Below are 450,165 nucleotides of genomic sequence, written 5' to 3' on the forward strand. Positions count from 1 at the left end.
GAGTTCCCCTGTGAAATCTTTGCCACCTGGCTCTATTTCTGGCTATTTCTGTCATCTCTCTAAAGCTTGATAATTGCGACCTTTCCTTCCCAAGTTCTTTTTGATCTGCCTCTTAATTGTCTTCCTTTGATGATTCCATCTAAGATTATATTTAGTAAGCTCTGATTCCTTTGATGATTCCATCCAAGATTATATTTAGTAAGCTCTGAGAGGACATTCTCTGGAGGTATCCAAATCATCTTAATTGCTCTTTAAGAATTACAGCTCTGATATCTTCTTTATAGTTTAATTCGTGCTTGATTTGCTCATTTGCTTTGTGTTCTGACTAGTCTTTTTATTTTTTTAAAACATTTCGTTATTTGAAACGAGATTTTCTATATTTTTTCTTATCTCTCTTCATGTCTCGGCTCCACACGTTGCCGTAAATATGATATAATAATGATTTCATAGAGTTTTAGTTTGAGGCTTTTTAAAATGCTATTATATGTCCATATTTTCTTTAATTGATTAACATTAGTTTTTGAGGTTGTGAGTAATGAGATTGCCAAGATATTTAAATTGTATTACTTGTTCAAGTATACGATTTTCTAAGTTTATTGAAAATGTTCCTACATCCCTTCCTATTTTGATTTAGCACACATTCAATATTTAGAATGCATTTAATTGGAGAAATGTGATCTTTAAATATATCCACCACCACCATCACCATGTTGAATACAAAGCACAGCGCGATTTTTAAGTGCCCAAAATACACTTTCTGCAGTTGAGTTAGAAAGCACTGATCATATTAGTTATCCTAGCGGGATGACCATTTAGAAAGTGGCACTTTATGGCGTAAGCTTGAGTTTTAATATATCTTCACAGGAGAAAATCTAGTCGGGACAAGTCTAGCTAGCGAAGTGGCTAAAGTGTCGGTGCACCTCTTCCGATCCACCTATCGAGAAAAAATCTCATTTACAAATCCTGGAATAGTGCAGGGGAAGTAGAAAGGTTCTTAACTTCCCTCTCCCATCTTGATAACAGACTGCACTAAATTTTGCACTGCGTCATTCATAACAGTTCCTTAAAAAAAAAAAATATATATATATATATATATATATATATATGGAATCTTCTTCTTGAGCATACCAGATGTTCACTTTAAGAGAATCTCTTTCATGTTCTCAAAGTTCTTGTGGTTCACTGTCATCTAAATACGATAATTATGGCAACTAATATAGTTGCTGATTTGAAATGTTGTTTCATCATTAAACAATAAATTGTCAATAAATGAGACACCATTTTCATGACTAAAATGATAGCAGAAATCTAATCTTGCTGGTACTCCTCTTCCAATAATTTAGTCGACTTGAATCATTAGTACACGCACTGATTGTGATTTTGTTTCGAAAATTTTGTGAACAGGCTGCTGGGAACACTTCGTTTCGATGAAGCTCGTCTTACGGATTTTCGGTGCCTATTTATAGAAGCATGCTCTAGAGTCTACCATCATTTACAATCAGTTTTCTTTTTTTTTTTAATTCGTGGATTATCATTAAAGGAACTGGTCTCTTTAATTTTTTTTCATACAGTTTGTAATTGAATTTCTGTAGAATCTTCAAAGGAAGATCCATTCAATAGAATGCAATGTTATTACCTAAAGGGAGAAATTATAACAAATGAACTGTTAACAATTGCATTTAAATTTTGAATAATATTTAAATATATCCTGTATATCTACGAGTAAATGCAAAAGAATACCCACTCTTTTAACTGCCAGTCGGATTAGGATCTGAAAACCTGAATCTGAAGATTCAAAAACATGATAAAGCCATTATAGTTTATTGAACTCATGTGTATTTTGCAAAACTAGACTGATTTTTTTTTTTTACATAACATATTTTCAATCTCCCTCTCTCATAGACTATCACAAAACCACTATTGCACAGACAACCGAAAAATTAGAGTCCCTCGCCAATAGTATTTGGACCAGTCTAGATATATAGAATCATGTTGGGAAGTATAGTTGCTGTGTAGGGGGGATGAGTGGCTGAGGTGTCTGTCGGTTAACTGTTCATCACCACCTCACCAACCCCTTTCCGATTAGTGAGGTAGTGAAGCCATTAATGGGGACTGTATAGGTCTAAAATTCTAGACGTTATCTAACATTAACAGAATAGCATTCACCTACTACTATTTCATAAGAATAGGGCCTACAAGAACCTTGTTTATTAAAATCAGTTACAATTACCTGTGTAAGAGGAACTACAATCAACATCACAGAACTCGCGTTGAACGTAAATTATAGTTATTTTTGAAGATCGTATTTTTGTATACTTATTAATTAATAAATTATTTTTTAAAGTGTTCAATAATTGATTTGTTCAGTGATACTAAATTACATGTCTAATTCCACTTCGTTTGCACTGGGAGGGTTCGAATGCATTGTTACTCGGGGGGGGGGGGGAAGGAGACCAATCTCCTGGTTTGTTACTCTTCTTACAGTTTATAAATTGATGGCTTCAATAAACGTCCTCCTACCATTCTAAATTATTGGAATTTGATTTTTTTTTAAAAAAAAAAAAGAAAGTAGAAGAATGTTGTCAAACTTTAGATCAATATGTCTCCTTCCGGATGACCTTTTTCAGATTGTTGGGAAGGTTTGTGCTCCAGAGTTGACTGTTGGTCTATGTAACTTTTTAAAAATTCTTTCCTGTTCATCTCTCTCTCTCTCTCTCTCCTCCAACTTGCAAATTAGCCAATATTCAATCTATTCATAAGCAATGAAAAAAGCTTTATCATCAGATCATGGTCCAATTTATCTCACTCCTGTTCTTTGTAAAGTAATGGAGAAGACCATTTTCTGCTTTCTAAGCTTTCTGGAAACCTCTCAATAATTAACAATCGCGAGTATAGATTCCACCACTATCGGTCAACAGAAACCCCTCTTCGTTATGTCATCCACCTTTGCATAAATGCCATGAAAGCGTTTGGAGAATCTCCAGTGGTTGCTCTCAATATCTCAAAGGCATCTGATAGCATTTGGCACAGAAAGATGTCATCATATGATCTACCTCCTGATTCTTAAATTAGGCTGACATCATAATCTTTAGCTGCACACCACATAATGGATAAATTTTTATCCATAAACTTTGCAACTGATCTTTTTCCAGTTATTTCATATCCGATCTACAGTTTTCACTTGACAAACTTTGCACAACAGAAATCAATAAAACATCCACAATATCAACTTTGACAACCTTAAATTCTTATTCTAAAAAATAAAAAAAAACTTCTCCCTATCTTACTTTTTAAACCACTCAAAATACAAATTTTGGATTACTTTTATTTCAACTCTTTCTTGGTATTAATATAGTACAAATATTGCTTCCTTAGCATTCAAGAAATTAGGCTTTTTTCTCTTTCTCTAGACATTACTTTACCTCTGAACAGTATTAAACTATGCAAATCGTAAACGTCCATCTATTGCATACTTTTCTCACATTTGAAGTGCTGCCTTATATGCTGATCCACAAAATCAACCTAAATATCTATTTCTATATTGGGGGTTAACCCGATGCAGAAAAGATAATTTAGGTTGATTAATGACCCATCTGCCTAATATACTCCCCTCTCTCTTTCATAGAGCCGTTCTGTTGCTGCTGCATGCTTTCTATAAATATTTCCATAGTCACTGTTCATCAAACAGGGCATCGATAATTCCGTCGCTCTCCTTTAAATCGGTTAAAATACTTACAACAGATAATATACACTCCTCGACAATTAAGCTCCAAACTCACAGAACAAAATGTTCTTCTTTTTCATTCATTTAGTCTTTCTAATTACTGTCTTACTAAAAGAGCAGTCTTCCCTCGTGTATTTCCGACTACAATCTACAGGTCTTCAAATCTAAGATCAGCAAGTTTCTTCTTTCTCTTCATTATTTCATCCTTCATAGTATTGAGGATAATCCAGGTGTTAACACAACCTCTCGTGCATGAAATTAGCATTAAAGAAAAGAAAAGAAAATTGGAAAATAGTTACTGATAAAATAAAATAAAACTTTATCTACGCTCATATCATTTAGAAATTAGGTGCATCCAGAAATTATAATTATTAAGAAAAAAAAAGTTTAATGTTTTAGATTCAGTGCATTTGCCAATCGGTCTTACATGCTATATTACATTAAAATTGGAGTGCATGAAGTTCAGGATTTGGAACTGATCTCGAACCTTGGTTTATAAGGTAATGCTACATATAGTAATGAAAGCTACACACACACAAATTAAAAATGAAAGATCAGAATGGAATGCAAAGCAAATTGACTGTCGATTCAGAAAATAGGAACGCACGCCCGCACGCACACACACACACACACACACACACACACACACACACACACACACACAGAAAGTTGCGTCATATTTAAGAAAGAAAAAATCGAGAATGGGATGGTTGGAAAAGATCTATTATAAGAGAGGAAAAGCAAGAAACGAAGAAGCAAGAGAGACAGATAGAGAGAAGGAGAGAGAGAGAGAGAGAGAGAGAGATCCTATTAAAGCTATGACCGCCAATATCTCGGACCTCTAAAGGGATGGTAGCAGCAAATCCTGTTTGGGAACAGAAGCATTTCCATCATCAGCAGCGCCTGCTTTTCCACGGGACATGACAGCAGGCTATGTTAGCACCAGCCGCGCATACCTTCTTCTATGCGACTTCACCTTTACCTCAACCCTTCTTCGTCAAGGTGACACGGCAACTCCACCCCCTTGGCCCCACGTGACTGGAGCCTCCCATCATCGGCCCGACGGCGAGGGGCCCGATGCCGGTTGTGTCACTACTATAAATCATGGCACGGACGACCACTCCGAAGTGCTAATTATTGGGTGGGGGGATATCTAAACAGTCCCGCAATCACGTGCACAGCCGTTTCTCTCCCCCTACTTGACCCCTATCCGCATTACTATCCGGTCTGGCCGTGGTTAACACAAGACAAATAGTGCTCCAGAGCTGGCTACACACTTAACTCCATCCGTTAATAAAAGGCTACCCTTTGTTGGGTGGGCGAAGACGGTCAGGTATAGATCATATAAACACACATGACTTTAGTGAGGGGTTATCAGTACCCCCCCTTCCCAGAGGCAGGCAGCGAAACGAGCCACATTATACAAGACGCATCCCCCTTGTTAACCAGGAACAAAAGAGGCCTCGTTATTTCGAGAACGCTCCCTGTCGGCGCTGCGCGAAGTCGGCTAGGTCGTCAACGGCAGAGAAGAGGGAGATGAAAGCATTCATACTCCCTTTCACTTACATAATTTCGACAGCGGTGCGGCCTTCACCTGAAGGGGCAGGCGGAAAATCGAGATAATCTTCCATTCTCTCCCCCCTCTCCAAGACTCCCTTCCTTCGTCCGTGTCTCTGTGCAGCCGAAACCAACCCACATCTCAACTGTCTTGTTAAAACAAAGGACTACAAGAGCCGCCAATTTCACGGAGGTCACCAATAATTCATCGGGAAAAATAAAACGCCATCTCTACCACGACCATGAAATTTCTAGTTAGTCATGTTGAACTCTAAATGCAGGACGAACACCCGGAAAGAGCGCATGCATAATAGCCACTACCCACCCATTGGAAATTATTTGGTTTAAAATAATTAGGCTCGTGTTCTAAATTTTGCTTTCGACATGCTGCTCGGGACTTCAAATACCTCACTCTCATCTGAGTCATCAAGGTCAAGCAGCTTGGGTAACTGCCCCTCCAGGGAAGCCAAAAGTTTACTCGATAATATATTGTACTACACGAAATAGGTGATACAGTACCAATGTAATTTCCAAAATATATATATTGTCCCTTTTCAATATAAATTAGCATTGTCAAATGAGTAGAATTTCCCTTAAAAGTCATTTGAGCATGCATTCCAAAAGAAAGAAGCTGAAAAAAATAAATACTGATATGACTGGCTTAGTACAGTTGCCATCAACAGTCAAAGAGGTAACCAGTTTCTGTTTCAAGCCCACTTATTAAACGGTCCAGGGAACGGAAACATTCACACGAAACCCAATAGACAAATGAAAAACGGGCTGAATTAAAATACCATCCATTCTCATAAAGGATAATGCAACTCATCCATTCCAAGGGGAATCATCGTCTTCCCTAATTCTTCACTAAAGAAATTTGTAGTCTCCATGCGAACTCACTCCTAAAAACCAGTACAAATACGAATTTCGCCTAAAAATTAAAGCTATATTTAATATGGTATGAGATTAGTGCATGCCATATTAAACATAACTTAATTTTGTGGTTCCGATTTTTGTTCTATTCTAAATTAAGGCTTAATTCTATTACATTCTATTATGGACTGTGCTATTTTCCGAAATTTTCACTGAAATAACATCAATAAGATTATTTTCGTTCCTATTTTATAATTTTCAGCCATTATATTATTAGTTATCACTGAGGAATAGGGGGCTCAGTTTTAAAATTGCTTGTTGAGCATATGCGATCTATGAAACTCTTAATGAATGACTTCCTGTGTTGTTCATGTAAAATCATCAGATTACGCAGTTGATTTCACGGAATGATTGCATGGTTTAAAGCTTAAAAGAATAATAGTTTTATTTGTGATTATTTTCAGTGAAAAAAATCATCAAAAAAATCATCCAAAAAAAATCACTGATTTTTTTTTTTTTTCATAATTCTGTGAATTCCTTTTCCAGTTATGAAGATAAAGACAACTCATCTAATGATTGTTTTTTACTTGGGAAGATGTCCAGGAGACAATATGTAGAGCAAGCGAATGCGAATCAACATCTAGAAATCTAGTTCTAGTTCGATTCGATCGTTATACTTGACATTAGTACTCAACCTAGTAAAAGATCAGCATCCCCCTCAGCTAACATAGCTCTAATGTTGCCACAAGAAGTCAAGAAATGTTTGATGACTGCACCAACGTAAAAGTGGGCGATGGACTTTCTTTTGAAACAATGATGGCACGTGTGTCCTGAACTCACCACTAATATATGTTTACTGAGGACCACATTTACGATGTTACTCTACACACAGAAATATTCTGATGCCGAGAGAGAGAGAGAGAGAGAGAGAGAGAGAGAGAGAGAGAGATAATTTTGTGTACGAAACAATGTTAAGCGAGATGCTTTTAGAACCTTGAATTTTGCTATATGGAGATAAAACTCTACTTTGCAATATCACAGTGATATTGCAAAGTTAAACAGCAGCGAAAGTAATATTTAAAGAATCGTATGAGTAGTTTGGCCCTACACGATTGAACGACATTGACGATACGGAATAAAGATTTCGAAATATTTTAATAATTCAGCCAAATGATCAATATCTTTCGCTTTGCTGTTATCTATTTGTAAAACTAGCTAAAGGAGAGGAAAAAAATGAATAGGCCTATTGTTCGCTGAATCTTTATTCTTTTAAATTTACATTTCAACGCACTGAAGGACACCAAAGATTTTTCTGCATTATCTATGCATTAAATAGTAGCTCATCATTATAACATTAACAAAATGTTGCACCTCATTTGGGCCCCCTAAGGTTTGAATCCTTTAAAGCCAGATTGTTATAAATGTTCGTTACACAGATCTATATCTTTTCTCTGTATATCACGAATAATCATCGTAAATGATTTTGAAGTTCCATTATCGTGTTGAGTGAGGGAGTGAATATAAATTTATTGCAAATAAATTTGACACAATGCTGAAATTGTATTTCAGCATTGTGTCAAGATCGCTACCAAGAACATATACAGTGGTACACAGGAAGCAGATTAGAATTCTGCTTCCTGTGTAGCGGATTGTCCAACACCTCTTTTTAATCCGGACAAAATTACGAGTGCACACTTGGAATTCCAGCGACTATCAAGCAATGCCATTTGTGGCCTTCTAGCTCACTGGATCACCATTGATGGAGTTGCTTGCGAACATGCCAGCTTAATTATTTAAATTTACGCTTGATGGTGATTCTAAGTGATTCTTAACTTATTTTCCTTATATTTAACCTTAACTAGCGTTTCTAAGCAATGGTCAGTTAACAGCGGTGGCGGTATTGTCAAACATAAGTACAAGTCCATATCCACTTGCACTGTATCATTTATACTAAAGTATTTCATTTAATAACTCAATTCACATTTATTATTTAACTTCCTAGCAGTCCATAGTGCTTTAGACATGTGAGAGCTTTAATTGTATTATTCCTTATATATATAATTTTGGAATGGTCGTTGATGGGTGCAACGTGTTTTGAAACAACTTGAGTCTTATTATTTTTATTTTTTATTTTATTTTATTTTTTGATTCATGATTCTTAATCTCTTGACTGACCTGTATGCTTTTTTATTATTGAATATAATATTTTTTCTTCCCACCCAACAATCTTTTTCAAGGTAATAAATAATTCTGATTAGTTTATTCTACACTATACCATAAGCTTGTGGCATTATATATATTGTATGCAGTGGCGACGTGTGTGAAGCGATGGGGGAGGAAGGAGGGAGAATTCAAGCCATTACAATTGAGCTCGGCTATAATGCATACGTTTTTGTCTTTCTCGGTAGCTGAGGATGATTTAAAAATTTATTTCCGTGGTCCGGATCTGGAGAGATACAAAGGCAGAAAAGTAGCGTATATTGAAACGTAATAAATTTATATTGATAATAAAATCTGAGATCCGTTTTTTTGATTGTACATATTCCTTTGCGTTAATTGATTAATTTTCATTTATTTATTTTACAATTGAGGCACTAAACTCAATAACTAGCTTAGTTATCAAAATTATAAACGAATGCATAAGCAATATAACGGACGGACACTTCGCACCGGAATGTCCGCGTGAAATGGGAACAGGAAAAGAAACCACAATGAAAGTTTTGAAGAGCCAAAATAAAGCGTTCATTCATGGGCTTATTTGCTCATTAGAAAGTAGTAAAGGTTTGTTATTGCACATACGCTTTGTGAATGCCATAAATGAATTTTTTTTTTTTTTTTGCTTTCGAAAGCAGGGTTTATGAATTTGCTTCATTCAATTATAGGCAAAACGAAAGACTGAAATCAAAGTGGATGTGAGTTTATTTTCAGTTGGACACTATTCTTCAAGACGCGATTTTTATAAATTTAAATATAATTTGCAACTTCAATGGAAATGCGTACTTATTGTTTCCATTAGTAAATTTGGCAACTTCTCCAGATTCGCACTTTTCAGAGTTTTTAATGTTATGGTCCAGCGAAACTACATAGAAATAATTTCACCAATATACTTATATGTTAAATACGTATCAAGCTAAATATTTTTGCCATGCATATCATTTCCTGTAAAATAAGAAAAAAGAGAAAAATTATAAACCGAGAAGTTCAACCATATTTCTATGTATTATATTTAGTCATTTTACTCCCACAAAATCGCCTCAGGTGCCATCTCAGAAGGTTGAAACTGATTTAAAAAATATTCTTCTTCCTTCATAATCAAATATATTTCCAATGGATAGCTCGCAGAACACTGGGCAAATGGCTTCCAAATGGCTTTCGAAGATGATATGAAAACGTGTCTTATAGGTATTGAATCCTAGTGAGCGCTCATACAACACCAGCCTAAATCATATCGTTATGATTTTAGGGTATGGTGCTGAAAAAGTGACTCATGTATTGCTTTTCAAGATGAGTTTAGAACTTAGTGATCTGACCCCCCCCCCCACCACACACAAAGAAAGAGAGAGAGAGAGAGAGAGAGAGAGAGAGAGAGAGAAATCACCTGCACCAGCAGTTGCTCACCTTCATTTTTTCTCCGAAAAGGAACCAGCAAACTAAATTTTGCGATACGCTATAAATGGAGAATAGAAGGTAGAAGCAAAACTGCCCAGGGGAAAAATCCACTTTAATAATGCCACGCCCTTGAATGTAATTAACTAAAAATGAAATAAAAAAAAAAGGTATTAAAATATTTACCGGATATTTCGGCAATTATTTTTATAACCTTCCTGCGGCTGTCGTTAGTGCAGATACTTGCCAGTGATACATGCGCTTACACAGTCCAAGTAGCAGTTTCAAGCAATTTTTTTCCTTATATAAAAACAGTAATAAATCTATTTCATTACGGTATGCAGTGGGACTAAAGTAGGTGTTGAAAATCTATCGCGTTCACTTTCATTTTTATATTGAAAAGTAAAGCAGAAAATATGTGATATCTTCAATCATCAAACAAGAATACTGCTCTTTGCAGTTTGAATAAAGAAAATTACAATTATAAAATTTATTCATTACCTTGATTACCTTGATGGACCTGTGATTTCAGTCAGGATTTCTCCATGACTGCAGGTCGTAAAGAGTCCAGCTATTCCTGTCTTGAGCCTTTCTTCTCCATTTTCTTCCGACTTTCTTAATCATTGGATCTTCCCACCTTAAAGCTGGTCTTCCAGGTTTTCTTTTGGTATCTCTCGGATACCAGTTTGTAACTCTGACTCTCCATCTGTTGTCTTTCATTCTGGCGAGATGTCCTGCCCATCTTCTTTTGCTGTTGTAGATTGCTTTTTTTATGTCCGTGAGTCCAGACTTCTTCCTGATTTCTGTGTGTCTTACGTTTAAAATTTATTCATAATTATTATTAGTAGTAGTAGTAGTATTAGTAGTAGTAGTAGTAGTAGTAGTAATAATAATAATGAAATAAAAATAAATATACCATCTAAACGCGTTTTCACTTCCCCAAAACTCGGTGGGGGAGGGGGCATGAATAGGTGGCATTCTTCTTTCCCTATTTTTTTTTCTTTTTTTTTTTGGAATTCCACACTATACATGATAAGATGTTATAATTCCTAATTCTAACTAGTATTTATTTGTATGAACGCATGTATGTCATGTACACACACACACACACACACACACACACATACACACACACACACACACACACACACATGCGTGTGTCAAATTGATTTGGTTGAGTTAAGTGATTAATTAATTCCAAGATTTCTTCCTTCAGAAAAAAAAAATCTAATAACTTTAAAATCGCCTATAAAAAGACATAAGAATATAACAGGGTTCATCCCAGAAATTAAGAAAGGTCACACTCGGTTAACAAACATAATACATTGACCTTACATTCGGCCATGCTACGGACAACAACAACAACAACAACAACAACAACACACACACACACACACACACACACACACACACACATATGAAACTTGCCTTTAGCCCGAAAACGGACTAGAACTGGACCTATGATAAGCTTCCAACTTCAACCCTAACGTTGTAGATATCACGAGTTACGCAAGCCTATTATTACTAGATAAAGCATTGAAAATATTGTCAGGCTATTTTCAAATTATTATTTCGTCAGGTCGATGCATCACATATACAAGCAAGCTACCCGGAAAATAAAGTTTGGAACCAGCAGGGATTCACCTCCATGACTAAACGACGATATATTACTTAAAATATACGAAAATGGCAATTTATTGTATCGACTCAAAAGAAACTCATGTAATCAGAGCTTAAAAAGCAAATATAGAGACTTACAGAAACAAACTGCAATCAGAAATACGCCGAAATAAACGTAACTATTTGAAAAGTAAAAATTAAATTAAATTAAGGAAAAATTAACGGAACATAGACAATAATCATAAATAATAAAATACAATAAACGAGCACTCAATAAAACACAACCTCATCGTGCCTCAACGGTTATCATCCAAACCTTTGTCAAACACGGATGAAGTAACAAGCAACTAGTGGACAGATTTAACGATACACTCTCAAGGAGCAAATTACAAACTTAAAGCGAACTATACCCAATCTTGGAAAGTCAAATACCAACATCATCCACTATCTCAACTTTAAAACATTCCCCGCATTACGTTCAAGGGATATCAAAATGCACTACTGTTTCGTATCGCCATTAAAACTCAAATTGCTAAATTTCTATTAATTTTATACAAATCTGAAATACCACCAGATCGAAAAACAGCAGTGCTAAACTCCATTACATAAAAAAGGAAAATTCAATGAATTAACAATCACAGGTCAATATCCTGGGTGTAAGTAATAGAACAAATCATGAAAAGAATAGTTAATGAAAATGAAGTCACATATCTAGGGAAATTCAATATAATATCCAACTCTCAATACGGATTTCGTAAAATATAAAGAAGGAACAAGTAACTTGGATGATTTCAGTGGCATAATTAACTCATCTCTGGACAGAAACTACCTTGTGTTTGCACAAGCTCTTCACTTTTCTAAAGCTTTTGATATCATAAAGCACACAATTCTTTTTCTTTCTTTTTTTTTTAAAAGACTCGAAGTGGTTGAAATAAGAGGAAAATTCTACAATGGTTCGAAGTCTTTCTGAGAAACAGAACCAGCGTTATAAAAATAAATCTCGTCTACAGCAACAAAACTGAGATTAACTATGGTATTTCGCAAAGGCCAACTCTATCGGCATGCTTTCTCAATATCTTTCACTATTTTTGTAAACGATCTAACCAATTTAGAGTTATACAGTCACATATAGCAGTACGTAGATGACTCAGTGCTCATACCCATACACAACGATCCATCAATAGCCTTATAACACTTACACATAGACTTCAACATAATCACTGATTGGCTCATGCGTAATTCCATCATAATAAACAGCAATACGATTAGATCTAAGCTCATCATATTTAGAAACCCTAGGACGAGCACAGATCACTCATACATATCACTGAAGTGTCATTCCTCATATTGTCCAAAGAGGACAAAATCCTGCATTGCCCAACAATCGAGAAAGTTACATATTTGTAACTTCCTCGCATTTGTATTTGTATTACTGTATTGTAACTCGTATTTGTGTTACATTATTTAACACCTCAAATATTTAGTCTTGGACTTTGACTACAACATGCGATGAAACACACACACATTAAATATATACACAAAATTTTGCGCATATTACTATTTGAAATGCGCTGCTTACAAGATATATTACCGCCAAATACTACGAAAATCACATACATATCCCTCGGTGAGTCTATACCGATATATGGTATATCTTACTATGGATCTGCACCACAATACTTATTTGAAAAAAAAAACTCATTACAAAACAGGCTGATGGCAACAACAGCTCTGGAGTGACAAAACAGCACTCTTTTTTTTTCATCCATCAATATATGCCGACAATCGACTTCTTGCTATACCAAATATTAAATCTTACATTACATTGTCGGCTTGGTTGGTCGAGTGGTTAATGTATCCGCTTTCCAGCCAAAAGGCTGCTGGTTCGAATCCCGCCGTGGGCACGAATGTTTGTGATTGTCTGTGAAAATACTAGTGGTTAGCAGTAGATGGCGTTGGTGTAGATAATGATTGTAGTTAGTGAAGTGAGTGGTTGAGACAAAGCTGTAGAATAGGTGCCTTCGCTCGATGAGTCCGTGGACTCCCTGGAGATATTATGTAATAATAATCATGCTGACATAATTTTTCTAGAAAATACCGAACAGCGATAACAATCCCATATCAAATCAGAACCCAACATATAATATACATTACGAGTAACTATAATAATACATATGCATATGGAAAAGAAACTCATCGATTCTATGTACTAGACCTATTAAATAAACTTCCATAAAATATTTAAAACTCAACTTCATGTGCTGTCCTAAAGAGAGTTTCATGATCCCTATACTCAACACCTTGCAATAACTGTGTCTGATTTTGAAATAGACACATTCCAAAAAAAAAGAAAAAAAGTCATTTTATTGGACTGGTGAAATTACCCCTGGTGAAATTATCCGTTTCTACTTAAAATGCCACACATACACACACTTTTCTTATACATACAGTGTGTCTACTATAGAAACTATTATTAGTCTAATTATAATATACTTTAATGACAATGTAAGCATCTTCATATAAGCCAAATATTGGCTTCGAAAGATGTGAACAAAATAATAAATATAAAGCTAAGGTGAACACGTGCTGTTCTCTAGGGGCCCAGCCGATGAACAGTCTACAATAGACCAAATTAGAAACGCCTCTGATCATGAGAATGAAAGATAACTGGAATCTACAAAAGTTATGCTCAACCCTCCATGTGAATGTAAATCTTAGTCGTAACCTCTTAGACCGTTACGCATCTATGATTAAATTACTATGTAAGCGTGGCCACGTGCTTATTCGAACTCAGTAATGTCATCCATGGATAAATCAGTTTTGAGCCAACTTAATTTAGCTCTGAGAGTTGGGATTGTGTCTTTAGGGAAAACAGTATGACCTAGTTTGGAGCTGGACTGTGTATACCTGTTGACCAACAGTTGACCGTGTTCATTCATGAACACAAAAAAATGAAGAATAGTGGTGACTAGTGGAGCAGGCACAGAAACGCCTATAGAAAAACATCAGAGTATCTGTGAAAAAAGCGATTGAAGGAAGGAAATCAATGAGAGAAGCACATCTAATAAGCCAATAGCTCTCTTCTGAATACTGCACAGTCAATCATTCTGAGGAAGTTTTTGATGCCATATCATGGATGTGAAAGATGAGCAGGAGAAACGAAATGCTCAGAACTAAAAAGAATACCAAACATTTTGGAAGGTGAAGCAGCGATGGACATGATGCGTTTCTGCCAGGATAGGCTAGATGGGAAAGTCATCTCAAGAAGATCGCTGTAAGAGAGAAGTATTTTGGTTGCTGTGCAAAATGTTATCCAAAGTGAGAGAGAGTAAGGCATGGTGTTTCTTACGGAAAAAACAAACAGACTTTGTTTTAGTAATATTAAAATTCGCCAAATTATCTTCATCCCACTTGAGAGTGGCTTGAGGATAGATGTAAATTTAATGCGCTGGCCATCGAAGATCTTATAGTTTCAGTCATCTCAGCAATACAAGGGTTTTATAAATTACAAATAGGAAGAGAGTATACTGTCATCAGTAAAACTTCATTAAACGTTAGTGAGAGAAGAACATTAATGCATGGCAGAAAGATAGGTAAAAGCACAAAGTATTCCGGCATTTGGGGTACCTGGTATTGAAGTAAAAATCTAAAAAGAGAGGAAATATCCACCATGACACGCATTGAACAACTAGAGAAGGAAGCTAGCAATCCACTGACAAAAGGTAGGAGCATGATCATAAGATGTCATCTTGGTAAGAAGGCCCGACACCAGATTCGATCAAATGCCTTGGAAATATCAATAGCGACCAAATGAGTTTGTCCAAATCTTTTAATCTAAAGATGTGTAAAGTTATCGAGGAGGTCAACTGTAAAATGTCAATGGTGGAATCCACATTGGTAATCGCTAATTAACTGATTGGTCTCATTAACTGACAGGTAGCGAAGATTCTTTTTGTTGATTATCATTTCCACTACTTTTCAGATTATTGAGATGAGGGACAAATGGGACTTTAAAACTTGAAAAGTTATCTTTCTTTCTTTTTTTTTTTCCCTGCTGACTTTTATCTTCCTTTTTAGGAATAATGCCAGATAAGTATGACAGTTTGTAAAGGCGATAAAAGATGGGTGCTATTAGTTCTGGAGCACAATACTTTAGTACAACTGGAGGGATAATATCTGGGTAGGACTTACTAGTATCAAGAGTGGTGAGTATTTTTCTAATGTCCTTCTGAAGAAAGACAAAAGATGTATGCCTTGGGAGGGGTTTGTTGTTGAACAGTAGCAGGAGATTTTTCTTTGTCGTAAAAACAAGTATTGGAAAAGGAAACAAAGCTTTATTTAGGAGATCGACCAAACGAGACAGTAGTGGAAATACAGTAGGACAGAAGTTCGAACACACAGTCTTCGCGAGGAACCAGAAGTCTCGAATGTTATTTGAGAAGGAGACGAGCTTAGTGCATTTGGCCCTTACTGAATTAGATTTGTAGAATTTTTTTAAATGTTTAGTAAAGTCTGTTGGTCGTAGTGTAAGCTGAGTGAAAAACTTTAGTTTTTAACTTGTGCTACTTTACCATAACTGTCAGAGATTTCGAGTGGAGTGGGGAATAAAGGCATTCATCTCAGCAAGAATAATTTCAGCAATTAAATAAAAACAAGTTATTTAATATTTTAAATGTCTGTAGTTATTCTTTATATATGTGACTCCATTGGGAAAGCGGAATTTTTGTAATTCGCCATATCATAAGTCTGTTCAGTTTGATGTGTCTACTGATGCTAATAAGATTAGAACTAAGATTACGAAGTACTCGACAGGACAGGCTTGGTTCGTCGAGTGTTTTATACCACTCTCCAATTGACAGTCTAGGGCTTCGAATCCATTCTTGGACATGGATATTCATGATTATCGTTAGGTGGGAAAGACAATCATGAGCATCTATGTCCATGCCTTGAAAGGAGCCTTGAAAAGCTCCTCTGTTCTGATCTCTAGAACAGGGTTCCTGAATTATGTTAAAAATATTTTTTTTTTTTTACATTCTGAGGCGTATAATTTTAAAATTATTGAATATTACATTAAAATACATATAAAATACATTAAAATACAAATAGTGATTTGGAGCTGATTTCAACCAGTGAGGTATTTAAGAAATAAAGCGTACAGTGACATAATGTGTGCTACCTAAGGATTTCATTCAACAGGAGACTGTCAATTTGGGGCCCTGGATTCATGTTCTTGCAAACTTCAGCTACTTATCTCTTAATTGCTGTTGGATTCATTTGGTCTTATATAACAATATGGTGCATTCGTCAATTGGTAGATCTTCCTCAGGAAATCTCGATCATAGACTGTCTTTTGCTGTGACTGCACTTTAGTTATAATATGCACTGGATAATAATGCTTCAATAATTAATAGATTACTTTACACTTTTTTTTTTCTTTTATTGTGTGATTCTGGTTTTTTTTTTTTTTTTTGAGGGAGGGGGTAAGAATATTCACATTAAAAGTAACTCTGTATTTCAATAAAGCTATCGAATATGTAATGTCAAAAGAATACATTTTAAACGTCACATTTCAAAAAGCAATTTTCCTTATTATAAGTATGGAAACGATCACAGATGTAGGAACTATTTAGCATTGGGTAATTTGCCAAGGGCGCCAGTGGCAGGATATTTATTTTATCAAATATTGCATTATATTGTCACAATATAAAAGGCGCTTAGCTACGAATTTTCCAAGGATTCTAAAGCCTACTTACATTGATGATTAGAAATAATCAGAACTTAAAAAAGCATAAACTTGTAAAAGTGATGTCATTCGCTATCACAACAACTGAACGTAGATGTCGACACTATTTATTTATTGTCATTGACAACATAATTTTTATCGTTGCGAATCGCCTTTCCGATTTTTTTTTTTTTTGGTCTAATTGAAATCAAATCATAATGACCACAAATTTCAGCATACATCCTAAATAGTAAATTTCGTTAAATTTACAACCAGCCAGAGTGAGTGAATCATTATCATTTCAACTTTTTTTTTTTTGTTGTTGTTGTTGTTGTTGTTGTCAAATTTTGCTGTTAAAATGGTCCGATTCAAATTGCATGGAGATGACTGGACAGATTTTATTGATTACAGATTTTACTAGTTTGTATGCGTGCGCGAAGAAAATACAACAGTTGATATGCCTTTTTTTTCCTTTCGCAAACCTACCTTTAAAAAATAAATAAAATAAAATTCATTGAATATTTGAATGATACTATCAGATAACGTATGTGAAACAAAATACATCCTGTCTTGCCAACAGGAACTTTAAAAAAAACGACAGTCTCATGCTGAGAGAAAAAGAGAGAGAGAGATTTATTGACTGTTCTAGTCAGATTTTAGTCATGATGTTAACATGAAAAGTGACGTCACATCAAAAGCGTCATTTATTATTAAGAATGAGTACAACGAGAAACAGTAAATCATTAAACACAAAAACGAAAAGATTTAATGCCATTATCGCAATGGTCTTATACATTGTGTCCCAGTCGACCACATACATATGCATAGTCCGTATAATTTGGTACAGTACCAAATCCGCATGGATTGGTTCGATCAATAATGCAAGAGAACTTATAAGAGAAAAATATTTATTGTATCTTAAATTACATACTACACTCGATCAAAAATTCCACTTTAGACGCAAAGTCAAATGATATTAGCCCTGCAATTCCAAGTTAATCTGCAACCATGTTTAATCCACTTTATATTTACATTTAAAATATAAACGTATTCATAGAATATATTCAAAGATATATTCATTAGAAGATTATCATATGGTCTCAAGTCAAATTTCACTAATGTCCTTCTGACGAAAGCGAACTATACTCGGTCTTGGAAAGTCAAATACCAACATCATCCACTATCTCAACTTTAAAACATTCCCTGGATTACGTCCAAGGGATATCAAAATGCACTACTGTTCCGTATCGAATGTATTGTTCTGTTTATTCCAGTATGAAGACTTCTCCAAAGCATAAGATGCATTTGGCTAAGATATTTGGTGGTGGTGCTAGAATCTGTATGATATGATGGAAGAGTATTTGATTAAGCTCGACACCTCCAGCTCATAAATGCTTCCAAGATACTTTAACAAGCAAGTTTTCTAGGCATTTTCAAGCTACACTGAATTGGATGCTAAAATATGAAAAAAGAAGAAAAAAATGACAGTTTTTTACTTTAAAAGAAACATAAGATGCATGCTAGCGAACAGGTTAAAACAACAGAAAACTATTCTACGAAGAAATCATTAGTCAAAAAAGTTACAACTCCTACCAGTCTTGTGTGCACTCAGTGAAACGCATGATGGATGGAAGATCATGGAAGGTTAAGAGTCCCAGCAATTTCTTATTATTCAACACTGATCACCCATAATCATATCATGAATTTTTATCATACAGTAGTTTGTGGTCTCGTCATGTGAGAGAGACCGGTTTGCCAATCGATATTCATCTTCAAATGACCTCCTTCTGCTTTTAAAATCACTGCATCGTTTATTTATTGATCATTAAAGAAATTTTCAATGATCACACTTGATCATAAAAAGTTCTATCTCTTCCAATTTTGAGGAAGTGCAGGTGTATCTTTTCAACTTATGCGGGAAAAATGTTATTTCGAATTGATTTCATAATATAAAAGATTAAAAGTTGTTCAAAACATCGACAAGACGGGAATTGTTTTACTTCTTGTTTTTATTCTCAAGTTTTATATCTTTAAGATTTTATTAGTTTGAATTCCATAAGATAAGCTGATAAATTAATTACGCTCGGATTAATTTCGAATTTTTTGAAATCCGAATTACCTGGCAAGTTCGGCAAGTTTCCGATTTTCCAAAATTTTTAAGGTTTGAAAATATGTCAAGTTTCTACATCTCTAATCCGTAAAACACACACAATAATAAAAAAAAAAAAATGCTAAAACGACGCCAGCTTCATTGTGTTGTGATGTAATGTTGTAATAAATATACTGCCTCAAATATCCACTTATTCGGCATGAATCCAATTGGAATATATTTAAAATCACTCAACAACAAATCTACCCTATAGATATAAATTGATAAGCCTTTTTATGTAACGTTTTTGTGTCACGTTTTTTGTCAAGTTATTTGAAATGTTTTGAAACTCAGGGGCTACCCTGAGTGTCGAGTCTTCAAAATTCGAATCATCAGAATTCAAGGGGAACCGGCTTACCGGCCTACCAGTCCGGAACTCCGGGGTTGGGCGCCGTAGGCGCCAGCGGACGGAGCCCCCCCCCCCCCTTTTTTTTGAAGACTCGACACTCAGGGGCTACTCTGAGTGTCGAGTCTTCGAAATTCGAGTCATCAGAATTCAAGGAGAACTGGTCTACCAGTCCGGAACGGGGGGGGGGAGCGGAGCCCCCTAATAAATAAATAAAATCGCTACCTTGGAGTTAATGTTTCCATTACGAATTACAAGAGGTTCTGTTTTGCTACTTTCAAACGTTCTGCTTTAATATCTACTTTACATCACAAAGTTTTTTTATTAAAATTGAAAGAAATATGTGATATTTTTCGCGTGCTTTGAGCGCTAAGAGATGGTTACTATATACAGTAAATGCCAAAGTTAATGCAATGATGCTTAGCAAGAAACTTCTAAGAGCTTCACAACAGCTTGCGCGTGCAACGTTGAATGCTAGCAGAATAAAAGTGAAAAATCAAATCATAAAAAGATTTTTTTTTTTTTTTTTCATTTTGCTTTTGCTTTTGGGTGAACATATAAATTTAAAGGTAAAGACGCAATTGAACATTTGTAAGGGCTTTTCACTCAAATTTAGCTAGGTAAGCCGGTTGTATGCTCGTAATCGGTGTTGGCCCTAATATATAAAAGAAAGACTGAATAAGAATGTAATTAATGCGATCAGATGGTAATGTATTTATTTCATCTACATACTACAAATTGTTGATGTTTCTTATATTTGAAATGAATCATAATTTTGAATTTTAAATTCGCGCAAATGGCACTTTTTAATGTTTTAAAAATCGAAATTGTTGAAGACTACAACAGCCCGACGACAAGCACTATTACTACTACTATAGCAGAGATGCATAAAAAAGTGGAAAGATTCTGAAAATAGCAAATGATGAATTCTCTATTTGAAAAAAAAAAAAAAAAATAGGCAACCTTCCAACAAAAGGATTAGTCTGTAGTTTAAAAAGGGGATAAAGTAGCTGCAAAACTAAAGCAAAGAAATTAAGAACACCTTCAGGCAATGAAGAGAAACAAAGAAAAAAAGAGATGGAAGAGCCAAGGACAAGAAGAGAGAAAGAGAGAGAGAGAGAGAGAGAGAGAAAACGTTTTTTGTGGATTTTTTTTTTCTATCACATTTATTTTCAGTGCATGCTTTTTTATTTCGCGGGTTTCACTTACTGCTGGTTTCTTACTCCCACTTTTCAATTTTTTTTTCTTATTTGTTGTATTATTATTACTAAGGAGAGTTAAAATGACCATCCATCCATCTTTATTATGACAAAAGTGTGATGTGGTGTACTGCACAATGTTTCTTCCAGTATATTTCTGCAGTTTCACCAACGACACGAGAAAACCACCGGCCTCCAAAAATGTTCGACCACACAACATCAAGTTTCACATCGTAGGAGTATCATTAATGCGTCTACTATCAGTAATTCCATCTCAGAAAGGGGAAAAAAATAAAGAAGAAATCTCATTTTAACAAGCGTTTGCTGTTTATACTCCACAAAGTGGGGGGCGTCGTGTAATGGTGGGTAGAAAGCCGGCTAGGTTCAGTGACAGTTTACAACGTAATGAGTCCTGTATTAGATGCCGGTCACGAACTGATACTAAGCCAGATACTGACTTGATTGCTGTCAGTGAGGCAGTAAACCTCCAGCAGAGGGAGCCTCGGGACGTGTTGGTCCAGAAATTGTATATCGGATAACAGGAGAGACTGTTTAATGCACAATTATGAGGAAATATAACTGCAGCGAAGTTTTTATTATTTCCTTTAAGTCAAGGACAAGGTTGAAACAATACACATCACGACAGCTCAGATTGGTGTGTGTGTGGGGGGGGAGATCCATGAGTATAAATGAGCGAAATAGTGTTGCAAATATACCACAAACAGTCTTTTGAAACAAGACAGAGCCTAACCCCCTACCGAATGATATATTGGAGTTTGCATCACGTCATTAAAACATGAATGCATAGATGGCAGGATGTGTACAGGTGAATAGGATAGATAGAAAGGATGAGAAATTTTAGTTCTCTTAACGTATTTCTTCTTTTTGTGCTACTCTGTGGGTAACAATTGTTATCAAAAGTGTTTGCATCTTTCATAATTGTAATGAAAAGCTAGTTTCGGATCAGACTGCTGGGACACGAAACCTTCATCCTGTATTTAATGAAATCTGGTGTACAAGATGCCCTTGAACTGCGAATAGATTAACACTAGCATTACTTTACACAATGGGTATTAAAACGACGTATAATTTTAAACAAATCGTTACAGACTCCTATTTAAAAAAAAAAAATTATCTTGTAGCTAACAATATTTCAGACAATGTTAATTTGTTTATATAAAATTAACATAAGAGACTTCATCGCATGATTTTACATATACTGAAGCGCGCAAAGGATACTTTCATATTTTAGATGTGGGTATGGTGGATTAACTATCAGGTTACAAAAAAAAGGATGACATTCTCTCAGGATATCGTAGCTTATAATGGTATACAATAGATTACAAAGCCACTTATTATGAATGAAATATTTATACATCAAAAAATAAAATCACACACGTTACATGCTAAATATTGCTTATTTTATTCTTAACAGCGTGCGTTGAAGCATTTTATCAGCGAGTTGTGGAAGATCGGGTATTTCGTTCTTCATAACGCAAACCTATCCTGATAAGCGTAAGTAGAACCTATTGTTGCCATGTAAACACTCAAGCATAATCACACCCATTTTAATCAATCAACCAAATGAAACTATTTTATTATATAGAGAAACTTATTACAGATGAAAACCTATTTGTTTACTTTTTTTTGCGGCATTAGTATCTGTATCAATATAAGCTATGAATGAGCCATGTATAATCGTACATAAGTTTTTGCCCTTTCCTTTCCCTAATTCTAAGTGGAAACTTTTACTACCTTCCCTCTACCCTTTCCCGCAAAAAATTATCACTTTTTGTGAAAGATTTCGAAACTCTTTTAATGAAAAATATATAAAAAAAAAAGCAATAGGCATGTTTATCCCTCTTGGGAATTGCGTCTTTTGGTGATAGCCTTTAGTGCCTTAATCAGCTTGTACTGAAGTTTAATTTTTGAGCCATTTACATTACAAATACTCTCATATATCTTAACTTATGCATCATCATCATCATCATCATAAAAAAAACTTTGTAATCTTAACTAGATAGTGAATACGAATCTTGTATTACTTTTAACTATTTATAGAAATTCCAAGCTAGGAGGTATCATACTTTCAAAATATTCTGTTTTTAGAACATTTTTACATTCTTCATTCTTATTTGAAAAATATGTATCATGCATGCCAATTCATCTTCTTCCCTTCAATTAGGCCTAGTGGCCTGTTACGGGGCTAAACTCAGTCCTTCCAAGCCGCACCCGTCCCGAGGGTGTGACTTGAAGGGTGGCCAGCCCTATACCTCCTGGTGTGTCCTATGTCTGTAGATGCGTGTGGTCACGGGACAGTTTGTCTGCTTGCGGGAGGAAAAACCCCAGATAAACTGTAGAGAAAAACCCTGCAGTCCACTCTCAAGACCGGCTAACTTGACTATGTCTGAGAAAGATCCTTAAGCTTCTCATGTTGGCGACGGGAATCGAGCCCGGGACACTCCTTTCCCAGACATATGGTTGCGAAGCGCATAGCCACTAGGCTAACAGCGCGGACTTCATGTATATAACTGTATATATATTAATCATATATTTTCCTTGTTCACACTGCTGAATTAAACCATATTTTCTTATAACAATGATTCGAAACACCTGTTACCGTTAATAAATAAAAAGGAGGAGGAGAATTCCCACCTTAAACTCCCCCCTTTTACCTGACAGTTTAACGTTCTATAGAGTTTCACTGCTTTCTCTCACTTGACTCATTAGCTGTTATCTATGCTGCTTTGGACTCTTATATCACGTAGCCGTTACCCAGTGCTTAAGATTTACGGCAGGCAGTAAAAATGGTGTTGTAAACTCATCTGACCTAAGAGGTCATTCCAGTGTGTCGTGTGGAATCGTCTGAATGTTCAATAAAGACCACCGGTTTGTAAATTTTAATGACACTTAGAACTCTTGGAAATATCTTGGGTGGTTTCGCAGTTTTTGAGCACCTCTGACATTGCGTCGTATGTGTCGCAGCACGAAGGCAATAAGCAGTTGTCCCAAAAAGGTCAAATGGCTGCAGTAATGATGGCATTCCAAAAAGAATATTTATTGATAACTTATTACAATTATTTTGGGTATATATTTAACTGTTATCTTAATGAGAAAGGTTGCTTTTCCACTAAGATACAATTTCTGTATTTCTAGGAAATTCTGTATTGCTTATTGAAGTCTAAGATTTATGCGAATAAAAAGATAATATCCATTTATAGGTTCAGCGACACAAAAATGTCTGCATCTGGAAATAAAGACAGACCTTTTGACCTTTTGGAAAGACTCGGATTCACGATAATTCATCCACTTGACTGTGATATGGCGATTCGAATCTTGTACCTTGCAGTACACCTTAATAGTGAAAAGGTGGATGACAGATTATCAAACATTAACGTAATCAATGACGAACATGCGACATAATTTGAATCCTGTAGAGGAAGTAAGAACTTTTTAGGGTTTCTCATTTCCTCTAACACAGAAATTGTCTTGAACAATACAGCTGAGGACACAACGCAAGGAGATTTTACCATCTTCTTTTCCTTTCCATTCATTCAACTAACCGCACAAAAATCGCCTACTGAAGCGGCAGCATGTTTTGTTACGTTAGCTGATGAATCTCAATGTGGCTAGTGTTTTCATTTTCACCACAGCGAGGACTGTTTAAGCTATTTGATATCACTAGCTGCAGCGAATGAGTTTTGGTCCCATTCCCTAATGTATTTTGCGAAATGGTTAAACATTTATAAGATTATTATTGTCTGTCCTTATTGTCTGTCATAGAATATATCTGCTTTGACTGAATAAAATTTTGTTTTGGGGGATATTTACTGAAATTTGTAAATTTTAGACTAAATCAGGCCATTTGTAGAGGAAAAATCAGCTAAAACGATTTGAATTCAGTAGGCGATATATGTTACAAATGACAAAAAAATAAACCACAGTAGATAACCAGTGTAGAAAGCAACTGTTTTGATAACGAATGGCTTCGCTTACAAGAATTTAATTGCTTATACGCTACTTTGGTCTCTGGTCATTTAAATACTTTGCATATTTGACGATTCTCACTCACATCACACATGTTCACGTCTTATCCCACATTTCAATACTTTATGTTTGTTTCTGCCACTTAAAATTTAAAGTTCGTAGATTAAATTATTTCGTACCATAATTCACTTTCCTTTCCGTAGATTTAAGATGTTTTCTTCCTAACAAAGTTCTCGGTTTAATTATATTTTTGCACTGTTAACATCTCCTCACTCGTGCAGAAATTGAACACGTTATTGATAATACGAATATTACAAAGTAGTTTTTGGGAGTCTGGAATTTGTACAAGCTCGGCAGTCACAATTTTGGTAGGCGTTTTAGTAACACTGCATCCCAAGAATGCAGTGTTACCAAATATATTATACAAGAATGAAAGATGAGTTTAAGACTCACAAGAAACTGACGTTAGCCATATTTGAATATCTGTGTGAAATAATTTTAGGAAAGTTCTGAGACAAAATAGAGGCCCAAGCAACTTGTCAAATTTCATCTGTATATTGGATTTAAAATTTGAGCAGAATCAGTAGTGTAAAACTATACTGCAAAGAAAAGAAAACAAATTATCATCTTGATAAGTTATTCTCTTTCTTTCAGTAAAGACTAATAATCTGTCTAGCCGATAATAAAGATAATAAATAGATAATATAAATAATAAATATATCTAGCTGAGCTATATTTATGCTTAAAAAGTTTTAGAGAGGGAGAGAGAGAGACTGATTCAACATTTTCTGAGCTATTTGAGAACAGAGAACCATTCTCCATCATCGCGTGCAGTAAATGGCCACTATAAACCCAATTAACTCTGGCCAAGTTTATAAAATGTAGAAAATACAAAAGGCATGCACAAAGTCTATTAACATATATTTGAAAGTTCGAGCTAAGTTGAATTTCTCCGAAGTTGTTTGTCTTCTGTCATCCCCAGCTAGATGACAAATTCCAACGGATCGATAGTTAATAAATTCGCACTGACCACAGTTAATTAACCTGGAGTTATTATGGATAATTAATGGGTTAATAGTAGTTAATTGATTAATGAGTTTATTCATTGCTATACTTTCGTTGAAAGCGGTTGTAAAATAGTGATTTAATTTTCTATAAATGTATTTTACTATAACAAACAAATCATCACGAAACATGAAAGACAAGACAGCCTTGTTTATATTTTCATTTTATGATTTCACATAAAATGAAACACATTTCCATTGAGAGGTAGCGCCATCTATTAGCAATGAACATAAACAGTGAGGAGATTTCGAAATTTAAATTGCTTGAATTCTTAGTAAGTACAAAGAACTTGCGTTCAGACAGAACGGGGGCGTTGGCAACGCTGAGATATTATGATCTACGCTAAGAAATATGCGATGCAATTAAATGACGATGTGATGTTTGCTGTGATATACATGTACATGAAATAAAATAATCCCCCCCCCCTCAAATAATTCGAAGTTTTTTTAGAAAAAAATTTATCTTCTTTCTTTATAAAAAAAAAAGTAAGATAAATCGCTTTTACTAAAATGAAAATAGGCGATGGGATGGGGAGGGGTTGAGGGAAATAGACTTTTCAATATTATATCCCGTTGTCGCCTGAGCGGCGCAGTTTCCACATACCACCTTGTCCCGCTATAGGACAAGCAACAAAGAGCGGGAAAGCAATTTTCCCCTAACGAAAAGCTTAACACATATTGTGAAGCATTTGGGAGACTCTCAGTTAACTACCAGAGTTTTCCCCTCTTATTTTTGCCCTGATAATGCCTCTATCTGCACTTCTAATCTTTGCCTTCTACTCTCCAGCATCCAAAAGTGAGCCTGATTGTCTGGCGAAGTAGATCTTATCACCTGATGAGAACGCAGAGGCTTCCTGTAACGGAAGAGCTGGGAATACGATGCTGGATGCTCGCAAGATGTTGGGATTTACTGTGGGAAAGGGCCTGGTAGCAAAACGGTGTGGGCGGACAGCCCTTGCGTTAGTTTGGTTTAACGTAAATATTTCCAAAGATGGCTCGCGGTGATACTGCAAGAATCAGAGATATCCATCTCGAAAATGTTTAATACACTGAGTTCCTTCTTGGCTCCCTGGTGTCGTTATAACATGACTCCTGTAATGAGGAGATCAGGGTGAATGGAAAAGTAAAATAATAATAATAAAAAAAAATACTCACGTACTCACTCAAACAGTCTTCACGTGCAGTCTAAAAAATATACATATGGAAAATGCCAGGTTAAATTAATGGGCTATTGACCCAACCTCACTCATCACACGTCTTAAGAAATGTAAATAAATATGCAGATTCATTTCTAAATTTAACAGTATTACCATATATAGCACCATCCATTGCAATTAGAAAAGTTGATAATATTACATTTAATTATAGACCATCGTTGGTTGTCCTTTACAATATTGTAATATACTCGCTTTTTTTTTCTTTTTTTTTTTTTATGCTGGGCCCATATACGAGAAGTTGGCTGGTCAACCTATAGGTTGTTCCACATTTCGGCAGTAGTAGGTCTACTGCCGAACTGTAGGTCGAACTGTTCCACAGTTCGGCAGTATCAGGGATGAAGAAGGAGGAAAAGAAACTTGTTCTGTGGATTTCAAGGTGTACTGTGAAGCAGTGGCGGCCGCTGAAAATTTTAAGTGGGGGCGCTGCATATACAAAAAAAAAAAAATCTTTTTTCCTAATCAGTAACGAATTTATTAATAAATAAATTTACATATTAAAAATTGCTTTATTAAAAATATTTCATCCTCACCACGAACAAACACCAATAATAAAAATTTCGTATCAATAGCAATGACAGGCGCAAACGAATATCGGCGTTAGATCGCAGTGCTTTTGTTTCGTGTAACGATAATTGAAAAAAAATAATTATTTTCATATTTTCAACAGTGACACTCGTCATAATTCAGCCTTGTATCTATAATAAATATATAATTATATGTTATTTTAACAAAATAAAATAATATTGACAACAAATAGTTCACCACCCACACGCACCAATAATAAACGTTTCATATCTCACAGAAATAACGTGCGTAAGGATACTAAAAATACACTCCCGTTTGGGCAATGTGGGAATGACGTAACGTGCAATGACAAGCTTAAACGAATATCGGCGTTAGATCGCAGTGCATTTGTTTCGTAATCTAAAGCGTTAATCGAACAATTCCAATTATTAACTATTCAATCAATGTCAAAACATAAACTGTAACTTTTAACATGTTGTATTGCATTTATATAATGTAGTAAGCATTATTATTATTTATAAACACAAAGAAAATTTAATTTTTTTTCATTTTTTGCTTGGGAGTGCTGCAGTGTCGCAGTGCTTGTGTACTGGCTGCCACTGCTGTGAAGGGATGTTAAGGGATCGCTGTACGCGTTCCAATGGGTTTAGTACAGAGTGAGGGAATTACTGATGCTGTTTCGGATGAGCATTTTCCATGAAAATATTTATAGAATATACAAATTGCAGAGACTAAACGTCTATGTGAAAGACAGTATCAACGTAGTAACGTAGCTTCAATCGGACGAAGTGAGGTAAAGTGTAGGTAAAGATAAACATAGAAGCTCAGTCGAAGAGCGAAACTGAGACCGTTCTTAAATATCGGGGCCAAGAAGTATTCAGAATACTTGTGGAATCCGATACTTCTAGTTAGGGTTAAAGATGCTCTGTCTACTCGGGACTATGGTGAACAAAAAGCGTTAGAGAATTTTTATTTCTTCATTCTCGAAGTTAGATGACTTATTTATTAGAATACGGTGTATCCAGCCTTTGCCAATGGATTGAAAGAAGTCTTATTAGTAAGTCTCATATGGAAAGTTTTTTCTTTTCTGAAATTCATGTTTTTCTTTCACCCATTCGACACCTTTCTATACACGTCTATAGACGTGACACATCCGCGTTTAAATAATACTCGGGAAGAATCCAAACAGGCTGCATTAAAAGAGCGTGGAAACCCTTAACCAAGAGTTTCAATCCATCCTTGGATAGAAAAGATAAAAAGATTGAACTTCATAAGTTCAGTTACAAACTAACTGTAGAATGATAATAAAACAAGAAAATTTGAAATCATTGATCTTTGCAAAATAAGGTAGCGCACGAAATTAAAATGTTAATTTTAAATGTTAAAATTGAGATTTCTGATCGCTGCTTTAAAATAAGCCAAAAAAAAAAAAAAAACTTGAAACCGTATTCACATCAGTGGTTCTAACAGGCACTTAAAGGCCCCCACGACCTTTCCAAGTATCCTTGGACTTCGTAACTAATTCGAGGACAATGAGGTTAGCCCTATGCCTATAAGTATTCCTTTGTAAAATTCGCGTATTCTACTGGCCGATTTCCTGGTTGCAGAACGAAAAACCCGAGATTCCTGGAGGAAAATCCTCCCACCTTCGTATGAGAGCGCCTTCAGTTGAAAAGCCGTGATAAAGATTTTTCGCGTCCTAGACTGGATTCGAAACCAGATCCTTCCAATCAAAGGGCTTATACTGACTGGGCTACGGAGACTCTTGAGACCATATGTTTCTAATCTATAATTATAAACAATGTGACTGATGAAGCCAACACATTTCAGAATAGTTTTGAAAAGAAAATATTTTTCAAAGTTAAGCAGTTTTGAAATCTAATGTGCAATAACTTACTATCATTTAAAACATAATCTATGAAGGTATTGGTATTCTGAATGAAGTCAAATACTTGCGAATTAGCACTATTGATACAAAGGTATGCAACCTGTATTATGATGCTGAAATGAGGCCGATATATTGTTACATTTTAATAAAATGATTAGAAAGGAACTTAAATCAATGCTCTCTAAAATGTGAGATCCCCGGTTAACTTGTAAGGTACTATAATGCGCTACAGCTGTAACTTCTCACGTGACTTTAAAAAAAAATCAGTTTCGTCAAAAATATGGCTTTGATTCTTAAATATCTGCAAAACAGCATAATATAAGTTAGTATTAATATAAAATCCAGTACAAGAAACAAAACTTATACAGTCTTGATCAGCGCACAGAATTGTCAAGAGGGAAATGCCTTTCGTTGTTGTATTCAAAGAGTTTGAATACAACCATCAAAGTAATGTACCCAAGTAAAAATCAGAGAAGTGATACCGGTTATTCTAACTAAACAAATTTCTCCTTCTTATCTAAGGCCTCCGAATTTTTTTAACCATTTTATCACCACAATATTTACCGGAAATCTGTTTTGTTATTATTTAATATCAGTTTCGCATACAAAAGAACCTGTCAGAAATGAGATTTGTGTGTGGGTAGACGCAAAGAAAAAAGGAATTCGTTAGTGTTCTTTTTGGACAGCTGAAGCTTATAATTCTTGGAGAATCTTTCATAGGGAAGGAAAGCGAAGGTTTTCGAGAGAACTGAAGTACATGGAATGAAAGAGGAGTGAGAGAAGCAAATTAACAGTTAAACTACAAATGGCTATTGAACATCTAGTCCTCGTGTTATTCAAGATTTTGCATAAATGCAAAATCCTCATGATGGATGCCAGTCGTATGAAACATAGCTCATGGAAACAGCTGTGGAGAAGACACAATGCAGAAACAGATCTTTTGTGAGACAATGACAGGAGGGCGTGAGAAAGGAACATAGGATTATTGAATGCTTTTTTTTTTTTTTTGGACTGCATTAAGAATTTTCGGAAGATTTTTGGCATGCCAAACTAAATATGAGCGCAAATCTGCGCAATCTTCTAAGGGTGGGAAACATTTGGGAAGGAAACAGTTAGTAGCTAGACATCGTTGTGGCACTTCGACTGGAAAATGAGGGAAATTTTTTGGACAGTGAGGAAGCGACAGATGTGATGCATTTGTGCCAGCAATGCCTGAAACAAACATCGGTTCAAGAACTATCTGGTCTTCGCTGATGCGCTTAGATTTATTTAGCATTCGGGTGAAAGACTTTTCTTCGTGTGGCTTTTCGAAGTCAGATTCAGATCTGTTAGTGGCTGTTTTACGAAATGTTAGGGGCTGTAGTGTAGGCTGAGAATAAAGCTGGCATTTTTGTTTTAAGCAACTTGCGAGATGCTGAATTTTATTATTATTATTTTTTTCTTGGATGTCATGGCACTCTTAGAAAACCAGAGCTTGTCGGGACTAATCAGTATGTACGAGAATGAAGGCCTTCCTCCAACATAGATAATTTCTTTAACTAGGTGAACTAAGGTAAACTAAGATCTCATTTTGTGAGGATGGGAGAACACAGGACTATGTTTTGGTAACACTGGAAGTGATTAAGTTGTCATCAATTCCATTGAAGAATGGCATGGAGATTAATGTTCAGAGCACTGCTTGTAGACGATAGGGAGTCAGGGAATGTTTTAGCGCCACAAGTTTTTTTGGTATAAAAGCTGTTTTAAATTCATCAAATGCAACAAACAACACAGCATCTTTATTCAGCCATTATTAATCTCTGTTTAGTAACGTCCTCTTAATTTCCGTTAGAATAATTAAATTAAAGTCAATTTACGCTTGGGCTTCATCCCGCATATGGAATAGCAACATTGCTAATCCGTTTTCTTTTAAATAACAAAAACATACATTTTAACAAAAATGCATCATTTGGGAAAATAGATGTTTCACATTTTTTATGATATTCTAATGATAATTAGTAATATTTCTGTATCGATGATTATACCAACTGAATTAATACATGCATTATACCAAATAGGAAATAGAAATGCCAAGAAACGCCCCGCTTCTTTCATGGGATTTCAACTGAAGTCTTTTTAAACGAAAGTCATCGGAATATTCTCATGAACATTTTTTTGAGAATTCTATTCAAAAAACGGTCATAAACCTGAACAATCTTAATACTATAGACGAGCTAAAGATTTGATAATCTGGAAACTGTGGTTTACAAACCAATCATACTGCACTTTTTCAAACTACTTCAGACCTTCACTCAGCAGAGGCGTTGTGATCTCAAACTGGAAGATGAAATTAATTTCCCACCAAACGATATTCACAAATATTCATGAATAAATTATACCGAAGTCATAGAAAACACGATTAAAACGTGGTTTGGTTCTTATTTATTTTAACTGGTTTTCTAATATTTTAAACAGCCTCAATTTTAAATATTACAAGTTGATTTGCTCTTCGGATCTCTGACTAATGCAGTTTTGCGCGAATCTTAATGGGAGCATTCCACAGACCACTCACCATCTTGGTCACTCGCCTCTGGATCCTCTACACCAGATGAGGAAGCAATGGAAAACTCAGGTGACCAGACCTGAGCGCAGTAATCTAGAAGTGGTTGTATCAAGGCTTTATAAGGAGGAATGATAACTTCCTTATCTCTGCTTGTTAGTGTGTTCGTCAATAATCAAATAATCATGTGAGCTACCCTGGCTACTTTAGCAATATTCCCTCTAAACTTAAACTCTGTATCTTCTACTCTCCCGAAATCTCAGTCTTCATTATCAATATCCTGGAGTAGAGTTCCCACTGTGGAACAACTTGCAATCTTCTTATCCCAAAATGCATAAATTTACATTTTTCCATATTAAATTCATATCGATTATGTTTTGCCTGTGACCAGCCTGTTTAAATTATCCTGTAAGAGTTGCTTTCTACACCACCTTGATTAAACAATTACGCTACCTAATTTTGCATCATTTAGATAATAACTGAATATCTCCATTCAAATTATTTCCTTTTATCATTTATATCTACAAAATGCCACTAATCACCTGCTTTCTTCTTCTCCTGCATATACTATTTTTTTGGTATCTGTACATAACCATCCTTTGATCCATATCACTAGTTGTATATCCATCCCCATTTGATGCAGTTTGATTAACAGTGTTCCATGTGGTATCCTGTCAAACGCCCTTGCGAAATTCTGTAGTATTATCGTGTAGCCATTCCTTTATTCCTTTTATCCAACTCAGCTGTAACCCCTATTATAAAAAGTTAGTAGATTCCAAAAGCATGACCTACCCTTCACAAAGCTGTGCTGCCTCTCATAGTGTATCATATTCTTATCCATCCATTTCTGAATTCTCTTTTTGACCAACTTTTCCAATACTTTTACCACCATGCCTGAGATACTGATTGGTCTATAATTTGCTACCACAAACTTAGATCATCCTCCTTTATGCACAAGAATTATTTTGCCCTCCTTCCACTCTCTTGGGGCTTTGCCAGAGTTCAGACTTAAATTAAACAGCCTAGTCGATGGTGTCGCCAGTTCCTTGCACATTCTCACAAACCGCGAGCCGATATCCCATCAAACCCCACAGCTGTATTTGCATTCAGATTCTGCAATATACTAAGTACCTCCAATTCTTCAACCTCTCTTCTCACATTAGTCGCTGTCACCCTCCCCATTTATTACAGCATCTTCACTTGGATGACATACCCTTGAAAAATGATCACTCAGTAGTTTAACTCGTCTGCCTCCGTTACCTCTCTACCATCCACACTCGTTAAGGTTATCCTACTCTTCCTAATCATCCTCCTATATGCCACATAACGAAAAATCTCTTTCGAATTTCCTTTCGCCTGACGGGCTCATTTCTTTTCATAATCTGATTTTGCCCACCTTACCATGCTGGTCACCTTTCTCCTTATATACCCTCCACAACAATTTCTTTTTTTGCAGGTCATGCTTAATGATACTATTCATCTAACTCCGTCACATTCTGCTACTCGATTTACTCCCCTAACTTTGAGTATACAATGTGATATTGCTTCTTCTAGATATCCCTGGAATATCCCCAATGCACTGTGAACATTCTTCCCATGCATAACTTTATGCCATGGTACTGATTCAAGCTGTCTCCAAAGTGTATCGTAATCACCTGCCTTATATTTCTTCATATACCCTTGCTTAACTGGAATTTGTTTTGCTACCTCCCAAGCAAGACTACATCACTTTTCCCCAATTGGAGGCAATGTGACCACCTTAGTTATTGACAGGCCTTCTGACTCTATAACAAGATGCAGCACTCTCTCATATAACCCGAGTCCCCCTCCGTCACATTCTGCTACAAATAATTCTCTCTCAGTAAGTGTATAAATTCCAGTTCCTTCATGTCATGTGATCTTTCCTCCTTCCAAACTATATATCCGAATTTGAAGTTCCCATAATAATTACTCGACTTGCTACCCCCTGTCCTATAGCAGCAGCCAATCTTGTATTTTGTCCTACTGGCCTTAATCTCACATCAGATATGCCATATACCCGAGTGGCTCCTAAACTTGTAGGCTGCAATTCAGATGCTATCATCAGCACTATTCCCCACCTCCCTCTTGTGTACATTATCCTCCCTGAAATTACTAAATTCATTACATTCATCACTATCCCTGTAACTACGTCATCTGGTGTTAGCCAAGTCTCACCAATGCGTATAACTTTTGGCGAGGCTGCATTAACCCATGCCCAAAACTCTTCCCTCTTGTTCCTGATGTTTCTAGCAATAGCGTATAGAAACTGCAACATCCCTTAGGCCCCTCCAACCAGCTTTACATCCTGAATTGATTAACTCATTCGAAATTGTTGCTTAAGAGACCAGATTCAGCATTTTTTGTTCATTCACACACACTCATTCGCTTCATAGGCCTTCACGTACGCACGCACGAATACACACACACACACACACACACACACACACACACACACACACACACACACACACACACACACACACACACACACACACACACACACACACACACACACTTGCCTGCATCTGCCAATTAATTAATCTGTAAGTGCAAGAAATTACACTTACTGATTAATTTCAGTAAGTGTAATGTAATTTTTAGTTTTCCTGACTTTGTGCTTTCACACTCTCGGTGAACTAAGCTCTCTATAGGCAATTAATCCCGAATCCATTTAAAACGGAATATGAGTTAATAGCTATTTTAATGTAGTTATTGTAGATGTAACGCACGCACACATGTATTCTCTAATGCCTCTCCATTCCTCAAATAGGTATGTAGGAATGATTGAAATCACAGCCAAAGCGGCTAAACAAAGCAGATGAAACGTACAAGTTTCCGGGAAGAGAAAAAAATCCTCTTCCGTTCATATGAGACGTTGTAACTCACCTTCAGTTGAAAACACCTCCGGCTCTTCGTGGGTAAACTGGATTGGAAATCGTTTGGCAATCGAAACTACTTTCGATCCCCGGCCAATTTCCAAAAATAGGCATGGACAGACAGGTGATACGAGAATACATCAGATAAGTGGCGCCATCTTGTGTTCCTAATATTAACTATTATATTATTTGTGATGTTTAATAGTGGTGTTATATACTGTAGATTTTTTTCTAAGTTGATTATTTCAAAATAAAATTTCTTCGAGAAAATAAACCCTATTACATACGCCAGAAAATTATATGCCAGAAAATTATATATATATATATATATATATATATATATATATATATATATATATATATATATATATATATATATATATATATATATATATATATATATATATATATATATTAGGATATATTAGGATAACCAAGTAATTTTATAAACTTGGTTATTTTAACTCCTAATCCCAAGTATGCAAACAATTAAGTTTGCGCCTGAAACAAAGTTCAAGTCTAAAGATGGTACAACACCAGGGCAACTCATTATAAAGGTGGGTAAAGCTCTGATCACTATTCTTAGTATTTTCCCATAATATAAAGCACATCTCACTAGAGGATGTATACTGCAATGTATTATGGGTGAGGTCACTACCCAGACCGGTTTCAACCTTTTTTGAGGTCTCCTCAGTGAGTAGCTAGACCTTAAATACCAAGGTTTTAGTAATACGGAGCCTTATCACCTTTACCTATAGAAGTTGCAACAAGGTGCTTTTATTTTTAATAAAAATCTCTAGAGGAGATATAGACGTAATAAATTTTTTAAGTTGGCGATATTGTATATTAGGATAACTAAGTAATTTTATAAACTTGGTTATTTTAACTCCTAATCCCAAGTATGCAAACAATTAATATTATAATGAGTTGCCCTGGTGTTGTACCATCTTTAGACTTGAACTTTGTTTCAGACGCAAACTTAATTGTTTGCATACTTGGGATTAGGAGTTAAAATAACCAAGTTTATAAAATTACTTGGTTATCCTAATATACAATATTCCCAAGTTAAAAAATTTATCACACACACACACACACATATATATATATATATGACAGAATGATCATTGACTCGGTTAACATACATAGTTTTATGAAAAAAAAAAAAAAAAATATATATATATATATATATAAAAGTAAGTACTCAACGAATAACCGAAAACCTTACTTTGCAAGTCTCAAAACAAGTGTTTGGAGGGCGCAACGTAAAATATGTTTAGACCTATATTTTTTATATTTATATAAAATATATTTTATATTTTATATAATAGACCTATATTTGCAAAGGGAAGCATCTTGACGGGAAAGGGAATGTATATATTCTCATTGCAAATACTGAAACTTATTACTAACAGTAATATTAAGTAAATATTGGGGACCAATTAATCGAATGTTAATGAGCATTTCATTGGGCAAAAACATATTTTATTATATTTTATTTATTTATTTATTATAAAATTAGCTGCCTCTCCTTTGATAGAATGTTCCTTTAATAATGCGATGGTGTATGTATTTCACTTATGAAAACTACTTTTTTCCCCCCGATTATTCGAATTATCACCCTCCAGGTTAGACTGGTTAAGGGGCTTCTTATCTTTGGCTTTGACACTCGTTCAGAATACTGCGTCTGTGGTTACACTGCAGACTTCATTCTAGAAGACTAATCTATGATGAAGGGAATAATGCAAGCATTATTATGACAACCGGAAATGTGCTCATACAGTATATATACAAGCAGAAGAAAGACATTTTGAAACTATTATAAGAGCTTTACTAATATCATCAGCATAACCATAACTTTCTAATGTATATCCTCAAGGGATGTGCCAGTCCTACACAATTCATATTTCATGAATAATTTCCGATCAATATAACATATTCTTTTCAATGTAATAATTATATATGTCGGACTTCGTTTAATATATCTGTTTTTTTATCTAATCACGAACATTATTTCTTAATTTTATGAAAGATTAACTACAGGATTTCTTTCCAAATGATGAACAAATTAGTTTCCGAATATAAAAAAATAAAATAAATAAATAGCCATTTCTTAAGTACAAAAGACAACTTCAGTATAGCAACTGCCATCTATTGGTGAACTATCATACTTCTTTCCCCAAATGTTAATTTAAGGTAGCGATAAATCGTCCGTTTCTTAACAGCAGTGCAAATTACATGCGCAGTGAGTTCTGTATAGCTTAGCTGCTAGGTTACTAAGTTTCTTATATGAGCATGTAATTCAGGGGCGCGCCAGTAGTGTCCGGCGCCTGTGTGCAAAACTTTAGTTGGCGCCCCTATTTTAAGTGTTTCCTCCTCTTTGGCGCCTTTACTATCCTGGCGCCAAAAAAGCCTGGCTTGGGTTTACTAATCAGCTAATCGGTTACAGTGTGTGTGTGTGTGTGTGTGTGTGTGTGTGTGTGTGTGTGTGTGTGTGTGTGTGTGTGTGTGTGTGTGTGTGTGTGTGTGTGTGTGTGTGTGTGTGTGTGTGTGTGTGTGTGTGTGTGTGTGTGTGTGTTTTAACATGCTCCCAACCAATGCTAATTCATTAAAATCTAGCGCTTAAAACAAATTTAATTTTTATTTTTGTTTAAAAATAACACCCATAATAACCTATTTTATTAAACTGAATAAATAAAATAAATCTACTAACGCCTATTTTAACCCAACAAAGAAAGTTGGGTTCTGTAACGCTTAAATCGGTGGGCAGCCGGTCTCCAACCTTCGCCATCACAGATAGCTAAGCTCATCGTGACTGATATTGAAGGTATAATAATAAGTGCAAGACAGTACGGCAAGTAATTGCCATGATTAGTGACCCTCAATAGTTTTCCTGAAACTATCGATATTTCGGAGTTACGAGAATAAAAACCGGTGCTTCTGGGACAAAAATGTTATCTGTCTGTGTCAACGATGGAATAACTCAGAAAGAGATGAAAAGGCCTGAAGGTTATTCTAATTGGGCGACCAGAAATTACCCTATAATGTGTTTCTTCTGACAGTCGCTAGCATTGTGGAAGTTAAAGTGTTGCCACAGGTTTACACGGTCATTCCTAATTTCTTTTCTTCAAATAATCCTTGAAACGTGGTGTAAACTCATGTATAACATGATTTTTATAAATAAATGTGAAGGTTCTGGAAGGGGTAACCGAATGTATAGGACTTGAGTGGCATGATGGATGAGAATTTAAGTTCAGGAATCACACTGCTAAGCCAACAAGTAAAACACAGCAAATTGTTGGTGTAATGAAAAGAAAGCTCACCTGCAGGAAGAAAGAAATATTGATATCTTTCTACAAGTCTCTTCTGGGGTCAAGTCATTCTTCGATTATGACTCTCACCTTTAGCTACTCAGATGTTGAATGGACGCTAAAAGAATTGAAGGCATATTAGAAGACTTTTTTCACTCAGTATGCTGCAGGATTAAATCAGAAAAGTTATGAGACTCGGTTGGAAAACTGTGCAACTGAAGTAACAGAAAGACAAAAATAGAGTTGAAGTTTATAAATTATAACAATATAATGTAGATATCCAATTATTATTGCAAATGGCCGTATCAGGACCAATTCAAAGGCATCATTAAAGGGGTTAGGATCGAAATTTTATCAATGATATTGCCCTAAATAGTGTAGATAACTAGCAGTACGAATCGCTCTAAGTGCAAAATAGATAATGGTTATGGATGGAAAGATATTTTAAAAAAATAAAAATATAAAAAAATTTAAAAATAATATAATAATAAAAGGAATGTGTATGTGCTGTGTATTAGTCTGTATAGGACGACTGGTTTACACAATAGTTCAACACAATGTTGAATAGTTCAAAACACATCAACTTATCAGCAATAATTAGTTAAATATTGTATTTTGAAGGTTAGGTAGATCAATTAATCATTAATTAATAAACTGTTATTACTGATAAATTTTGAATGACTTTTGTTATAAGTAATTAATATGAACATTAAAAAAAAAAGAGGATATAATGAAAGTCTGCGTGTTAGTTGATTCAAACAACTTGTATATACTGTATAATTAGAATTAACATTATAATTATTTGGGAATAAGGAGTATTATTATTGTATAACTGTGTCCTGGTGCTATTGTTATTTGTTAAGAGTTTATTGTGTTTTTAACATCAGAAAATTGATTAGCCAATTAGCGGTTGACTCATAAGGAACGTGCTATGAATATTAATTGATATCATTACTGATAAATTTTGTGTGGTTCGTATATGCATTAAAGAAAATACAACGAAAGACCCTTGAAGAACCCAGGTCTCCTGATAGAAGACTAAAATAATAATAATAATAATAATAATAATAATAATAATAATAATAATAATAATAATAATAATAATAATAATAATAATAATAAACAATTTAATGACTTAATTCTGTATGTTAGTCAAGTAAATATTAGTTTAATATCCAACGTTTCACTGACTGATATCTGTCAGCATTTTCAAAGGAATGCACTGGTAAGCAATAGAAAGTAACAAAAACTAGAAAACTAACCGACAATTCTAAAAATTATATAAAGTTATCACTGTGCGTGATACAATGATATAATACGCGTGTCGCAAACGTTTTATTTGTTGAGATATTTAATGTAATTTTCATGAAAGTTCATTTCTTTTTGGTTAAATGATCTGATTACAGTTTTCCATATATCTGGTAAGATTAGGCCTTGATTCTTATTTAAGTTACCTTTTGAAAGGGCGACTGTAGCAGCTTCTTTAAATGTTCTGGAATGGTAGTTGGCTTCTATGTAGGGCATATGACTCATATCCCATTCAATATTATGGTTGGTAGAGGCAAAGTGTGAAGAAAGGCCTGATATATCGTGTCTGTTATTCCTTACATAGCCTATGTGTTCTTTCTTTCTTGTATCAAAACTTCTAGATGTCTGTCCGATGTAATTAATACCTCAAGAATAAGGTATGCCATAAACTCCACTGTATTTGAAGAAAGGATGGCTATCTTTCGGTGATCTTATAAACTTTTGAATGGTATCAATGTGTTTGAAGGTTACTCTGATATTATATGGTTTTATAAGAAGAGCTAATTTTCTGAATATGGCACTAACAAATGGAATTGTTATAGAGCTGATGTATTGGGTTTCATCTCGTTGTCTTTGCGGTATGTCACTAAAGAGAATCTTGTTGATGATTCTTGTAGGGTAGCCATTTAGGGATAGATCTTTGGATATTTTCATTAATTGTTCTTGTTGGTCGCCAGGGTCTGTGGTACACTGTATAGCTCTTTTTTTGAGCATATGGATAATGCTCAAAAATCGTCTTACATCGAAATCTCCATTTTGATTCGTCTTACCACATATCCCAGATATGTGGTAAGACGAGTCGAAATGGAGGTAGCGTCCAGTGTTAGTAGATTTTCTATATACTGACAGGTTGATGCTATTGTCAGTTTATTTCTTAATAAGGACGTCTAGGAATGGAAGTTTATTATCTTTTTCTAGTTATAATGTGAACTTCATGGTGTTGTGAAAGCAATTAATTTTGTTTAGATAATCTATTAATTCTTTTTTGTGATTCCAAATGATGAAGATGTCGTCAACATACTTAAACCATGTGGTTGGTTTGGGGGTAATGTGGGATAAAATTTGAGTTTCTAGATTTTCTAAGAATAGGTCGGCACAAGAAGGAGAGAGAGGGCTACCCATGGCTAATCCAGTGAGTTGTTTGTAGTAGGTTTTTTGCCATGTAAATAATTTGAAGTTAAGAAATGCTTGAACAACTTGGTGATGTTTGGTGAGAACAAGTTTTCTAAGATGTCGATGACTTCTGAAACTGGGATATTTGTGAACAGAGATGTGACATCCAGGCTAGCCATAATATTATCTTCAGAGAAACTGATGTTTTTTAATTTCTCCAAGAAGTGTTGTGAGTTCTTGATATAAGAATCCGCGTTGTGAATGTGTTCTTGTAACATTTTGACTAGATATTTTGATAGTCTGTAAGTAGGGGAATAAATACCATCTACTATTGGACGTAATGGTGTGCCTTCTCTATGGATTTTTGGAACACCATATAGTCTTGGAGTTAACGGACGCATAGATTTTAGTTTTTCGATTAGGTTCACAGGCCAGTTGGTCATATCACGTAATAGTTCATTGGTATCAAGATGGTTTTTGTGAGTAGGATCTGTGTTAAGAACAACATAGACAGATGTGTCCGATAATAGATTATTGATCTTTCTTCATATTCCGTAGTGTTTAAGATGACAGTGTTGTTGCCTTTGTCTGCTCTCGGTATAATGATTTCTTTGTAGTTCCTTAATTTCAGTAGTACTTTTCTTTCATTGTGTTATATTTGATAATAATCAAAATTATCAAATTTGATAATTTGATATTAACTCCAAGATTATATGGTGTTCCAAAAATCCATAAAGAAGGCACACCATTACGTCCAATAGTAGATGGTATCCATTCCCCTACTTAGAGACTATCAAAATATCTAGCCAAAATGTTACAAGAACACATTCTCAACACTGATTCTTATATCAAGAACTGCCAACACTTCATGGAGAAATTAAAAAACATCAGTTTCTCTGAAGATAATATTATGGCTAGCCTGGATGTCACATCTCTGTTCACAAATATCCCAGTTTCAGAAGTCATCGACATCTTAGAAAACTTGTTCTCACCAAACATCACCAAGTTGTTCAAGCATTGCTTAACTTCAAATTATTTACATGGCTAAAAAACCTACTACAAACAACTCACTGGATTAGCATGGGTAGCCCTCTCTCTCCATCTTGTGCCGACCTATTCTTAGAAAATCTAGAAACTCAAATTTTATCCCACACTACCTCAAAACCAACCACATGGTATAAGTAGTTGACGACATCTTCATCATTTGGAATCACAAAAAAGAAGAATTAATAGATTATCTAAACAAAATTAATTGCTTCCACAACACCATCAAGTTCACATGGAACTAGAAAAAGATAATAAACTTCCATTCCTAGACGTCCTTATTAAGAAATAAACTGACAATAGCATCAACCTGTCAGTATATAGAAAATCTACTAACACTGGACGCTACCTCCATTTCGACTCGTCTCACCACATATCCCCGAAACTCAGCATTATCCATATGCTCAAAAAAAGAGCTATACAGTGTACCACAGACCCTGGCGACCAACAAGAAGAATTAATGAAAATATCCAAAGATCTGTCCCTAAATGGCTACCCTACAAGAATCATCAACAAGATTCTCTTTAGTGACATACCGCAAAGACAACGAGATGAAACCCAATACATCAGCTCTATAACAATTCCATTTGTTAGTGCCATATCCAGAAAATTAGCTCTTCTTATAAATCCATATAATATCAGAGTAACCTTCAAACCTATTAAGACCATTCAAAAGTTTATAAGATCACCGAAAGATAGCCATCCTTTCTACAAATACAGTGGAGTTTATGGCATACCTTGTTCTTGAGGTATTAATTACATCGGACAGACATCTAGAAGTTTTGATACAAGAAAGAAGGAACACATAAGCTATGTAAGGAATAACAGACACGATATATCAGGCCTTTCTTCACACTTTGCCTCTACCAACCATAATATTGAATGGGATATGAGTCATATGCCCTACATAGAAGACAACTACCATTCCAGAACATTTAAAGAAGCTGCTACAGTCGCCCTTTCAACAGGTAATTTAAATAAGAATCAAGGCCTAATCTTACCAAATATATGGAAAACTCTAATCAGATCATTTAACCAAAAAGAAACGAACTTTCATGAAAATTACATTAAATATCTCAACAAATAAAACGTTTGCGACACGCGTATTATATCATTGTATCACGCACACTGATAACTTTATGTAATTTTTAGAATTGTCGGTTGGTTTCGTAGTTTTTATTACTTTCTATTGCTTACCAGTGCATTCCTTTGAAAATGCTGACAGATATCAGTCAGTGAAACGTTGGATATTAAACTAATATTTACTTGACTAACATATAGAATTAAGTCTTTAATTTATTTAGTAGTTAAGAAACAGGTGATAATAATAATAACACTTTTGAAAGGAAAACAGATTTTAAAACTGAGGCGACATTGATACGCCAATATCGCTTATTCAGGTTTTTCATTTTCGGAACTCACTGGTGACTCAAATGGAAAATTTATTACCTAAATCGATAAATAATATGAATCAGCGCTTCGTTCATGGGAGTATGCTCACTAATCAATCGAGAGAAAAAAAAGAAGAAAAAAAAACTGCCCATCAGTTCTTGTGTCGTTTATGGTTGCATTCCACAAAATATTTTAGATTCGTCATATGACGACTTCCTTCTCGATGGGCGATTATTGAACTTTAGTATTTCGATTCTTGATTAACATTTGACGCAACATCTCTCATTTTTAGTTTACATCGAAAAATGTTTGGTGAAAAACGTTTGGCACACATTGCGTAATAATCTATAAAAATATAATCCTACTCCAGATAAATGAAATTTAATGTAAACTTACTTATGATTTTTATTAAAAATTGTCGTCTCTTCAATTTTGGTTTAAATCTGACCCATTTATATAGCAAAATTATTTGAAATAAACAAACATTATATGTTAAATATGAGAATAAATAAACAGAATATACGCTACCCCCTCCCCCAAAAAAATAGAAAAAATCCATAGCATCCACGATACTAATATATTATAGGTTTATAACTTTTGTAGGTGAGAGTCAAATAAAAATAAGCAAGATAACGAGCGTTACACTGTAATAAAATGGTGTATCTAGTAAAACATTCTTGTATAGAGACACAATGATATCAAACCAATTACACTGCAGAAATCATTTAGTTTTGTCTAATTTTCCATTAAAATATTCTGAATTAATCGAAAAGAAATTTTTAATGACTCCAAATTTTAATAGATACCCCAAATACAAAATTTGATTAAATTTGATCCATCCAGAGATAAATTATTATTATTGTTATACCAGTTAGCAGAGTTTACAGTCAATGAGTTAAAAAATAATAAAAATAAATAGATAAAAACATGAAAGCGCATAATGAAATCTTTGACTAGCAAACGACTCCGATTCAAACCTTATCCAAAGGCCCTGGAATCTACCGAATATTGTCTTAAATGTAAAATGCTTCTAGAAATGCTATTTTCTTGGAGTTGAGATCGTGTTATATTTGATAAGCTCAGCTTTTCCAGATGTATCATAAATACTCTTGATGTTGCTCTTAGAACTCCTATGACAATTGGAACTGTTTTGCTTTCTTGTTCAAAAGTCGTTGAATTTTATTCTCCAGATCCCTATACTTGGTCAGTTTTTCATGCATGTTTTCTTTTACTCTGCTATTCCCTGGTCTTACTACATCAATAAACCGCATGTTGTGGTTCGACTACAGTGATGTGTTCCAGATGTCTATTTGTCTGAATTTTAATGTCACATAATATCTGATTATGTGAATTGAAAAATTCAATAACTTTTTCAACTATGTTATGTGGTCCAAGCAGATTTGTACACTGAGAAACGATATTTTTACAAGCGCACGCAGTGTACATAGTGCTATACAGCTTTTGCTACCCAATCATGCTTTTATTTATAGTCTTTATGAGAAATCTTGCTGTAAGAACTAATTAGATGGTCCACTGTCTCTTATTTATCTCCACACAGTCGACATTTGCTATCTTTACGGATTTTTTCTATCTTTGTCTTTCCTACATTCGTTTGCCGTGCTGTCCTTGTTCTTGAGCAGCAAGTATCTGACTTTCTGTCTCTTTCTTAATTTCCCGGCTGAAGCCATTGCCAAATTAAGCGACTGTCAACCTTCAATATCCTTCAAATATTGGGCGTTGAGCGCTTTATTTTTCCAACTTCTGTTCTTTTTGCTATTTCATTCTCCTTGGACTGTTTTTCTGAATCTGCTACAAATACCACATTTTCCTTGTAAGCTTCAACTAGCATCTTTTCTCTGCTTACCATAGTATAATCATTCAACGCCCCCCCCCTTTTCTTCTACTGTTTTCATGAATTGTAAAAGGCCACTTTCTTCACCCCCCCCCCGGCTATGTATAACTGACATGACTGCCTGAATACAAAAATGATTCATTGTCATTAATTTTCATCTTTCATTGTGATCAACTATCCTTGCAGTGTATCTAATTATAAGGATGACCCAAGTTGACTGCTGTTACAGTGTTGTCTCGTTGTCTTCATTTAGTTCAGAGTTTACAACTTTTCTAACTCTTTTCAGATACTTTTCTTTTTGACTTCCGAACACAAAATGTCGTATAGCTCAAGAATTCCTTGGTTTTTGGAGGATTCATTCTGGAACAAGATTTTAATTTTCCTTCTATCTACAAATATAATTTTTTTGCTATCTGTTATTTTTCCACTATCCATGAAGAGTGTCGGGCATTTTTCAAGTCCAAATTCTACACAAATTTCTTTACTGAAGATTCGGACTGTATTAAACATTGACTCAATTTCGCTAGATGAGTTTCCGTATAATATAAGTTCATCCATATGATATTTTTCCTGTTTTCTTTGATGTTTGATATCGGAAGGATTTTTAATGTTAGAGGAATCAGTGCTACAATGAACAATGTAGGTAACAGCGAGTCACCTTGGAAAATTTCTCTCTCGATATCAATTGTGCCTAGATTGTCTTCATTGATTATTAGTTGCATTTTCCATTTTCATGAGAGCTACAAGGAATTGTCTGATGTTTTTACTGAAGCAAAAATTTCTGCACATTTTCTAATTCAAGAATACGGCAAGAAGTCGAATGCTTTCTGGTAATAATATAACAATGCTATATATAAGTTCGCTTTTCGTCTTTTCGAATTTTTCAATATCATTTCGTCAGTTAATTAACAACTGGTCTTTGGAACTTCTGCAACAACCATTTCATCCAATAGGCAGAAGTTAGTTTCGTGATAAATATTGACTTATGAAAGTTGCTAGAAGTCCAGCGAATAACTGATAGCAAAGTTATTGGGTGGTCATTACTTGGAACAGCTTTTTTTGTCTTTCAAAAGAAGAAATGTCCTTTGGGTTTGTCATCCGCTAGTTAATTTAGCATGTTCGCAAGATTATGATAGAAGAAATTGGCCAAGCTTTGTATCTTGGAATTTTAGTAGATAGGGTAAGTTGCAGTTCAGTAGCCATATAAGAAAAAATGGATACAGTTGAGAGAATAATTGCAACGTTGAAACGTATACTGACGTGTGAGAATTGAGAAGTCATTTTTGCCTCTTTGTACAGCTTTGATACATCTGGATAATTGCACGCAGATTTGGTTCCCTTTTTTTTTTCGAGTCGGTATAGATACAATGGCAAGGGTGGAAAGGGAGTGCTAACGATGATAGTGGGATTGTGCTATGTTGATTATAAGGTGAGATTGAAAATTTGTGCACTGCAGATCTCAGCAGATGGGAGAAAGTGGGGATGATATGATACGAGACATACAAACTTTTGAAATGATCATTCAGTATACTAGCAGATGGAATTTTTCATTTTATGGATGGTGAGGAAAGGTGATGATTATTTGTGTTTTTAATGGTGCAAGGACAGTAAAGGTCATAATAAGCCATATCAAAGGTTATAGCAGTACAGAAGGTAAGACAATCACAAACATCCATGCCCGCAGTGCGATTCGAACCCGCGAAATTGGTTGGAGAGCGGGTGCGCAACCAGACCGGCAGGTGGGGAAAGGTCGAGAAGACATCCATGAAAGTTGAGAATGAATGTAGCCAAGCAAGCGAATTTGATTTGCTCTGTATAAAGCAGTCAACAGGTGAAATTTATCGGCAAGTGGTATCTCTTCAAAATCTTATACGCATTTCTTTTGTGAAAATATCCTTTTCGTCTTTTCTTCCATTCCCTGATATCAAATGATCTTTGTGCATCAACAGGTGAGAGATATATTTTTCCTCTCATTGAGCATAATTAGATGGCTTGCTTTTTGTGAGTACAGATAATGTGAATGAATTCAAGAGAATGTACGATATGTGCTGTTGAGTGACGTGTGGCCTCCCTTGATGTGTCCCTGACTCCCTGAAGGTCTCCTGTAATAACAACAACAATAATAATATATCAAGCAAAATACTACATTTAAAGGGAAGAAATTATTAATATTATTAGTGTATTTAGTTCAAAGTAAGGGAAACTATAACTAGAAACTGAAGAATTTTATGAAAATCTGCAAAAATATAATAAACAAAATAAATAAACAAAAAATATGTAACAATAATTGGCAACGTGGCTATTCGAGATATACGCCAAAGATAAAGAAAATTTTCATGAAAATGGACTAAATTTGCTACAATTTTGTATGACTAATGAATAATACAACATAAATTAAATGGAAGAACACAAGAGGGCAAAAATCTGTAACTGACTGCATTATCACTAATATAGAAATCATAATAAAAAATATTGATATAAGAATTGCAATATGTAGGAAGCTTCCATAAGATAGTACTTGGAAAGGTAAAGCTGGCAAAGACTTCAAAGAATAAAATAAAACAAATTTATAGAGAAAAACAAAATATAAGATAGAAGTACTACAACAAGAAGAAATATAACAGAAAAAATTGTTAGATTAACTGAAAAAAATAAAAGAGAAAAAAAGGTTGTTCAAAAGAATTAAACAACCTTTAAAGACATTCCACCTAAAGCAGAAAAGGAAGCAAGGAGAAAAAGCAAATCGTACAACACTCATATAATAGTAACATAAATAAATAAATAAACTAACAGCTTTCCCTTACAGGTACAGGAGAGGCCATATTAGTCCTATCTAACTTTTGGAGAGTGAGAGTGGCCAGTTCAGTCTCCAATGGTAGCATTCAGAGATAGCTGACCTAAGACTATCACCTAATTTCAAGAGGCATCCAGTGAGTAAACGGCAAACAAGTGCTGCTATCTCGTGGTCTCAAACCCTAAAAAATGTGTTATTTTCTGAAATAGTGCTGATTCTATTCGAATTCCTGGAGTTTACTGGACAAAACATCCCTTGAGTTTACTGGAAGAAAAAACTCGCTGACCTTTCCAGCGGTCGACTAACTCGAGAACCAGTCGAAGAAAGGCTTAGAAAGGTTCTTCCAACGTGGCTAGAATTGAACTTAAGTTTTTCTTTGGGAGGCTTAGTGCTATGGATGCAAACTTCACTTGCACTGAGATACATGGGCCTCTTACCATGATATATATATATATATATATATATATATATAAAAGAGGTAAAACCTAAGCGGGGAAAAACCTGCATTTCAGTGATATCTGAAATGCAAAACAAATACGAGTACACTGCTTGGAAAGCATTCTGAAAGAAAAACTGTCATTTGCCAGTGAGAGAGAGAGAGAGAAATTGATTAACTCGGAAACCGTTCGGAGAAAGGATGAGAAAGAAAAATTTTGGTATTCTACAAATAGAATCGAACTTATAACAGTTATTCATTGGGCGACCTAAAACTATGCATGAAGATGACATTGTCACATTGTTAACTATTTACACGATGGAATATTTGGAGCTTTTGTTGGATGTGAAAATAAAATGCTACATAATCAGTGGCATAGCTAGAGCTTTTGCTGCCCGGGGCGATCCCTAAGTTTACCGCCCCTCTCAATACACACCAAAAATACTAGAAAAATTCAAAACGACGTATAGGAAAATAAATAAAAACACTGTGTTTATTTTTGAAGTAAACCTTTAATTTCAATATTCTAAAATGTATTTCTCTTTATTTTCTGTTAGCAAAATCGTCGATGACATTGGCGAAGTCTACTTCATAGTAATGTAGGTAATTCTTAATGAACTATATTTATAAAACTCCTCTCACAACTAGTAACACTTATAGCAGTGAGGAAAATTCGCAGCCGTATTACAATATTTGGAACTGAGTTCTTGAGACTGTATTATAGAATTAACTGCAAAAGTTCAAAAAGGTTCAAAGTGCCTCCCGGGGAGGACCTCCCCCTCCGCCTCGCCCCCCTAGTTACGCCACTTTACATAAGAATATTTTTTTTTTTAAATTACATTACATACATTTGTTACAGTTATTGCATACATTACATACATTTGATTACATATGATACAACATTACTTACATTTGTTTACATATGATACATACTTTTATATATATATACACCAAAACATGCAAGCCTCGAGGAGTGTTTCCTGGCCGAAAGAAAGTCATAAGCAGATGACGTCATTCCTCCCATTAAGCATTAAGAGTGGGTATATTCCAAGCTCCAATTGTTCTGGTGTATTTAAAAATTACAACAGAACTTTGCGTTTAGATAACGCACTTGGTCATTCAAATTCTCTTAATGATCTGTGTGATGTGAAAATTTTATTTTTTCTACCAAATACATCATTGCTACAACCCATGGATATGGGCTTCATTGCAATTTTCAAAGCTTATTTTCTTAAAAAGACATTCTCAAAGGCAGTAGAAACAATTGGAGAAAATGCGATTACGCTACAAGAATTTTCGAAATATTTTAACATTAAACATGCAATTGAAACATTCATGACTCGTGTGAGCAAGTATATTTTAACTGCATGAGAGCTGTTTGGAAAAACCTTTTGCCAGAATGTGCTAATGACTTAGGTGGTTTTCAAAATCCTGTGAACAAAGCGGTTGAAGAAATCGTTGCAATTGTTGAAGACTTTGGTTTTGATGGTGTCGATGCAGTTGATCAAACTCAAAAGATTTCAGTGACAATGATCTTCTTGAAATTGAACAATTCGCATATGAAGACAATGAACAAATGGAATGTGAAGATCAAGTTCCAAAGGAGATAACAATCAAAGAACCGGATGGTTTTCGCAGTTTAGAATCGCTTAAGCAGCAAGTAATGGATATGGATCCAGATGTTAATCGAAGAATGCTTGCTTGCCTAGGTCTAGAGAGTAATTTTGCTTGTTAACGCAGAATTTATGCCGATAAGAAAAACTAAAACTGTTCAAACGACTCTTGATAAACTTTTTTGGATAAAAAATTGCAATAACTAATGTAGGTACAAGCGTTTATTAAACATTTACTTTGCATTCATTTTTTATCTTTCTTAAAGGAGTACCACATAAAACGAATTATTAATACAGTAATCGATCATAGATGAATTGTAATTTTTACCATTGATTATTAGATTTGATTAACGCGATTTTGATATACGCGGTAATATCGAGGGATTAATTAATCACGTTAATCAACGGATACCTGTATATATATTTTATCTTCGATGAGATGCAATTTCCCAGCTTTCATCCTCGAAGCTTATTTATTTGTGAGCTTCGAGGAAGCCTAATCTGAGGATAACACCAGTTGGTTATTATTTATTGGTTTGTTTGCTGTGTTGGGAAGCTACGAAATCTATGATTGAGAAACACACACACACACACACACACACACACACACACACACACACACACACACACACACACACACACACACACACACACACACACACACACACACACACACACACACACACACACACACACACACACACGCACGCACACACACACACATACGAGAGATAGAGAGATAACTTGGAATGTATTGATGCATCCCTGAACTGGAAGCCTGAACGAATATATTGTGTTTCATCAAGTTTGTATGGTGTTTTGGGTGAGTGCACTGTCGGTGTCAGGTTATTTTGCGCCCTAGGCAAGTTTACAAGTGCACCCCTTATTTCACAAGTTGGATATTTTTTAAAATCAAATTTTAAATATAAAAAATAAAAATTATTTTGGCATGCTTTATTAATAATATACAAAGTAATATACAATATGTATAATATATGAAAATCAAATTTCAATTTTTCTTGCCTTCAATTTTGCAAAATTTTGAAAGTTTTGCGCCCGTTCATGGCTTATGCAATAGGCTGTTGCGTAGTTTGCCTAAATGGTAACTCCGGCGGTGCATGTTTCTTAGAGCTTTTTTCAGGCTATTGTAGTTTGTAAGGTTTCTCTATTCAAAAGGTAATTTGTTTATCATGTCTGGGATGTAGAAGTTTCGTGTGGCCTTTCCGTAGTGATTATTATATATTTATATTTGATATTAGTTGTCTGAGGTCTTGTTATACGGTATGTATTTCTGACTGTCCTGTAGTTGGCATCGAAATAATGTTTTAGCAAAGCTGCATAGTGATATAAATGTTTTGCTATCAGTATTTTGTGTTCTGACATTGCAGTGTATATAAAGTCGTTATTGTCTCTTTGTTCCCAAAAGATCAGTTTTTATCATTTTGTATTGTAATGACATTAATCTATTTAGTTTGTAGGGTGCACAGAAAGCATACGTTGTTATAGCGTATATTAGTATATTTTGGCATAATAATAATTGTTTATTATCTCTCAAATAATTACATGAATATACTAAAATTTAGGCAACAATGCAACTTTTTCTTGCAAATGGTTGAGTGAAAATTGTAATTACTTATTATCATTTGCAGAATTTCTCATTGACATGAGTAAAAAGCGTGTATTATTAACATTAATAATAATCATCGTAATACTTTACACTTAATAACTCACGATTACAGAAGTTAAACAATATTACTAATGTTGCAGTTTACATAATAATTTTTTTTTTTAAATTTAAATATATAAATTAAATATGTAATAAGAAAATTTTTGGTGTCGCAATTTCAAAGAAGTTATAGTGGTTCTCCGTTCTGAAAGCAACCTAAACAGAAATCAAGGACTGATCCTGCCTGACATATGGAAAACCCTAATAAGATCGCTAAGCTTGCCAGAATTTAATATCACTGCAAACTACAGAGCGTGCACACACAACAATTACTAATGAAACCCTCGCCTACTCCCTATTAGGGAATAAAAGGCATTAGTTGATTTTTTTGATTTGATATGTAATTTTAAATTTAAATATATAACTGAAGTATTACTATCACGTTTTCTGTTTACTACAAGTATTCATTATAGAATGTTAAGTAAATAATGTCAGATAAATACTACTACTGGGATATAATGTCTCAACTGCATCCTCGAAGCTTTGTAATTAGCTTATCTGAGGATGACAATGGTTATATATATATATATATATATATATATATAAGCTTTTTTCTTTCACTTTAGCAGTCTTTCTATGTCTTCTGAGCTTTTAATTTGTATCAGCTTTGAAGTTTGTGACTTCCTTATGAATATCTTGGCATCTCTGGTCCACAAAAATTGGTAATTTGTTTCTATTTTTGCTTTACTTGCTTGGTACAAAAGATTATGGTTGAATGGTCTTAAATATTCTGATAAAAAAATTGGTGTATTTTCTTCCTGTGCATTGAAGTCCTTGGCAACTGTTTTTTTTCTGCCTGCTGGCTTTTATGATATTGTCTCTTGTGGACTTGCTCATAAGACGAATTAGGGCTGGTGCAGGTCGTGGCAAGGCTTTTTTGCACTTCCTAGGAATCCGATTTATGGTCTGAATGTCGTTAAACTGTAGGGGGGGTATCAATTGCATGGCCTAATTTTAAAACCACGTCTCTGAGGTTTTCTGTAGGTGCAGTTTCAGGAAGACCATTTATGACAAGATCTTCTTCTTTATGTTGTTGCTGATTTAAACGTTCGTATTGTAGTTTTAGAGAATGAAGTTCTTGACGGAGTTCGGAGGTCTCTTTCATCAAATTGTGTTGCCTGTCATTTAGTACGTGAATGCTCATTTTAATATCTTTTACTGTTTGCAACACTTCTATCACTGCTAAATTATTGTATTTTACCAAATCTTCGTATTCGCTAGATTTTTTTTGTTATTTATTCGTTCTGTTTACACAAGGTCTACTAAGCCTGGCTTTTATGGTGTCTAGACCGTTTCCTATTAGTAAATTTACAGAGTTGAAATTATAGGACTCACCTGCATTTTTTTGTCTGTTCAGTTCATCGTCTGATTTTTCCTCCGGTATAATCGGCTGCATCGTAGATGGCTGCTTTAGGTGCATTTCTTTGTTCTTCCTACAGAGCACGCACTTCCATTCCTCGCGTGTTACATCGGATTTATATTTATGTTGCCCGGTTGTTTCTCAAAAGCTGGCACATTTTAAGTGTAGACTCCTACTGCATTTCGTACAAGTTATGTTATTTCCGTCGGACGATAAATCTTCCAGGCATTTCATACACTTCATGACTCACCTTTCTTCCCTTAGGCAGTTATGGCAAGATTGTAAAGACGGCGACGTCCTTTGTCCTTCGCTTGTTGTTGACCACGGTCCTCTCTGTTCACTTTTCAACACTTCAAAATTTGTTTTCTTCTTAGCAGATCTCGTTGAATTTTATATCACTGTCTTCGGCGTGGTTAATATTGATAAGCAGGGTTGATAAGCAGGGTTAATAATAATAATAATAATAAAAGCTTTACCTGTTAGATGTTGTTTTCTAGGACGTTTTTCCTGAGATATTTCTTTGTGTAGTCTATTGCTGGACAGTAAATCATAACAGACTTGAAATATTATTGATCCTTTCTCTCATCCATTTTGGGCTTCTTGCGGTAGATTTAAAAACTTACCTGCTCAATATGGTTTTGGGGCGTTATGTTTTGCAAGGAAATTCTTACTGTGGCTAACAGGTTGGTGGATGAACGGGTTAGGGGGGGGGGAGGTTTTGCTAAGAACTATGCACAGAGGCTTGTTAGTGAAGTTACCCGTTTCTTATGAACCATGGTTCATAATGCTATTCGTAAATGTTTGACTCAGTGGTGTGATTCCAGGCGGTTAACACTGATCCACACCTTGTATATTAATTATATTCTGTGTTAGTCGGTTAAGTAACGGGTATAGTTTTTCTACGGCTCTTTTTGTTTTTTGTGCAGAGACATAACTGACATAAGTGTGTGTGTGTGGGGGGGGGGAAATGCTTTATCTAGTTGCACCAAGAAATATTTGGCTACTGGTAGCCATGAAACGGGGTGCCAAACATGACCACTTCTTCATCCGAGGACTCTCGTCTTCTTCTAAATTGCAATTTAGTCCTCTTGTCTGCGTTCACATCAGTTCTCCATTTTTTGAACCATTGTTCTAGTTCCGAGAGTGCGGTTTGTTTGTTTTTTTTTCCTGCTAATCTAGTTCGGAGAGGGCATACCATTATTACAATGTCATTGTTGTAGAATACCAGCCAGATAGATGACAAAAAGCAGAAGTGATAACAGGGAACTGTGGGGGGAAAAACCTGTTGTTAACTGGGCCGAAATTATGCATGGCCGCATGAGGCTCTAGCGCAAGAAGTCCAAAATGGGCGAGCGAAAGGCTCAATAATTTATAAAAAAAATATTTTTTTTTTTATAAATAAATTTATAAATAAAAGTAATAAATTTTAATTAATTTGTTAAATAATTAAAATTTAACATAAAATTATAATTGCTTCCCATTAAATTTTCTATATCACTATGATATATATGCTCTATGTGCTCCATGACCTGTTTGCTGTCATGCCGCAAATAAGTAACGTTCATTTTCTGTTCTTAAAATAGTGAAAAATTATTGCAAAACTCTTTGCATCAGGATAAAATGTCTAATTTATCACTATTATTTATTGAAAATTATGTTATAAATAATTTGAATTATAATGACATTATTGATATATTTGCGAAAGAGAAGGGTAGGAAAAACAAATTGTAGTGTCTTTACTATGGCCAGCAAAGGTTGGTTGATTGGTAGAATCTCCGCTAATAATGGCTCATGAAAGTTAAGCAGGTCTGAGCGCGGTGCTGTTGGTACTCTGTTGAAGACTAGTCATTCTCACAGGGTTAACTTCAGCCTGTAAACTGACGTATGTCAGACCTCTGTACCTCAAGTCACGTGGGGGATATGACAGTGGATTTATTTAGCACTACTTGAACATTTGTGGTTGATATGTATTGTCTTTATTTAGCATAAGTTTTTTATTACATTTATTATTGTATATATTGGTTGTTTTTATTTGTCTTTATTCATTTTGAAAAGGGTCCCCGGAACATTCTAGCGCCTCGTCCCCCTAACCGCCTAGGGAAAAGTGCAAGTATGGTCCTGGCTGTTAATTTGTGTTCAGACGATCTAATTCCTTGTAGCTTCAATCGGAGTATGCGATCATTGAGATGAGATTTGTTAATTATGACAACTCCCTGCAGGGATTTAACCTGCAAGAGTTTGAAAAGAAACCCATTATGCAATATTTGTTGAGGACTTTGGCAATGTTGAGGAAGATCTACTCAGTATTTTGCTTTCATCTGTATCCTACACTGAATGCTTTCAACAACTCAGAACTTGTTTAGTGGAGAAGTTCTCCCGGAATCCAAACTGCTCACGGGAGGAAAAATCAGCTAACGCCTTTTATTCCCGTATAGGGAATAAAAGGCGTTAGCTGATTTAGCCGTTAGGTGAGGCCGAATTAGGCTTATCTAACTTTTGGAGACTGAGTGGGCAGTTCAATATCCAGGGTAGCCAATCAAAGATAGCTGGCCCAAAGGTATCATTAATTTAAGCAGCTTGCAGTGAAGAGATGGCTCAAAAAGTACTACCATCTCGTGGGCCCTAGCCCTAACACAATATTTAATGTCTGAAAAAAGTGTGGGTTCTTCGGTCGATTTTCTTGAGTTTACCGGGCGATAAACCCGCTTTCCCGTGTCAGAGATCGACGTTCCTCTAGTGGACGACAGACTTGAACTTAAGTCTGTTTTCGGATGGTTTAGCACTGAGGATTGCAAACACCACTTCCACTGAACTACATATGCTCGATGGGGATGAGTTCTATTTTATCTTATTTATTTATTTATTTTCGTGAATTTTTACAGTCTCTTGTTAGTATTACCCTCTCAACTAGTTTTCCTGGGCAGTGGTACATCCCGTGATTGCAGCTGCTAATGCAGTTGTTATCTGCTTTTCCACGCTCAAAACTGATTGGTCGATTTTTAGTTGGAGTTAATGGGTGGAACTGGGACAATAGATTCGTGTAGAGTGGTCGTTAGTTTTGTCTAGTTGACGGTTGGAAGCCGACTTAGGATATTTTCATGTTGTAAGACTAGTTAGAGTAAAACAAGGTTGTGATCAGAGCTGAGGTCGTCCATCGCACTTATTGGTATGCCATATTTTGTAGTATTGCTATATTAAGGACATTAAATAAATCCTGTCACATTATACATAGCGAACAAATTAATCCAAATATTCACATTTTAAAGAGAAATTTTGATTTCGCAAAAAAATTAAAAAAATTAAACTCGAACTTTACCTAATAATTTATGTGTTCCTGTGCTCCATTGTTCCTAATAAGTTCATTAATTCGTTTAGGAATAGATTAAACCAATGTAGAACACGTTTTTCTTATTTCTTCACCGGTTGAAAAGTCTTAGAAAACGTTCCTCTAGTCGACGAATAGACTTAAGCCTGTTTTCGGGTGGTTTAGCGCTAAGGATTTAATTTAATTTGCGAAGTCTCTTTTTTACTATGATCCACAAATTCTCTATTGGATTTATGTCAGGAGAGTTATCTGACCACTGAAGCAATCGGATATTGTGATTTTTGAGGAACTCTTTCACTTTTTGAAGTGTAGCATGAACGAGATCCTGTTGGAAGATGAGTTCTTTATCTTTCTGATCTGTGGGAGACCACTCTTTTCTCCAATGTCTTTATGTATTTGGTTTCAGTAAACTGACAGCAAAACGAACATTATTGTGAACTGAAACCAAAAACCGAACAAAAACCAAAACTTGTGAAAATTCGGCTTGTTCGGATTAATTTGTTCGCCACTTAGTTCGTTGATTCTGGAGGTCCTCCTAGAATTGCAACGTTTCTGGTGACAGCAAAGTCTTTGAGGGTTATACTACTTTGATTTGTTATTCTACAGTTCCAGGCTGTGTTTATTTAGCGTTTAGTTCTCCTGTTACAACCATTACTTGATTTGTGTCTAGAATTTCAGTTAATCCTGCTTCTCGTAACTGTTTGTTTGAAGCGTTATATCTTCTTCATAAGTAGATTCTCCAATTTGGAGATTAGAAATCATAGTGCACAACATTGTCCATTCTTCTGCGGTCATTTGATCTCTTAATAGGCTCTTGTTACCCATCCATTTCTTTATATTATCAACCCAGGAAGTTCTTGGTCTACCAGTAGATCTTCTTCCCTCTGATTTTCCCTTCATTTTTTCCAGAGACGTTTCCCTGCTGGTCATCTTAATGTGTGTCAATCTTACTCATTCTCTTTATAAGGCTTTCCATGAGTGCTCTTCTGGTTCACATTAAATTCAATACCTCTTAATTAGTTTTTTTTTTCTCGTCCCAAGAAATTTTCGGTGCTCTCCTATAGCACCACATCTTAAAAGACTGGAATTTCCTAATAATGGTGGTTCGTAAATGCCTATCTCCCATCCATAATTCAATATGGACAACACAAAGGATTTAATTATTCAAGTTTTAGTTTGTTTATATAATCGAGAGGTGATCAGTAATTATATATGAGAGATATACGTACGGAATATACACTCCTTGGAAAGAAGTTAACAGACACCCCTATGGGCAAGGTGCATCGCGCATGTAATGAGTCACGTGGTTATAGCTGGTAAAAATTAGAGGAACATGCTGCTCCCAAGTCACTGAAACTGTCCGAGTGAAATGGCTGCGAGAAGCGAACTGACGGAGTTTGAAAGATGCGTTGTGATAAGATACCATTTGCAGGTCTATCTGTTCTGTAAATTGTTGACAAATCAGGCCATCCCAAGTCAACAGTTAATGATACCATACTGAGATGGAAACGCAGGGAGTCAACTCTAAGTGCTACCCGCAGCTGACGACCCACTAGACTAACCGATCATGACCGTAAGCTGCTACGAAGGATAATATGCAAAAATTCCCATTCGTCGTCAGACACATTGAATGCGGACTGCATTGGTTGGAGCAATCTACACAAAAATCTACACAAAAACATTTAAAATCGAGGTTCACAACGTGAGTTCCATTGTATGACCACAATTTTCAAACCTCCACATTACCTAGTGAAGTTTTTTATCAGACTGCTGTCCCAACTATGCATTTCGGAGACCTGAGGGCGTGGTCCAATTTTTTCTGGTATGGCCTAGGACCTCTGTCTACGGTGCCACGAACATTGATTCCGAGAGGTATCTGAACATTCTGCACAGTGCAATGCTTCCTACTTTCTAGCGTTTCTATGGAAGTGATCATTGTCTCTTTTAGCAAGACAATGCACCATGTCATAATGCTGTTGCTGCTGTAACTGAGTGGTTTGTGGACATGAACATCACCACACTTGACTGACCTCTGCAGGGCCCTGATCTCAACCCTATTGAACATCTGTGGGATGAACTGGAGCATCAGGCAAGGTCAAGGGACCTTGAACTGATCTGAGAACAGAAGTGGATCAATTGACGATTCTAAGGATATTGCAGAATTTCAATGAAAATACACTGGTCGAATTGATCAGCTCTCGCTTTAAGACAATGAGCATGGAAACTGGCAATGTCTCTGATTAGGCTGTTTAATTTAATTCTGCTCTGGCAAGATCCCAAGAAAGTGGAAAGAGGGCAAATAATTCCTTTGTATAAAGTCATTCCAAAATTGCAGTAGCAAATTATGGACAAACCAGTATCTCATGGTTAATCAGTATCATAGTAGGGCCGAAGGATGTTTCATCCCACAAACAGATAAATTGAGCAAAAGATCACATGCAGTTTGTGGGCATAACACAAGGGCCTCATAGCTTTAGTCAATTCTACCGAATCCAAAACAACCTGACAGTCTCTGGAGTGGTGGTAAAAATACTGAAAAAATTGGTCAAAGAGAGAATGCCAGATTGGGTGGAGTAAGAATATGATACTCTGTGCAGGATACCATGGGGTCTGTGAATGGCCTGTTATGCGTTGGTAATTTACTAACTTTTTATAATAGAGTAACAGTTGAACTGGATAAAGGGAAGGGCTAAACGATGATGCTACATTTTGCAAAAGTGTTTGACAGAATACTACATGGAACTCTGTTACACAATTAAAACTAATGGGTATAGATATGAAACTGAAGATGCCGAGGGTGGCTGAGGGATAGATACCAAAAAAAGTAATATATGGAGAAGCAGAATCCAGGAGGAAGCAGGTGACTAATAGTGTGCAGCAAGGCTCTTGGTTTTGATCACTGCTGTTTATTTTATACATAAATGATATAGGAAATATCTAGTTATTTGCTGATGATTAAAAATTGGGTAGCGTAATAGTAAATAAAGGAGATATTAAGAGCTTGCAGGATGATTTAAATAGACTGACAATATGAGCAAAAGATAATGGATATCAGTTCATCATTGTGGAAAAATGCAAAGTTATGTATTTTGGGATACATAGATTACAAGCTCTGTACCATATTGATTTAACTGTCCTCCAGGAATTAGATTAGGCTAGGGATTTGGTGGGCATAGTAGATAGAGAAATTTAGTAGATTGAAGTTTAGAGAGTATATTTCTAAGGTTGTCAGGAATGTTGATAGGATTAGTTGTTTTTATCAAGAACTACAAACAAGCAGAGATAAGGAAGTTATCATTTTATGAGGCCTTGATACATCCACATCTTGTTTGCTGTGCCGAGGTATGGTCACCTGGGTGTTGTGGGTATGAGGGCAATGGCAGATTAAGGATAGTTGGGCTTCCTAGGCAAATTATATTTGCCCCCCCCCAAAAAAAAAATAATAAAAAAGAATTTAAAAAAATAAAAATAAATAAATGAAACTTTGTACTTTTGAATTTTTTGAACTTCTGCATTTTTCTGCCTGGGGATGATAATAGGTTAAAGGATGATAAATAATAAAACTTTTTATTTTTTAATTTTATTTTTTTATCAGTTTTTTTAAAATTTACAAAGTTTTTTTTTTACTTGCAATACATTCAAATAATGAAAACACGAAAAGGCACACTAAAAAGTTATTTTTGAAACAAACACCTCACTCTTATACGATTCAATAACAAATGAAGTTAAGGAGCAACCAGGCGAAACTTCCTATCTCGGCAATGCAATCAGTTTTCGTGACCTCGAAGCTGTCAAGAGCGCCGTGCGCCGACATTGGTAATGCGGTTTGATTTAAAGCGTAGATAGCGTGCGCTGTTCAAAATACAAAATACGAAGCTTGTCAACTAGCGGCGACATTGGTATTGCGGCATTATTTCAAGCGTAGATAGTGCGTACTGTTCAAAATACGTATTAAAACGTAATAATTGTTTTGAAAAAATTTTCGCTTAAAAGAATCAAGATTTTTATGATGTTTACTGAAAACATTAATCTATTTTAAAACACTATAGGAAAATGTCTTCGCTTGGGCCCCCCCAACGCTTGAGGCCCCTAGGCACATGCCTCATTGCCTTAATGGGTAATCGACCACTGTATGAGGGTATAAGATGTTACTCAGGTTTTATAGGATTGATGCAGATGAAATATATCATCACTTGGCTAGCAGGGAAAGAACAAGTGATCATCCCTGGAAGTTGAATAAATGTGTGGTTGGGCAGGGAGTGAGGACTAGATTTATTGATTCGAGAGGGTGAGTGAATGGGAGTGAATGGAATGTGTTGCCAGAGTCAGTTGTGAGTGCTTTGAAGTACAGTAGATACTGTGTGGCTAATTTGAGTCTCCTGTGATGTCTTTAGACTCTGTGGAGGTGACCATAATAAAACATTTTAAAGATGACTGGGTAGCCATTCTTCACATCCTTCGAACCACAACCGATAGTGAGCTAAGCTTTCCATGAATCATTTCTTCAGGAGAGAGAGAGAGAGAGAGAGAGAGAGAGAGAGAGAGAGAGAGAGAGAGAGAGAGAGAATGGCAGAAACTTCTCCTATCCTAAACCCAAACATTCGCCTGCAGTAGTGTGAGTTCTACATGTTTTTTGTGATTTGGGATTAAAAATCCAAATTTCCTGAAAAAAACAAACAAGTAAAGTTCCTGTGATTGCCGATTATAATTCAATCCATAATAGTCTTTCTTCAGACAGACTAGCACTCTAAGTTTAAACTGTTTCCACTGGACTACACAGGCATCTTGATATTAATCATAATTATTAATTATTATAATTATTACATGACACCTCTAAGAAGTAGAATGACTCATCATGGAGGAAGGATGAGAAGCTCACTTAGGTCCATTGTAGCACATAAGCAACTAAGGCAATCCCTTACAACTGCAAATTTGGAGAGCAGCTAAAACAGACAAAACTGTATCTCAGCCATAAAAAAACATTGCTTTAAAAAAAAAAGAGAAAGTTTTACATATTTTCTGACTTTAGGCGTGGCAAAATAGTTCTTGCCTAGGAGCATCATATACCCCAACTACAGACCTCACACCACTCCATACAATCCACCGTCCTCACTATTTAATCCTCCATATACACACAATGACACTATAACCATTCACGCACAACGCCATCTACCGCTCACTAATAGTATTTTTATCTGTAAATGTTTCTTTGTTTGCTTCATCCCTGGACGAAGAACCCAAGCTTCTGGAAAAAGAAACCTTGCTACCTCGACATGAGTTGGCTAACTCACCTTCAAACGAAAACAGCCTATATGAAGATTCCTCTCGTCACGACGAGAAGCAAATCCAGGTCTTTTTCCGAGCGAAGGGTTCAATATCGTGTCGTTTTTTTTAGTTGCTCTACGATGCGCTTAATAAAAAACAAAATCATCAGAAAATTAAAATAATAAGAATATAAAATACAATGCAGTTTAAATCTTATTTTATTGACTAACACACATTTTGATAAAAGTAATTTAAATTACGTTCATTAAAAATTTGTAGCAAAAATAGTTCCCTCTATAAGTCTGGGACCTTCGTTTGCTTCCAATGTTTCCGTAGGATAATATGCCTCAGTACACAAGCAGCTGATGCCATTAAAAGAGTGTTGTCTGTAAACTATGTGTCCCCCCTGACCGGTCTTCATGTTAAGATGGATGAAAAACTTCTCTCTCTGTGTGTGTCTTTTCTTTCAAAAAGAACAAATAGAAAAACAGATTGCCAAAGTTTTGAATTACAGTTAAGCTCGCATCGGTTTCTCTCTCTTTTAAAGCAAGACTCCGCAATCCTTGCTTAATTATTATAATTCTTTTCTCTTTAAAGGCAGGATAGAAATCAGCAATTTCGAAGCGAAACTTTTCTATGTTGCTTTATTATTATTTATTTAAAGCAGAGTAAAAATCATTAGTTTCGAAGTGACACTTTATTATTATAATATTCCTTGATTAACGTCTATGTAACAAAACACTGATATTAAAATTTACCACCTTGTTTTGATTTTAATGCAACTGGCGTTGAATTTCACTATTCATCTTAAAGACCGCAATTCAATGTGAATTCTGAAATAATAATAATACATGGACTGGAATTGTGTGCAGCTGATAAAGATTACAATGTGAGGTGCAGACGAAAATGCTGATTATGAAGACAGCTGTTCTTTTGTCTCTTTTCAATCCCAAAGCAGTAGTCACGTGCCCTCTGAGATATTTAGGTAAGCAAGATGGCGATAGTGCCAGAGCCCTTGTACAATGGATCTGTACCGAATCTTAGTTTAGAATCCCCAGATAAAATTTTTGAAGGTGATAAAGCAGGGATGCTGTTAGAAGAGGTAAGAGGCTTACATTTGAAATTGCGAAAAAGGTGACACTTCATAGTCATTTCACATTTACTTCAATCTTTTCAAATAAAATGTGTTTAAATTACAGCTGTTAAGCCTATTGCTTCAATGGAAAGGATGTTTACTCTTGTATGATGTTCAGAAAAGGAACAACAGTGCATCCTAATAAATTGGACTAAAATACAAGTGCACTTCTTCGGTTCAAAAACACACGCGTAAACACCGTGAATCATTTAATATCACTTACTCTGTGGTGGAGATTTCGTAGGCCCAGTTATTTTTATTTGTGTTTTATTCTGTTATTATAATTATTATTTTGCACTCTGCCGTTTGATCACCCAAAAATCTTGTGGTATTTGTTATATATCCGTTTATCCATGATATACGATTTTTGCGTAAATATTTATATCAAGGCCTCATCAATACGTGTACGCAGATCGTAGTAGAATGATGTTAGACAGTAATTAAAGGGGAAAACTTTTCAAATAGTAAAGATAGGGATTAATTCTTCAGGTGAAAAAGAGTAAAAAACCTATTCACCATAATTACTAAAGTATTTCACGAATGCATGTCACTGTACCTATTAATCCTAACATTCTTGGAGAGTTTTTAGCATTTAGTACTTACAACTTAGGCTATAAGAGACAGCGAGAATTCGGAACTCGTATTCCCTCCCCAAATTTTAACAGTAAAACCACAACCTTTTGTAGTCTCTGTTTTGAAGTATACTTACAATTCGTAGTGCACATGATTTATTGATTACAAATTAAGTACATTTATTAAGTTTTATTAAGTACAACCAAAAATTTTTATTACAAATTTTGGGTTGTACTTAGAACAATACTATACAAATTCATTTGGATTATTCATACATGAATAATTTTGTGTATGAAATAGTTAAATAATGATGTAAATAAATATAGCTTAAACTGATTATGTTTCCAGCTAAGAGATCCACTTTTTAGTTCACATAGAAATAAAGAATATATAAATTGACCAAAACACTTATTTTTTCCTTTTGGTAAATTTTATATTATATATCGATTGTAAACATACCCCCCACCCTTTTCAAATTTGAATTAATTGTTTTAATGTGTAAATATCCAGCACACTGCAAAAAACAAAATACACGATTTTCTAAAACATATGACATTTATTCTTACTTAAGTTACTGATTTATTAAAAACAGAAGTATACGTGTATAATAACATCAGAGCTATAGGGTCTATTTTTATTGTTGGAATTTTTAATAACTTAAAGTAGCATTGTTTATTTGATATTGAAAAATTTCATTTATTACATTTATGCTGGTGTAATGATGCAGTATATCTAAACACGTATATCACATCGTGAAAATTAGATTTTACTGCCATATTAATTTGGGGATTTCCCTTAAAAAAGGCATTCATAAAATTGCAGATTATGGTGTAAGATTGTCAAAAACAGATCTAATTAAGAAATCAAAACTAGAAAAGAGAGAGAGAAAACATGGGGGGGGGGTAACTAACTGTAGCTATATATGGACAGATGTGCAAGAAATCACTGTAAACAGAAATGAGTCTTTATTTAATGTAATATGCTGTATTGCTAGAGTTGAGTCAGAACAGAATTATCAAGTAATATATTTTTTAAGAATGTTCTTTATTTTAATCCAGTAATCTAGTGCTCCTTAAAACGCGAATTCGCAAGTTAATGAAGTTCCTGTTTAGCACTCTCAGTAGGATGAAGCAACATTCACCTTTTAATTGGAAGGATATGGATTTGAATCCTATCTAGGATAGTAATATTTGTAAGGAGTAGCACACAATTGAAAACTAAGATCTATCATCCTTCAAAACAAACAAATCAGCCAGAGAACACCTGAAATTAACAAACATAATATGCTGGCCCTTTAGTTCCTTTAGTTGCATTCCAACCAACCATGAGTTTAGCACACAAGAAATTGAACTTCAGAAAGAAAATTTCAGTTATCTCCTCCCTAAATATAATTATGAATTAAAAGCAGTGACCTCTAATTTATAATTGTCACATGTGACTGCCCTCCTGCATGATTATAAAAAAAGTTTGAATTGTTCAATTTCACACTTTCATAATGCATAAATCAGCAACATTAGGCATTAATTCTGAAAAAAATCATTGTGGGAGAGATTCCAAAATACTATAGTAAATTACATGGTATCCTGTCATCTATTATCAACTTGGCATTTGATTTTTAAAATAAACTGTTGTCTCTGAGAATGATGAGTCAGCATTTATAATTTAATAATATTAAATTACATTATAATCCTAAATATGAAGGGTTGTTAATTAACTGCAGATACAGAAAGTCTAAGAAGACTGTGCTGATGTAAGAGAAATTAACTATGTAGTTTTTGACCAGTAAGCTTTTAAAGATCCATCCAGAAAAAAAATCCCTATGATAACTTAAGGTTGCTGCTGCTAAAATCGGAATTTGTGATCCTCATGATTCATAGAATATTCATGATGAAGTGTTGATTGACAAAATTTTATCAAACAGCATTTATCACATAATTGTATCAAATCATTTGACATGCTAACCCAATTCATAATTGAGTTGGATAAGGGAAGTGGTTATGCTCTGTTATTATCAGAGTTTGCAAAGGCATTTGACAAAATCCTGCCTTATAGGGTATTACATAAAACTAAATTTACGATCCTCATGATTCATGGAATATTGATGATGAAATGTTGGTTGGCATTTTATCAAAATGTCATTTATCACATAATTGTATATCATTATTTCACATGCTAACACAATTCATATTTGAGTTGGATAAGGGAAGTGGTTATGCTCTGTTATTATCAGAGTTTGCAAAGGCATTTGACAAAATCCCGCCTTATAGGATATTGCATAAATTAGGTTGGTTGGAATAGATGGATAAGAGGGTGACTGCCTGTAGTATCAAAGATTAATGCATGAAACAAATTTGAAGAGAACAAAGGCAACAAGCAGCATACTACAAGATACTGTCCTTGGGCCATGTTATTTATATTAACAGTATTGAGAATGATTTAAAGGGAGATATACAGTTTTATTTCTTGCTGATGAAGCAAAGTTGCAAAAAGCTAAATAATGCTTTCCTTCAAGATAACTTGAATAGATCAGTACCATGAGAATACATGCAAGTGTAAAGTTTCTAAATGTAAAGGGGATGCTCTCTTTTTGCTCTCCTTTAGTTGTTTACATAGTTTGACTGCATAGCTAGAATGGAGTCAAAAAAACCAAACAAACACACTGGGGGGGGGAGGGATTAGATTATCTGGGAACCCTGATCTGGAGGCTAAATATGTTTTAAAAAAAAAATGCCACTTCAGGCCTCACACTAGTGAATGAAAAAAAGTACCAACTAAGGATGCTCATAAACATTTATGTCACAGTGGAATTCAAGCTCTCAGCCAACCAGGCCAAAAAAAAAAAAATTCCTACAAAAACTTGAGAATTTTACTTCATTTGTTAGGTATTTTAGATAATTTACTGTTGTTGAACATTATCATAACATTATTATTATTATTATAAAGTATCTCCATAGAGTCTGGAGATCAACACTGGCATTTATACACACAAAACCTATCATGTCTCTCCTTAAACTCATTCACTGTCAGTGCACTTGCAACTAATTTCGTCTATCCATTCCACTCATTTACCATTCTCAATGCAAAAAATGTAGTCTGCACAGTTTTACACAACTTCCACAGATGACCCCTAGTTCTCTATTTGTCATATATTGAAAAATTTCCTTTGCATCAATTTATAAAACTCATAATATCTTATAAGTTTCTATCATACCTCTCTTTTCTGCCTATCAACTAAACTTTGTAACCCTGTACTCCTTCAACCTATCCTCAAAGAGGAGTTTTCCACAGACCTGTCACTAGCTTGGTCACTCATCTCTGAATCCTCTCTACCACTTCCTCATTCCCTAAGAAACTCAGGTCACCTAATATGTGCACAGTGGTCAAGATGCATCTGAATCATTGCCTTATCAAGAAGGATAATAACTTCCTTATCTTTACTTGTTAACATGTTTTTTCAATATCCAAATAATCCTCTGAGCTATTTTAACTGATATTCAATACCCATTTGCCTGTCTTTTTTGTGCTGCTGCAGACTTGCATACAAAAACCTGTGATGGTAAGTGCTCTTGATTCTAAACGCCTACAACCACATACTTAATAAGCACATGATGGCATTCATCTTAACCACAGTGGATAAAAATGGAGAAATACTGATACGTAATCTTTAAATTATTATCAATAACAGACCTCCATGGAGTCAAGAGACTCATCACTTGAGGCCCCACTCTCACTCTCATCATACCTTGACTTAAATGCATTCACTGTCCTTGCACTCACCACACTCTCAGGCAATGCATTTCAATCACCCACTACTCCATACAAAAAATCCACTCCTCACCCACACATCCACCTTATACAGCTTGCAGCAGAATGGCCTCTTGTCCCCCCCCCCCCTTTCTAGATGTTTTGGGAAAAATCTCATCCATTAATCTGGTGATTATTCCTTATCAACTTATATCTTGATCATGCTGCCCCTCTTCCTTCTATCCACTAGGCTTTGTAATTTGCATTCTCTCAATCTGTCCTCATATTTCACATTCCAGAGATCAGAAACCAACTTAGTCAATCATCTCTGATTCCCTTCCTCTCCAATTCTCTCTCTCTCTGATATCTCATCATTCTTTTGAAAACCAGGTGACCAACTCTGTGCACAGTAATCCATATGCAGCCTGATCAAAGCTACCTTGTACAGTGGAATCAAAACATCCTTCATCTGCTGTGTTGTTCTCAGTTTTAGCAAAATGTCCATGCAAAATGTCCATGCAAAATTCAAGTTCCTATCCACCATCTTCCCCAGATCTTTCATCTTCTCCACCTTTTCTAAAATATCCCCACCAATCCAATACTCTGCATCCCATCTTTGCTTCCCAAATTTTAAAACCTTAAGCTTTGCTACATTAACTGTTTTTCTGTTGATGTTGCTGTCCACTCATGTTACTCATGACAAATCTTGCAGTGCCCAAACATCTCAACCATGAAGATTGTCTGCAACAAGTGCCATAAATACTAATCTCCACACCATCCTTCAGTGAGGTGATAACAACCTAGTCATCTTTAGTGCTTTCAGCTCACAGTTTTATCTTTTTTTCTTACAAAAAAGAAAATACCTTAGTTCTTTTCCCCTTACCCTTAACAATGTTTAAGTTCCTTCAAGACCAGATCTCTCTTTACTGATCACTTTTACTCCTAGTCTTTTGTGGCATAATGACATCACTCCTATAGCATTCTCAGCTTTAAAAAAAAAAAAAAAAAAAAAAAAAATTAGCATCCTTTTGCTCAAGATTATTATTATTATTATTATTATTATTATTATTATTATTATTATTATTACGGGTATCTCCATGGAGTCAGTAGACTCATCGCGGGAGACCCAAACTAGCAAAACAATATCTGTCATATCTCTTCTTGAATTCATTTACAGATGAAGAGCTCACAACAAAGTCAGGCAATGAATTCCACTCATTCACCACCCTCCAGGCAAAAAACCTTGTTCTGACACCTTTGTTAACCACACTCTTCTTTAATTTCCAGAGATGACCTCTTGTTCTTCCATCACTATCACACAGCTGAAACATTTCCCCTGCATCAATCCTATAAAAACCTTTTAGATGTTACATTACTTTTCATTTGTCCAGTTACTTACTCTACAAATCCCAAATCTACTCAGCCTTGGAATACTGTCCTCACATTTGGGGTGATGCACTTAAAATGTCTAAATTATTCATGCTGTTCAGTTGATAACTTTTTCCATCACTTCTGAGCATACTTAGTTGAGAGTAACAACATGATAGTTTCATGGCTGACTTTTATCTACCTTTTTTTTAAAATGGTAAAGAATGGATAAAGGCTTGATTCCATATCATTGGGTAGACCAGGTGAATATGACAGCTTATGTAGGTTATACAGTTTTGATTTTGAGCACAGCTGGAGTGATACCATCTGTCTCAGGAGGCCTATTAGTATCAAGAATAATGGATTTTTTTTAATGTCCTTGGTGAAAGATGATTAAGCATACTGTGAATAGTTTGAGATATCATACAAGAGTAGTAGTAAGACTTATACGTTGGTTAGACATAACTGGTAATTAATTTACGGAATTCACAACGCATATGAAGTATATTAATTAAAGATACTTTAATGAATCACTTCTATATTTCTGATTTCCTAACCTCAACAAATTTGGGTGCATGAAACTGCCCCAAATTTGGGAGACTTTCATTATGAGAACTTCAGCCCAACGGCCAAGACTACCAAACTAGCCCGCAAGAGGGCACCATTAGGACTTTAGGAACAGAATTAGTTTATTACTTTCTTCCTCATTTGCTTTGTTAGTTCCTTAGTGCACATACCATATCTTTATGTTCCCGAAGATGGCAATGTGACATTGCCGAAATATAGAAGTGATTCATTAAAGTATCTTTAATTAATATACTTCATATTCGTTGTGAATTCCGTAAATTAATTACCAGTCATACAAGAGTAGTTGTGACTGCTGCTAAGTAGCCTGTTTTATCTTTGGTTATATAACTATAGTACCATCAGGAGGTGCGAGAGGCAAAAATAAGGAAGGGCAGAAGTTATGCCCAAGGAACCAGAAGGTTTCCTTGGGCATAGCTTCTGCTCATAGCATGGGAAGCTTCCAGAAGTCTTAGCAAGGAACCAGAAGGTTCAGCTGCCAGTGGAATAGAGGCAAGCCTTTTTGCATTATGGCCTTACAAAGTTTGTTGATACTTTTTTTACACTTGTTTTGGGCTATAGTTTCAGCTGAATGAGAAGCTCGAGTTTTTTACTTGCCATTGAAGCTGAACACATTTTTATCACAGACTGCAGACACATTTTTTGGAGAATCAGGTCTTGGATACAGGTTGGAGGTTTTCATTGTACTGGAGAATGAAGGCCTCATTCCAGTAAGGATTATTTCAGTTCCTAGATTACTGTTTTTTATCAGAAGAGTGAAAACAGTAATCTGACCATGGAAAAGAGCCATAGAAAACCTGGAGGTTATCCCACTTGGCACTGTTGTAGTGCCATCATAGGGTATAAGCTAAGAATTACTGGGTGATTGAATTTTAGAAAAGAAGATGAGAATAAGATTATGATCAGAGGTGAAAAGAGGCAAGTAGACATCTAGAGTGTATTTAGAGGAATAGCTGATTAAGATAAGATAGTGTTGGAAGAATGATGTGTATTATCTGGTATTCCAGTTGATAAGTTAGCTATTTGTGTTAGATATTAGATTGCATATGATTCAGCTTTCCTTCTGGCTTGATCTGTAAAGTTAGAGAAAGGGAGCCAGTTTGTGTTATGAATGCTATGAAGGATTACCCAAAACATATCCTATGAAGATATGGTTTGGGTAATTTAGACTGTGGTTTGGAGGTTCTATTAGGAATAGCAGATAAGGTTTTGTACTGATGCGATTGGATGTTGGTGAAATAAATGTGGAAGTGATTGTTATTGGCTGAAATTTTAGTTATTTTGACTTTTCTGGAATGTATGTTTTTGTTATTTTTTTGCAATTTTGTTGTATATTTTTTTAATGTTTTTTTTTTAATATCTGACATGATTAGGGATATGCAGCTTAGGTGAGACTTGTTCATACAACTTCTGTAGAGGGAGTGCAGACTTCATACTGTGGCCTCAACAGTTTCTCCCTGCATGCTGCTATACTCAGACTCCCTTCAGGCACAACCAGGTAGAGTTGTCCAGTTGCCAACCTACAGAAACTGCTGTACTAATATGACCTCAAATGGAAGTGGTGCTAGCTCTAATTCATTGATAATAGCATTGAGCATGTGCAGCAAGGCGGCCATCACCCACACTTACATATGAGAAGAAAGGTTGTACAGATGGTGATGAAAGACATCTGCCACCTAGAGGCCTGGTTGGCATCCTCTAGCTAAGGAAGATAAGCAGTATAAGGTGGCAGTACTCATTTCATCACAGTCCAGTTTGTGGAAAGGTGAAGTTGAGTGGGAGAGGCTATGTGTTGTGCTTCACCATCTCATTAATGATATATGGAAATACATTAGTGTTGCTGACAAAATTTAGTGCTGGTATTTCCCCAATTGAGCAACATCTATGACTAACATCTGTTCCCCATTAGTGTTGCTGACAAAATTTAGTGCTGGTATTTCCCCAATTGAGCAACATCTATGACTAACATCTGTTCCCCATGTAGTTAGTAAATAGTGATAATTAATCTTGCTCTGAAGAGAAACCTAAATGCATCTCCACCATCTAACCTACCGTGCATGCCAAAGGGGGGGGGACGGATATAAAAGAGATACAAACGATAAACTGAACAGAACATCTCATATCAGTATGCAAAGAGGAAGTTAGCCACTTTGACAATTGCTGTGGAATTCTCTTATGCTGTAAAGTTGGCAATTAGGAAAATATCAAAAGCAACAAAAATGTCTGTCTGGTTATTTCTCTTTGGATTGCATTATTTGTCCAAGTGTTACAGTTTAACTCATGAAACAATTCGTAAAATGATTCCACTAAAGGATAACCCTCTTGCGAAAAAGATCATGGTGAGAGCAACTCATAAAGGAAAACCCCCAGAAACTTTCACAGGAAAAAAAAAAAGGGATACTTGTAACAACTGAATCTAAAGGCAACATAAGAACCAACTGTGATGTAATTGGCTATACTTCCCAAAAATACTTCTGAAAAACAGAAGTTAAACATGGTAAACCTCTCTGCTTCCTGGGAATTGGATGTCTGCAAAGCCAAAAAAAAAAAAAAAAAAAAAAGGAATAGGGGAAATCTTTACAGAACTGCCATGTATTTTACCAATGTATCAATATCAAGAATTTTATGTAGAAACATAAACCTGTCTGCAGGAAACATTTAAAGCTAAATGAGACCCTTCTGTAAAACATTTTGTTGTTATTTGTGAAAGCAGAACTGGGGATGAACCTGCTCATGGAGGAGTTACCATCTTTATGGGTAACAGCAAACCCCTTTTCAGCACATCCAACAAAACACTACTCTGGAAGCTGTAGTCATCTGCCTTTGAGATTTCTTTTGATAGTATTTTTCATTTATTTACTGCATTGTTCTGAGTTATAACTGCATTTTTTAAGGAAATTACAATGCAAACTAATATATTAACTAAAATAAGTTTAATTAATACTATTTCAGCAAAATCAAATTGCCATCATCAGGGAACAAAATATAAGAAATGTTCATGCAGGCACTACACTACATAATGAAGCTGAAGCATGTCAACTGAGAGTAGGCCTAAATAGTACCCCCCCTCCTCCCTTAGTGGGCTAAATTGGGCATCCTTGGCTGTTAGGCTGAAGTACAGAGTATGAGAGCTTCCCAGATATGGCATTTTTGTACAACCAAATTTGTTGAGGTTAGGATAGTTTCTTAAGGCTGAAGCAGATTCAAGGAAAAGTCTGTATTTATTGTGACGGAGTAGAGTAACCTTCTTCCAGTATATTCTGTGGTGGGTGTTTGTTTTGAGTTAACACAGACTGACCTTGATAATCTTACATTGCAATTGCTTTCATCCTTTCTTCCTTATGGGTGACTTGAATGGACACAATGCTCTTTGAGCTAGTGCCAACACAAATGGCCAAGACCAGATTGTTCAGCATATGATTAATGATAATGACCTCTCACTCTTAATAATGGACATGATACCTTCTTTCATATGCTGACCCACTAATATTCAGTAGATCTGCATGCCTGCCATTATGCATCTGCTGTTTATGTGAGATGGCTAAGCGAATATATATGGATACTATCGCACTCCTGTGCTTTCCATCATACTCTTACAGGAACCATGCTCTCCTTCACAGACAACCAAGTGGGAAATCAAACAGTCTAACATGAATTTCACATCTTGCAAAATTTAATCCTGGGATCCTTGATTTTCACTCTATCCAAAACTATGGTGGTCTTCTGAGCATGGGGCATATTTTTGGGATACCCTGCCATATCAAATTTTATAAATTTGATATGGCAGGGTATCTCTATATTTAAATCTCTTTTAAATGTGCTCTTTTCAAAGCACATTACATAAAATGCCAGAGTCAAAAAAAGTCATGGATCCAGTTGACACCCTCTGTCAATCATGCAACCACTGCAAAATGGAATATAATCTGAAAAATAAAGGGTAGATATTTAGACACCATTCATCAACTATGGATAATGAATGTTTAGTTGCTGAATTCAAAGCAATTGCAGATGCTCTCTAGGAGAAAGTTTTGCTAGAATCTCACATCCTCTTGAATTTTTGATTTTCAAGGAACTACAAGAGAAACAGGGGTTAAACTTCTCTTCACATATGAAGAAAAGTTTAATCTCTTTAGAGAGATACAAACAACTGTTTTTTAAGGAAGAACTAAGAACACTTATGCCGTCCTACTAGCACACTATGGCCTGATGACATCTATTATGAAATGATAGAACATGTCTCATCTTCTGTAGATCTCCTTCTAATGGCATAAAGTAAAGCAATTGGTATTTCCTTGTGTTCAAAAACTAAGGAAGGATTTAGCAATAGTAAAGACCATTTCCTTATCACTCTTGATGAGTTGTCTTTGTAAGATCCTAAAGAAAATGGTTAAAGCCTGAATCTATGATATTTAAAAATATCCATCCATCTTCAAGGCCCACTTTTCCTAATTGGGTTGTGGGGGCAGCAGCTGCAAGAGGAACTTCCAATAGTCACGATCCTCCACCACCAAGCTCAGGTGTTTTGGTGGGACTCCCAGACTTGTTCACCCAAGGTTCTGGGTATAATCTATCCAGCGAGTCCTTGATCTCCCTCCCTCTGGCTTGGAAAAGAGGGCCTGCTGGGGGGGGGGGGCTCTCTTGTGGCATTCTGACCAGGTGCCCGTACCATTATAACTGTGATCTCTCAACACGGAGAAGCAGCAGTTGGGTATTGAGGATTTCCCGAATTGCAGAGCTTCTGACTCTGGCGAGTCTTGTCAGCCCCAAAACCCCTCGCAGGAACCTCATTTCAGCCACTTAGCATCATGTCCACATTCTTTTGGTCATTACCCAGCTCTCATGACCATAGGTGAGGATGGAACATAGACTGTATTGAAGACAGCCAGCTTTGCCTTTTGGCTTAACTCCTGCTTCAATACTACTGAACAGCCAAGCTCCCGCAATATTGCACTTGATGAGCCAATTCGAGTATCTAGCTCTATGTCCCACTTTCCATCACTTGTGAATATGGACCCAAGGTATTTAAACTTCTTCACCTGCCTCAGTGGGACTCCACTCACATGTAGAGTGCACTGAGATGGTTGTCTTGAGACCACAAATGTTTCTGTTTTGGCCACACTGATCTTCATTACAGCTTCTGCACACACAGCTACAAACCTATCCAGGGTCTACTGGAGGTCATATGTGGAAGAACTAAGCAGAACTAGGTCATCTGCAACTGCAAAAAGCAGCCATCCAATGCTACACCTTCCAATTCTGACACACTCACTGCCTCTGCTGTGCCTATCAATCCAGTCCATAAATATTATGAAAAGGAGGGGTGACAGAACACACCCTTGGTGGAGGCCAACGGAGACTGTGAAAGATTCAGACTTTGTGCTGTTTACCCTGACACAAAACTCTGGGCATTCATACAGGGACTTGATGGTGGCTAATAGTTGGCCATCCATTCCATACTCCTGTACTACTACTTGCCAAAGCTTATCCTGAGGAACCCGATCATATGCCTTCTCCAAGTCCACAAAACATGTGTAGACATTCTTGGCATGTTCCCAAGATTTCTCAAAGACTTGCCTTAAAGTGAAGATTTGGTCAGTTGTGCTTCTACCAGGATGAAAGCCACATTGTTCTTCCTGAAGCTTTGACTCAACTATGCTCCTGCACCTTCTTTCTAAGCACCTAGCATATACTTTCCCAGGCAGGCTGAGTAGAGAGATGCCATGATAGTTGCTACAATTTCTATGGTCTTCCTTCTTGAAGATTGGTATTATTATATCTAAGCATCCTGACACACTTGAGTCAGCCAGAGAACACCATCTTGATTTAAGGCTTTTAGCATTTCGGGCCAAATTTCATTATCATGAGCAGTCCTGCCCGATTTTAGCAATTTTATTGCTAAATGGACCTCTTCTGCTGTGAGACTATTCATCACCCCAATCTGCACTTCTTGGATGTCCACAACTGCTGGGCCACCTGGATTAAGAAGGCTAAGTATTCCCTCCATCTGTGGAGGACATCCTTCTCGGTTGTTAAACGTGCACCATCAGAGGCCTTAATTGCCCTTGCTGTGCATGATTTCCTCCCTCGAAGGTGACGGATGGTCTGTCAGAATACTTTATTTGCATTTGCATAGGATGAGTCTAATCTTTCTCCAAAGGATTCCCAAGCCTTCTGCTTTACTGCCTCAGCAGTAGCTTTTTGTGCCTCAGTGTACTGGAAATGCATCTCAGGTGACCTGACCCTAAGCCATGTTAGGTAGGCCTCCTTTTTTGTCCAGACAGCTTTTTAGACTTCTTGGTTCCACCAAGGTGTCCTTTTCTCACTGCCCATCGCCATGCCAAGCCGCTTTCTGCCACAGCATGAGAGGGCAGAGGCAGTGACAGCTGTTCTGAACAGCTCCCACTCCTCCTCAACATCTGCAGTATGTTTGGAAATATCTTTGAACCTGGAGGAGATGTTATCTGCAAAATTCTTCCTCACAGCCTCATTTTCCAATGCCTCCCATTTCACGCAGTATAGGTGCTTAGGTCTACCAGTGTTGATGGTAGCATTTGGTTTCTGTAGCTGTAGAGTGCAGACAACAAGGTCTGCACTCTACATCCAGGTGTCAGTTGGCCTCCTCTCCTCACACAGACATCCAGCAGTGAGGAAAATAGGTCTGCTGAGACTATAAGAAGTCAATCAGAGACTTTTGTCCAAGTGTATCCCTGTACCAGGTAGTATACTTATGGACTTCTCGGTGCTGGAAGAAGGTGTTCATTATGGATAAGCTGTTAGTACAGCAGAAGTCCAATAATTTCAACCCATTCGCATTAAGGTCAGGGTCTCCATTCCTCCCAACCACACCCCTTCCATGTCTGGTCATCTGTTCCAACATGTGCATTAAAATCATCCATTAGGAGAACTGATTTCATGTCTGTCACCCTGTCAAAAGTAGCATCCACTTCCTCTAGGAAGGTGGCGTATTCTGACTCCAGATTAGGTGCATAGGCTTGCACCACAGCCATGTCATGGTTTTTCATCTGGAGCCTTAACACACATACCCATTTCCCCCCCCCCCCCCTCCCTCTCAATGGGATCCACTCAGCAACACAGTCTGACAGCTGGGGGCTTGTGATTATCCCCACACCTTCCACCCCTCATCCAGGTCGACAGTTTGAGCGCCTCTTTTCTTGGTCAAAGAAAGCCAGACTAAATCTTGTTGGTAGCGCTTGGCTTCCTTGACCAGTTCCTTCTCCTTCCCTGTCAGAGAAAAGATGCTCCAGTTGCCTAAAGCCATAGTCTGGTGCCGTTGTTGTTGCCATTTCTGTCCTTTTGCAGAACCATTTCTTTGTGCTGCCCCTAAACACCTCCCCAAACAGGTAGCGGGCCCATTGATGGAGTTTTCTCTAGCAGAGTGCTGAGGAATGGTGTGAAAGGGATGATATTTAAAATGATCCTCTTTTTAATTATCATCTGATCCTCTCTCCAGCACACAGTGGGACTTTTGTAGACACTCATTAGCATTTTATCAATTGGTCCATATAGAGGCATCCATCAGAGATGCATTCCTGAGATGTGAATGTCTGAATTCACTTTTCTTCTCATCCTCCCAGCTTGCATTGCTAGACTCAGTGACCTGTAATGGCCAAGTACTTTGGCTTTTTATAAAGCCTGCTTGCCACTTATGGTAGAGCAGTTAATCCTATCTACATTGTTTGCTATGTCAGTAAGTTGTCGTTCTTCTATCTTGTTTGTTTTGTGGAATGAAAAACCTGAGTTTTCAGAAGGGGAAAAACTATGCTGCCTTCTTATGAGACTGGCTTACCTACCTTCAGTCAAAAAGCCCCAATAAGTTCTTCATCCTAGACAGAATTCAGACCTAGGTCTTTCCATATGATGGGCATCTTCCATACTTACTGAGCCACAGAAGTTCTTTTTAGTTTTCTTTGACATGGAAAACTGGTGATATGGTATATTAAAAAAACATTATAATCTAGTTGTCAGGGGTCCTCTCCCTCTTTTTATTAACTGATTGGATTTCTCACTTGGACTTCCAAGTCCAAGTGAGAAATCACCTTATCCCAATCATACTTCTGGGAGAGAGAGAGAGAGAGAGAGAGCCTTCCCAAGGCTCTGTCTTAAGTTAATGCTATCTTAATCTCTTTGCTATCAAAGTAAACTCATTCACTGAACAACTTCCTTCTATAGTGGGCAAAGTGCTTTATTATTTTCTGTCGTTCTTGTAATTGTAACATGATGGTAATTGAAAGCCAACTTTGGGTTCAGGTTTTTAGCAGGAAAAAAAAAAGGGGGGGGTGTGCATGCACATGCTTTTTGGCAAAAAATGCAATCTCCACCCACATCCTAGTTAAGAATAGTACAAACTGTTATCCCAGTAGGCACAGAGACCAAGTTCTTAAGACTCATTTTTTTGGCAAAAAAATTTCATCCTTTTATATATTTATCACCTAAGAGAAGAAAAACAAAAGTGCAAGAGAGCATGGAATATTCTTTGCACCCTACAGAATGGACCCAATGTTTCTTTCTTTGCTTTTAGTGCACATTTACTTGCCAGAAGTTTAATTATGGGTTGCAGGTCTATGCTTTTGCAAGAGAGAGAGAGAAAGAGAACCCTTTGGATAATTGAAAAAATTGGCAGTCCAATTACAAAGTGAAGGAGAAAGGCTATACCACAGTAACTTGTTCAGGAAGATCATGTCGATGGCAGACATGATCAAATGCCTTTGAAATATTGAGAGCAGCAACACGGGTTTCTCCAGCTCTTTCTATGGTGTGTGTCTACAGGTGGGTGAGATTAGCAAGTAGGTCAGCTGTAGAACGAGAATAGTGGATTCTGTATTGGTGATCACTAGTTAATTGATGAGTCCACTATTCTCGTTTACCAACTGAATATAATGGCTTATATAGGTTCATAGTGTATGGGTGTTAATTCTGGGTCACAAGTTTTGAGCACAACTGGAGGAATACCATATGGACAGGGAACCTTATTAGTATTGAGATTAATCAGGATTTTTCTGATGTCCTTCTAGCAGAAGTTCAGAGCAGGCATGAATTGGGGAGTTTGTGGTAGTGCAGGAAGTGATTTGCTTGGTTGCCCAAGCAAAGGTTGGAGGAAAAGACTGATATCATGAAGTCCAGCCTTTTCTTTTACCATGATACCATCAATATACAAGAGAGGTGGGAACAAGGAAGGGCAGAAGTTATGCCCAACTGACTCAGTGAGGGACTAGAAGGCTTGACTGCAAAGGTTGGTCAGTTGGTAGAGCCTCTGCTACTAATGGCTCGCAAAAAGTTAAGCAAGTTTGAGCGCAGTTAGTAGTTGGAAGGGGATCCAATCGTTCGATGCTGTTGGCACACTCTCCCTCGATGAGTCTTCAGACTCCCTGGAGGTGTCACATAATAATAATAATAATTATATAAATCTTGCTATATTCTGGATTTTTGACTTGGAAAGTTCCCCATAACATTTTAGGAATTCTGTATTATAACAGGTAAACATGTGAATTTCAAAAATAGTGTTATATAATTCTCATAGACCTAATGATTTTTTGCTTGCCATAAATTCTTACACCAGTCCCATTATGTGAATGTTATAAAAGCAAACCTCCTCTTGCACAATAAACAAACCTTAAAAAAAACTCTGTCCCATAATATTGCCATACATTCTTTAATTCATGTGTTATTAATGTTTTAGGTAGTAATGATTACACTTAATGTGACCTAGCTTTATTAGATGCTGAAATGATATAAAAAAAAATATTTGGCCTCTTCAGCAGAGTTTTGAATTTATCTAATGTAGCTTAGTTCAAACCAGTCACGGTGCTAAATGGCTGTGGTTCCAACCTTTTGTAGGTAGTTTCTCATTAAAAAAAAAAAAAAAATCTTTATGGTGTTTTGCACCTATTATAAGGTATGTATATAGATACGTACAAAATAAACTGTCTGTTCCAAACAGGCAATTATAGTATTAAAAAAAAGCATCATTTGTTTACTGCATGCACACCAGAAATACTAATTAATACACACAAAATTAAAAAGGATTAAAATGAAAAAATAGTAAAGGTTTTGAATGTTGATAATTGAACATGAGTTTTTATTTTGAAAAATTATATTTAAATAGTGTAATTTGCATTTCTTCATTTTCTCTGCATGCAGCTTTTTAACATCGAATAACATTTTGCAGTGCTCGCTTACGTTTAATGCTTCACTCAATGTTAGGATCGGCATCCATAAGAAAATAAGAAGCATTGTCTATTTTTCCAATAAAAGTCAGTTAATGAGAATTCTTCTGTAAGCACTTCAGCAACTGTTTCATCTAATTTATATTCCTTTTCTTCATATAAACGTTGTTGAGCTATCTCCACAAGAGTTTCATCATCTAGGTCATTTTGAACATAATTATTTTCCTAAAACAACAAAAAAAAAATTGTGTGTGATCTAGCTTAATTAGATTTGTTTATGTGTCTCTGTGTGTGAGGCAGTGCATTTGTGTACATTGTTAGAATCCAAAATATCAAATCTGAGATCTTTCCCAGTCTTCACAATATCTTCAGAAACAGTTTAATTTGTGATTGAAATCTACTGAAATCATTCCCACAATGTGATAAAATATATTGCCACATGGCTCTCATATCGCTAGCAGCTGTTTCAAGAACTATAATTCATCAATGTTTTCAACGGTATTTTTGACATTAAGACATTTCCAAAATCTGTCCAAGTTATGTCCCCAATCTCTCATTGTTGCTTTTGTCTTGAGAAAAAGTTTGTCTCAAATAATAGGCCTTATTACTAATTGTAAAAAACAGAGGAAAACTGTCTTAAAAAAGTTATTTATTGTAAAATTTTTCATAGACATCTTCAGTACAGGATTATAGAACAGCAATTAAACAATAACAGACAATTCTGAAAGGCACCACCTTAGTAGCTAATGTAAGATAACTAAAAAAGTCAATATTTTCCTAACAAAAAAAAAAAAGTGTGTGTGACTAGCTTTATTAGATTTATGTTTGTGTGTTGAACACGAATTTTTGTGTGTGTACACAGACACACACACACATAAATAAAAGTACTTTATGAATCTACTAATCAAATTTCAGTCTCCCACAAAGGGGATAGATGTAGACTATCAGATCTGTTTAAGTTGGGACTATGAAGTAATATTTCATATCACGAGGAAATTACTTTTATGAAAGGAGAGTAAATTGTGTTTATTGGAACAGATTAGCATGCTCAGCAAGTCCCAACTGTTCAGGCTCATGAAATTTAATATGAGACTTGTGTTCTTCTAAATGAATAAAAACAGATTTTGCAATTTTTCGAAAATAAGATAAACTGCTAGAGCAAGGAATCTGGTAGATACCTGGAAAACTAAGGTGATAGTTTGTCCTTAGGAGAATTTTCTGATGGAGGGGGGGGGTGAAAGGCAACAAAAGTATTCAGTGATTTTAGAACTTTTGCTGTGTGTTCAGTGTCTTGCATATAAGGGATAGGAATGCTAGTTATTTATTTTGTATTGGAAAAGACAGAGATACCATAATTGTTAAAAGCTTTTTTGATGAAAATTCCTTAAAACTTTAATAAATTTAATATTAAAGTTTTAATGGATTTAATATGTGTAATTCTTTCTGTAAAAGATCGTTTGAAGAACATAAAGCATGAGCATGTTGTAATAAGGTCGTAATAGTTCATCTTCTGACTAAGATGTTGGTGAGATTCAGTATAGATAGAAAGGTGTGTATGTCTTCTTCTTCTGAAAATTGTTAACTTGCATCTGGTTGATGAAGAATTAGAAGATGTAAAAAAAGGCTATTTGATTATATATTTCTTTTTCTAAGGTGAATTGGATCCTGGGATGAAATGTATTTAATTTGGTAAGAAGCTGCTGCAACTCAGAGGAAGAGTTGCAGCAGTTTCAAATTGCAAAAACTCTATGTACTCATCCATCAACACTGAAACCACTCATAGCACCATGTTCGGCTCATACAATCCTACCCATATGCTTGGTTAAGCAATTGAAATGGCTCTGTAAAATTTTTACCAAGTTTGCAACAAAATTTCACACATCCATTGTTCTTCAAGCTCTTTCATTGTCACTTTGTTACTAATCCGACGAATTGACAATTAATAGCTTGTTCACATGCTCACTTCAATGGATGTAACTTGACAACTAATGCTCATAGCAGAATGGGGCAAATGGCAGTGTGTTGTCAAAACCTGGCGCTGTGGTGCATCGATACAGCTATTACTACACTATGCTAAATCCCTATAGTACTGTTTTGGTAGAGTTGAAATGTCAGTAATGCAGTACAGTACCATACTACTGTTAAAAAAATTTTAAATTGTTAAAAATTATAAACCATGCTATATATAGTGAAACCGATGCTGTTCAAAACCTTGATATATATGTACGTAGAGGAAACCTCACATTAATCAGTTAACGTGATTTTTTTATGCAAAATTTTTTTCCACTCACTGCAAATTGACAATTTGCAGTGAGTGGAAAAGCTGGAAGTCATTAAGAGACATGAAAGTGTCGCTAGTAATACAATTGTGTGAGACCTGGAATACAGCGAGTCTACAGTTTGGACTACATTAAATAAGAGCAATGAATACAAAGAACAAGGAAAAGTTGCTACTGCTTCTTTAAGCATGCAGATCACCTGAAATACAAGTTGTTTAATGATCGAGATGGAGTGCCTTCTATCACTCTGGATTGAAGATTATAACCAAAAAAGAATACCTCTTAGTACTGGGAGTATTCAGGCAAAAGCTCTCAATATTTTTACCTCATTGAAAGAGACCAAATTTCAAATGTCGGCCTGGCTGGCCAAGTGGTTAGCATATCCGCTCTCCAGCCAAAAGGCTGCGGGTTCGAATCCTGCCTTGGGCATGGATGTTTGTGAAAAATATTAGTGGTGGTGGTCGGCGGTAGATGGCGTTGGTGTAGATGATGAACGTGGTTGAGTGGTGGTGACGGAGAGTTGTGGAGTATGTGCCCTCCCTCGATGAGTCCTTGAACTCCCTGGAGGTGCTAGGTAATAATAATAATAACTCAAGGAGGGTGATTACGATGATCGGCAAATATTCAACGTTAACGAAATTGGTCTCTTTTGGAAGCGTGCCAACAAAAACTTTCCTTGCTAAAACTGAAACATCTCAACCAGGATACAAAGTATCTAAAGATTGTCTTATGCTTTTATTAGGAGGGTGCAAAAGGCGACTAAACTCAAGTCTATGTTAGTTTATTGTGTGCACAAAATCCAAGATCAAACATTACTGACGAAATCGGCACAATTGGAAAAGAACTCAGATTTAATGAACTGGATAATGAAGATATGAGAAACTTACTCGATTCCCATTCAGAACAGTTAAGCGAGAATGATCTCCTTCAACTAGAAGAAAACAGTGTGCATATGAAGAAGAGAATGTTATGACTAAGAAGCTAACTGCAAAAGAACTTGAGCTAGTTTTCAATCACATTGAGTATGCTAATGAAATGTTGTTTGATGCTGATCCTGATATCGAACGAAGCTTCGAAGTCTGCCGAATTCTTGATAAAGTGATCACCAGCTATCGCAAATTGCATGACAAGATGAAAAAGTCGAGCACGATTCAAACATCTTTACTTAATTTTTTATGTAAAAAAGTAGCGCAATCAAATGTTTAGACATTAAATAAAAATTTAAGCAATTGATTTTTATTAACTTCGATCATTTTATCCTTTAATATAGCTTACACTGTATTTTTTTCCCCAAAAATTTATGCTAACTGATGGATGAATTATAATTATTCCTATTGTTTATTGTATTCGCTTATATCGATTTTCTTTAGTGTGCATTAATTGATGGATTAATTAATCGCATTAAGCGAGGTTTTCCTGTATATGCACGCACGCACGCACACACACACACACACAGAGTAATACCCTCACTTATTGCTGCTCTGTTTAGTATGTTTCATTATAGTGCTTATGCATGGAAAGGCTTATGTGTTGGCAGTACATGTTAATTTATTTTCGCAGTATTGATGACAACACAGAATGATAAGAAAATAATTAATATTTATTAATTTATTTGCTGATATTTCACTGGTATTATATCCAGCATCTTCAGAGCACAAAAACAGTTTGTTACAGTACACAAAACAACAATTTGGTATAACAGTGGGGCTAGTTTAAAAAATTGTAACAGATAACAACTGTGGTTATGAATTTAGCTGAATACGAAAGCAGAATAAAAATACTTTTACAAGACCAGTCTACATACCAAATTATAGATCGTGATCCTGCTAACTCTCATAAGAATAAAGTTTGCAAATTATTGGGGAAAAAAGTCACTTCCTGGCCAAAGAAACAGTTAACAAACTTAAGCTTTTCATGTTAAAATACCCAGGATATATGGAGCACCTAAAATTCACAAACAAGGTACACCCTATTGTGGATTGTATAAACAATCCCACATACAAATTTGCTAAATATTTGGCTAAATCACTAGCAACCCTCACAAATAATTCTCCCTCCTTTGTTAAAAATTCTATTCACATAAAAAGTATTTTAGAAAACCATATCTTAAAAAGTTCAGATGTAATGATTAGTTTTGTAATTACTTCACTATTCACAAACATACTGTAACCCTTGAAAAACAAACATATTGAAACCCTTGATTTGCTAAAGTCACATCCCCCCCCCCCCCCAAGATATATTTGAACTATTTAAATTTACAGTACATGCAAGTTATTTTGCATGGAAAGGGAAGATATACAAACAACTAGATGGGACAGCAATGGGCTTCCCCCTTTAGCCAATTTTCACATAGGACACTTGGAAAAGGTAGTAGCTGTGGATACAGCCATTCTCAAACCAGTGGTTTGGCTACACTATGTTGATGATGTGTTTGCTATTTGGTCACATGGTCCAAACACATTGGATACATTTTTTTAGTGCATTTAAATAGCCAACACCCTAAAATCCACTTCACAGTGGAACAAGAAGCTAATGACTGTGATCTTCTTGGATACACTAATCACATGGCTCCCAGATGGTTTCTTATCTTTCTCCATTTATTAAAAACCCACACATACATTGAGATATTTGCACAGTCACATCTTCATCGAGCTCAACAGTGTGCTATCCTAAACACTAATTCACAGAGCTAGAACTATCTGTTATCTCTTACTGCTGAACTCACTCACTCACTTATCACACCTTAGCCAACAGCTATAATCCCTATATGATAGAAAAAATATTAAATGCTCCCCAGAAATCCCCTCCTTTGTCTACCATACATGACCACTGCAAAAACTGTTTACCATCCCATACATTTAAGGTACATCTGAAAATCTAGAATGCTTAATCAATATCAGCTATGCACTGTATTTAAACCTTGTTGAATTGGTAACTCATCTATTCACCTAGGGACAAACTCTCTTCTTTTATCACATTCAGGAGTTTATGAAGTGCCCTGTTCTTGTGATCCAGCTTACTATGGACTGACAGGAAGAACTGTTGACATCCATCTTGGTGAACATAAAAAATAGATCCAGCACTATCGTCATGGCAAGTCGGGTCTAGCAAACCATGCCTTGGATATCTCTTCATGTAGGTTCAAATGGAAGAAAACAAAAGTGCTACACAGAAGTCATTGGAATCAATGACTTCTGTGTAGCACTTTTGAAGTTTTTGGAATCAACAACAGCTTTAAAATATACTACAAACCTCAACAAGTATGGTTGTATAAATTTACCAAAAATCTGGGAGAGAGTCATTTTAAGATTTAATTAATACTTATTTTTTCTCTTTTTCCAACATAGATGGTGCCTAATTAGGACTTTAGTTGCTTGTGTTGTCCGTTACAATTTTTTAAGCTAGTCCCACTTATACCAAATTGTTGTTGTTTCGTGTACTGTGACAAACTGTTTTTGTGTTCTGAAGATGCTGGATATATATAGTGAAATACCAGTGAAATATCACCAAATCAGTTGATAAATATTATTTTTGTAACATTCTGTGTTGTCAACAAAATCCTTGAAAATAAATTAACATATAGTGCTTATGCTTTGTAATTCCTAAATGCAGTCATTACCTCAACATTACTAACATTCCTTTAGTCATTTGGTACATTTTGTTCTATATACAGGATCAACTTTTGTGCATTGTTTGAAAATGCAGATTTTTCTACTGTATTTATAGTTTATTATACACATGTATTCAGAAGAATAAATAATTTTTATTACTACAGATATTTTGCCCAGAAACTAACTGGTCAAAATATTTGCAGTAATAAAAATTATTTATTCTTGTGAATAGATAACTATAATAAACTTGATTAGATACAAGTGCCATTAAAAACTACTGTATTTATATTTTCACATGTCATATATGTTAACACATTACTGTCACTGATGTGTTAACATGTCATATATGTTAACACATCAGTGACAGTAACATAATAAGTATGTTATAATAAGTCAGTATAGCATTAGCACTTCATATTCTAGATTCTAGAAACATATCCTGATTGCTGACTGTGGTATTATTGTGTGTATGTATGTGCATGCACACACAGTTGAAAGAACTGTGTAGCTGACAGAGTGCCAAGAATAGTCAATTTATTGAAGGGGAGAAAAGAATAACGGATGTACAAATTCGTAACCAACATGCAAAATCTCATCCTTTATACATAACATTTTCCGACTGTTCTACAAAACAAAATAGTTACTTTAAAAATTAGAATGTTCATAAAAGAAAAGCTAATTTTCCAACATGTAATAATAAACACTCATCCCAAGAAAGGAATTGATTACCCTGTTATCGGAAATTCATTTGCTGCCTTCAACCATGTGCAGAAGTGTCAAGGGTTCTCTCGTCTGTGGTCATATTATATATCTTTCTTAATGTAAATCTCATATGGGTACAGAGATGTAGCTAGTGGGGGGGGGGGCGGTCCTCCCTCGGCAGCACTTTGAACCTTTTTGAACTTTTGCAGTTAATTCTAAAATACAGTCTCGAGAACTCATTTCCAAATATTGTAATACTACTGCGAATTTTCATCACAATTGCTAGTTAGTAGAGTTTTTCTAAATAAAATTGATTAAGAATTACCTACATTACTATGAAATAGACTTCACCAATGTTATCGATGATTTTGCTAACAGAAATGCAAGAAAAATAACATTTTAGAATGTTGAAATTAAAGTTTTACTTCAAAAATAAATATAGTGTTTTAATTTATTTCCTTATACATCATTTTGACTTTTTGTAGTATTTTTGGTGTGTATTGAGAGGGGTGGCAAAAGCTCTAGCTCCACCACTGTATGGGTGGTCACAAAACCTATAACACATAGTGCTGTTTGAGTATGGGCATGTAGTTAAGAATAAATGCCCTTCTCTGACTGATCTCAAACCCCTATCCATAGGTTTGCTGATGATAGCGCACCTATTCATTTGACAAGCCTTGCAGTGCCCAAACATCTGAAGCTTCAGGATTTTCCACAGCTAGTGTTGTAAAGACTGATCTGTGGCCACACCATTTCTTTATTGGAGTGATGATAATGTAGTCGCCTTCAATACTACTAAGACTTATTTTTAACAAAAAAAAAGATCTTAGTTCACTTTCTCTTACCTCTAATAACATCTCACTATATTTCTCTTCTTCAGCTTGATATTAGCCTTTCTGGCCCAGACACATTATATCTGGCTTCATTGTTCTCCACAAAACTTCCCTTCTTTTCTCAGGACTTGACTTTTCACTTGTTCAGCTACTAACTGTACAAATCTTAACTCTGCCCAATCTTAGAATACTGCTCTCCCATTTTGGATAATGCACCAAAAAATTCTCGATGTTGCTCAAAGAGGGCAGTTTGGCTTATTGATAATCCCTCCCTTATAGAGACTGACTCCAGTCACTGTCTCAGATGGTCTAAACCTGCTTTGTCTTTTTTTTTTTTTTACAGGTACTTCACTGGATATTAGTTCAAAGTATTATCGAAAGAATACAATGTCCTGCAGTTTTAAACATATATTACTTATAATTTTCATATAACAGTAATATTATTGGATGCTACCTTGTAATTGTGAAATGTTTTGGCAGTAAATAATGTTCATCATTCACACTGCGATTGCCACACCCTCATTGTTGGATGGCTCTAAGTGGCTTAAAAAAGTTCCATAATTTGTCTCTATAGCACAGTTCTTCCCAGATTATTATCTAGCTTCTAATCTACTAGAGTACCAAATGTGCAATTTTTCGAAGTTTTGTGGTGGGATTGACATAAAAATGCTCAAGGAAATAAAATATTATTTATAAGACAGTGTTTAATTGAGACTTGAAGTGACATAATAATAAAAGTCAATTCCTTATTGTAATTTTTTTTTATTCATAGATTTTTCACTCAGCATGTTATGAGCATTTTCTGCATGATTTCAGAGGTGGAGCAGTAGAACATATATGACAGAAGGATTAACAGTGCAGAAATTGATTGAGTCAGTCTCAGTTAAATAAATATAAATAAATATATATATAAACACTGATGAGTAGTGTTTAGCCAACACTTTTGTCACATATAAAATACAGGTAACCCTCGTATAACGTGGATGTTAGTTTCCATAGAAATGCCACGTTATATGAGATTTAGGTCACATAGAAAAAGTAGGGTTAGGTTCCGAAATCTTTTTTTTTTTTTAAATTATATAAACAACAATGACGTATCCAACAAACACAATATTTTTATTTAATTCAGGTAATTCATTTAAGTTAAGAAAACATAAACTGAGACAAATACGTAGTATAAAATTATAAATTGTATATAAATTTCCTTGCACATAATGCATAAATGTTTTAGACACAATAAAATAAAGCGCATATTTTAATCGTCATCACCGTCTTCAGAAATAACATTTCGTAGATGTTCTTTAAGTGGCCGGAGGTCGTCACCGCTTGAAATCTCTTGGACATCATTTGTGTAATTCTCATTGGTTTAGTCATCAAGAAGTCAGTAATAAGACCTTGCTTACCACCAGGCTGCAATTTTTTATTAAGTTCATAATATGGCACTAAACAAATATCCAATTGTCCTGAGTGAATTGTCCCGGTGAATTGTCCCGAGCACTCCATTGAGGGATTATTATCCGTAAAATAACTTCCTAACTTTCTTGCCAAGTCCAATCCTTCTGCTAATTTCTTTAAACTGAATTCTTTAACGGATTCATCACAATCAGAATCTTTGGCAGAACTTTCCCTGCCATTTGGTTCAATGCCATCTATTAATTGTACCAGTTCCTCCTCATTTAAATCTGTTTCTCCATCAATTAATTCACTAATTTCGCTTTCAACCATATTGCAAAAGCCCTCTCCACCAAAAATATGTGCGATGTTTATTATACGACATAGCTCGGCATAGCATTCACTGGAGGTACGAAATTTTGTTCCAGAATGGCTTCAGGCCATATATTTTTCCAGCAATCATTCAGCGTAGAAGGTTGTAATTCCTTAATGGACAGAGAAATAATTTTTACACAATTCAATATTGAAAACTCTTTCCACGCTTCAGGCAGTGTCATGTTTGGATTAGATTCAGTTTTTTCCAAAATTAATTAAAATGTTCGCCGAATATAATATGACTTTAATGTTGATATTATTCTTTGGTCGAGTGGTTAAATAAGTGAAGTAGTATTAGACAGCAAAAAAGTTATTTTAATATTCGGATGGCTTAAATTTGTTCGCACGACCCAAAGACAAAAGCAACCAACAAGTGTTGAGTTGAAACACTAATTCTCTTCAATCGAATTCCATAACATCTGAAACTGTCATAACAACATTCATTATTAGTTTTAACACATTCACAACATGGTGTCATTTATCGTTCTGATGAAACTTCTCATTACTGACTGGCTCAACTCACACAAACGTTTCAGCCCTTGGTTGGAATTTTATGGCTTTTTGGCAGGCGAACTCACACGTTATATGGCATGTTTCAATTCTTGGTAGTCTTTTTTTTTAACTTAGCGTTTGTGATCTGTCATAATGACATCGAGAATTTCAAATGCAATAAAACAAACACTTATTTCATAATTGAAAAATTGGACAATAGTTTTTAGTTAGATACTGTGTTTCGGTGCAACATATGGTTTTGCTTAAGTCTATACAGCATAGTTTCTGTGAGAGGGGACGTGATTTATTAATTAGCGCCGTTTTTATTCCATCTGTCTCTAATTGCACTATTTGTTGAGAATGACACAGACTTCAAAAGCCTCTGTACAGTACCTTATTCAGTGATACAATAAAACTGAATTCGATACTTATAACTACTTGCGCGATACGTGCAGACACAAATTTAACAGATAAAATTTGATTTTTAAGTCCTGCGGTGCAAAATATGAAAAAAATAAAAAATAAAAGGTTACTAGAAATTGTAGACGCGTTATATCGAAACCACATTGAACAAGGGATACTACAATTTGTAGATCGCATTATATTGAAACAGTGTTGTATAAGTACTGTGTTATACGAGGGTTACCTGTATAATAAAACAGATCTGCTCAGATAAGGTTGGTAATGCTTCACAGTTTTTCTTATACATCTTTCTGTGTGTGGGGGGGGGGCTGTTATGTAGGATACTCCACCCTTCCTTCAGTAAACTGCATGTGTATAGCTGATAGTATGCTGTGCAAGCCAGAATTATCCTGGGTCATGGTACTTGATACGTTTATGTTCTTTATGGAAAAAGGCAGCTATCCCAGATCTTCCCCCTCCCCTCCATACGATAAACTACAGGTGCAGCAGATCTTAAACATTAAGGAATGCCAGTGGTTCTATGAAGAATAAACTTCCTCCACTGGCATTCTCTGGTGCGTCTGTGTGTGTGTGTGTATATCAGATCCTTTGCATCAGGTTTACCTTATTTTGGTCAGTTTGGGGATCTGCAGCTGTTATTATCATGTTGATTATTATCATGATGAAAATAAATATGGCAGTGTTCACACCAGTTTTAACTTATGGATCTGAAAGTTATTAGAAATGAAACATTTGATTAAGACAGATATAAAATTTGAAAATAGAAAGGGTGGAATAGGATAGAATAGGTGAATAGATAGAAGAATCACAGGTATTATTTCTGGAAAGATTCCCATATTACTTTTCTAAGTAAATATTATTTTTATGGCTATTTAGCCTATTTTTGTTTAGGAGTACCCTTTTCATAAAGGGGTACGCTTAAACAAAAATAGGCTAAATAGCTATAAAAATAATAGTAGAATCATATTTAAAATGAATATATTGGGGGGGGGGGACTTGCCATTATTAGCATTGTTAATAACATGTATTAGCAGCGCTATGGTTTGGTTACTAAATGAGAGAGCAAAGATGAGGGGGGGGGGGAATTGGAAGACCAAAATCTTAATGGGTTGATGCATTTAGTAGTGCCTTAGGAGACAAAATGTAAAATATGATGATGTTGAAGACCTGACAAATAACAGATTAATTTGAAAGATTGCTTATTTATAGGAAGCTTGCAATAATGTGCATTTAAATTGTGTGCTACAGTGGGTTTCTACATAACTTGATACTGCAATGTTTGTATTAATGTGCATTTGAGTTTTCTTTTGGATTGTATTAAAAAACCATAGACTGATTTTCCAGGAACATACAACCTGCCCCCCCCCCCCCCAAGTCTTACTAGTGAAATTTGTTATTACCTATTAGTAACAAATGTGTGTACTTGGGAATAGAGTACTGAATCCACAGGATGTATAAAAATTAGATATTAAATAAAATGTGCATCAGTATATTTTTTCAGTCTCACTAAATCTTGATCCACTGTTCTGAATATTTATGTATTATTAAAATTTGATTTTGTTTCTGTTTATTCAGGGAGAAAGAACAAATCTTCGGTTTTTCATAATTTTTCATCATTTTATGCCACATAGCAAGATACATCATTCAGGTAGTGCCATAGCAGAAAAAGATGCAAGAAAATATTATGTGGTCATTCTGCAAGAAGTTGCATTCACAAATATATAATATGATAAATTTCTTGAGTTTGTGAGAGACATCTATCTTAAGCAGTATGAAAAGAAGGGTACATGAGGATTGAGAGTTTAGATCTGATCATTTTGTCAGAGGATGTAATTGTGAGTGGTGTTTCACACTTCCCCTGCAGTTGATGAGTGATCATGAAGTGATCACCTGGGTTGTGGCTAACCATATGAAGACTTCTGTAAAGAAAGGATATATGTGGAATTACAAGGCCGGTGATTATAACAAGCTTAGGAGACAGCTTGGAATTGTAGCATGGAATGAGGAGTTGCGTGTGGAAAATAAATAAATGGCTGCTTGGGAACTGTTAAAGAAATACTTAACAGCATCACTGTGTGAATGTATTCAGAAGATCAGGCTGAATAAGTTAGGTGTCAAATGGATGAATGGGGGAGATTAAGCACAAAATATTCTGGAAGAAGGCATTTTGGAGGCAGCACAGAATGAATGATGGTAATAATCAGTTGCATGCAGGGCCATTTCTACATTTTGCAGGGCCCTGTGTGAAATGGAAAAGCGGGGTCCCTGAAAGTTAGTAACTTTTATGGAAATTTTAAATGGATATCTTGTTATTTAATTAATTAAATCAAATATGAAAAATATTTATGCACATAAATATTTTTCATATTTATGTGCATAAATATGAAATTTATGCACATAAATATTTACCGTTCCCGTTTTTTTAAAGTTCATACATTAAACTAACGTTTAATGTTGGATTTAATATCCACTTAATTTATATAATTTTGTATTGCCGTTCCCGTTCCCGTTTTTTTAAAGTTCATACATTAAACTAACGTTTAATGTTGGATTTAATATCCACTTAATTTATATAATTTTGTATTGCCGATGTGAAGCCTTTTAGCTAATTATTATTTTATTTTAGTAAATAAGTTTTAATAATTAATTATGGAATAATCATAAAGAGTATTAGTACACTTATGTATACGGTGTAGCTTGTTGAGAAATATAAAAGTACGCATTTAAATTAGTTATCAATCACAGGGCTAATGCTACAATATTGTAGTTTCCTAATGGCCAGTATCATTAAATTAACTTGTAAGTTTCATTGACATATCCCATTCTGATCGCCAAACATTTATAATATTATTCAGTATAAAATTGATTATTGTATTATTAAATTGATTTTAATGATGTTGGTTTGGAAAAAAAAAACGGTAGTGAGAAAAATATTTATGCATTGTAACTCACCATAGAAGTCATTGGAGCAGGGGAAGCAGCAGAAGGATGTCGACTTGTCGGCGAACGCTTACCGTCGAATATAACTGGCACCCCTGATTTCACTTTACGAAAAAAGACATTAAAACGTTTTGCATATATATCTCCCGCACAAAAACAACATGCCTTCCCCAACAGCCATTATATACTGTAGATGCAAGAAAAAAAAAATTAGTTTTATTGTATTTTTGCAGTCTGTGTATTTCTGTATTTCTCAACAAATAGTGCAATTAGAGACAGCTGGAATAAGAAGGTGCTAACTAATGAATCACATGTACCCCTCTCACAGAAACTAGGCTGTATAGATGCAAGCAAAACCATATATTGCACTGGAAACACAGTATCTAATAAAACTCTTGTTTAATTTTTCAATTACATGAAATAAGTGTTTGTTTGATTGCATTTGAAATTCTCAATGTCATTATGACAGATCACAAAGGCTTACTTCAAATAAAATTCTACCATGAATTGAAACATGCCATATAATGCTTGTGTGAGTTCCCCTTCCAGCTCAAATGCAAACAAAGCAATAAAAATCAACCAAGGGTTGAAACTTTGTGTGAGTAGAGCCTGCCAGTAATGAGGAGTTCTGTCGGAACGATAAACGACACCCCGTCGTGAATTCTTAAAACTTAGAAATATATAGTGAATGTTGTTATGACAGATGCTATGGAATTCAGTTGAAGAGAATTAGCATTTCAACTCCAAAATTGTCGGTTCCATTTGTCTTTAAAGGGTTGTGTGATCTTTTGTTAATACCACACCAATAGAATTCATGTCTTCATAGCTGCTCTCTCTCATGTAAAACAAAATTTAACTTGTACGTATTGTAACAATTAAAAAAAAAGTTGAATAATTTATAAGCGTATAAAAGGATACCATATGTAAATTGTTGACGTGCCAGCAAAATTCTTGGGCGTGCCATAGGTTCGCCACCCATGTTGTACGATATTGTTATATATTTTAGAGTAGTTTCAAATACTACCGCTACAATCTTATTTCGCTTACTATAATAACAATAGTTGGTTGTAAAATTATATACATATATTTTTCTATATAATAATTATAATATTAATTTATATAATAATTTAAAAAAATTAATTTTCTTTTTTCAATTTTTTGAGCTTTGCGGGGTCCCTGTACCACCGCACGGTTCGCACACCCATGAATATGTCCCTGGTTGGATGAAGCGTATAAAGAGATTTGTGGGAGAGTGACTCATTTAGTAAGGACAGCAAAACTTTTGTTATGAGCAGAAATTTGCAAATCAGTCCAAGAAAAATCCTTGGGAGTTTTTTGATATGTGGTAAGTATAAAGAAGATTATGGGATTAAGAATAATAAGAATGATTATTTCAAGATGATGTTAATGGATGAAAGCAAGAGATTAGTAACTGCTGCAGAGAAAACATAGTCAACATATTCAGTGAACAATTCATCAGGATGTTTCATCCTCAGTGTGAAGTAAGCTCAAGTGTAGAGAATGAAATGAGAGAAGGCTTAATGGTGAGCAAGCAAGAGACATATGAGGAGTTAGTTAGCTAGATGTCAATGAGGCAATAGGACTTCATTATATAACCATATGTCTTAAGTGAATGTTCCAGGGAGTTAACATCTGCCTTGGCCTACTCATTTAACAAGAATCTTACAGCAGCTCAAGTTCCAAAGGAGTGGAAGGAAGGTAAAATTGTTCCACTTCGCAAAGGTAGTGAAGGTTAAATCTTCAAATTATAGGTTGATCTTTGATTGTAGTTAAGGTATTAGAGAAGTTGGTGAAAGCTAGGATGCAAAAGTCGGTTGATAACAGTGGTATTCTTCATGCTTGTGAGCATGGGTCTGTTAAAGGGAGGTTGCATTTTATCATGCATGTTATTGTACATATATTATAACATGTATGGTACATGTTATTGTTGATAGTAATATGTTCACACTGGTTCAAGATATAACAGTATACAGAGGAATTGAAATTTTAAGTAATCATCACTTCGTTTTAAGTCGGATAAAAATGAATATCATATTAAAATAAACAGTAGATAAGAAAGTTTTAAAAAAAATTAAAGTTCAGCAAATTTTGCAGGTAAACTATAGATTCAACTATACAAACATTATTTAAGAAAAAGTAAAACAGTTTGAAAAAAAGAACTAAACATTGGAGTCTCGGGCAAACCGAAGGGAAGACACTGATTCTAGGGAGGCATGTAGTGAAGTTGTCTGCAAGGATAGAAAAATAAAACCACCATGGTGGACACAAAAAGTTAAAGAAGCAGTCCTAGAAAAGAAGGCATACCAAAAGTTCCTAGCAAATAAGTTAACAGATTCCCTAAAATAATATAGAGAAAAATGTAAGAGAGCTAAGCTACATGTAAAGATAGCTAAACGAAAAGTTGGACGAGTTCGGTAAGAATCATTGTCTTCTTCATCTGCCTAAGGTGGGTCGAGGCTGCCATGAGCAATAACTTTCCAGTCCATTCTGTTAGCAGCTAAGTTATTTAAATTTCTGCTTGATACGAATTACAGGGTGTTCGGGATAAATTTGACAGTTTCGTAAGGAAAAAGAAAATCTTCTTTGTATCTATTAAATTTAATGAATTGACAAAAAAACATTACAGGCAGAGTTAATTACAATACTATCAACAAGATTTACTCAAAATAACCACCATTAGCATCGATCACAGCTTCAATTCTGCTTCGGAACCTCGAACAAGCTGATGCTACAGTCTCCCTGGGAAGGGCCGCAAAAACTGTTTTAATTTTATCCATTAACTGGGCTTTTGTATTACTGGAAGTGCGATTGGTGTCTTTTTCAACTGCGCCCCATACAAAATAATCCATGGGGTTAAGGTCTGGGGAGTTTGGAGGCCAAACATTTGGACTGGTGAAGTCGTAGAAATTTTCAGACAACCATTTTTGACTTTTCCCAGAGGTGTGGCAAGGGGCCGAATCCTGCTGCCATACATACGGCCTACCATTGGCTACCCTTGTTATCCAGGGCTTGACTACAGTTAGCAACTCCACGAACAAAGCCCGAATTCCAATGCCAGAGTTCTTCAACACCTGTTCCTACAGATTTGCGAGGAACTCTGCTGTACGAACGCAATCAGATCGTCTGCTAGGGATCTTTCTTCTTGCTACATCCTCGTAGTCACCATTGCAAGTCTCTAGTTCATGCCTGATTGTTTTTACTGTATTCAGGGAGCATTGGGCAGCAGTCGTAATATCCTTATTTTGATGGCGGGCACGAATCATCATGATACAAGTTATTCTCTTCCATGATTCAGGTGGGTTCCAGCTATCCATCCTTTCTGACATCTTGTATATGAATGAAGAAGGGTCCAAACTTTTAAATGAAGAGAAGTGTGTGTTAATACATGTAACTTACGGAAAAATATAATTAATTATAAATATGTCAAATTTATCCCGAACACCCTGTATAAGTTTGATGTTTTCTATACATTTCCTTCTACTCTTCCATTTTGGAGAATTTCAGGAAACCTTTTAGTCGACGTTCCATACATATGTCCATATCAGTATAACTGTTTTTCCTCTAATTCTTGTTATTATGGAAAAGTAGTGTATTTTTTCTCTGATGTCTTGATTAGTTTTCATTTCAGACCATGATGTTTTATTTATTTTCCTCAAACGCTTGTTTTCCAAGCCTGTCAATCTTTTCTTCCTTCCATTTGATAACCCAAGTCTCTGCACCATAAAGAACTCTGGGAAGTACCATTGATCTATATATTTTGATTTTACGTTCTTTGGTGAGATGTGTATTTTTCAATATATTTGTAAGTGTGGTCATAGTAGACAACTCAGAGGTGTTATATTATTCATAATTTAGCCTGTCTGATGAATGGGCCAAGTAACTGAATTTTTTAAATTGTTCCACTTTATTTCCTTCTACTTAACTGTATGCTGAAGTTCATCTCCATTTCTCCTTATTATCATTGTTTTGGTTTTATTAAAACATCTTGTTAGAGGTTTAATGGAATAATTATCAGCACTGAGAAAGGAGTAAAAATAATTTTAATACTTCCAATATTTGATCTCTGTCACAGAGACATCTTCAGGGATTACAAAAAACTTTTTGTAACAACACACACACAAAAGTAATACAGTAGTGAGTGATACTAAAGTCCTATCTAGGTGGTGTGCCCTCTGTGGGCATTTGCAGGTGGCCTAGGATGTAAAGAGGGATCTCCAATAATTAATGTTTAATTAATTATTAGAATTTTGGGAAGTTTAATGCAACTGTATTTGTTTAAATTAGGTTGATTCCTGAGTGCCGATGCAGATTCAAAAAACAGTCTTTCTCTTTTGAATTTACTATGGTGGAGCATCGTCGTTTTTTTTTCAGGAGATCCTGTGGGTAGTATCCAAAACATGGTCTGCAAGACCAGATTGACCATAATCGTGATTGCAGATGTAAGATCTGTTTTCTTCTAACCGAATGGATGCTGACCTGCCTGTCTGTCTGTCCGAAGTAAGCCAGTTTACAGGCATAAGGTACTCTATATACTCCAGGCACTGAGAGAGGAGGGAGTTTGTCTTTCGTGGAACGGATAAGGGTAGCAAGTTTACGGTAGGGCTTAAAAGATGTATGGCGGTTATACTTTTTTAATGATCTGGCTAATTTTTCTGATGTACCATGGATGTAAGGTATGGTGATGGCATTTCTGTAGTCCTTCTGAAGAAGTGGTCGGGGAATAGATTATTTTTTTAATCCTGTGGTCATTGTAGCCATTGGAAAGTGTTGTGTATGTGTGTTCAGTGAAAGGGCAGTTCACTGGAACAAAGATTGTGGGCTCTATTGGTTAGAGTTTTAATAATGGCATATTGCTGAGAGGGGTGGTGGTGGTGGGAGAGTTTGTGAATCTATCTGCCTGTATGGGTAGGTTTTCTATATACCGAGGAAGAAAGGTTACCATTAGGAAGGTGTGTTACTAAGGTGTCCAGGAAGGGTAAACTATTGTTATTTTCGTTTTCCATCATAAACTGGATTCTTGGAATCGGAAAATGGGTATTATTCTCCGTGATCGTGCTACCTACATGTACGTGAACACGATCCCACAAAAACTCAAGTTGAAAAATTAAAAAAAACTTCTTAAAAAAGTGTCCTCCTGACATTACAAAAAAAAACTCAAACCATTCGGTTCTCATCCCCCCCGTATATACGGTTTGCCTAAAATCCATAAACCTAATTCTCCCCTATGACCTATAATAAATGCCACCACTTCAACTTGCTTCAAATTGTCAAAGCAGCTAGCTAACCCTTTGACCCCCCCCCCCTCACTGGTCTTACCACATCTTATGTAAAAAACTCTACCCACTTTAAAAACTTAATTGAAAATCTTACTTTAAATAGTACAGACATATTGGTCAGCTTTGACATCATCTCATTGTTTACCAATATTCCCCTAACTGACACCTTAACACTCTTAAAAAACGTTTTTCCTTCTGATATCTTAGATCTCTTTTCCTTTTCTGTCAACTCTGCTTATTTTTCTTGGAAGAACAAAATCTACAAACAGATAGAGGGAACTGCCATGGGTCCCCCCCCCCCCCCTTGCCAATTTTTACATGAAAAATTTTGAAAAATAGGCCATAAACTCTTCCCCTCTAAAACCTTATATCTGGCTAAGATATGCAGATGATATGTTCTCTATTTGGCCTCATGGCCCAGACACATTTGAATCCTTCCTCAGTCACCTCAATAGTCTACATCCAAGAATCCAGTTTACGATGGAAAAGGAAAATAACAATAGTTTACCTTTCCTGGACACCTTAGTAACACCCCTTCCTAATGGTAATCTTTCTTTCTCGGTATATAGAAAACCTACTCATACAGGCAGATACATTCACGAACTCTCCCACCACCACCACCACCCCTCTCAGCAATATGGCATTATTAAAACTCTAACCAATAGAGCCCACAATCTTTGTTCAGTGAAACTGCTCTTTCTACTGAACTCACACATATACACAACACCTTCCTTTCCGATGGCTACAATGACCACAGGATTAAAAAAATAATCAAATCCTTCCCCCATTCCCTGACCATCTCTTCAGAAGGACTACAGAAATGCCATCACCATACCTTACGTCCGTGGTATATCAGAAAAAATAGCCAGATCATTAAAAAATTACAACCTCCATACAGCTTTTAAGCCCTACCGTAAACTTGCTACCCTTATCTGTTCCACCAAAGACCAACTCCCTCCTCTCTCAGTGCCTGGAGTATATAGAGTATAACAAATACTGTTGCATTAAACTTCCCAAAATTCTAATAATAAATTAAACATTAATTATTAGAGGTCACTCTTTACATCCTAGGCCACCTACTAATGCCCATAGAGGGCACACCACCTAGATAGGACTTTAGTTTCACTCACTACTGTATTGTTTTTTATAAGTTTCAATAAGGAAATACCGTGAGTAGACATATTAACTATTATAATAATGGAATTAACTCACGTAAATTATTCTTTATTCGTAGAATTTTCACCTTAGTATCACAGGCATCATCAGTACAGGTACAAGGCTAATTAAACGATAACTGTTATATTCACAAAGCACCACCCAAGTAGCTAAGGTTAAATTTCCTTAGATAATAATTATTTAATTATTCAATTATAATAATTTTTTTAAAATTAAAAATTTTTTTTTTATAAATATATATGTATGCAATTATATGTTAGGAAAGATTTGCTGCTTTATAAAGTACTATCTCCCACAAGGGGGAAAGATGTAGACCATCGGATCTGTTTAGGTTAGGGGAGTGAAGTAATGTTTCATGTTTCTTTGTATAGCCGTTCCATTAGGAACCGTCTTTTGTGAATGACTTGTCTTGTTCCACTGAACTCTATGTCTGGTGTTGATGGCATGTTCTGCAATTCCAGACTGTTCGGGTTCAAGGTACTGGATGTACGACTGGTGTTCTTCTAACTGGACCTGAGCAGATCTTCCTGTTTGTCCAAAATATGATAATCCACATGAGCAGGGAATCTGGTAGACACCTGGATAGCTGAGATATGGGAGCTTGTCCTTTGGAGACATTAGGAATATGGAGATTTTTCTGATGGGTCGAAAAGCCACACAGATATTTAGTAGTTTTAGCACCTTAGCTATGCATTCACTAACCCCATGTACATGGGGGATAGGTATACATGTAGGTTCTTCTGTACTTGAAGAGGATGCTGGAGCATGACTACTTAAAGCTCTTTTTATGAAGGACTTATAGCCATTGGATATGAAGGAGGAATTAATATACTGTAATTCTTTTTGTAAAAGTTCTTCTGAAGAACAAAAGGAGTTTGCTCTATGAACTGGTGTTTTTATAGTACCTGCTTTTTGACTGGGATGGTGATGTGATTCAGCGTGGATGTACTGGCCTGTATAAGTCTTTCCTATAGACTGTGAATTGTAGATAACCATCTGGTTGGCGAAGAATCAAGAGGTCTAGAAAGGCTAACTGCTTATTTACTTCTACTTCTAGGGTGAACTGGATCCTTGGATGAAGTGCATTAATTTTTGAGAGAAACTGTTGTAGTTCTTCTGAGGTGCCCTTCCATATGGCAAAAATGTCGTCCACATATCTGAACCAAATGTGAGGTCTGGGTGTAATGTTGTCAAAGATACACTGTTCGAAATGCTCCATGAAGTAGTTGGCAATAGCAGGAGATATTGGATTACTCATTGCTGTCCCTTTGATTTGTTGGTATAACTGGTTTTTGAAGGAAATATAACCGGACTCTGTCAAATTATTTGAATTTGTAATAATGTCTGGAGGAAATTCTTAGTGTAGTAATTCTATACTGTCTGCCAACGGAACATTCGTAAATAACGAAACAACATCTAGATTAATCATAATCTCCGAATTGTCTAGATGCAGATCGGAAATTTTATTTCTGAAGTCCACAGAATTTTTTTATATATGTAGCAGTTCTTCTAGTTGAAGAAGTGAGTAAATTTGACAGAAATTTTGATATTTTGTAAGTGGGACAACCTATAGAGTCTACAACCGGTCTTAATGGAATTCCTGGCTTATGTACTTTTTTTTTTGGAAGACCATATAATCTCGGTGGGCGCCCGAAGGAGGTCTTTAGTGTTTTCTTTTTATCTTCATCCCATATCGATATTTTTTCTATAAGGGCATTAAGCTTTTTTATTTGACTACTGGTCTATAAGTCGAATAGTCGCAGAGTAACAGTGATATTTTTCTCTTGTATTCTCTTCTGTCTTGGATGACTACAGCCTTCCCCTTGTCAGCTTTCGTAATAATTAGGTTCTTGTTATTTGTTTAGCAATTTCAGTGCTTTTTGTCCAGCATACGATAGGTTCGGCCGCAGAGGCTTGACGTTAAAAAGAATTTTTTCACACTCGAGTCTTGTTCTGTTAGTTGTTTTTTGGGGTAAGGATCGAATACCTCTGTCTATACTATGGAAAAAGTCTATTATGGGTCTGTACTGATGATGCCTGTGATACTCGGGTGAAAATTCTACGAATAAAGAATAATTTACGTGAGTTAATTCCGTTATTATAATAGTTAGTACTACTGTATTGCTTTTGTGTGTGTTGTTATAAAAAGTTTTTTGTAATCCCTGAAGATGTCTCTGTGACAGACGAAATATTAGAAGTATTAAAATTATTTTTAATTCTTTCTCAGTGCTGATAATTATTCCATTAAACCTCCAACATGATCTCTGCAGAGCACTTAAGTCTCAACATACGGTTTATTAAAACTTATCTGCAAATACTTTATAAGTTTTATTTATATCATGACTCCTGGTATCAGGGATCTTGAAAAACTAATAACTGGTATGAGACCTAACACAGACAGTGAGGGGAAAAATACACTACATTCAGTAGAGTAACTCTACTCTACTGAATGTTCTCATTCGTCTCCATTTTGCTAAAAGCTATCAGCCTAGTGTATACAACATTGAGCTCACTGCTACCTCTTCACTGGATGAAGAAACTCAGGTGTATGAGGAGGAGGTATTAGAGCTGTTACACAAACTGGATAAGAATTCGGTAATAGGGACTGATGGAATATCAGCATGGGTTCTAAACAAGTGTTCAGCTGAACTTGGTTATTCTTTATATAGCCTGGTTAAAGGCTATACAGTTGACCAGGCTATATAATTTGAGTTTCAGAACAAGGAAGATTCCGTAGGGGTGGAAAGAATGTATGGGATTACACATTTACCAATGTGTAATCCCATTGCACATGTGTGGTGCAAAGACTGATGGATCTAACTATTGACCAATCAGTATCTCAAGAGTGGTAGTGAAGATTTTGGAAAAATTAGTTGGAGCTCGCATTCAGAAATGGGTTGACAGAGAATCTCTACTTCCAAATTAACAGTATGGGTTTACTAAGGGAAGGTTATGTTTTAGCAACTGGCTCACATTCCATAATAATGTTATCATTGAGCTAGACTGGGGGAATGGATACAGCATAATACTTGGGGATTTTCCTAAGACTTTTGACAGAATAGCATGGAAGACTGTTGCAGAAATTGGAGAAATGGGTTTTGATTATAAAATATTAACATGCATGAAAGGATGGTTGACTGACATATCAAAAAGTGGTATATGGGGGAGGTGAGCACAAAATTTAAGGTAACCAGTGGTGTACCACAAGGATCAATCCTTGGTCCGTTGTTATTCAATTTGTACATTAATGACATTGGGAAGGATTTGATACAGTGTTCCTGCCTACTTTCATAGTCTTTTTATTGCTGATTTTCATAATACATTTGCTATACAGTTATTCAATTTAGTTTAGCATTCCTCAGGCATGTACTGGATTTCCTTAGGACTATATCATAATCTTATAAATTAAAAACTGAGATTTTAACATCTCCAGCTTTCATATCATATTTAATACTAATTTCCTTTATAGCGTAAGTCATACACATAATGACTAACAGTGGAGATAGTGTGCACCTTTGTCTTACACCTGATTTTTCATGAGACCATTTTTCTATACCTCCAATTCTGAATGCTGACTTATGACTGAAATTTAAACTGTGTTCTATAAATATCCAATTTACACTGTATATTTGTGATGTTTTGAGCAGCTCTTCTCTTGGCACCTTTTTACAAAACTTGAATACTTATCCTTATTACATTCTCACGATTCTCAACTGTTTGTCAAAGTACCCATCCTAAGTTCTGACAATCTATATTTAGCTTGAAACCAGATTGGTCTTCTCCAAATTTTCTTTTGTGGTCTAAGAAAAACTGTGATCTTCTCTACAATATTTCTTAGCATCTTAAGTACACATGCATAAATCTTACTTTGAATACTGTAGTAAAATTCCAAATTCCTCTGTAATTCCCACACCGTTTTATTTATTTTTTTATTTGTCCATGCTTTCAGGATGCACAGACATTGTCAAGCTCTTATACCTCCATATTTGAGAATTTCTGGTCAACATCATCTACTTCAGCTTCCTTTCCACATTTTGGAGTTTTTTTATGACTTTTCTACCTCAAGTATTGATATGTGATTGCATTCCACTTGAATATTTTCTACCATCATTGTGCCACTTTCTGTTTCTACTTTTTGTTTTATTTAACAGTCGTTCAAAGTATTTAATTCAAACATCTTTTTCTTCAGTTTTCATATCACCTTTATCATCTCTGATTCCTTTGGCAGTATTCATTCATCCAATTTAATGCTTTTTCAATAGTCATTCATGCACTTTATGGGAATGATCAATTTCTCTTCCAACGAGATGGTGCACCACCAAACTACGATGAGAGCTTACCTCGATGAGTTTGCAGGGACAATGGATAGGATAAAGAGCAGTTGAGTTATCCTGATTTAACACCCTTGGACCTACCCATGGGCACTCTAAAGGATGTAGTGTATCATAGAAAACAAGCTACACTGGTGGTCTTTTGGAAAGAAATCGAAATGGCATGCACAGCAATCCCACTGGACACTTTGGCCAATGTTGCCCAAGCAATAGTTCGCCGTAATAATAAGTGTTTGGATGCTAATGGTAACCACTTTGAGCACCTCATGTAATTGTAGAAGTCAAAGGTAACCTGCATTCATCCCTTGATGTCTGTATAAATTTAGTATTATAATTTTTACGCAGGTTTTTCTTTTGCTGAAGTGTATATACATTTTTTTTATGGACTCTGTATGTATATATATAGTATCTGATCCACACACATAAGGCTACAAGACCTATAGCAAATTCGTGCCGTGTGTGAGCAAAAGAGGAATAGAAGAAAGGAGGAATCTGTTCACATTTTGCTTGAACATCTTAGGTTTGTAATCTTTGGGGAAGGCAGAGTGGGAGAGACCGTTCCAGAAAGATAGAAGTAAATGAGATGAAGGAGGAGGCAGTGAAGTTGGTTCACTGAGTTTCAAGATAGACTGTAAAGGGATGATGGTTAGCAGTGGCTCTTGTTTTAATGATTTTAGAGGTGAGTGGAAGAATAATAGTGGACAATTCGGCAGAGCACTGTCCATGAAAGTATCTGTAGAAGAGGCTTAAGGCAGAAACCAAACACGTGTGTGTGTGAGAGAGAGAGAGGAGGGGGGGGGAATCATTAATTAGCTAGATTGTCCTCTTCTGGATAGAATCAAGCAATCTTAGAGAGGTATTTAGTACTCCATCCCAAATATGGGAGCAATATTTCATGGTTGGATAGATTTGGACTTTGTATAGAGTTAGCAGCTGTGAAGGTGTGTAGTAGTGTCTTGTGCAAAAAATTACACCAAAGTTTTTGGCAGCTGCAGAAGCTATAGTGGAAATGTGGTTGTGCCAGGAAAGATCGGAGGTGTAGGTCAGTCTGAGTAGAGAAATCTGATCTTCTTTGGATATCTCATTATTACTTAAAGTTAAGGAGGAAGGAATGCAAGCTCTTTTTTTGCGAGAGATCAGGCAGGACTGAGTTTTGGTGGCACTGAAGTTTACAAGGTTGTCCTTACCCCATTGGGATATAGTTAGGAGATTGAGTTCAGGTCACTGGTCATGGTCGATCTTGAGGATTCTAATACTTGAACATTACAAGGTTTGTCAAATGAAAAGGAGAAATAAAGTGTACCATCATCAGCAAAGCTGTGGATTGGATTGGAAGTCTGAGAGCAGGTCATTTATATATAAGAGGAAGAGAGTGGGTGAAAGAACAGAACCCTGGGGCACTCTTGTGGTGGTGGTGGTGGTGGGAAATCTGAGGAGAGTAAACCATCCACCATGACATGTAATGAGCAACCAGTGAGAAAGTTGGCAATCCAGTTGCAGAGTGAGGGCAACCATGTGAGTTTCTCCAAATTTCTCTGTGGCTTGAGTTTAGAGGTGGGTGGTGAAAGCAAGAAGATTAGCTGTAGATCTCAAGTGGCAGAATACATACTGCTGGTCACTGATTAGTTGGTATGATTCTAAGTGGTTCAAGATGGTTCTTCAACATCTTTTAGAGAGAACAGAAGTGAGAGCAATTGGACAGTAATTCGTTAGTTGACTTTTATCACCATTCTTTGGAATGGGCTGGATGTGGACTTGCTTCTATGTTGTAAGATAGATTGAAGAGGTGATGTAGGATAGCTGTTAGGTTCTGGGACACAATTTTTTAACACAATAAATGGGATACCATCAGGATCAGATGTCTTGTTTGGTTCAGGTTATTGAGGATTCTTCAAAAGTCCACTCTTCCCCTACTCTAGCCAACTTTTATTTAGAGCATCTAGAAGACATCCTCTTTTCATCCATATATCCTCAACCTTCATTTTCAGTTCAACATGTTGATGACATTTTTGCTGTATGACTTCGCAATAAAGAAACTTAACCAGTGTTTTTAACTTCTTTAAATGCTTTACATCCTCATATCAAATTCACTATGGAAATTGAAAAAAGACAACAAATTATATTTTCTAGACTTTCTTCTCATCCATACACCATCAGGTGATTTAACCACATCTGTTTTTCGAAAGCCCACTTTCATTGGATGCTACATTCTTCAACAATCTGCACAACATCCTTCTCAAAAGACAGGAATCATAAAGTCTGTAATTCAATGAGCTAAGACTAATTGCTTGACTTCTCATTGATTACAGAAGAACCCTCAAATATCAAACAATATACAAAATTAAATGGTTTCTCAGAAAGGACTACACAACATCTGTTTGACTCCTACAAACCTAACTTAAATAGCAAAGAAACAGTATATCAAGTTCCAATCCCATACATTTCTGTCTTTTCAGAAGTGATTTTCAGAATTCTGCAGAAATATGATTTGGTAGCTACTTTTATACCCATCAATAAACTCAATTTATTTCCCCTCATCAAAAGATAAATGCTCTCTGTCTCTCCCAGGTGTATACCAAGTTCCTTGTGACTGTCATCTATACTACTTTGGACAAACTGGATGCTCATTAGAAAAGAGAATCATCAATTATATATATACCACAGGAAATCCGATAAATCTGGATTGGCTCAACATGAAGTAGACACAGACCACAACATTCTTTGGTCTGAAACATGCCTACTACATCACTGTCAATACAAATTTGAGCATTTATTTAAGGAGAGTGCTGAAGCCTTGCTTCACTTCCTGAACTTGAATCGGAATGACTTCCTATCGTTAACAAAAATATGGGAAAGTCTGATTAGAATAATGCATCATTATATTTTTATTTTATTTTATTTATTTATTTTTCATACTGTTATGATTAACCTTTTCCTTAGTTAGAACATAACGTTACTGGAAATATAACATCATGCGACTTATTCTATTTCAAATAAATCCATTGTTTGCATTCTGCCTTGTATCAGTTGTTTTTTTTTGCCACTGAAGATGGGCTGTAATTTTCAGACTAAAATATATGGCCTTATAATAAATTATTACCTTTACCTTGTGTTTATGTGTAAATATTTCATAAAACTATGAATTTTCTCTAACTATGAAGATTCTCTAAAAGAAAGGATTTCTTTTTGTTGGTAGACTATGGGTTAACATGAAGGGAGCCATTTTTGGTAGTGTGGAGGAATTTTGCACAGGTCATCAATGCAGGAATTTGAAGAGAAGAGTGAAGCCAGTAAATTGGCCTTGTCTTTGGATGAGGTAACTACAGTACCATCTGGATGTTAGAGTGGTGAAACCTGGGTAGGCAGAAAGTTGTGCCCAATGGCCTTGGCAGTGGAACTGCCAAGGCCATTGGGCATAGGTGCAACTGCCATTTGAGCAGGAGGTGAGTTTAGAGTTTGCAGCATTTGGCCCTTTCAAAGTCTGACTTGGATTTAATGATTCTTTTACAATGGTTGCAAGCTGCAGTGTAGGTAGAGTGTGCAGCTGGTGTTTTGGTCTTGAGCCATTTATGGTAAGCAGAGGTTTTTTCTTTTACAGCATTGGCACACTTTTTTGAGAACCAAGGCTTGGATGGTGGCTGAGAATTTGGAGTGGAATGAGGGATGAAAGCCTTCATTCCTGTGACAATGATTTCTGTTATTCAATCTGAGCAGGTGTTTCGATCAGAAGAACTTAAGCAATAGTTGGACCATGGGCAAGAGGAATAGAAGTCACCGAGGTCCTCCTGGTTGGCAGCCTTGTAGTGCCAAAGGACACAAGACTGAACTGGTGGGTGAAGATTGTTCTGTGGCAAAAGAGACTTGTATGAGGTTGTAGTTCGAGTTACCAAGATGAGAACCGACAACCACAGTATACCTGGAAGAGGAACTTGTTAGGAAGAGGTTAAGTGTGTTGGCAAATTGGAGGTGGCTGTCAGGTGGAAAGTTTTGAAAAAAATGACCAGATACCTTTAGGAGAATACAATCTGTGACATCGTTGCATTAGCTTACACTGCTTTTTATAAGCATGGACAGTTTTTAAGTAGTGCAATCTAAGGCATCTCTGTTGCCAAGGATTGTATTCTTTCTCTCTCACACACACATTGAAAGAAACATGGATCTTTAATTAAGTTAAGGGATACTATATTATATCCCATATTGTTTCTTAGCCGAATAAGAAACTCAAAGAGTTTCATGCCGAATATAGAAACTATATAAAGTTCGGTGATTCCAAGCGTAAGCAAATACATGGATAGTGCAGCACCTGACCCTTGAAGGTAGTGCAAGCTGAGGCAACTCATATAAAGAGTGGAGCAAGCTCCAGTCACTATTCTTGATATTTACCCATAATGTGAACTTAACTCCTAGGAGCTGTATTTTGTTCAACATTATGAGAGAAGGTCACTACCCAGACCAGTGTCGACCTTTTTTGAGGTCTCATCACTGTGAGTAGGTAGACCTAGTTAATACCAAGTTTGTAGCGAACAGAACTTACATCCCTTCTATGAGAATTGCCAAGAGGTGTCCTATTAAATTATTAATTATAATGACGAGCCAAAGGCTTCATTTCGGCGACATGAACTTATTTAAGTTAAGGGATATTATATTATATCCCATATTGTTTCTTAGAAAATAAGAAACTTAAAGAGTTTCATGCTGAATATAGAAACTATATAAAGCTCCTAGGAGTTAAGTTCACATTATGGGTAAATATCAAGAATAGTGATCAAAGCTTGCTCCACCCTTTATATGAGTTGCCTCAGCTTGCACTACCTTCAAGGGTCAGGTGCTGCACTATCCAGGTATTTGCTTACGCTTGGAATCACCGAACTTTATATAGTTTCTATATTCGGCATGAAACTCTTTGAGTTTCTTATTCGGCTAAGAAACAATATGGGATATAATATAATATCCCTTAACTTAAATAAGTTCATGTTGCTGAATTGAAGCCTTTGGCTCTTCATTATAATTAATAATGGATCTTTAATATTCCCTATTTCTGTTTATTAAGAATTATTGTACATTGAAACAAAGATTTTTAGTTTCTTCTTTGATAAAAGGTGAAAAGAAAAATTTTTGCTTTATGTAAATATACTACCAAATATTAAAAGAAGTAAATCTGAGAGCTTCAGTTTGCTATAAGAGGATATTATGGATCCTCCCATATTTTATATCCAAATGTGAAAAAATTTACCAAAATTTATCAGTTGTTATGAAAACAACTTTCTCATAACTTTCTGGGAAATTTTTGAGACTTAAGTTTTTCCACATTTGGCTATAAAATGCAAATAGATATATATTATTATTATTCATGACACCTCCAAGGAGTCCGAAGACTCATCGCGGGAGGACACCTACAAAATATGATCTGTTTGTATATCTTATTTATTCAAAATAAATTCTCTTTTCTTTATACAATATTTGATTATGCATCCACTCAGAGTTCATTTATTGTGAATTTAGTTTTTTGACAATAGGATTGTTATGATATATTTAACAGAGAATGGTTTTGTATGGTCTGTGATCAGAATGAATAGTTTGTAACACCCATCAGTCCAGTGAAACCTAATCATTGCACTAATAAAAGGCAGGTATATATGCTCCTGCACAGAGTTCATGTCCTTTAAATAAGCGTTTTTCAAACTTTTCTGATTGCAATCCACAATTATCCTCCAAAAGCAATAGATGTAGTACAATATCTGGCAACTTGTGGTAAAGGTGGAGAAAGATCCAAGTACTTTTCTGCTTTCCAAAAAAAAAAAAAGTTCATCTTTAGCCCCAATGGGGCCTATATCAGACATTAACTAATAAGAACAGATACTAGAATTTGCTTTTAGTCAATAGACCAAGATATGCAAAGTGTAGTACCCATTCAAGAAATAATGCAAGCTCTAACTATTTATAATAAAATAAAATTAAAAAGGTAACAAAGTTGATATCAAACATGATTTTATTAACATTTAAATACAATATTGATTAAAAAAAAAAAAACTTCCAACAATATAAAAGCAGAAATTAGGAAAGTTTTTATTTACAGGAATAAACAGATCTTTGCTCGCTACACCTATTCTTTCAAAAGCCTGGAATGAAAGTATCCCTGTTTATTATTATTATGTTACAGCTCCAGGGAGTCCAAAGACTCATCGAGGGAGAGTGTGCCAACAGCATAGAACGATCAGTACCCTTCCAAGTACTAACCATGCTCAAACTTGCTTAACTTTTTGCGAGCCATTAGTAGCAGAGGCTCTACCAATCGACCAAAACATCCCTCCCCAATAGGCACCATACTGCAAATGCAAGAAAAAACATCCCTTTATTGTATCACTGAATGCAGTAGAGACAGTCATCTATATATAGATGACTGTCTATATATAGACAGTCATCTATATATAGACATATATAGGTGGCCCATAAGTCATGGAACATGCCATAGAAAGGGCCCACCTTTGTGAAGCAACTGCAGAATTTTTTTAATATCACCAGTTTTTTTTTATTAGTTATCAAAAAAATATCACAAAGTTATATCCTTTACGGAATATAATAAATTTAGTTTAATCCTTTATCCAAGTGTGAGCAAACAAAGTTTGCGCCTGAAAGTATCTTCAGGACTGGGTTAAGGTGGTACAACACCAGGGCAACTCGTTGCAAAGGTGGAGCAAGCTACCAACACTCCTAAGGAGATGTTTTTTGCATTATAGGAGATATCGAGATAGGAGTGTTGGTAGCTTGCTCCACCTTTGCAACGAGTTGCCCTGGTGTTGTACCACCTTAACCCAGTCCTGAAGATAATACTTTCAGGCGCAAACTTTGTTTGCTCACACTTGGATAAAGGATTAAACTAAATTTATTATACTCTAACCAAGTGAAAAATAAACTTTTAACACCTTTACGGAATGTTCTGTGACTTATGGGCCATACTGAACTAAATGTAGTGGAAATTGTAGACAACTGAAAAGATGTTGGAAGGTTTTTTAAGAAATTAGAATTAGGTACTGAGACAAGGAGTGATGAGAGCTTGGTCCACCTTTACCATGAGTTGCCTCAGTCCTGAAGATACTTCAGGCGCAAGCTTTGTTTGCTTACACTTGGATAAAGGATTAAACTAAATTTATTATAGTCTAACCAAGTGGGAAAAACTTCCAACATCTTTCTCTAAATCCAGAGTAATTTAATAATAACGTGGTACACCTTTTTTCAGCTCGTATAGGTAAATATGACTTCTCCATTGCTTCTGCCTTAGTATCACCACTTCTGGGTCTGGCTCCCACTGGCGAGACCTCAATAAAGGTCGAAACCGGTTGGAAGCTTGGATGATGTATAGCAATGCTGTAGCCCATGAAGTTTTAACTGAGGCTCAGCTGTTGCTGTCACCCAGCTCCTGGGTGTGTGTTGTGGATAACAAATGGCAATGCTGTAGCCCATGAAGTTAACTGAAGCACAGTTCCTCAGATGACATATGAGTGGCTTTGCTCGGTGGTGGAGTGAGCCTGCCACGGGGTAAAGCCAACTCTGAGAGTTCTTCTCAGTGGCACGGTTAACCTGTTATTGAGGGGAACAACGCTGAGTTTTTGGAGTTTGACCTGTACTTGAACATTCAATAAAGGTCGAAACCAGTCTGGGTAGTGTCCCTTCCCTTAATGCATAGCATTATACATGTCTGCTAGGAGATGTTTTTTGTATTATTGGAGATACTGAGACAAGGAGTGATGAGAGCTTGGTCCACCTTTACCACGAGTTGCCTCAGTCCTGAAGATACTTCAGGCACAAACTTTGTTTGCTTACACTTGGATAAAGGATTAAACTAAATTTATTACAACTGAAAATAAAATGATCCTACATAATGTAAAGCAACTTCCCCCAATCCCACAGGCATTATATCACTTTGTGGTATAATTCCTATTGTACCACAAAGCTCTATTGTAGCATTATATAAAGTAGTATATTGTAACATAAAATAAAGCTCTATTGTAGCATCAAACACTAAATACATAATCCTAACAACCTATTTCAAAACCTCAGTTGCACGCAATTCATGATGACACTTTGTTCATAATGCAGTCATTTGATGCAGAGACCAAATAATTCATGAAAAGCAAATATATATATATATATATATATATAACTTGAAATTATAATTGCATTTGAGATTCTGTGTATCATTAAGACAATTCACCAGTACTAATTATATGAATTAAATTTAATCAAAAATATTCAAACTAGCATGCAGTATATATTTAAAACTTTGTAAAAAAATGTTGGAAGTTTTTCCACTTGGTTATGCTATAAATTAAATTAGCCAAGAAATTATATTCTTGGTTTAATCCTTCATCCAAGTATAAGCAAACAAAGTTTGCACCTGAAGTAATTTCAGGACTGTTCAACTTGTATATAGAAGCTAATGACTTCTCATCACTTGCCATAGTATCCCATAATGCAAAGCACATATCCTTATGGACAATGTATAATGCTTTGCATTATGGTAAGTCACCACCCAGACCAGTTTCAACTTTAACATATTGGGGTATGTTTAAGTGCAGGAACACCTCTCCAAAAACTCGTGATCCCGCAGATTACCCAACAGTGTGTGACCCGAATGATCATTTAAATCAGTGGTAGTTTAACTCAGTGACAGGCTCACCACCCCAACACTGAGCAGAGCCACTCATATTTCATTGTTGATGATTACACTAGTAGCTGGTGCCGAAAAAAATTTCTCAGAAAAAGTAACCACTCCAACCCAAAAGCACATCACTGGGAGCAGATCCAGAAGTGACACCAAAGTTGAAGTAATGCAGAAGTCATATTTTCATATATGAATAGCCAAAAGGTGTCACACTTTATTATTAAAATACTCTGGATTAGAAATAGATGTTGGAAGTTTTTCCACTTCATTATACTATAAATTAAAGATGCCAAGAAATTATATTCTTGATTTAATCCTTTATTCAAATGTAAGCCAACACAGTGTGCACCTGTATCAAGAATATAATTTCTTGGCATCTTTAATTTATAGTGTAACCAAGTGGAAAAACTTCCAACATCTGTATCTAATCCAGAGTATTTTAATAATAAGGTTATCTCTTTTTGGCTAATTGTATATATGATAATATGACTTCTGCATTACTTCAACTTTGGTGTCACTTCTGGGTCTGGTTTCAATAAAAATCAAAATCAGTCTGGGTAGTGACCCTTCCCATAATGCATAGCATTATACATTGTCCATAAGGATATGTGCTTTGCATTAATAAAAAAAAAAAAAAATCAGCCAACGCCTTTTTATTCTCATATAGGGAGTAGGCGAGGCCGTTTTTAGCCCTATCCAACTTTTGGAGTGGACAGTTCAATCTCCACTGGTACCTAATCAGAGATAGCTGGCCCAAGGCTATCACTAATTAAGCAGCATGCAGTGAAGAGAATGGCTCAACAAGTGCTGCCATCTTGTGGTCCCTAACACAATATATTTAATGTCTGAAATAGTGTGGATTCTATGATCAATTTTCTTGAGTTTACAGGACAAAAAACCGAGTTTCCAGGAGAAAAAACCCACTTGCCTGTGCCAGAGATTGACTAACTCGAGAACCGGTCAAAAAAAGGCTTAGAAAAATTTCCTCTAGTCGCCGACTAGACTCGAAACCAAGTCTTCCTTTGTACGGTCAAGCCGCGTGGTGTGCAAACGCCACATCTACTGAGCTACAGGCTCTTGTGCTTTGCAAGTGATGTGAAGTCATTACTTTCTATATACGAGTTGTCCAGTCCTGAAGTTACTTCAGGTGCAAACTTTGTTTGCTTACACTTGGATAAAGGATTAAACTAAGAATATAATTTCTTGGCATCTTCAATTTATTTGTAAAAAATGTCCCCACTCAATGTGGAAGGGACATAATATACCATCAGGCAAGTTCCTGCTTGATGTGAAGCATGAATATGACACCTTCTGGTATGAACCTGTTAACGCTGAGCAATCTCTTGAAATACTCTAATATTTTTCATTCTGTTTCATTAAAAAAATTTTAGTCATAACCTGATAATTTGATTCACAAACCACTAACAGCTTGTAAAATACTACTTTGAATGGTACAAACCATAGTAAGTAACTCTATTGCTGAAGGTTATATTCTCATAATCTCTCTCTCTCTCTCTCTCTCTCTCTCTCTCTCTCTCTGGTCATTAAATTTTATAGGGAACATCCTTAAATAACAAAATAAATATATTAAAGATATTTATTTTAAATGGTGAAATATAGAAAATAATCAGAGACAAAACAAATTACAGATAAATTATGATGACGATGTTTTTGAGAGAAGTCTCTGTCTGGTTTCTTTGTACTATGGAATAAGTTAATGATTAGTGTTAATTCTCCCCCCACCCACCCACCCAACAGTTGAGTGTGGCCTTTTATCCAATGCAGTCATTTCATCCATAGTGTAAGTGCAAAGATTTTGTCATCTGTATGTTTATTTTTTTTTTTTTTGATCATTTGTTAACTTCAAATAACATTTGCTCTTTTGGTGGATTTACTTTAGATTCTGACTGCATACTTGTTCTTGCATTGTGGTTTGATATTTTGTTTTACAAATTCATTGCTATGCTTGAATTTTTAAATGATTAATCATTGATGTGTACTTCCTTTCTCCTGTGTTGTCACCTAGATATTTTGTTTGCATCTAATTTAGCTTTATTCCCACTCAAGTAGGGTTGGCACTTTGACATATGCTTTTTCCAGATCTACAAAACTTAAATACAGATCTTTTGTTATATTCCCATTTCTCAACTATTTGTCATAAAGTGAAGATCTGATCCTGACAACCTCTATTTGGCCTGAATCCAGCTTGTTCTTCACCAAGCTTTTCTTCCACAATTCTTCTCAACCGTTTCTCAAGTTTACTTGCATAAATCTTACCAGAAACACTCTGTAGGGAAATGCCTCTGTAATTCTCACATTCAGTCTTATTTCCCCTTTTTATATATGGGTACTATTAGAGGTCTACTCCAATCATTGGGAATTCGTCCCTCTGTCCAGGCCTTCTGAACTGTGCAGTACAGCCACCTGTAAGACTTTTATATCACCATACTTCAGCATTTCTAGTCGAATATCATCTACTCTTGCTTCCTTTCCACGTTTCAAGCCTTTTATAGTTTTTTCTACTTCAAATATGGATATATATTCCTGACTATGCCTGTTGAGTGTTTTTTACCACTGTACTATCACTGCTTCTTTCATTTAGCAATTTTTCGAAGTAATTACTCCATACTTCAAGGATATCTTTTTCTCCTGTTTTTCATGTCACCTTTATCATCTCTAACTCCTTTTACAGCACACTTTCCTCCATCCCTATGCTTCTTCAACAACCTCCAGAATATTTTGCCACCTTCTTGATATTTATTTTCTATGCTCTTGCCAAAATTCTCCCATGACTTTTGTTTGGCTAGTTTTACGCAATGTTTAGCTTTCTTACATGTGTCTCTGTATTCTCTAAGAGCACAAGCTGACTTATTTGCCAGGAACTTTTTATATGCTTTCTTCTTTTCCTTCACTGCCTCTTTAACTTCCTCTGTCCACCATGGAGTTCTGATTTTTCTATCCTTGCAGACAACTTGACCACATGCCTCTCTGGCTAAATCAATCAAGGTTTTCTTGAAGGCTTGCCACTAAATCTCTAAAGTTTGGTTCCTATTCTCCAACTCTTTCATTTTTTCTTCAATAATCTTTGTGTATTTTAGTCTGCAATACACATCTGAGAGATGTTCAACTTTTATTTGCTTTAAAACTTTCTTGCATGTTATTCTTTTCAATATGAAATTGAATTTTATCCTGCTCAAGACTAAATAGTGATCACTTCCAATTTCAAATCCTCTGTACACTCTAGTGTCCTGCACAAGGGAGAAAACATCACTATCAACAATAACATAGTCAATGAGACTTTTCTTATTCCTTGCCTCTTCTCTCTATGTGAATTTGTGCACATTTTTATGTTGGAACATGGTGTTAGTAATAACCAGTCCATGTCTTGAGCAGAAATCTAAGAAATATTTGCCATTATTATTAGCTTTACTGGCGAAAACAATTGGGGACTTGTTTAACCGTGTGGCACCCAGCCAGCATGAAATTTTGTCATGTTGTACCATCATTTTGTATTTTGGTTTAAGCCAATAAGAATACAATTTGGTCGGCTAAATCCCAAATTGGCAGACCATCCTCGTTCGTTCAGTATTCTGGTAGATACCCAACATGGTGCACCACGAGAAGGTGAGGATTGGACATTAGATCAGAAGCCCTGGTCGTTTCTCCACATTCCTTTAAAGGCTAATTGGAGGTCTTCTCTCAGTTATACCGCTTTGACCCTTAAGCACTCATATAATTTCTTGGTATCGTTAATTTATAGTATAACCAAGTGGAAAACTTTCAACAACTGTTAAACTAAATATTGCTTTTTTTTTATTATTTATGGCCAAAATTGTACTCTTTTTCAATATTTTAAGATAGATTTTAGTACTGAATAGTATAACTGAAATGAAAAAGCACCATTGGATGCTTGTAGCAAAATTTCATTGATTCTTAACAGTGTTCTCCCCAGAAATTTTTACTAGCCGGGTGGAATGAAGCATTAGCTGGACGTACAAAAATTTTGAATGAGTTAAAAAAAGACCTTTTTCATAACAAATTAAAATAGTAATTGTATTAGAAATTACTTCAAACAAGGATAATATTTTATATAGTAATTATAACAAACAAGACTAGGATTTTTCTTATTTTCTCATTAAGTAATGAAAAACCTTGTAATGCTCACAGCTTAAAATTCTATACATTAATTCTTTTCTTCTTCTTAGAAGCCGAGTTGTCAGCAGCCAATTAAAATCTGTTCGATCTGGTCCCGTCAGTGAAATCAGCATCAGATTATTTAGAGTGTTCTGACTGATGTGATTCCTCATACAGATTTTTATCCTTTTTAATGCAGAGAAACCCCCTTTCACATTCAGCTGTGCTCATAGGTATGGCCGGTCCAACAGCAGCTAGTTTTGCTAAATTTGGAAAAGACTCTTTGAGCTCAGATGTTGTTACTAATTTCAGCAGTATTTGTCTTGGATCTAGATTTTTTGTATGACTGTCCATTAATCATTTTTGATGCAACTATCCATTCTAGTTAGATACTTTCATAGTTTAAAACTGCAGGACTTCCATTTCCAGAATAATAATCAAAAAGAATCTCAGAAGCCTCACGTTGATCATAACTTTGTGCATTGAAAATTGAAAAGCAGGAAATGATTGGCATATCTGGAAATCTTGCATCTAGGTGTTCAATAATGCCTATGTATTTATTATATATTGTAGTCTTAAATGTAATAACATTAGAATCTGAATAATTAGTGTGAAGGTCAGACCATTCACCTGAAAGATGCTGATGAAGATTTTGAAAATGACTTCCAGGAGTGTCTTTCAATTCCATTATGGATGGTGTTCTGGTTTCTAAGACTGGCTCTATTTCAGTTAAGTCGACATCTTGTCTTTGCCATGATCTAGACAAGTTATATAAATGCAGTAACACATCTGAAAGCATCATTAGTGATGCTACGAAATTGTATGTTCTGATATATTTACTTAAACCTTCAGCTGTGATATCATTTTGTTCGATGGTTTTTCTCTCTTTCCAGTGCAGCTATAACATTCACCATGCATTCTCTTAGAGACTGTATTGCAGAATCATGAGACAGCCATCTAGTGTCACTAGCCATTTTAAGTTTAATCTGAGGACTGTTCAGTATATTTTGGATTTGGGTTAAACCGGCCATCCTGATTGAGGAATTTTGGAAGAAGAAAAACAATTGCCTTAAGATATTATTAAACATGACTAAATAAGGCACTTCAGCAGCTGCTTGGGCATTAGCAAGAGCCAGTTGGTGGTTTACATAATGACAGTTAACCATGAATCCATCTGTTTTATCTTTGAGCAGTTTTGCAACTCCTTTTTGCTTTCCAATCATGACAGCTTCTCTATTCAGATCCTAGACCCACCAGATTACACGTTCTTAAGCCTAGACTGTCAAGGGTTTCAATTACTTTGTTAGTTATAGTCTCGGCTTTGCCATCAATGATATTGCAAGTTGATATAAAACTAACCCTGACCTCTTTTCTAAGTTGACAAGCATATTTAATATACACAATCAGATATTTTAAAACTGAGATGTCTGTAATTTCATCACATAAAACTGAAATAATCTGCAGAATGTATATTTTTCAGTATTTCAAATCAAATTTCTGATGCTAAAATATAAAACAACTCTTGCATTATTCTTTCTGAGGTATAATGTGCATTTTTACCAACATTAAAATGTTCTAAGTAGGAACAGCCCATAGTAGTAGGCCCATCTAAGTTGGAACAACCTTGAACCTTGGAATGCTCAAGCAATTTTTCAAATAATGTTGTATGTGGTAACTCATTTTTTGCTAACCAATACATAGATCATAAAGCTCCTAGAAAAGCATCTCTCTGCAAATTATTCAAAATTGAAATTGATTTTTCAATTTTGAATAATTTGAACAAATTATATTTGAACAAGAACCAGTGTGTAACTTTCTTTGTTCGTGGTCAACCAAGCTTTTTTTTTCCGATGTCCTGTGCATGGCATAGTTACTCAAGACACTTCCTTGTTTGTGGGTCGTCTCTTTCTGAATTTCATACATGTGGAACTCGTCATTCCATTATCTTTCACCACTAACCACTCGCTGTTAATACCTGATAAGTGATGTTTAGACACACATTTTACATTTGAAAGAGACTCTGCAGAAATTGACGATTCTGTTGTTGGTTTGGTGTCTTCGCTATTATGCTTATCTGTTTCATCTTTCTTAAAATAACTTGAGCGTGGTTTTCTGACTTTACTTTTTACTCATTATGGGGTAATTTAATAAATGCAAAATATCATTGTTATTAAATTAATCAGAACAAAGCACTGAATTGTGCACTGACAGCAATACCTGGGGCACATAACATGCGTTATGTCGCAATTTTACTATTTTAAGTATTAATTACTAGAAATGGGAATTGGTATCACATCATAGTCCTCGAGAGTTTCGAGAATTCCCTGAGATCACAACTATATTTGATGCGCAGGCCTCTTTTCTTTTACAAAATAAAATATTAAATACTTCACTCACGATCTTCAGACAAAAATCATTATTAAGAAAAATAAATATCAATTTTTAACATCAATTTTTGCTTTCGATTCGAATTCGTTCAGTTTTCACAATTTATTTCTTTCAAACATCAAAATTATGTCTCTTTTGTAAAAGATCTTTGCAACTGATACTGTTGTATTCGAGATCCCGATTTTTGTCTTCTTCCGCTACGGATTGGTGTGCATCAAAGTGAATAATCTAAGTTCTCGAGATTGGCTTGCAATGCAAGAAACTGAGCTTATCTCATGAGTATCGAGACTCACTGGTTCGATTTCTCATCACTGTTAATTTAAAAATGTCTTAAATTATTTTTCCATTCTTGCTCATTATTTAGCCATGTCAGTTCACAACATTAATTAGCCGGGTGGTCAGTAAAACCAGCTGGGTGGTTTGCCCATTCAAAAGGTCCTGTGGAGAACATAGCTTAAAAAGAATCAATGAAATATAATTAAGAATTAATTAATTATTTTATCAGACAAATGCTGAGCTTCTTGTTATATTTTGATTACTTTTTGTCCATCCAGATTGACATCTGCAATTCTAACACTAACTTGCTAGAAAATATGACTATACTGAAGTAGTTTGTTTTTTACTATTGTGAAATTAATAATAATTTAATATAATTATGTACTTACACTTAAAATATATACTTTCATAGCTGAAAAATATTCAGAGTATGATAAGACTTACAAAAGGAAATTTAGAAGCTCTGAATGCACGATTTGCAGAATACCAGCATCCACCTTCAATGTATATTACAGTAAGTGCTTCAATTTTATATATCTTTTCATAATAATATACTAGTATAGCATTAAAATAAAAATGATATTGTATTAGTATATTTCAAATGATATGCTTTTATTCCATCAGAATAGTCACTAAGTTCATGGTATAGAATGATAATAGGAAGGCTGTTATAATGGTTTGTTGGTTATTATAGTTTTAGTAATTTGCTTCAAATGAAGAGAGTGGAGCATTTCATCAAGATTGGCATCATTAAATAATTTCAAATTAATAAATATGTAGTAATGTAATCATCCTGTTTTAGAGCAATTTAACTGCTTGTTACTGGGAGTATGTTTTATTTTGTGTCAGAATTTAATTATTGAGGTAATGTTAAATTTTATATGTGGGATGTCCCACCAAGGAATATCTGAAACTGCAGGACTTAATTTTTTGCTTAAACAAAAAAGGATATTGACATCAGTTAGATGTCGAACTGCTATGGAGATAAGGCAATTTTAAGAAACTCGGATGTAGTATACTATGTCAAACCTTTATTTAAATAACTAAAGTTACAAAATATATTAATATCATTGTAAAGCTTACTCTTAAGTTTGAAAATCAGTTATTTTAAGAATGACCATCAATAAAGTTCTTATGTCTGACTTCTACTTGGATATACTCCATTGGATGCACATCATATCATTGATCATTTATATCATGTAAAATTTAATGTAGCATGAAACATCCAAAATTTTCTCTGCCATAAAAGATCTAGCAAACCACTGCTGAGTTTTCATTCCACTTTTTGGGATAATAATGCTTCAGATAAATATTATTACACGGACACTTCCAAGGGGTCTGCACATTCATTTAGAGGGGTCCTAAGCATTTCACCAAACTAACCAACACCCACACAATAATTGTCATTTCTAAGCAAAACCAACAAAAGTTAAACAGAGTTCAATGCCTTATAACCTTACAAATAATTAAAGGATACAGGACAATATCTTTTGTGCCAGCTTGCATTATTGTTGGTCGAACTCCAATCTGCTTGAAAATGCAAGAATTCTCTCTTATATATGAAGTCACTTCTGGAAGATATAACAGAAATTCCAACATCAATCCAAATTGTTACGAACATCTGGTTCACTACAGTAAATTGCCTCATCCGGCAAAGAAAACATGTATTAAGGAGAAATAAAGCTCTTAAAGTGATGATTTCTATATTCACTGATGGAAGCAAAACCATAGGAAATGTCTGTTGTTCTTTCATGTTACAGACAGTCCATTATACAAGAATGCTTCTCTAGACTGGCAAAACACTGCTCTAGAACAACCAGGCAAAAACAACTTGCTATAGTTCATTCACTTACGTATTTCTGGGAATTATAACTCATCATCTCTCATCAAAAGACAGCAACAATTTGCAGTAATAGTCAAAGCACTATAGACAGCATAAAAATCCAGAACAACCATATAGCATTAATAGAACAGACAAGAAATCTGGTTTGGAATCTCACTCTAGAAGAATGGGAAATCAAGTTCTGCTGGGTGAAGGCACATACTGGGGTAGCAGAAAACAAGAGAGCAGATCATCTGACTAAAGAAGCAGCTGTAAACGAATAGTTAGAAACAAGTTACCAAAAGTACTCAAAATCTGCTATAAAAACAATTGCAGAAGAAATAAACCTCTGGAAGAAGAATAGAAAACATCTAAAAATGAATCTGCAACAATAGAATTCTTGCCAGGTATCAGAAACAGGCTCTGGCTGAAAAAACACACCATCTCTCCAAGTTTAACCACACTACTAACAGGACATGGAAAATCAAGACACTACCTACATAGATTCCATATTCTGGAATTGCCACCATGCATTTGTTGTCCACACCTTCAACAGACTGTCGATCACTTACTTTGACTGTCAGCTACTGGACTCCATCTGGAGGCCCCTAATACAACACATCATCACTTCTGGAGATGAATGGCCATGGGCAAAATAGAGACTTATCCAAAAGCATTACTCAGAATTATTTAATTTTGCCAATGAGATTAACTTCCAGTCATTGTAATGTAACATAAATTACTGATATTGTGTAAAGAATATGTACATAGATGTAAAAGTATAAATGTAAATATGAATATTGATTCAAAATTATAAATGTTAATCAGTACTTGTAATACTGGAAGCTATGTGTAATATATGCAATGGATGTAGGAAATAAATTACCTCCTGGTAGGGTTACTATTAGCCTCTGTAGCTAAGTCAGTATAGATGAAGCACTTTGGTTGGAAAGACCTGGGTTCGATTCCTGTCAGTGAAGTGAGGAACTTTATCTGGTCTCTTTTGGCTAAAGGTAGCCAGTCTCATACGGAGGTAGGGGTTTTTTTCACCCGGAAACTCAGGTTTTTTCATTCCCCCAGAACAGGCAAATCGGTCCTGTGAATACGGACACGGACACATGGATTACGATCATGAATACGTCCCAGCCATATGCTGGTCCTGAGCCCGGATAAAATTGGGGGTGGGTGGGGGCAAGCAATGGTGAACTACCCTGTAAAAATTTCACCAAGAATACTTTCCTACAAATGTCACCTACAGTTGGAAATGACTGAAAGGGAAAAAACCAATTAGTCATGTACTGAAATTTCTTTATATTTGATAGATTACCTCATGATAGGCTGGTGTACAAGCTGTAAAGGATGGGAAACGGATGGTATATTGGTTAGCTGGATTTAAGACTGGCTCTCTCAACAATACCAGCAAGTTGTGTATTGTGAAACAGTCATAAAAAAGGAGGGAAATCAGTGGTGTTCCCAAAGGGGTTCTGTTCTTGGGCCCCTGCTGTTTAATTTATTTGTCAATATGTCACATAGATTGACTGGGGATCTTCAATTGTTTGCTAAAGGAGTTCTGCTGGTGTTAATTCCCTTCAGGACTGTTTAAATAGACAGGGGAATAGGGTTGTAATTTTGATATTAATAAGTGCAAGGTGTTGCATTTTGGAGTGCAGAGATATAAGGCTGTGTGCTATATTGATGAAACTATGCTTCAGTTTGGGAAATGGATGAGATTTGAAATCTGTAGGTGATGGTTGACAGTAGACTGAAGTTTAGAAGACCATTGCAAGTGCTTTAAAATGCACTGCTGCTATTATAAAGAGTGCACTTATGTTGTGATAAGGAGATAGTTGGGCCACTGTATAAAGCATTGGTCAGACCACACTTGAACTATTGTGCTCAGATTTGGTTGCGTAATTTTCATTGTGATGTGAAACATTAGAGATGGTCCAGAGACAAATAACTAAGTCAATATCAGGATTCTGGAATGTTAATTCCTTTAACCTTTCTTGTTTAAAGTTTATTGGATAATAGGAAAAGTGGTCCTATGATAGACATTTAAGTTAATAGGGGAATTTTTCAGATTAATATATTTATGCTCTTCTATTCGTTGTTCAATAGATTTGTTAGTTTGACCAAAGTATGGGATATTGCAATCGCACCACAATTTATATACTCCAGGGTACTTAAGGTTGTGATGAGTAGGTTTTGGATGGCTGATTAGAGAACGGATTTTTGGAAGTGTGGTGAAGAAGGTCCTGATATTATATTTTTTAAGGACTTTAGCTATTTTATATAAGCTGTACTACCAGACTTCTAACTTAGTTGGACTCATGCAAAATTTCATTGGTCTAGGTCCTAACAAGGGATGCTTAAGGGTCAAAGCTGTATAACTGGGAGGAGACCTCCACATAGCCTTTTAAGGAATGCAGAGGACCGACCAGGGATTCTGAACTAATGTCCAATCTTCACCATCTTGTGATGCACCCTGTTAGGTATCTACCAAGATACTGAATGAACGAGGATGAGTTGCAATTTGGGATTTAGCTGACCAAATTGTATTCTTATTGGCTTAAACCACAATGTAAAATGATTGTACAACATGACAGAATTTTATGCCTGCTTGGGCATCACCTGGTTAAACAAGGCCTCTGATTTTTTGTCAGGGAACCAAGGTGAACAGTACAAAGTCAGCTACTGGAACAAATCCCAGAAATATCCCAACTCAACATCAGCATAATTCAAGCTTGGTAACATCAATGTAAGAAGCATCAGTGGAAAAGAGATGGAACTTGCAAAAGAATTGGATAAGGACCAGATTGACGTAATAGGTGTGAAACAAAAAAGACAAAAACAGGTAAGATCTTTCTAGGCGACAAATATAAAATTTTATATTCAGGCAATAACAATTGGGGAAAACAGGGAGTAGCTATAATATTCAATACTAAATATGAGAATAATCTTTTTGAATGGCTGGCAAATATCAGAATGGGGGACTGGACAATGAGCCTTATTTGTGCTTTGGTCCTATTGAAGGTTCTGCCAAGGAAGAATTAGAGGAACTTTTTAAGGCATTAGAGAAGGCAGCTAGCACAATGAAAAAGGAAAAGTTGGTCCTTGTTGGAGATCTAAACAGCAGAGTAGGAAATAATTACCAGTATATAACTGTTTGGGAAAAATTTGGAGAAAAAAGCAAAGTTAATAATAATGGTAAGTGCCTGCTGGATTTCTATTCAGGACATGGACCAGTTATTACTAATAGCATGTTCCAACATAAAAATGTGAAAATGTGCACAAATTCATATGGAGAGAAGATGCAAGAAATAAGAAAGTTTCATTCACTATGTTTTAGTTGATAGCAATGTTTTCTCACTTGTTCAGGACATGAGAGTATGCAGATGATTTGAAAAAGGAAGTGATCACTATTTAATTTTTAGCAGGATAAAATTGAATTCCATATTGAAAAGAAGAGTGTCTAAGAAAGTTTTAAAACAAATCAAAGTTGAGAAGCTTTTAGAGGTGAACTGTAGATTCAGATACACAAACATTATTGAAAAAAAAATGAAAGGATTTGAAAACCAAACCTTGAAGATTCATTGGTAAACCCTGAAGAAAACTTTGATGGATTCAGTCAGACAGACATGTAGTGAGGTTGTCTTTAAGGATAGAAAAATCAGAATTCCATGGTGGAATCATTAAGTTGAAGAGGCAGTCAAAGAAAAAGAAGAAAGCATATCAAAAGTTGTAAACAAGTAGCTTGTGCTCTTAGAGAAATACAGAGAAAAATGTAAGAAAGCAAAGCACTGTGTAAAACTAGCTAAACAAAAGTCATGGGAAAACTTTAGTAAGACCATAGAAAATAAATATCAAAAAGGTGGCAAAATATTCTGTAGGCTATTGTAAATTCTTGTAGACAGGCTTATATGTTGGTTATGCATTTCTCAATCACTTAGGGAATTGAAACAACATAGATCCGAATATAAATTAAATTATACTTTAATAAATATTTCCGATATTTCGGCAATGTCACATTGCCATTTTCAAAAGGAACTTACAAAAAGGCAGGTGCACACAGGCACTAACAATACAGTAACTGAGAATGAAGATATGAAGCTATCATTCTCCTAGAAGTCCTGATGGTGCCCTCTGGTGGGCTAAGTAGGCGTTCTTGGCCGTTGGGCTGAAGGTCTGCTGATGTATGCCTCCCAAATTTGGGGCAGTCGCATACAACCAAATTTGTTGAGGTTTGGAGAGTTTCTTAGGGCAGAGGCTGATTCCATAAATAATCTTTCGAATTTATATTTGCTCCGGTGTATTACTGTTGCTTTCTTCCACCGTATTCTGTGGCGAGTATCCAGAGCATGGTCTGCAAGACTGCAAGACAGGAGATACAATCGCACGGAAGGCTCGCCAATATGGTAAAATGAAGTTGAAGCTGTCTAGACAATTAAATCGTCTGACTTTCCTGAAACGCTGCCGGGATAACAAGGTAATCCCAAACTGTGTAAAATTGAAGCACCGTTTTGTTTTGCAAAAATCGCTCCGTATATACAACCGCGCTAGCTACGCGTTACTTCGCGAACAAATCACCGCCACGCGGTTAGGCTTAGCCGAAATTAACGAAGCTATTCGTACCCTCGAAGATGAACTTTCGTGCACTTTGAATCACGAACTGTGGTCAATTTTACATGACATCTCGTGTACCGCTGCAGACAAAGAGTTTGAAAAGATACGAGGCCGACAGATGAAAAAATTCGATAAATTAAAAAAGAATTCTACCATCAATCCAAAACTTGCTACCAACACCGTAATCAACCTTTCTTCAGTCACCCTGAAGCCTGAAGCTCTCAACATTCTTTCACGTGGCCACAACTTCGCCATTGCTCCCAGAAAAATACCAAGTGAGGATATTATGATCCAGATTGAAAGAGGAATCCGCCACCTTCCACATCAAATCGCCAACAGTGTAAGACTGGATGTAGCTTGTGTCCTTTCCATAGCAAAACCACCCAAAACCAATATATCCAACAAGGAATTTAAAGCCCTACAGGAATTGAGAAATAATAAAGAATTAGTTATCACCAAAGCGGATAAGGGAAATGCAACTGTAGTACTTAACCAAAAGGACTACAAAGGTAAGCTGAATGCTCTTCTATTAGATCGGGCTACGTACCTCCCAATCAATTACAATCCCACCAACTCACAAATTAGAAAACTTCACAGGCTCCTTAAGAAAGTCACTTCTTGGCCTGTAGAAGTTACCAACAGATTAAAACCGTTTAACTCTATACCCCCCCCCCCCCCCCCGTATTTACGGACTCCCAAAAATACATAAAGAAAATGTGCCATTACATCCCATAGTGGATGGCATTGATTCCCCCACATACAAATTAGCTAAACATTTGGCCAAAGAGCTCACACACTATACTGGCAACACACCATCACACATAAAATACTCAGCCCACTTCAAAGCCAGCATAGAAAACCTTACACTCCAACATACTGACATAATGGTCAGCTTCGACGTCTCCTCCTTATTCACAAATGTCCCACTCAAGGAAACTTTAGAACTAATCCAAGCTAAATTTTCTCCCGATATCTCAGCCCTATTTCAGTTCACAATGAACTCAGGCTATTTCGTTTGGCAGGGAAAATTCTACAAACAAATAGAGGGGACAGCCATGGGCTCACCACTCTCCCCACCCTTGGCCAATTTCTTTATGGAGACCTTTGAGGAAAAAGCCTTAGCCTCTGCCCCACAAAAACCAACCATATGGCTTCGCTACGTTGATGATGTGTTCGCTATTTGGCCACATGGCTCTGAAACACTCCTCTCCTTCCTTACACACTTAAACAACCAACATGCCAGAATCAAGTTCACTCTGGAAAAAGAGGAAAACAACTGCCTCCCTTTCCTAGACACACTAGTCATCCGCCAGCCTGATGGAACTTTGGTTTTCTCAGTTTACAGAAAACCCACCCATACAGGCAGATACATCCACCAACAATCCCACCACACCCCTCACAACAATATGGAGTGGTAAAAACACTATACAACAGGGCTAAACTAATCTGTTCTAATGACATAGCCCTTAACACTGAACTAAATCACATCCTCAACACTTTCTCAGCCAATGGCTACCCCCCCTCCAAAAAATCCAAAAAATATTAAAACCTACAAACCATAGCCCCCCCTCCTCCCCCTTCCACAAAAAAGATTACTCTAAATCCATCACCATTCCCTACATCCGAGGCACCTCAGAAAAAATTACCAAAATTCTAAAAAAACATGACCTCACCTCCTGTTACAGGCCTTACAGAAAATTGGCATCCCTTATCCGCTCTACCAAAGACCAACCACTACCCCTAGACCTACCTGGTGTATACCAGGTCCCTTGCAGTTGTAAACTGTCGTACTTTGGCCAAACAGGCAAGACAGCGAATATCAGAATTTCTGAACACAAGGACTACATCTGGTTTTACAAGTATAGCCATTCTGGTCTTGCAGACCATGCTCTGGATACTCGCCACAGAATACGGTGGAAGAAAGCAACAGTAATACACCGGAGCAAATATAAATTCGAAAGATTATTTATGGAATCAGCCTCTGCCCTAAGAAACTCTCCAAACCTCAACAAATTTGGTTGTATGCGACTGCCCCAAATTTGGGAGGCATACATCAGCAGACCTTCAGCCCAACGGCCAAGAACGCCTACTTAGCCCACCAGAGGGCACCATCAGGACTTCTAGGAGAACGATAGCTTCATATCTTCATTCTCAGTTACTGTATTGTTAGTGCCTGTGTGCACCTGCCTTTTTGTAAGTTCCTTTTGAAAATGGCAATGTGACATTGCCGAAATATCGGAAATATTTATTAAAGTATAATTTAATTTATATTCGGATCTACGTTGTTTCAATTCCCTAAGTGATTTAGAAAGGCTATTGTAAAAGCTTAGAAATGGAGGGAAAAGTACCGTAAAAGGATTGAGATGGTAAAGGTGACATGAAATCTAAAGATAAAGATATTCCAGATGTCTGGAGTTATTATTTTGATACTAAATGAAAAAAAAAAAAAAAAAAAAAAGGCACAGTGGTAGAAAACTTCCAACAGGAATGCAGTCAGAAATTCATATACATACGTGAAGTAAAGAACGACATCAAAAACCTGAAATGTGGAAAGACAGCTGAAGTAGATTAAATGGAACCAGAAATGCTCGAATATGGAGATATAAAAGTTTTAACATGGCTGCATTGCATAATTCAGAAGGCCTGGTCACAAAGTTGAATTCTGGATGATTGTAGCAGAGCTGTCATAGTTCTCATCTATAAAAAGGGAAGTAAAACTGAATGTGAGAATTACAAAAGTGTTTTCCTGCTGAGTGTTCCTGGTAAGCTTTTGCAAGTATACTTGAGAGCAGCTAAGAAAAATTGCAGAAGGGAAGCTTGTTGAAGAACAATTGAATTCAAACCAAATAGAGGTTGCCATAATCAGATACTAAATTTTAGATAAATAGTTGAGACATTTTTGGAATATAACAAGATTTGTATATATGTTTTCTTGATCTGGAAAAGCAAAGGTGCCAAGAGGAAAGTTCTTCACAATACTGCAGTTATGTGGTGAATGGGACATTATATCAATATGTAATCTCTATTCAAGCTGTAAGCAGCAGCAGTTAGATTTGAAGGAGGTACAAGATGATGGTTTGATGTTAAATCAGGTGTGCAACAAGGATGCATGTTATCTCCACTGTTATACATTATCTGATATGGATTATGTTATGAGGTGAAGTGGCATTAAATCTGATATCAAAATTGGCAATGTTAATCTTAGCTCCTCACTTTTTGCAGATGATGATATACTTCTGAATAAATCTAGTGCAGTCTGCAAGATTCCCCTAACTAAATTGAATGACTGTTGTAATAAATTTGGTATGAAAATCAGCAGTAAAAATACAAAGACAATGAAAATAGGCAGAAACATTGAAACTATTAATTATACCTTTAATGGTGAACCTGTACAACAAGTAAAACATTTAAGCTATTTGGGCATAATGTTTAGGGAAGATTATAAATTAAATATGGAAATAGACAACAGAGTTAGTAAAGCTAGTATAGCAGGTAGTTAGCTGAATAAATTTATATAGAGTAAGAAAGAAATTAGTCAAAAAACTAAATTAGCTGTATACAAGGGTGTTCAAACTAATTTTAACTTATGGATTTGAGAGCTTGGTTAGAAATAAAACTCTTGATCAAAGACTGGAGACCTCTGATATGAGAGTTCTGAGAAAGATTAATGGAGTGATCAATATCACATTAAAAATGTGGAAATTAGGAAAGAACTTGGTATTCTTAGCATTCAAGAATGTGTTAGTAGATCTAATCTCAGGTGGTATGGTCACTTAAACAGAATGGGAGAGGAAAGATTAGTGAAACAAGTGTTCTTTGCCAGGCAGCAGGAAAAAAAGACGCAGAGGAAGTTAAAGATGTAGGTGGAGTGATGCAGTAAAAAAGTGCCTTAAAAGACAGAAATATGAGATCTGATAATGTTGGACTCTTGACAGATAACAGATTAATTTGGAGGAAAATTGTTTGTCAGAAGTTAGTAATGGTATAACTTTTTCATGTAGTACTATCATAATTATCCTGTACCTCCCCAGAGGGCACATATAAAGAATTTGATGTTGAGGTCCTAAAAAGTTCATGATGTTTGAACTTGGAGTTCTAGTTTTGGCAACAGATAAGATACACTATGAGAACCTAGTAGAGAAAAAGTGCTTTGATACTGTTAATCTGTTGAATGTCAGTATGTATTATTAATAGAGCATGACCAGTCAGGAACAAAGCCATTGACATTACCAAGAGTGTAAAGAGTAGAGTTTTTACATGGAAAATTGTGAGTGAATGGAACACATTATCAAAACATTGTGAATGCAGGGAATGTTAAGGATTTTATTATTATTATTTTTTTATATGGTATCTTCATTGAGTCCAGAGACTCATCAACCCAAGCTAAATATTTTACACACAAGACCTATCATACCTTTTCTTAAACTCATTCATTGTCAGGGAACTCGCAACTATTTCTAGCAATCCATTTTCTCCCATCTCTCTCTCTCTCTCTATGCAAAAAAATCTAATCCATACACCCTTACACAACTTCCACAGGTGATTGCTAGTTTTCTGTTGTGTATTGAAAATTTTCCTTTGCATCAATTTTATAAAACCCCTTTAATATGTTATAAGCTGGCCCTTCTTTTCTAGCTATCAACCAAACCCACACACCTTCAACCTATCCTCATAGCGTACATTCCACTGACGTGTCACCAGCTTGGTCACTCATATCTGAATCCTCTCTACCATCTCCTGATCCCCAAGAAACCCAGGTCATCAAAACTGTTCACAGTAGTCAAGATGCATAGCCTTAGAAAGAGGGATAATAACATCCCTATATTTACTTGTTAGCCTGTTTTTCAACATCCCAGTAATCTTTTGAGCTATTTTACCAACTTTTGCAATGTGCCATGTGAAGTTTGACTTTTTGTCCACCATTATCCCCAGGTCCCTAGCCTCATCAATTTCCTGCAATCCAGTGTGGTATGGCCATCAATATTTCAACTCGAAATGCAAAACCTTACATTTTCCAACATTAAATTGACAATCTTAGTTCCCCCACAATGCCAACTTATTTAAATCATCCTGCAGGATATCTTCATCATAGACTGTTTCTTTCTTCAGTTTTGCATCATCAGCAAATAACTGAATATTTTCCATCATCATCATCAAATTCCTGCCATGTCCCTCAAGGGGTGTACAGGATATGATAGTACTACATGAAAAATTTACATCATTACTAACTTCCTATGTACAATTTTCCTCCAGATCAGTCTGTTACTTGTCAAGACTCCAATATTATCAGATCTTATATTTCTGTCGTCTAAGGCACTTTGTACCCTATCAAACCACCTATATCTTGGTCTTCCTCTGGGTCGTTTTCCTGCCAACCTGGCAGAGAACACTTGTTTTGCCAATCTTTCCTCGCCCATTCTGTTTAAATGACACCTGAGATTAGCTCTGCTAACGCATTCCTGGATGCTGACAATGTCAAGTTCTTTCCTAATATCCTCATTTTTAATATGATATTGCCATTGATGCCATCTGTTCACACCTCTAATCTTTCTCAGGACTCTCATATCTGCAGTCTCTAGTCTTTGATCAAGTGTTTTACTTCTAACCCAGCTCTCAGATCCATAAGTTAAAATTGGTTTGAACACTGTCTTGTATGCAGATAATTTAGTTTTCTTACTAATTTCTCTCTTATTCCATATGAATTTATTCAATTGACTTCCTACTATACCATCTTTATTGATTCTGTTGTCTATTTCCATATTTAATTTACCATCTTCACTAAAAATCGTGCCTAAGTAGGTGAAATGTTTTACTTGTTCCACAGGTTCTCCGTTCACAGTGCAGTTGACATTTTCAAAGATTTTGCCTATTTTCATTGTCTTTGTCTTTTTATTGCTGACCTTCATATCATATCTATTACAACAGTTATTCAATATAATCAGAGAATCTTGCAGACTCGTAGTGGATTTATTGATAAGTATAACATCGTCCGCATACAGCAAAGAGCTGACATTAACATCTCCAATTTTGATATCATGCTTAATATCACTTTCCTTCATAATGTGATCTATATAGATAATCAATAACAGAGGGGATAATGTACATCCTTGTCACACACCAGATTTAACATTAAACCATCTTCCTGTACTTCTTTCAATTCTAACTGCTGACTTACAACTCATTATAAAAACTAAGCATTGCTTGATATAATGCTCCATTGACACCATATAACTGTAGCATAGTGAATAGCTTCTCTCTTGGCATCTTATCATATGCCTTTTTCTAGATCTACAAAACTCAAATAGAGATCTTTGTTATATTCCCATGATTTCTGCACTATTTGTCATAAAGCAAAGATCTGATCCTGACAGCCTCTATTTGGCTGGAATCCAGCTTGTTCTTCACTAAGCTTTTCTTCTACAATTCTTTTCAACCGTTTCTCAAGTATACTGCATATATCTTACCAGGAACACTCAGCAGGGAAATACCTCTGTAATTCTCACATTCAGTTTTATTTCTCTTTTTATATATGGGTACTATGAGAGGTCTACTTTAATCATCAGGAATTCGTCCCTCTGTCCAAGCCTTCTGAACTATGCAGTGCAGCCACTCCAAGACTTTTATACCAACATACTTCAGCATTTCTGGTCGAATATCATCTACTCCTGCTGCCTTTCCACATTTTAAGCCTTTGAATGGCTTTTCTACTTCCAGTATGGATATGTATTCCTGACTGGCCTGTTCAGTGTTTTTTACCACTGTGCTATCACTGCTTGTTTCGTTTAGCAATTTCTCAAAGTAATTACTCCATACTTCAAGGATATCTTTGTCATGTCACCTGTATCATGTCTAACTCCTTTTACAGTACTCTTTCCTCCATTTCTAAGCTTCTTCAATAACCTCCAAAATATTTTCCACCTTGATATTTATTTTCTATGTTCTTGCCAAAGTCCTCACATAACTTTTGTTTAGCTACTTTTACACAGTGTTTAGCTTTCTTACATTTGTCTCTGTATTCTCTAAGAGCACAAGCTGACTTATTTGCCAGGAACTTTTGATATGCTTTCTTCTTTTCCTTCACTGCCTCTTTAACTTCCTCTGTCTACCATGGAGTTCTGATTTTTCTATCCTTGCAGACATCCTGACCACATGCCTCTCTGGCTGAATCAATCAAGGTTTTCTTGAAGGCTTGCCACTAAATCTCTAAAGTTTGGTTCCTGTTCTCCAACTCTTTCATTCTTTCTTCAATAATCTTTGTGTATTTTAGTCTGCAATACACATCTGAGAGATGTTCAACTTTTATTTGCTTTAAAGCTTCCTTGCATGTTATTCTTTTCAATATGAATTTGAATTTTATCCTGCTCAAGACTAAATAGTGATCACTTCCAATTTCAAATCCTCTGTACACTCTAGTGTCCTGCACAAGGAAGAAAACATCACTATTAACAATAACATAGTCAATGAGACTTTTCTTATTCCTTTCCTCTTCTCTCCATGTGAATTTGTGCACATTTTTATGTTGGAACATGGTGTTATTAATAACCAGTCCATGTCCTGAGCAGAAATCCAACAAATATTTGCCATTATTATTAGCTTTGCTCTTTTCTCCAAATTTTCCCAAATTATTTCTGTATGTCTGACATTTATTTCCTACTCTGCTATTTAGATCCCCAACAAGGACCAACTTTTCTTTTTTCATTGTGTCAGATGCTTTCTCTAAAGCATTAAAAAATTCCTCCACTTCTACCTTAGTAGATCCTTGTGTGGGACCATAGGCACAAATAAGTCTCATTGTCCAGTTCCCCATTCTCATATTTGCCCACATCATTCTACTTGAGACTGCCTGCCATTCAAGATGATTAGCCTCATATTTAGTGTTGAATACAATGGTTTCACCTTCTTTTCCTTGATTGTCATTGCCTGAATGTAACATTTTGTATTTATTGCTCAGAAAGATCTCACCAGTTTTTGTCTTTTTTGTTTCAGTCACCCCTATTATGTCGATCTGGTACTTATCTAATTCCTCAGCTAGCTCCATTTCTTTGCCATTCAGGGTTCTTATGTTGATAGTACTGATCTTTAACTCTGGTGATGTTGAGTTGGGATGTTTTTTCAGATTTGTTACAGTAGCTGACTTTTCGCTGTTCACCCTGGTGAAAACAATGGGGGGGCTTGTTTAACCGGGCGACGCCCCAGCCGGCATGAAATTTTGTCAAATGGGATGTTTTACCATCATTTTATAGTTTGGTTTAAGCCAATAAGAATACAATTTGGTCGGCTAAATCCCAAATTGACAGCCCATCCTCATTCGTTTCCTGGTAAATACCCAACAGGGTGCACCACGAAAAGGTGAGGATTGGACAATAGGTCAGAAGCCCTGGTCAGCTCTCTTCATTCCTTTAAAGGCTATGTGGAGGTCTCCTCTCAGTTATACAGCTTTGACCCTTAAGCAGCTATTTGTCGTAAAGTGAAAATCTGATCCTGATAGCCTCTATTTGACCGGAATCCAGCTTGTTGATTGCCAAGCTTTTCTTTCACAATCCTTCTGAACTGTTTCTCAAGTATACTTGCTTAAATCGTACCAGGAACACTCAGTAGAGAAATACTTCTTAATTCTCACATTGTTTTATTTCTCTTTTTATATATGGGTATTATAAGAGCCCCAATCACCTGGAATTTGTCTCTCTATCCAGAACTTCTGAATTATGCAGTGCAGCCACTGTAAAACTCTTATACTTCCATCCTTGAGCATTTCTGGTAGAATATCATCTATGCTGGCTTTTTTTACTTTAAGTATGCATGTGTATTCCTGATTGCATGCCTATTGAGTGTTTTTACCATCATTTTAGCAGTTTTTCGAAGTAAATTACCTCATACTTCACGGATATCTTTTTCTCCAGTTTTCATGTACCTTTATCATCTCTAATAAAGGTACATTTTCCTGCATTTCTGAGCTTCTACAACAACTTCCAGAATATCTTGCCACCTACTTGATATTTATTTTCTATGTTTGTTACCAAAGTCTTCCTATGACTTTTGTTTGAGCTAGTTTTACACAATGTTTAGCTTTCTTACATTTGTCTTTGTATTCTCTAAGAACATAAGCTGACCTATTTTCCAGGAACTTTTCATATGCTTTCTTCTTTTCCATTCACTGCCTCTTTAACATCCTGTGTCCACCATGGAGTTCTGATTTTTCTATCCTTGCACACAACCTCATCATATACCTTGCTGACTGAATCAATCAGTGTTTTCTTCAGGGCTTGCCAGTGAATCTCCAAGGTTTGGTTCCTGTTCTCAAAATCTTTCATTTTTTTCTTGAATAATGTTTGCCTATTTTAGTCTACAGTTCACATCTGAGACCTGCTCATCTTTTATTCACTTTAAAACTTTCCTATACATTCTTCTTCTTTTCAATATGAAACTCAATTTTATCTTACTGAAGACTAAATGGTGATCACTTCCAATTTCAAATCCTCTGTACACACTTGTGTCCTGCACCAGGGAAAAAACTCACTGTCAACAATAACATAGTCAGTGAGACTTTTCTTATTCCTTGCCTCTTTTCTCCATGTGAATTTGTGCACATTTTTATTGGAAATTGTGTTAGTAATAACCAGTCCGTGTCCTGAGCAGAAATCTAACAGGTATTTGCCATTATTGTTAGCTTTGCTCTTTTCTCCAAATTTTCCCAAAATATTTTTCTCTGTCCAGGGACAGTTGGAAATTCATATTCCATCTGTCCCTGCTCTTCTTACATGGAGTGTAACAGCCATATGCAATGCTAAATACACTGTAGGTATCTGCCCTCCCTAATTCAGGGTTGCACATTAAAGTGAACCTGGAGGCTAGCTGCTTGGATACATGAGATCAAACGAGATGGTAATGCATCAGGCCTCCTGACCAGTTAGTGAATAATCCAGGCAGCAGTTTACTCCGAGTCCAAGTATAGTGGTATTGCAGGGGACACTATTGAAACCATGCAGCGGATTGGAGACTGGTCACTCTCGGAAGATATACCTTTGAGTATTTTTATCCAACAGTGCATGTTCATGTGTTTTTTTTTTTTTTCATAATTTTTTCCATGTTCTTTTTCCCATCCGATGTAAATCATAATTTCATTAACACTGCGGACAAACCCTCTAACCAAATAAGTAAAGATAACAAAAAATAAAAATATAAAAAATCCCATTCCAAAAACAAATGACAACAACAAAAAAATTTCCACATTCACTTCATCATCATCCATAATCTTAACTATATGCACACCACTTACAGACATCTGAACTCATTTCTAATAAATGTTTGCCTCAGAAACTACTGCCAAACTACATTTGTGCATAATTCCTCCTAACACAAGGGTAGAACCTGCATATTTGTCATATCTGACATCCTGTATCAGAGAATGCCAAACCCCGAATCCTCTCTTTTCACTCTGCACTTCCAGTAAATGGGTGTGATTGGAGGAAGTTCCTTGTTCCAATTACTTGCATTCATTTGCTTTTTCTGTCACTCTCTAGATTCTGATAACCATTCTTTTTTTTTTTTTCCTATTTTTTTTCAATAATGAAATACCATGAGTTGGCATCATCAGAAGAATTCTAAAACTGGAGTAAAACTAATGTAAAACTTTATTACAAACTTTATATTACTATAACGTTTGTAGGTAATGGCTAAGTATCATAGGCATTGTCAGTACATGATCACAGAACAGCAATTAAACAATAGCAGACGATTCTAAAAAACCACTTGAGTAGCTAATGTAAGATAACTAAATATGTTCAATAATTTCCTATCTTATTAAAAAAAATTATATAAATGTCTACATCAACAAAATATAGTTAGGAAAAGTACTATCTCCTGCAAAGGATATAGGCATAGACCATCGGATCTGTTTAAGTTAGAACAGTGAAGTAAAGTTTCACATGTTTCTTTATAAAGATATTCTATGAGGAAAGGACTTGGCTTGTTCTAATAAACTCTTTGTTTAGTTGTCAGTAACATTCTCTGCAGTCCAGACTATTCAGGCTTGTGATATTTAATTTAAGACGTGTTCTTCTAGACCAGAGGTCAGCAATGCAGTGCCGGTGGGCGCCATGGTGCCCGCAGTGAATTTTTAGTGTGCCCTCAGAGAAATTATTGTAAACTGCTATGGAGCTCGCAATGGTAATTTTGTAGTGTAGATCGCAGTATATCTGAGAGATACATTCTTTACTAGTATGTGTTAAAATGCAAGAAAACATAAAGAAAAAACACTGCAAATATAATACATGAGAATGCAAATTAAGTGAATATTGAATCCAACATTATTTCATAGCTGAATATAGAAACTGCAAGAGTTTCATGCCGAATATATAGAAACTAAAAGTTTCGGCAGATGCAAGCATAAGTAGTGCCTTATGGACAACTCGTAGTAAAGGTGGAGCAAGCTCCAGACCTCTTTCCTTAGTATTTTCCATAAATGTAAAGCACATCTTGCAGAGATCAGCAACCTTTTTAATATGAAGACCACAATATAAAATTTTAAAATTACCGAGGGCTCATGACATCCATTATAAAGGGTTAGAAATATCTTTGTAAACCAAAGTATTTGCACTGATAGTAGGAGTGATTCAACAAACACACATACTAAAAAACAAAGGGTTTTAACAATGTTTAGAAATGGTGTGAAGGGTAGTGAGAGTGGTTGCATTGATAACTAAACGACGTCAACAACTCAAACTACTTATGATCAGAGGTATCTCATCCACTCGGGCGCTCGCATCTGATATGACAGATACATGCTAATGTGAATATTCTTTAACCGTTAGAGAATATTCATGTTAACAATTAGCATGTATCTGTCAGATCAGATGCGTCTGATCTGACAGATACATGCATATCAAACAAATACATTTGCCATTATGATTGATAAAGCAAAGCAAATGTATTTGTTTATTATTCAATAATAGTGTGGCTATTCTAAAAAAAGTAATATAGAAAGACATTTCAAACCATTCATGCCAACTGTAATTTTAAGTTTAATTATTTAAATCAGGAGGAGTCGTCTTGGCGCCTGCAGTATTGCGCCCTTCATATTAAAAAGGTTGCCGACCACTGTTCTAGACAAATGAAAGCAACTCTGCCAGTTTGTCCAAAATAAGATAACCCACAAGAGCAAGGAATCTGGATTACGGAGAGGTGGAAGCTTGTACTTAGGAGAAGTAAGAAAGGTGAAGATTTTTCCGAGGGTGTGAAAGGCCACAAAAATATTCAATGGTTTTAAAATGTTTCAATGCCATGCATATGAAAAATCATAAAGTTTTTACGTGAGAGTTCTTTGAAGTATGATTTTATGTTATCCAAATGCCCAAACAGCAAAGTTGTGTTTCCTGGTCATTTCAATGTCTCTATCCAGTTTGACTGTGTGTGTGTATGTGTGGTGTCAAATGGAATGGCTTCCATGATTTTAAGACAACTTTTTCTTTGCTTGTTTATTCTTTTCTTTCTTTCTTTTTTATCGAAACATTTGCTTCAGACAAATAACTGAATATTTCTTACTGGAATGAAGGCTTTCGTTTCCCAATTCATCTCATCACAAGTAAATCAAAACCAAAACCCCCATCTTCAATTCCATCCCACACTACAATATTCTGCAAAATACCATCAACAAATCCAAATAATATTTTTCAGGGGCCAAGTGCAGAAAACTTGACAGCTTAATGATGCTTTCTAGTCCCATAACTAGGCCATTGAGTGTGCAACTTCTGTCTACCCATGTTCTCTCTCTCTCTCTCTCTCTCACACACACACATACATATACATACAGAGAGAAGATGTTACTATGTAACATTACCCAAAGACACAATTAATCTATCATCATTCTTACAGTCAGTGGTTCTTAACCTGGGAAGTAGTGCCCCCGAGGGGTGCTGTGAATGCTGAAGGAGCGGTAGGCATTAGGGGGGGGGGGCAGTAAGCATTATAATACTACTAATATAATAAAAGCAATAATTTTGGTATTTAATCTGGCATCCCTATTTATATTATATGTTTGTCAGCACTGTTCAGAATATTGTATGTCTGGCAATACTGTTCAAATTTATTCACTACTTAACTTTCAGTGTAAAAATTCTAAACAATAAGTAATTGGGTTGTTTTTTGGTCTGAATTTTTTACACTGAAAATAACTAATTTGGGCTATTTTTAGCAGAATCCACTATTTTTATGAGCAATCTATTACTTTTCTTAACGCCTATCTTGACTACCCTGATTTCCACTTTACATCTAGCCCATGGTATTGTGCGGCACACTTCATTGATATTGTGTAGCACTGTAGCCCATTAAAATGAGTGAAAAAAGAAAGTGTTGTCAATATTCAAGTGAATAATTAAAATATGAAGTTATTCCATCTTATAAATAATGAGCAATTACTAGTGTGCTTAATATTTGAAAAACTTTCAAACAAGGAATAAAGCCTTCGAGATTGATTGAGCATTTAAGAACAAAGCATCCAAATAAAGCAAAAAAGGATGTCGAGTACTTTTGCAAATTAAAGATTAAATTTAAAAATCATCCTGGACTTAAAGGGTTGGTTGCAAAACAAAGTAACCAACAAGAGAAGGGATTTGACTTGTCAACTTCCAAAATTAATTCTAGTCTTACTGGCTATAAATGAAGTTTTAGATACGATGATTGACCCAGGCAAAAGTAATATGACATCATCAGGTCCTCTCAGCAATAGTTCAGTATTAACAAGGATTGATGAAAGGGAAAGGATATTGAACAAAAAAATAACTTTATGATGATTCAAAAACCATAGCCTATGTGCATTGTATAAATACTAATGAAGAAATGATCCTCCATAGCTCAGTCGGTATAGACGAAGCCCTTTGGTTGGAAAGGCCTGGTTTGATTACCATCAGAACAGGCAAACTGATCCCTTGGACACATGCATTTACAGACATAGAACACATATGGAGGCCATAGGACTAACCACCTTATCCTTGAGTTGCAGTAGCAGTTGCGAAGTCCAAGAATGCTTGGAAAGGTCGTGGGTGCTTTGTTAGTTAGGACCAGTTCTGTTAGGACTGGTCCTAACTGTTAAGTGTGTGTTAGGACCACTGATAGGATAGGATAATGAAGAAATTATTGAAGAGTTTCTATTTGTTAAACAACTGAAAATTGACACAAAAGGTTCTACAATTTTTAATGCTGAAAGCATTCCTCTTACAAACATTATTGTATGTACAACTGATGGAGCACTAGCTATGATTGGTCATCACTGTGAATTTATAGCACATTTAAAAGAAGCAGTTCCAAATATCTTTATAATTCACTGCATTCTTCATAGACAGAACTTGGTGTAAAACATCTTAGCAGTAGACTGCATAAGATTTTGGATGATGTTATTACAGCAGTAAATAAAATAAAAGTCCAGTCATTGAATACCTGTATTTTTGAGGAACTTTGCCATGAAAATGAAGAAGTTGAGCGTCTTTTGCTTCACACTGAAGCTAGATGGCTCTCAAATTGAAACTGTCTGCGACTCTTTAATGATTTCTATGATACTGTTTTGGAATTTCTTAATTCACATGATGAGAACATGTGTATTTTTCTAAAAAAGGAAAAGGTTGACATCACATATCTTTCCGATATTTTCACCAAATTAAATTAGGTTAACATCAAATTGCAGGTAAGCTACATGAATCTTATTAAAGAGAGAATTGTAAATGCTTTTATCAGCAAATTAATATTCTACAAGCAGAGCATTGCAAGACAAAATTTTCTACAGTTCCCAAGTCTACGAATAATAGATGATGATTTAATATTAGATGTAGAGATGTAGATTTGGATTTTTATTGCTTCCATCTTCTGATAGGAGACTCCAATCTTCTGACACTGAAAGAAGACATGATGATCAGATTCAAAGACTTTGATGAGCTTAAAATACCCGATTGGATCATAAATACATTTCTTTCTGATGCCACTTTTGTTCATTCAGATTTGTATGAAGAATTTATTGACTTAAAAAATGATTTTCAAGCTCAGGTACAATTGCTATGATGTGGGTATGAAAGATTCTGGCCAAACATGCAGTGCAAGAATCCTCTGCTTTGGCAAGAAATAAAATTACTGCTCATTGCTTTTCCTTCTTTATACTTGGTCGAGAAAGGATTCAGAATCGTGTTGCAATTTTTAGCTATGCATCAAAACAGATTGCAAATAAGTGAAAGAGGAGACCTGAGACTTCATTTATCAAACATTGAATCTGATATTGAAAAATTAGCAGGATCTCTTCAGGCTCAGGATAGCCATTAATGATTGGCTTATTAAATACAGTAAGTTAACATCTTTTTTGAGTAAAAAATTAATTTGTATTAAAGTCATTAATTTTTAATTAACTATCAGTTCAGATATGTTGATGGTAATTTAGGTTTGCCTAATAATATATTATAATTATATTATTCAGTCATTAACCCAGTGTAAAATTGAGCATGGGGCACAGGCCGTACAAATAGTTGAAAGGGGGTGCCAGGAAAAAAAAAGGTTAAGAACCGCTGCTTTAAGTCCTTTCTAGATGACCAAGGCAAAATACTCCTGCTTTAACACCAAGAACAACTGACTGAATTTATTTTTTGATTTTTCCTCTGAAAGACATTAGAAGAATCCTAAATAGCTCGAATGCTAAGAAGCCTTTTGGTTTTGACTCCCAAGCCAACTGTGCTTAAAATTTATGTTCCAAAATTAGCATCTTTATTGTCTTTATGATCTTTCATACTCATCCGTCTTTACAATCTTTTATAAAAATGTACGAGGGCTGTTCGGTAAGTAATAAGACTAATTTTACTGTCGCAAAACCACTCATCACAATATTAATTTCTGTGGAATAAAGAAATGTTGCTGTCTGTATTAACAAAAGAGGTTGATAGATGGCGTATACGGGCTGATGTGCCAGAGTGTCACGTGACTAAACGCAAGCTTGTTTCGGCGCGCCTACAAGTCGTCGAAATGGAAACGTCCTTGGAACAGCGTTATGCGATTAAATTTTGTGTGCGTTTACAAAAATCTGCATCAGACACTTTTAACATGATACGTGAAGCTTTCCACAATGAAGCAATGTCGAGGGCAAGTGTTTTTTACTGGCATAAAACTTTTAAGGAAGGAAGGCAAAATGTGGAAGATCTTGAACGTGAGGGAAGACCTTCAACGTCCATCACAGAGACATTGATCAACACAGCAGCGATTATCATCAAGGAGGATCGCAGAATTACAGTATGCCAGCTGCATGTTGTCCTGAATATTTCTGTGGGAAGTGTTCACTCAATCATGGCTGAACATTTGGGACTGAAACGTGTTTGCGCCTGATGGATTCCCAAACTCTTGACACCGGAGCAAATGCAGCATCGAGTGGATGTGTGCACAGAATGGAAAGAAAGACTGGAACAAGAAGGCGACAACTTCTTAAAACACATCATTACAGCAGATGAAGCTTGGTTGTATCACTATGACCCTACAATGGAACAACAAAGCAGTGAATGGAAGCATCCGTCTTCGCCTACCCCCAAGAAAGCGAAAACTGTAAAATCGGCTGGTAAAGTTATGACCATAATGTTTTTTGACTACGAAGGCATTGTTTACCAACATGCTGTAGAACCTGGGAATACTGTAAACGGATCATACTATGTGGATGTTTTACGGACAATGGTACAGCACGTCAAAAGGAAGCATCCATTGCTGAAGAATGGCTTCTTATTGCACCACGATAATGCAATGCAAGGCCACATGTTGCTGGTTGTGTAGTGGACATTTTGCATAGATATCCTACCACACCCTCTATATAGTCCTAATCTCGCACTGTGTGATTTCTGGCTGTTTCCTCAGCTCAAGAAACTACTAAGAGACCGCCATTTCGAAAGCAACAAAGCATGTGTAAAAGCTGCGGAGGCGGTTTGGAAAGAACTCTCAAAAAATGGACTTTCGCATCTGTTTAAGAAGTGGATGCAACGTTGGATAAATGCATCGCGTCTCATGGTAGTTACTTCGAAAAAGACCATGTAAATGATGACGATTAAAGGTAATCTGTTTTCTGTATAAATATAGTCTTATAACTTATTGAACATTTTACGTATATTAAAGCTAACCATCAAGTTCTCATTCCCTTGCCCTTAAGTTCTATCATACTAATGGAGAAAGTATGATAATCACAGAAATGAACATCCAACTTCTTTGTCACTTGGAAGCCTACTAGTTAATTTTAACCACTAATATGGATTTTGCCATTCTTACTACAAAAGATCTAGGCAACATCATCCATGTTTGGATACAAGATCTATTAAGAACTCATATTGTTGCTCTAGACCAGAATTTCCCGACTGGAGTTCCATGGAACCCTAGTGTTCCTCGAGGTCGATCATGATTGAAAAAAATTAGTTGGATAAATAATATGTGTATGCGTGCACCCCAGTCTTGTTGGCCAAAGTGGTTAGTGTATCCACTCTCCAGATAAGAGGCTGCAGGTTCAAATCCCACCAAGAGCATTGATGTTTGTGATCTTCCTACTAACTCTTTGTGGAAAAGGAATCTGTACCCTACCACTTCTTCTAGCAGAAGGCTTCACACCCAAAACCCAGTGAGGTATGGGAGTTACCATGTGGCATCAAAATAATGTCAAATGGGAATAACTAACTACAATATATAAATAAAGATATAATAATTTTTATGTAGGTGTTCCTTGCAACCTGAAAATTATTTCATGTGTTCCTCCAAGGTAAAAATATTGAGAAAAGCTACTCTAGACCCTTCATATAAATATAAAGACTTATTTAAGGCAAACCCTGTTGTGTACTCTTTGCAGTTGAATTTGCAATTCCTTCTGGTTATTCGCTACATATGGTGGTTCACTCTGTTTTGTTGGATTTCCTTACCAATCCCTAGGATACTCCATACCTGGAGCATCTTAGGGCTCTGTGCTTTCTCCTGTTCATGGTTTTGTTAGTGATAGTATGATCCATTCCTTTTTCTTTAGTTGACAAACTTTGACCTGCTCAAATATCCCAAGCTGTATGATCTTCCATAACTAGTGTTTTAAACACACTGGTTTCCTTGCCATATTTCATTGAGATAAAGCCAATCTTTTTAAAAATTGGCCATAAGGATATGTGCTTTGCATTATGGGATACTAAGGCAAGTGATGTGAAGTCATTAGCTTCTATATATGAGTTGCCCAGTCCTGAAATTACTACAGGTGCAGACTTTGTTTTCTTTCACTTGGATATAGGATTACACCAAGAATATAATTTCTTGACATCTTTAATTTAAAAAGTTTCATGTTTGGTCTCTAAAGCATTATTTTCTGAATCAGTGTAAACATTTATAAAAAATACAATAAAATTAATAAAAACAGAAAAAAAAATAGCCCACACATGGTACTAATGTACTATAGGTTTACAAGCTATCATGGATGGAAGTCACATGAAAAAATTTATAAGTTCATATATCAGTTTTGGCTAGTACAAGTCAGTAAATTCACAATAAACTACAGTTGTTCTTTTATTCAAGGTACAAAATTCAAATATCTGAATCACTTGTTTTTTTCGCAGTGAGTATCTAAATGAGCATCACCTCCTAGTAAATTATGTTTTTACTGCTAAAAATGAATATTGACCACTTGTAAACCTGAATGCTATTTCATGTGGAAATCTTTGGTTTCACATCACTCTTCTTTAGATATGTTGTGACTGCACTGTCACAATAGACTGACCACCTGGTGTTTTCAATATTCTGCTGTCAGTCCTACCCATAAAACTGTTTCATTTTAGTCCTTTATTTGAAGAAATGTGTAACTTGCTGATTATAAGGAAACTGTAACTATAGCATACCATGACGCTATCAGTGTGACAGAGAGAAAAATTGTGCAGACATGATCACATGTATTTTATACCATTCAGTGTGACCAGGATTTGTGCTGTTCTCCTTAGCTAGCATTGGTAGTGATATGTGCTGTATATCATCTGGAAACAGAAAGGCAAATGCCAAAAACTGTGTGTTCACTGTAAGGGATATTAATCAAGACATACTTGGAAAGCTGTGTACCACAATTACTACTACACCACACAAGTATATATAATGGACCTGTTAGATCAATTTCAAGAAACACATGCATTATCCAGAATTTATAGTCTACTAAGATGGGAGGAACTTAGATATGAATGCCATATACAAATTGTAGAGAGTTTTACTGCTGGGTTATGCTCGACAAGAAATTATATTCTTGTTTTGATCCTTTTTCCCAAGCATAAGCAAACAAAATTTGTGCGTGAAGTTTCTTCACAACTAGTCTACTTGTATATTGGAGCCAATGACTTCACATCGATTGCCTCGATATCCCATAATGCAATCACATTATGGGAAGACTGTCTAGACCAGATTAGACCTTTATAAAAGTCTCATACCGTTTTAGCAGTATGTTCCCATAATGCTACACTCCTGTAATGTTTTCCCAATAATACTTACTTGTACTTGGACACCAATGCGTCCTCTAATGTTTGCCAGCCCATGTGTGCAAGTTTCAGTCTCAGATTCAAAAGCTACAAACTCTTAATTTGATATGCCTAAAATTGTGACATCTTTGTCAAAAGATCTTGTATATATTACATGCTAAACATTTCTACACAGTGATGTTTTGAGTGTTTAATGCACTATAACTGCTGATGTAATATTACTCATATTAATGTTGCCCTTTTATTGTCTAGCAATAACCTGTAAAATTGCAAGCACTAAATTAATTTGCTTAAATCTGCATAGCTACAAAAAAATCCATCTTTGTATGCATGAGTATAAGGGGATGTACTGTCTAGTGAGTAGACACTCTAAACAGATATGCCTGTGCAACTTGCTTATGTCAGTGTCAGTTAGCTCACACAGTGCGGGTTAAATGCAAATAATTACAGTTTATTAAGTTGGAATTGATTAGAGCAATATTGGAGTGGAGACTTTGGACAAATTACTAAATAAAATAAGTGACAAGTATGATTTATCATATTTATTTATTTGTTTATTTTTACATTCAGTTATTGGCTATAAATTAGAAATTCTGAAAGCAAAAATTTTGTACGTGTGTTTTTGTTGGGCCCAAAGCAGTGACACGCAACAATTTTCCCCTGAGTCAAGTTTGCATCATTCAATGAGCTTGCAGATGTCATCATGTAGTATTACATCTGTTTTGGAATGAAAATTCAACACGTTCAATATTTTTTATTCTCTGCCTCCATAGTACCTTGGACTGACATGTTGATGAGACTGTGAATGTCATTTTCGGTAGGCATATCAGTGTCAAGACATTGATTGTGAATCACTTCTAGCTTTTTTCTAATGCATTGATTTTATGTGATAAAAGTATAATCAAGCATAATAAGGTGCTGCTCTAGGCTGTCCATGCACTTTCGGAGATCTAGAAACTGTTTAATGGAAGGGAAGTTCAGGGAACAAAGAATGGCTGGCTTGAGGTTGGTTAGGAGTTTTAGCTCTGATTCATCAATTTTTGTGTGATCTTTGCATCAACTGGCAGCAAAAATTGCACTGAAGACTCTTTTCTTGTTCATAATCTCCAATTTACAGCTTCCAAACTTCAGTTGGCTTATCAGAATTGGCAAGATTTGTAGGGCTCTGTCAATGCTTGACTTTGTTGCCAATATCTTTGCTTTGTGCTGCAGTCATATCTATACATAGTGCATAGGTGCTTGCTTGCTTGCTTGCTTTGGCCAGTATGAAGAAGGAAAAATATTTTTGTTGAAAAGCTCAGAGTACTTGCAGTCTTGTGTTTTTCAGTTCCTTTATTCCTTTATAAGTGTTATTGCATTGTTATTTAGGAGGAAAATTGGGTAAAATCACTTTAAATAGCAGTAAAATTAGCAAGCACAAAATGTAACCAACACTGTCCAGAGTGCCATGACTGTTTATCCTTAGAGTACTGTTTTCACATTTGGAGTGGCACACCAAAATCTTTCCAAAAAATGCTCAGTGCTATCCTGAAAAGTGCAGTACTATGAATGGATGACTCCTCTCACAAATTCTCTCTAGTTGCTTTCTCACAGACACTATTTCTTCTCCCTCTCCCTCCAATTACCTCTAGTAGATTGAATGAAAGAAGAGGCTGAGCAAAAATGATGGAAGTAGAGGATAGAAAGGAAGAAGAGAATGAAAGAGTATGGAAAGGCTGTTCCAAAGAACCCCATACTGGTTTCCCTGAATTACTGAATACAACCTCCAGTTCTTTTGTTCATGTTTTTTTAAGACTTAACTAATTTGAATTATTATTAGATGTGGACTGCAGTTCTTTCAACTTCTCACGTAATCTTGACTTGTAAGAGTTTACTGTATTTTCATTTTAGCTCAGATATTTTTCCACTTAAAACAATCTTGCAGTTTTTGATTTTGTATTGTTATTGATGACATTTGCACTTGATATGACATGAGGGTTTTGTGCATAGATATACTGTTTAACAGCTGTTGAAGAGTATATTAAAAAAAAAAAAGATTTTATTTTTGCATGATTTTCATAAAATCCAAGATTGTTTTTATTGAGGACTTATTTTTTCCCCCAGGAATATGAAGATTTAACAAGTAAGCTAAATGAATTCCAGATTCAAGAACAAAAACTCTTAGAACAAATAGGTAATGCCAATGATGGAAGAGAGTCCCCTGATTACTGTGATTCTGAATTCGAAGGACGCATATATACAGATACTTTTCTACCTCGTCCCCATTTGACATTAAATAATAGTCAAGCAAGTTTATCAAGTGGTATAGGTATGTTGCAGAATTCTTTAATGTTTAATGTTTTATACTTTAACAATGAAATTATTTTTAATTAAAAATGATTTCTTGAGTTAGCCATTTTCAAGTTGCAATATTTAAAACTCTACATGACAGTTTTTTTCATGGTGACATCTAATCTATGTTGTAAATAATATTATACTTGTTTATTTTAAATCTTTTGCTCTGGTAACTAATGATTTCATCTTATCTAGTTACAGAAGCTGGATTAAATCTACTTCAGCTAAATAAAACTGGGGAAAAAAGTTCATTTCTATGTTGCTTTTTGTTAAGTTAGAAAAAAATTCCCAAGAAAGAAATACCCCTCCCCCCCAAAAAAAAAAAAATTTAATTATCATACATAGATAAGTGTTATTAATGAGATTGATTTCCTTGATTGCTAATTATGACACACACTCTCAAAACTTGAAGTTTTTGTGTGACTTACTTAATTATATAGTTCATTAGTAGTAGTATCATGGTTAGGCCAAGAATTGTTTTCTGTCTTTATTAATTTTCATAATTTTTTAATGTAATTCAGAAACTGTTCTAGAGATCAAACATTTAATTTTTTTTCAAGCCACTTCAGGCTTTCAGTAAGTAAGCTAGTGGTCTCATGCTAGTAGATGAAATTAATCTCCTACCTGAAGACTGTCACAAACAATTATTCCCAAAGTGGGATTCGAACCCACAGCTTGTTGATTAGAGAATAGATAAGTTAATCACTTGTCCATCCAACCGTTTACTTAGTGTATTGTACATTGTACAAGTAATTATCTCCTATGTGTGTAGTACTTCTCTGGATGTTTTGTTTCCTGGAGAAGTGACGTTTGGATTTCATTGATTTTAAAAGGTCAGATTAGCATTTGAGACTATGGTCCAGAGGTGTTTGGTAGTGTGTATCGGTGTTTCTTGATACATGCAGCTATGGAATTGTTTTTTGTATCCTGAGAATATTACAAAATTTAAAAATGGTTATCCCACACTGAGGACATTCATTTTCTGACACTGACATATATTCATTCTGTGATCTGCTTGCCATGACTGCAAATTACCTTCTCATGGACATGTTACATTTTACATAACCTTGTACAGCAAAACACTGGTCTGAGAGTATGAATAATTCACTTTCGCTTAAATCATGGCTACTGTCTCATTAGAAAACTTCAAGTGAAAATATTTTTGATGCTGTTCTTTTTTTAGAGGAATTTATGGGTTTTTTTTTTTTTTCGTCCATCCACCATTCATTGGACATGCTGTATAGTGACTTACTTGTTCGGTGATTTGCCAGGTAGTCCTGTTGTATGCTTTTCTGGTGGCTTCAACTGTCTGAAGATCTTTTGCTCCACACACACCATCCATCCATCCATCTCATTAATGGTCTACCCCTTCCTCTTTTCCTAGGAACTTTACCTTCTATTACTGTTTTGGAAAGTCCTTCTTCCATCCTTTCATTGTGTCCAAATTATTTTAACTTTCTTCTGTCATTATCCTTAAGGAGCTTTAAAGTTCTACCAATCTTTTCTAGCATCCATCTGCTTGTCCGCCTTTCAATATATGTTATCCTCATCAGCCCTCTGTAACTCTACATCTCAAAAGCAGATATTCTTTTCCTATCAGACTTCTTAGGTTCCAAGTCTCACATCCATAAGGCCAGAATCCTCAACTTTGTTCCTATGGAGATAGATTCATCCTTCCAGATTTTAGACAAGTCTCTGACTTGTTTTAGCCATTCCTAATCTTTTTCTGGCATCTTCTGAACAGAAATTATTCACATTAATAATGGATCCCCAGGTACTCGAACATGCTGGCTTCGTCACTTCTTTCTCTATTAAAGTACACCTGTTTCTCAGGAACTTCTCTGTTCTTATTGGTCTCATTAAGTTTGTCAAGGATTTGTCTTAGTTCTTCTTTTTCATTACAAAGGAGTGCTGTATTATCAAAACACCTCAGATTACTGATCAATCTACCACCTATCCTTCCTGTTTGAACTCATCCAATGATACACACATGATGTCCTCAGCATAGCTACTAAACAGGTGAGGAGAAAGTATGCATCCATTTGTAACTCCCTTTCCAACCTGAAGCCAATCAGTTAATCCATCATCTGTCCTTACTGTTGCTTCTTGCTCACTGTACAAGTTATCAACTTGATAATGTGTTGAAAAAACCCATTATTTTTATTACTTCCAACAGTTTCACATACTGAATACAGTCAAAAGCTTTAGAGTAATCTATGAAACACATTACTGTCGGGAGTCTAAATTCTTTATACTTTTCAATGATCTGTCTTAGGCAGGGTCAGCAAAGGTTTTAGACCATTGACCCCTTCATAGAATCCTTGATCCCTTATCAACCCCCATCATGTTAAATAAATGAATAAATGTTATCGGTAATAAATTTCTCAATTTAAAAATAATAATTCCTTAATAGGCATAATAATAATAAAAATAATTCACATAATAGGCACATAGGCATTGTTTCATTGGTAAATGATGGTATAAATCCAAATATTAAATACTCTTGTGAATACTGTCGGCACTTCTTACTATCAGGGTAGAACTTTAAAACTCCTTAATGATAATGACAGATGAAAGTTAAAATAATTTGGACACGATGAAAGGATGGAAGAAGGACTTTCCAAAACAGTAATAGAAGGTAAAGTTCCTAGGAAAAGAGGAAGGGTAGACCATTAATGAGATGGATGGATGGTGTGTCTGGAGCAAAAGATCTTCAGATAGTTGAAGCCACCAGAAAAGCATACAACAGGACTACCTGGCAAATCACTGAACAAGTAAGTCACTATACAGCATGTCCAATGAATGGTGGATGGATGAAAAAAAAAAAAAACCCATAAATTCCTCTAAAAAAAGAACAGCATCAAAAATATTTTCACTTGAAGTTTTCTAATGAGACAGAAGCCATGACTTAAGCGAAAGTGAAATATAGCTCTCAGATTCATAAGTTAAAATTGGATTGAACACTGTCTTGTATACATCTAATTTAGTGTTTTGGCTAATTTTTCTCTTATTCCATATAAATGTATTCATTTGACTTCGTACCATACCAGCTTTGTTGATTCTGTTGTCTATTTTCATGTTTAATTTACCATCCTCACTAAAAATCGTGCCTAAGTAGCTGAAATGTTTTACTTGTTCTATAAGTTCTCCATTCACAATGCAGTTGATATTTTCAATGTTTCTGCCTATTATCATTGTCTTTTTAATGCTAACCTTCATACTATATCTATTACAACAGTTATTCAATTTAGTCAGGGAATCTTGCATACTTGTAGCAGATTTATTTAGAAGTATAACATCATCTGCATAAAGCAAATAGTTGACATTAACATCTCCAATTTTGATATCAAGTTTAATACCACTTTCCTTCATAATGCAATCCATATAGATAATGAATAACAGAGAGAATAATGTATATCCTTGTCTGACACTGTTAATGTTGATTTAACATTAAACCATCTTCCTGTACTTCCTTCAATTCAAATTGCTGACTTACAACTCAAATAAAGACTAAGTATTGCTTGATATAATGCCCCACTGACACCATATAACTGTAGCGTATTGAATAGCTTCTCTCTTGGCACCTTGTCATATGCCTTTTCCAAATCGACAAAACTTAATACAGATCTTTGTTATATTCCCATGCTTTCTCGATTATTTGTCGGAAAGTGAAGATCTATTCCTGACAACCTCTATTTGGCCTGAATCTAGCTTGTTCTTCACCAAGCTTCTCTTCCACAATCCTTCTCAACCGTTTCTCAAATATACTTGCATATATTTTACCAAGAACACTCAGTAATGAAATACCTCTGTAATTCTCATATTCAGTTTTATTTCCATTTTTTTATATGGTTACTCTGAGAGCTCTACTCCAATCATCTGGAATTCTTCCCTCTGTTCCAGGCCTTCTGAACTATGCAGTGAAGTCAGTGTAAGACTTTTATACCTCCATACTTGAGATTTCTAGTCAAATATGCTGCCTTTCCACATTTTGGACACTTTTGATGGCTTTTTCTACTTGGAGTATGGAAAATATTGTCAACATACCTGTGCAAGATTTTGGGTTTTAAAGTAAAGGAATCTAGAGCATGTTACTCAAAAGCTTAAATATAAAAATTAGCAATGGGAGAGCGAGATAATGGCTATCCCCTGAGTGTGTCGTTGGGACATTTGTGAAAAGGAAAAATATATCAAACTGACTAATAATCACTTAATAAATAATAATAAATAATAATAAAAATATCAGAGTGTGATATTTTTAATTTTTATTGGAGGAGGAGATAATGGATTACTAACTCGAGTGTTGATGCTAGTTTCTTCACTAGATAAAAGTATCGACTGTCTTTCCAGTTATCAGCTAAAGTGGTATGTTCTCCTTACAAATCTTGGATATACTTTAAATTCTCTGGAGCAAAGCATAATGCAGAAGTAGGATTTTTTTTTTTTAATTCTACTGTTTTCCTTTTAATCCAATTAGTTGGGTTATGTTTCACAAGTTTCATGGATATTGTTGTCAGAGAAAGATTGATTCATTTTTTTGAAGTTAATGGGTTCAATTTAAAATAACGGTAGCACTCCCTTTATCAGAATGCTACATCCTGTAGTAATTAATATATCCTGATTTGCTTTTAAAGATTAGATCTGCTAATTCAGTTTTGGTGAGGTTCTAGTTATTACTTGAGTATTATTTAAAGTAATACAAGTTTCTGTTTGTATTTCATCAGCTATGATGGGAGAAACTTTATACTTCTTTCTCAGTATAGTATATAAAAGAGTAAAAGGTTCTGGTTCAAGACTATTTCGTGTGAGGATATTCATAATTTGAAGATCCTCTAAAATAGGTGATTTTGGTTATTTATTGAGTACTTTTTTAGATTAGTCAGTATATATTTGCTATATTTGTTTTTTACTGTTTTTAGTACATTTGCTAATATATTTTAATACATATTGTTAAAATAAGATATCTTTTAAAAAATGCTGCCAAAAACTTAGCAGAACAAGTGAGCACCATCGAAGCTAGGGATAACGATAGTGTGGAATCCAGTAAAGAGAACCTTTATGTTGCAGACATAAATGAAGAAAAATTAGCATGTGAAATTTCAAGATTAAAAGGAATATGAAAATTGACCAGGGAATTGAGGAAAGCAGAAAAATGTGTACAAGAACAAAGACAGGACAAGAGAATTGAGTAGAGAAATAACAGGAAAGAAAGACAGAATAATAATGATAATAATTGTGGTAGTGATGGTAATGATAATAACAGTAACAAGTAGTCAATTAAAATGTAAGATAAAAGAAGTCATATGGTATGATGATTGGATAATTAAATTTGCACTTGACAAAGGAGTAACTACATTGAACTTTCTGGGACTAAAAATAAAAAATGTGACAAAGGAGTAGTAAAACAAAAAAGAAAAGTAAAAGAGATGATAGTGCTGGTTAGAACTAATAATTTAAGTAGTGACAAATATAGTATGAGAGAGGATGTAAAATGTTTGATGAAAGGAGCAAGAAAGAAAAGTGAGAAAGTAAAAATAGTTAATTACTGTGATGCACAGGCTATTTTGGAAAAAATGAGCTTGAGTTTTTGGATGTGCAGAGCGAGTTTGATTGTAGAAAAGATTTGTATTAGATGGGTTTGGCATCAGGTGCCTAGAGAAATTATTTATCGAGTGGGACCTATGTAGAGAGTCATAGAATCTAGATCATCTTGGAAGGAATGCTGAGGATGTGTATGTAGGTGCAGCTAAGATTTGCATAATAGTGATATGAAGGTGTCAGTGAGCACAGTTACAAATCTGCTGAATGGATGGACTACAATTTGGGTTTTTGAACATTTTGTGTGTGTGTGTAGAGCAAAAAAAAGAAAATTGTCCAACTGGGCCAAATAGACTGTAGATTTAAGTATAAGAAAAAGTGAGGAGATAACGCTTGTTATTTGAATATACAAATACCAAAAGCATTGGGAACGAGGGGATTGAGGTTTTTTTTTTAATATGTTGTTGTGGCCTAAGATTGTTGGCATTAGTGAAACCTGGTTCTCAGAGTCAGATGTCATAACTGGAATCGAGTGCAGAGGATATAGTATTTTTAGGAATGACAGATTGTAGAGGAGTGGGGGGGGGTTACTAATGATATCAGATAATTAGGATAGAAACACATGAAAGCAATAATAGTATAAATGTCCTGTGTTGATATTAGATGACTTGACTCCATTTAGGATAGAAATGCATGAAAGCAATAATAATACAATTTAATTCTTTAAAATTCTTTTATACTAATAATTCTTTTAAGTCACTCAATACTTATTATGGGTGACTTAAATTATCTGAATATTTATTGGATAGCAGACAAAACTCATGATATGAATGAAGAATTTATTGAGCTGTTTGACAACTTCTCAAGCAGCATGTGTCAGAAGGTGTCTCAGTTAAGGATATGACTGTTTTGCCACCAGTTGGTGATAGTGATGCTATACCAACCTGGGAAGCATCAAACTATATGGATGTTTCAATTAGGACTGGTTATATGCTGAACTACAAGTCTGAAAATTATGATAAACTCAGGAGAATACTATCTTTGGTGCTATGATAAATTTAGTTTAATCCTTTATCCAAGTGTGTGCAAACAAAGTTTGCGCCCAAGATTATCTTCAGGACTGGGGTAAAGTGGTACAACACCGGGCGACTCCTTGCAAAGGTGGAGCAAGCTACCAACACTCCTATCTCAGTATCTCCCATAATGCAAAACACATCTCCTTGCGGATATGCATAATGTTATGCATTACGAGAAGGGCCACTACCCAGACTAGTTTCGACCTTTATTGAGGTCTCTTCAGTGGGAGCCAGGCCCAAGTGGAGATACCAAGGCAGAAGCATTAGCAAGTCATCTCCTCCTATAGGAGCTGCCAAACGGTGTGCCACCTTTTTATTAAATTACTCTGGATTTAGAGAAAGATGTTGAAAGTTTATTTTTCACTTGGTCAGACTATACTAAATTTAGTTTAATCTTTTATCCAAGTGTGTGCAAACAAAGTTTGCGCTTGAGAGTATCTTCAGGACTGGGATAAAGTGGTACAACACCGGGTGACTCCTTGCAAAAGTGGCACAAGTTACCAACACTCCTATCTCAGTATCTCCCATAATGCAAAACACATCTCCTCTAAATCCAGAGTAATTTACTAAAAACGGGCACACCGTTTGGCAGCTCCTATAGGAGGAGATGACTTTGCTAATGCTTCTGCCTTGGTATCTCTTGGTATCTTCTGCCTTAAAAAAAGATTTAAAAGTTTTTATTCCCCTCATTTCCTCTCATGTGGTGTTCTTTTTTTTTTCCCATTAACATACCTTACATTTCAATTTTCATAAGAAATTAAAATTTTGAAATTAACTTCAATATTTCATCCTGTTTTATTTTCTCAAATTGCTAATAATTTTTTGAGGGGCAGCTTCCCAGCTGCCCCTCAAAATTTTATTATATATACTGATCAGTATATATTATTATATATACTGATCCCATACACGAAAAGTCAGTAGACCTATAAGCACATCACTGCTGTATGTGTGAGGAGTGTAAATGAGGACTGAGAAGTTTATTGATGCTTTATTTTTTGAAGAGTTCAGGTTATAGTTGTTAGGGAATACTTCATGAGGATAGAAATGGATGGACTAAAAGAGAAAGAAGAGATGCAGGTTTGATGTGTTTGCAGTTGCACAGTAAAGGGATGCTGGGAAGCTGCTGCTCCTATATTAACAGATGAGACAAAAAAAGTGAAAGAATGATAGTTGCCAATTCACTGGAGCAGTGCCCATGGAACTCTGTATTCTACAGAGTTCCATGGTCACTGCAGAAACATTGCATCTCTGAATTAGAGGGTGAAGTGAATTTGTAAGAGAGGGATCATCAATGAGCCTAATTGCTTGCCTCTGGACATCATCAGATTTTAAGGACCTTTTAGGTGCACCATCCAAAACGTGATCAAAAACTCTGAATTGGTGATCCTTCCTTTTGAACTGCCTAGAGGCAGTTCAAAAGGAGGGTCTTTTAATATCAGTAATTCCTTATTTTGTGTTCTTTATGCTTGGTTCCTGCCAGTCCTGTTCTGTCATCAATGTACAATTTCTTTCTATTTTGTTAATTCCCTTGATTTTCTTTGTTCCCACCATTTATTTTATTTCATGGAAATAGTGGGGGGAATCTTTTGCCTGACTTCACTTTGCAAACCTTGCACTATAACAGACTATTTATCTGAATCTTTTGGGGTTTGCTATATTCAACTTCTACTATATCTCAGTGAACTACTTCAGGGAATAAAGGATGATGATTTTCAATAACTTTCTTTATTGAAAGAAAATATATGCAAGTATGCTAGTCAGGTTAATCTTCAAATTTTGTACTGTGATCTAAGGAATTAAGCGATAAAATTAGAGAATTTTAGAGAAAGCAACTGGCACAATGAAAAAGGAAAAGTTGGCCCTTGTTGGGGATCTAAATAGCAGATCAGGAAATAATTGTCAGACATAGAAAAATAATTTATGAAAATTTGGAGAAAAGAGCAAAGCTAATAATAATGGTAAATATCTGTTGGATTTCTGCTCAGGACATGGACTGGTTATTACTAACATAATTTCCAACATAAAAATGTGCACAAATTCACATGGAGAGAAGAGGCAAGGAATAAGAAAAGTTTCATTGACTATGTTATTGTTAACAATGATGTTTTCTCCCTGGTGCAGGGAGAAATCCTCTGTACACCAGAGTGTACATAGGATTTGAAATTGGAAGTGATTGCCATTTAGTCTTGAGTAAGATAAAATTGAATTTCATATTGAAAAGAAGAAGAACGTATAGGAAAGTTTTAAACGAATGAAAGTTAAGCAGCTCTCAGATGTGAACTGCAGACTAAAACAAAAATATTATTCAAGAAAAAATGAAAGAGTTTGAGAACAGGAACCAAACCTTGGAGATTCAGTGGCAAGCGCTGAAGAAAACATTGATTGATTCAGCCAGAGAGGCATGTGGTGAGGTTGTATGCAAAGATACAAAAATCAGAACCCCATGGTGGTCACAGGAAGTTAAGAGGCAGTGAAGGAAAAGAAGAAAGCCTATCAAAAGTTCCTGGCAAATAAGTCAGCTTGTGCTCTTAGAGTAACGATGCACAGACTGTGGCCCTCCTTTGATTTGCTGTTGGCCCACCTCACCGTGTATTATTTTAACTTTAACAAGTTACACGATAGGTAATTTTTAAAAATGGTAACATGTGCAAAGCAAAGTAGCTGTGACGTCACAATTGCCTGTCTACTTATGATAATCATTTAGTAATAATGTTGACAAATTTTATAATTCGTCTATTTGTCATATGAGTATTTTGTTTTTTATCACCCCTAGGAAATGGTAAAAAATAAATTCTATAATGGATAAAGCAGGGCCAAGTAGGAAACACAAACTACAGGATAAAAAATGGCAGTTTCAGGATAGCTGGACCGAAAAATATGGTTTTGTGCAGTCATTTAATAATATCGTGAGCTTGATTTGCAAAAGTGCTGTAGCCATGCCAAAAGAATACAGTATAAGGAGACACTATGAAAGTCTGCATCCTATGTTTTCAAATCTACCTGAAGAACTACGTAAACAAAAAATTTCAGTTTTGAAACGAGAATTGACAGGTCAGCAAGTGATGTTTACAAAACCTATTCAAGATTTGGAAATCGCAACAGAAATAAGTTTTGAAATATTTCGCCTTATAGCAAAAAGGTGCCGACCATTTACAGACGGAGATTTCTTTAAAGATTGCCTTGAGATAGCTGCCAAAAAAATTTGTCCTGAATCAGCCAAAAATGTTGAGAAAATTCAGTTAAACAGGATGACTGTGCGAAGAATTACTGCAATGTCGGAAAATATAAAGTACCAATTAACATCTTATTCAAAGAAATTTGCCTATTTTTCATTAGCTGTTGATGAATCAACTGACATTACTTCCACAGCCCAGTTGTTAATAATTGCACGTGGAATGACGCAAGAGTTTGAGGTAAGTGAGGAGCTGATTGGAATGAGTTCATTGTCGGATCAAATGAAAGGTAATGACATGTTCACTGGGATTTTGGAACCGTGTTCCAAAATTGATTTAGATCTGACAAAATTATCAGGTATCATGACTGAGGGGACCTCCTTACATGATGGGAGCTAATTCTGGATTGGTAACATTATTGAAACAGCATTTGGTACGGCACGACGATGAGTTGATACAATTCCACCTGTATACTCCACCAGGAGAGCTTGTGCCCTAAGAAACTTGGATTTGAACATGTCATGAAAATTGTGGTTTCAACGATTAATTTTATAAAATCCCATGGCCTTAATCACCAACAATTTAAAAAGTTTCTTGAAGACATTGAAAGTGAATATGGTGACTTAATTTTTTACACAGAAGTGAGGTGGCTAAGTCGTGGACAAACATTGGAGTGGTTCCTAAATTTAATTGATGAAATTGAAATCTTCATGACTGAAAAAAACAAAAACGTCCCTGACATAAAAAATCCGGATTGGTTATGTGACTTAGCCTTTCTGGTTGATTAGTAATTTTCATTACTAATCATTTAAATATGTTAAATATGCGACTTCAGGGCAAAGATCAATTGGTTACTCAACTTTACGGCCATATTTTGCCTTTTCAGTGCAAATCAAATCTATTTCAAATCCAACTGAAGTCAGGGAATTACATCCATTTTCCTAATTATAAGAAAGTTTCTGAAAAGTTCAATGTCAACTTCAAAACTGTGTATGTTGAAAAGATTGATAACTTGATATCAGCCTTCAAGGATCAGTTTTCTGATTTTAAAAAAGTGAAACTGTTGCTAGATTTATTTAGCAATACTTTTGCCATTTTGCCCGAAAATGCATCTGAATCAGCACAGCTTGAACTTATTGACATTCAAAATGATGAGAGCCTGCGAAATAAATTTAACAAAGGCAATTTATTAAACTTCTATCATTGTGTCGATAAAAATAATTAGAAATGGTTGCTAGATAATGCATTAAAATGTGCAAGCCTCTTTGGCTCAACATATATTTGTGAACAAACTTTTTCAGTCATGAATATTAACAAATAGAAAAATAGGAACCGCTTGACTGATGAAAATTTAGAATCAATTCTGCAGTTGTCTACTACAAAACTCGAACCAAATATCAAAACAATTGTCAAAATCAATGCAATATCATGCATCATATTAAATTCACTTACTTTTTATTACCTTTTTTTTGTAACAATTATGATAGGTATAAATAAAATAAACAATATATGGTAAATAACTTTCAAGTTTTTTTTGGTGGCCCTCGGCCTTAAGAAGTTCGTGCATCTCTGTCTTAGAGGAATATAGAGACAAATGTAAGAAAGCTAAACACTGTGTAAAACTGGCTAAACAAAAGTCATGGGAGAACTTTGGAAAGAACATAGAAAATAAATATCAAGAAGGTGGCAAGATATTCTGGAGGTTGTTGAAGAAGCTCAGAAATGGAGAAAGCATGCTGTAAAAGGAATTAGAGATGATAAAGGTGACATGAAAACAGGAGAAAAAGATATCCTCGAAGTATGGAGTAATTCAAAAAATTGCTAAATGAAAGAAGCAGTGATAGCACAGTGAAAAAAGCACTCATCAGGCATGCAGTTAGGAATACATATCCATATTTGAAGTAGAAAAAGCCATCAAAATCCTGAAATGTGGAAACGCAGCTGGAGCAGATAATATTGAACCAGAAATGCTCAATTATGGAGGTATAAAAGTCTTACATTGGCTGCACTTCATAGTTCAGAAGGACGAATTCCTGATGATCAGAGTAGAGCTCTCATAGTAACCATATAAAAAGGGAAATAAAACTGAATGTGAGTATTACAGAGGTATTTCTCTGCTGAGTGTTCCTGGTAAGATTTACTCAAGTATACTTGAGAAATGGTTGAGAAGGATCATGGAAGAAAAGCTTTGTGAAGATCAATCTGGATTCAGGTGAAAAAGAGGCTGTCAGGATCAGATTTTCACTTTACAACAAATAGTTGAGAAATCATGGGAATATAACAAAGATCTGTATTTAAGTTTTGTAGAACTGGGAAAGACATATGACAGGGCACCAAGAAAGAGAGAAGCTATTCAATATGCTACAGTTATCTGATATCAATGTGGCATTATATCAAGCAATACTTAGTCTTTATTTGAGTTGTAAGTCAGCAGTTAAAGTTGAAGGAAGTACAGGAAGATCGTTTAATGTTAAGTCTAGTGTCAGACAAGGATGTACATTATCCCCCCCCCCTCTGTTATTCATTATCTATATGGATCACATTGTGAAGGAAAGTGGTATGATTATTATTAAGAGAGACTTATCGAGGTAGGCCACATACTACACATACGCCAGCTATCATACTTATTCTTGAATTCATTCACACTCCTTTCACTCACAACATCCAACGGCAATCCATTCCAAACAATCACCTCCCTATGAGAGAAAAATCTAGTCCTCATCCCCTTCTTAGCGGCCTTCGGTCTCAGCTTCCAAGGATGCCCTCTCGTTCTTTCCCCACCCTCCATAAATTGAAAAATTTCATCAGTTGAAATCCTTTGCCCCTTTCAGAAGTTTGAAAGTCTCAATCATATCTCCCCTCTTTCTCCTGTCTGCTAGTGTCTGCAGTCTACAAATTCTCAATCTGTCTTCATATTCAGTATTCCACAATCCTGATATCATTTTTAACACTCTCCTTTCTACTCTCTCCAATATATCAGAATCACAATGGAAACCAGGAGACCAGACCTGCACACAATAGTCCAAGTGAGATCTTATCAAAACCCTGTAAAGAGGTAAAATAACATCCTTATCTTTACATGTGAACGTTCGTTTCAGCATTGGAATTATCTTTTGAGTTTTATTTGTAATCTTTGCCACATGACCCCTGAACTTCAACTTCCTATCTATTAACACCTCAAGATCCCTACCCTCATCAGTTTCTTCTAACCTAATCCCACCAATATAATCCGACACTGGATATCTAATCATGCCGAAGTGAATGACTTTACATTTATTGACATTGAACCCATTTTCCCATGCCCACAATTCCAGCCTATTCAAATCATTCTGCAAGTACTGCATATCAGAAGCATTCTGATTACCCTACCTATCTTTGCATCATTAGCAAATAGCTGTATGTCGCTTATCAAATCCTTCCCAATATCATTAATGTACAGATTGAATAACAGTGGACCAAATCACTGATCCTTGTGGTACACCTTAAGGTAACTAGAGGTGTACCACTATAGGTGTATCACTGATCCTTGTTGTACACCTCTAGTTAACTTAAATCTTGCAGACTCGCATCCCCTGTATACCACTTTTTGATATCTGTCAGTCAGCCATTCTCTTATCAATGCTAATATTCTATAACCCAAACCCATTTTCTCCAATTTATGAAAGTCTATCATGCTGTATTCTGTCAAAAGCCTTAGCAAAATCCAAAAGTATCATGGTGTATCCATTCCCCCTTTTCTAGTTCAATGGTAACTTTGTTATAAAATGTGGGCAAGTTGCTAAAACATGACCTTCTCTTAGAAACCCATGTTGTTCATTGCAAAGTAGAGATTCATTGTCAACCCATTTCTGAATGCAAGCCCTAACCAGTTTTTCCAAAATCTTCACCACCACCACCACTTAAGAGATACTAATTAGTCGATAGTTGGATACTTCGGTTCTTTGCACCACCCTTGTGCAGTGGAATTACCATACATTCCTTCCATTCCTGCAGAATATTCCCTGTTCTAAGACTCATATTAAACAGCCTGGTCAAAGGAATAGCAAGTTCAGCTGAACACTCTTTAACCACACGTGGTGATATCTCATCGGTCCCTACTGCTGAATTCTTATTCAATTTGTGCAACAGCTCTAATACCTGATGCTCATACACCTGCATTTCTTCATCCAGTGAAGAGGTAGGAGTGAGCTCAATGTTGCGTACACCAGGTTGATAGCTTTTAACAAAATGGGCACTCATTTGCTGAACGACCTCTTCTGCATCTGTAACCCTCATGCCATCTGGATTTAGAAGAGTTATCCTTTCATATTCATTCTTTCTTTTACTTGCAGCATATCGATAGAATTCTTGTGGGTTGTCTTTAGCACGCAGAGCCAGATTTTCATACTCAGACTTTGTTTTCCTTACAACAGTTGTGACTATTCTAACCTGCTGCTTATAACGTTCATTACGGACATCATTCTTATGCAAATGGTATTTGTTCCACATCATCCTTTTCTTATGAATCTCTTGCTTAATAAGATTACACATCCATTTTACTCCTCTATTTATTCTTCGAACTCTCGGTGCACATTCTGATATCACATCATTCAAGCGTTGTTTAAATGCTTCAAATTCACTCTTGATATTCTTTTCATCCAGCAACCAATCCCATTCCACTGAACTCAGTTGGTCATCATTTCCTGCTTTGTAGTTAAGCATGTAACCTTTTCTGAATGGAACATTATAAACTTAGTCACTTCCCAAGTGAGTATCTCATGATCACTGTCACCAACCAGAGGCAAAATAGTTACATCTTTAACAGAAACACCGTCTGACACTATAATAAAATCTCACACTCTTTGCCCTCAAGTTCCTTCTCTCACATGCAGCTTGAGGAAGTTGTCCTGCAACAGCTCAATAAATGCATTTTCATTCTTCTCATCAGATTCCACTGCTTCCCAATCAATATTTGGATAATTAAAGTCTCCCATTATGATTACCTTTTTTTGCGCTCATCTTTTCTTTTTGGTGATGCATTTCTTCATCACTAGCAACCGATCCACCAATGATGGCTTCAAACTCACTGCCACATGAAATATTGTTAGTAGTATTACTGCCATCATAGGTCTCACCTCTGACTGGATTCAAGTCATCCGATGTCATTAGCAGCATGCCTCTCCTCTCCTATCCTCTCTATCATTCCTAAATATACTGTATACTTGACACTCGATATCAGTTAGTAGGTCTGATTCTGATAGCCATATCTCACTAATACCTACAATCTGAGGTCGCAACATACTGACTAAGGCAACAAACTCTATCCCTTTGTTTCTGATACTCCTAGCACTTGTGTATGGACATAATAATCTACCTGTTTGTTCTTTTCTTTTGTCTTGTCTGCAGTCTGTCTGACACAGTTGGACAACTTGTAGATCTCTATTATTCTCTAATGTCTTACACATGTAGACATCTGTGCACACATATGATGGGTCCAAACCAGATGAACACAAATCCGAAATCGTTCTCTTCTTATCAACATTTTCATGACAAAGCCCATTCCCGTCATTAACACAGTTATATAACATTGTCGCTCTTACACTCACATTCACTCCATTCCTCCCTTTATAATTTAGTTTCTCTAACTCTGTTTGTTAGGTCTCATACCAGTTATTAGTTTTTCTAGACACCTGATACCAAAAGGCATATGACAAGGTGCCAAGAGAAATCTATTCAATACGCTACAGTTATGTGGTGTCAATGGGGCATTATGTCAAGTAATACTTAGTCTTAATTTGAGTTGTAAGTCATCAGTTTGAGTTGAAGGAAGTACAGGAAGATGGTTTAATGTTAAATTTGGTGTCAGACAAGGATGTACATTAATCCCCTCTGTTATTCATTATCTATTAGATCACATTATGAAGGAAAGTGGTATGATTTCAAAATTGGAGATATTAATGTCAGCTCTTTGCTTTATGTGGACGATATTATACTTTTAAATAAATCCACTACACGTGTGCAAGATTCCCTGACTAAATTGGATAACTGTTGTAATAAATTTAATATGAAGGTCAGCAATAACAAGACAAAGACAATGAAAATATGCAGAATCATTGAAAATCAACTGCATTGTGAATTCTCCATTCACAATATAAAATTCGCATATAGAACTGGTAAAACATTTCAGCTACTTAGACATGATATTTAGTCAAGATGGTAATCTAAATATGGAAATAGACAACAGAATCAGCAAAGCTGGTATGGTAGGAAGTCAACCAAATAAATTTATATGGAATAAGACAGAAATTAGTTAAAACTCTAAATTAGCTATATAGAAGGCAGTGTTCAAACCAATTTTAACTTATGGATCTGAGAGCTGGGTCAGAAGTAAAACACTTGACCAAAGACTAGAGACTGCAAATATGAGAGTCCTGAGAAATATTAGGGGCATGAACAGATGGCATCAATGGCAATATCATATTAAAAACAAGGATATTAGGAACAAACGTGACATTGTCAGCATCCAGGAATGCATTAGCCGAGCTAATCTCTGGTAGTATGGACACTTAAAGAGAATGGGCGAGGAAAAATTAGCAAAACAGGTGTTCTCTGCAAGGTTGGCAGGAAAAAAAGACCAAGATATAGGTTGATTGATATGGTAAAAAGTGCCTTAGAAGATAGAAATATAAGATCTGATAATGTTGGAGTCTTGATAGGTAACAGACTGATTTGGAGGTAAATTGTAGATAGGAAGTTAGTAATGATGTAAATTTTTCATGCAGTGCTATCATATCCTGTACATCCCTTGAGGGTACATGGCAGGAATTTGATGATGAAGACAAACTAGTTGGGCCATCTTTTGCAGTGGTATGGTATGGCGGTTTCAAAAATATGTATTAAATGAATATATGAAGAATAAAGAACATTTTGCAAATAGCTCATGCTTAATTAATTTCAATACAGGCTGATTAAACTGAAGCGATAAGAAAAAAAATAGTTATGCAGCACGTTTCCCCTTGCAGAAAAGAAGTAGTCAGCAACTAATCCTTGACAAGTGGAGTTATTAAAGGCAGTCTTTGATTCCACAAATAAAATGTTCAGTACTTGTAGTTTTCATGAATCTGATTACTGTATATTTCTGAGTTAATCCATAAAGTACTGAGCAAACTGTTCTGGTTTAAATTATTATATGTATCGTTAGAACATTATTTATAGACAAAGAGAGTGAAGTTAAAATTTTAATTACTTTCTTGGTAAGGATGGTTGTGCTTTTTATTTTTCTCCTTTTAGGAAAATGAAAAAAAAAAAAATTAAAAACATTGCATGATGCATTTTAAATAATTAATTGCTACATATAAAATCGTTTGTATCCAAAAATTAATAATGATCTAGCTACATTAATAGTTTTATTTTTTTTCAGGTAGTTCAACAGCAGACACTAGTCCTCGAATATCTCCAAGATCTCCCCTTAAGTCTGTTGTTAGAGCATTTCTTCCAAATCAGCAACGTACAACAGTGAGTTTTTATTATTATTCTTATCATTTTAATCCTAAATATTATTAATCGCAGATACTTGCAATTACAGACTTTTAAAAGATTTCAGATTAATTTCTTTCTTAGATTTCTGCACCATTTCAGAATGTTTTCATTTTATATACACAATAGAAATCATAATGAGAGTTTGCATCATTTGAAACATTTGCAGAAAATGTCATTGTAACAAATTATACATGTGGAAAATTAAACATTTTCCCAAGAAGCAAACAGCATATTTTTCATATTGATGGAATGACGAGAACTGATATAAAAAAGTTAAGTAATATAAAAACTTCATTAAATCTAAAATACTTGATTAATTTTTTGTACCAACTGGATCACTTTTTCAGGAGTGTGCTTATTTTACATAAGAGTTAAATAACTAGATTGCTGGTGTAATGAATACATGATGAGAACTAACATAAAAAGCATCGTTAAACCTAAAATACTTGATTAGATTTGTATGTGACTTGCACTGCACAGATTGTTAGGAGTGTGCTTGATTCACATGAGTTAAATAGCATGCGATATAAAAGGTATCACAGTAAATGAGAAAAGAATACAGCAGACAAAAATTAAAATAAACAGTTTCATCAGCTGGCCAGATTCAGAAAAAGAACTGGAAGAATTCAATAATTATTGTAAGACCCTGCACCCTAGTATAAAGTTTACTATTGAACATGAAAATAGCAGGATGTTACCTTTTCTTGATATTCTCTTAGAAGTCTCTGAAGGAAGAATACTTATTCAGTATACATAAAATGCACAACATAATGGTAGATTTCGCCTTGTAGAATGTAAGAGTAATCTTTCCTCCATTTCTAAGCATTTTCAGAAACTTCCAATTTGCTGCTTTCATGATATTCATTTTCTGTATTTACATCATAATGTCCAAACCTCACCTTCTCGTGGTGCACCCCGTTGGGTATCTACCTGGATGCTGAATGAATGAGGATGGGCTGGCAATTTGGGATTTAGCTGACCAAACTGTATTCTTAATGGCTTAAACCAAAAAACAAAATGATGGTACAACATGATAAATTTCATGCTAGCTGGGTGCGTCGCCCGGTTAAACCAGGCCCACCCATTGTCTTCGCCAGGGAACCAGGGTAAACAGCGAAAAGTCGGCTACAGAACAAATCTGAAAACACACCCCAACTCAACATCACCAGAGCTAAAGATCAGTACTATCAACATAAGAAGTCTGAATGGCAAAGAAATAGAGCTAGCTGAGGAATTGGATAAGTATCAGATCGACATAATAGGAGTGACTGAAACAAAAAAGGCAAAAACTGGTGAGATCTTTCTGAGCAATAAATACAAAATGTATATTCAGGCAATGACAATCAAGGAAAAGAAGGAGTAGCCATAGTATTCAACACTAAATACGAGGCTAATCTTCTTGAATTGTAGGCAGTCTCAAGTGGAGTGATGTGGACAAATATCAGAATGGGGAACTGGACAGTGAGACTTATTTGTGCATATGGTAGCATATAACATTCTACTAAGGTAGAAATGGAGGAATTTTTTTAGCCTTTAACACAATAAAATGGAAAAGTTGGTCCTTGTTGGGGACCTAAATAGCAGAATAGGAAATGATTGTCAGACATACAAAAATATTTTGGGAAAATTTGGAGAAAAGAGCAAAACTAATAATAATGGCAAATACCTGTTGGATTTCTGCTCAGGACATGGACTGGTTATTACTAACACAATGTCCAACATAAAAATGTGCACAAATTCACATGGAGAGAAGAGCAAGGAATAAGAAAAGTCTCATTGACTATGTTATTGTTGATAGTGATGTTTTCTCCCTGGTGCAGCACACTAGAGCATACAGAGGATTTGAAATTGGAAGTGATCACTATTTAGTCTTGAGAAGGATAAAATTGAATTTCATATTGAAAGGAATAACATGGGGTGCTTAAGGGTCAAAGCTGTATAACTGAGAGGAGACCTCCACATAGCCTTTAAAGGAATGCGGAGAACCGACCAGGGCTTCGGACCTAATGTCCAATCCTCACCTTCTCGTGGTGCACCCTGTCTGGTATCTATTTGGATACTGAACGAATGAGGATGGGCTGGCAATTTGGGATTTAGCCGACCAAATTGTATTCTTATTCGTTAAACCAAAATAAAAAATGATTGGGTCAACATGACAAAATTTCATGCAGGCTGGGGTGTCGCCCGGTTAAACAAGGCCCCGCCTCCGTTGTTTTCGCCAGGGAACCAGGGTGAAAAGTCAGCTACTGGAACAATCTGAAAACAAACCCCAACTCTACATCACCAGAGTTAAAGATCGGTACTATCAACGTAAGAAGCCTGAATGGCAAAGAAAAGGAGCTAGCTGAGGAATTAGATAAGTACCAGATCGACATAATAGGGGTGACTGAAACAAAAAAGACAAAAACTGGTGAGATCCTTCCGAGCAATAAATACAAAATGTTATATTCAGGCAATGACAATCAAGGAAAATAAGGAGTAGCCATAGTATTCAACAAAAAATACGAGGCTAATCTTCTTGAATGGCAGTCAGTCTCAAGTAGAGTAATGTGGGCAAATATGAGAATGGGGAAGTGGATAATGAGACTTATTTGTGCCTATGGTCCCACAGAAGGTTCTACTAAGGTAGTAATGGAGGAATTTTTTGAGGCTTTAGAAAAAGCAACTGATACAATGAAAAAGGAAAAGTTGGTCCTTGTTGGGGATCTAAATTGCAGAGTAGGAAATGATTGTGAGACATACAAAAATAATTTATGAAAATTTGGAGAAAAGAGCAAAGCTAATAATAATGGCAAATATCTGTTGGATTTCTGCTCAGGACACGGACTGGTTATCACTAACACCATGTTCCAACATAAAAATGTGCACAAATTCACATGGAGAGAAGAGGCAAGGAATAAGAAAAGTCTCGTTGACTATGTTATTATTGATAGTGATGTTTTCTCCCTGGTGCAGGACACCAGAGTGTATAGAGGATTTGAAATTGGAAGTGATCACTATTTAGTCTTGAGCAGGATAAAATTGAATTTCATATTGAAAAGAATGATATGTAAGAAAGTTTTAAAGCGAATAAAAGTTGAGCAGCTCTCAGATGTGAACTGTAGACTTAAATACACAAAGATTATTGAAGAAAAAATGAAAGAGTTTGAGAACAGGAATCAAACCTTGGAGACTCAGTGGCAAACTCTTAAGAAAACATTGATTGATTCAGCCAGAGAGGCATGTGGGGAGGTTATCTGCAAGGATAAAAAAATCAGATCTCCCTGGTGGACACAGGAAGTTAAAGAGGCAGTGAAGGAAAAGAAGAAAGCATATCAAAAGTTCCTGTCAAATAAGTCAGCTTGTGCTCTTAGAGAATACAGAGACAAATGCAAGAATGCTAAACACTGTGTAAAACTAGCTAAACAAAAGTCATGGGAGGACTTTGACAAGAATATAGACAATAAATATCAAGAAGGTGGCAAAATATTCTGGAGGTTGTTGAAGAAGCTTAGGAATGGAGGAAAGAGTGCTGTAAAAGGAATTAGAGATGATAAAGGTGAAATGAAAACAGGAGAAAAAGATATCCTTGAAGTATGGAGTAATTACTTTGAAAAACTGCTAAATGAAACAAGCAGTGATGACAGCACAGTGGTAAAATACACTGACCAGGCATGCAGTCAGGAATACATACCCATACTTGAAGTAGAAAAAGCCATCAAAGGCTTGAAATGTGGAAAGGCAGCAGGGGTAGATGATATTTGACCAGAAATACTGAAGTATGGTGGTATAAGAGTCTTACAGCGGCTGCACTGCATAGTTCAGAAAGCCTGGACAGAGGGACGAATTCGCAATGATTGGAGTAGAGCTCTAATAGTACCCATATATATAAAAGGGGAAATAAAACTGAATGTGAGAATTACGTAGGTATTTCCCTACTGAGTGTTCCTGGGAAGATCTATGCAAGTATACTTGAGAAACGGTTGAGAAGAATTGGGGAAGAAAAGCTTGGTGAAGAACAAGCTGTATTCAGGCCAAATAGAGGCTGTCAGGAATAGATCTTCACTTTCCGACAAATAATCGAGAAAGCATGGGAATATAACAAAGATCTGTATTTAAGTTTTGTCGATTTGGAAAAGGCATATGACAAGGTGCCAAGAGAGAAGCTATTCAATACGCTACAGTTATATGGTGTCAGTGGGGCTTTATATCAAGCAATACTTAGTCTTTATTTGAGTTGTAAGTCAGCAGTTAGAATTGAAGGAAGTACAGGAAGACGGTTTAATGTTAAATCTGGTGTGAGACAAGGATGTACATTATCTCCTCTGTTTTTCATTATGTATATGGATCACATTATGAAGGAAAGTGGTATTAAAAATGATATCAAAATTGGAGATGTTAATGTCAGCTCTTTGCTTTATGCGAATGATGTTATACTTCTAAATAAATCTGCTACAAGCCTGCAAGATTCTCTGACTAAATTGAATAGCTGTTGTAATAGATATGGTATGGAGGTCAGCAATAAAAACACAAAGACAATGAAAATAGGAAGAATCATTGAAAATGTCAACCGCGTTGTTAATGGAGAACCTGTGGAACAAATAAAGCATTTCAGCTACTTAGGCACGATTTTTAGTGAAGATGGTAAATTAAATATGGAAATAGACAACAGAATCTACCACGGTGGTATGGTAGGAAGTCAATTGAATAAATTTATATGGAATAAGAGAGAAATTAGTCACGCTAAATTAGCTGTATACAAGACAGTGTTCAAACCAGTTTTAACTTATGGATCTGAGAGCTCAGTTAGAAATAAAACACTTGACCAAAGACTGGAGACCACAGATATGAGAGTCCTGAGAAAGATTAGAGGCGTGAACAGATGGTATCAATGGCAATATCATATTAAAAACGAGGATATTTAAGAAAGAACTTGTCAGCATCCAGAAATATGTTAGCAGAGCTAATCTCAGGTGGTATAGTCACTTAAACAGAATGGGAGAGGAAAGATTAGCAAAACAGGTGTTCTCTGCCAGGTTGGCAGATAAACGAACCAGAGGAAGACCGAGATATAGATGGATTGATATGGTACAAAGTGCCTTAGCGATAGAAATATAAGATCTTATAATGCTGGGGTCTTGACAAGTAACAGACTGATTTGGAGGAAAATTGTTGATAGGAAGTTAGGAATGATGTAAATTTTTCATGTAGTACTATCATATCCTGTACACCCGTTGAGGATACATGGCAGGAATTTGATGATGATGACATCATGAGTCTTACCTTGAATTTTTGTTAGTTGCTTTTACACATGACTTAATTTTTGTTACATTTTTTCTGTATTCTCTCAGGGTACATGCCAAATTATTTAGTAGCAACTTACAATACACTTTCTTCTTTTCTAAAACTGCCTGTGACTTAATCTGAAGCCAGAAAGGTATGGTTTTAATCTTGCAAACAGCTTCACACCATATCTTTCTGGCAACTGTCAGGTGAAAGTGTGCATACGGGTCTATTGTCTTGTTCAGTGTCTGATGCTACAGTTGATTCTCGCCTAACAGTCACAACCTTGGGTAGTGATGACAACAGTCCTTTCATCAATTCAGGTGAATGTGTGCATAACGGTGTGTTGTCGGTTTCTAATGCTGCAGTCAGTCTAAGGTTTGATTCTTATTTACAAACTAGAATCGTTTAGTGTGTAAATAAGAACCAAGCCCTAAGGCTTGGTTCTTATTTACAATGGCAACTGCTTGCCTTTGATTCTTTTTAAAACTTTTGTTCATATTTTTATTTTAAGTGCGATATTCATTTTTACCTGGCTCAGAATTAAATGGTGATTTCTTCCCGTTTCAAATCGCCTCTATATTCTTGTTGCAGGAAGATATCACTGTTAACATAGTGAATTTTCCTATTCTTGACTACCACTTTAAAAGTCACAAAACAGACAAAAATGTTTTTGTGACTTTTTCTGGGAGTTATTTTCTGATTCCAGTATTACTCTGTTTTTAATGGCATCTTTCATAGCTGGTGATGTCAGAAAGTTAATTGCAAAGTAAGGTAGACTATACATTATGAGGGCGAAAGACATGACTATATTTCCCAAACTGAAAAATACTCAAGTATTCAATCCAGTGCCTTGACAGTGTCTACTGCTTACCACACTTGGACTTCCCCAGGCATGATCTGGTAGAGTAAGTGGAAGGATGATTATTTGCCACTTGGTTGAGAATCCTGATGCATTACCAGTTATCCTGTATGCTATCTAGAAGTTAGCCTGTAGAATCACTTATTGCTGCTTCTTTGAATGGAAAAGGTATACTGACTTCGTAGTTTGTCAATTATAACGTGTCAGAATGGCAGTTGGAAACAGAAATCTCCACAAAATCTTGAGAATATAGGGATATCTATTACATTTAATTGATCTAAAAAAAAAAAGGATATTGTGAGGTGCCTAAGTGAAAACACTGTTCAGAACTCTAAATCTGTGTGTTGTCAGTGAAACTTTTATGTATTGTATTGTATTGTATTGTATTGTATTGGTCTGCACTGAAAATTGGCAGTTTAAACCATCTTCCTCTACATCCTTTGATTTTATGTTAAATTGCATGTAGTAGCATTGTACACTTGCATCACTGGTATTTATATGAACCACATCACTAAGGAGTGGTATTAAACCTGATCTTCAAATAGGAGATATTATACTTGTTTTCTTTACACTATGCAGATGATGATATTCTCTTAAATAAATCTTTGGAAGTCGACTTTCAGCAGATTTATTTAAGAGATTAAAGATTTGTTTGCTACATCTCTTGAGAGAGATGTAGCAAATTAAATGCTGCAACAAATTGGTATAAAAATCAGCAGTGAAAAGACTGAAAACTGTGATAATAGTTTTCAGTCTTTGATAATAGAAAAAGAAAAGATCAACTCCATTTTCTTTGTAGTAATTCTGCAGAAATGAACATATTTTAGCTATGATTTTTAATGTAGATGGCAAATTACCGTATTTGCTGGCGTATAAGACGCACCCCCTTTATTGTACACATTTTTTTTAGGAAAAAAACCTTATCACTGAATATTATAATGTATTTACAGAATTTCAAATATAAAGTAATAAGTAAGTCTACTTCCAACAAATACCTAATCTAACTAGGAAAGAGTACCCACCTTTTAATCGTCAAAACCCAGAAATTCATCTCCAGAGCTAAATGAAGAGACACTTGAAACTTCTTCTAAATCAGAATCTGAGTCCCCATACAACAAATTGTACTCTGTACCATCCAGTGCAGAGGACAATTCCACACTTCTTAAATGATTTAACCACTGTCTCAGTTTTCAAAGCATCCCATGAAGCTTTGACCTACTCACAAACTTGTGAAATGTTAGTCTTCTTCCTGATGGCGTAACCTCAAAATCTGAACACTTCATTCAGCTGTTGATCTAAATCTCTGTATTAATAAAACCATTAAATGGTTTATTAATATAGACATCCAAAGGTTGAAGCTGACTAGTTAGACCTCCTGGAATTACAACTAACTGAGTTTTCATTTCCTTGAGTTTATTTGTAACATCGTCTGTTCTGTGAGAACGAAACTGATCCCATACTAGCATGGCAGGCTTCTTCAACAGTCCACCAGGACGCCTAGAACAAATTTTATCTATCCATAACTTCATTCCTCCTCCATCCATCCAGCCTTTCGTGTGAACATGTACAAACACACTCCTTTAAGCAGTTTTTCTTTGGGAAGCATCTTCCTTTTAAAATCAAGAGTGGCGGCAATTTTGTCCCATCAGCACAGCATGATAAAACAACCATGCAGTGAGTTTTTTCGTGCCCCAAAGTTTTAATAGTAACACTTTTAGTGCCCTTGGAATCTACAGTTTTGTTTGAGGGCACATCCAAAGTCATCGGAACCTCGTCCACGTTTCCTATTTGCGCAAGATCAAAATTTTCTCGTTTCCTTGCGTTAATGACAAATCGATGAAATTCAATCATTTTTTCTTCATATTCAGCTGACATCTTTTGTGATATTTTTGTTTTAGGCCGAATACATGGCTGGTTTCTCTTCATGAATCTTGAACACCATGATGTTGATCCAGTAAAGTTGGCGATCCCTCTGTTAGTGGCTATTGCTTTCGCTTGATGAATAATCATTTTTGTAGACACTAAAAGTCCTGCTTTTCTGTGGTCTAAAATCCCAGTATTCTGTTCTGGCCATTTTGCAGTTCCACTTTGTAGGTTATGTTTACTGTGAGTTGCTTTTTTTAAATCCTCTTCCTGATTCCGCCAAATTCTTATCATTTTCTCAGTTGGGGTGGTCCGAAATGCCTCTCTGCAGCCCTGAAAAGAAATTTAGAGAAAATTTAACAGCAGAAATTTATCACCGTTCACAACTGCGACAACAACTGGAAAGTTTAAACGAACAGGACACAGCTGTGATCGTCGATGTCAGCGCATGTGCATCCACTGAACTCTACGTCAGTATTTCTCAAAGTGTGGTACGCATACCCCCGGGGATACGTGGCAATTATCGGCTATGCATCATTAACGCATAGAATAAAATTCAATGTATCCGTGAAGTTTGAGATCGTAAAACGTTCCTATTGTATCACTGAATAAGGTACAGAGACATTTGCAGGCTGTGCAATATGTTTCTCAACAAATAGTGCAATTAGAGACAACTAGGATAAAAACGGCACTAATTAATGAATCGCATATCTGCCATCCCCACCCACAGAAAATGCTGTATGACTCGAGCAAAACCATATGTTGCTGGTGTGCAACATATGGTTTTGTTTGAGTGAACCTGTTAAAACGAAGAAATATATAGTGAATGTGTTTCAGATATTATATAAGGAATTCAGTTGAAGAGAATTAGCATTTCAACTCAACTGTTGGCTTGTCTTTGTCATTTAGTAGCACAATCTTTTGCTAATACCGCACCAATCATATGAACGCGGATATCTGATGTTTGAGAAACACTGCTCTCACATACACCGCAAGGAAGCAATAAAGAAATCGCGCAACTCGGAACAGAGAAAATTTCCAGAAATGAAAATAATAAAAAACTGAGTATCTGCATATAAGATGCACCCTGTTTTTCAGACCTATTTTCGAAGAAAAAGAGTGCATCTTATACGTCGGTAAATATGGAATGGAAATATTTCATATAATAAGGCTGGCAGATTAGAATCTAGCTGAATAAAGTCACATGGAATTAGAGTTAAATAGAACTAGAATATTCACTCAAAAGACCAAGTTAGCAGTTTATAAGGCACTTTAAAACTACAAACTTCTGTGATTCAGTCAGTAAAGATAGATTTGTCAGAAGACATGGGTTTGAATCTTGTCTAAAGCATGAAACTTTGTTGGGCGTTTTCAACTATAACCTGGTTAGCCCATCTTGTAAACAGAGATGGTAGATATTTTTTCATCCCAAAGAGACAGACATACCAGCCAGAGCATGCACACAATTGGCAGACAGGATTAATTAGGTTTCCATTTGGAAGTAACTCAATATTTATCGAGTTACTTGGCTATGTCAGGCTTTTGACCCTGTTATACAGAGCTTGAAAAACTTATTAAGATATAAACTCATTCTCTGTAATAATTTAGATTAGCTATGCTTGCAGATTCTTAAATACTGATAATGTCAATTTGTTTCTAATTGGTGCCATCTGTTCATTTTCCTAATTAACACTAGACCTTCATATCTATGGGCATCATCATATTTTTGATATACATCCTAAAGGAGTGCACATGATGCTGTAATAGTACAAAATGAAAGGTTTGCTGGTAGTAACTTCATATTTAGCTTAAATTGAAATTAGTCTCTTCCCCATCTGGTATTGTCAGATATTCTATTTTGGTCTTCTAAGGCGCTTCTAACTGCACTAAACACCTGTTTTGTCAACCTTTCCTCTCCCATTGCTTGACTATAGTTCTGTTCACTTCAGATTAGCTTTGAATATCTTCATTTTTAATTATTCTGCCATTCATGCCATATGTTCATTCCCCTAATTTTTCTCAGAACTCTCATTTCTGTTGTCTCCGGTCTTTGATCAAGTGTGTTTTCTAACTCAGCTCTCAGATTCATAAGTTAAAATTGGTTTGAATACCGTCATATACACAGTGTCTATTTCCATATTTAATTTGTCAACTTCACTAAAAATTGTGTCCAAATAGCTGATATGTTTTACTTATTCTGTAGATTTTTCCTTTAGGACACAGCTGATGTTTTCAGTGTTCCTGCCTAATGTTTATAGTCTATTTTTTTGTTGATTTTCATACCAAATTTATTACAGCAGTTATTCAATTTAGTTAGGGAATTCTGTAGACCTGTACTGGATTTAATTAGTAGTATAACATCATCTGCGAGGTGCTTAAGGGTCAAAGCTGTATAACTGAGAGGAGACCTCCACATAGCCTTTAAAGGAATGCGGAGACCCGACCAGGGCTTCTGACCTAATGTCCAATCTTCACCTTCTCGTGGTGCACCCTGGGTATCTACCTGGATACTGAACGAATGAGGATGGGCTGGCAATTTGGGATTTAGCCAACCAAATTGTATTTTTATTGGCTTAAACCAATATACAAAATGATGGTACAACATGACAAAATTTCATGCCAGCTGGGGCGTCGCCCGGTTAAAAAAGGCTGCCCGTTGTTTTCGTCAAGGAACCAGGGCTAACAGCGAAAAGTCGGCTACTGGAACAAATCTGAAAGCACACCCCAACTCAACATCACCAGACTTAAAGATTGGTACTATCAACATAAGAAGCCTAAATGGCAAAGAAATGTAGCTAGCTGTGAAACTGGATAACTCCCAGATCGGGGTGACTGGTACTTATACCAGTCATCCCGATAGTGGTGACTATTTGGTTGATTGGTATAATAGGGGTGACTGAAACAAAAAAGACAAAAACTGGTGAGATCTTTTTGATCAATAAATACAAAATGTTATATTCAGGAAATGACAAAGAAAAGAGGGAGACGCCATAGTATTCAACACAAAATACGAGGCTAATCTTCTTGAATAGCAGGCATTCTCAAGTAGAGTGATGTTGGCTAATATCAGAATGGGGAATTAAAGCGAATATCCCACAGAAGAAGGTTCTACTAAGGTAGAAGTGGAGGAATTTTTTGATGCTTTAGGAAAAGCAACTGACACAATGAAAAAGGAAAAGTTGGTCCTTGTTGGGGATCTAAATAGCAGATTACGAAATAATTGTTCAGACATACAAAAATATTTTCGGAAAATTTGGAGAAAAGAGCAAAGCTAATAATAATGGCAAATACCTGTTGGATTTCTGCTCAGGACATGGACTGGTTATTACTAACACCATGTTCCAACATAAAAATGTGCACAAATTTATATGGAGAGAAGAAGCAAGGAATAAGAAAAGTCTCATTGACTATGTTATTGTTGATAGTGATGTTTAATCCCTGGTGCAGGACACCAGAGTGAACAGAGGATTTGAAATTGGAAGTGATCACTATTTAGTCTTGAGCAGGATAAAATTGAATTTCATATTGAAAAGAATTACATCTAAGAAAGTTTTAAAGCGAATAAAAGTTGAGCAGCTCTCAGATGTGAACTGTAGACTAAAATACACAAAGATTATTGAAGAAAAAATGAAAGAGTTTGAGAACAGGAACCAAACCTTGGAGATTCAGTGGCAAGCCTTGAAGAAAACCCTGATTGTTTCAGCCAGAGAGGCATGTGGTGAGGTAGTCTGCAAGGATTGAAAGATCAGAACTCCATGGTGGACACAGGAAGTTAAAGAGGCAGTGAAGGAAAAGAAGAAAGCATATCAAAAGTTCCTGGCAAATAAGTCAGCTTTTGCTCTTAAGAAACAAATGTAAGAAAGTGAAACACTGTGTAAAACTAGCTAAACAAAAGTCATGGGAAGATTTTGGCAAGAACATAGAAAATAAATATTAAGAAGGTGGTAGGATTATTCAGGAGATTGTTGAAGAAGCTTGGAAATGGAGGAAAGAGTGCTGTAAAAAGAGTTAGAGATGATAAAGGTGATATGAAAAACAGGAGAAAAAGATATCCTTGAAGTATGGAGTAATTACTTCGAAAAATTGCTAAATGAAACAAGCAGTGATAGCACAGTGGTTAAAAACACTCAGCAGGCATACAGTCAGGAATACATATCCATATTTGAAGTAGAAAAAGCCATCAAAGGCTTGAAATATGGAAAGGCAGCAGGAGTGGATGATACTCGACCAGAAATGCTGAAGTATGGCGGTATAAAAGTCTTACAGTGGCTGCACTGCATAGTTCAGAATGCCTGGACAGAGGGACGAATTCCCAATGATTGGAGTGGAGCTCTAATAGTACCCATCAAAGGGAAATAAAACAATGTGAGAATTACAGAGGTATTTCCCTACTGAGTGTTCCAGGCAAGATCTAAGCAAGCATACTTGAGAAACGGTTGAGAAGAATTGTGGAAGAAAAGCTTGGTGAAGAACAAGCTGGATTCAGGCCAAATAGAGGCTGTCAGGAATAGATCTTCACTTTCCGACAAATAATCGAGAAAGCATGGTAATATAACAAAGATCTGTATTTAAGTTTTGTCCATTTGGAAAAGGCATCTGACAAGGTGCCAAGAGAGAAGCTATTCAATACGCTACAGTTATATGGTGTCAGTGGGGCATTATATCAAGCAATACTTAGTCTTTATTTGAGTTGTAAGTCAGCAGTTAGAATTGAAGGAAGTACAGGAAGATGGTTTAATGTTAAATCTGGTGTGAGACAAGGTTCTACATTATCCCCTCTGTTATTCATTATCTATATGGATCACATTATGAAGGAAATTGGTATTAAACATGATATCAGAATTGGAGATGTTAATGTCAGCTCTTTGCTTTATACTTCTAAATAAATCTGCTATAGGTTTGCACGATTCCCTGACTAAATTGAATAATTGTTGTAATAGATACGTTATGAAGGTCAGCATCAAAAAGACAATGAAAATAGGTAGAATTGGTGAAAATGTCAACTGTGTTGTGAACGGCGAACCTGTGGAACATGTAAAATATTTCAGCTACTTAGGCACGATTTTTAGTGAAGATGGTAAATTAAATATGGAAATAGACAACAGAATCAAGAAAGCTGGTATGGTAGGAAGTCAATTGAATAAATTCATATGGAATAATAGAGAAATTAGGCGGAACATTAAATTAGCTGTATACAAGACGGTGTTCAAACCAATTTTAACTTATGGATCTGAGAGCTGGGTCAGAAGTAAAACACTTAACCAAAGACTGGAGACCACAGATATGAGAGTCCTGAGAAAGATTAGAGGCGTGAACAGATCGCATCAATGGCAATATCATATTAAAAACGATGATATTAGGAAAGAACGACATTGTCGGCATACAGGAATGCGTTCGCAGAGCTAATCTCAGGTGGTATGAACACTTAAACAGAATGGGCAAGAAAAGATTAGCAAAACAAGTGTTCTCTGCCAGGTTGGCAGGAAAACATCCCAAAGGAAGACCAAGATATAGATGGATTGATATGGTACAATGTGCCTTAGACGATAGAAATATAAGGTCTGGTGTTGGAGTCTTGAGAAGTAACAGACTGATTTGGAGGAAAATTGTAGATAGGAAGTTAGTAATGATGTAAATTTTTCATGTTGTACTATCATATCCTGTACACCTCTTGAGGGTACATGTCAGGAATTTTATGATGATGACATCATCTGTATAAAGTAAAGAGCTAAGATTAACATCTCCAATTTTGATATCAGTTTTAATTCCACTTTGTTTTATAACAGGGTTCATGTGGGTAATGAATAACAGTCGAAATCTCGTCTCACACCTGATTTTAAATGAAGCCATCTTTCTTCCTATTCCTCTTTCATTTCTATAATGACTAGCAACTGAAATATAACTTATGTATTGCTCTATGATGTTCCATTTACACCATATACTTTTATCATTTTGAACACTTTCTCTTGAACTGTTTCATTCTTTCTTCAGTAATGTTGCTATTGTTGAATCTACACTTTACCTGTAAGAGCTATTCAGCTTTAATTCTTTTTGAAACTTTTTACATACTGTTCTTTTCAATGTGATATTCAGATCCAGTTTACACTCTTGTATCTTGAACTAGCATGAAGATATCACTATGAACAATGATGTCGTTAATGATGCAAAAGTTCTGATGGTCAGGTCATCAGAACCACTGCTCTGCTGAAGCAGGACCAAAAGTAGTGTGGGAACAACAGATCCACCTTTCCAGATGTCTGGGTTACATTGCATGGCAAACACAGCTGCATTGGATCTCAATGATGATGGTCTCGAAGACAAGTGAGTGAAAAGACTCAGGAATAGTAGAGCAAAGAATACCAGAAGAAAGTACAGAAAAAAGACAAAGAATGAAAAGGGCCAGTGGCATTGCTAGGAGAGGATCTCCTAACAATGATGTCCTACAGATGCCTCCCATCTATGTGAGGCATTAGGAGCTGGTTAAAAAAAAGCTCCAGTGTGTTGGGAGAATGATAGAGACTACCTGATATTTTGGCATTGATGTAAAAAAATCAGAAAGGGAACCATCTACTGAGACATACAGTGAATGGAGAGGAACTTGCAATACACTCACAAAAGGTAGCTTCGACTCACGAAGAGTATGACGAAGACTATAAGATGGCTGCATGGAAAAAAAGGCTACAGTGCCAGACTAAATTCAGACTATATGCAGTGCCAGAATAAATGCCTTGAAAATATCAAGAGCAACCATATGAGTTTCTCCAAATCTTTTCATGACCTGTGTTGAAAGGTGGGTGAGGTTAGCAAGGTCTGCTGTAGAATGAAAATGACAGAATCCATACTTGTGATCACTAATTAACTGATAATTCCATATGCAGTGAAGAAGTTGGTTGTTGATAACCTTCTCCATAGCTTTCAAGAATACCAAGATAAGGACAATGGGATGACAGTTTTTTTGGCAAAAGCTACAAATCTCCAAATTAGAGAAGCTATGCAGAGAAACGATTTCGGATTTGTGTTCATGCGATTCGACCCATGAAATGTGTGCAAAGATGTCTACATGTTAAGGCATTAGAGAAGAATAGAGATCTGCAAGCTGTCCAACTGCATCAGGCAGACTGCAGACAAGAGTATACAAAAGAACAAACAGGTAGATTATTATGTCTATACACGAATGCTAGGAGTAGCAGAAACAAGGGGGGGGGGGTAGAGTGTTGCCTTAGTCAATATGTAACAACCTCAAATTGTAGGCATTAGCGAGACATGGCTATCAGAATCAGATATACTAACTGGTATTGAGTGTAAAGATACAGTATTTTTAGGAAGGATACAGAGGATAGTAGAGGAGTCATGCTGCTAATGATATAATACTTGAATCCAGTTTGAGTTCAGACCTATGATTGTAGTACTCGACTAACAATATTTCATGTGGCAGTGAGTCTGAAGCTATCTGGTGTGAGATGGAATCTAACAAGATCAATTACATAGTGGGAGTGTTTACAGACCTGGTGGATCAGTTGCTAGTGATGAAGAAATGGATCACCAAATAGAAAAGATGAGTGTGAAAAGAATAATCATAATGGGAGACTTTAATTATCCAAATATTGATTGGGTAGAATTAAATCTGATGAGAAGAATGAAAATGCATTTATTGAGCTGTTGTGGGACAACTTCCTCAAGCAGCGTTTGACAGAAGGAACTCGGGAGCAAAGAGTGTCAAAGGGCATTTCGGTTAAAGATGTAACTATTCTGCCTCCGGTTGGTGACTGATCATGTGGTACTCACTTGGGAAGTGACTAAGTTTATTAGTGTTCCATTCAGAAAAGGTTACATGCTTAACTACAAAGCAGGAAATTATGATCAACTGAGGAGTATGCTGAGTTCAGTGGAATGGGATCGTTGCTGGATGAAAAGAATATTGACAGTATGGGAAGCATTTAAACAATACTTAAATGATGCAATATCATTTAAGTATTGTTTGTGTCCCGAGAGTTCGAAGAATAAATAGGCAGGAGTCAAATTAATGTGTAATCTTATTAAGCAAGAGATTTGTAAGAAAGGGACAATGTGGAAGGAATACCGTGTGTATAAGGGTGACATCTGTTATAAATGTTGTATTCTAGCCTGCTAGAATACAATAGAATACTGTTGTATGGAAAACAAAGTCTGAGTATGAAACGAAACTGGCTCTGCAAGCTGAAGATAACCTCAAAGAATTCTGATATACTGCAAGTAAAAGAAAATGAATATGAAAGAGTAACTCTACTCAATGCAGATGGTGTGATGGTGACTGATGCATAAGAGGTTGTTCATTTAATGCGCTATCAACCTGGTGTATGAAGACAAGGTATTAGAGCTGTTGCACAAAGTGAATAAGAATTCTACAATAGGGAATGACTGGGATATCAGCACGTTTGCTTAAAAGATTGTTCACCTGAAATGGCTATTCCTTTGACCAGGCTGTTTAATATATCTCAGAACAGGGAAGATTCTGGGGATGGAAGGAATGTATGGTAATTCCATTGCACAGGGGTGGTGCAAGGACCGATGTATCCAACTATAGACCAATTAGTATCTCAGGAATAGTGAAGATTTAGGAAAAATTGGTTAGGGCTTGCATTCAGAATTGGGTTGACAGTGAATCTCTACTTTGCAATGAACAACATGGTTTACTAAGGGTAGGTCATGTTTTAGCAACTTGTTCACATTCTATAACAATGTTACTATTGAACTAGACAAGGGGAATGGATGCACCATGATATTTTTGGATTTTGCTTAGGGTTTTGACAGAATACAGCATGGTAGTCTGTTGCATAAATTGGAGAAAATGGGTTTGGATTATAGAATATTAGCGTGGATAAGAGGATGGCTGACCTGACAGATATCAAAAAGTGGTATATGGGGATGTGAGTCTGCAAGATTTAAGGTAACTAGTGGTGTACCACAAGGATCAGTGCTTGGTCCACTGTTATTTAATCTGGCCATTAATGATATTGAGAAGGATTTGACAAGCAACATACAGCTTTATGAATTCAAGAATAAGTATGATAACTGGTGTGTATTGTGTAGTATGTGGCCTCCCTCAATGAGTCTCTGACTCCCTGGAGGTCTCTCTCTTTCTTAATAATAATAATAATATGTCCACCCCAAACTGCAATTCAGCTCTCACAACATTGTACCATGATTAGCACTAAGTGATTCAGTAGTTCTTGAGGCAAACTGGCCCACTCTTCCCCAAAGCAAGGATAAGACCTTGTTTGTTTTATGGAGCTGGAATTTCAAGCAGCAGTACCATCTCCCTATTGCATCCCAAACGTGTTCTGTGGATTGAGATCTGGATTGCTTGGTGGTCATTCAATTCGATTAATATCCTCGGTCTTCAGGAATATCTCTACTGCTCGTGTACAATGTGATGTGGCATTGTCATCCATAAAAACGAATTCTTCGCCTACAATACCATGGAACAATCGAACATGATGTTGAAGAACTACATTGCAATATTGTTCACCAGTCATAGTCCCCTTTTCCAGCACTTGTAGTTTTGTGCATTTATTTAGCATAATGCATACCCACACTATGAACCCAGCACCTCCATATCTATCCCTTTCAAGAACATTCTCATGATGGTAAGCACTACCATTTTCATACCAGATCAAGTGCAGTCTAGAATTGGAGGAAAGACAAAAACAACTCTCATTTGTGAAGAGTACGTTAGCCCATTGGTGTCTTCTCTGATTTTTATGGATACAACATCACTGAAAATGTGCTCTATGATGCTCTGTGGATAAAGAAACACAGACTACAGGCCTTCAGGGATATAGACCTACTTGTCGCAGCCGACTTACCATAGTTTATCGAGATATCCATTAACCTATTCTTGAATAGGTTAATGGATATCTGATCAAATTTGCAAGCCAACCGGCCATGGTGCATCAGATACATTTTGCTGTTATAACCAAAAATCTGTTTTCATGCTCAGTGGTAGAGCAAGGGCAACCTCTTTGCAAATATCTGGAACACATTCCATTAGTTTGAAATGCTGCTCGGGGCCTTGATACAACCGCTGCGTGAGATTCCAAAGTCTCTGACAACATCAGTAATTCTGCAGCCTTTAAGCTTTCCAATAATTCTTCCCCATGTGAAATCATCTGGATGATGCTTTTGAGATGTTACAAGACATCTAAGTTTGCAACTTTATTCTTTCACATAAAGAGCTTCCTTCAAACACATTTTGCTTAGTGTAGCCCCTTTTACTTGTCGAATGCTACCATGCTATCGAAAATTTGAATGTGTACTCACTTTCTATTTGAAATTGTCAGTTAAAATAGTGTTCATCCATAGGTTTTGGACACCATCGTATGTGAGATGTGTTCCCCTAAATGGATATCAGATAACTGTAATAATTTCAACAGTTGTTTACGTAATTCACAATTGTTAAGTGTATAATGATGTTATTACATTGTCGTTTTCACCTATAATTCACCTCTATTGTTCTCCTTTGTGCCTACTGAGATATAACTTCTAAACGGACCTTCTGGGGCCATTTCCCATTTTGAGCTCTGACAAAATTTATTTGTTTATGCTGCGCCAGTCAGAGCTCTAGGATAGAAATCCTTATCCAGAGAAACCTTCCCAGAAATCAAGTAATACTTTATCTAGTTTAAGTAGGTAAGTAAATTTCAGCATTCTCAGTATACAGTCATGGCCTTGACAATCTTAAATTTCCCCTTTTCCCTCTAAGCAGTGGTAAAATTCAATCTCTTACCCAGACAAACTCAGGTATACATGGGAAAGCATGTTTATTAATTATCTAAGAACGTTACAATTTGAACAACACATATATTCAAAGCTAATCAAGATCAATACTAAATTACAAGTAAAGCAAGGCAATGGTAATCAAACAGGCAAGTTATTTATACACACTCATGATTCATCTAAATCACAAACATGGCTCTCGATATCAAACTAGATTACTGCTACTAACGGCCCATACACATTAACTTGGGTTTAGACAATTTATGAACGTAGACTACCAGTCCGATTCGATCGACATAACACAGGAAACTGTCTCTAAAATCTCACTATCTTCTTTTCTAATCTCTGTCCATTTTACACATTCGTCACTAATACATAAAATGAAGATTTATACGTTACCACCTTGTTAGACGATTTCTCGATCCTTCTGTCTGTTCTTTGTTATGGATTGTCCCTCTGTATGGTGATCTACTGCCACATGGAGTCACATGCTCGTCCTGAATTAGCCCCTTGTTTCTTCTGGGCTTATGAATTTTTCGCGTCGCTGCTTTTAACGCAATTTACCTTCAAAGGGAATCCTTTGCTGCTTTCTCATCGATTAGAACCAGACCGATGGCCAAAATGCGAAACACTGCCATCATCTTGTGCTTAACTTCTTCTATTCGCACCACTCAGCACCTGGAAACATGTTGCCACTATGCCATCTTCAGACGTCTTATCGGATATCAGCCATGCTGACCTGCTTCAGAACTACGAGCCAGAAACCCACGTGGAGGGCACACGCAACCGGGGAACACCACAGGAACCAAAACCAGAAACGTAAAAGGAGCCAAAAGAGAGAGAGAGAGAGTCAAGCCACATGAGTTCGTTTTTAAACTCTTCTATAGCGCCCTCTTCCGTACTCCAAGCTTTTCTACGATGCTTTCCTATTTGCTGTCACTGAACAATGTCACCTCCTCGCTGAACGAGGATCGAGCTGTTCGGAGAACGCAAATTTCGAGCACCTTCCACGAATGCCTACTCATCATTCGTTACGTCATCTTTGGTGGTCAAACTGCAACCTTTGAACTTTCGGTCGCACAACAATATGCGATTTTATACATGGCATAGCTTAATATTGATGTTTTTGAAAGTTTAAGATTTCCATCTATTTTAGACAATACTTTAAGCATAGTACAATCTAATACTTTTTCCTTCTTCGATTTCATTTTAATTTAGGATTCAATTTCTTCCTTTATATTTTAATTCCCTTCTTAAGCAAAGTTAACATCTGCATTTTCACATATTATGTCTGTTTTGCCAAGAGTACAAGTGTGCTTTTGCTTGATATTGTTGTTCTTGTTAAATCTTGAATGTTGCAGTTCTATTCTTGATAGAACCATCATTCAAGATCTAACAATGTCTGTCATTCATCATAAAGACATTCTCTTTTATGTGTTACCCAATGCCTGGATACTATGTGAGCTTCCAAAGACTCTGGCAATATTAGTATTTCTGCAGCCTTCTTCATGCTTTCCAATAATTTTTCCCCATGGAAAGTCATCTAGATGATTTCTTTGGGACATTATAAGACATCAAAGTTTGCAACTTATTCCTTCACAAAAAGAGCTTCTTTTAAACACTATTCACTTAGCACAGCATTTGCCTTTTATCCTGTTGAGTACTAACACGTGACCCCTTTGAGCATGATTTGAAAATTTTAATGTGTATTCATCTTCTACTTGAAATCGTCAGTTATACAAATTGCCACAAACATTGGTCTGAATTTGCAGTTGCAATCTTCAGAAATAGTGTTTGTCCTTAGGTTTTGGAGACTAGTTTATATCTTGTTTTCAGATGTTACCTTAATTTCTAACATTAAATTTGGATCCTCTCTCCTCATTAAATAATTGTTGGATATTGCAGGTAACATTATGTAATGTTATTGGGCTTTTACTTGTTTTTTATAACATTACTGAATTCAATATAATATTTATAACATAGTTTAAATTTATATATCTTTGATATTGCTGTTTTTTAGGTCCAAGTGAGACCTGGCCAGACAGTAAGAGAGGCTTTGTCGAAAGCTATGAAACGTCGTAAATTGACGCCAGAGATGTGTGTGGTTTACCGGTGCAATACCAAGTATGATGTCTTCCATGTTTAATGGGTATAATTTTGTATCCTTTATTAAATATTATTGTGATCACGTTAAAATCCCTTTTGGAACAGGTTCACTATTTTGGAAATTTATGAAGTTTTCCTATTAATAAATGATGGGAATAAACATCCTGCCAAACTTCTAATTTCTCCTTGGCTTTTGAACTAATTTTCTAAGTAATCAGTGAAGAAATTTTTACTTTTATCCATAAATGAATATTTCCATAAATATTGAAATGGTTAGAACATGTATAAAAGTAATAAAAATTTGATTTGATTACCTGCTTAATAAATATTATACATACAAAATTAAATCATTGAGAAGAAAAGTCTTTTTCCTCCTTGTAATTAATTGCACTATTAGTCAAACTTTAATTTTCACCAGCAGGGTTGTAATGTTTACAACTCTTAGAACAGAACTGAAGGGCTATAATAATGCTTTTGTGTTAAGTACATTCTTGTTTGATACAGGCAAACCTCTACTTATGAACTTTGAAGATAACAATTCATACTTACGAATATCACATGGACTACTAAATTGTGACCCCCAATTCATTTAACGAACACAAAAGCCCCCACACTTATGAACATTTTACAGTGCACAAAGTCCATTGATAAATTAATAAGATTAACAGTACATGAAAAAAAAAAGTATTCAGCTTATAAGCATTTACCTTATGAACGCATTTCAAGGAATGAATTTATGTTCATAAGTTGGGCAAATTGATCACCTGTATAGTTATTTCTTTTCTCTTGTCATAATACTTTATCTTCTGATACTTTCAAATTCAGAACAAATTGTCTGTACTCACTTTGTGTAACCAAAAATTGTGATGGCAAATATTTTGTTCTTCATTTGTAGATATAAGTAATAAAATACTTGTCTGCCTTCTTTATATGTTCATGATCAGTGCGAAAAAAAAATCAACTGTAAAAGTTTGCATAAGTGTAATAATTAGAAAAAAATATACTACTTAACTATTTTCTTTTAGTCTATGAAGCACTTTGAAGTTGTCAAAAGTTGTGTTTTGTTATGATTATTATTTATAGCTTATACATTATAAATATCAGTGTGCTCACCATTCAGCTCTGTGTTGCTTAGAGAAAGTAAATAGTCTGCCATGCTTGCCTTTCAGCTGTGCAGAAATGATGCCGCTACTGAGAATTCTGAAAGCTACAGTGATAAGAAATAATAATAAACAGAAGGTAAATGCATTTTGATAACAAAATGCATTTACCTTCTGTTTCCGAATTGGCCAAGGTGGTTCAGGACTGACCTTGAATTATGTGTTGCTACAGTATGAATTTAAAAAATATGATTTGTTTATGCACAAGTACTGTCATGGAAGGAATTTAAAGATGCACAGATTGTATTTTTTAAGAAATCCATAACAATGAAGTGTTCTAGAAGACAGCATTAGAAGGGATAAAAGAAAAATTGGTTCTGTGCATTTGTAGTTGAAGTGGGAAGGTATTGAATATCTCTTGCAAACACTAACAGATTTAAAAGGGAATGAGGAAATTATTGATGCCAATTCTCATTAATAGTATCCCTGGAAATATTTGCAGAAAGTGCAAATATCCGAAACCTAAATTTGTGAAATAGAGTGAACTAAATTAGTGAGAGATGGGTCATTAATCAACTTAATTTCTCTCCTGTTATTAGTGAAATATTTTTAGGGCATATAAGGGTGCCATCTCTTAATTGTAAGAACAGTATTCAGTGGTTGGTCTGATTAGTGATTTGTACAGAATTAATAGTTCTTCATAGGTAAATCAAAGCCAAATAACTGGGAGGAGACCTCCACTGGGAAGAGATGAGATCATCTTTAAGGATTGAGGATAACTGACTGGGAGTTCTGACTTAATGTCTAATCCTCACCTTCACGTGGCTCATCCCACTGTTAGGTATCCACTAGGGCACTTAATGAACAAGGATGGGTTGGCAATTTGGAACTTAGCTGACCAAATTGTACTCTCTATTGGCTTAAACTACAAATAATATGATGGTGCACAACATAATGAGATTTCATGCTTGCTGGGAAGTTTCCTGGTTGAACAGTCTTCACTGTTTTTGTCAGGGAACTAGGGTGAAAAGTGAAAAGTCAGCTGCTGGCACACACTCAAGCTCAACTTCTAGAAGAAGAATAAGCACCACATCAAAAGAACTGAAGATAGGAACTATCAATATAGCAGTATTAATGGAAAGAAAATTGAACTTACAGAAGAACTAGAAAAGTACCACGTGGACATAACTGGCATCACTGAAAAAAGAAGACAAAAACAATTAAGAACTTGCTAAATAATAAGTGTAGAATGTTATGTACAGGCAATAATGATCAAGGAAAGGAAGGTGTAGCAATAGCATTCAACACCAAACGTGAAGATAAACTTCTTGATTGGAAGGCGTAGCAATAGCATTCAACACCAAACGTGAAGATAAACTTCTTGATTGGAAGGCGGTTTCAAGTAGAGTTATATGGGCAAACTTCAAAATGGGAAAATGGACAATGAAACTTATTTGTGTCTATGGTTTCTCAGAGGAATATCTTGAGTGAATGCAGCAGGCAGCTGACATAAAGAAAATGGCAAAATTGGTCCTTGTTGAAGATCTGAACAGCAGAGTAGGAAATTAATCCCACCAGGTATATATATCCAAACGTTTTTGGAAAATTTGGAGAAATGGGCAAAGCTAATAATAATGGTAAGTATTTGCTGGGCTTTTGCTCAGACATGGACTCATCATTGCTAATACCATATTCCAGCATGAAGATGTGCACAAGCTCAAGTGAAGAGAAGATACAAGAAATATAAAAAGCCTTGGCTACATCATTGTTGATAGGTGATATCTTCATGCTGGTTCAGGATACAAGAGTGTATAGAGGACTTGAAATTAGAAATAACCATCGCTTTGTTTTATAGGATAAAACTGAATAGTATATAAAAAAAAGTTTTAAAAGGAAATAAAATTGAACAGCTTTTGCAGGTAAACTGTAGACTCAACTATACAAACATTGATGAAAGAATGAAACAGTTCGAAAACAAGAACCAAACCTTGGAGTCACAGTAGCAAATTCTGAAGAAAACATTGATTCAGCTAGGGAGGCATATTTGGTAGCTTTTTCTGTTCAAATTGTATGCAAGGATAGAAAAATAAGAATGCCATGGTATACACAGGAAGTTAAAGAAGAAGTCATGGAAAAGAAGAAAGTATACTGAAAGTTCCTAGAAAAGAAGTAGGCAGATATCGTAAAATAATACAGAGAAAAATAAAAGAAAGCTATGGGTGAAAGTAGCTAAACAAAAGTCATTGGAAGACTTCAATAAGAATATAGAAGGTAAATATCAGAAGGGTAGAAGAATATTCTTGACGCTATTGAAAAAGCTTAGAAATGGAGGAAATATAGAATGCTGTAAAAGGAATCAAAGATAATAAAGGTAACATTAACACAGAAGATAACGATATCCTAGATGTCTGGAGTAATTACTCTGAAAGACTGTTAAATGAAACAAGCAGTGATAGAACTCTAGTAGGAACTTTTCAAGAGGAATGCATACAGGAGTACATACTTGAGGTAGAATAAGCTGCAAAAAATTGAAATGTGGAAAGGAAGTTGGAGTAGATGATATATGGCAAAATACATAAATATGGAGGTGTATAAAAGTTTTGCAGTGGCTATACTGCATAATTCAGAGGGCTTTGTTATAAGATTAAATTACAGATGATTGGAGTAGTGCTCTTGTAGTACTCATCTCTAAAAAGGGAATAAAATGGAATATGAGAATTACAGAGGAATTTCCCTGCTACATGTTCCAGGTTAGATTTATGCAAGCATCCTTGAAAAGAAGCTGAGAAAAATTGTGGAAGAGAAACTAGGAGAACAACAAGCTGGATTCAGGCCAAATAGAGGTTATCAGGATCAGATTTTCTCTTTACAACAAATAGTTGAGAAATCATTGGAATATGATAAGGATCTGTACTTCAGTTTTGTAGATCTGGAAAAGACATATGACAAGGTGCCCAGGGAAAAGTTTTTCAAAATCACAGTTATATAGTGTAAATGGAACATCATACTGGATAATACGTAGTCTATATTTAAGTTGAAAGTTAGCAGTTAGAATTGATGGGGAACAGGAAGATGGTTTGATGTAAAATCAGGTATAAGACACATTACCTCTACTCTTATTCATCATCATTTGTATGGATCACAATGGGGGGGGGGACACATGGCATTAAACCTGGTATTAGAATGGGCAGTATTAAATTTTGCTGGTTTCTTTATGCAGATGATGATGTACTTCTAAACACATCCACTGCAAATATCCAGAATTCTCTGACTAAATTGAATAGTAATTGTAACAGATTTGGCATGAAAATCAGCAATAAAAAGACCAAAACTAAGAAAATAGGCAGAACATAGAAAGCTTCAGCTGCAGTCTGAATGCAGAGCCTATAAAACAAGTAAAATATTTCAGCTGTTTAGGCCCAGATTTTAATGAAGATGGCAAGTTAAATATGGAAATAGACAATGGAATAAGCAAAACTGGTATGGTGGAGAGCAAGTTGAATAAATTTGAAAGAAATTAGCTAAAACATTAAACTAGCAGTATACAAGACAGTATTCAAACCAGTTTTAGGTTATGGATTGGATTATGGATTTAGAAATAAAGCACTTGATCAAAGATTAGAGACCATAAATATGAGAGTTCTTAGAAAAATTATGGGCCTGAACAGATGGTATCGATGACTAAAAATGAATACATTAGGAAGGAACTTGACATTGTTTGCATTTAAGAATGTGTGAACAGGAATAATCTAATGTGGTATGGTCACTTAAATAGAATGAGAGAACAAGAGATTACCAAAACTGGTGTTTGATGTCAGTATGGCAGGAAAAAGATCTAGAAGATCAAGGTCTAGGTGGATTGATTCAGTCAAGAAGCACCTTTGAAGAATAAAATATTAGATATTACAATATTGGGATGTGCTGACAAGAAACAGACTAATTTGCATAAAAATTGTTGATAAGAGATTAAAAATAATGTAAAGTTAATCATGTGGTACTGTTTTAATAGCCTGACCACCTTTTGAGGATACATATCAGGAAATTGATGACTGAAGCTTTTCTGAGGCTTTACTGATTCGATATAATTTTTTTTTTGAATTGGTGAACCACTTATGATATGCCTACAAAAGAGGAAGAGTGATTCTGTTGAATCTAAAATTTTACAGATTTGAATATGAAACTTTGTATTATCATTAAATTGGCCAAAAAAAGGTGAATGTATGGCTGTTTTACTGGATGACACGGCAGTTTTTTTTAAAATGGTAATCCCATATTTATAGTATATTATTAGACTTATTATTACCAATATGAGACTTTCTTGCAGAGAGTCTTGCATTAGTTAAAGTGAAACTGATGTCGTAGGAATATTATTTGAAGTTTTCAAATAATATTTTTTCAAATTTTTATTTTTATGGTAATCCTATACATGGTTGTTCAACATATAGCACATACCTTGAGTGGATATAAAGCTTACAGGAGGAAGCATATACCGTGAGTGGATATAAAGTTTAAAGGAGGAAAGAGACTTGTCAATTGACTTTTGAAGACTTATCAGTTATATTCTTTACAAAATGCATATAAAGTTATTCTTTTTACTGCTATCCAAATAATAGCAGTAAAAAGAATGAAGAGGAAAAAAAATTGTTCTGTGAGTTTACAATTGAGTTGTAAGGAGTGTCGAATGTCTGCCATGTCTTTTAATAGATTTAGAGTAGAGTGGAAGAATAATTGATACCAATTCTGATGAATGTGACATTGGAAAGATTTATAGATAATGAAAGTAACAATGTCTGTGAGAGCGGAATGAATTGGCTGGAGATGAGTCGTTAATCATCTAAATTGCTCTCTTCATTACTGAGTCAAATATTTTTAAGGAGATCTTAGGTACAATACTCCAAATGTGATAACAGTGTCCACTGGTTGGAGGGTTTCACATTTGTATAGAATAGCCATTTAGAGGTAAAATAATGCCTTTATAGTACACCCGTAGATACGAGACACCTTCGACACTTCTGCATATGTCAAAAGGAGAATCCATTCCGATAATAGGGTAATCAATCGTATTGTAGGATGAGTGTTTATTATTACACATCGGAAAATTAACTTCTCTTTTATGATCATTGTAATTTTTAAAGTGGTAACTATTTTGCTTGTATAACAGTTGGAAAATTTTATGTATAAATGCACGTGATTTTACGTGTTGTGACCAATTCGTACATCGCCTTATTTCTTTCTCCCATTCAACATGAATTGACTCTTCTTGGCAGTCTGCCAACGACAGCTCTCGCTTATGTGGTCTGACAGTAGCAGTGAAGATGACAAGTTTTTGACTGCTGAGAAGGTGATATTTGTAATATGCTCGTGTCAAGTGATTTTCAAATAATCTTTCTTGGTATAAGTCCAAGAAGAGATCTAATTTTATCTAGAGAAGATTTTGCTATTCTTAAAAGAAGACTGAATGAAGTGTGTGTGTGTGTGTGTGTGTGTGTGTGTGTGTGTGTGTGTGTGTGTGTGTGTGTGTGTGTGTGTGTGTGTGTGTGTGTGTGTGTGTGTGTGTGTAAAATAAAAAAATATAAAATATTCCTATGGCATCAATTTCAGTTTAACTAAAACATAGTAATGTAATGCAAGACTTTTTGCAAGAAAGTCTCATATTGGTAATAATAAGTCTAATAATATACTATAAGTACGGGATTACCATTTAAAAAAACTGCTATGACATCCAGTAAAACAGCCATTTGTTCACCTTTTTTGGGCAGTTTAATGATACAAAGTTTTAGCTTTATTATTTATTTAAACCTTTACAAAAATGTAGGCTTTATTTCTTTTAAGTAGTATTTCTCTAGTAATGTTTGGTATAAGAGAAACCTTTGTACAGCTACAGTATGTTGTAAACTGTTTGATTACAATATTTATTGGTATCAGGCAACTAAAAGTGCTCACCTTGAATTTAGTTTTATTTCTTTTCTGTAATTTGAAAAATGTTACAGGTGAAAGAAATATTGAACTAAGTTTTCACACCATTAAGAAACTATATCCTTGTTTACAGCAAGTAATGCTTTTGCTTTACTGCCATGCTACATGCCAAACAGCAGTAGTCTGCTTGTGCAACTTTAGTACTTCCAAATAGGAAGTTTGATAGAGTGAAAAAAGAACTGCTGTTTGATTAGACCAGAATATGTCTGGAAGTGGGAAGGAAGTTTTGGGGTGAAATATAGTGTAAAGAAAGGATATTTTTTAAGTCAAAGATGGAAAAGATCATTAAGAGGGAAGCAAAAGTTTTCCCAAATTAACAAATGGAAATCACCTGCTAATTTCAGAGGAAGCCAAGTTAAATTTTGGCTAAATTTGCTAAAGGATTATATAATTTTCCCCAGAATAATGGGCAGTTCCTTTAAAATATGTTGAGTAGCAGACTTGTTCTGGTTAAATGCTTTAAACAGAGAAATGAATTTATGCTGAAGTATAAGTTGGAGGAGGGGAAAAAACTTTAAAATTATGTTTGTACTGCATTTCTGAGAAGACAGAAGAGAAACTAATATACGTTTAAATGAAACATTAAACAGAAACATAGTATTATTCAAGGTATGCTGTGCACAGTTAGTTATTTTATTTTTTATTTTTAAGAAAAAGATATGAGCTATCTAATTAGATTTCAGTTACCCACTGTCAAGATTGGAAGAAGCAGAGCTTATCAAGCTTAAAGAAGTTAATTGATTCTATATGTTGGTTTATTCTAATCAGATACTGTGATTTTGAAGAGAAAATTGGAAGTCATGTAACAGATGTTTGTTTTTATCTTTTGATGTAAAGTTTGTGGGCCTTTTCAGGTTAATGGGTTTTTTCTTGGTATAAGTCCAAGAAGAGATCTCATTTTATCTAGAGAAGATTTTGCTATTCTTAAAAGAAGACCGAAGTGTGTGTGTGTGTGTGTGTGTGTGTGTGTGTGTGTGTGTGTGTGTGTGTGTGTGTGTGTGTGTGTGTGTGTGTGTGTGTGTGTGTGTGTGAAATAAATTAAATGATGTACTGTTATCTTCAGGTCCGATAGTTAGCTGAGAATAAATTACACGATAACCACAGTAATTAACTTTAATGAAATGAAAGTACAGATATTTCATTAATTGGTAAACTACCGACTGCATGTACTTTGTAATCCAGTTGCTTTGATTGCTTGTTTCTACATGCTGATGATGTACTGTTATTTTCGGTATGAAATATCTGTACTTTCATTTCATTAAAGGTAATTACTGTGGTTATCATGTAATTTATTATTTATAATCATGCCACAGGTACTTTTAAAAGTTAGCAGACAAATTAAACTCTGATGTGTTTAGAGATCTAATGAGTGATTTCCAAATGTCATGCAGAATCATCCCTTGGGGATTTGCTGATGATATTGGTCTGGCATGAAATAAATCAGATCTTCAGGAAATCACCATAAAATGAGCTTATACTCATAAAAAATATAGCTTAACCATAAGTACCCCAAAATCAAAAACAATGACAAATATCTGTACTTGTAACCAAGAAGGAAAATGCCATAGCAGAAACTGAAAAAAAATCTTACTTGCGGATAAACCCATAGAAGAAGTTGATCAGTTTAAATACCTAGGCAATATCTTTAATAAAGGTGGCAGATCAAGAATGGATGTTAGAACAAAATTGCAAAAGCAACAACAATACTCCAAAAACTAAAACCACTATGGACAGATATCAAGTTTACATTTACCAACAGATTACACCTTATTGATATGCTAGTTAATTCAGTACTTTTATACAGAAATGAAACTTGGACCATCCTAAAAGAAGGTGAAAAAAGGGTTCTGGCATTTGAAATGAGATGTTATAGATGATTCCTAAAGATACTATACACTGATCACATCACAAATCTCGAAGTAAGACAAAGAATCAGTTCTTTTGCTGGTCCAAGAGATAATATCATAACTAAAATTCAAAGAAAACAACTTATCTGGCTTGGTCATATCAGCAGATCAAATGGGCTACCAATGCAAGTTCTTGAATGACTTATTCTAGGAACTCAAAAAAGAGGCAAACCTAGAATAAACTAGATAGACAGCATAAAAAGTTACTGTTGCTCCACTTACAAAGCTGAAAGCAAAGTGAATCACGGACTGAGTGGAACATTTCCTAATATCTACTCTACAGTATGGACTGGGATGAAGAAGAAAGAACAGAGCAATCTAGAATGCTAACATTACATTCTAAATTGCTGTGTGTGTGTGTGTGTGTGTGTGTGTGTGTGTGTGTGTGTGTGTGTGTGTGTGTGTGTGTGTGTCTAATTATGAAGAATCACTTCCATAGATCAGTCTAAAAAAATGTTTTGCAATCCCATCTAGTATGTAACAAACTTTTATGATGGCTTTTCAAGAGTGAATCAACATATGGAAGTGGTTATTTTTCTTCATAGGATATTTTGCCACATTTTTCTTTTAGTATGACCATGAGCCCATCAACCATTGTTGGATGTATTGAAGTTAACTTTATCCCAGAGATGTTACATTAGGTTTATATCAGGGTCCTATGCAAACTAGTTAAGTTTTTTTCACGTTTATTTCAAAAGCACTTGCTGTATGACATGGTGTATTCTTGTTGAAAGATGTATCAGTTCTGTAAAACTGCTACAGCTTAGAAACATTACATCATCCTGAGTTTTTTTTTATGTTTGTGTCCATACACAAGAGGTTGGTTGATCAACCTATAGTACATTAACACCATGTATGGGTTAAAAAATGGAGGCTCCAGCTCAATCCAAACAAAACAGAAGTATCAAGCTTTCACCTTAATAATCACATGGCAGATGTCACTTTACATATCTTCTTTGAAGGATGTTTACTACGACACAATAAGTTTCCAAAGTACTTGGGCGTTACCCTGGACCGCATGCTCTCTTACAAGCAACACCTAACAAACGTTTCTGCTAAGTTAAGAACCCGTAACAACATAATACAAAAACTAATAGGCACGGCATGGGGAGCAACAGCCGATAATCTGCGGATTACTGCTGGTCTAGTTTTCTCTGTTGCCGAATATTGCTCACCAGTGTGGCTAAATAGTACACATGTTAAACTTGTTGATAGTCAACTAAATAATACAATGAGACTGATTTCTGGCACAATTAAATCAATGCCTACACACTGGCTTCCAGCTCTTAGTAACATTGTTCCACCGAATCTGCACAGGACTAAGGCTCTCTTACAGGAGTATAAGAAAATCTTGGAGAACACAGCCCTACCAATACGTTTAGATCTCCCAGACTTAAGTGTACGACGATTGAGATCAAGACATCCACCACTACAATTAGCCCAACTACTACATTCTAACTTTGACTTGAAGCAAAAGTAGCAAGAACAGTGGGAGAGCCATTCAGATGACATCACAAAATTTTCTCTCAATGAATTACAAGAAAGTTTTGATGCTTGCTCACACCTCCCACGAAAATCCTGGACTCAGCTTAATAGAATACGAACTGGTCATGGTGTATTTTTAAATGGGGTAAACGACCATCCCCGCATTGTGATTGTGGAGCTCAGAGACATACTGTGAACCATATTGTGACTCAGTGTTATCCCAGAGCATATTCAGGAGACAAATTAGACTTTTTAAGTGCTACACCCGAAGCTATGAACTATCTGACCAATATGGATGTAACCTTTTGATTTTATTGGTTTTTAAAATGACTTTTGACTTTTAATTTTATATGTTATTAAAGTGTATTGTACTGCATGTTTTGATATTCATGCCATACGAATAAATAAATAAATAACCATGTATGTGTAACATCATCCTGAGTGTAGCATATCTGCTATCATTCATCCTTACAAGCAAACTAAAGGTTTTAATCCATACCAGGAGAAATATCTTCAGACCATTACACCTCTACCATCACACTTCATAGTTAGAAAGATGCATGCAAGAAATCATTGCAGGAGGCCCATACTATAATCATATTCACACAATACTCGTCATACTTTTCCAGGTATCTGCCACACTTACAGTGGTAACTACCTGGAGATGTTTTATATTAACACACACTGCAACAAGACAAGGGGGTGCTTAAGGGTCAAAGCTATATAACTGAGAGGACACCTCCACATAGCCTTCAAAGGAATGCGGAGAACCGACCAGGACTTCTGACCTAATGTCCAATCCTCACCTTCTCGTGGTGCACCCTGTTAGGTATCTACCTGGATACTGAACGGATGAGGAGAGGATGGGCTGGCAATTTGGGATTTAGTCGACCAAATTGTATTCTTATTTGCTTAAACCAAAATTTCAAATGATGGTACAGTATGACAGAATTTCATACCAGCTGGGGCATCACCTGGTTAAACAAGCATGTGTGTCCCCTCCCCCTGTTGTTTTCACCAGGGAACCAGGGCAAACAGCAGAAAGTCAGCTACTGAACAAATCTGAAAGCACACCCCAACTCAACATCACCAGAGTTAAAGATCAGTACTATCAACATAAGAACCCTGAATGGCAAAGAAATGGAGCTAGCTGAGGAATTAGATAAGTACCATATTGACATAATAGGGGTGACTGAAACAAAAAAGACAAAAACTGGTGAGATATTTCTGAGCAATAAATACAAAATGTTATATTCAGGCAATGACAATCAAGATAAAGAAGGAGTAGCATAGTATTCAACACAAAATACGAGGCTCATCTTCTTGAATAGCAGGCAGTGTCAAGTAGAATGATATGGGCAAATATCAGAATGGGGAACTGGACAATGAGACTGAAATGTGCTTATGATCCCACAGAAAGTTCTACTAAGGTTAGAAGTGGAGGAATTTTTTGATGCTTTAGAGAAAGCAACTGACACAATGAAAAAGGTCAAGTTGGTCCTTGATGGGGATCTAAATAGCAGAGTAGGAAATGATTGTCAGACATACAAAAACATTTTGGGAAAAGTTGGAGAAAAGAGCAAAGCTAATAATAATAGCAAATACCTGTTGGATTTCTGCTCAGGACATGGACTGGTTATTACTAACACAATGTCCAACATAAAAATGTGCACAAATTCACATGGAGAGAAGAGGCAAGGAATAAGAAAAGTCTCATTGACTATGTTATTGTTGATAGTGATGTTTTCTCCCTGGTGTAGGACACCAGAGTGTACAGAGGATTTGAAATTGGAAGTGATCACCATTTAGTCTTGAGCAGGATAAAATTGAATTTCATATTTAAAAGAAAAACATGTAATAAGTTTTAAAGAGAATGAAAGTTGAGCAGCTCTCAGATGAAAATACACAAATATTATTCAAGAAAAAATAAGAGTTTCAGATCAGGAACCAAACCTTAGAGATTCAGTTGCAAGCTATGAAGAAAACACTGATTAATTCAGCCAGAGAGGCATGTGGTGAGGTTGTCTGCAAGGATAGAAAAATCAGAACTCCAAGGTGGACACAGGAAATCAAAGAGGCAGTGAAGGAAAAGAAGAAAGCTTATCAAAAGATCCTGGCAAATAATTAGCTGGTGCTCTTAGAGAATACAGAAAGAAGTGTAAGAAAGTTAAACGCAGTGTAAAACTGGTTAAACAAAAGTCATGGGAGGACTTTGTCAAGAACATGGAAAATAAATATCAAGAAGGTGGCAAGATATTCTGGAGGTTGTTGAAGAAGCTCAGAAATTGAAGAAAGAGTGCTATTAAAGGAATTAGAGTTGATAAAGGTGACATGAAAACAGGAGAAAAAGATATGCTTGAAGTATCGAGTAATTACTTTGAAAAATTGTTAAATGAAACAAGCAGTGATAGCACAGTGGTAAAAAACACTCATCAGGCATGCAGTCAGGAATACATATCCATACTTGAAGTAGAAAAAGACATCAAAAGCCTCAAATGTGGAAAGGCCGGAGGATGATATTTGACCAGAAATAATCAATATGGAGGTATAGAAGTCTTACAGTGGCTGCACTGTATAGTTCAGAAAGCCTGGACAGAGGGACAGATTCCTGATGATTGGAGTAATGCTCTCATAGTACCCATATATAAAAAGGAAAATAAAACTGAATTTGATGGGGGTTTCCTCTACTGAGTGTTCCTGGTAAGATTTATGCAAGTATACTTGAGAAAATGTTGAGAAGGATTGTGGAAGAAAAACTTGGTGAAGAACAAGCTGGATTCAGGCCAGATAGAGGCTGTCGGGATCAGATTTTCACTTTACGACAATTAGCTGAGAAATCATAGGAATATAACAAAGATATGTATTTAAGTTTTGCAGATCTGGAAAAGGCATATGACAAGGTGCCAAGAGAGAAACTATTCGATACGCTATAGTTATATGGTGTCATTGGGGCATTATATCAAGCAATACTTAGTCTTTATTTGAGTTGTAAGTCAGCAGTTAGAATTGAAGGAAGTACAGGAAGATGGTTTAATGTTAAATCTGGTGTCAGACAAAGATATACATTATTCTCCCCCCTCCTTATTCATTAACTATGTGGATCATATTATGAAGAAAAGTGGTATTAAACCTGATTTCAAAATTGGAGATGTTCATCTCAGCTCTTTGCTTATGCGGATGATGTTATACTTCTAAATAAATCTGCTTCAAGTCTGCAAAATTCCCTTACTAAATTGAATAACTGTTGTAATAGATATGGTATGAAGGTCAGCATTAAAAAGATAATGATAGTAGGCAGAAACATTGAAAATATCAACTGCATTGTGAATGGAGAACTTATAGAACAAGTAAAACATTTCAGCTACTTAGGCACAATTTTTAGTGAAGATGGCAAGTTCAATATGGAAATAGACAACAAAATCAACAAAGCTGGTATGGTAGGAAGTCAACTGAATAAATTTATATGGAATAAGAGAGAAATTAGCTATATACAAGATAGTGTTCAAACCAATTTTAACTTATGGATCTGAGAGCTGGGTTAGAGGTAAAACACTTGACCAAAGATTAGAGACCGCAGATATGAGAGTCCTGAGAAAGATTATGTGCATGAACAGATGGCATCAATGGCAATATCATATTAAAAACGATGATATTAGGAAATAACTTGACATTGTCAGCATCCAGGAATGTATTAGCAGAGCTAATCTCAGGTGGTATGGTCACTTTTTGGTAATATTGGAGTCTTGACATTTAACAGACTGATTTGGAGGAAAATTGTAGATAGGAAGTTAGTAATGATGTAAATTTTTCATATAGTATAGCCATATCCTGTACACCCCTTGAGGATATATATCAGGAATTTTATGATGATGGTACAAGACAGTAATTTTTTTTCACCAGAATAAAGAACATTATTATGGCAATGTGATTACTCATTTCTAAGGTCTACAGTCATGGTTTCATAGAAACCATGTCTATGCACTATTCAGTGGTCTGCCTTTAACTTCTGTAGATCTATTGAACTGTTTGTATATCATTTCCATCAGACTACTGAGATTTCTTTACTGGCCTTCTGAATGTCCTTTAGTTCCTTGGTGTTTAGCCTCCTATATCTTCCTGTAATATTAATTATATTGTAAGATTAAAATTATATTTTAATCATAAGAGAAACAGATATATTTCTGAATTTGATTGTGCATCTGTATATTTGAAAAGGCACATAAGAGAACTTTGAAAGATGTGGCTGTTATTGGAAAACATATCAGTGCCTGCACACAAAATCATCTCCAGATAACATCAGCCAGCATACTCGTGTTTCCATTTCCTTCAATTGATTTTGGCAATTTTTTATCATTGTCATGAATGGATAGTTCACTTATGTCATCTTATGATAACATCCACCTTTTTCAAAGTTCCTAAGTTTGTTGTGTGCCTTAGCCAGTATGTACATACATAGTTGACCTTGGGGGGGGGTATATCTGTTTGCTTTATATAGTATTATGGTCTAGAGCAAGTGCAATAGGAACATTCATATGTTAAAATTATATTTTAATACTATAACTAAAATATTTTTTTATATAATTACTGACACAAAGCTAAGCCATTTAAATTGTACTATTCTGTAGTAAGTGTTGACCCATTGTTATTGTCTGCTCCTCGATGTGGCTACAATTTAAAACACAAGGTGGTTAATCAAAATTGATCTGCACAGAAAGAGAAGCTAGTCATTTGAACAATTCTGAATATAAAACGAGTTTAAGATGATATGCAATTTATCTGTTGATGCACTGTAATATTTGTTTTTCTGTAATGATGATCGGTCCATTTTATGTTTCATAGGAAGTAAGTTTTTTTATTTAAGAACTACTTTAATACATTAAAATTTGCTGATTTCATTTTATGAATGTTACAAGTCCTTGATTTATTATTACATTACTATTTTTATTTTTTGTTAGGATTCAAGTAGATTGGGATGATGATATCTCTACACTTGAAAGTGAAGAGATATCTGTGGAAAATCGGGAAAGAATTCCAATCACTACTAGCATATCTCACAATTTTGTAAGTATTAGCCATTTTACTTGTCTTTACTATTGCATGAAAACAGCAAAATTCCAAAAAAATATAAATATTATTAAAAAAAGCTTTATTTGGAACTGGCAAATAATATAGATTTTTATATTCAGAGTTGTTATGTATTCTTCAGTTTTGTTAATCTGTAAATGTTTTAGACTCTGTTTGGTAGTGATAGCATGGCACCAAAGTTCTTGCCTGGAGACTTTTGCTAATGCAACAGGTAAATTATAAATAAAACATCCCCCATTACACTTTCTCTTCTTTATTGATAAGTAATTTCAAAGTAAGTCAAACTATATATGGCCATTTCCTTTTTAATTATTAGCATTTAATCATATTCACTGGTGAATCCACAGTTACCCACCAGAAATAAGGATTTTAAGTTGCTAGCAAGACAACAATATTTTTCCTATACATAGTGTGAATTTTTATACAAAAGTTACTAATTTTTGATAATTAGGCAGAATACTTGTTCCCTTCTCATAGTTTACAAGTTGGCAACTTAAAATGGTAAAGGGATTTTTGTGAAAAACAGCACAAAATACAAATTTTTTTTGTGTGTTTTTATACAAGCAGAATGACCACTGCAAAAGCATCAGGCTATTTACTTATCCTTTTTGTGCCATGTGGTATATAAGATTTACCTCATCCTATTATCCTAATCTTTTGCAGCTAATTCTAATCTTTATCTGCTTTACTCCAGCATTCTTTCTTTGTTATTTTTCAAGTTAGATTTGGCCTTCCTCTTTTCCTTTGCCCTCTCTCTCTAAGGCTAATTTCTCCTTTTGTCCATTCTCAGTATGTACACTTCTATCTGTATCTTTTTTATTTCATTGGCAATGTCTGTTTTGTCCATTTATATAACACATCATTCATTATACATTGTGCCAAAAGACTTGAAATCGTTTAACTTCTTGCTTCTTTTCCATGCCTCTGATCCATATAGTAACATTGCTTTCACATTATTATTCAAGATCTTTATTTTGATTTTATATGATGTTATATGGCCAATTTGTGTATGCTATTCAGTCTTCTGAAGAAAGTTTTTGCTTTTGTCAATCTTTGTGTTATATCTTTGTCACCCACTACATTATCAAGATTCCTTCTCTGACGTATCATCATCATCAAATTCCTGACACCTGCCCTCAAGAGGTGTACAGGATATTATAATGATCATCATCAAATTCCTAACATGTACCCTCAAGGGGTGTACAGCATACGATAGTATTACATGAAAAATTTACATCATTACTAACCTCCTACCTACAATTTTCCTCAAAATCAATCTGTTACCCATCAAGACTCCAACATTGTCAGATCTTATATTTTTATCTTCTAAGGCACTTTTTACCATATCAATCCACTTATATCTGGTCTTCCTCTGGGTCTTTTCCACCCAACCAGGCAGAGAACACTTGTTTTGCTAATCTTTCCTTTCCTTTCCTTCCCTTTAAGTGTTCATACCACCTGAGATTAGCTCTGCTAACACATTGTTCTTTCCTAATTTCCTCATTTTTAATATGATATTGAAATTGATGCCATCTGTTCACACCCTAATCTTTCTCAGGACCCTCATATCTGTGGTCTCTAGTCTTTGGTCAAGTGTTTTACTTCTAACCCAGCTCTCAGATCCATAAGTTAAAATTGGTTTGAACACCATCTTCACTAAAAATCTTGCCTAAGTAGCTGAAATGTTTTACTTGTTCTATTAGGTTCTCCATTCATAATGCAGTTGGTATTTTCAATGCTTCTTATTTTCATTGTCTTTGTCTTGTTATTGCTGACCTTTATACCATATCTATTACAGAAGTTATTCAGTTTAGTCACAGAATCTTGCAGACTTATAGCAGATTTATTTAGAAGTATAACATTCTGCATAAAGTAAAGAGCTGACATTAACATCTCCAATTTTGATATCAGTTTTAATACCACTTTCCTTCATCATGTGATTCAATATATAATGAATAACAGAGGGGATTAATGTACATCCTTGTCTGACACCAGATTTAACATTAAACCATCTTCCTGTACTTTCTTCAATTCTTTCATTATATCAAGTATTGCTTGATATAATCAAGCAATACTTGATATTGCCCCACTGATACCATACAACTGCAGCATTTTGAATAGCTTCTCTCTAGGCACCTTATCATATGCTTTTTCCAGATCTACAAAACTTAAATACACATCTTTTTTATATTCTCATGACTTCAACTATTTGTCGTAAAGTGAAAATCTGATCCTGACTGCCTCTATTTGGCCTGAATCCAGATTGTTCTTCACCAAGCTCTTCTTCCACAATCCTTCTTAACCGTCTCTCAAGTATACTTGCGTAAATCTTACCAGGAACATTCAGTTGAGAAACATGTCTGTAGAGAAACTCCATCACATTCAGTGATGGAGTTTTCTTTATATATGGGTACTATGAGAGCTCTACTCCAATCATCAGGAATTTGTCCCTCTGTCCAGGCTTTCTGAACTATACAGTGCAGCTGTTGTAAGACTTCTATACCTCCATACTTGATCATTTCTGGTCGAATATCATCTATTCCTGCTGCCTTTCCACATTTCAGGCTGATGATGGCTTCTTCTACTTCAAGTATGGATATGTATTCCTGACTGCATGCATGATGAGTGTTTTTTTACTGCTATGCTGTCACTGATTGTTTCATTTAGCAATTTTTCGAAGTAATTTGCTAAATGAAATTTTTCGAAGTAATATCCTTGAAGTAATTACTCCATACTTCAAGGATATCTTTTTCTCCAGTTTTTATGTCACCTTTATCATCTCTAATTCCTTTTACAGCAGTCTTTCCTCTATTTCTGAGCTTCTTCAACAACCTCCAGAATATTTTGCCACCTTCTTGATATTTATTTTCTATGTTCTTACCAAAGTCTTCCCATGACTTTTGTTCAGCTAGTTTCACACAGTGCTTTGCTTTCTTCTCTAAGTCCTCTAACACATGTCCTGAACCAGTGAGGAAGCATTGCTATCAACAATATAATCAGTGAAACTTTTCTTCTGCTCAGAGGGTCAAATTTCAGATGAATGGCATAGAGCTTTCTTAATACCTATTATAAAAGAAGAAAAAATTAAATGTGAGAATTATTGAGGAATTTCCATGCTGAGTGTTCTCTTCCTAATAAGATTTAAGCAAGTATAATTGAGAAAAGGCTAAGAAAAATTGTAGAGGGAAGCTTGAAGAAGAAAAAAACTGGGCTCAGGCCAAGTAGAGATTGTCAAGATCAGATTTTCACTTTAAAAATAGTTAAGAAATCATAGGAATATAAGGATCTATACTTAAGTTCAGTAGATCAGGAAAAGCACATGACAAGGTGAGAGAAGAGCTATTCAAAATGCTACAGTTACTGATGTAAATGAGGCATTATATCGAGCAATACTTAGTCTACAAGGGTGGTTTGAAAAGTTCTCGGTCTCAACCATAGATGGCAACACTATCGGCAGGATTTTATTTTCAAGTTGGTGCATTTATCATAAGCATTATTGTTATAATGCCACTTTGGTATTATAACATGGATATTATTGGTGAGGCAAGGGGTATGCAAATTTTTTGAAAAACCCTGTTTTTTTTTTTTTTTTTTTATTATTATTATTAAGGGTGGGCAGAGAATACTTTTGGGGTGGGGGTGAAAATAGAAATTTTTGGGGAAGGGAAAGGATATGATGGGATAAGATGAAGAGTGTTAGCCATTTTGACTGTGCGTCATCTTCTGAGTTCATGGGGGAAGTGGAGGCTATTTCATACCGTCTTGGTGTTTCTCTCTTTGATGTATCTGTGTTATTTCTTATTGGTCAGAGTTGTGACCTAATTTTTATGTTATGGAGCTTCCAACTCTCAGAGACTATGTATGGCTGGTGGACGTTTGAGGTTTTGTCACATTTAATGGCTATCTTTCCATTATTCTAAGCATTGTTTTGTTTTCTTGTATATCTATTATTATGGCCTTGTCAATTTTCATCCCCCCCCCCTCTCCCAAAGTATTCAATTCAAAAAATTTACATACCTCTTGCCTCACCAATAATTATCCCACTTTTTCCAGTCCCCCCCCCCCCCCCTCCTTTCAAGCATACTTCCTTCCTTTAACAACAAATGAATGTATGTCGCCATACTCCGGGATGCTGCTGAATAAGAAGACAGCCAGCAACATCCTACAAAGTTATGTCCGAATTTTTCCTCCTATTTATTCTTCATATATTTGTCTATATAAAACATCCGTAATGCCCTGAAATTTTAGTAAAAAGCTAATGACATTATAAAAGGAGCACTTCTAAACAAAATAAGTTAAATAGCCAAAAAAATAATATTTACTTATGAGTAACATGGGAATTTTCTCTGAAATAATACCTATATCCGTAATCATTGCATCAAGTTTGGTATGGTTTGGTCTATTTAGATTTCTAGCTGAAGCAACTCAGGCTATGAGACCATTGTATTATGTATTATATGTTAATTGTGTGTTGTAATACATTTCATCAGGGAAGCATGATTTTTGTCATGCTTTCATCAAGTTCACCTTTTATTATGCAAGTGTTATACAAAAACTCTCTACTTACCTCCTTCTATTGCTCTCTCTCCCTCTCTTTTTTTTTTTTTTATGACTTCCATCCACAAAATGCTCTAAACTTATAGTAGATTAGTACACTAAAGGATTTCTTTATATGTTTTTATTAAGTATTGATGTTTTCACACTGGTTAAGGATATGAGTATATAAGGAATTTGAACCAAGTCTGCCTTGTTAGCTGAGTGGTTAGCGTATCCTCTCTCCACCCATCTGATTGCAGGTTCAATTCCTGCCATGGTCATTTTCTTTAGGTGGGAGATGAAATTTTTTGATTGGTATGAGACTCTCTTTCCGCTTATTGGAAGCCTGAAGTGGCTTGAAAAAGTTCCACATGTGGTCTCTAGTGCTCTAGAGACCAAATGTGGAACTTTTTTCAGATTATATAAAAAAAATACATAAAATTAATTAAAAAAAATATTAAAAAAGATTGTTAACCCACTCATACTAATGTATTATAGATTTATAGAAAAATCTTTAGTGGGTGGGAGCCACATAAAAAAAAAAGAAAGAAATTACTATTAATATTAAGTAAGATAAAAATGAATATGCAGAAGGAATTTGATGAAGATGATTATATTAATTAACTTATCTTTCAGTTGTTAGCTAATAATTTCTGGCATTTCACTGGAAAATTATTAATCTTAATATCTGTGGGCTGTAGTCTTTCTGAAAATATATTTTTCAAAGAACAAGAATACAAAAGCAAATAGATGGAGTTAATTGATAGATTTGAAGTTAAATTGGGAATTTATTTGAACTATGAATGATGATAATACCAGATTACAAGTTTCATTCTGCAATAGAAATTTCAGAAACTGAGAACAATGGGGGTTGGTGGGATGAATAACATAATGTTGTTTGCCCTCTTTTGTAGGTATACTATATAAATAGAAAAGAAGCAAACCACTTACTGAAGTATTGCTTTGGTAGTAACCCTTTTCATATTACTACATTGATTTTCACTGTGTAGTGTCAGTTAGATTATTAGTAGACATAGCAAAGGGAATATGATCAAACATTGGGAAATATATTTTATAAAGTTACAAACCTTTAAATGCCTCCTGTGAAGATAACCATTCTTTTTGCACAATTTTTTCCATTCCATCATTTCTTGCATATTAGGTTCATTGCCCTATCACAGCTAACTCATCTTCATTTGAAAAGTCTACATAAAAGTACTTTGATCCTTGATGGATTTAAACTCAGTTCTTTCTATCTAAAGGGTGTCACTGAATGGTAACTATAGAGGCTAGATAATACTTGAACTGCAAAATTAGGTATTTTGACTAAGTTCTCATAGGTATCTGTAATTTTGAATTTTCATAAAATAATGATATACACATGGAATGAAAACAAAGTCACTTTTTGTTGATAATTTAAAAGTCGTGCTGTTATATTAAACAATGTAATTGAATCTCATTATATCTAACAAACTCATCTACAATAACAAGCTATTGAATCTTCCCAACCACTCAGTGTGCATAATGCTATTGTAAAGAAAATTCATTATAAAAAAAAAAATTATTTCTGTGTCCCCTATGAGTATATTGTAGTGAGAATCAGCTCTACTGAACTGAATTAAACTTATGAACACTGTTTCTTGTGAAATAAAAAAATAAAAATAAAACTATTAGCTTCTATTAACTGCCATGTTGCTTCTGTTACCTTTGCATTGTTAGTAATCTTATCTACAGAACTGTATGAGATATTGTGTCATTTTCACTGGATTCTCCATTGAGCTGCATTGAGTTTCTAATATGGCAGTTAATAGAAGCTAATAGTTTTTTTTTTTTTTTTTTTTTTCCAAAATTCAATTGCTGATAAATTTAATTAGTTTTTCTCTACATTAGATAAGACAATTGCTAACATTTCTAGTCACCATTTTACCAAAGATGAAGTCTATTTTAGATAATATAATATATGATTGTTATCATTGCATTGATAACATGAATGCTTTCATTTTAATACATTTTGAATCTACTTTTAATATACAGGGTGTTCGGGATAAATTTGACATATTTATAATTAATTATATTTTTCCGTAAGTTACATGTATTAACACACACTTCTCTTCATTTAAAAGTTTGGACCCTTCTTCATTCACATACAAGATGTCAGAAAGGATGGATAGCTGGAACCCACCTGAATCATGGAAGAGAATAACTTGTATCATGATGATTCGTGCCCGCCATCAAAATAAGGATATTACGACTGCTGCCCAATGCTCCCTGAATACAGTAAAAACAATCAGGCATGAACTAGAGACTTGCAATGGTGACTACGAGGATGTAGCAAGAAGAAAGATCCCTAGCAGATGATCTGATTGCGTTCGTACAGCAGAATTCCTCGCAAATCTGCAGGAACAGGTGTTGAAGAACCCTGGCATTGGAATTCGGGCTTTGTTCGTGGAGTTGCTAACTGTAGTCAAGCCCTGGATAACAAGGGTAGCCAATGGTAGGCCGTATGTATGGCAGCAGGATTCGGCCCCTTGCCACACCTCTCGGAAAAGTCAAAAATGGTTGTCTGAAAATTTCTACGACTTCACCAGTCCAAATGTTTGGCCTCCAAACTCCCCAGACCTTAACCCCATGGATTATTTTGTATGGGGCGCAGTTGAAAAAGACACCAATCGCACTTCCAGTAATACAAAAGCCCAGTTAATGGATAAAATTAAAACAGTTTTTGCGGCCCTTCCCAGGGAGACTGTAGCATCAGCTTGTTCGAGGTTCCGAAGCAGAATTGAAGCTGTGATCGATGCTAATGGTGGTTATTTTGAGTAAATCTTGTTGATAGTATTGTAATTAACTCTGCCTGTAATGTTTTTTTGTCAATTCATTAAATTTAATAGATACAAAGAAGATTTTCTTTTTCCTTATGAAACTGTCAAATTTATCCCGAACACCCTGTATTTATAGTAGTTTATATTGGAATTTAATTTTAACTTGAGTATTTATTGTATTATTTAGTTCTAAATGTTTCTTGTTTAATTTTCTGAAGTATTGGATTGATGTTATTATTTTTACCAATTTGACATTTGGTTCATATGTTATATTCATCAGATGTGAATCAGAGTTACTTCAAAATACCTTGTACTTGATTGATAGACAGTTGTGATCAGTTAAACTTATTTTCACTGAAGTAAGTGCAGTTCAAAGTTCTTAAAAAGATTTAAATTTTTAAATCTTTGTTCAGTAGTGAACATTTCACTGGATACAGCTGTTACTTTTGGTTTCCTTGCTATTGCCAGCTGTCACTTTTCTTCTCTCCTTGTGCAACTGAGGTTACTTATGCACGTCCATCATTTATGCCTTCTCTTTCCTCTGTTAGTGAAGGCAGCCTATTACAAAGTTGACTGACTGTCGAAGTTTTCAGGTTATTTTGGATTTTAATTTACAGTCCACACATAAGTTCATTATTAAGATTTTGGGTAACTCGTCATCATCATCATCAAATTCCTGACATGTACCCTCAAGGGGTGTACAGGATATGATAGTACTTCATGAAAAATTTACCTCATTTACTGACTTCCTCTCTATAGTTTTCCTCCAAATCACTCTGTTACTTGTCAAGATTCCAACATCATTATCAGATCTTATATTTTTATCATCTAAGGCACTTTGTACTGTATCAATCCACCTATATCTTGGTCTTCCTCTGGGACGTTTTCCTGTCAACCTGGTAGTTCTTGTGTAGAGGCTTAAGTGCTGTGAGGACATTATGTTGGAGGTTTAATGGATTTTTTACAACACTCAAAAAGAATTAAAATAGAATTTAATACTTCCTATATTTCGTCCTAGTCACTAGGACATCTACGTGGATTACAAAAACAATTAATGTAACATGCACACAAAAACTTACAATACTAAGTCTAACCACATGGGTGACACTTAAGTCCTATCTAGGTGGAGCGCCCTCTAAGGGCGGTAGTAGGTGGCCTGGAATGTAAGGACAGACAGGCAGATCAGCATCCATCCGCCTGGAGGAACACAAGTCGTACATCGTTAAACACAACTATGGCCATTCAGGCTTGGCTGACCATGTTTTGGACACCACCCACAGAGTATCATGGAAGAAAACCACCATGCTCCACCACAGCAAATTCAAGAAAGAGAGACTTTTCTTAGAAGCAGCAGCAGCTCTCAGAAACAACCAAATTTTAATAAATACGGTTGCATTAAGCTTCCGAAGATTTGGGAAACACTCATCACCAGAGGTCCCACCTTACATTCCAGGCCACCTACTACCGCCCTTAGAGGGCGATCCACCTAGATAGGACTTTAGTGTCACCCATGTGGTTGGGCTTAGTATTGTAAGTTTTTTGTGTGCATGTTACATTAATTGTTTTTGTAATCCCCGTAGATGTCCTAGTGACTAGGACGAAATATAGGAAGTATTAAATTCTATTTTAATTCATTTTGAGTGTTGTAAAAAATCCATTAAACCTCCAGCATAATCAACCTGGCAGAGAACACTTGTTTTGCTAATTGTTCCTCGCCCATTCTGTTCAAGTGACCATACCACCTGAGATTAGCTCTGCCGATGCATTCCTGAATGCTGACAATGTCAAGTTCTTTCCTAATATCGTCGTTTTTAATATGATATTCCCATTGATGCCATCTGTTCAGACCTATAATCTTTCTCAGGACTCTCATATCTGCGGTCTCTAGTCTTTGGGCAAGTGTTTTACTTCTGACCCAGCTTTCAGATCCATAAGTTAAAATTGGTTTGAACACTATCTTGTATACAGCTAATTTAGTGTTCTGACTAGTTTCTCTCTTACTCCATATGAATTTATTCAATTGACTTCCTACCATACCGGCTTTCTTGATTCTGTTGTCTATTTCCGTATTTAATTTACCATCTTCACTAAAAATCGTGCCTAAGTAGCTGAAATGTTATACTTGTTCCACAGGTTCCCCATTCAAAACACAGTTGACATTTTCAACGATTCTACCTATTTTCATTGTCTTTGTCTTTTTTATTGCTGACCTTCATGCCATATCTATTACAACAGTTATTCAATTTAGTCAGGGAATCTTGCAAACTTGTAGCGGATTTATTTAGAAGTATAACATCGTCAGCATAAAGCAAAGAGCTGACATTAACATCTCCAATTCTGATATCATGTTTAATACCACTTTCCTTCATAATGTGATCCATATACATAATGAATAACAGAGGGGATAATGTACATCCTTGTCTCACACCAGATTTAATATTAAACCGTCTTCCTGTACTTCCTTCAATTCTAACTGCTGACTTGCCACTCAAATAAAGACTAAGTATTGCTTGATATAATGCCCTGTTGACACCATATAACTGTAGCGTATTGAATAGCTTCTCTCTTGACACCTTGTCGTATGCCTTTTCCAGATTGACAGAACTTAAATACAGATTTTTGTTATATTCCTATGCTTTCTCAATACTACTAACTATTATAATAACTGAATTAACTTAAAGAACTTTTATTATTAAAAGATCAGAAGATAAATGATAAAATATACAAAGAGCCAACAAGTTTCACTAGCCACTGTGTAGCATTTTCAAGGCTGAACTGGTGGGAAAACAAATGCATTAAGTTACATTTAAAACATACACTTTAGTAACTGTTAGGCCGTTACATTTGATCATTTGTGTTTGATGGCGTGCATGTGTTCGAATCCTTCAGTCAGAATCCGGTACATGACCACGTGTTGTGTAGTTTTTTGCATATTGTAGTTCTGTTGAGCTGAGAGAGATGATGAGATTTTTCCATATGTCTTTAAGAATAATACCTTGATTTCTATTTAAATTATTGCCTGTGCGTAGTACCACAGCTGCTTCTTTTAAAGTTCTGTGTCTGTAGTCATTCTCGATGTAAGGCATAGAACTGTTTTTTCCAATCTATAACGTGATTTGATGTTGAGAAATGATGAGCTAAACCAGATGTGATGATTCTATTATGATTGACATCCCCCACATGTTCCTTATCGGCTGAATTATTGATTCAGTTTCCACAAAATTGGCGAGAATGTTAAAAGCTCATAACATCAGAGTGGATTTTAAACCAACTACCATGATCAGACAAATCTTAAGATCACCCAAAGATGAGGTACCTTTCTTCAAATGTCCTGGAGTAACTGTTAGGCCGTTACATTTGATCATTTGTGTTTGATGGCGTGCATGTGTTCGAATCCTTCAGTCAGAATCCGGTACATGACCACGTGTTGTGTAGTTTTTTGCATATTGTAGTTCTGTTGAGCTGAGAGAGATGATGAGATTTTTCCATATGTCTTTAAGAATAATACCTTGATTTCTATTTAAATTATTGCCTGTGCGTAGTACCACAGCTGCTTCTTTTAAAGTTCTGTGTCTGTAGTCATTCTCGATGTAAGGCATAGAACTGTTTTTTCCAATCTATAACGTGATTTGATGTTGAGAAATGATGAGCTAAACCAGATGTGATGATTCTATTATGATTGACATCCCCCACATGTTCCTTCTGTCTTATTTCAAAACTTCTAGAAGTCTGACCAATGTATGAAAGGCCACACGTGTATGGAATTTCATATACTCCAGGACATTTGAAGAAAGGTACCTCATCTTTGGGTGATCTTAAGATTTGTCTGATCATGGTAGTTGGTTTAAAATCCACTCTGATGTTATGAGCTTTTAACATTCTCGCCAATTTTGTGGAAACTGAATCAATAATTCAAAAAATTAAATGTCATTCCATATATCTTCTTATAGCCATTGGATATGAAGGAGGAATTAATATACTGTAATTCTTTTTGTAAAAGTTCTGAAGAACAAAAGGAGTTGGCTCTGTGAACTAGTGTTTTTATAATACCTGCCTTTTGGCTGGGATGGTGATGTGATTCAGCAGGGATGTACTGGCCTGTATGAGTCTCTTTCCTATAGACTGTGAATTGTAGATAACCATCTAGTTGGCGAAGAATGAAGAGGTCTAGAAAGGCTAACTGCTTATGATGTACTGTACTGATGATGCCTGTGATACTCAGGCATCATCAGTACAGTACATCATAGGCAGTTTGCCTTTCTAGACCTTATTTCACGGTCTTTCACGGTATTTCCTTACTGAAACTTTCTCAACTAATTGTTGTAAAGTGAAGATCTGATCCTGACAGCCTCTATTTGGCCTGAATCCAGCTTGTTCTTCACCAAGCTTTTCTTCCACAATTCTTCTCAACCATTTCTCAAGTATACTGACATAAATCTTGCCCGGAACACTCAGTAGGGAAATACTTCTGTAATTCTCACATTCAGTTTTATTTATTTTTTTATATATGGGTACTATTGGAGCTCTACTCCAATCACCAGGAATTTGTCCCTCTGTCAAGATCTTCTGAACTATGCAGTGCAGCCACTGTAAGACTTTTATACCACTGTTACATCCTGAATGAAGAACTTTTAAAAGGAAACAATTTATTCAGGATTTAACAAGTCAGAAAAATCAGCTGAGAGAAAAAACGTGTACTCGAGCAGAAGGAATAAAGTATAATTGTAAATAGAAATAGAATTACTTCCTTTTAGTAGAATTGTAATATCATGTAAAGAACTTTGTGTATAAATTAGTATTATATGAATGCATCATGTATACAGTGAATGGGTAAATTAGATGTAAACAATAGTCCAAAGGTCATGGGCGGGCCTGAGGCATTGGCAATCTTGGAAAGCGACGCACATTCATTTCCCATGGGGGATTGAAAGAAAAAGATAATATGTTGTCATAGAGGTTACGACTGCAAACTAGAATTTACTTAGCCACAGTAAAGCGTTTAATTTATGAGTTTAAGCACTAGATTTATTCACCTATGTACACCAAAAATCTCAAAGTCTCCCTGAATAATCCCCTCTATTCTAAGATATTGGCTGGCGCAGCATTAAAAAATAAATTTGTCAATATCCGAAAAGGAGACAGCCCGAGAAAGAAATTAAAGGATTCGTTCTTAATTAAGGAATAACCTTTAATAGATAGGGTAAACACGTGAGTAAAATAGGAGTCGGCTAGACATATAGAATTTGCTTTCCTTATAGAATGAACACGTAAGAAGTGATACAGATATTAGAATCAGAGAAATTTTGTAAGAATCTTGTAGTTATTGTAGAGAGGTAAATTCATAAGGAAAGTAAATTATTATAGGAAAAGTGACAACATAACACCACCATACTTCAGCATTTCTGGTCGAATATCACTACTCTTGCTGCCTTCCCACATTTCAAGTCTTTGATGGCTTTTTCTACTTCAAGTATGGTTATGTTTTCCTTCCTGTATGCCTGTTGAGTGTTTTTTACCACTATGCTATCACTGCTTGTTTCATTTAGCAATTTTTCGAAGTAATTACTCCATACGTCAAGGATATCTTTTTCTCCCATTTTCGTGTCAGCTTTATCATCTCTAACTCCTTTTACAGCACTCTTTCCTCCATTTCTAAGCTTCTTCAACAACCTCCAGAATATCTTACCTCCTTCTTGATATTTATTTTCCATGTTCTTGCCAAAGTCCTCCCATGACTTTTGTTTAGCTTTCTTACATTTGTCTCTGTATTCTCTAAGAGCACAAGCTGACTTCTTTGTCAGGAACTTTTGATATGCTTTCTTCTTTTCCTTCACTGCTTGTTTAACTTCCTGTGTCCACCATGGAGTTCTAATTTTTTCTATACTTGCAGACAACCTCACCACATGCCTCTCTGGCTGAATCAATCAGGGTTTTCTTCAAGGTTTGCCACTGAATCTCCAAGGTTTGGTTCTTGTTCTCCAACTCTCATTTTTTCGTCAATAATCTTTGTGTATTTTAGTCTACAGTTCACATCTCAGAGCTGCTCAACTTTTATTCGCTTTTAAAACTTTCTTACATGTCATTGTTTTCAATATGAAATTCAATTTTATCCTGCTCAAGACTAAATAGTGGTTGCTTCCAATTTCAAATCCTCTGTACACTCTGGTGTGCTACACCAGGGAGAAAACATCATATCAACAATAATATAGTCAATGAGACTTTTCTTATTCCTTGCCTCTTCTCTCCATGTGAATTTTTGTTCACAACACCATCTTCCAACATTTTTATGTTGGAACATGGTGTTAGTTATAACCAGTTCATGTTCTGAGCAGAAATCCAACAGGTATTTGCCATTATTATTAGCTTTGCTCTTTTCTCCAAATTTTCCCAAAACATTTTTGCATGTCTCACAATCACTTCCTACTCTGCTATTTAGATCCTGAACAAGGATCAACTTTTCCTTTTTCATTGTGTCAGTATCTTTCTCTATAGCCTCCAAAAATTCCTTCACTTCTACCTTAGTAGAGCGTTCTGTGGGACCATAGGCACAAATAAGTCTCATTGTCCAGTTCCCCATTCTCATATTTGCCCACATTACTCTACTTGAGACTGACTGCCATTCAAGAAGATTAACCTCATATTTTGTGTTGAATACTATGGCTACTCCTTCTTTTCCTCAATTGTCATTGCCTGAATATAATATTTTGTATTTATTACTCAGAAAGATCTCATCAGTTTTTGTCTTTTTTGTTTCAGTCACCCCTATTATGTCGATCTGGTACTTATCTAATTCCTCAGCTAGCTTCGTTTCTTTGCCATTCAGGCTTCTTATGTTGATAGTACCGATCTTTAACTCTGGTGATGTTGAGTTGGGTTGTGCTTTCAGATTTGTTTCAGTAGCTGACTTTTTGCTGTTCACCCTGGTTCCCTGGCGAAAACAACGGGGGCCTTGTTTAACCGGGTGACGGCCCAGCCGGCATGAAATTTTGTCATGTTGTACCATCATTTTGTATATTGGTTTTAGCCAATAAGAATACAATTTAGTCGGCTAAATCCCAAATTGCCAGCCCATCCTCGTTCGTTCATTATCCAGGTAGATACCCCACAGGGTGCACCACGTGAAGGTGAGGATAGGACATTAGGTCAGAAGCCCTGGTCGGTTTTCTGCATTCCTTTAAAGGCTATGTGGAGGTTTCCTCTCAGTTATACAGCTTTGACTCTTAAGCACCCCTTCAGGTAACTCTAACATTTCAATACTTAAATCTTAATTCTTATTTTTATGACCACTTTCAGTCCAACAGTTCTCAGTCTGTAGCATTCCATTGCTGGACAAAGACCTCTCCAGACTTTCTTAGCTCTCCTCTCTCATGGCCCATACTTATCCAGTTGTTTTCCAATTCCTATGATCTAACTTCTCTGTGATCATATGAATCTCTTGCCATCTGGCAGTGGTAGCCCTGCAAGAGGACTTAAATAAGCTAAATAGATTGGCAAATGAATGGGGGTGTCAGTTTAATGCAGCAAAATGTAAGGTCTTGAGGTTTGGGAAACATCGATGAGATGCTGCATACTCTATGGGAGGAGTTATACTGGAGGAAGTAGGGGAGACAAGAGATCTGGGGTTGGTGATTGATAGAAACCTGAAGTTTAGGAGACATATTGCAAAGGTGGTAAAGGTAACACAGAGGATTGCTGCAATTATGAGAAGGACACTGACCTGCAAAGATAAGAGGGTTATCATTCCGTTGTATAAGTCTCTGATCAGACCACACTTAGACTATTGTTCTCAAATTTGGTCCCCAGGATTTGAAGGGGATAAATTAACTGTGGAAAGGATACAAAGACAGATGACAAAGATGGTTTCAGGACTGTACAAGGATAGTTATGAGGATCGGCTGAGGGAATGTGGACTGCAGAGTTTGGTGGATAGAAGAAGGAGAGGTGATATGATTGAGACTTTTAAACTGTTCAGAGGTGGTTACAGGGTTGACACTGGGGAGTTCTTTTGCTTGGTTGAACAGCAGGAAGGAGTGATGACAAGAGACCATCCCTAGAAGTTACGAAAGGAAACTGTGAGCTAGAGGGTAAGGAGTGGTTTCTTTGCATGGAGGGTGGTTGAACCACCCTCCATGTAAAGGGTGGGAGGGAGCGAGAACGGTCAATGAGTTTAAAGAGTGGTATGATAGACTTTGTATTTCTTAGGGGGGGACCCCCCTCGATGAGTCTTGACAGACTTTATGTTCTTAGGAAGGACCTCCCATGATGAGTCTTTTGACTCCATGAGGCCTGAATAATAATAATAATAATAATAATAATAATCTCTCTCTGAGACTCCAAACTGTAGTAAGGGCTGTTCAACTGTCATCTGGTTAATGACCAGTCTGTTTTAATTTCCCAAATGTTTTTCATTGCTCTTTGATGGCACCATCTAATTTTTCTGCTTTTTCTCACGTACCACATTTGAACACAATATGTCAATGGGGACAACATATGGAATTCATCAGCATTTTTAGAAGAGATGAGCAAGCCATCCTTCATCCACAGACTCATTCTCCAGTAATTTTTCCATGCTTTGACTATTCTGGACTGTATTTCTATGGATGGATATACTCATGAACATATTCAATGTTAATACCATTTAGCAAAATGGGGATTTTTGAGCTGAGTCATGATATATATATATATATATATATATATATATATATATAAAAATCAACTAACGCCTTTTTATTCCCGTATACGGGAGTAGGCGAGGCCATTTAGCCCTATCTAACTTTTGGAGACTGAGTGCGCAGTTCAATCTCCACTGGTACCAATCAGAGATAGATGGCCCAAGGCTATCACTAATTAAGCGGTTCACAGTGAAGAGAGACGACTCAAATGTGCTGCCATCTCGTGGTCCCTAACCCTAACACAATATATTTAATGTCTGAAATAATGTGGGTTCTACGGTCGATTTTCTTGAGTTTATGGGACGAAAAACCAGTTTCCGGGAGGAAAAACCCGCTTGCCCGTGCTAGAGATTGACTAACTCGGGAACCGGTCGAAAAAAGGCTTAGAAAAATTTCCTCTAGTCGCCGACTAGACTCGAAACCAAGTCTTCCTTCATGCGGTCAAGCGCCGTGGTGTGCAAACGCCATATCCACTGAGCTGCACAGGCTCATATATATATATATATATATATATATATATATATATATATATATATATATATATTTGTAAAATTCATTTAAAGTCCCATAAGTTTGTTGTATTGGGATCTTCAGAAAAGATAATGTCAACTGCAATTAAAGAGCTGTAGACTACTTTAAATTCTGCCATAGACATTCTCAATGACAGGATGTTCATTCTTGGTCCATTATACAGAAATTACACTCAGTTGACAAAACATTTGGGATATGGATGATGGGAAGTTGAACTTCCCATCATCCATATCCCATATCACTGAACGACATATTGTCGCCCAAGTGATAAGAATCCTAGAATTCTTGAGGACAACTGTATCAAAGGTGTATTGTGAGTATTCCATCAACAGATGTACCAGCGAGCAAGTGGTGGTTGACCACACACACCATTGATGACTGGGGTTGATGCAGACTGTCCAGGCTCGTACAGACTAACTGCAAGATAATGGTGGTTGGTCTGTACGAGACCAACACAACCACAAATCACATCCAGTTTCAATGTCATAGGTTCAAGCAGCATCAGCAAGCAAATGGTATGATATACCATGCATACCATACCATCCAGTGGTTCTGCTAAGGTCCCCCGGATTTAAATCCAATTGAATCTCTCTGGCATGCTGACATCTAAGGTACAATGACATCTAATGCCATGTGGACAATGCTGCAAAATGCATGGCTGGAATTACCTCCAGCAACTGGTGGAATCAATGCCTCAGAGAGTACAGGATGTTAATCGTGCTAGAGGATCGACATGCTGTTAGGTAGTATAATGTTTTGTCCATTGAGTATACTTGTTAATGCCTTGTGTTTGGAGTGACAGATCATGCATTTTTTTATTATTATTTATTTGTTTGTTTATTTTTTGGGCTGTTGATTGATCTAACAAGTATCAGTAGTGTAATAAATTATAATTTCATGTGATGTTTTGAGTCAAAAACTTGTTTATTAATTGAAGAATGGAAGATTGTAACAATAGAATTGATGTATTATGTTTGATAAAACCTTGTTGTATAAAATAACAATAGTTGGACAAACACTTTTATTTTAAAAAGAAAAGTTAATTTTTTGTAGCATTTTCTATGTGCATAATAAAATGCAGTCATCCAAAACAAAGGCAACCAAATGCAAGTAAACATCTGCTAATCTAAATTTAAATGAATCGAGGTACATTTCATAAGATTTTTCTGTTGCTCACTAGTTTTCTGTATATCATTGTACCAAATTTCACTTTCATACTCATATGATTCTGAGTTGTTGTTGTTTTTGATGAGGAATTTTCGAATTTAGGTACGCAAGACATTCTTCACTTTAGCATTTTGTGAGTGTTGTCGGAGACTCCTTTTCCATGGATTCCGGTGTCAAACATGTGGTTATCGATTTCACCAGCGTTGTGCAGCTGGTGTTCCAACTCTATGTCAGCCACTCAGAGTAGAGCATAATTATTACAGGCAGTAAGTAAAAGTTAAGTGATTAAATAATTATGTCAAAGCATACAGTTTTTTATATTAGTTGTTACAGCTACGTGCACACTGCGTACATGTGAAAGAAAGGGAGCAAGAGATAGCTTTCAACATGCTAACTTTGTGACAATTTGATAAATTTCCATGAAGATGTTAATATTTATTGTGCTTATTATGGCCTTTTATTTTAAAAAAATCTTTAAAAAATGCACAAGCCAAGATGTATACCATCTAAATAGTTGTTGTTCTGACCAATTGCTTATGCACAAACGAGCCACTCAGAAAGTTAAGTATAGTATATTGTTTTATGACCAGCAAACCTATGTAATCTCCACATGAATTTTCTGTAAATTGTAATAATTTACTTTATAGCGTTTACATTAAGAATTTGCTGTTACTTGCAGAAATATAAAGGAATCAGCGATTGATAACTAGGTATAAAAGTTTTATTTTCCTCAAGGCTTGTAATATGAGCAGTATATAAATGGTAAATATAGTACTTATGTAACCATGTGGCAGTGTTTCTGGTATCAGAAGAAAAACTGTTATAGGTTTGATTCTAGTCACTAACTAGAACTTTTGAGAGGATTCCTGACATTAAATCTCTAGCAAGGGGATATAGGGATTTTCTTCTGGTAAGGCAGGTTTTTTTCTCCACATCTCAAAAACATTGTCTGCAGAACTTGGCTATTTCAGACAGCATTACAAACATCAGTATTTAAGATAATGAGATAGCGGAAGCTGTCATGCTCTCCTGTTGATGCCTTGAAAATCATTGAGAGCTCAGCTGTTAGTGACAGCCAATTATGGAGACTAATAGCCTATTGATTTCCAAAAGTTAGACTTGCACCTATTCCCTTTAGAGGTGTGGGTTTTATCGCACCGGTACATGAAAGGTTGCAAAATATATTATCAGTGCTATGTATGGACAAAGGTTAAGGAGGGGGGGGGGAACAAAAGGAACGTGTTGACATTGCTTTAACAACTGGAGGTAGTCTTTGAAGAAGGCAGAGTGTGTGGGAGTCTGTTCAAAGAACAGATGTAGTATGCAAGAGGAAGAAAGTGGAGGAATGAAGATGGACAGTTCAGCAGAACGTTATCCATAAATATACCTAAGAGAGAGAGATTGATTTGGTTGAATTGTGACAAGGATTATCAGTTAATTGGACTGATCTCTTTTGGATAGCATTAGGCATTCTTAAAGAAGTTGTAAGTGCAGTATTACAGATGTGTGAACAGTATTCCAAGGTTGTACAGATCTGCAATTTATATAATGATAACAGTTTCACTGACGAGAGGTAGTTTTGAGCAGGAAAGTATGCTTACCATTTTGGAGAATGAAAAGGTTCTAACTGAGATGTGTTTGTACCAGGGACGACTAGAGGTATAAGTCAGCTGAAGAAGAGAAATCTCCTCATTTGGATATTATCTAAAGTAAGAGTAAGTAAAGGTACAGCTTTCTTGTGGGAAATAAGACAGAATTGTATAGCATTCAAGTAGAACAGCAAGGAGATCAGAGGTTAAGGCATTGGTTATGGAAGATCTTCAAGTTTCGAATTATTTTGTACTACAAGGTTTGTTAAAAGCATTGGAATGGAATATACCATCATCCTTAAAGCCATGGACAGGAATTGTGGTCAGTGAGAGATCACTTGCATGCAGAAGGTAAGCAAATGAAAGTACTCAGGCCTGGGCTAGTTCACTTTTCAAGGTCTCTTTGTCAAACCTGACTTAATGCTTTAGATATGTCGACGAGTAACTTAAGTTTCTCCAAACCCTTCTATGACTTATGTCCAAATGCAGCTGGTGATGGCTAAGAGATCAGCTGTAGATGGAGAGTTCATATGTGTGTGTGTGATTACCATCTGAAAAAAAATCAAAGTAAGTCTTGTTTAATAATTGTCACAGCCTTCTAATGTGAATTTTAGATCTCAATTTCAATCAACTATGAAAGCTATTTGTCCAACTATGTGTTGGACAAATAGCTATTAAGTTGCTAATTAGACATCAGGAAAGAATATCTCTTGTTTTGGCTGTTCACCTGTTATCTCAAAAATAGTGAAAGACAATCGGCTGTACATGTCTGTTATGGTAATTTCATGTGATTCATTTGTACTGTATTTGCATGATATTTGTTAAGGAATAGCATTCCCACTCTGACCAACAGGCTACGGGTTCAAATTCATGGGTAGGATATTTGGGAATACAAGGATAGTTTGAAAGGTTCTCGGCCTAACAATGAAAAAACAAATTTATAATTTCAAAATTATTTTTATTTTTCAACACAATCTCACTTAAGACTAATACATTTATTTCAGCGATGCTCCACCTCCATTATTCTGTCCCTGTAGTGGTTCTCAGTAAGATCTGCAAAATCCCCATCTACAGCTGCAAACACTTCTTGATTGGAAGAAAAATTCTGACCAGCGAGGAAGAGTTTTAGTTTTGGGAAGAGATAGAAGTCAGAGGGAGCAAATCTGGGGAATAGGGTGGATGTTCCAACAATTCATAGTGCAGATTCCTTAATTTTCCCATTGCCAAAATACCTTTGTGGGCAAGTGTGTTGTCCTGATGAAAGGTGATTTTTTTCTTCTGCAAACCAGGTCCTTTCTCATAAATTTTTTCTTTATTGTTTTTGTTTTACCCTTTTCAAGATAATTAATAAACAAAATGCCTTTAGCATCCCAAAACACCAATGCCCATGACCTTTCCTGCTGATGGAATCAACTTTGTCTTCTTTGGCTTCTGTCCACTGTTTTGACTGCTGCTGTTTGGATTTTGGTGTGTAATCGTGAGTCCAAGTCTTATCCATAGTAATAAATTGATGCACAAAATCAGTTTTATTCTTGTTAAAATGCTCCAAGCACTGTTCGGAGATTTTCATGCGAGTGTGTTTTTCATTTGCTGTGCATGAGAATGCCACCCTTTTTGCGCAAAGCTTTTTCATTTGCAGTTCTTCATGCAAAATATATCCTACATGTTCTTTTGAAATGCCTATAGTCTCAGCAATTTCATGCACTTTAACTCATCGGTTCCAATACCATATCATGCACTTGATCAATGATTTCTGGTATTGTTACACTTTTTGGACGTCTTTCACATGGATCATCTTCAAGGCTGGTACAGTAACATTTAAATTTGGCAGCCCGTTTCTTAATTGTTGAAAACGAAGGAGAAGAGTGTGTAAACTTTTCTGAACTTCGAATGAATTTCTTTTGGTGTTAAACCTTCTTTTACAAAGAATTTCATAACCGCATGATACTCATTATCCATTTTAAGGGATATAGACAATGCTTTTGCTTTAAACAGCTGTATAAAACAAACTGCTTGATTGAATGACTTACAATTTCATATGGCTGCTTATGACAGAAGTACCTACTTAGAAAAAAAAATCTTGTCGATAGTGTTGCCTTCTGTGTCAAGGCCAAGAACCTTTCAGACCACCCTCGTATCTGTAGGTGTTAAATGAATTTCAGTGCTCACTGTGAGAAATACTAACTTTGTTATTGGAGGCTTAAAGCAGATTAAAAAAGTGTCTCTATAACAAGTATTGCACCAGATCATGTAACCTTTAATGTGCTCATGGTACTAAGGTACTGTAAGTTTTCAACTTTTCATGGGAGGGGATTCACATAAATAAAAGCACAGTTGATATTTATTTTGGATATTATAAAAGAATATCCACTTAATGCTTCAATGTTTCCAGTGAGTTTACAAAGATGGGTACACACACAATTTCCTTATAAGTTCTCTCTGTGTGTGTGCGCATGCACGCACGTGCACGCTCACACTTACATATGGGGATTGACAAATTATGCAAAATCCCACTCACCCAAGACCCTCCCGTCATTTTTTAATGATAATAAAATCTCAATAAGTCAATAGGAGTCCGACAAATTGATCAGTGGCACTGGATCTCGACATGACTTTATTAATTTTTTTTAATTAAAAAAAATTCTATTTATCTATTCTTCAGCTACTTACAGTTGGCAAAATCAACTTGCCATGGGCAAGTGGGTGAGCATAATTTATCAAGCTATCGAGCCTTATGTATTGAGCTCTGTGTGTGCGCGCGTGCGCACACACACAGACATGTCAAAATATGTAATGATATTTACAGGTTCTCTATATGAGTATGTTTTTAATTGAAGATTTTGTGATATACATAAAAGGCTTCGTGCAGTTTAGTAATTTTTTAAATTTTATGAATTCAGGAGAATTGTCTAACATTTTCAGTAAACAAAAATGAAATATTATAGCAATGTGCAGTCTTATATAAAATTTACAAACCTACTCACAAAAGATTTCAAAACTGTAGCATATCAGTATTGCATGGGCATGAGGTTAAGAAGGTATCTGTTAATGTGGTTCCTGAGCATTTGAATGTGGGAGAATGCTCCAAATTAATTGAGGTGAATGGAGTGAATGAGAAGAAATCAATTTATTTGGTAGATTTAAGGCCCAAACACTCAGTGGTTATCGATTGGCAAATGCTTTCTTCCATTCTTCTTGTAATCACAAAAAAAGAATGGGAGAATTATGGTGGTCACTTCAGCAGAACATTGACATCAAAATACTTTTAGACAAGCATAAAACAGAAACCAAGCATCTTTGATAGAGTAATTGGAATGAAATTGTGAGAGGGAGAGTCATCAATTAATTGGCTTGTTTTCTAGATAACATCAAGCATTTTTAGGGAGCATTTTTCTGACAGCTGAGAGTAAGTTTAATAGTCTTTAGCAGAAAAGTATATCTAGTTTTTCAGAAGTTGAAGTAGCCATGGCTGAGTTGTGTTCGTGCTAGGAAAAGGCAGAAATATAAGTCAACCTGAGAAGAGACATCTAATCATATTTGGAAATTGGGTAATATCAGAAGTGCATGGAAAATGCAGTGAGTTCATTCTTTTGAGAAATAAGACCTGTGCTTTTGGTAGCATCAAAGTTCTTAGTCTCGCTGATTGATTATGCACTGCAAAGTTTCTCAAATGATGAAGAAGAAGAAGAAAATGTACTGTTGTCAGCAGTTATGAATAGGATTTGTAGAATTAGGATTTATTTATTGAGAAAATCATTTACATACAGTAGGAAAAGAGCAGGTGAAAATTCTTCACCTTAGTTTGCCAACTACATTGAGGAAATCTGAGGCAGGAGGCTGTCCATTGTGACTTGTAATGGATAATCAGAAAGGAAACTTAAGACTTATTTGCAAAAGATAGATGACAAACCATAAGATAGTAGTTCTTCATGTTCAGGAGAGACCCATAATGAAAGTCAATTTGTAAGCAAATTATGCGAAGTTTAAATTTAGATTTAATTTAATTTTAAGTTCTTTTAGAAATGTCATAGAAATAATTTTATGAATAGAATAATTGAAATCTTTTTCAAATTCAGGTCCTACCTTTTTATTGAAAAATGTGTATGGAATATTTTCATGCTACTTTTGAAAGCTTGCCTTGAAAGTAATTCATTGTTTAGTTATTTTTAAAAGATTTAAATTCATTCATTTTTCATTTAAAAAGAAGTGATGTTAGTGAATAAAATTTCAAAATTATTTATCAAAACTTGCAAGTCTATATCTTAGAATTTATTGTTAAATCATGCTTGTAGTTTTAGTTACATGTTACTGTTCTGCCATAGTGAGCAATAAATATGTTAATGTCATCTTCCTTTTCGAGTTTTGATACAGATTTTTAAAATGTGTGCCACAAAGATTTATTTTTGTATATCACAAATATGAAGTTTCCTGACTCATTGCTACCTACACTATCCACTCACCACAGACTCCGATGACTCATTCTACTTATTTGCCACTTTCCAAGTAAAAAATCTAGTCCTCACTTTGCTGTACCTGTAAAAACCCTTTTAATAGCTTAAACATTTCTGCTTACTGTTGAACCTCTGCAACTCTCAATCTGCCACTGTAGGGAGCATTCCACAGACCATCACCATCCTATCACTTATCTCTAGATGGTTCTTCTTCACTATTTCATTATCACCAAGTAATCTAGGTGCTGAACATGTGAACAGTAATCCTGATGTGCCACATCAAAGCCTTATAAAGAGGAATGGCAACATCCTAATCTCAGCTTGTAAGTGTGGTTTTCAATAACCAAGTACACTCGGGTCTCTTTTTATGCGGTAGATACGTTCCACAGAAAACCGCATATAAAAAATCGCACAATAAAGGCCTAACTTACGTTGAAAAATTAGGGATACGTTCCATAATTTTCTAAAACCACATAAAACCGAAGCAATGAATTAAAATAAACCTGTCCTGTCAGGTGTCTTCTCCCTCCAAGAGATTGACTACCATGTGTCTCCACCATGTCCTATTCTGCGCCTCTCTGCTGCATTCCTCATATGAGAGATAGGTCCAGTCTTCTATATTTTTCATCCACTCCAGTCGTTGTCTTCCTCCCCTTCTCTTTCCCTCGACAGTTCCTTCAAGAAGTGTCCTTTGTAGGCAGTTATATCTCAGAATATGTCCAAAATATCTGACTTTTCTCTTTTTAATTTCTTTCATCAGGCTCCTGTTTATGCCTGCCATCTCTAGTACCTCTTCATTTGACTTTTTGTCTTTCCTTGATATTCTCATAATTCTTTGTAGCATCCACATTTCAAAGGCTTCCAGTTTTATCACACTCAGATTGGAGAGTGTCCATGTCTCTACTTCATATAATAATGTAGACCATATGTAGCATTTGGAGATTCTTAGTCTTGTTTTCAGATTTTAAAAAAATCTGAAAAGTTTATGAAAATTCAGGAAAATAAGAATGCCTAAGTTTGTTTTTAAAGCTTTATTCATTTAATTTTATTGAAAAGTAACTTTTTTTGTTACATTTTGTCATTAGAATTATCATCGCTATTAGACAATATTCGGCAACGTTTTCGAACTGGTACAAAATCACTTTCATCACCAGAAGAGATAGTCAGTGCATCAGATCTGTATGGTAAAGGCAATGGTTCTTCACAAACAGAATAGCTTCACCCTCGTTCTGTGCGGATTTTTTTCTTCTGACAATGTAATCAGTGATTAAGCTTTGTGATGCTGATTTCACTAATATTTTATACAGCTCGCGATATCCAGACATACAGTTCTCCAGCTCACATTGGAATTTAAAGGCTCGTTCAGAATTTGTGTCATTAACAAGAAAATGATTTTCCAATTTATTGCACAGTTCAAGACCTTCACGAATTATATTTGCAGTGAGGGGGACAGGTTTTTCTTCCGCTTCACTATCGTTTTCTGGATCTTCGATATCTAAAGTTAATCAATATCCAATAATATCATCATCATCACTTAAGGCATTATCCACAAGCAATTAGTCTACATCATTCTGGCTAAATGTATCAAAACCTTCCCCACTAATTTCATGTGCCAAAGTAATGATTTCAGCTGGTAATGTAGATGTTTGCATAGTTGCACGTTTACAACACATCCAGGCCAAGCTGCTTTCTAGCAAGCATTTAAAGTTTGTGGTCTTATTTCGGCGATAGCAGATGCAACATGATTGAAGCAGTCCAAAATGGAAAATTTTTTCCAAATGTCAGTCACTGTTAATGATTCATTTTCTAGTTTATCCAATATAAATTGAAAAGTGTGATTTATTGTAATATTTTTTAAAAGTAGCAATTATGCCTTGATCTGATGGCTGAATAATGCTTGTTGTATTGGGTGGAAAAAACACTACCTGCACATTTGGATGTTCTAAATGCGGATGACTTGGTGCATTGTCAACAATTAATAAAACTTTAAAATCGAGAGCTTTTTGCTTCATATATGTTTCCACTTCTGTTACAAAGCAATTATTGAACCATTCAGTAAATATAGCAGTTGTTGCCCAGGCCTTTGTATTAGCCATCCAATGCCGGCAGCTGTTTTAGATCTTTGCCTTTTAGAGCACGTGGTCTTAGAAATCGATTTACTAGGAGGGGGTTTCAGCATTCGATCTCCTGATGCATTGCTACAAAGTAACAACATTAATCGATCTTTGCTTGCTTTAAACTTGCTTTTTTCTCCGACTTTGCGGAAAAAGTTCGACTAGGCAATTTCTTCCATAACAATCCTGTTTCGTCAGCGTTAAACACTTGATCGGGATAACATCCACAATCTTCAATAATTTTGGCTAACTTCTCTTGAAAATTTTTGGCTGCTGCTTCATCTGCTGCTGCAACCTTGTGTGTAATCTTCATATTATGAAGTGCATTCCTTTTTAAAAACCAGGTTAGCCAACCTTTGCTAGCCGAAACTTCTTTATCAGCCTGGAAAGCGGAAGTAGATGGCTCCAGTTGCTTTATCTGTTCATAAAACTGAAGAGCTTTTTGTTTAATTAAATAAGCACTTATAGGAATTCTTCTTTGAGTTAATTCTTCAATCCAAATTACGAGCGCTCGTTCCGTGTTTCTAATAAAACATCTCTTGAGTACGATGACAATTTGGCACTTAGTTTTGTGCCAGAAATGACAGATTTTCTTATTGCAGCTTCATTCTTTTTAATTGCTCTTATAGTAGATTCGCTTAAATTAAAATGTTTATCAATCACCGTAGATCCCTCTCCTTTTGCTAAGCAATCTAAAATTGCAATTTTCATTTCCAAAGAAATTTCTTTTCTTTGGTGCTTTTTTTTCTCCATTGGACCAAATTAAATCTTTAAAATAACAAATAACAAAATTTAGACTTTCGATAATAAAAAGTCAAACACTTACTCATATGCAAAGTTAAACTTCACGAACACTCACCACTTTCACGTTATGCAGAATGTGCTGCAACGTGCTGTTCATTATGTACAACAGCGATGAACAAATTGGTCAACAACATGCGAAATCACGTGCTTTATAGGTAAAATTTTCCAACTGTTATACAAGCAAAATAGTTACCACTTTATAAACTACTCTGATCATAAAAGAGAAGTTAATTTACAACCATTTAATAATAAACAACTCATTCCACAATATGGATTGATTACTCCACGGCTTCCCAAACTGTGTTCCACGAGAAGTTCTCTTGGAATTTGTCATTTTAGTTTTCCAAGCATTTTTCATGAATAAATATGTTACAGTGGAAATATTCTGAGGAGAATAACATTCATGAATATGTCGAAAAGCTCAGACCCAGAACGTCTAAATAACATCTGTGTAGCAAATCTTAGTGACCAAGCCATGTATTTTTAAACATGGAAGTATTCATGAATTATCGTTAATTTTTACACATTGAAACCTTTCAACATTCGGGAAAGAGAATACTGCTGTTTATGACCTGTCGTAAAAATTGCCTGCAAGCCGATTACAACAACATGCAGCATATCCTCTGTTCTCAAAACTGAACGAAATAACATCTGTGTTGCAAATGTTAGTGACCAATCAGCAAGGAAGTATGAAGAAAATTTTTCCACTGAAATTGAAGATGAAGGTAGTCTATATGCAGTTCTCAGATTTAGTAATATTGAATACTTTCTTCACAAGTTCGTATTGTAGGGTGAAAGCGCTTGTTTCGAAACCATAGTGCCATGCTTTTTTAAAAGTAATAGGCTAACAGATTTAAATTTTAATATGAATAAGAGACAAGGGACTTCTTTTAATTTTGTTGTTAAGCAATAAGTGATTATAAAGTGATCTCCAGGATGTACAAAAGGAGGGGAAAACTACCAGCACACAGGAGAAAAAGTCTGCATTCACTCATAAGTACTTATAATATTATAAATTTTTGGTGATCAGAATGGGATGTCAATAAAAATCAGCACAAATTAATTTAATAATGTTTGTTTATTTGATGTTTAATTAATGAATGATTAATTAATAATAATAAATCAGCTAAATTAACAATAATTATTAATTAATATATTACAAAATAACCAAGGTGTTCCATGAAAATTTCAGGATTTGTGAAGTGTTCCGTTGTACGAAAAGTTTGGGAAACGCTGGATTACCCTATTATCGGAATGCATTCTCCTTCTGTTGACATGCACAGAAGTATCGAAAAATCTCGTATCTATGGGCGTACTATACCGCATAACTTCAAATCCGCATAAAAAGAGACCTGAGTGTATATTCCTTATTGAGTTGTCTTGGCCACCTTTGATGTATGTCCTTAGAACTTCTACTCCCTATCCACCAGCACCCCTAAATTCCTAGCTTCATCACTTTCCTGAAGTATAGTTCCATCAGTATAGTACACAGCGTGTAATCTTTTCATCCCAAAATTATTATTATTATTATTATTATTATTATTATTATTATTGTTCCGGGAAACTCCAAGGAGTCGACAGACTCATCGAGGGAGGCCCTAACATCATGTCAAGAACAACTATTCAACATTCACACAGTATCTATCATACCTTGCCTTGAACTCATTCACGGTCGTAGCACCCACAACAGACTCTGGAAGCTTATTCCACTCATTCACCACTCTCCAAGTAAAGAACCTAGCTCTAACACCCTTGTCAACCACGCTCTTGCCTAGCTTCCATGCATGGCCCCTAGTCCTCCCACCACCAGTCATATTTTCAAAAATATCTTCTGGATCAATCTTATAAAAACCCTTCAGTAATTTGAATGTCTCAATCATATCACCCCTCCTTCGCCTATCGTCCAATTTCTGCAACCCACAAATCTTCAACCTATTCTCATAAGGTTCATTCCACAGACCTGCTATCATCTTGGTCACTCGTCTCTGGACCCTCTCCACTTCCTCCCCATCACGAAGAAACCCTGGTGCCCATAACTGGGCACAGAAGTCCAAATGGGGTCTTATCAAGGCTCGATACAGAGGAACAACAACTTGTTCGTCTCTGCATGTTAAAGTATTTTTCAGAAGCCAAGTGATTTGGTGAGCTGTTTTAGTTACTTTTGCAATGTGCCCCCTAAACTTTAACTCCCTATCCACCAACACTCCCAAATCCCTGGCCTCATCAATCTCCTGGAGTATGGTTCCACCAATGCGATATACTGCTGCTATTCTTTTCACCCCAAAGTGCATAACCTTACACTTTGCCACATTAAATTGACATCCATTTTTCCTAGCCCAGTCTTCCAAACTATCCAAATCATCCTGTAAAATTTTGACATCCTGTGCACTCACAATTGCTCTACCCAACTTTGCATCATCAGCAAACAAGTGAACACTTCCTCTCAGATCCTTTCCAATATCATTGATGAACAAATTGAAAGCAGTGGTCCAAGAACAGAGCCCTGTGGCACTCCACTAGTCACAAGACGTCTTTTAGACTCCACTCCTGAATAAACCACTCTTTGATATCTATCCTTCAACCACCCTCCTATCCATCTCACCAACCCTATATCTATACCCATCTGCTCCAGTTTACTGATTAGGGTTCCATGTGGTATCCTATCAAAGGCCTTGGCAAGGTCCAGTAGTATCACTGTAAACCCATTACCCCTATCCAGTTCAGCCGTCACTGTGTTATAAAACGTGAGCAAGTTACTGAGGCATGATCTACCCTTCACAAAACCATGTTGTCCCCCATACAATATCCCATTTTCATCTATCCAATCCTGTATTCTTTTCTTGACTAATTTCTCTAAGACCTTGACAATGATTCCTGATATGCTAATCGGTCGGTAATTTACAACAGCAGTCTTCTTTATGCAGTGGAACTATTTTCACCTCTTTCCACCCGCTCGGGACTAACCCAGACCCGAGACTCAAATTAAACAAAATGGTCAAGGGTACTGACAATTCTTTAGCTGCTTCTCGTACAATACGAGCTGGTATACCATCCAATCCCACAGATGTATTGACATTGAGGTTATGCAATAGACTACTCACCTCCACTTCATTAACCACAATTCCCGTATAATCTACTGGTTTATTCGTTTCTGCAATGTCACCACCTGGATGATATACTCTTGCAAAGTGCTCACTCAGTAACTCAACTATCTCAACTGATTCAGTTACCTCCCTACCATCGGCATTCTTTAAAATCAATCTGCCATGTACATTTTTCCTTTTACTTGCTACATATCTAAAAAACTGTTTAGGATTCTCTTTAGCCTGCATGGCCAATGTTCTTTCGTAATCCTTTTTTGCTTTTCTTACCACACTCGTCACCCTTCTGGCCTGCGCTTTATACCGTTCATGTGCCTGCCGGTCACCCTTCTCCTTAAATTCCCTCCATAGTTGTTTCTTTTTTTGCAGCTCAAGCTTAATGGTGTTGTTCATCCATTTAACCCCTACTTGATTTATTATTCGGACTCTAGGTATACAGTCAGCCATTGCTTCATGCAAGCATTTCTTAACTACCTCCCATGCACTATCAACTTCTAGTCCTTGCAGTTGTACATGCCATGGCACTGAACCAATCAAACTCCTAAGCTTGTCATACTTTCCAGCCCGATAATTCCACATGTACCCTGTCTTAATTGAAAATTCTACACCTTTAGCCACCTCCCAAGTTAAGACCCTATGATCACTCTCACCGATTGGTGGCAATGTGGTCATATTTGTTACAGCCAAATCCTCAGATGTAATTACTAGGTCAAGCACTCTCTGACCCCTAGTATTTTCCATTACATGCTGTCGCAGATAGTTATCCCTTAATAACCGCATAAAATCCAGTTCCTTCCTTCCGTGTGTCCTCTCCTCACTCCAATCAATGTGACCATAGTTGAAATCTCCCATAATAATCACCCTCCTTCCACCAATTTCTTCTATTTGCTTGTGCATACTGTCACCACCAATTGTATATTTAGTTCTGCTAGCCACAATCTCACACCAAATGGCCTCAAATGTGCTCTTTTCTCTATCCTGCAATTCAACTTCTATTCTCCTTGGCTGGAGCTCATCACCTATCATCAACAATACTCCTCCCCCCCATTTTATTCTCTCTGTCATTCCTGAACACACTATACCCATCACATTCAATCCCACTAGTTATATCATCTACAGTCAGCCATGTTTCACTAATACCTATAACCTGTGGTCTAGAAGTGCCAACCATGGCCAAAAACTCTTCCTTCTTGTTCCTAATACTCCTAGTATTAGTGTACATGAATTTAAGACCCCCATTAGCCCCAACCCTACCTTGATGCCTTATATTAACTATCCCACTCAGATTTGTTGTCCTTATTTGCTCTGGCATATTATATTCATTCTTACATTCAACTGCCTCCATAAGGACTGTATATCTACTCCCCCCCCCTTAACAAATCTAGTTTCCCTGAATTTGCACATCCACTACATTCAGCAACACTTTCTCAAGTCTTCTTACACCGTAACCATTCAAATGCAAGCCATCCATCTTATATAGATCCTTTCGCCCATCAAACTCACAATGCATAACTTGACACCTTTTTTTTTTTTTTTACATTAATCTGGCACCCATTATCTTATGCCCATACTCTTCAGCATAATTTAAATCATCTTGCAAGCTATCTACATCACTTTAAACTATTGTAATTTAAACTATTACAATATCTAATTTTGCTTCATCAGCAAACAATGGAATATTTCCCTTCAAATCATTCCCTGTATGTACAAGTGAAATACACTTGGCACCACTAGTCACCTACTTTGTACTGAATTCTGCTCTGTATACCACTCTTAAATATCTATTATCTATCCATAGCCACCTCGTATCAATATCACTATCTTCATTGCCATTCCTATTGTTCCAATTTGTGTAAAAGAGTTCCTTGTGATATTCTGTCAAATGCCTCCAACAGTATCATAATGTAGCCATTCCCTTTATCTAATTCAACTGTCTATTTTATAAAAAGTGAGTTAATTGTAAGGTATGATGTACCCTTCACAGAGTCATGCTGTCTCCTCCTCCCATAGAGTATCAATAGAGTATTATATCCTTATCCATCCATTCTTAAATTCTATCTTTTGTCTAACTTTTCCATTATCTTTACCACAACTTCCAAGATACTGATTGTCTTATAATTTGCTACCTCAGCCTTGAGGCTTTCTTTATACAGCAGAACTATTTTGCCCTTCATTCCCTTGAGACTTGACCAACACAGAGGCCTATTTTAAACAGCCTGATCAGAGGCAGTGCCAATTCTCATAATATCCTTATAATGCAAGCTAATATCCCATCTAATCCCATGGCTATATTTGCATTGAGATTCTGTAATAACCTAAGTACTTCCAATTCACCATCCTTTATTCCTGCATCAGTCACCATCACAGCAGTTTCTTCACTTCAGTGATATCCCTTTGCAAAGTGGTCACTCAGTTAACTTTGTCATTTTGTCTATTTCAGTCGGCACTCATTAAAGTTACCCTTTCATAGTTGTTTTCCTCTTTACATGCCACACAGCAAAATGACTGTTTGGGATCTCCTTTGGCCTGCTTAGCCAATTTCTTATTTCTTCTCATCTGATTTTGGCTTCTTTACCATACTGGTCACCTTTTTTTGCCTGTGCCTTGTACTGCTTACAAGCTTGCTAAGCACCTCTCTTTTTTATATACCTTTCACAGCATTTTCTTTTTTAGCAGCTCATGTTTAATGATACTATTCATCCATCTAACTTCTGATTTATCCTCCTCATCTTGGCTATACAATCTGATACATTCTTCAGACACTCCTTGACCATCTCCTGTGCACTGTTAACATCCTTTTCTCACAGATTTTTATGCCACTTTTGCTACTTCAAACTGCTTCCTAAGATTGTCATAATGACCTGCCTACCTGCCCTGTATTCCCTTTCTTAACTGAAAATTCTATTTTTGGCAACCCTATTAAGTCAAGACTTACATGTTCACTCTCCCTAGTGGGAGGCAGTGTTGCTGGCTTGGTCATGATCAGAGCCAGCAGTCTCAAATCTGAACTACATCGATCACCTGCTATTTTAAGTAATTACTGTATTTGCCGGCGTATAAGATGCACTTTTTCCCTTAGAAAATAGGTCTGAAAAACAGGGTGCGTCTTATATGCCGATATTCAGTTTTTTATTATTTTCATTTCTGGAAATTTTCTCTGTTCCGAGTTATTATGCAATTTCTTTATTGCTTCCTTACAGTGTGTGTGTGTGAGAGCAGTGTTTCTCAAACTTCAGACATCCGCATTCATATGTTGGTGCGGTATTAACAAAAGATCGTGCTACTAAATGACAAAGACAAGCTGACAGTTGAGTTGAAATGCTGATTCTCTTCAACCAAATTCCTTATATAATATCTGAAACACATTCACTATATATTTCTTCGTTTTAACAGGTTCACTCAAACAAAACCATGTGTTGCACCGGCAACGTATGGTTTTACTTGCGTTATACAGCATTTTCTGTGGGAGGGGGAACATGCAATTCATTAGTTAGTGCTATTTTTATCCCAGTTGTCTCTAATTGCACTGTTTGTTGAGAAACGTATTGCACAGCCTGCAGATGTCTCTGTACCTTATTCAGTGATACAATAGGAATGTTTTACGATCTCGAACTTCACGGATACATTAAATTTTATTCCATGCGTTAATGATGCATAGCCGAAAATTGCCACGGACCCCCTGAAGACCTTTCACGTACCCCCGGGGGTATGCGTACCACACTTTGAGAAACACTGACATAGAGTTCAGTGGATGTGCATGCGCTGACATCGATGATCACAGCTGTGTCCTGTACGTTTAAACTTTCCAATTGTTGTCGCAGTTGTGAACGTTGATAAATTTCTGCCATTAAATTTTCTATAAATTTCTTGGCAAATTATGGCTGAAACACGTCGGCATTGTTACAATATTGCATACAAGCTACGTGTGATTGTGTATGCTAAAGAACATGGAAACAGGGCTGCAGAGAGGCATTTCGGACCACCCACCCAACTGAGAAAATTATAAGAACTTGGCAGAATCAGGTAGAGGATTTAATAAATGCAACTCACAGTAAACATAACCTACAAAGTGGAACTGCAAAATGGCCAGAACAGAATATTTGGATTTTAGACCACAGAAAAGCGGGACTTTTAGTGTCTACAAAAATGATTATTCATCAAGCGAAAGCGATAGCCACTAACAGAGGGATCACCAACTTTACTGGATCAACATCATGGTGTTCAAGATTCATGAAGAGAAACCAGCTATGTATGCAGACTAAAACAAAAATATCACAAAAGATGTCAGCTGAACATGAAGAAAAAATGATTGAATTTCATCGATTCGTCATTAACACAAAGAAATGAGAAAATTTTGAACTGGCGCAAATAGGAAACATGGACGAGGTTCCGATGACTTTTGATGTGCCCTCAAACAAAACTGTAGATTCCAAGGCCACTAAAAGTGTTACTATTAAAACTTTGGGGCACGAAAAAACTCCCTTCACGGTTGTTTTATCCTTCTGTGCTGATGGAACAAAATTGTCGCCACTATTGATTTTTAAAAGGAAGACGCTACCCAAAGCAAAACTGCTTAAAGGAATGTTTGTACATGTTCACGCAAAAGGCTGGATGGATGGAGGAAGAATGAAGTTATGAACTGTTGAAGAAGCCTGCCATGCTAGTATGGGATCAGTTTCATTCTCACAGAACAGACAATGTTACAAATAAACTCAAAGAATTGAAAACTCAGTTAGCTGTAATTCCAGGAGGTCTAACTAGTCAGCTTCAACCTTTAGATGTCTGTATTAATAAACCATTTAAGGGACTTATGAAGGAGAAGTGGAACAGCTGGATGCAGTCTTCAGATTTTGAGGTTTTGCCATCAGAAAGAGTGAAGGGGCCTAGCATTTCCAAGTTTATGAGTGGGTCAAAGCTTCATGGGATGCTGTGAAAACTGAGACAGTGGTTAAATCATTTAAGAAGTGTGGAATTAATAATGCACTGGATGGTATAGAGGACAATTTGTTGTATGAGGACTCAGATTCTGATTTAGAAAAGGTTTCAAGTGTCTCTTCATTTAGCTCTGGAGATGAATTTCTGGGTTTTGACGATTAAAAGGTGGGTACTCTTTCCTAGTTAGATTAGGTATTTGTTGAAAGTAGACCTACTTATTACTTTATATTTGATATACTGTAAATTCATTATAATATTCAGTGATAAAGTTTTTTTCCTAAAAAATGTGTACAAAAAAGGGGGTACGTCCTATACGCTGACAAAGTGATACATGATGAGCTGATATTTAAGTTCCGGTATATCAGTTTAGATATCAAGTTTATGAATTTAAACAGTCATGCTATCCAGGTAGTCCTGGATAGCCCAGCTAGGATTATTTGGTTAGTGAGTGTGCCTTCAAGGATCAGTGGTGTCGCATAAGTCTTCTTACCTGTCTCCTGGAGACGTGGGTCAAAGCTTGCTGTGGTGCCAGTTTGGCATCCTAGGTAGCTCTGGTGTTTCAGTACAGTCATTGCTTGCTTGCTTACTGGAGAGTGGGCATCCATGTGTAGTTCCTGTGGTTGGTGAGGAGCTCAATCAGACTCCCTTTGAGTATGAATAATTTTCATCATCTAGTTTATCAGGAGCCCTCATCAAGTCCCAGCTATGTCCAGAAACCTTCTAGAAACAAACAAACAAACAAAAAAAAAAACAGAGACATTAATAAACAGTTCCAATCTTTTTTATATTGCACCCAGCAGGCAAACATCCACTTGCAAAAAAAAAAATGTCATCCTTCCACATCCAGAAGGAAGTAGTAGGATCAAGAAACCCCCGTTCGGGAAAAATTTGTATAGAAACAACAGAGGCACAATCAGTGCACCTCCTTTGTGCAATTTCTGTTGAGGAAATAAAATTACAGTTACTCCCCACAAAGGTCTGAACTGTTCTCAAAGAATAATATCAGAGTGGGACCTCTTCACTGTTCCAGATGAAGAGGTCTACTCCAGATTAAAAGACCAAGGAGTGATAGCCATGAGAAGACTCCTCACATGTAAGGATGATTACCTGGTTCCCACTAGGTATATCATCATTACATTCAATATACCTAAACCACCAACATTAAAAGCAGAATATCTCAGCTGTCTAATTAGGCATTACATCCCAAATCCTTTGCACTACTTTAAATGTCAGAGGTATGGTCATTCTCAGACTGTCTCTCGTGGCTCTTTCATCTATGCCAACTGTGCCAGTAAATATTAGAAAAACAAAGACTGTAACAGCAAAACACTGAAATACTCTGATTGTGAGAGGGATCACCCTGCCCATGCCCGAGCATGTCAGAAAATAAAAACAGAGAATAGGAGGCAGAGAAGCAGTATATCATAAAATGTAGTAATATCTAGTGGTATTTTTTTTTATATACATCACATGAAAGGTCACTAGACCTATAAGCAGACTAGTGCTGTGTTTATGGGTATGAGGATAAGAAGAAAGGAGGAATCTGTTTACATTTTGTTTTCGAACAGCTGAAGATTGTATTCTTTGGGAAAGGCAGAGTGGGGAGACTGTCCCAAAGGACAGAAATAGATAGAATGAAAGAGCAGGCAGTGAAGTTGGTTTGGTGATTTTTAAAGTGGACTGTAAAAGGGTGTTGGTTAGCATTGGCTCTTGTAATGATTTTTGAGGAAAGTAGAGAAATAATAGTGGCCAATTCAGTAGTGCACTATCCATGAAAGTATCTGTAAATGAATCACAAGGCAGAAACTGAACATCTGTGGGAGAGAGAGAGCGATTGAATTGGGTATCTGGGAGAGGGATCGTTAATTAGCCAGATTATCCTTTTCTGGATAGAATTGAGCAATCTTAGAATTTTGGACTGTCCCAAATATGGGAGCAATGGTTGGGCAGATTTGGGCTTTGTATAGAGTTAGCAGCTGTGAAGGTGTGAAGTAGAACCATCTTGTGCAAAAAAATTACACCAAGTTTTGTGGCAGCTGCAGTGGCTATAGTTGAAATATGTTTGTGCCATGAAAGATAAGAGGCGTAAGTCAGTCCAAGAAAGGAAATTTGATTGTGTTTGGACATCTGGGTATTGTTGAAAGTAAGGGGGAAAGATGGAAGCTCTTTCTTGTGAGAGATTTTACAAGACTGACTTTTGGTGGCATTGAAGTCTACAAGGTTGTCCTTGTCCCATTGGGATATAGCTAGGGGATCAGAGTTCAGCCCACTGGTCATGATAGAACTTGAAGATTTAATACTTGAGCATTACAAGCTTTGTCGAATGAAAAGGAGGAATGGAATATGCTGTCAGTGGCTAAGCTATGGATAGGACTGGAAGTCTGTGAGAGCAGGTCATTTATATGCAAGAGGAAGATATTGGGTGAAAGTATGGAACCCTGTGGTATTCTGCATTGATGGGAAAAATCAGGAGAGGAAACTGTCTATTGGGCTTTGTATAGTGTTAGCAGCTGTGAAGGTGTGAAGTAGATCTTGTGCAAAAAAATTACGCCAAGTTTTGTGGCAGCTGCAGTAGCTATAGTTCACTCACTGACACGCAGTGAGCGACCAGCAAGAAAGTTGGCGATTCAGTTGCAGAGTGTGAGAGAGACCATAGGATGCCAGTTTGCTAAGTGGGTCCCCTGTACCAAACCTGATCATATGTCTGAGATGTCAAGGGCAACCACATGAGTTTCTCCAAATTTTTCCATAGCTTGAGTCCAGATGGTGGGTGGTGAAAACTGTAAGATCAGGTGTATATCGTGAGTGGTGGAATTCATACTGATGGTCACTGATTAGTTGGTAGGTCAAGAATTAGATGTTGATGATCTTCTCTATAACAGAAGTGAAAGCAATTGGTTGGCAGTTCATTGGTTGACTTTCATCACCTTTCTTTGGAATGGGCTGGATGTGGAACCTGTTTCCATGATGTAGGGTAGATGGCAGTTGTGAATAGTATAAATTGCATAAGTGATACAGAACAGGTGTTAGTTCTGAGGTACAAGCTTTTAACACAATAGGTGGGATACCATGAAGACCAGATGCCTTGTTTGTGTTCAGTTTATTAAGGATTCTTTGGATTTCTTTCTGGTGGAAAACTATAAGAGACACAGAGAGAGCATTCCTTGGTCGAGTGAAGGGAACTTTGTCTTTAGGTGAGGTAACTACAGTACCATCTGGAAATGCTGTTGCAACATGTATGTTGGTCCTGCCTGCTCACAACTATCCTCAAACAATATGATATGCTTGCTATCTCTTTAGAATGTATCAAAAAGAAAAATTGAAATAGGCTTTCTTTAGATCACATGCCAAAATGGTTCCCATTATGTGAGAATCCACTAGCAAAAAAAAAAAAAAAAAAAAATGGAATGTATGCCTACAGACTTGTTGATAGATGGGACGGATGTCTCTGTTTCACCACAAAAAGATAAAATAATTGATATACTTAGTGTCCTAGAGGGAGTCCAGTTTGATATTTTTCTTATGAAAAAGAAATCAAATGCCAATGAAAATAAGACCTCACAACATCAACAGCCAGGTGATTCCTATCCTATCCTTCTCATCCATCCTATGATGGGTTGAGCCCCCCCCCCAGCGAGGGAGCTTACGGCGAATTAATGCAGCCGTTTCGTCACTCCTCTGCTGCATCCCCTAAGGGCAGTATTCATGACTGTAATTTGTGTGTGTTCACAGGGCCAGTTTGCCTTCTTGCAGGAGGGAAAACCCCAGATAACTGGGGAGAAAAAACCCAGGTGTCCAACCCCAAGACCAGCTAACTTGGCTATGACTGAGAAAGATTCTTAAGCTCCTCACATCAGCAATGGGAATCAAACCCAGGACACTTCCTTTCCCAGGCATATGGTTGCGAAGCGCATAGCCACTAGGCTAATCACACGGACCGGGTGACTCCACCAAAAATAAATAATGAAAATATTTCTACAATGGAATTGTCGTAGATTCTGTCAAAACATTGAAAACTGTAAAAGTATAAACCAATATATTTTTCCTGCAGGAAACATACCTAGAGCTCATTGATAATCCAGCATAACAAAATATAGCCATCATTTGTAAGGACAGGGAATGGACCCGATCATGGAAAAGTTGTCATCCTCGTGGGCAGTCATACCCCTTCCAGCAAAGTCCCACTTAATACAAACACAGAAGTATGCTATCTACCTACCTTCTGCTGTAGATATCTCTCAGGATGACCTTAATGACATCATGTTATGGTTACCATCCCCTTGAGTTATAATGGAAGATATATATATATATGGACATAATACTCTGGGATAGTGCCCAAACTAACATCAGAGGAGGAGGAGTTCAGTGTACTTTCAACAACAATAATCTATCTGTTTTCTAGAGGGATAGATTATTGTTGTTGAAAGTACACTGAACTCCTCCTCCTCTGATGTTAGTTTGGGCACTATCCCAGAGTATTATGTCCATATATATATATATATCTTCCATTATAACTTCCCTCCTAATATCCATTTGGAGATTTCGAATATTCAAAGACCCACACAACTTTGGTCTCTGAGGAAACCTATATTAATAAAGCAATATCTCTCGGTTGTATACCCAATAGAAGGGGGTCCCACAAGGTTCAGTTTTAAGTGTCACACTTTTTGAAATCAAGGTCAGCTTGATAATAGAACAACTGTCTCCCTCCACCAACTGTAAGTAATATCTTCTATGTGGATGACTTTACCATCTTCTGTCATTCATGTAATATGGAGATCATAGATGTTCAGATATGAAGGTCAAAATGGGTGCACAGTTTTGCTGCAAACGTGGTCTTCGTTCTGATCCAGAACTCAGACTGAGAAAAACTTTAAGCCCATTTGCACCAGAAGTCAAGTTCTTAAGACTCAACAGCACTTAAACTTAAGTTTTCTCCTTCACATATGCTAGTTATTAGATAAGTGCTGTAAAGCAGTGAACATCCATTACTGACAAATGTTCTTTTGCTCAGATTGTACTGTGCATTGATTAGATTGAAACTTGGCTGTAGATCCCAAGTCTGTACTTCTGCTAGAGAAAATACCTTATATTGGTTGTATTCTATTCACTATCAAGTCATAAAAATTGCAACTGGAGCATTTTGAACTTCACCAATCTCTTGGCTACATGACAAGGCATGCGAATCACACTTTTTTCTTTGACGCCTGTCTCTTCTATACACTACCAGAATAAAATCCCTGCCAGAGCATCCCACATTGCCAATATTTTTATCCACAGTGGGAGAATGTGTACCACACTCATCAGACTGCCATACGACCTCAATTTACAAACAAAGAAGGTGCAAGAACAGCGAAAGTTATACTGCACCATAGTAGAGGTTACAGCAATACAAAAATAGACATTAGGGTAGACAATGTTGCACAGGTACCATCAAATAATACACTACCATATGACATTCATATATACCACAATGCAGCTTTTCTTTGTTCAGGATACCCAATCATTTCATCCCTCCTGTTGTCTGCCAGCAGTTCTTTCAAGCATGCAAACTGGACTATTCTGATTTTGTACCTGTTCACATAGGTGGTTCAAAATCATCAGTAGCTCTAGCAGATATTCTGCTATCTTCCTAGACAGAATATCTGCTCAGATCCCACCAAAATGTAACAACTTGACTCCTGAGCTCAATGCTTAGGCTGCAGAAACATACAGGTCTCTCTCATATTTAACATCTCCTCTTTCAGTTATTGAAGCTACATTTGGGTGCATGCTTCTGTCAGATCCCAAGTCACCTTGGGATTAATGGAAACAAGGTTGCTGACACTGCAGCTAGGTTAGAGTATCCACTCTCTTTCCAAGAGATAGCAGGTTCAAATCACACCTTGGATATGGATTTTCTGATTGTCTTCAGGTGGAGATGAATTTCATTGCCTGGTGTGAGACCACCACCACTCTGCTTATTGGAGGCCTGTGAAATGGCTTGAAAAAGTTCCATGTTTGATATCTAGAGCAGAGTCACAGTGTATGAGGGGGATAATCAGGAGGTTAAATCAGGTAGAAGTTAGATGGATAAGTAATATCATTAAGCAAGAGCTGCAAAAAAAGAAAGTTTTTGTGGAGTATATAAGGAGAAAGGTGAACAGTACAAGGAACAGGTGACCAGCATGGTAAGGAAAGCAAAATCAGATTATGAGAAGAAGTTAGCCAAGCAGGTGAAGGGAAATCCATAAGAGTTTGTTATGTGCCAAGTAGGAGGAGGAATGGCTATGGAAGGTTAAATTTAATGAGTGCATATGGTAGATAACAGCGGTAGACAAAATTGTTAAGCTACTGGGTGACCATTTTGCAAGGGCATATCATCCAAGTGAATATATTGTTGTGGCAGAGGTGCTGGAGACTGATGTGAGAGCAGAGGTTGAAGAATTGGAGTACTAAGGATATTGCAGAATCTGAATGTAAATACAGCTTTGGGATTGGATGGGATATTGGCTTGCGTTTTACGAGAATGTGCAGGGGAGCTGGTGATGCCTTTGACTAGGCTGTTTAATTTAAGTCTCAGCTCTGGCAAAATCCCAAGAGATTGGAAGGAGGACAAAATAATTCCTTTGCATAAAGGAGGATCTAAGTCTGTTGCAGCAAATTATAGACCAGTCATTATCTCAGGAGGAATGGTAAAAAAGTACTGGAAAAGTTGGTCATAAAGAGAATTCAGGAATGGTGGATAAGAATATGATATTCTATCAGGCGGCAGCATTGCTTTGTGAAGGGTCAGTCATGCCTTAATAATCTACTAATATTTTATAGTAGAGTGACAGCTGAGTTAGATGAATGGCTACACAATGATACTGCTGGATTTGCAAAGGCGTTTGACAGGATACCACATGGAACTTTGTTATGCAAACTGTAACAAATGGGATGGATATGAAACTAGTGATATAGATAAAAGGGTGGCTGATGGGCAGATACCAAAAGGTAGTGTATGGAGGAGCAGAATCCAGGAGAAGGCAGGTGACTAGTGGTGTGCTGCAGGGCTTTGTTCTTGGACCACTTCTGTTTAATGTGTACATAAAGGATATAAAAAATAATTTGAAGGGAGATATTCAGTTGTTTGCTGATGATGCAAAGTTAGGGTAATAGTTAATCAAGGTGATGTAGAGAGCTTGCATGATGATTAAAATAGGTTGGCAGTATTGGTGAAACATACGTTTTCCACATTAAATTGACTGACGTCAATTTAATGTGGAAAACTGCAAATTTTGGGGTGCAATGATTATAAGCTCTGTACCACATGGAGGACACAATTTCCTGGAGAACTGCACTCCAGGAAATTGACAAAGCCAGGGATTTGGGGGTAGGAGAAGATAGAAAGTTGAAGTTTAAAGGGCGTATTGCTAAAGTAGCCAGGGATATCTGACAGGATTGCTTGGTTATTGAAGAGCACACTAATAAGCAGAGATAAGGGAGTTGGGAGTTATCATTCCTCTTTATAAAGCCTTGATATGACCACATCTGGATTACTGTGCTCAGGTCTGGTCATGGATTTCTTGGGAATGATGAGGATCCAGAGATGAATGACTAAGATGGTAAGTGGTCTGTGGAATGTTTTGTATGAGGATAGATTGAGGATGTGAAAGTTGGTTGATAGGCAAAAGGAGGGGGAGGGTATGGTAGAAACATTTAAGTTATTTAAAGAATTTTATAGGATTGATACAGGGTCATTGTTTCAACACTTGGCTAGAGGGACAGAACAAGAGGTCATCCCTGGAAGTTGGGTAAGAGTTAACAAGGACATGAGGACTAAATTTTGTTGTTTGGAGAATGGTGAATGATTGGAATGCTTTGCCTGAGTTGTGCAAATCCTTCTCTGTTAATGTCTTCAAAGAGAAGCGTGATAGATATTGTGTTGGTAGTTTGGATCTCTCACGATGTCTTAGGATTCCATGAGGTGCCCATGTAATAGTAATAATATATACATTTATGTTTTATATCTTCCTACATACTGAATAAGAAATTATGCATTTTTTGCTTTCAATAACACTGCCTAGAAACACATCTTTGAATGCAAGTTAATCCAGTTAATGTGAAAGATTATCACCTTGTAATGGAAGTAATTTGTGGGCTTGTACTTTAGAATCCACAATAATTCAATCCTGTCATACACTTCATACTCATGTTGTAGTCAGCATCTGTATATATGTGATTGCTAGGGAGGTTGAAAATGTTCATTGTGCTCATAATTTGAAAGTATTGCCAGCTGTAGCAGCAGGCAGAAAAATATACTAGAAATTTTGATAAGAAAAAAGTCATCTCAACCCCCTAAATATTTTCAGTTTAACATTGACAAGAAATCGCTTTAAAATATTTTCTTTTTCCATTACAGCATTGGAAAAAAAAAACTTACAAAATTGATAAAACCAAAATTCCTTTTTTCTTTCAATAGTTTATTGGCCATGAACAACACTTTACCCATCTTACAACAACCTGCAGCATTTTCAACACTACCCAACCAATATTTCTATCCTCAAGCAACTCATGCATCATCACCACCACAAAATGTTCCACGTCCTCATCCACCTCCTTTAGGACAGAGAGAACGTTCTACCTCTGCACCCAATGTGTGTTACAATCTAGTAAATCATTCTGATTTATCTCTTGAGGTGAGTATGTCATGTTTTAAAATTAATAAGGAGAAATTTAAAATTAATAAACATGATAATAGAAAAGTATTGCATGAAATATATAAAAAATGAAATTAGAAAAGTTTGAAGATATTAAAATTTTTTGAAATATTCATTAATGTCTTGAGTGAATTTGGTTTAATGGCATTTGTTGTGATGAAAGGGACTGTTTTGATTATATAGCTGGTAATTACAGTAGGTGATTAATAGCAAAAAATCTAGTTCCAGTGAGTTTACTATAATGGACTCACTGACTGTTAAAAGTCTGAAATTATGCTGAAAATCATTGAGAATTGAAGTTTTAACCACAAATAATGATGATAATTTGACTAATAAAATTGAGGTTTCAGATAAATTTCAGCATTTTTCACAAATCAATTATTGCAGTCACTTTCTCACAATTTTTCCCATTTCTATTTCTGATGAATGATCATATTAACATTTAGACAAAAGGAAACCATAACACTAATTGCACAGTTCTAGTAGTTAATAGTGCATTTTTCTAGGCTATCTGAGCTGCTGAATTTTGAGAAGTACCCTTTATGACTTTGAACCCTTAAATTAATTAAAGGTGAAGCACTGATTTATTTATTGATACTTCACTTTGTCATTGCTGATACCTGATTTCTCATATCACACTGTATCTCTAAGCACAAAGCAGCATAAGTTAATGGTATTGATTAGATTAAATTTTTTCTGCCCATTTAGTTGAGCAACCTGCATGCTGAATTATCACTTAGGAAACAAAGGTTTGGAAAAAAAAAGATTCTCTGAAGAGTGGGATGGTAGTTTTGATTTTTACTTGCATCAGCTGTTCCTTACATCACACCAAAAACTGATATAAGCACAAATTTAAAGGAGCCTGTGAAATTCTAATCAACCTCATAATCTAAATTAAGAGCATGGATGGCACATATTTGACCTATATAATTTTTTGTTCTAACAGATCATAATAATTATTAGGATGTTATTGTTGCTATTAATGATGCTATTGCTTCATTATTAAAAGTTGTTTTCTGGCCACGTAAACTAGAAATATAGCTTGAATGTAGTTTTTTTTTCCCCAACAAAGAAATCAAAATACAAATAAATAAATTCGGACAAGAATAACGGACAAAAACCTCGAAAAATTCTATGCGATTATCCTTAAGTAATATTAACGTCAATATTGATAGTCTCGTAGTTGAAGTACAAGGCCAATCTTCACATTAAATTGTTATCTCATTCATTATATTATGTCAGTTAACTGGAGGGCATATACACATTCCAGGTTTCTAGATCATTGTAGAAATCAAGTTTACAAAATTTTGGGATGAAATTTATCTAGAAAGAGATTGGGGGGGGGGGGGATCTTTCAAAAATCTTAACTTTTTTTTTTTAACCATGAAAACAGTAGTAAACAAAATGGAGATGTGATTACCACTTTCTTCCTTGAAATGCTTGTCAGGTTTTGATGAGGTTTAGTGCTAGAAATTATTTCTAAATCTTATTACCGAATTCATTTTTTGCCGGCCTGGTTGGCATATCCACTCTCCAGCCAAAAGACTGCGGTTTTGAATCCTGCTGTGGCTTGGATGTTTGTGATTGTCTGTGAAAATACTAGTGGTTGCAATGGGCAGTAGATGATGGCGTTGGTGTAGTTGTGGTTCATTGTAGTTGGTGGATTGTGGGTGGTGGAGATAGAGAATTGTAGAGTCGATGCCCTCCCTCATTGAGTCTTTAGACTCTCTGGAGGTGTGAAGTAATAATAATAATAATAATTTTGGTCCATGTTGGACAAGTTTGGACATTACATTCTCTATTATATGGGCCTACTTTCCCAGAGGACAGACATATAGATGAAATAAGAGGAAAAGCAGGTTTGATGCATTTAAAGCAGTTTTACTGGAAAACAAGATGTTGGGCAGCTGTTGCTCTTGTTTTAACAGACCCATCAGAAAGAGAATGAATGAAGGTTGCCAGTTCATTGGAGTGGTGTCCATAGGAAGTACCTTTAGAAAAGACACAGAGATGCATCTGTGAGATAGAAATTGAAATCAGTTAAGGAGGGACTAATCTAACAGTCATATCAGTCTTCTCTGCACAGTATCGTGAATGTTTGGAGTTTTAGGTGCACCATCCAAAACATGTGAACGGTATTCTATTTGATATAGATAAGATTTACTTAGAATGGCATATGCACTTAAGGAGTAAAGGTAATTGGGAAAAGGCTTACATGTGATCTTTTAAGGAATATGGAGAACTAATCAAAGACTCTGATGTGATGTCCATTATCACTCATGTTGGAGGCTTAATTGAGTAAAACAGCATTGGGAAAAGATTAAAAACATTAATTCTTCCAATATTTAGTCTTGATCACAGAGACATTTTCAGGGAGTACAATATAAATTTATAACACACAAAGACAGCATGAAACTAAGGAAAACTTGTGGGGTACCTGTGTGGATGCTTGCTAGAAGCCCTTGTTGCAATTTGGCAACTTGGAGGATTAATGTTACCATGTTTTGGGTATTTTTATATACATTTTTATTCAGATTAGGCAAGTTTTTGAGTTAGTAACAGATTCTAACAAAAGTCTTTCACTTTTATTCACATATCTTAACCATATAGAAGACTTGAGAGGGACTGAGTCAAAAGTATATGCAGCTAAAAAAAAAGAGAGAGCATTTATTATGAAAGTCTTAATTACAAATAGAATTTTTTTTATCTTTTTACATATTTGTTATAAAAATTTAAATGATATATTTTTTTCCTTATTTCGAAAAAAAAAGCAGGTGATGATAACAAGTAAATAAATGCAATCAGCTTTGAGGTAATGTTGAATTCAATATCCACTTAATTTGTATAATTTTACATCATCAAGTGAAGCCTTTTTTTGGCTCTTTATCTCTGCAAATAGCTATTTTTAACAGCCATCAAGCCCAAAGTAGTCACTATCATTTATGCTTGTTAGTAGTGTTTAGGTGTTAGATAACTACTCGATCTCCATGGAATCAAGAGTAGGATAAAGAAGTGATTACAGTATATGCTTAAAATTACCATCATGTTAAGTGTCAGTATCAGCTATTTTTATATGCAGAAATGAGATATTTTAAGGAACAGGTATAGGATATTAAATTTTTGTTCTTTCTCTTCTAGAAAAATATGAGTTCTTTCTTTCTTTATTAATTTTTCTTTGTTTACCTCATAGGAGTTTGCCTCAAGAATAAGAGCACAAGGATCTCATGGTATGTTTATTAGATCAAATACTATAACAACTATGCTTATTATTAATTATTCAGCTTTCCAGTTCCCAGCTTCTTTCTTCTAGTAATAGTAATATTTCTGCTAAGTTGATGGATGAGGATGGAATGCATGTTACTTTTAGTAAATAAAATACAAGAAACCATGGAAAATTAAGTCCAAAATCACCCTGATTTGACCAGATTAATTTATAACTCCTTTTAGACTATCTTATCTTCTTTTAAAATTAATTTTGTAATTCAGTCACTTCGAGTGACTGAAAATCTTAAATGTTTTGTTTGTAAAGAAAAAATTAAAATGTTCTTGTTTGTGATGAACTCGGAACAGAACAAGCTGGATTTATCAAGATCGAATTTTGCTTTAGACAAATAGTTGGGAAATCATGGGAATATGAAAAAAGAAAATATATTTAAGTTTTATTAGAGCTGGAAAAAACAATATAAGGTTCAAAAAGAAAACTTTCTAAAACACTACAATTACATGGAACGTCAAATGTTGAGGGATGTTACTGGTACATTGATGATTTGATGTAAAATCAGATGTAAGATTAAGGTGCATGCTATCAGAGAGATTACTTTCATTTCTGCACTTCATGCAGATGAGGTCATGCTTGTAAATAAACATTATGTAAGTTTTAGAATTCAGTAGCTGTAACAAATTGGAGACGAAAACATGAAAATCCACAATAAAAAGACAGCTGTGAAATAAGGAAAAAATGTAAACTCCATTCTCATCAGAGGAGAATCATCATCAAATTCCTAATAAATACCACGAAGAGAAGTACAGGATAGTGATTAAGTTCACATTATAATTCCTATCATTTGCCTTCTTACAGATTAATCTATTACAGTTGACTCTCACTATATAGTGAATTGCATAGAGATGATAGAAATAGTTTACTATAGTGGATTGTTTGTAATATGCCATTCTATCGTGAAATATGTTTTATTATTGTTGTTGTTATTATATGACAACTCTAAGGAGTCCAATAATTTATCGTTGGAGGACACTTACCCTACTCTGCTACAAATATCTCACTATCTCCCTTACTACTTAATTTTCTCATTATACACAACTACCACCAATGCTATCTATCACCCATCACCTCCAACAAACTTGTTTTTTGTCTGTAAATTGCATGTGTTCTGATAGCCAGTTTGCCTCTATGCAGAATGAAAAACCCGAGTTTCCGGAATGGGGGAAAACAACAAACAAAGATATAAAGATTCCGCTTGTCATGATGAGATTCGCAATCAGGCCTTTTCCAGTTGAAGAGCGCAATGTACTGTCATTCTTCCAATTGCACAACAAAGGAAATTACCTACCACCTTAGATTAACTCAGCTTACACAGACATAAGTTAAAATTAGTTTGAACACAATGTCTTGCATTTCACTAGTTTAGTGTTTCAGCTAACTCTTTTCATTTCCATATCAATTTATTCAGTTGAATCCCTAACATACCAGCTTTTTTTAAAATATATATATATTAAATTTATTTATTTTTGTTATTTTATTGGTTTCATGTATGAGAGGTTGAAGGACCTATACTGCCATGTGTGGGGGAGGACTGAAATAGAACTTTATTTATTTATTTTATTTTTTTAAAGAGTTGCAGGTTGTAATTGTTTTTGGGTATACTTCTTGAGGAAGGCTGTTCCAGAGGACAGAGGTGGATGAAATAATAGATGATGAATAGAAGCAGGTTTGGTGTGTTTGTAGTTGCACAGTAAAGGGATGCTGGGCAGCTGCAGTTCTTGTATTTAACAGGTGCAACATAAAGTGGAGGAGTTATTATTATTTATTTAGCATATGGCTATCTACATGCAGTTATAAAGGTACATAAGTCAAAATAAATATATAGAAAGTAAGTGACAAACAATTAGAATAAAACAAAGACACTTATACTTTCAACAAACAAAACACTTGTAGTGGAGGAGTAATGGTTGCCAATTCACTGGAGCAGTGACCACAGAAATACATGTAGAATAGACACAGTGCTCAAACTCTGTGCATGTGAGTTAAGGTTGAAGTGAGTCTAAAAGAGAGGGATCATCTACAAGCCTAAATTGCATGCCCTCTGGGTGGCATTCAAGGATTTTAAGGGAAGGTCTATGTATACTGCACCAAATATGCGAGCAGTATTCTAAACATCGATGGATTTGAGATTTGTATATAGTGAAGCGTTGATTGAGTGTAAAATATGCTCTTGAATGAAAGAGAATTCCAAGTTTCTTGAAATCCTGAGGAGGCTATTTCAATATGTGATGTGTTTTATGCCAGCAAAGACCGGAGATGATTGTTAGTCCAAGCAAAGAGATCTGATCTTGTCTAGTGGTTTATTATTGAGGGTAAGGATAGGTGAGCTGGGCTGGGATCTCTCTTTTGCTCAAGAAAAGGCAAGACTGTGTTTTGGTGGCATTAAGCATAACAAGGTTGTCCTCACCCCCCATTGGAGGATAGTATGCAGATCAATGTAAGCCAATAGTTGTAGATTACATCTGTTAGCTGTGGATAGGATTAGTAGTTATTGTGAGTAGGCATGCACAAAAGAAAGAGAGTCGAATATGACAGAGCCTTGAAGCATTCTCTCATTTGCGGTGAAACTCAAAGAAAGGTACCAATGACTTGCAGTGAATGACCAGAGAGCAAGCTGGCTACCCAATTACAGAGGGTGGCGGGGAGACCAAAGAATGGTAATTTGTTTAGTAGGCCTCGATGGTCGAAATGGCATGGTTGAAAGTTTTGGAAATGCCAAGGGTGACAGCACGTACATATATAGTTTATTCACAATATGATACAATGTGAAAAGGGAAAAGAGATTTATATTAAAAATTAAATATTGCAAATTATAGTCTTCCAAGTCTCTCTATCTTGAGCTAACTCCATCTGACATCTAACTAGATGTCAGATGGAGTTTTGCAGTTCAGCCTGCTGATGGTTTCACATATGTATTGCCAAAATTGTTTGCATGGTCTTCCTCTACTGCATTTGCCATCTTCTGGTTTGTACAGGATGAGGGATTCCAAAAAGGGCGAAACTTCAGGATGTCTGAGTTGATGCCCAAGCCATCTGAGTTGTAGTTTTTTGACTATACTGACAAGTGTGGACAGACTTATGTGTTCGTCGAACATGTTGTTTATTATTTTAACGGTATAATAGAACACAGAAAATAAGTAAATAATTAATTTATTAACTTGATGCTGATATTTCGCTGGTGTTATAACCAGCATCTTCAGAGCACAAAAACACTGTTTGTCACAATACGCGAGACTAAAACAACATGGTGTACTTAAACAAAATTGTAGCAGCAACACAAAGACTAGAGTCCTGATTTTTTTTTTTTTTTTTTTTCTCAGAAAGAGGGTGTCAAAATCAGGACTCTAGTCTTTGTGTTGCTGCTACAATTTTGTTTAAGTACACCATGTTGTTTTAGTCTCGCGTATTGTGACAAACAGTGTTTTTGTGCTCTGAAGATGCTGGTTATAACACCAGCGAAATATCAGCATCAAGTTAATAAATTAATTATTTACTTAGTTTCTGTGTTCTATTATACCGTTAAAATAATAAACAACAAATACTGACAAGTGGTTCTTGCTTAGCCAGATTTAGCACAGCAGAGTTAGTGATGCAGTCCATCCAGGTGTATCTAAGGATCGGTCTGAGACATGTAGTTCCAAAGGAGTTAATTAGATCTGTAGTTTTTTTGGTGCTTATGTCCAGGTTTGAGAACCATACAAGAAGATGGATCTACTGGTTGCATGGTATAGTCTTAATTTTGTCTTTAATGATACTAATGATGATTTCCAGATGGGACGGAGTTTGTTATGGAAGACTAGAGACAGCTGTTTACGTTTTCTGATATAATTTTCTGTATTACTGATGTATGATCCAAGGTATTGAAAGTCCTTGACTCTTTCTAAAGGTTTATTGTTGATATGAAGTATAAAGTTTTCACAACCTATTGAGAATACTTTGGACTTTTGGATGTTGATCTTCAGACCAGTAAGTTTAGTCTGTGCCTCTAGTAGACTGAGATATTTTTGTGCATTTGTTGGTTCTGTATCAATAAGTACAACATCGTCAGCAAAGCTAAGATCAGTTATTTGCATGGTGTGGGTGGGTGTTTTAATGTTAAAACCAAGCTCTTCTGTGTTGATAGTTCAGAAGACAGAACATAGAGAAGGTCAATATTAGGAAGGTGACAAATTGTTCTGAAGGCTATTGAAAAAGCTTAGAAATGGAAAGAGTATTGTAAAAGAAATCAAAAATGATAAAGATGACATGATAAAGCTTTTTCAATATTATATATCAATACTTGAGGTAGAAGCCATCTAAAACTTGAAATATGGAAAGGCAGCTGAATAGATGATATTTGACCAGAAATGCTCAAATATGGAGGTATAAAAGTTTTGTATTGGTTGCATTGCATAATTCAGAGGGCATTGTCAGAAGATCGAATTCCAGATGATTGGACTACATATAGCTCTCATAGTTCCCATCTATAAAAAAGGGAATAAAGCTGAATGTGAGAATTACAGAGGAATTTCTCTATTAAATGTTTCAGGTAAGATTTATGCCAAACATACTTAAAAAGAGATTGTGGAAGGGAAACTTGGAGAAGAACAAGCTGGTATCAGGTTGAACAGAAGTTGTCAAGACCAGATTTTCACTTTACGACAAATATTTGAGAAATGATGGGTATATGACAAGGATCTGTACTTAAGTGTTACTGATCTGGAAAAGGCACAGACAAGGTTTCCAGGGAAAACTTTTGAAAACACTGCAATTATATAGGGTAAATGGAACATTATACAGAGCAATATATAGTCTGTATTTAAGTTGTGAGCAGTTAGAATTAAAGAAACACAGAAAGATGGTTTGATATAAAATCAGGGATAAGATGATGATGCACATTATCTCCACTCTTATTCATCATCTATATGGATCACATTATGAAAGACAGTGGCATGAAGCCTGATATTAGAATTAGAGATGTCAAACTTAGCTCTTTGCTTTATGCAGATGATGTTGAATTCCTAAACACATCTAGTGCAATTCTTCAGGATGCTCTAACTAAACTGAATGACAGCTGTAACAAATTTGACATGAAAATCAGCAATAAAAACTATGAAAATAGGCAAGAACATAGAAAATTTCAACTCTCATTTTAAGTGGAGATCAGGTAAAATATTTTAGCTATTTAGGCACAGTTTTTAGTAAAGATGGCAAGTTTAATCTGGAAATAAACAACAGAATAAGCGAAGCTGGTATGGTTGAGAGCCAGTTAAATAAATTTATATGGAATAAGAGAGAAATTAGCCAAAGCACTAAACTAGCAGTATACAAGACTGTTCAAACCAGTTTTAACTTATGGATTGGAAAGTTTTGGGTTAGAAATAAAATTAGCCGACCAAATTGTATTCTTATTGGTTAAACCAAAATAAAAAATGATGGTACAACATGACAAAATTTCATGCCGGCTGGGGCGTCGCCCGGTTAAACAAGGCCCCCGTTGTTTTCGCCAGGGAACCAGGGCGAACAGCGAAAAGTCAGCTACTGGAACAAATCTGAAAACAAACCCCAACTCAACATCACCAGAGTTAAAGATCGGTACTATCAACGTAAGAAGCCTGAATGGCAAAGAAATGGAGCTAGCTGAGGAATTAGATAAGTACCAGATCGACATAATAGGGGTGACTGAAACAAAAAAGACCAAAACTGGTGAGATCTTTCTGAGCAATAAATACAAAATGTTATATTCAGGCAATAACAATCAAGGAAAAGAAGGAGTAGCCATAGTATTCAACACAAAATACGAGGCTAATCTTCTTGAATGGCAGTCAGTCTCAAGTAGAGTAATGTGGGCAAATATGAGAATGGGGAACTGGACAATGAGACTTATTTGTGCCTATGGTCCCACAGAAGGTTCTACTAAGGTAGAAGTGGAGGAATTTTTTGAGGCTTTAGAAAAAGCAACTGACACAATGAAAAAGGAAAAGTTGGTCCTTGTTGGGGATCTAAATAGTAGAGTAGGAAATGATTGTGAGACATACAAAAATATTTTGGGAAAATTTGGAGAAAAGAGCAAAGCTAATAATAATGGGAAATATATGTTGGATTTCTGCTCAGGACATGGACTGGTTATTACTAACACCATGTTCCAACATAAAAATGTGCACAAATTCACATGGAGAGAAGAGGCTAGGAATAAGAAAAGTCTCATTGACTATGTTATTGTTGATAGTGATGTTTTCTCCCTGGTGCAGGACACCAGAGTGTACAGAGGATTTGAAATTGGAAGTGATCACTATTTAGTCTTGAGCAGGATAAAATTGAATTTCATATAACATGTAAGAAAGTTTTAAAGCGAATAAAAGTTGAGCAGCTCTCAGATGTAAACTGTAGACTAAAATACAGAAATATTATTGAAAAGAAAATGAAAGAGTTTGAGAACAGGAATCAAACCTTGGAGATTCAGTGGCAAACTCTGAAGGAAACATTGATTGATTCTGCCAGAGAGGCATGTGGTGAGGTTGTGTGCAAAGATAAAAAAATCAGAACTCCCTGGTGGACACAGGAAGTTAAAGAGGCAGTGAAGGAAAAGAAGAAAGCATATCGAAAGTTCCTGGCAAATAAGTCAGCTTTTACTCTTACAGAATACAGAGACAAATGTAAGAAAGCTAAACAGTGTGTAAAACTAGCTAAACAAAAGTCATGGGAGGATTTTGGCAAGAATATAGAAAATAAATATCAAGAAGGTGGCAAAATATTCTGGAGGTTGTTGAAGAAGCTTAGGAATGGAGGAAAGAGTGCTGTAAAAGGAATTAGAGATGATAAAGGTGAAATGAAAACAGGAGAAAAAGATATCCTTGAAGTATGGAGTAATTACTTTGAAAAACTGCTAAATGAAACAAGCAGTGATGATAGCACAGTGGTAAAAAACACTGACCAGGCATGCAGTCAGGAATACATATCCATACTTGAAGTAGAAAAAGCCATCAAAGGCTTGAAATGTGGAAAGGCAGCAGGAGTAGATGATATTCGACCAGAAATGCTGAAGTATGGTGGTATAAGAGTCTTACAGTGGCTGCACTGCATAGTTCAGAAAGCCTGAACAGAGGGACGAATTCCCGATGATTGGAGTAGAGCTCTCATAGTACCCATATATAAAAAGGGAAATAAAACTGAATGTGAGAATTACAGAGGTATTTCCCTACTGAGTGTTCCTGGCAAGATCTATGCAAGTATACTTGAGAAACGGTTGAGAAGAATTGTGGAAGAAAAGCTTGGTGAAGAACAAGCTGGATTCAGGCCAAATAGAGGCTGTCAGGATCAGATCTTCACTTTACGACAAATAGTCGAGAAAGCATGGGAATATAACAAAGATCTGTATTTAAGTTTTGTCGATTTGGAAAAGGCATATGACAAGGTGCCAAGAGAGAAGCTATTCAATACGCTGCAGTTATATGGTGTCAATGGGGCATTATATCAAGCAATACTTAGTCTTTATTTGAGTTGTGAGTCAGCAGTTAGAATTGAAGGAAGTACAGGAAGATGGTTTAATGTTAAATCTGGTGTGAGACAAGGATGTACATTATCCCCTCTGTTATTCATTATCTATATGGATCACATTATGAAGGAATGTGGTATTAAACCTGATATCAAAATTGGAGATGTTAATGTCAGCTCTTTGCTTTATGCAGATGATGTTATACTTCTAAATAAATCCACTACAAGTCTGCAAGATTCTCTGACTAAATTGAATAGCTGTTGTAATAGATATGGTATGAAGGCCAGCAATAAAAAGACAAAGACAATGAAAATAGGCAGAATCATTGAAAATGTCAACTGTGTTGTGAATGGAGAACCTGTGGAACAAGTAAAACATTTCAGCTACTTAGGCACAATTTTTACTGAAGATGGTAAACTAAATATAGAAATAGACAACAGAATCAGCAAAGCTGGTATCGTGGGAAGTCAATTGAATAAATTCATATGGAATAAGAAAGAAATTAGTCGGAACACTAAATTAGCTGTATACAAGACTGTGTTCAAACCAATTTTAACTTATGGATCTGAGAGCTGGGTCGGAAGTAAAACACTTGACCAAAGACTAGAGACCGCAGATATGAGAGTCCTGAGAAAGATTAGAGGCGTGAACAGATGGCATCAATGGCAATATCATATTAAAAATGAGGATATTAGAAAAGAACTTGACATTGTCAGCATCCAGGAATGCGTTAGCAGAGCTAATCTCAGATGGTATGGTCACTTAAATAGAATGGGAGAGGAAAGATTAGCAAAACAAGTGTTCTCTGCCAGGTTGGCAGGGAAACGACCCAGAGGAAGACCAAGATATAGGTGGATTGATACGGTACAAAGTGCCTTAGGCGATAGAAATATAAGATCTGATAATGTTGGAGTCTTGACAAGTAACAGACTGATTTGGAGGAAAATTGTAGATAGGAAGTTAGTAATGATGTAATTTTTTCATGTAGTACTGTCATATCCTGTACACCCCTTGAGGGTACATGGCAGGAATTTGATGATGATGATGATGATGATAAATCATTTGATCAAATATTAGCAACTGCAGATATGAGAGTTCTTCAAAAAATTATGGGACTGAACAGATGGCATCACTGGCAATATTAGATTAAAAATGGAGATATTAGAAAGAAACTTGACATTGTTAACATTCAAGAATGTGTCAGCAGAGCTAATCTCAGGTGGTATGGCCAACTTAATTAGAATAGGTGAGGAAAGGTTAGCGAAACAAGTGTTCAATGCCAATGGCAGGAAAGAAACCCTGAGAAAGACTAAGGTCTGGGTGGGTTGATTCAGTCAGAGGTGCTTTAGAAGAACGAAATGTGAAATATGACAATATTGCAGTCCTAATAAATAATAGACTAATTTGGAGGAAAATGATAGAAGATTAATAATAATTCAAATTTAATCATGTACTACTGTCATAGTAGCATGAACACTCCTTGAGAGCATATATCAGGAAATAGATGATGATATTTCAAAGACAGTAAAATGGTCTGGAAGCTATTTTAAAAAAAAAAAAAAAAAAGAGAGAAAAAGCTTAGAAGAGATGAAAGAGTAAAAGGAATTGGAGATGATAAAGGTAACATGAAAACTGAAGACAAAAATATATTAGATTTCTGGAGTAATTACACTTGGTTGTCGACTTACAACCGACTTCTGTTCTGGCTGACAGGTCGTACATCGGCTGTATATTTATTAACAGTATTCTTTAACCTTTCTAATCTTTTTATCATCTTTATAATATATTTTTATAATCTTTTAAATTTATAATTATGTATATTGTACATAATGTGAAAAATAATACTGTACATACTGTACTGTAAACACAAAAATACAATCTAAAATTAATGTAAAAATTAATATAAATGAAATTTACAAAATCAATTTTTAATCTTTGCTTGTGCTGGATTGTGGATCATCATGGTCATGTTCTTGGGTTGAGGTAGGAGATGTTCTCTTGATGAGGAACATGCTGAGCTTTGTTTGAACAGTTTGTTTCTTTTTTCTTCATATATCTCATGATAACAATGCACAGCATCTTGAATGATACATTCAACCTTTGTGAATTGTTCGACATTAGGGTCCATTACTTGGAAACTGGCGAGAGCTTTATTCAGTTGCGAAAAAGAATCTGATAAACTCTTTGCAGTGAATTTCTTTTCTGGCTCCTCTTCTTCCTCTCTCGCTTTTTCTTCTGACACTCTCTGTGCTTCCAATTCAATCAACTCTTCATCCGAAAGTTCTTTTATTTCACAATCTAGCAACTCCTCTATGTCTTCTATTTCACATTCTAATTTAAGATTTTTTGCAAGTTTAACTATTTTTTCTGTAATCACTTTCAGTTCCTCTCCTTTTTCAAATCCTTCAAATGTATTCGCATAACATTTTAGACACTTTTTCCAAATTCCCGACGTACAATTTTTTGTTACACATTCCCATGCGGTCAAAATATTCTTGATACACTGAAGAATATCGTACTGCTTCCGAAAGTCTCGCAAAGATAAATCAGCATCAGAATCTATCGCTTCGATGGCTTGTGCGAATGTCGTTCTGAGGTAGTGAGCCTTGAATGCTGAAATAGCACCCTGATCCATGGGTTGAATGAGAGCGGTTGTGTTAGGTGGCATAAAAACCACTCTAACATCATGTTGACAGATGAGGAGGGTGGCCGGGGGCATTGTCCATAATCAATAAAATCTTGAAAGGGATACCTCTCTCCACACAATATTCATGAGCCTGGGGAATAAAGCAGTTCATGAACCAGTCTTCGAACAGTGCTTGAGTCATCGAAGCTTTAGGATTTGAACGGTAGTAAACGGGCAGTGTGCGTGTGTGTGTGCTTGTTGATGTGCTTAAATGCACGAGAGTTTTCTGAACGATAAATGAGAAAAGACGTCAGCTTAAAACCTGCGGCATTCCCACCAAGCAACAAAGTCAACCGATCTTTAAAAAGCTTTGAATCCTGACATTCTTTTTGCTTCTTGGTATATGTATGTACAATTAGGCATGTGTTTCCATTGCAAGCCGGTTTCATCTACGTTAAATATTTGTTCCGGTAGATAACCTTCTTCTTTGATTAAAGAGTCAAAACTATTAACGAATTTTTGGGCTTCATCTGCACTTCCTGCTTCTCCTGTGACACGTACATTATGCAAAGCAAATCTTTTTTTAAAACGCTTACGCTATCCAGTACTAGCCTGAAAATCTTTTGCATAATCGTCTCCGGCACGTGATTTTAAACTCTGAAACAGACTTCTAGCCTTCGCTTGCACTGTGCAAAGGCTCATGGGTGAATTTTTCTGTATTAAATCTTCCATCCACATATACAACAATTTCTCCATTTCATGGATGTGTCCCTGTCGTTGTTTGGTTAAAATTGTAGACTTCATAGGTGTGGAACCTTTCACAGCTTCCTGAATTCTTTCGTTGTCCTTAAGTATCGTCGATACCGTGGAATGTGATAACTTCAAGTCATATGCTATCATATTCACTTTCTTTCCACCTTCATACTTCTGGATAACTTTCATTTTACACTCTAAATCAATAGTTTCCCTTGACTTCTTAGCTGGCATATCTGTAGATGAAGGCATTTTCCTTTTACTAGACATTTTATGGGTAGTATTTCAGTAGAATTTTAATTAATACACCACACGCAACAGATGCTTGAAAGCGACTGAGTGTATGTGAGAGATAGTTATCGTATCCCATAGTTATTATGCACAGCTGCCTGATTTATTTTATTTATTTATTTTTTTTGTGGTCGTAAGTGCGGACGGTTGTAAGTCGCATAGGTAAATGAAGTGGATAATATTCAACCAGAAATCCTAAAATATGGGAGGGGATATAAAAAATTTTACAGTGGCTCCACTGCATAATTCAGAAGGTCTAATTCTGGAAGATTGATGTAGCACTGATAGTATTCATTTATAAAAATCTGCAATCTTTGGTGAAGTGTTTTACTTCTAACCCAGCTCTCAGATCCATAAGTTAAAACTGGTTTGAACACTGTCTTGTATACAGCCATTTAGTGTTTTGACTAATTTCTCTCTAAATTTAAATAAATTTATATTCCATATAAATTTATTCAGTTGACTTCCTACCATACCAGCTTTGCTGATTCTGTTTTCTACTTCTATATTTAATTTACCATCTTCACTAAAAATTGTGCCTAAATAGCTGAAATGTTTTATTTGTGTTATAGGTTCTCCATTCACAGTGCAGTTGATATTTTCAATGTTTCTGCTTATGTTTCTTTTATTATTATTACTATTATTATTACATGACACTTCCAGGGAGCCCAAAAACTCATCAACGGAGGATACCTACTCTACATTTTTCTGTCTCTACCAACTACAACAATGCCATCTACTGCCCGCCACCATCACTAGCATTTCCACTGACAATCGCGAACATTCATGCACATGGTGGGATTCGAACCTGCGGCCTTTTGGATGGAGAGCGGATACGCTAACCGCTCGGCCAACCAGGCCGGGCTATTTTTAAATAATTTTCTGTGAAAAATAAATGACATGAATACCTGATCCCTTGCTATGTGATTATTATTATTATTACATGACACCTCCAAAAATTAAATTTAATCATCATCAAATTCCTGCCATGTACCCTCAAGGGGGTGTACAGGAAATTTACATCATTACTAACTTATTATCTACAATTTTCCTCCAAATCAGTCTGTTACTTGTCAAGACTCCAACATTATCAGATCTTATATTTCTATCGTCTAAGGCACATTGTACCATATCAATCCACCTATATCTTAGTCTTCCCCTGGGTCGTTTTTCTGCCAACCTGGCAAAGAACACTTGTTTTGCTAATTTTTCCTCGCCCATTCTGTTTAAGTGACCATACAACCTGAGATTAGCTCTGCTAATGCATTCCTGGATGATTAAATTTAATTAAAAAAATAAATTACACAAAATTACATGCATTGAATTATTTGCACACAGTGTACCAATTGCACAGGTCTCATGAAGTTTTTTCAAGGAATAAAAATAAATATGGTTAATATCAATTTAAAAATTTAGCACTAAAATAGTTAATTTTCTTTTTGAATTAGAAGGGGAAAAAAAGTTTCTAAAATTATATAAATCTCTGCATTCAGTCCATGATTGTAATTTTCTCGTACTTTATCAGTAATTACAGTTTCTCTTTGATTTTTTAAGGATGCTCATCTTAACATATTCAGTTGAAGTACAATATGTTGAAAATTATGTTTGATATTAACCTTTGAAAAGTCTGAAATGTTTTAGAGGACAAAAGGGAAAGTTCCTTGTCCACCCTGATTGGTCAAATGGGTAGTGTACCCATTCTTTAACCAACAGGTTATGAATTTGAATCTTACTGTATATATTTGTGAATGTATAAGTTGGGTGGGGATGAATTTCATTGCCTGGTGTGAGACCATCACTCTGCTTGTGCCATGATTCAAGTTCTATGCAAGTAATGAATGGTCTCTCTAGCTCATGGTTTCTGAATTATGTAACCATTAGATAATCCACTCACTGCTCATAATATAAGTTCACAAGCCTTGAGAATACAATCCACATAGGAAAGTGCCTCCTCCTCCTCTCTCTGCTAGCTGTAATCTGAACTTTCAATTAATTAAAACTGAATGATCTGTTAGAATTTTAGAATGAATAATGTGTGGGACATAATTTAATTGGAAAATAAGATGTGTTTAAATTATGAAAGTTCAACTTAAAGAGGATTTGAAGAGTGCATTTATGAAGGTGGTCTGAAAAGTTCTCGGCCTAACAATGAAAAAACGAATTTATAATTTAAAAATTATTTTAATTTTTGAACATAATTTCCTTTAAGACTAATACATTTATTCCAGCAATGCTTCTGCTCCAGCACCATTATCCCGTCTCTGTAGTGGTTCTCAGTAAGATCTGCAAAATACCCCTCTACAGCTGCAATCATCTCTTGATTCGAAGAAAAACGCTGACCAGCAATTAAGATTTTTAGTTTTGGGAAGAGATAGAAGTCAGAAGGAGCTAAATCTGGGGAATAGGGCAGATGTTCCAACAATTCATAGTGCAGATCCTTTAATTTTCCCATTGCTGAAACACCTTTGTGGGCAGGTGCATTGTCCTGATGAAAGATGATTTTTTTCTTCTGCAAACCAGGTCTTTTCTCATGTATTTTTTCATCTACTCTAGTTAAAAGATCGGAATAATATTCCCCGGTTATTGTTTTACCCTTTTCAAGATAATTAATAAACAAAATGCCTTTAGCATCCCAAAACACTGATGCATGACCTTTCCTGCTGATGGAATCGATTTTGTCTTCTTTGGCACTGAACAACCAGCTTTGGTCCACTGTTTTGACTGCTGTTTGAATTCTGGTGTGTAATGGTGAATCCAAGTCTCATCCATAGTAATAAATCGATGCACAAAATAAGTTTTATTCTTGTTAAAATGCTCCAAGTCACTGTTCAGAGATTTTCATGCGAGGGCGTTTTTAATCTGCTGTGATCAAAAATGCATCTTGCACAAAGCTTTTCGTTTGCAATTCTTCATGCAAAATATATCCTACATGTTCTTTTGAAATGCCTATAGTCTCAACTGTTTCATGCACTTTGACTCGTCGGTCGTCATCCAATACCATATCGCGCACCTAATCAATGATATCTGGTGGTGTTACACTTTTTGGATGTCCTTCATGTGGATCATCTTCAAGTTGGTACAGCCACATTTAAACTCGGCAGCCCATTTCTTAATTGTCGAAAATGAAGGAGAAGAGTGCCCATTAACTTTTATGAACTTCAAATGAATTTCTTTAGGCGTTAAACTTTCTTTAACAAAGAATTTTATAACCGCACAATACTCAATTTTATCCATTTCAAGGGACACTGACAACACTTCAGACAGCTGTATAAAACAAACTACTTGATAGAATGTCTTGCAGTTTCACATGGATGCTTCTGACAAATGTACCAACTTAGAAGAAAAAAATCTTGCCAATAGTGTTGCCATCTATGGTCGAGGCTGAGAACTTTTCAGACCACCCTCGTATTATAGGTATTTTTATGAAAATTCATGATAACTCAGGAAGATTATTCTGGATAACCAAATATGATTGTCATAATATTCATGTTTTATAGAGGTTTTTTTTTTTCTATCTTCCAGGTGGAAGTGGTTTGGTTCCTCCTTATTTCCAAGCAGCTTCTACAGTCAGTTATAGTCCAAGCTCCAGTCCTACAAGAACTCAAAGTGCTCAGGGATCTCCAACAAACAGCCATAAACCCTGGAGACCTCGAGCTCGCTCTGCAGATGAAAGTACTAGGAAGATAGTAAGTATGTGGAATTAGTAGAAATCTTTCAGCCAGAAATATCTAAATATACCACAGTGTATGCTTCCCCTTCATCGAATGCACTCGTCACCTTGTTATAGTAAGTAAGTAGATTGCTAAAACATGACCTTCCTTTAGCAATCTCATGCTATCCATCAAAAAGAATGTTGCTGTCATCAACGCAATTCTTAATCCTGGTTTTCACTAGCCTCTCCAACACCTTGACCACAACTCCAGACCAATCTGCTAATTCGAAGTCTCAGTCTTATCACCACCTTTATGAAGCTGAACAATTTTGCCCTCTTTCCACTCCTTTGGAACTTGGGAAAATCTAAGACTCAAGTTAAAGAGGACTGCTCAATTAACATCTCTACTATATCCTCCTCAGTGGTTATCATTCTACCATTCTCTCCAGCTCGTATAATTCTTCCATAATCATTTCTTCTACTGGCCACATATCAAAAACACTCCTTAGGATTCCTTTTGGTCTCATTAGCTAACTGCTGCTCATACTGTACTTTTGCTATCCTTACCAAGTGATGAATTACCTCTCTTGCTTACTCTTTGTACTCCTCATGCAATCAGTTATTACCACCACTTATCTTACTCTGCCTCTATAATGCCTTCTTCAAAACTGCATGCCTCACCTCTTCATTCATCCATTTCACACTCACCTTATTTGACCTCTTAACCTTTTGGGGATGCATTCAGACTGTCTCTGCTAGACAGTTCATGAACGAGTACCAAGCCACTTTGATCTCCTTTCCTTCCAATTCTTCATTCCATGATTGCAAGCTGTCTCCTAAGCTTATCTTAATTACCAGCCTTATAATTCCATATATCTCACAGAAGTCCTCATACAACTGGCCACTATCCAAGTAATCATCTCATGGTCACTCTTCATCAACTGGATGGAGATTCACTACTTGATTTACAATAACATCCTCTGATGAAATAATCAAATCCAAGACGTTTGATCTACATGTACCCTCTGTTACATATTGCTTAAGGTAGTTGTCCCTCAAAATTAAAAAAATTCATCTCCCCCCCCCCCCCCCCCATGATGCTGTCTCTTCATTCTATTCTATATTATCATAATCAAAATTGCCCATAATGATCATCCATTTCTTTGCTAGTGTTCACTCCTTTTATCTTCACCTTAAAGATAACTCCTCTGCTACCATCAAATGCACTCCCTCCACCCCTTCTATCTTGCCTATCCTCATAAAAAATATCATATTCATCCAGCCCTATTCTTGTCAGAATGTTCTCCTCATCTTACCATGTCTCACTTATTCCAACAACTTTTGGTCAAATATACCCCATGGATGCTACCATTTTCATTTCCTTTATTTTGAATACTTCTGGCATTTTTAAACATATACTACTTTACTTCTGGTTCTGTAACAAGCCACTCCTCACGTGCAACTCCTGTATGCCCACCTCCTTGACTGTTCACATCTATCACCACTGATCTTATACCTCTCCTCAGACCTGTTTTTTCCTCCAACATTCCTGGTCATCTGAAACCTTTGTTATAGACATACATCCACTCTTCTCATACAGTATCACCTTGTCCACCCTGACCTCCCCTGTTTGTGTTGTGTTCCTTCTCTCTCATTCTCTTCACTCATGCCACTCACCTCTACATTCACAAGCTCTCCTCCCTACTTACCTGCTGTTCCATGTCACCTCTTACTTCCTCAGGTCTTCGATTCAGTTGAGTCATCACTTTCTCTTTCAGAAACAGTTTCTCCATCTGAACTCACACCAAATTTATTTAAATGTAGCCTATCTCTTTTATACAGCTCCATCCATTCCTTAAATTCTTCCCACACATTCACAAAATGAATTCCTTTCTCTTCATACATTTCAGCTAGCATCCAATTCATAATCATCACTTGCCATATCATTTCAACAGTAACTACCTTTCTTACCATACTGTTACCAAAAATTCTCCTCTGATCCATCCTTACATTCTCTTTGTTGCCATCATTTGTGTGCCTACTACAATACCAACTCCTTTTGATCGCTTCTTCCTCATACTAGTGCATCAATCAATCTGCTCAATCTATCCCCCCCCCCAGAAGGCACTTGATGCAGCTTCTCATTGACCACACCGCTAATAATTGAATCCCCATGCATGGTACTCTCAGATCATTGGACACTTTTTTTCACTGCTTCTTTTATTCCAGCCTTCCTCTCCCTTCCATACATACCTGTTAATCTCTTCATTTCACTCTGCAATTGCCTCATCTTCACCAACTCTGCTTTCATATTTTGAATTACTTTCATCCTTGCTACCTATCATGCTCGTTATCTTAGTTTGTTGGTTTAACTTTTGCATATGCTATCTTAATGCTACTTTCAATTACCTCGTTTATACTCTTTTTCACATTTCTTTCACCATCATTTAAACCCAGAACTCTGTTCACTCCATCACTTTCAGTTTCATGACTTTCAGTACTAACTTATGCTACTTCATTTTCTTGCTTCCAACAAGTTTCACATTTCTGGCTCATAAAATATCTGTGACACACTCCCCCTCCACTGTCACTCTCATCTCACAATTAATCATTTTAAACAAAAATAATCATTTTCTCTTGACAATGAATACATGCACTTCGCAACCATATGCCTGGGGAAGGAGTGTCCTAGGTTCGATTGTGAAGCACATGTATTCATTATCAAGAGAAAATTGATAGCCATGGACAGTAGGGTTTTTCCCCAGTTTATCCTGGGGTTTTTCATCCCGCAAAGCAGACGAACCAGCCTTGAGAACTTAACACTTTGGCCATAGGATACACTGGGGCATAGGGATGACCACCTTATCCTGTGAACGGTTTGATGTCCGGTGATTAATTAACCATCGACACCACAAGGTAAAAGAAGGTAAAAGGAAGATGAGATGAGATACATATATAAACACACACAATACATTTCCCCCTCCCCATCCTTCCCATGTCAAACTTCCTACACAATGATGTCTTGGCCACCATTGTACTCATTCATACTGCCACCATGAATAACACTATTTATCTATCATGCATGGTATAAATATATGAAAAAAATAAAATGCACACAGTCACACACAAGGATACTCCAACCAGTATTTATCAAAACATCATAAATTTAATGTTATAGTAGTGACTTATCTGCAAGCTCACAATCATGCAGTCAGCCCAATACGTGCCAACTGGTATTTTAAATGCATAAATTTCACTATAATGAAATATAAGATTAAGATGCACTTTGTTATACTCAGTTGTTTTAAAATTCAGACTCAAATTATTGAATGTCTACAATAAAATTGTACATATAGTTCTCATAAAATGAATATACGGTACAAAAAAATAAATAAATAAAATTAGTCATACATTCAGATTTGCCTAAAATAATGAACTTAAAAATTGTGATTTGCAGACTTTTTTTTTTTATAAAAGTAAACGGAAATTTTGTTTCTTCTAATCAGCAGTCCTCAAAAGTCCTGTTGATTTGGACTATATGAAGACTTAAAAGTGAAAAACAAAAACATAAATTTGAACACTTGTTTAAGTGTTTAAAGTTATTCAAACACTTAAACAAGTGTTCAGATTTGAAGGTAGCCCCAGGACAGCAGTTAGGTGCTTGACTAGAAGATTCTGTGGTCAGTGTCAATTCCATGTTGTACTAAAAAACTAGATTTCTTGTTTAAATTTTGGTATTTCATATTCTACTGTTCCCTCCAAAAAAAAGAATAAATTCAAATAAATCAAACTTTATTTTCAGTTTAATTTTAATAATATTCCTGAGTCTGTTTTGTAATTTATTTTATTAAAAAATTTTTTTTTTTATTTTCATACAGAGGCCACCTCGAGAATCAATAGAAGATTGGGAAATTCCAGTTGAAGAAATACAAACAGGACATCGGATTGGAGCAGGTTCTTTTGGGACAGTATATAAAGGACATTGGCATGGTAATTAATATGTAGCTCTTGGTGTATTCTGTCAGTGGTCATGATTTAAAACAAAAAAAATTATTTAAGTCATTTGTTATATAAACGGTGATATAAAAATGAATGTCTTATTAAGTTGAATACCACCATTCTGTTTAATTTCTTTATTTTATAACAAATATAGTGAGATATTGCATTTATAGAAAAATACCTTTCTTCCTGGTGCATAATCAAATCCCAGTCTCCCACATGTGACAGGCAGGGATATTAACCACTATACCACCGAGGAACTCAAAAGTAACTCAGAGTTGAACTACTGTATAAACAAATGTAGTGAGATATTGCATATTGTTGTGTTGTAGTTGATGGATTGTGGTGATGTGTGTAGATAGAAAATGTACTAGTGTAGAAAATGGGTTGTCTGGAATAGTGTGCTTTCCTAATCTGTCATTTATTAATAGTAAAATAAAATAATAGTCATAAACAGTTCATGTAAACTGTACATCGGTTGATTCACAGCAGCATCATGTCACTAAAACAAATTTTTACAACTTTTATTTATACAACTAAAACATTGTATAAATCGGCATTAGTCATAACTGAAAAGCATCATATGAGTGGATCATCATAAAATGAAGCATCGTAACGGGTGGAATATTACTGTACATCATAGTAATATAATGATAATTGAAGATTATACAATGTGACTTACTTTACACTAACTACTGATAATATTCTTGTCTCATTTCATATCACTGTATTTCTGGTGATTTTCCAAACACAAAACTGTGCAGAGTGTATTCAGTTTCTCCATCATCATCAATTGATATGTACCCTCAAATATGGGGACCCCAAGTGTAGGACTATAAGTACAAATAAGAGCCTCCATAGCTCAGTCGGTATAGATGAAGCCCTTTGGTCAGAAAGACCTGGGTTCAATTCCTGTCCACGACATGAGGAACCTTTATCTGGTCTTTTTTGACAAAAGGTGAGTTAGCCAGTCTCATACTGAGGTAAGGGTTTTTTCACCCAGAAACTCAGGTTTTTTGTCCTCCCAGAACAGGCAAACTGGGCGCGTGAACACACACAGATTACAGTCAGGAATACTTAAGATGGTCCCTCAGCCACAGGTCTGATTCATCAGCTATGCCGGTTTCAAGCCTGGGTGAAAATATGGGGAATTGAGATGGTGCCATACCTCCCCATGAAAGGGGCTCATTGCTGTTGTATCATCATACTGTTGTATCTTCGAACTTAATAATAAATAAGTGAATAAGTTTCATTGTCCATTTTCCCATTTTAAAGTTCACTCATATAACTCTACTTGTAACTGCCTTTCAATCAAGAAGTTTATCTTCTTGATTGGTGTAATGCTATTGTTACTCCTTCTTTTTCTTGATCATTATTGCCCAAATATAACATCCTATATTTACTATTTAGTAAGATCTCATCTGTTTTTGTCTTATTTGTTTCTGTGATACTAATTATGTCCACATGGTACTTTTCTAGTTTTTGTGCAAGCTCGATTTCCTTTCCATTAATACTCCTTATATGTTGATGGTTTTTATCTTCATTTCTTCTTACATTGGGTTTATTCTTCTTCTGGATGTTAAGCTTGAGTTTATTCCTGTAGCTGACATTTTGCTGCTTGCCCTGGTTCCCTGATTAAAACATGGGGGGGGCTTGTTTAACCCAGTGATGCCCCAGCCAGCATGAAATCTCGTCATGTTGCACATCACCTTATTTGTGGTTTAAGCCAATAGAGAATACAGTTTTGTTGACTAAGTCCCAAATTTCCAGCCCATGCTTGTTTGTTAAGTATCCATTGGATACCTAACAGGGTGCACCACATGATGGAGGATTGGACATTAGGTCAGAAGCCCCAGCCAGTTCTCTACATTCCTTAGAGGCAATGTGGAAATCTCCTCCTAGTTATTTGGTTTTGACCCTTAAGTGACCTGCAGGTGATGTTATACTCCTAAATAAATGTAGTTTAAGTCATCAAGAGTCCTTAACTAAATTTGTATGAAAATCTGCTGTAAAAAGATGAAAGTAGTCTCAGAAAATAGTTGCAGAATCATTGATAACATCAGCTTCATCTTGAATAGAGAACCTATAGAACAAGTAAACTATTTCAGCTATTTAGGACAATTTTTAGTCAAGATAGCAAATTAAATATGAAAATAGACAACAGAATTTAAATGGAGTAGGAGAGAAATTAGCTAGAGCACTAACTAGCTGTATACAAGACACTATTCAAACCAGTTTGAACTTATCGATCTTGAGAGCTAAGTAATAAATAAAACACATGATCAGGGACTGGAAATCACAGACATGAGAGTTTTGAGAAAGATTAGGGGAGATGAAGATGAATAGATGGTATCAATGGCAGATCACATTAAAATTAAGGATAATACGAAAAAACTTGGCATTATTAGTATGTGGGAGCAGAGCTAATATAAGTAGTATGATCACTTAAACAGAATGGTTAAGAAACCAAGTTTTTGAAGAACATTATTGATCACTCAAAAAAAAAAGAAAAAAAACATCCTGATTTCCTGACAAAAAAACACTTATTTCTTAGATTTTTTTACGTACTCATCTGAATTTTAGTGGATTCAGATGGGTACGTAATACAGTTGTTGAGGAGTGCCTTAGAAGACTGAAATATATCAGCTGCCAATATTGGAGTCCTGACAGAGAACAGATTAATTTGAAGGAAAATAGTCAATAGGAAGTTACCAATGATGTAAACTGTTGTGCTACTGTCATAACATCCTCTACACTCCCTGAAGATACACATCAGGAATTTGAAGATGATGTATTTTTTTCATACCTTGAAAAATAAAGAAATCAGTGAATTTTTGTTGGGGTGCTCAAGGGTCAAAGCTGTATAACTGAGAGGAGATCTCCACATAGCCTTTAAAGGAATGCGAAGAACCGACCAGGACTTCTGACCTAATGTCCAATCCTCACCTTCTTCTGGTGCACCCTGTTGGGTATCTACCTGGATACTGAACAAACGAGGATGGGCTGGCAATTTGGGATTTAGCCAACCAAATTGTATTCTTATTGGCTTAAACCAACATACAAAATGATGGTACAACATGACAAAATTTCATGCCGGCTGGGGCGTCTCCCAGTTACACAAGGTCTCCGTTGTTTTCGCAAAGGAACCAGGGCGAATAGTGAAAAGTCAGCTACTGGAACAAACCTGAAAGCACACCCCAACTCAACATCACCAGAGTTAAAGATCGGTACTGTCAACATAAGAAGCCTGAATGACAAAGAAATGGAGCTAGCTTAGGAATTAGATAAGTACCAGATCTACATAATTGGGGTGACTGAAACAAAAAAGACAAAAACTGATGAGATCTTTCTGAGCAATAAATACAAAATGTTATATTCAGGCAATGACAATCGAGGAAAAGGAGGAGTAGCCATAGTATTCGACACAAAATACGAGGCTAATCTTGAATGGTAGGCAGTCTCAAGTAGAGTGATGTGGGCAAATATCAGAATGGGGAATTAGACAATGAGACTTAGTTGTGCCTATGGTCCCACAGAAGGTTCTACTAAAGTAGAAGTGGAGGAAATTTTTGATGCTTTAGAAAAAGCAACTGACACAATGAAAAAGGAAGAGTTGGTCCTTGTTGGGGATCTGAATAGCAGTAGAAAATGATTGTCAGACATACAAAAATATTTTGGGAAAATTTGGAGAAAAGAGCAAAGCTAATAATGATGGCAAATACCTGTTGGATTTCTGCTTGGGACATGGATTGGTTATTACTAACACCATGTTCCAACATAAAAATGTGCACAAATTCACATGGAGAGAAGAGGCAAGGAGTAAGAAAAGTCTCATTGACTATGATATTGTTGATATGATGTGTTTCTCCCTGGTGCAGGACATCAGAGTGTACAGAGGATTTGAAATTGGAAGTGATCACTATTTAGTCTTGAGCAGGATAAAATTGAATTTCATATTGAAACGAATAACATTTAAGAAAGTTTTAAAGCGAATAAAAGTTGAGCAGTTCTCAGGTGTGAACTGTAGACTAAAATACACAAAGATTATTGAAAAAGAAATAAAATAGTTTGAGAACAGGAACCAAACCTTAGAGATTCGGTGACAAGCCTTGAAGAAAACCCTGATTGATTCAGCCAGAGAGGCATGTGGTGAGGTTGTCTGCAAGGATACAAAAATCAGAGCTCCATAGTGGACACAGGAAGTTAAAGAGGCAGTGAAGGAAAAGAAGAAAGCATATCAAAAGTTCCTGGCAAATAAGCCAGCTTGTGCTCTTAGAGAATATAGAGGCAAATGTAAGAAAGCTAAACACGTGTAAAACTGGCTAAACAAAAGTCATTAGAGGACTTTGGCAAGAACAAAAAATATCAAGAAGGAGGTAAGATATTCTGGAGATTGTTGAAAAAGCTTACAAACAGAGGAAAGAGTGCTGTAAAAGGAGTTAGAGATGATAAAGGTGACATGAAAACGGGAGAAAAAGATATCCTTGAAGTATGAAGTAATTACTTCGAAAAATTGCGAAATGAAACAAGCAGTGATAGCATAGTGGTAAAAAACACTCAACAGGGATACAGTCAGGAATACATATTCATACTTGAAGTAGAAAAAGCCATTAAAGGCTTGAAACATGGAAAGGCAGCAGGAGCAGATGATATTCGACCAGAAATGCTAAAGTATGGTGGTATAAAAAGTCTTACAGTGGCTGCACTGCATAGTTCAGAAGGCCTGTACAGAGGGGCAAATTCCCGATGATTGCAGTAGAGCTCTCATAATATCCATGTATAAAAAGGGAAATAAAACTGAATGTGAGAGTTACAGCGGTATTTCCCTACTGATGTGTTCCTGGTAAGATTTATGCAAGTATACTTGAGAAACGGTTGAGAAGAATTATGGAAGAAAAGCTTGGTGAAGAACAAGCTGGATTGAGGCCAAATAGAGGGTGTCAAGATCAGGTCTTCACTTTAAGGCAAATAGTTGAGAAAGCATGGGAATATAACAAAGATCTGTATTTAAGTTTTGTCGATCTGGAAAAGGCATATGACAAGGTGTCAAGAGAGAAGCTATTCAATACGCTACAGTTATATGGTGTCAATGGGAAATTATATCAAGCAATACTTAGTCTTTATTTGAGTTGTAAGTCACCAGTTAGAATTGAAGGAAGTACAGGAAGATGGTTTAATGTTAAATCTGGTGTGAGACAAGGATATACATTATCCCCTCTGTTATTCATTATCTATTTGGATCACATTATGAAGAAAAGTGGTATTAAACTTGATATCAGAATTGGAGATGTTAATATCAGCTCTTTGCTTTATGCAGATGATGTTATACTTCTAAATAAATTTGCTACAAGTCTGCAAGATTCTCTGACTAAATACAATAACTGTTGTAATAGATATGGTATGAAGGTCAGCATTAAAAAGAGAAAGACAATGAAAATAGGCAGAAACATTTGAAATATCAACTGCATTGTGAATGGAGAACTTACAAAACATGTAAAACATTTCAGCTGCTTAGGGGCACGATTTTTAGTGAAGATGATAAATTAAATATGGAAATAGACAACAGAATCAACAAAGCTGGTATGGTAGGAAGTCAATTGAATAAATTCATATGGAATAAGAGAGAAATTGGTCGGAACACTAAATTAGCTGTATACAAGACAGTGTTCAAACCAAACCAGTTTTAACTTATGGATCTGTGAGCTGGGTCAGAAGTAAAACACTTGACCAAAGACTAGAGACCACAGATATGAGAGTCCTGAGAAAGATTAGAGGCAAGAACAGATGGCATCAATGGCAATATCATATTAAAAATGAGGATATTAGGAAAGAACTTGACATTGTCAGCATCCAGGAATGCATTAGCAGAGCTAATCTCGGTGGTATGGTCACTTAAATAGAATGGACGAGGAAAGATTAGCAAAACAAGTGTTCTCTGCCAGGTAAATGACCCAGAAGAAGACCAAGGTATATGTGGATTGATATGGTACAAAGTGCCTTAGACTATAGAAATATAAGATCTGATGATGTTGGAGTCTCGACAAGTAACAGACTGATTTGAAGGAAAATTGTAGATAGGGAGATTGTAGATAGATCCAGACTTTTCAGTTTTATTGTGAAGAATGGAGTATTGATGTTCTTGAATTCTTTTTTTTTTCAAGAGAACGTCCAGTCTGTCCAAAATAGGAGAGATCACAGTTGCAAGGAATTTGATCAACTCCAAGAAGAGATAAAGTTGAGCGTTTGTCTTTAGGAGAAGGAAAATGAGAATCCAAGAACATCAAATCCTCCATTCTCCACAACAAACCTGAAAAGTCTGGATTGGCTCAACACGGGATTCAAACTGACCACAGCATCTTTTGGTCTAGGACTCGCCTCTTACATAGATCCCGTTATAGGTTCGAACGTTTGTTCAAGGTAAGCGTGGAGGCCTTGCTTCATCGTCCCAACCTGAATCGTAATGACTGTATATCTATATCAAAAATCTGGGAAAGTCTAATCAAGATTACTCATCAATTTTTTTTTTTTCCCAATCATGTCTCTACTTCAAAATGTTCCGTTTTATACTTAATACTTAGTGATATAACATCACGAGGCGTGTTCTATTTTTAATTGTCTATTGTTAGTATTCTAGGTTGTATTTTTTAAAACTGTTCTTGTAATACCACTGAAGATGGTCTGCTATTTCCAGACCGAAATATTTCGTTAATTAAATATCTTTCTTGTGTTTACGTGCATATATCATTAGAACTAGCAGAAGAATTTGATAAGTACCAGATCGACATAATAGAGGTGACTAAAACAAAAAAGACAAAAACTGGTGTGATCTTTCTTAGCAATAAATACAAAATGCAATGACAAGGAAAAGGAGTAGGCATAGTATTCAACACTAAATACGAGGCTAATGTTCTTGAATGGTAGGCAGTCTCAAGTAGAGTGATGTGGGCAAATATTAGAATGGGGAACTGAACAATGAGACTGAAATGTGCTTATGGTCCCACCGAAAGTTCTAAGGTTAGAAATGGAGGAATTTTTTGAGGCTTTAGAGAAAGCAACTGACACAATGAAAAAGGAAAAGTTGGTCCTTATTGGGGATCTAAATAGCAAAGTAGGAAATGATTGTCAGACATACAAAAATATTTTGGGAAAATTTGGAGAAAAGAGCAAAGCTAATAATAATGGCAAATACCTGTTGGATTTCTGCTCAGGAGATGGACTGGTTATTACTAACACCATGTTTCAACATAAAAATGTGCACAAATTCACATGGAGAGAAGAGGCAAGGAATAAGAAAAGTCTCATTGACCTTGTTATTGTTGATAGTAATATGTTCTCACTGGTCCAGGACACTAGAGTGTACAGAGGATTTGAAATTGGAAGTGATCACCATTTAGTCTTGCGCAGGATAAAATTTATTTCATATTGAAAAGGAGAACATATAAGAAAGTTTTAAAGCAAATAAAACAAAACTGATGAGATCTTTCTAAACAATAAATACAAATGTATTCGAGCAGTTCTCAGGTGTGAACTGTAGACTAAAATACACAAATGCTATTCAAGAAAAAATGAAAGATGCTTGAGAACAGGAACCAAATTTAGAGATTCAGTGGCAAGCCCTGAAGAAAACATTCATTGATTTAGCAAGGGAGACTGAGGTTGTCTGAGGTTGTCTGCAAGGATGAGAAAATCAGAAAACTCCATGATGGACACAGGAAGTTAAAGAGGCAGTGAAGGAAAAGAAGAAAGCATATCCTTGATGTAAGGAGTAATTACTTCGAAAAATTGCTAAGTGAAGTAGAAAAGACCATCAAAAACTTGAAATGTGGAAAGACAGCAGGAGTAGATATGCAACCAGAAATGCTCGTGTACTTCTGCACATGAGCATTTCTGGTTGCATATCTACTCCTGCTGTCTTTCAGTTGCTTCACTGCATAGTTCAGAAGGCCTGGGCAGAGGGAGGAATTCCAGATGATTGGAGTAGAGCTCTCATAGCACCCATATATAAAAAGAGAAATAAAACTGAATGCAAGAATTACAGAGGTATTTCATTTTGGAAATTATGGACTTTACAACCGTGTTATAAATAACTATTTTTAATTTCCCGATGTTTCGACCGATGTATATACGAGGACAAGCTGAGTTACATTTCACACAGTAAGCTAAAGAAACAATGATTTGATCACCAGTTATTCTACTAGCATGACCTCTAGTGAAAAAAAAAAAGATACAGATAAAATTAAAAATTAACGAAATATTTAGAAACTACATCAAAGCTAAATTCTGTTTAAGATGTCATGGGAGAAACATTTTAAATATAAATTATAAGAAAACAATAACGGGCAGCTTAACGAAACACGAATTAACAGCGGTGAATTCATTAAAATCAAATCTGAACATCGTAATAACTAGAACCAATAAAGGAAGTGCCACCGTTATTCTAAACCGAACCATTTATTTAGAAAAAATGAATCTGCTAGTCTCAGACAATAGTACATACAAACTTGTTAACTATGATCCAGCCAATAGAATAAAAAAGAAAACAGAGAAACTACTTAAATCATTTACTGCTTCTTCTTCTGCAGCTTTTCCCACTTAAGTGGGGTCACTGTTGATGATGAGTCTCCTCCACATCCTCCCGTCTGGGGCTGTCACCACAACCACGTTCTTCATCCTCAAGTCCTCTTCCACCAGCTCCCTCCATCTTTTCTTTGGCTGCCCACACTTCCTCCTTACTTGCAAATCCATCTGCATGACCCTTCTTCCCACATATTCGTCCTCCCTCATCACATGACCAAACCATCTCAACCTTGCCTCCTGTATCTTTGCTTCTAAGTTCGTAACTTTCACTGTTCCCCTTACATAGTCATTTCTCAGACGATGCTTGCTGATCACACCGCAACCCCACCTAAGCATTCTCATCTCTGCTACTTCTATCCTGCTGATGTTATTTTTCCTCAGGGACACAGTTTCTATCGGACAATAGTGAAGTCATAGCTGGCTTCACTATTGTCCTATTGATTTTGCCTTTCAGATTGATTGGCACCCTCTTATCGCATAACACTCCAGCCATCTCCCTCCAGTTCCTCCAACCCGCTTGTATCCTGCATCCCACTTCCTTCTCGGTTCCTCCATCTTCTTCCACTGTTGAACCTAAATATCTAAAGTCCCTCACCTTCCTGATCACATTTCCTTCCAGCTCCAGATCTGTCTCCTGGCTGCTGCCCACTGTGTAACACATATACTCTGTCTTACTTCTGCTCAGTCTCATACCTCTCTCTTCGAGTACTTTTCTCCATCTTTCCAGTTTGGTTCCTGCTTCTTCTCTTGAATCTACACACAGCAAGATGTCATCTGCATACAACATTGTCCAAGGCGCATTTTCTCTCACCTCCCCCGTCACCAGATGACCCTTGATGCAAGCCAACTGTTACTTGAAAACTTTGTCTGTCCCAGACAGGTCCGAACACTTGTCTTCACATTTCTGTACATCTCCCGCACCAACCTGACATATTTCTCCGGAACCTTCTTCTCCCTTAGACACCTCCAGACTTCTTGTTGGCACTCTATCATATGCTTTCTCCAGATCGATAAATGCCAGATGTAGCTCCCGTTGTTTCTCTCGAAACTTTTCCATCATCTGCCGTAACCCAAAGATAGCATCTGTTGTTGATCTACCCAGCATGAAGCCAAATTGTTCCTCTGCAATCTCCACCTCCTTCCTCAATCTTCCATCAAGAACCCTTTCTAGGATTTTCATTGTGTGGGACATCAGCTTTATTCCTCTGTAATTTTTACAGTCTTGTGCATCCCCTTTACCCTTGTAGATGGGGACAAGAGTACTCTCCCTCCATTCCTCTAGTATATTTTCCTGTTGGCAAACTTTCATGAACAGGTCCCACAGCAGGTCGATTCCCTCTTCCCCCCAGTGCCTTCCATGCCTCCACTGGAATTCTGTCGGGGCCCACCGATTTTCCATTCCTTATCCTCTTCATGACCTCTGTCACTTCCACTCTACTGATGTTCTCAACCATCCTCTCAGAAGGCTGCCCATCTTCTCTGTGAGTCCTTGCATTTTCGTCATTCAGAAGTCCCTCAAAGTATATTCTCCATCTATTTCTTATGTCCACATCCCTCCATAATACTCTTCCTTCGGCGTCTTTGATCTGCCTCACATGTAAGATGTCCTTTGCTGCTTTATTTCTACATTTCGCTAGTTGGTAAATTTTTCTCTGTCCTTCCTTTGTTTCTAATTGATCTTACAGATCTTGATATGCCATGGCCTTCGCCTATGCCACAACTCTCTTAGCTTCTTGCTTTCTCTCTCCTGTACACCTCTCTATCCTCTTCCACTCTTGACTCATCCCACTTCTGCTTTGCCTTCCTCTTAGCTGTCACTGCCACTTGTACATTATTATTCCACCACCAACCCTCCTTCTGCTCTCTAATCTTTCCAGATGTCTCACCAAGCACCTCGATTGCACAGCTCAGGATTACTTTTGAATTATGTTTCCACCAATCTTGTACACTTTCCAGTCCATCTGAAATCCTCTTTAACGCCCTCTCCCTAAAACAATTCCTCACACTCTCTTCTTTTAAGCAAAACCACTTAATTGTCTTCATCCCATGGCTTCCAGAGGTTCTTATCTTTGATCTTATTTTAAAGTGCACACAGCAGTCGGTGTTGCTGTGCCACTTGATCTGTTGGAATTACTTTACAATTTGTCACAGCCTTAAGATGTTTTCTTCTAGTCAAAATGTAGTCAATTTGTGAACTGTTGTTACTACTCCTAAATGTTCTTTCCTCTTGTAGAAAAACGAGTTCAGTTGCCAGATCAAACGCTACTGCAAAGTCCACAACCCTCTCTCCTTCCTGGTTCATCATTCCCACTCTGTGGCCACCATGCACCCTTTCACAGTCTCTATTCTGTCTCCCTATGTGTCCGTTCAAGTCTCCTCCGACAATCCTCATCTCGTTTTCTTCCAGTTCCCTCATTTCTTCATCTAACACGTTCCGGAACTCATCTTTCTCCTCTGCAGTACAGCCTACTTGCGGGGCATATACACATAATACAACCACCCACTCTTCCCAAGACCCAGTTTTATTCGCATGATCCTATCTTTCCTTCTACCCACTTCCAGTACTTCGCCCTTCATTCTGCCACACACCACAATTCCTATGCCATTTCTTTCCTCGTTATTCGCTCCAGAGTAGAACAGTTTATATCCATTGTCCAGTTCCTGTGCCTTCCACCTTGTCTCGTGCACACATAAAATGTCCAACTTCCTCTTCCTCATCATATCTGCCACTTCTCCTCCCCTTCCAGTCATGCTTCCAACATTCAGTGTTTCCACTCGCAACATCCTCTCCACCTGCTACATAGCCTGAAAATAAAGTAAAAAAATTACTTCCGCACTACTCTTGTTCCCCGGGAATTTATAGTCTACCTAAGATACACAAACAAAACTCACCACTCCAGCCAATAGTCGAAGGTATAGACAGCCCGAATTATCACCTAGCCAAGAAATTAGCGGCAACACTCAAGGAGCTGGTAGGTCATTTCCCCCCCTTCTATATCAGAAACACACAACACTTCATAAACATAATCAAAGACATTACATTAGAAAAACATGTTTTATTAGTCAGGTTTGATGTCTCTGCCCTCTTTACGAATGTCCCAATCAATGACACAATTCTTCTTTTACAGAACAAATTCCCTCCAGATATCACGCCGCTCTTTGTGCATGTGTTACGTTCTAGTTATTTTGTATGGCAAATTGTTTTATACCTACAAAAAGAAGGCACAGCCATGGGCTCGCCATTATCCCCCCCCCCCCCCCCATTTCTAACTTTTATATGGAACATTTTGAGCAACATGCTCTAGATTCCTCTCCTTTAAAACCCAAAGTCTGGCTTAGATATGTTGACGATATTTTTACTATCTTGTCCCATGGCTGCCAGACACTTTCCTTAGCCACCTAAACAAACAACACAAACGCATCCAGTTTGCAATTGATTGAAAAACAGAACACACTTCCATTTCTAGATACACTTGTCACTCGTCTTCCTTCTGGCAGTCTCTTCTCTCCTCAATGTTTTTACTGGAAACCAACACATACTGGCCAATATATACACATAAACTCCTACCACCACCACCCAACACAAAAATTAAGTGTCATTAATACTCTAAAAAACAGGTCTTTGAAGATCTGCTCCAGTGAACAAACACTGAAAAAAGAATTTAAAGTTATCAGCAATACTTTTCTAAAAAATGGTTACAGCCAAAACACCATTAACAAAATTCTCTACAAGACCTCAATAAAAAACAAAGATAAACCAGACTACAATAAAACTATAACCATTCCTTACATTAAAGGGACATCAGATAAAATAAACAGAATACTACAGAAATACAACCTCAAAGCCACCTTTATATCTCCTGCAAAATTAAAAAGCTTACTCAACTCATCCAAAGACCCACTCCCTCCACTGGCCCGCCCTGGAGTATACCATATTTATTGCACCTGTAATCTACCATACATAGGGGAAACAGGATGCACAATTCCTATCAGACAAAAGGAACATAAACGACACATTAAATATAATAACTAAGGTGAAGCTGGCCTTTCTGATCATGCCCTGAACACTTAAATAGAATTGACTGGAAAAGCACCAGTTGTTTACATCACACCAAAACATGGTATGAACACAAATTTAAGGAAATCTGTGAGATTCTTATCAACCACCCCAATCTGAACAATAATGATGGTCTAAAAATCTAAGCATATTACCCATGGAACCTTTCTTCCTAAGAGTTAACTATAAACAGGACTGTAGATAATCCAGAATCATAAATCTAATATAACAATTGCCATGTTAAAAATAGATCATCATTGTTATTGTAAGAAAACTATCAATATGAAAGATTGTTTCTCCCATGTTATATTAAATAGAATTTAGCTTTGATGAAGTTTCTAAATATTTAAGTAATTTTTAATTTTATCTGTATCTTTTTTTTTTTTTTTTTCACTAGAGGTCATGCCAGTAGAATAACCGGTGATCAAATCATTGTTTCTTTAGCTTACTGTGTGAAATGTAACTCAGCTTGTCCTTGTATATTTGTATATAGTTTCAGATGATGACCGTAATATGAAGGTCGAAACATCTGGAAATTAAAAATAGTAATTTATAACACGGTTGTGAAGGCTATAATTTCCAAAATGAATGCTGATCACCATGCAATACTAAAAGAAAGGACAGAGGCATTTCCCTGCTGAGTGTGAGATTTATGCAAGTATACTTGAGAAGCAGTTAAATAGGATTGTGGAAGGGAAGCTCGGTGAAGAACATGCTGGATTCTCGCCAGATAGATACTGTCGTAATCAGCTTTTCACTTTACGACAAATAGTTGAGAAATCATGGGAATATAAAAAAGATCTGTATTTAAGTTTTGTAGACCTGCAAAAGGCATATGACAAGGTGTCATATGCCTTTTGTCAATGGAGCATTGCATCATGCAATATATAGTCTTTATTTGAGTTGTAAGTCAGCAGTTAGAATTGAAGGAAAAATAGGAAGATGGTTTGATGTTAAATTTGATGTCAGACAAGGATGTACATTATCCCCTCTGTTATTCATATATCTATATGGATCACATTATGAAGGAAAGCAGTATTAAACCTGATATCAAAATTGGAGATGTTAATCTCAGCTCTTTACTTTATGCAGATGATGTTATACTTCTGAATAAATTTCAAGTCCAAGTCTGCAAGATTCCCTGACTAAATTGAATAACTGTTGTAATAAATTTGGTATGAAGGTCAGCAATAACAAAACAAAGACAATAAAAACATGCAGAAGCATTAAAAATATCAACTGCATTGTGAATGGAGAACCTATAGAACAAGTAAAAACATTTCAGCTACTTATGCATGATTTTTATGAAGATGGGGGTGCTTAAGGGTCAAAGCTGTATAACTGAGAGGAGACCTCCACATAGCCTTTAAAGGAATGAGGAGAACCGACCAGGGCTTCTGACCTAATGTCCAATGCTCACCTTCTCGTGGTGCACCCTGTTGGGTATCTACTTGGATACTGAACGAACGAGGATGGGCTGGCAGTTTGGATTTAGCGGACCAAATTGTATTCTTATTGGTTAAACCAAAATAAAAAATGTTGGTACGACATGACAAAATTTCATGCCGGCTGGGGCGTTGCCCGGTTAAACAAGGCCCTCGTTGTTTTCGCCAGGGAACCAGGGCAAACAGCGAAAAGTCAGCTACTGGAACAAATCTGAAAACAAACCCCAACTCAACATCACCAGAGTTAAAGATCGGTACTATCAACATAAGAAGCCTGAATGGCAAAGAAATGGAGCTAGCTGAGGAATTAGATAAGTACCAGATTGACATAATAGGGGTGACTGAAACAAAAAAGACAAAACTAATGAGATCTTTCTGAGCAATAAATACAAAATGTTATATTCAGGCAATGACAATCAAGGAAAAGAAGGAGTAGCCATAGTATTCAACACAAAATACGAGGTTAATCTTCTTGAATGGCAGTCAGTCTCAAATAGAGTAATGTTGGCAAATATGAGAATGGGGAACTGGACAATGAGACTTATATGGTCCCACAGAAGGTTCTACTAAGGTAGAAGTGGAGAAATTTTTTGAGGCTTTAGAAAAAGCAACTGACACAATGAAAAAAGGAAAAGTTGGTCCTTGTTGGGGATCTAAATGGCAGAGTAGGAAATGATTGTGAGACATACAAAAATATTTTGGGAAAATTTGGAGAAAAGTGCAAAGCTAATAATAATGGCAAATATCTGTTGGATTTCTGCTCAGGACATGGACTGATTATTACTAACACCATGTTCCAACATAAATATGTGCACAAATTCACATGGAGAGAAGAGGCAAGGAATAAGAAAAGTCTCATTGACTATGTTATTGTTGATAGTGATGTTTTCTCCCTGTTGCAGCACACCAGAGTGTACAGAGGATTTGAAATTGGAAGTGATCACTATTTAGTCTTGAGCAGGATAAAATTGAATTTCATATTGAAAAGAATAACATGTAAGAAAGTTTTAAAGCGAATAAAAGTTGAGCAGCTCTCAGATGTGAACTGTAGACTAAAATACACAAAGATTATTGAAGAAAAAATGAAAGAGTTTGAGAACAGGAATCAAACCTTGGAGACTCAGTGGCAAACTCTGAAGAAAAGATTGATTGATACAGCCAGAGAGGCATGTGGTGAGGTTGTCTGCAAGGATAAAAAAATCAGAACTCCCTGAACTTGTGCTCTTAGACAATACAGAGACAAATGCAAGAATGCTAAACAAAAGTCATGGGAGGACTTTGGCAAGAATATTGAAAATAAATATCAAGAAGGTGACAAAATATTCTGGAGGTTGTTGAAGAAGCTTAGAAATGGGGGAAAGAGTGCTGTAAAAGGAGTTAGAGATGATAAAGGGTGACATGAAAACGGGAGAAAAGGATATTCTTGAAGTAAGGAGTAATTACTGTGAAAAACTGCTAAATGAAACAAGCAGTGATGACAGCATAGTGGTAAAAAACACTAAACAGGCATGCAGTCAGGAATGCATATCCATACTTGAAGTAGAAAAAGCCATCAAAGGCTTGAAATGTGGAAAGGCAGCAGGAGTAGATGATATTCGACCAGAAATGCTGAAATATGGTGGTATAAGAATCTTACAGTGGCTGCACTGCATAGTTCAGAAATCCTGGACAGAGGCACGAATTCCCGATGATTGGAGTAGAGCTCTCATAGTACCCATATATAAAAAGGGAAATAAAACTGAATGTGAGAATTACAGAGGTATTTCCCTACTGAGTGTTCCTGGCAAGATCTATGCAAGTATACTTGAGAAGCGGTTGAGAAGAATTGTGGAAGAAAAGTTTGGTGAAGAACAAGCTGGATTCAGGCCAAATAGAGGCTGTCAGGATCAGATCTTCGCTTTACGACAAATAGTCGAGAAAGCATGGGAATATAACAGAGATCTGTATTTAAGTTTTGTCGATTTGGAAAAAGCATATGACAAGCTGCCAAGAGAGAAGCTATTCAATACGCTACAGTTATATGGTGTCAATGGGGCATTATATCAAGCGCAATACTTAGTGTTTATTTGAGTTGTAAGTCAGCAGTTAGAACTGAAGGAAGTACAGGAAGATGGTTTAATGTTAAATCTGGTGTGAGACAAGGATGTACATTATCCCCTCTGTTATTCATTATCTGTATGGATCACATTATGAAGAATGTGGTATTAAACTTGATATCAAAATTGGAGATGTTAATGTCAGGTCTTTGCTTTATGCAGATGATGTTATACTTCTAAATAAATCCGCTACAAGTCTGCAAGATTCTCTGACTAAATTGAATAGCTGTTGTAATAGATATGGTATGAAGGTCAGCAATAAAAAGACAAAGACAATGAAAATAGGTAGAATCATTGAAAATGTCAACTGTGTTGTGAATGGAGAACTTGTAGAACAAGTAAAACATTTCAGCTACTTAGGCACAATTTTTACTGAAGATGGTAAATTAAATATAGAAATAGACAACAGAATCAGCAAAGCTGGTATGGTGGGAAGTCAATTGAATAAATTCATATGGAATAAGAGAGAAATTAGTCAGAGCACAAAATTAGCTGTATACAAGACAGTGTTCAAACCAGTTTTAACTTATGGATCTGAGAGCTGGGTCAGAAGTAAAACACTTGACCAAAGACTAGAGACCACAGATATGAGAGGCCTGAGAAAGATTATAGGTGTGAACAGATGGCATCAATGGCAATATCATATTAAAAATGAGGATATTAGGAAAGAACTTGACATTGTCAACATCCAGGAATGCGTTAGCAGAGCTAATCTCAGGTGGTATGGTCACTTAAACAGAATGGATGAAGAAAGATTAGCAAAACAAGTGTTTCTCTGCCAGGTTAGCAGCAAAACAACCCAGAGGAAGACCAAGATATAGGTGGATTGATACGGTAAAAAGTGCCTTAGAAGATAAAAATATAAGATCTGATAATGTTGGAGTCTTGAGAAGTAACAGACTGATTTGGACGAAAATTGTAGATAGGAAGTTAGTAATGATGTAAAGTTTTCATGTAGTACTATCATATCCTGTACACCCCTTGAGGGTACATGGCAGGAATTTGATGATGATGTTAAATTAAATATGGAAATAGACTAGAAAATCAACAAAGCTGGTGTGGTAGGAAGTGAACTGAATATACATTTATAAGGAATAAGAGAGAAATTAGTCAAAACACTAAATTAGCTGTATAGAAGACTGTGTTCAAATCAGTTTTATCTGAGATCTGGGTTAGAAGTAAAACACTTGACCAAAGACTAAAGACTGCATATATGAGAGCCCTGAGAAAGATTGTTAATGTGAATAGATGGCATCAATGGCAATATCATATTAAAAATTAGGATATTAGGAAAGAACTTGACACTGTTAGTATCCAGGAATATGTTAGCAGAGCTAATCTCAGGTGGTAAACAGAATGGGAGAGGAAAGATTAGAAAAACAAGTGTTCTCTGCCAGGTTGACAGGAAAAAAGACATAACGTCTTACTGTGACGTTAGATGTCAGTAAGACGAAGGTATAGGTGAATTGATGCAGTTAAAAGTGCCTTAGAAGAAGAAATAAAAGATCTGATAATGTTGGAGTCTTGACAGATAACAGATTGATTTGGAGGAATATTGTTGATAGGAAGCTAGTTAGTAATGATGTAGGTTTTCATGTAGTACTAGCATAATAGCCTGTACACCTCTTGAGGATACATGCCAGGTATTTGATGATGACGACGACGAATAGGATGGAGGTTTCAGTAACAGATTGCATAGAGCAGCATATGCTTTTTAAATAATAAAAATGTCTGTTTCTGAATATGATAAACTAAATTTATGAAATTCTGAAACAGTTATAAAAAGTTTAAAATAACTTCTTCATTTGTGTGGGCGTGCATGCATACACGTACACACACACACACACACACACACACACACACACACACACACACACACACACATATTTTTAGTCTGTGCTCTACAAATTAATTCAATCACCAAAGATATCAGAATAATCTAAGCAATAAAATTCTTTTGGGAGAGATGTTCTTGTTTGTTTTCATTGTGCTTCTTTTAAATTTATTGAAATTTGATGTTCATCAGTATGCAATGTCCGTGCGGTTAGCCTAGTGGCTTTGCGCTTCGCAACCATATGCCTGGGGAAGGAGTGTCCTAGGTTCGATTCCTGTCTACGACGTGAGGAGCTTAAGGATCTTCCTCAGCCATAGCCAAGTTAGCCGGTCTTGGGCATGGGCAGCAGGGTTTTTCCGCCAGTTTATCTGGGGTTTTTCATCCCGCAAGCAGGCAAACCGGCCCCGTGAACACACAGGTTACAGTCATAAATACTTACGGCAAGGAAGGCAACGGGAAACCACCTTGCTCATAATCATCTCTCCCTAGAATGGTAGCATATAGCTACCCTCCTGCGGCCGTATGGCAGATGGCAACCAGAAGAAGTATGCAATAAAGTATCCTCTCTTTTAATGAGTATTATTTACTTTTGTGATAACTATCAGACAGATGTAGTTTGTGCCTTATGACTGATTTTGTTTACAATTATTGCAAGTGAATTAAAGCATCATTTCAGATCAGTGAAATTTTGATTATTCTTTTTACTCCTTAGGAGTAATTAATTTTATTAAATTAATTACATTTTTTAACAGGAATTGTTGTTCTTGAACAACAATTCCAGCTTATGTTTCTGTTATATTCTGTTTCCATTTCATGATTTTGTTTACTGATTATTGCAAATAAATTGAAGCATCATTTCAGATCAGTGAAATTTTGATTATTCTCTTAACTCGGTTTAACAGATAAGCTTAGGTGTTGAAGGTTATTTATGACTTATTTTTAACGATGTTAACAACCAAATGAACTCTTTTATAAAATAGATGTTTTATAATGTAATAATGGCTAGTTTTGATGTCACCTCTTTATTTACCAATGTACCGTTAATAGACAATCTTGATTTGATAAAGTCTAAAATCCCCCCCCCCGATATCTATGAATTCTTCAAATTTGCTACGTATGCAGGTTTCTTTACATGGGAGGAAAAATCTAGAAACAGATGAATGGTACTGCTATGACATGAAACTCTTTGAAAATAAAATACTTACCACAGCATACAAACTCCTAGTGTGGTTACACTTTGTTGATGATGTGTTTGCCATTTGGCCCCATGGACAAGAAATTTTGGATGCTTTTTGTCACCTACCTAAATGGCCAACGCCCCAAAATCTACTTCACATTAAAAAAAGAATAAAGAAAATAACTTTTTTTTTTTTTTTTTTTTTTTTTTTTTTTTTTTGGCACATTAGTTCCTTGCCTTTCAGATGGAACACTATCTTTTTCCATTTACAGAAAGCCAACACACACATGAAGATATCTATATAAACAATTGCATCATCATCCAGCCCAGTGGTATAGTATTTTAAAAACACTTCAACACAGAGCCAGATTCATTTGTTTTAATGATACAGCTCAGTCCATAGAACTCAAATATCTGTACCGTACCTTCTTGGCCAATGGTACAGAATATTCCTACAATTCCTACAAAATAGCTAAAATACTAGGTACTGCATTACTTCTCCCTCCTCTAATACACGGGAACAACATTACCATTCCTATTCCTTATGTCAGAGGTACATCAGAAAAGATAGCCAAAGTGCTAATGAAACATGGTCTTCGCACCACATTCAAACCTCATGTTAAATTAGCAACTCTGATCTTCTTTCCTAAGGAACTTCACCATCTAACATAGCATACTCCGGAGTGTATGAAGTTCTTTGTGTCTGTTACTTTGCATACTATGGGCAGACAGGAAGATCTGTTAACATCTGCCTGAAAGAACATAAAAAATACATTCGCTACCATTACTATGGCAAGTCAGGACTGGCAGATGATGCTTTGGACCCTTCACACAGGATTAGATGGAAGAAAATTAATGTGCTATTCAGAAGTCATTATAAATCTGAAAGATTATTTTTTAAGTGTCATCCATGGCTATGAAAAATTCTCCTAACCTAAACAAATATGGTTGCATTGATTTCCCCAAAATTGGAAGACTGTTATCTTAAGAACAATTCCCCACATGGCTGCAATATTTTTTTTTTTTTTTTACATTAGAGGGTGCCAAATTAGGACTCTAGATCTTTTGTCCATTACAGTTGTAGTTTTTCACTTACTCACTATTGCGTATACATGCTTATTGTGCTCTGATGATGCTGATTCAGCGAAATATAAGCAAGTTAATAAAACCTCTTTTTTATAAAATAATTCATTTGGTGTTGTTAATACCATTAAAAATAAGTCATGAATCTTTTAACTCATTTCTAAGGAGTAATTAATTTTATCCCTTGAAGTTAATTAAAAAGAAGGGGAGGAAAAACTCCCTTTTTTTAACAGGTTCTTCTTGAACAAACATTTTCCAGCTTTTGTTTCTGTTATATTCCATTTCCACTTCATGTATACATCAACTTTTCTTTTCATTTCTAAATATCGTTTTTGTAGCACTACTGAGTTATGCGCAGTACTAAGACTGTACAACAGAATGTATTTCTCAGCAATTAGGCAGTACATATTGCTAGTTTTTGCAGTTCACTTGTGAAAATAGTTGGGTAAGTCTGTGCTGCCACAGATTGGTGTTTCAGTTGCTGGGGATGATGATGATATGCATTGCCAAATTACCCTGATGGATACTAAACTAGTAAATATTTTGGGTAACTTAAATTATCTGAACATTGATTGGGTAGCAGAGAAAACTTATGATAAGAATGAAAGAGAATTTATTGAGATATTGCAAGTCAACTTTCTCAAACAGCTTGTGAAACAGAAACTTGAGGTCAAAGAGTGTTATTCGATCACAGCATCAGACTACCTGTTGGCACTAGTGATCATACTGTAGTGACCTGGAAAGTAACTAACCTATCCTAATGTCCAATTAGGACAGGTTACATACCAGAAAACTGGAAAAATGCTACTCTGATACTGTTATTTAAAAAAAGGGGCTAAAGAAGAAGTAAAGAACTATAGACCAATTAGTATTCTCTCCAATCTGTACAAAATTCTCACAAAAGTAATAACAAACAGGTTAACCCCCTCTTCTCGACTCAAATCAACCAGTAGAACAAGCAGGATTCCGTAAAGGCTGTAACACAATTGATCATATTCATGCAGTAAAACAAATAATAGAAAAAGCAGAAGAAAACCAATTGCCTCTCTGTTTACCCTTTATTGATTATGAAAAAGCATTCGATTCCATCAAAACTAATGCAATATTCAAAACACTCCAGAATCAGGGAGTTCCTGGAGAATATATGGACCTCCTCCAGGAAATATACCACACTGCAACAGCAACAATTCAACTTCACACAAGTAGCAATAAAATATCAATTGAAAAAGGTGTCCAACAAGGAGACTCTCTATCACCCAAAATCTTTACAGCAGTCCTTCAAGAAATATTTAATAATATAAACTGGACAAACCTTGGTATAAAAATTAATAACAGAAACTTAACACACCTAAGATATGCAGATGGTATCATAATTTTTGCAAACACTCCAGAAGACCTTAATATAATGATAGAAGACCTATATCATGAAAGCAGAAAAGTTGGTCTACAAATAAATAAATAGAGAAAAAACTAAAATCATGTTTAATCATTTTGTAACACCAAAAAACATAATAGAAAACAATTTCTTGGAAAGTGTCTCTTCATATACATACTTAGGTCATCTCATTGATCTAAACTGTGGACTCCAAAAGGAAATAAATAGGAGTGTTCAACTTGCGTGGGGGTGCATTCAGAAAATTGAAAAGCATTTTTCAAAATGATGTCCCACTTTGTTTAAAAAGTAAGACATTTAACCAGTGTATACTTCCAGTCATCACATATTGTTGACTGGAAGTATACACTGATTGTGAAACTTGGTCGCTAACAAAAGCACTGGCAAATAAACTAACAACAACTCAAAGAAAAATGGAGATGTTGATGCTAGGCATCACATTAAAAGATAAGCGAAACACCTGGATAAGAAGCCAGACTCACATCACTGAAATCATTCTTCACCATAAGCGACTAAAATGGAAATGAGCCGGACATCTATCCAGGAGAGAAGATGAGTGATGGACCACTATATTAATGAACTGGATTCCAAAAGAAGGGAAACGAGGCCGAGGACGTCCTAAAAGAAGGTGGAGTGATGAATTGTCAAAATTTGTTGGGAAAAATTGGTCAACCATTGCCAAGGACAGAGCAGAGAAGGGTGGAAAGAACTGGAGAAGGCGTTCGTTCATCACTGGACAGAAAATGGCTTAAAAGAAGAAGAAGAAGAGGACATGCTGAACTGCAAAGCTGAACATTATGACAACCTCAGGAGAATACTATACTCAGTCCTATGGTGTCAGTTCTGAATGGGAAGGATATCAGCAGACCTTTTTTACAGAGATGTTTAAATGATCAGTATCTGAATGTGTCCCTAAGAACTCAAAGAACAAATATGGTAGGAGTGAAACGAATATGTGGAAGGAATATAGTAAGAATAAGGATGGGAGGAGTTATTATGAAATATAAATTGCAAGCCAGAAAAGTTGAGTATTGTAAAGAAAGCTAAGTAGGGTATGAAAAGAAATAGGCTGTGCAGGCTAAAGGCAACCCAAAAGAATTTTATTGTGAGGCTGCAAGTAAAAGAAAGAAAGAATGAAGAAAAGAAGGTATCCTTGTGTCAGAAGCAGATGTGATTGTTCAAGTAATGAATGCTAATTTTGCTGAAAACTGTCAACTTAGTGTATGTAACATGGTAGACGGTGCTACCTACAGTGGATGAAAAAGCAAAAATGCATGAGGTGGAAGTACAAGAGTCGTTGCATAACTTACATAAGAATTCAGCATTAGGGATAGACATGATATCAGCATTGCTTAAAATTATAATAATGGAATTACCTCATGCAGAATATTATTTATTAGTAGAATTTTCGCCTGAGTATCACAGGCATGTAAAAAGTCTAATTAAACAGTGACTGACAACTCCAAACAGTGCCACCTTAGTAGCTCATATAAAATAATTGAAAAAGGGTCATTAAGTTTTGACTTATTAAAAAAAATTTTTTTTTAAATAAACATTTTTTTATAAAAAAAATAATAAGTTAGGAAACTTAATGATCCCTTTTTAGTTATCTTACATGAGCTACTTAGGTGGTGCCCTTTGGAATTGTCAATTATTGTTTAATTAGTCTTTTTACATGTACTGAAGATGCCTGTGATACTCAGGCGAATATTCTACTAATAAATAATATTTTACATGAGTTAATTCCGTTGTTATAATTTTAAGTAATATGTCGACTCACAGCATTTCATTACTGAAACATTTGATGTCGGCATCTATGCTAAAGGAATGTTCAGCCAAGCTGGCTAAGGCCTTGACATGTTTGTATAATTCTCATCTCAAGAAAGATTTTACAAGAATGGAAATTATACTTGGGTGGTGGTGGTGGTGCAAAAGCTTGTCTAACTACACTTATCAGTATCTTCTGAAGTGGATATGAAAATTTTGGAAGTTACTAAGGACTAGCATACAGAAATGAGTTAGTAGACAACCTGTACTTTGCAAGGAACAATATAGGTTTACTAAAGGGAGTTCATGTCTCAGCAGTTTGCTCATATTTTATTAATGCTACAGCTAAGTTGAATAAAGGAAATGGATACACTGTGATACTGTTGGATTTTGCTAATGCATTTTGATAGAATATGCCACATGAGAGACTACTTCACAGACTGAAGAGTATAGAATTGGAATATAAATGCATAACGTTGGCAAATTAACAACACCAAAAGAAAAATAAATAAATAAAATTCATTTATTGGAAGTAACAATATTTTAATGTTTTCTGCTCAGCGCCACCAGAGCACAAATCACAACTCTAGCAAGCACACAGTGCTCAACTAGATAGTTGTGGAAACAACTCATATTGTAACTGAAAAGAACTGATGTCCTAACAAGATATCCTCTAGGGGCTGGATAACCATAAAGTTAATTTCAAAAAGTAAGGCTATACTTACTTAGAATGACTGTCTCCCAGATCTTTAGCAAATTAATGCAGCCATACTTGTTCAATTTGGGGATAGCTTCATAGTCGATGTTGATTCTAAAAATGGTCTCTCAGACCTATAGTGACTCCTTTGTGGCACAGATGTCTTCTTCCATTTTATCTTCTGTAAAGGAATAGCCAGAGCATGATCTGCAGTCCTGACTTGCCATAAAGATGATCACAGAAGTAATTTTTGTGTTCTTCAAGACAGATATTAACAGATCTAGAGTCTCTCCGGACTGTTGACTTTGTTAAGTGAGTTAATCTATACATTAATGATGTGATATGGGGAAGGACCTGATATGCGATGTTCATTTGTTTGCTGATGGTGCAGAGATAAGTAGGGCAATGAGGAGTTCTGGTATGCAAATTTCTTCTCTGAGTTGCAAATACAACTCAGAAGATCTGCTCCAGTGAACATGCATTGAATGACGAATTTAAAGTTATCAGCAAATACTTTCCTAAAAAATGGTTACAGCCAAAACATCATTAACAAAATTCTCTACAAGACCTCAATAAAAAAGAAAGCTAAACCAGACTACAATAAAACTACAACCATTCCTTACATTAAAGGGATAGCAGATAAAATAAACAGAATACTACAAAAATACAACCTCAAAGCCACCTTTAAACCTCGTGCAAAATTAAAAAGCTTACTCAACTCATCCAAAGACCCATCCCTTCGCTGGCCCACCCTGCAGTATACCGTATTTATTGCACCTGTAATATACCATATATATATATATATTTTTTTTTATATATTTGTATATAAAATATTATGTGACTGCGATATTCCTTATTTCGGGCAGACAGACAAATCTGTTGAAATGCATATGGAAGAACACATGAGAGATATTACTTACAAGAGACAGCGAGCGAGTGCATTATCAAGTCATATCCTTTTCTCGGCTAATCCTAATGATGATAACCAAAGTCACAAAGTCTGCTGGGAAAAATCTACTAACATCTTCCGTTGCAGTGACGAAATAGAGAGAAAAATTGTGGAATCTAGAGAAATCATCTTCAATCCTGTTCATCTAAATAACAACTTAAGCTACAACCTCCCAGATAGTCATTCAGCTGTAATCATGTACTGGCGTTCACGTGATGCAGCAAACACGCACTCTCCCAACAATGCAACAAACGAAAGAACAGCTTCAAATACAACTACAACGTTTTCATGCTAATTATGTATAAAGACTGTCTATGTTGTTCATAGTCTTTTAACCCTCAATGTTTAGTGTTTTTTCTTTTATAATGTCACCTGAAGAAGGCTGTTACAGGCCAAAACTAGTAGTGTGTTTATATTAAAACCTTTTTACTTAAATCTCGGTTCTAGTCATTTAATTCTTCATAAAACTATGTATGTTAACCGAGTCAATGATCATTCTGTCATATATATATATATATAGGGGATATGAGATGCACAGTTTCCATCAGACAAAAGGAACATAAATGATACATTAAATATAATAACTATGGTGAAGCTGGCCTTTCTGATCATGCCCTGAACATGCCCTTTACATAGAATTGACTGGAAAAGCACCAGTTGTTTACATCACACCAAAACATAGTATGAATGCAAATTTAAGGAAGCCTGTGAGATTCTTATCAACTACTCCTATCTGAACAATAATGATGGTCTAAAAATCCCAAGCATATAGAAGGCACATATTCTACCCACGGGACCTTTCTCTCTAACAGTTAACTATAAACAGGACTGTAGGTAATTGAGAATCCTAAATCTAAAATACCAATTGTCATGTTAAAAATAGGACATCATTGTTACTGTAAGAAAACTATCTATAAGAAATAATGTTTTCACTAAAGGTCATGCCAGTAGAATAACCGGTGATCAAATCATTGTTTCTTTAGCTTACTGTGTGAAATGTAACTCAGCTTGTCCTGGTATATTTGTATATACTCCAGATGATGAACTTAATAAAGGTCGAAACATTGGGAAATTAAAAGAGTTATTTATAACATAGTTGTAAAGTCCATAATTTCTAAAATGAATTATGTTTCTATTTTCTATGGCACATTCCTCACCCATTCTGTTTAAATGACCATACCATGTGAAATTAGATCTGTTAATGAATGCCTACAATGTCAAGTAAGCACATCCTCATATCCTTATTTTCAATATGATACTATCATTCATTCCATTGGTTCATTCTACTAATCTTTCTCAGAACTTTCATAGCTGTGGTCTCCAGTCTTTGATCAGATGTTTTATTTCTAACCCAACTTTCAGATCCATCATTAAAAAATAGGTTTGAGTACTATCTTATATACACCTAATTTATTGTTTTGACTAATTTCCTTCAAAAAGACAAAGATTAACAACAGCAGAAATGAAGTTTATGAGAAAAACTGCAAAAGAAATGAAGAAATTATGAAAGAATTAAACCAAGAACCAGTAATAGAAAAAATTAAAAAATATAAACATAAATGGATGGAACATGTTCAAAGAATGAAAACAGAAAGATTACCAAAACAAGCCCTAAAGTACAAGCCATTAGGAAAAAGAAAACCAGGACGTCCTCTTAAACGATTCAACGATGACTTCTAAGGCTGCAACAGACCATGCTAGGCCTAAATCCTTGATACGCATGATGATGGTGATGATGATGCTAATTTCCTTTTTATTCCATATCAGACTGAAATATATGACTTTGGATAAATATTATTCTTATTTCCTTGTGTTTTTCATGTGAATTAAAGAAACTTTGTATTGTTATTCGAGAATGTGTTAGCAGACTAATATCAGGTGGTATGGGCACTTAAACAGAATGGGAGAGGAAAGTTAACAGAACAAGTATTCTTTGTCAGGTTGGCAGGGAAAAAAGACCGTTAGGAATAACAAGACCTAGGTGGATTGATACAGTAAAAAATGCCTTAGTAGACAAGTATAAGATCTGATAATATTGGAATGTTGAGAGATAACAGGTTAATCTGGATGAAAAATGTGCCATATTAGCTAAAAATTGCACTAAATAGCTGAAATAGTTTACTTGTTTTATAAGTTTTTCATTCAGGATGCAGTTGATGTTTTCAAAGTTTCTGCATTTATTATCTTGCCGAAAACTAAATGGTGATCACCCCTGATTTCAAATCCTCTATATACTCTTGCATCCTGAATCAATGAGGAATTTTTTTTTTTTTTTTCCCCATGTGAATTTGTGCATATTTTCATGGTATTAGTGATAACTATTCCATGTCCTGAACAGAAATCCAGCATTATGATTACCATTATGATTAGCTTTACTTTTTTACTCCAAATTTTCTAAAACATTTCTATATGTCTGTAATCATTTTCTTCTCTGCTGTTTAGATCTCCAGTAAGGATCAACTTTTCCTTTTTCGTTGTGTCAACTGTCTTCTCTAATGCCAAAAAAAAAAAAAAAATCTTTCACTTCCTCCTTAGTAGAACCTTCATTGGAGTCCATAAACATAAACAATAAGTCTCATTGTTCATTGTTGAATTCTATTGCTCCTCCTTCTTTTCCTGATTGTTATAGCCTAATATCTTATATTTGTTGCTCAGAAACATCTCATCTGTTTTGGTAACAGCTATTATGTCAGTCTAATACTATCCATTTCTTCTGCTAGTTTCATTGCTTTTCCATTGATGCTTCTTATATTGATGGTGCTAAACTTGAACTCTACTGATGTTGAGTTGGGATTTGTTCGAATAGCTGACTTTCTGTTGTTTGCCCTGACAAAAAACTGAACGATACTTTAGCCAGCATGAACTTCTGTCATGTTGTTCCATCATTTTGCATTATGCTTAATCCAGTAAGAATACAATTGGTTGGCTAAATCCCAAATTGCCATCCTATTTTCATTTGTTCAATATCTGGTTAGATGCCTAATAGAGTGCGCCATGAGAAGATGCGGATTGGATTGAACATTAAATGAGAAACCGTGGTCAGTCTGTCCATTCCTTGAAAGGTTACGTGGAGGTCTTCTCTCAGTGATCTAGTTTAGACCCAAGTAACCCCCCCCCCCAACACACACACTATTTTATTATGAAAGTAGTTATTTTATGTTAGAAATTTATTGTAAAGGAAATTACTGAGTTATAGGATAAGCAGCTTAAAAAAAAAAAAAAACTTGGCTACCTGCCATATATTATTATAATATATATAATTTTATATTATAAAAAACAAGTTCAAATACATTTCTTTTTGTTAAATTTGTTCACAGATCCTTGATATGTTTCCTTAGCCCATAGGAGTTGTACAGGATATTATAGTCCTACATGAAAAGTTTACATCATTACTCAGTTGACAATTTTCCTCCAGAAAAAAAATTTTTTTTTTTTTTTTTCAGGACTCTGATATTGTCAGATTTTTTTTTTTTTTTGGTCTTCTAAGACACTTCTTACTATATCAGACCACCTAAGATCATGGTCTTTCTCTAGATCTTTTTTCTGGAATCCTGTCAATAAAAACCTTCCCTCTCCCATTCTATTTAAGTGACCATTCTACTTCAGATTAGCTTTGCTTACTCATCTGTGTTGTGAACAGTGTGGAGGTTCTTCCTAATGTCTTCATATGATTCTGCCATTGATACCATCTTTTCACTCCTTTAGTGTTTTTCAGAACATGGTCTCCAGTCTTTGATGAAATGTCTTATTTCCAACCAAGCTCTCAGATCCATTAGTGATATATAATTTATGGACGAGCCCTAATTATAGATCTTTTGATTTTTATTTCTCAAATTATATTTAGTTTGAAAAATAAAACTCAAAAGATCTATTATCAGGGCTTCCTGTACTTTTTTTTCTGTGCCAGATCCCATATGTTGTGGAAAATCTATATTACATTAGTATGTCATGGACAAATAATCCAGAAATCTGAACTGGTGACCAGGCATGATTTCTATACCCTCTGAGTAACAGGATGATGGTACAATTTACAGTCATTTAAATCAAATGTAAAAAGCTCCTCATTTCCCAACCCACTACCCATACACGGTACTAATGTACTATAGGTTGATCAACCAACCTCTTGTGTATGGACACAAAAAATAAAAAAAAATAAAAAAAAATTGAGCAACTCTAAATTTTCAATTCTGAAAAGAGTTGCAAAAATATGTGCTTGTATTTGTCACCATTTATATGATAAATATTCAGAATAGAGGAAAATCATTTGGGAATATCCATGGTTTAATTGAAAATTTATTGATATCATTTATCCATTTTTACATGAAGCCTTCTGAATAATGAAAACCAGTTAAAGGCTGGAAATATCTTTTGAATGCATGTTATGGATTTTATTTAAATTACAATTGAAATTACAGCAATCCCTCGATTAATGCACCTAATGCTTCTTTAAAACAGGCGCATTAATTGAAAATGCACTAATCGAACATAATAACCTATGGGGAAAAGTATAATTCGCTCCTCAAATTTCTTTTTTGGCCCTTAATTTTTTTTTTTAAAAGAATTAGGGTACATCTCAGGGCCTAGTTAAAGGAAAGCTATGAAGCTGAAAGACAATAAAACATATTCAGAATATAAATTTATTATTCTACTTCTTAATTGAGCTAACGTAGTTTGGCAGGCATTCCGTTTCTTTTGTTTCATACAACTGACGGTATGGTCCTATTGCTTCTTCTATTCTTCTCTCTTCATTAGGGTCAGCCTCTAAGCATTGCTGTTTAAAAACTTCGATTGTACAAAAAATGTTTTAAAATTGTTTCTTTGAAATCTCTTTGGGCTTTTCAGTGATTAAATTTTGTTCATATTCTTCAGGATCTTCTCGCTGTATATCTAAAATTAGCAGGTCAGAATCACTCAAAATCTTTTGCACACTGTGGAAGAATGTACTTCCAAACGGCTCGCATATTGCTAGCATTAATTTCATTTGACTTTACTACTTTCTAACCAGGCTGAGATTTCTCTGATTTGGCCAGAAAAGTCTTGGAAAAAGGCTGGTTTCATTGACATTAAATATTTGTTGAACACAATAGCCCCCCACCCCACCCCTCTTTCACAATTTTCTTCAAAATTCTCTGGATAATTTGCTGCCACCTCCTTATCTGCGCTTGCAACTTCGCCTGTGATTAAACATTATGTAGGCTATTTCTCTTTTCGAAGCCTCAAACCACCCAGCACTAGCATGGAATTCTTTTCCATCATTGATAGCCCTTTATTTCAAGGTTGCAAACAGCTTAATGCTTTTGATTTAAGTCAGTGCTTAGGGGAATGTGATTTCAGTTGCAATCTTCGATCCATGTAGAAAGAAGTCTCTCTAATTCAATCATTATAATATTTTGATTTCAAGTGCATGCATGATGAACTTGAAGCAACCTTACCTTTCTCTTTTTGTATTCAGTAGCTTTGCTTAAAATTCCTCTTAATAGTTGATTCACTCATTTTTGTGTTCTTGCCCTATCTTTACTCTGGACTCGCCTTGTTCATTTTTCTTTATTATTTCAAGTTTTTCTTTCAACAAGATTACTTTTCGAATATTTTTCACGCTTCCACTTTTCTTGCTTATTCTTTTACTCGCGATGAAAGATTGGTAAAATACTTTAAGTAAAGAAAAGAATTGCAGAGTAGGCACGAGTTATGATCAGCAAAATTTTTGGCAGTAAATTTAGAACATAGTGTACATGGAAATAGTGTAGTATGCTATTAAAAAATAACTTTGTAAAATGTTTTAAATCAGTAACTAAAATATTTCATCCTGGTGAGTGATTTTTTTTTTAAATAGTTAACGATAAAAATATATATAGATAGAAAATGTTCAAAATCTGTAATATTTATTTTGAAGATGTATATAGGTGCACTAATCGAATTTTAAAGCCGCACTAATCAGGGGCATATTAATCAAGTGATTGCTGTATATAGTCTGATTTAATTTCATTTTTGATATATTTTAAACCTCTGCTTTCAGGTCCAGTAGCCTTAAAGAAGCTCAATGTTACTAATCCTACACCAGCTCAGTTACAAGCCTTTAAAAATGAAGTAGCTGTGCTTAGGTATGCTTTTTATTTGAAATTGTGTGTGTTTCTTGAATATTTATTCAAGTGAAATATATAGTGCCTTAATTAGTTTGGTTTTAAGTAAAATTACGTAATGTTGCTAAATAAGCATTATAAACCACTCTTAAATGGAATAATTTTAATCTGCAGATGTTTCTAACCTATTTTATTGCAATATATTGCATTATGATTACTTATTATTTAAACAGTATGAGTGGCTGTTATTGGTGCTCATCAGTATTACATGTAGCAGAGCAATTTCAAAACTAAAAGTTAATTATTTTATTGCATGGAAGAGATTTTAGAATGAAACATAAGGAAATATTGAGTATGAAAATTTAGCAAGTAAAGTATGAAATAATAATGTTCTAGTAGCAAAATGTTTTACTGCTTCCACAAAGGCTTATGTTGACAGTAATACAAGCAATTATGGGAGTGAATTGCATCTATATGACTGGTGCGATTCATATAATGTTACACAGCATGCATTGATTCATGATGTACATACTAATTAAAAACAGTTTAACAGAGAGAGAGAGAGAAGGTAGAAAATTCAAACATTATCTGCAAAATGGATAATGTTCCATAAATTAAAATGGATAATGGATGTTTCCATAAATTTAATCAAAGAATAAAATAGAAAAACACAGTTTAAAGCATTTCACATTCTGCTATTTTCCACAGTACTTGGCATGGAATTTTTTTTGTCCAGTTAAGGAAAGTAAAGCAACTGTTGATATTTCTTTTCTTGGATGTTTGGAATATAATAAACTGAGAATGATCTTCTTCCATTTCTCAAGTCCAATTTTTGTACACTTTTGCCCACTGGAGCTTCTTCTTCTGCATAGCCTTCATCAACAGTTGTTTCTTTTTAGGTCTATGGGCATTCCTCCCTGCTTCCAACAATCTTCAACGGACTGTCATGTCAGAAACATTAATCCCACTGGCTGAAAGCAGAGGTTTAAAATATATGTAATTAAATCTGCAGCAGACAAACTTTGATTCATCACCTTTTCCTAACTAGCAAACGATCTTGAGTAAGTATAGTTTCCTTTTTCACTCACATTTTCCTTTTCTGTCAGGAGAAAAGGTACCTGTCTCCCTAAACCTCTTTAAAATTGCATTAACAGTACCCAAATGAATACCACACTAATTGGCAATTTGTCTTTGAGTCATGGATGTGTGCTGAGAAAGAATACATATTTTTGAACATTTTCTTGGAGATATGTCCATTTTATAGCTACAAAAATGAATAAAAAATGCATGACACGATTAATAAACATCATAGAAACACTTAAAACATGCAGCACTTAACCAAAATAGAGAACTAAAATCAAAACCAAAAATAGTAAACCAAAACTATTGTGAACTGAAACAAAACTAAACTAAAAACCTGATAAAAATTCAGCTTGTTCAGATTTGTTCGCTGCTGTATATATATATATATATATATATTTCACATATGCTTATTTTACAAAAGAAAATTTACTGAAAAAGTTGCAACTGCCTAACACAGAAGTGGCATTCATATGCTAAAGTTCCTGCCAGTGGTTTACACATGTGAGAACAATGCCTGACGTGAATGTGTTAACATGATGACAGGTGGAGAGTTGCCATTACACCAAGAATGCATTATGAATCTATGAATATCATCCATATGCATGTGCATAAAAATTTCTTTACATAATGAAATATTAAAGTTTATAGCATGAATAAAGAAATTTTCCATGTCATTTCATTTTTTAAATTAAAAATATTTTATATTAACCCATTCCCAATACTGTACAGCTGTGTATTCATTTGCAATTGCTTATTGGTAAGGCTCTTGATAACAGCAAATTTTTCTCTAAAAGTTAAGAATTTTTTTTTAAATATCACTGAGTAAAAGTGTTTAAAACATGTTATCATTGTTCTTCATTGCAACTAGCTGCGGGCTATGTGTTGCTATTTTATAACACAAAGAATGACGTTAATAGTATGCACTTACTTCTCTGTTTTGATGTTTGCCCACATCACTTTACTTGATATGATCTGCCATTCAAGAAGATTATTCTCATGTTTAGCCTTATTATTATTGTTAAATGAGTAACTCTGTGGAGTCCAGAGATGCATCATTGGAGATTCACAGTATCTTTTGTACACACAAAACCTAACATATCTCTCTCTAAACTCATTCACTGTCAGGGCACTCACAGCTAATTCTGACAATCCATTCCATTCATTCACAACTCTCCATGCAAAAAATCTAGTCTGCACACCCTTGATAACCACTCTTACAAGACTTCTTTACATGATGAATTTTATGAATGACCCATAGTTTCTCACAATTTCTGATGTATTGAAAAATTTCCTTTGCATCAATCTTATAAAACCCTTTTAATATGTCATAAGTTTCTTTCCTGTCCCCCTGAGCTTTGCAACCTTCAACATTCAACAGACCTGCTGCCAGCTTTGTCTCTGAAGCTTCTCTACCACCTCCAAATCCCCAAGAAGCCCACATAACAAAATCTGCACACAGTAGTCAAGTTGTGGCCGATTCATAGCCTACCTTTACTTGTTAGGTTTTTCAACACCCAAATGTCCTTTGAACTATTTTACCAACTTTTGCAATATGCTCTCTGAACTCTAATTCTCTGTCCACCATTGTCCTCAAGTCTCTAGCCTCACCAGTTTCTTTTAATCCAGTACAATCAATGTAATACGCATTATGCAACTTTTCAACCTTACATTTTGCAACATTCAATTAACAGTCATTATCCTTCATCCACAATGCCAATTTATTTAAATTATCCTGCAGGATATCTACACCACCTTTATCAACTTTTGCCATCTCCAGTTTTGCATCATTAGCAAACAACTGAATACCCCCCCCCACACACACACCCTACCTTAAATCTTATCATTGATATACAAATTAAATAGTAGTAACCTGAATCCTGAGGTATTTCGCTGGTCACCCTCATTCTCCTAAATTTCACTTCACCATATACTACTCTCTGGTATCTCTTTTCCACCCATCCCATCCATGCTACCAGCTTCACATTCATTCTGATTTGCTCCAACTTTTGCAATTGTTTTCCATGCTGTTTTCTGTTGAATGCCTTTGCAAAGTCCAGAATGGTGCAGCCATTTCCTTTATTCAGTTATACTGTCACTTCATTATAAAATATGAGTAAATTGCTAAGCAGGTCCTTCCTTTTTACAAAACCATGCTGTCCACTATAGAGGAGTATTCTTTCCCTATCTGCTTGTTTATAAAGTAGTAAAAGAAATTTTTTTCTCTGGTAATGAATTTATTAATTTAATGTTGGAAAATGTAAAGTTATGGGTTGAAACTTTGGGTTGAAAATGTTATAATGCTGTCATCTTACAAATCTGAAAATCTGAAAACACACCCCAACTCAACATCACCAGAGTTAAAAATCGGTACTATCAACATAATAAGCCTGAATGACAAAGAAATGGAGCTAGCTTAGGAATTAGATAAGTACCAGATCGACATAATAGTGGTGACTAAAACAAAAAATAAAAAAACTGGTGAAATCTTTCTGAGCAATAAATACAAAATGTTATATTCAGGCAATGACAATCAAGGAAAAGAAGAGTAGCCATTGTATTCAACACAAAATACGAGGTTAATCTTCTTGAATGGCAGGCAGTCTCAAGTAGAGTAATCTGGGCAAATATGAGAATGGGGAACCGGACAGTGAGACTTATTTGTGCCTATGGTCCCACAGAAGGTTCTACTAAGGTAGAAGTGGAGGAATTTTTTGATGCTTTAGAAAAAGCAACTGACACAATGAAAAAGGAAAAGTTTTTCCTTGTTGGGGATCTGAATAGGAGTAGGAAATGATTGTCAGACATACAAAAATATTTTGGAAAATTTGGAGAAAAGAGTAAAGCTAATAATAATGGCAAATACCTGTTGAATTTCTGCTCAGGACATGGACTGGTTATTACTAACACCATGTTCCAACATAAAAATGTGCACAAATTCACATGGAGAGAAGAGGCAAGGAATAAGAAAAGTCTCATTGACTATGTTATTGTTGATAGTGATGTTTTCTCCTTGGTGCAGGACACCAGAGTGTACAGAGGATTTGAAATTGGAAGCGATCACTATTTAGTCTTGAGCAGAATAAAATTGAATTTCATATTGAAAAGAATAACATGTAAGAAAGTTTTAAAGCGAATAAAAGTTGAGCAGCTCTCAGATGTGAACTGTAGACTAACATACACAAAGATTATTGAAGAAAAAATGAAAGAGTTTGAGAACAGGAACCAAACCTTGGAGATTCAATGGCAAGCCTTGAAGAAAACCCTGATTGATTTAGCCAGAGAGGCATGTGGTGAGGTTGTCTGCAAAGATAGAAAAATCAGGAGTCCATGGTGAACACAGGAAGTTAAAGAGGCAGCGAAGGAAAAGAAGAAATCATATCAAAAGTTCTTGGCTAATTAGTCAGCTTTTGCACTTAGAGAATACAGAGACAAATGTAAGAAAGCGAAACATTGTGTAAAACTAGCTAAACAAAAGTCATGGGAGGACTTTGGCAAGAACATAGAAAAATGTGACATGAAAACGGGAGAAAAAGATATCCTTGAAGTATGGAGTAATTACTTCGAGAAATTGCTAAATGAAACAAGCAGTGATAGCACAACGGTAAAAAAACACTCAACAGGTATACAGTCAGGAATACATATCCATACTTGAAGTAGAAAAAGCCATCAAAGGCTTGAAATGTGAAAAGGCAGCAGGAGTAGATGATATTTGACCAGAAATGCTGAGGTATGGTGGTATAAAAGTCTTATAGTGGCTGCACTGCATGGTTCAGAAAGCCTGGACATAGTGTCGAATTCCCGATGATTGGAGTAGAGCTCTAATAGTGCCTATATATATAAAAAGGGAAATAAAACTGAATGTGAAAATTACAGAGGTATTTTCCTACTGAGTGTTCCTGGCAAGATCTGTGCAAGTATACTTGAGAAATGGTTGAGAAGAATTGTGGAAGAAAAGTTTGGTCAAGAACAAGCTGGATTCAGGCCAAATAGAGGCTGTCAGGATTCGATCTTCACTTTACGACAAATAGTCGAGAAAGCATGGGAATATAATAAAGATCTGTATTTAAGTTTTGTCGATCTAGAAAAAGCATATGACAAGGTGCCAAGAGAGAAGCTATTCAATATGCTACAGTTATATGGTGTCAATGGGGCATTATATCAAGCAATACTTAGTCTTTATTTGAGTTGTAAGTCGGCAGTTAGAATTGAAGGATGTACATTATCCCTTCTGTTATTCATTATCTGTATGGATCACATTATGAAGGAAAGTGGTATTAAACATGATATCAGAATTGGAGAATTTAATGTCAGCTCGTTGCTTTATGCGGACGATGTTATACTTCTAAATAAATCCGCTACAAGTTTGCAAGATTCCCTGACTAAATTGAATAACTGTTGTAATTGATTTGGTATGAAGGTCAGCATTAAAAAGACAAAGACAATGAAAATAGGTAGAATTGTTGAAAATGTCAACTGTGTTGTGAATGGGGAACCTGTGGAACAAGCAAAACATTTCAGCTACTTAGGCACGATTTTTAGTGAAGATTGTAAATTAAATATGGAAATAGACAACAGAATCAGCAAAGCTGGTATGGTAGGAAGTCAATTGAATAAATTCATATGGAATATGAGAGAAATTAGGCAGAACACTAAATTAGCTGTACAAGACAGTGTTCAACCCAGTTTTAACTTATGGATATGAGAGCTGGGTCAGAAGTAAAACACTTGACCAAAGACTAGAGACCGCAGATATGAGAGTCCTGAGAAAGATTAGATGCGTGAACAGATGGCATCAATGGCAATATCATATTAAAAAGGAGGATATTAAGAAAGAACTTGACATTGTCGGCATCCAGGAGTGCATTAGCAGAGCTAATCTCAGGTGTTATGGTCACTTAAACAGAATGGGCGAGGAAAGATTAGCAAAACAAGTGTTCTCTGCCAGGTTGGCAGGAAAATGACCAAGAGGAAGACCAAGATATAGGTGGATTGATACAGTACAATGTGCCTTAGACGATAGAAATATAAGATCTGATAATAATAATATTGGAGTCTTGATAAGTAATTGACTGATTTGGAGGAAAATTGTTGATAGGAAGTTAGTAATGATGTAAATTTTTCATGTAGTACCATCATATCCTGTACACCCCTTGAGGGTACATGTCAGGAATTTGATGATGATCGTTACCAAAAAGAGAGTGTCTTTATGATGAATGACAAACATCACTATACACTTAACATTTGTGAATTATGTAAACAACAATTGAAATTATTACAATTATATGATATCCATTAAGAGCAATACATCTCGCATGGTGTCCAAAACCTAAGAGCAAGTCGGCTCCATCCAGCACAATTATGCAGATATCTTGACAAAGTGTGGCAAGACATCTGCAACAAGTAGGCTTATACACCTGCAGGCCTGTAGTCTGCATCCCTTTTTCCACAGCTCGCCATTTCTGGAGATTACAACTGCACATTCAGATGAATCAGCTTGTCTCAATTTGTATAACTGACGATTTCAAGTAGAAAATGGGTAGTACACATTCAAATTTTCTAATTGCACACAAAGGGGATACATTGTGGCCTTCATCAAGGAAGACAAAAGGCCTGCACTAAGCAAAATGTGTTTGATGGAAGTTCTTTTCATTAAGGAATAAAGTTATAAACTTGGATGTCTTGTAATGTCTCAAAGACATTATCCAGATGATTTCACATTGGGAAGAATTATTGGAAAGCTTGAAGAAGGATGCAGAATTACTGATATTGCCAGAGGGTTTGGAATCTCACATAGCATTGTACCCAAGCTCTGAGCAGCATTTCAAACTAATGAAATGTGTTCCAGGCATTTGCTAAAAGGGTTGCCCTTGCTCTACCATGGAGCATGAAAACAGATTTTTGGTTATAAGCAAAACATAATCAACATACCACAGCAGGTCAACTTGCAAGTCAGCTCCATTTAAGCATAGTTATGTGGATAACTTAACATAGTGTGGCAAGACATCTGCAACAAGTAGGCCTATACACCTGAATGCCTGTAGTCTGCATCCCTTTTCCCACAGCTCAACATAGAGCATGTTTTCAGTATTGCATCCATAAAAATTGGACAAGACACCAATGGGCTAATTTACTCTTTAAAGATTAGTCATTTTAGTCTTTCTTCCTATTCTAGATTACACTTGATCTGGAGTGAAAGTGGTACTGCTTACCATTGCCAGAATGTTCTTGAAAGGGATAGTGGTGTGGGGAGGCATTATGTTTAATGGATGCACTGAGCTACAGGTGCTGGAAAAAGGGACTTTGAGTGATCAACGATGTTGCAACAATGTTGAAGAACTTTCGATTACTCTTTGGTGCAGTAGGCGAAGGATTCATTTTTTGTGGATTACAATGCCACATCAGATCATACATGAGCAGTGTAGATACTTTTGGAGATCGAGGATATTAATCGAATTGAGTGGGCAACATTCTCCCCAGATCTCAACCCCATAGAAATTGTTTGGGACAGAATAGTGAGATGCATTACTACTCGAAATTCCCTTACAGAAAACAAACATGGTCTTATCCTTGCTCTGAAGGAGTAGTGGGCCAGTTTGCCTCAAGAACTCTTGAATCACATGATGCTAAGGTTGGTAAGACGTTTTTGAGAGCTGCATTGCATTTCGAGGTGAACATATTCCATGTTGAAATGTCTCCACATAGTTTTCTGTAAGCACTGTACATTAATTCCTTAACTATGTCCTTAGAAAATTGTAACTTATGCCAAAAACCTACTGTTGATAATTTGTACGAAATTTATAACACATTTTGTATAATATAATTTATTAGTATGCTGGCAATATATTTCTGTCCACATTTGGCTTTAGTCATGATATTTTTTCATATACAATACAAATTAAAATGTAGTTTATCCTTAGCTTTTGGATACCAGTGTATTTAACATTTTATATTAAAATAAATTTAAATTTCTTATCATGTTACAAATCCAAACCTAATAAAATTTTATGTCAAGAAAAATTCTAAAAAAGATTCATAATTATAAATTATGACTATTTTTACACACCCATTGTTGGATTTTATGTTTCATCAACTTTTCTAATACTTGAACCACCACCACCCTTGATATGTTAATTCATCTGTAATTTGCTACTTCTGTCTTGGAGCCACCTTTATGTAATAGAACTATCTTGGCCCCTTCCCACTCCTTTGGAACCTTGCCAGAGCAAAGACATTCACATAGTACGTGGGCTGATATACCATTTACTTCCATTGCTGTATTCACATTGATATTTTTCAATATGCTGAGCAACTCCTGTTGATCTACCTCAATTTTGATATGTGATGGCAATTGTGATCAAGATGCAGCCAAATCATGGCCTTATAAAGAGGGATAATAACTTTCCTATCTTTACTTGGGAGCATGTTTTTCAACATATACAAATTTCCTCTTCACCTGGATTATATAAATTGTCAAAATGATCGTTCGGCAACTCGACTATTTCTTTTGCTTCTATCACCTTCCTACCATCAGCATTGATTAAAATCATCCTTCCATAGTCAGTTTTCTGCTTACTTGCTACATAATGAAAAAACTTTTTAGGATTTCCTTTTGCCTGCTTAGTTAATTTTTTCTCATACTCTGATTTGGCCTTTCTCACCAAATTAGTTATCCTTCTTACTTGCAATTTGTGTTGCCCATGAGTATGCTAATCACCTTTTTTTTTATATTCCCTCCACAATATTTTCTTTTTTTCAGCTCTTTTGGATTTCCTTTTGCCCGCTTAGCTAATTTTTTCTCATACTCTGATTTGGCCTTTCTCACCATACTAGTCATTCTTCTTACTTGCAGTTTGTGCTGCTCATGAGTATGCTAATCACCTTTTTCTTTATATTCCCTCCACAATATTTTCTTTCTTTCAGCTCGTAACTACTTAACCCCATTTAGTTTTTCCTTTGGATTGAGGAATATGCATTCTGATACTGTTTCTCTCGAACGATCCCTGATCACTTCCCATGTACTACTGACATTCTTTCCTTGTAGCTTCTCAAGCCACTGCTCCTAGATACCTTCAAGTCTGTCATAATTACCAGCTTTATAGTTTAACTTCATAAACCCTTTCTAGACAGAAGAATTAAACATGTTTAGCAACTTCCCAGAACAAAACTTTATGGTCGCTCTCACCAATTGGAGGCAAAGTATCTACTTTGGTTATCTGCTAATGCTGTTACCAAATCCAGCACTCCCTGGTCCCATCAGTAACATGTTGTTTCAGCAACAATTTCTCCCTTCAATCTATGTCTCCATAGTTGAAGGCTCCTATAATAATTGCTCGGCCTGCACTCATTGTGGTAATCTGCCGATGCATGGCATCTACATCTTCCTGGGAACTTCTTAGTCTATAGCAGCAGCCAATAATATATTTTGTCCTATTGACTTTGGTCTTGCCCTCAGACAGCCTCAAATGAACCATCTGCCCCAGACCTAAAATCCCCTTTAACTTCTAATTGTGTTGGTTGTAATTTTTCTGCTATAATCAGCAATACTCCACCTCCTGTCCTATTCCCTCTATCCTTGCTGAAATTACAATACCCTTTACATTCTATCCCTGTAAATATATAATTTTCTGGCAACCAAGTCTGGCTGATGTCTCTAATTTTTGGCCAAATCGAGTTGACCAATGCTGAAAATTCCTCTCCCTTATTGATAATTCTCGCATTCGTCTATGTGCATTTCAACATCCCTTTTACCCCACAGTTACCCCTTTTGTAATATCATTACCAACCCATTCAAACCGAAACCTGCAAGATTGCATTCAGCATTGCATAATCATTTCTGTACACACACACCCATTTGTCTCATGGTTGCCAGACACATGCTTGATTGCACCCCCCCCCTAAAATCCTGGTTTTATACTTCAAACTCTCGGTAAACAAGTTCTTCCAACATCAAACTGCAAAAACCATTCAAATGTAGCTATAGCATTGAATATTCTAGCTACTTCTCCTTTTCCCAATTATTATTGCCTAAATGTAATAGTTTATATTTGGTATTTAGAAGAATGTCACCTGTTTTTGTCTTCTTTGTGATAGCCCCAGTTATGTCAGCCTATCACTTCTCCAGTTCTTCTGCAAATTTTCTTTTTTTTTCCCCATTGATGCAGTATACTTTGTTGGTGACAGTGTTAAATTCTGCTGATTTAGATTTGAAGTTTGTGGCATTTGCATGCACAGCTTAGAGCTATCATATGTGTTATCAAAAAAATTAAGAGATGTTTATGCTGACCATAAAACAAAATTGTGTGTGGAATATTAAAAAGCAGTTGTGGTTCTAAAAATGTACTTGAAATAAAAATAATAAATAAAAACTTTGATGCAGCATCTGTTTAATGGTATACTATGGTGGGGGGGGGGAGCTGGATGTGATGGAATTGCTCATAAGTTTTGAGCATAGTATTGATGAGTACTTTCTAATGGTGTTTGGCATATTATGTCAGTGTTCTAGTGTTAAAATAATAGTTATAGTACACCAACTTTCTACTAGAAACTAGATAATCCAATACACATTGAAGGATTTATTAATAACACATACCAAAGGTTTGACATATGTTATTATCTTTTGCCAATAAAAGCATTCTTTGTTTATATTTGTTAATGTTATGTAACTTGTAATAGGATATCTAAAAATTAATTTGTGATAGAAGTTAGAAGTTTTTTTTAAATGTAATTTATCTGATGAGTAATATTTGTAATTAGAATAATGAAATGCAAATTGAAAATAACCATAGTATGCATGATTTACAAGGAAAGTGTGAACTTTAAAGATATTGTATTTTATCACTGTTGAATAAAAAAAAAATTGAAGAGATGGAGAACCAAAAGTTTTTTTTTTTTTTTTTTTGTACAATCACAATAAGGTAGGTCATTAAAACTATATTAATTTCATCATAACAAATGTTTTTTTTTCCATACTTAGGAAAACTCGCCATGTAAACATCCTACTTTTTATGGGCTATGTTTCTAAACCTCAGCTGACTATTGTAACTCAGTGGTGTGAGGGATCAACATTGTATAAACATTTACATGTCTTAGAACATAAATTTGAAATGCTTGAATTAATTGATATTGCGAGACAGACAGCCCAGGGAATGGAGTAAGTAAATGTCTAAGTTTTCCATGATTTAGATTAACTATTCTCTAACATTAATATCTGGTTTTCCAAAAATAAATAAAATATAAGAAAATTAATTATTCAGCTTTTGTTGAAAAGTAGTTTATGTTAGATGCTTAATGGAATATATACAGCACTCAGAAATGATTAAAACTGATTTTAATGCTTCCAATATTTCTTATGTCACTGAGACATCTTCAGGGATTACAAAAAAATTATTGCAACACACTTAAATACAGCAGAATACTAAGTGAAACACATAGGTGACTCTAAAGTCCTATCTAGGTGAAGCACTCTCTATGGTTGTTTGTAGGGATAGCCTAAGATGTAAAGTGGGATCTCTGATAATTAATGTTTCCCAAATTTTGGGAAGTTTTATGCAACCGTATTTATTTAATTCAGTTGATTTCTGATTGCTGCCGCAGATTCTAAAAACTTTATTTTTTTTAATTGATTACGGTAGATCATGGTGTTTTTTTTCCAGGAGATCCTGTGTTTATATTCTTCTAGTCATGGCATATGGAAGTGAAACATGGACTAGGAAAATGGAAAGATCATTGCTCAGTATTACCATTCTAGATAGAAAGTGCAATATTTGGGAGCTCAAGCAGGTGAGAGACATTATAACAGCCATTGAAAGATCCAAATGGCAATGGGTAGGTCATATTGCAAGAAGTAACATTCAAAAATGGACAAAGTTGATATCAGAATGGTATCCTAGAGATGGAAAGAGAGTTACAGGAAGACCAAAGAGATGTGAGGATGAGATTAAAGAGATAGCAGGAACTCATTGGCATAGACAGGCTCAAGATAGGAATGAATGTTCACATACACGTTTCCTTCAGGTAATCCTATAGGATACTCCATTTCAGTATCCTACTTATACCCAGTTGTGAAGGCCTCTTGGCATTGTATTTTAATATTTAGCAAAAGGCACAAATTTTATTTTCTATTTCAAAGAATAGGCTTAATGTCTTCGTTTTGGTAGTGTAAATACTGAAATAGAAGATGTCAAATATATACTTATTTTATAGCCAAGTGCTATATAGAAACTTGGGAAGTTTCAAATACAGACTAGCTTATGAGAATATAATCCTTGGCACTGGAATTTTTAATATATATATATATATATATATATATATACAGGGTGGTCATAAAATAACTTTCCCTCTTTGGAGGCATCTATAGCTAAAACCAATAAACAGAATGAGACCAAATTTTATATTAAGACTTTTGAAGGCATGGGGAGATGATTTCCACAAAAAAAAAAAAGATTTATTACCAAAAGTAGCCAATAAGGGAAATTTTGACACTGGCAAAGCCAAAAACAAGTGGATAATTACATTAAAGGCAGATAAAATGGAATAATAACATTTTGACGGTTTAAGCGACAGCCGCGTCACTCATTCCAGCTGGATATGTGGCATGTTACAATGATAATAATAATTAAACTAAAACAACTTGCGAGAGAGACAGAAATTAATGTAGTGATTGAACTTGCAGGAAATGATGTTTTATTCATCAGAATCAGGGTCCCTTGGACCACATACACAATTTTCAATGTGCTGACCTTTCTTGTGTACAACAAATTGCATCCGGTGTGCGACATGCTCTACAACTGAGTGTAAGGAGTCGGATTGGATGTTCATAATAGCCCGTTTTATGTTCTGTTTCAAGACATGCAAGTTAGGAATGCCACCAACATACACAACGGATTTCGAATACCCCCACAGCCAAAAGTTACATGGAGTGATGTCCGGGGATTGAGTGGCCATGCTGTCAGAAAGAACTGACTGATAACCCTCTCATTACTGAAATGCTGGCATAAAAAGGCGCTGTACTGAACGTTCAGTGTGTGTGGCCGTGCTCCATCCTGCATAAAAATTATGGAGTCCAAACATTGTCTTTGCTGCAATGCAGGAATGACAAAATTTTTCAGCATTTGTCGATAAATATCTCCAGTAATGGAGCAGGTTACATGACCTGTAGGGGTAATACGCTCAAAAAAAGTATGGTCCTATTATGAAATCGACTGTGAAGCCACACCACATGGTTACTTTTGGAGAATGCAGTGGTATTTGCTGGATCACTTGGGGATGTTCAGATGCCCAAATTCTGCAGTTGTGGGTGTTGACCAACCCATTCAGATAAAAATGAGCCTAATCACCCCACAGTATTCTCCAAGGCCAGTCATTGTTGACCTCAATTCAGGCAAGAAACGTTATCGCAAAGGTCATGCGCTTATCATAATCTGCAGTAGTTAGTGCTTGCACACAAGTGAACTTATACAGATAGAAGTGAAGCATTTTCCGTAAAATTTTCCAGACTGTACCATAAGCCATATCAAGTTTGTGAGCTATGGCATGAGTGCTTGGACCAGTACTGGTCCCTGTGTCATCGAACACTGCAGTAGCAACATCTGTTATTGTCTCTTCTTGCACTGCTTTCCGTCCTCTGCCAGGTCTAACTTCTAGTGATCAAATTTCTTAATCATAGCTCTCAGTGCTACAGCTAACATAGGACCTATACACAGGTTATGAAGCCTTCTAAATTCCTGAAGGGCCACTACGGCATTGCACTGTTTAAGGTAAAACAAATTAACAAGTAAAGCACACTGAGGCAGGATAGGATGCATATTGAGCACAATTCATCAGTCATTCGAATAACTGCCTGAACGTTCCCAATCCCCTTTTTTTAAGTGGAATTGGTGGTGCTGCTGTCCCATACGCACAGTAAAATTTGCATAAACCTTTTTACCTGCATTTACTGCAAACACTTGACTGCTTTCTGCTCTGCCAGCACCAAAATTTCCCCTATCGGCGACTTTCGGTACTAAATATTTTTTTCGCAGAATTCATCTCCCCCATGCCTTCGGAAGTCTCAGTATAAAATGTGGTCTCATTCCATGTATTAGTTTTAGCTACAGATATCTCCAAAGAGAGAAAGTTAATTTATGGCCACCCTGTATATACACACACACACACACACACACACACACACACACACACACACCTAAACCTCTTTTTACACGATAGATACTTTCCTAAAAATTACGCGTAAATAGAATTCGCGTAAAAAAGAACTACTGACTCCATAGAAAAAGTGAAGATTGGTTCCAAACCTGAAATATAAGCAAAATAATAAAAAAATAAAAAAAAAAAACAATAAATTCGTTAGGATCATAAGATTTTTATTTACATTTCATGGAGAACACACATACATATAATGAATTTTAATAACTTAAAAAAAAAACATTCATTTCAGTTGTTTGCTAAGGATTCTATAAAAAATTATGTTATTCGTTATCAGTTTCTGACAATAAATTCGAAAGCTTTCGTTTTCGTGAGACTAATAATAGTATTATTGTCATCAACTTCCGCCTCAACTTGTGGAATTCTTCTTGTCATGTCTTGAACAAAAATACCACTGGTTGTTTCAGTAGTTTTAGGGATGAACTCAGTTATTAATCGCTGTGTTGATGCTTTAGATAAGTTGCAATATAATTCTCTGTATGAAGACATAACAACTTAAGCTCACGTGAAAACTTCCCAGCATGTTCTTCATTTGGATCATGTCGGGCAAAATAATTGCCTAAATTACTGGCCAGTTTAAGACCTTCTTTAATTATATCAGCAGTAAAAGTAGGATTATCTTGATCATTATCATTAACTTCTTTGCTTTCAGAAATCTCAGAAACAATCTCCACTATTTCGTCTTTGCTAAGAAGTTTATCAATTAACAATTCTTCGATATCTGCTGACGTAAGATCATCGAATCCTTCTCCGCCAATTTCACATGCCAAACTTATTATATTGGGGAATTCTGCAGTATGATTGAAGGGAACAGGAGCATTCTCTTTAACACATGCAGGCCAAATAGCTTTCCAACATGCATTCATAGTTTCTGGTCTCAATTCAGATAACGATAATCGAACCTGATCAAAAAAGTCCATAATTGAAAATTTTTTCCACACATCCATAACTGACAGTGTTTCATCATCATTTAGCTTGTTCAAAATGTACTGAAATGTTCGTCTGACATAATATGTTTTAAAAGTTGCAATTATACCCTGATCTAGAGGTTGTAGTAATGATGTGATATTTTGCGGCAGAAAAAAAAATTGCACATTTGGGTGTTCTATAGCAGGATGACCAGGTTCATTATCAAGAATCAAAAGCACTTTAAATTCGAGACCCTTGTCATTCAAATAACGCATAACTTCTGGCACAAAATGTTTGTGGAACCACTCAGTGAAAATATCAATGGTCACCCAAGCTTTTTTGTTGGCCATCCAATGAACTGGCAATTTTTGAAAATCTACGCCTTTCATTAGCCGTGTTCTTAATGATTGATTTATGAGCAGTGGTTTTAACATCCAATCTCCTAAAGTGTTCGAACAAAATAGGAGTGCTATGGTGGATTCAAAGCAGCAAAAAATCCTTTGCTGCTTTGAACCCACCAAGAGTTTTTTGCATTTTTGATACGTAAGTTCTGTTTGGCATTTTTTCCGGAAAATGTCGGTTTCATCCATATTCCAAACTTGTTCACGAGTGTAACCTCCATCTTCAATTATTTTAGCAAGTTTTTGTGGAAATACTTTAGCAGCTGTTTCATCAGCAAAAGCTGTTTCACCTTTAATTTTTATATTACGAAGAGCATGTCTTTTAATAAACCTAGCTAGCCAACCATTGCTTGCATGAAATTCATATTTTTTCCTCGATTGAAATGAAGTATCTGGCTGCATTTTTTAATCTGTTCATAAAATCTCACTGCTGATTGCTTGATGGAATTTCCATCAACTGGCATTCTTTTTTGTACATTATCTTCTATCCACATCACTAAAGCTTTTTTGGCCTTTTCTAGAACAACATCTCTTGGGTATGATGATAATTTCACACTTTATTTTGTACCAGAACATACCTATTTTCTAATAGCCTCTTCATTTTTCTTTATAGATCTGACAGTTGATTCACGAACTCCAAAATGCTTACCCACGCACCTTCCCCAGTTTGAAGATGATCTAACGTTTGAATTTTTATATCCAAGGAAATGGCTTTCCTTTCTTTTTTTTTTTTTTTTTTTTGGTTATCGGCAACATCATATGAGGGCTGGATTAAAATCTTCGGTTAATGAAATGAAAGTTTGAAAATTACATATAGCTTACCATTTATTATTTCTTGGCAAATTATTAATTTTATAATGTGATTTTTATTTTGATTTCACTTAAAAAATGCAAATGCAAAAAATGCGGCAACTGTGTTGTCTACTCAAGCACGAATTATGCGTAGTCAGTTATGTAATTCGTGGAATTCCCAATAAATGAAATTCGTAAGAATTTAGAATTTTCTTAATTGAAACGAGAATGCAATTCTACAAAATTCTCAGAATTTTCTTGAATTACGGATTTTTTCCTAACTTAGGCTTTAGGTTGGTCACATAAAAGTGAATAAAAATCGTGTAAAAAAAAATATTTTTGATATCCCAATTCGCGTAACTGAATTCGCGTAAAAAAATTCGCATAAAAAGAGGTTTAGGTGTATTTTAAAGAATAAATTTTAAATAACTTTAAACCAAGATAAAATATTAACTTTTAATGATAATGATACAACTAGTTTCTGCCTTCTTCAGGTATCCACCAAAGGTAGAACACGGTAATAAAAAATTGAAGTTACAAAAAACTGAGAATTACAGGCAAAAAATGCAATACATAATTGACACAAGAACGTTGTATTTTGCAAGTCGTTCTATCTAACATGCTATTGTTTGTTGTATGCGTGCTTGCCGGTTCTCGTGAGCAACCTGCAAGCACGGCTATCAGGAATGTTATAACTCAAATTGCTATTCAAATGTTCAGGATTAAGGAGAATTTCGCTGGACTCCATGATTTTCCTTTCAAACTCATCACTACAGCGAAAAATGTTTTTGAATTTATCCCAGCAAACTGTGTGACTCTGTAAATCGTCATGAGGTTTATTAGAGAAAAGAACATGACTGGATAGCACAGATGCATGTGATCTTTTATAGGAGATGTCTCTCTTATGCTCCTCAATACGCAGTTCAACAGATTTGTTAGTCTGTCAAAAATAAGGAATATTACAGTGGCACCATAACTTGTAAACACCTGGATATTTCAGGTTATGATGAATAGGATAAATCTGAAAATAGGATAAAGCTGGGATAAATCTGAAAACATTTTTTGCTGTAGTGATGAGTTTGAAAGGAAAATTGTGGAGTCCAGAGAAATCCTCCTTAATCCTGAACATTTGAACAGCAATTTGAGTTATAACATCCCTGATAGCCATACTGCAGTTGTTCAATACTGGCGCTCATGAGAACCTGCAAGCACGCATACAACAAACAATAGCACGTAGATAGAACGACTTGAAAAATACGTTTATGTGTCAATTATGTATTGCATTTTTTGCCTGTAATTCTCAGTTTTTTGTAACTTCAATTTTTTATTAGTGTGTTCTACCTTTAGTGAATACCTGAAAGAGGCTGAAACTAGTTGTATCATTAAAATTTAATATTTTATCTCGGTTTAAAGTCCTTTAAAATGTATCATTACAACTGAGTAGAAGATCAAGAATCCACACACACACACACACACACACACACACACACACACATATATATATATATATATAAACCACTCATAAAGGCCATAAGACCTTATAGAACACTAGTGCTGTGTGGGGGCAAGAGAAATAGAAGAGAAAAGGAGTCTCTTCACAATTTGCTTGAACAGCTGAGGGTTGTAATCTTTGGGGAAGTCAAAGTGGGGGAGACTGTTCCAAAGGACAGGTAGATGGAATGAAAGAGCAGGCAGGGAAGTTGGGTTGGTGAGTTTCAAGGTGGACTGTAAAAGGATGTTGGTTGGCAATGGCTATTGTTTTAATGATTTTGGAGGAGAGTGGGGGGAATAATAGTGGACAATTCAGCAAAGCACTGTCCATGAAAGTATCTGTAAAAGAGGCACAAGGCAGAACCAGATGTCTGTGAGAGAGGGATCATTAATTAGCCGGATTGTCCTCTTCTGGATAGAATCAAACAATCTTAGAGAGGATTTTAGTGCACCACCCCAAATATGGAAACAATATTCCATGCCTGGGTTGATTTAGGCTTTGTATAGGGTTAGCAGCTATGAAGGTGTGAAGTAATGTCTTGTGCAAAAAAGTACTCCAAGTTTTTTGGTGGCTGGAGAAGCTTTAGTTGAAATATGGTTGTGCTAGGAAAGATTGGAGGTACAAGTCGGTCAAAGAAGAGAAATCTGATCATATTTAAATATCTCAGTATTACTGAAGAGGTGCAAGCTCTTTCTTGCAAAAAGATCAGACAGAACTGGATTTTGGTGGCATTGAAATTAACAAGGTTGTCCTTGCCCCACTGAGATATAGGTAGGAGATCTGAATTCAGGTCCCTGGTCGTGGTAGATCTTGAGTATTCTAATACTTGAGCACTAACAGGTTTGTCAAATGAAAAGGAGGAATGGAGTGTACTGTCAGTACTGTCTTCCATTCCTATGGATAGGATTGGAAGTCTGTGATAACAGGTTGTTTATATATAAGAGAAAGAGAGTGAGTGATAGAACAGAACCTTGGAGCACTCCTACATTGGTGGGGAAATCTAAGGAGAGTAAGCAATCCACCATGACATGCAGTGAGCGACTAGTGAGAAAGTTGGCGATCCAGTTGCAGAGTGAGGAAGGCAAACCATAGGATGGCTGTTTGTTAAGTAAGCCACTGTACCAAATAGTTTCTCCAAATTTCTCCATGACCTGAATCCATAAGTGGGTGGTGAAAACAAGAAGATCAGCAGTAGATCGCAAGTGGCTGAATCCATGTCACTGGTCACTGATTAGTTGTGTCTCTAGGTGGTTCAAGAGTTTGTTGTTGATGACCTCCATAATTTTCAAGAGAAGTGAGTGCAATTGGACAGTAGTTCAATGGTTGACTTTTATCACCTTTCTTTGAGAGGATGTAGACCTGTTTCCGTGTTGTCGTGTAGATGCTAGTAGGATATATTGAAGATAGGTGTTAGTCTTGTGGCACAATTTATTAGCACAATAGGAGGGATACCATCAGGACTAGATGCCTTGTTTGAGTTCAGGTTTTTCTGGACTCTTTGGATTTCTTTTTGTTGAAAGATTATAGGAGACATGAAGGGAGCCGTTCTTTGTGGAGTGGAAGAAACTTTGTCCAGTCATCAATGCAGGAATTGGAAGAGAAGAGTGACGCAGGTTGTCTTAGTCTGCACCACTCCTCCCAAGTTTCTGTATATATATATTTTTTTTGCTATGAAATATGAATTGGTCTGATTATTTTACAATGCCAAAATGAAGACTTTTAGGCTCTTCTTTGATAATTACTCCTACTCACTGGCCTCTGTTCACTTGTGAAAAATTCACCTCTCTGAAACAGAATTGCTTTGGTGTTGAATGAGGGCTCTTGGCATTTTAAGGACTGTCTGATCTCTGATAAGAACCAACAGTTTGAAACTGCCATCAGTGAAACCTTAATTCAAAGCACTAATAAAAAGCTAATACACAGATGCCTGCACAGCACTCTTGTCTTTTAGTGTCTTTGTGCTAGCTAATACAATTCCAATGCTGAGGATTGTATTCTTGAGATCTTTGGTCAATTTTTGAAACTTTCAAAGTTTCTCTCTATATATTTATACACTACATTGACAAAAGTATTTGGACACTTAGTTGTGGTAAAAAAAAAAAGTGTTTTAATTACTTTTCTGGTACCAAGCGGGACTGCCTTTGGCCGTAATTTGACCTTAATAACTTCTTTGGGGCATGCTTTCAACCAATTTCTGATACACAACTGGAATATTTTTCCATTCCTCATGCAAAACTGCTCCCATTGCAGATGACGGCTGCTGTGGTCTAGAGCAAATTTGGCGTTCTAATTCATTCCAAAGATGTGATTGAGGTCTGGACTGTGAATTGGTCACTCCAACTCTTCAACGTTGTTTTTTGGAAACCTGTCTCATATACACAGTGCAGTGGAAGTGCACTGTGTGTAATTCCACTGCAAGAAGTTGTCCAGGATATCCAGATAACAATTAAACATCATGGTTTTGGGCACATACACTAATAGGTCAATCCCCATCCAACTGAAACACCCCCATACCACTATCGAGCTTCCACCAAACTCCACCACTGGAATGATGTTGGAACTGTTCCCTGTGTAATCTCAAGAGCCAAGCTCACCCATCAGAGTGAAACATTTGAAAGAATGATTCATCGCTCCACAGAATTCTTTAATAATCATTTATGGTCCAGGAACGGTGTGAAAGACACCAGTCTAAACATCATTTGAATTGAGGGAGATGATGTGTGGCTTGTTTGCACAGCTCTATCATGGTAACCTAAGACATGCAACTATCTGCAGACAGTTCTAGTGCTGACAGATGTACCTGCAGCATTTTCCAGTTGACTGCAAGGTCCTCCGCTGATGACATGCTGGATGCTCAAACATTCCAAGACAGAGCTCATCGATCATTATCCGGGAGTCAGTGGCTTCCCAGGGTATTTTCTCGCTGTGGTAGCACCATTAACTTTCCATTTATGAATGAAATAAGCAACAGGGGATTTCGTTATACTGAGATGGTAGCAATATGACAAACAGAAAGACCACTGATGTGATACCCAGCCAAGTAGCATCCTACATTGGAAGGTTTGTCAGTTCAGCTAAACATGACATTGTGACATCAAGTACATTGCAAAGCATGCAGCACATCCCATCTTTTATTACGAGACTTGTGCAGACACTCCCTGAATATATGTGATAGGATCTGAAATTTGCATAGTAAATAAGGTGTCCAAATACTTTTGTTAACATAGTGTATATTCAGCTATGAAATAAGGATTGTTCTTTTTATTTTTGCATATTCATGTGATTACACATTATTAGGCAAAGTATTAATACACATATTTTTTAATCTTTCTTCATTCCGCAATTTGTCTGAAGCACTGAATATTCAGCTGAGAAGTAATAAATTAAATTTTGAACATTCTAAAGTAAATATTATAAACAAATGCTTTGAACAGTAAAAATATACATTCATTAAAAATTTTTTATCAATTTTACTGAGTACATTTTCCCCCCAAAACATTTGTTTATAAAATTTAATTTGGTATACATTGGCCAAATATTTGGTGTTTCAGTGAAATTTAAACAAATATTTGGATTTGGTGCTTCAGCAAAATTATGGTTCGCTGCACATCTTTGTTTTATATTAAGAATACAAAAAAGTATGCTAACATACTTTTTCAATGAGCTACTTTTCGATGAAAACTGTGTAATTGTGAATGGGAATGCTTTTATAATTTATTTAATTTATTTTATTTTATTTTATTTATTTTTTTTTTTTTTCGCATAGAAGATTTTAGTTTTCTGTATATTTTTCTGTTTTCCAAGGCTGTTTTATATATCAGAAGCTTATCACCACTTGAAATAGGGCCATTAAGTTCTCCAGTCATAAAATTGGTCTTAGCTGGGTTTTCTCAGACAAATGGGGGGGGGGTACAGCTGGAATGCAGGTATCATAAATTATGATTTATGCCCTGCATGGAATGTTGATTCTTGAGGAAAGGAAAATAAGAAAGGCAGAGCTGTAGATATTCTTCATTTAAATAGTACCTGGATTTTTCAATAAGAAAAGATCACTTATAATTTGCAGTGAGAAATAGATAGACAAGAGTTAACTTGAAACACCCCTGTATAGTAGGAAAGCCTGTAGATGAAAATCCATCTTTTGAACACAAGAATGTCTAGAAAAGTACTCTGGAAAAATCAAAAACATTCTCAGAGCCTTTTCATGATGACATTTGTCCAGAATTGTGGTGATCAGCATGTCAAGAATACCTCTTTTTCCCCCATCCTTTCAGATCAAAATCTTTGTTCCAGTAATTTTCACAAAGAGACTTTATTCTTCTGGTTCCCCTCCCACCACCACAAATTAAATCTATTGAAAGGTTGACTCTAAGCAGAGGAGGAAAATGGGATTTTGTTGAATTCCAGTTATGATCTCCTTGTTTTAACTTTTCTTTCTTTTTTTTTTAACTCGAAACTTGGTACATGACTTCAAAGTTGAATAAAAACAGTAGAAATATCTTTTACAGAAGAGAATAACCAAACCAAATTGTGAGCTGAGTTACCCAAAGGTGAGTTGTACACAGTATACTTAGGACTATTCTGATCTGGAAAAGATAAATTATGGGAGATGAAGATGATCTAATAATTCTAGTGTGGAAAGGAAAATAAGAAAAGCAGAGCTGTAGATATTCTTCATTTAAATAGCTTCATGAGGTTTGAAATCTGTGATGGCTAATGTTTAGGCCTTCTTATGATGCATATATGGTGAAGTTTACTAACTCTAGTAAAACTACTCCTATTGTTATATTAAAGATGCCAAGAAATAATATACTTAGTTTTAATCCCCAAGGAAGAAAAACAATGTTTTGCACGTGAAATGTATTCACATGCAAATATATTTTTATTTTATCTTATCTTTATGTTTTAGTTTATCTTATATTTTATCATATATCTTATGGTCTCTTTAATGTATAGTAGAACCAAGGTAAAAAAAGCTTCCAACATCTTTCTCTCATTTTTATTAATAAGTTCAAGCACCTTTTGGCTACTTGTATTATGATATATGATTTATGCATTACTTCAACTGTGGTATCTCTCCAAAGTCTGGCTTCCACTGATGAGACCTCAACATAAAGGTTGAAACCAGTCTGGGTTGACCCTTCCCATTATGCATAGCATTTTACACGTCCGAAAGTTCTTTCTCTTTGCACCAGGCCAGACGAGCCATCTTTGTTCATTGTTTTGATGTTCATCTTGTGTGCCACTGCCCTTCTGCGGAACCCAGTAAATGGAGTTTTTTCGATATGGTATTAGTGCTTACCATGGTTTTATTGGCGCTCTGGAACTCATCACAGGTCAGTCTGTGCCGATTGTAACGGGTTTTTGTGTGCCAAAAACACCCTCCTGTACTTGTCAGCCATTTTTACTGGCTGCCTGGGTGTTTTCCTGCAATAGTGATGTCAGAACATCTCCATTTGCTGATCACATCGCCAACTGCTGATTTTGGATGCTCCAGTTGAGTGGCAATAGCATGTATGGAGATGCCACCAATGTGATATCCCACGATGACACCTCTCTTTCAAAGTTACTGAGTTCACGTTGTCTTGCCATATCACGTGTGTTCAACTACTATGGTGAAATACTGCTTCCTACTATCTGTACGCCGGTTTTATGTTATTAACAAACCTGGAATGTTCCATAACTTTAAAATAACAGGGATGTTCGGACAATTATTGGCAGATAGCGCACGTGCGTGTGTGTATTTGTGGGGAAAGTTTTTTAACTGCAATAACACTATAAATTTTTATACTGTCTTTCATTTTAGAACATAATTAAAATTTATAGAATGGTGCATGCAGTAGGGGCAGAGGATTTGTGGACATAGGGAGCATCCAGACCTCAATATTAGATTAGCCTTGATAGTGTTTCTTGTGAGCTGCTAAAGTCTCGCTCTCTCTCTCTCTCTCTAGGTACAGCCTGTCAGAGTATATAGTAACAGAATTATTCACCAGCAGATTTTTTTTTTTTTTTGCTGAAGTGTTCAGGTTTATTCCTGGGTACTGTTTGCAGCCAGTCTTTGGAAACTTTTGTATTGCTGTACTAGAGATAGATGTTTTAAAGTTTTTTTCACTTGATTTCATCCTTTATCCAAGTGTAAGCAAACTGGGCTACTTGTATATAGAGGCTAATAACTTCACATCAATTGCCTTAATATCCCATAATACAAGCCACATATCCTTACTTCCCATAATGCTATGCATTATGGGAAAGGTTACTACCCAGACCAGTTTCAACCTTTATTGAGGTCTCATCAGTGGGAGTCAGAACCAGAAGAGATACCAAGGTTGATGTAATGCAGAAGTCACATATTTCCCATATACAAATAGTCAAAAGATGTCATACCTTATTACTAAAATACTCTGGATTATCTGGATTAGAGATAGATGTTGAAAGTTTTTTTCACTTGGTTATACTATAAATTAAAGATGCCAAGAAATTATATTCTTGGTATCATCCTTTATCCAAATGTAAGCAAACAAAGTTTGCATGTTAAGTGACTTCATGATTGAGCTATTTGTATATAGAGGCTAATGACTTCACATCAGTTGTCGTAGTATTTCTAATCCAGAGTATTTTTTTAATAATAAGGTGTGACATCTTTTGACTGCTTTTATATGGGAAATATATGACTTCTGCATTACTTCAACCTTGTATCTCTACTGGCTAGTGGCCCTTCCCATAATGCACAATATTATACATCTCTGTAAGGATATGTGCCTTGCATTATGGGATACTAATGCAGTTGATGTGAAGTCATTAGCCTCGATATACAAGTAGCCTAGTTGAAGTTACTTCACATGCAAATTTTGTTTGGTTACACTTGGATAAAGGATGAAACTAAGAATATAATTTCTTGGCATCTTTAATATATGTACTTCTGTACCTTCAGATGAAGGAAGTGCTAGCTTCATACTTTAATAATTACTTTGTGAAAAATATGCCTAGCAAGGAATAGACTGGTATAAATTTCCTTACATTAATAATATTGAAAATTGATGAAGCAAATTAAAAATGTTTGACTTGAATAAAATCTCTTAAAACAGACGAGATTTGCCAAAGGCTGCCTGTTTGGCCTCACTAAATATTCAACTGCATTTCATTGAAACCAATTAAACACTGCAGTATTAATACTGACACACATTAAAATTTTATGATGAACAAAGCAAGTCTGTACTGCTCACTGTATGAACTTCATTACAGTACTGATGCATGCATAAATAATTCACATGTTCACATGTATTATTTATATGAGTATTATTTATGCATGCATATAAAAATAATTTTCACTTCTAAAAAAAAAAATCTTATAAATCAACACCATTCTATGTCTCATTCACAATGATCTTCTACAGTGCACTGATATTTTATTCAGAAATATGCAAGCATATTTACATAGCTACTAACCTTTCTCCTTTTTTGTTTGTGGTATTTTTTTTTTTAATCAAATATGCAATTTCCCCTTCCCATTCCAGAAAGTTTTGTCCATCTATTGAGCTAAATTTTTCCAGAAATTAATTCTTATTGCATTTTTCATTTAACTTTGTAATTTTAAATTATACAGAGAATTCATTTACAGAAATTTTAATATTTTTCATGCAATTATTTTGTAGTTACCTTCATGCAAAGAATATAATTCATCGTGATCTCAAATCCAATAGTATCCTTTTTAAATATCTGTAATTTCTATAGTAATTTTTAAGGGATAAGTATTTCATTAAAAACATCTTAATTAGCAATAATTACTCCATTGGTAAAGAATGACAAAAACATTTTGACCAAACTAGAAAAAGTGATCAATATTGTAATTTTTATATCTCCATATATTTTTTGGACTTTTAAGACTTGTAAAAGATCCTATGGTTGGGAGAATCAAGATTTATCATTTCATTTGACAGTCTTGCATGTATGGGGAAAACCATCATAGATGTAGACTTTACATGTATAGCTTCCATTCCAGTCTGCAAGATATGCAATAATTGACTTCAGAATATTCATGTATGGCACATTAATGAGACCTGCTGATATTGTTGAAGAGTCAGCAACATGCTACCTTCTTTCTTAATCCTCCTCTTCTACCTTTTATGGTGTTGAGGGTTTTTTTTTTTTTAATTCTTACAACCACAACCATCTCAAGGATAAGGTGGTTGGCCCTATACCTCCCAGTGTGTCCTATGTCTGTAGTTGCATGTGTTCACATGGCCAGTTTGCCTGTTCTGGGGGGGGGGGGTGAAAAAAACCCACGTTTCCATGTGAAAAATTCCCCTATCTCTCTATGAGACTGGCTAAATCACCTTCCATCGAAAGAGACCAAATAAAGATTCCTTGTGTCACTGACGGGAATCGAACACAGGTCTTTCCGACCAAAGAGCTTCATCTATAACGACTAAGCTACGGAGGGCTCAAAATGCTACCACATTATCTAAATGATTAATTGTGCATTTCTATTCAAAGATAATTGTTATTTTCACAATTCTACATTTGGCTTTACTTCCAATTACTTTTCAACCACCAGTCCCATTAATAAAAAGCCCAGAATAATAACAGACACGACGTCAAAAAATATGGAAATAATGGTGCCAGTTGATGTTTTCGAATCAACTCAAGTTAATCTTGAGGGGCAAGGCCAAACTGAAAATGACTGGCCGAATTGCTGGACATTAGATCAAAAAAATGATTTTTGCTCGAAAAATGAATGGATGTATATTTGCAAAAAGAAACTTGGCTGTATGCCTTGCAGAAAAGTTAGAACTCTTGGAATTGAAACAAAGATGGGAATGAAAATTTCCAAAGAGTGGGCCAACAACGAGATTACATATTCTGGCAAAGATAGGAAGCTACAGATGAGCTCACTTCGATAAAATATGTTCGATCACAGAGAATCTGCTGCACACAAAGCAGCATTAAAAATTGTTTCTGAAGCCGAAAAAAAGACCCTTGAAAGGTTTTTTTAAAATCATTATCTCATGAAAAAGAAATAACCACAAAAATTTTTCGAACTGCGTATAAAGTAGCAAAGGAAAACCAATCATTCCATAATTTTGAAAGTGAAATTGATCTGCAGGAACTGAACGGAATTGAAATGGGTCGTATTCTATATTCAACAAATGCATGTATTAATATTGTGAATCATGTAAGTGAAGAAATGAGAAAAAATGTGTTTAAAGAAATCGCTCAATCCAAAAATATAATTCATTGATAACTGATGAATCAGCAACAACAACAATAAGCAATAAAACCACTCTCGTAGTGTATATTCGATGCTGTATCGAAGGTGTTGGAATTAATTCACCGATAAATTTATTTTTGGACACTTGATCGAATTTGAAAAAGTAACGGCAAAAAGTGTATTTGATTCCTTACTCCAATGTCTTAACTATTATGGGATGACAAAAGATTATTTTAAAAAATATTTAGTTTCTCTAGCATGTGATGGTGCTGCTGTGATGTTAGGGTAAAAGTGGAGTGAAAAAATTGTTGTCAGAAAAATTTCCTTCTATTATACTTTTGGCATTGTGCTAATCACAGACTAGAATTATCAGTAAGTGATGCTATAAAGGAAATTTCAGGAATCAATAGATTCAAATCATTTATTGATGAACTTTGTGTCCTATACCATGCCTCACCAAAAAACAGTAGAAAGTTGCATTTGTGTGCAGAATCACTAGAGGTTGATCTGCTGAAAATTGGAAGAATTTTAAGTACTGGATGGGTGTCATCTAGTTTCCGTTCAGTTTTAGCTGTGTGAAAAAATTTTGAATCTCTAGGGCATCATTTTGAAGATGCACTGCATGATCCTTGGAGAGATAAAAATGATAAATGTACTTATGATGGCTTAAGAAGAAAAATAACATCTACAGACTTTTTATTGGATCTAGGATTGATGTGTGACACTCTCCAAGAATTGTCTGAATTAAGTTTGGACCTGCAAGACAGTGACATGAACCTTTACAAGGTAAATCAAAAAATAATGCACTTGTACAAGTTTTTTAAGAAAGAAGACGGAATTTTGGACCCTGTTATAGATGTGCTGCAGCTGCTGTACATATGCTGTATTCGTTCATGTAGAAGTGCCAAAGATGTTTTAAAATAAACATGTTTTGCTCGTCTTGAATGGAATTGTTCTTTTAAAAATAGAAACTTGGGAATAATCTTGTTGTCTCGACATCTTTACAAAAAAGTGAGGTGATTTAATAGTTTGACCTTTTTACATTTGATGAGTTCAAAACAGCGTACCTTTCTTTTGGTTTCCCCATGGATTCTATTCATGTTAAAAATGTTTAATTTTCTTGACCAAAAAGCTCTGTAATGACTTTAAATGGAATTATATTGATCAAGTGCATATAATAAACAACTATGTTATACCAACTAGTTTCACCAACTAAGGCTGTTGGCATCTTCAGGGTACATAACTGATGTAAGGCACTAAAAAGTAAAAAATTGTTACAAACTATAATCAACTGATTCCGATTATATTAAACAAAGAACAGAGCGCATACAATGCATGCATAGACCGTGCATGATCTCACTTGTTGTTATTTAGGAACGTACTATAGTTGGCACTGTAATTCAGTTCTGGCGAGTTGAGAGATCTAATAAGGGTCTTCCAGATCACGGGTAAGATTAGTCCTTGGTTCCTGTTAAGTTTTCCAAAGTTTCTATTTTTAAAAGAACAATTCCATTCAAGGCAAGCAGAACATATTTATTTTAAAACATCTTTTGCACTTCTACGTGAACGAATACAGCATACTAGATTTCTTTTAAGCCAAATAGATTTAGAATGTTGTCAGATTTATGACAATATCTCTAGTACTTTAGACCAAGATATATGGTCGCATTTGGACAGAATGGTCACTAATAGCTTTGATAAAGCCTTTACAACAAGCAAACGAAACCAAATAAAAAAATGTAACGATCTTTATACAAAACGTTTTAAGTCAAAACCTTCTCTACCAGACAGCAAAGTTATTTTTAATTTATCGGATCACGTATTAATAAAACCAGAGATTAATATACTTAAAAAAGGTTTTGATTTTGCGATAACACCCGATCATGTCCCTAAAGTGGATATCATTTGTATATAGAAAAGGCAGTCTCGTCGTTACCGGAACCCATAGCTAATGATATTAGATTAAAAAGTAGTATCATCTTCCAGAACTCCTAACAAAAATATCACTACTCTGGAAAAAATAACATCGTATAGTTTGAAGAAAAAGAAAGACATTATCATATTGAAGGCAGGTAAGGGAAATTCAACAGTGATTTTAAACACCAGTGATTACGAAGATAAGATTAACAGCCTACTGTCAGATACATCAACCTACCGTGTCCTAGTCACATATCCAACACTAAAGAATCACAATGACACCAACGATTTAATACGTCACATGGTGAGCTGGTCTATAGACTTAAAACGAAGATTGAAATCCATGCATCCACTAACACCTAGACTATAGACTACTACGCCCGATTGTAGATGGAATCAATTCGCCAACTTATCTGTTATCTAAACACCTGGCAGGCCTCCTCAAACCACACATCCATAATTCGAATACCTATATACGAAATTCGCAACATTTCGTTGAGAAACTGAACAACATCTCTATCTCCAATACGGATCTACTCGCCAGCCTAGATGTTGCATCTCTATTCACTAACATCCCTGTGGAGGAAGCATCAACATTTTAGGAAGTTTGCTCCCACAAGACATTACTTCTCTGTTCCGTCATTGTTTAACATCAAACTTTTTCTTATGGAATAAAACCAAATATCAGCAATTGACTGACCTTGCGATGGGTAGCTCCATCTCGTGCTGATCTCTTTATGGAGGATTTTGAAAGTAAAATCTTATCTCAAACAGACCATAAACCCAGAGTATGGTGGAGATACGTGGACGATATCTTTATTGTTTGGAACCACACAAAAAAGGACCTGTTCGACTTTCTTAACAAAATCATCTCTCTACACCACACAATCAAATTCACTCTAGAACTTGAAAATGATAACCAGTTATCATTTCTGGACACTTTAATTAAGAAGCTTCCGAATAGTGGTATCAACCTCTCAGTTTACTGCAAACCTACCAATACAGGACGTTATTTACATTTCACTTTTTCCACCACATTTCTCGGAAACTTAGTATTGTACAGATGCTGAAGAACCGTGCCTCTTTCCTTACAACAGATCAACAAGACCTCCAGGAAGAACTATCTCTGATATCTACCAACCTTACCATGAATGGATTTCCTCGAAGACTCGTCCAGAAGATACTTTTCTCTGAACCCCGACAAAGACAACGAGATGATATACGTTATATTTCTACCATCGTCATTCCATACTTAGGGACAGTTTCCAATAAGATTGCAAGACTCCTTAGACCACATAAAATAAGAATGGCCTTTAAACCTACAGAAACGATTAGACAATTCTTAAGATCTCCAAAAGATAGCCATCCTTTCTTCAAATATGCTGGAATTTATAACATACCCTGCTCGTGCGGCTTGAATTACATTGGCCAAACTTCAAGGAGCCTTGAAATTAGGCAAAAAGAACACATAGGTGACATCAATAATAACAGAGAAGAAAAATCGGGGTTAGCTTTTCATTTCTCAAGAATGAACCATACCATAGAGTGGGATAGAAGCACAATTCCTTACATAGAGTAGGACTTCCGCCCCCGAATTTTTAAAAAGGCCACAATAGTTGCCCACTGCATACAAAACCTTAACAGGAACCAAGGACTAATTTTACCTGTGATCTGGATGACCCTTATTAGATCTCTTAACTCGCCAGAACTGAATTACAGTGCCAGCTATAGTACGTTCCTAAATAACAACAACAACAAGTGAGATCATGCACGCTCTATGCATGTATTGTACATGCTCTGTTCTTTGTTTAATGTAATTGGAATCGGTTGATTATAATTTGTAACAGTTTTTTGCTTTTTAGTGCCTTACATCAGTTATGTACCCTGAAGATGCCAACAGCCTTAGTTGGTGAAACTAGTTGGTATAACATAGTGTTTATTATATGAACTTGATCAATATAATCCGATTTAAAGTCATTCCAGAGCTTTTTGGTCAAGAAAATTAAACGTTTTTTTAAAGCACTGCTTATTTCAATGGTTTGCGGAACATAATCATCTTTCCTGCTTACACTCCAGATCTGAGCTCAATTGAAAATTTGTGGTATGCATTAGAATATAGTGTGTGTGTGTGTGTGTGTGTGTGTGTGTGTGTGTGTGTGTGTGTGTGTGTGTTATTATATGGGCACCTCCATGGAGTCTTGAAGACTCATTGTGGGAGACCCAGTCTATCCACACAATCTATCATGCCTCTCCTTGAACCCATTAACAGAAAAAGCACTCACAACTGACTCTGGCAACTCATTCACAACTCTCCAAGCAAAATCTTTTTCTCACACCCCTACTAACCACGTCTTTATTCAACTTCCAGAAATGACCCCTTATTCTGGTCCCTCTAGCCAAGTGCTGATACATTTCCCCTGCATCTATTCTATAAAACCCTTTAAGCAACTTAAATGTCTCTATCATATTCCCTCGTTTTCTGCTGTCAACCAACTTTTGCAGTCCATACACTCTCAGTCTATCCTCATAGGGAACATTCTACAGGCCCCTCACCATTTTGGTCACTTGCCTCTGAATCCTCTCCAGGGCTTCTCATCACCAAGAAATCCATGGGACCAGACTTATGCACAGTAATCCAGATGTGGGTGTATCAAGGCCTTATAAATAGGAATAACAATGTCTTTATTTCTACTTATTAATGTATTCTTCAATAGCCAAGTAATCTTATGGGCTACCTTAGCAACCCTAGCAATATATCCTCTAAACTTTAACTCTCTGTCTACCACCATCCCTAAATCTCTAGCATCATCTATTTCGTGAAGTACAGCGCCATCAATATGATACACGGTTTGTAATCTATTTATCCCAAAATGCATAACTTTACATTTCTTGACATTAAACTTGACACCCATTATCTTTTGCCCATACTGACGGCCTATGTAAATCAGCCTGCATGCTCTCCACATCACCGTGATTAACTGTTACTCTACCTAATTTTGCATCATCAGCCAAATGAATATTTCCTTTCAGGTGATTTCCTATATCATTTATGTACAAATTAAACAGCAATGCCAGCACTGAACCCTGCAGCACACTACTAGTCACCTGTTTTTGCCTTAATTCTACCCCTCCATATACCACTTTTTGATATCTCTTCAGCATATATAGAGCTATGGTGACCTATTTTTATTGCTTGAAGAAATTAGAGGCATTATTTTGTTACAGGAGGGTGGGATCTTCAAATCACATTAAATAGACACTTATAGCCTATCAAATTTAGGCTATAATTAGGATGTGTGAAGATGTCCTATATGATAATAAGCTGTTGCAAAAATTATTTGAAATTACCATTATGTAATTATACATTTATATAGTGATAAATAAATTTCATCATCAGTTTCCTGATATGTATTCTCAAGGAATGTTCAGGCTATTATGACAGCACTACATGATTAAGTTTACATTAAGACAAAAACTGGTGAGATCTTTCTGAGCAATAAATACAAAATGTTATATTCAGGCAATGACAATCAAGGAAAAGAAGGAGTAGCCATAGTATTCATCACAAAATACGAGATTAATCTTCTTGAATGGCAGTCAGTCTCAAGTAGAGTAATGTGGACAAATATGAGAATGGGGAACTGGACAATGAGACTTATTTGTGCCTATGGTCCCACAGAAGGTTCTATTAAGGTAGAAGTGGAGGAATTTTTTGAGGCTTCAGAAAAAGCAACTGACACAATGAAAAAGGAAAAGTTGGTCCTTGTTGGAGATCTAAATAGCAGAGTAGGAAATGATTGTGAGACATACAAAAATATTTTGGGAAAATTTGGAGAAAAGAGCAAAGCTAATAATAATGGCAAATATCTGTTGGATTTCTGCTCAGGACATGGACTGGTTATTATTAACACCATGTTCCAACATAAAAATGTGCACAAATTCACATGGAGAGAAGAGGCAAGGAGTAAGAAAAGTCTCATTGACTATGATATTGTTGATATGATGTGTTTCTCCCTGGTGCAGGACATCAGAGTGTACAGAGGATTTGAAATTGGAAGTGATCACTATTTAGTCTTGAGCAGGATAAAATTGAATTTCATATTGAAAAGAATAACATGTAAGAAAGTTTTAAAGCGAATAAAAGTTGAGCAGCTCTCGGATGTGAACTGTAGACTAACATACACAAAGATTATTGAAGAAAAAATGAAAGAGTTTGAGAACAGGAATCAAACCTTGAAGATTCATTGGCAAGCCTTGAAGAAAGCCCTGATTGATTCAGCTAGAGAGGCATGTGGTGAAGTTGTCTGCAAGGATAGAAAATTAGAACTCCATGGTGGACACAGGAAGTTAAAGAGGCAGTGAAGAAAAAAAAAGAAAGCATAGCAAAAGTTCCTAGCAAATAAGTCAGCTTGTGCTCTTAGAGAATTATTATTATTATTGTTATTTGACACCTCCAGAGAGTCCAAAGACTCATCGAGGGAGAGTGTGCCAACAGCATCGAAAGATTGGTCCCCTTCCAACTACAAACTGCGCTCAAACTTACTTAACTGAGTCATTAGTAGCAGCTCTAACAATCGACCAACCTTTGCCGGCAAAGGTTGGTCGATTGGTGAAGAATACAGAGACAAATGCAAGAATGCTAAACACTGTGTAAAACTAGCTAAACAAAAGTCATGGGAGGACTTTGGCAAGAATATAGAAAATAAATATCAAGAAGGTGGCAAAATATTCTGGAGTTTGTTGAAGAAGCTTAGGAATGGAGGAAAGAGTACTGTAAAAGAAATTAGAGATGATAAAGGTGACATGAAAATGGGAGAAAAAGATATCCTTGAAGTATGGAGTAATTACTTTGAAAAACTGCTAAATGAAACAAGCATTGATGACAGCGCAGTTCTAAAAAACACTGACCAGGCATGCAGTCAGGAATACATATCCATACTTGAAGTGGAAAAAGCCATCAAAGGCTTGAAATGTGGAAAGGCAGCAGGAGTAGATGATATTCGACCAGAAATGCTGATGTATGGTGGTATAAAAGTCTTGCAGTGGCTGCAATGCATAGTTCAGAAAGCTTGGACAGAGGGACGAATTCCCGATGATTGGAGTAGAGCTCTCGTAGTACCCATATATAAAAAGAGAAATAAAACTGAATCTGAGAATTGCAGAGGTATTTCTCTACTGAGTGTTCCTGGCAAGATCTATGCAAGTATACTTGAGAAACGGTTAAAAAGAATTGTGGAAGAAAAGCTTGGTGAAGAACAAGCCAGCTACATTTAGGCCAAATAGAGGCTGTCAGGATCAGATCTTCACTTTACAACAAATAGTTGAGAAAGCATGGGAATATAACAAAGATCTGTATTTAAGTTTTGTCGATCTGGTAAAGGCATATGACAAGGTGTCAAGAGAGAAGCATATTCAATATGCTACAGTTATATGGTGTCAATGGGGCATTATATCAAGCAATACTTAATCTTTATTTGTGTTGTAAGTCAGCAGTTAGAATTGAAGGAAGTACAGGAAGATGGTTTAATGTTAAATCTGGTGTGAGACAAGGATGTACATTATCCCCTCTGTTATTCATTATCTATATTAATCACATTATGAAGGAAAGTGGTATTAAACTTGATATCAAAATTGGAAATGTTAATATCAGCTCTTTGCTTTATGCGGATGATGTTATACTTCTAAATAAAATCGCTACAAGTCTGCAAGATTCTCTGACTAAATTGAATAACTGTTGTAATAGATATGGTATGGAGGTCAGCAATAAAAAGACAAAGACAATGAAAATAGGCAGAATCATTGAAAATGTCAACTGTGTTTTGAATGGAGAACCTGTGGAACAAGTAAAACATTTCAGCTACTTAGGCACGATTTTTAGTGAAGATGATAAATTAAATATAGAAATAGAATGGTATGGTGGGAAGTCAATTGAATAAATTCACATGGAATAAGAGAGAAATTAGTCAGAACACTAAATTAGCTGTATACAAGACAGTGTTCAAACCAATTTTAACTTATTGATCTGAGAGCTGGTTTAGAAGTAAAACACTTGAACAAAGACTAGAGACCGCAGATATGAGAGTCCTGAGAAAGATTAGGGGCGTGAACAGATGGCATCAATGGCAATATCATTAAAAACGTGGATATTAGGAAAGATCTTGACATTGTCAGCATCCAGGAATGCGTTAGCAGAGCTAATCTCAGGTGGTATGGTCACTTAAACAGAATGGGTGAAGAAAGATTAGCAAAACAAGTGTTCTGTGCCAGGTTGACAGCAAAACGACCCTGTGGAAGACCAAAATATCAGTGGATTGTTACGGTACAATGCACCTTAGACGATAGAAATATAAGATCTGATAATGTTGGAGTCTTGACAAGTAACAGACTGATTTGGAGGAAAATTGTAGATCGGAAGTTAGTAATGATGTAATTTTTTTCATGTAATACTATCATATCCTGTACACCCCTTGAGGGTACATGGCAGGAATTTGATGATGATGATGATTAATCTCCTATGAACAATATTCCTCCAAATTAATCTTTTACTTGTCATTACTCCAATACTGTTGCATCTAACATTTCATTTTTCAAAGGAACTTCTGACTGAATCAATCTACCTGGATGCTGGTCTTCCTCTGGACCCTTTTTCTGCCTTTTTTGGTTGAAGAAAGGTTAGCAAAAATCCATTTTGCTAACCTTTCTTCTCTAATTCTGTTTAAATGATCATGCCACCTTTAGTTTAGATTAGCCTTGCTCATATGTTCCTGAATGCAAACAGTATCATGTTACTTACCAATCTCTTCATTTTTAATATTATCATACCATTCATGCCCCCAATTTTTCTCAGAGCTTTCATGTTTCTAATCGTCGACCAAGTATTTTATTTCTAACCCATCTCTCAGATCCATCAGTTAAAAGTGGTTTGAACACTGTCTTGTATACTGCTACTTTCATGCTTTTGCTAATTTCTCTCTTATTCCATATAAATTTATTCACCTGGCTTTCCACTGTGCCAACTTTTCTAAAATTATGACTGTTTTATTGTAGAATTATTAAAGTATCCTTGTTTACAGCCTTGTGGAGCACTGCCTAGTGCCCCAAATACTGTGAAACTGTACAGGAATACATTGTGCATTACTATCACTGCAGACGCAATATCTGATTGGTGGGGGGGGTCCAAAATTCACCACTAGGGGTACTGTATGATGTACCAAATGTAGATGTAGTAATTTTCTCTGTGTGTGTGTGTGTGTGTGTGTGTGTGTGTGTGTGTGTGTGTGTGTGTGTGTGTGTGTGTGTGTGTGTGTAAGAAAGAGAAAAGCAACACAAACATAAATAACATGTTTTTATTCACTTTCATTATGCATTCACAGGCTACCCTTCCTGGTATGCCACAATCATCAGTCCTGACCAGCTGCAGAATACTGCTGTTAGGACTGATGTTTTGCACATGCTGCGTTATGCTGTCTTTCAGCACTGGTAAGTTATCAGGATGATCCCAATAAACAGATCTGGCTTCCATGAAATGTTCTTGAAGAATCTCCTGTATGGATTGAATCCCCATCCTGCATGAAAATGACTGAATTTTCATGCTGAATTTCCATGCACAGGCAATGCTGTAGCTATGACAAAGCAAAAGCTTAATCCTTTATCCAAGTATGGGCAAACAAAGTTTGCACCTGAAAATATCTTCAGGACTGGGGTAAGGTGGTACACTACCAGGCAACTTGTTGCAAAGGTGGAGCAAGATAACATCACTCCTATCTCAGTATCTCCCATAATGCAAAACACATCTCCCTGAGGATATGTATAATGTTATGCATTAAGGGAAGGGCCACTACCCAGACTAGTTTCGACTTTTATTGAGTGGTGAATTTTGGAATTTTTTCCCATAATTTTTGAGATATCACTTCTGCATAACACCCAATTCATTTCTGCACTTGGATCACTGGGTGGCTTCACAAGGCCTTAAACAGGGATACTTTAATTTTGATCACCATGTAGTTGAAATATTTTACTTGTTCTGTAGGTTCAACAATTAAGAATGCAGCTGAAGTTTTCTACATTACTGCCTATTTTCCTAGTTTGTCTTTTTCTGATTTTCATGCCAAATTTGTTACAGCTATTATGTGATTTAGTTAAAAAAAAATCCTGGAGACTTTCTTAAGATGTGTTTAGGAGTACAATATCATCTACATAAAGCAAAGTTTGATATCAAGTTTAATGCTACTTTCTTTCATAACACAGTTAATACAGAAGATGATCAAGAGTGGAGATGATGTTCATTCTTATCTTACACTTGATTTTATATCATACCATCTTACCGTATTTCCTTCACTTCTGACTTGCAGCTCGAATATAGACTATGTATAATGCTTAATTTACTCCATATAATTTTAGTGTTTTGAAGAGCAGCACCTTGTATGCCTTTTCAGATCCACAAAATTTAAAATTTAAGTACAGATCCTTGTCATATTCCAACGATTTCTCAGCTACTTGTCGTAAAGTTAAATTCTGATCTTCACAACCTCTATTTGGCCTGAATCCAGCTTGCTCTCCGATCTTTTCCTCCACAATCTTTCTCAATCTCTTTTCCAGTATGCTTGCATAAATCTTACCTGGAACACTTAGTAGAGAAATTCCTCTGCAATTCTCCCATTCATCTTTATTCCCTTTTTTTACAGATGGATGTTATGAGCGCATTACTCCAATAATTGAGAATTCAACCTCCTGACCAGGCTTTCTGAATTATGCAGTGTAGCAACTACAAAACTTTTATACCTCCATATTTGAGCATTTCTGATCAAATATCATCTGTACCAGCTGCATTTCCACATTGCAAATTTTTGATGCCTTTCTATTTGTTTGCATCCCTACTGAAAAATTTCTACTATGGTTCTGTCACTACTTATTTGGTCTTACTTTCAGAGTAATTACTTCAGACATCTAGAATATCTTTATCTTCAGTTTTCATGTCACCATGCCATTTTTCTGATATTTATCTTTTATACTCTTATCTAAGTGTTCTCATGGCTTTTAGTTAGATACTTTTACATATGGTTTAGCTCTCTTACATTTTTCCTCTGTATTATTTTAGAATGTCTACTGACTTACTTGCTAGGGACTTTCAGTATACTCTTTTCTTTTCCAGGACTGCTTCTTTTACTACTTGTATTCACAGTAGTGTTCCTATTTTTCTATCTTTGCATACAACTTCACTACATGCCTCCCTAGCTGAATCACTGAATGTTTTCTTCAGAATTTTTACAGAGCCTACAAGGTTTGGCCCTTGTTTTTGAACTGTAATGTTTGAATAGTTGAGTCTACAGTTACCCGTAAATGCTGATCAACATTAATTATTTTTAAAACTTTCTTGTGTTTCAAGTAGAGTTATGTTTGAAATTTTCAAAATGGAAAATGAAACTTATTTGTGCCTATACTTCCACAGAAGTTTCTTCTAAGGAAGAAGTAGGGGAATTTTTTGTCATTAGAACAGTCAGCTGACAAAGAAAATGTTAACAGTGATCCTTGTTGGAGATCTGAACAGCAGAGTTGAAAATGAATCCCACCAGGCATATATTATTATTATTATAAGCAACTCCAAGGAGTCCTTAAACTCATTGAGGGAGGCCCTAAACATCATGTCAAGAACTATTCAGCATCTGCACAGTATCTATTATACTTTGCTTTGAACTCATTCATAGCCATGGCATTCACAATAGACTCTTGCAGCTTATTCCATTCATTCACCACTCTCCAAGTAAAAAACCTAGTTCTAACACCCTTCCTAACTGCTCTCTTGCTCAGTTTCCATGGATGGCCTTAGTTCTCCCAACACCACACCTGTTCTGAAAAATTTCCTCTCAATTAATTTTGTATAAACCCCTCAGTAATTTGAATGTCTTAATCATATCACCCCCTTTTCTGCCTATCAACCAGTTTCTGTAACCCACAAATCCTCAATCTGTTCTTGTACGGTTTATTTCACAGACCTGCTACCATCTTGGTCACTCGCATCTGGATCCTCTCTACCTCCTCCCCATCACCAAGAAACTGTGGTGCCCAAATCTGGACACAGTAGTCAAGTGGGGACTTATCAAGGCTTGATAAAGAGGAACAATAACCTGCTTGTTTCTGCTCGTCAAAGTATTCTTCAGTAACCAAGTGATCTGATGAGCTGCTTTAGCCACTTTTGCTATGTGCCCCCCCCCCCCTAAACTTTAACTCCATATCCACTAACATTCCCAAGTCTCTGGCTTCCTGGAGTACAGTTCCACCAATATGGTATACTGCTGATAATCTTTTCACCTTAAAATGCATAACCTTATACTTTGCAACATTAAATTGACATCCATTCTCCTTAGCCCAGTCTGCCAATCTATGCAAATCATCCTGCAAAATTTTGACATTATGTGTATTAACTATTGCTCTACCCAACTTTGCATCATCAGCAAATTACTGAACAGTTCCTGTCAGATCTTGTCCTATATCATCAATGAACAAATTAAATAGCAGTGGTCCAAGAACAGAACCCTGCGGCACACCACTAGTCACAGGAATTCTTTTGGACTCTACTCCTGAATAAACTACTTTCTGATATCTCTCCATCTCCCAATCCTATATCCATCCCTGTGTGCTCTAGGTTACTGATTAGGATTCCATGTGGTATCCCGTCAAAGGCCTTTGCAAAGTCTAGCAGTATTACTGCAAACCCATTACCCTTATCCAATTTGGCCATCACTGTATTATAAAACGTGAGCAAGTTACTGAGGCATGATCTACCCTTCACAAAACTATGCTGCCCCCATACAGTATCCCATTTCCATCTATCCATTCCTGTATTTTGCTCTTGACCAACTTCTCCAATATTTTGATGATGACTCCTGATATGCTGATCGGTCAGTAATTTGCTACAGCAGTCTTGGAGCCTCCTTTATGCAATGCAACTATTTTCCCTTCTTTTCACTCCCCCCCCCCCCCCCGAGACTAACCCAGAACTGAGACTTAGATTAAACAGTATTAAACAGTATGGTCAAGTGCACTGACAATTGCTTTGTTGCTTCACATAAGATACGTAAGATATAGGAACATTTAGGAAAATTTGGAGAAAAGGGCAAAGCTGATAATAATAGTATATTTGCTGGGCTTCTGCTCGGGACACAGACTAGTCATTACTAACACCTTGTTCCAACATAAAGATGTACACAAGTTCACATGGAGAGAACACGCAAGAAATAAGAAAAGCCTCATTGACTACGTTATTGTTAATAGTGATATCATCATTCTGGTTCAGGATATAAGAGTGTACCAAGGATTTGAAATTGGAAGTGGCCATTATTTAGTTCAAAGCAGGATAAAAATTGAATAGCACGTCAAAAAGAACAGTATGTAAGAAAGTGTTCAAGAGAATTAAAATTGAGCAGCTTTTACAAGTAAATTGGAGACTCAACTATACAAACATTATTGAAACAAAAATGAAGCAAAGTGAAAACAAGAACCAAACCTTGGATCTCAGTGGCACATTCTGAAGAAGACATTGATTGATTCAGCTAGGCAGGTATGTGGTGAAGTAGTCAGCAAGGATAGAAAAATAAGAATGCCATGGTGGAGACAAGAAGCTAAAGAAGCAGTTGTGGAAAAGAAGAAAGCATACCAAAAGTTCCTAGCCACTAAGTCTGCAGATGCCCTGAAAGAATACAGAGAAAAATGTAAGAGAGCTAAGCTATGTGTAAAAGTAGCTAAACAAAAGTCATGGGAAGACTTTGGTAAGGGTATGGAAAATAAATATCAGGAAGGTGTTTATTTCCTGATATTTATCCCAATAAATATCACCTGATATTTATCCCAATAAATATCACCTGATATTTATTGGGATAAATCATTCCTTATCTCAGTATCTCCCATAATGCAAAGCACATCTCCTTGCGGACATGTATAATGCTATGCATTAAAGGAAGGGCCACTACCCAGACTGGTTTCAACCTTTATTGAGGTCTTGTCAGTAAGAGCCAGACCCAGAGGTGGTGACCTTGGATAAAGGATTAAACTAAATTTATTATAGTCTAACTAAGTGGAAAAAAACTTCCAACATCTTTTTCTAAATCCAGAGTAATTTAATAATAAGGTGAGAAACCTTTTGGCAACTTGTATAGGTAAATATGATTTCTCCGTTGCTTCCACCTTGGTATCATCACCTCTGGGTCTGGCTCCCACTGACGAGACCTCAACAAAGGTCGAAACCAGTCTGGGTAGTGGCCCTTCATTTAATGCATAGCATTATATATGTCTGCAATGGGAGATACTAAGACAAGGAGTGATGAGAGCTTGGTCCACCTAAAATCAGTGGTAAGGCAAGAATGCACATTATCTCCTCTCTTGTTCATCAACTATATGGATGACGTTATGAAAGAAAGTGGCATTAGGCCTGATATTAGATTTGGAGGTGTCACACTTAGCTTCTTATATTCTTAATATGTTATAGTGATAGCTATAACAAATTTGCCATGAAAATCAGCAATAAAAAGACCAAAACTATGAAAATATGAGGAGCATAGAAAACTTCAGCTGCATTCTGAATGTAGATCCTATAGAACAAGTAAAATCTCATCTATTTAGGCAGTTTTTAGTGAAGATATCAGGTTAAATCTGAAAATAGACCACAGAATAACCAAAGCTAGTATGGTGGGTAGCCAGCTGAATAAATTTATATGGAATATGGGAAAAATTAGCCAAAAAACCAAACTAATAGTATACAAGACAGTGTTCAAGTCAGCTTTAAGTTATGGATCTGAGAGTTAGGTTAGAAATAAAGCACTTATTCAAAGAGTAGAGACCACAGGTATGAGGGTTCCGAGGAAAATTAGAAGAGTGAACCGATAGCATCAATGGCAGAATCATATTAAAAATGAAGATATTAGTAATTACCTTGACATTATTAGCATTCAAGAATGTGTCTGCAGATCTAATCTAAGGTGGTATGGTCACTTAAATAGAATGGATGAAGAAAGGTTAGCAAAACAAGTGCTTGATGCCAAGATGACAGAAAATAGACCCAGAGGAAGACCCAAGTCTAGGTGGATTGAATCAGTCAGAAGTGCCTTAGAAGTACGAAATGTTAGATATGACAATATTGGAATGCTCACAAGTAATAGACTGATTTGGAGAAAAGTTATTGATATGAGATTAATAATAATGTTCACTTAATCATGTAGTGCTGTCATGGTAACCTGAACACCCCTTGGGGGTACTTATCAGGAAATTGATATTTGATGATGATGATGACGACTTTCTTACATACTGTTTTTTTTGTGATGTTCATCACTATCAATCAACAATGACATAGTCAATGAGGCTTTTCTTATTTCTTGATCTTCTCCCCATATAAACTTATACTCATCTTTATTTTACAATGTGGTGTTACTAATGATTTGTCTGTATCCTGAACAGAAAACCAGCAGATACTTACCAGTATTATTAGCCTTGCCCTTTTCTCCAAATTTTCACAAAACATTTCTGTATGTCTGTGATTCATTTCTAACTCTGCTGTTTGGATCTTCAACAAGGACCATTTTTTCCACTTTGTTTGTTGGCTGTCTACATGAATGACACAAAAAATTCTCCACTACTTCCTTAGGAGAATTTCTCTGGAACCATAAATAAATTTCATTGTCCATTATGTGATTTTGAAGTTTTCCCACATAACTCTGCTTCAAATTACCTTAAAATCAAGAAGTTTATCATCATATTTGATGTTGAATGCTTTCATTACTCCTTCCTTACCTTTCCTTGATCATTATTGCCCAAATACAGCATCCTGTACTTATTATTTAGTAAGTTTTCACTTGTTTTTCTCTTGTTTTGTCTTAGTGAATACTCAGTTATGTCCACATGGTTCTTTTCCAGTCTTTGCATGTTTGGTTTCCTTTCCATTAATACTCCTTATATTGATGGCATCCTTAATTTTTATGTTAATGGAAAAATTACTCATGTAGGTCAAATGATCTTCAGAGATAGCATTACACTAAGTGTAGCATTTACTTAATGAAATGCTGTTCAAAGGCACTATTTAAATATTAACTACATCAGAGGAAGAAATATAACATTTTTCATAATAATAATTTCATTAGCCTACCCATGGTGATAGCATATTACTGAGGTAGGCTAATCCATGATAGAGCCGCACTGAGGCAGACTATTATATCTGTATAATTAAACATCATTCATGCATGCAATTTACTGGCTCTGATATTAGTGCGGATTGTTTTACATTGTGCTCACAATGAAAACTCCATTGAACTCATATTGAAACCTCCCTGAAATTTTTACATAAGATACTACACTAGTAGGAAAGAAGTCAATGGACACATAGTGTGAAGAACAAACAGCCATGACATCCACCTTAATAAGATGTAGTACCGTCTTTTGATTCAATGACTGCAGAAATCTTATGGAGCATACTTGCCACAAGCATATAATAGCAACCAATGGGAATTTTGGATCATTCTTCCTGTAGGCATGTAAAAAGGTCCCAGACTGTTGTGGGGACAGACATCCCTTGATCTCACCTGACACTCCAGTTCATCCCAGAGATTTTCAGTAGGGTTGAGATCAGTTACAGCAGCAGCATCCTTATGACATGGGGCATTGTCTTGCTGAAAGAGATCATGATCGTTACTATAGAAATGCCACAAGGAAACCTATGTTGTGCGCCATGGTTCTGAATGTTTTTGTGCAGATTCATGTTGAGTCCCAGAACTCTGCATTCAACATGTTATCCTTCGTTGTAGCACCTATGATCATGTTCAGTGAGTGTGGTGGATCTTCCACTGTGGGTAGCGCTTGCACTTGACTCCCTGTGCTTCCATGTCAGTATGGTGTCATTGATTGTTAAACTGATAGAGGGTGTAGCATGATTTGTTGCTCCATAACACATCTTTCCAAGCATCTATTGCACATGCTCTTTTCACCACTGAAGACAATATTGCATGTCATGTTGTACCATCATTTTATAATGTGGTTTAAGCCAATAAGAATACAGTTTTATCAGCTAAATCCCAAATTGCCAGCCCATCCTCATTCAATATCCAGGTAGATACATAACAGGGTGCACCATGAGAAGGTGAGGATTGGACATTAGGTCAGAAGCCCTGGTCAGTTCCACACATTCCTTTAAGGGTTTGTGGAGGTCTCCTCTCAGTTACACAGCTTTGACCCTTAAGCACCCCAATGTTGCATGTTGATTCGGGTAATGTGGGACTTGCATATTGCAGTGGAAATCCATGTTGTGAGCCTTGGTTCTGAATGTTTTTGTGCAGATTCATCTTGCAGTCGATGTCCAGAACTCCACATTCAACGTGTTGGCCAATGAATGGTGGTTTTTACATGCTATCCTTCATTGTAGCACCTTACAGTCACATTCAGTGAGTGTGGTGGGTCTTCCACTGTGGATAGCACTTACTCTTGACTTCCTGTGCTTCCATGTCAGTATGATATCACTGATTGTTAAGCTGGGATGGCCCAATTTGTCAACAATTTGCTGAACAGTTAGGCCTACAACATGGTATCCTACTACAACACATCTTGCAAACTCCATCAGTTCCATTCTCACAGCCATTTCACCCAGACACAGTTGTACTCACTTGGGAGTATCATAAATTCCTCCAATTTATATTAGCTACAAACTTGTGACTCATTACATGGCATGATGCACCTTGCCCATGGGGATGTCCATTGATTTCTTTCCAAGCAGTGTGTAAAGAAATATAAAAACGTTAACCACTAATACAAACTGCAGTTGCTCAAAGTTACCACATTAAAGACTTCACTACCAGCTGACTTAAATAGCCACATCAAATGAAATGATACTCTCAAATTACAGTAATTTATTCATTACCCAGATTTTGAGACTTAATCAAGTATCCTTGATTTGAATGAAATAAAATTAGAATGCACCCTTCAGTTCTCTCATTGTTGTGCAAAAGTAATTTAAGCTTCTGATACGCAATTAGTAGTCCATATTTCTGCAGATGTACTGCCTTTATACTATGGCTCAATGTTTTGACATTTGCCTTTCCAAAATATATTTTGGAAAATGCTCGGACGAAGACTGGATAGTAAGCGATAGGAATGAAGAACACTTGCATAATTTGTTATTCAACATGGCATGGGCTAAAATGCTCATATATTATGTACACTTTGAAAAAGATTTTAATGTAATAGTAACAGTTCCTTTTTTGCAGAAGAACTCTCCACATACACATGCACACAATTCAACTTAAATGCACATGCACCTAAAGAAGTGCATAATTTCGACTACTCCCCTCCTCTCCCTTCATTGTGTATTCTATTCCATACCTGACAAGTGTTCATATCAAAACATGTTTTGATAACATTTCCATACCACATTAAATTGGCTTTGCTCACATATTCTTGACTGCTCATGTCATGTTTCTTCCTAATATTTTCATTTTTAATATGGTTCTCTATTGCTATCCTTTCACTCCTCTAATTTTTCTAAGATCTCTCTTATCTGTAGTCTAGTTTGTGATCAACTCTTTTATTTCTAAACTAAGTCTCACATCCATAAAACTGGTTTGAACACTGTCTTGTATAGTACTAGTTTTGTTTTGATTAATTTCTCTCATATTCCATATATTTATTCAGCTTATTTCCCAAAAATACTAGCTTTGCTTATTCTGTTGTCCATTTCCATATTTCATTTCTTTTCTGAAATAAGCAGAAATTATGCCAAAATATTTTACCTTTTTCTTCAGGTTCTCTAATAAGAATGCAGCTGCTGAAGTTTTCTATATTCCTGCTTATTTTTATGCCAAATATTGTTACAGCATTATTCAATTTAGTTAAAGAATCCTGGAGACTAAGAGTATAACATGCTTTGCATAAAGCAAAGAATTAAGTTTATATTTCTAATTCTAATATCAGGTTTAATGCCAGTTTCTTTAATAAGGTGATTCATGCAGATTATGAATAAGAATGGAGATGCAGTGCATTCTTCTCTCACGTCTTATTTTATGTCAAATCACCTTGTACTTCCTTCGGTTCTAATTGTTGACGCATAACTTAAACATAGACTATGTATTGCTCTATATAATGTTTCATTTACCTCATATAACTGTAGTGTTCTGAACAGCTTTTCTCTTGGCACCTCATCGTATGCTTTTTGCAAATCTACAAAATTTAAGAACTGATTCTTGTTATATTTCCACAATTTCTCAACTTTGTTATGAATGAAAATCTGATTTTGACAAACTGTATTTTTCCTGAACCCAGCTTGTTCTACTAACTCTCTTCCACAGTTTTTCTTAGCTTCTTCTCAAGTATGCATGCATAAATCTACAGACAAAAGTTGTCTCATGACTTTTGTCTTCATGACTGAAATGGTGTATCACCAAATTATTAAAAACTCATGATCAGAGATAGTTGTCATAAGCTTTCTAGTTTTTGACAAAGCTTGATAATTGAATAAATTATATTCTTGTTTTAATTCTTTACCTAGGTGTAAGCAGAGTTTGTGTGTAAAGTATCTTTACATTCTGGTCTACTTGTATATGGAAGCTGTTGACTTCACATCAGTATGAAGTAATGCCATTCCTCAGAATTAAATAACACAAAATTTCACAAACCAGTACCATCTTCTTATAGTTAATAGCAGATTGCCCTACCAACAGACTTGCCAAACAGTTATCAAAATCATTTGTCTCCCTTATAGGTTACCCTCCCTTCTTCATTAAAAATTCTATTTGCTTCACAACTTTAATAAAAAAAAAAAAATCTTTGCCTAAAAAATTCAGACATTATGATCAGTTTTGATATTATTTATTTACCAGTGTGCCACTGACAGAAACCTTTGAGCTTATTGCTCAAAGGCTTCCTTATTCCTCTTCCCTTTACCTATTTGAATTATTCAAATTCATCATAGATTGTTTTTTTATGGAAAAATATACGAAATATACAAACAACTGTAGGGTAGTAGGTTCCTTTCTAGCCTATTTCTGTATAGAATATTTAAAAAACCAAGTGCTCAACACTGTTAGAGATAAGTCTATGCTATGAAGATAACATGTAGAGTTTGATCTTACTACCTGGATGCAATGCATTTCTTACTCATTTAAACAGCTGACATCCACAAATACACTTGAAGAAAAATAAACAACTCTTCCCTTCCTAAGCATGTTGACATGTTGGTTAAATATTTACCAAATTATTCATTATCCTGTTTGGTTATAAACCAAAAAGGCTATAGAAAACATAAACACACTAGAAGATACTTATTTAAGTAGTTACACAATCATGTATCCAGCAATACAGCATCCTGAAAACACTTACACCCAGAACCAAGATTTTTAATGATGCAGCAGTGGTTACAACCCCTATAAAATAGACAAAATACCCTGTCTCCTATCTATCCCACAGCTGACATTCAAGACAACTAAACTATTCCCATCTCCTTTATCCAGGGCACATCTGAAAGATAAGTTCTTTATATTCTCCTTGCCACCTTTACCTGTACTCCAAAGTATAGGCAGCTCTGATAGACTGGTAAATCTGTCTCTTAACATCCACTTTAAAACATATGCTGTCATCTATAAGAACAAACTCAGAAGTTCAGAACAGGTTTTAGCCTGATTTCTTTGAATTAACTCCCTTTTATCTAGCCCCTAGAGGATACCATTATAGGATGTTAGTTCCTTTTGAATTACAGTTTGAATTGTTTCTGCAACAACTTAGTCAAATGCTGTATGTTTTGTGATAGCTGTAATTTGTACTCTGAAGATGCTGAAGTCCTGGTTGGAAATCCAGCAAAAATTTAGGTTGATAAATTATTTATTTTGTCTCTTTGGTGTTGTTTATATCATGAAGCACCATAATAAGTGCACATCAGTTGTAAATCTTAAAGATAAAGCTCACACACACATATGTATACATTCACTATCATATGTATTGTGTGAAATTTTCAAAAACAATATTGGCAAAACAGTTGCAAAAGAAAAACCTGAGGAACTTTCTCAAGAGACTTTATAACAATCTCAATTGAACTATCTTGAAGAGCAGCCACATGAGTTTTTAGATTTTTCCATGGCATTTGCAATGATAAATAGCAATAAGATTCTCTGTAAATAGAAAGTGGTGGAAAACTGAACTTGAACATGCATTAGTTAAGAAGTTTCCAAGTAGCATAGAAGTTGGTATTTATTTTAGAAAAGATTGAAGTTTGAGCAGTATCAGCAGTAGGATAGATATTGATAAAATATTGAATTCAAGGCTTCAGTATTATCTGAGATATGCCTTTTTGAATCAAGAACTATTCCATATCTAGATTGATATTTATCTCATATAATTTTCAGTGAAAAAAATCAAATGAACCATTGAATGGGAAGAAAATGATAGAACATTCACCTAAATCATTAATCTGCAGATACTCTAAACTACCAATGTAATAAACAAGATAGCCACTGGTCAGTATCTAAGTTTTAGTAAATTTTAAGAGTGACACCAGAAAACTGACATTGACCCAGGTCATTGTACAGCTTAATTGACTCTTCTTCCTCAGTATATTCTGACATTATTACTGAGTATGCATTTACTCAAATATGTGAATGACTTAAAATTTTACTAAAGTTTAAAGTATGTATTACAAAGAATTATCTCTTACAACAAATTATTACTATGAAACCTCTGTTATATAAAATTAATAACCATGTGACCACAAGGAAAGGATAAGGAGAGAATAACTATCTGCAATATGTAGCACTGTCTATTGGCCACCCATTAAGCTTCATCAAATATGCATTTTTGCTTATAAATGTATGCTTGCTTTTATACAAAAATGGGTAATGCCAGAAGTGTGACATGCCTACAAGGAGAAAATAAAATAGAACTTGACATTTGTGATATTTTTTCTTGGCTAGAACTGTATATTACATTTAATATATACTTTATAGTTGTATATGAATACAAAAATGTGTGCATTACCATCTCTAAATCAAATGCTAAATCATCATGCATTTTCTTCTCAGGTAAGTATAGATAAATTAATAATTAAGTTAAAAAATCAGTTTAAAAATTATAGCTACAAAGCAATGAGCAGGGGTTGGCAAACACAGTTAGCAATGCATGAAGCCTCTTAGCATGACATAATACCAGTTATGAAGTACCACCCTTCTTATTGATAATTAAAAAAAATTAATAATTCTTAACCTATGTTCAGATATATTTCTTCACGAAGACCTAACTACTGTTAAAATAGGAGACTTTGGTCTAGCAACAGTAAAAACTAGGTGGAGTGGATCACAGCAGTTTAACCAACCTACTGGTTCCATATTGTGGATGGTAACAGTTTATTATTATTTTTTTTAAAACAAATGCTTCATTTTAAAGTATTAAATAAGATTTTTAGATGCTGCTACATAGGATTTATTTAAATATGGTATATTTTTGATGATTAATACTAAATACAAAATTAATAACGGAAAAACTCACGTTAAAAGATTATTTAATAGTATAATTTCCATTATTAAAACTTATGATTAATACTCTTACACTGGCCTGGTTGGCCAAGTGGTTAGCATATCTGTTCTCCAGCTAAAAGGCAGCAGGTTCAAATCCTGCCTTAGAATGGATGTTTGTGATTGTCTTTTACCTTCATACACTCATTCATATAAGTGTATAAATACTCTCCCAAGATGGATTAAGTCATCAACATGGGAAAAGTAGGTCCAAAAACCTCCTGTAATGAGAAAGGCCTTTACTCAACAGTTGGAATTCTATTCTATTCCCTTAGCCATGCAGCTGATGGGGTTTAGCTATATGCTACCCCCACCAGCTGCATACCCTACCATACTGAGGAAATGATTATGAGCAAGGTGGTTTTCTGTTGCCTTCCTTGCCATAGTTTATTTTATGACTGACCGTTTGTGTTTATGGGACCGGTTTGCTTGTATTGAGGGATGAAAAACCTACTGGGAAAACTCCTCCATATGAGGCCTGTTAACTCACCTGTAGTCAAAAGAGACCAGATAAAGGTTCCTCACATCACTGATGGGAATCGAACCCAGGTCTTTCCAGCCAAAGGGCTTCGTCTATACTGACTGAGCTACAGAGGCTCCAGTGGAGAATATATAGGCTTATTAAAAAAAAAAAAAAAAAAAAAAAAAAATTGTTTACTTACTTAACAAGAGGGAGGTGAAATATGGAAATTCTGACATTTATTCTTCAACAGTGTTCAAATGATATATGCAATTTTCTCAGATATCACTAGTGTACTGTTTATTACTTACCAATCTTTTTTCTTTCTGCAAATCATAAGGTGCATAAAGCATATATATTCTATAGTTTAAAATCCAAGCTCTGACCAGCAGCAAGTTTGTCTATCTGCCCAAAACCTCTCATTTCCTGTAAAATGACATTTTTCAGAAATCACATTTGTAGTTCATCTTTTCATTACTTTTTCTAGAAGAATGTTTGAAGCATGCTAAGTTAGCTCTGTACATACAGAGTAGTCTAATCTCTGTATGCATGGTTTCTGAAAGAACCAGTTTTACATATTGGACATTCTAGATAAAGTATCTTCATAATGCAGTTGGAATAATACCTCTCCCTCCCCCTTTTTTTAAAATAACAATATAAATAAAATTTAAAAAAATTCCTGCATGCAGGAAACATTTAAAGCCGAGAGATGATTCCAACTTTACTAAATATTGCCATCATTCATAAGGACAGGATAAGGGAATAGAACCTGACCCATGGAGGAGTTGCCAACCTTGTTTGCAACCACATCCCCTTCCAGCAAGTCTTACTCAATATGAATCTAGAAGCAGTTGCATTCCAACTCTCAGTTGGAAATCTTTTAAAAGTATGCTGCATTTACATCTCTTGTGCCTAAAAGTGACCTTGATAGTGTCATATTGCAATTGCCTCTTCCCCCTTACTTTTAATGGGGAATTTAAATGGACACAAGTAGTGCACAAGCAAACATTAGAGAAAGAGTTGTTGAGCATGTGGTCGGCAACAATAATCTCTCCACCTAAACACAGGAAGCAACACCTTCTTCCATATGCCTACCCAAACATTCACTGCCATAGACTTATCTACTCACCCTCCCTTTTCCCAAGTCCTCAAGTAGGAAATTGACAAGAATTTATTTCAGAGTTGACCACCTTCCTGCACAGGCAACCATGCAGATATCATGATGGAAAATTTGAGCAAGCTGACTGACTCAGCTTCTCATCATTAGCAGAATTTGATTCTGCAACAGTTAACTCTTCTTCTATCAGCAATGCAGTGAATCATGTGACAATGTAATAACCAGACTGCCACAACTGCAATCCCTAAAATGTCTAGTCGGTTTGCATGTTTTCCCAAGCCATGGTGGAAAGATGATTGCACAGCAGCCAAAGAAGCTCAGAAAAAGCTTGGAGTATTTTTCAAAGAAATTCCTGTCAAACAAAATCCTGGATCCATTATATATATATCCTCAAAAACCAGACCAACCTGAGAAGTCTGTGAAAAATCTGGAAAATGAAGAGCAGATATACCACCTGCTGGCTCTATCCTTGAGCATAATGGTTACACAGTTGCTGATCCAGCAGCAATTGACAACATGCCTAGTGAGATTTTTGGTGAAACATCAGCATCTTCTTATTCCCCCCCCCCCCTCCTAGCAAAAGAAAAAGCAGAAAAACAATAAATCCAGTTTCCTTCAAACAGCACCAAAGAATACAACAGGCTGTTCACAGAAGAAGAAATGAAAGCTCCATCATCGTCAAATTCCTGACATGTACCCTCAAGGTACAGGATATGATAGTATTACATGAAAAACTTACATCATTACTAACTTCCTATTTACAATTTTCCTCCAAATCAATCTGTTACCTATCAAGACTCCAACATTACCAGATCTTATATTTCTATCTTCTAAGGCACTTTTTACTGGATCAATCCACCTATATCTTGGTCTTCCTCTGGGTCGTTTTCCTGCCAACTTGGCAGAGAACACTTGTTTTGCTAATGTTTCCTCATCCATTCTGTTTAAGTGACCATACCACCCCTGAGATTAGCTCTACTAACGCATTCCTGGATGCTGACAATATCAAGTTCTTTCCTAATATCCTCGTTCTTAATATGATATTGCCATTGATGCCATCTGTTCACACCTCTAATCTTTCTCAGGACTCTCATATCTGCAGTCTCTAGTCTTTGGTCAAGTGTTTTACTTCTGACCCAGCTCTCAGATCCATAAGTTAAAACTGGTTTGAACACTGTCTTGTATACATCTAATTTAGAGTTTTGACTAATTTCTCTATTATTCCATATAAATTTATTTGGTTGACTTCCTACCATACCAGATTTGTTGATTCTGTTGTCTATTTCCATATTTAATTTACCATCTTCGTTAAACGTGCATGAGTAGCTGAAATGTTATACTTGTTCTATAAGTTATCCATGCAGTTGATATTTTCAATGCTTCTGTCTATTTTCATTGTCTTTGTCTTGTTATTGCTGACCTTCATACTATATCTATTGCAACAGTTATTCAATTAGGTCAGGGAATCTTGCAGATTTGTAGCAGATTTAATTAGAAGCATAACATCCTCATAAAACAAAGAGCCGAGATTAACATCTTCAACTTCAATTTTGATATCATGTTTAATGCCACTTTCCTTCATAATGTGATCCATATAAATAATGAATAACTGAGGGGATAACATATATCCTTGTCTGATACCAGATTAAACATTAAACTGTCTTCCTGTGCTTCCTTTAATTCTAACTGCTGGCTTGGAACTCAAATAAAGACTAAGTATTGCTTGATATAATGCTCCATTGACACATACAACTGTAGTGCTTTGAATAGCTTTTCTCTTGGCACCTTGTCATATGCCTTTTCCAGATCTACAAAACTTAAATACAGATCTCTGTTATATTCCCATGATTTCTTAATTATTTGTCGTAAAGTGAAAATCTAATCCTGACAACCTCTAATTTGCCTGAATTCAATTTGTTCTTCACCAAGCTTCACTTCCACAATCCTTGTCAACTGTTTCTCAAGTATACTTACATAAATCTTACCAGGAACACTCAGTAGAGAAATACATCTGTAATTGTCACATTCAGTTTTATTTCCCTTTATTCTCTCTTAGATGAAGTCATCAGTTTAGATAAAGACACGATTGAAGGACTTAAAACTCATTTTGCAAGACCTCTTAGATTTTATGGCCTTCCAAAAATCCATAAGATTGACTGTCCTCTTCGTCCAATAGTAGATTGTATTGATTCTCCTACTTACCGTATAGCCAAATATATAGCTAAATTATTGAAATCTTACATTGGCAACTCTAATTCTTTTTTAAAAAAACTCCTCAGATTTCTTAGAAAAATTAAAAAATGTCTCATTACAACCTACAGATCTTATGTATAATAAAATTAGTTTAATCCTTTATCCAAACAAAGTTTGCGCCTGAAAGTATCTTCAGGACTGGGGTAAGGTGGTACAACACCAGGGCAACTCGTTGCAAAGGTGGAGGAAGCTACCAACACTCCTATCTCAGTATCTCCTATAATGCAAAACACATTTCCTTGCATTATAGGAGATACTGAGATAGGATTCAGGTCCAGGACTCGCCTCTTACATAGATCCCGTTATAGGTTCGAACGTTTGTTCAAGGAAAGTGTGGAGGCCTTGCTCCATCGTCCCAACCTGAATCATAATGACTGTATATCTATATCAAAAATCTGGGAAAGTCTAATCAAGATTACTCATTATTATTATTTTATTTTTATTTTATTTTAAAATTTTTTTTTCGATCATGTCTCTACTTCAAAATGTTCCGTTTTATACTTAATGCTTAGTGATATAACATCACGTGGCGTGTTCTATTTTTAACGATCTATTGTTAGTATGATAGCTTGTATTTTTTAAAACTGTTCTTGTAATACCACTGAGGATGGTCTGCTATTTCCAGACCGAAATATTTGGTTAATTAAATATCTTTCTTGTGTTTATGGGCATTTATCATTCGGTCTTATGTCACAAGTATCCTTAAAACTGCGGTAGATACATTCCACAGAAAACCACATAAAAAAAATCGCACAAAAAAAGAGGCCTAACTTACGTTGAAAAATTAGGGATACGTTCCATAATTTTCTGAAACCGCTTAAAACCGAAGCAATGAATTAAAATAAACCTAAAATCGCATAAAAAAGTTTATGAAAATTCAAGAAAATAAGAATGCCTAAGTTTCTTTTAAAGCTTTATTCATTTAATTTTATTGAAAAGTAACAATTTTTATTTTTTTTACTTTTTGTTATTCGAATTATCATCGCTATTGGACAATATTCGGCAACGTTTGCGAACTGGTGCAAAATCACTTTCATCACCAGAAGAGATAGTCAGCACATCAGATCTGTATGGTAAAGGCAATGGTTCTTCACAAACAGAATTAGCTTCGCCCTCGTTCTGTGCTGATTTTTTTCTTCTGACAATGTAATCAGTGATTAAACTTTGCGATGATGATTTCACTAATTTTTTATACAGCTCACGATATCCAGACACAGTTCTTCAGCTCACGTTGGAATTTAAAGGCTCATTCAGAATTTGTGTCATTAACAAGAAAATGATTTTCCAATTTATTGCACAGTTCAAGACCTTCTCGAATTATATTTGCAGTGAGGGGGAACAGGTTTTTCTTCCTCTTCACTATCGTTTTCTGGATCTTCAATGATATCTAAAGTTAATTGATATCCATTAATATTATCATCTATTAAGGCATTATTCACAAGCAATTCGTCTACATTGTTCTGGCTAAAATGTATCAAAACCTTCTTCACCAATTTCATGTGCAAGTAATGATTTCAGCTGATAATGTACATGATTGCACTGTTTGCAACACATCCAGGCCAAGCTGCTTTCCAGCAGGCATTTAAAGTTTGTGGTCTTATTTCAGCGATAGTAGATGCAACATGATTTAAGCAGTCCAAAATAGAAATTTTTTTCTAAGCTTTAGTTACTGTTAATGATTCATTTTCTAGTATTACAATATAAATTGAAAAGTGTGCTTAACGTAATATTTTTTAAAAGTAGTAATTATGCCTTGATCTAATGGCTGAATAATGCTTGTTACATTGGGTGGAAAAAACACTATCTACACATTTGGATGTTCTAAATGTGGATGACTTGGTCCATTGTCAACAATTAGTAAAACTTTAAAATCAAGAGCTTTTTGTTTCATATATGTTTCCAATTCTGGTACAAAGCAATTAAATTCAACAGTTACCCAGGCCTTTGTATTAGCCATCCAAAGTGTACTGGCAGCTGTTTTAGATCTTTGCCTTTTAGAGCACGTGGTCTTAGAAATCGATTTACTAGGAGGGGGTTTCAACATTCGATCTCCTGATGCATTGCTACAAAGTAACAATGTTACTCGATCTTTGCTTGCTTTAAAACCACTTGCTTTTTTCTCAGACTTTGCGATGTAAGTTTGACTAGGCATTTTCTTCCAAAACAATCCTGTTTTGTCAGCATTAAACACTTGATCGGTATAATGTCTACCATCTTCAATAATTTTGGCTAACGTCTCTTGAAAATTTTTGACTTCTTCATCTGCTGCTGCAACCTCGCCTGTAATCTTCACATTACGAAGTGTATTCCTTTTTAAAAACCCGGTTAACCATCCTTTCCTAGCCGAAAATGCTTTATCAGCCTGGAAAGCAGAAGTAGATGGCTCCAATTGCTTCATCTGTTCATAAAACTGAAGAGCTTTTTGTTTAATTAAATAACCACTTATAGGAATTCTTTGAGTTAATTCTTCAATCCAAATTACAAGTGCTCATTCCGTGTTTTCTAATAACACATCTCTTGAGTACGATGATAATTTGGCACTTAGTTTTGTGCCAAATGACAGATTTTCTTATTGCGACTTCATTCTTTTTAATTGCTCTTATAGTAGATTCGCCTAAATTAAAATGTTTACCAATCGCCGTAGATCCCTCTCCTTTTGTTAAGCAATCTAAAATTGCAGTTTTCATTTCCAAAGAAATTGCTTTTCTTTGGTCCTTTTTTTTCTCCATTGGACCAAATTAAATCTTTAAAATCACAGTTAGCAAAATATAAACTTTCGATAATAAAAAGACAAACACTTACTCACATGCAAAATTAAACTTCAAGAACACTCATTGCTTACACGTTACTGTATCACGTTATGACAGAATGTACTGCAACACGCTGTTCATTATATACAACGGCAATGAACGAATTGGTCAACAATACACGAAATCACATGCTTTATAGGTAAAATTTTCCAACTGTTATACAAGTAAAATAGGTACAACTTTAAAAACTGCAATGATCATAAAAGAGAAGTTAATTTTTCGTCATGTAATAATAAACAACTCATCCCATAATATGGATTGATTACCCCAAGGTTTCCAAACTGTGTTCTGCGAGAAGTTCTCCTAGAATTTGTCATTTTAGTTTTCTAAGCATTTTTCATGAATAAATATGTTATAGTAGAAATATTTTGAGGAAAATAACATTCATGAATATGTCGAAAAGCTGAGACCCAGAACGTCTAAATAGCACCTGTGTAGCAAATGTTAATGACCAAGCCGTGTATTTTTAAACGTGGAAGTATTCATGAATTATCGTTAATTTTCACACATCGATATCTTTCAACATTCGGGAAAGGGAATACTGCTGTTTATGACCGGTCATGAAAATTGCCCGCAAACCGATTACAACAATAGGTGGCGTATCCTCTGTTCTCAAAACTGAACGAAATATCTGTGTTGCAAATGTTAGTGACCAATCAGCAAGGAAGTATAAAGAAAATTTTTCTCTTAAAATTAAAGATCAAGGTAGTCTTGTATCCGGTTCTCGGATCTAGTAATACTGAATACTTTCTTCACAAGTTTGTATTGTAGGGTGAAAGTGCTTGTTTCGAAACCATAGTGCCGTGATTTTTTAAAAGTAATAGGCCTACAGATTTAAATTTTAATATGAATAAGAGACAAGGGACTTTGTTTAATTTTGATGTTAAGAAATTTCTTATTGAAGGTGTTTTGTGTTGCAACAGATAGTAATTCATCCACCTCCAGCCTACAAAGCAGTCTCCAAAATGTACAAAAAGAGGGGAAAACTACTAGCACACAGAAGAAAAAGTCTGCATTCACTCGTAAGTACTTATAATAATATTATAAATTTTTGGTGATCAGAATGGGATATGTCAATGAAAATCGGCATAAATTAATTTAATGATGTTTGTTTAATTGATGTTTAATTAATTTATAATTAAGGATCAATTATTAATTAATAAAAAATCAGCTAAATTAACAAATAATTATAAATTAATACATTACAAAATAACCAAGGTGTTCCATGAAAATTTCAGGATTTGTGAAGTGTTCCGTCGTAGGAAAAGTTTAGGATACACTGGATTATTCTCTTATCCTAATGGATTTTCCTTCTGTTGACATTCGCAGAAGTGTCGAAAGGTCTCGTATTTGTTGGCGTACTATACATACGTTTTGAAGTTATGCACCACATAAAAAGAGACCCGAGTGTGTGTGTGTGTGTGCGTATGTATATATATATATATATTGATTATAGTTTTAGAGGTCGTTTCAGTTAAAGAAGTAACTATTCTGACTCTGTTTGGTGACAGGGATCATGCAATACTCACTTGGGAAGTGACTATGTTCCATTCAAAAAAAAGGGTTACATTCTGAACTACAAAGCAGGAAATGATGACCAACTGAGGAGTATACCGAGTTCATTGGATTGGAATCGGTTGCTGGATGGAAAGAATATTGACAGTGCATGGGAAGTGCATTTAAATAATATTTACATAATGCAATACCAGAATGTGTCTCAAGAGTTTGAAGAATAAATAGGGTATGAGTCAAATGGATGTGTAATCTTATTAAACAAGAGATTTGTAAGAAAATGACAATGTGGAAGAAATGCCATGTGCATAAGGATGACATCGGTTACTAACATTATAAGCAGCAGGCTGGAATCACAAGTGTTATACGGAAAGCAAAGTCTGAGTATCAAAAGAAACTGGCTCTGCATGTTAAAGACAACCCACAAGAATTCTATCGATATGCTGCAAGTAAAAGAAAGAATGAATATGAAAGGATAACTCTTCTAAATCCAGAATGGCATGAGGATTACAGATGCAGAAGAGGTTGTTCAGCTAATGAGTGCCCATTTTGTTAAAAGCTATCAACCTTGTATATGCAACATTAAGCTCACTCCTACCTCTTCACAGAATGAAGAAACGTAGATGTATGAGCATCAGGTATTAGAGCTGTTGCACAAATTGAATAAGAATTCAGCAGTAGGGACTGATGAGATATCACCACGTGTGGTTAAAGAGTGTTCAGCTGAACTTGCTATTCCTTTGACCAGGCTGTTTAATATGAGTCTTAGAACAGGGAATATTCTGCAGGAATGGAAGGAATGTATGGTAATTCTACTGCACAAGGGTGGTGCAAAGTATTCAACTATCAACCAATTAGTATCTCTTGCATGGTGGTGAAGATTTTGGAAAAATTGGTTAGGGCTTGCATTCAGAAATGGGTTGACACTGAATCTCTATTTTGCAATGAACGACATGGGTTTACTAAGGGAAGGTCATGTTTTAGCAACTTGCCCACATTTTATAACAAAGTTACCATTGAACTAGACAAGAGGAATGGATACACCATGATACTTTTGGATTTTGCTAAGGCTTTTGACAGAATACAGCATGGCAGACTGCTGCATAAATTGGAGAAAATGGGTTTGTGTTATACAATATTAGTATGAATAAGAGGATGGCTGACTGATGCATCAAAAAGTGGTAGAGGATGTGAGTTTGCAAGATTAAGGTAACTAGTGGTGTACCAAAAGGATCAGTCTTGGTCCACTGTTATTCAGTCTGTACATTAATGATATTGAGAAGGATTTGACAAGTGACATTCAGCTATTTGATAATGCAAACATAGATAGGGTAATCAGGAATGCTGCTGATATGCAGTATTTGCAGAATGATTTGAATAGGCTGGAATTGTGGGCATGGGAAAACTGATGTCTGATGTCAGTTCATGTAAAGTCATTCACTTCGGCATGATTAGATATCTAATGTCGTATTATATTGGTGGGATTAGGCTAGAAGAAACTGATGAGGCCAGGGATCTTGTAGTGTTAGTAGATAGGAAGTTGAAGTTCAGGAGTTATGTGGCAAAGATTGCAAATACAACTCAAAAGGTAATAGCAATGCTGAAACGAACGTTCACGTGTAAAGATAAGAATGTCGTTTTCCTCTTTACAAGGCCTTGATAAGACCTCACTTGGACTATTGTGCACAGGTCCGGTTTCCATTGTGATTCTGATATATTGGAGAGAGTACAAAGAAGAGTATTAAAAATAATATCAGGATTGTGGAATTCTGAGTATGAAGACAGATTGAGAATTTGTAGACTGCAGACAGGAGAAAGGGGGGAGATATGTTTGAGACGTAGAAACTTCTGAAAAGGTCATAAAGGATTTCAATTGTTTAAAATTTTCAGTTTATGGAAGGTGGAGAAAGGATGAGAAGGCATCCTTGGAAGCTGAGAATGATGGCCACTAAGAAAGGGATGAGGACTAGATTTTTTCTCTCATAAGGTGGTGCGTGATTGGAGTGGATTGCTATTGGATGTTGTGAGTGCAAGCAGTGTGAATAAATTCAAGAATAAGTATGATAGCTAGTGTGTGTAGTATGTAACTTCCTTCAATGAGTCTCTGAATCCCTGGAGGTCTGTCTTAATAATATAGTATAATATATATATGTATAAATATATATATAAATAAATATATCAGGGGCGAATATTCCGGGTGTGATAGGTGTGCGGTACTCATGTATGAAATATCAGTATCACCGATATTATATTTTGGCATTTATTCCCATTAAAGACTCCCTTAATTGTTTGCAGAATTTGCGTGATTCCTAAAATTAAACACAATTTACTAATGCTTCATTGCCCTCTTCATGAGGATAATGAAGCATTAGTGCTTCATGAAGAGGACACTTTTCGACACGTAAACGTTGCATCTCATTCATGTTAATAGCCCAGGTGTGCTTTCAAAATGCACACACCTTTGCGCCCTTTGAAAATACGTAGAGGGTGCAGTGGGTCAAATTCTTAGCGTTGTAGTATTTTTAAACCACTGAGAAGGCATGGCTAGGTGAGCTAACATTTTGAGCTCACCCAGCACCTAGCGTCTGTGATTGTTTATTGTGTCAACCAATCCAATTGAACGTTGTCACTTGTCATGAGTTGGGCGCTTTCTGTATCCAATGGCTGTATTACAAACAGCTGTTACACATGTTTTCTGGAACTGAAAATTTGAAAGTGGATGTTAGGAGAAAAAAAACATGAATGTTTCTCTTGTTATGCATTATAGTGTTATTTATATATATTTTATAATTTTTCCTCTATATTTATATTATTATTCTCTCTATATACTTATGAGATGAAATATTATATAAATTTCTTTTACTAACAATTATTTTTATTTTTGACTCCGAGTGTCCCTATATGTTATTATATTTGCACAAAGAGTTCACTCCAATTGGTGCAATGACTTTAACTCACTCTTTCAGAATCCAACTAATCATTGACTCAATACCAAGTACAAAATAAACACATTTAATAAAACTAAAACAATATATATACATTTCTAGTAATAATACATAACTATAACTACAGATTATATGGATCCAAGGCATTATTTAAAAATATAAACTTACTCTTAAGACTAAACACTTTTTTTTTCACAGTCACAAAAAATTGTTCATAGTCTTTTTCTCTTTCTGTTAAGGCTCTTTTCCATAAGTTACTTCATTTTCAGGATCCTTTTCATCAATCAATATAACACACATAAAGTCTTCTTGACTATATCCTGTTTTCCTTTTAGTAGTAATACTCATCAGATCAGGCACCTTTAATACCTAAAAATCTTCTTAATCAATATATTTTCTAAACTTTCACTTTCAGGCATTCTTAATACTTATAAAACTTCCTTATCAATATTTTCTCTAAGAAAAACATTCACCTTAGAATGTAAGCAACAAGTTCTCCTTTCATTTACAATACTAAATTGACAGTCTTAACTTATTCCACCTTAAAAACTTACAGTTTCAAGATTTCATTTTATTCATTACTTATTTCTCCTTGAAACCTATATTTCCACTATTCCCTTTTCGGAATACACTATAAAATATCTTCCGACTGCCACACACAAAAAAATATCAAGTTCCTTCTAACTTGAATATTTACCGGCCAAAACTTACAGTTTCAAGATTTCCTTTTTATTCTTTACTTATTCCTGCTTGAAACCTATTATTTTCACTATTCTCTTTTCGGAATACATTATGAAATTTCCTTCTGACTGCCGCACAAAAAAATCAAGTTCCTCCCAACTTGAATATATCTCGGCCAGTGTTCTAAAAACTTTTCGAACGCTCTCGTTTACAACTGTAACTTGGATACGCAACGCTTTCCTTGTCAGCTGTCAATCACACATCAAGTTCTCTCCGGGAGCATGCGCACTTCACAAAAGTCAGAAACTACGCACTGAAATAAAATGGCTGACTCGCTGTATCCATCAGCGCTAAGAGAAAGTCTTTCACAAACACAAAATTCAACATTTTAAAATACAATAAACTTTAAGTAACACAAATAATCAGTTTAGTAAGTACTTCAATATTTTTACTTCTTTACATGTTACTTCTAATATAACATTTTCATAACGAGCACATCACAAGTGCAGACACTGCGTGTATGAAAACAAAAACTAACAAGCATAATTAATACGTAAAAATATTCAGAATTTTTAATACGATTATTTTTACAATAGCATCCGTTGAGGTTGCAAAGTTTTTTAACGGAATACAGGCATTTTTATTCTAGTCTTCAGAAACAACAAACAGTAAAAAATATTTTCCTGAATAAAAATGAATATTCTGTGTATTATAAGACGTTATTGATCTACAAAAAAATACCAGAAGATGTGAGATTGATAAGACAGATGAACTGCTGATTTAAAAAAAAAAAAAAAAAAAAAAAACCTAAGGAATGTAGGATTCCCGAAAGTGTGGATAATTCCGATAATGATCGGGTGTTATGTACTCTGAGTCTCAGTAGACAAATGACAATTCTTGGAAAATGAAGTGAAATATACACAAACCAGAGAAATACACATAACATGGGCAACAAATTTTACGAAATGATTGGCTGCTCCATCAAACCATATTTATTCCTGCCATACTCTGTCTCCTCGCGAGTTTTAATTATGCCATCATAAATTGACTTATTCATGTCTAGACTTTATAGGCTCATGCTATCGCTCTACCCAGCAACTTATAGGACACACATATCACAAATGTTAATTATTAATAATTCGTTTAGCAATAATGAAAGTATTTCTACTCACACTTATTCTTTTCTCACATGTCTTATAAATGATGGTTCACATATTTTCATCTTTGAGTATTTCAAATATACTGACCAAATATAGCATTATCCTTCATTTTCTAATAAATCCTAAAACAAACCGATTGTTTCCCCACTTTAGAAGTATTCAAGGTTATCCTGCAATTAATTGCATTGGACCAATTAAGATGAGCACTGATGCGCTATACATCTCAAAACTTTCATCAATAGAATTACAATCATATGGTGATGTGCGTACGCAGAGTGGATGACAACGGGGAACTCCCCCCCCTCCCAGGATCGAGTAAAAAATTTCACAAATTATAATCGTAAAAGTGATTGAGATATGTAACCTTACACCCTCGACCATGGGATGTTTTTTCTGTGTTAAAATTTTATTGTGGATAGGCCTGTTTCGGCCCATGGCTGGGTAGCCATATAATATGTGTTTTATTGCAGCAATAAAGCACGTGTTTCTGTTTTTGGTTCATCTTTTTATGATTTGTGAAAAAAATGAACTATTGGGAACAGCGACCAGTGTTTGTTTGTCCTCTGTGTCTAGTGAATCACTAGACACAGAAAAGTGTGAATGAAGTGTGAATTGCAAATTTATAGTGAAACAAAATTAAAAAGAAAAATACATTTTAAAAGCTAAGTGTATGGAATTTAATATTATTTTACTTGTTAGTTGTGATTTTTTTTGCTTTTAAACTGAAATAATTTGATTTAGGATTTTGGGATTAATTAGTTGATTTTTAATAAAATATGCCGGTCAATTTTTTTATATGAAATTGTGCTAAAAACTATTAATTCTGAATACTTTTTTTTTCCCCGAGAATTAAAGATCATAAAAATGATGTGAAATAAAAAAAATATATTTATAGTTTACATCGACAAAGAATTACATAAAAAAATGCTAAAAGACATTTATTGGTGTAATTATTTGTGTCCAAGCTTTGCCCCCCCCCCCCCCCCCCCCCCCCCAGAAAATTTTCTGCGGATGCCCATGCATAAGGTCAAATTGACGTGAAATTTGTAACACGGGTTGCATAATCTACAACAGCACACTCAACCGAAATGGGCATGTGACGCCACTGATATATATATATATATATATATATATATATATATATATATATATATATATATGTAGAAAGTATTTTACCTTGGGTATAATAAATGTTATATATAATAAATATAATAAATGATACCAAGCTATTTTAAACCTGGTTTTACTCCATTTCCCAAGTAAGCAAACAGACGAATAAGTCAAGTTTGCGCCTGCAAGTGTTGCAAGTCTAGCTGACCCTGCACGTAGTGCAAGACCAAGGCAACTCATGGTAAAAGTAGAATAAGCTCTGATCACTAATCTTAATATTTACCCTTAATGCAAAGCACATCTCCTGAAGGAGATGTATGATGCTTTGTATTAAAGGCAAGGGGCCACTACCCAGACCCGTTTCGACCTTTATTGAGGTCTCATCAGTGAGAGCCAGGCTAGAAATACCAAGATTTTGGTAATTGACTTATTTGTCTGTTTGCTTACTTGGGAAATGGAGTAAAACCAGGTTTAAAATAGCTTGGTATCTTTAACATATATATATATATATATATATATATATATATATATATATATATATTGGTACTAATGGAGCTCTACTTCAGTCATCTGGAATTCGTCCCTCTGTCCAGGCCTTCTGAACTATGCAGTGCAGCCACCGTGTATTCCTAATTGCCTGCCTAGTCAGTGTTTTTTACCACTGTGCTGTCACTGATTGTTTCATTTAGCAAGTTTTCAAAGTAATTACTCCATACATCAAGGATATCTTTTACACCCCTTTTCATTTCACCTTTATCATCTCTAATTCCTTTTACAGCACTCTTTCCTTTATTTATGAGCTTCTTCAACAACCTCAAGAATATCTTGCCACCTTCTTGATAATTATTTTATATGTTCTTACTGGAGTCTTCCCATGACTTTTGTTTAGCTAGTTTTACACAGTTTTTAGCTTTCTGACATTTGTCTCTGTATTTTCTAAGAGCACAAGCTAACTTATTTGCCAGGAACTTTCAATATGCTTTCTTCTTTTTCCTTCATCATCATCATCAAATCTTTCCTTGCGTACTGGCACATAAGGCTGCAATGCTAGTTTTCCATCTGCCCCTGTCCCTCACAGCTGCTCTTGCTTCTACCCAGCGTCCATCTTGCCTTCTTCATTTTCCATCATCCTTCTCCAAGTTAATTTGGCAACCTCTAGAGGGCCTTCCTTTTGGAGCCCAACTTAGTGCTACTTGGGGAATTCTGTTTATCTCCATGTGAAAAACATGTCCGGTCCGTTTCCATCTTCTTAGGTGAATTTCTTCATCTGTTGACTCAGAGAAAGTTTTCTATAGAAGTTCCTTGTTAGTGGTTGTATTTTCCCAGAAGATTTTTAAAATTCTTCTTAAACATTTGTTTTGGGAAAATGTCCCATTTATTACTTTGTGCCTTGGTAAGTTTCTAAGTTTCAGAGCCATATAGTAGTACTGCTCGCACACTAGATTTATAGATATTAATTTTCACTTTAACTGTAATGAAACTTTCCATAATTTATTTAATGATCTCAAACAATTCTGTGCTTTATCAGTTCTTTGTGAAATGTCTTTGTCGGTGCCAGCCTGTTTATTTATTATTGATCTAAGGTATGTAAAAGTATCAACATCTCTTCAATTGTTTCATTATTTAACTTAATTTTCATTTATTTGCATGACCTTGGTTTTCTTCTTGTTTATATGAAGACACAGTTTCTGTGCAGTGAGCAAAGTCATCAGTTTTTAGTTGTAAGCCATTTAACTCGGAGGATAAAAGCACTATCTCATCAGCAAAATCAAGGTCTTCCAGTGAGGATGTAAAGTCTCAACATATTCCTTTCTTTTGATGATTTTGATGAGTTTTTCATAATCCAATCAATTAAAATTATAAATAATAGACTAGATAAAATGCAATGTCTAACTCCAGTTTCGTTGATAAAGAAGTCTGTAAGTTTTTCAATCTACTTCCATGCAAGATTTGCTGCCATTATACATATTCTTGATAATGTTGAGAAATTTATTATAAGGTATTCTGTATTTTTCTAATATTGTGGGGCTTGAAATTCTATACATTGTTCAATTATATTTCTAGGAGTGAATATTTGTTGGATGGTTCCGCAACCAGTTTGGAAACCTGCCTGTTCTTCTCTTAATAAATTTTCGATTTCCTTTTTTAATCTATTAATTAAAATTTTTGTAAAAAACTTTTGCAGGAATTGAAAGCAAACTTATTCCTCTCCAATTTTTGCACTTGGTCAAATCTCCTTTTTTGCGGATTTTTATAATTACTGCTTCTTTCCATTATTGAGGAATTTTTTCTGTCTTCCATATTTCGTTGTATAACCTCTGTAATTTGGTAGTAGTTGTGTTAAAATCAGCTTTAACATTTCAGCATAGATATTATAACTTCCATATGTTAGATTTTAGTGCCTTCGGGGCATCTTTGACTTTGCTCAACAAAATCTCCTCTTCGGAAGTGTTCAACATGACTATTACACTAGTTGTAATATTTTGTGCCTGTTGAGACTTTGTATCTACCTTTACATTCAAAGTTAAATCAAAATATTCTCTCCATTTTGCTTCGATTTTGGAGTCAGTCTTCAGTAACTTTTCTCATTTGTGTCTAATGGAAGAAGGGTTGCTTTTTTTGTTACCATTGATTCATTTTATAATCTGATTAAGTTGTTCTAATTTGTCCATTTTCTGCAGTCTGTTGCTCTTCTTTTGCTAATTCATCAATATATTTTCTCTTGCAGCTCTCTTTATGCTTTTATGTAGTTCATTATAATGACTGCTATATACCTTATATAATCGTTCTGAGTTTGTATTGTTCATTACTGGTTTAATCTTTTTTCTCTCTTCAATAATCTTCCATGTTTCTGCAGTTAACCATTCTTTTTTCTTCATCTACCAACTTCATTGTAGGCATTCATGAAGTTTTTCCACTAATTTCTACTTTGTCATTTTCTACTGTTGCATCTTGATTTTCCTCTATTTCTAATATATTGAATCTGTTCTTTATCTCCAAAGCAAACTTTTCTTTGTTTCTTTCATTTTTAATTTTTCAATATCAAATGCAGTTCTTGAACTTCTTTTATTTCTTAATGCACTTTGAAGTTTTAATTTCAACTTTGTCATAATACGAAGTGGTCAGAACCAACATCTGCACCACGTTTGACTCTTACATCAAGCATGGATCTTACAAATTTACTATTGATAGCAAAATGGTCAATTTGGTTTCTTGTTTTGTTGTCCGGCATGATCTGAGTCAATTTATTTATTTCTTTATGCTTAAATTTACTTCCTCCTATGACAAAGTTGTTCATTTCACAAAAGGATACAAACATCATGCCATTTTCATTTCAGTCTCCGTAAGCCTCGAAATCTAAAGAGTTTTTCTTCTACACATGACCGTTTACCTACTTTTGCATTAAGATCACCAATGAGTATTATCATATCATGTTTTGGAATAGAATTTATTACCTTTTGGAGTTGTTCATAAAAGCATTCTTTTATTTCTTCATCTGCATCATTAGTGGGTGCCTAGACTTGCACAACAGAAAGTTTGATAAATTTGGAATAGAACCTGGCTTTTACAATTTCTCTTGTTTACTGGTTCCCATTCCATCAGGATTTTGGTTACTTATGGGTTCAATATTAGCGCAACTCCTTTTTCATGCTTCTCCTCTAATCTAGAGTACAATATTGTGTTGTTGTCTTTAGTTATAAGCAGTGGTGAGCTATAAGGGGCTCGCCCAAGCCCTTTGTTAAATTTTTCTCAAATTTGCAAGCCTCCTTGTTCTTCTTGTTTACTGTTTTATTTTTTCAAAAAAAGAAAAAAACCATCGTTTTTTTTTTTAAATATATTAAGCGAAAAACTCATACGATAACCTAACAAAGTGATTTTATTAAATAAAATATTATAGTTACAAATAAGAATTCACTTTTGGTATTCACATATAAATAAATAAGACTATAAAATAATGCCCCTTGATTGGTACCGTTGATTATCACTTGAAGTATAAAAACAAAAGAGAAATATAACGTACTTCAATATTATTGTGCTTCATCAGTTGCATCAGTCTTGGGACTGGTAGCTCTGCAGCAATTTCCTCCATTCCGCTCTGTCATTAGCTTTCTTCTTAACCTCCTGGTAACTTCTCAAACCCATGCTGTCTTTGACTTGGTCAAGAAAGCTTTTCCTTGGTCTGCCTCTTCTTCTTTTCCCCTCTATTTTGCCTTCAGTTATTCTTTTCACAAGTCCATCATGTCGAAGTATATGTCCAAACCACCTATCCCTTCTAATTTTGATCGATTTAATTAGAGTTCTTGTTTCGTTTATCTCTCTCAGGACTTGTTCGTTTGTTTTTTTTTCTGTCATTTTATTTTGTTCAGCACCACATTTCAAAAGCCTCCAATCTTCTTACATCTTCTCTGCCTAGAATCCAGGTTTCACATCCATACAGTGCAATGCTCCATATCAATGTCTTTACTAATTTTTTTTCAATTGTTGGTTGAGGTTTCCTGTTAAAATGCTTTTCATCTTAGAGAAGTGGGCTTTTGCATTGTTTATTCTTGATCTTATGTCTTCTCTTGTTCTGCCATCTTCTGTTATTAGGCTTCCTAAATATTTAAAGCTTTTCACTTGTTTTATTTGTTTCCCGCTGATGTCTATATACTCTATATTGATAGGGATTTTGACAGATAAGACTAAAATCATCTAACAATGATTTTAGTCTTATCTGTGTTGATTTTCATTTTATATTTTTCAAGGTTATTATTTAGTAATTCTAGCATTGTTTTTAATGTTCTTCTGTTTTCTGCTACAAGGGCTATGTCATCAGCAAATCTCATACACATGACTTGCTCACCATTTATCTCTATGCCACTATTTATTTTATCTTTAGTTTCCTGAAAGGCCTTTTCAGTATATAAATTAAATAAAAGTGGTGAAAGTATACATCCTTTCTTTACTTTATCAAATGCTTTCTCTAAATCAAGGAAGCAAATGTAAGTATTTTGACTAAGGTCTAATCTTCTCTCTATTATTGTTCTTAAACCGAGTATTGCCTCTCTTGTTCCTTTATTCTTTCTGAATCCAAATTGGTCTTCATCCAATAGACAATCTATTTTTGAATAAATTCTATTTTGAATAATTTTTAGCAGAATTTTGCTAACATGTGGGATTAAAGCTATTGTTCTAAATTGGCTGCATTTGTTTGCATTATTCTTTTTTGGTATTGATATGGTTGATTTCATAAACTCCTTTGGTATTTCTCCTCTATCATAGATTTGGGCTATTAATTGATAGAGTAAGGTTTTCGTCTCATCACCTAGATTTTGTAGCAGTTCTATAGGAATATTGTCTACACCTAGACTTTTTCCCTTACTTATTTCAGACAGTGCTTTATCCATTTCTTCTTGCATTATTGGGGGTCTTAGATTATCTTCATTTTGATTTTCTATGCTGATATCAACATTAAGTTCATCACCATTATAGAGATTTTCAAGATAATTCTTCCATTCCATTAATATATCCTCAGATTCTATTAGTAATTTTCCATTTTCATCTTTGATGGCATTGTTTTTGCTGTTCTTATTAAATTTGAAAGTCAGTTTGTTAATTTCTTTATAGGCTTTCTCTATGTTTTCTTTTTTAAATAATTCATCTATGTTATTACACTGTTCTTCTAGGTATTCTTTTTTGGCTTGTCTACATTTTCTTGTAATTTGATTTTTAAGATATTTGTATTTGGCCACATCTTCTTTAACAGCATTTTTATATTTTCTTCTTTCATCCATACGGTCAAGTATTTCATCTGTTATCCAATGTTTTCTTTTTCTGAATTTTTCAATAATTGATTTGATGAATTTGTAATTAACTCTTTAATCATATTCCATTGGTTTTCAATATTATTCTGACTATTTATGTTTTCTGGAATGTTATGATCAGTTGCCTCTTGGTATTCCTCTCTTTACTTCTTTACTCTTTAATTTTTCAAGGTTCCATCTTATTGGTTTGTGTCTTTGGATTTGTTTCCTATGTTTCAGTTCTGTTTTCATTAAGACAAGGTTATGGTGATTACTAATGTCAGCACCTGGATAGCTTTTGCAATTTTTTATTTGGTTTCTGTATCTTTTCTTGACCAATATATAATCTATTTGAATCCCCAGACGCTTTCCAGGTGTATCTTCTTCTCTTTGGAACTTGAAATAGTGTATTTACTATAACTAACTGTTTTTGTGTACAAAATTCTATTAATTGCTTTCCTCTTTCATTCCTACGTCCAAAACCAAATCTTCCTGAAACATTATCATTGCTCTCTTCTCCCACTATAGCATTCCAATCTCCCATTATTATTGTATTGTCTTTAAAGCTGCTCCAGATTTCTTCTATTTGTTTATAAATTTCTTCTATTTCTTCATCGCTATGTTGTGATGTTGGCATGTAGACCATTATAATATTGAGGTTTACTGGTTCATTTTGAATGCTTATTGTCATGATTCTGTCACTATGGTTAATTATTGTAGTGATTAACTTTCCTATGAAGCATTATTGCAACACCTGACTCGCCCTTCTTTTGTCCTGAATATATTATCTGAAATTCTCCACTCCAGAAATCACCCTGTCCCTCCCATCTCATCTCACTAATGCCTAGAAGATCTATTTCAAGTCTTTCCATTTCTTTTTTCACATTTTCTATTTTACCTGGTTCTAGCAGTGTTCTTGCATTCCATGTTCTAATATTCAGCTTATTTCTTGTCTTCATATTTGAATAACTACCAGGATTTCGTTGGCTGTTGACCTGAGAATCCTGGTTACTTCTCCTGCTGGGCATGCTCCTTCAGTGAAGGCTCCATTGCTGATCTTGACTACATTTTTAACTTCCATTGCTGCTTTTACCTGGGAATGTAATGTGGTAGTTTCCCCTTGCCTTCCACATCGCAGTATTGTAACATGTATGCTACAGGAGGTTAATACAAGTAGCGCTGCTGCCCACTACTAAAACTATTAGTGGTTAGTTGAAAGAGGAGGCAACACCCCTAGTCTTCGAGTACTCTAATAGCTATTTCATGTTTAGATCATGAAATATTTGTTTAAAAATGATAGCCTTTACATGTTGATTTTCTCCTCATACTTTTTGATTAGCATTTGTACACAAGCTGTATTAATAAACGTTTTTTTTTTGTGAAATATGGCTTTTTTTTTTGCTCGACTATGTGAGCCCTTTGTTAAAATTTCCATAGCTCACCACTGGTTATAAGTCTACCAAAACCAGTCCATCTATGTTCACTGGTGTAGTGTTCTCACATTCCATGATCCAATCTTTAAAATTTTTTGTGGCTTCATAAGTGACTCTTTCAACAACAAGGGTTCCAAAAGGCTTTCTCCCTTGCTGTGTCATATATATACGATGTCCACATTAGACCAGGCTAGATAATTGTCTTCTGGGTTCTCACAAGTCACATCTATCACGAGGAGCATTTGTTCATCCAGATTTGCAGTTTCCATAATCAGGTAATTTTTACAGGGAGGGGTGATTACTCCTTCGCCCAACCCTCTAAGGGGACCCAGCTATACCCCCAGGGACTGGGTCTCCATTTATCACCTCTTATGATAAACAGGAGTGCAGTTGGGGTATTCTGCTGCCTTCCCCAACATGGGGGGATCTTTTTCCTTCACTGCCTCTTTAACTTCCTGTGTCCACCATGGAGTTCTGATTTTTCTATCCTTGCACACAACCTCACCACGTGCCTCTCTGGCTGAATCAATCAGTGTTTTCTTCAGGACTTGCCAATGAAGAAATCTTCAAGGTTTAGTTCCTGCTCTCAAACTCTTTCATTTTTTCTTGAATAACGTTTGTGTATTTTAGTCTACAGTTCACACCTGAGAGCTTCTCAACCTTTAAAACTTTCTTACATGTTTTTCTTTTCAATATGAAATTCAATTTTATCCTGCTCAAGACTAAATAGTGATCACTTCCAATTTCAAATCCTCTGTACACTCTAGTGTCCTGCACCAGTGAGAAAATATTACTATCAACAATAACAGAGTCAGTGAGACTTTTCTTATTCCTTGCCTCTTCTCTCCATGTGAATTTGTGCACATTTTTATGTTGGAACATTGTGTTAGTAATAACCAGTCCATCTCCTGAGCAGAAATCCAACATGTATTTGCCATTATTATTAGCTTTACTCTTTTTTCCAAATTTTCCCAAAATATTTTTGTATATCTGACAATCATTTCCTACTCTGCTATTTAGATCCCTAACAAAGATCAACTTTTCATTTTCATTCAAGTGGCTTTAGTGCAATGGACCATATTCAAGTTGTACAACAGATTATTGAATGGTGTAATAAATATCAGTTACTATTATGTCTTGGTTTTATTATGAGAAAGCCTTTGATTCAATAAAAACTTGTGCAATACTTAAAGCATTACGAAACTAACAAGTGGAGGAGCCACACATCAGGACCATCAAATCAGCATACACCAATTCCACAGCAGCAATTCATTTCAATGGAAAAATCACTAGTGTGGAAATACAGAGAGGTATAAGACAGGTTGGCACAATATCTCCAAAATTATTCATAGTGTACCTAGAAGAAATATTCAAACTTCTTGATTGGGAAGGGAAAGGTCTGAAGATAAATGCAAGGTATTTAAGCCATTTATGCTTTGCAGATGACATAGTTATCTTAACTTCAACAGCTCATGAATTACAGACTCATATCCAAGAACTCCAAACTGCTAGCAAAACAGCTGAACTAAAGATAAACCTAAAGAAGACCCAAGTTATGTTCAATAGCTATGTACAACCAGAAAAAATCAATAATGATGAAATTAAACAAGTAGATCATTACATACTTAGGACAACAGATTGGAACAAAGTATCATGGACGAAATTAAAAGATGCATGCTGCTTGGGTGGAAGAATCGGGAAGATTACATTCAATATTCAAAAGCATAACTACCATTATGCGTGAAAAGAAAAGTTTTTAACCAATGCATTCTTCCTGTATTGACATATGGTTGTGAAACATGGACACTAAATGTAAAGGAAATTCAAAAATTAACAACAGCACAATTTAGTATGGAAAGAAGTATGCTTGGTATTACAAGACTGGATCACAAAAGGAATACGTGGATAAGAAATGAAACTGAAGTGTCTGACATCATAGGAAGAGTGAAACATCTGAAGTGGGAGTGGGCTGGGCATATTGCTTGACGACAAGATCAACGATGGACAAAAGAAGTACTGGATTTCACGAGGAGAAATGACCACAACGCCAAATTAAATCACAGTGGATTGATGATGATATTAGATTTGCAGGAGTGATAGGGAAAAGTAGAGTCATGGACAAACAGTCCTGGAGTAATCTTGGAAAGGCCTTCATCCAGCAATGGATTGACAATGGCTGATGACGACTATGGCTACTCCTTGAATACTGTGGCTACTCAATAATTCAATAGACGGATAAGTCTATTGAATTGTGTATGGAGGAGCACAGGAGGGACTTCGCTTAAAGAGAACGCGTGCCAGTGCTTTATTCAGCCATATCCTTTTTTCAGCCGATTCTGATGATGAAAACCATAGTCATACAATCCTTTGGGATAGATCTAAAAACATTTTCCGTTGCCATGACGAATTGGAGAGAAAAATTGTAGAATCTAGAGAAATCATCCTCAACCCTGTACATTTAAATAATAATTTAAGCTACAACCTCCCAGACTGTCATTCTGCTGCAATCAAATACTGGCGCTCACGAGATGCTATACGCATGCACTCACCCAACAATGTGGCCAACGAAGGAACAACTTTGAATACGTTAACTACAATGTTTTCACGTTAAATATGTATAGTGACTTTCCTGTGCTGTTTACAGTTTTTATCCTCAATGTTTAATGATTTTTCTTTTCTTTTCTTTTCTTTTATAAAAACACCTGAAGAAGGCTGTAAAAAGCCAAAACTAGTCGTGTGATACTATTAAACCTTTTTCCTTTTCTCTCGGTTTATGTCATTCAATTCTTTTAAAAAATGTGTTTAACAACTGAATAAACGAACCTCCATGCATATATATATATATACATACATATATGTACTGCTCAAAGCAATTAGGGGATATTTTGGTTTTCTTGCAAATTATAAAGTTATAAAAATAATTTACAAATGTAACACATTTATTTTAAAATATTCTTAATATACAACAGTGTAGAACACGCAACTGCATACAAAATCATGTTAAGACTTTTCGAAATGTCATCATCATCATCAAATTCCTGCCATGTACCCTCAAGGGGTGTACAGGATATGACAGTACTACATGAAAAAATTACATCATTACTAACTTCCTATCTACAATTTTCCTCCAAATCAGTCTGTTACATGTCAAGACTCCAACATTATCAGATCTTATATTTCTATCGTCTAAGGCACTTTGTACCGTATCAATCCACCTATATCTTGGTCTTCCTCTGGGTCGTTTTCCTGCCAAACTGGCAGAGAACACTTGTTTTGCTAATCTTTCCTCTCCCATTCTATTTAAGTGACCATACCATCTGAGATTAGCTCTGCTAACGCATTCCTGGATGCTGACAATGTCAAGTTCTTTCCTAATATCCTCATTTTTAATATGATATTGCCATTGATGCCATCTGTTCACGCCTCTAATCTTTCTCAGGACTCTCATATCTGCGGTCTCTAGTCTTTGGTCAAGTGTTTTACTTCTGACCCAGCTCTCAGATCCATAAGTTAAAATTGGTTTGAACACAGTCTTGTATACAGCTAATTTAGTGTTCCAACTAATTTCTTTCTTATTCCATATGAATTTATTCAATTGACTTCCCACGATACCAGCTTTGCTGATTCTGTTGTCTATTTCTATATTTAGTTTACCATCTTCAGTAAAAATTGTGCCTAAGTAGCTGAAATGTTTTACTTGTTCCACAGGTTCTCCATTCACAACACAGTTGACATTTTCAATGATTCTGCCTATTTTCATTGTCTTTGTCTTTTTATTGCTGACCTTCATACCATATCTATTACAACAGCTATTCAATTTAGTCAGAGAATCTTGCAGACTTGTAGCGGATTTATTTAGAAGTATAACATCATCCGCATAAAGCAAAGAGCTGACATTAACATCTCCAATTTTGATATCAGGTTTAATACCACATTCCTTTATAATGTGATCCATATAGATAATGAATAACAGAGGGGATAATGTACATCCTTGTCTCACACCAGATTTAACATTAAACCATCTTCCTGTACTTCCTTCAATTCTAACTGCTGACTCACAACTCAAATAAAGACTAAGTATTGCTTGATATAATGCCCCATTGACACCATATAACTGCAGCGTATTGAATAGCTTCTCTCTTGGCACCTTGTCATATGCCTTTTCCAAATCAACAAACCTTAAATACACATCTTTGTTATATTCCCATGCTTTCTCTACTATTTGTCGTAAAGTGAAGATCTGATCCTGACAACCTCTATTTGGCCTGAATCCAGCTTGTTCTTCACCAAGCTTTTCTTCCACAATTCTTCTCAACCGTTTCTCAAGTATACTTGCATAGATCTTGCCAGGAACACTCAGTAGGGAAATACCTCTGTAATTCTCACATTCGGTTTTATTTCTCTTTTTATATATGGGTACTATGAGAGCTCTACTCCAATCATCGGGAATTCGTCCCTCTGTCCAGGCTTTCTGAACTATGCAGTGCAGCCACTGTAAGACTCTTATACCACCATACTTCAGCATTTCTGGTCGAATATCATCTACTCCTGCTGCCTTTCCACATTTCAAGCCTTTGATGGCTTTTTCTACTTCAAGTATGGATATGTATTCCTGACTGCATGCCTGGTCAGTGTTTTTTATCACTGTGCTGTCATCACTGCTTGTTTCATTTAGCAGTTTTTCAAAGTAATTACTCCATACTTCAAGGATATCTTTTTCTCCTGTTTTCATTTCACCTTTATCATCTCTAATTCCTTTTACAGCACTCTTTCCTCCATTCCTAAGCTTCTTCAACAACCTCCAGAATATTTTGCCACCTTCTTCATATTTATTTTCTATATTCTTGCCAAAGTCCTCCCATGACTTTTGTTTAGCTAGTTTTACACACTGTTTAGCTTTCTTACATTTGTCTCTGTATTCTGTAAGAGTAAAAGCTGACTTATTTGCCAGGAACTTTTGATATGCTTTCTTCTTTTCCTTCACTGCCTCTTTAACTTCCTGTGTCCACCAGGGAGTTCTGATTTTTTTATCTTTGCACACAACCTCACCACATGCCTCTCTGGCAGAATCAATCAATGTTTCCTTCAGAGTTTGCCACTGAATCTCCAAGGTTTGATTCCTGTTCTCAAACTCTTTCATTTCCTTTTCAATAATATTTCTGTATTTTAGTCTACAGTTTACATCTGAGAGCTGCTCAACTTTTATTCGCTTTAAAACTTTCTTACATGTTATTCTTTTCAATATGAAATTCAATTTTATCCTGCTCAAGACTAAATAGTGATCACTTCCAATTTCAAATCCTCTGTACACTCTGGTGTTCTGCACCAGGGAGAAAACATCACTATCAACAATAACATAGTCAATGAGACTTTTCTTATTCCTAGCCTCTTCTCTCCATGTGAATTTGTGCACATTTTTATGTTGGAACATGGTGTTAGTAATAACCAGTCCATGTCCTGAGCAGAAATCCAACAGATATTTGCCATTATTATTAGCTTTGCTCTTTTCTCCAAATTTTCCCAAAATATTTTTGTATGTCTCACAATCATTTCCTACTCTACTATTTAGATCCCCAACAAGGACCAACTTTTCCTTTTTCATTGTGTCAGTTGCTTTTTCTAAAGCCTCAAAAAATTCCTCCACTTCTACCTTAGTAGAGCCTTCTGTGGGACCATAGGCACAAATAAGTCTCATTGTCCAGTTCCCCATTCTCATATTTGCCCACATTACTCTACTTGAGACTGACTGCCATTCAAGAAGATTAGCCTCGTATTTTGTGTTGAATACTATGGCTACTCCTTCTTTTCCTTGATTGTTATTGCCTGAATATAACATTTTGTATTTATTGCTCAGAAAGATCTCACCAGTTTTGGTCTTTTTTGTTTCAGTCACTCCTATTATGTCGATCTGGTACTTATCTAATTCCTCAGCTAACTCCATTTCTTTGCCATTCAGGCTTCTTACGTTGATAGTACCGATCTTTAACTCTGGTGATGTTGAGTTGGGGTTTGTTTTCAGATTTGTTCCAGTAGCTGACTTTTCGCTGTTCGTCCTGGTTCCCTGGCGAAAACAACGGGGGCCTTGTTTAACCGGGCGACGCCCCAGCCGGCATGAAATTTTGTCATGTTGTACCATCATTTTTTATTTTGGTTTAACCAATAAGAATACAATTTGGTCGGCTAAATCCCAAATTGCCAGCCCATCCTCGTTCGTTCAGTATCAAAGTAGATACCCAACAGGGTGCACCACGAGAAGGTGAGGATTGGACATTAGGTCAGAAGCCCTGGTCGGTTCAACGCATTATGTGGAGGTCTCCTCTCAGTTATACAGCTTTGACCCTTAAGCACCCCTTTTTTTCGAAACGTGTCTTACCATATTAGCATGTAGGGGGGTATAAAAGTGTGGCTTGTTGCGCTGACTTCCACAGTATTTAATTATCACTTCAATTTTAAACTTGTGTCACCTACCACCCATTATTTTGTTAAAAATGGCAGAGCAACATGATATCCCGGAATCCATGTCTTGGAGAGTCATTGGATGATTATAAGCTGGACAAATGCAGCAAGTTATCGCTCAAGTGTATCGTGTATCTCAAAGCGTAATTTTGCAATTTTGGAACCGCTTTCTGTAGATGGAAATGTTTGCTGAAGACAAGGTCAAGGTCTCCCATCCACAACAACTCCAAGAGATGATCAGTATTTGTCATTACTTGCCTGTCGAACATGCCTGGGATGCTTTAGGTAGGCACGTTTCTGCTCGACTGGTGCCACCACGATCGCTTCGAGAGCTCGAAGTTGCTCTCACAGAAGTGGGGAAATATCCCACAAGAACTGTTTGATCATCTCATCCGGTCCATGCAATCAAGATGTGTGGCTGTTAATGGAGACAATACTCCCCATTAAAAATCGACAAAGGCGTTTTTGGCCATTCTTATTAAAATTAATTTCACGATAAAATGTATAATTTGTTAAATTTGTAATAAATATTGATTATTTAAACAATATCTTATCAATTATACCCTATCCATAAGTAAGAAATATTTATTCATGTATAAAGTATCCATTAGTTATAATTATTTGCAGAAATTTATAATTATCCAACAGAAACTAAAATATCCACTAATTGTTTTGAGCAGTGTGTGTGTGTGTGTGTGTGTGTGTGTGTGTGTGTGTGTGTGTGTGTGTGTGTGTGTGTGTGTGTGTGTGTGTGTGTAAAGTTTTTAACTTGTGTATACTATGTTAAAGATACCAAGCAATTTTATAAGCTAGGTTTTAATCCTTTTTTCCCAAATAAGCAAACAGACAAGTAAGTCAAGTTTGCGTCTGAACGTAGTGCTAGTCTGAGGCAACTCGTGGTAAAGATGGAGTAAGCGTCGATCACTTTCCTTAGTATTTTCCCCTAATTCAAAGCACATCCCCTTGTGGAGATGTATGATGCTATACATTAAAGGCAAGGGGCCACTACCATCAATAAAGGTCGTAACTGGTTACGACCTAAATTTATTGAGGTCTCATCAGTGGGAGCCAGACCATAAAAATGCCAAGGGTGAAGTAATGCAGAGCTTATAAATTTTACCTAAACAAGTTGCCACAAGGTGCTTTGACCTTATTAAATAAAAATCTCCGGATGAGAGTAAGATGTAGAAAGGAAAGTGATCGGAGCTTACTCCACCTTTACCACGAGTTACCTCAGACTTGCACTACGTGCAGGCGCAAACTTGACTGACTTGTCTGTTTGCTTACTTGGGAAAAAAGGATTAAAACCTAGCTTATAAAATTGCTTGGTATCTTTAACATATATATATATATCCCCAAAAATCTGGTCTAGTTCATCATGGAATTGATATTGACTATAGAATCTTCTGGTCATAAATCTGTCTGTAACATTACATAGATGCCATTTTAAATTTGAGTGTTTATTCATAGAGGGTGCCAATATGCTACTACATTACTCTAGCTTGATTCAAAGTAACTGTTTCTTTACCAAAATTTTAGGGAAGTTTTACCCTTATTAACTGTAAATAACTTTTTTATATATGTAACAACATACTACTTGAATATCAGATTATCAGAAAGTCTCAGAATGCTGAGACTTTCATATATAAGTTAATTCGTTCTAATATGGTTGATTAGGTTTTAGCAGTGTGTTCAGTGGAGTCAGTGAAGTTATAGAAGTGCATTGGATGAATCCAAGATGTGATTTCTTTAGTGTTGTAGGATTTTAAGATGCAAGAAGAGTTTTTAGAGAGCACTTTTAATTTATATGTTAGTATAGAAGAACAAGTATTGCTTTATGTGATTGAAAGGAAGTTGTGCACATAAGTGTTTTTCATGTTGTTTGAAGAATATACTGGCACTTGCATGGTTAGTAATAGATTTGAAGTTGTATATATATTTGTGTTTTTGTAAATTAAAGATTTTTGGTTATGAAGTGTGTGTGTGAAGACTCGATCTCTTATTGAGTTTAAATAGGCATTAAGAGAGGCTAAAACCTTTATATGAGATCCTGGGATGCAAATCTGTGTTCAAAACTAGATTTGGAGTTTAGTTACAGGGGTTTCTTTTTATTTTGAATTTAAGAATTTTAGCTGACTAGAAACAACTGAATGATGTAAGAGGCAGCTTAAAAAAAAACTAACATGAAACAACTGTAGTAGACAGTCAAATGACTGTCTGCTATAACCAGAAACTGAAATAAGCATATCTGAACAATGGGAATGATGAAATGAAACCCTGGAACATGTTTTCCTGCACTCCTTGCACTGCTTGATACCAATGGTTTATAGTTACCTGAATATCACTGCCAACCATGTACAAACAGAATAAATAGTACATGAATGGGTTTATGTTTGGCAGTAATGTTCAGGTAGGCCACGCCACTGGTATTAAGCAGCCTAAGAAGTGCCAGGGAAACATGTCCCAGACTATCATTCCAGTTGTTCAGATATGCTCACTTGCAGTCTGTGGTTGTAATATGTAGCCATTTGACTAATTGTGCCATGTTTCCTGTTAATCTTTCAGCTGCTTCTTACATAATTCATTGTTTTCTCTCCTGGAAAATCAGAGTTTTCACCCCACAAAATAGGTAAACTAGCCATAACATGCAGTGTTAACAAGCATGATATACTGATCTCATAGCCTTACTTGCTTTGAATTAATTCCAGCCTAACAAGCTTATTTGTATTCATTGTCTACTGTGTATTGTTTGTCTCATGTTATGGGTGGAATTCACTCAGTATGGAAAACGTCCAATATTTGACCACTGAGTATATTCAAACTTTTAGCTTCATATGCTTAGATGGATAATTAAAAATTCTATATATTAAAAATTAATGTATTTTATTCCTAAATAAATTTATTTCTAAAGTAATTTGTGACATTGTGAATGTATTACATATAAACATGTTATGTTTATATGTAATACATTTAAAACTTTAAAAAAATTTAGTGCTGTTCATATTTATTTTATATAACATTTGAATTTTTTTAGGAAGAGTGATGTGATTAATGGATTGAGTTTTCAGTGAATGAGAGTAAAGGACATGGGATGGCGTGAGCAAACAAGAATGTACCTGGAGAACAGAAGGTTTTGGAGTGGTATGGTTGAAAAACTTGCAGTCTTTTCACCCTACTCAAAGAAACATCCTTTTTTAATTGTGAGCATTGAAGCCAGAGATTGTTTTAGTGAGAAAAAAATTATGAGAGATCTGAGAAAGTAAGAAGGGTATATGAAAGAACAAGTATGAGGAAGAAAGAGATGAGAGTGAAGAAGAAATTTTAATAATGTTTTTCCCCATTTTTCTCTCCTTTCTACAGGCTCCAGAAGTAATCAGAATGAAGGATCCTAATCCATATTCATTCCAATCAGATGTTTATGCATTTGGTATCGTTCTTTATGAATTGGTTTCTGGTCAGCTTCCATATGCACACATTAATAACAAGGACCAGGTACTAATTTTTATATAATCTTCAATTTTCATTATATAACCACTTTTTAGGCATCTCATACATTATCCTACCAAAATCATGAGACAGATAAAAATCTATATTAACAGAATTAATAGCATATGTCCCAAACTTTGTCTGTGATAACTAACTACTTTAGCTAATGTCCTCGTGTTTAGGGCTTATACATTGAATCTCCGGCATCATATATTGCTTAAGGAAATTGACAACATATTTGTTTACAAATAAACTTATTTACTTATTATCCTATATTTCACTGAAGTCAAATCAGCATCATCAGGAATTAATACTTGTACAGTCATACCCCGACTTACGCCAATCCAGAGTTATGCGGTTTTCTTATATGTACGTATTCCCGTCCCGCTTCACCACTAGTCGTATCTTTCCAACGCCGGCCACATTCGCCAGTGTCGCACATGCTGTGAACAAGCACTGACATGTTTTGCGCAGTCTCCATTCATACACGATTTTTATAGTCTACAAATCTTGTGATTGTTTAATGTTATATTCTGATAAAAATTTAATTGCATAAAAAATAATAGTGTCATCCAAAAGAAGCAAGTCCAACTACAGCTAGCAAAAAAAGAAAAACATTGACTTTGGAACAAAACTCAACATTATTAAGGATTTTGAAGGCGGAATGAAAATTTGTGAGCTAGCAAAGAAGTTCGATCTACAGGAATCCACAGTAAGAACAATCATAAAAGAAAGGTTTACAGATTTTGGATTACATAGATTCTAACGAGGAATGAATTGTAGCCACAAGGCAAGGAATAAAAAAATCATTAGCTTGCTATGAAGAAATTTTGTGTGACAAGAAAAAGACATTATGCTGTTAGACGAATCTATTAGATTTTATGAAACCATCGACATCGAAATAACTTTCTTTTTTTTATGTACGAAAAACTACAATTATGATTATATTTCTTAAAAAATATAGGTGTTTTATAAACCTTTGGTCCCAATTTTATGTTTGCATAAATTACATGCAAAATTATACCCCGAGTTATGCGAATTCGACTTACGCACTTTTTGTTGGTCCCACCTACCGCGTAACTTTGGGGTTTTACTGTATTAGACATGTGCATGCAGGCACACTTCAGTGAAGAAGAAAAACCAGAGAAGTACAGGAAGACCTAAAGTCCTACAATTACGCCACCTATTGGTGGAGTAATTTCTTCTTTATTACTAAAGTGTGCCTGTGTGCACATACAAGTGGATTAATCCCAGATGATGCCAATTTGACTTCTGTGAAATATAGGATAATAAGTAAATAGGTTTATTTATTAACAAATATGTTGTCAATTTCCTTAAACAATATACAGTGTTATCCTAATATCATTGCACTGCTGCTCCCACTTCAATCATGAAATGTGTTCTAATAATTCTCCTAAAAAAAAAAGTTATTTTGCTACACTCATTTAAAATGAAGCATGATGCTGCCATTCAACCAAGATTATTTTATTTCATGAATGAAAAGGGTGTCTGCAGTTAATCCTTCTTTATTGGAATCAGGTCAGGACTTTATGCTAGCTACTACAATCATTTTTATGACATTGAGTGTTACATTATTGGTAAATAGAAGTGTTGGTACCATAAATCCACAGTATTGAATTGTGCACAGTGAGGGATCTAACAGTCATGATTTTGTGTACTATAATCAGTGAATATAATTCCATATCACTGGAAGCAGACAGACATCATTATATTGGCATTCCCAACTTTCATTATTAGACAACAAACTCAGTAGCATTCTCTAGCAGACATCTATCAGACACATTGCTCCATTGTCTGGGTTCTCCGTATCATGGACCTCTGGGTCTGTGCTAGCCAATGTGTATTCATTATTGACAAAGGAATCAGAAAACTCATTGACATGTAGTTGTGTAAACATATGAAATAAAATTTTCTTTTGAAGACATTCATATCTTCAAACATGCATATATTTTCTGTTTTTTCCCTAACCCTCTGTATCAGAGGTTGCAAACCTAGAGATTATAATCTTGGAATGAGAAAACCACTGTTAAAAGACAGAAATATGTGGAATGAAAGACAGAGAGATGAAAAATTGGTTCATTAGATTAGAAGCTGAATGGGTGTTGACCAGCATTTACATTTGTTGTTAGCTTAGGAAAAATAGAAGGGATGAGGGAGCAATTCAGCTTCTATCATTCCTTCAAACTCATGAAACTGAAAAAAGACATAAGACAGAAACAGGACATCTGTGCGAAAGGGAATGTGGGTAGTTATTAATAGAGAGAGAGTGTGTGTCATATAATAATAACCCCCTCTTTTGATAGTAACAAAGAAGGTTATTGGTTCATCTTGCCAAATGCAAGAACAGTGCTCCATGGTTTGGACATATTTGAGATTTGTGTGGCTAGGGTAAGCAGCTGCAGGTGATAAGTAAAAACAGCACGACATTTTTTTGGATGCTAAGGTGATGGATTGATGAATTGTCCTAGGAAAGGCTAGTGTAACTTAGCCCAAGAAAAGCAGTCTGGTTTGTCAGAGATCTGAGTATTATCAGAGATATAAGAGGAAATGAAATGAGATTTTTCTTGAGAAAATAAGACAGAATGGTAAACAATACATGAAAAATTACATGATAACCACAGTAATTAACTTTAATGAAATGAAAGTACAGATATTTTGTACTGAAAATAACAGTACATCATCAGTGTGTAGAAACAAGCAAATCAAAGGAATGGGAATACAAGGTACATGCAGCAGTCAGTGGTTTACCAATTAAAAACTGTTGCCACATGCTAGAAATTAATATTAATAAATTAGAGAAGACATAATGGTGTTTTGGTAGCAATGAAGTTTTCTGTTTGTCCTCACCCCATTGGAGAATTTCAAGGAAGTCGGTGTTTACGACAGGGGTCGCAAATTAGTGGTCCATGGGTTGAATATGGCCTGCGACCTTAATGATTTCTTTTCTAAAAATCAATGTTTCTAACATCCTGCAGGGATTAAAACAGAAAAAAATTCAAACCTCTAAATGTTTTATGACAGCTTTAAACAAAAAACTTATTACTACAATTCTTTGTGCCATGTTTCTATCATCAAATGTCGGCAACACGGAATGGAAGTTACTTTTCACACAGTCATTTTAAGCCATGTGATACAATATCAATAAGTTACAGGTTACCATCGTAATATGATGGTGTGTTAATAAAAAGTTACCTCAATAACTTATATTTTTTTTGCCCATAACAATGTATGAATTTAAAGTTAAAAAAAGAAAAATGGGAGAAGGCATATTTCTTTGTGGAAGTAAAAAATATTCCAATGTGTTTGATATGTAGACAAAGTGTCGCCGTGATAAAGAATATAACCTAAAACGCCATTATAAAACAAACCATAACAATCAAATCAGTGTGAAACTGCTTGGTGTCACACTGATTTGATCGTCGGCTTTTGAGAGCTCCTGAAAAGATTAGTAGTATTTTGTTTTAACTTTGGCAATTTTACTGAATTTTAAGTAGTATTGTTTGCTTTTTGTTTCTTGGTGTGTCTGTGCAATTTTTGTGTGTTTTCTGTTATTTTAAGTATTATTTTTAAGATAAGATAGCGTACATATGGCACCGATAAAGAAAAAAATGGTGGCCAGGTCGCCATGTTTGTTTAAGAATTTTGATGTAAACGAATTTATGCAATGTGCTGTCTGTGAGATGTATGCTTTGCAAAGAGCAGTGGGAGTCTAGTTAGAGGGTGATAGTGTAGGATTTATATGTGCAGAAAGTGTAAGGAGAATGAGGATCTCAAGCGTGTTTCAGGTGGCAAGAGTGATATCGTTAACGATAGTCAGAATGTAGAAAATGGCGGAGTGATAGAAAATTGCATGATAGTGCCAGATAGGTGTGAGAGCGTCGTTGAAAGTGTAAATGAAGGTAGAAATACAGAACGAATGGATGATTTGATTGATAATGAAAATGGTGAGATAAATGCGAGTAGTGAAATTGCGCGTTTGAACAGTGCGATACACAGAGCGAAAAGGCAACTGGAGCGTATGGAAAAATGTGTGCTGAACGTACCGACTAATAACCTGCATAAGTCTGTGACGACAAATAATAGAATGTTCGTAAACGTCAATAAAATGAAGGAGCGAGTGCTGTGTGGAGATTCGCTATTAAGAGGTGTGATAGTTGAGAGTTTGACGAAGTCGTACCAGCCGGGTGCGAACATAAAGGACGTCAGCGAATCTATTCGAGTGCAAAAACAGAGGGTGAAAGAGATGATAATCGTGGCAGGAACAAATGATTTGAAAGAGGACAAAATGGAAATGATAGAATGTGAGGGAATTACTTGAGGTAGCAAAAGAGAAGAGTGAGAGAGTTAGGATAGTGAATATTTTACCGCGGTATGACAGTGAAGTGTTTAGAAGGAGGGCCATAATTGCCAATGACTTTATGCGTGGATTATGCATGGAGAGTGGTGTGGAATGAGTTTGATCGGCGAAAGGACTTATATAAGATGGATGGGTTACATTTGAATGGAGTTGGTGTACGGAGGCTTGAAAAAGTGTTGATGAATGATGTGGAAGTGGATGTACAGATCAGGGAAACTAGATTTATTAAGGGGGGGGGGGGAGTGGATATGCAGACTTTAGGGAGGCAGTTGAGTGTATGAATGAGTATATTATGCCCGAGCGAGTACGAAGGACAACAAATCAGAATGGGATAGTTAGTATAAGGCATCAAAGTAGGGATGGGACAAATGGGCTTCTGCAATTCATGTACACTAATGCCAGGAGCATTAGGAACAAGAAGGAAGAGTTTTTGGCCTTGGTTGGCACTTCCAGACCACAGGTTGTTGGTATTAGTGAAACATGGCTGACAGAAGATGATAAAGCTAGTGGGATTGAACGACGGGTATAGCGTGTTCAGGAGTGACAGGGTGAATAAAAAGGGGGGAGGAGTGTTATTGATGATAGCTGATGAGTTGCAGCCAAGGAGTATAGAAGTTGAACTGCAGGATAGAGAAAAGAGCACATTTGAGGCTGTTTGGTGTGAGATAGAATCTAGCAGAACAAAACATACAATTGGGTGCTGCTATAGACCAGGTGATGGAATCGATGGTGGGGATAGTATGCATAGGCAAATAGAAGAAATGAGTGGAAGAAGGGTAATTATTATGGGTGATTTCAATTATGGTAACATTGACTGGAAAGAGGAGAGGGCACATGGGAGGAAGGAATTGGGTTTTATGCAGTTATTAAGGGACAACTATCTGCAGCAGCATGTAGTGGAAAATACCAGGGGGCAGAGAGTGCTTGACCTAGTAATTGCAACTGTGTGGCTGTAACGAACATGACCATGTTGCCACCAATTGGTTAAAGTGACCATAAGGTCATGACTTGGGAGGTGGCTAAAGGAGTGGAATTTACAATTAAGACAGGGTACATGTGGAATTACAAGGCTGGTAAGTATGACAAGCTTAGGTGTGTGCTTGGTTCATGCCATGGCAAACTGCAAGGGCTGGATGTTGATAGTGCATCGGAGGTGGTTAAGAAGTGTTTGCAGGAGGCAATGGTTGACTGTATACCAAGAGTCCGAATAATAAATCAAGTAGGAGTTAAATGGATGAATAACACTATTAAGCTTGAGCTGCAAAAAAAGAAACAATAGTGGAGGGAATTTAAGGAGAAAGGTGACCAGCAGGCGCAGGAACAGTATAAAGCTCAGGCCAGGATGGTAACAAGGGTGGTAAGAAAAGCAAAAGCGGATTACGAAAGAAAATTGGCCATGCAGGCTAAAGAGAATCCCAAACAGTTTTTTCAATATGTTGCAAGTAAAAGGAAAAATATTCATGGTAGAATGATCTTAAAAAATGCTGAGGGTAGGGAGGTAACCGAATCAGTCGATATAGTGGAATTACTGAGCGAGCACTTTGCAAGAGTATATCATCCAGGTGGTGACATTGCAGGAAGGGAAGAACTAACAACTTATACTGGAATTGTGATGAATGAAGTAGAGGTAACTAGTCTATTACAGAACCTCAATGTCAATACATCTGTGGGATTGGATGGTATACCAGCTCGTGTCGTACATGAAGCGGCTAAAAAACTGTCAGTGCCCTTGACCATTTTGTTTAATTTGAGCCTCAGGTCGGGGTCGGTCCCAAGGGGGTGGAAAGAGGGGAAAATAGTTCCGCTGCATAAAGGTGGTTCCAAGGCTGCTGTTGAAAATTACCAGCCAATCAGCATAACAGGAATCATTATCAAGGTCTTGGAGAAAATAGTCAAGAGGAAAATACAAGATTGGATAGAAGAAAATGGGATACTGTATCGGGGACAGCATGGTTTTGTGAAGGGTAGGTCATGCCTCGGTAACTTGCTCACGTATTATAACACAGTGACGGCTGAACTGGATAAGGGTAATGGGTTTACAGTGATTCTACTGGACCTTGCTAAGGCCTTTGACAGGATACCACATGGAATTCTAATCAGTAAATTGCAGCATATGGGGATGGATATAGGGTTGTGAGATGGATAGGAGGGTGGTTGACAGGAGATATCAGAGAGTGGTTTATTCAGGAGTAGAATCCACAAGATGGCCTGTGACTAGTGGTGTGCCACAAGGATCTGTTCTTGGACCACTGCTGTTTAATTTGTTCATTAATGATATAGGAAAGGATCTGAGAGGAACAGTTCATTTGTTTGCGGATGATGCAAAGTTGGGTAGGGCAATAGTGAATGCAGATGACGTCAAAATTTTGCAAGATGATTTGGATAGATTGGAGGTCTGGGCTAAGGTGAATGGATATCAATTTAATGTGGCAAAATGTAAGGTTATACATTTTGGGGTGAAAAGATTAGCAGCAGATTACTACATTGGTGGAACTGTACTCCAGGAAATTGATGAGGCATGAGATTTAGGAGTGTTGGTGGATAAGGAGTTGAAGTTTAGGGGGCACATTGCAAAAGTGGCCAAATCAGCTCATCAAATCACTTGGTTGCTGAAAAATACGTTGACAAGCAGGTTATTGTTCCTCTGTATCGAGCCTTGATAAGACCTCATCTCGACTACTGTGCCCAGATTTGGTCACCTAGGTTCCTTCTTGATGGGGAGGAGATGGAGAGGATCCAGAGGTGAGTGACCAAGATGATAGCAGGTCTGTGGAATGAACCTTATGAGAACAGGTTGAGGATTTGTGGGTTGCAAAAATTGGTTGATAGGCGGAGGAGGGGAGATATGATTGAGACATTCAAATTACTGAACAGTTTCTATAAAATTAATTCAGAAGATATTTTTGAGAACAGGGCTGGTTGTGGGAGGACTAGGGGACATCCATGGAAACTGGGCAAAAGCGTGGTTAGTAAAGGTGTTAGAGCTGGGTTCTTTACTTGTAGAGTGGTGAATGAGTGGAATGCGCTCCCAGAGTCTGTGGTGGATGCTGTGACAGTGAATGAGTTTAAGGCGAGGTATGATAGATACTGTATGAATGTAGAATAGCTGTGATGAATATGATTTGGGGCCTCCCTCGATGAGTCTAATGACTCCCTGGAGTTGCCCGTAATAATAATAATAATAATAAGAAGAAGAACTGTGATAAATATACAAAAAAGATGCGTGATGAAAAACTTAAAAGATTTAAAAAATGAACTGAAGTTTCAACAGAGGATATTTTTGAATGTTATCACAACAAGTGATGCTGCTGTTAAATGTAGTTACGTCATAAGTGAAAAAATTGCTCTGGCTTCGAAACTTTTTACTGATGGATAATTTATTAAAATTTGTATTTTAAGTGCAGTCGAAATCATATGTCCGGAAAAACAGCAAGCATTTCAAAGCATAAGCCTATCAGGAAATACAGTTGCGGATCATGTTGAAGATATAGCAGAGAACTTCCAAGATATATTGCATGAAAAATTAGAGTTTTGTAGTGTTTTCCATTGCAGTTGACGAATGTACAGACATTATTAATACTTCCCAGTTAGCAATATTTATTCGTGGCATTGATGAGGATATGAAGGTGACTGAAGAACTATTGGATATAGTGCCTCTGTCAGGAACAACGACAGGAAATTACTTATATTTGTGTATTGAGAAAAGGCTTGAAAATGCTCGTGCGGACTAGTCAAAATTAGTAAGTGTGACTACAGATGGGGCTCCTGCTATGGTTGTGTTAATGTTGGACTTGTTATAAAACTTCAAATGAAAAAGGAAATGTGCAAGAACAAACTTAAATCGTTTCATTGCATAATACACCAGAAGTCACTTTGTGCTAAAAAAACTAAAGATGGAAAACTTCATATGAGTGTAGTAATTAAAACAGTAAACTGGGTACGCTCTCATGTCTTGAATCATCAATAATTCAATGCTTTGTTGGATAAATTGGATTCACAATACAGCAGTTTGCTATATTATGCAGATGTATCTGAGAGATACTGTGACCTCCTATGTCAGTATAGTTTTTTTTTTTTTTTTTTACTGTTGAAAATGGCTGGAAAAATATATTGATTGGATAATCCATTAAGTGTTGAAGAGATTCAGCGATTTTGTTACTCGAGTCCGATGATGATGAGAATGATAGAGTCGAATGCGAAAGTGATATTTGTTAGTCAATTGTATCTGAGAGATACCATGAACTCTGATGTCAGTATAGTATTGGTTTAGGGTTTGTTTTTTTCTTTGTTTCTTTGTTCAATAATTTCTAGATTGTAACTGAAAATAAATAAACCATCGTGTATTATATTTGCAGTGTTTTTTTTTAAAGTTTTATCGCATTTTAGCACATACTAGTAATGAATGTATCTCTCAGATACACACGACCTACGCTGGAATTTTTTAAACCATGACCTCTGCAGGATTAAGTGGCTTATGTCAACTAAAAAGGCCCAGTCTTTGCACCAATCTTCATTGGTGAGCTGAGGAATCAGTTTTCCTTTGGATGAAGTAAACATGTCAATTTCTTTTAAAAGTTCAAAAAAAAAATTTTTTAAACGATGCCACGACTAAGCCACCTAACCTAATATTGACATGTTAGTATAGAGGAAAAGATGTCAGGTTAGGATCAAAATTAAATTAAAAAAAGGACTCATAGATAAAAATCTTTATTTTTGTAAGTCAAAATTATGTATTTAAATAACTTTCTTAAAGTATGAATAAAATGTAATTGAACTTATATTTTCTAATCAACAGCCAGCAAAGGTTGGTCGATTGGTAGAGCCTCTGCTACTAATGGCTCAGAAAAAAGTTGAGCAAGTTTGAGCACGGTTAGTAGTTGGAAGGGATCAATCGTTCGATGCTGTTGGCACACTCCCTCAATGAGTCTTTGGACTCCCTGGAGGTGTCTACTAATAATAAGAATTATAATTGTCAAATGAAGAAGGGGAGTTTACTTTCATCAGTAAAAAAAAAAACTGTGGACTTGAGGTCTGCGAGAGAAAGTCATTTATGTATGAGAAAGAGCCTGGCTCTAAGGGTACAGAGCCTTGGTACTTTGACATTGGGGGGAGTGAAAGGAAACTGTCTACTATGATACAGGTGGAAGACAGACATACAGACTACCAACATTGTAAGCATGTCTATATGCTATCCCTGCCAAGTATCATAGAAATAGAAATGTCAAGAGCAACAACATAATTCACATCTTTCCATTACATGTGTCCAGCAGTAATCACTGTATAGATCATCATACATACATGTGACTGCCCTTGAACTGGTGCTGATTTTAATTTTCAGTCTTCACTGATTGTGTATATTCAATGTGACTTTGATAATGCTATCATGAGGTTGTAAATATTTAATTTATTCAGTAAATTATCTATTTCATTCCTGTTTCTATGTAGTTTTATTCCAGAAACATTAACTTGAATTCCTAGCATGTAAGTTAATGTGTGCTCTGAGAGAATACAGAAAAAAATGTAAGAAAGCAAACTGGTGTGCTCAAGTATCTAAACAGAAATCATGCAAAGATTTTGATAAAAATATACAAGAAATATCAGGTAGCAAAATGTTTTGGAAGTTATTGGGAAATGGTGGGGGAGGAGGTTTAGAAATGGTAGACAGTAGTGTAAAAGGAATCCAACATGATAAAGGTAACTGAAAAGCTAAAAATAAAATTACCTAAATGTTTGGAGTAATTTTTATGTAAGGCTGTTAAAAACAAGAAATGACAGAGTGTTGGTAGAATATATCAGAAGGAATACTATCGAGTACATATCAATGTTTTGAGGTAGAAAAAGCAATTAAAAACCTGAAGCGTGGGAATACAGAGCAGATGATTTTTGACCAGAAATTATCAAGTATTCCCACGCTTCAGGTGGGAATACTTAATAATTTCAGAAGGAATTTGACCTTCTGAATTATGCAGTTTCACAGTGGCTACACTGCATAATTCAGAAGGTCAAATTCCAAATAATTTGAGATTTGTCTTAGTACCCATATGTATAAAAGGGAAATAAAACAATGTGATAAGATTGTTTTATTCTAGATTAGATTTATGTCAGCATACTTGAAGAAAAAATAGAGGTTATCATGATTAGATTTTCACTTGAAACAAATAGCTGAGAAATCAAAGAAATATAACAGGAATCTGTATTTATGTTTTGTAGACCTAAAAAAGGCACATGTGACAAGGAACCAAGAGAAAAACTGTTCTAAACCCTGTGGTCTGTATTTGAGTTGTAAGTCAGCAGTTAGAATTGCAGGAAACACAGGAAGGTGGCTCGATGTTAAATCAGTGAGACAAAGAATATATTACTGTTGCCATTTGTTCATTTAGATGGATCACATTATGAAGAAGAGTAGCATTAAATCTGATATCAAATTGGTATAGTAATCTCAGCTCTTTACACTATTCAGGTAATGTTATACTCCTAAATAAATGCAGATGTTTACTGGATTTCTTAACTAAATTGAATAACTACTGTAAGAAATGTGGCTTGAAAATCAACAATAAATAAAGATCAAAACTATGAAAACAGACAGGAACATCAAACGCTTCAACTGCATTCTGAATGGTAAACCTATAGAACAAGTAGCCTAGTATAATAAGTGTCAGGTGTGATGGACCCCCCCCAGGTGATCACTATTTTAGTTGTCAAGAGAATGATGCATGGATGAAGTTTCAATAGCAAAATCTACAGAAACCTTTGAAGCAAATGAGGTTACCACTTTTACCTAAATAAAAAATGCTAATTGCCACATGGAATGTTAGAACTGTGTTTCAAACTAGAAAGACACAAGAAGTTATAAGAGAAATGAGATAGGACAGAATAGATTTAGTAATAAGTGAACTGATATGGACAAGCTTTTAGAAAAGTGAAAAATGTCGATGGATATCAGATATTGCATTCAGGACCTGATAAAAAACATGAAAGAGGAGTGGCACATATGTTGAGGCAAGTAAAAGAGACAAATAAAAGCTTGGTAAATTAGAAGCCTATAAGTGATCGAGTAATATTGGCTAGATTATATTAAAGATGTATTAAATTAAATATATCATGCAGATTGTACCAAAAAATGATAAGGATCTTGAAGAAAAGGAGATCTTTTGTGGTAAATTACAGAAGCTTATAGAACAAATACTGAAGCATGGCATGATTATTCTTATGTGTGATATGATATGATTGCCAAAGTTATTAAAAGAAATATTGATAACAGAACAGTAGGTAATGAAGTATGTAGCCAGAGAAATAAGAATGGTGATTTTATTAGTAGTATTTTGTAAAATGAATAATCTTGTTTGTGATAGGAGGAAACTTATTTAACAAATAAATAATGGAACATGCAACTCTCATAGGTGGGGAACCACATGAACAAATTTATATGGAATAAGAGGGGAAAAAAAAAGCTGAAACACTAAACCTATAGTATACAACAGTGATTTTAACTTATGTATCTTCTTTAGATCTATGTTATAAGCAGCTTAAACTTTGGATTAGAAATAAAACATTTGAATGAAGACTGGAGACCACACAGTTCTAATGAAAATTAGAGCCGAATTTATTAAAAATGAAGATATGGCAATGAAACTTGAAGTTATTAGTATTCAAGAATGTAGCAGAGTTTTTGTAAGATGGCATTATCACTTCAGAATGGAAGATAATTCTAACAAAATAAATGTGGTATGAGAAAGACATAGGGAAGAGTCTAGCAGTTAGTGTCTTAGGGGATTGGAGCATGAAATTTGACAATATTAGTAGAGAGTAACAGATTAATTTGGAAGAAAATTGTTGGCCAGAAGCTAGTAATAATGTCAACTTTAATTATACAGGGTGGTTCAAAATTCCACGTACAAACTTTAAGGGGAGGTAGAGAACTTCAAAATCAGCCATATTCACATAGGAAAGCATGACTGGAAACGCCACCCAAAAGTGATAGGTGGCCCTGTTTACCAGCGCTCTAGGTGAGCAATTGGGGCTTCCTCATTCAAGCTTTCGATGTCGTATGAAGAACATGCTTCATTTTATGAATGCTGAGATGGTAGACATGCACCTCGTTTACAGGTTAGCTGATGGTAATGGACGAACCGCTGTATGAATGTATCCCAAAAGGTACCCAAACAGGCGTGTACCGCATCACCAAATGTTTGCACATTTGCATCAGAATTTGTGGATCATTCAGAAATCGCAGGCATGATATTGGGCGGACACGAAATCCCGCCATGGAAGATGAGGTGTTGCATGCAATGGACAATAATCCAGAGACAAGCACACGTCTGTTGCCTTTGCTATAGGAGTATCTTGATCCAGTGTATTGCGCGTTTTGCACTCCCAAGTTCTTGCATCCATTTCATCTGCAACGGGTCCAGTTACTGATGGCAAAGATTATCCTCGACGTGTGGAATTTGCAAAGTGGTTTCTGCAGAAAAGTGCTGTAGACCCAGATTTTCCAACTTGTGTTTTGTTCACGGATGAAGCTTCATTTACCTGCGAAGGGGTCTTCAATCACCACAATGCTCATGTGTGGGCCCATAAGAACCCACACTGTGCGATCACATGCTGCACAACAACGCTTCATCATTAATGTATGGGCAGGTATCATCGCTGACTGTTTAGTTTGCCCATACCTCTTACCACCCCGACTGGACTCCCAGAAGTATCAGACCTTCCTGGAAGAAGTTCTGCCAGATTTACTGAACAATGTTCCAATGACTGTGCATCGGCAGATGTGGTTCCAACACAACGAGGCTCCAGCCCATTTTGGCATTTCTGTGTGTCAGTATTTGGACAGGTTCTTTGGGGCTCGATGGATTGGATGTGGTGAACCCATCACATGCCCCCCCCACACACACACACACACTAACCTGATTTATCGAACATTAATTTCTTTCTGTGGGGGGGGACCCTTAAAACCATGGTGTATGAAATGCCTGTTTCCTCTGACATGGACCTCGTGGCAAGAATCGCCATCGCCGCTGCTAATATCCAGGAAACTCCAGGTATTTTCGAAAATGTATGGCAATCAATGCGTCGTTGGTGTCAGGCATGCATCACTGCTAATGATCGTAACTTTGAGCACCTGATGTGAAACCATATTATGTATCCAACTACTATTGAACTGTTCAGTTAACACCTAATAAAGTTTTTTATACTACTTACTGCCTTGTGTTATTTCTGTATCTTTGTGTCCCTGTTAGTACCCTCCTGTGGTATTTCCGGTCATGCTGACCTCCCCTCAATGTTTGTACGTGGAATTTTGAACCACCCTGTATAGTAATGTCATCTTGTGTCCTGAAGAATGTTATTTCATCACGTGTGATCACTTTGTATAAACAAGAGATATAATTAATTTTTCTAAACCATGAAAATAAAAATAATTATAAACTGTCAAACTAGAACAGTATTTAATCATCCAAACCACAAATTCCATTGAACACAAAATACTATACAAAGTTTCAGTTTATTTCCCAGTTTTGAGGTTTCTAGACATAACAGTAATTTTACTCTATAAAAATTTTCACATTTCTTGAGTTTAAAAAGCATGAAAAGATTTATCATATGAAGAATTTTGTGCTTTGTATTTATTTTTCTTCAAATGCACGTGTCAATGATATATTCACTTGATGTCTACTTACTATATTATTAAAAATGTATTAATCATTAAACAATATTAATTATTGCAATATTTAATGTAACACTTTTATAATTGACTGTTACAGATTTTATTCATGGTTGGTCATGGATATCTTTGTCCTGATCTTAGTAATGCTAGATCTGACACACCAAAAGCACTAAATAGGCTTATAGAGGATTGTATCAAATTCAATAGGGACGAACGTCCCCTATTTAGACAGGTAAGCCTTGTTTCTAAAAAAAAATGATGTATTTTATCACATCAAATAATATGAAAAGTACGATATGAAATCATCATAGACAATTGATGATTTCTTTTTTGTAATATTACTTTCAGGTAATATAGCAGTAGCAGTTTTAGCTTTTGAATATAGCAGTACTACAGCAACATCAAGACTTCAGTTACTATATCCTAAATGGATAAGGTTAATGGTGTTCTCATAAATGAAATAGAATGTAACAAAAAAAAAATCTTTTGAAATATAAACAACCCAAGAGATTGTTTTATCATTTAACATGCTAGTTTATAGAACCCCAAAATTCATGAACTCAATAACCTTTGCATAAATAATTCTGCCCTCCTTCTGGAAACTTCTGGTAGAAAGACCCATACATTGGCTATTCATAACTTTAATCAGTGCTGATATTTCAGCAAAATCTGATTACCATCATCAGGGATCACAGAACATGTGTACACAGGCACTAACACTGGGTAAATGAGGCCTGAAAAAAGGCAATTAAAGTTTGGCCTAGAGTCCTAAATAGCCCCTGAGACACTAAATTGGGTAGTCCTGGCTGTTGAGCTGAAGATTTGAGGATAAGTGTTTCCCATATTTGGGGTAGTTTCATGCACCCAAATTTGTTCAGGTTTGGAAAATTTCTTAAGGCTGAGACAGATTTCAGGAATAGTCTCTCATATTTGTATTTGCTGCAGTCTTCTTCCATCATATCCTGTACTGGGTGTCCAAAGCATGGTCGGCAAATCCAGAGAGGCATAAAGGTGGAACCGGATGTAGTCCATGTGTATGGAAATTCTGATATTGGCTGTCTTGCCTGTTTGGCCATAGTAGGATATTTTGCAACCGAAGATATGTCGTCATCTGGTAAACACCTGGCAGGTTTTGGGGGAGGGGGTATTCCTAGTCTTTTGTAGAGTGGATAAAGGATGCCAATTTCTTATATGGTCTGTAAGTGGTTGTAAGGTTGTATTTCTTTAGGATTTTTGTTAATTTTTCAGATGTGCCCCAGATGGAATGATGATAGATTTGTATTTTCTTTTCTTGAAAGGGGGTGGGGGCATTATAGGGTTTAACATTTTTTGGATTTGGTGGAGATCAATGTTTTTTTCCTTTAACACAATAGGTGTTGGTACTCATTCTTTGATATCAGGAAAATTTGAAAATTAAAAGAATGTGAAAAGAGAACTGAAAACTTATTTCCTGATATTTTTTATTTTATAGTGTGATGATGTTTTTGCAATACAAACAATTCAGTCCTGAAACATCAGTTCATCAAGCATAAATGTATTGTACAAGTATATAAAAAAAATAAGTAAATTTTATATATGCTAATTTTTAATAAAAAATTCTACATAGCAAATAAAAAAAGTTTTATATAGCAATATCTTCACAATAGATCTAGAAAAAAAACCAAATACAAATTTCATCAAATAACTAAACTTATTTGAATACTAGGCAAATGTACAAAAATATTACAAGTTTCTAAATGTACTACATCTGCACATGACATATCACTGTTAATAAAGTTGCCATACACAGTACCATTGCATACCCCCACCCCCCTTAAAAAAAGCATTGAACTGTAGCCATTTGTTAAAAAAGTGTTGAGAGTGTAGTCAAGTTCAGTGTTTAAGACACTGTTATATAGGGTTTTTATAACCCAATATGGGTGGCGGAGCAGGGTTGACCATTGGTGAATGTATCTACCTGTTTGTGTGGGTTTTCAGTAAATGGAGAATGTCGAAGATCCATCAGGATGGCATATAATCAGAATGTCTTGAAAAGGGAGACTGTTGTTGCTTTCCTTTTCTAAGGTGAACTTGATCCTGGGATATTGACTTTAGATGTGTTAAGAAAATTTTGAGTGAGTATTCAAGTCATATAACCAAATGGAGAACATATTATCTACATATCATAGCCAAACAATGGGTTTATGTGGAGCAGAGTTTAAGGCTTTAAAGATCTCCATGAAATAGTTGGCCATGGTAGGAGAAAGTGAAGAGACCAGAAAATTTTCCTTGTCAAACAAACTAGCCAGAGTGAATGGTGAATTGAAACAGGACTGTGACATCAGGAGGAAATATGGCTTGGATAAGGTCTGAGGTGTCTTTAAGTAGGACATTAGTGAACAGAGAAGAGACATCAAAACTGACCATTATGTCAGTGTGTTGGAGTGTGGGGTTTTCTATACTAGCTTTAAAATGAGCTAAGTTGTTTTATGTGTGGAGTAGTGTTGCCAGTATATTATGAGACCACTTTGGCTAAATGTTTGGCTGATTTGTATGTGAGTGAATCAGTTCCATCCACAATGGGGCATAATAGTACATTTTATGGAATTTTGGGAACCTACATGTCCAGGGTGTTCTGGAATTATACAGTTTTTAGTTTATTGATGATCTTCACAGGACAAGAGATGATATTTCTAAGGAGCCTGTTGAAGCATTCTGATCTGTGGGATCATTGGTCTATAGGGAGGCAGGTAGAGCAATCTATGCAAAGGTTTTGCTTTTCTTACCAAGATTTTGTGGTCTTAAACTTGCCCCTTTGCTTAGAGATCACTCTAAGAGATTAATAGCTACAATCTCCAGCAGATCAAAAAAATATTAAAACCTTATAACAGTATCCCCTTTCCTTTCCAGAACAGAGACTGTACAAAAACTATCATCATTCCATCTGGGTCACATCTGAAAAATTAACAAAAATCCTAAAGAAATATAATCTTACAACCACTTGCAGACTATATAAGAAATTGGTCCCTTATTTGCTTTACTTTGATTAGCAACTCCCCACACCTGCCAGGTGTTTACCAGGTGCATTGCAGTTGCAAACTATCCTGCTATTGCTAAACTGGCAGGACAGCCAGTTTAGCAATAGCAGTATTTGGCTATTGCTAAACTTCAGCCAAATATTGCTATTTGGCTGAAGTCCTAATTAGTGCACCCACTAGGGTGCACTAATTAGGACTACACCCAACTTGACTTACTTTTCTTCAGCCTTATTTACCCAGTGCCTGTGTGCACATATATTGTTCTGTGATCCCCTGACGATTGCAGTTTGACTTTGCCAAAGTATCAATTACAGTTATTGTAATTAATTTCAGTATACATTGTAATTTCTCAAAAATAAGTTACTATTCTTAAGGAACTTGATTCTTTTATTTAAAAAAAAAAAAAAAAAAAATCTACAAGAATTCACAGTTGTGTTCAGCTTGGCTGCACTTCCTCCCTTTGAGTTTATTGTCTTAATCCCCCTCACACACACACACACACCAAACATTTGGTACATTATTCAAATTCATATCATGCTAGTTATGTTACTTAAAAAGGAAAAAATATATAAGCAAGCAAATGGGACTCTGATAGTTTTCTTTTTTTTTTCCCACACCCTTTGTTGAGCCAGTTTCTATTACAGGGGAATTGTATGCCCCTGTCATAAACTTTAAAGGAGGCATATTCTACACCTCAAAAACCAACAAAAGGGTCCAAATTAACACAGATCTGGAAACCTCCAATTTCCTATAGCTCATCGTAATTGCAGCACAAATGCCAATAACATGCTGGACAGATTAGTAATTGGATGAAGTGATTGTAAACAATCAGAAGGAAATACAAGGCATGCCTGAATTGTGCTCAGTCTAATAGGTTTGCCCTGTGCAAGTAGCATTTGCTATTTATTTCAATGTTTCTAAGTCATACATCAGTATTTTGCAGTGGAAGGTGAGTGAGGTTTGCATTACCTGAATCTGCTATTTGCAATATATTATGAGCATGTTAATAAAAATGCATATAAATATATCTGCTTTATCAAGAAGCTTTCTCTGGTCATTGAATTTTGTGCTCTCAAACATTCACTTGTCTCCATAATCACCTTTGTGAGCATGGCAGTTTCAATGCACAAAATGGGAGAGGAATATTATGAAAACTAGAAACTGGAGGAGAACATGCAGTCTATTGGCATATAATTCACTCACTAGCACTGCAGTGGAATATTGTCTCCTAACCAGTTGTGTGAAAAATCAGGTATGAGCATTGACTTAGTCTTACATTTCCAGCAGGTTCAAGTACTTTTACCAAATGATCACCATCAACCTGGTATTTTTTGGCAGTTTCAACAGCAGTGTATATTATGTAGCAGTAGAAAGAGTTTCTTGCATAAAATAGGGGGGGGGGTAAGAACAGGGAATATTATGAAGGCCAGAAACTGAAGGAGAACGTGAAGTTCACGAACATGCTTTACAAAATATGTGACCTTACAGAACACTTGTACCACAACTTCTTGCTAAACATGGTTCTTGGATGATGGAGCTTCGGTCAGAAGACTTGTGTCCTGATCAAAGGTTACCTGAAAGATTGGTTGGTTGAGGTACCTTATCACCTTATTACTATCACAATGTTCCAACATAAAAATATGCACAAATTCACATGGAGAGAGAAGAGGCAAGGAATAATGTCTCATTGATCACGTTATTGTTGATAGTGAAGTTTTCTCACTGGTGCATACGAGTGTAAAGAGGATTTGAAATCAGAAGTGATCACCATTTAGTCTTGAGCAGGATAAACTTGAATATCATACTGAAAAGAAGAACGTGTAAGAAAGTTTTAAAGCGAATAAAAGTTGACCAGCTCTCAGATGTGAACTGTAGACTAAAATACACAAACATTATTCAAGAAAAAATGAAAGAGTTTGAGAACAGGAAGCAAACCTTGGAGATTCAGTGGCAAGCTCTGAAGAAAACATTGATTGATTCAGCCAGAGAGGCATGTGGTGAGGTTATCTGCAAGGAGAGAGAAAAATCAGAACTCCATGGTGGACTCAGGAAGTTAAAGAGACAGTGAAGGAAAAGAAGAAAGCATATCAAAAGTTACGGGCAAATAAGTCAGCTTGTGCTCTTAGAGAATACAGAGAGAGAGACAAACGTAAGAGAGCTAAACACTGTGTAAAACTAGCTAAACAAAAGTCATCGGAAGACTTTGGTAAGAACATAGAAAATAAATATCAAGAAGTAAAATAATGGTACAGCATGACAGAATTTCATGCCAACTGGGGTGTCATCCAGTTAAACAAGGCCCCCGTTGTTTTCCACAGAAGGGGGGGGTGCAGTGAAAAGTCAGCTACTGGTACAAATCCTGAAACACATCCGAACTGAACATTACCAGAGTTCAAGATCAGTACTGTCAAATAAGAAGCCTGAGTGGTAAAGAAATGGAACTAGCAGAAGAATTGGATAAGTACCAGATCGACAAAATAGAAGTGACTGAAACAAAAAAAGACAAAAACTGGTGAGATCTTTCTGAGCAGTAAATACAAAATGTTATATTCAGGCAATGACAGTCAAGGAAAAGAAGGAGTAGCCATAGTATTCAACACAAAATATGAGGCTAATCTTCTTGAATGGCAGTCAGTCTCAAGTAGAGTAATATGGGCAAATATGAGAATGGGGAACTGGACAATGAGACTTATTTGTGTCTATGGTCCTACAGAAATTTCTACTAAGGCAGAAGTGGGGGAATTTTTTGAGGCTTTAGAGAAAGCAGCTGACACAATGAAAAGGAAAAGTTGGTTCTTGTTGGAGATTTAAATAGCAGAGTAGGAAATGATTGTCAAACATACAGAAATATTTGGGGAAAATTTGGAGAAAATAGCAAACCTTATAATAATGGCAAATACTGGATTTCTGCTCAGGATATGGACTTGTTATTACTAACACAATGTTCCAACTTAAAAATGTACACAAATTCACATGGAGAGAAGAGGCGAGGAATAAGTAAAGTCTCATTGACCATGTTATTGTTGATAGTAATGTTTTCTCACTGGTGCAGGACACTAGAGTGTACATAGGATTTGAAATTGGAAGTGATCACCATTTAGTCTTGAGCAGGTTAAAATTTAATTTCATATTGAAAAGAAGAACATGTAAGAAAGTTTTAATGCAAATAAAACAAAACTGGTGAGATATTTCTAAGCAATAAATAGAAAATCTTGTATTTGTGCAATTCTCAGGTGTGAACTGTAGACTAAAATACACACATGTTATTCAGGAAAAAATGAAAGGTTTGAGAACAGGAACCAAACTTGGAGATTTAGTGGCAAGCCCCGAAGAAAATATTCATTGATTCAGCCAGAGAGATATATAGTGAGTTTATCTGCAAGGATAAAAAAAAAAAATCAGAACTCCATGGCAGACACAGGAAGTTTAAGAGGCAGTGAAGGAAAAGAAGAAAGCATATCAAAAGTTACTGGCAAATAAGTCAGCTCGTGCTTTTAGAGAATACAGAGACAAATGTTGGATAGCTAAACACTGTGTAAAACTAGCTGAACAAAAGTCATGGGAAGACTTTGGTAAGAACATAGAAAATAAATATCAAGAAGGTGGCACGATATTCTGGAGGTTGTTGAATAAGCTCAGAAATGGAGGAAATGTAAAAGGCATTAGAGATGATAAAAGTGATATGAAAAAAACTGGAGAAAAAAGATATCCCTGAAGTATGGAGTAATTACTTCAAAAAATTGCTAAATAAAACAATCAGTGACAGCACAGTGGTAGAAAATACTGAGCAGGCATGCAATCAGGAATACATATCCATACTTGAAGTAGAAAAAACCATCAAAAGCCTGAAATGTGGAAAGGCAGCTGGAGTAGATGATATTCGATCAGAAATGCTCAAGTAATGAGGTATAAAAGTCTTACAATGGCTGCACTGCATAGTTCAGAAGTCCTGGACAGAGGGACGAATTCCAAATGATTAGAGTAGAGCTCTCATAGTACCCATATATAGAAAGGGAAATAAAACTGAATGTGTGAATTACAGAGGTATTTCTGTACTGAGTGTTCCTGGTAAGATTATGCAAGTGTACTTGAGAAATGGTTGAGAATGGTTGTGGAAAGGAACTTGGTGAAGAACAAGCTAGATTCAGGCCAAATAGAGACTGTCAGGATCAGATTTTCACTTTACACCAAATAGTTGAGAAATCATGGGAATATAACAAATATTTGTATTTAAGTTTTGTAGATCTGGAAAAGGCATATGACGAGGTGCCAAGAGAAAAGCTATTCAGAACTCTATAGTTGTATTGTGTCAATGGGGCATTATATCAAGCAATACTTCGACTTTATTTGAGTTGTAAGTCTGCAGTTAGAATTGAATGAAGTACAGGATGATGGTTTAATGTTAAATCTGGTGTCAGACAAGGATGTACATTATCTCCTCTGTTATTCATTATCTATACGTATCGCATTATGAAAGAAAGCAGTATTAAACCTGATATCAAAATTGGAGATGTTAATCTCAGCTCTTTACTTTATGCAGATGATGTTATACTTCTGAATAAATTCAGTACAAGTCTCCAAGATTCCCTGACTATATTGAATAATAACTGTTGTAATAAATATGGTATGAAGATCAGCAGTAACAAGACCAAGACAATAATAGGCAGAAGCATTGAAAATATCAACTGTATTGTGAATGAAGAACCTATAGAACAAATAAAACATTTCAGCTGCTTAGGCATCATTTTTAATGTAAATGATAAATTAAATATGGAAATAGACAACAGAATCAGTAAAGTTGGTATGGTAAGAAGTGAACCGAATAAATTTATATGGAATAAGAGAGAAATTAGTCAAAACACTAAATTAACTGTATTCAATTTTATTTAACTAAATTAAAGATGCTAAGAAATTATATTCTTGGTTCCATCCTTTATCCAACTGTAAGCAAACAAAGTTTGTGTATGAAGTAACTTCATGACGGGGCAACTCATATACAGAGGTTAATGACTTCACATCAATTGCCTTAGTGTCCCATAATGCAAAGCACATATCCTTACAGACATGTATAATGCTATGCATTATGGGAAGAACCATTGCCCAGACCAGTTTCGACCTTAATTGAGGTCTCATCTGTGGAAGCCAGGCCTAGAAGTGATACCAAGGTTGAAGTATAAGGGTGTTCACATTGAACTGCCCTAGTTTCATAGAATGGTAAAAAAAAAAAAAAAAAATGAAATGTAGAAATATGTAAGGTTTGGGTTGTTCAAACGTTCTAGAGACTACAAGTTTCATCCAGAATTTTTTTTTACAAACACTTGGTGAGTGTTCCTTCTCATTTTTACCATTCCGACACCATGGTCCATACACTTAAGTAGTAGTAACACATTGAAACGAGAGCGGTCCAGTGTGTATACCCTGTAATGCAGAAGCCATATTTTCATATTCAAGTGACCAAAATGTGTCACACCTTATTATTAAAATACTTGCTTGGTTATATTATAAATTAAAGATGCCATTCTTGGTTTCATCCTTTATCTAGAGAGCCTCCATATCTCAGTCGATATATAGATGAAGCCCTTCGGGCGGAAAGACCTGGGTTCGATTCCCGTTCATAACATGAGGAATCTTTATCTGGTCTCTTTTGACTAAAGGTGAGTTAGTCAGTTTCATACAGAGATAGAGGGGGGGGGGGGTTCACCCAGAAATTCGGGTTTTTCATCTTTCAGAACAGGTAACCGGCTTATGAACACACACACACACAGATCTACAGTCAAAAATGCATACTAAATGCCTCATTAGGAGGGCTCAACCAGTCCTAAGGAACAGATGAGGAAATTGGGGGTAACTCCCACACGATAACAGCAACATCCTTTATCCAATGTAAGAAAACAAAGTTTGTGCACGAATTCTCTAATAACTTCCCCATAATGCAGCAACCGTGTTATGGGAAAGTGACTGGAAAAAGTCAGCGAGGGAAAGGTCATCAATTAATTGTATTGCTTGCTTTTCTATACAAATCTTCACCTTCCTTCCTGTTAATGAGTATCCACTTAGATACTGAACAAATGAGGATGTGCTAGCAGTTTGAACAACCAGATTGCATACTGAATGGTTTAAACCATACATACATTATTATGATCCAACATTGTGCATTGAAAGCTTATTAGTTTGCGTCAGATATCTGCAGTTGAACTGAACATAACTGTCTTTGACTTTTGTTATATTTGACTTGATTTTTTTTTTTTATTTTTATAAAATAAATTTTAATAAAGTTCAAAGTGTTCTTGTTAATTTCCTTGTAAATGCATTGATATCATGATAATTTTGTAGCTGTATTGCTTTATTGTAACAAGTTTACTTCTTTAAAAAAATTTTTGGCTTTTTTTGTATAAGCAATATTTCTAAGCATTGAAAAATAACATAAAAATTACACAAATTGTTTTTTGCTCCTTGCTTTCTATGAATATCTACATTTACTAACATAATACTAATTCCTTTTTATGGTGTTACTGCTGTAGATTTTGGCGTCACTGGAATCCCTTGCTCGTTCTTTACCAAAGATACACCGCAGTGCATCGGAGCCCACCTTGAATCGTACTCATCTCCAGTCAGAGGATTTCATGTACATGTGTGCCTCACCAAAAACACCTATTAATAGCCAGTTTGGAGCTTTTCCTTTTTTCTCTCCAGCAACTAACATATGAATGACATAGCTTTGAACAAAAAGGCATTTACTGGTCTACCAAGTCATCAGCAACAGCAGCAACTTTCAGGTTGACCCTGTAGTTGTTAACTGACTGCTTGCTGTGCATTCCATTTAAAGTGTCCTGAAAAGTGACAAATTCTGTGAACAGTAGTAGCAGGCGCAGCAGCGGCATGACTGCATCTGTGTTGCGTGCTGGTTGGCGCTGGTTAAACAGTGGAAAGTTTGTGCCGTGCAAGTGGCTGTTTAGCCCAAATTTTTTAAGAAAAACTTTAGCAAGTAAACAGCTTGCTTTTCATGGTTCTGTGCATTATGGCAGAGATTGTGTAGCATAACTGAAATAGTTTTGAAAGTGATGTGAGAGCAAATGTTTTCTTTATTACGTTCCTTGTTTCTTCCTGAAACTGATTGGGAGAAAGTCACAAATGTAACAAGGATAATATGGCAGAAACTATAAGAACTGTGCCATTCATCAGCAAAGTATGGTGTGATACTTGTTGCCATTTTTGGCCTTTTATTGCCTACTTGCATACCTGTATGGTATGCTACTTAAAGAAAGTAAAAAAGAGAAAAAACTTTTAGGAATAGAAATGTATAGAAAATGTAATATTGTCTTTATCTGTGCTTGCATATAATCTTCATAAGTATGTATTCTGTATAAATATTCTAGTGTGGGAAGTATTAACTTAAAACTAAACTCATAAAATAAGTTCACTGGATACATATTTGTAAACATCTCACTTTAAAAATTCTATATATCACATTACAGTGAAGCACAAACTCCCAATATTGAAAACTTTCAGTGAATTAAATTAATAACAGAGAAGCACTGTATATATTATAGGTATGTGAATTAGAAAAAAGGATTTAAGTTGTAACCCCACTTCTCAGTATAAGTGAAGTTATTCTGATAATTATGCACTATTAAATAACATCAGGCCATATCAAAATGCTATTATGTAACAAAATTTAGAAAGAAAGACTGCACACTCTTATACATTTAAATGCTAGAAATGCACACTTTATATAGAGTATTGATATACAAAAGTAGATTCCTAAGGTTGTGCAGATGAAAACAAATATAAAAATTATACATGGTGAAAACTTCAAGCTAGAAATCATAAATGTATTTTTTGCATATGAAAAAGAAAAATGTCAGTTATTTCACAGCTGTATGTTCCTTAGGTACAATTCATCCTCCTGGGATTGCAAATTATTGTCATAGAATCTTATTCTGTGTGCATAGATTGTTTGGGTTGATAACTATCTATGATGTATGAAGAATGCCCATGCTAGTGTTGAAACTTCAAGATTGAGTTTAATACTTTCAGCAGCCCAAGCATAATAAATAAATCTCTTTCCTTAGTTTATTCTAACAGTGCATAATTTTAATGTTTCTTGCACAGCTCTTCTGTTACTTTTCAGTCTCAGAAGATATAGAGTATCTCTATTTATCCATTGTGCAAAGGTTATATGTATTATAAATCCATAATTACTATTGAATTATTTTTAGGATCATCCTCAATTCCTCTCACATGTTATATTTCTCCTGCAAAGCTGAATTTATAAGTTCCTAAATTGAATTACAGAATATAACTGTCATGTTTCTTGAAGATATTTAACAAATTTCTTTCTATCCTGTGAAAATTAATATGTCATAATTTTCTTACTTTTATTTGTATATCTGTCACTTAAAGTTTTTTTAAGAAACTCTGTATGCTTTGGTATGAGGAAGCAATATACCAGTACAGTATCTTGCCATTTTCTGATTTGTTTCTTACATTTAAATTTTTGAGGCATGGTTTGCAGCAGCTGTTTGCATTCTGCATAGAGGAAAGAAAGTGGTCTGTTTGAAGTCATGCAGAAAGGCAGCTCTGTTTCTCACTCACAATCTCATTTTATACAATCCATGACAGTCTACACCAGTGTTTCTCAACCCCAGAACTATTAAAGTAGCAAATATTTCCAAATTTTTTTATAGCATTCTAGCAATAAATTCTAATGTTCTGATGTAGGAAGATACACTAATTTAAGATAGCTTATGCATGAAAATGCCTATAATTGAAATGAGATTTTTTTTATATATATAGCTGTTTTTATTTTATTTGTTGAGTTCATGCAGTGATTACAAAGAAAAACGTATATTATTATACTTGATAGATTATATTCTGGTTTTAATCCTTATATTCAAGCATAAGCAGAGAAATGAGAAGTATCTTCACAATTAGTCTTCTTATATATAGAGGCTGTCGACTTTACTCCCTAACCTCAGTATCCCATAATGTAAAATCATTATGGGAAAGACCACTACTCCAGACTGGTTTCAGCCTTTATTGAGATCTCATCAAGGGAAGCCAGACCCAGGAAGATACCAAGGTTAAATCAATATAGAAGTCATATTTTCTGTATACAAGTAATAAAATGGTGTATCACCATTATTGTTAATCTTTGTGGAAAGTTTTGCCACTGAGTTGCAAAGTATATTATACTTGATGAAATTCTTGCAAACAAAGTTTGCACACATGAAGTATCTTCAACTAGTCTACTGATATAGGAAGGCTGACTTCACATCATTTGCTTTATACAACTATCTCTGATCTAGACTATTTAATATAGCTAATATACCATTTTACTACTTTTTGTTTTTTATGCTGTCTTTTTCTGGGTCTGGCTTCCACTGATAAGACCTCACTAAAGGTCAAACCTATTCTGAGTAGTGGTCCTTCCCATAATATTTCCCATTATAATCAGTCACTGAAGCAACTGATGTGAAGTCAACAGAAGTAGTCTAGTCATAAGGATACTTCACATACAAACTTTGTTCCTTGATACCTTAATAAAGAATTAAGATAAGAATAAAATTTCTTGCCAAGTATAATATACTTTGTAACCCAGCAGTAAAACTCTACAACAAAAAACATTATTGATTTGATTTTTATAATGCAAAGACATCAAAGGTCATAATGCACCTGGACACAGGCCACAGCAGTACATATGGTAATTGGTTTGTAGGAAAATCACAAACATCCATGCCCTTGGCAGGATTCAAACCTGCAGCCTCTTGACCGGAGACTTATTGATTTGAAGCGAAAAGCTTGAGAATAATTTTACTCATGTACAGAGTTTTGTTTGTGATTACTTCAAAGCTCAATAGCAATTCATTCTGAAAAGTGAATAATTTCATTTTTAACTTTCAGATGATACACTGGGTTGTATCTAAACATCAAGCCAGGTGCAAGGACTGTTATATAACTGTCCATGAATGAAGGGTTGAGAAATACTAGTCCACTGCATTGATGACCACTGTCAACTTTACATTGATTTTTTTTTTATCTGATTATTTTTGAATGCCTAATAAAAAAAGATCACTTAATGAAGATGAGCATAAAGTTTAGGAAAACCATTCAGGCTGAATGGAAACTACACATACACACACAGCAGTTTATAAAGAACTTCTAAAGAAATTAAAATCACCTTTTCTCTTAAGGTGAATCTTCTCAGTTCATCAGCTTGATAGTCACACTTTAATTATGTTATAATGTAAGCAGAAAACCTTTTTTTTTTTTTTTCCTGCAACACTGTATTCCACAGCTGAGAAAATCAAACAGGTCATCATTTGGCAATCAAGCCAATCACACAGATGTCCTCCATGCATAAGGATACTTCATATTAGAATGTAGTTTTTACACAGGAATGTATCTATTTATAATGATGGAAGATTGTAGAATTTTTCAGTTTTAAAAGTGATTTGGCTATGTTAAAGAACCTAACTTTTGTTTATTGCATGTTTGTCTGTAGAGGTTTTCAGAAATGTCATCCCAGTCCAGTGAGATTTTACTCTATGGTATTGTAAATCGGGATATATATATATATATATATATATTTTATTTCTTTCTTTCTTTTTCCTCATTTGCCTCGTATGCTGAAAGTATTTTATTATTACCAACTGATAGAAAGATTTCATATAATAGCAGGCCATTGAGAATGGCTGCATATTCCAGTATGCTTAATAACTAATATAGGTTCTCAGTTCATGTTCTTTCCCTAAGGCCACATACACCTTGTCATATGTTTTTAATTTTAGCATTGTATGATATAGTATACTAAAAGTAATATCTCAAACTATTTAGAAATATAATTTGCCCAGATAGCAGTATACTTTGCCTTTTATATAACTAAAAGTAAGCAAAAGTTTTGTTCTTCCTTGGTTAATTTTTCTTTTACTATCCAATCTTAATCTCTACATTGAATTCCCTTGTTCTGTATTATAAAGATATTTCTTTTTCAAGATAGCAAAGTTATTTTCATATAGCCTTAAGATTATGTAAAAGGCAAAGGATTCCTTACTGTCTACCCTAAGTATCTATTAAATATCACCAAGCTTGAAGCCTTTTTAGACTCTAAACTGTCGGACCTTTTGATACTTATTTTGCAAATTGTTACTGATTTTGGCATTGCTCTAAGATTTTACAATTATTTGGAGCCTATCTGCCCTCTGAACAGATGGCCATTAACTATCAAAACAACTTGAAAATTGGTAGATCCTATTATTAGCCTTATAGTTGATAAGAGAAAGACCAAAAAAAAAAAAAGCTAATCAAAGTTAATTTTCATAATTTAATAATAGGTCAGTTTGTTTTAAAGTTGAGGAATTAAACAAGGCCAATCAGTGAATGGCCTTGGTTTCAAAAGTGCAAACTGTTTTTACCTTTCCTTTAAAAGATAAAGGATTGTTATTAAGCTAAACTATATCTAGTTTAATTACCAAGAATTAAACCTTATTTATGCTTTGGAGATATCTTAATAATGTTTGACAATGGAATAAGTCTCAGAATGTTATTTTTCTAGTTTACATGTTTCTTGGACATTTATTGAAAAAAATATTTTTACAGAGCAGAATAAGTGTTACCAATCCATGTAGTAATAGCTGTGCAGTTTCCTAATCCTTGCTTATTGATGTGTATTTATGGGAAGGTTGATACTGCATTTTGGTTGTCTTTCTGTAAAAAGAATTGCTGACCACATAATGGCCTGTTGTTTTCATCTATAATGAAAAAATTCTGATAGTTTCTAGTTTTATTTGTGTTCACATATGTCTTGCTAAACATACTTAAATTAAAATTGACATTCTCCAGAATATTAATAAAAGCTTCTGCTGTGACTACTTGTTCATATATAACTTTTAAATATTTGCAAATGTGCCGGTTGGAGTTTATTCATTCCTGGTGTAAAATAATGTTAAAACAATTCTGATGTAATTTAATGAAAAAGTTTATATTTGAAATCACAGATAGTAGTGCTTAAATAAAATGGGAAAGTTTTGCAGTTAATTTTAACAGTGATGATATGATGATACAGTTGTAAATAATGATTTACATTATTTTATTTATTTATTTTGTAATGGTGTGACATGTATAGCTACAGCTTAAAAAATTCGATAGATGTGATTTTCCTGAGTATTCCTATGTATTCTTTATTTCACTTTTGATGAAAATATGTGTCAAAAAAAAAAAGGGAAAAAAAAGTTTTCTCTATATACATAGACTGATTTCATCCCTATTCAAGCAATTTGAAGCATTGCTTCATTTCTTGTCCTTGTTGCACCCATTCACATAGAATCCTTGTGTTACTAGAATTAAATCATATGATTACAAATCCTTAAAAACCTAAAATATGAAATTAAGAAATATGGAAGGATATGACAAGACATTGTAAATCCTATATATTTAGTATTAAGAACCTGTCATATACTGCATAAACATTGCCCTCAAACTTCTGACATCACTGCTTAAATTATTCCTTTCAGCAGTATATTCTGATTTTCTGAAAAAATGTGATTGGGGATTTTTCAGGAAGAGAAGGTCACAATTTAGGGAGTATAAGTATAACACAACTGTAATTGTGGGAATTATACATTACATGTATTTATAAACATCATATTGTGTGTAATCTTTTTTTTTTTTTTTTTTACAAAAATCTTTGTAATGTTATAGTTACCCAAACTGAATAGACAGTTTAATAAGAAAGATTGATCATGAAAATACATTTCTAATTTTAGCACAAAAAAAGTTATATATTTGTCAGAAAAGTTTTAAAGCTGGGTTTTTTTTTAGGCTAGGATGTCAGTTTTGAAAATTCAGCAACAATTTAATTCACACCATCACATAATTTTCTATCTTGTGGATCTCATATGCCAGTAAGTTTACAGGAAAGAATTGTTTAAGTGTTACTCATAATTTTCCTTATAGTATGTTAAAGTGCTGGACAAAAATGTTGTGTTGCTTATTAGTGCTCTGCTGAGATGTATAATATTTAATCTAGTACCCAGTATTTAAACCCATGCTACAAACTCACATATAAAATTACATTAAACATTATATGTTTAAGACAGCATGTTAGTTTTGGAAATGTTTGTCATATTAAAAGTATCCTAAAAACCATTATACAATTTGAATTTTCATGACCCTCAGAGAGGGAATGGTAATCAAATAACTACCAGTGCAAATTATGGTAAACTGCATACAAATGTCACTTATCTTTTGCTTTCAAATTTCTTCACATACTATACTGAGTGTCTTCATGTGGTATGACATACTGATGCATTAACTGAATTAGTATCATTGGTAACTGTCATATTGAAACTTGGTTGATGTATTATTAAGATTGCACCAAAACAGTTAAGGCATGATCATCATCATCATACGAACCATGGGCTCACTGGCCATTGTTGTCCGATGCCTCCTCCTCCTCCTTCACTATCTTCTTCTACCTTTCTTTGTCCAGTGCACAGTGTCGTAGTTTCTGTAAACCCATTCCACACCAGTCCTCTATGTCGTCTATCCATTCTCTGTATGGTTTACCTCTTCTATTTACACCATCCATAATACCAAACATGAATGTCTTTATCTTCTAGTCCTCACTTAGGCATGATGCAAGTATATTATATCTGTAAAACTGTATTTTCTGGCCTATTGACATTATGTGGGATTGTAAAACCTCAGATTTCATGATAGAAGGTTGTCATTTCTGCCAGCCAGACTGGTTAACTAACCTTTAACTGAAAAATTAAAGTGAAAGCAATTTGCTATTCTGATAATTGAAGAGTTGAATAAGTGAAGATACAGTTACATAGTGCTGTGCCAGAATTCGATTGACCTACAAGGGTTGGTTAATTGGAGTATCATTGTCCTGAAGATAAGGTGAATGATAGATTACTATAGTTCTTATTCCATGGCTCAAACTAAATCCAGGTTTTCTCATTCAAAGGGGATCTTCTCCATTTTTTCTGGAGGTATTGTGGAGTAATGTTAAAACATATTATAATTCAAATCCTGACTGAGATATGCATCCAGTTGGAGCAAAATAAAAAAATATATAAATAAAAATAAAAACACCATGACAGTGAAATACCTGAGGAGGAGGTAGAGGATTACTTGTTGAGCTGATAATTTCTGTCAGTTGCTTTGAAAATTTGTGAAGAGTTTTGTTTCTTCGGTATGGATTCTAGTTTACCATGAACATTATATGTGATAATCATGTAATCAACTTATTTTACTCTTTTTTCTCTTTAAAAAATATCTTTATTGTTGAGTTGAACAAAGATTTTGTCTTAATTAAAATCATTCTGAAACTAAATATTTTTGGCAAAGAATCACAAAAAGTTTACATGAATATGCATTTATAATTGATAGTGCAAACTTTTTAAATTGTGTTAGCATTTAGCAGTTGGTGAAAATTAACAAAATATGTAAATGGTACATCTTTTGAAGAATTACATGAATAGATTATTAACGTGTATTATAAAATAGAATTCTTACAGAAAAGAAAGATACTTTGTTAAAATGAATAACATTGTCAAAACCATAGTGAACTATGATTAGCTTAACTTGGGGGTGGGGAGGGAAGAACTAGTGAACTTCCATAAAATTCCTTATCACTGACTTGTGTTGTGAGTAATAAGTGCTGTTGTTTGACCTGTAAGTGTCAGATTCATCGATAAGGAATTGATTATCTATTTATATGAAGATGATTCTTATTGATTAAATTAGTAATCGGTTCATTATCTATGAATCTGACACTTACAGGTCAAACGATAGCACTCGGTACTCACAACACGTCAGTGATAAGGAATTTTATGGAAGTTTTTTTTTAATTCTAATTAATTGCATAGAAAATAATTATTACCAAATATGAATTAACATAATCTACATACTTTGTAGATTATATAACCATGTAAACACAGAAAAATGTAATACAAATTATAAGAAAACTGTTATTTGAAATCATTCACAAAATTAGAATTATTTTTACCATGGTTCAAAATATTAGAATATTCCAAATTTTTCTGATTGGTTTTGAGGAGAGCATAGAAATATTATTTATTTCAGTAGCTGCAGGGCTGGCTCATGTGTGAGGAATCGTTTGTGTGCGGATTTCAGTTAATTATTTGCTAAACATACGTCAAACGAGTGACATATCACAAGCTAAGAAGTTTTGTAGGATGTCTCCACACAAGGAAGGCCAAACTCTACAGTTTACAGCTAAGGAACTGAAATGTTCTCAATCAAGTGTGAGTAGAGTATTTGAGACAGTATTCTAATAACAAGAGTTTTCAAAGTAATCGCTGCAATAGCGGTCAAAAGGTATTAACTACATCAAGAGATTAGAGGAGATTATGAAGAAAAACCACTTCCGGAGTGTAAGTATTTTCATAGAAGAAGATGAAAGAACCAGGTATGTCTAAATCTATGACATTGAGATGACTTCACAAATTGAGTTTTAAATCACGTGTGCCAGACACAGTTACTTATGACTTCCAAGCAAAAGGCAAACTAGAGTGCAATGGTATAAGCAAAGACTGTTGTGGAGTCAAGAGGACTGGAAAATGGTACTTTTTAGTGATGAAAATATGTTTTGTGTGTCCAATAGTCATCAAGGGATATGTTTTTGGCATCTCAAGCAAGAAGCATTTGATAAAGAATGCACGAAACGTTCAGTGAAATGTACAACCTCTACCATGGTGTATGGACTTGTATGACCACGGAGGGTCCAGGTAAGCTGTGTATTGCGTATGAAAGAGTCAATTCCAAAGTATACCAAGAAATTCTTGAGCATCAGCATCTTACTGGCATTGGAAGATTTGTGTGATGGGGATTTCCTTTTTTTAGCAAGGTTCAGATTCTTGTCACACTTCCAAGGACACTACTAGATGGCTCAAAGAAAGGCAAATCAATGTAATTCCGTGGCAGGCAAACTCACCAGATTTAAACCTCATTGAGAATTTTGAGGGGAATTATGAAGAAACATCTTCAAGAAGAATGCCCCAAGAAACAAAAATGAACTTGTTTCTAGTCTGCAGACCATACAGGCATGTTTTGATATATAAAAAAAAAGACTGTGAACTGCTAGTAAATAATATGCCCAACCATTTACAAATGGTCATAAAAGCTAAGGGAAGGGGGAATGCAACAAACTACTAGTTAATTATCATGTTGTTTTTCCTTTGACTGATTTTTGTGCATTATTCTAATATTTTAGACTAAATTAAAAATTATTTTAATTTTGTGAATGTTTTCAAATAACAGTTTGCAAATTGCAAATCATTCAACACATTTTCTTTGATTATTCTGATTTTTTGATTTGGAGGTGTACAATGTTATAATCATGAGTTTAAATCACTCTGTGATCCATGCTGCTAGTTTGTATTTCTGGAAAAGTGATATATCTGTTATTTTAATTCAGGCTTGATGGCCTTCCTCTTTATCCCATGTATAGAAATCTCTCCTTGTATTAGGAAATGAGATCACCAGTTTCATTGGCTAACCAGGCCTTATTATAGGTTTTTTTCTCTTCTTGCTAATTTTTTTATGTTAAATGTATTAATTGGAGTTAAAATGCATGATCAACATTTTTACTATCTATTTTAACTCTATTTAAATGCATCAGGTGTTTTGGAGGAAAAATACATTATTGCATCTTTTTTTTTTTTTAATCTCTATATGTTTTCTTTAAGCATGATAGTAATTGCTTATTTTTCACGTATCAAAAAATAAGCAATTTACATGGATGCTAATGGAACCTATCATAAAGTAAGGAGAAAATGTAGGAGAATTTATTTACTAAAATTTTGGTTTTTAATTTACACTTGTAAAATCTAAAATAAAAGAAGATAAATGTGAAAACCATTTTACGGAAATGTAGATGCAGTATTAAGTATATATTTGAAACATTTTGTGTGTGTGTGTGTGTGTGTGTGTGTGTGTGTGTGTGTGTGTGTGTGTGTGTGTGTGTGTGTGTGTGTGTGTGTGTGTGTGTGTGTGTGTTGTATTGAGAGGTCAGTTTATTAGAGATTATTTAAATAACATGTTCCATCACCATGGGTCTTGAGAACATTCTACCCCAGACAGACATCATAATAAATTCATTTCAATTAGATAAACTAGTGGTATGTGCCCATCTCATTCCACCGCATCCCAAGCATTCCCATTTGTCTTTATTGATATTAAGTCTGCTGATATTTCACTTGATTCACATTTAAAAGAAATATAATCTTCACACTACTTTTAAACCACACCACACATGAAACTAACAATTGCTATCCATTTTCCAAAGGACAAGCTCTATTCTTTGACATATCCAGTTATTTATAAAGTGTGCCCTCATGGTTTTTGTTTTGGATGGGATTGAAGGAACAGTTCGCATTTGCCAGACCTGACTTTCTAGCAGACTTTGCTTGTATGCTTCACTTAGCATCAAATGGAAAAAAAAAAAAACAGATACTACACAGAAGCTACTACAGATCTGAAAAGCTGCTTTTAGAATTGACAGCAGCAGCAACCAAGTACTTTCAAATTTGTGTAAATTTGATAAACTGAATGTTCTTAGAATATTCAGTCCATAAGCTATCTCTACTCCCAGAGGGCTCTCACTAGAACTTTAGCTCATGCTTCTGCCATTATGACTATATGCTATACCCATCTGTTATGCTGATTTGTTCATATAAATGCGTCCTTGTAGTTCTGAGTGTACGTGCAATCACAGGACCATTCATAGCCCATCTGTTGGAGTGTATGACCTGATTTTCCTGTTTCTCACCTCAGTTGGCTTTTTTCAGCCACATACCTATAGTGACTTAATGTTTTCTGGTTATCATACCATTCTCGCCTGAACATGAAGGTTATATTGCCTCCTGCTTTTTACAAGTTTTTTTTTGTAGTCCAATGATGCTGATTTCAATCCTATAAATATCAAATTTATAAAGATATGCATAGTTTATTTTGACCTGATAATGCTTTGAGTTAAAAAAATAAAATATGATTGATAAGGTTTATGCTTGAGATCCCAAAGATGTTCTGAGATTGAGATAGAATGACTGAGGTGACCAGTTAATGATGTTGAAGTCGGTGTTGTGTTTCTCATGAAATTGAACAGTATTCCAGTAGCTTGCACCATTCATCCCTTGCTATCATCAAGAAATGGGGGGGGGGGGGGTGCTAGTGAAATATACTGCAGCTTAACTATGATATCTATTGTCATACATGCCATGCTTGTATGACAATAGATATCATTTGTTACTTATCACTGACAGATTTCATTTAACTAGTGATGGTTCTGATAATTTCATAATTAGGTTTAATGGAATTAATACAGTACACTGAAATAATTAAACACAGATTTTATATACAGCCACTGAATTAGAAACTTTTGTTTAATACCACGTTGGATCTCCTTTAGCCCAAATTACAGCACATATGCGATTTAGCATAGATTCCACAAGGTGTTGGATTGCATCTATGCCTATGATATAGACGTAGATGCAATTCACTAGACAGTCCTTTAACTCACTCAGATTTGATGGAAGAGGAGTTTGCTCCCAGATCTGTTTTTTTAACACATTCCATACATTCTCAATGTGGGTTCAGATCCAGGCTTTGTGATTGTCAGAGAAGATGGTGGAAGTTGCTATCATGCTCGTTGAACCACAACTGAACAATTTTTGTGCAATGGACAGTAGCATTGTCGTCCATGAAGCGACCATTATCTGCTGGATAAAATTTCAATGTTACAGGATGCACTTAATCGGCAACAATGTTCAGATATTCCTAGGACACCCAACCTTCCAGCAATATCTGGAGATCTGTTCCATACCAGCAGAACATTCCCCACTACGACACCTCCAGAACCTTGAGTTGTGTTTATAAGGCAAGCAGTTCATTGCTTCATGGCTCTCCTGCCAAACTCTCTGCCTAGTGTCAGTACAGAACAAAATGCTATGACTCATCAGGCCACATGGCTTTTTTTTTTCAGTATCCAGTCACGATGTTCCTGACACCACTATAGGTGAACTTTCTGGTTCTTTGCAAAAATTAGTTGTTTCCATACAAGCACGTGACTGCCAATACCAATCCTCTTCAATTCCCTGTGCATAGGTTGTTGAGATATGGGTCAGGAACAGCCTTCATTAAATGCTTTAGTGAATTGCAGGACATGGGAAGTTCTGTTTGTCCATACCAGCCTTCTCAAACAGCACCAATCTCATTCCTGACAGACTGTCTTAGGACCACAGTTATGCCTCATAGACAAGCAATGTGGGTTATTTTTCTACTGATAAACACCCAAGATATCTCACCTTTTGAGAAACCAGTCTCCTGGCTCTAGCTAGAGAAGCATCCATAATAAGTCCTTTATCAAACTCTGAAAGATCCTTTGTTTTTCCTATTGTGATCAACACTATTGATTATTACTGACCAGCTACATTCTTAAATAGTTGCCTGTAACACTTGATGCATGTGACCGAGCATTTTGCATATATGCTGCATAAGTGACATTTACATTTCTGCATAAAGGTTTCAAATTCAGTGGCTGGTATGTATAGTTCCTGTATTTTGCCTCTGTCACAGAAACATCTTCAGAAATACAATATTAAAATTGCAAAAATTTTAATCAATTTAAAATAATTTTTAAAATAGCCAGAACTTTAAAGAAATATAATTTCTGCACTGTCTTCAAATCTCATTTGAAGCTGGCTGTCCTTGTCTGCTCTCTTAAAGATCTACTTCCTTTTCTGTTCTCAGTGCTAACAAACTTCCTTGTTCTTGCAACTTATCACATCATATTCAAACTGCGGGATCTGAAAGTATCTACCGTGGACAACACAAGAAATACATCTGCTGCCATAACTATAACTAAAGTCAGTCAGTCAGTCTAGCTGACCATTCCTTGGATACCTTGCACAGAATCGAATGGGGAAAGAAAAAAAAAACTATGCTCTACTGCAGGCAGATTTAAAAATCCAACCTAATCTAAAAAAAAAATATGGTTTTTTTTAAACTTTCCAAGATTCGGGAAACATTAATTCTTAGGCTTCCTGCCCAACAGCCAAGGTTAGCCAAAAGCATCCGTAGAGGGTCCCCCCCTCCCCTTCCATAGGACTTCTAGTATATTTGTTCCTCTTATTGTTTTTGTGTGTTATTGCAATTTTAATATTGCATCCTAATGATATCTGTGTGACAGAGAGGAAATATAAGAACTATTAAACCTTAATTATTTCTCTGTGCTATATTCATTCCCAACTTATGGTGTAATCCAGCACCTAAGCATTAATACTCATTTCTGATATTTTAGCTGTGTGTGTGTGTATATATATATATGCACACACACACACACACGCATATTTATATATGAGGCCTGATTGGGTTAATTGTAATTAGCTTGGACTAATAGGTATGATGTGCTCACTATTTTCTCATAAGGCTTGCTAGTGACATGCATGACTATATATTTGTGTGTTCTTGGTGAGCACACTTAGCTGTTGTCTCTTAATAATGAGAAAAATTTTTGAATTATGAAATTCCTTATAGGTAGAGCTTTCTATAATTTTATCATATGATTAAAATAAGTTGTAGAGGTAGCAAAGCACATAATTCCAAGATAACTTTTGTAAATCACTGCGGTTTTTAAGCAGAAATGGAATTTTATTAACCATGCTACCGGCCAGGACGTATATATACGTCCAAGTTACCATGGATGCGAAGTGCATATTAAAATTGTAATACCATTGACATTACATTGAAATATATGATGGATATGAAGCATATGAGGATGCGTATTTGATCCATAGTGGCCGGTAAGGTGGTTAATGGCCTTCATTTATATGTAGTCATGGTTGTTGGAGGGCTGAACCAATGAATCAATTGGTACTATGATATGACTTTTTTTTTGGAAATAATGAGAGATCTGATGATATCAGTTTCCTGTTACTGTCTGCTGAAGATATCAGTGGACAGTAATAGGAAGTTTAGGTGGTTCTAATAATTTTGAAGATTAATATAGGATATGATGTTCTTCCTTCATCAAAGGTATTGTGGAATGAAGGCAAGCAGACATGTTATCCTTCAAAGCTCTGTTCTTAATTTCTTACCGTTAGGGATATTAACTTCCTGATATTCCCACAGTATTATTTCCAGCATAATACCAACATGGTTTAGTAATCTTTGTGACTGCAGTTCTCTGCCAAGTTGGCAGGAAAACGACCCAGAGGAAGACCAAGATATAGGTGGATTGATACGGTACAAAGTGCCTTAGACGATAGAAATATAAGATCTGATAATGTTGGAGTCTTGACAAGTAACAGACTGATTTGGAGGAAAATTGTAGATAGGAAGTTAGTAATGATGTAAATTTTTCATGTAGTACTATCATATCCTGTACACCCCTTGAGGGTACATGGCACCTTTATTTTTAATCTAATCTACCCACCACAATAGCCATGACAGAGATATGTGTTTGATATGGTGACAGATGTGAAAGGCAGGAATGTATATTCAGAATGTGCTAGGGTGTGTGTGCCTCACACCAGAGAAATTCATGATGACATTTTCTGTGAGCAGTTTTTAATTTTAAATAAATAGTCATGAACTGTTACAGATATCAACACATAAACTGTGTGACTCCAATTGTGATAAAGCAAGTGTTGCCATTGAAACACATGTTGACTAGTTGTATATGAAGCAAAAGAAATGTGGTTCCTTACAGAGAGTGTGATGAAAGATCATTGTGCATTTTTAGCAGATAAAGGTGAGTAAATGCCACGTAGCACACAAACAGGTGCATGTACACAGACTGGACTTTGTTCGGGAATTAAAGTCATATGGGCTCTCAATAGCACTGCTGGTTTAGTTCAACTCCATAGATTACCATCAGCTGAAAAGTGAAGTGCAGTTAGTTATTCCTTGTATTTTCCTGTTTGACAACTTCACTTTTTAAAAAACTGACATTTATTCTTCTTGACAGTGAGAAACAATGATACAATTGATATTCATGATATTTTGTGAGCACCTTTTTTAAACCAAGAATACAAGTTTGAGTTAAATATCGTTAAAGATGATAAATCATTTCCACCTCTTCCAATTTACATAGTGCTTACAAAGACAAAAAAGTGATAAAAAAAGTTTACATCTCAGTAATGAGGGATTGAACCAGTGTATAAATAGATTTTTCTCTTAACAAAGTTAATTTTTCAATAGCTAAATCATGTTTGTATTTTTATTTTTTACATAATCTGGAAACCCTACTCTAGAGACCAAAGAAACATGGAACTTTTTCAAGCCATTTAAAGCCTCAGTTAATAGGGCAATGGTCTCACACTGGTCAATGAAATTCATCTCCCACCTAAAGAGATATTTGTAAACATCCATGCTCACAGTGGAATTTGAACCTTCAGCCTGATGGTTGGAGACCATACTCTAACCCAGTGTTTATCAAAGTGTGGTATGCGTACCCCGGGGAGGGTACGTGGCAATTTTCGGCTATGCGTAATTAAAGGAGTCATTATATTTTTCAACAAACAGTACAATTAGAGACAACCGGGATAAAATGGCACTAACTAATGAATCACATCCCCTCTCCAACAGAAACGGTTGTATAGACCAAGCAAAACTATATGTTGCCAGTGGAACATGTGGTTTTGCTTGACACCACCCACATCATTAACATGTTAAAACTGTGAAATATATAGTGCATATGTTTCAGATATTATGGAATTCGGTTGAAGGGAATTAACATTTCAACTCAACTGTTAAAATGTTAATTTTTCTTTGGTTCGTGCGATCTTTTGTTAATACCGCACCAATCATATGCAGTTCTTTGCTGCTCTACGTATCTCAAGTCTTGTAAATTGCTAATTTTTGCTTGAAATAATGGGAAAGAAGATGACGCTATTTGGGTAGATGACTTGGATGATGCACACAAAGAAACTGTTCTTGATGCCAAAAGCAGTGATAGCGAATAGGAGCTTCTTGTTAAGTCACACCGTTTTCAGTTTTTTTCTGAAAACTTTAGTTTCCGAAAATTCCCGCATGTATCTCGCAACACAATTGTTTAGCTTTAATTTTGGGAAAAAAGTTAGAGTTATATTCGAGTAAATACAGTATTTGTTTTTTAGCTTTCAAATTCTTACGTATGGATCATTGGTTAAAGATTGGATTTATAAAACCCTCAAAAGAGAGCAATATAGCAAATACAAGTAGCTGTAAGCAACAAGAAAACGTTGATATTGCACCTGGATCAAATGAAATTGATGAGTGTGTCATCTGACATCTCTAGAGAACCAAAATTTAAAAATAAATCATATTTTTTGTTTGATGAACATATAAATTCAAATAAAATAGATATTTAATTTTAATTAATTAGGGGTACTTGGTAATAATGAAAATTTAAGAAGGGGTACGTGGATATCTGAAGTTTGAGAAACGCTGATGGGTTAGAGCAGTGTTTGAGAAACACTGCTCTAACCCATCAGCCAACCAGGCCAGCAGTATACTTTGTAGAATTTCCTTTTAGAAACTGCACTTTAAATGATTATTCAGTTCATACTACCTGTAATTGTTCCATTAATTAACTAGATATCTTAGAATGTTTATTCCCCTTTTGCTTATTGACCCTCATGTAGGGAAGAAAAGTGTATTAAATGCCTGCTTGTGTTAGTAAAAATAAACAATTTGTCTTGCATGAAAATTAAGGAAAGAAAGAAACTTAAGAAAAACTATAACTGTTATCTGAAAATATAAATGCATTATAACCCATTGCAAGAAGAAAAAAAAACATTGTGAAAGAAAGCTGCTTTATTTTTTGCATCTTTCATATTGCAACGGATAAATTGTTTACTTGAGTAAAAGAGGTGGCAGTATTAATTGAGACCAGGCATGAGAAGAAATTGTTTTCAAAAAATGCTATCCAACAGAGAAATAATTAAAAAAAAAATTTTTTTTAAACTTAATTAGTTAAAATGAAAAAATACAATAATACAGTAATGTAATTGACTCCTATTATAACAAACTCATATGGACAACAAGAAGAATAGTTTGTTATAGTGGACAGCTTGCTATGGGAAATTTCTTATATGCAGATAATTATGCCAATGGAAATTTGATTAGGACTTTGTGAGGGAATATGTTATAGTAAGCAAACTTTAGGTGGGAGATGAACTTCGTTGCCCAACATAAGACCACCGTCCCACTTATTGGAGGGCTGAAGTGGCTTGAAAAAGTTCCGTGTTTGGTCTCTAGAGCAGGGTTTACAGATTGTGTAAAAAAAAAAACAAATATGTAAAATGAATAAAGAAATAGAAAACAATCCTTAGCCCATCCACAGCACCTAATGTACTATAGATTTGCAAATATTTTGTGGGTAGGAGCTGCATTAAAAAAAAAAAAAAATCGACTATTATAATAATAATATTATTATATAGCATTTTAGTGTATCTTTCTGATTAAGGATTGAGTGAGATATTAATGTACCTACCTACTTCCAACTAACAAGCTATGGTTTCACATCCCACCATGGGCAGGGATGTTTGTGATTGTCTTGAGGTGAATGGTGAATTTTTTTACCTGGAGACTATCTTCTACCCCCCCCCCCCAACCTTATTGGAGATTTATGGTGGCTTGAAAAGTTTCATGTTTGCTGTCTAGAGCAGGGGTTCTCTACTGTGTAAAGACTAAATTAAAAAAAAAAAATCCTTAGCCTGCTAACAGTACTGTTGTGTTATGGCTTTACAACACCTTTTGTGGTTGGGAGCAAGCAATGTAAAATTTAGTTGGGCCCTTTAACCCAAAAGAACGAAACTCACAGAGACCAGTAAGCATTAGTACCAGAAATTTTGCTGTTAATCTTCTCACATATACAGTATGTCCATTTAAAGCAACGTATTGGTGGAGTTGTTTAAAGATCAGAGCTAGATAACTGAGGATATTTCCATACAGCCTTTTAATGAATACAGAGAATTAACTAGGTATTCTGACCTAATGGACAGCCTTAATGTTCTTGTAGTGCACCTTATTATAAATATCTACCTGTATATGGAATGATGAGGATGGGATAGAAATTTGTAATTCAGCCAATGTAATTGTATTCTGTATTGGTTTAATCCAAAGGACAGTGATGGGAGAACATGATAAAATATCATGCTGGATGGGGGTGTCACTCATTTCAGCAAAGTTCCAACTGTTTTCATCAGGGAACTATGGTGAATAGTCAGCTACTAGAACAAACTCAACATTAGTAGAAAGTGCCAAAGTGTAAGAAATATCAAGAGAAAAAAAGTGAAACTGTCAGAATTGAAGTACTATGATCTAATTGGTGTTATCAAAACAAAGAAAACAAAAACAGGTGAGATTCTTCGGAAAAAAAAAATAACTGCAAGTTTATATATTCATGTAGTAATGATCAGGAAAAGAAAGAAGTTGCTAGCAATAATATTCAACATTAAACACAGGGATAATCTTTTTGATGTAGGCAAATAATAAAAAAAATGGATAGTTGTAGAAATTTTTGCTTGATTACAAAGTAATTGTCCTAAACAAGAAATCATATACTTGTTTAGTATATGATTCTTATACTAAACTTTAATTCTTACCCAAGGGTGAGTAAACAAAATTTGCACACCCTTGGTATCTTCACAAGTTTGACTGAAACATCAAATTACCCTGTTTATCCCATTATACACAGCTCACTTTTGGGCATGTATATTATTATTGCACAGTCACCTCCATAAAGTCCTTAAGAGACTCATCATAGGAGGCCCAAACTATTAACACAAAATAGGTGACCTATTCCATTCATTCACCATTCTCCAAGCAAAAAAAAATCTAGTCCTCATGCACTTACTAACCACACTCTTATCCAACTTCCAGGGATGACCACTTGTTCTGCTCCCTCTAGCCAAGTACTGAAACATTTGCCTTCATCAAAATTTTATAAATGTTTCTATTATATACTCCCCTTTTATTTTCACCTATCAACCAACTTTAGCAATCCATAAACCCTCAATCTATCCTTATAGGAAGCATTCCACAGACCACTCACCATCTTGGTTACTTCCACTGGATCCTTTACACCACTTCCTCATCTCCAAGAAACCCAGGTGATCAGACCTGAGTACAGTAATCCAGATGTTTTCATATCAATGCTTTATAAAGAGGAATCATAACTTCCTTATCTCTGCTTGTTAGTGTGTCTTCAATAACCAAGTAATTCTGTGAGCTTCCATGGCTACAGTAACAATATGCTCTCTAAACTTCTGGTCTCTGTCTACTACCACCACCTTCCCAAATCTCGGGCTTCATCAAATTCCTGGAGTACAGTTCCCTCAATGTGATACACAGCTGATAATCTTTTTATCCCAAAATGTATAACTTTGCACTTTTCCACATTAAATTGACATCCATTATGTTTTGCCATACTGTCAACCCATTTAAATCATCCTGCAAGCTGGGAACAATCAGTTTGAGCCTTTATTGAGGTCTCATTTGTAAGAGATGGAGATGCTGGGAGCTAAATGAATACAAAAGTCATATTTTCCATATGCAAGTAGCAAAATGGTATGTTACTATATACGCTGCATTAAATGTAGCCTATACAGAAACCACTGATTTCTGCAAAAAACTGGAAAGTTCACATACAGCGATGTCAAAAACACCGTGACTGGATACTGGAAAGAGTTATGTGGCCTAATGAGTTGGGGTAAAATGGTAAATAGAGTTTGGTAGGAACCCCATGAATCAATGAAGCCGACTCACCTTGTAAATACAACTCAAAGTTCTGGAGGTAGTGTCATGGTGTGAGACATGTTCTATTGGTACAGAATGGGTGTGATATTTCTGGAAGGTTGGATGTCCAATAAATATCTGAACATTGTTGCTGATCATTACATACATGATCAAATCCATCATGTATGTAATGTTCAGAAAGGGCTGTTGTAATATGCAAGAATTGTTCAGCGACTTACCATCTTCCCTTGCCACCACAAAACCCAGGTCTGAACCCCATTGAGAATGTACGAGGCATGTTACAAAATCAGAGCCAGTTAAAGGACTGTGGCGAATACATAGTATGTTGTAGACAGATGCAATCCAACACCTTGGGGAATCTATGCCAAACTGCACATCTGCTGTAATTTGGGCTGAAGGAGGTCCAGCACAGTTAAGAGTTTATAATTCACTGGGTGGTATGTGTGCCTGTTCTGCCAGGCCTCAAAAAAAAAAAAAAAAAAAAAAAAAAAAAAAAAAAAACCTTACTGGTTTCATAAATTAGGGAACAAAGAGAAAAAACTGAATTTTTATGCAGTTTGATGAAAAGCTGTATATAATATATAGTATGAAATGTGAAAGAAACGCCTTTTTCTTTGTGTTGTAAAATTGAAATTGTAAAAGTCATAAAGATGTTTCATACTGTTTATAATGATGTCCAGGAGCCCAGTTGGTAATAGCAATCATTGCTCCTGCAAAGCTCTCCTAAGTTCCTAAAGGTTTTTGGGTAGGGCAGTTGATAGCAACACTTACCTAGAGCATCCCAGACATGCTCAATAGGATTAAGGTCTGGAGACCTGGTCTGGCCAGTCGATACATACAATAGTCTTCTTGAAGATATTGTTCCATGAGCTTTGCTCAGTGAGAATGAACATTATCATTCCTGTAGGATAATGTGCCCCCCCGTCATACCCACATACAGATGAACGTAGTGGGTTCAAGACGTAAGTTGTCGTGTTTCTGCTAGGAAACAGGTTGGTGCATCCAGCAACAAGATGCTTCCCAAAACCATCACATTACATCTGCAATAAATGTCCCTTTCATGGATGTCAGAGATGATGATGTGCCCTGGTTCTCTGTAGATCCAGGGTACACCTGGTATCACTTTAAACAATACTCTCCCCCCCCCCCCTCTCTCATTGGTCTTGGGTTCAGTCGATGTGAAACCTGGACCATTTCAAACGTTCTCTCTTCTGACATGCAGACTACCAATTACCTTCGACAGGCCTGCACACAATGGAAACACTAACATTCCTGTTGCCAATGCAAGATGAGATTGTTACTGATTCAGAGTGCAATCCTATCCAGATAATCAGATATATTGGGCCACCCCTAAGGTAGCCTTGATTTTCTTTAAGTGTATCTCTGGGATGTTTGTGACTGTTGGAATTGATTCTACTGTCTGTGAACCACAATGACTTGCATGCAACCATCTGGCTACCTCTATCTGACTGCTGGCCTTGAGTCTTACAATGACTCCTGAATTCAAACTTAATATATTAATGTTAGTCTTAATATATCCAGCTGATGCTTAGGTCTTCCTGTCGACGTTTCTGGGTGCTCTGCAACAATAGTGGGCACATGGCCAAGATGCTTGATTATATGCCTCAAATATAGTCTTCCAGTTTCTTTTTCGATTGCTAACTTCATTTCCAGATCGGGATATTAACATTTAAATAGTTGCTTTGGATAGTACATTTACAGTTTAGAAACGGAAGTCCAACTTGCATAAAACAGCAATTGTTTCTGAAGGATAATTCACAAAAAACGAGCACTGTCGGATCGCCCAAATGGCCGTGATAAATTATAAAAGGTTACTCAATGGCGGGTGTAGCCCTGTGGAAATGACGTTTGCATTTATATCACTAAGCCACCCGAAGAATGACCGTTCTATTCTAGTTGACTAGAGTACCTTTTTCTAAGCCTTTCTTCGACCGGTTCCCAAGTTAGTCTATTTCTGGCATAGTCCCGTTTTTCTCCTGCATACTCTAGAAAATCAACTGTAGAACGCACACTGTTTCACACAATATATTGTGTTAGTTTTGGGACGACGAGATGGTAACGTGTCTGCAGTATGTTCTTCACCAGATGACATTATATAAATTCACTGATAGTCATGGCCCAGCTACGAGTAGTTCCAATAGGTGGAGGTTGACTTTCCCCTGTCTACAGAAATCAGGTGAGGCTAAATTGGCCTATCCTACTCCCTTTGGGGAACAAAAGCCATTAGCATTTTTGTTTATTTAGTCATCTTAAAATAAAAGGGGGGGGAGCAAAAATTGTAATACATTCAAAATTTACAATGAGAAGTAGTCTCGTGACAGGTGGCCTAACCTGTATATTTAATGTAAATACAGTAGTATTTGTTAACGTCACTACTTTATTATGGAATGATTGGGTAGGGAATTCCAGTAAGATTAGAATTAGCTACTAATATCTTTCACTATTCGTTTAGAAGGGATTGGGAGAGAGAGCAATGGTATGGATTGACACTAAAATAAACAGAGTATGAATATGATATGGCTGGAGGATATTACGTTGCCTTCTATACAAGAATTTGAAGAGAATGATTCTGCAGGGAAAATGTTTTCTTTTGCGATGTTCCAGTCATCCTACTATAGGTTCTGAATATAATAGAAAAGTTCTAACAAGAAATGACCTCAACGAATAATTAGATAAAACAGCTACCATTTGGGATGTGATTCGAGTTTTACACTTTTTAGCCATTTCACAATTTGACTTAAATGTTCATATAGTTGTTTTAATAAGTGACCATTTATCTACATAGAATATCTTATTCAGTTTTTGAATTACAAGATATTTGTCATTTATAGTTAGATGGCTCATAGTGAAAGGAACTATTGAAATAATTAAATAGCAATAAATTCCCGATTTCGGTTTTTTATATATATGTTACAGTTAAAGTGATAAATCCAGTTAAAGTGAATAATTCCTATTGGAGTGGTAAATGTAATAAAAACATGATTATAGGTTTTGTATATAAGTTTTCATTCTCAATAGAAATTATAACAGCTTAGCATTTTTGAATGCTAATGAAATCAGCAATCATTATAAACCAACCTAACAACCTTTATCGTTTGAAAATCATAAACTAACCTAACCCTTATTGGTTAGGTTAGTTTATGATTATAATGAAAACAGTAAGGAAAGTACTTCTTTTGCACTCAATGAAATTAGAAATCATTATAACCTAACCTAACCTTTATATGTTGGAAATCGTTATCATTATTCGGTTAGGTTGGTTTCCAACCTAAATTAACCTGGATGGCACATGTCAAACCAGTGGGTAGTCGTAGTTTGTCATGGGCAGATTAATGGGGATGAAAGATAAACGTTGTGGGCCGAGCTTAATGATTGTGGGCAGATAAATGGGGATTATAGATAAATCTGAGAGGAACTGATCAGTGTTTTTCTCTATTGATGAGGAAAAAGGTACAGCAACGACGTTTTTCTATTGCCCCCATTCATCTGCCCACAACAACATTTATTTGTTATCCCCATTTATCTGCCCACAACAGCGTTTATCTTTCATCCCCATTAATCTGCCCAACACAAACTATAACTACACTCTGGTTCAACATCCAGGTCAGGTTACCCAGTGTTTTTTTCAATATTTAGTGTGACAGATTTCAAAAGTCTCCTGAATAATACAAAAACTACTACAGCTGAAAAAATTGTTACTACCATTCTTAGTAATATTTCAAAGAAACCTAAATAATGATTTGATTTCATTGAGTGCAAAAGAAGTACTTTCCTTTTTTCATTATAACTTAAGCTGTCATAATTTCTATTGAGAATGAAAACCTATAAACATGTTTTTATTACATTTACCAGACCCCTAGGAATTATTCACTTTAACCGTAATATATATATATACACACACACACACACACAAAAGCAAATAAGGGATTTTAAATGCATCAAAAAAACGCTGTATTTTGAGCCAGTCTAAAGTGCAGGCCCGACAAAGGTCTTTGTAGTCTTCTTAAAAAAAGTATTACGAGTTTTAGCTTTTAACAACAAAAGTAGTATGGTAGGCACTTCTGACCAGATCAAGATAAGATAAGGAATCATGAGGTGATTGGCTGTTCATCTGATGATGTCATGAGTTTGGAATTTCCCTGGGGGGGGCATATGTGTCAGCGACGTCAGTTCTTGTGATTTGGTTCGCGTATGGAATTATGGGGGATGGTAGAGATAAGGATTTGTGTCATGATTGGTGGGGCACTTCTGACCAGATCCAGATAAGATAAGGAATTGTGTCGTGTGTATGTTGTTATCAGATGTAGATAAGTGATGTTATTGTTTTGAATGGAAAAGGATATATTAGTGGATAAGGATTCGTGTTGGGATTGGTGGGACACTATGAACCAAATAGGGGTAGGGTGAATGGGGAAAGCGATGTTAATGCCATGGATGTGTGTTGTTATCAGATGAAGATAAGTAAATGATTTGCATTATGGGTGATGGGCAGTGAAAAGATAATGTTTCGAATTTCGCCGGGGGACCCCTTCTGTCAGGGACACCAATGTGTGTTCGCTATACGCGAACCAAACACATCTGTTTGGTTCGCGTATAGCGAACACACACATAGCACTGTGGGTGTGTTTAGAGATAAGGAATCATGACGTTATGTGTTTGGAAATTTCTTGGGAACATATGTCTGTGATATGTGTTGTTTTGGTTTGCCTATGGAATTGTGGGCGATGTTTTTGAGCTAAGATATCTTGGAACTTCTCAGGGGGTCAAACATCCATCATTGTCGTCAAGTTTTCTATTTGGTTGTCTATAGATGGCAGTACTAATTTTCCAATACAGTTTGGGGTATTTCTTTCCTGTTAAAAGACTGGGAATTCTTAGAGTATAGTAGAGTCTAGTGGCGGCAGCGTTTAGTCTTTTCTGAATAATTTAATTATATGCTGGTGTCCTCAAACACTTTTTTCCCATAGCTCATATATATTTTATTCTATGTTCATATTCTAATTCGAATTCATATTTTATTCATAATTCATCCGAATATTTTGATTTGTCTAAAATTAAGATCTTAAAGTTCAATAAATAAATCGTGTGTGAATTCACTGTGATTTCAAAAGTGATCTTACTTAAATATGCATAACACATCAACGACATTTTGTTCTTTTAAGTAAAAAAAAAATAAAAATCAGCTAACGCCTTTTTATTCCCGTATATACGGGAGTAGGCGAGGCCATTTAGCCCTATCTAACTTTTGGAGACTGAGTGGGCAGTTCAATCTCCACTGGTACCCAATCAGAGACAGATAGCCCAAGGCTATCACTAATTAAGCGGTACGCAGTGAAGAGAGACGGCTCAAATGTGCCGCCATCTCGTGGTCTCTAACCCTAACACAATATATTTAATGTCTGAAATAATGTGGGTTCTACGGTCGATTTTCTTGAGTTTACAGGACGAAAAACCCGAGTTTTCCGGAGGAAAAACCTGCTTGCCCGTGCCAGAGATCGACTAACTCGGGAACCGGTCGAAAAAAGGCTTAGAAAAATTTCCTCTAGTCGCCGACTAGACTCGAAACCAAGACTTCCTTCGTGCGGCCTAGTGCGGTGGTGTGCAAACGCCACATCCACTGAGCTACACAGGCTCTTTTAAGTTCTTTTAAGTTTACACATTTATTTCACAGATATTATTATTCCTGACACCTCCAAGGAGTCCAAAGTCTCATTGCGGGAGGACACCTATTACAACTGTCTCAACCACTACACCGAATCTCTACTACAAATCAACGCCATCTACCGCCCACCACCACAACTAGTAATGGGACATCTTGGAACTATAGAGGTTTTCTGAATATTCCAAATTGCTGATTTTAAACCTATTCACAGCACAAAACACAAGAACTGAAATGCAGTGGACTCTTTTTCATTATAGGTTACTGGGGCATTTCATTTTTCCTTCACTCATGGGTATGTTTTTTTCCCCACACGTTTCTGGAGTTTCTTTACTTACAGAGAAGTTTTGTCTATGTAGTCTAGAAATTTTATTGATAATTTAAATTTACTTTAAATCATTAGAATGACTTCTTAATGCGAATAGTTATTCCAAAATTAGTTGAATTAAAGCATATATCCACTTCACAACACACAGAAGCTTGAAAGAACGAAATTTCTGTAAACAGTCTGAAAAGCTATTTGACTTGTTTCCTTAGATTTTCTGTCCATTTGGTAGTCTGTTAATTCCTTCACATTGGGGTCATACTGTGTTTTTATTTATTCCCACAGTGGTGAGTGTAAGCTCAAACTGTCTTTTCCTGACTATATCTGCCAGCGATCGGTAATTTCTCATCTCTAAATGCAGATTTTTTTTATATGGTTCATTTCCAAAATGATTGGTTGTTTTTCTATTTTACTTTTAAAATTCAGTTAACTACATATAACCAGAATAAATGAGTAAAATAAATAAATGTGTCTGAATTTATTTTCCTCAATTGTAGATATTTCATGTTTATCTTAACCTGACTCATTTCCTGTCGCAATTTGTTGTCCATACGCGTGACATCCTCTGATTTCCCTACATATTCTAACAGAATAACTGAACAAAATTAATAAATAAATAAATAAATTGTATGTGAATTTCTTTTCCCAACACTATAGATATGTCTCATATCCGGTAGCAATTTGTTGTACCTAGGTGAGAATTCATGTGTTTAGTTTGGAACTCTTCGTTCCCGTGGGTAATTGTAATGTAGTAATTAATGCTTACATTTTCTTTTTTTTAAACTAATAACGTATAATTCTAATCAGAATAACTAAGCAAAAAAGAAATAAATAACTGATTGTCCTTCTCTGACTATTAATTTTACCTTCGATTCCTTGTGCTTTTAATCAATTTTTGTAACTGAAATTTCTTTTATTTATTTATTTTTCTTTAGTATTAGCAAGTTAAGTAATAGATATTGAGACAAACAAGGTTTTGAACTCTCCGTTAGCGTTTTCTTGTAGAAACTTTTTTTTGCCAGCACAACAAATAAATAGTTATTTCTTATTATTTCAAACTAATATTAGCTCAATAGTATTCTGTACTTTGTAATTAGTTTAATTTCCATGTTACCAATCATTCAAAACTTTAGATTGTATGATATGTTTACATGAGCTTAAAATGTATACTCCCTTTTGATGTTTTGTGCAGTGTGTTCTTATGATGACACTATCATTCTATTAGAGATTATCAGTTCGGGGTTTCAGTATGTAAACGAAATGTTTACAGATAACAAACATGGTCAATAGGTAGCATTAGACAATTTTCTAATCACCAAATGCTAATAGTCACTCTTTAATTCCAAACAATGATCAAATATACTAGTCTGTTGGCGACAACTACAGATATTGTCACTATTTAATTCATTTGTACTTTATTCATTTCCAAAGACACAATTACATTATTAGCTATCACATCTGTCTTTTTTTTTCTACACCAAACTTTTTTTTAAGAGTTTTGGAAACATGAGGATTAACTATCTACTATTTCTCTGTAAAATGACCAAATTCTAACAGTCGTACTTTAAGTATGACTGTTTTTATCTAGTCTGGTGGAGGTATCTACAGATTTAGTAACAAATTGTCATTTTTCGGGTGAAATCTTCACTAAAATTCTAGCTATTAATTTAATACCCAATTCCTTTTGCTTGCAAGAGTTGACACAGTGTCTTGAAATACTTCAGAGCTTGCATGAACAATTAAGACTTTTTAATTCACTGAGTGGATTTTCAAAAAAAAGTCTAGTTAGTTTGTGCCAAGAAATTTCACAAGAAGAAAATAATAATTTAACTAAGACCATATATATATATATGGTCTTACTTAAAATTGCATAACACATCGATGACACCATTTTGTTCATTTTAATTTACATATTTTATTTGAATGAAATATTATTTACAATTGTATTTACTGAATCTAACATAGAAAATAAATAAAGTGAAAAATACAATATTATTTTTTGGTCCTTAATCTGCTTATTGTTAACTTTGTGCTGTTTGGAGGTTCTTCCCATGGTTGCAGAATTGCCATCATGTAGTTTACGACAATGAGACTCTCATCTGAAAGTTTCTTCATTTGTGATCGTTGGCAATTTGTTACTGTAGTAAAATTAAGGGTCACATTTTTATTTTTTTGAAACCAATACATATATTTTTGAGCATTAATAAAAGCACAGAAAAGTTCACTATGTTTCCAAAAGCATTTAAAAGTACATGTTATGGGCATCCAATTTCATTTAAATCAAGAACAGGTCTCCCTATTAACCTTGTTAATGTTTTAGATTTTTCTCTTCCTTTGGCGAGCAATATTTGATATTTGCATGTTGATTCTATTATCCAATTTCTTAGTTTGTCCAGATAGAGTGAACCAATTTCCTACTTCAGCTGATGGTTATATTTTATTAACCAAGAATACTGTTTTTTTAACTCTTTCTGGTAATTCATTCCAACTACAAGGTGATTTTGTCAATGCATATCATAAAATAATTCCATCAGAAATACAAATTTCTTTAGGAAATAAATTTGAAGTCTTATTAAAAAGTAATTGACAATCAATTATACCAATGATAACTGAAAATTCGTATTTTTCACCCACTGTCGATTTTTCATATTGGTTTTCCTTCATTTTTCTTACATTACTTCATATGGCACCACAAATAAATAGTTAATTATTATTATTTCACTGATTATTAGCTCTGATCGTATATTTTATGTTAACTTTCTGTTACAAAATTCTAAACAATTAGAACTTTTCACAAAGAAACTTTCGAAGAATTTTGTGGCTCACCCATTATTTTTACATTAACAGACACAAAACACCACGACACAATACAACAGCTGCAGTGGATGAATGATGACCTTAAGTCCAAAGTCATTTGACTATGTTTTTTTTCTTATAGTACTGTTACCATGCCGTACCCTGAGTGTTCCTTCAAAAATGAACCTTTTGCGCAGATGACGACATGTTTTCGCATGCAGCTAGATATACTGCTGGTGTGTTTTTATCTTACTTTCTGTGGGGAGAGGTAAAATTTGTATTTGTGTTATCTGGAGAGTACAAAACATTTTTTCTATACCAAACAAACTGAGTTTAAGTCACGTTTTTTGGGTGGTTAAATTATCTGCTGTCTCTCTGTAAAACCACCAAATTCTAACAGTTCGGATTTTCGATTATGTGAAGGAAATGTTTTCAGAAAACTCGAACAATGTCAATAGGTAGCATTAGATAATTTCTAAAATAATCAATTACATGGATACCAGTTTTCACCACTTTTTTCCCCTTTCCTGCATTAATTTCACAGTAGTGATTTTTTTTACAATAACTAAACAGAATTGCATTAAGGTATAAAGTTATGAATTTAAATATGAAATTCTAATCACAATAACAGTAAAAAATTCACTGTGGAAAATCACAACAACAAAAGTACATATCTTTGTTCATATTTTATTTTGCTGAAACTATTTACAAGTATATTAACGGAGAAAAATTGGAAACATTTAATTACGTAAAAATATTTCACAATATTTAGTTTACACTCTTAACATTTTCCAAAGAGTTCAATAAAGAAAATTTTTGTTACTCACTCTTTCTTGGTTATATTACATCAAAATAGCTGGGCACGCAAAAGAGTTTTTAGATGAGATACCATGGTAAGCACGGCTCCATACATTTGATATTGTGTCAGTCCGGAAATGACACCATGCCTCCCTAAACTTTCTGTGTATTCTTTTGTCACCAAATATACACAAACAGTTTTTGTAAAATATTCGTAAATGTCCCAAAATAAAGTCTTTATCGAATTGGATAAAATCTTGAAAGCCGAATTTTACTATCATTGAATTTAAATGATTAGCGATAATTTTCCCCATGATATGAATAGCTGGTAATTCAGTTTCCAAAAATAGTAAATGATTATCACTGCCGTACATTTTTGGTGAAAATCTCTCAGCTTCTTCACAACCAATAGAGAAATCTTTACTGCCATCAGCTCCTGTACCATCGAATATTAGTTCCCAATCTTGGCATTTCAGAATATAACACTCACTGAGGTCCATTTCATAGTCAACTTTTCTTTGCAAGTAGCCAAGGATATCAGACCACTTCCTGGATAACTTTTCCCAAGTGGTCCTGGATAAATACATCACAATGTACGTGTCTTCTAAAATAATCGGTTTCCATCCTTTTAGTGCTGTGTGAAGAGTTTTATCTCATGCTATTTTCCTGAAGAAAGAAAATTTCAGTGATTTTTGTGGCTCACCCATTATTTCACTTTACTTTATGGGACAGAAAAGACCACAACACAATACGATAGCTGCTCTGGATGAACGAATTGCCATAACTGCAAAGACACTTGACTCGTTTGTTTTTCCTTATAGTATAGTACTGTTTACCTGACCCTTAACCCTGACCATTCCTTCCAAAATGAAACTTTTGCACAGATGATTCATGGACATGTTTCTACATGCTGTTAGATTTGATGTGAGATTATCTTACTTTGAGACATCATTAGGCAAACCCTCTGTGGCTTGAAGGGTATTCTATATTATTTGTCCTTATATGTTAAGTATATTATGTTAAGTATGTTATCTTCAAACAGCGTTTTTGATGTTAGACCATGTCACTAGTTCTCTCACCCATATGTCCAAAATTGTTGGGATGGGAAAATATAGCATTAGGTAGTGGTAGTGAAAGGGTAGTCAAGAGGGTGACTTTGGAGGGGATAAAACACGTTTTTTTTCCTCCAAGGTTATCAGTATTAGTTGGAGTGACATCAATAAAAGATATCTGCAAATAATGTGCTTGCTCATCTCCACTAGGCCCAGCAGACATCTTCTGGAGGAGAGGGGGGGTTAGGGGATGGGGTGGGGAGCATTGCAGGGAAGACCCCTCTCACCCTCTTGACTACCCTTTCAATTCCACCACCTAATGCTATGTTTTTCCCATCCCAACAATTTTGGACATATGAGTGAGAGAAATATTCACATGGTCACATCAAAAACGCTCTTTGAGAATAAAATGCTTAACATAATAAGGGCAAATAATATAGAATACCCTTCAAGCCACAGAGATAAGGTTTTCCCAATGATGTCACAAAGTAACACAATCTCACATTAATATCATATCCAACAGCATGTAGAAACATGTCAGTGAATTATCTGTGCAAAAGTTTCATTTTGGAAGGAAGGGTCAGGTAAACAGTACTATAAGGAAAAACAGACAAGTCAAGTGTCTTTTCAGTTCTGGCAATTCGTTCATCCAGTGTAACTATTGTATTGTGTTGTCGTGTTTTGTGTCCAATAAAGTAGAGTAAAATAATGGGTAAGCCACAAAAATCATTGAAATTTTCTTCAGGAAAATAGCAGGGGACAAAACTCTTTACATAGCTCTAAACGGATGGAAACCGATTATTATTTTAGATGACACATACATTGTGATGTATTTATCCAGAACCACTTGGGAAAAGTTATGCAAGAAGGTCTGATATCCTCAGCTACTTGCAAAGAAGAGTTGAATATGAAATGGACCTTGGTGAGTGCCAAGGAAATGACAAGATGGGGAACTAATACTCGATGATACAGGAGCTGATGGCAGTAAAGTTTTCTCTATTAGTTGTGAAGAAGCTGAGAGATTTTCACCACAAATGTACGACGTTGATAATCATTTACTATTTTTGGAAAGTGAATTACCAGCTATTCGTATCATGGGGAAAATTATCGCTAATCATGTAAATTCATGAATGGCACCATTAGACCCAAGATTTTATCCAATTCGATAGAGATTCTTTATATTGGGACTTACAAACATTTTACAAAAACTGTTTGTGTATATTTGGTGACAAAAAAATACACAGAAAGTTTAGGGAGGCATGGTGTCATTTCCACACTGACACAATATCAAATGTATGGAGCTGTGCTTACCATGGTATCTGATCTAAAAACTCTTTTGCCTGACCAGCTATGTTGATGCAATGTAACCAAGAAACAATGAGTAATGAAAATTTTCTTTATTGAACTCTTCGGAAAATGTTAAAAGTGTAAACTAAATATTGTGAAATATTATTATGTAATTAAATGTTTTGAATTTTTTTCTGTGAATATACTTCTAAATAGAATTTCAGTGAAATAAAATATGCATTTGTAAACTTAAATAAACTTAAATTGTTGTGTTTTTCTACGCTGATTTTTATACTCAATTATTCTGATTAGAATTTGATATTTAAATCCATAACTTTATACCTTAATGCAATTCTGTTTAGTTATTGTAAAAAAATCACTACTGTGAAATTAATGCAGGAAAGGGGAAAAAAGTGGTGAAAACTGATATCCATGTATTGATTATTTTAGAAATTATCTAATGCTACCTATTGACATTGAGTTTTCTGAAAACATTTCCTTCACATAATCGAAAATCCGAACTGTTAGAATTTGGTGGTTTTACAGAGAGACAGCAGATAATTTAACCCAAAAACATGACTTAAACTCAGTTTGTTTGGTATAGAAAAAATGTTTTGTACTCTCCAGATAACACAAATACAAATTTTACCTTTGCCACACAAAGTAAGATAAAAACACACCAACAGTATCCAGCAGCATGCGAAAACATGTCATTGAGTCATCTGCGCAAAAGGTTCATTTTTGAGGGAACGGTCAGGGTAGGGCATGGTAAGGGTAAACAGTACTATAAGAAAAAACCATAGAGTCAAGTGACTTTGGACTTAAGTAGTCATTATCCACTGCAGCTGCTGTATTGTTTTGTGTCTGGAAATGTAAAAATAATGGGTGAGCCACAAAATTCTTTGAAAGTTTCTTTTTGAAAAGTTCTAATTGTTTAGAATTTTGTAACAGAAAGTTAACATAAAATATAAGATCACAGTTAATAATCAGTGAAATAATAATAATAATAATAATTAACTATTTATACGTGGTGCCATATGAAGTAATGTAAGAAGAATGAAGGAAAACGAATATGAAAAATCAACAAAAGGTGAAAAATACTAATTTTAAGTTATCATTGGTATAACTGATTGGAATTTCTTTTTAATAAAACTTCAAATTTATTTCCTAAAGAAATTTGTATTTCTGATGGAATTATTTTAAGATATGCATTGACAAAATCACCTTGTAGTTGGAATGAATTACCAGAAAGAGTTAAAAAAACAGTATTCTTGGTTAATAAAATATAACCATCAGCTGAAGTAGGAAATTGGTTCACTCTATCTGGACAAACTAAGAAATTGGATAATAGAATCAACATGCAAATATCAAATATTGCTCGCCAAAGGAAGAGAAAAATCTAAAACATTAACAAGGTTAATAGGGAGACCTGTTCTTGATTTAAATGAAATTGGATGCCCATAACATGTACTTTTAAATGCTTTTGGAAACATAGTGAACTTTTCTGTGCTTTTATTAATGCTCAAAAATATATGTATTGGTTTCAAAAAAATAAAAATGTGACCCTTAATTTTACTATAGTAACAAATTGCCAACGATCACAAATGAAGATAGTTTCAGATGAGTGTCACATTGTTGAAAACTACATGATGGCAATTCTGCAACTATGGGAAGAGCCTCTGAACAACAGCTCAAATTTAACAGTAAGCATATTAAGGACCAAAAAATAAGATCATATTTTTCACTTTATTTATTTTCTATATATTAGATTCAGTAAATACAATTGTAAATAATATTTCACTCAAATAAAATGTGTAAATTAAAATGAACAAAAGCGTGTCGTTGATGTGTTATGCAATTTTAAGTAAGACCATATATATATATATATATATATATGGTCTTAGTTAAATTATTATTTTCTTCTTGTGAAATTTCTTGCCACAAACTAACTAAAGACTTTTCTTTCTTTTTTTTTTTTTTTTGAAAATCCACTCAGTGAATTAAAAGTCTTAATTGTTCATGCAAGCTCTGAAGGATTTCAAGACACTGTGTCAACTCTTTCAAACAAAAGGAATTGGGTATTAAATTAATAGCTAGAATTTTAGCGGAGAAGATTTCACCTGAAAAGTGACAATTTGTTACTATATCTGTAGATACTCCCCACCAGACTAGATAAAAACAGTCGTACTTAAAGTACGACTGTCAGAATTTGGTTATTTTACAGAGAAACAGTAGATAGTTAATCCTCACGTTTCCGAAACTCTTAAAAAAAGTTTGGTGTAGAAAAAAAAAGACAGAGGTGATAGCTAATAATGTAATTGTGTCTGGAAATGAATAAACTACAAATGAATTAAATAGTGACAATATCTGTAAGTTGTTGAGTTGCACTGCTTGCAAGAAATGTGTTGATAGAACATTAAGGTTTGGAAAAAGGATCTGAATTCAAAAAAATTAAAGCGGCTAAGAGAATTCAAAATACTATTATGATGGTCATTCAGTGTGATTAATTGTGTGTGCTTAAGAAGTCTTCTGATAAAAAGACAGCTGTAATCTACCCAGAGAAATGAAGAGTGCAGAGGTCAACCAGGCATAGTTGCCATTAACCGACTATTGAAAGAAGTAAGATAACTGAAAATGTTAAGGATTTGCTACACAAACAGTTGTATTTTCGCAAATTTAATACATCGTTGGACGCTTTTCTTTGATTGCAATTATTAAAGGTGTCGATCTTTTAGATAGATTTTTCACAAGCATTTTGGCTCAATCTATCAAACGTTGAGAGCGAGAGTTTAAGGTCTCACTCAAAACAACTTTCTGAACCTCTCAAATTATAACGAGTGGAAGTCTACGGGCTGCGAAGTGGAGTTGGCAAGCTCTGCTCATTTTCGTTTCTTCCAGTTATCTCGCCACAGCCTTTATGATATAAAATGATTCGCTGTCATATTTACACTCATCTGGATCGTTTACATAAAATTGCCATCACATAGGTAATGAACCGTATATTAATATAACATTATTAATTACCAGAGGCTCCTATTTTATGGATAAGCATCTTAAAATCATATCTCCCCCTTTTGCCACACCATACAGATGGAGAGTAGTTGTTATAGCCTTTCGGCTGTATATGCCACAATAGATGAATGACTATGAGTCAAGGTGGTTTCCCATTGCCTTCCTTTCTATATCCTGTGGCTGTAGCCTCTGTGTTCACAGGGCCAGTTTACCTGCTTGGCGGGATGAAAAACCCTAGATAAACTTGGGGGGGGGGAGACCCTGCTGTTCATGCCCAAGACCAGCTAACTTGGCTATGGCTGAGAAAGATCCTTAAGCTCCTCACGTGGTCGACGGGAATCGAACCTAGGACACTCCTTCCCCAGGCATATGGTTGCGAAGCCACTAGGCTAACCGCACGGACAGATTGTGAGTATACTTTAGTAAATAATGTTCTTGCAGCTGCCATACCCAAATAAGTCCATATGATTGGGATTTGTATGTCATGTTTTATCTCTCCATGCCACAGTTTGTCAGCGATATACTATACTGTACTGTCCTATCAATCGACTTCTGCGCTACACAAATCACTCCTGGCATTATCTGATGTCTAGCTTGTATAGAGCTTCCCTACCTTGGAAACAGGTTGTACATAATGTTCCAGCATAAATCTTTGCATTTTCTAATGCCCTGAACTTTTACAGTTGAAACTGCAAATCAGCTGTTCCATGGTTCGTTTTACAATTGCAGTTGTTCTGAAGAAGAAGAAGAAATTACTGTTGACTAATCAACAGTAATTTTACTATATTATTACTAATAATATAGTAAAACAAATGTTATACAGTGACATAATTTAATTCACTAGATATCTAATTAATGACAGTCTAGATCTGTAGTTATGGTGTCTATGATGTGGGCACTGTCTTCCGTGTGTGTGTGTAACCTTCCATGTACACCTCAACAACAATATACATGAGTAAACACCATTCTTATTATTATTACGTGACACCTCCAAGGAGTCCAAAGACATCGCAGGAGGGCACTCTGCTCTACTAGGTTACAGAGATCTCATCGTCTCCCCCACTACTTAATTCTCCAAATACAAATGATACTACCATTAACGCCATCTACCGCTCCTTACCGACAACATCAGGATTTTTATCTCTAAATTGCGTGTGTTCTCATGCCGATTCGTGGGATGAGAAACCCGAGTTTCTTGGAGAGAAAAAATCCTGCTGTTCCCCATGTGAGATCGACTGATTTCAATTCTATTGAAAAATCACTTTCAATTGAAAAAAAACTTATAAAGAGCGAACCCAGGTTCTTTTCCAATCAAAGGGTGCAATGTTCCGTTGTTCTTCCAATTGTTGGAGGCGCTTATTGCAAAAATCATTTTTTCAAAATTCGATCTGCCACAATTCCAATTTCAGGTTGACTGCGAAAGTTAGGGAAAGTTAATATAAGTATTTTAGAGAATCATTGACTATTTTCATTAATTTAAAAATAAATAAAAAAAAGCCTTTAATGCAGAAATTCGACATATTGTAACTGGCAGGCTGAATAGTATTATTGATGCCTCACTTCATTCGATAGGACTCAGCATGCCAAATTTGAATTTGTAAATCTAATTAAAGAAAAAATTAGAGTACTCCCACGGTAACAACAATATCCCCCTCTACTAACACCTACATATCTCATCCTTCAACCAAAACGAAATTCGGAATTTAGTTATTTCTTAACAAGAAATTGTTCTTTTGATCCTTGAAATAATAATAAAAATATATAAAAGTTTTCTTATAGCGCTGTTGATTTCACATCGAATTGCTTCAGTATCACATGTTCCTTTCTGAGTTGTATATTGTGGAGATCTACATCAATGCGGAAATCATTTTCCATATACGTGGGTGGTCTGAAAAGTTCTCGGCCTAATAATGAAAAAACGAATTAATAATTCCAAAATTATTTTTATTTTTCAATATAATCTCCCTTAAGACTAATGCATTAATTCCAGCGCCATTATTCTGTCCCTGTAGTGGTTCTCGGTAAGATCTGCAAAATACCCCTCTACAGCTGCAATCACCTCTTGATTCGAAGAAAAACGCTGACCAGCCAGGGCACGTTTTAGTTTTGGGAAGAGACAGAAGTCAGAGGGAGCTAAATCTGGAGAATATGGCGAATGTTCCAACAATTCATAGTGTAGATCCCTTAATTTTGCCATTGCCAAAACACCTTTGTGAACAGGTGCATTGTCCTGATGAAACATGATTTTTTTTCTTCTGCAAACCGGGTCTTTTCTCACGAATTTTTTGGTTCAGTGTGGTTAAAAGATCGGAATAATATTCTCCGGTTATTGTTTTACCCTTTTCAAGATAATCAATAAACAAAATGCCTTTAGCATCCCAAAACACCGATGCTATGACCTTTCCTGCTGATGGAACCGACTTTATCTTCTTTGGCGCTTAACAACCGGCTTCTGTCCACTGATTTGACAGCTGTTTGGATTCTGGTGTGTAATGGTGAATCCAAGTCTCATGCATAGTAATAAACCGACAAACAAAATCAGTTTTATTCTTGTTAAAACGTTCCAAGCACTGTTCAGAAATTTTCATGCGAGTGCGTTTTTGTTCTGCGCGGCACCCATCTTGCGCAAAGCTTTTTCATTTGCAATTCTTCATGCAAAATGTATCCTACACGTTCTTTTGAAATGCCTATAGTCTCAGCAATTTCATGCACTTTAACTCACCGGTCATCCAATACCATATCATGCACTTCATCAATGGTTTCTGGTGTTACACCTTTTGGACGTCCTTCACGTGGATCGTCTTCAAGGCTAGTAGCTACGTTTAAACTCGGCAGCCCATTTCTTAATTGTCGAAAACGGGAGAAGAGTGTCAATAAACTTTTATGAATTTCTTTTGTCGTTAAACCTTCTTTAACAAAGAATTTTATTTATAACCGCACGATGCTCAATTTTATCCATTTCAAGGGATACAGACAACACTTTGACTATATATATATATATATATATATATATATATATATATATATATATATATATATATATATATATATATATATATATAGCCAAAGTGTGTGTATGTGTGTGTGTGTGTGTGTGTGTGTGTGTGTGTGTATATATATATATATATATATATATATATATATTATATATATAAACTACCTGATAGAATGACTTGCAGTTTCACATCGTTGCTTATGACAGATGTGCCAACTTTAGAAAAAAAAAAACTTGCCATTTATGGTGGAGGCCAGGAACTTTTCAGACCACCCACGTACAAGTAGCAATCTCACGATATCATTAAAAAATACTGTGATGAGAGACGTAGCCTCTTTTTTCTTTTATTTATTTATTTATTTATTTATTTTTGGCTTGGTTGAAAATGGATTATATTTGACAAGAAATTATATTCTTGTTTCGCTGATTTTTTTTTTTCTTGTTTCAATACTTCACGTGCAAACTTGTTTGCTCAACTTAAATTATAAAGGATTGAAACAAGCATGTAATTTCCTGTCAAGTATGATTTAGTATTTCTTATATTGCATTCTGCAAATACTTCTACAGGGTTGCTTGCACTCAGTCGATTTCGGACTAAAATGAATTTGTAAGAGTTGACTCCTCGCTTCCTTTGCAAGACACCTACCTCTTTTGCTAACATTATGACCTGTTTCTATTTTGATGTACGATTGTTTCTTATGTTATTTACGATTGCCGAAGAAATTCATATCATTCGAACTAAAATGAAGAGGAATTGTCCCCTTCCACAAACATTACAGTTCACGTCATTCAATTAAATTTGAAATATATATACGTTCCTTGTGTGTTCAGGTAATCACACAGAACAACAAGAAAGGAAGTAGAAACGAGATGGCGAGACCTTTAAAGGGGCACTATTCAAACCATTTCAAGTAGTCATTTATGGAGTGTTTTTTTTTTTTTTTTTTTTCACTTTCTCACAAACAAAAAACCTCATTTCTTCTTAACAAAGCATCTCACAAGCTCGCGGAAGAGAGAGAGAGAGAAAAAAAAAAAAAACGTTTTCATTTATAGACTTTATGATAAATAAATTTCAACAGACGTAGTTTTTTTGCTATGTCTTTACGACATTTATTGTTAATTATTTACTGATTTGATCACTGAAATTCCTTTGCAAGATTATATCACCTCTGAGTGAGAAATCAAAATGTTAACAACAAAACCGAATGGAGCTCTCTTCCTACTAATTGTCAAAAATGGAAATTTTATACGCCACTTATTTCTAAGACTTACTAAAATTTATGTTTTAACGTTACTTTTTCATGTGTTTATTAAAAGGCACATCGCGGAGTTCTACTTGCTGAAATTAGAGATTTTGCTCTTGAGAATGTTTTAAATTTTCTTTTTTCTCAAAAAAAATATTTTTTTTTATTTATGTTTATTTTAAGTTTATGTTTATTTTATTAGTTTGGTACATGAATCACTCATTTTTGTCCAAACAGTAAATGACCAATTTTTTTAATAATTAAAAAAAAAAAAAAGTTATATTGTTTTAAAATAGTGAAATGTGCAAAATAACTTTTACATAGTTTTGAAAATAAATAAATCCTCTATTTGCCTTATTTTTTATTTATTTTTATTTTTAATCGGTTAGTAACTTGTTCCCATCTTTTTCATCGCCAAAAGAGTAATACTATCTCTAACCGGCGTACATAGACAAAAGAGACATAACAATACCACTGATAAAACAGATAATGAATCTCCTGTTCCTAGCTAGTATTATTATTATGTGAGCTCTATGCACAGATTTTCTCATTTGCAGGAATAAAAACTCTCCGTTAAAGATCGATTGCTTCAGGAATCGGCAAAAAGAGAGGGGGGGGGGCTAGAAAAAAGTTCCTCAATTTTCAGTGTTCGTTTATTTTATATTTCTTACTCCTAAAAAAAAAAAATAGCTGAAGTAAATTTAAATAAACTAGAGGATCATTCAAATGAATCGCGATGATCAAAGACCTAGGAAATTTGGCATGCAAGCACCAAATTAAATACTTTTCGTTTAAATGCACTGAATCAGTATTTGTTTATACTTCCGAAAAAGCTTGCTGTGGGCCTTGTTATGTGTCGTTTATTAATCATTTCATCACGCCCTTTACTAAGTGTAGTGTTTAAAACTGCTTTCAGCTGAAACATGAAGAGGGAACATTTTCGAACTCAATAGATAAATTATCAACATTTCCGATATTCAGCTTTCTTGCTTTCAGAAGTTTAGGGATTATAAAAATAAAAATAAAAATAATTTTAAAAAAATTAATTCTTCTCAATTATCACAAATTTAAAAAACAGTGGAACTATATATCTAGATTTTTAATTACAAAAACTTATAATTCAGTGCAGTTCGTTTGACAAAATAAGCACCTGGAATCATAAGAGTTAAAATTTTTCTCTTGAGTCATATATCCATGTTCAAAACAGATGCTTGTTTCTGAGCATCGCTTAAATTTACTTCAAAATATATATATATTACGTAAAAATGTATACACGTAGATACTGTATGTGTGGGTGCGCGCGCATGATATACAATAAGAAAACAGTTTTTCGTTTAAAATTTATTTTGTATCTATATATTTGAATGTTTCCATCCAAAAATTCACTTTAAATTAGAAACGAAGCTGCTGTTCGAGAGAGAGAGAGAGACGCTATTTTGTTGCAATCATATGGAATGTTGTTATTACGCTCTCGTTCACTGACTCACGGCTGTAGACCGTCCCAACATGGTAAAACTAATGCCTGTGTTACGGCACCTGAGTTACCACCCTTTTGAGAGTTGGCGGCTGTAAAGTGAGATGTGGGCAGTAAAAATAGGTTGTTACTTTAAAAGGCGAAGAAAGTAGTCCGCGCACTTCGGCTCGACAGCGTGTAGGAAGCGAAAGAGCATTGACAGGAGCGCGCCCATGTATTTCACCTAAAAAGTAGTGATTTTAAGAAATTGTTTCTTCATGCAAGATAAAATAAGGGGGGGGGGATACTAATTTTTAAGACTACTTTTCTGTCTGCTGAAATTATCTTGTTGGTGTCTCAACAGTGTAAATCTGCTTTGCAAACTCGTAGTTTGCGGTAAATCAGAAATATTTCTCATTTGATTATTTTCAAATCCTATTCGAAGAATAGGCCTTCAGATTAAATAAAGATATTTAAGATTGAATAAATAAACAAATTTTTAACTTACAAGCGATTTGCAAATTTTACACAGCGAACTTAAATTGTTGAGTGTTTAGATGCAGGAGAAGCGAGTCTTGAATACAGCACACACACACACACACACACACACACACACACACACACACGCACGCATATATATATATATATATATATATATATATATATATATATATATATATATATATATATATATATATATATATATATATATATATATATATCGTTTTTTATTTATTTATTTTAATGTTTCAATGTTGATTTTTTTTTTTTTGTAAAATGTCTTTTATGCAAAAGTACTTTTCTAATATTTAAATATATATATATCGTTTTTTATTTATTTATTTTAATGTTTCAATGTTGATTTTTTTTTTTTTTTTGTAAAATGTCTTTTATGCAAAAGTACTTTTCTAATATTTAAAAAAAAAAAAAAATTCTCTTCTAGTTTGTGCGCACAGTTTGCTATTTTTTTTTTTTTTTTCCCTGTACAGTATTAGTAAATTTATGACACTTGGGTACGCATAGCTTTTAAGCTGTCTTACGTGTCTCTCCTTCCAGCCAATCCCCTGCTGATCTGGTTTCGTCATATTTCAACTTAAAAAAATGAACGGCGGTATTTATAAATAAAGGAGGTTGCCGTTACATTTTAAGTTGAAGTATTTGACAGTATTTGTGTTGGTTCGAAAGCAGAAAATGGCATATTCGCGCAGTATAGTGCCACGTTTACTGAACCGTGACTGGTGGGACACTTGGGATTATCCTCGGAGCATTTTTGATCAAAATTTTGGAATAGAAATACGTGAAGAAGATATTTTACCTCCTTCGGGCTTTGGCTATTACCTTCGTCCTAGACGTCAGTTAAGTAGGCAGAGCAGCACTGGAACTTCTCAGGTGGTTAACAGCAAAGATAAATTTCAGGTGATGTTAGATGTCAGTCAGTTTAAACCAGAAGATATTGTAGTAAAAACTGTTGATAACTTTATTATTATTGATGGTAAACACGAAGAAAGAGTTGACGAACATGGCTTCATTTCACGCCAATTTACTCGTCGTTACTTACTACCTGCTGGGTCAGAGCCTGAAAATGTGTTATCTTCGTTGAGTGCAGATGGAATTTTGACAGTCGAAGCACCCAAGAAAGCTTTGGTCGCTCCAGAATCAAATGAGAGAGTCGTGCCAGTTACAATGAAGCAGACTCCTGCAATCGACAGCACAAAAAAGGACTAGGACGCAAAAGTTAACTGCATGCACGTGCATTTGGACTTTTCCACTAGAGACTGCATTCGATTAAAATTCTTTTCATCTTGATTCATAAAAACTAATTAATTTTGTAACTGAATTTCTGAAATTAACCTTTTTCATTATAGAATCTTTTATTGAGATGCTGGAAGTGAATTACAATCATCCAGGCTGTATGTTAGTTTTACAACAATTATGACTTCTTTTTTTTTTCCTTACAATAATTAAATAAAAATTGCATTAATATGTAAACCAGCCTTATTCACTTGAGTACTGCAACTCCTAACAAATACGAAACATATATTTTAAGGTAAGTATTGCTTAACAGAATAGAATTCTCAGATCAATTCTAAATTACAATATGGTAATATATTTCAATTTATCGTTGTTATTTATGTAACTGATTCTTGGTTTCAAGAATACATAAATTGGTTGCAATCGTTGGTTTCAAAATTTATAAATATTACTCATGTACTGTTGTTGGTCATGAATTATTTGGAGTGGAAAACGGATCAAGTATTAATAATAATAATAAACGTATTCAGTTAAAGATACTTTTAATTCATCGCATTTTCTGAGTTTTTAAGACATTTATTTTTAATTATTTACTAATTTGATCATTGAAACCCCTTTGCAATATTCACGGTATTAAAAGATTAAGTAAAAATATTTTGATTTAAAATTGATATTTTGTTTTTCTTCGTATTTTCAGTCTTCCCGTATCATTAGTATTTTGTTGAGCGAAAGATTCCTCACCAGTGTCTTCGGGTATGCTCTCATGCAAGAAATATGAGGCTAGTGTTTGGTAGTTATCTCTGTGATTATTTATTTATTTTTTTCAAAATGTGGACTTAAAAAAAACTTAATATTTAAGCTTTCATTCTAGTGATGATAATTTGCACACTTTTCATGTAGTAATGTCTATCCTTGTATTATTACAAAGAAATCATCTATTCCACTGAAATGCGTACACCTAAACGCTATATTTTAAAACAGGTCATGGAAGGTAGTTTCCAACTTTAATGGCAGCTTTAAGTTTTGTTGCTCCACTGTAGGTGTCAGAAGGAAATAATTAATGTAAAGAAGGGTTAAGATTAGGAGGAGAAAAGATTAGAATGGGATTTTAGAATTTATTAGATGTGGGATGGATAGAAGGAGAAAATAGTCAATCGCAATGGAATTCTTTTTTAAAAAAGATAGCGTTTGAGTGAGCTATTCTGTAGGCTTTGCTTACTGAAAATAAACACTCGGAGCATTTAAGCCTATCGTAAAGGATCATAATATAATTAATTGTTTATGTATTCAATATATTCGTAGATTCACTGGAAACTGGTCTAGAGTTATGTTTCCTCTTCCTCTTGTTCCTGGAATATGCAGCTGACAATCGATATATATATATATATATATATATATATCATTCATTATATGTTAAAGATACCAAGAAATTTTATAAACTTGTTTTAATTCTTTTTCCCAAGTAACAAACAAGTAGGTAAGTCAAGTTTGCGCCTGAAGTATTTTCAGGTCGGAGGCAACTCGTGGTAAAGGCGGAGTAAGCTCTGATCACTTTCCTTACTATCTCACATAATGCAAAGCACATCTCCTTGCGGACATGTATGATGCTATGCATTAAGGGAGGGGCCAGTACCCAGACCGGTTTCGATCTTTATTGAGGTCTCATCAGTGGGACCAGACCCTGAGTTGTCAAGGTTGAAGTAATGCAGAATTTATAAATTTTACCTATACTAGTTTGCCACAAGGTGCTTTGACCTTATGAAATAAAAATCTCAGGATGAGAGAAAGATGTAGAAAGTTTTTTTTTTACGTTGGGTATACTATACGTTAAAGATGCCAAGCAATTTTATAAACTTGGTTTTAATTCTTTCATTTTATATATATATATATATATCATTCATTAGAGCGTGAACAATCGACACACATTTCTATTTAAATATTCTGTCAACTGGAAACATACCTTGCACGGAGCCTTTCATGACGCATTTGAAAGAAAACGAAACGCACTCATTTGGATGGAAAGATCTGGACTCTAAGCCATTCAAAAATATTATGAACTTTGACATTTATTGAAAAAAAAAAAAAGAGTTTTTCCTTGGATGAAAAGCTAGGAGGAAAAATCTCGAAACATCCGGAAGATTTTTTCCTCTAGAAAAATCACGATAATATAATGTATATTCTGTAGGAATATGTATTATATTCATCTGACCTTCCGAAATGAGAGAAAAAAAAAATCTGCTGAAGATACCAATATTCAAGATGTTTTATAAGGGTGTTCTCTCTCTCAGGTGTTATAATTCTTTCATTCGATGTAATACTTCCATGCTTTTCAGATTATTATCTAATGGTTCCGTGAAATCTACAAGAAATATCTAAGAACAGAACTAGGACATTGGCGAGTGTCAGTGTTTGCTTCATCTTCAATAAGCAAGGCATCGTTGTGCATTGGTGAGATGCATTCTGTTAAGTTTCAGTGCTGTGTTCGAGTTATTCCACAAATATTCTTTTTGATTTCATAAATGAAAATGAATATTTGGGGAATGGAAAATTGATGAAATGTTTATATCCTAACCTATTATCCTCATCTTACCCTCTTTTACCTTGCGGTGTCGAGGATTAATTAATCATCGGACCCCAAGTCGTTCACAGGATAAGGTGGTCAAGCCCTATGCCCCGGTGTATCCTATGTCCATAGTGTTGAGTTCTCAAGGACGGTTTGCCTGCTTTACGGGATGAAAAACCCCAGAATAAACTGGGGAGAAAAAAACCTACTGTCCACACCCAAGACCGGCTAACTTGGCTACGGCTAACTTGGCTAAGTGTCCTTCCCCATATGCCTGGGGAAGGACACTCCTTCCCCAGGCATATGGTTGCGAAGCGCACAGCCACTAGGCTAACCGCGCGGACACCTATTATCCTTTATGTATTATTTTTAATGGACTGTTACAGTGAAATAGCTTGGCATTTTAGAATTCTCGTTTTGGTAATTATTGGACAGTTAATTCTACCTCATAGTCTGCTATGTCCGACAATGCACGTGTCTCTCTGCGTCGGGAAGAGATAGTAGCCCTACTGCCATCACCGGCTATGAGACCAACTAAATCAGAAGTTAAAAAATCAATGTTTTTTGTGTATAATACTTGGATGACAGACGTAGATGAGGAGGTTATGGATTGCAATATCAGGCATGTACGGTTATTCCCATTAGGTTACATAATAAATGCAGTGTGTTTCCTTTTCGTTCAGTATTCTGTTCTTCTTTCTTTGCAATGACTCTTCCTTTGATTTTCATACAAAATTTTATCACAAGGCTAACGTCAATGTGCTTTGAGTCCAATGAAAGCTTTATAATAACGAATTGTTTATAAAATGTAAAGTGTATCACAGTTTCAAATATGTCAACAAGCAGTATGTGGAAATATTTTGAATGCCCTCGCTCTTCATAAATTAACTAGAGCAGTATATGTGTGTGCGTGTCTGACCTATTTTGAGTTAAATACAGTACATAGATGTATACACCTCCTTTGTTCGTAGCCTTACATCTTAATAAGGACTTTGAGCTGTGCTTCCACTTTTACTAAGAAGCATTTCTCCTTAATATTGATTCTGCAATGAATCTTCTGTAGGAACAATATTGTGTACTCCTGCAGGAATAAAGGAATAATAGTTCATGAAAATAAGATAACATCCCAGTGATGTTTAGCGTATGCCGAACTGGTTAAAACTGACCAGTTAGCGTGCCACGCTAGCAGTTTTAATCTGGCCACTAAGAAAATATCGAGAAATAGGTCAAATTACATAAAGTCAACCAATTAAAGGTACGAGCATCCACGCACTCATTCAAACGCCTATACCACAAATTATACCTATTTAATACACATGCGTGTCTTAACACGCGCATCGATCATCCTGTTGTACATCTCCGGTAGAACAACTGAAGGGCAAATATTGTACTGCAACATCAGCCGTTCAGTTGAAAACACCTAAGTTCTAATCACATCCTATTACGAAAGAAACCTTTATAAGGGCTTTTCAGTTAAAGATGACTTAGCTGGTCTGATAGGGAGGTAGCTGGTTTTTACATTCCACAAAGCAAACGAACTAGCACCGGTCACATAATGAACAAACGTAAGGCATTGGGTCGTCGCCTTTATGTATAATTCTAATTGATCCAACTCGACCTAGTCAGCTGCCTCTTTTTTTTTTCTTTTTTTTTTGTTACTTTTGTTTTAGTCTTATGTTTTATGTCTATGCCATTATCACCACCACATGTTTTTGAATGAACTGTGAAAAAAAAGTTCACGAAATCAATAAATAAACGAACATCAATCTTGAAATAGTATATCAGATAATCACCCCCCCCCCCTGCTTTTTAAAAATTGTCGTGTAATTTTTGGTATTCCTGTTTTAAAAAAAAAAAGTATTGCCTTCAAATCAAATCACATTGGGACTGTAATATTACTATATATATATATATATATATATATATATATATATATATATATATATATATATATATATATATATATATATATATATATATATATATATATATATATGTGTGTGTGTGTGTGTGTGTGCATTTATTGCTATTTATCTTCATCTACACCCTACCCCAATTTCGAACATGGATGAAACGGATCCCGATTACCGTCATTTTCTTCACTTTTTTTTTTTTTTTTGGAAATCGTCAAAAATGTTTTCTGTAAACATAGGTTGGTCGTTTTGTTGCTTGTAAGTTGACATCATTATTCTTGACGGCTAAGGGAATTCGTGAACAAGGAATTTTTTGTAGTACTGGCTCGTTAATGCTACAAACGTATACCACGTTCAAAAAGCATGCGTACGTACTTTTTTACTTATACTTTGAAAATATTGCTCTGCGTTGGTGCTAATACATTTTACGATAGTCATGTGAAATGTAAGGTAACGCAACACCACGAAAGAGTCGATAATCTTTACTCTCGAGTCTAACTGATGAAGTAGCCATTTTGTTTGTGAACTTCAATGTAGCTACCTATTATTAATCTGAGAGATAAATAATATAAATAGCTACATTGAAGTATAACTTATTCAAAATCCAAATAATTTTCTCAAATCCTATTATTTTAACTGTCATATTTTCAAATGTTGTTTTACTTTTAATTACTGATTAAGGCTTTTGTCCCAGTCGTAGAGCAACCATATAATCTTTAATTATTCCCGTGTTTTCTCCGCAAAACTCTCTCGGGCCGTGGGTGCAGAAATAATAGTGATCCTCTTTAAAACCTGAATTATGTTGATAAAATATATTAAATTAAAAAAAAAAGGGCAGAACTAATTATGATCATTTCCTTTTCTTACTGTTATAGTAACTTACTTTTTTTTTATTTCTACTTACTATGACAGTAAGAATAAATCGTTCACATACGTTGTTTCTTAAAAATAAACAAAAAATACTCAAATAAGAAGATAAACAGTAAAAAAATTTACACTGAAATACTTCGCTTTGGCAATTAAGACATAGTGTAAGGTGTGCATATTAGCTTATAGAGTCTTCCAAAGCTACGAGGGTGGTCTGAAAAGTTCTCATCCTCGACCATAGATGGCAACACTATCGGCAAGATTTTTTTTTCTAAGTTGGTACATCTATTTATAAGCATCATATGAAATTGCAAATCATTCTATCAAGTAATTTGTTTTATACAGCTATCTGAGGCAAAAGTGTTATCTGCAGCCCTTGAAATTGATAAAATTGAGTATTGTGCGGTTATAAATTTATTTGTAAAAGAAGGTTTGGAAGACTCTATAAGCTAATATGCACACCTTACACTATGTCTTAATTGCCAAGGAAGCATTTCAATTAAGAAATGGGCTGCCAAGTTTAAACGTGGCCGTTCCAGCCTTGAATATAATCCACGTGAAGGACGTCCGAAAAATGTAACAACACCAGAAATCATTGATCAAGTGAATGATATGGTATTGGATGACCGGCGAGTCAAAGTGCGTGAAATTGTTGAGATTATAGGCATTTCAAAAGAACGTGTAGGATATATTTTGCATGAAGAATTGCGAACGAAAAAGCTTTGCGCAAGATGGGTGCGGCGCTGCTCACAGCAGATCAAAAACGCACTCGCATGAATTTTGTGCGTCGATTTATTACTATGGAAGACTTGGCTTCACCATTACATACAGAATCCAAACAGTGGACAGAAGCCGGTTGTTCAGTGCCAAAGAAGACAAAGTCCGTTCCATTAACAGGAAAGGTCATGGCATCGGTGTTTTG

The 450,165-nt window shown here is 35.5% G+C and overlaps 2 protein-coding genes and 1 non-coding gene across 3 annotated transcripts; 2 read left to right on the plus strand and 1 right to left on the minus strand.

The window, feature by feature from the left end:
- Positions 1-62,406: 62,406 nt before the first annotated feature.
- On the plus strand, positions 62,407-406,887 carry LOC150109194 (serine/threonine-protein kinase A-Raf-like). Its single transcript, XM_090411929.1, has 18 exons — positions 62,407-62,548; positions 118,759-118,860; positions 146,376-146,580; positions 163,793-163,887; positions 184,674-184,777; positions 200,183-200,288; positions 218,140-218,303; positions 243,475-243,691; positions 246,903-246,939; positions 261,659-261,822; positions 265,667-265,778; positions 296,879-296,963; positions 307,999-308,175; positions 322,472-322,518; positions 346,172-346,293; positions 377,550-377,681; positions 391,815-391,949; positions 401,256-406,887. Exons 1-18 carry the CDS (start codon positions 62,441-62,443, stop codon positions 401,439-401,441), a joined length of 2,298 nt encoding a protein of 765 aa, XP_090268055.1. The 5' UTR covers positions 62,407-62,440; the 3' UTR covers positions 401,442-406,887.
- On the minus strand, positions 108,595-108,779 carry LOC150109195 (U2 spliceosomal RNA). The gene has a single exon (XR_016550581.1). It is a non-coding gene; the product is annotated as a U2 spliceosomal RNA (small nuclear RNA).
- Positions 406,888-443,294: 36,407 nt separating the features above from the next.
- Positions 443,295-444,137, plus strand: LOC150109196 (protein lethal(2)essential for life-like). Its single transcript, XM_090406173.1, has one exon. It carries the CDS (start codon positions 443,340-443,342, stop codon positions 443,871-443,873), a length of 534 nt encoding a protein of 177 aa, XP_090262299.1. The 5' UTR covers positions 443,295-443,339; the 3' UTR covers positions 443,874-444,137.
- The last annotated feature ends 6,028 nt before the right edge of the window (positions 444,138-450,165 follow it).

Source organism: Typopeltis vanoorti, chromosome 2, assembly GCF_054136105.1.
Source record: "Typopeltis vanoorti isolate ZY-2024b chromosome 2, IOZ_Tvanoo_1.0, whole genome shotgun sequence".
Lineage (NCBI taxonomy): Eukaryota > Metazoa > Arthropoda > Arachnida > Uropygi > Thelyphonidae > Typopeltis > Typopeltis vanoorti.

What these genes read in the sequence shown, in the direction of transcription:
- LOC150109196 (XM_090406173.1), top strand. Translation starts at nt 443,340, where the DNA reads ATGGCATATTCGCGCAGTATAGTGCCACGTTTACTGAACCGTGACTGG.
- LOC150109194 (XM_090411929.1), top strand. Translation starts at nt 62,441, where the DNA reads ATGGCGATAGTGCCAGAGCCCTTGTACAATGGATCTGTACCGAATCTT. An exon ending in AAGAGCACAAGGATCTCATG is followed by an intron (nt 246,940 to 261,658) that starts GTATGTTTATTA and finishes TCTATCTTCCAG; the next exon opens with GTGGAAGTGGTTTGGTTCCT. An exon ending in CTGGTTCCATATTGTGGATG is followed by an intron (nt 346,294 to 377,549) that starts GTAACAGTTTAT and finishes TCCTTTCTACAG; the next exon opens with GCTCCAGAAGTAATCAGAAT.